Source organism: Pseudorca crassidens, chromosome 9 (assembly GCF_039906515.1).
Source record: "Pseudorca crassidens isolate mPseCra1 chromosome 9, mPseCra1.hap1, whole genome shotgun sequence".
Lineage (NCBI taxonomy): Eukaryota > Metazoa > Chordata > Mammalia > Artiodactyla > Delphinidae > Pseudorca > Pseudorca crassidens.
Window position 1 is genome coordinate 54,048,065 of NC_090304.1, and position 576,716 is coordinate 54,624,780.

At 40.2% G+C, this 576,716-nt stretch overlaps 2 protein-coding genes and 1 pseudogene across 2 annotated transcripts; 2 read left to right on the top strand and 1 right to left on the bottom strand.

Annotated features, from left to right (window-relative positions):
* The first annotated feature begins 33,698 nt into the window (after positions 1-33,698).
* On the top strand, positions 33,699-47,524 carry MOGAT2 (monoacylglycerol O-acyltransferase 2). Its single transcript, XM_067750403.1, has 6 exons — positions 33,699-33,830; positions 38,306-38,484; positions 43,357-43,561; positions 43,874-44,048; positions 44,976-45,175; positions 46,590-47,524. Exons 1-6 carry the CDS (start codon positions 33,740-33,742, stop codon positions 46,742-46,744), a joined length of 1,005 nt encoding a protein of 334 aa, XP_067606504.1. The 5' UTR covers positions 33,699-33,739; the 3' UTR covers positions 46,745-47,524.
* A 14,384-nt stretch (positions 47,525-61,908) lies between these two features.
* UVRAG (UV radiation resistance associated) lies at positions 61,909-414,795 on the top strand. Its single transcript, XM_067750404.1, is given in 18 exon segments — positions 61,909-62,464; positions 76,801-76,929; positions 89,397-89,601; positions 90,193-90,367; positions 132,225-132,342; positions 143,535-143,569; positions 156,180-156,341; positions 170,414-170,488; positions 192,170-192,255; positions 244,744-244,849; positions 260,144-260,270; positions 283,355-283,439; positions 285,208-285,295; positions 286,196-286,256; positions 294,612-294,777; positions 330,115-330,193; positions 389,150-389,241; positions 412,898-414,795. Coding segments are annotated over 18 exon segments (3,048 nt in total). The 3' UTR covers positions 413,601-414,795.
* LOC137231323 (U6 snRNA-associated Sm-like protein LSm4 pseudogene) lies at positions 326,547-327,064 on the bottom strand (annotated as a pseudogene).
* Positions 414,796-576,716: the final 161,921 nt, after the last annotated feature.

The window sequence follows — 576,716 nt, forward strand, 5'->3', positions numbered from 1 at the left end:
GCAGAACTCCCTGGGATTTGGCTTCTGTCTTTCCAATAATCATTTCCAAAGGTAAAAAAATGGACTAGCAATTGGAGTTGGAGGTCATTAAGAGTCATTGAGATTTTACCCTTCCTTAATTTAGACGCCCACTCTGTGCCTTGGGCACCGTGGAACACAGATGAATTCTAGCTCTGGGGGAGCCCTCAATTACAGGTGCATTATGAAAGGACTGGGAGATAGATACATAAATAAATAATTAGCAAATAGTATGGTCAGCATAAGAGAGGTTCATTCACAAGGTGCTGAATGAATGACTAACAACAGATGAGTAGGAACTCTCCTAGCAGAAGTGTAAGTAAGAGTGCTCCAGGCAACTTTACCATCAATATCACCTCCCACATTTGGATTTTCTAAACACGTTCAATCGTACAACCTTCTTCAATCATACAATGGCTCAGTGGGATAGTCAAGTCTAATGGTTATCTGTTACGTGGCTTGCTTAGCACCAATTCTGATGATAACACCTCATTATTTGATTTTGGAGACTGCTCCTTTTCTAATTTCAGTCCATATGATTTGGGTGGGGTTAACTTACTCAGTCCACTTCCAGATGTGACTATGTGACCCACACCTGTTTGCCAGTCACTGCATCACGCTGGCCAAAGTGACTAGTTTACTGATTGACATGTGGTCCACACTGGACCAATTGGAGGAAATCCTAGACTTTAGCTGAAACCATCTGTAAAGAGCCACTCTCTTTTCTACTGAATTGCTACATGCGAGACCATGAGGCTACTGTTGTTAGTGACCATCTTTGCCATCACTGGGGGATGCTGCCTGCCTAAGGCTGACTCAAACAGAGAAAATCAGAAGAGGCTGCAAGATTCTGATGATATCTATGGAAGACTGCAATTTGCGCCCCAAGCTCATTCTCTCCTTCTTCCTTTTAGGAACAAAACCCTCCAAGTTTTAGTTGGGCTCTTGGTTACCCAACCAGAGACAACATTTTCCAACTTCCTGCAGCAAAGAGCAATCATATGTACTTCCAGGCCACTTCCTTAAAGAAGTTGCTTGGGTTCAGCTTCATCTAGTGTAGAATGTGGACACAGTAGAGGTGAATTATCATCTGGGGGTTTCAGTGCCTATGACATGGTGGATAAGAACGTTCAGGTGCCAGGATCCACCCCGGGTATGGGAGGATAGAGAACAAGATAGAGGAAACCTGTCTTGGATGACCTCCTAGCACTGAGCTCTCCCAGCAGCCTTGGACCACCTGCCTTCTTCTGCACTGTTATGTGAGAAAGACACACACTTGTCTCTTCTTTGAACCATTGCTCTGGGGTCTCTGTTTCAGTCTTTTAGCCATTTGAGCATGTGGATCTGGCCATGCTTGAACTAATTTGAGGAACATGAAGACAGTGTGGAACTAAGATACATGTAAGATGGGAGAGAGTGATCAGAGTTAAAAGTATTCCAAAGTCCTTATTTGTTTGTGAGGAGAAGAGTTATTGATTAACTTATTAACCTAAAATGTTTATTAACTTAAAAATGCACATGGAAGGAAAGAAAAGCAGATATAGAAAACCTTATTAAGGCCAGAAAAAGGGTAAAAATAAGCAAAGAAAACACATAGCAAATAGAAAATAGAATACAAGGTGGTAGGAATATTTCCAAATATATTAGTGATTGAGGTAAATGTCAACGATCAAAACTTTCCTGTTAAAAGAGAATGTCAGACTGGAGAAAAACACAAAACAAAACGCAACTATACATTGTATACAGGAAACATATTTAGAACATAATGACACATAAATATGGATAAAAAGTGATGGAAAATGTGTAGCAGGCAAATACTAACCAAAAGAAAGCTGATACCATTATATTAATATCAGACAAATTGATCTTAAAGCAAAAATCATAATTGGGGATAAAAATGAACCGTCATCACATAAAAATAGAAGAAACAATTCACCAGAAATATATGACATAGTTTGTATCTAACAATATAGCTTCAAAATATATACAGCAAAACTTGCTAGAATTTTAAGAAAAAATGCACAAGTCCATTATTATCATCAAAAAGAGAGATTTAAAAAAAACACATCTAAGTAACTGGTAAAACAAACATAAAATATTGTTAGGAATGTAGAAGATTTAAACAATTAATAAGCTTGATCTAATGGACCCCGCATCCAACAATTAGAGAATACACATTCTTTTCAAACTTAAATGGAATATATACAAATTGACCATACAGTAGGCTGCAAAACAAACATAAACAAGTATCAAAGACTCCTACAAATCACTTCTTCTGATGACGGTGCAATGATATTAGGAACCAGTAACACCAGATAATCACAAACCTCCACATGTTTAGAAATTAAGCAAAAAAAAATACTTCTAAATAATTCATGGGTTTAAAAAGAAATTATAATGGATACCAGAAAATATTCAGTGCTGAAAGAAAGTGAAACATTATACATCAAAGTTTGTGGGATGCAGCTAAAAACAATATTCGTAGGGAAATTAATCACCTAAATACATACTTTGGAAACAAAGAAAGATTAAAAATACTCTACTGATCAGATTCAAGAAGTCAGAGATCATCCAGAGCAAACATAAAGAAAGTAGAAGAGCAAAAAAAAAAAAGAAAATGCAAGGTAATTAAATTAAAAAAAAACTTATGTTAGAGAATGTCAAAAAATTCAAAAGTTGCTTCTTTAAAATAGACAAACCTTTGACAGATTCATCCAGAAACAAAAACACACAAGTAAGAAAAAGTCACACATCAACAATTTTAGGATAGTAGGAGGGACAATTGTAGATATAGCAGAGATTTAAAGACTCATCGGCAAATACTAAGAATTACTGTCTGCTGATAAACTTGAAAAACCTTGTGCGGTAGGAGCCTCCAGGATGGCGCACAATAATCTTGACCTGGAGTGCGTAGCTCTGTGTAGTCCGCTCCCACACTGCCTAGTGCTAACCCGAGCAACCAATAGGATATTGTGAAAATGATGGTGTGTGAGTTTCGAGGCCAGGTCAGAAAAGACATTGTGGCTTCATCTTGCTCTCCCTTGGATACCCACCCCGGGGAAGCCAGCCACCATTTGGGAGGATACTCAGGCAAGCTCGGCTGCAAATGATGAGGAACTGAGGCCTCCTGCTATCAGCCATGTGAGTGGCCCAAATTAGAAGTGGATCCTCCAGCTCCAGTGAACCTTCAAATGGCAGCAACCCTGGCTGACATTGTGACTGCAGCTTCATGTGAGACACCCTGAAGCAGAAGCACCCAGCTAGTCACTCCTGACGCATAAAAATTATGTGAAGTAATAAATATTGTTATTTAAAGTGCTAAGTTTAAGGGTAACTTTTAAATTTTTAAATAAACTTTATGTACTTATGTATTTATTTTAAATATACTTTATTTCTTAGAGCCTTATTAGGTTCACAGCAAAATTGAGGATAAAATACACTCAGTTCTCATATACTCCACTCCCCATCGCCACACAGTCTCCCCAACTATCAACATCCTGCACCAGAGCAGTACGTTTGTTACGATTGATGAGCCCACATTGACATACCAACACTCAAAGTTCAGAGTCTGCATTAGGGTTCACTCTTGGTGTTTTCCAGTCTATGGATTTTGACAAATGTTTAATAACATGTATCCACCATTATAGTATCTACAGAATACCTTAAAAATCCTCTGTGTTGGGCAGATTCATCCCTCCCTGCCCCCCTGCTCCTGGCAATCACTGAACTTTTTACTGTCTCCATGGTTTGCCTTTTTCAAAATATCATATAGTTGGAATCATTCAGTATGCAGCCTTTTCAGATTGGCTTCTTTCACTTAGTAATATGCATTTCAGGTTCCTCCATGTCTTTTCATGGCTTGGTATCTCATTTCTTTTTAGCACTAAATAATATTTCATTGTTTGGACATACTGCAGTTCATTTATCCATTCACCTACTGAAGAATGTCATGGTTGTTTCCAAATCTTGGCAAGTATAAATAAAACCGCTATAAACATTTATGTGCAAGTTTTTGAATGGATATACATTTTCAACTCATTTGAGTAAATACAAAGCAGCATGACTACTGCATCATACAAGAGTATATTTAGTTTTGTAAGAAATTGCCTGTCTTCCACAGTGACTGTACCAATTTGCATTTCCACCAGCAATGAATGAGAGTTCCTGTAGCTCCACATCCTTGCCTTGGTGGCTCCACATCCTTGGTGATGTCAATGTTCTGGATTATGGCCTTTCTAATAGGTGTGCAGTGGTATTTCATTGTCTTAATTTGCATTTCCCTAATGGGATATGATGTGGAACATCTTTATATATGCTTATTTGCCATCTATACATCTGCTCTGGGGAGCTGTTTGCTCAGATCTTCTGCCTATTTTTTTATCAGGTCGTTCATTTTCTTATTGTTGATTGTTAAGTGTTCTTTGTACATTTTGGATAACGGTCCTTTTTCAGATATGCCTTTTGTAAATATTTTCTCCGGGTCTGTGTCTTATCTTCTCATTCTCTTGACAGTGTCATTCGAAAAGCAGATGTATTTAATTTAATGAAGTCCATCGTATCAATTCTTTATTTCGTGTCCTCCTATGCTATTTTCAAGGAGGTTTATGGTTTTGCATGTAGGTCTATGATCCATTTTGAGTTAATTTTTGCGAAGGGTGTAAAGTTTGTGTCTATATTCATATTTTTGTGTGTAGATGTCTAGTTGTTCCAGCACCATTTGTTGAAAAGACGATCTTTTCTCCATTGTATTGCCTTGGTTCCTCTGTCAAAGATCAGTTAACTATACCTACATGGGCTATTTTGGGGATCTCTATTGTGTTCCATTGATCTATTTGTCTCTTATTTTGCCAATACTACGCTGTCGTGATTACTGTAGCTTTACAGTTAAGTCTTGTAGTCAGGTAGTGTCAATCCTCCATCTTTGTTCTTCCTTTTTCAATATTGTGGCAACTGTTCTGGGTCTTTGTCTTGCCATACAAACTTTAGAATCAGTTTATTGATATCCACAAAATAGTTTGCTGGGATTTTGACTGGGACTGTGTTGAAGTTTTAGGGTAATTTTTATGCAGCAATACAACTAACCCACCCAGGGGAAATAGAAAGTTTTCTTAGGAAAAAAATGTATCTTACTAAAACTGATTTTAGAAGGAATAGAAAGCTTGAATAGTTCAATAATTTGAATCAGTAGTTAAAAATCTACCCACAAAGGAAAACAAAACAAGACAAAATAAAATACCTGATACACTTACCTTACAGGTGATTCTCACAAAACTTTCATAAAACAATCCCTATGCTATGTAAATTATTCCATAAAACAGAAAAAAAAAGGGAGAACTTCCCATCCCAGTTTGGAAAGCCAATATAATCATTGTACCAAGATAGACAAGGATAATATGAGGAAGAAAAAATTATAGGCCAATCATAGCTGTAAAAATCCTAACTGAAATGACAGCAAACAATTCAAAATTCTACATAAAATTACTAAAATTTCAATATTAGTGTTTAATCCCAAGAATGAACATGTTTTAATAACAGAAAATCTGTAGATATAATACTAAACGCTTCTAGATTAAAGAGAAACATCACACAACCATCTCAAATAGATGTAGTATTTTGAAAAACATGATAAAAGTTGACACCCATTAATTAATTTTTAAAAACCCTTAGCAAGCTAGAACGTTCTAATATGTCAAAGGATATCTACCAATAGCCTACCAGAAATAGTACACATTATAGTGAAATATTGGAAGCCTTCCCTCTGTCTTCAGGAACATAACCAGGGAGAGTTGATCCCAGTCATTAGGGTTGGCTGAGAGAGTCTGGTGGTTTTGGATTTCCAGTTCTGAAGCTAGGTAATGACTGGAGTCAAATACCTCGGTGCTTTTGCTATGGCTGGTATGACTACAGAAACAGGAATTGTACCAAAATCGTGAAATCTTTGAATCCTGGAATCAGAATAAAAGAAGGATAGAATCTTAGAATCATAAAATATTTATTCAGAGTCCTAAATCTCATAATAATAGAATGATACCATCCTAGAATCCTAGAAAAATGAATGTTAAATTCCTAGAATCTGGGAATAATTGAATATTCTTCTAAACTATTTATTTATTCATTTACTTGTTGCAGGCTAAGAAATTCTTCCTTTATTGAGCCAAAATAGGAATTCTTGCAATTTCTTTCTTTCCTTGAGACCACCCATGGCAGCATTTTAAAGACATATTCAAAAACAACTGTTATATCCCCTCATCTTCTCTTCTCAGGGTAAATATTCCTAATTCTTTCACTTATTATCATATCCAAATATTATACTAAAAACCAGATACTTTGATACTCTATTGATCTCCTGTTACTCATCAAACTTTCGTCCACTATTTTAACAACTATTGATGGCTCTTGCCTGAAATAACTATTATTATGTTGTTTGCCAAATAGCGATTTTCTAACTCCATCATTCCTTATACGTTTATTAGTTGACATCATTGTTTATACCCGTATGGATTCGTGAATTCTTTTTTTTTTCCAGTGGGTTTAGTTTATTACTATCACTTTTTATTTTGATGCTCAAACTGCTCCAGATTTTCACAGCGGGAGCCCCTTGGTATGACTCTGCAGCTCCATTTAAATAAATGATACAGACACATCTTACGTTCCATAGTGAACACACACCCTGCCTTCCTTTCTCCAAAGTTACCTCCAAAAGAAGATGGTATAGATGTATGTTTTTGTACATGGATTACATACACATGTACCTACAATAAATGTGGTATTTTTTCCTGAATGGTATCATACTTAATGAAGCCTTTTCAATGTGCCTTTTCCCTAATCAATAGGAATTTGAGAGTCATCCATGCTGATACAGCTAGATTTAGTTAGGCTGTTTCAACTGCTCACTAGTAGTCTGTTGCATGATAAACAACTTAAAAAAATCTACATCTCCATTGATGAACAGTTAGGATGTTTCCATTTTTTAGTTGTTACAATTGGTACAGGGTGTTTTTCCTTATGTCTGTCTCCATTGACCATATGAGAGCATTTCTCCAGGGCTGACAATCCAGAAGTAAAATTTCTTGGTCATACTATATGCTTCTTTTAATATAGAAGGAACAACTTGCTCTCCAAAGTGGTTTTACCAATTTACACTCCCACCTGTGACATGTGAGAGTTCCTATTTCTCAGGATCCTCACCAATATTTGGTACTACAAGACTTTTTAACTTTTGCCAGTGTGAAGGCTGTGAAATGTTATATTAGGGGTATTTAAATTTGAATACTAGGGAGGTTAAGCATCTTTTCATGTGCTTATTTCCTGTTGGAGTTTCTGTGCATTACCTGTTTGTCTATTAGGTTAACTTTAAAGAATTATTTTATGAGTTCTTTATACATCCTGCATATTAATCACTATGGCTTGTATGTATAGCAAATATCTTCTCCCAGTGTGTAGCTTATCATTTAACCTTGTTTATAGTATATTTTGGCATACAGAGGTTTAAAATTTTAACATAGGCAAATGTACCAGTGAAATCAAAGTTTATCCAACTTTGTGGGTTGTAATTTCTGCATCTTTAAGAAATCTTAGCTACTCTGACGTTAAAGATAATCTCTTATATTGTCTTTAAAAGGTTTTGTCTTTATATTTTTAATCTATCCTCTGTGTGTGACGTGAGGGTGTGTAGCAGACTCCCATTCTTCCTTGTTTACCACACCCCAACTTATTTCAGTTCTCATTAACAGTGTACTTCCTTCCTTTTATGACTTCCTTACAGCCAGAAGTGGTCATGTAACCTGATTCTGCCCAATGAGGTATAATCAGAAGACTGCTTACAAGAAGTGGCAAAAATGCTGCACAGAGGACCCTGTACCCATCACCTATCATCTCCTGATGGTAACATCTCAAATAACTATACTACATTACCAGAAGGAAATTGACATTAACACCATAAAATTATTATTTTTTTAACATCTTTATTGGAGTAAAATTGCTTTACAATGGTGTGTTTGTTTCTGCTTTATAACAAAGTGAATCAGCTATACATATACATATATCCCCATATCTCTTCCCTCTTGCGTCTCTCTCCCTCCCACCCTCCCTATCCCACCCCTCTAGGTGGTCACAAAGCACTGAGCTGATCTCCCCGTGCTATGCAGCTGCTTCCCACTAGCTATCGATTTTACACTTGGTAGTGTATATATGTCCATGCCATGCTCTCACTTTGTCCCAGCCTACCTTTCTCCCTCTCTGTGTCCTCAAGTCCATTCGCTAAGAGGTCTGTGTCTTTATTCCCATCCTGCCCCTAGGTTCTTCATAACCATTTTTTTTATATTCCATATATATGTGTTAGAATATGGTATTTGTTTTCTCTTTCTGACTTACTTCACTTTGTATGACAGACTCTAGGTCCATCCACCTCACTACAAATAACTCAATTTTGTTTCATTTTATGGCTGAGTAATATTCCATTGTATATATGTGCCACATCTTCTTTATCCATTCATCTGTCAATGGACACTTACGTTGCTTCCATGTCCTGGCTATTGTAAATAGAGCTCCAATGAACATTTTGGTACATGACTCTTTTTGAATTATGGTTTTCTCAGGGTATATGCCCAGTAGTTGGATTGCTGGGTCGTATGGTAGTTCTATTTTTAGTTTTTTAAGGAACCTCCATACTGTTCTCCATAGTGGCTGCATCAATTTACATTCCCACCAACAGTGCAAGAGGGTTCCCTTTTCTCCACACTCTCTCCAGCATTTATTCTTGGTAGATTTTTTGATGATGGCCATTCTGACTGGTGGGAGGTGATACCTCATTGTAGTTTTGATTTGCATTTCTCTAATGATTAGTGATATTGAGCAATCTTTCATGTGTTTGTTAGCAATCTGTATATCTTCTTTGGAGAAATGTCTATTTAGTTCTTCTGCCCATGTTTGGATTGGGTTGTTTGTTTTTTTGATATTGAGCTGCATGAGCTGCTTGTATATTTGGAGATTAGTCCTTTGTCACTTGCTTCATTTGCAAATATTTTCTCGCATTCTGAGGTTTGTCTTTTCATGTTGTTTATGGTTTCCTTTGCTGTGCAAAAGCTTTGAAGTTTCATTAGGTCCCATTTGTTTATTTTTGTTTTTATTTCCGTTTCTCTAGGAGGTGGGTCAAAAAGCATCTTGCTGTGATTTATGTCAAAGAGTGTTATGCCTATGTTTTCCTCTTAGAGTTTTATAGTGTCTGGCCTTACATTTAGGTCTTTATCCATTTTGAGTTTATTTTTGTGTATGGTGTTAGGGAGTGTTCTAATTTCATTCTTTTATATGTAGCTGTCCAGTTTTCCCAGCACCACTTATTGAAGAGACTGTCATTTCTCCATTGTATATTCTTGCCTCCTTTATGAAAAATAAGGCGACCATATGTGCACGGGTTTATCTCTGGGCTTTCTATCCTGTTCCATTGATCTATATTTCTGTTTCTGTGCCAATACCATACTGTCTTGATTACTGTAGCTTTGTAGTATAGTCTGCAGTCAGGGAGCCTGATTCCACCAGCTCTGTTTTTCTTTCTCAAGATTGCTTTGGCTATTTGAGGTATTTTGTGTTTCAACACAAATTGTGAATTTTTTTGTTCTAGTTCTGTGAAAAATGCCAGTAGTAGTTTGATAGGGATTGCACTGAATCTGCAGATTGCTTTGGGTAGTATAGTCATTTTCACAATGTTGTTTCTTCCAATCCAAGAACATGGTATATCTCTCCATCTGTTTGTATCATTTTTAATTTCTTTCATCAGTGTCTTATAGTTTTCTGCATAGAGGTCTTTTGTCTCCCTAGGTAGGTTTATTCCTAGGTATTTTATTCTTTTTGTTGCAATGGTAAATGGGAGTGTTTCCTTAATTTCTCTTTCATATTTTTCATCATTAGCATATAGGAAGACAAAAGATTTCTGTGCATTAATTTTGTATCCTGCTACTTTACCAAATTCATTGATTAGCTCTAGTAGTTTTCTGGTAGCATCTTTAGGATTCTCTATGTGTAGTATCGTGTCATCAACAAACAGTGACAGATTTACTTCTTCTTTTCCGATTTGGATTCCTTTTATTTCTCTGATTGCTGTGGCTAAAACTTCCAAAACTATGTTGAATATTAGTGGTGAGAGTGGGCGAGCTTGTCTTGTTCCTGATCTTAGTGGAAATGGTTTCACTTTTCACCATTGAGGATGATGTTGGCTGTGGGTCTGTCATATATGGCCTTTATTATGTCCAGGTAAGTTCCCTCTATGCCTATTTTCTGGAGGGTTTTATCATAAATGGGTGTTGAATTTTGTCGAAAGGTTTTTCTGCATCTACTGAGATGATCATATGGTTTTTATTCTTCAATTTGTTAATATGGTGTATCACATTGATTGATTTGTGTATATTGAAGAATCCTTGCATTCTTGGGATAAACCCCACTTGAACATGGTGTATGATCCTTTTAATGTGCTGTTGGATTCTGTTTGCTAGTATTTTGTTGAGGATTTTTGCAGCTTTGTTTATCAGTGATATTGGCCTGTAGTTTTCTTTCTTTGTGACATCTTTGTCTGGTTTTGGTATCACGGTGATGGTGACCTTGTAGAATGAGTTTGGGAGTGTTCCTCCCTCTGCTATATTTTGGAAGAGTTTGAGAAGGATAGGTGTTAGCTCTTCTCTAAATGTTTGATAGAATTCGCCTGTGAAGCCATCTGGTCCTGGGCTTTTGTTTGTTGGAAGATTTTTAATCACAGTCTCAATTTCAGTGCTTGTGATTGGTCTGTTTATATTTTCTATTTCTTCCTGGTTCAGTCTCGGAAGGTTGTGCTTTTCTAAGAATTTGTCCATTTCTTCCAGGTTGTCCATTTTATTGGCATAGAGTTGCTTGCAGTAATCTCTCATGATCCTTTGTATTTCTGCAGTGTCAGTTGTTACTTCTCCTTTTTCATTTCCATTTCTATTGATTTGAGTCTTCTCCCTTTTTTACTTCATGAGTCTGGCTAATGGTGTATCAATTTTGTTTATCTTCTCAAAGAACCAGCTTTTAGTTTTATTGATCTTTGCTATTGTTTCCTTCCTTTTTCATTTATTTCTGATCTGACCTTTATGATTTCTTTCTTTCTGCTATCTTTGGGGTTTTTTTTATTCTTCTCTAATTGCTTTAGGTGTAAGGTTAGGTTGTTTATTTGAGATATTTCTTGTTTCTTAAGGTAGGATTGTATTGCTATAAACTTCCCTCTTAGAACTGCTTTTGTTGCATCCTATAGGTTTTGGGTCGTTGTGTTTTCATTGTCATTTGCTTCTAGGTATTTTTTGATTTCCGCTTTGATTTCTTCAGTGATCTCTTGGTTATTAAGTAGTGTATTGTTGAGCCTCCATGTATTTGTAATTTTACAGTTTTTTTTCCTGTAATTGATACCTAGTCTCATAGCATTGTGGTCGCAAAAGATACTTGATATGATTTCAATTTTCCTAAATTTACCAAGGCTTGATATGTGACCCAAGTTATGATCTATCCTGGAGAATGTTCCATGAGCATTTGAGAAGAAAATGTTTTCTGTTGTTTTTGGATGGAATGTCCTATAAATATCAATTTAGTCCATCTTGTTTAATGTATCATTTAAAGCTTGTGTTTCCTTATTTATTTCATTTTGGATGATCTGTCCGTTGGTGAAAGTGGGGTGTTAAAGTCCCCTACTATGATTGTGTTACTGTCAACAGCTGTTAGCATTTGCCTTATGTATTGAGGTGCTCCTATGTTGGGTGCATAAATATTTACAGTAGTTATATCTTCTTCTTGGATTCATCCCTTGATCATTATGTAGTGTCCTTCTTTGTCTCTTGTAAAAGTCTTTATTTTAAAGTCTATTTTGTCTGATATGAGAATTGCTACTCCAGCTTTCTTTTGATTTCCATTTGCATGGAATATGTTTTTCCAACCCCCTCCCCCCCACTTTCAGTCTGTATGTGTCCCTAGGTCTGAAGTGGGTCTCTTGTAGACAGCATATACGTGGGTCTTGTTTTTGTATCCATTCAGCCAGTCTATGTCTTTTGGTGGGAGCATTTAGTCCATTTACATTTAAGGTAATTATAGATATGTATGTTCCTATTACCATTTCTTAATTGTTTTGGGTTTGTTATTGTAGGTCTTTTCCTTCTCTTGTGGTTCCTGCCTAGAGAAGTTCCTTTAGCATTTGTTGTAAAGCTGGTTTGGTGGTGCTGAATTCTCTTAGCTTTTGCTTGTCTGTAAAGGTGTTAACTTCTCTGTTTAATCTGAATGAGATCCTTGCTGGGAAGAGTAATCTTGGTTGTATGTTTTTCCCTTTCATCACTTTAAATATGTCCTGCCAGTCCCTTCTGGCTTGCAGAGTTTCTGCTGAAAGATCAGCTGTTAACCTTATGGGGATTCCCTTGCATGTTATCTGTTGTTTTTCCCTTGCTGCTTTTAATATTTTTTCTTTGTATTTAATTGTTGTGATTAATATGTGTCTTGGCGTGTTTCTCCTTGGATTTATCCTGTATGGGACTCTCTGCACTTCCTGGACTTGATTAACTATTTCCTTTCCCATATTAGGGAAGTTTTCAACTATAATCTCTTCAAATATTTTCTCAGTCCTTTTCTTTTTCTCTTCTTCTTCTGGGACCCCTGTAATTCGAATGTCAGTGAGTTTGTTGTCCCAGAAGTCACTAAGACTGTCCTCAATTCTTTTCATTCTTTTTTCTTTATTCTACTCTGCAGTAGTTATTTCCACTATTTTATCTTCCAGGTCACTTATCCGTTCTTCTGCCTAAGTTATTGTGCTATTGATTCCTTCTAGAGAATTTTTAATTTCATTTATTGTGTTCTTCATCATTGCTTGTTTGCTCTTTAGTTCTTCTAGGTCCTTGTTAAATGTTTCTTGTATTTTCTCCATTCTATTTCCAAGATTTTGGATCATCTTTACTCTCATTACTCTGAATTATTTTTCAGGTAGACTGCCTATTTCCTCTTCATTTGTTTGGTCTGGTGGGTTTTTACCTTGCTCCTTCATCTGCTCTGTGTTTCTCCGTTTTCTCATTTTGCTTAACTTACTGTGTTTGGGGTCTCCTTTTTGCAAGCTGCAGGTTCGTAGTTCCCGTTGTTTTTGGTGTCTGCCCCCAGCGGCTAAGGTTGGTTCAGTGGGTTGTGTAGGCTTCCTGGTGGAGCAGACTGGTGCCTGTGTTCTGGTGGATGAGGCTGGATCTTGCCTTTCTGGTGGGCAGGCCCATGTCTGGTGTAACACCATACAATTAAATAGGCTACATATAGACCTCACTTGGATTTTAGCAGTTTTTGCATGTAGTTATTTTTTTTTAATTTATTTATTTTTGGTGAATTGGGTCTTTGTTGCTGTGCGTGGGCTTTTTCTAGTTGTGGCAAGTGGGGGCTACTCTTCGTTGTGGTGCGCAGGCTTCTCATTGCAGTGGCTTCTCTTGTTGTGGAGCACAGGCTCTAGGTATGCGAGCTTCAGTAGTTGTGGCACATGTAGTTGTGGCTTGCAGGCTGTAGAGCGAAGGCTCAGTAGTTGTGGCGCATGGGCTTAGTTGCTTCGTGGCATGTGGGATATTCCTGGACCAGGGCTCGAACCCATGTCTCCTGCAGTGGCATGTGGATTCTTAACCACTGTGCCACAAGGGAAGCCCCTGCATGCACTCATTTTTAAAAAAATATCTCCTGTGTATAGTCTATGACATTTTATCACATGTATAGATTTGTACAAACACAACCATAGTCAAGATACAGGACTGTTCTATCACCACAAAGCATCTCTCTCTCCTGCTACCTCTCCATAGTCACACCCTTCCCTGATTTTCCTGGTGGAAAATGCTCAGAGAGGAGGGGTGGCAATCACTGGTCTGTTCTCCATCTCTAAATTTTTGGTGCTTGAGAATGTTATCTATATGTAATATGTAGCATATAATATTTTGAGACTGCTTTTTTCACTCAGCAGAGTTCCATGAAGATCTACCCAAGTTGTATATGTCATTAGTTTGTTCCTTTTTATTGCTGAGTATTATTCCTTTTGTTTAACCATTCACTCATGGAAGGACACTTGGGTTGTTTCCAGTTTGGGGAGATTACAAACAAAGCTGCTATGAACATGCTTATACAAGTTCTTCTGTGAACATGTTTTCATTTCTTTAGGATAAGTGCTCAAGAGTGCATTTACAGGTTGGATGGTAAGTGTATGTTTAATTTTTTAAGAAACCACCATCTGTTTCCAGAGTGGCTGCATCATTTTTCATTCCCATTAGTGGTGGATGAGAGATTCAGTTTTGTCACTGTTTGGTGCTATCAGCGGTTTTCATTTTAGCCATGGGTGTGTAGTGGTATCTCATCATTTTGATTTGCATTTCCCTAGAGGCTAGTGATGTTGAACATATTTTCATGTGCTTCTTTGAAATGACATATTTAAAAGTCACATCTTTCACTGTACTTATAAAAAAGATTGTTGAATTTTGGCATATACTGATCTCTACTCAGCAGCTATACTAAACTCTTAATTAGTTTTAATAGTTTCTAGATGATATTGAACTTATTGTTCACAAAAATGACAATTTTGCCTCCTTCCTTCTTACTTATACCTCTCTTCTTTCTCTTATCCAGTTGTTCCTAATGTACCCCTAGAATTATTATTCTCAACTTTAATGAAAATGTTTCCACTACCTTACCATTAAGCGTGATGTTGATTTTTGGCACAAGATATTTAGAATCCATTCATCTACTCCAATTTTACTAAGAATTTTTTTTAAACATCAAGAATATATGGTGAATTTATCAAATGTCTTCACAGTCTCTTCAGAGATGATCACATCTTTTCCACCTTTATCTTTCAACATATTTAATTATAATTTAGATTACTAATATTGCTGTATGGTGAGGCAAAAAAAAGAAAAAGAAAGAGAGAGAGAGAAAAGAAAAAGGAAGCAGTCCAAGCTTGTTTGTAAGTTTTTTTGTTTTTTTTTTTTGGCTAAACCACGTGGCACGCAGGATCTTAGTTCCCTGACCAGGGATCGAACCCAGGCCCCCTGCTATAGAAGCGCAGAGTTCTAACCACTGGACTGCCAGGGAAGTCCCTGGACTGTTTTCTTTTTGCTGCACTTGTTTTGGTCACAGTCGCCAACAGTGTTATGATAACTTTACCAAAAGCATTTGGATACTTTCCTTTTCTGTGCGCTCTAACAGTTTAAATGGAACTGCAGTCATCCCTTTCCTAAGGACTTGAGATAACTTACCTGTGAAGCGTCTGCATCTGGGGCTTTTGGGGGGCAGCTCCTTGCCATCTGCCAGAGGGATCATGTCATTCCCCTATTTGAGACTCTTCAATGGCTTCCCAGTGCCCTTAGAATAAAATCTGACTCCTAGCCACGGCTTTCCAGCCCTGCAGGACTGGCCCAGATCTGTTAACAACCTCCTTTCATATAGTCTCCTGCTTGCTGTTCACTGCACTCCAGCCTCACTGGTCCCTTTTCTGATCCTAAAACATACCAGGCTCTTTCCAGCCCTGGAGCCTTTGCATTTGCTGGCTCCTCTGCCTGGAATGTTCTTCTTTTAGCTCTTATATTGCATGGCTTATTCTCATCCTTCAGGTCTTGCTTAATATCACATCTCAGACAAGTCCTCCCTCACCATCTTATCTGCTGTGAGGTCCTTTACTTCTCTCTCATCATTCTGTTTCCTTAATGTATCACTCATTATGCTCTGTTATTATCTTGCTAACTTTCTACTTGCTTATTTTTTGCTACACCACCGTCTATTCCACTGTCGACTATGAACCCCTTTGAGTTCCCTGGAAACTTGCCTGACTTAGGTACTCTGTTTCCATTCTCTAGAACTCTGTTTGGCACATAGCAGACAGACAAACAAACAAATGAATAAAAAATACTGTTGACTGAATGAATTAATCAGAGGACCAGTGAGGGGACCACCGTTGTCAGAAAACAGATAAGAAGGAATCACCTAGGGTGGAGCTCAGGTTTGTACAGGTTTAGGTGACAGCAAAAGAGCCAGGTGGAAAGTTCTGATAGGCATTTGGAGATGTAAGAATGTAGTGAATTGAAATGTCGATTTGAGAGTTATCCTTGACCATCTGTTAATGCACTTAATTACCTGCCTGCTCATCCATTAATCCATCTGTCTCTTCATTCATCTATCCATGCATTGATATATTCATTCATGGATTCAGGCCACAAACTTTTGAATAAACCTTGAGTAAACCATGAGCCAAGCCCTGGGCACCAGGGTTACATTGACCAATAGATAGTCTCTGCCCTCAAGGAGAATAAGTCTGAAAGGGATGGGAGAATAGGGGACATAAGTAATAACAGACTCTAGTAAGCACTGCTATGAGGTAGCTACAAGTGCATAATACAGAACATAGTTGAAAACATACAGATAAAATAAAGAATTTAATCTTGAGGGTATGCCCGAAATTAGCGAGCCGTGGAGAGGAGTAGCTTATGAGAGCCGACAATCAAAGGAAGAGGTGGTTCACGGTGATAAAAGGAGACATGGGAGAGAAATTTTATCATAGTAGAAAAAACTTGGGCTTTAGAGTCAGAATGACCACACTCCGAATCCTAGCCCTGCTTCTTACCTGCTGGGTAAATTTGGAGAAGTGATTTATTCTCTCTGAGCCTCAGTTTTCTCCCTGAAAAATAGAGGTAATAGTGCTACCCTCATAGAAATGTTGTAGGGTACATCCTGCCTGATACACAGTAGATGCTCACGATGGTGGTTGGATGATGATGATAATAGTGGTAATGATGGTGGTGATGGTGATGACAACAGTAATGGTGGTGGTGATGGTAGTGATGGTGGTGGTGATGATAGTGTTGAAGATGGTGATGCTGGTAACTGGAAGACAATTTAGATCAGGGGTCCCCAACCCCCGGGGCCTCAGACCAATAGCGGTCCGCCGCCTGTTAGGAACTGGGCCGCACAGCAGGTGAGCGGTGGGCGAATGAGCAAAGCTTCATCTGCCACGATGCACCCCATTGCTCGCACTACCGCCTGAACCATCCTCCCCCCTCCCCCCCACCCCGTCCGTGGAAAAATTGTCTTCCACAAAACCGGTCCCTGGTGCCATAAAAGTTGGGGACCGCTGATTTAGAGACCTTACTTCTTGCTTGTTGAGCAATATTTGACTTGGATTTCTTGAGGCATTGCCCCTTGTTAGGAGAAAGCGTCATGAAATTTTGATGGACAATAGAAGGGTGGGCCAAGTTTGTGCTGCCATCTTTTGAAGGATGACTGTAGTTTTGGTGGAAGCTGGACACAGGCCATCCACTTTCTGCAAGGAAAATGCATCAGCTACAATCCATTAAGCTGCTTTGCTGACTCAAAAGTTTTTATGATGAGCGCTGAAATTAAGTGATGATATTTTTTTCTATTTGAAAAGATATGCCTTCCTGCTGGGCTTAGATAGTAGGGTCAAGTATGATGGTCAGGGGAAGGAACTGGTTTTTAGTTAGAATCAATTTTCTCTTGATGAATATGGGGGACTGTGGCTTGTAACTTTGCCAAGAGGATCCGCATTTTGCCTTCTGCAGCTCTGCAGAGTGGAGAAGCACCAGGGATACTGAGGGTGGGAAGGGGGAGCACAGCCTGTTGGAAAAAGATAGCTATTTCTGTCAGGCAGGGCTTAAAGGGTGATAGTGTCACCTGCTTAAAGCACCCACCACTGTGCCCAGCACCCATCAACTATGTCGCAAATAGACGTCTCAGGGACTTCCCTGGTAGTCCAGTGGTTAAGACTCTGCATTTCCACTGCAGGAGGAGTGTGTTCGATCCCTGGTCGGAGAACTAAGATCCCACATGCCACGCGGTGTGGCCAAAAATAACACAAAAACCAAATAGACCTCTCATCCCCTCCCTCACATAGGCTGGGCATCCTGGTGCCCTACTGGCAAGGACCACCTAAAAAGGGCAGGAAGCCAGGACATGAGAGCCAAACTCAGTGACTGGTGAGATTGTGGGTTCCGAAATGGCTGGGGGGAAGGAGACTACTCTTTAGCAAGTGCCTTCAGACTGCCAAGCATCGTGCTAGGGGCTTCATGTTTGATCCTTACCATAGCCAAGAGTTAGTATTATCAACTCATTTTGCAAATGAGGAAATCAGGTCTCAGAGAAGGGAAGTGACTTGCTCCAAATCATCAAACTAATTCACTGTTGAGCCAGCACGTGAGTCCAGGCCTTTCTGACCCCAAAGACTCCACTCTTTCCATTATATACACCAGTGAGGTTGGAATGCTGGGGACGTGGGGTTATTAAAAATGGAGTATCGGAAAGGAGACTGAGGTGTGGGACAGCCAACAGCTCTGATCTCTCCCCACTTATCTCAGGGCGTTAAGTTCTTGGAGAAGCCAAACTTCAAGAGAGCTAGGTCTGAGCTGGCAGCACATGGGGGGAGGGAGCATGGGAAGCAGGAAGATACGAGGGGAAGGTGGGAGGGGTTGCTCAGAATTTCCAGGATCTCCTCCTACCCAAAGCCTCTCTCCACCATTTCTCATCCCCAGATCCTCCACGGCACAGTGCAGGCCGGGAGCCACCCTGCTCTGGTGTGAGTTCAGCCCTAAGCTCTTTGGGGAGCCAGGCCTCTGCAGAGACCCAGGGACCTCTTAACAGTCTCGTGGCCTCATGGCTTGGGGCCCATGAGCTTTCCAGGATCTTACACAAATATTTAAGCCCTGAGAAGAAAACTATACTGGCTCTAAAACATGAGCAGATGAACAGCAACATCAAAATTAATAAATGTTTAACTAAATGACGACAAATGCAGTATTATGCCAACTAGTCACAGGCATCCCAAACGAATTCTTAGTTAGAATAAAGTTAAGTACAAGTTACAAAACAAAATAATTCACTCTTCACAAAACTCAAAATTATAAAAATCCTTTGCAAAACTTTTACTGAAGTAAATGGTATTTGATGCAGGATCCATTTATAATGCTTGTCACAGCACGTTTATTATGCTTGCCAGCCTATGAAGGCCTTAGAAGGCCTCTGCTGGTCTTGCAGGGCGGGGTCCCTTTGGGTCACAGCAGTGGGCACAGAGGAAGGAAGCTGCAGCTGGTTTCCTTATAGAACTGGGTATCACAATTCAGTAGACAGGGACGTAGCTGGAGGCCATCTGCCATCAGCAGATGTGGTCTCCTAGGAAACACTGGAGAAGGACAAGGAGCAAGGCAGCTGATTGGCTACACATAGGAGACCAAAACACCCATCTGTCATCTGCTCTGCCTGGGCCAGGAGAGCAACATGCTCAGATGTGGGTTTTAGCAGCTCCCTCTGGCTGCTGCTGTGTGGAGAAGGGGCTGGTCAGAGCAGAAAAACCAGGGAGGAGACTGTAGCAGGGTCCAGTGAAGAGGTGATGGTGGTGTGGCCTGCAGAAGGGGCAGTGGAGATGGAGGAAAGAAGATGGGTTTGAGAGATGTGCATAAGATAGAAACAGCAGGACTTTCTAAATAACTGAATGTGGAGAGTGAGAGGAGGAAGAGGCCTGGATTGGAGGAGGGAATGAATGGTGGTGCTGACAGCAGCAGGGGATGTGCTTGGTGCTCTCCATTGCAGGAGAGCAATGTCTGGTACATGCCGATGTCAGCTGGCATCATGCGAACCTAGTAGGCTTGAGGGGCTTATGGGATGTCCAAAGGAAACTGTCCGGGATGCAAATTGACGTAGTGGCTTCACAAGGTGGGCCCAAGGTGCGGACACAGATGAGGGCACACACATGGGTCAGGCAGAGCATGTTTATTTCGCTGAAGGACCATAGGGCAGAGCCCTCTTCCACCCTGGGCTTTCACCTTATACACCATTCATTCGTCCATCCACGAAACCTCTTCCGATGTTCACAGTCTGGTGGGGAACGAGACGTGAATGAGGGCAGCTGAGCTACGAGGTGGACAGGGCTCCCCCTGTGAATGCTGTGGTCTCTGCTTTATCTGTGGGGTGTGGTGGGGTCATAGCAGGCCTCGTGGAGGAGGAGGTATTGAACGGGTTCTGGGAGGTTGGGTTGGGTACATACAAGAGAAAGTTACTCGGGGCAGAGAGAAGAGCAGGCTAGCTCATGGAGCACAGATTACTGGCTAAGGGTTTTGCCATGGCTGTTTGGGATTGGAAGAGAAAAGAAAAAGTTCTGAATTAAGACTTACTGAGGGGCTTCCCTGGTGGCTCAGTGGTTGAGAGTCCGCCTGCCGATGCAGGGACACGGGTTCGTGCCCCGGTCCGGGAAGATCCCACATGCTGCGGAGCGGCTGGGCCCATGAGCCATGGCCGCTGAGCTGCGCGTCCAGAGCTCTGTGCTCCACAACGGGAGAGGCCACAACAGTGAGAGGCCCGCGTACCGCAAAAAAAAAAGACTTACTGAACCTCTACAAGGTGCTGTATTAGTTTCCTATCGCTACTGTAACAAATTACCACAAATTTAAAACAACACAAAGCTGTTCTTTTACACTTCTAGAAGTCGGAAGTCTGAAATCAGTCTCACTGGGCTAAAGTCAGGGTATCAGCAGGGCCGATTCTTCCTGGAGGTTCTGAGGGGAGCATCTGTTCCTTTGCCTTTTTCAGCTTCTGTATTCCCTGGCTTGCGGACCCTTCCTCCGTGTTCCAAGTTCGTCACTCCAGCCTCTGCTTCCATCATCACGTGTCTTCTCCTGTGACTCTCACCCACCTGCATCTCTTTTATAAGGACTGTTGTGATTATATCAGGCCCACCTGGATAATACAGATTAATCCAGGATAATGGCAAACCCCTTACTTTAATCACATTGGCAACGTCCCTTTTGCTATGTAAGGTAGCATTCACTTTCTGGGGGTTAGGATGTGGTCGTCTTTGGGGGCCATTACTCAGCCTACCATAGGTGCCCAGCACCTTCATCATCCCCAGGGTATGGAGAGCACACTCAGGCCCTGAGGAGCCTGTCTGGCCCAAGGCCCAGGCTTTCAGTTTCTACTCCAGGCTGACTGCAGAAATTCTGTGTGGAATCTGGCCACTGTCTCTGAGCTCAGACTGCCTAGTTTCTAATTAAGTTGTACTGCAATATTTAGGTAAACGAGGTAGGTGCGGAACAGAGGAACAGAACAGAGCTAAACAGGCTCTTTACACTTCAGCATACTGTGTACTTTGACTCTCAAACCTTAACTCGTCATGAAACCTTTTTGAGATAGCAGTGCTCCACTGAACACAGTCTAGGCAGTGCTGCATAGACCAGGCTACTGTGTTGACTGTTTAGCCTGAAGGGGAAAAAACCTCAGGGGAGGAGGTGTTTCCTTCAGCTCTGAGAAAGGTGAGAGTGGGAAGGAGAAAGCCTTAGTCCCACATTTCTTTACTCAATAAATGCACCTTCTAGGTGCTGGGTATATATTGGTGAGTTGTATAATTGTGTTTCTTGCCCTAAAGGAGCTTACAACCTATGTAATGGATAAACGTAAAAATGATTGATTTCAACACTACCCCTTGAGATAAGGGCTGTGGAGGAAATGTCCAGGATGGAAGGAGAGGGAATAACAGGGTGTTCAAACGTGTCATTTAAATCAGAACCTGAAGGAGAAGGAGACAGCAATCCAAAGGCTGGAGCAAGAACACTCCAGGCAGAGAGGACAGCATGAGTAAAGGCCCTGAGGTGGGAGGGTGTGTGACGTATTTACAGAACTGAAAGGATGAAAGGAGGGCAGTGTGGCTACAGCACATGAACATGGGTGGAGAAGAGGAGAAGGTTGGCAGGAGAAACTACCAGAGAGGCCAGATCACATGGGCACTTGTGGGCCAAGGCGAAGAGTTTGGAAATTGTTGTGTAACTGTTAAGCAGGGAAGTTGCAAAATTAAAAAAAGAAAAAAACAATAACAACACAATGACAACATTGTTTGGAGAATAGACTGTAAGAAGCCAGAGGGTAAGTCTTGCTCCTACTGTGTTCCCAGGGTCCAGAGCGGTGCCTGGCAAATAGGACGTGCTCATTTAACAACTATTGGTTGAGTGAATAAGTCAGTAAGAGAAGTAGGAACCTTAGAACAGAGGCTGTTGTGGTAGTCCCTGCAGGTGAAGGACAATGGATATGGGAAGATGTGGGGGCATTCAAGATGTATTTTGGAACTAGAAGTGACAGGTGTTGCTGATGGGTTGAGGGTAAAGGGAGTGGTAAGGGAGGAATCTAGACTGTCTCCTGGGTTTCTGTCTCAAACTCCTGGGTAGATGATGGTGCCATTTTCTGTGAAGGGGAAGATTGGGAGAGGTTAAGGAATATTGGGAGTGGGAGTGAAAAAGAAAACCAAGAGTCCACTCTTGCACATGTTAGCCCTGAGATGCCTTTGAGATATCCAAGTGCAGATATCAAGTTGGCAGTCTGGAGGAGAGGTAAACTATGGATTTATAAACGTGGAAGTCATCATACACAGATGGGTATTAAAACCATGTCATGATCAAGATTGCCCAGGTTGCGAGTGGGACTGAAGGGAGAAGATGGCCAGGACTTAGGTGGATTCAAAATGGTGGTCTTAAGTTCAGACAACACTATAAAGCTACGGTAATCAAAACAGCGTGGTACTGGCACCAAAACAGATATATGGATCAATGGAACAGATTAGAGAGCCCAGAAATGAACCCACACACCTACGGTCAATCTTCAACAAAGAAGCCAAAAATATACAATGGAGAGAAGACAGTCTTTTCAGCAAGTGGTGTTGGGAAAGACAGACAGCTGCATGTAAATCAATGAAATTAGAACACTCCCTTACACCATACACAAAAAGAAACTCAAAATGGCTTAAAGAATTAAATATAAGATATGATACCAAAAGACTCCTAAAAGAGAACATAGGCAAAACATTCTCCAACATAAATCGTAGCAATGTTTTCTTAGGTTGGTCTCCCAAGGCAATAGAAACAAAAGCAAAAATAAACAAATGGGACCTAATCAAACTTATAAGCTTCTGCACAGCAAAGGAAACCATAATCAAAATGAAAAGACAACCTACTGAATGGGGGAAAATATTTACAAATGATGTGACCAACAATGGCTTTATTTCCAAAATATACAAACAGCTCATGCAGTTCTATGTCAAAAAAAACCCAACAACAACAACCCAATCAAAAAATGGCAGAAGACCTAAACAGACATTTCTCCAAGGAAGACATACAGATGGCCAACAGGCACATGAAAAGATGCTCAACATCTCTAATTATTAGAGAAATGCAAATCAAAACAACAATGAGGTATCACCTCACACTAGTCGGAATGGCCATCATCAAAAAGTCGGCAAATAATAAATGCTGGAGAGGGTGTGGAGAAAAGGGAACCCCCTTGCACTGTTGGTGGGAATATAAATTAATACAGCCACTATGGAGAACAGTATGGAGGTTCCTTAAAAAACTAAAAATAGAACTACCATACGACCCAGAAATCCCACTCCTGGGCATATATACAAAAAAGATGAAAGCTCTAATTCAAAAAGATACATGCACCTGAATGTTCATAGCAGCATTTTTACAATAGCCAAGACATGGAGGAAACCTAAGTGTCCATCAACAAATGAATGGATAAAGAAGATGTGGTACATATATACAATGGAATATTACTCAGCCATAAAAAGAATGAAATAATGCCATTTGCAGCAACATGAATGGACCTAGAGATTATCATACTAAGTGTAGTAAGTCAGAGAAAGACAAATACCATATGATATCACTTATATGTGGGATCTAAATAAAAGATACAAATGAACTTATTTGCAAAACAAAAACAGACTCACAGACATAGAAAACAAACTTATGGATACCAAAGGGGAAGGGGGGGGAGGGATAAATTAGGAGTTTTGGATTAACAGATACACACTACTATATATAAAATAAACAACAAGGTCCTACTGTATAGCACAGGGAACTATATTCAATGTCTTGTAATAACTTATAATGGAAAGGAACCTGAAAAACGATATATATGTATAACTGAATCACTTTGCTCTACACCTGAAATTAACACATTGTAAATCAACTATATAACAATAAAAACAAACAAAAAGGTAGTCTTAAAAACAAACAAAACAAAAACCAAATAAACATAAGCGTCATATTAGTGTGATGATCTGAAGAAATCTGTTTAACCTCTGTGAGTTTGCTTCTTTCTCTGTAAAATGAGAAGAATTCCTCCTCCTAGGACCATACTCCGAAGAACCAGACACACAAGTAGGGGCTCAAGAGGGGAGACAGCCCTAAGAGGGCTTAGAATTCCCCATCCTGAGAAAGCTGGAAAAGGGACAGACTTAGCTCTTCTGCAGCCAAACCCACCAGAAATAGACCACTTAGCCATCTCTGTGAGCAAGTTCCCCTCACTGCTTTGCCTGTTATCCAGGCTCCTTCCCCCCCCACCCCCGCTTGCCAGCCCTGCCCTAGAAAGGCAGTCCATCCTGCTTGCAGATTCTCAGAATGGCCACCAGAGGGAGCGCCTCCTCACGGCTGGCACAGGCTGGCTCTCTCCCCTTCCCCTCCACCCCCAAATTCTCCCACCTCCTTGCCCTCCCTTTCCCTTTACTCGCTTTCCCCCTTTCGGCTTTGTTGTTGTTTTGTTTTAATTTCAGAAGTATCTGCCAGTTTTAATAAACACAAGAGTCCAAAGAGAATTTGGACAGCTCCCAGATCTTCTGTATTGTTACTGCCTTTTATAGTCTAGTTGTAATTACTAATAATCCTGTTTGAAGACTTGTTAGAGTCTTGAGAAATTTTGACCATTTAATCTGGGTCTTAGGAGCATCATTTCTTTGTCTTGAAGGAGAAAATGACTCCACTGAAGACTACTTTCTAATCCAGAAATTTTAGAAATACAGGCTCAGTGGACAGACAGAGGGGCTGAGGCTGGAGCCCACAGGGCTGCTTTTGCAAACCACTCTGAGCGAAGGTGGGATGTGAGAGGCAGGTGGGCCAGGTACTAGAAAGGGGTGGACGTGCCACGAGACTCGACGTGGCGTATGCAACCTGTGGGCGGGCCCAGCAGCACCGAAGGCTGGACGGGAGCACAGCGCCCAGACCCTGGCCGGCAACCAGGCTGCTGGCCTAGGGACAGGGGCAGGGGTTGGGGGCAAAGGTTGAGGGGCGGCAGAAATGGGGATCGGGTCAAGGGCCAGGGACTCGAGGTCAGGGTCAGGGTGGGGGGCAGGAGGGTTGGAGGCAGGGGTCAGAGGCAGGGGTCAGGAGGGGCGGGCGCGGGCCCCACACTCATGAATCTGCCCAAGGAACTCGACGCTGATGCCCTGGTGTTCCAGCCGCTTGCTGGGGTTCTTGAGCGCCAGGCTCACCTTCCTGGACACCGTCTTCCAGTCGCAGAAGAGTAAGTACCTGTCCTTCCTATCCTCCGTCTTGTGCTCGGCCCATTTCCGGCTGTTCGCATCTTTCAGGAGGAAGTCCACCTCCACGCTCTGCCGGAAGCCGCAGAAGCCCACGTCCCCGCTGAGCGCCCGCCAGTGGAAAGGCGGGAGGGCTGCACGCGGCGCCGACAACCGCGCTAACCCGTCAGCGCAGAGCCCGCGCGAGGCCCCACCCGTGGGTTCGTGTGGCGGGGACCGGCCAGCCCGCCGCCCGGCCAGGAGTAGCGCCTGCCGCTTTGGCCGCTCCGCCAGACGCGCCGGCCTCCCTCTTTTCTGTATTTTTTTTTTTTTTTTTTTTTTGCGGTACGCGAGTCTCTCGCCATGGCTCACGGGCCCAGCCGCTCCGCGGCATGTGGGATCTTCCCGGACCGGGGCACGAACCCGTGTCCCCTGCATCGGCAGGCAGACTCTCAACCACTGCGCCACCAGGGAAGCCCCTTCTGTATTTTTTTAATCAAAACTTTTCTCTCATCTTCTCTGGGCTAGACTCTGTCTCTCATACTGGGGACACACAATTCCTGAGCTTGAAGATTTCGTGGACTGTTCAAGAAAGGAAACCAGTCATAATCATGGAATGGAGAGTGTGATGTAGCGGAAAGAAGGCTCTGGAGCCAGAAAGACCCAAACGGAACCTCACTTCTGCCTCCTGTGAACTGAGAGCTCTCAGGTAGGTCACTGTGCCTCTCAGAGCTGTGATGGGACCAACAGCTACGTTGGAGAGTTGTTGTGAGGATTATGTGAGATGACAGTTTTCATGTGTGTAAATTAGTGATACCAATAGCACCTACCCCATAGGGTTGCTTTGAGAATTAAATGGAATAATGCACATAGATTGCCTATTTCATAGTGGGCACTCAAAAATGTTAGTTGTTTAATAAGTATTAATATAAAGAACAACTCATAGTAGGCCCTTAGTCTCAGTTCTTTCCCCTATAGCTCTAACCCCATCTGTTCTACAGATGTAGAAACTGAGGCCCAGAAAGGGTCTCTGCTTCCTCAAGGTCACCTAGGGAATGAGAAGCAGAGCAGGGACCAGTCAATACCTTTCTTTTGTGCCCAGCATAAAGCCAGCAGCAAAGACAGAAATCCTGGGCTCTTAGGGTCAAACTGTCAAAAAGGGTTCCCTCCTTCTTTTGCTAAAGGCAGGAGGCCACCTGGATGGCAGAGCAGACAGGACCTTGCCCACATGCCTGGGAGCTCAGCACCCAGCAGCTGATGGAGCCCTCTGCACAGCACCCACCTGCTGCACTTGGCTTTGGACTCAGGTCCATTTGGTTATTTCTAGTTGGACAGTTCAGCCTGCTTGCTGGGAGCTCAAAAGAAGTCAAGGCCTTTTACCAATTAGTTATAATTGAGTTCTTAATTCCATGCTTGTCTCCCTCCATTCTCCCAACACTTTATGCTCCAAATACTTTCATTCATTCATCCAATAAATATTTGAGTGTCTATTATGTGCCAGATCAGGGAGCTCTTGCCCGTTATAGGCTTGAAAGGACAAGGGGAGGAGCTATCACTGGAGCCTGGGGGGAATGGTGAGATGGAGAAGGTCACCTGACAGGATCTATGCAGCCAACCCTTGAGACCCAGAAGGGAGGTAGTGGTTGATGAGGAGCATAGGAGAACACACGACCAAGGAAGTGCATGTCTCAAAGATAGGCAGCCTGCTGTACTGAGAACCTAGTGTTAAAATTAACAGAGAGCTGGAAATAATAAGAAAGAGTCAAATGGAAATACTAAAATTTTTAACAACCAATGAAGAACTTCTCAGGGCTCACCAGTAGGCTCAACACATCCAAAGAAAGGATCACTGAACTTGAAGATAGATCAATAAAAATTACCTAGATTGAAACACAAAGAGAAAAAGGAGAGAAAACAAACAGAATAGAGCCCTAAAGTGTTGTGGTACAATATTGAACAAACATCCATGTAACTGAAATCCTGGAAGGGGAAGAGATAACAGAGCAGAAGAAATATTTAAAGAGATAGGCTGAACATGTTCCAAAAATAATGAGAGATGAAACCATAGATTCAAGAACACAGAGACTCTCAACAGGATAGTTGATTTTTTTGTTTTGTTTTTTAAATCTAGACACATTATATTAAAACTGCTGAAAACCAAATGTAAAGTGAAAATCTTGAAGGCAGCCAGTGAAAAAGGTACAATATATTCAGAGGAACAAAGAATTGCATCTTTAAAGAGCTGAAAGAAAAAATATTGTCAACTCAAAAGTCTTTATCCAGCGAAAATACCTTTCAAAAATTAAGGCAAAAATACAGATGTTTTTAGACAAACAAAAACCAACAGAATTAATTCCCAGTAGGCTTGTGCTATAAGAAACATTAAGGGAAGTTTTTCAGGCAGAAGGTATAAGATACAAGATACAAACCTGGGTTTACACGAAGAAATGAACAACTCCAGAAATGGTAATAATGGAGACAAATCCAAAATACTTTTAGGGCTTTCCAGGTACACAATCATATCACCTGCAAGGGATGGATTTACTCCTTTTCTCCCCAATTCTTATGCCTCTTATTGATTTCTCTTCTCTCACTGCTTTGCCTAATGTGTCCAGTACAATGTTGAATAGTAGAGGGCCTCTTTGGTTTATTGCTGATCTTATGGAAATGCCCTTAGTATTTCCCCATTAATTTGGATTCTAGCTTTAGGAACAAAGTATATATATTTTACAATATAAAGAAACCACTCATCAATTTTACTCTGTGGTGAGTTTGGTCAAGAGCTTTTCCAGCATCTATTGAAATAACCATGTGATTCTCTTCTTAAATCTATTAATCCGATGTACTATAGTAGTGGTTTCCCTAACCCTACCTGTTCATGGTATATGATGTGATGTTGGATTGTTTCCTGAAATTTTCTACTATAATATTTCTAATATTTTATTTAAATGTTTTGCTTTAATATTCATAAGTAATGATCAGTCTATACTTCTCTTTTTTGTGCTGCTTTCTGAAAAATTGTGTTTAAATATCAATGTAATACTTGCTACCTAAGAGAGAAATTGGAAGTTTTTCTTCATTTTAAAAGATTTGAAACAATTTATGGAGCATTGGGGCTATTTAGTCTTTGCAGATTTGGCCAAATTCTCCTGTGGAACTGTCTGGGACTGGTGCTTTTTTGTGGGCAAATTCCTTGGTAATATTCTCTGTTTCTTCTATGGAAATTCATCTGCTTAGGTTTTCTATCATTAATTGGCTCAGTTTGGTAAATCGTATTTCCCTCGGAAACAGTCAGTTGTGTCTAAACATGCAAATGTTTTTGCATCAAAGTTTGCAAAGTAGTTTCTTTTGATTTTGATTTTATTATTTTATTTTATTACTTTATTTTGTCCACTCCACACAGCTTGTGGGATCTCAGTTCCAGGGATCGAACCCGGGCCGTGGCAGTGACAGCGCCGAATCCTAATCACTAGGCCCCAGGAAACTCCCTCGTTTGATTTTTAAAATTTCTTCTACATCAGTTATATCTCCACTATCCTTTCTTACTTTGTGAATGTGTGGTTTGTCCCCTTTATTCTTGATTACATTAGCTAGTAGTATGTTTTTTCATTAGTTATTTTTAGAAAACTAAAAATTTAATTTATTCATTAGAGCTATTCTTTTTCTAACCTCTCATTAATTTCTGCTTTTATCATTATTATTTTCTTCCTGTGGTGTCTTTGTTGCTCTTTTGATAGATATTATGATGTGGGAATTTAATTCATTTATTCTTTCCTTCATTTTTATTCACATGTGTGTTTCCTCAAAATGAACTGTGATTCAACATTTTATGAATTCCAACATTCCAAGACAGAATTTTGGAAATTGTTGAGATGATTCTAAAATGTATATGGAAGAGTAAGGGTGAATCATAGCCTGGACAATTGTAAGAAAGAAGAGCAAGGAGGCTTGCCCTCCTAGATATTAGAGCTAAGTGAATAATTAAGATGGTGTGGCACTGGGAGAGATAGATAAACAGACAATAAAAGAGAATAAAAGCCCGACCCAGGCCACAAATGTGTAGAAATCTATTGTATGACAGAGGTGGCATATTACCTCATTGGGGAAGGTGGGTGGTGAACAAATGGGACTGCACAGAATGGTTCTCATATGTTAAAGATACAATTGGAACCTAACTCATACTGTATAAACATCCAGATGTAGTAAGGACTTACATATGAAAAACAAACAACAAACTTAAAAATTTTTTTTTGATTAATTAATTTATTTTGGGGCTGCGTTGGGTCTTCATTGCTGTGCACGGGCTTTCTCTGGTTGCGGCGAGTGGGAGCTACGCTTCATTGCGGTGCACGGGCTTCTCATTGCGATGGCTTCTCATGTTGCAGAGCACGGGCTCTAGAGGGTGCAGGCTTCAGAGTTGCATCACGTGGGCTCAGTAGTTGTGGCTTGTGGGCTGTAGATCGCAGGTTCAGTAGTTGTGGCGCACGGGCTTAGTTACTCCGTGGCATGTGGGATCTTCCCGGACCAGGGTTTGAACCCGTTGGCAGGCAGATTCTTAAGAACTGTGCCACCAGGGAAGTCCCAAACTTTAAATTCTTAATGGTAAATATAAGTAGGAAAAGATTTCCTGAATCAGACCAGGCAATGACTATTTAATAAAAGGCTGATGAATATGAATATATTAAAATGTAAAATGTTTGTTCATCCAGTGACACCTTAAAACACAAGCTAAAAACTGGGAGAAGAGATTCGCAATATGTGCAACCTCAAAGGTTAGTAACATGAATGCATAAAAAACTTCAATTTAGGCAAAAAGCACAAAAAACTCTGTAGAGGAACGGAAGAAAATTAAGTATGAGCTTTTCACAGCAGAGGCAACTCCTATGAATAAAGCCATGTGCAACATTTGTGTTCAGGAAATGCAAGATCCCAACCAGATATCACTCTACACACTAGCAAATAATAATAAGTCTGACCACACCAAGGGCCAGAGAGGTTACACATCTATGGGATCTCGCATATATTTCTGGTGAAGGTATAAACTGGTGCTGCTGTTTTGGGAAAAGTCTGGCACTACTACTGCCAAGCTCCTGCAGTCACATACTCTGACCCAGCAGTCCCTCTGGCTGTTGAGATTCTGGGAGGGAGAAAGGGCACAGTGACAGAGATCAGTGAGAACGCTGTTGTCAGAGTCAATCTAAGAGGCTGGCTGTGGGTGTGGAAAGCAGCTTTCCAACGTGAGAGATATTTAAATCGACAATAGACTAGAACATGAACTTGATATAAAATCATATCCAAATGGCCAATAAACATATTAAAGTGTGCTCAACCTCTTAGGCATTAGGAAGTCCCTATAAGCACAATGAAGTATCCCTGCATACTCACTACAATGGCTAAAATGTTGAGAAGGATATGGAATCTCATGCGGGCCTTGTGGGTGTAAATTTGTACAACCACTTTGGAAAATACGTGGCTTTATACCAGGAGACCCAGCCAGTCTATTCCCAGGCACACACACAACAGAAAAGTATAGAAATGTGCACCACAAGCCATGTACAGAATGCCTGTACTGCTCTGTGATACGAGGAGAGTTGGGAAGAGGGTAGATCAGAGTCCTCATAAAAAGGAGAATTTGTTTCCTTTCTTTTTATTGCACTATGTGAGACAATGGATGTGAACTAAATCTATTGTAATCATTCACAATATATGTGAATCAAACCATCATGCTGTATACCTGAAACTTATACAATGATATATGTCAATTTTTTCTCAAAAAAAATTGGGAAAAAAAAGAAAAGAGAGAAGAATGCCCATAGCAGCACAATTCACAATAGCCAGAAACAGACAACAGCCCAAATACCTCTCAGCAGTGAAATGGATGGATTCTGGCATATTCACAGAGTGAAGTCCTATATGGCAATGAGAACAAACGTACTACAAATACACACAATTTGGATGACTCTCAAAATATAATCTTGAGCCAAAAGAGACCGTCCCAGAGGGTATATTGTGTAAGGCTTACTTATTCTAAAGTTCGAAACAGAGACGAGGTTGGTGTGAGGGTCGGGGAGGAGAGGAGTGACAGGCAAGGACATGGGTGCTGGTCAGGTTCTATCTGTGCATCAGAGCAGAGGTCACACCAGCATGTCCACTCTGTGACAATGTGTCACTCCTACACTTAGGATTTGTGCCTTTTACTATATGCTTGATACATTTCAGTACAAAGTGTACATTTAAATGGAGAGATTTAGGAGAACTGACTGAGAGAGTTGGATGGAGAGGGACGGAAAGAGTCTAGTGTGACTCTAAGGTTTTGTCCTGAGGAACCAGGTCACTGGAGTCCCCTTTCCTAAGATGGCAAACAGCAGAGGAAAGGCCAGCCTGGGCAGGTGAGGGGAGGTCAAGTTCAGTTTTAGACAGGCTGTGATGGAGGTGCTGAGCCGGCTGTCAGGGAAGATGTCAAGTAGCCACCTAGCTAGTCAAGTCTGGAGCCCAGGGGGAAGTCAGGGCTGCAGATGCAGTTTGGAAGTGTTTGTCCTGCAGATAGACTCCAAGGCCATGAGCCTGGGTGAAGTCTCTGTAGGAGAGAGGGTGGAGAGAAGAGGGAGGTTCCAAGTGAAACTGTGTAACTCAGATTGGGGCTTGAACCTATGGGCTGGAACTGGAACCCAGCCAAAACCCAGAGTGGGACTTGAACCCACAGTCTTTTAACTGAGATCACACGCCTGATCTCAGGACTTAATGAAGCTCAGATTCTTGATGTCTCATAGCAGAAAGAATTCAGTGAGAGACAAAGTGATAGGTAAGAAGTGGATTTATTTAGAGAGAAACACTCCACAGACAGAGTGTAGGCCATCTCAGAATGTGAGAAAGACACCAGGATATGGGGTTGTCAGTTTTTATAGGAGTGGGTAATTGCATAGGCTACTGAGTGGAAGTAGTATTCCAGCTATTTGGGGGAAGGGGTGGGGATTTCCAGGAATTGGGCCACCGCCTACTTTTTGACCTTTATGGTTGGCCTTGAACTGTCGTGGCACCTGTGGGTGTGACATTTAGCTTGATGATATGTTACAATGAGTGTATACTGAGGCTCAAGGTCCACTAGAGGGACTTCCCTGGTGGTCCAGAGGTTAGGACTCTGTGCTTCCACTGCAGGGGGCACGGGTTCTATCCCTGGTTGGGGAACTAAGATTCCACATGCTGCAGCCAAAATTAAACACACACAAAGTCTAGTGAAGGTCGACTCGTCCGCCATCTTGGACTTATTTGGTTCTAATCAGTTTATGTCGTGTCCTCGGGCTATGTCATTCTTTTTTTTTTTTTTCTTTTTTTTGCAGTACGCAGGCCTCTCACTGCCGTGGCCTCTCCTGTTGCGGAGCACAGGCTCCGGACGCGCAGACTCAGTGGCCGTGGCTCACGGGCCCAGCCGCTCCGTGGCATGTGGGATCTTCCCGGACCGGGACACGAACCCGTGTCCCCTGCATCAGCAGGCGGACTCTCAACCACTGCGCCACCAGGGAAGCCCTATGTCATTCTTTTAAAGGTTGTGCCCTGCCTTCTTCCCTCCTGTTTCACAAGGACTAAGTGGGCAAGAGAGTACTCCAACACTTAGCCTGTGAAGGCTAAGAGCCACAATTAGACCCAGGGGCAGCCAGAGGGGCAGGAAAGAAACCAGGAGAGTGTGGAGTCCACAGGCCAAGTGGTTTCAAGGAGCAGGGAGTGACCAACTGTGTCTCAGGCTGCCGAGAGGTCAAGATGAGAGCTGAGAATGGACCACTGGACTCAGCAGCATGGAGGCCATTGGTGAACTTGTCAAGGACAGTTCCATGGAACAATGGCATCTAAAGTCTGGAGGAGGGAGGACAGAATGGGAGGGGAGGATGTGGAATGCAGACAGGGCTCTTCCATGAATAGGGCAGAAGGTGGAGGAGACGGTGGGGCCGAAGGATTTGTGGACAGGAGTTGCTACTGCATGTTTGTGGAGGGGAACAGTGGCAGAAAAGAGGAGACAGTTATTGCAGCCATGTCATTGGGTAGGTGAAGAGGGACAGGATTGCCCTACACACAGTGCTTTACCTGCCAAGTGGAGGGCAAGATTCAGGCACAGAGAAAGGCATCTGGCAGATAAGGTTTTGCTTGAGGAGGCAAATGTCCTTCCCTTCCTCCTTCCTTTACCTGGCTCCAGGGCAAGTGGGTTCAAAGCTTTCTACCAGGAAACAGATCCTTGCCAGGGCGGGGGCAGGGAGGCGTTGGGCTGGGCAGTGTGGGGTGGGGCGCCCTCCTCCCCAACCACTAACGCTTACTCAACCTCTGGCAGCAGCAAAAACCAGTAAGTAGGTGCCTCAGACCACAGCAGAGCTCAGAGAAGACACCGGAATCAACCAAAGAGACAGCATGGTGAAGTTTGCACCCTTGTCCGTGCCATGGGAGCGCAGGATGCAGACCTTTGTGGTCCTGCAGTGGGTTTTCTGCTTTCTGGCTCTGGGTAAGGTGGGCTGGGCTGGGGGCGTGGGAGGCAATGGGATTCTTCATCTCACCTGTTGGCACCAGACAGGGTAGGGAGTGCGCCCCCCAGGGCTAGTGTTCAGCCTGTACACTGATGCCACTACAATGGTGTTAAACTGTGGACATACTCTTTACAGACTGGTCAATAGCCATTACACACACACACACACACACACACACACACACACACACACACACACACACACACACACAGCAAGCCCTCCAGTTCCCTGCCCCTAGCATCCCTGATGATTGACCTGTGTCTCTGCCCTAAGGATTGTTAAAACATTTAAAATATCCCCGGTTACCCCATTTCACAGATGAGCAGAGAAGCTAATTGCCTTAAATGTCCAAGGCTGTAGGTCTGGACTCCTCCTACTGCCAGAGGAGGAGAGGGAAGGTGGTAGAGGGAGGAGAGAGGGCTGAGGGCGTGGGAGGAGGTGTGGAGAAGGGGCAGGAGGCCACAAGCCGACAAGTAGGCTGGCTCCTGGGCAAAGGGCACTGGGGGCCCAGAGCCAGGTGGGCTGAGGCCCGGGGATTACAGGGGATGAGGGACATTTTGCCCAGCTGGCCTTGGGAAAGCTTTCCCAGCAGGAGTGTGTCTGACTGTCCGTGCCCACCCCCAGCCCAGCCAGGGATCCTGGCAATGTCAGGAGCAGCACAGGGAGGTCAAGCAGCGCTGGGTCTGGAGCTAGAGGGAGGGTCGCTGAGCAAAGGGATCTGAGCCCACTCGCGCCACGAGCAGGAGCTTGTACCTTGTCCCTTATCTTGGGGACAAAGGGGAGCCCAGGAGGCTTTTTGGTACAGGAGTGACAAGGTCCAATCTGTGTGTGACAGGTCTCAGTGCCTGAAGTCTATGGATCTGCTGTGTTTGGGGTGTGGGGGTTAGACCAATAGCAGGGAGTAGCCACCAGCTAGATCAGGGTCCCATGTGGCATGGACCAAATCCAGCCCACTGATTGTTTTTGCATTTGTACAGCCCATGAGCCAAGGATAGTTTTTAGATTTTAAATGTTTGCGTAATTCAAACGATTACGTGCCTATGTAATATCCTCCAAGTCGCCCCATATAGCCTCAGAGTCTAAAATATTTACAATCTGGCCCTTTAAGAAAAAGATTGCCTCCCCTGGTCTGGCAGTGAGTGGAAAGAAAGGGCCCCTTTTCAAGGATACTTAGGAGATGAGTCCACAGGGCAGGATTTACAGAGTGGCAGGAGAGTAAGGACTTCCAGTGGGGGAGTAAACACCACACATGTTGTGAACGGCTGGCTCACGCTGGACATAGAGCAGGCATTTTGGGGAGGGGCAAAGAATTGGCCAGAGAGGTCAACCAGGCCCTGTCACTGAGGACTCAGGGCCCAGAAACAAATACTTTCCAGTGGGTTACATGTTTACTCAGTTTCCTTTCCTCTCCTCTATAATTCACACACTCACACAGGAAGAAGGTAAGCTCCATTCAAATGGTCTTGTTCTCAGCTGCATCTCCAGCTCCTAGAAGAGTTGGTGTTGATAAATGTTTGTTGAATGAATGAATGTTGGGAGCATGATGTAGACAAAAGAGTAGAATTGAATGCCAGGTCCCATCCTACTAGCTTGCTCTGGGACCTTAGCCAATTTGCATACCCTCTCTGGGTCTCAGTAAAGTGGTTCTTACATTTCTCCCCCTTGGTGTTACAAGGTGAAAGAAGGTGTCTCCCTTCCTAAGGGATTGAAAAGATCCCCAAGTTTGGGTTTTGCTTGCTGATCGGAGTTAAAAGGTGACCTCAGGGTGAGGGGGATGGTGGAGAGTTCTTTCTATCAAGTGCAAGTTCCTCTTGCGTGGGTTTTTTCCTAACCTTAACATGCTATGTTAGTTACAAAAATGAATATGTGCTGTTGTAGCACATCCAAACAAAATATGTATCCTAAAAGTGAAAGACTTCCCCAAATCCTACCCTCCAGGGAGCCACTATTTTTATTTATTTATTTATGTATGTATGTATGTATGTATGTATGTATGTATGTATGTATTTTGGGCTGTGCACATCGTGGCTTGTGTGAAAGCAGCCGTGAAAGCGCGGAGTCCTAAGCACTGGACGGCCAGGGAATTCCCTCCAGGGAGCCACTATTAACAACTCTGTTTTATTCTCTAGAGGCGGTTTTCTGAAAGGGGGATCAACCCACATAGACTTTTGATTTTGCCCAAGGGCAGAGAGTCCTAGCTGAGGTTCTTTACCATTTTCTCACATTAAATATTTGTTATATAAGTAAAAATGATAAAATCTAAGTCAACTGCCAGGCCATCCTTATCCCTTACCTCCTGGCGTCTGCCTCCTCCCTCCAGATCTGCAGGTGTCCTTCCAGCCTCTATGCATGCGCATCCACAAGGGTGGACATGTTATTCTTCATGCAAATGGTGGCATTTCATTCCCACTCTTCTGCAACTTTCCCTTTCAAGTTTTTTATTAAAAAAACTTAAAGGCAAACAAAAAAGTGATCAACTCACCAGGAGTGTGGTTCGTCCTTTTCTGAATCCTCCAGGAATCACGAGGCTGATGTGAGAGCACGGGTTCCAGCAGCCATTGGCCAGCAGGCCTGGGAAGGAGGGGAAATGCCTGGAGGGGAGCTGCCTGCGAAGGCAGTGACTCAGGGCTGCCGCTCCTTCCTGATGTTCAAGAGATGCCAGATGAATGGGTTTGAGTGTGAAGTCTCCCCATTTTTCATTATTAGTGACTAATTAAATGCTATTTTAAAATAAACTACAGAGGTGGAAGAAACCCAATTGTCCATCGGTCCATTGATGGATGAATGTATAGCAAATGCCGCAAATAACACAATGGAATGTTATTCAGCCATAAAAAGGAAGGAGTTTCTGAAACATACAACATGAATGAATCTTGAGGATGTTGTGCTAAGTGAGATAAGCCAGTCTCACACACACACACACACACACACACACACACACAAATACTTTATGATTCCTCTTATGTGAGGTTTGTGGACTAATCAAATTCATGGAGACAGAAAAGAGAATGGTGGTTGCCAGGGGCTGGGGGAGGGGGACATGGGAGTTTTTGTTTAATGGGTACAGAGGTTCAGTTTGGGAAAATGAAAAGAGTTCTGGGAATGGATGTTCATGATGGTCAATGTGAATGAACTTAATGCCACTGAACTGTACACTTAAAAATGGTTCAGATGATAAAGTTTATGTTACGTATATTTTACCACCATAGAAATTTTTAAAAACTAACAAGTGCCCCAAACACAGCACTGGAAAGTCAGCTCCACGAGGGCAGGAATTTTTCTCTGTTGTTCACGGCTGAACCACCAACACCTGGCACATAGGTGTTCTGTGTAAACTGAAAATCTGTGAGCCCCAACCTATTTTCTCTGGCTTATGAATTTTACTACTGTTCAGACTGGGTCAAAAGTCCCCTTCTCCTGGAAGCCTGCCAGGAATGACAGACCCAGTCTACCCCACTTTCAGATGCAATACAACCGGAGGCTGACCTTTTTAAGAGTGTGAGTGCATGGTGTTGACTGGAAGGAATGGGATGGGGAGGGAGAAGTATTCTCTGGGAATGATGTTCCATTAGCATCAGGTAAGGGTCAGCCCCACAGACCCCCTGACCCTGAGATGAAGCCAGGGTTAGCTTGCTGCAAGGGACTTGGAATCGTAGGTAAGAAGGTATTTCCTCACTTGGCCTGGTCCTAGCCATGCTGCACCCCAACCCATGGGCCAGCCACAAGTTGGCCTCTTACTTCCTGCCTCCTTCATCAGGAAAGGGCATGGCAGGCAGAGGAAGCAGCATAAGCAAAAGCTAAGAGATTGAAGGAACTCAGTCTCTCAGTGTAGGTACACTGAGCAGTTCCATGTGGCCGGAGCATGGAGTGCGTGTGGGTGAGTGAGGCTGGAGTGGGAGGGGGATCAGACCGGCCGTGGGGAGCCTGAATGCCAGGCTGAGCTACATGGCTGTTTTTAAAGTTATGAGAAAGCCATGGAAGGACTTTAATTAGAGGGGGGATCTGGCAGAATTTATCTATGGAAAGATGGGCGAGAGTGGACAGAGAGAGGGCTGGGCAGAGAGAATGTCTCCTTTTTCTCTGAGGGCCCAAAGGGTGGAAACGAGAAACAGTTAAACCAGTCACTTCTCCCCCAGGCATTTATTGAGCACCTGGTGAATACAGATACTTAACTGGACAGAGAGGAGGTGGAGGGGGGAGACTGGAGTGAATGAGGCAGCCTGGTGCAGTGGGAAAAAGTGAGTTTGGAGTTAGGCGTACCTGGCTTCAAATCCAGGCTCCCAGTGTGACACTGGATGGGCTGCATTCCTTCCTCTTTGAGGGGAGGGGAGGCTGACCCCTTCTGCCTGGGGTGAGGGCTGGACAGGACAGTGCTGCTGGTGCTGGGCATAAGGGTGGAAATCCTTCCTTCACCCCTCTGACCACTGATGATGGTTTCTGCTTCCCTCCCCAGCCCAGATCTGCATTGTGGTCTTCATTGGTCTCCTGTTCACAAGATTCTGGATCTTCAGTATCCTGTATGCAACCTGGTGGTACCTGGACCGAGACAAGCCATGGCAGGGGGGCAGGCGCATTGAGGCCATAAGGCGCTGGGTCATATGGAAGTACATGAAGGACTATTTCCCTGTCTCAGTGAGTAATGGGGCTGGCTGGGGTGTGGCCAGGACCGTAGTGCCCCACGTGTCCGTTGGGAAGTGCGGCCCTGTGTGCAGTGAGCAGAATACTGGGCTGGGAGGTAGGAGCCAGGCTTCCACCACTATGTGGCCTGGGGAAGAGTGCAGCTTCTGTCTGGCCGTGGTTTCCCACCTGCAGGGATTTGGGGCAAGTATGAGGACTGATGAATGAACAGGATTTGAAGGAGCTCTGTGGGCCATGTAGTGTGGCACACATATGTATCTTATAAACCCCTCAGTAGCCATGCTTGGGGGTGAAGGTAATAAACTTAAGGTCCTAAGAGACCCTCTAGCCCCACACTTCATAAGATGAGGAGACGAACCCCTAGAGAGGGACAAGGATGTGATCAAGTTCACATACAAAGCTCTTTTACTGATTTAAAGTTTGTGCATTTAGTCAGTTTAGAGGGACAGGGGAGAGGACCCTGAACTTGTTCTCAGATTCTTCCCCTCAATCTGGTATGTTAGGCATCCTGGACAAGGCCTTGCCCCATTCTAAATCTTAGTTTACAAATGTATCCAGTGAGCACACTGATCCCTCCCACTGGAGTGCTTAGAATCTCTGACTTTCTGACTCAGGGCACCTCATGGCCTTTTGGACACTTGACCCTGGACCCAAAGTTCAGTCCTGAGTGGAGCAGAATCCTTGATTGAGTGAACTGACCTTGGCTCCTTTCCTGAATCCCAGACAGACTAAACTCTTGGGTATAAGCAGCTGGGCAGGGATGATTTATTGTCCAGACAGGATGGGGAAGGCAATGGGGACTCAGGTGCCAGGCAGGGGCAGGTGGCCCTACTCTGGAAACAGGAGAGAAGAAACATATAGAGTGTGGCCTCTGGAGCTGAACAGACTAGGTTCTATGATCAGTTCTGCAACATACAAGTGGCGTGACCTTGGGTGAGTTACACAGTCTCTCTGAGCCTCAGTTTCCTCATATGTAAAGTGGAGATGATGCCACATACATCATTGGGTTGTGTGGATTCCATGAGACAGCAAGTAAAGCACTTTGTATGTTCTCGGTAAACTAGTAGTTTGTATTATTTTACTGAATTGCTGGGGATTCTGGGGAGATGTGGGCATGGCTGTGGGTCTAGGGAGGACTCTGATAGCCCAGAGACTGGCTGTTCTGCCCTTCACACCTGCATGGCTTCTCCCACCCCAATCTGGGAGCCCCACCTCTTCCTGGCCCTCCAGAAATTAGGTCCCCAGCTGGTAAAGCGATAGGGAATGGAGGAAACAGGCTCAAAGAGGGTAAACAGCTTGGCCAAGTCATGGGCGCTCAGCAGCAGAGTCAGAGTTCCCGCCTTGCTCCCTTCTGAGAGTTCTGGAGCCCAGCAAGGACTAGCAAAGGCTGGGCAAGAGCTCATGTGCAGGAGCCCTTAGCATCCAGTGAGCAGGGCCTCCTGGGCAAAGGGAAGGGGTGGGATGGGGCAGGGCAAGGCAGGGCAGCAGGGCAGGGGCTGGGCAGAGGGCAGGAAGTTGGCTGGCAGAGGCTTCCATGCTCATTAGGGGTGATAGATGTTGAAGGGCAGAGCAAGTGGGCAGTGCTGAGCCAACCTGAGGGGCCCGGGTGGGGGCAGTCTTCCTCGACCCCGTATCTGCTTCCTCTGCAGGGTGCCCTCCCAGGACCTTGTCAGCACAAACGAGCAGGGTTTGCTGGGTCCCGAGGGAAGCCATGGGAATGTCATGGGCAGAGTCCCTCATCCCCACCCCAGGACTTCTGAGCTTTGAGATTCTGAATTCCCATCCCCCCGCTCCTCTTCCCAGGCTCGCTCTTCTGTGCCAGGAAGGCCAGAGTTTCCATGGGAAAGTATGGCCTGTAGCCTGAGAGTGTTTGTGACACCAGCTACCAAGCCAAAGAAAACTATAAGTGGTTTCTGGCCTGAAGTAGAGCTTTGCAGATTCTGGCTCTGTGGTCTCCCTCCACACTGTGAGCTAAATCCCGAGTCCACCAGGGAAGGAAAGGCGGCCTGCGAAGGGAAGAGCGCAAGCTCAGGCCCAGAGCCTGCCACTGCATGGTTTCTGAGCAACAGTGTGACTAAAGCAGAAGGTGCACCTGGGGATGAGGCGGGAGAGGTTTTCAGGGATAAGGTAATGGAGGCCAGTGCAGGCCATTCCACAGAACTGGAGCTCTTCAACTGAAAGCTCTCCAGGGGGCTGTCTTCCTGCCATCCCGTGACCTCCAAAGGACAGCATCTGGCTCTCTTTACAGCTGGAGCTGCTGACAGTTGCAGAACCTGATGCTGAGCAGCTCTGTGCCTGTCCTACCCGCCATCCTCCTGCTGCCCCAGCCAGTTAGCCCCCCAGGAGGGTTTCTCAACCCTGGGACTACTGACACCTTTGGGACACTGGACTTGTTTTGCAGAAATTCCATACGCACAGTGTTCAGGATTGTCGCCCGCTACAGGCCTGTGGCATCACCACCTGCAGAGGGCGGGCAGTACCACCAAGAGACCTGCAGGGAGTGAGAAGATGAGCACTTTGACTTGCCTGTCCTGGGCTGGGAGCCTGCAGGGGTGGCGCTGGGGCCTGCGGATTCTGGACCCCACCACCTCCCTGGAGACCCTCCTACTCTTCCACATACTTTCAAAACGCAGGCCCTGCAGGGATCTTAGGGTGGCCAGGAGGCAGGGGGTCCGGATAAGGAGCTCCCCACATTCACAAGCCTCTGCCTTCCCTGTCAAATGCATGTGGATCCCTGAGCTTCTATCAGTTCTTACTGTGATTTTACAAACTAGCATCTAGTGGTGAATTTCAAGCAAAATTAGGGCACAGTCTCTGTGTCTTGGAGCTTTCCAACCTCACCCTTAGCCTTCCTAAAGGGCTAATGGTGGAGAATCAGGCAACGTTTCCCCCAGGAGGAGCTGTCTCCACCTCCTGTTACCCTTCTCGGCACAGCTGGTGACGTTCTGCACGCATCGTCTTGCTCTTTGCTTTTTCACCCGACAAGCAACTGTGGCATCTTCCTGTATCAGGACAGGAGGAGCTATGTCGTACATCCCTATGGCTACACAGTGGCCCATGAGTGAATGTTCCATAATTTGTCTAAATGGGCCCTGTTGATGGACATTTGAGTGGATGCCAAGTTTTGGTATTACTAAAAATGATACTTCAGTTAATAATCTTGTTCAGATGTCATTTTGCACAAGTATGAGAAATTCTGTAGCTAACTTCCTCAGCAGTGGAGTTGCTGGCCTAAAAGGTCAGTTACGTTTTTCAATTGTAATATCAATAAATACTGCCTCATTGCGTTTAGGCAGGTTGTACAAAATTATTTTCCCACTAGCTGAGAAAGAGAATGCATAAGCAAGTGCTTCAGTGCGGGGAGCCAGGTATGCTTTTCAAGAAACACACCGAGATGGGTTCCTAAGGAAACACCTTTCCCAATGAGAATACCCAGAATTATCTCTGCTTGTTCTTATTTTCACGTCCAATAAATCCCCACCGAACGAGTGGAAGAAGTTTGTCCTCATCTGGGAAGCAATGGCGCCTCCACCTATGGTCCCCTCAGCCTTTCTGCAAAGGGTCAAGGGTAACCAGAGGGCATACTGGGGGGGTGGGGATTTGCGGAGATCAAGTCCAGGTCAAGGACAGGACAATTTGGGGCTGTTCAGCTTGGGTAGGGCAGATAGGATCAGACCCGCATTGCTGTCCCTTGGGTCCCACCAGGCTGCTCTGAGAGCAGGCAGCCAGGCCTCTGGGGCCCGAAGGCAACAAGAATCCTCAGGGTCATTCTGAAAATTTCAGCTTGGTGACAGGATGAACTTTCATGGTGTCAGAGCTGAGCCAGCGTGGAATGGACTGCTCACGCCTGCAAGGCCTGTGCAGAATTGTCAGGGAGCCTCCTGCCAGGGGCTTAGGGCTTGGGCCAGGGGCCTCAGGGCCTCCAACTCTGATGGCTGTGCCTCCCAGATAACAGGGCTCTGTAAAGGGCAGGCCCGGCAGTTACTGGCAGAGTGGAGCAGGGGTTGGTCACACACACAATCAGTGCCCCGGCAGTAATCTTTGCACACTGAAGCCTGTCCAGTAAATGGCGGGAGCAGCACTTGTTAACTCAGTTCCTCTCCTTCCACCCTCAGCCCACTTTGCCTGGAAGCTGCTAATGACAAACAGCTCTCCTCTCCCACTCCCTCTACAATATCTAGTGGTCTCCCTGGCACCCGCCATGCTGCAGGACTGACCAGACCAGGGCAGAGCTGCCAATGGGCAGGGGAACAGGTGGGTGGATGGCAGTGAAGGTCTGACATGGGGGGAGCAGAGAACCACCAGGGAGACATTTGCATTGTACAGAGGGGTTAACAGGACTAGGGCCAGTCTCCAGGTCTGCACGCTCTTTCAACCACCCCTGATATATCTTGCAAATGCTCACTCCCAGGTCCTAAGCACCAAATTCTCTCATAGGGAGTTTTGTTAAAATAGGGCTCTTCAAGCATAGTGGCACCGCTGTGTGGCCCTTGATGGTGTCTGAACTATACCAATTATAATTCAATGTATCAATTATGATCATCCTGTCCTGTAGTCTTGGTAATTCCATGGCACGCATGGACCTGAGCTTCTCAGCAGTCCTGGGAGGTAGGTGGGACAGGGTCAGATGTCCGCATTTGATAAATTAAAAGCCAGAGAGGGAAGCAATTTGTCCGAAGCCAGCAGCGAGTCTGAGACACAGATGGCACCACAGTCTCCCTAGATGCCTTCAAACGCATATCTCCATCTTCATAAGAGCCTGAGGCTCAGAGAGGGGGAGTAAGTTGCTCAAGGTCACACTGGTGATGGCAGAATCAGGGAGGGCCTGAGATCCAGCCCCGACTCACCAGGTTGCTGTCCCCGCAGCTGGTCAAGACCGTGGAGCTGGATCCCTCCCGGAACTACCTCGCTGGCTTCCACCCCCACGGGGTCCTGGCGGCTGGAGCTTTTACCAACCTGTGCACCGAGAGCACCGGTTTTTCTTCACTGTTCCCCGGCATCCGCCCACATCTGATGATGCTGAACTTGTGGTTCTGGGCCCCTTTCTTCAGGGATTACATCATGTCAGGGGGTGAGTCTTCCCACCCCTGGGTAGCCCAGGAAGATGAGGGCTGGAGGCATGGAGGAGGGATCTTAAGGAGGACTTCTAACAATTCTGTGCTTAATCCAAGAACATGTGTAGTGGAGAAGGAGGCTAGACCCAAGGAAGCACTTCCCACAGCTCCGTGCCCAGCAAGGAGCTCGGCAAGGGGTTGGGAAGAGGGGGAGGACTCAGTCTCAGTCCTCAGGGAACTCCCAGTTCGGGGGGGTGGAGCCCAGAGCACATCCTCCTCCACCATCCCTGCCCCCTTCACACCATACTTGACCTTCTTCCTCTCCCCAGGGCTGGTCTCATCAGACAAGGAGAGCGCCGCTCACATTCTGAACAGGAAGGGAGGTGGCAACCTGGTGGCCATCATTGTTGGGGGCTCCCAGGAGGCACTGAACGCCAGGCCTGGAGCCTACAGGCTGCTGCTGCGGAACCGCAAGGGCTTCATCAGGCTCGCCCTGATGCACGGGTATCGGGGGAGAGGGCTCTCGTTCAATTGGAGATTGGCAAGGATTGTATTTTAGTGGGAAGACAGCAGAGATTAATGCAGATCCTATTTTGGCAGGGAGATTTTTTTTTAATTAATTAATTTAATTTATTTATTTTTGGCTGCGTTGGGTCTTTGTTGCTGCATGTGGGCTTTCTCTAGTTGCGGCGAGTGGGGGCCACTCTTCCTTGCAGCACGCAGGCTTCTCATTGCAGAGCACGGGCTCTAGGTGCCCGGGCTTCAGTAGTTGTGGCGCATGGGCTTAGGGGCTCCGAGGCATGTGGGATCTTCCCGGACCAGGGCTTGAACCCGTGTCCCCTGCATTGGCAGGTGGATTCTTAACCACTGTGCCACCAGTGAAGCCCTGGCAGGGAGATTCTCAATCCATTCACAATGAAGATTCTGTGTTGGTGACGATGTACTGTCTCATTCCCAAATACCCAGAGAAGAGTCTAGAAGGGAGATTTGGTGATTAAAGGGACTAAGTGTCAAGGGTCATACTGCTGAAAGCTTGCATTAGATCTGAGACGGAGGGGATCTGGGAGAATGGGGCATTGCTTAGAACTATTCTCCTACCTTGGAGCTTCTTTGAAGAATACAAGCTAACTGGGGCAGGTCAGACTTTTCCAAAGTTTGCAAATGTTTTTTTCTATCTGGGAGGACTCTCTGCAGCATTCTAGTCTCCCTGTCATGTTACAACTGCCAGGCAGTGGTCCTGAGAAGAGCTGGGACCTGCCCACAATCACAAAGCAAGGCCATAGCAGGACTGGGAGACACCAGAGGCCTCCTACTTCCGGCCCAGGGCTCTGTTCTCTACCCTAATTCCTGGTCACTGGGTCCCTGCAGGAAGCTAGGTGACAAGCTTGCACCTTCTTGCACCTCCTAACCCTCTCTCCTGTCTCCCTCCAGGGTAGCTCTGGTGCCGATCTTCTCCTTTGGGGAGAATGACCTATTTGACCAGGTTGACAACTCTCCTGGCTCCTGGTTGCGCCGGACCCAGAACCGACTGCAGAAGATCATGAGAGTCTCCCTCCCGCTCTTCCATGGCCGTGGTGTCTTCCAGTACAGCTTTGGTCTTATGCCCTACCGCCAGCCCATCACCACCGTGGGTGAGCCAAGACCCAGGCTGGGATGGGGAAACCTACAGGGCAAGGGGCCCAGGCTGTGTGCTGCAAGGGGACATGCACATGGGCCAGACACATCTTTGACCTTGTGGAACTCACATTCTAGACTGGGAAACAGTTACACAGGCAGATATAAGGCAGTCTGGGAGGAGAACTCTAACAGAGACACAAAGAACAGTAGCCACTACTGAGTACCGAGCACCTGCTGTGTGCCAGGCACTGTATTGGCTCCTTACATGCAGCAGCTCAGTTATCCCAACAACCTTGGAGGCAGGGACTGTCATCCCCATTTCACTAATGGCAAACTGAGACTCAGAGAAGTTAAATCATTTCCAAAAGAACACCCTGCCCTTGAGTAAATAAGTTGAGGTTTGGTCAGGATCTATTTGACTTTTTTATTATACCAAAGAAGGAGGGTTTATTTCTGACCAGATGATCTCATAAGGCTTATTGGAGAAGATGGATACAAGGGAAGGGCGTTCCAGGTGTTAGAATTGTGTGTAAAGTAGCAATCAGCAGGCTATGAAAGAGAGCCTGAGGGATTTTCCTGTAAATAATGGGCATGGGCTTCAGTGCATGGACTTAGCACCGTCTTTGCAGCTATTTGGACAGCTCATTTGCTTTCTTCTTGGATTCCACCTAGGTTCCAATGGCAAAGCTTGTAGAGAGAGGTCTGTTCATCTCCAACCACCCAGTCATTCCTTAGTTGAGTACAGACTTGGTTAGTCCCCTACACCATGACTTTCTCTGGGTTGTGTGGTAATATTTTCATGAATATAATTCACATGTGCTGCCTCCAGAGCCATTCCCAAGAGAAGAACACAGCAGCTTCTTCCTGAGCCAGGCAGAACCAGAGGAAGGAGGTACATAGGGCCTCCCGATCCCTCCCTAGAAAGGGGGCACTGCAGGCCAGCATGGAGAGAGAGGGGTGAAGAAGGGCGCTTGGGCTGTGGGCCGCCTCCCCCCAAGACATACAGGCGCTTCCCATCACGGTATCTGAGACTCCCAGAGCCACCAGGCCTGGAGGTTAAGAACACACCCCCAGGGCTTACCACCTGGCACTGATTCTTCCTGGCTATGTGACCTTGAACAAGTTACTTAACCTCCTTGAGCCTCATCGCCTGACCTGTCAAAGAGGAATAATAGCAGGTTCTATCCGTATAGGATTGTTAGGATGATTATAGGAGATATTGCTTGTAAATGCCAGCTGGTGGTATTGTTAATATATCAGAATCTTGGAGTTGCCCTAACATCTTAGAACTTATCACCCAAAATAGAATTGAAAGTGAGACAGTAAGAGCACTTTCCTGCACCGATGACCATTGTGGTGTGAACCCCAAGGGCACTGCAACTCCGGTGGTTCCTGCTCTGGGCCACCTCACTCCTTTGTGTCTTGCAGTGGGGACGCCCATCGAGGTGCAGAAGACACCGCATCCCTCACAGGAAGAGGTGGACAGGCTGCACCAACGCTACATGAAGGAGCTAAGCAACCTCTTCGAAGCCCACAAGCTCAAGTACAACGTCCCCAGTGACCAACACTTGGAATTCTGCTAGTGCCTCCCCAGAGGAGGGGCTGCCCCAAAGGGCAGGGCTGGCATTAGGGAGAATAGAGGGAGGGGCTGTGATCCCAGAAGGCTTCGCAGAGGTGTCCGTTGAGCACATCTCCAAAGCCTTCGATGACTCCTGCGTTTCTAACCCATGCCAGGCCCCGAGTCACAACTGGCAGTGTGGCAGAGGAGACCATACTCTGGCATCGGTGATTTGCACTCCTGCTGTGACCCCTCTGCAAGGAGCCCCCTCCTTGGTCTGCCCACCTGAGAAATGGGAGAGATGCTGGGAGGGAATAATGTCCGGGTTCTCTGTCCTCTGTGGTCCTGTCACTCAGTGGGCAGGAAATATTACCAGGTTTTTCTTCCTCTGCCTTGAGTGACAGCTGCAAGAAGCCACCAGCGGCAGCCCTTTCTCCTACAATTTCCCTCATCCTGCATCCTGCCTGTCCCAGCTCCTCCCTCCCTGAGCTGGAGAGGAGGGCAAGGCCACAAAGCCCCTGCACTCACCCTGGGCACCTTTGAGTGTCTGAGTCCTCTGAGCCCTGAAATGGCAGCCAGAGGGGTCCAGAGGTAGGGAAGGAGAATTGCACTCTGTCATCGGCTGAATGCCCGGGAGCGGACTTCTTCGCCGTCCTGAGTCTCAGTTTCCCCGAGTGACTAGGATGACCTCTGAGTCTCAGCTCTGACGTCACATGGGCTGAGAGCTCCATGAGGCAACTCCTACTCCATCCTTTGTAAGTTCAGCCCTGACCTTGATATAAAAAATGGGCTCCATAAATGTCAATTCATCAAATGAAAGATTCTGTTTTACTTTTTTTCTCATATTCCCCACTTCCACCTGGGAGCGCTGGTCAGAGCCTCACCTTTGCCCCGCAGCCTGGCCCCCCAGCCCTGCTGCCCTGTCTCCCCTTCCCAGATGGTGGATCAGATGGGCCAAAGAATGGCATGTTGCCTCTTTCTTCCTGACCCATCTACTCCAACTTACCACTTCTGGCCTGTCCTATGGGAGAGAAGGGAACTGGTTATATAAAGATACAGGGTAGCCCAGCCAGAAAACAAAGGCCAGACATGAGGAGTGAATATTCCTATGTGTCTACAAGCAGGGTAGATGGGGACACACCCCTGATGAGAAGAACTCTGGGTTCCTGGGTCTGTGACATGTGTCATTAGTGAAAGGACAGGATGGTAGGGTAGGACCAGTACTGTGAACTCCCACACCTGGAGCAAGAAAATAAGGCCTTTTCCCTCCAGAAGTTATAATCACACCCATAAGTACAAATGGGGGATGTTCTGAGAATGTAAATTTGGGCGTAAGCCAACCCTTTTCAGTGACTCTGGGCAAGTCACATCTCTTCCAAACTTCAGTTTTATCATTGGAGAAATAAGGATCACAATACCGAACTCGGTTTTCTGGGTATAGATAGTATTATGACGTAATTAGCCATTTCATGTCCTGTGAGGTATGGTAGGGAGTAGGTGTAATTAGGAGTCGGGTCATAGATGTGCCCAGCATCTCATGATGGCCTGTTCTGACCCTATGAGGTGGGTGCTATAGGGTCACAAGAGAGGTGGGAATCAAGGGCATTGGGGTTCAGAGGGGGAGTGATGGTTTCCACCAGGGGAAGACGGAGGAAGTGGCAGGTGGGCAGGGCTGTGAAGGAAGGGCAAGATTTGCCAAGGAGGGAAGGACCTGCCCGCTGGGTAAGGAGCCTCTGCAGACCTTAGTGGCTGAAGGAGGCAAGGATTTATCATGTCCACACTTCTGTGGGTTGGCTGCTGGTTCTTCTCAGTCTTCTTGCTCTCCCACCTGCCATGTCCTGGGACCTGCTGATCCCTTTCCCCAGATGCTCTTTCTCCTCCACCCAATCAAAGGTCACCTCCTTTGTCAAACCTTAGCACACCGCACCCACCCTCGACCCTGCTCTCTGCCCCACTGCCCTGAATCACGGTTGGTTACCCATCCTGTGGGCTAGCTTGGAGGTGAAAAGGCCATGACCATGAATGGGTGAGTGATCTACCATGTTCCCAGGGGACTGGGAACCCCGAGGCCAGACCACATCCTTGTGACCGTCAGTGCCCTGGGACCTGGGGACCTCAGCATCCCTGGTCAGCCTGGGAAGTTGTATAAACGACTCACACCGCACCTCCTCTTGGGCCCTACAGGCCAGGCCTGGGCAAGGGTGAGGGTGAGTCTGGGACTTGCTCTCAGCTGATTAAACTAGTTCTCTGTTGCTGTAGATCAAATACTCTAAAACTTTGCTGCTTTACACACCACCATTTAGTGTCTCACAGTGTCTGAGGACCAGGATCTTGGAGGGGCTGTGCTGAGGGTTCAGGCTCATGTGTCTCATGAAGAGGCAGCCAAGCTATTCCCGGGGCCGTGGTCTTGGAGCCTCGAGTGGGGCTGGAGGATCCACTCCCAAGCTCGCCCCCACAGCTGCTGGCAGAAGGCTTCAGACCCCCGCATGGGGACCTGTCCAGAGGGCTGCCAATTGTCAATGACACTGCTTATCCCAGAGTTAGCAAATCACGAGGGAGGGGGAGAGAGAGAGAGAGGAAAAAACCAAATGCCTTCTACAGTCTAGTCTCTGAGTCACAGGCCATCAGTTCTGCCTCCTAATTCCATCACTTTGATGAGAGGCCCTGAGTCCAGCCCACACCATAGGAAGGTGTGACACCTGGAGGTGAGGTCACTGGGGACGACTTGCTGGTGCTCCCACAGCAACAGCGACAGCAACAGCGCAGGACACTGGACCGGACAAGCCCAACGCTGTGGGTGCTGCCGGACGCAGTCTGCCTGGAGGAGGAGGCTGAGCTGGCCACACAGCAGGGCCCCAGGTGGGGCAAAAGTCAGAGGTGGGAACCATGGCCATGACCCCTGACCTGGCTGGGAGGCGGTACAAGGTGACCATCAGACTTAGGGCACCTGAATGGGAGATGGGGGGAAGGGGAAAGCCTGGCTGGGGCAGAGGGAAGGGGATCCTCCCTCTTTCACAGCAACCTTGCAGGCCCCATGTCGAAGACATCAGTCACACGAGGTAGGAGCAGAGAGCCGGATCTCAGAGGAGGGCTGCCTGGAGAGCTACCCAGATAGGAATATCCACACTGGACTTTGTGGGAACAAAAATGTCCTTTTATGTGTTGAGTGCTGACACTGGGGTGTTTTTTAAGTAGTTGACCTCCCCATCGATACAGCGAGCCAGGAGCTGCACAGCAAGGGTCCAATATTCCACAGCACCTGCTACCTGACACCCCCTCAGGGCTCCCAGCCTGCCCGAGGGGCCTTGCCTCGGAAGATCTCCCACCCAGCACACTGGCCAACTCAGACAGCCCGAGGACCACAGGACTTGTCAGGCGTGGTAGAGAGGCTCAGAGGCCCTCAGGGATGGGCGGAGCTGCGGTCTCCTCCTGAAATCAGACTGCCCTTTGACCTGGGAGAAGTTCTCAGACATCCTTATCCACCGGGGACAAAGCCTGCTGGGGCCCAGCCTGCTGACATGGCTTACCGGTGCCGATGACGGGAGGGACAGGGGTCAGCCAGCACAGCTCTGCCAGCAGCCACGTGGCCCGGCCCAGCCTCACCCTCTCAGGGGGACTGGGCTTTGCTAGGTATCAGGAGGGGGCGAGGCGGGAACATGGGGGCTGCTGAGCGAGCAAAGCAGAGAGGAGGGAGGGGCAGGGCACTCGTGGGTGAGAATTACTGGGGAGGGTCAGGGTCGAGGTGAGGTTTAGGGAACAGGAGGCTGAGGTTTAGGCCTTTGTGCAGCAAACTTCTATTGAGATAGAGGTGGGGCAGGCAGACAGGGTCCCTGACGATGCCTCCTGGGCTGCCGTCTGGGGGAACTGATGTCCAGTCAAGAAGTCAAGAATTGATCCCCCAGGTAGGAAGGAGCCCTGGGAGGTGCTTGAGCTGGAGCGGGTCATGGGCCGGGTCAGAGGGGCAGTGGATGCCTTGGGCTGAACTGGCTGTCTGTCTTAGTGACCCCAGGGGAGGGCAGAGTCAGGTCCCTGTGCCACTTTCTAAGAATCTAGAGTCCAGGTGGATGCTTCCCAGTTGCACTCTGTCTCTCTTACAGATGGTTGGCAGGGCCATGCTCCCTCCTGAAGCTCTGGGGGAGGATCTGTTTCCTTGTCTTTTCCAGCTTCTAGAGCTACATGTATTCCTTGGCTCATGGGTCCCTTCTCCATCCCCAAAGCCAGTAGAGAAGCATCTTCAAATCTCTTTCTCTGTTCCCATTGTCACATCACGTTCTCCTTTCTAGATCTACTCAAGTCTCTCTCTGCCTGTCTTATAAGGATACATGTGATTCCATTTACAGCCCATCCAGATAGTCCAGGATAATCTCATCTCAGGATCCTTAGTTTAATCACATAGGCAAAGACCCATTTTCTCCACATATAAGGTCATATTCGCAGGTCTAGGCATTAGGACATGGATATCTTTGGGGGGCCACCTTTTTAGCCCACCACAGATGCCAAGCAAACTATTCATTCTCTTGGAGCCTCAGATTCCTCGTCAGGGAAAGTTCTGTATGCAAATGTATGTAAATTAGGAGACTTGATCTGCCCCTAAACCACAAACTGGGGAAGGCAGACGCCTGAAGAGCATCTTGTCTTGGGCAGATGAGTCCTGACCCTACTCCTTCCCTGTGTGCTCCTCCGCTCCAAGCTAGCCAAGGTCCATGGCAGGCCAGGGCTGTGTAGGGAAAGGAGCCTCAGCTGGGAATCCTATGACTTGCATTCAAATACCAGCTCTTCCAACGAGACCTCCAAGGTCACTTACCATATCTGGAATATTTTGCGTTTCCAAGAAACTCATGTATGTTAGTCCTGCCTTGGGAGAGGGTTGGGCAGGGACCTCTGAGGTCCCTGTGCTCTGAGATATGATGATTACAGACCTTCACATTCGTGGTATCTTCCTATTGCTAAAGAATCTCGGTCCCTCTCCTAGTAACAGCGATGATTTTCACTGAGCCCCTGGGAGAAGGGCCATCTCTCAACGGAGCGGCAGAGGCTGCTGGAGGTCCATTGTGGGCGGAGGGGAGAGCATCCTTGTTTCTCGCTTGCTTCCATCCAGGCCCACTGGTCTAGACCAGGGTCAGCAAACTACACTCTGTGTCTGAACGACCTATGGGCTAAGAATGACTCGTACAGATGAACGTCTGCCATCATTTGATTGCAGGGGATGCTGACTGAGCCCCAGTTAGGTGAAATACCACTCTCCAAAAATTCTGCCCTTCTCAAGAGTAGACCTGTAGTACAAAAAACTGTATTCAATTATTCACTCTGATTTTTGTCAACTAAAATTTTGTGGACATTTCTTTCCTCTTTTGTTAAATAAATACTGCATAAAGTCCTCCATTTCCTCTTGGCCTCTAAAACCCCCATCAGCCCCCACTAATTGGCTGCCCTACATTCCACTCAAATCACTCTCAAGCCATCCCCAGATCCACCCTGCACTTTGGAGCCAGAAGGACCTCCCCAGTGTAGGTCTGACAACATCAGTCCCCTGATGAAACTGCCCAGTGGATTCTCTGTGCCCTCAGGATGGCTCTGGCCCCTTAGCCGGCTTCCTGCCCTTGCAGTGTGGGCTCTGCCTTCCTTGCCAGCTAGCTGCTCCCTACCCTCCTCCAGCCTTGCTGAGCTTCTGCCAGTTCCCTAGGACGTCGAGCTTCCCCTAGTGCCAGCATTTTGCAGCAAGGTCTTCCCTCTGCTGGAAAGACCTGTTACCCAAATGTCATTCGTCTTGGTCTTTCAGGAGTCCTTTCAGACACCACCTCCTCCAGAAAGCCTTCCCTGATCCCACCCCCTCCATTTGGTCGATTCCTGACTGTATTTCTTCCTCTTCAACATCATCCTGTCAGATCAACCCGCTTCTGCAGACTTTCAGGGTCTTCTAATCTTGCTTATCTCAGGTAAAAGATTTGCTTTACACCCTTCTTTGTCTCCTGCATGTTCTGTGTCAAAATCCTTGTGTGGGTTGCTGATTTTAAAGCCCCACAACGCCAGGCTGAGAGTGGAACCTGGAGCTGCCAGGATACCTCACCCTAGGGTTAGCTCCCATCTGGAACAGCTACTCTTCCCTGGCCCGGCCCACTCTGGTCTGCTGGTCATCCTCATGCTCATGAACTAGGCTGACACTCAAGGGCCTAGGCCTGGGCCAGCTTGGGACTTCAGTGAAGCCACCGGAGAGGGAACTGTTGCATGAATATCACTCCTTCTTGCTAACTCAACCTCAGCTCCTGATAACCAATGCTTCCTTCTCTCCAGGGCCACCCTTTAAAGTATGCGGTTTATACCATTGACCTCAGAACCAGCCAGGACTTTGCAGCTATTATAGAGCATAGGCTCTGAAGCCAGAATACCTGGACTTAAATCCTGGCTCTGCCTCTTACTAGCTGTGTGATCCCGGGCAAGTTTTTAAACCTTTGTGCCTCCATTTCTTCAACTGTAAAATGAGACAAATTACAGTAGTATCTACTCCATAGAGTTGTTTTGAGGCTTCAGTAAATCCACACAGGTAATATACCTGAAACCAGAACTGGCAGACAATACGCACTGAAGTTTAGCACCTGTTACTACCTGCTGTAGTTCATGAAAGCTGCTGCTTCTCCTTTTGGAAAAATAAGGACTGCGCCACCCTACCTCCAGTCTTCCAATGCTTCCCCCACAGAACATCACTTCCCATCACCCCCCAGAAACTACAGGTTCCTCCTGCAGTTTCTCTGAGATGCACTGTCATCTCCTCAGTGCAAAGCGGTTCAACAGTGATTCTCCAAGAGTGGGCTTCAAACCAGCAGCTTTAGCGTCCACCCAGGAACTTGTTAGAAATGCAGATTCTCAGCCCCATCCCAGACCTACTGAATCAGAAATTCTGGGGGTGGGACCCAGCAAGCTGTGATTTAACAAGTCCTCCAGGTGATTCTTTTTTTTTTAATCTTTATTGGAGTATAATTGCTTTACAATGGTGTGTTAGTTTCTGCTTTATAACAAAGTGAATCAGTTATACATATACATATATACCCATATCTCCTCCCTCTTGCATCTCCCTCCCACCCTCCATATCCCACCCCTCTAGGTGGTCACAAAGCACCAAGCTGATCTCCCTGTGCTATGTGGTTGCTTCCCACTAGCTATCGATTTTACATTTGGTAGTGTATATATGTCCATGCCGCTCTCTCACTTCGTCCCAGCTTACCCTTCCCCCGCCCCGTGTCCTCAAGTCCGTTCTCTACCTCTGCATCTTTATTCCTGTCCTGCCCCTAGGTTCTTCAGAACTATTTTTTTTAGACTCCATATATATGTGTTAGCCTACGGTATTTGTTTTTCTCTTTCTGACTTACTTCACTCTGTATGTCAGACTCTGGGTCCATCCACCTCACTATAAATAACTCAATTTCGTTTCTTTTTATGGCTGAGTAATATTCCATTGTATGTATGTGCCACATCTTCTTTATCCATTTATCTGTCAATGGACATTTAGGTTGTTCTTCCATGTCCTGGCTATTAGAGCTGCAATGAACAATGTCGTACGTGACTCTTTTTGAATTATGGTTTTCTCAGGGTATATGCACAGTAGTGGGATTGCTGGGTCATATGGTAATTCTCTTTTTAGTTTTTTAAGGAACCTCCATACTGTTCTCCATAGTGGCTGTATCAATTTACATTCCCACCAACAGTGCAAGAGGGTTCCCTTTTCTCCACACCCTCTCCAGCATTTATTGTTGGTAGATTTTTTGATGATGGCCATTCTAACTGGTGGGAGGTGATACCTCATTGTAGCTTTGATTTGCATTTCCCTAATGATTAGTGATGTTGAGCATCCTCTCATGTGTTTGTTGGCAACCTGTAACTCCAGGTGATTCTGATTTACAGGAAAGTTTGAGAACCACTGCAGCGGAGTGTAGCATAGTGGTGTATTTTGTTAGCTCTGGCCCAGAGTGACTGCACCCTCCTCCAGGAAGTTTTTCCTGATTTACACAGAAGCCCCTTTCATTGACCCCCCCCAACTTCCTCCCTGCATTGCAGTCATTTGTGCCCAGAGTGCCTCCCCAGATTGCAAGTTCCCTGAGAGCAGGGTTGAGTCTCACCTATCTCCGTGCCCGCACTGGCCTTTGCTTAGAAAGATAAGCTAGATCAAGCACACCGCATCTCCAGTTTCCTCTGACTGAGGCTACTATTACTGGGCTTCTGCTCTCTGGGACCCTCGCTCACATTGTGGTTTTCCTCTGGGTATGTTTTCATCTCCGTGCTGGGATGCCTCTTTGTCACTCCTAGTGTCCTCCAGTTTTAATGGTTACTCAGGACATTTTACCCTTCCCTCCCCCATTATGTTTGTTCAAACCTGTTGGACAGGTTGCCCCATCTCCTGGTAAATCTGGCCTCCCAATTTCTGTTCCAATCATAACTCTTCTATTGATAACATCTGTCGAGTACTAGATGCTAGGCCCTGTGCTGGGCACTTCGTTCATTCTTTTAGCCCTTACAACAACCCTAGGAAAGAGATACTTTACTTATTCCCACCTGGATAGAGCATAGGGATACTGAGGCCTGAACACAGTACGTAACAATCACATGTCATCTGTGTCACCTTGTGGGCTTCTGAACAAGGCTGCATTTGAAGAAAAGAGTTCACTGCTAAGGAAAGCTGGGAAAACTACTGATGAAAAGTAATTGTCTTTTTAAAAATATAATTAACATATAGTATTTGTGGGCTTCCCTGGTGGCGCAGTGGTTAAGAATCCGCCTACCAATGCAGGGGACACGGGTTCGAGCCCTGGTCCGGGAAGATCCCACATGCTGTGGAGCAGCTAAGCCCGTGAGCCACAGCTACTGAGCCCACGTGCTGCAACTACTGAAGCCCACGAGCCTAGGGTCTGTGCTCTGCAACAAGAGAAGCCACCGCAATGAGAGGCCCGTGCATCACAAGAGTAGCCCCCGCTCGCCACAACTAGAGAAAGCCCACGTGCAGCAACGAAGACCCAATGCAGCCAAAAAATATATATGTAATATTTGTTTCAGGTGTACAGCATGATGATTTGATATATGTATATTGTGAGATGATCACCACAATGAGTCTAGTTAACATCCATCACCACACATAGTAATTGTCTTTTTTTTTTTTTTGCGGTACGCGGGCCTCACACTGTTGTGGCCTCTCCTGTTGCGGAGCACAGGCTCCGGACGCGCAGGCCCAGCGGCCATGGCTCACGGGCCCAGCCACTCCGCGGCATGTGGGATCTTCCCGGACCGGGGCACGAATCCGTGTCCCCTGCATCGGCAGACGGACTCTCAACCACTGCGCCACCAGGGAAGCCCAGTAATTGTCTTTTAATGTGTCTGTTTCTTCCCCCAGAATGCAGGCTCCCAGAGAGTAAGGACTGCACCCCCAGATCAGCACAGGGCTAGGAGGGTCTCCAGAAAGGTGAGCAAGAGGGAGGGACGGATAACAAAGCACGCATGAGGAGCTCTCAGTGTGAGGGGAGATTTACTCCCCATCCCTTCCCTGCAGGGGAAAGGTCCTGGGAGACTTGAGTAAAATACTTACAGATGGAATGATGCAAGGGGCACTTTCTGTATGTTTTGCAATAAAAACTTGCTAAAATGGGGCAGGGATTGTTCTGAAGGCTGGTTCCCAAGTGTTTCAGGCCTATTCCTCTCCAGTCGTCCAGACCTGTCCCACAAGACAGGGCCAAAGGCCACTACCGAGCCCGTACCCCCAGGTCAGGCATTAGAGCTGGAGGTCAGTGCTCCTGGGTTCTTGTCTGAAACCTGAACTTATCTTCAATCATCTCTTTGTGCTTCAGCCCTACCTCCGTGTCACCAAGTCCTAGAGATTCTAAGGCCTCAGCATCTCTCCAGCACGCCCTTCTTTGCGGTACGTGGGCCTCTCACTGTTGTGGCCTCTCCCGTTGCGGAGCACAGGCTCCGGACGCACTGTCTCAGCGGCCATGGCTTACGGGCCCAGCAGCTCCGCGGCATGTGGGATCTTCCCGGACCAGGGCACGAACCCATGTCCCCTGCATTGGCAGGCGGACTCTCAACCACTGCGCCACCAGGGAAGCCCCAGCCCTCCCTTCTTACATTTCACCCACCACTGCTTTAGTTCAGTCTACATCCTCAGCACCTCTCCCTTCCTTCCTCCCTCTCTCCTTCCCTGCCTCCTTCTTCCTTTCTTCCTTCCAACATTAGCCAAGTCCCTCCTGTGAGCCAGGCCCGGTGTCGGGCACTGGGACACAGAGAGCACACTAATTCTACCTTTGCCCTCAAGTAGCTGCTTCTCTGCAGGACATGTGTATGGACACTCAGAGTTATAGATGCTCTGAAAGAAAGAAGCTAGGGGTCTAATGGGGACACAGAGGTGGAGAGGGCCCTCCTAGGGCCATTACCCTCCAGACCCACTCTCCACCTTTCTCTACCGTAAACTCTGCCTGGATTCTCTGTATAGACTGTGTCATTGGGCTCCTTTACCTTCTGGCCATTGGAAAGTCCTGGCAGAAGATGGGAGGGAGGGAGGGACAGAGAGTGAGTGACCTTGCTAGGTCACTATGGGCTGTCTGTGCCACAGCTGCCATCAGGCAGCCCTCTCCACACACCTCCCACTCCAGCTGGCCTCCTCCCTTTGCCCTTCAGGCCACATGCCCCCCAAAATGTCACTGGCCTTGGGGTACTGCACCACCCCTTGAATTTTTCCCTGTATCCTGCCTACAACTTTGCAAACAGTCTTTGTATTAAAATTTCCTCAAATTACCCAACTGCAGCTATGCTGTTGCCTGTGGGGACTCTGACTAATACAGGGCAGAGGTAGTCAGGAAGGGCCATGGAGGTGACACTGAAGGTGTTCTTACCTGGACAGTGATCCTTCTAAAGCCAAAACTGACCTTATGTCATCCCTGCTAAAGCCCTTTGTGGCTCCCCATTTCTCTGAGGATAAAGTGCAGACTCCTTAGCCTGGCACCTGAGACTGTACACCATCTGGCCCCGATGGACAACCAGCATGTGGTGAAATCACTCAGACGGGGGACAGGAGAGATTTAGAAGGGAGGGAGGGAGTCCCGGGAGGGAGGGAGTTCCACGCCCCAAAGCAGCCCTGCCTGGCAAATTCCTGGATGGGGAAGGAGGAGGTGGGTGACATGTGGCACTGCAAAGCCACACCAGGCCCCCCTCCCCTTGCCATCACCTCTGTCCTCCAACCCTCCAAGTGAGCCCAGCACCGGGAATGAGTTTGACCCAGACAAGCCCTAGCCTTGGGCCATGAGAACTGGTTCAAATCCCAGCCCCAGCACTGACATCTGGCAAGCTTTTTGGGTCTCTGAGCCTGAGTTTTCCCAACTACAAAATGGCAACAACCTCACAGGGCTATGAGAGAAGCTTAAAGGAGGAAAAGGATGGGAATTTCCTTTTGTCAAGCAGTTCCTGTGTCAGGAACTCCCCGTCTCCCCCATCCCACCCCAGCCTTGTGAAGCAGAGAAAGCACATGGACTTGGGGCTCAGGAAGACTTGGATGTGAATCCTAGCTTCGCTACTTAGTCACCGTCTCATCTTGGACAAATCCCTTTATCTCCCTGTACCTCATTATCAAAGCAGGGTGGTAATCACTCCTGGCAGGGTGGCTACGTGGACCGGGTGAGCTCACACAGGCCAGGACCTGCATGGAGCAGAGCGCTTGTAATTGTTTGTTTCTGCCTTTCGCCCTGTGCCTCTCTTAGGACAGGTGTCCTCTCTGCCTTGCGGACCGGCCACTCACCTCCTCCTCTGTGCAGTGGAGGGGCTGAGGCTGCCATCACTGTTAGGGGTCTCAGAGGTGCCAGTATCCAACCCCTCACAAACCATAAAACTGCACCCATAATTCCTAATGGCAGCACAACCTTCCTGACTGAAGGGGGCGTTGGGACGTGCCACCTTTGGGGAAGCCCACCCTGGTCAAACCCAGCTTGGTGGCTTGATTTGACCTCTCCATCTGGGGTTTGGCCAAAGCACTGTGGGAAAAGCCCTGGGTTGGGACATGATGCAGGAAAGGTGACCCAGGTCCTGGAGCTGTCCTGCCCACACTCTGGCAGGAGCAGCAGAGCAGTGCATTAGGACGGGCATAGAGGGGTGCTGGAATGAGTGGGGAGGGGCCAGGAGAACTCAGTGCCTGGTATGAGCTCCCCATACCCGCCTCGTGCAGGAAAGAGCAGTCATCCCAGGACACAGAAAGCTGCTAAGAAACATCCTCTCTGGGTTACTCTACCTCTGGGTCTGGTTTTCCATCCAAGCCAAAGTGGAATGAGCTGTTTAAGCAGGAGCCCTGGGCATGGCAGCTGGGGACCAACGGGAGGGAGTTGTCACTCTGTGAGGTGACCCAGAAGGAAGCAAGTGCCCCTCTCAGCCCTCGGACTTGCCTCAGCATCCTTTGGTGAATATTCCCATGTATGTGAGAAAGGCCCAAATTGGACTATGTGTTATTGCCCCATCCCAAGCCCTCACACCACCAAACCACCCACCCACCTGATCTTTCTAACCCTCCAATCTAATCAAGGTGCTCTGGTCATACTCCTCCTTTGGTCCCGTCCCACAGGGTGAAGCCCAGGTGGGATTACACGGCCCCTCAGATCTGGTCCAGTCAACCTCTTCAGCCTGATCTCCTCCCCTGCCTGCATCCCTCTTCCAGCATCCTTCCTCCAGCCATATCAGGGTGCTCATGGTTCCCACCTCCAGGCCTCTGCCTAGGCTGTAGCCTCTGCCTGAAGGCCTTCTCCTTCCTTTCTGCTGGGCAGAATCCTACTCTTCATCTCAGGTCCAGCAGCAAATGTCATCATCTCTCAACCTTCTCGATTACCATTCCCTCCTCGGTGCTCCCCCATAGCACTTTGTCCATGACTTTGTTGTACTTATTCACTGGTCAGTCCACTGTTAACTGAGCCACAAATCTGAGCCAGGCCTGCACCGGGGCACAGAGTGATGAAGTTCCTGCTGATCCTGGGATAGCTCCTGGCCCACGGGAGAGGCAGACACTGCAGACAGTGACAGCACAGAGGAAAGGACGGAACTCGGCACAGCCTCCCACATTGCACTGCACCATAGCCTGGCTGTCTTGCTGCAACCACTGACTTGGGGACACTGCCTCTGGGTTGGGGCTCCTCAATGTCTGATTACCATCTGTGTCCCAATGAGAGCCGGGCCCAGGAAGGTGCACAGGAAAAATGTGCTGAAGTAGATGAACCTGGGATCTGAATGTTTCAAAGGGGACTTGGTCTTGATCCAAAGTCTTGCCATTTCAGTAGCTTACTTTCATAGCACAGTGGTGACACCCTTCTACATTCTGTGGTTTCATTTGCTCCTCAAATATGGGATAAGAACCGTCACCTCCATTTCATGATGCAGAAACTAAAACCTGGGCTGGGAAGATGACTTGCCCGAGGACACACTGCAAGTCAATGGGACAGGAAAGGCCAGAATGCAGGCCTCCTGCCTCCCAGCCCAAGCTCTGCCCCTTAGATCATACTATGAGGGGAGTGGGTGAGCCATGAGTTCTAGCCCCAGGCCTCCTCCACAGGAGACCCTTCTGGAGAAGGCACAAGCCACACACTGACTTGGGGTCCTTCCAGGCCAGTAGGAGTCTTGCTTCCAAGGGGACCCAAAACACCTCTGGGGAGAGGACTGAAGAATTCACGGCACCTTCAGCATCCACCTTGTTGCACTGCTCTTTCCCCAGAAATACATCACACCTGTCCCAACCTCCCAGCCTTTGCACATACCAGACCCCTATGTCCCCTGCAAACCTGGAAGCCACTAGCTTTACCTCAGTTTCCTAAAAGGCACCAAGCTCTTTTCAGCATCAGAGCCTCACCACATGCTGGTCTCTCTATCTGGAATGCTTTTCCTTCTACTCAGCCAACTCATGCCTCGGGGCTCCATGACTTTTTCTCAAGGTTTACTCCTATGGCCTTGAGTGGGTTGAACAAACGGCAGTGTTTCTAGGTCCCATCAGTGGCATTTGTCACATGCTGCCTTGGAACTGTGACTTCTGACAAGAAGAGATGGTAAAGACTTCAATGGCAGAGACTCCCTCTCCTCTTATGCTGTGAGCCCACACCCAGTTTGCTCAAGCTGTCCCCAAGGAATCCGTCTCTTCACTCACATGCTTTTTGCCCACACACCTCCCTTTACCCTCCACATCCAATAATTCATTCCACCACATTCCAGTAGATCTCACCTCCTCCTGCACTTTTCTCCAGACCAGGCCTTCTTTCCATCCTTCCACCACCATCCGAGCTCAGGGATCATTCTCTCTCACCTGGGTCCCTCCCGCAGGCTCCTCACTGCCCCCTAGCCTCTAGCCTCTCCCCACACTATGGCTGAAGGATTCTTAAAAACATAGGTGACCACTGGCATTTCCCTACTCGAAGCTATACCCCCTAATGTCTCAAGAGTGGCAGTCAAGAACCTTCCTAAGATCTAGTCCCAGTCTCATATCCCACAGCTGCCTGGGCTCCAGATACTGCAGGTGCCCTAACCCTGCCCCAAACATGCTGCCTTTTCTAAGACTTTATGCCTTACCCCTACACCCTCCGTCGTCTACAAAACTACTCATCAAAGGGCAATGAAAATAATTTTGGAACACTTTCTATGTACCTGGCACTATACTATTTTTTTCACTTTACCTCATTTAGTTCTCAAAGCACATCACAAAATAAGTGTTATTGTTCCCATTGTACAGATATGGAAACTGAGGTTCAAGAAAGGGAGGGCCAGAACTGGGCTCCGGGTTTGCCTGATTCCAGCTCTGCTGTGCACTAATCTCTCTGGGAAGTTCACCCAGCCCCCGGCCCGCAGCCCAATGAAAGGACCTCTCTCCTCTTGGTCTATAGCCAGAGGTTTCTCTCTTGCCCTAGCATTGCTGCCAGCATCCGTATGGCTGCCTCTCACTAACGTGAGCACCCCCAGGGCAGGGCCGAGACTGACTGGTTTGGGTCCCCAGCACTCAGCAGTGTATAGATTCTCGGCGAAGTTTCTACAGAAACAGATGGAAAAGTAGAGGCAGCGTGAGGGCTTCAGGAGCCCACCCCTACCTAACTAAGCCCGATACAACCACCAATCAGAGGCGGGACCTCAGCATCTGTAGCCAAGGCGAGGCCTTGCCCAGAGCAAAACACAAACCCACGCCCGGCCCCGCCTGTCCTGCCCATGCCGGGGCTCCCGGCCCAAGTTCCTGCTGGCGGGCTGCACCAACCGCCGCGGGGGTGCGGCGAGGGGCGGGCGGAGGGAGCGGCAGGAATAACCAGGCAGCCCCTTGCAAGGAGGACTCGGCTTCGCGGGCCGCCCACCCGCGCCGAGCAGGGGCCTCCGAGCAGCTCTCCCGCGCCAAGCCGAGCCCGGCGCTCCCCCATCCCAACGCAGCTGGTGCGGCAGAGGTTGGAACAGCCGACCCCGCCCCTGCCGCGTCGGCCCCGCCCCCTTATGAGGTTACAAAGTGCCGCGCGCCGAGCCGCGGGCGCAGTGGCCGTGGCCGTGGCCGTGGCCAAGGCTCCAATTTCGGCCGCCGCTCGGGCCCGTCTGGCCGCCCACCCCCCGCTCCCCGGGCCGTAGCCGCCCCCGCGCTCCCGTGCTCGGCGCGAAGCCCTGGCCCAGGCGGCCGGGGCACGGGCCAGGGGCGCGGGGTCAGGCGGCTTCACGCGGAGCCCCGACTGCACCGGCTTCGCCATGAAGACCCTCATAGCCGCCTACTCCGGGGTCCTGCGAGGTGAGCATCGGGCCCAGCTGACTGGAGGGAGAGCTTTGACTGAGGAACCGTGCTGTCCCGTGAGAGCTCTCGGAGCTGGGCTAAGGGTCTGGGACATGAGCTGTTACAGCCCAGGGTCTGCAGGGCCTTGCGGGCTTTCTCCTGGGGCAGTGCAGCTGCCAGAAGGTTTTCAGGAAAGGATGTGATGAAAGGCTCTAAGGCAGGCAGGAGTGTGTTGGTAAGGTGGCGGCACGTTGCTGGAGGACAGGCCGCTATGGGGGCCGAGGTCCCAACCCCTTTCTTTTCTTTTTGGGATGGTTTGCCGCCCTCTCCCCCACCATCACTACCATTCTTCCCCCCAACTCACCTGGGTCTGAGATGAGGTTAGAATAATGGTTACCGGGTCTGATCCAGGCAACCTGGCATGGTAGTCATGTGGGCGCATTCTCCACTCTGGCACTCATCGATTTTGGGGACCTCTGTTACATCACTTCTCTTTCTCCAGCCTGTGAGATGGAGTGATAGCTGAGAACTCCTCTCCAAGCCCCAGCATTGCTCCTGGCCCCTGGCAGTTCCCACCCTCTCTCCTCACCTGGTGGATTAAGCTGTGAGGCACTGGATGGGGCAGAGCGGCAAGGGTTTTGCAATCCCCTGAAGCAGCCACCAGACAAGGAACATGCCTGGCTGGGACAGGTGTGCTCGCACTGTCTCCTTCCTCACACCCATTCTTCAGCCCAGGCTTGGGAGCCCACTCAGCAGCAACTGTGAGCCTGGCACACTTAGAAGGTGGGGCAGAGGACCCTGGGTGCCCTCCAGTGTGGCCCGGGCCCCTGTTCCACCGGTGTGCAACTGAGGCCCTCCGTGAATCAGGGGCAGAGTGGAGATCAAACTCCAGAGCTTTGCCCCCTCAAGGAAGAGCATCCCTTCCATGTCCCCCACCTCTCACCTGTACTTGGAGAAACTGAGATGGGAGGAGGCATGACCCACCCAAGGTTTCCTTAACAGGTGCCTTGGCCAGGGGATTAAATACAAATCCAGGAGAGCCTGGGACATTCTCACAGCTGTCCTGGTCTTGCTTGAATCCTCCCTCCCTCCACCTAAGTCTTTATTCTGCTTGCTGAACCTCTCCTACTTAGGATTTTTCTTCAGTAACTAATAGTAGCCTACTCGACCCATCTTCATTATAAAAATAAAACATATGAATTATTGGAATTTTGAAAAATATAGAAAAACAGGAAGAAAATTTAAAACTGCTGGTTAATTGACTATCCAAAAATAGCTTCCTAAGAGCATTTTAGTATATTTCTTTATAGTTTTATTTGTACACATTATTTAGATAAAGTTCAAAGCGTGATGTAGATATAGTTCTGAATCCTGTTTTCTCCCTCTTAATGTTAAATCATGAGTATTTCCTTCTGGTACTCCAAATCACTTATAATATTCTAGTGGCTGCCAGGTAAGCACCCTGGAGCTGTATCACAGGTTAACCGTGTCTGGGGCATTGGCGTTGTTCCCCGTGTGACTGTTGGTGTGATTATCTGCCCCTCTTGGTCTGGGTGCTGCTCGTTGCCCTTGGAGAGGTACCGAGCTGCTGTCACCATCTTCGGCACAAGCAGCCTGAGCTGCCCCAGACACCCAGCCCTACAGCCTCTGACAGCCCCTTCTCTAACTTTAAAGAGCTTGTCTGTTCACTGTGCCATTTAATGCCCATAACAGGGGAAGGAAGGGACCTAGCCATGTTCATGCTTTTGAAAATGCTTTTGTCTCCAGAGAATGGGATAGGGATGCTCTCTGTGGTGGTCCTTCCTGGAGATCCCCTTCCCTCACCTCTGCTGTCCACAGGCTGTGAGCTCTATCTTCCAGGAGCAGGCGACCCTGACCTCCTCATTTTTGACCTAGGATTTGTAGTTCAGGAGGACTTCCAGTGAATGATTTTGACCAAGTCACTTACTATCCTGTCAGGAGCATTTCTCCATGTTGTTATCAGGTCTTGAAAACATTAAAAAAAGAAAAAAACTGGCTGCAAACCGTTCCATCATGGGATGTAGCAAGGGCTGGTATGAAATGCAAACCAATTACTTTAGGTGTCTGGGCTCCGCTTTGGTGAAAGACTTGGGTGGGGAAGGGAGAGAGCTGAAGGAAATCTTGTGTTATCTGGCATCTCCATTAGACCTGCTTTCTACATCCTTGGTCTTTGAAGACACTCCCCAGTGGCCTGGTTTGCCTCTGCCAGTGAGGTCCCATTGTTGGGAGGTGGTGAACACCCTGTTGGTGGTGGTATTCAAGGAGACCCATGGCTTCTGTGAAGGGAATACCTGTGATGGGTGAGATTGAAATAGATACCTTGGTGTCTGGTTTCTTGACCAAAAGCAAAGGCCAGCTGTGGGTGCATGGGTAGGTGCGTGTGTGCTGGAAGTGTCGGGGAGACAGGCGTCTCTGTTGGTATCTTCTAATATCTGAAGGATTTACCTGTGCCGGGGGTGGAGAATGCAGAGTTAGTCATATTCGCATCCCTGCCTTTGCCCCTGGATGTGAGGCTCTTCAGGTCAAAGCCCTCTGGTGCCTGCCTCTATCCCCAGGGTTCACCACAGGACCCAGCACGAAATGGTGGCAGCCCAGTAAAATCCTGAGCTGATTTGCTCTGTGAGGCTCCGAAAAGCAAGGCCAGGAACAGGGGTGGCATCATGGGGGGCAGATTTGATGTAATGGAGGAATCCTTTCTGATAGCTATTGAGGATTGCAACAGGTTTGGTGTGGGTGGGGATGGAGCTCTCCATCACTGGGAGTGTGCAAGCAGGAACTTGGTAGGAGGTGGAACTAAGAGGCTGGATTGTTGGAGGCTAACTCTGGAACTCAGGATTGACAGTCACCTAACCCAGTCCTAAATCATAGGATGAGAACATCATTCTCATGTCCCTCCCTCTCCCAATTCTTTATAGCTTTCTTTCCTTGCATACACCACTTCCCCAAATGCACAAACGCCACTTTGGGGCTATCTGCGCTACTGAGGGCTCTTCTGGGCTGGGAAAGGAGAGCCAAGAGTAATATTTTATTAGCAGCCTAGGTGATTCACTAGCCAGTGTGGAAATCCTGCCACACCCCCATCCTCCCACCCCTGATTTCAGCAACAAGTACTTGAGTCATAAAATCAAAGCTCTCTGGGAATACTGCATCTGGCACGGCCCTCACATGACAGATGGGACACTGAGGGGCCCAGAGAGAAGGGACTGGACCAGGGTTATCAAAGCCAGGGTTAGAACCCAGATCCATCTCCCAGTCGTTGGCCACCTTAAACCAAGAGAGAAGTGTGGTGAAGCCGTGAAGGGCTGCGTGCAGGGCTCTCGCCACTGTAGGTGGTCGTTTCTTGAATGAGTGTAGGTTGCTCCCAGACCATGATGGGAGTGGCAGATCACCCCTTCCCAAGCTTTTTCAGGAAGCTCCCCCAGCTTGCCTTGATGAGTACATGCACCACGAGCCCCAGAGTTTTGAGGCCAGGGGAACAGCCAATTGCCCCTCATCGTACTCCAAACCTTCCAAACTCCTCCTTGTGGCCGTGGAGCCCCCTGTGAGCAGTCCTCACGGCCTCACAACCTCGTCTCCTACCATGTCGTGCTCTAGAACTGCCAGGGGTCTTCCAGTTCCCCCAGCATTCCCACCAGTTCAGTCCTACCTCAGGGCCTTTGCATGTGCTGCCCTCTGCCCAGGTCACTGCATGGCTGGCTTCCAACCATTCAGTCTCCTCTCAGAGGCCTTCTCTGACCACACCATCTGGAGAGCCGCCCCATCTTGTTTTATTTTTTATAGCCCCTCTCATTACCTAAATTCTCATGTGTACTTATCTGTTTAGGTGATTGTCTCCCCCAGAAGAATGTCAGCCCTTTGGGAACAGGGACCCTGTCTGTCTTTCTCAGTGTTTGTCCCAGCATTTAGCACAGTGCCTGGTGTATAGTAGGTGCTCAGTAAATATTTGTTGAATGAATGAATCATTAATGGGACCTCAGCCCTCCTGAGCACTGCTCCTTCCTCTTGGCAGGAAGCCCTGCTTTTTGCTTCAGTGTGATTTCTCAATTCTCCCTCAGGCCTCCTCTGTGCCCACCCGTGCTGGGTGCTGGGCCTGCAGCTCTTCCCTGCTCTGGAGACACCACAGTCTCACGAGGAGCCGGTTCCAGGGCTGAGTGCTGAGGGCAGGGGGCTCACCACAGTTTCCTCCATTACTCCAGGGCTTAGAAGCCAGAGAGCCAGGATTCCAGCCCTGGCTTCACTTCTGCTCTGGGTATCTCACTCCCCCTAAATGGAAAATAGGATCAGAAAATCTCAAACTCTCAAGGATGTGAGGGTTTAGGTTAACACGAATGGAAAGCGCTTTGTAAACTAACTTGTGACTCGCCTGTTAGTCCTTGTCATTCATTTTGTGTGACACGTGCAACAGCCTCCAACACTATGGAGAGTGGCAGACTCAGCTCTGGGACATCCAGGAAGGCTTCTCACAGTGGGGACTCGCGTGTGGGCCCTTCAGTTTATTCATGGAGCACCTCTGTGTGTCAGACTCTGTGCTGCACACAGGTCAATCCATGGTCCCTGACTTTGAGGAAGTGAGACTAGGGGGATGACAGAGCACAGTGGTCCACATAGTGAAAGGGGAAGGAAGCATGGGTGGAGGCCTGGAGGTGAGGGTTAGGCAGCTAAATCATCCTGGGGTCAGGGAAGGCTTCCCGGAAGAGGCGACAGTCAATCTGAATATTGAAAGATGAACAGGTGTTACCAAGACAGGCAAGAACCTTCAGGTACAGGGACCAGAATAAATAGAGACATGAGATTTGTGTGGGAGGGAAAGTCTGACTGCAGGGTCTCTGGGCTACCAACCTGAGCTGAGGTCCTGGTGTGCTGAGAGACACGGGAGATAGAGGTTGCTGTATCCAGGCCTGGGGTGGCTCGCCTATGCCCTTTGCAGGGGCTGGGGGTGGAGATTTGAGAGCTGCTGGGAGAGGCCCCTGGTGCACAGAGCTTCTTGGCCTCCACCACTTCTGGAGCCTCCTGGGTGTGGAGTTGCTGCTGGCAGTTTTGGGGGTTTAGGGCTACGAGTCTCAGTATCCTCATCTATAGAACGGGCAAATGCATGATAAGAATATCTGCCCAGGTTATGGTGCAGACCCAAGGAAGCTGAACACACAGACCCTTTGGGCAAATCGACAGAAGCAGGAAATGTGAATTCATTTCACTATTAGAGCAGATTTAGGGGCCAGGAGGCTCACCCGGCATCTGCTTCCCGTGTGACCTTGGGCAAGACCCTGCCCTCTTGGGGCCTCAGCCTCCTCGTCTGTACAGTAAGGAGGGCTGCATAAGGCAGCCCCCTTGGGTTCATTCCAGCTCTGCTGCAGAAGTGTGATTCTGATCGTGCCCCTGACGGCTGTGGGATCCTGGGGGTCAACCTCCTACTCATTCTTGTCCCCAACTTGTCCTTGTGAAAATGGGCTCATGTCCTGCTTGGGGCCCAGGTAAGTGCCCCAGAAGAACCTAGCTCCCCACACTTGCCCATGTATTGTGATAAGGGCCTATTTTGAGGACTCCTTGGTGGTGACATACCCACAAGCTGGTGGTGTTGCCATGGCAACCCCTCCCACTTCAGTAGCTATTTTTTTGATGTGTCAGAAGGTGGGGTAGTAGAGAAAGCAGGCCATTGGGGTCCTCAGCAGTCACCTCCAGGGTCCTCCAGGGACACCTTTGGGTCAGATGTCCCAGTGGGCCCTGTTTTAAGGACACCTAATTTGCTTTAAGGTTACCTACTTAAAGAACACCTAACCCTTAAAGGGGAGATTATTAGTCTTTCGAGAAAAGAAATCACCAGTGTATTGGGACCAGGTGAATGGCTGGCTAGTTGCCTCGGGGCCCTTAGCCACCATCTGAAGCTGGTGGAGGGAATGGAAGGGGTGGGCAGCAATTTTCCCTGCTTTCAGGATGGAGCCCAGGACTCCTCAGCCTGGCATTTCCAGTCCTCCATGGCTCACTCCCCCTGCACGTTCTCGACTAGCTTCACCCATTCACACGGTTGCTATGCTTCAACCTGGTTGAACTATTTGCAGTTAATTCCTCAAAGTTGTGCGCTCTCTCCCTTCCAGGCCTTTTCCAGTGCCATTTGTGGGACTCCAGTACCTGGGGTCCTGACCCTGCACCCCCCTCCTGTCAGCCTGGCAAACTTACTCATCCTTTACATCTCACCTGACCCATCCATGACAGCATCCTCCAGGCCAGTTGGGTACCTCCCGTGGATTCCCCGGCCCTGGCCTACCCTCTGTGCCTCGTTGTTCACAGCCCTGTCTCCCCAGCCATAGCTGAGGTGGGCAGCCCCGGGGCGGAGCTCTTCCTCCTACAAGAGCCCAAGAAGCAGAGGCAGGGCAGGGTGGCAGCTCCCACCCTAGAGCAGCGCCTAGCCTGGCCTGTGAAGGATACTCAGAAAGTACTCGCTGAATGAATGTTAATGTTTGGCCTCCACCCTTCTCTCCCTCCTTCTGGAACCTTCCACTGTTGCCCCTGCCTTTAATCGTGATCCCTCCAGCTAGAGGAGACCTTTCCCTCCTGATTCCCCAGAAAGTTCCCGTTTGACCCTCTGCCGTGGCACAGGTCCATCATCTCTGTTCTTGTCCAGGCCCTGTTTATTCATCGCAGGTCCCTCGAGCATCCAGCTGGCAAACATTGACCAAGCATCTGCTCTGTGCCTGACCCCATGCTGGGCACAGGGACCCAGATGAGCAAATGCACACTCTCTCCCTGAATGAGAAAGGCTGAGTGCAGGATGAGGTGGGGCACATGGGGTGGGGGAGGAGGGCTTCCCCGAGGAAGAATCAGCCGGGAAGGATGAGGCCCATCTCTGACGGACCAGCTTTCAGGGCCTGGTAGGTACCCAGTAAGTGTGAGCTCAGTGACTGAGCAGATTGGGCCTGGAGGTGACAGGACTGTGTTTGGAGGGATGGCAGGCAGGGCCAAGAGTGTAGGGAGACTTCCTCGAGGGAAGAAGGGTCTGGCTGAGCATGTGGTAAGGCAGAGAATGGGCACAGCTTCGTGTGCAGGGCTAGTTGGAGCCCAACCCAAGGCTGGGCCTCTGAGATCAACAGGCATGACCCTGCAGAGCCATGACTGTCCCCCATCATCACACGTGAGGACTCCTGCTGAAAGGTGCTTGGCGGGGAGGGGACCCGGAAGAGAGCTTGCCTCTGGCCTTGAAGATGTGGCATTTCTTTGGCACTTGGACTAGCTTCCTGGACCTCAAAGGGTCTGCCAGGAGTCAGAATGTCCATCTCTCTGCCTCTGGCTCCCCTATACCCCTGGGCCCAGCCCTCTGGAGTAGCTTGGGGCGACTTCCTCACTGTCCACTTGGTAGCTGCTGGACCAGGGCAGAGCTTAGGTCGGGCTGGGCCCAGGTGTGGCATCCTTGGGGCTGCAGACGTGAGCAGGGTGACTCCCCCAGTCGGGAACCTGTGGCGGCCGTCCACATCCCTGTGACCTCTCTGGCACCTTTCTAGCTCTCTAACAGAGGTGCCAGACGCTGTTTGCCCCTTTGCCATAAGTTGTTTGGATTCCTCCCAACAATTCTGGATCATAACAGAGGAGGATGCCGAGTCTTCGACAGGGGAAGTGACTTTCAGGGTCTCACACTAAATACTAGTCAGAGCCAGGGTTTGAATCCTAAGTCTACTGAGGCCAGTGCCTCTGCTCCAAGCAAGGCAGGGGTTGTGAAACCCACTAGACAGGGGAGGAAACCCAGGCTTACTTGGTAATTACCCACCATTCACCCGGGTCTTTACTTTTTATGATACTCTTGCCTATACATCATCTCATTTAATTCTCCCAAGAATCTGGCAAGGTAGGTATTAGTCCCACTGTACAGACGAGGAAACTGAGGCTTGCACAGGAAGTGACTCACCAAGGCTGCACTTCCTGCGAGTTGGAGGTCAGGTTCTCCTGATGCCCGTCCGCCTGTCCTCTGCACCTTCTCCAGGCTGGTGAGCCCCTTCCCAGGATGCCAGTAGCTAAGGAGGGTAGAGGAGGCAGTGTGGGCCACCCAGAGGCCTGACCCAAGAATGTCATGTGTGCTCCAGTGTCCCCGTGGAGGGGAGTCAGCCTTGCTCCATGCCTCCCCTCCACAGGGGAGGATCCTCTTGCCTATCCCTCTAGCTTATTTTTCTTCATAGCTCTCATCACTGCCTGATGTTACAGCCTACATTTATGTGTCGGTGCTTTGTCTCTCCCTCAGCAGAATTTAAGCCCCCTAACAGGTGAGAGTTGACCTGCTGCATTCACTGCTATTTCCCCGGTGGCTGGCACAGTGCTGGGTACCTCAGAAGTGCTCCATGCTTATCCCTGTCCCCACCCACCTCCTCCAGGAGCCTACTTTGGGCTGCTTGAGCCCTTTCCATCTTTCCTATTCTCAGCATCTGTTTTGGGTAAATGTGAACCCCCGTTCCTGGGTCACTGAACATTCTGGGTTTGGGCCTGCCTCTTTGTAACTCCGTCTGAGTCTCTATTCCGGCAGTTGCCCCCAACCCCGAGTGCCCACTTTCCTCCTCTTCGCCTCCCAGATCTTGTCTTCCAGGCCCTGCTGAGGCCTCGCCACCTCCTTGGAGCCTCCCAGGCCAATGCCCCCGCTCTGCTCCCTCTCCTCGTAACACACAACCTCATGAGCACACACATCTTGAAAAACTTTGTGTTTGCTCATCAATTCCCCTCCCACTCTGGTCAGTGGTAAAAGCCATGACGAGAGCTAATCACCTAACAGGTGTCAGTCACCTAAGAGATGCCAAATGGACCTACATGCATTTTTTATTTTTATTTATTTTTTTTACCTTCCCAACCACCCTGACAGCTAGGGGTTCTTACCTTCTCTTTACAGATGAGAAACTAAAGCTGAGAGGGGCTAAGTGACTTGCCCCAGGTCACAGAGTTATGCAGGGCCAGGGCTGGCCCAGGGCCCTTTCTCAGATTACGGGGACTGGGGCTCAGATGCTGCCCCCTCAAGCCTGTGCGAGAGGAAGCCCTGGTTGCATCAGTCCTGGATGCGGCCTGGTCACTTTACCATCAGATGTTGGGCAAAGAGGCGATACACACCCATCCCCACCTGCCATGAAACTTGGGACATGGTTGGGACAGAGAGGCAGCCCTCCCTTCACCAGGGGTGTGTTCCTGAAGTCGGGGTGTAGACTGGCTTGTGTAGTGGGGACCAGCCCTCAAGAGCCTGGCATCATGGAAATGATGAGGGACTCAGAACTCAAATGCCTGCCGAGAGTCCTGGCTCCCCTATACCCTGACCTCAAGCAAGTGGCTTAACATCTTTTGGCCTCACCTTGCCTCAGTTTCCATCTCTGTAAAATGGGGCTGCCCATCCCTGCCTGTCTACCTTCCCGGAGAGTGCTGTGGGGCAGGGAAGCTCCGTATAGACATGGGGGCAGGGGGTTTCTCTCTGGGGGTAAGAGAGCTGCTCTGGGCCTCTCTGGCAGCTCCACTCCCTCTGCCCTCCCCAAGTCCAGGAGCAAAGGAGCTGTATAAAATAAATGGTGAAATCAGTGGTGCCCTGGAGCAGCTATTTGGATTGGTTACTGCCAGTTTCTCTTCATAGAATGAGTCAAGTTACTCTGTGGCCTGTCTCGTCTTCCTTCATGAAAATAAGACATCTGTAGGAAGTGGGTTCTGTTCTTATCGTGGGGTGAGGGAAACTCATGCTCAGAGAGGGCGAGAGAGGCTCACTTCCCCACCCCATCTCTGGGGTCCTCAGTGATAGGGCTGGGGGCCTTCCTGTCAGGCAGCTCAGTCTGACCTGGGCATCCAGGCCTTCAGCTGCCTCTGGGACTTCGGCATTTGTTGATTCATGCAATAAACCCCTTTGAGCTCCTTCTCTCGCCAGCCTGGCTGAGCTCTGGGCACATGGATGAATCAGGTACCAGCCCTGGAACCCAGGAGATGCTGGCCAAGGAGGATGACCAAGGAAATAGACACTGGCTGCAGTGGGACCGGCGCTGAGAGGGTGCGCAGAGAGTGCAGTGTGCTGGCGGAGGCTGGGGGAGGGGTGACGAGAGAGCAGATTGGAGCTGAGACTTGGCCAGGCTGTGGCTCCCTGCTGGTCACACCCAGGACTTGAGGACAGTCAGGCTGGGTATGAAGGTAGTGGCAGTGGTGACATCTGATTGTAGCACTGGCATCTCTTACCAGCTTCTGCAGGACCTCTCCCAGCCAAAACTGGGGCAGAGGAGATGCTGACAGCTGAGTGGTGAGGTCTGGCAATGACCTGGGGGTGCCCAGCTAAAGCCCCACTTCCCATCTGCCGAGCAGCTGTACCAGGGCTATTGCAGGGTGGTGAGCCTCTAGGTGGTATCCTCAGGAGGGTGGACACCAGAATCCAAGCAGTCAGAGAGATCATAAAATTCATCCTCCCCACCACCATTTTATATATGGGGAAACCAAAGCCCAGAGAGGTGAAGTGACTTGGCCAAGGTGACACAGGAGTTGGTGGTACAACTGGGACTGGAACCCCAAGGCCTGCTACCATTTAACTTACTGCACAAGATGCCTGCTCCTCTAGAGGAAAATAGGTCATGCATTTTCTCCTGTCGCCTCCCAGCGTTCCCCCACTTTCTTTTGGGGAGAAGAGAGAAGGAACGTGGGGAGACCTGCAGCACAGGGACAGAACGCAGGCCTAGAAGTTAGGCCTGAATTGAGTCCAACTTTGCCACCCTCTGGCCAAGTGACCTTGGCTGTGTCACTTCCCTGAGCCTTTATCACCATCAAAATGGCAGTGATGATGCCAAACTCACAGGACTGGTGAGGAACCAGAGTGCCTATGGAAGTGCATTGGAGGCCCTGAAGCTGCATGGGCCGTGCGGGCCGCCTACCTGCCACCCAGCCCTACAGAGAGAGAGCCAGGGGTTGGGGAGGGGGGCCTGAGGATCAGCCAGAGCAGAGACCTGCTCGTCCTTTTGCTCAGCAAACCTTGCTGAGTGTTGACTCTGGGCCAGGCTCCGAGAGGCCACTGGGAACCAAGCCATGGATCAGACCTAGGCCCTTGGGCAGCTCCCAGTGTGATGGGAGAGCGGACTTGTAATCAGCAGTCGGTACCAGGTGAGGGGCTGTGGGAACCTGGAAGGAGGACTCCAGTCCTCTCTTATTTCTCTGTTCTGCTGGCCTCTCCCAACTTCATGTACTGACAGTTTCTCTCCAAGATGGGTGGGGGCTGGTGAGATGGCCCTAGAGGGTTCCACGCTTGCATGGGCCTTAGAGCTGATAATGCCAGAGAAGGAAAGGTGACCTCTCTCCAAAGGCTCGCCTGTTTGGGTTTTGAAGGACGAGCTGCCTTATCTCATTGTTGGGGGTCATCAGGTGGGCAAGGCAAGGAGCGGCTTTCTAGGCAGGGGAGCAATGACTGGATATTTCTTAGATCCACAGGGGGCTTCCACTGGGCCTGTGGTTCAGCATCCTGGGCAGGCCAGCTCCCAGGGCTGGGCTCTGTGGTCAGCCAGGTCGGGATGGTCTGGCCAGGAGGCAGCCGAGTGGGCCCAGGCCTGAGGGGCACAGAGGGGCAGCACCCTCCCGGCCTCCCCCTCCAGGCAGCCCCCTCACTGTGCCACCCACAGGAACACCTGCCACTCCTCAGTGGACTTTGCATTTCCTAGTTGGTTGCAGCGCGGGCTATGGGCGGTAGTTGGGCCGAGGCAGGGAGGACAGACTGGGGAGTGTGGGAAAAGCCTAGCTCTGGCCAAGCTGCCCTGGGGCTTGTGGGAGCCCTTCAGGCCTTCTCCTTCTGTGTGGATAATAGGGTGACGGTTGAATAAGACAGTCTACATTTCCTGCACCCTGACTTTAGCTAATTGTGAGAGACCTGTAATAGCAGATGGACTTGGATTAGGAAACAAGGAAGAATTTTCCAGTTGTTTCAGTGGGGGATGTGTCACCAATGTGGACTTACTCTGCGTACCCCACCTCCAAAGCAGGAGAGCTCCATGTAGTGAGTGCGACCAGCTCGTTGGTCCTGACCCAAAGGCAGGGGCTAGACAGCCCTTTCTCTGAGCACTCCTTAGACATTCCTCAAGCACTCTTTGGGGTCCTGTTTGCAGTAGGAAGTGGTCAGATGAGACAACGTCTGATGCCTTTCCTTCCATCACCTTTTTTCCCCTGCCCAGTAGAAGGTGGAGGCCCCCAGCTCCTCCCTGCATCCTTCCCCCACCCCAAGCTTACCCTACCTAAGACTTTGGACTGAGTGTCCTGTTAAAATGCAGATTTTGGTTCAGTAGATCCAGGCTGGGGCCCTGCGTTTCTAAACAGCTACGAGACCACTCTGAGTAGGAAGGTGCTGGAGAACATTCTATCCTCTCTGCAGCCAAGGCACCCAGCCTGCCCCAGACCCAGGGCAGGGACTCGTCTCCCATGGCCCCTGCTTCCCTTCATCCCACACATTCCCAGTGGCGAGGGAATGACTTGGCAGGCCGGCCCTTGGATTGGGGTTCAGGCCTATGCCTGACCTTACTTCCCTCCCGCCTGTACTCCCCCAGTACACTCTCCCCACTTCTGAGCACAGGCCACCCTTGGACCTGCTGTACCCTGAGCAGGGGGCAGGGATCCTGGGTTCTGGCCCTGGCTAGGTAACCCTAGATAAGTCACTGCTTCTGTCCTCAGCGTCCCCAAATGTTCAGTTGGGCTGTACCAGATGACCCCAGAGGGCCCTCGGCCTCCAGGATGGGGTGTTGGAAAAGTGTGAAGGTAGAAACGGCTGTGATGGTAGGATATTTACGTAGAGGGCGAAGGAGCAGTTATGCGCTAAACCCCTGGCATGCCTGTGTAGCTCAGCCTATCATCTGCTTGGGTGAGTTCACATACTTCCACCTCCGCCCCAGGTGTCCTGTGGAGCAGCAGATGCTGCTGGGCACCCAGTATGTGCCATGCCCTGGGGATGTGGCTGTGCGCCCTCGAGGTCTTGCCTGAAGTCGCATAGCGAGTGGAGCCACGGTTGGCGCTGGGATCCGACGCTTCTGCCGTGCCAAGCCCCCTCCTTCTGCTCCACTAGACCAGGTGAAGGGGACAGGACTGACGTGTCTGCCTTGAGGCCTGGCGTTACTTACATGCCTCCCGAAAGTCAAAGTAATTGTTAACTTTCGGCAGATGAGGGTTGTGTCCCTTTCTAATCTCTGCCGTAACCTTGTTGAAATACAGATTTTGAAGAAACACAAGGGCTTGAGTGTAAGCCCTTATACCGCTCGCCCTCCCACTTCCGCAGTAGGCCAGGGAGAAAGGTCACGAGACCCTCAAGGACAAGATTGTGACTCAGCGGGGGGCCTGGCAGAGTGGGTCGTGTGAAGGAATGTTTGACCGGCACACGGTAGGTAGGCACTCGGTGAAGATGTGCTGAGCAAAGGACGTGCAGTTGGGGCTCAGCACATGTGGAGGTTTGAAGGGGGGCACTCCTTTGGCCCAGCTGCCGGAAGGAATGGGCTATGTCAGGAGCCTCGCCCATGCTCTTCCCCAGCGCTGCCTCTCCTGCAATCGCCAGGCTTTCCGGTCCCTCTGCCCATCAGCCGCTGGAGTCCAGGGCGTCATCCTGGGGCCACGGCCACAGAGCCAATTAACTGGGCACATCTTGTCCTAATTTATAGGCTTGCACTTGCTTGGTAGCAAACAGAATTGCAGCCCTCAGTGTTCCGAAGCTCACTGGCCACTGGAAGCAGGGGTTCCTGGCTGGTTCCTCTCTGGGCCCCAAGCTTTGGGCACTGAGATGAAGCTCAAAGTGTGAATCCCTCTGCAGGTGGTATCAGTGGCGTTGGCGGTGGGGCAGGAGGGCTCAGCTCACTGGGAAAGGGTATTAGTCCTGGAGATACAGGGGTGGGGCGTGGGTCAAGGATTGGGGGTGCGCAAAGTACACTTGGAGGAAAAAAACATTGCAGGTTGGATGTTGGCCCTCTGTCCTTGGCCTCACAGACACAGAGAGCAAAGATTAAATATTTGTACTAGATCCAGATAAAGGATAAAGACAAGAGTTTGATTGGGGTGAAGGGGAGGGAAGAAAACTGGCAACTATGGCAAGCCTCCCCCTAGCCTCTTTGGATACCCTGTTTGTTCTCCAAAATGACCCTTTGAGGGGGGACATCATTCCCATTAGGTATACATAGAAACTGGGGCACAGGGAAGCAAAGCATGTGAACAGCCCAGAATTATCAATACAAAACTGTTGTGTGGCAGGGCTGGGATGTGAGTCCAGATCTGTCTGATGTGTTGGCCCGTGCGCCTCTCATGTCTAGGAAGGTGTCTGTGGGAGATGGCTTGATGATGGGGACTCTGAGGCTGGAGGGAAGGGTGGACAGGCTGACATCTCTCTTCTGTCGCAGGCACTGGCTCCAGCATCCTCTCCGCCCTCCAGGACCTCTTCTCCATCACTTGTCTCAATAGGTCCAAGGTGGAAAAGCAGCTACAGGTCATCTCGGTACTCCAGTGGGTCCTGTCTTTCCTCATGCTGGGTAAGCCGGGGCTTAGAGGGTGAGGGCAGGCAGGGGCCACCTCCCCAGCAGATGTTGGAGAGGTGAGGGGTAAAAGCATCCTCCCACCTCCCACCTTTTGGGTCCCCGATCAAGTGGTCTACCCCAGGCACGCGTGAGGACTCACCAAGATTCACTGGGAGGTGGTGGTATGCTTCCCATTTTAGAGATAGAAAGCGCAAGTCTCAGAGAGGGTAAGTAACTTGTCCAAAGTCACACAGATTTGGGTCCAGGTCTATAGGACCCCCAAAGCGTGGGCTGTTCCCACATGCTGCCCTGCCTCCCAGCAGACATTTTCCCACAGGTATGTTGCTTTGCCTTCGGGTGGTGTGGTCCTGGGATTGAGTCCTGACTCCACCACAAACAAGCTCTATGACTTTACACAGGTTCCTTGAACTCCCTGAAAGTCAGTTTCCTCATTTTGAACGTGAGGAAAACGCTGTCTCACATGTCGCACGGGGCCAGGGCGTGGTGGGCCCCCAGTGTAGGGAGCTGCTGTCGGGAAGCGCCCTCAGAGCCCCCGCCCAGGCCTCATCCACCCTCTGCTGAGCACGGTCCCCAGCTGCTTCCTGCAGCCTATTCAAGGCTTCTCCTTGTCTCTCTCAACACCTCCCACTTCAGTGCTTTGGTTGCGTCTCCGGCAGGTCCAGGTTGGTGCCCCCGTCCCCTGGGTTGCCATCCAGACCGGGGTCAGGGTACCACAGGTTGTCCAGGAGGAGGAAAGGGCCCCTGGCCTGGGCCAGGCCCTGCTCTCCCAGCAGCCTCTCCTCTTCCCCAGGCCCCAGTGTCCTCAGCATAATAAGTGACTTCCCCAGCACCTCAGGGCAGACAGACCTGTTGCCGAGCATTGTAGAGTGAGTCTCTCGGGACAGCCTGCTCTTCAGGATCGTTCGGGCCAACGGGGATCATCAGAAATTACCGTGTCAGTGCTGAGCCGCATGCTCCCAGTAGGCGTGGGGGCCTCTGAGGCCACATTTCCAGGGCAGCAGCTGCCCCTCCCTCCCTCGGCAGGGCAGAGGGATGGGACGGGGCTTGCTATCTATAGAGCCCCCTCAGTGGACCGGGCACTTGATGTGTCTGTCTTTCCTTGACTTCCCACTTCACAGGTGAGGAAATAGGGACTCACAGAGGTTCCGTGACTCTCCGAGATGGTGAAGCTCGTTCAGAGGCAGAGTTAAGGATTAAGCGGAAGCCCAGAGCACTCACCAGGGAGTCCGGAATTAGTGGACCTGGTCTGAAATAGCCAGTCTTCACTTTGAGGCCCAAGAGCGGGCTTTAGGCGGTTCCGTGAACCCCTAAAATTAGGCGCAAAATTATATGTGAAAGTGTGTTCGCATTTTTCTGGGGTGAAGGACCATCACTGTCCTCAGATTTGTGCAGAGGCATATGGGCCTCAACAAGATAAAGAAACACTGGCTAGGGAACAGAGCAAATTAAACTGGCTCCCTGAGGGCTCAAACCTGCACCTTGGCCTGCTTGGCCAATTTTTAGAATCCCGGGAGTAGAGAGCACCGTGTAACCCCTCCATTTTCAGATAAGAAGCAGGGATCCAGTGAGGGAAGAGCCTAGCCCAGAATCACATGAGAAGGAAGTCATGGGGCCAGAACAAGACCCCCATGGACTCCAGCCTCCAAGCCCCTCCCTCGTCTGCTGTGCCAGCTCCCTTAGTCCCCATCTGCACCCAGAAGCCGCCACTATCCCACTGTCTTAGTGAGTCGGGGCTTGGCTGGTGGGGCGCTGAGCAGCTGGTAGAACCCCAACCCGTGCAGCACGTGGCAGGGACTGGCCCCAAGCTGTAGGTTAATAATAAATCGAGCCTAACCACAGCCCAGAGACCAGCCCGGCATCTTCCCGAGCCCTTGCGTAGGTGGGAGCCAAGCCTGCTTGGATGGGCAGGTGTGCTGAGCTGCTGCTAATTATTGTCCTGAGCAGCCCTGGCCACTCGCTCCCGCTGCCGCCCCAATCTACTGGCAGGCGCTCGCCTGGAGTTGCAAAGGCTGCTGTGGCCCCACGGGCCTCCCTCTCGAACAAAGTGACTCACCTCCATTTTTGTGCCACGGATCCCTCTGGTATCTGGTAAAGACTATAAACCTTATTCAGAGTTTTAAAATGTGTACTACAAAGTACACTGGATTTCAAAGGAAATCAATGGTATTAAAATATAAATACGTACACATTAAGACATCGAATTCCACATACAGTGACACATTCTTTTTTGTTATTACGTTAAAAAGATCTAGCAGCAGGCATAATCATTACTATAATTCTTTTTCTTTTTTTTAGCCGCATTGGGTCTTTGTTGCTGCGCGCAGGCTTTCTCCAGTTGCGGCGAGCAGGGGCTACTCTTCATTGCGGTGCGCGGGCTTCTCATGGCCGTGGCTTGTCTTTGTTGCGGAGCACGGGCTCTAGGCACGCGGGCTTCAGTAGTTGCGGCACATGGGCTCAGTAGTTGTGGCTCACGGGCTCTAGAGCGCAGGTTCAGTAGTTGTGGCGCACGGGCTTAGTTGCTCCGCGGCATGTGGGATCTTCCTGGACCAGGGACCAAACCTGTGTCCCCTGCATTGGCAGGTGGATTCTTAACCACTGTGCCACCAGGGAAATCCCACTATAATTCTTTTTTTTTAAAATAAATTTATTTATTTATTTATTTATTTTTGGCTGTGTTGGGTCTTTGTTTCTGTGCGAGGGCTTTCTCTAGTTGTGGCAAGTGGGGACCACTCTTCCTCGCGGTGCACGGGCCTCTCACTGTCGCGGCCTCTCCCGTTGCGGAGCACAGGCTCCAGACGTGCAGGCTTAGTAGTCGTGGCTCACGGGCTTAGTTGTTCCGCGGCATGTGGGATCTTCCCAGACCAGGGCTCGAACCCATGTCCCCTGCATTGGCAGGCAGATTCCCAACCACTGCGCCACCAGGGAAGCCCCCACTATAATTCTTTAGTGATGAGAATAAATGATTTTTCAAGATATCCCCAACTGCCATAAATGTGATACGGAAAAACTTTTGGTTTCTATTGGCGTCACTGCCTACAGGGGCTGCTGCTAAGACTACCGTGGTCTGGTACATAAATGAAGGAAACATTAAATTTCTATAAGAGATGGGTGAAAATTAAGATGTTGGTTTTTTTCCATATCCAAGTCCATGGATCTCCAGGTTGGACACTTATCTTTGTGTTAAGTCCTCTTCACACACTATCTCTTGTCGTCCTCCCAATACCCTGTTGGAAATCGAGGCTCAGGGATGGGCCGTGGCCAGTGAGCGGCAGGGCCCTGGCTTCATGGAAGAGCGTGTCCGTGCTCTTCCTGGGCTCCACTGCTGCGTCCCTGCAGTGAGCAGCCATAGGCTGCCCGCTAACGGGCCTTGGGGAGCAGAGTTTTGAATCATCACCTTGACCATGATGTGTGGGGTGGGGTGATTGTAAAGGTGGGTCCTGAACCTTCCGCATGTGGAGCCAGAAGTTGTTTGCATCTCCTGGCCCCAGGGGGGTTGGTTCCTGCTGCAGCCGTGTGATCTACAGGGATAGATCAGGGAGCCCCCTGTTCATAGTACTGGGATTAGACTCTGAGAAAGGCAGGTTGTTTGGTGGGTGTCATTCATTTTTGCCCAATAAACCTTTCCTGTGTTGGTTGCTAGGGCTGGAGAAGTTCATCTGACCTGGTTCCAGCTCCCAAGGAGCTCAGGGGCTGAAGGGCCGTCTGCTGGAAGGAGTCCAATGGGGGACGCAGATAACGATGAGACAGATGATAGGGGCTGTGGACACACAGGGGTGAGAGGGAGCGGGGCCCCCCAGCTGAGAAAGTCCAGAACTAGAATGCAGTCTCTGGACCCTCCATCTGTTCTCTTTCCTCCTCGCAGGCTGCCTTAGCACCACAGTGAGGACAGTGGGTAGGGACTCCCACCTTCCCAGAGAGCCCAGACATCTGGGCAGGGCAGCCTGGGGCTCTGCCCCCTCTGATCCTGCTACCCCTCAGCCAGTGTTAGGCGTTTGATGGCAGCTGGGTTTCCCGGCTGCTCAGACCCTAGCCTGAACCTCATGGCCCTGCCCAGGCCCACCCGGAGCACCCATCTGGCCGCTGAAGGCGCTTGGATACCTGTGGCGTCTAGGGGGCTTGTGACCCCTTTTCTAGGCCTAAGAATGGGGACCAGAGGCAAACTGCTCAACAATGTGAGTGACTTTGTAAGTGGTCTTAACTTAGTCACAGCCATTCACCAAGCTGCCTCCAGTACTTCACAGTTTGCCTTTAACAGGGTTTTACAGGCTGCAAATGCTTCCCTAGAGACTCACCTTCCCTGTCTGTGACATCACACTCCTGAGCTGGTCCTGAAAAACTGGACACCTGGCCACTGTATGTTCACCGCCTCTCCCAAGATAGTTGAACCACTTTTAACTACCTTGGGGAGAGGCTAGCTCAGAGGCTTAGAACAGGACCGCATTGTGGATGACAAGGGACCACAATTTTCCTGCCCTTAGCCTCATGGAGTGTCTGTGTCCAGCCCTCCCCTCTCCCTCGGGAAACCAGAGGAGGCTGAGCACGGTGGGAAGAAGAGAGCATGAAATGCAAAGCCAGGCAGCCCTAGAGCACCCGTGACTAGTGCAGCGCCCACCAGAGGGTGTGCCTACAACCAGGGTTGGCTTCCCTTCCTAGGCAGTGGAGGGGATGCTGGACGGAGGCCATGCTTCTCCCAAGCATGAGTACCTGTTGTCCCTGGTCCTGTGCTAAGTGACAGGGGGCAAAGAAGATGTGACCCAGCTAGTGTGGAGAATTCAGAGGTGAGAGGTCCGTGTGGGAGGACAGTATGATACCGGAGAACAGTTCCTGAGGTGAGGTCTGAGCTTAGCCTTGAAGGCTCGGTAAAAATTGGAAGGATAGAAGCTCTGATGAGGGCTTTCTGTGCCAGGTTATTCAACCTTATGGCCGGCAGGCCCAGAATAAAGGGACCACTGGAAGCTGGTCCCAGGGAGTCTTCAAGTGTCCTGCTGGGGGTTTTGAGAGAGGGACTGATGGGCTCTGGGCTTTGGCCTAGGACTGCCTGGTGCTTGGTTATACTGGAAGGGGGCCAGCCCTCCTCCTGGGGCAGGAGTCCCACTCTCCCACCTCCCTCCAGTGGCAGTCTGGGGCTTCTAATTTTTAGTGAATCTCTAAAGCCTGGTGCAGATTTTGGACTTAATAGTCAGACTTGAGTTTGAATCCTGGCTCTGCCTCATTCCTGCTGGGTGACCTTGGGCAAGTTACCTCCCCCTGGAGCCTCAGTGTTCTCATCTCTAAAATGGGGTAAAAGTCACGCTGCCCCACACTTGAGACAGTGACTCATCCCAAGTCCTGAGACATAGAGGCACTTGGCAGGTCCCTCCCCTCGTCCACAGTCACTATGCTGGACACTCGGGTGGGGAGAACATGCCAGGAGGGGCAGAAAGAACAGCTCTAAGGACAGCTTCACAAGAGATCCACCACCTCTGGCACTGCTGCCCAGACAACATGGAGCCCACGTGCCCCTCGATGCCGGGACAGCCCATCAGAGCCTAGGAGATGAGGCTTGTGTCCCCATGAGCCGGCTCCTCCCCTGCACCCCCACCCTGCCCCCGCCATGGCTGTGGGCTCCCTCTGCCCAGGGCCCCAGCTGTGCCTAGCTTAGTGCCATGGTAAACACTCAGTCACTTGGTGACCCCATGCCCAGAGGGGACTGAAGCCCACCCAGGGAGGACAGGCCTGACCGGGAGCCTTCTGCGTCCCCCCAGGAGTGACCTGCAGCGTCATCCTCATGTACACGTTCTGCACCGATTGCTGGCTCATTGCTGTGCTCTACTTCACCTGGCTGGTGTTTGACTGGAACACTCCCAAGAAAGGTACGAGCACAAGTCGCCCTGTCCGACCCCCTCGCCCTCGGGACACTCCCTCCTGCACAAGCTGAAGTTCCTCATCGTGGGTGCTACCCCTTTTTTACTTAGCACCTACTATGTGAATAGCATTGGGCTAAGCCAGGCTGTGGTTCTGGATGGGGGGGAGGGGGGAGGTTAATAGTGGCTCTAAGGTCACATAGTGGTCCTCACGGAGCTCACACTCAATCCAGGGTTTGCAAAACGTGAGGGAATGAACTTGGAAAGGGGCCCAGGGGGAGGGAGGAGGATGCTGCATAGGGCGCTGGTCACCTAGCTCAGGGGTTCACAGTGGCTCTGCCTGAACATCACTCTCTCCCACTCCTACTCCTTCCCAACGCTGTATTTTGTTCCCTGGAAGGTGGCAGGAGGTCACAGTGGGTCCGAAACTGGGCTGTGTGGCGCTACTTTCGAGACTACTTTCCCATCCAGGTAAAGACTTGTGGGTGTTATCTTGGGAGGGTGGGAATGGATGGGAAATCTGACTTCAAGCCTTAACCCACCCCTGCACAGTGACCGCATGTGCTGGGTTGAACCGTGTGACATCTCCCACTATGAGCATCTGTTGATACTCTACCCCACTTTATGCAGGATTTGAGGCAATTTAGGATACGTATAATGCTATACCAGGTAAAAAGAAAAATCAGGACTTCGGGGAAAATATACAAGTATTTCACCCATAAGGGTCAACAGAGTTGCAGTGGTTGAGCTTCATGGTCACCTCTGAGCTTCCTGGCAGCCAAGGCAAAAGGGGAAACATGATAGTTATTGGTCCTCATTTTGGGAAAGGAAGACGTTTGTTTCTTCCTTGCGGAAACAAGAGTTGTTCTAGCATTTGGATCTAAAAGGTGTTTCAGATACTGAGATCCTGGGTGATGTAAGGAGCAGGTATAATAGCAAATATTATGGCCATTGCTTGTCTGCCTTTCAGTGAATATTAAAGTCATAACTTAAAATGGAAGTGATTGGGAATTCCCTGGTGGTCCAGTGGTTAGGACTCAGCACTTTCACTGCTATGGCCTGGGGTCAATCCCTGGTCAGGAACTAAGATCCTACAAGCCACAAGGCGCAAAAGGAAGTGATTTATCAGGAGCAATACTACTAAGGTAGTCCAAGTTCATCTGGGCTGAACCAAGGATAGCAACAGGTGTGAGGGGCTTTCTTTCCTTCTGAAGCTCTTACAGAAATATCACTTCCCTCAGTCAGTCATGGGTAGGTCACTGGGGGTCCTGGCCATGGGAATTAGGGCCCAGAAAATTTGGTGGGCACTGAATGGAGAGTGAGAGCCTAATTGCAGAAGTGCCTGGGGAAGGCTTCTGGAGGCACTGCTGCTGGAACTCTGTCCTGAAGCTAGTAGCACTGAAGGGGCAGGGAAGACAATGAGAGCACCTGAGTTTGAGAAGAAGCCTGGGATGTGGCAGATGGTGAGTAGGTGGAGTGGAGAGGGAGGATCTCCATTTATTGGGAGGCTTCTAGGAGCCAGCACTTTTCCCCAAGGAGTCTGTCCTTTAACCCTCACAGTACCCTGTAAGGCGGGTATTAATTTTATCCCATTTTTACAGAAGAGGAAACTGAAGGTCAGAGAGTAGCACAGCAGAATGAGCCTAATAGGGGGTTGAGCCAAGATTCCAGTTGCTGTCTTGCCTCAAAGTCTCGGTTCTTCCCACCACAGCATGCTGCATCCCTATGCAGCAGAGCTGTAGGAAATAAGCTTGGACGAATCCTCAGGCTTCCCTCAGGCTTGGAGGACGGAGGCAGGAAAAGCAGGGCAGTCAGACCCTGGGTGAAGCCAGGGTGCAGTCTCCCCATATGAAGCTGGTTTAGACCAAGTTGATCTCTGGGTTTCCTTCCTCCTGCACCACTGGCTGCTCTGGGTCCCCCACACTGGTCTTCTGAGCACCTGCCTTCTCTGGGGCCAAACTCAAGGTCCTGACAAGATAAAAAGTGGCTTGGTCTGGCTTTCAGTTAACATTCTATCAGACCCCCTGCTGGTGGTCTGCAAGCTAGGTTGGCAGGGCAGAGGCTTCTGGGCCCTGGTGCATGTTGGTGACGCTGGTGGATTGTGGGTAACTCTGGCAGAATCCTGAAGGTTTTCCCTGCAGGGGAAAGACATGCCTATCCAGCTCACTCAGCACCCCAGCCCCGGCACACCCTAGCTGCTGAGGTAACCCAGCAGAAATCGGTGGGGTTTGAAAGTGGAGGCAGCGTGTGTGCATGCGGAAGTGTGCATGACACGGGGTGGTGTGTGTTTGCTGTTGTGAGTCAGCAACTGAGACATCCTGGCGTGCTGCCTGGGGGAGGTGGCCAGGTAACCCTACATTTCTCCGCTGCACTCACAGGACCAGCTCCCTCTGCCCATTCCAGCCTGAGCCCAGTTTTCCCAGGACCTTTGGGGTCAGAATTCCTGCTCCTCCCTTTCCCTGACCCCATCTCTCTGGCTGCAAGGAATCCAAGGCTGTTGTTGCTGGGAGGATGTTGCATCATAGGACCCAACCCTCTCATTTTGGAGGTGAGGAAACTGAGTCCCAAAGAGGGGCAAGGACTGGTCCCAATTGCACAGTGACTCCATGCCAAGGCCAGTACTAGAATCCAGGCCCCAGGTTCTTTCCCACTGGATCCCTACTGCCTGTTTCTCTGCGAAAGATCCAATCCCAGACTTCCCCACTGGACTGAGCCCCACTCCGTGGGTCTTCCTCCTCTGCTTTGCTGTTGGAGACCTGGGTTGAGGTCCTGGCCCGTCACTCTATTCACTGGCCAGCACTGTTGCTCCCCGTGTACTGCTGGGCCCCTGCAGGGCATGGGGACACAGAAGAATCAGCCCTGGTCCCTGCCCTTGGCTGGGCTCACCCTCTGATGGATCTTGCTAGATTCTGTCGCTTTCTGCCCATGGGACCGTGGGCATGCTTTCTCAAGCTCACTGAGCCTCATTACCCTCATCTGTGAAATGGAGCTGCTCATATGCTAAAAAGTGGTAAATTATGGTTGGATGTGAGGGATTATGTATTCTTTCTCTCTGCTAGGGCCCTTACCTTGGGGGCCGGGCCCCAGAGTGGCCTGCCCCTCAGGAAACCTCTTCAAGGCCAGTAGCTCCCCCCATCCAGAACAGGATGACCTGATGACCGCTGGTCAGTGCTGGGACAGACAGGTACCCTTCCCCACTGATCTCTGCCCTTCCCGAAGAACCAAAAGAAAACCCCGTGTCCCTTATCTCACCTCTGTTCCAAGAAGACAGCTGGGAGTTGGAGCCACGTGACCCATGTGAGCTGGCCCTGGGAGGGCCCCTAGGCACCAGGACCAAAGCCAAGCTGGGCCTGAGGCATCTATGCCTCAGCCTGGGCTCTGTGCTTGCTGCTGGTTGACCTTGGCCAAGCCCCTGCCCCTTGGGGCCTCAGGCTCCTCTTCTGTGTGTGGAGGATTTGGCCTTAGTGACCTGATGTCAGGGCTGATGCTCTGTGGAGTCGTGTATGACCCTCCTGTCCCACCCCCTTTTCCCAGCCTCTTGCCAATGGTTGGGTAATGATTTCTAACTGTGCCCACCCACCCCTCCCCACTCCCTTATTGGTGAAGCTCTTTGCTCTTTGCCACCAGGGCAGCTCAGCTGGCCCAGAGAGCATCCCTTCTCCCAGCAGAGGTGGGGCTCACGTGTTAACAGCAGCCACCAGGACCACCAGCTACCTGGAAGAGGAGTGGGCAGTGCCCGGGTCACCTCTCCTCGAGAGATGGGCAGGATCTTTGGAGAAGAGACTAGGAAACACTCTCTGAGCTTATAGTCACCTATCTGTCCAACTGCCTCATTTCACAGATGGACCTACTGAGGCCCAGAGAGGAGGGACTGTCCCAAGGTCACAAAGCAAGTCAGTAGCAGGGCTGGTATAGAAACCAAGGCTGTGTCTGCTTCAGGACCTGTGTTCTCATTCCTTTGTTCCCCTGCCGTGGTGCCCCACTGTGTCAGCTTAGGCGAGCCTTCGTTCCTCTCTGGTTCTGAGTTTCCTCCTCTGTATGGTGCCAGGCTGGGACAAGGCTACCTGAACACCCTACCTGCCCGGGGAGGCAGGGTGGGAGGGGCGACTTGCCAGGAATGTGTCCCAGGCTCATGTCAGCCAGCAGGCCTGACCTGGGCAACCCCTTGGGCTGAGACTTTGCCATGGGTAAACAGTCAGGGGACACGCGAGCAGGTATGTCAACAGAGCCTTCATCAGCAGTGTCCTTCCTCCTCCCTCCTGAATGGACACTCTGTCCACCCATGGCGAGGGGAGTGTGGCATGAAGACAGATCAAAGCCGTATCAGAGGCCCGTCCTTTTCTGGGTGCTGCCCCAAGGGCCATTAACCTGCACTGTGCCCCAGGGCACCTCATTTAACCAATGTCCCACCAGAGAGAGGCTTGGGGGAGGGAGGAAACGATTTAAAGAGCTAGCTGGGGTTCCGCCAGGTGGCCCATCTGTATCCCAGGTCCAGGGAAAAGCACAGCTGGGTGGCCTAGTCTAGAGGTGGAGGATGATTTGCTGTGACCTCTGGGGAAGCAGCAACTCCTTTCTCTAGGTCTTAGTCTCTACCTTGTAATCAAAGGAATGGCCCAGATCAGGGGTCTTCCACCCCATCCTGTGCTGGGGGCTCCCAGGCCCAGCCATCAACTCAGGAGCAAGTTTCCAATGCGGTACTGGCTGCCTCCGCTCTCGCCTCAGCGCCTTCCTCGCCCATGGAAACCGGGACAGGGTGCTTTCTCCTTCTGGCTTTCCCGAGAGCTAACGCGGTAGGGCAGACGTGCTCTCTGCGGCAAAACCTCGGAACAACCACTTCTCGAAGCGCGTGTGAAGCTGGGCTTCCCCCACCTCCCTGGCCGTGGATTCAGCTGCTGCTCTTCCCCATTTATGTGGCGGGCAGCTAAGGATTACTTGGGGATTTGAGCGGCTTTAATCTGCTCGCCAAAGGCAAAACGGGAGAAAGAGTACAAATGCCCCAAGCAACAGGGTACGACACGGGGTCTTTCTCACAGTCACACGTACGGGCAGTTACAGAGCTGGGAGGGGTGCCAGCCACCCTCACTCCCATCCCCTTCTGGCCTCCATCACCTGAAGATTCAGATTTCAGTTTCCCGGAGGCCAACTGCACCCCACACCCCCCAAACTGAGCGCGGGGTTCTTCCCTCAGTCAGGGAGTTCCCAAATCTGGAGTCATAGAAAACCCAGGCTCTTGACATTCTGCCGGTGGCCAGGGGCTCTGCTCCAGCTGGCACCAGCGCGGGGCAGGGGGAACCTTGAAGCACTGCAGGTGGGAATGTCATCATCAGTGCCTCTTCTCCAGAGGCAGGGCAGCCCACCGGACCAAAACGGTCATACCCTTTGACCCGGGAACTGTCTTTCTTGATGTTTGTCTCAAGAATGCAAGCAGACATGAGGACAAAAATAAGGTATTTATGGAAGCATTATTTCTGAGGGAAATTTTAGAAGCTTTTTAAAGGCCCATCAGTCAGGGTTTGATTACAATTCTATTCCGTGTAGCATAGCCGTGAGAAGACATGTTACTGAGGGATTTTGATAAGGAAAAATAGCTATGATATGCTTGGGAGGTAATTATTTCAAAATCATATCAACCATATGACCTCAGTTTTGTGTTAAACAGAACATTTGGCTATTTGAGTAGAAAAAAAGCTCACCAGAGTCAGAGCGGTTTATCTGGTTGGCGGTGTGACAGGTGCTTTGGATTTTCTCCCTGCTTGCCCATAGTTTTAAAATTCTCTGATTATTCATTCGTTTTCTAATCCTAAAAGAAAGTGATGTTTTTCTGAACAAGATGCCAATCCTCTCCATCCCTCTCGGCACCCTCCACCCCATCATGTTTCCTGTGATACTGGGTCGGTGCCTCTTGCTGCTCAGGGTTTAGGGAAACTTTGCACCATCCAACCCACCGTCCAAGCCACCAGTCCCAGGGCGGGAAGGCAGTCATCCTTTAGAGCATCCAGGACACCTTTGTTGATGGCGCCACAGGTGAGCGACTCCAGCTGTACGGCTGACCTCCCCTGCCCGCAGTGTGGCTGGCACAAGGGCTGTGGCCCGTCCTTCTGCTTCCTGCATCAGAGCCTGAGCTGAGTCTGGCTGTCTGGAAGGAGGTTTCCATTCAGGCCAGCTGCACTGTCCCTTCTCTGGCCAAAGAAAGGGACTTGGACTTTATGCCAGTGGAAGCTGGACATCCCTCTTGATCTGAGAGTGACAGGAGTTGCACTGGGGTTTTAGAGCAGTCACTCTGGCTGTGGTGAGGAGGATGGGCCCAGAGAGAGGGAATGCAGGAGGCTGGCAGAGTGCAATTAAGAGGACCTGGTGTGTTCGGCTGGAGAAATAAGGGGAATGAGGGAGAAAGTTTCCCACGCCCTTCCCAGGGACTCGAAGTCCAAATGGTGACTTGCAAGTACCCGGCACCGAGAACCCAGTGATGAGAGTCTGAGGTCGGAGGAGAGAGTCAGTCCAGTCCTTCAGGCCCAGGCTTCCAGGGGCCAGGGCACACCTAGTGCCTCCCCTACCTCTGGGTGTGCCCCAGTACTCCTCTCTTGGCCAGCTTCCTCTGACCTGAGGTCTTCCCTGCAGCTGGTGAAGACACACAACCTGCTGACCACCAGGAATTACATCTTCGGATACCACCCCCACGGCATCATGGGCCTGGGTGCCTTCTGCAACTTCAGCACAGAGGCCACAGAAGTGAGCAAGAAGTTCCCTGGCATAAGGCCCTACCTGGCCACGCTGGCCGGCAACTTCCGGATACCAGTGCTGAGGGAGTACCTGATGTCTGGAGGTGAGAATCCAGACATGTCCTGCGTGTCCCTGCCTGAGCCACTCCATTGGCCAGGAAGCCAACCCACCGTGCCCTGGTGCCTGGTCCTGTGTTGGAGACGTGGTCTGCTGAGGCACAGTGGGTCAGGGCTGAGTGGGAGAGCTGTTCATACAATCTTCAGGGTTCAACTAGGATAACATCTTCCCTAGAAAGCCTTCTCTGACCCCTTTTCTGGGCATCTCCAGCCCCTGTGCTGCCCTTTGCACGATTTAATCATCGTCCATGACTCTCATTATCCATCCACCTTGATCCCCACCAGCCTGACTTACTGGGATTCCCTAGCACCTGGCACCAGCATGACACAGTTAGGACCTCAGGGAACGTTTGCCAAATGAATGCATTCCCTAAACAACCTTGTGTCATTGTCCCCACTTTACAGATAAGTAAGCTGAGGCTCAGAAAAAGGAATGGCTTACGTGGGGCCATACCTCCAAGTGGCTGGGTTAGGTCTGGGACCCAGGTTCACGGCTCTGTCTATATTTGACCATGTGCAGGGGGTAGGGAGTGCATCCATGGGCAGCCCTGACTGTGTGTCCCCCCTCCACTCCCCAGGCATCTGCCCTGTGAACCGGGACACCATAGACTACTTGCTTTCAAAGAATGGGAGCGGCAATGCCATCATCATCGTGGTGGGGGGCGCGGCCGAGTCCCTGAGCTCCATGCCCGGCAAGAATGCAGTCACCCTGCGCAATCGCAAAGGCTTTGTGAAACTGGCCCTGCACCATGGGTGAGTGCCTCCCAGAACACGTGTGCGCGCGCATGCGCACACCTGTCAACAGTTCTGCGCAGCCCAGGGCAGCAGCTCCTTGCCTCCTGAAGGCAGAACCCAGACCCCAGGAAGGCAGAGAAGGGGGTTAGCTATCCTGTGGGGAAGGGGAGGTTGGAGCCCAGAGGTTCAGGCCAGGGTTGCCCAAGCTCAGGCTGGGCAGCCAAGTGGGCAAAGATGCAGCCTGGGTCTCCTGGGCCCTGGCAGGTGGGCTGAGAGGCCAGCCAAGCCCAGAGTCAGCACTGTGCCCCAGGGCCAGAGCGTGTCATGCAGCTAGGAGAGCGAAAGGCCAGGAAGGAGGGTGTTGTGGCCCGAAATATCAAGGAAGCCTTCTTGGAGGGGTAACCCTGGGGACAGGCAGAGAAGAGCTAGGCAGCTTGATTTCTCCGACCTTTTCTAGGGGTACATTCTGGATAGCCACCTGTTCAGCACATTTCACTGGACAAAGCGCATTTACTTCTACGGTCCCGTTTGATTCTCCTGCAAAATCCTGCAGGGATGCCATCCCCATTTTCCACTTGAGAAAACCGAGTGAGGCTATAGTGGCCTGGTCAGGGCCACATTGTAAAGCCCTGACATGCTCCCCAGTCACTAACAGGGGCAGAGGGCCTGTCCCCGTCTGGCAGCGAGGGGACATGTGGTCTGGGGTCCCCCGGGTGATTCTTGTGCACCCCTGACAGAGGGGAGTTCAGCTGGCGTCTGGGGCCTCTAGGGCCGCCAGGAGGAACTGAAGCCAGTGATTGGGCTATGACAGACCCTGGCGTCTCCCTTCCAGAGCCGACCTGGTTCCCACCTACTCCTTCGGGGAGAATGAGGTGTACAAGCAGGTGATCTTTGAGGAGGGCTCCTGGGGCCGATGGGTCCAGAAAAAGTTCCAGAAGTACATTGGCTTCGCCCCGTGCATCTTCCATGGCCGAGGCCTCTTCTCCTCCGACACCTGGGGGCTGGTGCCCTACTCCAAGCCCATCACCACCGTGGGTGAGCCCCCCTTCCTCCAGACCCTGAACTCGGGTGCCACAGCTAGTTTAGTGGCAGAGTTAGGATTCAAATCCATCCCTGGCTCTGATGTCCATGCCCTGAGCCATGAGGACGTGGACCTGTTTGGGTGCTGATGGGAATGATCGTTGCGGGAGGGGGATAGGGGATAGTTCCATTACGATGAGCTAAGCTGTGCTAGATGAGAAAACAGGACTCAGCAATTCTGTGTTTTCAGAGCCCAAGTCTATCAGGGAAGACCCCCTTACAGCAAAGACCAATAGGGGGTGTGAGGAGGACGTGCAGGGTGCTCTGGAGGGTCATAATGGACCCCAGGGAGGAGGTGACTCTTTTTTTTTTTTTATAATTTTATTGTTTTACTTTTGGCTGTGTTGGGTCTTTGTTGCTGTGCACGGGCTTTCTCTAGTTGCGGCGAGCGGGGGCTACTCTTCGTTGTGGTGCACGGGCTTCTCATTATGGTGGCTTCTCTTGTTGTGGAGCATGGGCTCTAGGCACATGGGCTTCAGTAGTTGTGGCACACGAGCTCAGTAGTAGTGGCGCATAGGCTTAGCTGCTCCGCGGCATGTGGGATCTTCCCGGACCAGGGCTCGAACCCGTGTCCCCTGCATTGGCAGGCGGATTCTTAACCACTGCGCCACCAGGGAAGTCCCTGTGACTCTTACACTATTGGCTGAATAGGAATTATCCTGAAAAAGAGGGGAGGAAGAGACATTTTGTCAGAAACAGTAGCCTAAATGAGGTTCCTGCAGCAAGATTGTATAGATATTTGAGGAACAGATGCAAATCAATATACCTGGAGCAGAAGCCTGTGAGAAGCGTAGCAAAAAAACTGGCTGCACTTCGCCCCCAGCTGTGTTGTTTTGCGTTCATATGAGACAGTTTAGAGGATTCCAAAGAATTATCTATTGTAGGAGTATGTGTGTCTGTGTGCATCTGTTAATGGTTCACAATCTAGAGATCACATAAGAGCATGGAGGCCGCAAGCCATGGACTTCAGGGGCCAAAGCTCACATAGATACTTTGAGTTCTTATCAGGGCCAGATGTTTTGCTTTGTACTTTTTCCAGAGAGATCAACTTCCTGCATTTTAGGTCACACGATCCAGACTCACCCTTGACTCTTGTTACACACAAATCCCATACCAGGTCTGACGTCTGTGAGGCAGCGGGGACATTTCCATGCATGGGGTGGCTGGAGAGGGACGGGGTCTAGTGGACGGCGTGAAGGCGTTTGCTCCTCACCTTAAGAATGGAAAACTGGGGAGTTTCCTGGTGTCCTAGTGGTTAGGATTCTGGGTTTTCATTGCTGTGGCATAGCCCTATAAGGAAGGATCCCCATGTGATAGGTGAGGAAACTAAGGCGCAGAGAGGTGAAGTGATGTGCCCAGAGCGGGGCAAAAGCAAAGCCATTACCTGATCCCACACCTCTCACAGGAGCTCCCAGCTGAGTACTGGACTTGATCCTATCTGCTGCTTAGTGGCTATGCGGCCTTGGGCAGGTCCCTTCCCGTACCACTGGGCCCCAGTCTTCTCACCTGTAAAAGGGACAGCCTGCAATGGAGCACATTCAGCACAGTTCCTGACAGGCGGCTGGCACGTAGCGCAGGGTCGCTACCATCGGCGTTATGGTGGATGCCCGGGGAGCGTGGGCCGAATGGCACTGACTAACCAGAGGCCTGTGCCCCATCCCTGCAGTGGGTGAGCCCATCACTACCCCCAAGCTGGAACACCCGACCCAGCAGGACATCGACCTGTACCACGCCATGTACGTGGAAGCCCTGGTGAAGCTCTTCGACCAGCACAAGACCAAGTTCGGCCTCCCGGAGACCGAGGTCCTGGAAGTGAACTGAGCCTGTCCGCGGGGGACAGCTTCTGGGAGGAACCAGCTGCAAATCGTTTTCTACCAAGTTCTCTAGTGCTTTTTGTTCTGTAAATGTGAAAGCGTCATGGGTGTCTGTGGGTTATTTAAAAGAAATTATAATAATTTTGTTAAACCATTACAATGTTAGGTCTTTTTTTAAGAAGGAAAAAGTGAATGTTTCAAGCTCTTTCACTTCCAATTTGTCCTGTTCTAGGTGGTGGCTGACCCATCTGGGCCTTTATGGTTTCTCAACCAACCCCTCTTCTCTCCTTCCCAAAATTACAGAGAAAACTCAGTCCTGGTTAACTGGGGAAGAAGGACAGCCATTAGTGACTCAGGCCAGTTAGATTATTTGCCCTTTGTCCCTGGGGGATGAGGGGCCAGAATCTTCCTCTAATACAAACATCTCTACAGCCGGCTACCCCACGCTTGACTGCACGACCAGCTGCTTCTGCCAAGGGGAAGACTCAGAGGCAACAGGGGTCCCCACTTTCAAAAGCTCAGGGATAAACATCTGGAATATTCAAGCTCAATTCTCCTCTCTGCCACCCCCCACGGCCCCAGTCTCTGAAATCTGAGCCTGGACTGGCCTCCAGAGAGAGGATGGAGGTGGCGGTGATCCCAGGCTGGGGGATGGAGCTGCCCAGTTTAATCATCTCTTGGATTACCAAGCCCCACCACGTTCTGGTTGGAGTGCTGGTTTTCCTCAGGGAGCTGATGACATGGACCCAGCACAGACCCCGCATTGGCCTAAATCACATACTTCTCAGTGGCCTAGGTTTGTTTAACCCACACCCACAGTAGTGGATGTGGGCGAGGGGTCCCATTTCCTGTTTCCAGAGGGACCTGGCCTTCTGAGCAGCAGATTGGTCCAGAGCAGAAGTTCCCCAAACCCAAACCTCATATATTTGTGCCTTTCTGAGAGGGGGCCAGGGAGGAAATCTAGTCCTTTGTGTATTCTGTTTTCTCTTGATGAGATCATTATACCATGTCAGACTTTTGTATATTCCTAAATGAATAAATGAAAATGAGTGTCCTCTATGAGTTATTGCAGGGGCCGCATCTGCATCTTGCCGCTGACACTTGGGGAGACCACCGCCCCCACCGGGCTGCCTGCTGAGCCCTCTCCCCCTTGCTTCTTTGGCCCACATGGCCCTGTGTGGTGTATTAGTTATTAATTGCTGTGTAATAAATTACTCCAAAACTTAGTGGCTGTTGGGACTTCCCTGGCAGTCCAGTGGTTAAGACTCTGCACTTCCAATGCAAGGGGCACGGGTTCCATCCCTGGTTGGGGAACTAAGATCCCACATGCCACTGCAGCACAGCCAAAAAAAAAAAAAAAAAAAAAAAAACACAGAACTTAGTAGCTGCAAACAACAGTGTCCACTTTCTGAGGGTCAGTAATCAAGGTACAGCTTAGCTGGGGCCTCTGCTTCAGGGTCTCACACAAGGCTACAATCAAGGTATCAGCCGGGCTGTGATCATCCCAAGGCTTGACAGGGGAGGATCCACTTCCAAGGCCATTCTTTTGGCTGTTGGCGGGATTCACCTCTTCACTGGCTTTGACCAGAGGCCACTCCCAGTTCCTTGCCACACGGGCCTCTCAGTAGAGTAGCTCACAGCGTGGCAGCTGCTGCATCAGAGAGAGTAAGCAAGAAGAAGCAGAGAGAGTGCAAACAGAAGCCACAGCCTTCTAGAACCTAATCTTGGAAGTGATAACTTATCCTTTTGCCATATTCTCTTCATTAGATGCAAGTCACTAGGTCCAGCTCACGCTCTTGAGGATTACACACGGAGTGAACGCCAGGAGGCAGGGCTCACTGGAGCCCCTTCACAGCTGCCTTCCACCTGTGGTAAAGGCTACTGTCCTGCTGTAAGGTCCTAGAATAGCTGAGCTGGAAAGGTCCATATGGGTCACTCAACCATGTTCCTTGCCCCTGGCCTCAGTTATACCACAAAGAGGGAGGCCTGGCCTGCTGTCACTCTAGTGATTTCATACCACACCTGGATCTCACAACATGCCACCTCTCTCTGTTCTAATTCCATTCAGTTCAATGAGTACCAAGTACCTGGGGGAACCCTTCCCACCTGAGACTGAAGTGACTTTCCCACTTCCCACTACCTAATGCCTGTCTTTACCATTCACCTCAGGGACCATTCCTCTGGGCCAGAAGCTGTGAGCTGGCTGCGTGGGAGCAGAAACAAACATTGGAAACAGCTGAGGATATGCAGGGTGGTCAGAGCTGTGATGGAGAGGCCCCTAATCCAACCTGGGGTGCCTCATTGATCTGGGGCCCCAGCCTGAGCTGGGACTCAATGGGTGACTGGAAACTTGCCAGGAAGGAGCTGAAGGGCAGAGCAGCAAGTGCAAATGGGAGAGGCTGCTGACTTGAACCACTGAGAGGTGGTGGTGGAGAGGTCTGCAGTGGGGCTTCCCATGGGAGGGCAGGGAGCTGGCTTCTCCAGAGGTTTTCGGTGGGGAGGAGGGCAGGGCAGAGAAGAGGTGCCCTGGAGGCCAACAGAGGCTAGATTCTGTAGCTCCAAGCAGGTCTTAGGCCTCAGGCCACAGAGCCCAGGTTAGAGGACAGACATTTCCTTTAGGATGGAGGAAAGGCCCGTTTTCTGATGCATCTCAGCCCCATACCAGCCCCAGCCTGAGGCCAGCCATGACCCCCATCGTCTGGCTCCAGGCTAAACTAGGCCAACCCACAAACATAGGCCGTTATTCTCAGCATTAATTTTGTGAAGATTGGATACCCACTGTGCATCAGGGAACTCCACCATCTCTGCCTAGGAACGGGAACAGTAACCAGGCCCCAAGTCTTGGAGGGGCCACCCAGGGCAACGTAAGCTCGGCCCTCTGTATCCATGGGTTTTGCATCTGCAGATGCATAGCGCCAACTGTACTACTCTATTTTATATGAGGGACTTGAGCATCCTCTCATTTCGTTATCCACTGGAGGGAGGGGAGTGGAGTAGGGGTGGAGGGCTCTATAACCGATCCCCTGCAAATAGCAAGCGTGTCTAGCAGCCAGCTGTGCAGAGCAGAGGCATGCCTCGCTCTAAGCTGTGTGTGGTGAACTCTAGGTAAATGCTGTGAACATTGCCTTGGGTTGGGAGTTGTTACCTTGGGAGAGGGAACTGGAAACTCCTTTTCCAGAAGACCCTCTGCCTTTGGACGGTGGGAGTGCGGCTGCTGTCTCAGCCTGAAGGTCAGTTCCATGATGCTGCTTGTTGTTCCCAGATATGGCCACTAGAGGGCACTGAGGACAGGTCTGAGGCGAACGCTGCGCAGCTTCCTAAGCTTTCTTTTCTCATTATGACGCTTATCTAGCTCCTACCCAGGGCTAGAAGCTAGAGATAAATAAAATCACAGACTCCCGAAAGCTGAGAGATAGACAGAAATTTAACATTCACCGTGAGCAATTCCTCCTAACCTGGGAAACTTGGCACAGAAAGGCCAACGGACTTGCCCCTAATTACTCAGCAAATCAACATTCACTGAATTCCTCCTCTTGACAGGGAACGAGGGGCTTCCAAATTGAATGTCCCCGGTTCTCAGGTGCTTGAAATGTAAAAAGGGCGACAGAAACGTAAAGCACTCATCTTTTAAAAAACCTTTGCCTCCTTTTATATTCCCTGTCTGGTTCTAGATGTCACTACTGCCCACCATCAGCACAACCAGCCTCCAGTCGTGGTGGGCTCTTCGCTCCTCCCCCTTCCCTGCCCCCCACTCCCATAGCTGCTTGCTGATGCTGATGCTGACATTTTTGTCTCTCAAATCATTTCCTCCTTTCTCATCCCTGATAACATATACGAATGAGTGTGGGATCCAGCCTGTGACATTGCCCTTACCAGCTGCATTATCATGTCACATAACCTTTCTGAACCTCAGCTTCCTCATCTGTAAATGGGAGTAATCTATATTCCTGAGTAAATGAGATAATAGGTATATAAATATATGATATAAAAATAAAATATATTCATCCAGCTCTCTCAACAGGAAATAATAGCTGTGATCATCATCATCATCATCATACCCTTACTGGGTCTCCCGGACCTATTAAATTGAGCTCCCTGTTTCCAGGCCTCTCTCCAGCTCGCTGTTCCTGCAGCAAAGTGGCCAGTCTTCCTTATTTTTTTTTTTAAATAAAAGCTTTATTGAGATATAATTCATGTAGCATAAAGCCCATCCTTTTAAAGTATGTACTACAGTCAACTAATCTATGACAAAGGAGGCAAGGATATACAATGGAGAAAAGACAGTCTCGTCAATAAGTGGTGCTGAGAAAAGTGGACAGCTACATGTAAAAGAATGAAATTAGAACACTCCCTAACACCACACACAAAAATAAACTCAAAATGGATTAGAGACCTAAATGTAAGACCGGACACTATAAAACTCTTAGAGGAGAACATGGGAAGAACACCCTTTGACATAAATCACAGCAAGATCTTTTTTGACCCACCTCCCAGAGTAATGGAAATAAAAACAAAAATAAACAAATGGGACCTAATGAAACTTAAAAGCTTTTGCACAGGAAACTATAAACAAGACGAAAAGACAACCCTCAGAATGGGAGAAAATATTTGCAAATGAATCAGTGGACAAAATCTCCAAAATATATAAACAGCTCATGCAGCTCAATATTAAAAAAAACAAAAAACGGGCAGAAGACCTAAATAGACATCTCTCCAAAGAAGACATACAGATGGCCAAGAAGCTCATGAAAAGCTGCTCAACGTCACTAATCATTAGAGAAATACAAATCAAAACTATAATGAGGTATCACCTCACACCGGTTAGAATGGGCATCATCAGAAAATCTACAAACAACAAATGCTGGAGAGCGCGTGGAGAAAAGGGAACCCTCTGTTGGTGGGAATGTAAATTGATACAGCCACTATGGGGAACAGTATGGAAGTTCCTCAAAAAACTAAAAATAGAACTACCATACAACCCAGCAATACCACTACTAGGCATATACCCCGAGAAAACCATAATTCAAAAAGAGTCATGTACCACAATGTTCATTGCAGCTCTATTTACAATAGCCAGGACATGGAAGCAACCTAAATGTCCATCGACAGACAAATGGATAAAGAAGTTGTGGTACATATATACAATGGAATATTACTCAGTCATAAAAAGAAATGAAATTGGGCCATTTGTAGAGATGTGGATGGACCTAGAGCCTGTTATACAGAGTGATGTAAGTCAGAGAGAGAAAAACAAATATCATATATTAACGCGTATATGTGGAATCTAGAAAAATGGTACAGATGAACCGGTTTGCAAGGCAGAAATAGAGACACAGATGCAGAGAACAAATGTATGGACACCAAGGGGGAAGTGGGGTGGTGGTGGTGGTGGTGGGATGAATTGGGAGGTTGTGATTGACATGTATACACTAATATGTATAAAATAGATAACTAATAAGAACCTGCTGTATAAAGAAATAAATAAAATTCAAGAAAAAAAGAAATAAATTTGAAAAAAAATGAAGTATATAATTCAGCGGGTTTTAGTATATTCGCAAAGTTGTGCCTCAATCACCACTCTCTAATTCCAGAACAATTTCATCACCACCGAAAGTAATCCCATACCAGTTAGCAGTTATTCCTTATTACCCTTCCCGTCAGGCCCTGGCTAAAAACTAATCACTAACCTACTGTCTGTCTATATGAATTTTCCTGTTTTGGACATTTTCTACAAGTGGAATTATACAATAGGTGGCCTTCTGTGTCTGGCTTCTTAGATGTAGCATAAAGTTTTCGAGGTGTGTCTGTGATGTAGCATGTTTCATGAATCATGTACCATTTGTCCTTTGGAGCATGAAAGTTTTAAATTTTGGTGTAATCAAATTTATCTAGGTTTTTTGTTTTTTGTTTTTTGTTTTTGTGGTGTGTGCTTTCATATCTAAGAAGCCACAGCCTAATCCAAGGTCACAAAGATTTACTCCTATGTTTTCTTCTAAACGTTTTAGAGTTCTTAGCTTCTACATTTAGATCTCTGGACTATTTTTTTTAATAAAGTTATTTATTTAATTTTTGGCTGTGTTGGGTCTTTGCTGCTGCGCACGGACTTTCTCTAGTTGCAGTGAGCGGGGGCTACTCTTTGTGGCGGTGCACAGGCTTCTCGGCTTCTCGTTACGGTGGGTTCTCTTTGTTTCGGAGCACAGGCTCTAGGCATGCGGCTTCAGTAGTTGTGGCACCCGGGCTCAGTAATTGTGGCTTGAGGGCTTATTTGCTCCACGGAATGTGGGATCTTCCCGGACCAGGGCTCGAACCCGTGTCCCCTGCACTGGCAGGATGATTCTTAACTACTGCGCCACCAGGGAAGCCCATCTGGACGACTTTGAGTTAATTTTTGTGTATGGTTGAGGTAGGGTCCCACTTCATTCTTTTGCATTTCCATTCTTTTGGATATCCAGTTATCCCAGCACCGTTTGTTGAAAAGACCATTCTTTCCTCATAAAATTGTCTTGGCACTTTTGTCCAAAATCAATTGATCATAAATGTAAGGGTTTATTTCTGGATTCTCAGTTCTATTCCACTCATCTCTATTTCTATACTTACTTTAGTAGCACACTGTCTTGATTAGCTTTGTGATAAATTTTGAAATCGGGAAATGTGAGTCCTGATTTTGTTCTCTTTTAGATTGTCTTGGTTATTCTGTGTCCCTTGCATTTCCATATGAATTTTAGGATTGGCTTGTTAATGTTTGCAAAAAAGGCAGCCAGGGTTTTGATAGATGTTGCATTTGAAGCGACAGATCAATTTGGTGAATGTTGCCATTTTAACAATATTAAGTGCTCTGGATGTTTTCCCATTCACTTAGGTTTTCTTTAACTTCCTTTAATGGTGTTTGTAGTTTTCCGTATACAAGTCTTGCACTTCTGTTAAATTAATTCTTAGGCATTTTATTTTTTTGTTGCTATTGTTAATGGAATAGTTTCCTAATTTTGTTTCAGATTGCCATGTTAGTGTATAGAAATACAATTGGTTTTTGCATATTGATCATGTATCTTGCAACTTTATGGAACTTGTTTGTGTCAAATGCTTTTTCTGCATCTGCTGAGATGATCATATAGTTTCTGTCCTTTATTCTATTAATATGGTGTATTACATTAATGGATTTGTATATGCTAAACCAATCTTGCATTCTTGGTAAAAAAAATTTATATGTTTGGATTTAGTTCACTAGTATTTGATTCACTAGTATATTGTTGAAGATTTTTATGTCTATATTTATAATGAATAAGGGATATTGGTCTGTAGTTTTCTTGTCTTTGCCTGATTTTGGTATCAGGGTAATGCTGGCCTCATAGAATGATTTGGGACGTCTTTTCTTCTGTTCTTGGAAGAGTTGTGAAGGATTGATGTTAATTTTTCTTTAAATATTCGGTAGAATTCACCCCTGAAGCCATTTGGGCCTAGGTTTTTCTTTGTGGAAAGTTTTTGATTACTAATTTAAACTCTCCTTGTTATAGATCTCTTTAGATTTTCTTTTTGTTCTTGAATCAGTTTTGGTAGTTTGTGTGTTTCTAGGAATTTGTGCATTTCATTTGATAATCTAATCTGTTGTTATACAATTGTTCATAAGATTCGCTTCCAATCCTTTTTATTTCTGAAAGGCTGGTAGTGATGTCCTCGCTTTCAGTCCTGACTTTAGTAATTTGAGGCTTCTCTCTTTTTTTTCTTGATCAGTCTAGCTAAAGATTTGCCAGTTTAATTGATCTTTCCAAAGAGCCATCTGGTTACACTGATTTTCTCTGTTCTTTTTCTATTTTTTATGTCATTTATTTGTGCTTTAGTGTAAACGTATTTAGCGTATTTTCCTCTAGTATTTCCTCTGAGTTAGTTTGCTCTTCTTTTTCCAGTGTCTTAAGGTGGAAGTTTAGTTTATTAATTTGAGATTTTTTTTCTTGTTTAATATGGGTGAGTTATAAGTTTCCCTCTAAGAACTGCTTTAGCTGCATCCCACCGTTTTAGTGTGTTGTGTTTTTGTTTCATTCATCTCAAAGTTTTTTATAATTTATCTTCAGATTTCTTTGTTGACCCATGGTTATTAAGAGTATGTTGGTTAATTTCCATGTATCTGCTATTTTTCCAAATTTCTTTTGCCATTTATTTCTAATTTGATTTCATTATGCTCTTAGAACATACTTTGTATGATTTCAACCCCTTTTAATTTATTGGGACTTTTTTAATGACCAAACATATGATCTATTTTAGAGAACATTCCATGTGCATTTGAGAAAAGCATGTATTCCGCTTTTGTTGGTTGGAATGTTTTATAGATTAGGTATCTATTAGGCCAAGTTCGTTTATTGTGTTGTTCAAGTCTCCTTTTCCTTGTTGATCTTCTGCCTAGTCGTTTTATCCATTACTGAAAGTGGGGTATTGAAGTAACCAAGTATTGTTGTTGAACTGTTTATTTTTCCCTTCAATTCTGCAAGTTTTGCTTCATATATTTTGGGACTCTGCTGTTATGTGCATATGTTTATAATTTTATATCTTCCTAATGAAGTCACCCTTTTATCATTATAAAATATCTTTACATCTAGTAACAATTTTTATCTTAAAATCTGTTTTGTGTAGCCTGTATTAGTATAATATAGGCACCCCAGTTCTCTCTTGGTTACCATTTGCATGGAATATCTTCTATCCTTTCCCTTTCAACCTATTTGTGTCTTTAAATAAGAAGTGTGTTTTTGTAGACACAATAGTGTTGGACTTCTAAAAAATACATACAGTACTTCTACTTTCTGCCTTCTGATTGGAGCGTTAATTACATTTAATGCAATTACTAAGGTAGGGTTTACATCTGCCATTTTGTTGTTCTTTCTCACCTTCCATTCCTGCCTTCGTGTTAAACATGTATTTTCTAATATATTATTTTAATTCTCTTGTTGTCTCTTTTACTGTATATTTTTGAGTTATTTTCTTCATGGTTACTCTGGAGATTACAACTAACATCTTAATTTAAAACTATCTAGTTTAGATTAATACCAACTTAATTTCTCCATCTTTTGGGCAGGTTGGCCTGAGAGAAAAGAGGGGCAGGCCGCACATAGGAATGGTGTGATGGGTTAAATGCTGACCCACAAAATAATATGGACAGGTCCTAATCCCTGGAACTTGTGAATGTGACTTTATTTGGAAAAAGTCTTTACAGATATAATTAAGGATCTCAAGATGAAATAATCCTGGATTATCTGGGAGGGCCCTGAATCCTATGACAAGTGTCCTTAAAAGTAAAAGAAACGAGAGACACAGGGAAAGGAGAGAGGCCATGTTAAGGAAGCAGGGACTGGAGTTATGTAGCCACAAGCCAAGAAACAACTGGCGCCACCACAAGCTGGAAGAGGCAAAGAAGGATTCTCCTTAAGAGTCTTTGAGGGAGTGTAGTCCTAACACCACCTTGATTTTGGACTTCCAGCCTCCAGACCTATGAGAGAATAAATTTCTGCTGTTTTAAGCAAGCTAGTTTATGGCGTAAACTAATACAAGCAGTGACCTTCAATCTTCTAGAGGGGCTGTGCCAGTGGATGGCAGAGTCTGGTCTTCTTATCTGTGAAGCATTTCACTTTACTTGGGGTAGGCTGCAAATCTGACGCTTTTTTCTAATACTTCTGAGAAGGTGGAAGAAATTCTCATTTAATGGGTTACAATGGGATCACTAGGAGGAGAAAAATAGGAATTTCCCCCACCCCTTGGCTTCAACCACAATTTTTATGACAAACTTCTGCCCCGTATATATTCTAAACTTCTTTTGCGTAATCCTGTTTTTCTTCTTTGTAAACTCTTCTTAAGGCTATTTTTCACCACTTATTGCTTAGGGAGTTTTGGTTTGTGTATTTTCAGCTCATATTTTATCATGCATACACACAATTGTATCTCCTACACTTTTTACATAACATTACAATGCCCTTATGCACATTTAAAAAGCACCTTTTCTCATTTCTAAAATACCAAATGATTTTTGAGATTTCTAATTACTTTTGATGAAAACCAATACAAAGTATTTTTCCTCTGATTAAACACACATGATGTATTTCTAAAATTTCCTGTATATGATATAGAAATATATTCTGAGAAAAACATGACTTCACTGTATAAATAAAATTTAAAATATACGCTATAATACTCTTTTATTAGAGGCAGTAAAATGTAGGATTAACAACATTGGAGTTAGACTACTTTCAAACCCCAGCTTAAAACTCAAAACATGTGACCTAGGGCAGGTGACAGAAATCTTGCTTTAGCTCTCTAATCTCCAGCACTGTGGTGAGTGTACACATGAACTGCTTACAACAATGCCTGGCACAGGGACTTCCCTGGTGGCCAGTGGTTAAGAATCGACCTGCCAATGCAGGGGACACGGGTTCGAGCCCTGGCCTGGGAAGATCCCACATGCCATGGAGCAACCAAGCCCGTGAGCCACAACTACTGAGCCTGCGCTCTAGAGCCCGTGCTCTGCAACAAGAGGAGCCATGACGATGAGAATCCCGCGCACCTCAACGAAGAGTAGCCCCCACTCGCTGCAAGTAGAGAAAGCCCATGCACAGCAACAAAGACCCAACACAGCCAGAGGAACAAACAAAAAAACAAAAACGAAAAAGAAAAAAAAATAATGATAGGTAGCATTTATTGAACACTTAGGAGACTATTTCAGTTTTCTGCCATACCCCTACGCGTGAGTGCCAGCTCTCCTAGGGTTTGTGGCATGTAGGTGGAAAAGTCTGAGAAGTGTTATTTACCTCAGTTCTGTATATCTGGTGTCTAGTGATCTGCCTGATGCAGAGTTGAACCTCAGTAAAGGCTTGTGGAAAATCGCTCCTGCTCTCTGTGCTGGAACATCCTTTCTTCCCTCCCTGCCTGGTGAACTCTTATTGGTCCCTCAATACCCAGGCTAAATGTCACCTCCACTGTGAAATATGACTGTCTTCTCTGGCTCCCACAGTCCCTGGACTTCTTCAGACCTAGCACTAAGCCCCTTGATTTGGGGCTTCTGGCCTCTAGAGCTGTGAAAGAACAACTTTCAGTTGTTCTAAGCTAGGCAGTTTGTAGTAATTTGATACAGCAGCCTCAGGAAACTAATACAGCTTGGAAACAGACAAATGTTTTCTGTGAAATTCCACCAGATCTTGGAACCAGGTATTTGGGATTTCTCAATTACTCCCTTCTCAGCAAACACCTGACTGCATACCCTAGGCTCTAGCCATGAGGAACTACTCAACGTTTCAGAATAGGAGACGGTGTGACATACATCTTAGCCAGCTCTGGGATCAGATCCAAAGTGTCTTCAGGCTTCTGAATATCCTAGAAAGATAGTATGCTTACCTTTTATTAAAATATTTTTAGTGCAATTATTATATACCAGGTCCTGCACTGGGCACTATACTTAACATTAATTTACTTAATCCCCACAGCAACCTTGTTACTATTTTACAGATGGGAAAACGAAAGCTGAGAGAGGGAAACTGGCTTGCCTAGGAACATATAACTAGAAGGTGGCAGAGCCAAGATTCCAAAAGTTCCTGATTCCTGTTGTGTCTGACTCTGAAACACTGTGCTCTTTCTGCTAGGTCAGTCCAGGTGGTGGAGAAATTCAGTCTAAGGGGGAAAAAGGCAGATCATTATTCTTCAGAATGACTCAATGATATTTATTACAGAAGCAATTGCTATAAATGCTATCATTATGATCAAGGAGGTGTTCATGGAAGAAGTGGCATTGGAACTGTGCCTTCACTTCAAAAACACATGTCCTGATTCTCTGCGAGGCACCGGGAATCCAGAGATGAATCAGACAAGGTTCTTTTGCTTGAGAAATTCAGTGTGTAAGTTTGTGTGTTTGCAGGAGGGGTATGTGTGGCTGCACATGTGTGTTACAAACTTATTAAAAGACAGTAGAATGCAATAGAATAATCAGGAATGTAGTAGAGGCAAGTTTCCTAACTCAGGGTCCCAGAGTGTATCTGAGAAGTCTTTTGGGATCCCAACCCCAGATGAGATTTGATGGGTAAGTAAACATTAGTCAGGAGGAGAAAAGTAGCAAAGGCTTTTCAAGAACAGCATAAACACCCCACTCACAGAAGTGAAACAGTGTCCCGAGGTGCCTGGCTCAGCCTACCAGTTAGTGGAGTGTGAGGAGGGGCGGGGACTTGTGGGTTGGAACTGGTCGTGGGTGGAGCTGGCAGGACTGCTCGACAAGTTTCTGGTCTTGGTGCATCCTGCGTAGTGGTTTTCTGTCTAACCATAAAGTATTCCTTTTCAATCCTCACACGTTGACAAGAGTCCCTCAGTAAAAGACAACTACAGACCGGCCACCACGACCCAGCTGGCGCCAAATACATCCCCGCCCTCCTAGGGAGGCCGGTTACCATGGCAACTAGGTCAGGGCGGAAGTGGCTCCCAAAACTGACTCTCACTAATCAGGTGACTCTCCTGCCTTCTGCACGTGACACCACAGCCCAGGCGCAAGGTCTACCTAATCAGACTCCGCCCCTCTTTTCCTTTACTGACAACTGACAGCGACCTCGAGCAATGGTCCTTGCGGCTCCCCCAGGAGACCCCGCCCCGTGGTAGTGGAAGAACCAATTAGACTGGGAAAAAATGAAGCAACGCCCCAGGTTTTACCTCCCCTTGATAGACGCAATTTAGGCCATCCCTGGGTTCCTCCGCCCCCAGCCTGTTCCTGCCGGCGATAGACAGACCTTCTGCCCAATAGCGCGTCCGTTTTCTGTGATTGGGTCCCGCCCCCGTGGGAGCTGAACCAATGGGCAAGCCAGGTCTCAGCGAGTGGTGGGGGTTGCACTGCGGTAATATGGCTCTTCCTTAGCCAGCGGCGGTGGCCGGCGGTGGGGTAGAGCGGTTCTGCCTCCCGGGTGGCTGGTTTCTGGGCTTCAGAGGCTCAGCGGGTCGTGACTAGGCTGTGGTGGCGGATGCCGGAGGAGCGCCGGCCCCGCCGCTTGGCGGCTCCCGGGTCAAGATGAGCGCTTCAGCGTCGGTCGGGGGACCGGTCCCCCCGCCGCCCCCGGGCCCGGCCGCCGCGCTGCCTCCCGGTTCTGCCGCGCGGGCCCTGCATGTGGAGCTGCCGTCTCAGCAGGTAACCCCGCGGGCTCGCGGCGCTCGGGAGGGGCCGGGAGAAGGCCCATGAGGGGACCCCGTGGGCGGCGGGCTGACCCTGTACAGGCCGGGAGACCCTGAGAAGAGACTGGGAAGAACTCTGAGGACCGAGGAGGGCTGTCCAGAGGTCTTGGGAGGGTAGGAATCCAGGGATGGCCGAACCTCTGGGGGATCCTCGAGTCCCAGGAGACATCCCGTTACAGGAGATGGGCTGGGAAGAGGCGGGAAGGGACCCAGTGAAACTCCCTGGGGGCCCTCCTGTCCCACTCCGTACGGAGCTGGGGATTCCCTGGCGCAGACCCTCCCCTTTATCCCTCTTGGGAAGGGACCCGGGGAAGCCCCGGTGTCCCAGGAGAGACGGGGGAAAGCGCTTTTCCTTTCTCAACTCACTGACTTGCTGACAAACCAATTGATACTCTGTGTTGCAGGCGAAGTGAGAAGTCTTTAGGGTTTCCAGCATTTACTTTTAATCTCTCCTTATTATGAAGTACTCCCTTAAACTCTCAAGCAAAATCCTTTGGGACTTTGGGTTTCCTTCCTAATTCTCCGACCCCCAAGGAACGCATTTTAGCAATTTGAGGGGGGGGGTCTACTGCATTCCATCAAATGAGTATCCGTGGAGGCACATTTGCTGTATATATTCATGTCTTCCCCCCATCCTTTAGCAAGGCATAAAGGGTTTCTTGGATCCAACTTGGATCCGTCCACATTGTAAGCGGATAATAAAGAGAGAACACCGAGTTTGGGGACCTGACAAAATTGTTTGTATCACCCACCTATCTGTAGAGTACTTCTTCTTTCCTTCTCTCCCTTGCCTTCTTGCTCTCCCCCAAGAGGAGACTTTGCAGGAACTTTAGCATTAAAGAGGCGGAAAGAAAGTACCTTTCATCTTCCCGCATCCACGAAGAGGACCTAAGAGAAACGGTCAGTCGTTGAGAATTCACCGTGTTGGGTTTGTGCCAAGTGCTCAGCTGGCTGGTAGTTGATTTAACCTCACAACTCTGGGAGGCAGCTGTTTTTATTAGCTCCATTTTGTAGTTCAAGAGACTGAGGCTTACGTTTGTAAAATCGCTTGGCCAAAGCCTTGCCATTAATGAGTGGTGGGGCGGGCTTTCAGAATCCAGCCTCTGACTGTAGCCTCAGCACGTGGTTGTTGTGCTGCAGACTTGAACAGTCTTTTCTCCACCATTTCCACACAGGACAGAGTTCTTTCCTACCCTTCCTCCAACTTCCCATCCCTGTCTTAGTACTTAGGAAAGAGTCAGATGGAAGAAAGCAGAGGCTGGGGGCAGAGGGGGGATGGGCAATGGGATGGATTTGAATACAGGAAAGTGTGGGGATGTGGGGACCCCTAAAGGGAAGGAGACTGGAGATCAGAGCTACAGTGGTGGCCATGGAGCTGAGTTGTTTGCAGAAGCAAGGGCTTTCTGTGTGGTAGAAGAGGATCTAAAAGACTGGGGTAGCATGGGCCCTGGTTTTGGGGCGCTGTTGGGAAGGGAGTTTGTGGAGGGTATGAGTTTGAGGGTACTGAAGTTTGGATTGTATTTGCAAGGTGCTGGGGGAGAGTGAAAGTCTGGTGGGGGAGACTAGCCTCTGGAGTGAGCATTAATGTGAATTTTCATGTGTGTGGCGGGAGGTGGACTGTGAGAGTGGATACTGGGAGAGGCAATGATGGACACTGTTACAGGCATCCTGGAGAAATCCTAAAGGAGTCAAGAGCCAAGAGGGGTTTAGTTTGGGAGAGCTTTGGGAAAGTGTGGGATTAGGAAAGAGAAAGCATCATTTGTTTCATAGAGCCTGTTCTCTGATAACAGTTCCCAGTTTAACATTGGGGGAAATAATCCAAACAAACTGTCCGTGGAATAAATCCAACTGCATTTGTAAGCGTTTGTCCAAGTTTTGGATTTGTGCCAAGGGATATATAGTGGCTTAAGTGTACGGCTGAATGCTCTGTGATCGCTGAGTATGGTATTTACAGCTTTCTGGGGGTGTCATCCTTCTTGAATTCTTGGAAGGCAGCCTGTATAACAAAAGCACTTTACTTTTGCTCTTGACATTAATTTCGCTTTCTGGGTCAAAATGCTCAAGTTTTTAGGATATAAATATATACCATTTAAAAAAGTAAACATTTTTATTAAAGGGTTATCTGTATACAGTAAAATGTACCAATTATTAGTACACAGCTTGATGAATTGTCACAAAGCAAAGAAAGTTATGGAAGTACTACCCAGATTAAGAAGTACAAAATTATTACCGTCCCAGAAGTCCCACTCATGACTCATGTTCTCTCCCATCTCTACTTTTTCTTTGTCTCCAGAGGAACCACTATTCTGATTTCTAACATAAGAGAAAAGTTTTTGACTGTTCTTGAACTGTATATAAATGGAATCACGCAAAATGTATTCTTCTTTTGCTCAATATTGGTTATGAGAATCAGAGAATGTGTGTGTATAAAAACTTTTTTCTTTTAGCATTAATTTGTTGTCTTTTTTTTGCCTGTGGCTTTTGCAGAATTTCAAATGTTTGGATAAATTGGAAATACAGTTAACTTTCTTTTGAATAACACTTTGAAAATTGTGTCACTTTAATAGATTCCATGCTATTTGATAAGATGTCAATATTTCTAAACAGGTAAACAAACCTTGTTGATTTAGGATTTCTACGATAAAGTTGATTATTTCAAAGCATAGATTCAGTGGTTTCTCCCCGCCACCTCCAGCCTGTTTCTAAGGTAGGGTTTTTCAACTTCAGCACTGTTGACATTTTGGGTGGGTAGGTGGGTCTGTAAGATGTTTTGTCACCTCCATGGCCTCTACTCACAGTATACAGCAGCACCATCTCAGGCCTGACAGTCAAAAATGTCTTTAGATGTTGCCAAATGTCTCTTAGGGGGCAAAATGACTTCTGGTTGAGAACCACAGTTCTAAGGTATATTTTTGTTTTAGGATAGAGAGTACCCCTGCTATTATTTACTCATTTATTCCAGTCTTCATTAAGTCCCATTGATTCTAGTGGCTGTATTGTTTAAAATATTAATTTACTGTATATTAGTTCCAAAAGTATTGGACTCCCCCCTACCCCCAATCTGCCTCCAGAAAAAGATTTATTTTGTTTTGGCTCAAAGAAAGCCCACAAAACTGTAAGACCTAACTTATTTTTCTTATTTTAATCCACTTTTCTTAAAGAAAAAATTCAGTTAACACTGCATAACTCCTGAACCTTTACATTTATGAGTGTTAACTACAGTCCATAATATTATAGCTACTTGATTATGTCAAATGGGACTACTACTTAATTTTGCCTCCTTTTGCTTCTGTAGGATTTTGCTTTACCTGTAATTAAAGCCTGAACTGGTCACACATTTTTTTGTTTTTTGTTTTTTTTTTTTTGCGGTACGCGGGCCTCTCACTGTTGTGGCCTCTCCCGTTGCGGAGCACAGGCTCCGGACGCGCAGGCTCAGCGGCCATGGCTCACAGGCCCAGCCGCTCCGCGACATGTGGGATCCTCCCGGACCGGGGCACGAACCCGTGTCCCCTGCATCGGCAGGCGGACTCTCAACCACTGCGCCACCAGGGAAGCCCTGGTCACACATTTTGAAGATTGTTTTTGCTCTTTAATTTTTGGTTGAGGTTTGTAATTAACTAGTGAATATAAGCTCATCTGAAGAATAACTTCCTTCACATTAGGCATTTTGAAATAAAAATTTGTGTTTTGTAGTTGAGGTATTTATTATGTCCTTAAAAGTTTTAGAGCATTTCTTTCCTTCCCAAAGGCTTCCTCCTTTGAGTATAACCTAACTACATTTCTCAGATACTCAGAGCTGGGGAGGCTTTTTAGTGATTTTTTAGTGACCCTTTTTGGGTCACTACATACATAAACACATAGTTTTGCACGCAGTTATAGTCCTAACCTAGTTTAATCACTTCCATTTAAAAAATTTTACAATTCATTATTATTTTTCTTAGACAGTTGTCATCAGTATACATACACCTGCCACATTTTTTAGTTATGTTTGTTTAACCCCCATTGGTAGACTTTTGGACTGTTTCCAGTTTTTCTGTGTTATTTTGTTGCAATGAATATCCATATACAGGTATCTTTGAAATCATTCACTCAAAGGATATTTACACATACACATGTATACATATATACACATATATACACACACACATATAACCTACATACACATATACATATTTTTTGTTATTTAAATTTGTATTTCTTTAGTTATCAGTTATGTTTTAGTAGCTTCATTTATTGTATGCCAAACACTGTGCAAAGTATATGAACTCTATCCTTACACAACCCTACGAGTTTCAATATTTTTGCATAGATTTTTATAGCATTTTCATTTCTTTTGTGACTTGCTTGTTCATGTCCCTGGCATTAATTTTTCTGATTACTTGCTCATGTTTTTTATTCATTTAAAGAGCATTTTTCTTGTCTTTTTATGGGAGGAGGTAGGGAATATTAGTGCTGTTAACCTTTACCTCCCTTGAATTTTTAAAAATAGACTTTGTTTTTTATTTTATTTTATTTTTCCTTTTGGCTGTGCACACAGCTTGTGGGATATTAATTCCCCAACCAGGGATTGAACCCGGGCCCCCAGCAGCGAAAGCGCAGAGTCCTAACCACTGGACCGCCAGGGAATTCCCTAGACTTTAATTTTTAGAACAATTTTAGATTTACAGACAAATTGAGAGGATAGTATAGAAAGTTCCCATATACTCTATACCCATTTTCCCCTATTTTTAACATCTTCGTTAGTATGGTACATTTGTTACAATTGATGAATCAGTACTGATACATTATTATTAACTGAAGTCTATATTTTATTCAGATTTCCTTCATTTAAAAAATTGTGGTAAGATATACATAATATAAAATTTGCCATTTTAAATCATTTTTAAGTATAATTCAGTGGCATTAGGTACATCCTCAATGTTGTGCAACCATCATTACTATCCATTTCTGGAATTTTTCATCATCTCAAACAGAAACCATACTCATTAAACAACTCCCCATTCTTCCTTCCCCCAGCTCCTGGTAAACTCTGTTCTACTTTATGTCTCTATGACTTTGCTTATTCTACCTTCTTCTTATAAGGGAATCATACAATATTTGCCCTTTTGTGTCTGGCTTATTTCATTCAACATAATGTTTTCAACATTCATCCATGTTGTAGCATGTATCAGACTTTCATTTCTTTTTAAGGCTGAATAATATTCCATTGTGTTTATATACTACATTTTGTTTGTTCATTCATCTGTTGATGGATCCTTAGTGTTTACGTAATATACTTTTTCAGGATCCCATTGTGCACATCACGTTATATTTTGTTCACCTATCTCCTTAACCTCCTCTTGGTCGTAACAGTTCCTCAGACTTTCCTTCTTTTTGATGACCTTTATCGTTTTGAGTACTTCTCAGGTATTCTGTAGGATGTCCCTCTATTGGAATTTGTCTGGTGTTTTTGTTTTTTTCCTGATGATTAGATTGGGGTTATGGGTTTTTGGGAGAAAGGCTGGAGAAGTAAAGTGCCATTTTCATCCTGTCATATCAAGTGTGCATACTGTTAACATGACTTATCACTATTGATGTTAACCTTCATCATCACCAGTGCAGTTGTGTTTGTCAGGTTCCTCTGCTGTAAGGTTACTTTCTCCCGCTCATCCCTCCATCCCTCCTTCCTCTTTGGGAGGAAGTTGCTTTGTACAGTCCACACTGAAGGAGTGGGGATTGATACTCCCCCTTCTTGAGGGCAGAGTATCTACACAAATTACTTGGAATTCTTCTGCATAGGAGAGTTCTATCAGTAACCACTTCCTTTTACAGATGAGGAATCTAAGGTCTGGGTAACTTTCTCAAAGTCACAAAGGGTGTCATCACAGGGACTGCAGTTTAGGTCTTTGATTCCCACTTTCCATAGATACCTATTCTTTTCAGAGTCTGGTGAAAAACAAAAGCTTTAAGTTATCTCAAGGTTCGAGACCATCACGCTTTTTATTTTATTTCCCACAGCACCTTTACATAGCACTGTGCTGATTACGTAGTAGGAACTCAGTACGTTTTTTGTTTTAAAATTTTATTTGTATATGGATCATTCCTTTGAAGAACTTAACAGCCTAAAGAGAGGAAGGAAATGGGATTGAAACACATATAAGAAAAAAATGGTAGAAGCACAAAAGCTTTCTAAAACTTAATTTAGCTGTATAGGATATATATTTTTCCTTTACATGTTTCTGTTTATTAGATGTCTTACTTCTGTCAGTCTGATTTAATCATCTTTTTATTATGTGTTTAAAAGATTTGTTTTGTTGGCAAGGCCACTGAAGGCAGAGAGAAGGCCGTATCTTATTGGAAACATGTGCCCCGTGCAATGTTATGTATATTTATTCCTTCCACAAATATTTGTTGAGCCCCTTCCTTGTGACTCTAATAAGAAAATAGTGTATAGCTGTGTTGTATAGCTATACAGTAAAATGATAGCAATTTTTGAGCTGTTTTGGTTCTTGTAAACAAATCGGTGTGAGGAAGCTTCAGAAACAAAGAAGATATCAGCATCCTAAAATCATTATTTTTACGTGATAAAATGCCATTAGGAATTTAAGGTTTTTCAATTTTTGTGTGTGTGTGTGAAAATGTTTAGTTTTCCTTTGAAAGGAAAAGCTATGTTCTTATTCAGTGTTAACTTTAAAATTTCTCTACTGGGTCACAGTTCTTAACTTTGCGGCAGAAAATTCAGAAGTGAAACCGACTGGAAATAGAGCCAGAGAAGAATTGAAACTAGTAAGTTAGGCCTGAGTGAGTAGTAAAATGAAAAAAAAAAGAATTAGGTTTTCATATTTTCCAAATGTATATTTTTGATAATCTGTGTATTTTCATCAGTAGACATATTACTACTGGGGGAAAAAATACTTGTCATTTTTAATGTCCTTGAATGAGTGCAGATACAAACTAGGGATGTTTTAGAAAAATTAGACAGATCTATATTAAGAGAGGGGTTGAAACATTTTTAGGTTTTATACTTTGTTTTAGGTTTAATGGCATCAGTAACTTCTCAGTTAAAGTTTTTAAATGTCTTGTATCTTAGGAGTTGTGTTCTTAGATTATACATGTAGAGGAGCACGTGGAGAATGGAAACTTGACATTGGAATTTTTTCCAAAACCTATTTCATAGTATACTTTTTTGGTTTAATATTATATACCCTTGTTTTCCATCTTATTTTAAGATGGAAGCATGAATTTTGAATCATAGAATTTTATAGATGCAAATTCTGAAGCCCTCAGAGGTGAAACTATTCTCCTGGCCAGAGACTTGGTCCCTCTGTTTATTTCCACCCTCAGGGAGTCAGTAAAGAGTATTAATTTAACAAATGTGAATTGAGTGCCCTGCTCTTCCTGCTGGTGGCAAAGACCTGACCAGATCCTGCGTCTCTCATGAGCATTTATTTCACTGTGCTTGGCTTGGAGTTTTGAGAATTTGTTTCTTAAACTTATCTCTGGGCTTTGACACATTATCCCTACAACTTTGGGGATTTTAGGCTAGAATTAAAATGTAGGAGAGACTGTATTTTAAACTTCTCTTTTCAGGCTGAGCTGTCAGACTCCATCCCCTTTCCGCCTGTTATGGTATGTATTAGTGAAACTTTGGAATGTCCCTGTGTAATGTGAGTGATCAGTCTTCCTGTTTTGTTCCTGTCTATCCTTTTTTGAATATCCCACTTAAGAAGTCCTGATTCTTTACCGCTTCACATTTCTGAAACAGCAGCCATCTGGTGATTGTGGGGTTTTTGATGTGAGGAATTTTATTTGTGTAATGTTTGATGCTGATTGCCATAGATGTCATTTACTAGTAATGTTATCAGTCATTGAAAAACTGGAGTCAAGTGCATTTATTGGTTGAGAAGCTGAGAAAGCTGAGTATTAGAACCCAGCACTTAGGAATCTCTGTTTGCTGGTCCACTGAAATATCTGGTACTTTTTCCCCACCATGGTTTTTAGAATGTCCTACAAGATGCAGTCAGGCTTTTTTGAAAATAATGAGGAAAACAAGGAAGCTGAAACTGACAGCTGCCTTTGGCTTTTGTCAGTAGATTCCTGGGTAAGAAAAAAAGAGAAGATACAAATGAGTGAAAGTGGAAATCAGACTTTTATGGTCCATTTTTTTCCTGGAAAAACTTGGATCTCTTTTAACATAACTATATTTTTTTGACTAAGGGCTTAACTGTGAGCTACATGTGTTCATGTTAACCTATGTCAAAACTAGTTCTAAGTGCAGAAGTGGAAGAAACTGACTGAGTAATCCGTTTATTCAACAGATATTTATAAAGTACCTCCTTTGATTTATGTTAAGCACAGGATTAGCAACTTTATGTCTTGTTTCCTCCAACCTACTTAAGTCTTTCAGAGGATATGAATTATTTCCCGTCACAATTCCAGTCTTTTTTTTTTGTATAAGAGCTAATACAGGAAAACTACACTTTATTTTTTTAACACAACATGAAACTAATTTAGGAGTATGAAAAAGCTGTGTTTTTAGTCTCGCGGCATGTGGGATCTTAGTTCCCCGACCAGGGATTGAACATGTGACCCCTGCAAAGGAAGTTTGGAGTCTTAACCACTGGACCACCAGGGAAGTCCCTAAAATATTAATATAAGGGTATATATGAAAAGCAGCAACATGGGAAGGACTTTCTAATTTTTCAATCTGAAAATAGATCAGAAAGCAAGATAGGCAGGTAGGCTGCAGGGTGCTCATTTCAGGTATCGGATATTTTACAGGACTGTACTCATTACAGGATGGAGTTGGTCCCATCACAGAACTGTACATATAGTAGGTATTTCAAGCTTGTTTTAATGAATTGACTAAATGGAGTTTTTCCTACATTGCAAGGTATTTAATATAAATATAAAAATAAAGAACAGTTGTCCCAGTGCCCTTGACTGACTGGTTTACATTTGATATTCCTTTATTTCTACCAAAAGAAATCAGTCTGATTATTATATGGGGACACTAGAATTGCAGAATTTCTTAATTGTACATTAGCTGCATTTTTGATATTTTATAAACTTGGATGTTTTAAAACTACCTTCAAATTACTAAAAATCGTTGCGCACCATTACTACCTTGTATTTTCAAGAATAGGTTACCTTATCAATGTCCTCTTCAATGAGCTAGCAAAATGTGCAGTGCATTTTAGATATTATATCAAAAATAAAGACAAAATAAGTTGGTACTTAGAAGTAAACATAAAATCTGTTAAAAAATGGAAAAATTTAATTAATTGATATTAAATTTCTGATGTGTACCAAATACTGCGTTAGACTCTGGTGTACTTCTTTCTCTAACTTCTCTTATTGTTGGAGTACCAGAATATCTTTGAATACGGTTTCATAATTTCTTAAAAGCAAATAATTTTTTCTTTTCTTTTTTTTCCCTTTAATATTTATTTATTTGGTTGCGCCAGGTCTAAGCTGTGGCACGTGGTGGGCTCCTTAGTTGTGGCATGCGAACTCTTAGTTGTGGCATGCATGTGGGATCTAGTTCCCTGACCAGGGATCAAACCCGGGCCTCCTGCATTGGGAGCGCGGAGTCTTAACCGCTGCACCACTAGGGAAGTCTCTGTCCCTAACATTTTCATTCCACAAATATTGTGCTCAACTCTGTTCTACACTATCATTTGTTTAACAGTTTGTTTTTTTTTTTTGCGTTTCTACCATGTATACCACAGTGGTGAAGAATATGTTTTCTAGAGTCTGATGCTTGGGTTCAAATCCGGTTCCATTATTTCCTAGTTAGCAGTCTGGACCGGTTCCATTATTTCCTAGTTGGCAGTCTGGAAGTTACTTAATCTCCCTATGTCTCAGGGAGGCTCAGATCAAATGGGCATTATAGCACCTACCTTGTAGGGTTGTTGAAAGAATTATGTGGGTCATAAATTTGCCTAAAAAGGTGCTTGGTACATAGTAACTGCTCAATGCTCACTAAATGTCTGCTCTTGCTACTATCATTACTACTACTACTGCTGCAGTTTGTCAGGCTCCGAGGATACGATAAATAAGGCACTGTCTTTGCCCTGGAGGGATTTATAATCTAATCGTTAAGGCAGCTATGTCAGCAGACCATTTTAGTGTAATATAAGAGATGGTTTGAACTAAATGCTGAGGTGGGAAAGAGAAGGAAAAGCATTCTAGCAGAGGGACCAGCTTGAGCAAAAAGGTAAGTAGGTGTAAAAGCAAATGGCAGATAATTATGTGAGGCTAGAGTTTAAGGATCTTGGAGGAGGATGGTGGAAACAAACAAGCTGGAGAGATATAGTTTGGGATTAGATTATGGAGGGCCATGTGTGCCATGGTTTGGAATTTGGACGTTATCCTGGAGGTAGAGGGGAGGACTGTCTTTTTTTTTTAATAGACTTTATTTTTTAGAGCAATTTTAAGTTCATAGCAAAATTGAGCAGAAGGTACAGAGATTTTCCAAGTACTTTCTGCCCCTGTACGTACATAGCCTCCCCCATTAGCAGCACCCCACACCACAGTCATACGTTTGTTACAGTTGATGAACTACGCAGACACATCATCATCAGCCAAAGTTCACAGTTTACATTAGGGTTTACTCTTGGTGTTATGCATTCTCTGGTTTTGAACATATGTATGATGACATGTGTTCACCAATATAGTATCACGCAGAGTAGCATCACTGCCCTAAAAATGCCTTGCGCTACACCTACACCCTGCGCTACATCTACAACTCCCTCCCCACTGGCCATGGATGAAAATTGTTCCACATCCTTGTTAGCATTCGGTGTGGTCAGTATTCTGGATTTTGGCTATTTTAATAGGTGTGTAGTGGTATCTTGTTTGTTTTAGTTTGCATTTCCCGAATGAAAAATGATGTGGAACACCTTTTCATATGCTTATTTGCTGTCTGTATATCTTATTTGGTCAGGTGTCTGTTAAGGTCTTTGGCCCATTTTTCAATCAGGTTGTTTTGTTTTTCTGTTGTTAAGAGTTCTTTGTATATTTTAGGTAGCAGTCCTTTGTCAGATGTGTTTTTTGCATATATTTTCCCCCATGGATTGTTTTCTCATTCTCTTGACATTGTCTTTCAGAGAGCAGAAGTTTTAAATTTTAACGAAGTCTAGTTTATCAATTATTTCTTTCATGGAGAGTGTGTTTGCTGTTGTATCTAAAAAGTAGTTGCCATTCCCAAGGTCACCTAGATTTCTTCTATGAATTTTATAGTTTTGTGTTTTTACATTTAGGTCTGTGGTCCATTTTGAGTTGGGTTTTGTGAAAGGGTAAGGTTTGTGTCTAGATTCTTCTTTTGTGTGTGGAGGTCCAGTTGTTCCAGCACCATTTGTTGAAAGACTATCTTTGCTCTACACGTACACCTTGCGCTACATCTACAACTTCCTCCCCACCAGGAGTGAATGAAAATTGCTCCACATCCTTGTTAGCATTTGGTGTTGTCAGTATTCTGGATTTTGGCTATTTTAATAGGTGTGTAGTATTGCCTTTGCTTCTCTGTCAAAGATCAGTTGACTATACTTATGTGGTATAAGTTTCTGAGCTCTCTATTCTGTTCCTTTGATTTACTTGTTTATTCCGTTTGTCAGTATCCACAGAATAGCTTGCTGGAATTTTGATAGGGATTGCACTGAATCTATAGATTAAGTTGGAAGGAATTGACATCTTAACAATATTGCATCTTCCTATCCATGAATATGGATTTTCTCCATTTATTTAGTTCTTCTTTGATATCTTTCATTAGAGTTGTATAGTTTTCCTCATGTAGATCTTGTTCATATTTATACCTAAGGATTTCATTTTGGGGGAGTATAATGTAAACGATATTATGTTTTTAAATGCAAATTCCCTTTGTTCATTGCTGGTATATAGGAAGGCAATGGGCTTTTGTAAATTTACCTCGTACCCTGCAACCTTGCGATAATTGCTTAGTTACAGGAGTTCGTGGTTGATTTTCTCAGATTTTCTACATAGATGATCATGTTATCTGTTGAACAAAGACAGTTTTATTTCTTCCTTCTCAATCTCTATACCTTTTTTTTTTTTTTTTTTTTTTTTGCGGTCTCTCACTGTTGTGGCCTCTCCCGTTGCGGAGCACAGGCTCTGGAGGTGCAGACTCAGCGGCCATGGCTCACGGGCCCAGCCGCTCCGCGGCATGTGGGATCTTCCCGGACCGGGGCACGAACCCGTGTCCCCTGCATCAGCAGGCAGACTCTCAATCACTGCGCCACCAGGGAAGCCCAATCTCTATACCTTTTATACCTTTTCTTGTCTTATTGCTAGTACAAGCTAGTACGTGTTTTTCTTTTTTAAACTTTTTGTTTAGAAAGAATTACAAGCTTATTGAAAAATTGCAAAAATAAAACTTGTACAAGAATACCTTTCTACCCTTTACCCAGGGTCATCTATTGTTAACATTCCATTTGCCTTGTCATTTGCAAGCTATCTCTTCCTAGGTCTATACAGATATAGATAAGTTTTTTTTGTGTGTGAATCATTTGAAGTTAAGTTACATACATCCTGACCTTTTATCCTTAAATACTTGAGTATGTATTTCCTAGAAGAGGTATGTTCTCTTTTATATCTGCAGTATAGTTATCAGTTTCAGTAAATTAACATTGATATAATGCTTTTATCTAATCTGTGGTTCATAATCTGTCAGTTGATCCCATAATGTCCTTTATAGAACATTTCTTTTCTCCAGTTCGTGATCCATTCTAGAGTCAGGTATTGCATTTAGTGGTTTTATCTCTTCAAGGTAGAACATTTCTGCAGCTTTTCTTTGTCTCTTTTTTTAAGGTCAGTGTCATTATACAGATAGACCCCTTCCTCCCTTTTTGAAATAGACTATTCTTCATTTTCTGTTTATCTGATGTTTCCTCATGATTAGATTCAGATTATGCATTCTCTCAATTGGAATTTCTTTTTCTTTTTTTTCATTTTTTTGGCCATGCCGCATGGCACGTGAGATCTTAGTTCCCCAACCAGGGGTTGAACCCGCACCCTCTGCATTGGAAGCTTGGAGTCTTAACCACTGGAACACCAGGGAAGTCCCTTCAATTGGAATTTCATGTGTGGTGATGCGTCCTTCATAGGGTATCACTTCTGGAGGCACATGATGTCCATTTGTCCCTTACTGGTGATGTTTATTTTGGTCACTCGGTCAAGATATTATCTGATTTCTCAACTATATAACTCTGTATGTGTGTGTCTGCCCTTGAAACTAACTAATAAACAGTCTGTAGGGAGACACTTTGAGATCATGAATATATCCTGCTTCCCCCACCGCACCCCAGCCCCAGGTTTATCATCCATTGATGATTTTTTTTTAAATTATTTATTTGGCTGCGCTGGATCTTAGTTGTGGCACACGGGATCTTTAGTTGCGTCATACGAACACTTAGTTGCGGCGTGTGGGATCTAGTTCCCCAACCAGGGATGAACCTGGGCCCCTGCATTGGGAGTGTGGAGTCTGAGCCACTGGACTACGAGGGAAGTCCCCATTGATGATTTTTGTCTGAGGTAATCTTGGCTATCATTGTGGTAAAATTATGATTTCCAAGCTCTTAACACTCCCTCCACATTTATCAGTCTGCTCTTGGCATTGTACTGTGAGAGTAGGAAGATAGTTTTGAGAAGAGACTGGCGGTGAGAAGAGTCATTGAGAAGGTGGTGGGGAGAAGGCTGCTGATGAAGTTTCTAAATAAGGGGAGACTGAGGCCTAAGCTGTGAGGCAGTGTGAGATATTCATTCATTCATCATTCCTTTATTCCTTCAGCAAACATTTATTGAATATCCATGTGGCTGCGCTTGGGATAAATAGATGGTTTTGGTTCTTAAGGAGTTTATAGTCACTGGAGGCTACAGAAAGGCCGAGAGTGGTGACAAAATAGAAGTGCTATTAAGAGGTATATATAAAATATAACTTTAATGTGTATGTTAAATATAACATATACATAAGGCTGCTGTCTTATGGCACTGTGAAATATCTAATCTTGTCCATGGTTTACTCATTGGTTCACCCATCAAACACTTACTGAGTATCTACTTTGTGTCAGGTGCTAAGTGCTATGGGTAAAAAGAGGAATGAAACTTGGTTTCTTTATTTAAGGCTCACCCGTCTTTTGGGGGTACACAGCCATATAAACGTAGTTGATAAAGCATGATTGTGAGCATGATTGTGGTAAGTACTGTGATGGTGGCATGTATATAGCATAGTCATGGCACAGAGGGGAGAAGTTATCATCTTGGTTTAGGGTAGTGGATGGGGCAGGGTGGTCAGGAAGGATGTCTCAAAAGTGGAGATTCTGAGTTGGGTCATGAGGAATGATTTGACATTTGTCTGCTTAACTGTAGATACTCATTTTAGTCCAACTTTGTGATTACCATTTGCTGTCATATTTTCCTCCAGTCAAGATTCATGGCTCATTTTCACACACTACTGCAGAAATATCCTTTAAAAATAATTCATGAATGAATTTTCCACTCTTACCCTTTTATCTTTTGTCATGCTGCCTTGTGTCTTTAAAACCATTCTCACAGTATTTTTAGCCACAGTATTTAGAACCATCTCCCCCACTTAACAGTGAGAGAATCAAGGCCCAGAAAAGAACAATGAATACCCAGCTATTTTGGTTCTAAATTTGGAGCTTTTCCCACTATCTTAGTCTGTTTGCTTCTTGGATTTAAAGCACAGTTTTCCAGTTTCACCTTTGTCTCTACCTTCACAAACCTGTATAGCTCGGGTTAGGTGGATAGATTTTGAACCTACAGGTAAACTGACCACTAAAAGCTGAGGCAACCTGTAGGGTAATAATTGTTACATTATTGAACTACCTTATGCGCTAGCACTGTGTCTAAGTGCTTTGCAGTTCTTCCCTTTACTCTTCATTCATTGCAACTCTGTGAGGTAGAAGCTGTTATTAGCTCCATTTTACAGATGAGGTGTCTGAAGGTTAGGGAGGTTAGTTACATACCCAAGGGAAATAGCAGAGCTGGGACTCAAACCTAAGTTGGCTAAGTTTATACCACAACACAAAACCAATGTTTGGTATAACTGGAATAAATAGCTCACAATCTGATTTTGTTCTGAAGCACATGCCCTTTGTTTTTTCTCAGGTTGATTTAATTGAACTCAGTTTGTAGCTGGGAGTCTCTGGAACTGTTTACCCTAGTGCTGCAGTGTACTGGCTGTTGCACAGGAGTTAGTCCTCATGTTGTGGGTGGCTTAATCTACCTCTTCATCTATTTCTTTCGTGGCTGAGCATCTATAAAAGTGCCATATTATTGGCTCTTAAAAAAGTCAAAAATTCTTGGTGCAGATGTGGAAATGGGACAGAGACCAGGGCTCTTAATTTTATTGAATTTATGTAGGAGAGGTAGTCAGAGGTATTTAGTTTTCCATTTCATTGTGTAGTTCCTGGCACATCATGGGTACTCCAGAAATGTTGAAATACTTTGGTTTGTTAGGGTACAATGTATAGGAGAGAATTATGAAGACATGAGGATGTTTGTGAATGTTGCGAGCTTAGTGAGACAGATTGGGATTGAAGATGGTACTGGAAAGTAGATTTAGGGCCTTTGGATTTATTTAGTAAAGCTTGATTGTAGTGGGAGGACCTTATTAGATAAAGGCAACCTGGGTTATTTCTGGGGCAAAGAGAAGGCGGGGGGTAATGGGAAAGAAGTAATGGAAATGAAGACACAAAGATTCTAATTTTGCTAATCTTGGTAGGTTTTAAAAATAGAGTCTCCCTGAAATCAGTATGTTAACATTTAATGCATAGTGGGGAATATCCTGGCGGTCCAGTGGTTAGGACTCTGTGCTTCCACTGCAGGGGGCACGGATTCAATCCTTGGTTGGGGAACTAAGATCCAGCAATGCCATGCGGCTTAGCAGGGCACCCCCATCCCCACCCCCACAAGCAGCCAAATGCATAATGGCTTGTACTTGTTTAAGGAATTGTATAGAGATTACTATTTGTGAGCTCTTGTTTGCAGAAGAGGAAGTTGATATGTGTATAAGAGAAGAAAGCTGGTTTTTACAGTATAAACAACAATAGCTTTAGGGAAATGAATGAAGAGTGTGGAAAGGAAGAAACATATGCCAGAGATAACTGTGAAGAAAGGATTGATGGGCTGGGTGGCTGATTAGAAATGGGAGTAGGGGCATGGGACATCTGCCAGGCAAAGATGTCTCAAAGGTTTTGAAACAGGGTATCTGGGAAGCAAATACATGGTGTACATGCACACATGTACACATAGCCTAGGAGATCAGGCCTGGGTGCAAACCTTGATTTTGCTGCTTACTAACAGTGTAAACATGGGTAGGTCCATTTACTTAGGACCTCAATTTTATTACCTAAAAAATGAGTAAAATGGCTTAGACTAGTGCTTATTAAACTCAAAATGTACACACAAATTACCTGGGGATCTTGTTAAAATGTAGATTCTGATTGAGTAAGGTCTGTAGTGGGACCTGAGAATCTGCATTTCCAGCAGGTTCCCAGGTGATACTGAGTAGCAAAGGCTTAGATGACTTTCAAGATCCTTTTCAGTTCTGTAATTCTATAATTCTCTTTATTGAATGTTTGTCATTTGGAGATCTGTTATACTCTTGTGACTTTATTACCTCTATTTAGATAGATGAATTCTAAATCTGTCTCTTTACTTCAGATTAGAAATGCCTAAACCAATACGTCATTTTACACTAACCACATCCCTTTCTTGACATCCCTATTTCTGTTAATACCTTATATTTGTAAAATACTTTACAGTTTCTCAGAGAGCTTTTTTGTCCATTATTTCATTTGATCCTTAAAATAACCCACAGAGGTAAGCATGCAGGAAATATCTCTGTTTTATGGAAAGGAAAACAGGCTCAGAGAGACTGAGTGGTTTGCCCACTAGTGAGTGGTTAGAACTACCCTTGAGTTCAGGATTATTGACTCTCTTACCACTATGTCACACTGCTTCTGGTAATGACTATCACAGATACCTGGGCTTAAGGGTTGGTTGCCATCTCTGTTTTTTTAAATATGTAAATTTAGTTTTATTTTAAAAGATAGGTAATATATTCATGTGGATCACAATTCAAAGGTTAACATAAATGCAGAAGTCGAATTTCTGGGTCAAAGAATCTCTGCATTTGTAATTGTGGTAGGTTTTGCCACATTGCCATCTTAGAGGTTTTACCAATTATACTTTTTTCAGGGAAGTGTCTGTTTTGCCACTGCCTGCCTCTGAATATGTTATCAGACTTTGTGATCTGTGCCAATTTTAGTGTAGTTTTAAGTTGCATTTCTCTTATGAGTGAGGTTGAGAGTCTTTTCTTGTTTAAGTGCTATTTGTATTTTCTGTGAATTAATCTGTTAACATTCTTTGTCGGTTTTTCTGTTGGGTGGTTGAACTTTTTGTTCTATGAACTCTTTATTTTATTTTTGGCTGCGCCTCATGGCTTGTGGGATCTTAGTTCCCCGACCAGGGATTGAACCTGGGCTCCTGGCAGTGAAAGTGCCGAATCCTAACCACGGACCACCAGGGAATTCCCATATGAACTCTTTATGTTTTAGTGAAATTGTCTTTGTTATATGAATTAAAATCTTTTTGTTAGGTTTTTTTCCTTTGATTTTACATATGCTAGTTTTTGTCATGCATAATTTAAAAACATTTTATATAGTAAATTTTATTGATTTTTTTTCTTTCTTTTTATAGCTTCAGAGTTTTATGTCATTCTTAGACCTTTGAGGTTATAAAATAATTCTTCATGGTTTCTTTTGATACTTTTATGCTTTAATTATTTACATTTGAATATTTTTAAACCATCTGGGATTTGATATAAGGTATAGGCTGCTTCTTGTATATATACATATTTCTTTTCTTTCCTTCCCTTTCCCTTTCCTGATGGCTACTCTATTGCCCTAACACCTTTATTGATTAGTTCTTATATTTCTAGAGGTCCTTTAACTCCTTTATTTCTTTTATCAATCTTCTCTTTGTCCTCAACCATATCCGTTATCTGGTTAGTCTCCCCATTAAGCCCATTTTTGTCTTTGTGCTCCCATATAGTCTCATCCTTTCTTTCTGTTCTTATTGATATTACTTTAAAACTTTTTTTATTATGGAAATTTCAATGAATAAAGAAATATAATGTATATTTTATATATAAATGTGTATTGAAATGCATACATACAGGGTGGGATGTAATAAACTCCCAGGTACCTATTACCTGTTATTGGTAATAACTATCAATAACTATCACCTCATGGTAGATCTTATTTTATCTATATACCTAACTAACAATACTTGTCCTCCCTCCCTCACCCCAATTATTTTGAAGCAAATTACAGGCACGATACTACTTTTAACACTTGGACCATTGAAGCTGTCTTCTGTCTTGCAGTTTTTATCCTCCAGGTCATCCTGTGTAATTCTGTGTCTTTCTTCTGTCTTACGTTTCTAAAATAACAGTTCTTTAATTAAGCGGTCTTTGAAAGTATATGTTGGATACTTTTACCTCAAACTGGCTTTTTCATGTGCCCAAACTCCGGTTCTTTAGAAAGATTACATACTCTGAAACTAGGGAATGCCATGTTTGTATCCCCACAGTTCCTAGCATAGTCTGTAAAGGAAATAACAGCAAGTAAAATAGAAGAAAGGGGAATGAGAGAGGGAGGATGAGAGAGACATACATGGAGAACAATACTGGATCTGTCACTACAAAGGCCTGTTTCTTAGACCAGCACTACCCAGGGGAAACATGGGAGAAAAAGGACAAGTTTGGACTTCCTACCAAGATTGGGGTGAATAGGGTAGAGATTAAAAAAAAAAACCCCAAAACCAAAAAAACCCAGAGCCAAAATGTATAAGAAATGCAGGAAATTCAGAGACATAGATAATTTTGTCTTTTCTTGTGGAGAAGCCTGTTAGTGCATAGTAAATGACTGAATTAAATTCTAGGACTTACTTGAACTTGAGTGAGAGGAGAGTTAATGTCAAAATAAGCGCTTTGGTTCCAAGGTTGTGTAATTTGTGTCAGAGAAAGTTCTCAGTTAGGAACAGGAGCTATAAAGTTTTTATGAGAGATCAGAGTTGGTGGTTTGTTTGTTTAAAACTGTAACGTTGGGTGTTGGCACCATCTGCTTTCTATCCAGCAGCATCTAGTTTTAAAGCATTTCTGTGTTCTTCAAAAGTTTTCACAGTGAGTCTTTCAGCTGGGATCAAGAGATTAGAAAAAATAGGTGATTGAGACTGCTATAATATAGAAGGGGCTTTTATATTTTTTTAAAAAGATTGACCTAATTTATCAAGCTTAAATTCTTGATTTGGTAATTCAACATTTTTACCTTCCATGGAAATGTGGAAAACTAATTTTCTCCCAGGTTTGCTTTTGTTGTCCCTCAAAAAAGTGTACCAAAGTAGCAGTAATCTGACTTAACCTGGGCCTTAATTCTTCCATGCCAGTTAGCCTGGCCCCAGGCTGAGAATAAATGGCTGACCTGAAAAAAAAAATGAACTGGAAATAGGAAAGGGGAACGGTATTCAGAACAAGTTTGACTACATTTCCAAATCAAATGCTACTTTAAAACTTCTCGTAACTCAGTGAGTATCTACATTAGGGGTCAGCAAACTGTGGCCAACAGTCACCGATTTTTTTATAACAACTGATGAAATAAGAAAGGTTTTGACATCGTTAAAGGATTACAGACAAACAAACAAAAACCCAAAGAATTTGCGGAGACAGGATGCATCCTGAAAATCTTGAAATATTTACTTTCTGTTCCTTTTAGAACAACCCACGATCTGCATCATTCAGGGTATATAGTAGTATTTATTTATGTGGACATTTAAAATTTCTTGTTCTTTTGTTTGTGTTTCATATTAGCACTTTGTTTTTGTAAGGGTTATGCAATTTTCCATTGTGTGAATATACCACAGTTTGAGTGGTTATTCAGTTTTTGCTTTTATAGCCCATATTTGCACACATTTTTGTGATTTGTGGAATTTCTTGGTCAAATATTATGTGCATTTTAAAATTTGGTAATTGTTGCTAAATCACCGTCCTTCCAAAATGGACCATTTTATATTTTCTCCAACATTATTTTCCTTACTAGCATCAACCCTGACAGAGACTAAAATGGTTTGGTTAATCAGATAGATCTCTTTGTTTTCTATTGCTGAGTAACAAACAAAAAACTTAGTGGCTTAAAACATCATCATTTATTTTGCTCATGAATATGCAGTTTGGTTCGGGCTTGGTGGGAACAACTTGTCTGTGCTTTACTTGATGTCATTTCTGGCGTCTCAAAGGCTGGATACTGAAATGGTCACTTGCGTGTCTGGTTATAGCTGGGGTCTCTCAGCTGGGGCTGAGGAGAACACCTGCAAAGTCTTTTCCACTTGGCTGCTGGGCATCCTCACAGTGGGGTGACTGGATTCTGAGGAAGAGCATCCTGTAAAGAGGACCAGGTAATTTTATGATTTAGCTTCAGAAGTCACATGGCATGATTTCTGCCATAGTCACAGGCCTGCCCTCATTTAAGGGAGAGGGAACATAGACGCCACTTCGTCAAGGAGGAGTGGCAGCATCACACTGTAAGAGAGCATGTGGGATGCAAGGTATTGGTGCGGCCATTCTTTGGAAACTACAGTCTCCACAAGCTGGAATATTTGTTTTGGTGTGTATATCTTTATGAGTGGGATTATACGTCTTTTCATATGGTTATTGACCATTTCCATTTCTTTTTCGGTGGCTGCCTTTTTGTATCCTTTGCCCCCTTTTCTATTGATTATTGATTATATTATTGATTTGTAATAGCTCTTGTAGACTAAGCAAATTAGACTCAAAATTTGTTTAGGAGATACGTCACCATGGTCTTGGGAGTCATAAAAGGTGCGTGGGATTATAGCTTAGTTTGGTGACGGTGGGGATTTGTGGAGTCATTATATTTAAGAAACACAGTTACTCTTGTTTTTTAAGCAAGGGGTACAGGGAAGGAGGGTGCATGATAACCATTTCTTCCTCCTTCTGTTGGCCATCAGCCTCCCTGAGTCACTCTCCAGCAGTGACGAGGAACAAGATCAAGGACACCACATTTCTCTTTGGTCATTATTATACCTCAGAAACCAGAAAGTTTTAGATACCAGCCAGGGAAAGGTGGTAATATTTGGGAGGAACATAGAACACCAGTGGCGTACCTTACTACTGAAAATTGCTTTGGTTTTCCTTTAGTTCTGGGGTGTGTTTTGACTTGCCGTCACCAAGGTTAAGGTTCAAAATTATATCAACAAAAATGGAGTGACCCACCAGAAATTACCATTTTCTAAAATATGGAGATGTTTAACAAAATAAAACATTTCTTTGTACCTTGCCTCTAAATTAGAATGTTCTCTTCATCTACTAACCTGTTAATGGGATAAATTCTTTTTTTAAAATTAATTAATTAATTTTTAAAATTTATTTTATTTTTGACTGCATTGGGTCTTCCTTGCTGCAGGTGGGCTTTCTCTAGTTGAGGCGAGTGGGGACTACTCTTTGTTGTGGTGCGTGGGCTTCTCATTGCGGTGGCTTCTTTTGTTGTGGAGCATGGTCTCTAGGCTCTCGGGCTTCAGTAGTTGTAGCGCATGGGCTCGATAGTTGTGGCTCGCGGACTCTAGAGCGCAGGCTCAGTAGTTGTGGCGCACGGGCTTAGTTGCTCTGCGGCATGTGGGATCTTCCCGGATCAGGGATCAAACCCGTGTCCCCTGCATTGGCAGGCGGATTCTTAATCACTGCGCCACCAGGGAAGCCCCGGGATAAATTCTTGATAAACAGTTACAATGTAAGTCTTCTCTCTGGTTGTAATCTTTGATAGTTTTATAGGGACTGGATATGTCATTATACAGTAGTTCTCATTTTAGGTATGGTTTGATCCAGAGACAAATTCTGTTGCCAGGACTTTTTTACTTTTATTTTTTTGATTGCAGTATAGTTGATTTACAATATTAATTTCAGGTGTACAGCATAGTGATTCAGTATTTTTACAGATTACACTCCATTAATAGCTATAATAGCTATAATTCCCTGTGCTCTATACTATATCCTTGTTACTTGTCTATTTTATGCACAGTAGTTTGTATTTCTTAATCTCGTACCTCTGTCTTGCTCCACATCTCTGGACTCTGCTGTCTTACTTGCTGTTTTCATTTCACTGTGGTGTAAAGATGACTGCCAGCATCTCTAGTCCCATGTCCTTTCCAGGTTCTGGGCCAGTAGGGGGAAAATAAACCTCTCAACAATTTAATTTCTGGGTTTTCTAGGATCCTAATCATGTGTTACGGGCAGGGGGATGGAATGTGCTGATTGGCCTGATGTGAGTCACGCGACCCTCCTTGGAGTTGGAGGTGGAGTTAATTCTACAGGAAGTATTATATAGATTGATAGCAGAGGAGAGTGGTTCTACGAAGGAATAGCTGAGGGTTTTTTTGTTTGTTTGCTTGTTTGTTTTTGTTTTGTTTTTTGTTTCTTAAACCAAATAGGTGCTGGGCAAGACAAAACACAACAAAATAAATAAAAACAAAGCAAAAAAATCATTTAATGTACTGTTATGTTTTAAAGCAGTTTTCTAAGAGCATTAGTTCTGTTAACAAGAAAAACCAACCATTTTAGATTCTTTAGAGGCACCAGTTTACAATCATACTAATGAGTAACGCTTACTTTTTTACTTAAGCAAATGTTTCAGATCTACAACATATGGCAGTTAAGTCTTGTTTTAGAATTTATACTTGAGAGATTTGTAAAAGAAAAAAGTTAAGGAATTTAGGATCCTACTGGTCTTTTACCCACTGCCAACGTTGCAGATAGAGTTGTGCTCTAGCTACATCTGTCAATCCTCCAAATCAAAGCTGAGTAAGAAGATTTAATTTTATTTGTTAGTGAACGTTTTTAACCTTTATATAGAATGTTTTATAGGCAGTGTTTCAAAGACATTAAAGCCATGTTAATTCCAACTTAAAAATTAAAATCTATTCAGCTTTAGTTTTGGAGATAGGTGTTTTTAGAGCACAACTTGGATGCCTAAAGCTACTGCTGTAGAAAGATACACAAAGAGCTTTTTATAACTGTGAAAGCTTAGAGCTTTGAGAAAGTATAAGGAGATTGGCTGGTGAAGAAGCCGCATGGAATGTTATCTTAAAGAGTAATTCCAAAGTCTGTGTAAATTTTAATTGCTCAGTATTTTTACTTTTCTAAGATAATTGAGCCAGTTTAGAGCATAAGACAGATTTGAATTTAACTATCTTTAGATGGGCCATTGAAGAGATAATCTGGTATTTAATTTCTGTTTAGACAAGTTCTAAAGCAGTGTATTTATGCTAGATGGTGCCACCAGGCCACGAACTACGCTAGATTGTATACCCTGGAGCAGTTAAAGGTAGATGAGTGCTGAGGATTTGCTGTAGTCCAGAAGCGCTGCTAAGATTTGAGCTCCCTTTCAGTTCTGAGGTCCATTCTTAGGTTTGAAGTGCTCTCTATTCTCCCACCATCTCGTGGGTGGGTGTCAGAGGCCACTAAGGGTTCCAGGCCACTCAGGTTCATTGCAAGGCCTAGGTCATACCAAGACCTTCTTGACTGGGTTAATTCACTGGACATATATTAATTCAGTCAAAAACCATTTATTGTGTTCCTGCTCTTTGCTAGGTACTCATCTAGATGCTGGAGATACAACAGTAAATAAAATAAAGTCTCTCCTTTATAGAACTTATAGTCTAGTTGGGGAAGATTGACAAATATCTGGAACTATCCATAATTTCATATTAGGTATAATTATACATTGTTTTGGTCAAGTAGATGTTCTGGGGAACTGAGAACCAGAGAGGATCCTTTAGGTCACCTTGACTTCTTTAATATTTCCTTGGATCATAGGGTAATATTTTGGGCAAAGGTGGGTGATATAGCCGAAGGCTGGTGGTAATTTTTGGTATTGCTATTATATTTTGGACTAGGTTTAGTTGATTTAAACTTTTTCTTATTTATTTAACTTTATTTTTTGATTATGTAAATCATTCTTATGGTACAGAAGTTAAAACCACATAAACAAGTATCAGGGAAGTCTTGCTTTTATCTCTATTCCCTCCAACCTGTTCTCACCCCAATAGGTAATAATTTTTCTGCATTTCTGGTTTAACCTCCCAGTGTTTCTTTTTAATTGCATTAAAAAGAAACAGTTCAGTTAGAGAATAAGGAAGGAGGAATCTTCTCTCCTTAACTTTGAAGCATAAATGGATTTCCTTAAAGAGAGTAGTATTCTAGATTAAGGGGCTAGCATTAGCAAAAGCATGGAGCTAGGACCATGCATGATCTTTTTCATGGAACCTTAATCAGTCACGTGTGACTAAGGGGTTGGGTATGTGGAAGATCTAGTGGGCAATAAGGATAGGTTATGGAGAGGTCGGATTGCACAAGGCTTTGAAAGGAATAATGGGAAGTTTGTACTTTATGCTGGAGGCTTTGGGTAATGTTTTCGGGTTTTTGAATAGAGGACCAAGTTTGGAATCTTATGGCAGAATAGATGTGATTGTTGTGTATAGGCAATTAATAGTTCCTGTCAATTTAAAATCTTGACTGAGAAGGTTGATGAAAAATATATAGTAGAAGGAAATAGTTGCTGTAATCCAGGGTGTGAAATGGAAACCTTTGGCAGATTGTAGAAATATAAGTCTTTTAGAGTAAGCCCTAGGAACTTTTTGTAAGTACATTTGGGGCTTTTCGTACTTTGAGTATTAACCAAATTTATTAGACAATAACGTTCTCTGTCAAAGAATCTTAATCTCTAGATTGGGAGAAAGGATTGGGTTGGTATGTGCACTGAAGGGAAGAACTGAACTTTTCTGGCTGACTGCACATGTAATTAAAGATGGACTTAGCAAAGTGGGCTTTCAGCCTGAAGGGAGAGCTTTAAGCATATTTAAAACTGAGCCCATGGTTTCTATTTTTAAGTCTCTGAAAATAACGATCTGACACAGGGAACTAGCTTCTGAGAATGAATCTGTTGTGCTTAGACTTCAGCATTGCCAACGTTTTCTCTTTCTGATGTGAGGTGATTTGGCTGTGCCCTAAGTTATCTCATATTTTGGTTGGTTTCTACTGTTGTTTATGGAGCTTTGCCTTTCCAACACTTGTGACTCCAAGTGATTCATGCATCCTAGTTGGAGAAATTGTTGGGAAGGACGCCTGATTAGGAAATAGGGGCTGGTTAACTGCTAGTCAAGTGAGAATTTAAGCTGGCAGCAGTTGGGTTACCGGCTGGATGGAGTGAACAGTGAGTTATTGCTTTTATTTTTTGGCTTTGGCTTCTTTTCCTGGTTGTAATAGATGATCTGGCGTCAGACTGAGCTAGCAACAGAGGTGTATGTATGTAATAATGGCTGATTTTCTGTTGGTGTGAGGTGGACTTTGCATGTCTACAAGCATCCTTCCAAAGGGAAAGAAGCAAATTACTATTATACTTAGTTTATGTTCCAGGAAATACTAACGCTATTCTACAGGTATATAGCATTGATATAACATTTATGCTTTTCAAGAATGTTTCATATCTGTTATTTCATGCTCCCAACAACCTTGTAAATGATATAGGGCAGGAATAGTTCCTATTTGACAGAAGAGATGCTGAGGCATAAATAAGAGACTGGGTTAAGGTTGCTGGCTCAACAAATAAACGACTGGGACAACTTACTATATTTTATGTTTGAATTGTAACTTTCAGAAAGCTTTATAGGAGGAAAAAGCTGAATACTCTTCTTTTTTTGTGATTATTTTTCAGCGACGTCTTAGACATCTTCGGAACATCGCTGCCCGGAACATTGTTAATAGGAATGGCCATCAACTCCTAGATACCTACTTCACACTTCACTTGTGTAACACTGAAAAGGTATATAAAGGTAAGGGAATCTGGACTTGCCACCCACAGATCGTTGCATCTCATTTTTATTCTTTTGTAACACAGATGATTCTCAGTGCCTCTTGCTAGCATTGCTTATTAGAAAGCTAAGTTGTCATGCTGTCTGAAAATATTTCATGAGCAGTTGTTACACATATTGAAGAAACATGTCTTTTGGATAGTTCTTTCAGATAACTGAGACTTACATTGATAAATTTATTATTCCTTTATGAATGTTGACGTTTAATATCTGTATTCCAGTAGCTGTCATTTAAAGTAGGCTATTTGATGGGACTTCCCTGGTGGCGCAGTGGATAAGACTCCGTGCTCCCAATGCAGGGGGCCCGGGTTTGATCCCTGGTCAGGGAACTAGATCCCACATGCATGCCACAACTAAGAGTTCGCATGCCACAACCAAGTAGCTGGCAAGCCACAACTAAGACCTGGCTCAACCAGAAAATAAATAAATAAAATAACTAAAACTTAAAAAAATTATTTTAATTTATAAAAAAAAGGTTATTTGAGGGACTTCCCTGGCAGTCCAGTAGTTAAGACTTTGCCTTCCAATGCAGGGGGGTGTGGGTTCGATTGCTGGTGGGGGAGCTAAGATCCCACATGCTTCCCAGCCAAAAAACCAAAACATAAAATGGAAACAATATTGTACCAAATTCAATAAAGACTTTGTAAATGGTCCACATCAAAAAAATCTTAAAAAAAAAAAAATAAAACAGGTTATTTGAGTCCAGTATCCAGCACTAATTTGCTTTTCTTTAAAATATAATTCATTCCTTTACTATTATGGTAAAATTTGGACCTAGTTCATATCTTCTCATATCTGTACTACTTTGTGTATATGGGGTCATTTTTAGAAGAATGGCATGGTTTCTTTGAATTCAGTTCCACATTGAAATGTGGATTCTTCCATAAGTGATAATTCTAAGAGTACATCAGATATTTGAGTCAAAATCACAAGCATCTTTTGAATACATATTGGATGAAAGGCACTTTGGTATAATCAGTTGACCTGTGTTGGTTGCTGTAAGAGAGGAAGCATGGTATAAGGACAGGAATATTGGGTTAGGATTGAAACTACATTGATACTAGTGCTAGCTATTTCAGCTAGTATATAAGTGTATACTAGCTGTATACTATACACTAAAATAGCTATATGCTAGTTATGTGTTTTTTGGACAGAGATCATGGCTTTTTTAGCCTCACTTTTCCCATTTGTAAAGTGGAGATAATAAGGTCTTAAGAAGTCAGGCAAGACAGATTTTTATGAGGATCAACTGAGATAAGGTGATAACACTTGGTAACATGTGAGTAAAGGTCTATTTATATTAATAAAAGGTGGCATTATTTTAATTTTTTTCTTTTTTTTGGCCGCGCTGCACGGCATGTTGTATCTTAATTCCCCGATCAGGGATTGAACCCGTGCCCCCTGCATTAGAAGCGCGGAGTCTTAACCACTGGATCGCCAGGGAAGTCCCAGATGGCGTTATTTTAAAAAGAGGTACTAAGGACTTATTTGAATTCTATCCTGTGGCAAAGATGAAAAATTCAAATGACATTTTATGTTTTTGGTTTTAATTTTAAAAATTGTTATTAAAGCAGTAGTTGTTTAACAACTTTTTTCTTTTTTTAATTTCAATACCAGTATATGCTAATTTAAAAATTTAATCAGAAATTATATAGAGTAGAACCCCCCCCTTCATATACAAGTGGCATATCGAAGGGTAAAAAAAAAAGGACTCTAAATTCCGCCATTTTTACAGTTTTATTTCATTCTTATTTTTGATTCTAACCATTGCATATTTTTAAAACAATTGTACTAATCTGAATGAGTAACACTAGCTACTATAACAAATACCACGAGTCACTCAGTGACTTGACATAATAAATTTCTTAAACACTAAGTCCAATGTAGGTGTTCTTTTTCCCAATAATAGTTATAAGTATTTATTAAGAAGTAAGGAAATTTAGACTTAAATCTAAAGTCTCCCAGTTCTTGAGCAGCAAACGATAGCTAGAAAGCAGGCTTTTCACAAGTATAATCAATTCTTTAATTTATTTGCTTTTCAGTTTTCACTGGAAGGCATAATGTGGTTTGCAGAAGCAGACAAATATTTATTTACTTATTTATTTATTAGCATTTAAACATATCTAATTTATTTATTTTTTAACATCTTTATTGGAGTATAATTGCTTTACAATGTTTTGTTAGTTTCTGCTGTATAACAAAGTGAATCAGCTATATGTATACATATATCCCCATATCTCTTACCTCTTGTGTCTCCCTCCCACCCTCCCTGTCCCACCCCTCTAGGTGGCCACAAAGCACGGAGCTGATGTCCTGTGCTATGCGGCTGCTTCCCACTAGCTATCTGTTTTAATGTAGGTGTTCTTTATCAGATATTGGCTTGGCAGCTGTCTTCTAAGTGGTGACTCAGGTATCCAGGCTCCTTCTATTTTGGAATGATGCTTCTGGTATGGCAAGAGCAAGGGATTATTTGAGGGAGATTTTTTTTTTTTTTTTTGCGGTACGCGGGCGTCTCCCTGTCGTGGCCTCTCCCGTTGCGGAGCACAGGCTCTGGACGCGCAGGCTTAGCGGCCATGGCTCACGGGACCAGCTGCTCCGCGGCACGTGGGATCTTCCCGGACCGGGGCACGAACCCGTGTCCCCTGCATCGGCAGGTGGGCTCTCAACCACTGTGCCACCAGGGAAGCCCGAGGGAGATTTTTTTAATGGAAATGGTCCACACGAATTCCACAACATTCCATTAGCTGTATGTCAGTTGCATCATCCTTTTTAGATGAACAGGGGACTGAGAAATGTTGTCTTCCTATGTGTCCAGAAGAAAAATGAAAGTTTGGTCACTATTTGTCCGAAGGGTGTAAGCATTTTTGCAGATCTTAATGTGTTTGGTCTGCTGCTCACTAATTGGTTTTATCACTAGTAATATATGACAGTGCCAGAGTACTTCACATTTTTGATAGGTTTCTATATAATTAGTTCTTGGTTATTATCTTGGTTAGAACTTCTGTGTCCTTGCTCCATTATTATCTCTGATAATAGTTACTAATATTGAACTTGGTACATTTTAGGTATTTGGTAAATGATAGCAATTATTATTGGAATTGTAATGTCAACAAGCATAATCGTAGTTTCCAAAAAGAGTAGTCATGGGACTGGTTGATGACCATGATGTTGAAAACTTGTCTAAGAGGGGACTTCCCTGGTGGTCCAGTGGGTGAGACTCCATTCTCCCAATGCAGGGGGCCCGGGTTTGATCCCTGGTTGGGGAACTAGATCCTGCATGCATGCTGCAATTAAGAAGTCCGCATGCCCCAACAAAGATCCCGCATGCCACAACTAAGACCCTGCGCAGCCAAAATAAATAAATAAAAATATAAAAAAAGGGAAAAAAACTTGTCTAAGAGATACGATGAAAGCAAAGTGATTTTTTTTTGTTCCTGTTTTTTTTTTTTTGTCTTCTTCTCTAGCTCTGTTTATTTCTTGAGCTTAGAAGTTATTAAGGACTGTTTCTTGAAGTTATTTCAATAAAATGATTGTTAACACAGGGAATTGTTGGTTTCAGACCACAGGGAAGTCCCGTGTCTAGTAGTGGTATTGAGTCTGTCACTAATCGGCAAGCCGTTTGGCTAGGGCATTTAGTTCCTCTTGCGTGCCGTTAGCTAATTTATCTCTAAAATGAGAGGACTGATGACTTCCTACTGCTCCAAAATGTCATGGTTGAATGAAGTCTATTATGTCTTCTTTTTGGGCCCACATGTTATGCTCTATAACTTTTAACTACCATAGGAGGAGCCAGGAAGCTCTTTCCTTAGTAAACTAATTAATACCACCTTATGTTCTTGGACCTGTGATGATAAACATGAATATTCATTGCATGATCATTATGTGGCCCTTGGTGTAGGATGACCACGATGGAAGGCCTCTGGGCTTTTCTTACAAAGCCACCTGTACCACCTGTCTAGTGGCATCATTTCTCAGTTTCAAAAGAAGTTTTTTTTTTAATTAGAAGAATATCTGAAATGCTGATTTCTAAGTTATTCTTTTATTTCAGCTGAATTCACAGGAGAGCATAAGAAGTTACGTGTGAGTTTTTTTGATTTTTGACATTTTTTTAATGCTCTTAGGAGATGGTCTATTTTTCAGGTAGTTCAAATCGAACACCATTTATTACATTCCCAGAGAACAAAGCCTTGTGTTAATGGATGAGGAGCAATGTTCTAATCCTGGTTCCCTCTTAAACTTGGAAGTTGTGTAAAATCAAGTTTGTTCTTCAGCCACAGTTATTTTCTCACCCATGAAATGTGAGCGCCTGTCCTTTCCTGGAATACCAACCAGTTATTTTGAATACATTAGAAGACAACCTCTATATAATCCAATTTGGTGATCTCATGAATGTCTCATAGTTTTAAATATCACTTATCACCCTAACAACTCACAAATGTATATCTTTAGCTTCAGCCTCCCCCCTGAACTCATGCTCCTGTATTCAATTGCCTACTCTACATCTCCATTTGGAGTCTGGTAGATACCTTAAACTTGATATACTCAGCACTGAGATTCTGATGTTCCAGCTCTGATCTACCTCCTGTATTCGTCCTTTTATCAGAAAATGACAACTCTGTCCTTCTATTTCTTTGGCCAAAAACCTTGGAATCATCCTGGATTGTCCTCTTTTATATTCCACATTCCATCTTTCAGCAAATGCTTTTGGTTCTTACTACCAAATTGTATCCATAATCTTTTCCCTTCTTACTACCTCCAAACCACTATCATCTCTTGCCTGAGTTTGTTGAAGTAGACTTCTAACAGGTCTGCCTGCCCACTCACTCTTTCTAGTGTGATCTCAACCCAGATCCTATTAAAATCAAAGTGAGGTCATGTTATTCCTCCCCTCAAAACCCTCCAGTGGCTTCTCATTTCATTCAGAGTAAAAGCTAAAGTTCTTTTGGTTTCTTAGGCCTTTCATGATATGGCCGTCTGTGACCTCCTTCTACTCTTCTAGCTGTCTCTGTTCCCACCCAACTGCCCTTGTTGCTGTTCCTTGAATTCATCAAGTTGACTTCAGTTTAAAGGCCTCTGCACTGGCTGTTTCTTTGGCCTGGGCACTCTTTCCTCCTGATAGCCACATGACTAGCTCCTCTGCCTTCTTTCAGGTCTTAAATCCAAATGTTTTCTCAGAGAAACTCTCCTTGATCACTGACTAACCCCTTTTTAAAATTGTGACTATTCTCCTCTCTGTCTTTTGTGCTTTATTTTTCTCCACAGTACTCCCGATTGTCTGACATAACTGTATGTTTAATTATTTGGCTAATGCGTGTCCTCTTCACTAGAATGTAAGCTCCATATGGGCAGAAATTTTTAGGTCAGTTTTGTTCACTACACTATTTCCAGTACTTGGAACAATGCTTGGCACAAAGTAAGCCCCCAAATATTTTCATTTAACTTTTTGACTAGCTAATGCCGTACATAGTTCAAAATATACGTAAAGGTTTATATTAAAATCTTCCTTTCACCTGTCCCATCTCCCTAGTTTTTCACCCCACCGTTGTTTACCTTTACTGAGATTCCTTATGCAAATGCAAGTAAAAATAGTACCAAATTTTTTTTTATATATATATATATATATATATGTATGTATGTATGTATGTATCTGTGCCTTGTATTATTTTATTTTTTTGCAGTACACGGGCCTCTCACTGTTGTGGCCTCTCCTGTTGCGGAGCACAGGCTCCGGACGCGCAGGCTCAGCGGCCATGGCTCTCGGGCCTAGCCGCTCCACGGCACGTGGGATCTTCCCGGACTGGGGCATGAACCCGTGTCCCCTGCATTAGCACGCGGACTCTCAACCCCTGCGCCACCAGGGAAGCCCTGTGCCTTGTATTTTTTACTTAATATAATTTAGATGTTTTTCCATATTATTTCGTAGAGAGCTTCTCTAATTTTCTTTTGTTTCTTTTTAGTTTTGCATTGAACAGATGTACCATAATTTATTTAATTGGCTCCTATTGGTAGACATTTAGGTTGTTCCAGGCTTTTGCTATACACACAGTACTGCAGTGAACAATTTCATTGGTATACATTATTTTGTATGAGTGCTAGTATGGCTATAGGGTAAATTCCAAAGAGTGGAAGTGCAAAGAGAATGTGTACTTAGAGTTCTGATAGATATTGTAAAACTGCCGTTGTTGACATTCCCACTTGCTAGGTACAGGTACCCTTTTTCCCACAGCCTGACCAACAGACTGTGCAGTCAGACTTCTGAAATTTTGCCAATCTGATAGGTGAAAAATAGTTTCATAGTAGAGTTAAAGTTTGTATTTCTTCTATTATGAGTGAGGTTGAGATACTAAAAAAGCATTTGTTGAATAAATGGAATGCTGTACAACAGCCAAAACATGCCATTGGAACCATGTTCTGCAATCTCTCCTTGCTTTGTTTGTTTAGGTCTTAGCATGGATAGAGAAGCATTTGTATCTAATAGACCCTTTCATGTAGAGCTAGTCTTGGATGATATCTTTTTGAAAATTTACATTCTTTTTGAAAATTTACATGTCTAATAGTTTTGCTCAAGTCGAGTTAATAAAAATTCATAGAATTGTATTAATAAAAATTACAGCTTATAAAGTATTCACTATTTCATTTGAGCCTCATAACAGCCCTGTTATTTTCTAGGTGTCATTCTCCTGTGAAAGGTGAAGAAACTATGGCCCAGATAAGTTAATTGACTTGTCCAGGGTCAAGCTTACACATGGTACACTGGGGGACCGAACTATTTTTTTACTCTAAATTTTCCTAAATTCTCTATTCTGTTGTGCGCCATGCTGCTAATTTCATTGACAATAATGTAAGTGTAACAGAGTGATAGACAGTGTAGGCCCACATTTAACACTTTAGAAATTACCTCAGACTCAGTGATTCCTTTCCAAACTGTATGGCTCCTTTGTTGACCTCTATCTATTTAAATTAGCAAGTCCATTTTGAGGATCTAATGGAGAAGGCAAATTGTTTCGTTTCATTTATATATACAGTTAATCAGCAAAGTTTTGGAAGAAATAATGATGCTGTTCATCTTCTTAGAGCTGGAGATACATATTTTGGGGACTGTTTAATTTAGACACTTTATAGATTAAGCTGAGGAATTCTCTCTCACAAGGGAAGAGGAATATCTTAATTTTTTTCACTGATTTTAAAAGTGTTACCTACTTGCAGCAAATTCAGACAATACAAAAGTGTATTAAATACAAAAATGTATTAAGTGAAAGTACCTTGTAATAACAAACAACACATTTTTAGCACAAAGTCTTTTTTTTTCTAATAACATATTTGGTACATATAAATTAGAGTATATGTATGCATATTAAAAAAAGAACATATATATATACACACATACATACATATGTACATTTATGTAGTCAATTTATGATCGGCATTGGTGAACCATTTGGGAAAAAATGAAAAGAATAATACTTAGGGTTGCCTAGTGTTAAGTGGGGTTGTAAAGTGGTACATTTTTAGAGAACAATTTGGCAATATCTGTCAAATTCAAACTGTATTTTTCCTTTTATCTTGCAATTTTACTTCTAAAAGTTTATCTTATAGATTCAAGTGTCTTAGGGTATATGTCTTTCAAAGATTATTTATAATATTACTTGAAATATCCAAAAATTAGCAGTAACTTAAATGTTCATCAATAGAAGTTTCCTTTTAAAAACAATTAGAATTATCCCTTCTCTTAATTAAAATAATTGTGCAAAATAGGAAAATTAGAAAACTGCCAAGCAAAAAATAAAAGCAGCCCAACCCTATCACCTAAAATAAATGTTGTAAACATAATTGTAAAACTTTGGATCCTGTTGTAAATTCTCTCATAGAACCTGTTTTTTTCACTCATTGTGACTATCTCACCACAAAATAGAATGATTATCCTTATTATTATTAATTTTTTAAGGGAAGATAAGCATAAAGTAGTGTAGATGGTATGTTTTGGAAAGAAACATTTTAACCAAGAGAGCTTGCCCATAAGAATTTTATATCCAGGTCCACTTTTCCTTTACTGCTTGATGGTTCCCAAACTTCAGTCCTGTGGACTACTTCAACAAGTTTCACTGTCTTCGATGCTACTTAACATATTTAACATATTTAACATACTTAACATATTTTTAAAAGTTCAGTATGTCTAAACTCATGTCTAAGCATAATCTATGAAGTTGTTGATTCAAGAAAAAATTTATTGAGTGCCTACCCTGTGCCAGGAATAGTTTTACATGCTGAGGAGACAACAGTTACACAAAAATGTTACTGCCCTTATGGAGCTTACAATTAGGGGTTGGATAGATGAGACATACATTTCAATATGTTAGAAAAAAATAAAGTTTGTTCATGTATCACCTAAAATGGTCTCATATATCAGTGGTATGTACATCACCCTTGGAAAATATTTCCCTATAGCAACATAAGGATACAGGGTCCTTGTAGGCTCTGCATTGACAGAGCACCACGGAAGTGACTTCGGCAGGGTCAGCAGAGGGAATGTTGGAGGGTTGTTAAGAATGTCTGTCTGTTTTTGTGCCAGTACCACACTGTCTTGATTACTGTAGCTTTGTAGTATAGTCTGAAGTCAGGGAGCCTAATTCCTCCAGCTCCGTTTTTCGTTCTCAGTATTGCTTTGGCTATTCAGGGTCTTTTGTGTTTCCATACAAATTGTGAAATTTTTTGTTCTAATTCTGTGAAAAATGCCAGTGGTAGTTTGATAGGGATTGCATTGAATCTGTAGATTGCTTTGGGTAGTAGAGTCATTTTCACAATGTTGATTCTTCCAATCCAAGAACATGGCAATGGAACAGGATAGAAAGACCAGAGATAAACCCACGCACATATGGTCACCTTATCTTTGATAAAGGAGGCAGGAATGTACAGTGGAGAATGTACAGCCTCTTCAATAAGTGGTGCTGGGAAAACTGGACAGGTACATGTAAAAGTATGCGATTAGATCACTCCCTAACACCATACACAAAAATAAGCTCAAAATGTATTAAAGACCTAAATGTAAGGCCAGAAACTATCAAACTCTTAGAGGAAAACAGGCAGAACACTCTATGACATAAATCACAGCAAGATCCTTTCTGACCCACCTCCCAGAGAAATGGAAATAAAAACAAAAATAAACAAATGGGACCTAATGAAACTTCAAAGCTTTTGCACAGCAAAGGAAACCATAAACAAGACCAAAAGACAACCCTCAGAATGGGAGAAAATATTTGAAAATGAAGCAACCGACAAAGGATTAATCTCCAAAATTTATAAGCAGCTCATGCAGCTCAATAACAAAACAACAAACAACCCAGTCCAAAAATGGGCAGAAGACCTAAATAGACATTTCTCCAAAGAAGATATACAGACTGCCAACAAACACATGAAAGAATGCTCAACATCATTAATCATTAGAGAAATGCAAATCAAAACTACAATGAGATATCATCTCACACCAGTCAGAATGGCCATTATCAAAAAATCTAGAAACAATAAATGCTGGAGAGGGTGTGGAGAAAAGGGAACACTCTTGCACTGCTGGTGGGAATGTGAATTGGTACAGCCACTGTGGATGTTCCTTAAAAAACTACAAATAGAACTACCGTATGACCCAGCAATCCCACTACTGGGCATATACCCTGAGAAAACCATAATTCAAAAAGCGTCATGTACCAAAATGTTCATTGCACCTCTATTTACAATAGCCAGGAGACGGAAACAACCTAAGTGTCCATCATTGGATGAATGGATAAAGAAGATGTGGCACATATATACAATGGAATATTACTCAGCCATAAAAAGAAATGAAATTGAGCTATTTGTAATGAGGTGGATAGACCTAGAGTCTGTCATACAGAGTGAAGTAAGTCAGAAAGAGAAAGACAAATACCGTATGCTGACACATATATATGGAATTTAAGAAAAAAAAATGTCATGAAGAACCTAGGGGTAAAACAGGAATAAAGACACAGACCTACTAGAGAATGGACTTGAGGATATGGGGAGGGGGAAGGGTAAGCTGTGACAAAGTGAGAGAGTGGCATGGACATATACACACTACCAAACGTAAAATAGATAGCTAGTGGGAAGCAGCCGCATAGCACAGGGAGATCAGCTCGGTGCTTTGTGACCACCTAGAGAGGTGGGATAGGGAGGGTGGGAGGGAGGGAGATGCAAGAGGGAAGAGATATGGGAACATATGTATATGTATAACTGATTCACTTTGTTATACAGCAGAAACTAGCACACCATTGTAAAGCAATTATATTCCAATAAAGATGTAAAAAACAAAAAAGAATGTCTGTCTGAACCTCTGATACAGTCTCTCTTTTGATTGTATCTTCAGGTTTTGTAACATTTACAACGTTAATGAAGGTTTGTAGAATCATGAACGTTTAGTGCTTAGAGGACCTTGGTTATTAGTCTGATTGTCAGAATTGTCTAATGAAGAAATGGGCTCAAGGAAATGAGAAGCAGAATGTTAATGACAAGTAGAACTAGAACTTAGGTTCCCTGGTTGCTAGATGAGTGTTCTTTCCACAGTACTACAATGGATAATTATTGGAGATGTTTGAGAAAAACAGAGAGTATAGAATTGGCTGTAGACAATGGCAGTTGGTAAGGGAGAATGAACTCTGAGTTTTTAAGGGCTTACCTTAGAATCTGGGGTAAAAGGAGCCAGTAAGGGAAAAATCACTAAATTAAATCTTAACAGATTTTGACCTTTCTTTACTAATGTTTTTTTCCCTTTAAAACATTTAATTTAAAATAAGAAGGTCCTACTGTGTGTAGCACAGGGAACTATATTCAATATCCTATAATAAACCATAATGGGAAAAGAATATGAAAAAGAATATGTATATATACGTACAACTGAATCACTTCGCTATATACCGGAAACTAACACAACATTGTAAATCAACTATCCTTCAGTTTAAAAAAACTTTTATTTAATCATTATTTCTATTTTAATTTAAATTTTTACAGATAAATATATGTAGAGAATAGATCCCTTGAAAATGTTTTAAGTGTTTTTACTAGAGCATATGTTAAAAAATTTGTTGGATTAAGAGTTAGTGAGCTTATTTTCTTCCATGTCACTTACTGTTCTTTTTCTTCTTTTCCAGAATTTTATAGGAGTGAAGTGATTAAGAATTCCTTGGTAAGTTGGCTTTTTGACAGGTACATATGACTAAGCCTATAACTCCTATTTTAGAAAATGCTGAGACATAAAATAAGTTGGGGCTTCCCTGGTGGCGCAGTGGTTGAGAGTCTGCCTGCCAATGCAGGGGACACGGGTTCATGCCCTGGTCTGGGAAGATCCCACATGCCGCGGAGCAACTGCACCCGTGAGCCATGGCCTCTGAGCCTGCACGTCCAGAGCCTGTGCTCCGCAACGGAAGAGGTCACAACAGTGACAGGCCCGCGTACTGCAAAAAAAAAAAAGAAAAAAAAAAAAAGTTGAAGTTCAGTTTTGGTGTTATGATAATTCTACAGTTAAATCTTCTGCTCAGTTATTGCTTAAATCTTCATTGATTTGTTCATTGTTGTATCTCTAGTGCTTAGAGCATGCCTGGCACAAAGTACGTGCTTGATAAATATTTGCTGAGTGAAATGATATTTTTTCTGTTAAAAACTTGTGTGTTTTTTAAAAAATCATTCTATAATTTTGTCACTTCTATTACTATTGAGGTTTTGAAAAAATAATTAACTAATTTTATTTTTGGCTGTGTTGGGTGTTCGTTGCTGCACACCGGCTTTCTCTAGTTGCGGTGAGCAGGGGCTACTCTTTGTTGCGGTGTGTGGGCTTCTCATCCCGGTAGCTTCTCTTTGTTGCAGAGCACGGGCTCTAGGCACGTGGGCTTCAGTAGTTGTGGCACACGAGCTCAGTAGTTGTGGCTCATGGGCTCTAGAGCGCAGGCTCAGTAGTTGTGGCGCACGGGCTTAGTTGCTCCGCGGCATGTGGGATCTTCCCGGACCAGGGCTTGGACCTGTGTCCCCTGCATTGGCAGGTGGATTCTGAACCACTGCGCCACCAGGGAAGTCCCCTGTCGAGGTTTTTGACTGTTTGACTTACCAAACATCATAATAAATGATACCTTTGTATGTTGTTGTTAAGAATTTTATGTCTAGGGCCATTGCATAGGCTCCTTCCACTTGTTTTTTGGCGATAGCATTGCTCAGTTAGAAAGTTGGAAATGTCCTACTTTTGATAATGGGTACACTAGATATTTGCATAAATGGCTCAATTTATTCGGCCATGTTGATAAAAAGAAGAGATTTTTGGTACTGATAATATCCTTTTAACAGTCCAAGACCATCCTGGATTTGGCCCCTGTCCACCTTTTCAACCTCATCTGCTAACAGTTTTCCTCACTCATTGTGTTCCAGGCTTACCTCATTTTTCCAGTGCCAAACTTGTCTTGTTCCTTATGCTGCAGCACCTGTTTCCCCTCTTCTTCACTTGGCTGAATACTCCTTTGAAGTCTGAGCTATGTCACTTCAGCCAGGCCTTCTATGACTATTCTATCTAAAGTAATTCCCTTTCCACTCTTATTTACATCACCCTGTTTTGTGTTTTTTTAGAGCATTTGTCACTGTTGGAAATTCTTGTCCATTTATCTGTTTATTATCTGTCTCCCACCTACAAGAATGCAAGTTTTATGAGAGCAGGAACCTTGCCAGTCTTGTTCTCCTCTGAAACCTTAGAGTCTAGAATATTGCAGATGCTCAGTGAATATTTGTCAGATGAATAAATGGATATCAGTGATGTGTTATATTTACAGAATCCTTTTACATATGTTGTCTCATTTTGATCCTTAGAACAACTTGTAAGGTAGACGGGGTAGATCTTAAGAAACTGACATCCAGAGAGACTCAGTGGTTTTTGCAGAGTCACACAACTGAGGGACCAGAACTCCAGGTCCAGACCTTCCATCTTCAAGTCTCTACTACTCTTTCCTCTTCATCAAGCTGTCTTCACCGCCCAGCTTGTGGGATCTTAGTTCCCCCACCAGGGATTGAACCTGCGCCCTCGGCAGTGAAAGTGTAGAGTCCTAACTACCGGACCACCAGGGAATTCCCTATATAGGATTTTTTGTTTCAATTTAAATCAAGAGATACATTGTAAATGTCAGACTGAGCACACTGTAGTGCAGAGATACATTTTAAATGGCAGACTGAGCACAGGTAGTGCCAACAGTGGGCCTAGCTCGAAAGAACTGATACTAAGAACAACTATTTTTAAGGTTGTTCATTTAGAGACGATGACACCTGATGACTGCCACCTGGTGGTCAAAGAGTGTAGGACCTTATTCATTTTAACATTTCTAAAGTCAGAATTTATCTTACAGTGGAAGAAAAATGCTTGTTAGAATTGATGCTAAATTGGAATACGTTAGATGGTAATAAATATAATGGAGTAAAATAAAGCAGTATAATGGAGTATCTGGCAGGGGTGGTTGCTGAATTTCTATGGCAGTCACATAGAAGATCTCATCTGAGCAGACACCTGAAAAAAGTGAGGGAACATACTGTGTATCTAGGTGGGGAAGACTGTTTCAGGCCAAGAATCAGGAAAATATGAAGGTAGGAGTGTACTTGAAGTTTTTAAGGAATGGCTAAGAAGTTAGTATGGCTGGAGTGGAGTGAGTGGTTTGAGATTGTGCTCAGCAAGCATGACAAAGACAGGGGTAAGGGAATTGAGGATCAGGGCAGCAGAGGAATGACCTGGGGAGACAGCAGGTGATAGTCAAGGGGTGGGTGGCATGAGGATGAGATTTTGGGAGGTAACACAAAATTGGAAGCATCTAGTGGACAAGGACCCCCAACTTACTCATTTTTCTATTTTCCAATGTCCCTAGCACAGTGAAGTCCAGTAAGTTTCTACTGCAGTAACTGGAATAATCCACTGTTGATAGGCTGGATGGTGGAGATGTGACTCCAAATTATATGTCAGAGTCCTGATTTCTTCTCAGATATATTTAGCATAGAACGATTAATGGTGAATGTATAATTTGACTTTTTAATTTCTGGCTTCAGCTAACCATACCCTCCAAACCATTTGTTAACTTTTGGGAACTTTTTTTTCTTTCTTGTTTTGGTTCTGGGGGAAGTTAGATCCTTAATATTATCGAAGGGCCATTGGTTAATTTAAACTAAAATAATTGAAGCAATAAGAATGGAAGTGACTAAATTCTCTCAATTGGATTTTGTACATACACAAAAGTAGAGGTGAATTGTGTAATGAACCCACATGCACCATCTTTAACAATTATAAAGTTAGTTATTAGTTTAGTTTAGTTTTGTTTTTACAAAAAAGGAGTTTTTACTTTTATTAGAAAATTAAAAATCTCGTGGTGGGAGGAAGAAGAGTGATAGCTAGTTCGTATGTGTTTTGAAATATCTCTATGTGTGTTTCTTTAATAAACAATTAACTATTCACTTGTGATTCAGGTAGTTTATTGGATGCATTGTATATGTTGTTTCTCATCCTGATAGCAATGCTGCAAGGTAGGAGATATTCCTGTTTTATAGTTAAGGAAAGTAGGGTTCAGAGAGGTTGAGGAATTTACTCTAGGTCGCAAAGCTGGTGGTGACTGGTAGAACCGATGTTCGAGAGCTCGAGAGCCCTGCTCTTTCACAGCACTGTGCTGCCTCTATTACATCAGTGATGGGCCTTATAAGTGAATAAACAAAGTTCTAGAGCAGCGGTCCCCAACCTTTTTGGCACCAGAGACCAGTTTCTTGGAAGATAGTTTTTCCACGGACTGGGCGGTGGGGGTGGAGGGGTAGAGGGATTGTTTTGGGATGATTCAAGTGCATTACATTTATTGTGCACTTTATTTCTATTATTATTACATTGTAATATATAATGAAATAATTATACAAGTCACAATAATGCAGAATCAGTGGGAGCCCTAAGCTTGTCTTCCTGCAACTAGATGGTCCCATCCGGTGGTGATGGGAGACAGTGACACCCGAATGTTGCTTATGTGTGTTGCTTATGTCCAGTCTACTCCATAAGATGCAGCTTAATTGTCATTTGCCACTCACTGACAGGGTTTTGATATGAGTCTGCAGGCAGTTGATTTATTATGGTCTCTGTGCAGTCAAATCTCTCTGCTAACGATAATCTGTATCTGCAGCCGCTCCCCAGCGCTAGCATCACCGCCTCAGCTCCACCTCAGATCATCAGGCATTAGATTCTCATAAGGAGCGCGCAGCCTAGATCCCTCGCATGCGCAGTTCACAGTAGGGTTTGCGTTCTATGAGAATCTAATGCTGCTGCTGATCTGACAGGAGGCGGGGCTCAGGCAGTAATGTGAGCAATGGGGAGCGGCTATAAATATAGATGAAGCTTCACTTGCTTGCCCGCTGCTCATCTCCTGCTTTGTGGCCTGGTTTCTAACAGGCCACGGACTGGTACCAGTCTATGGCCTGGGGGTTGGAGAGCATGTATTTTTAGGGAAAGCATGTGACAGAGTTATCAGAACCAAAACTTCTGTTGGACTTGTGACTGCCTGAGGTATTTTTAAATCTTTGGGAAAAAAGTGAACAATATAAATACTTTTTATGAGTTGCTGGCCTGAGGGATTCTCAAACAAGTATATGTTCTAGTTGAATTGTGACTGAATGAATTAACATTTCATCTGTGTGTGTGTGTGTGTGTGTGTGTGTGTGTGTGTGAGAGAGAGAGAGAGAGAGAGAGAGAGAGAGAGAGAGGGAGAGGGAGAGGGAGACGGAGAGGGAGGGAGAGAGGGAGAGAGAGGGAGAGAGAGGGAGAGAGAGGGAGAGAGAGGGAGAGGGAGTTGGCTCCTCTTGCTATGCCATCTTATCTTACCTTGTGTTAAACTTCATCATCATTTTCTAACCTCTGTCTGGTCAATTACATAATTTGGAGAGAGTCTAAGATAATTGGCACATGCACTTATAGGACCAGGGAAGAACAGGATTCTATGGAAACATGTAGGAGTATCATTTATCTCAGTTTGAGGAGGGTGATTAGGAAAGGTTTTTAACAGTAAGCAATTTCTAAGTTGAGACATGAAGGATGAATAAAGGTGAATGAGAGAGGGGGAAGAGAGTTTATTGGGCTGAGGAATAACTACTACTTAAATTTAGTATGCAATTCCTGAGAGTTATCTTGTATGTTTTGGGAAAATTGGAACAGCTTTTATGAATTCTTAGTCATGTTTCTTGTGACTATGCATTTGCTATTGAGTGATAAAAATAGTGATAACTTGTTTGTGTTTTGAAAATTTTCTATATATGTGTGTTTCTTTAATAAATAAGAAGTATCAATTGAGCAGTGTTTTAGAGAAATTGCCCAGGTAGTAAATAATAATTTTAGATTCTCCTGGAGGTAAACTTTTCAAAGCTATAAATATCCTAATATTCTGCCACTGTACTTGCAGTGAATAAGATATAGGTCCCTAAATGATGTTAGTATACTTGAATAATTTGTTCCATCTAGAAAATGGGCTGATATGTATAGATTAAATATAAATAAAAATCATCTGGATTAAAAAATTTTTTTTATTATAATTTTTTAAAATTTTATTTATTAATTTAATTTTTGGCTGTGTTGGGTCTTCGTTGCTGTGTGCAGGCTTTTTCTAGTTGCGGTGAGCAGGCTTCTCATTGTGGTGGCTTCTCTTGATGCGGAGCACGGGCTCTAGGCGTGCGGGCTTCAGTAGTTGTGGCATGTGGGCTCAGTAGTTGTGGCTTGCGGGCTCTAGAGCACAGGCTCAGTAGTTGTGGCGCATGGGCCTAGTTGCTCCCTGGCATGTGGGATCTTCCCGGACCAGGGCTCGAACCCGTGTCCCCTGCATTTGGCAGGCGGATTCTTAACCACTGTGCCACCAGGGAGGTCCCATGGATTTTTATAATAACATTATCGGGCAGTAGAGTCTTTGAATGTGTGGCAGACCGTATCTGTATCTGAAAGGACCAGCTCAGGAATGATTGCTCATTGTCTGGCAGCTATTTTATAAAAGCATAAAGGAAGGTCATTGTAATGAGAGGATTGACAATAGGCTCTACTGTATTAACGTTGTATTGGTTTAGAACAGAAACCCAGGCCATCTATTCAACCACAAGAAACAACTTCAAAAGACTACTTCCCTTTCAAGGGCTTTTAATTAGTTTTAGAATGAAGTATTTAAGAATAACTAATATAATAACTGCCCCCCAAATCATCCCACCCCTTATGCAATATGGCCCTTCAGATATATTCACCAGGTCTTTCTTTTTTTCACTTTGGAAAGGGGTGGTTATTTCATGCTTTTTCTGCTGAGAAGTTGAAATTATACTCATTCATATTTTAGAGCACATATATTGGTACTTTTGTTGAGAGGTGTTCTTACACATAGGGTAGTAAGTGGCTGTCTTTTCAGGTGGTTGTAATCTTCCAACTCCTGCTCTTTAGGCTTTAGGGCACGAAATGACATTGTGAAGAGATATCTTTATTTGTTTTACTTCTGTAGGTGTCTCTTTGTAAGATGCTGTATTTTTTCCATTATTGGGTCTTAAAAATTTTTTGTTTTATTACTTTGTATTGAGAGATAGCACATATTACAGTAAAGGGCACAAATAATAGCCTGATGACTTTTCAAAGGGAATGGATCATTTAACCAGATCAAGAAGCAGAACATTATCTTGTGTTCTCCCTCTAGTTACTACCTCCTCCCAAAGAGCACCACTATCTTGGCTACAGATTAGTTCTGCTTGTTATTGAACTTTTGTATGGCATATGCTTTTTTGCTTAGCATATTTGTGAGATTCATACACATTATTCATTAATTCTATGTGTACATGTCCATTAATACATATGTGTATGTATTTCTGTTAGGTATATCTTTAGGAGTGGAATTAAGTGCCGGGTCATAGGTTATTTTCAGCTTTAGTAGATGCTGCTAAATAGTTTTTCAAAGTGTTTGTGCCAGTTACATCCCTATCAGCAGTGTGAGGTTTTTAGTTGCTCCACATTCTTGTCCAAACTTTATATTATCTGTTTTGAAAATTTTAGCCATTCTGGTGGGATAGTGGTATTGTATTATGATTTTAATTTACATTTCCTCATATACTATTCTAATTGATCACCTTTTCCAGTGTTTATTGGCCATCTAGATACTCTTTTTTTAAAAAAAATTTTGGCCACGCTGTGCAGCATGCGAGGTCTTAGTTTCCTGGACCAGGGATTGAACCCGTGCCCCCTGCAGTGGAAGCACAGAGTCTTAACCACTGGACCGCCAGGGAAGTCCCTACATATTCTTTTTTTTTAATTTATATTTTTATTTTTATGAAGTGTCTGTTCTGGACAAACATGCCAATTAATGCCAATTAAGAATAAACGAATTCTGTGCAAGGATTTGACTTTTTTAAAAATAAGTTTATGGGATGTATTCAATCTAATTTAATAGTTTATGTAGTCCTTTTTTCATGCTTCCTGTTCTTGATTATCTAAGGATTTGTGCAGTTGGTTTGTTGAATTCTCCTCTACCCTGTTGTTTCACTCATGCTCTGTGAGTATATAGCATTTTTGTGATCCCAGTTCAATGTGGAGAGGGACTTCTTGTAGACATGAGTATGGCCTGGGTCTGGGCTTTGAATTATGTTCTTGTCTCCCTTTAAGACTACCAAAACCAAAACGTCAAGTTTATATAGGTCGGCAAATGCCTTTAAGAGAAAAGCCGTCTAGATTTACACTTTGGGTTCTAGCTTTCCTTTTTGGCTTGGCAAATCTTTGGTGATGTTGGTGGTTATTATTATTTTAAAAAATTTTAGCCAGCATTTTTAATTGTTTTCAGTAGGATGATTGTCTAGCCTGCCATTATCAGAAATGGATGGTTCCCTTCCATTCATTCCTTGGGCCATGTGTTAAATCTAGTCTTGCTGTTTCATAGTTACCCATCATGTTTTACCCAAAATATTATCTTTCATTATTGCCTGTATTTTTCAATAAATTTTTCTAAGAATAACTTTGGCTTCTTAAAATAATTAAGACTACCTTCAAAGAAAGATTTGCTATTATCAAATATTTCAGTGTATATTTCCTACAAACAAGGACAGTCTCTTAATAATCATATTAAAATGATTAAAATCAGGAAAGTGTAACATTGACACAATACAGTTATTAACCACAGTCCTTCATCCTCCACCCCCAGCTTAACTGAGGTATAGTTGACAAAAATTGTATAGATTAAGGTGTACAATGTGATGTTGTGGTATACGTATATATTATAAAATGATTAACCAAAATTAAGCTAATTAACATACCTATCACCTCATGTAGTTACTGTTTTTTGTTTGTTTTTGTTTTTGGGTAATGAGAAAACATTACTCTCTTAGGAAATTTCAAGTATACAATGCGGTATTATTAACTATAGTCACCATGTTGTCATTAGATTTCCAGAATGATTTCATTTTGCAGAACTGCAACTTTGTACGTTTTGGCCAACATCTCCCTGTTTCTCCCAACTTCAACCCCTGGCAACCACCATTACACACCCTGTTTCTATGAGTTTGACTTTTTTAAAAGATTCCACATGTAAGTGATATTATGCAGTATTTGACTTTCTTTTTCTGACGTACTTCACTTATCATACTATGCTTCAGGTTCATCCATGCTGTTGCAAATGGCAGGATTTCCTTTTTTAAGGCTGAATAATATTCCATACATATATATGCTACGTTTTCTTTATTCAGTCGTCTGTTGATGGATACTTAGGTTGTATCTACATCTTGACTATCATGAATAATGAACATGGGAGTGAACATGAACTGGGAGTGAACATGGGAGTGCTTCTATCTCTAAGACACTGTTTCATTTCCTTTGGATATCCACCCAGAAGAGGGTTAACTAGATCATATGGTAGTTCTATTTTAAATTTTTTTGAGTTACCTCCATACTGTTTTCCAACTTGTTGTACCAATTTTCCTTTCCACCAATGAATTCCTAGTCCTTATTCAGATACTGCCAACTCTCCAGGACTCAATTCAGAATCACTCTGTCTTTAGTTGTCATGTTGCTTTATTCTTCAGTCTGGATGGTTCTTTAGCCTTTTTTGGGGTGTTTTTGACTTCAGCATTTAAAACCATACAGACCAGTTATTTCATAGACTGTCTTTCAATTTGATTGACTGATGTTTCCTTGTGATTAGATTCAGGTATGCATTTTTGGCAGGAAAACTATAGCTGTAATACTGTATTCTTTTCAGTGCTTTGGTTTAGAAGGCACCTGTTGTTGGTTTGTCCCAATATCGATGTTAACTTTTGTCAGTTGATTAAGGTAGCGCCTGTCAGGTTTCTCCACTGTGAAGTTATAATTTTTCCATTTATAATTAATAAGTGATTTGTTAGGGAGAAACTTTGAGACTTTATATATCCTGCTTCTTATCAACTGTTCATTTACCAGTTTTAGCATCCATTGGCAATTTTCTCATTCCCATCTTTCAGACTTTTATATTTATTAATTGGCATTCTATCTTTATTTCCCATTTAATTAATTATTAATTAATTATTAATCTACATCATTAGGAATTCAAAGATTCTTATTTTTATTCAATGGGTTATAATCCATTACTGTCATTATTTAGTTTGTTGCTTAAATTATCCCACACTGGGTTAGTGAAAGCCCTGTGAATTGATTCCTCTTTCCTTTTGATGTGTCCACATCATTCTTTGAGTACCTACTTACATTCTGGCACGAGATGTTCCAGACTCATTTTGTACTCTTCCTGCCACAGCCCTGGAATCAGTCTTCTCCCGAAGGAACCCTTGGTTCCTTTTAGTGAGAATGCTAAATAGACAGCAAGATCTGAGCATGCTCATTGTTACTAGTGTGCTCATTACTTCTAGACTTTTTAAGGGACTGAGCTAGGAAATACACACACACACAAACACACACACACACACACACACACACACACACACACACCCTATATCTTTTGCTCTATCTGTGTATCGGTCTATCTTTTAAAAACCATGCATTCATACGAACATCTCCATTTTCAATCCAACTGAACTCAGTTCATTTGTAACTCCATTCTCCGACAGTGAAAAACCTGGCTTCCACTGTCCTCAACATCTTTACTCATGCTTAGAATACACAGAAAGTGGCTTTAGAATTGCTAATCCTTACCACTATAAGAAGCAGACCTATACATTAGAGTTCAGTGTTTACAGTTTTTTTTCCCTGAAGTAAAAGCCATATACAATGAAATGCACAGATTTTAACTATGTAATTTGCTGAGCTTTGATAAGTGCATACATACCTGTCAAGATATGTACATTTCCTATCATTTCAGAAAGTTCCCTTGTGCCCAAGCCCTCCCCCCACAAAAGGAAACCATTTTTCACCACAGATTTGTTTTGCCTCTTTTAGAACCTCATATAAATGGAATCATCGTGCAGTATGTATTTTTTTTCATATTCTATTTTACATTCTTGCCTTGCCTTTTCAGCTGTACTTCTTTGCATTGATTTTTTAATCATTGCTTTAGGGATTACTATATGTACGCTTAACTACTTCATGTAAAACAGGAGAACCTGGCAACAGTATCGTTCCAGTTGGCCACCTTGTCTCATTTGTGCTATTACTTTCATATTTGTGAACCTATATATGTGTTATAAAACCCTTTATACAGTTATAGCTTTTGCTTTAAACAGACATATATGATATAAATAAAATAAGAAAAATACATGGTCTTTTATATTTACTCCATGTTTACCATTGCCAGTGCTTTTTATTCCTTCTTAAAGATCCAGGTTTCTATCTGGTGTCATTTCTCTTCAGCCTGAAGAACTTCCTTTAGCATTTCTTGTAGTTCAGGTCTGCCTGGTTATTCCTAGACCTTAATGTTTATCTTCATTTTTAAATGAAACTCTACCCCTATCTAGAAGGGTTGCTAAAACAATTATGGTGGGATAGAGACTGGGGGTCATGTAAGAATGGAGTTCTGTTGATCTTAGGTTGAAATTCTTGGATGGTGTGGAATCAGAATAAAGCTGATTGCACAATGTGTTTATTGTGTTATTATCATGCTATTTATCGATAATCTTTTGGTGTCCTCAAACATCCATTTTGGTTAATTGGACATTCATTCACTCATTCAGCAAATATATATTTTTTAATTAATTAATTAATTTATGGCCGTGTTGGGTCTTCATTGCTGCGTGCAGGCTTTCTCTAGTTGTGGCGAGCAGGGGCTACTCTTTGTTGTGGTGCACAGTCTTCTCATTGCGGTGGCCTCTCTTGTTGCGGAACATGGGCTCTACGCGCGTGGGCTTCAGTAGTTGCGGCGTGTGGACTCAGTAGTTGTGGCTCATGGGCTCTAGAGCACAGGCTCAGTAGTTGTGGCGCACGGGCTTAGTTGCTCTGTGGCATGTGGGATCTTCCCGGACCAGGGCTCGAGCCCATGTCCCCTGCATTAGCAGGCAGATTCTTAACCACTGCGCCACCAGCAGCAAATATTTATTGAGCACATAGCAGGTACTTTTCAAACTTTGGGGATCTTGTGGTAAACAAATCAGGCAATGTTTCTATCAGAGCTTTTATTTTAATGCAAGGAAATCAGACAATAAAAATATACAAGTGAAAAAGATAGATCAGACGTAAGTGCCATGCAACTGGAAGTCATGTTCCCACTCCTGAAATGTCAACAGCCACACCCACAAAAACACATACATCAATATATCCCCTAAAACAAAAACACTGCCCTAGTCTGTCCCCACTTTGGTCAGGAAGAAAAACTGACACAAAGCAAAGACTAATTACCCTTATATGGGGACCTTTTGATTTACTGATTTGTGTAATATGAAAATTGATAATTTAATGAAATTAATTATAGTTACATTCAGCAATGAAAGCCCTAACATTTAATGTAAGCGAAATAAATGAAAGTAAGTAATCGATGCATTGTAGTTCACGTCTATTGATAATATTAAAGCCCCTTAACTTTTTCACTTTTCAGAGAATGTTTCAACTATCTGGATAATCCTCTTAATGAAAAACAAAGTTCTTTCAGAGCATAAAGTTGACCATGTGATTCTTAACCTTAAAACCTTTCAGTAGCCCCACGTCTTGTACACAGTGAAGTACCACCTCCTTGGCAAGGACTCTCGTGTTGGTCTCTCCAGCTCTGCGTCCTGCCGCTCTTGTGTTGTGTGCTCCAGCAGTTGTCTTAGTTCCCTGACCACACGGTGCTATTTCACACCTCTGAGCCCTTGTATATTATTTTCCCTTTGCCTGCAATTCCTCATTTTAATCTGGTGAACTACTGTTTGTCCTATAAAAGCCAAGTCTCATAGCCTGTGTGCTGTCTTTCCCCTGTGCCTTCCAAGTTTATTATTCCCTCCTGTGCTACTTTGTAACCTTTTGCATATTGCGCTTTTCATGAAACAATGTAATTATTTAAAGAGAGGTTTGAATCCAGCAACAAGTTGGAGGTACTTTGAGGGCATTGTGTATAAGTTGCTTCTTAATAATTGTGTATTGTGTTGAATAAATAAATGAATTACCATAGGAAGCCATGTTAATGAGAGATTAGAATATGTGCTCCTTCTATTGACTATAATAAATAAGCAGAGAAATTAAAAAGTACCGATATCACCCTCTTTATGTTAATTGGAATGTCTTCTTAAGTTTGCAATTTAGTATATTTATAAGTTCTTTTGGTTAAAGAACAAAATGATCTACAACCTAACTGAAATAACTGTAAACCGTAAACATTTAGGGTCTTCCTAAAGCATGTTTTCATTTCCATCAACAGAATCCAACATGGCGGAGTCTTGATTTTGGAATAATGCCGGACCGTCTCGACACATCTGTGTCTTGTTTCGTGGTGAAGATTTGGGGTGGAAAGGAGGACGTCTACCAGCTGTTGATTGAATGGAAAGTCTGTTTGGATGGGCTGAAATATTTGGGTCAGCAGGTAATTTTTAGACTGCAGTTTCAAGTAGTTGTCTTCTCTAAATGAACAGTCTAGCTTTTTCTGTTGAATCTTCTGATTCTACATTTCCTTTTATAAAGAGAGACCCTTTATGATTGTTCACTTACTTACAGAAATTTGAGTCATTGCCAGGTTTAAAAAATGACTGAAAATATTTATGAAGAACTGCCTTAACCTGATAATTTAAGAGCATATTTTTTTGGGGGGGCAGGTAGAAAAGCATATGCTTTCTCATAGCACTCTGCTTGTTCTGTCCTATTGGATGTTTCCCCTAGAATCTGAAAATTAAGTTGAAAATAAGCACCTCTCTTACGACCAGTAGAGTGGGGTTATTCCAAGAATAAGAAGGGCTTCTGTTTATTGAGCACAGGGATGACAAATGCCTGGCTCATATACTGCTACCCATTCCCCATGACTGATGCAGCTAACTCATCATAGCACGCTTAGAGCTGAGCTCAGAAGTAGCTCCATGAGCCTTTCTAACACAGTGTTCCAGGATGCAACTAGAAACATACCAGAATTGCATCTGAAATGAAACCTGTTTGCCATACCCAGACATAAGTAATTACAGTTAATGTTTATAGTGACCTTGTGAAAGTTGATGTTATTGCCCATAGTTTCCTGATGGGAAAATTGTGCCTCAGAGAATTTAAGAAACTATCAAGATCACACTGCTAGGTGGAGCTGGGATTTAAATTAGGCCTGACTTAAAAATTCATTCTCTTTCTGCTGTACGACACTGGTATATACATGTAGTCCTTGGTAACCACTCAGCCCACATTGGAATAAATGCCATTTCTATTTTGTGATACCTGTGGGACTACTGATAAAGGTAACCCTAAAATGTTAGTTATATCTACAAACATCCTTCATATTTTTTACTATTTATTCAGTATATACTTTCTGGTATGTTTCTTTTAGAGAAACAATTCTACATTTTTCTTTTTCAGGTTAAAAAAAAAGCAAAACAGCTCTTCCCTTATTTTGCATACTATACTTTATTTTGTGTTCTTTTATAGTGACCAGAACAATGCATGCAATGAATATTTTGCTTAACTAAATTCTAACCTACTACAAATTCTGTTTTATTTTTATTTTTTTTCTTTTGTTTTAGGGCTGGTCTTAATTAAAACTCATGAAGTAATGACTTGTGGCTTAGGGTCTTTCTCCTCTCTTTTAGTACCAAATGCTTGTTGCCTTTAGCCTGGCTAACCAGCCCTGCCCTGAGGCACGTACTCTTTCTATCTTGCTACATGCCGGAGTTGGCTCTCTGTGTATAGATTATGATATTAAGCACTTGTTTATGTTGTGTGGGGGTGGGGCTTCTTAACATTAGAGTTGCAGGGCTATAGGCTTGTAGGGGAGGGGTTTTTTTGGCCAGAGAAGATGGCCTTCATCATGCTTTTCAGTTCACACATTCCTTAGGTGGTTGTTTTCTTAAAATACCCAGCTGTGCTTATGTCTAACTTACCCTAATTTCAGAGAGTTAGCATTCAGGTTCCTTCTTACAGAGTTGGTTATGTTGGTATCGCAGAGAACAAGAGAAAGAGAAAACATTTTTCTAAGCCAACTAGACACTTAATATCCTTGTAGAAAGTCACTTATGAAATAGGTATAACAAGTAACAGGCTACTAGAAAATCAGATATAATAGAATTACAAATTTTTAGAGGAAAGCAAGGCTAAAATGTGTTAGGTTAATAGCCAGAATCACTGAGGTTCATTGATTGGTCATCTGCTTTCTAGCAGGCATCGTTCTTAGTGTTAAGGATCCAGAGATGAGTCAGATAAGGTTCTTAGACCCGGTAAACTGATGATCGATGAATAGCTGCAAAGAGAGCTATGGGAGTATGTTTAAGAGGTATGTAGACAAACCTGGATAGAGTCAGGGAATAGATGACTTTTGAAAGAAATTTTTTTACAGGTTAGGTTTTTTTGAGTTATAATTTACATACAATAAAATTTACCCTTTTAATGTATACAGTTCAATGAGTTTGACAAATGTATGAAGTAAGTAACCATCACTACAATGAATAATGCTGCTGTGAATATTTAAATATAGGTCTTTGTGTTGATGTAAGTTGTCATTTCTCTTGAATAAATACCCAGTATTGGAATTTCTGGTTCTAATGGTAAGTGCTATGTTGAAATTTATAAGAAACTGTGAAACTCTTTTTTCAGGGTGACTGTCATTCTGCCTTCCCATCAGCAATGTATGATAGTTCCTTATCTTTGTAAGGGCTTATTATTGTCAGTCTTTTTAATTTTCACTATTCTGATAAAGTGGTATCTCATACTGATTTTAATTTTCCTAATGATGAAATGATGTTGTGCATTTAAAAAATATGTTTATTTGCCATCAATCCCCCTACCTTCTTTTTTTGTGAAATGTTCATTCAGATCTTTTGCCCATTTTTTATTTGCTTGATTGATTTCTCATTATTGTGAATTGTAAAATTTCTTTAGGTGTTCTGTATGAGTTAGGCCTTTATGAGATATATATTTTCCAAATATTTTCTGCTAATCTGTGGCTTGTCTTTTCATATTTTTAAGTGTCATACTTTTTTTTTTTTTTTTAACATGGATCATCATAGCATCTTTCTTTTTCTTTTTTTTTTTTTTTTTAACATCTTTATTCGGGTATAATTGCTTTACAATGGTGTGTTAGTTTCTGCTTTATAACAAAGTGAATCAGTTATACATATACATATGTTCCCATATCTCTTCCATCTTGCGTCTCCCTCCCTCCCACCCTCCCTATCCCACCCCTCCAGGGGGTCACAAAGCACCAAGCTGATCTCCCTGTGCTATGCGGCTGCTTCCCACTAGCTATCTACCTTACGTTTGGTACTGTATATATGTCCATGCCTCTCTGTCGCTTTGTCACAGCTCACCCTTCCCCCTCCACATATCCTCAAGTCCGTTCTCCAGTAGGTCTGTGTATTTATTCCTGTCTTACCCCTAGGTTCTTCATGACATTTTTCTTAAATTCCACATATATGTGTTAGCATACGGTATTTGTCTTTTTCTTTCTGACTTACTTCACTCTGTATGACAGACTCTAGGTCTATCCACCTCATTACATATAGCTCACTTTCGTATCTTTTTATGGCTGAATAATATTCCATTGTATGTATGTGCCACATCTTCTTTATCCATTCATCCGATGGTGGGCACTTAGGTTGTTTCCATCTCCGGGCTATTGTAAATAGAGCTGCAATGAACATTTTGGTACATGACTCTTTTTGAATTTTGGTTTTCTCAGGGTATATGCCCAGTAGTGGGATTGCTGGGTCATATGGTAGTTCTATTTGTAGTTTTTTAACAAACATCCATACTGTTCTCCATAGTGGCTAAACCAATTCACATTCCCACCAGCAGTGCAAGAGTGTTCCCTTTTCTCCACACCCTCTCCAGCATTTATTGTTTCTAGATTTTTTCATGATGGCCTTTCTGAGCGGTGTGAAATGATATCTCATTGTAGTTTTGATTTGCATTTCTCTAATGATTAATGATGTTGAGCATTCTTTCATGTGTTTGTTGGCAGTCTGTATATCTTCTTTGGAGAAATGTCTATTTAGGTCTTCTGCCCATTTTTGGATTGGGTTGTTTGTTGTTTTGTTATTGAGCTGCATGAGCTGCTTATAAATTTTGGAGATTAATCCTTTGTCGGTTGCTTCATTTTCACATATTTTCTCCCATTCTGAGGGTTGTCTTTTGGTCTTGTTTATGGTTTCCTTTGCTGTGCAAAAGCTTTGAAGTTTCATTAGGTCCCATTTGTTTATTTTTGTTTTTATTTCCATTTCTCTAGGAGGTGGGTCAAAAAGGGTCTTGCTGTGATTTATGTCATAGAGTGTTCTGCCTATGTTTTCCTCTAAGAGTTTGATAGTGTCTGGCCTTACATTTAGGTCTTTAATATATTTTGAGCTTATTTTTGTGTATGGTGTTAGGGAGTGATCTAATCTCATACTTTTACATGTACCTGTCCAGTTTTCCCAGCACCACTTATTGAAGAGGCTGTCCTTTCTCCACTGTACATTCCTGCCTCCTTTATCAAAGATAAGGTGACCATATGTGCGTGGGTTTATCTCTGGGCTTTCTATCCTGTTCCATTGATCTTTTTTTTTTTGTGCCAGTACCATACTGTCTTGATTACTGTAGCTTTGTAGTATAGTCTGAAGTCAGGGAGCCTGATTCCTCCAGCTCCGTTTTTCGTTCTCAAGATTGCTTCTCCTATTCAGGGTCTTTTGTGTTTCCATACAAATTGTGAAATTTTTTGTTCTAGTTCTGTGAAAAATGCCATTGGCAGTTTGATAGGGATTGCATTGAATCTATAGATTGCTTTGGGTACTATAGTCATTTTCACAATGTTGATTCTTCCAATCCAAGAACATGGTATATTTCTCCATCTATTTGTATCATCTTTAATTTCTTTCATCAGTGTCTTATAATTTTCTGCATATAGGTCTTTTGTCTCCTTAGGTAGGTTTATTCCTAGATATTTTATTCTTTTTGTTGCAGTGGTAAATGGGAGTGTTTTCTTGATTTCACTTTCAGATTTTTCATCATTAGAGTATAGGAATGCCAGAGATTTCTGTGCATTAATTTTGTATCCTGCTACTTTACCAAATTCATTGATTAGCTCTAGTAGTTTTCTGGTAGCATCTTTAGGATTCTCTATGTACAGTATCATGTCATCTGCAAACAGTGACAGCTTTACTTCTTTTCTGATTTGGATTCCTTTTATTTCCTTTTCTTCTCTGATTGCTGTGACTAAAACTTCCAAAACTATGTTGAATAATAGTGGTGAGAGTGGGCAACCTTGTCTTGTTCCTGACCTTAGTGGAAATGCTTTCAGTTTTTCACTATTGAGGATGATGTTGGCTGTGAGCTTGTTACATATGGCCTTTATCATGTTGAGGAAAGTTCCCTCTATGCCTACTTTCTGCAGAGTTTTTATCATAAATGGGTGTTGAATTTTGTCAAAAGCTTTCTCTGCATCTATTGAGATGATCATATGGTTTTTCTCCTTCAATTTGTTAATATGGTTTATCACATAGATAGATTTGCGTATATTGAAGAATCCTTGCATTCCTGGAATAAACCCCACTTGATCATGATGTATGATCCTTTTAATATGTTGTTGGATTCTGTTTGCTAGTATTTTGTTGAGGATTTTTGCATCTATGTTCATTAGTGATATTGGCCTGTAGTTTTCTTTCTTTGTGACATCCTTGTCTCGTTTTTGTATCAAGGTGATGGTGGCCTCGTAGAAGGAATTTGGGAGTGTTCCTCCCTCTGCTATATTTTGGAAGAGTTTGAGAAGGATAGGTGTTAGCTCTTCTCTAAATGTTTGATAGAATTTGCCTGTGAAGCCATCTGGTCCTGGGCTTTTGTTTGTTGGAAGATTTTTAATCACAGTTTCAATTTCAGTGCTTGTGATTGGTCTGTTCATATTTTCTATTTCTTCCTGATTCAGTCTTGGCAGGCTGTGCATTTCTAAGAATTTGTCCATTTCTTCCAGGTTGTCCATTTTATTGGCATAGAGTTGCTTGTAGTAATCTCTCATGATCTTTTTTATTTCTGCAGTGTCAGTTGTTACTTCTCCTTTTTCATTTCTAATTCTATTGATTTGAGTCTTGTCCCTTTTTTTTTTTGATGAGTCTGGCTAATGATTTATCTATTTTGTTTATCTTCTCAAAGAACCAGCTTTTAGTTTTATCTTTGCTATTGTTTCCTTCATTTCTTTGTCATTTATTTCTGATCTGATTTTTATGATTTCTTTCCTTCTGCTAAGGAAGGGTTTTTTTTTTTCTTCTTTCTCTAATTGCTTTAGATGCCAGGTTAGGTTGTTTATTCGAGATGTTTCCTGCTTCTTAAGGTGGGCTTGTATTGCTATAAACTTCCCTCTTAGAACTGCTTTTGCTGCATCCCATAGGTTTTGGGTCATTAGGTCTCCATTGTCATTTGTTTCTAGGTATTTTTTTTATTTCCTCTTTGATTTCTTCAGTGATCACTTCGTTATTAAGTAGTGTATTGTTTAGTCTCCATGTGTTTGTATTTTTTACAGATCTTTTCCTGTAATTGATATCTAGTCTCATGGCGTTGTGGTCGGAAAAGATACTTGATACAATTTCAATTTTCTTAAATTTACCAAGGCTTGATTTGTGACCCAATATATGATCTATCCTGGAAAGTGTTCCATGAGCACTTGAGAAAAATGTGTATTCTATTGTTTTTGGACGGAGTGTCCTATAAATATCAATTAAGTCCATCTTGTTTAATGTATCATTTAAAGCTTGTGTTTCCTTATTTATTTTCATTTTGGATGATCTGTCCATTGGTGAAAGTGGGGTGTTAAAGTCCCCTACTAAGAATGTGTTACTGTCCATTTCCCCTTTTATGGCTGTTAGTATTTGCCTTATGTGTTGAGGTGCTCCTATGTTGGGTACATAAATATTTACAATTGTTATATCTTCTTCTTGGATCGATTCCTTGATCATTATGTAGTGTCCTTCTTTGTCTCTTCTAATAGTCTTTATTTTAAAGTCTATTTTGTCTGATATGAGAATTGCTACTCCAGCATTCTTTTGGTTTCCATTTGCATGGAATATCTTTTTCCATCCCCTTACTTTCAGTCTGTATGTGACTCTAGGTCTGAAGTGGGTCTCTTGTAGACAGCATATATATGGGTCTTGTTTTTGTATCCATTCAGCCAATCTGTGTCTTTTGGTGGGAGCATTTAGTCCATTTACACTTAAGGTAATTATTGATATGTATGTTCCTATTCCCATTTTCTAAATTGTTTTGGGTTCGTTATTATAGGTCTTTTCCTTCTCTTGTGTTTCTTGCCTAGAGAAGTTCCTTTAGCATTTGTTGTAAGCTGGTTTGGTGGTGCTGAACTCTCTCAGCTTTTGCTTGTCTGTAAAGGTTTTAATTTCTCCATCAAATCTGAATGAGATCCTTGCTGGGTAGAGTAATCTTCTCCTTCATCATTTTCAGTATGTCCTGCCACTCCCTTCTGGCTTGCAGAGTTTCTGCTGAGAGATCAGCTGTTAACCTTATGGGGATTCCCTTGTGTGTTTTTTGTTGTTTTTCCCTTGCTGCTTTTAATATGCTTTCTTTGTATTTAATTTTTGACAGTTTGATTAATATGTGTCTTGGCGTATTTCTCCTTGGATTTATCCTGTATGGGACTCTCTGTGCTTCCTGGACTTGATTAACTATTTCCTTTCCGATATTAGGGAATTTTCAACTATAATCTCTTCAAATATTTTCTCAGTCCCTTTCTTTTTCTCTTCTTCTTCTGGAACCCCTATAATTCGAATGTTGGTGTGTTTAATGTTGTCCCAAAGGTCTCTGAGACTGTCCTCAGTTCTTTTCATTCTTTTTTCTTTATTCTGCTCTGCAGTAGTTATTTACACTATTTTATCTTCCAGGTCACTTATCCGTTCTTCTGCCTCAGTTATTCTGCTATTGATCCCATCTAGAGTCTTTTTCATTTCATTTTTTGTTTTGTTCATCATTGTTTGTTTCATCTTTAGTTCTTCTAGGTCCTTGTTCAATGTTTCTTGCATTTTGTCCATTCTATGTCCAAGATTTTGGATCATCTTTACTATCATTATTCTGAATTCTTTTTCAGGTAGACTGCCTATTTCCTCTTCATTTGTTAGGTCTGGTGCATTTTTATCTTGCTCCTTCATCTGCTGTGTGTTTTTCTGTCTTCTCATTTTGCTTATCTTACTGTTTTTGGGGTCTCCTTTTTGCAGGCTGCAGGTTTGTAGTTCCCGTTGTTTTTGATGTTTGTCCCCAGTGGCTAAGGTTGCTTCAGTGAGTTGTATAGGCTTCCTGGTGGAGGGGACTAGTGCCTGTGTTCTGGTGGATGAGGCTGGATCTTGTCTCTCTAGTGGGCAGGTCCACGTCTGGTGGTGTGTTTTTGGGTGTCTGTGGACTTATTATGATTTTAGGCAGCCTCTCTGCTAATGGGTGGGGTTGTGTTCCTGTTTTGCTAGTTGTTTGGCATAGGTTGTCCAGCACTGTAGCTTGCTGGTCATTGAGTGAAGCTGGGTGCTGATGTTGAGATGGAGATCTCTGGGAGATTTTCGCTGTTTGATATTATGTGGAGCTGGGAGGTCTCTTGTTGACCAGTGCCCTGAAGTTGGCTCTCCCACCTCAGAGGCACAGCACTGACTCCTGGCCGCAGCACCAAGAGCCTTTCATCCACACGAGTCAGAATAAAAGGGAGAAAAAGTAGAGAGAAAGAATTAGTAGAAGTAGGAAGAAAGAAAAGAAAGAAAGAAAGGAAGGAAGGAAGGAAGGAAAAAAGAAGGAAAGAAAGGAGGGAGGGAGGGAGGGAGGCAGGAAGGAAGGAAGGAGGGAAGGAAGGAAAAAAGAAAGATACAGTAAAATAAAATAAAGTATAATAAAGTTATTAAATTAAAAAATAATTATTTAGAAAAAAAAAAGGACGGATAGAACCTTAGGACAAATGGTGGAAGCAAAGCTCTACAGACAAAATCTTACACAGAAGCATACACATACACCCTCACAAAAAGAGGTAAAGGGGAAAAAATAATAAATCTTGCTCTCGAAGTCCACCTCCTCAATTTGGGATGATTCGTTGTCTATTCATGTATTCCACAGATGCAGGGTACATCAAGTTGATTGTGGATCTTTAATCCGCTGCTTCTGAGGCTGCTGGGAGAGATTTCCCTTTCTCTTCTTTGTTTTCACAGCTCACAGGGGCTCAGTTTTGGATTTGGCCCCGCCTCTGCGTGTAGGTCGCTGGAGGGCGTCTGTTTTTTGCTCAGACAGGACGGGGTTAAAGGAGCCGGTGATTCGGGGGCTCTGGCGCACTCAGGCCGGGGGGAGGGAGGGGCACGGCGGGGGAGGGAGGGGCACGGCGTGCGGGGCGGGCCTGTGGCGGCCGAGGCCGGCATGACGTTGCACCAGCTGGAGGCATGCCGTGCGTTCTCCCGGGGAAGTTGTCCCTGGATCCCGCGAACCTGGCAGTGGTGGGCTGCACAGGCTCCCCGGAAGAGGGGTGTGGATAGTGCCCTGTGCTCGCACACAGGCCCCTTGGTGGCGGCAGCAGCAGCCTTAGCGTCTCCCGCCCGTCTCTGGGGTCCGCGCTTTTAGCCGCGGCTCGCGCCCGTCTCTGGAGTTCCTTTAAGCAGCGCTCTTAAACCCCTGTCCTCGCGCACCAGGAAACAAAGAGGTAAGAAAAAGTCTCTTGCCTCTTCGGCAGGTCCAGACTTTTCCCCGGACTCCCTCCCGGCTAAGCGTGGCGCACTAATCCCCTGCAGGTGTGTTCACGCCGCCAACCCCAGTCCTCTCCCTGCGCTCCAACCGAAGCCCGAGCCTCAGCTCCCAGCCCCGCCCGCCTGGGCGGGTGAGCAGACAAGACTCTCGGGCTGGTGAGTGCCGGTTGGCACCGATCCTCTATGCGGGAATCTCCCCGCTTTGCCCTCCGCACCCCTGTTGCTGCGCTCTCCTCCGTGGCTGCGAAGCTCCCCCGTCCGCCTCCCGCAGTCTCCGCCCGCGAAGGGGCTTCCTAGTGTGTGGAGATCTTTCCTCCTTCACAGCTCCCTCCCACTGGTGCAGGTGCCGTCCCTATTCTTTTGTCTCTGTTTTTTTTTCTTTTGTCCTACCCAGGTACGTGGGGAGTTTCTTGCCTTTTGGGAGGTCTGAGGTCTTCTGCCAGTATTCAGTAGGTGTTCTGTAGGACTTGTTCCACGTGTAGACGTATTTCTGGTGTATCTGTGGGAAGGAAGTTGATCTCCGCGTCTTACTCTTCCGCCATCTTCCCAGCCCCTCCCTTTTTCTCTTGATTACTCTGAGTAGAGATTTATCAGTTTTATCAGCTTTTCAAAGATCTAGTGTTTGGTTTTGCAACATTGTATTTTATAAGAAATATATATATATTTGATGCACAGTTCTTGGCTCACTTCTAGAACTCTTGGAATTTCCTAAGTGTTGAATGTGATAAAGATGTCTTTTGTTATGTTAATGAGGTGACTTGAAAAGCACCTAAGGGTGGGGGCTGGTTGCCTACGGAGCAACCATGTGATAAGAGGATTAGAGGATTGGAACTTTCAGTCCCACAGTCTGACCTCTTGGGAGAGGAGAGGGATTGGAGGTTGAATCAATTGCCAATGGTCAATGATTTAATCAGTCATGCCTGTGTAATAAAACCTCCATAAAAACTGCAAAGGATGGGGTTCTGAGAGCTTCTGAGTTGGTGACCACATAGAGATTGGGCAGTATGGTGCACTTTGAGAGGGCATAGAAGCTTTGTGCCCTTTCCCCATACCTTGCCCTATGCAGCTCTTCTATTTGGCTGTTCCCTGAGTTACATTCTTAATAAACTGGTGATCAGTAAGTAAAATATTTCTCTGAGTTCTGCGAGCCACGCTAGCAAATTAATCGAACCTGAGGACTAGGTTGTGGGAACCTCTGATTTACAGCCAGTTGGTCAGAAGTACAGGTAACACCTGTACTTGGGATTGATATTCTAAATTGGAACCTCTAATCTGTAGCCAGTTAATTAGAAGCACAGATTGCAATCTGGGTCTTTGACTGGCCTTCCATGTGTGTGGGGCAGTCTTGTAGGACTGAACCCTTGACCTGTGGAATCTGATGTAGGCCTGAGAGCAGGACACCCTGCTGGTGTCCAAGAATTGCTTATTGTTGGTGTGGGAACTACCCACCCACCCCATTGAAATTGGGTTGCAGATCACCGAAAGAGGTTTCACTTATTATTTTTTTCAATTTCATTGATTTCTGCTTTTATCCTTTTTTAAAAAAATATTTATTGGGGCTTCCCTGGTGGCGCAGTGGTTGAGAGTCCGCCTGCCAATGCAGGGGACACGGGTTCGTGCCCTGGTGCGGGAAGATCCCACATGCCGGGGAGCGGCTGGGCCCGTGAGCCATGGCCGCTGAGCCTGTGCGTCCGGAGCCTGTGCTCCGCAACGGGAGAGGCCACAACGGTGAGAGGCCTGCGTACCGGGGAAAAAAAAAAAAAAAAAAATTATTTATTTGGCTGTGCCAGGTCTTAGTTGCAGCATGTGGGATCTAATTACCTGACCAGGGATCAAACCTGGGCCTCCTGCATTGGGAGCGCAGTCTTAACCACTGAAGCACCAGGAAAGTCCCTCGTTGGTTTCTGCTTTTACTCTTATTATTTTCTTCTTTTTGCCTGCTTTGGGTTTAATTTGTTCTAATTTGCTAGTTTCTTAAAGTAGGATTCCTGGATTACTGATTTGAGACTTCTCTTTTCTAAAGTAAGCATTTAATAAATTTTCCTCTAAGCATTGCTTTAGCTGTGACCCACAATTTTGATACTGCATTTTCGTTTTTGTTCAATTTGAAATATTTCCTAATTTCTCTTTTATTTCTTCTTGACCGAAGGGTTATTGAGAGGTATGTTGTTTAATTTTCAAACATTTGTGGAGTTTTCAGATATCCTTCTTTTGTTGATTTCTACTTTAATTCTGTCGTGTTTAGAGAAAATCGTATTATTTTAATCCTTTTAACCTTTTTGAGATTTATTTTATGGTCTGTCTTGGTAAGTGTTTCATGTACATGTCGTGTGTATTTTGCTGTCATTTGAATGGACAGAGTGATGATGCAGCTTGTCCACAGTAGCCGGAGCTACAACTACAAGCCAATTTCCTGAATAGCCTTTAGAGACAAGAGAGTTAATCAGGAAGTTTTCCCCAGAAGTCATGAACTAAAGTTGGTTTTGACTTGAATTTTGATGACAAAGAAGCAGAGGAGTTTGAAAATAGCTCTATTCAAGGTGGGAATTTGGAGAATTTGTTGATAATGCTTATATGGGGCACTTGCGGTGGCAGAAGTTCTTGTGCTTAGTTTAAGTGGTTAGAACTTGTATTAATACCAACAGCGATTGTATACTCTTTCAGTGTTTGGGTATCTTTTTACATTCATACAATCATTTTACATGCACCCAGTGACTTTGGGCCTTTTGAAGGTCATGTGAGCAAGTATTATTTTCCTGTCAGTATTTAACTGAGAAAACAGAAGCTCAGAGAAATTAAGTAACTTGTTAAAGGTCACACAGTGATTGGTGGATTTAAGCTATTATTTGTTCCATTGCTCAGACTATATTTATTATTCATTTCACCAACTTTGATTATCTGTCTTTAAAAAGTGTGCCTTTTTTCATAGAGGGATCAAAATACAAGATTGTGGTTGAATTAAAAGGCTCTATATTCTGTAGTCTCCATATTAAGATTCTGACACATTTTGGGGTCAGTAATCTATAATTAATGGTAAAGGATAGTAAGTAGTATGGAGTATCATGCAGCCTGTTTTGTTAATTTTCTTTATTAATCGGGAACAAAGGGCTCTATCGTTGACTGATTCTGATTTTTTCCCCCAGTATTGTTTGTGTCTAACTTCCGAAAGTACTTTCATATCCAGTGATAATTGGATTCATTTCATCTGTAGGACACCACTATAAAACAGAACAAGGAGTGTTTCTGCTTTTGGCTGATGAGGGATTTAAAGCATGGCCCATTAACATTGATTAGCGATTATATATTGAGTAGAGTGCTAGGCACTAGGGCTATAAAGTCAGTTCCTTATGAAGCACTAGAAGGTTGGAATTAGAACTCAGATCACTTCAATTTTTTTTCTTTTTAAGCCCAGTATCTTTTCAAGTCCTAGAAACATGTTGTGTCATATTTTTCAACAAGTTAATTTAATGCCCATCTTTATGAGGCTTATGCTTTGAAAACTTTACTTTCATGTTAGATTCACTCCTGCCCATGATCTCACCCCACCCTTTCTTTAAATGGCATGTATTTTTCTGATTTTAAAAGTGATCCATGTACTTTGTGGACAATTTGGAAAATTTTGAAAAGCACAGAGAGGAGAATAAAAAATTATGTGCACTCCTTCTGCCCAGCTGCAACCATTGTTAACATTTTGATGCATATGATTTTATTTAATCTTTTTTCTCCTGAGGTATATATGTGTGTAAAATATTCTATGTTTGTAAAATTTTGAGTTTCTTCTAATCTTAAAACTGATTTCATAGTGCTTTCTCTTTTTCTCTCATAAAATGAAACACTTCTTGAAATTGGTTTATAGTTTTCATTATAAGTTTATTATTGCAGGCCCATCTTTTGGTATTATATTCAGTTAAGTAAATGATGTAGGTAAACAGGGAGCATGTGATTAATTTTGCTTTAGTAATAGATGTAGCAGGTATGGAAGTCAAATAAATGTTCACAGGAATCTTCTACTGCTGGCTTTGACCTTTCTATCTCTAGCTAGAAAGAAGAGATGAAATATTCTATTCTGGTAATCCCCCGCTTGAACCCTCACATTAATCCTTCACTGCAGAAGCAATTAAAATTGTTTTAGCTACAATTCTTTCTGATCAAGTAACTAAATCTGTTTTTATAGACTTTATACTATTTTGAGTTTTAAAAAAAATCTTAGTTCTTCAGTTTTAAAAGTTTTAATTCTCCCACCTTTTAGGTGAAGTTTTATTCGAGGTTGGCACTGACTGAAGCTCGAATCAGTTGCATTTGAAAGAGAGTAGTAGACAGAAAATAATTAGACTTTTAAAGACTTTGAGGATTGGATATTATCTTTAAACTGTCTTTTTGAAATTAGAAAATAATATTTATCTTTTATGTTTTTTCTAGGGCTTCGTGTTTTTTAAAGCACTCTAATAGACTAACTGGGCTGTGTTTTCTTTGAGATCAGAGAATGTAGAGTGTGCCTCTGAATCCCCTATGCTTAAGGAATATGCTTTCTGTAACAACCTCAAGAAGTGTTTGTGAAAAATGTGTGTGAATGATGGTGCCTGTGATCTCATGTGATGATTTTGCGAGGACTTTGACTAAAGCAGGAAACTCTAAATTGATCACCTGGTCTTATGATAAGTGTTTTGTTTTCTGCTGGCTTGTTAGACGTAGCCAACCTATTTCTCAACATTGAAGTAGGTCCTGTCATTTTCTAATCACATTAAAACTTGATTGGAATGAGATGAACTAATAATGTGTTTTCCTCCTCTCTTAGATTCATGCCCGCAACCAAAATGAAATAATTTTTGGGCTGAATGATGGCTATTATGGTGCTCCATTTGAACATAAGGTAAGGGGATTTGCATAACACTGTGAGTTTTGTTTAGTGCAGGTGTGCTTTGATGTATCAGGTAAAAGCTCTATGTAAATAGAATCATATTTTAAGTATCATTGTAAGTTTGTTTAGTGTGGCTTAGGGTGAAGGCTTAAAGTGAAAACTCATTTTGTAACCACATCAATACATCTTTTCTAAATCCAGATTATATTAATTTTCCTAAGAGAAAATCTTATGTAGCTGTTTTCTACATAATTCTTTAGAGGTTAAGGAAGAATAATGAATTTTAATTAAGTGTAATACAATTTTATTAACTGTTTCAGAAATCTGTTACAACTTTGAATAAATTTAAGAAACCTGAGGCAAGTTATACTGTAGTCATTTATATTATAGTCTGTGCTGTCTCTGTATCTAAAGGTGATTAGAGAAAGGAGAGGTATTTACCAAGTACCTGCTATCTGTGGCACCATGCCAGGCGCTTCATGTTCTTTATCCTACTTAATACTAGCCACAAACCAATGAGGTGAATTTTCTACATTATTTCCTCTTGGTGATCATGTTGTTTTCTAATTCTTGGTTGTCTGAAATGCTATTGCTAGAATGCTTCATTCATTCAACAGCTATTTACTGAGCACCTGCTGTACCTCAGCTACTGTGCTCTAAGTGCTAAGGGTACAATGGTGAGCAAACAGATTTTTTTTCCCTGCTGTCATGGAGTGTATGAGGGAGACAAGCACTGATAAGGTAACCTGATAGATAACTATATAAACACAATGTTGGTGGGTGCTATAAAAGCATGTGATGAGGATCTTACCTACTCTAGTGGCTCAAGAGAGTTCTACGGGGACTTGACTTTTAAGGTTACAATCCAGAGGATGAATAGAAATGAACAATGTGGAGGGATGGAGGCTGAACAGAGAGAGCATTCCGGGTAGAGGAGGGTAACATGTTGGAAGGCTGTGAAGTGCTAGGGGAAGTGGTGAGTTTTCGGGACTGAAGGAAAGTCTGGGTGATAAGGGAGAAGGATACCAGAGGAGGGTGGAGAGGTAGACAGGGACCACATAACACAGAACCTTTTGAAGGGTTTTATCCTAAGAGCAGTAGCATGTGTTGAAGGATTTTTAGCGTGGCAGAGATATAATTAGATTTGTGTTTTAATAATTTCACTCTGGCTGCTTTAAGGACTGATTGTAGAAGAGGCAAGAATATATGTGGGAAGACAGTAAGAAGGATCTTACAGTACAGAGGGTAAGAGATTTGATACTTTGAAACAGGTTTATGGTAGAATAGCAGGTAGATTTAGGAAAGTTTTAGGAGGTAAAATCAGTAGGACTTGGTGATGGTTTGAATTTAGGGTGTAGGGAAAAAGAAGGTGTTAAAGGATGACTTTCGGGTTTCTGGCTTAGATGAAGTACCCAGATGGATGAAGGTGCCAGGCACTGAGAGAACTAAGGACACTGGAGGAAGACAGCTTTGTTGGAGGCAGATCGTGAGTGAGTTGAGATTTGATCACATGGGCTTTGAGATACCTTCAAGATATCCATGTGTAAAGTAGGCATTTGGATTAGATGAGTCTGGAGTTCAGAGGAGAGAAGTAGGTTAGAGATTTAAATATAGAAATATAATAATGGCAAATAGTTATTGAAATCGTGAGTTCAGATAAGATAGACCAGTGACAAGCTGTACAGTGAGAAAAAAGGGGCTTAATAGCAGGGGGTCTGTGAGGGTCTCCAACTTTTAGAGGCCAAATATGGGAGGAGGCTTTGGAAAAGGTGGCTGAGAAGGAATGGTGAGAGATAGACGAGGAAAAGAGAGTGAAGTCTCTTGTGGAATCTCAGAGGCTAAAGAAAGAGAGGTTTTTGTTTTGGTTCGGTTTTTGGTTTTTAAGGAGAGGGTGGTCAAAAAAGATGAAGACTGCAAAAGGCCCATTCAGTTGGGCAAAATGCAAGCTATTCTAGGTGACTTCATCAAAACTCCGTTGAAGCTCTGTTAAGCTTTTTTTCTTTATTTTAAAGCCCTCATCTTCTAAGTTCCTATAGTATATCAGCACCCTATGTACACCTTTGACATAGGTTTTACCACTTTATAGCTCTTTATTCCTTTCTAGTCTGTAAGCTTCTTAAGGACAGATTTCCATATGTAATTTTGAATTCCTAGTACCTATCATAGTCCTTGACATGGTATTTGCTTAGTAAAAATGTTTTATTTAATGAGAGAATTGTGGGAACTGCCAGTGCTGTTGTTTGTAATGTCCCATTTATAGGGTTTAGCCATCCTGAGTCTGTTGAAGGATTAAGTTCCTCCTGTAACAGGTAACCAACTCACCATCTAGCACGATGTCTGCATATAGTAATAATATTAATAGTTAACATCTGTTGAATGTATTATGTATCAAACAATGTTTTAAGAGCTTTATATCTCTTACTGTATGTAATCTCCCTAAGAATTTTGTAGCCAGAGGCTAATAGTAGTTGAGATTTCGGGTAGGTCAATAACTAATAACCCTTTCTTCTTCTCCTGAATTTGGAACAAGTTTAGAAATAAGACAGGTGATAAATGGAGATCAGAATGTTGGCGTTATTACTGATAAAACTAATTAGCAAATGTGGCTTAAATTGTGCAACTGAAAGAGCTTGTATATAGTACTTTCTCCCAAAATGAATCCCCATACCACCAAATAACAAAACAAGCAAAACTGCATTCTTCCCCTTACGGGGACAGATCCTGACCCTCTAAGACAAAAGCAGAATTTATGTGGACTTCACACAGGCTGTTCCTGAATCGGGGGGAACCTGGAAAGAACTAAGGCGGTCATGTTCAGTTCCGTCCCCCAAACTCAGCAGTCAAGCTCCTGCCTATTCTGGGGAGGAGTGAGTGAAGGACACAGAAAAAGTAGACTTTTTTTTTTTTTTCTTTATAACCTTCTTTCCTGGGAAATGGAGTGGAAAGTTTTTCTCCTAATGTGGAAGCATGGGCATGCAGAGTAAGTGTTTCTCCCTAACAATAATAATAATGTCTAATGTTTAGTGAGCACATATGTGCCAGGCACTATTCTAAGTGCTTTATATATTTTACCTCATTTAAACCCTACAATTGTCCTTTTATAGAAGAGGATGCTGGCACAGAGAACTTAAGTAACTTTCCCAAGATTACACAACTACTAAGTAGCAGAGCTGGGATTCAAGGCCAGATGATCAATAAATGTTCACTGAATAAATGTTTTGTAATAAGTGGTACATTTTATTCTGTAGTCCTTCAGTTAATAAGTTTTGTAAATTTATAAGGCATGCTTATCTTGCCCTGTACTAGCTTTTTTAAAAAAATTAATTAATTTACTTTTGGCTGCATTGGGTTCTCATTGCTGCGCGCGGGCTTTCTCTGGTTGCGGTGAGTGGGTGCTACTCTTCGTTGTGGTGCGCAGGCTTCTCATTGCAGTGTCTTCTCTTGTTGCAGAGCATGGCCTCTAGGAGCACAGGCTTAAGTAGATGTGGCACCTGGGCTCAGTAGTTGTAGCTCGTGAGCTCTAGAGCTCAGGCTCAATAGTTGTGGCGCACGGGCTTAGTTCCTCCATGGCATGTGGAGTCTCTCCAGACCAGGGCTTGAACCCGTGTCCCCTGCATTGGCAGGTGGATTCTTAACCACTGCACCATCAGGGAAGTCCCCCTGTACCATCAGGGAAGTCCCCCTGTACCAGCTTTCAAATGAACACCTGACATATAGGTTGAATCTCCTTAAAAAGTTTTTTTTTCTTTCTTTCTTTTTCAAGAACGCCATAAGCAGGGTTTCCAGTCAAGAAGGTATTATAAGTGCACACTGTGAGACCCTCTGCTGAACCAAACAAAAAATAGCAATTGATGAAATCAGAGAAGTTTAAAGAGGCATACCTTGCTAAAACAAGCAAAGAGCAAAATAATAAACATCTCTGGAACAGAAATGGAATAGAAATGCAAAGACGTGGGCAGAAGCCTTGGGCGTTGGCTGAAAGATGTGCTCCTCTGGGCGAAATGAACACTAAATGAGCATAAAAGCTGAGTAGATGTGGCACTTGGGCTCAGGAGTTGTGGCTCACGGGCTCTAGAACGCAGGCTCAGTAGTTGTGGCACGCGGGCTTAGTTGCTCCGTGGCATGTGGGATCTTCCCAGACCAGGGCTCAAACCCGTGTCCCCTGCATTGGCAGGCGGATTCTTAACCACTGCACCACCAGGGAAGCCTTGACATAAATGTTTTTAAACATTTATAGCAATTTGACATTATTGTGCCTTTTTTGTATTTTATAAAAGTGTCAGCTCACAGTGGATTGAAGGAAAAGCAACCAACCCTTTCCCACAGAGAGTTTGAGGAGCACTGCTCTAGACAACAGTAATAAGGTGAGGGAGGCTGTTTTAAAGAGTAAGACTCATTGAGGTCGTTGAGTTGTTCGGGAGGAGGATAGAGACACTAAACAAGTTTAGAATTTCTTAGAAAAACTTGTGGTCGAGTGTGCATGTTAAAAATGTAAAGATGGGCTTCCCTGGTGGCGCAGTGGTTGGGAGTCCGCCTGCCGATGCAGGGGACGTGGGTTCGTGACCCGGTCCGGGAAGATCCCACGTGCCGCGGAGCGGCTGGGCCCGTGAGCCATGGCCGCTGGGCCTGCGCGTCCGGAGCCTGTGCTCTGCAGCGGGAGTGGCCGCAGCAGTGGGAGGCCCGCGTACGGCAAAAAGAAAAAAAAATAAATAAATAAAGATACCTAAATGCTAGAAACAGAGTATAGATTTTTTTTGTGTTTTTTTGGCGGTACGCGGGCCTCTCACTGCTGCGGCCACTCCCGCTGCAGAGCACAGGCTCCGGACGCGCAGGCCCAGCGGCCATGGCTCACGGGCCCAGCCGCTCCGCGGCACGTGGGATCTTCCCGGACCGGGTCACGAACCCACGTCCCCTGCATCGGCAGGCGGACTCCCAACCACTGCGCCACCAGAGAAACCCCCAGAGTATAGATTTTTAATTAGCAGAGGGAAAAAAGGGAATGTAAGGAGTAGAACACTTTGTCAACTTGATAGGAGTCAGAAAAGGAAAACAAAAAAGAAAGCAAGTGGTAAATAGAAACATGCAGTACAGTGATAAAAGTAAGTCCAAATATACTTGTAATCACAGTCATTGAATATGGATAGCATATCTGTGGTTGAAATATTTCATAAAGGATTAAAAAACGCTAAATCAGCAAGGCTTTAAGAATGTATGTTCTGGGGACTTCCCTGGCGGTCCAGTGGTTAAGACTCCACACTTACAGTGCAGGGGTGTGGGTTCAATCCCTGGTCGGGGAACTAAGATCCCACATGCTGCGTGGCACAGCCAAAAAAAAAAAAAGTACTGTACGGAAGGGAAAGGTTATACTTGTGAAGCAATAGGAAGCATGTTTTAAAGCAACTTTTAAAATACTGACTGAAGTTTTTGTTGACCAGTTCTTCAGCATTCTTGTTTTGTTACATTAGCCATAACCAGAAACAGTTTGTTATTACTTCTGATGACTATGTTGCTGTTATTCCTTCCTGTGTCCACCTTAAAGTGTCTTCAGCCACTATGGGTCTAAAAGCTGAAACTTACTTTTATTTGCTCAAAACTTTTGCCTCTTTGTTTATCTGCTTCTCAAAAAGGCTTTACTCATTTCTGTTGAGTTTTTAGGAACCTAGTAAGTCTCTCAACTTTTTACTATATTGGATGAGTACTCAGTGTCACTCCCAGGGGTGTCTTTGGAAACTAATACACTTGGAAATCTTTGACTAAAATATATACTGTGGGTTTGAATCCTTCATTCAGTAACTTCTGCTGGCCTTATTAGGGAGTGATATCTTGTTAATTTTATGTAGTAAAATTTCATTTATTTGGCATACAAATGTGTACATATTTAACAGCAGTGCAGACAAATAAATAATTGAATAGGTGATAAAATCTATCTTTAGTTGTAAACGTGATTCATGATTTTTTTTCTATCAGTAAATATCAAGTATCTACTACGTGCCCATTATTAAACTAAGTACTGTGGGATACAAAAGTATTAGATGCAGAGTCACAAACCCTTATTCTTTTAGCAGAGATAAAACAGCATTTATTCCAGAAGAGCTCCAGTTTACAAATAGTTTAGTTTGAAAAATTATTTTTGATGTCAGTTGTTTGGGGCTTAACACAGGTGAATTATAGCAGAACATTAAGTAATTTGAAGAGAACCTTAGGAAGAGGTTCGTGAATAAGGCTAGGTGATATGGAGAGATGTTTCCAGGTGGATTTTACTGCTAGGATGGCAGTTGGGCGAGCATGGGAAATGAGAGGCTGTTGGGCCAGCTCTTGATCCAGTAAGCTGGAAACTTTTCAGATCCCTGTATAGGAGTTTTGCCTTTAATATAAACATGTAAGATTATCTTTGCCTGAATTTCCTTTCGGCAACTATTCTTCTTTTTGGAAGGATGCTGACAACTACCTGGGTGAATGGACACTCCTAGTGGTTAGGAATATGGGTTTTGGAGTCAGATTGATGTGAGTTTAATTCCAGGCACCACTGCTTACCTATGAAAGAGATTTTGGGCAAATTGACTCATCTCTGAGTTTGTTTTTTCATCTGTAAATGGAGATAACAATTTCTACCTCATCATAAATTCTTTTGAATATTAAAGGTGATATAATGTATATTACAAGGCTGGCACATGAGTAGAGTTCAATAATATATGGAAACTACTACTCACTAGACTCTAAACCCTATGATAAGAGGGATTACATCTCTAATGCTTACCACTGTCAGTAGTTGTGTCCTTTGAACCGTGCCTGGCATGTAGTAGGTGCTCATTTTGTTAATGAATGCAGCTGAATGCCAGCTATATTTAGGACTATCATAGCAATAATTGAGATTCAGAATCTCGAGGGGATGGTATTTTTCTCTCCTACCCTACCTTATCCCTAGCCCCAACTTCTGGAGTTTTATTTTTATGTAACTCATATTGTCATAACTCTATGGTGTTATTGATAAAGTACAAAGAGCTTTAGATTGTTAAGAATTCTTGTTCTCAGACTTAAAACTATAGTAGCAATGTCTTCAGAGTCCAGTAGATGGCAGTGCTTTCTCATTTTAATGGAAAAAAATTAAAGCAGGAGTAGAATCCAAATAAAAAGGATCAAACCTTTTTGGAATAGTGACATTCTCAGGAGATTAAAATAGCAATTTGGTGATTACTTTCACAAACGCAGCCACATGATTTGACCATCTCAAGTACATAATCCAGCTGAGATGAAGATTTAGGGACAACAGCAAGTTTCAGCGTCTGTTTTGAGAGCCTGTACAAATGAAAATTCCTTATATTTTTCAAGCATGATACTTTTGAAAAGTAGAAAACCTGAGTTCTAATCCCAGTTTTGTTCTGGTACTGTGTTCCTTGAGCAAATCACTTAACCTCTGTTAGTTTTAGGTTCCTCATTTTAAAAGTAAGAAAATTCTTATCAGCTGATTAATGCTAGAGGGAATATTAGAGTTATCTAGCTCAACACCCTTATCTCAGGGATGAAGAAACCGAGGCTCAGGGAGCCTCATGACCTCTTGAAGTTGGCATGGAAAGTTAGTTTCATGCTTTAAGTGGTAACTTAGACATAGCTATAATAACATCATATATATAATATAAAAAAATCACTACATACTTTCATAGCTCTTTTGCCTTTAAGGATTTGCCTATAAATTATTTTACTCCATTCTTAAAACAACCTGTGGGGAAGGCGGAGCAGCTATTATTAGAAGTTTTAGCAGTAGTAGTAGCAGCAGGCCTATAATGGCTAACAGTTAGTATTTGGGGAATAAATGAATGGCCAGCATATCAGGATGACTTGGTGGCAGAACCAGGGCCAGAACACATATCTCTGTCTTTCCAGACATGCACTTTCTTCATTACACCATGTCACCTGTGTAAAAGCGAGGAGTAGATGATTTTCATCATTAAATTCCGTTTTGAGGTTCCTTCCATCATTTTATTTGACTGTGATTGTGATTAAATGCTGTTAGAGGTATCTTCAACTTATAGCAACTCAGGTGGTCAGGTATTAGTATTTTTGTTTTCAGAATGAAGACGCTGAAACCTAGAAAAGTTGAGATTTTTGTTAACTTTGTAGAACTGAGAAATTAAAAAGATGGCTATTTTCCTCTTGCTGGTTAAATTCATGGATGCTAACTTATTTCCAAAGCATGTCCCACGTGGTACTCAAGCAGAACATTTAGAAGTGGGGATTAAGTATGTCAAGCAGCCTATGTTTTAACAACAGAGAAAGGGATATGGTATAACTTCTACCCAGGTCTCTCAGTACGTCATCAAGTAGAAGTTGGAAGATCACAAAAATAGCTCATTCTGTACATGCTCTACTCAGTTTTCCTCCCAGAGCTCTCCCCCCACCCTGCCCCAACCAGGTTACAAAATACAAGAAACAGACCAGACAGATCCTAAGGGGCTGTTTCTAGTAACTGCCTGCTTCGTTACAAAACATCTAGGTATCTGAGCTTAGTTTATATCCAGGGTGAAACTTTGTTTCTGAATTATTTGAGCTGGTGTGATATCCTAATAACAGTATTACTCCAGGTGAGTATGGAGCTTTTGAAAACTACCATTGCTAGTTTTCATTTACTGAGTACCTACTATATGTCAGACACTCTACTATCTACTTTACATGTTTTGTTTAATCTGTGTAACAACTCCATGAGGTAATTATTGTCATTTTATAGGTACAGTATCCTAGAAGAAAAGGTTCAAGTACTAATCCCAAGATTACTTAGTAAGTAGCAGAACCATGATTTGAAACCAGGTCTGATTTATTCAAAGGCTTTTTCTTTTAACAACTGTGCTATGTGGTATCTCTACATTCTTTCGTACTTCACATAGCATGTCAAGGTACCACGTCACTATCTTTACATTTAACCAGAGATATCCACTATATGCGTTGTGAGAATCAAATGAGAGAGTACATGGGAAAGTGCTTTGAATGGTATAAAGTGCATTATTGTACAGACTTTGGGTATTTATTATTGTAGAGTGGACATGCAATGCCCATGAGGCCATCAACCCACCAAAGTCCACAGAAGTTCCACATATTAGTCACTCTATTTGGCTTCCCTCTGAGTCTTCTTTTTTCCTTTTCTCTTGGATCAAATTAGCTTCTGACAGATGTTTGGAAAATCATCTCATCCTGTAATTCATATTTATAAATCCTGTGGTCCCCATTCTCTCTCTTCATTGAAGCCAGAGAATAATCTGGGAAAATGCCACATTTCCTGTTATGAATTTGGAGGATCTTGTCTCCTTAGCACAATTTTTGAGCTTTTCAGAATTTTAATACTGGAAAATTCAAAGCCAAGCATGGTTCTTCATGTAGATGTTTTAGATTCTTAGAAAGTAAACAGAAACAGAGCTCCATACTCATCCTCACTAGGGGATTCAGAGAGTTGGAAATTTTGTTTAAATTTTGAAAACTTGTCTTTACTACTCTTTCTTAGATTTGTAATTAGGGCATTCTTGACTTTTTTTCCTTTCCCCTCTGTGAGTCAGTTTTGGTTTAAATTGTTCCTCTAGAAAGCTGGGAATCTTTTCTTCTTCTTTTCTTTTCTTTTCTTTTTTTTTACCTAGTTAACATGGTACCACTGTTGCCTTTTCTTCCTTCTCACTTCTCTTCTCTCACAGTTACAGTAACTGTGTATGCATCCTTCTTCCTGTTAGGGCATAAGCTCCTTTAGGGCTGAGGTTGTATCTTACTTTTTTGGTCCCAGGATTTAGTGTAGACTTTGCTTAAAAGATATTTTTTCGGAGTGAATGAATCCACTAAGATCACATGGTTCCTATCAGTATACTTTTCTCTGAAAGGATGACTACTTTAGCAGGGTCACTTTCAGTCCTCTTGTTATGGAGTTGCATTGATGACATTTAATGCACTTCATACTTGGAGTGTGTGACTATGATTGTGATTATTATTATTTTTTTTTTGTAGTACACGGGCCTCTCACTGTTGTGGCCTCTCCCGTTGCGGAGCACAGGCTCCGGACGCACAGGCTCAGCGGCCATGGCTCACGGGCCCAGCCGCTCTGCGGCATGTGGGATCTTCCCGGACCAGGGCACGAACCCGTGTCCCCTGCATCGGCAGGCGGACTCTCAACCACTGCGCCACCAGGGAAGCCCGATTGTGATTATTTTTTGAGGATAGTTTAAAACACTGAAGTGTGAACAAGAACCTCTTCACCCCTGTTGACTTGAATTAAAAAAAAGAATTGATTTTAGTTTCAAGATCTGTATACCTTTGCTTAATAACACTGTTCTTATTTTCATTGCTTCTTACTGTTTTGAAGGAGAAGAAAACATCTGCTGTCTCAAATCTCAGACTAGATCTGGGGGAATGTACATATTCAGCTGAGGTAGAAGAGGTCTTGCTTTCCCTCCTTAACAACTCAGCATCTGGGCTTTGTCAGAGCCCAGGGGCAGTGGGTGTCCGAGGCTTGAAGGTGCTTGACAGAGACATGTGCACATTTTTTCTTGGTTTAAACTTGCCTGACTCTTAAAAGTGTGTTAACGTCCAAATGAACATACACACATAGGAACACAGGCTGTCCTTTGATTCATCAGGTAGCCATTTTAGGAGGAGTTGTACAAATAAATACTATATTTTTAAAAAGTATACTCATTGCATCTGAAAAGATGCTCAAGTTGTAGAATGAGCCATTGGTTTTTTTCCTTGTCCATTATGATTTCTTACTCTACCTAAATAAGTAGAAGAAGGACTATTTGCAGAGCTCACTTACGGTTTAAAGAGTAACATGTATAGTCCACTATCAGTCCCACTAGGGCAAGCTTTTTCTGGGGCCCTTAAGCTGTTGTCCTCAGGCTTCCACTTGGGCCGTTTGTCTTCTCATTAACACATTATCTCTGGATCATTCAGATCTCTCCCAAGTCTACCTCGCCAATCAGCGCTTCCATATATCTAGACTTGAGTCAGATTGCTTGGATGTTTCAGAGACACATACTCCACAATTGCCAAACTGAGCTCAGTTCCTTCCCCCTCTAAGAAAACCTCCTTATTGTGTTCCTTAGTTCAGTGAATGGTACTGCTGTCCATCCACTTTCTCAAGTCAGAACAAGGAGCCATCCCGAACACCTCCCTCTTTTTTTGAGTCACTTTTTTGAATCACTACTTAAGGTGTCTGCTAAACATCTGCTTCTTTCCTGGTTCTTGCCATTCATTGTAGCAAGATTTATCTTCCTAAAATTCTCGTCATGTCCCTCCTTTATTCAAATCATTTCAGAGTAATTAATGACTTATAAGGTCTTATTGTGATTTGATTCCTGATTTTGAAGCACCCAACCCGTAACACTTTAAGCTAAAATTTATGCATCTCAGTTTTAGAGTTTAGATCTCCTTTCCATTGAACATTTTCTGTGACATACCCCCTAAATCCAGTTTGGATACCCCTCTATCTGTTCTCATAGCACCTTGCCTTTCATTTTTCTTGTCACTATCCTTAACCAGTTATATTCTGATTACCCATTTGCTCATCTCTCTTTCTTACTAGACTGTACACTGTGTAAGGGCAGAGACAGTGTCTGTCTTTGCCACTGAATTATCTGTAATACTTAGCACTGTGCCTGGCATGTAGTAATAATACAGTAGATATTTGTTGACTGAGTGACTGAATGTTGCTGTAGTAGATCATTTAAAATTCTGACATATACTACTTGTTTGTCATCAGTTGTATAGCTCTTTATTCAAAATTCTAGTTCATCTATGTTTAAATAGTTTCTGACCACTTCTGCATAGACATCTGCCATTTGCAAATTATTATACTTTTTTAAAAATAAATTTATTTATTTATTTTTGGCTGCATTGGGTCTTCGTCACTGAGTGGGGGCTACTCTTCGTTGTGGTGTGCGGGCTTCTCATTGCGGTGGCTTCTGTTGTTGTGGAGTACAGGCCCTAGGTACACGGGCTTCAGTATTTGTGGCTCGTGGGCTGTAGAGCACAGGCTCAGTAGTTGTGGTGCACGGGCTTAGTTGCTCCGCGGCATGTGGGATCTTCCCGGACCAGGGCTCGAACCTGTGTCCCATGCATTGGCAGGCGGATTCTTAACCACTGCACCAGCAGGGAAGCCCCCTGTTATACTTATATATATATGAATCTCTTCATTTTTCTCTCCAGGTTTGCTTTCCTTTCCAGTTTTTTACATTTTTATTAACTATTTTTCCATTTATCCAGGCCTCAAATTTTGCAGTTAGTTTTGATTGATTTCTTTTATCCACTCGATTCATTCAGCTACTAGACTCTTTTGCGTCCTTTGAAATCACTCATATATATGGCTACTTTTCCATATCTATTGCCGTGATCCAAGCTCAGCCTGGCACCCTGTAAGGCTGGATCACTGCAGTAGTTTTCTGGCAGGCCTGTGGCTCTGGTTTCTTTGTATCCACGTTGTCTTATTCACCACTGCCTGATTAATCTTCCTAAAGCATACTTTCATTTTTTTTATTCCTCTGCTGAAAGGTTGTATGGAATAACTTCTTGTCTGCTAGATGTGTCCAAATCTCTGATCTAATTTCCTTTTCTCCGTCAACCTAAATTCAGTCAGTGGTATAGTACTTTTGGTTATATCTCTGCTTTTATCTTTACTTCTTTTACCTATCTCTCTCTTTTTTTCTTCAGAGTTTGAGCTCTCGTTACCTCTAGTATGTGTGGATTTTTAGAATAGCCTCCTAACGGTTGTCTGGACATTCTGCTTCCCCTAATTTGTCATATTTGTCATTACCAAAGTAACCTCCATTAAATGCAGCTCTGATCATTGTCCTACACTGTTAGAAACCTTTCATGAGTCCAATAAGCATGTAGGTTGTCTCCCTTTTTAGTATGACATTTGAGGCTTTCTGTGCTCTGGCCCTCTCAACTTAGTTATATAACTATATCTCCCACTATTTCCCCCTCCAGGGTTCCAAGTAATTTTGACATCATTGGAGCTGAACAAATTGGACCACTATTTAATCTTCTCTGGATACAGCTTATGTTTTCCTACTGTCATGCTTTGGCTAAAGGTGTTCAGTCTGTGTGGGACTTTCCTTCACTGCCATTCAGCCTTCTATGCTTCTTAATCTGTCCCAAATATTGCTACCCCTGCTGCAGCCTTTGATGTTCCTGCTTCTACTAGATGGAATCTTTACCATATTGGAACTCCTGTAGCTTTTCTTTTTAACCTTTCTTATGGCACCTTTGCAGTTTTTACTTCACTTGGAACCTTAACTGGGTTATATACTTTATAGTATATTGGGTTGTATACCTTTATAACGATGATAGCAATTGCCTGACACCCTGTATGTATAAGATGTTCAGTAAACACTGAAATGAATAAGTATATGTATAATGTTGTTCGCTTCATTAACAGTTATCCTGTCAAGTGGATTATTTTAGTAGAACTTTTATAGTTTTAATAAAGGATAGTCTTATGATTGTTGTAGCAGCTGAAAACTCTCAAAATGTACAGTAACATGTTTTAAAAGGAGACTCATTCAGCGATCTAGTACAGGGATAATCAAATTACAGTCCCCACATGTTTTTATATGGCCTGGGAGCTAAGAACGATTTTTACATTTGTAAACAATTTGAAGGTGAAAACAAAGAAGAATGTGCGATGGAGATGATGTGGCTTGCAAAGCCTAAAATATTTACAGTCTGGCCGTTGACTGATCTAGAAACACACCTGATCATCTGCCTGGAATTACTCCTGCTCATTGGAATATGTGAAATTATCTGTTTCCTTGAATGGTTTAATAGGCACTCACCCAGACCAGTGCCTATTCTGTTCCCTTCCTTGAAAAAGAATGGTTAGGCCTGGCTTCAGAAGAATTTTGAGTGACATGTAAATCTCCTCTGGGCTCTTTGGCACTTGGCAGTATCTCACACAGATAACCAGATACAAATGAGCCATTTCTTTCCATTATGATCCTTCATCAGAGGTCTGCCGGCATCGCACATCTGGTGAAGTTAGATGTCATTCAGAGCAAAGCTCTTAGCATATTTCAAGAATGTTAATTGCTAAGTGGTGGCTGAAGCAGAAGGGTTTAATAATGTCCTTGAGTTGCCTTAAATGTACATGGACCCAGAATTTTAGACCTGAAAAAGGTCTTAGAGATCAAGTGTAGCATGGTCATTAAGAACATGAGCTGTGGAGCCAGACTGCATGGCTCTTCTACTTAATCCTCTCCGTGTCTCAGTTTCCTTACCTTTAAAGTGGGGATAATAATAGTACCTGTTTCACAGGGTTGTGTGAGTAGTAAACATGTTAACCCTTAACATTAACACTGAAACGTTAATTTAACATGGAAAACAACACTGCCTGGCATACTGGGAATGCTCATACATGTTACTTTTGTGTTTGGCTATTATTGTTTACTATTGTTTATGTTAGTAGTAGTCTCATCTCATTTTTTTTTTTTTGCGGTACGCGGGCCTCTCATTGTTGCGGCCTCTCCCGTTGTGGAGCACAGGCTCCAGACGCGCAGGCTCAGCAGCCATGGCTCACGGGCCTAGCCGCTCCGCGGCATGTGGGGTCTTCCTGGACCAGGGCACGAACCCGTGTCCCCTGCATTGGCAGGCAGACTCTCAACCACTGCGCCACCAGGGAAGCCCTCATCTCATTTTATAATTAAAGAAACTGAGGCTTAGAGGGGTTAAATGATTTTCTTCACTTCCATGACAGGCAGAGTGGGTTAAGACCCAGAATCGTCTCTGTAATGTGTTGCTTTTAGTTATACGTTAGTTGTATGTTAGTGAGTGTGGATAAGTTTTTAATAGAAGAAATGTTTGGCAGATTTTTGCATAAAATAAGTATAACTAAGTGGAATGTCATTAAATCATTTCTCCTGAGAATCTTAAATTTACTTCTAGTGTCTTTTTGGGTTTTGTAGCTCATTTACAGGATTATCTCCTCTGTCTTTTCTTTTCAGCTGTTCTCATGATATGTAGATTATTTCATAGCCAGCTCACTCTTTTTTTTTTAATTGAGATGAAATCCACATAACATAAAATTAAGCTTTTTTTGTTTGTTTTGTTTTGGTTTTTTTTGGCTGTGCTGCACGGTTTGCGGGATCTTAGTTCCCTGACCAGGGATCGAACCCGGGCCCCAGCAGTGAAAGCGCTGAGTCCTAACCACTGGACCACCAGGGAATTCCCTAAGCATTTGAAAGTGTGCAGTTCAGTGGCACTGGGTATGTTCACAAGTGCTGTGCGAACACTACCTCCATTAAGGTGCATGACATTTTCATCATCCCAAAAGAAAATGCCCATTAAGCATTCACTCTTCATTTTGCGCTCCCCTACCCCCAGCAAACACCAGCCTGCTTTTCTCTCTATGGATTTGCCTATTCTGAGTATTTTACGTAAATGGAATCATACAGTATGTAATCTTTTATGTCTGGCTGCTTTCACTTAGCTTGAGTTTCTGAGGTGCATCCGTATGTAGCATGTATCAATACTTCCTTCCTTTTTATGGCTGAATGATATCGCCTTGTATGAATACTCTGTACCACATTTTGTTTATCCATTCATCCACTGATTGATGTTTGAATTGTTTCTACCTTTTGGCTATTGTGAATAGTGCTGCTATGAACATTTATGTACAAGTATTTGTTTTCAGTTCTTTTGGTTATATACCTTGGAGTGGAATTGCTAGATGATGTAGTAATTCTATGTTTAACTTTTTGAGGAATTGCCAGATTTCTTCCCACAGCTGCTGACCACTTTATATTCCTGACAGCAATATACTAGGGTTCTTAATTTCTCCACATCCTTAACCAACAATTATGTGCTGTTTTTTGTTTTGCTTTCTTTTAATTTTGTTTCTTTATTTTTTTACTTTTCCTAGTGGGTATGAAGTGGTATCTCATTGTGATTTTGATTTGCATTTCCCTAATGACTAATGATGTTGAGCATCTTTTCATGTGCTTATTGGCTATTTGTATATCTTTTTTGGAGAAGTGTCTCTTTAAATCCTCTGCCCATTTTTTAATTGGGTTGTTTGTCTTGTTGTTGGGTTGTCAGAGTTCTTTATATATTCTGAATATTAGACCTTTATCAGATACATGATTTGCATATAATTTCTCCCATTTTGTGGGTTGTTTTTTCACTTTCTTTATAGTGTCCTTTGATACACAAAAGTTTAATTTTGATGAAGTCCAGTTTATGTTATTTCTTTTGTTGCTCATACTTGTGGCATCATATCTAAGAACCATTGGCAAATTGAAGGTTATACAGATGTACCCTTGTGCTTTCTTCTAATGGTTTTAGCTCTCACAATTAGGTCTTTGATCCTAATTGTAATTTTTGTATATGGTGTTAGGGATGGGTCCAACTTTATTCTTTGCATGTGGCCATCCAGTTGTTTCAGCATCGTTTGTTGAAAAGACTATTCTTTCTCAGTCCTGGCACCTTTGTCTAAAATCAGTTGACCATAGACATATGAGTTTATTTAGTATTCTCGGTTCTATTCCATTGATCTATATGTCTGTACTTATGCCAATACCACACTCTTTTGATTACTGCTGCTTTGTGGTAAGTATTGAATTGGGAAATATGAGTCCTCCAACTTGGTATGTTGTGTGGATTTTCATTTATCAAACCACCCTCACGTACCTTGGGTAAATCCCACTTGTTCCTGGTGTATAAATCTTTTCTAAAAAATTATTTTTAATTGTGGTAAGATATACATAATATAAAATTCACCATCTTAACCATTTTAAGTGTACAGTGTGGTGGCATTAAGGACATGCACCTTGTTGTGCAACTGTCATCACTATCCATCTCCAGAGCTCTTTTCATCTTATAAAACCGAAACTCTCTACCTATTAAGCAGTAACTCCCCATCTTCTCCTTTCCCAAACCCCTGGCACTCACCCTTTTACTTTCTGTTTCTATGAATTTGACTACTCTTGGTACCTTATGTAAGTGGAATTTTACAATATTTGTCCTTTTGTCACTGGCTTATTTTACTTAACATAATGTCCTCAAGGGTCATGCATGTTATAGCAGAATTCTTTCCTTTTTAAGGCTAACTATATTCCATTGTATGAAAATACAACATTTTGTTTTTCTGTTCAGCTGTTGATGAATACTCAGGTTGCTTCTAGCCCTCAACTACTGTGAATAATGCTACTATGAATGTGGATGTACAAATATCTCTCTGAGTCTTTGATTTCAGTTCTTTTGGGTATATAGCCAGAAGTAGAATTGCTGGACCAGATTGTATAAGCCTTTTAGTATGCTGCTGGATTAGCTTTGCTAGTACAGTTGACCTTTGAAGAACATGTGTTTGAACTGGGCAGGTCTACTTATATGTGGATTTTTTTTTTCAATAAATACAAACTACAGCACTGTACAATCCACAGTTGGTTGAATTCATGGACGCAGAATCATGCATACCAGAACCATGGATACAGAGAACTGACTGTAAAGTTATATATGGGGAGCTCAAGGCCAAGTGCAGACAGAGAGATGCAGGACCTGGGACATATGTCTTTATTTAGAGTCTGTGGGTAGAGTGCTTTGGGGTTCCTGGGCTAGGGCTGGATTGGTCAGTTCAAGCCAAAGGAGCAGGGTTTTGGTTAAGTTCCATGGAGAGTTTTATCTATGGGGTGTGTAAAGTATACAGGTGCTGGGAAGCAGGGGAGACTTTGATCATAAGTCATTGCAGAAGCTACATTTGCTTGTGACTCTGCATCCTGCTATCTAGGGCATGCACTTCCCTGAAAGGGGGTCTAGTGTTAGTTTAAGGTCCCTGCAGGCTGCTTGGCCAAACAAAATGGAGGCCAGGGCAGCAGTACCATGGAGTAGCTTAGCTAAACTCTTTTACAACTTGTAGATCTGTTCAGACTTTCTGTTTCTTCTTGAGTCATTTTTTGGAGTTTCTGCGTTCCTAGGAATTTCCACTTTATCAAGGTTATCTGATTTGTTTGCATACAATTGTTCATAGTATTCTTCTATAATACTTCTTATTTCTATAAGATTGGTGATAATGTTCTCACTTTCATTCCTGATTTTAGTGATTTGAGTATTCTCTTTTTTTGTCTTTTTCACTCTAGCTTCATATTTTTCAATTTTATTGCTCTTTTCAAAGGACTAACTTGTTTTTTTTGATTTTTCTGTATTGTTCTATATTCTCTATTTCATGGATCTCTGCCCTAATCTTTATTATTTACTTCCTTTTTGCTTTGGGTTTAGTTCTTCATCTTCTATTTCCTTAAGGTGGAAGATTAGATTAATTGATTTGAACTCTTTCTTTTTTTAAATGTAAATGTTTACAGCTGTACTTTTCCCTCTGAGCACTTTTTCACTGTATCCCATATGTTTTGATATGTTGTATTTTCATTTTTATTCTACTCAGAGTATTTAATAATTTACCTTATGATTTGTTCTTTGACCCACTGGTTGTTTAAGAGTATGTTATTTACTTTGTAGTTTGTGAATTTTCCAAGTTTCCTTCTGTTATTGATTTTTAGTTTCATTCCATTGTGATCAGAAAAGATACTTTGTATGATTTCATTTTTTAGAAATGTATTGAGATTTGTTTTGTGGCTGAACATATGGTCTATCCTGGAGAATGTTCCATGTGCACTTGAGAAGAATATGTATATGGTTGTTGTTGGGTGGAGCATTCTGTATACGTCTGTTAGGTCTAGTTGATTTATAGTACTTTTCATGTCTTCTGTTTCATTGTTTATCTTTCTTATGGTTGTGCTACACATTGTTAAAAGTGGGATGTTGACTTCAGCTATTTCCCATTTTAGTTTTTGCAGTTTTGGCTTCATATGTTTTGTTATATGTTGCTAGGTACATATATGTTTATAATCATTTATATCTTCTTGACCTTTTAAATATTATATAATATCCCTTTTTGTCTCGTCTAACAATTTTTTTTTGTCTTAACGTCTATTTGTCTGATATTAGTATACCCATTCCAGCTTTCTTTTGGTTACTGCTTACATGGAATATCTTTCTGTCCTTCCATTTTCAACCTATTTGTGTTTTTTTTGTCTTAATGTCTATTTGTCTGATATTAGTATACCCATTCCAGCTTTCTTTTGGTTACTGCTTACATGGAATATCTTTCCGTCCTTCCATTTTCAACCTGTTGTGTTTCAACCTATTGTGTTTCAACCTATTTGTGTTTCTGTCCTTCCATTTTCAACCTATTTGTCTCTTGTAGACAGTATATAGTGGGTCATTAAAAAGAAAATCTATTCTTCCAATCTCTGCCTTTTAATTGTAGTGTTTAATTCATTTACACTTAATGTAATTACAGATGGAAGGACTTCTGCCACTTTTCGATTTGTTTTCTTACATCTTTTTTGTTCCTCAGTTCCTCTGTTACTACCTTCTTTTGTGTTAGTTATTTCTCACATTTTGATTCCTTTCTCATTTCTTTTACTATATATCTTTTAGTTATTTTCTTAGTGGTTGCCCCAAGAATTACAATTAACATCTTAATTTATAACAGTCTAGTTCAAATTAATACCAACTTAGTTTTAATATTATACAAAACTTTTCTTCCGTATAGCTCTGTTCCCCCATTCTTATGTTGTTGTCATCACAAGTTACATCTTTATAATTGTGTGCCCATCAAGATAGGCTTATAATGATTGCTTCATTTATTTGCTAATTGGTTGATATTAAATGCTAAACCCACCTTACATTCTTAGAATAAATTCAGTCAATAACGATGCATTACTATTTTGTCCTTATAACGTATTGCTGGTCCTACTTGCTAATATTTTCCTAAGGATTTTTGTGTCTATATTCGTGAGGGATATTGGTCTATAATTGTGTTTGTGTGTGTGTGTGTGTGTGTGTGTGTGTGTGTGTGTGTGATAAGTTTTGGTATCAGTAATGCTGGTCTTATGAATTGGAAATTGTTCCCTTACCCTCTGTTTTATGAAGGAGTTTGTGTTAAATTGATGATATTTCTTAAATGTTTGATATAATTCAGTGAACCCATCTGGACCTAGACTTTTTTGTGGAAAGATTTTCAATTACTTATTCACTTAAAAAATAGAGTTATTCAGATATTGTTGTGGTTTTTTTTTTTTACATCTTTATTGGAGTATAATTGCTTTACAATGGTGTGTTAGTTTCTGCTTTATAACAAAGTGATCAGTTATACATATACATATGTTCCCACATCTCTTCCCTCTTGCATCTCCCTCCCTCCTACCCTTCCTATCTCACCCCTCTAGGTGGTCACAAAGCACAGAGCTGATCTCCCTGTGCTATGCAGCTGCTTCCCACTAGCTATCTATTTTACGTTTGGTAGTGTATATATGTCCATGCCACTCTCTCACTTTGTCACAGCTTACCCTTCCCATCCCCATATCCTCAAGCCCATTCTCTAGTAGGTCTGTGTCTTTATTCCTGTCTTGCCCCTAGGTTCTTCATGACATTTTTTTTTCTTAGATTCCATATATATGTGTTAGCATACGGTATTTGTCTTTCTCTTTCTGACTTACTTCACTCTGTATGACAGACTCTAGGTCCATCCACCTCACTACAAATAATTCAATTTCGTTTTTTTTATGGCTGAGTAATATTCCATTGTATATATGTGCCACATCTTCTTTATCCATTCATCCGATGATGGACACTTAGGTTGTTTCCATCTCCTGGCTATTGAAAATAGAGCTGCAATGAACATTTTGGTACATGACTCTTTTTGAACTATGGTTTTCTCAGGGTATAGGCCCAGTAGTGGGATTGCTGGGTCATAGATATTGTTGTTTTATTGTTAATCAGTTTTGTCATGTTGTATTTTTTCAAAGATTCATCTAAGTTGTTAAATTTGTTGGCACAAAGTTGTTTATACTATTCTCCAAATAACCTTTTAATGTGTGCAGCAATGTAACTTTTAGAAAATGCTTATACTAGCATTATAGCAAACATTTATACAGTGCTTATCACATACCTTTGACTTTACAAATATCAGCTCTTTTAATTCCCACAACAATTTGTGAGGTAGATAATATTACCATCTCCATGTTATAGATGAAGAAACCAAAGTTAAACTAAAAGAAGTTAGGTGCCTTGTTCCAGATTACAGAGCTGATGTATTAAGGGCTTAAGCTGTAATCCAGGTGGTCTGGGTCCAGAGTCCTTTTTTCTTAACTACTATTTACTTCGCCTTTCTGAAATGCCAGATAGCTGTTCTGCTCTTCCTATGGAATTGTGCTGTGTTCTCTCTAGAAACCATCCTTGCTGCCACCACCTTTACACCACTGAGTGGAAATACTTGTTTCTGGTATTCCTAATTAAAACTTGGAATGCCTTTTCCTCCATAAAAACATTACATATGATGGCTAGGCATACTTGAAATATTATTGTTAATACTCTTCTTCAGCCACATAATATGTTAAAAAGACTTCTGGGGTTTCACTGGGAAGTTCACCAAAAGTTATAATGTGAAACATTGTTTCTGTGGGAAAATGTTAGAAGACATTTATTTTAAATTCACTTGCCTATAAGGTTAAACTTCAATTATATGAAAGTGTTTCTTAACTTTTTTCTAATTTCTTAATGATTTGAATTTACTGAGTTGTTATTGAATCATAATTTTAAAAATACAAACATCACGATTAATTTGGACACATATTTTGTTTTACTTTGATTAATTTGTTAATTAATGTCTTTTAGGGTTATTCAGATGCTCAGAAGAGTATTCTTCTTCAGGTGGATCAGAACTGTGTTCGCAATTCTTATGATGTCTTCTCTTTGCTGCGGTAAGAAACTTCTTAGAGTCCTCTTGCATTTTGTCAAGAATCTTCCTCATTCTGAGTTTGTGACATTTCGATGTGAGGAAATGTATGGAATCTTTAGAAGCTGTTACTCAGACTTAGCATTTTTTAGTGAGAGCTTCATAAATTTTGTAGCTACAGTGATTTATCTCTTTTACAAAGCCTTTGGAAAGCCATTTTTTTCCTCTGGACTGTGGGAGAGAGTGATTGGAAGCCAGTGATCTTAAAACAGGGACATGAGCTGTTTCCGGTCTTCTGCACAATAAAGAGCAGCAACCAGAGGTACAAAATTTAGGCTTACCAGAACTTTAACAACTGTGGCATTACTAGAAAACCCCTTCAGTAGCCCCAGACATAGCTTAGAGTTTTGATCTGCTGTTCATCCTAAAAGAATCATATTTGGCAAGGCAAAGGAGCTCTGCGTGAATCTCATGTGCTTAGAGGTTTAACTGCCTCAGCTCTATATTTTCATAATGTCTGGGCTTAATTTGGAAAGGTTTTTAAATTTGGTTTTAATTTTCAATGTGGTAGATCATCAAGGACATTTCCCCAGGAGGCAGGCTACCAAAATAAATGCAATTTAAAATAAAGTTAAGAGTGACACTCAACCTGTGTTCACCCTACTCAGACAGATGATTCATTGAAATTCGATTTTGGCAGTATTTCCTAGTGTTTACATAACACATCATAAATTCCAGACCATTAGACATTCTCTATATATCTACTAGAGGAAGAGTCCAGAAGGATGATTGGACTCTTATCCAACTGGATGATTGTTTATTTTTTAAACATTATGAAATGGGCTTCTCCTTTGCAAATCTTGAATCTTATTGTACGTAATGGTAGAGAGTTTGCTGACATGGACTATGTAAAATGCTCTAAAGAGACAATGATTTCAACTAAAGTAACCACACACATTTGATGACTTTTGACTCTTACCTGAGAGGTACTTTCACTTTGACTTCTTAGGATATGTGCCAGAATGGACAGAATTTAGTAATTGGATGGTGGAGATAGAAAGCAGGAGTTGTCTATTTTATAACTCTTATTTTTGAGCCTATTCAGTTTGGGACTACATTGAGTTTTAAGTATTGGAAAGAGGAATGTACAGAAATAGTTTGAAATGTGAGGAAGAGACTAATATTTCTTGGCCTGTTTTGCTCAGTAAAATGAGAGGATAGATAATATAATTTTTAAAGATATTTTCCAAGTATGAGATTGTGTGATCTCATTAGAGAAATCAGTGGAATTAAAAGAAAAGGGGGGCTTCCCTGGTGGCGCAGTGGTTGAGAGTCTGCCTGCCGATGCAGGGGACATGGGTTCGTGCCCCAGTCCGGGAAGATCCCACATGCCGCAGAGCGGCTGGGCCCGTGAGCCATGGCCACTGAGCCTGCCCATCCGGAGCCAGTGCTCCGCAACGGGAGAGGCCACAGCAGTGAGAGGCCCGCGTACCGGGAAAAAAAAAAAAAAAGAATCCGCCTGCCAATGCAGGGGACATGGGTTCGAGCCCTAGTCCGGAAAGATCCCACATGCCGCAGAGCATGTGGACGAACCTACGTCCCCTGCATCGGCAAGGCGTACTCTCAACCACTGCGCCACCAGGGAAGTCTGGCAGGCGGATTCTTAACCACTGTGCCACCAGGGAAGTCCTCTTGTTTTTTTTTAAATTGTTACTCCTCCCTCCCTCCCTCCCTCTCTCCTTCCCTCGTTGGGTCTTCAGTGCTGCGCGTGGGCTTTCTCTAGTTGCGGCAAGTGGGGGCTACTCTTTGTTGTGGTGTGCGGGCTTCTCATTGTGGTGTCTTCTCTTGTTGTGGAGCACGGGCTCTAGGTGCACGGGCTTCAGTAGTTGTAGCTCGCGGGCTCTAGAGCGCAGGCTCAGTAGTTGTGGCACATGGGCTTAGTTGCTCTGCGGCATGTGGGATCTTCCTGGACCAGAGCTCGAACCCGTGTCCCCTGCATTGGCAGGCAGATTCTTAACCACTGCACCACCAGGGAAGTCCTAAATTGTTACTTCTTGATCTGTAATTTTATGTGAAAACACACAGAGTCTGAATTCTTTAATATTACTTACTCCACAAAATTCTCCGTGCTGTTTGGAGGCAGGATTAGAACCCAGGTCTCCTGTTAATAACTCTTCCTGTGTTTTCGTGCCACTAGTATGCATCTCTACCCTCAACCTTTTATGTGTAAATGTCACTCAAAAAATAGGAAATTTTGACTAAGTAAAGGCTGTTTTTGGAGCACCTAAGACCCTGACATTATAGCCCCTTCAGATGGATGCATTGTACCATTTTGTAGGAAAACAATGACCTGAGGTTTTATTCTTTTGCCAATAGTTAGGAACTCTTTCAAAGTTTACATTCGGTATGTGTGATGGAAACTGAATTTTTGTTTCTTAATCCTTGTAAATCTCTGGATTAAGCATTATTTTTCATGTAAGCAGACATTTACTTAGGAGACACTTCACTCATTGTCACATTTGATACTTAGGATGTTCACCACAAGGTGTCAATGTTGCTGTTTAACTGGCATTTGAAATTTCATTTATTTTACAGTTTTGAAATGAGAAACGTAGGGTTATGAATCATAAGTGAGCCTTTAATTTAGAAGTTAGCTTTTCTTCTCTTTATTGTTATTCTTTCTAGATTAAGGAGTTTCTAGACTTTCTAAACAGGTTGCTCTTTTTTGGGTCTGTTTTTTTTTTTTTAATTGTGTTCGTGAGAGGGAGTTGTTGAAAGATTATAAAGAGAGGAGGAGTGACAGGCTCAGGTGTGTGATTTTGAATTCTATCCATGGTGACAGTGTGGAAGAGACCTGAGGAATGAGACTGGAAGCAAGGAGATACCTGTAAATCCTACCTGTCCTCTGGAATTGAAAGATTATGTTTAGTGTTTAAAAATTTTTTGTTGTTTTGTTTTTGTTTTCCTTTTATACTTTCTCAAAAAGTAGCTCTGTGGTAGTGAAATAAGTGAGACTAATTCTGTTTTCTTTGAGTATACTCTCACTGTTGTGGCCTCTCCCGTTGCGGAGCACAGGCTCTGGACGCGCAGGCCCAGAGGCCATGGCTCACGGGCTCAGCCGCTCCGCGGCATGTGGGATCTTCCCAGACTGGGGCACGAGCCCGCGTCCCCTGCATCGGCAGGCAGACTCTCAACCACTGTGAGACCAGGGAAGTCCCTGAGTATACTTCTTTTTTTTTAATTTAAATTTTATTTTTTTTTTAGATGTTGGGGGGAGTTTATTAATTAATTAATTTATTTTTGCTGTGTTGGGTCTTCATTTCTGTGCAAGGGCTTTCTCTGGCTGTGGCAAGCGGGGGCCACTCTTCATCACGGTGCGTGGGCCTCACTGTTGCGGCCTCTCTTGTTGCGGAGCACAGGCTCCAGACGCGCAGGCTCAGTAGTTGTAGCTCACGGGCCTAGTTGCTCCGCGGCATATGGGATCTTCCCAGACTGGGGCTCGAACCCGTGTCCCCTGCATTAGCAGGCAGATTTTCAACCACTGCGCCACCAGGGAAGCCCCTGAGTATACTTTTTATTCTTTTTTTTTTTTTCCCTCTTTTTTGACATGTCCTACTTTTGCCAGTTTAATAAGTGGAAATATGGTGGAGAAACCATGGGCTTTGGCCCTCTATCCAGGTTCCAGTCCTAAACTGCCATATGCCCGTCACTGGATGCAAAACTATGGGCAAGTTACTTAACTTTGGTATGCCTCAAACTGCTCTTGTAAAATGGGGATAATGTTTGTCTCATAGGAATTATTATGAGAATTAATAAGGTAAAGTAATTGAAAGATTGTAGGACAGTTACTGACACATAGTAGACATTCAATAAATAATAGTTTTCATTTTCCCCTTTACTTCTTCCATCTTGGAATTAGCTTTTTTCTCTATGCACGTGTTCCTTTTTTATATTACCACTAGGTTTTACAATTTTAAGCATAATTTCCCTTTCCGTCTTGCCAGTCTAATGCCGATACCTCTGTTTTTTAGAATTACTTTTGTTAATCCTATAACAATCATGATAAAAATTGTTTAACATGTGCATGATTTGTCTTCCCTGATGGCATTGAAAGCTACTTGAAGGAAGGGATTATTTCATATGGCTATATTTTCTCCTCTCTATATTACTGATAATTCTCAGTTATGTTGGAGTCACTGTGGATTCTGTTGTGATCCTAGAGCCCTAGGTCCTGTGGATCCTGCATTATTCTTTCTCCCTAGGACTGTCTTTCATAACCACCATGCCCACATATTAATAACTCTCAAATCTATGTCTCTAGTTCCTACTTCTCTTTTGGAGTTATGATCTGTAGTTTCCAATGACCATTAGACATTTATACTTTCATGTTTTGTGGGAACCTCAACCCCAACATGTCTGGAGCTACGTACATTGGCTTAATCCTCCTCTTCCTTTTCTTTTCCCTGGTTTCTCTAGTAGTATCATCATCTCAGGCAGCTAGTGAGCATAGCCTTCTTTGTTCTCACCTCTGTTTTCCTGGACTATTTCCTGACCTCCTAGCTAGTCTTCCTACTTCCAGTTTTTCTTTCATGCAGTTAATAGGTATTATTTATTGAGCACTTCCTTTGTGCCAAGAAGTATTCTAAGTGCTTTACATGAATTGATTCTTCTAATTCTTACAACACCCCATGTGGTAAGAACTGTTGATTCATATTTACGGATGAGGAAATAGGGGCACAAAGCAGTTGAGTAGCTTATCCAAGGTCGTATAGCTAGTTCATGTTAGCCTGTATTTAAACCCAGTTTAGCTCCTGAGCCCATGTTCTTAACCAGTATGTTTTACTACTTTATTATTTTTCACACTGCTTCAGTACAATTCATCTGCCACATTGCTGCCAGAGTGACCAAAGATACATCAGTTTTGTCACTCATTGGGCTTAGAAATCTTTGAGCCATCACATGCAGATAAAGTCCATACTTCTTAATTTGCTATTCACTCTAAACACTAGCTCTAAACAGTGTAGGGACTAGTGTTCTTATTTCAAGTCCTCCTGCCACTGCCTGTGCAGTTAGTAGCTAGCATTTACCGAGCACGTAATGGTGTTGTAATTAGTTCTTCATTGTCTGATTCGCTCTCCGCTCAGCACCCCCAAACTGAGAGCTCCTTTAGGCAAGAATCCTCTTTTTACTGATCTTTGTATTAGTCCTGTGATGCTGCACATCAAATATATTAAGCAGGTAATAAATGCTGTTTTGATTGATCAAATCAAACTATTCTTCAAGTTACAGAGAACTGGGTTTTATTTTTCGTATTTCTGGTTTGCACCTGGTAAAATGAGAGTTGTAAAAAATTTCTCGACCATTATGGAAAAAGTGTTGAAAATGTAATCAGATCTGTAGACCTTCAGCTGCCTCTTTTCTTTCTGCCACTGCCCTCCATATAATGTCTGGTGGGATTTCAGGATTTTGTGGCTTATAATCTTATTCCTTATATAGATTTTTTTCTGGAGGATCTTTCTCTGGCTGTCTGGAGGCAGATTGTTGCCCTGTCCCCACCCCCCACTTTGACAGAAAATATTTTCTCCTATAAAATTCCAGTTATAAAAGGGAGATGCTCATATCAAATAAATTGTTCTTGCAGTAATGTTTAGAAAACAGGAGAGGATGACATGTGAAAGGGCATAACTGTTTATAATCTTTAAATTCTGAACATGATAACCAACTTTTGGTTAGCAGGGAGGGTTTTTCCCGCCCTCCCCTGCTAATGATCTCTCCCTAAGAGGTAACTGCAAGTATAGAGAATATAATTAAGAACCCAGCCGTAAGCAAAAGATGTCACAAAATTTATGTACTAAGACTCATATGTGTTTCTATTCTTGGTAGAGACTAAGCTCCTACCCAGTGTCTGTGTGCTCATTTTTGATAAATTAGGGGAATTAAGAGGATTACTATTAAGGTAGACACACTGACAGCAAGGAGAAACAAAATCTGTTTGCTCTGTTTGTGCTTTACTCTGTGATTCTGGAATATAACTGAGTGGTAAATCATATTAGCTACTGTCCTATCTTTATACTTACAGTGTTTGGATTTGTAAATAGTCCTCTGTCACTACTTCATGTAGAAGGAGGGCAGAGAGAAATAGACCAGCTGTAAAGAGAGACAGACTAGGTTAAAAAGCGTAGCTAGCATACCTCTTCTGTGTGTGAGCATTCAGTCCTTTACCCAAGTACATCTCCATACTGTAGTTCATAACTGAAGTTAATAATGAGAATTATTAAGTCCACCGTGTTAGTTTTCACTAAGGCTCTCTCCATTTAACAGACGAGGACACTAGAAGGGTGAAAAGACTTGTCTAGCATCATAAATAAGTGTTAAAGCAGGTTTGAATAAAGCATGCATGTGCTTTCTTCCATTATGCCATGTTGATACCAGATCATCAGTGGAATATAAAGTTGTCATTGTTAAGGTCTGTGTAAGAAAGCAGGGGCATGTGACAAGTTTTAGAAAGGTTTTTAATCAAAATTTAAAATGAAAAAGTTTAGTTATTTAATGTAAATTTTAGTTAAACAAAATTGATATTTATGTATAATAGCACATTTTATTTTTATTTATCTTTCTCTATACATACACACACATATATGTACACATACACAGAAAGACACATATATACTTACAAAAATAGAATTTTAACAAAGTACTGGAGTAATTTTTTTTTTTGGTTTGGTTGGTTGGTTGGTTGGTTGTTTTTTTTTTTGCAGTACGCGGGCCTCTCACTGTTGTGGCCTCTCCCGTTGCGGAGCACAGGCTCCGGACGCGCAGGCTGAGTGGCCATGGCTGACGGGCCCAGCCACTCTGCCTGATGTGGGATCTTCCTGGACCGGGGCACGAACCTGTGTCCCTTGCATCGGCAGGCGGACTCTCAACCACTGCGCCACCAGGGAAGCCCTGGAGTAATTTTAGGTGCAGTTTTTTTTCCCCTTTCTTTTTACTTTTTGGCTTGTCTTCTTCCTTAAACCCTTCTCACTCACTACCAAAACCACCAGTTATAGACTGAATGTTTGTGGTCCCTCCTACCCCAAATTCATACATTGAAACCTAATCCCCAATGTGATGGCATTTGGAGGTGGGGCCTTTGGGAGATGATTAGATCATGAGGGCTGAGCCCTCATGAATGGGATTAGTGCCCTTATAAAAGAGGTCCCAGGGAGACCCTGGACCTTTCTCCATGTGACGTTATAGTGAAAAGATGGTTGTCTGTGAACCAGGAAGCAGACTCACCAGATACCAACAATGCTGGTGCCTTGATCTTAGACTTCCTAGCCTCCAGAAATGTGAGAAATAAATTTCTGTTTATAAGCCACCCTGTCTATGATATTTTATTATAGCAGCCTGAACTGAATAAGATACCATCCAAACACAGAACACATGTTCACATGACCCCAGTCACCCGTGTACCCATGTTAACAACCTGTTATGTATATATTCATGTTTTTCCTATGATCTCTGTGTATATGTTATAGATACCACTATATGCGTATTTATGTACATGTGTTAGGAGTTTTAATTGCTATTTCACAAAATTGGAGTGGATGTTATATACATGACTCTACATCTTGTTTTTCTTGTTTAACATTCCATGTACAAATCTCTTCAGTTCATTGTTTTAATGATTTCATAATAGCCCATGGTGAGGGTGTACTATGTTTTTCAATCATTACCCTGTTGATAGACTTTTAATATTTACTCTGGCTCTGGTTTTTTTTATTTGTTTGTTTTGCCATTATGCAGAATACTGCAGTAAATATCTATATATGTATATATCCTTATATTTATGATGTTTTTGTTCCTGTGTATTAAATTTCCAGGAGTAGGATTTCTGAGTCAAAGGGCATGTGTAGTTTTAATTTTAAGAAATAACATACTGTTTTCCCAAAGAGTGCAAATAACATACTGTTTTCCCAAAGAGTGCAAAAAAGTGTGACATTACTCTTTACCCTGAATCCCTGCTGGCAGTGGGTATCATCATCTTTTTTTGTGATTTTTATTAATTTGATGAGTATAACACCTCAGTGTTACTTTAATTTTTATTAGTTTCGGTACTAGTGCTTAGTCTGAGCTACAAGTGAAAGTGAACATCTTTTCTTGAGTTTGTTAGCCATTCAGTGTATTCTTCTGTGAATTTGCCTATTCATATACTTTACCTATCTTTTTAATTGAGTTGCTTGCATTTTTTTCATAAAATTTTAAGAGTCCTTGGTATTTTTTCCAAATATGTCTGTTATGTATTGACTTAGTATACGTTATACAAAAAGTTTTTATTTGCCATATCATGTAATTCTGGTTTTTCTTTGATATCTTCTGGACACACTGTCTTGGTTTAAGAAGTCTCTCTTATACCTTAGTTCCACCTGTATTTTCTAAGTTTTCTTTTGAGATTTATATTATTTTACTTTTAAAATTAAATCTCTAATACAATTAGGAATTATTCTTAAATATGTTGTTTAGATATTCTATATATTGTGGGATAGAAATTAATTTTCTTCATAGATGAATATCCAGTTGCGCCAATAACTTCCTTTTCTCACTGAATTTAAATACCACCTTTATCTTATATTAAAAGCTCATATATGCTGGTATCCATTTCTGGATTCTCTTTTCGTTCTGATCGTTTTGTGTAGTCCTTCGACAATTTCAGATTAATTTAATTACAGTGGTTCTTTGGTATGTTCTAATATCAAGTGGGGCAAGTGCCCTTCTTGCTACTATTCTTTTTCATACTGTTTTTGGCTAGTCTCAGAACTTTATTCTTCCATGTGAACTTTAAGGTTATTTTATCCTATTCTTTAAAAAAAAAAGTTTATTGGAATTCTAACAGAAATTTTTATATTCACTGACTTTTTAATATTTGGAGAGAGCTGTCATTTTTATATTAGTATTCCAATCCAAGACATGGTATGTCTTATATTTGTTCAAATTTTATTTCATTCCTTTGGTAAGATTTTATAGTTCTCTTCATATGGTCATGTGCTTTTCCATTAAATTTGTTCTTATAATTTTTACACTATTTTTTATAAAATATGTTTTCCATTTCCATTCCTGTGTGCTTATTACTGTTATAGGGAAAAGCTGTAATTTTAAGAAAGTTATATTCAGTGACTATATCAAATTATTTTTTCTTGTTTTTTAAGGAAAGGTCTCTGATTTTCTTGGCATACACTCATTATTATCAATTAACAGATTGGTTTATCTGTTCTTTTCCAATGTTTATACTGTTTTCTAGTCTCTAGTACATTTACTAAACCTTCTAGAACTTTAAAAATAATGTTGAAAAGTAATGGACAGAGTGAACATTTTAGTCCAGTTATTATTTTAATTAAATATTTTGCTGTTCAGGATATTTTCTGTTAATTTTGGAAAATATTTTAGATAGTTCTTCCTATTAACTTTTTAGCAATAGATGCTGAATTTTTTGAAATGCCTTTCCGCATTTATTAACATTATATGTTTTTCTTCCTTTAGTTTATAGTTGCAATAAGGTATGTAGATTTTTTGATACTGCATTACTAATTAGTTATAGATTATTCTTTTGATCATTATTACAAGTGAGATTGGTGTATAGTATTTGTTGTTTTGGGGGGAGGAGAGAAAGGCAGGGTAAACATCTTTCCTAAGATCTTAAAATTGAGTTGGGAAACTCTTCATCTTTTTCTGTGACATTTTACTCTCTAAAATGATGATAATAGCATATACCTCATTGGGTTGTTGGGAGGATTAAGTGAATTAATATGAGGTGCTTAATACAGTGCCTGAATATAGTTAATGCTACATTTGTTAGCTATTAGCATCATAATCAACTGAAACATATTAAATAATTTTGGGAATTTTTAATTCTTTAAAGGTTTGTTAGAGAATTTAGCTATTAAATCATCTAGTTCAGGTGACTTTTATGATAAATCTGACTCTCATACCTTTAGTGCTATTTGCTCTATTTTATCCTACTTCTCCGTGGTTTATTCTTGACACTTCATTTTTTGCTAGGAAACCATTTACTTCCTCTGGATTTTTAAATTTATTGCTGAAACAGTGCGTGTAGTTTTAGTTTATAATTCTTTTAATCATTTCAATAATTTACAGCAAATATTCTAATTAAGCCCAGAAACCACTCTAGTATTTCAGTTAGAAATTTTGTTATATTATGAGCTCTTCCTGGACAGGATGCTTTCTAATGCTGCAGTTGTAATGCTTTTTTGAGTGTGAACTAAAACAAAATATTTGATATGCTTTTTGCCTTTAAAATATTTCTCAGAATGAGAATGGAGAACATAAACTACATAAGTGTAGGGAATTTAGAGCTCTAGTTTATAATTTTGTCCCCAGCATATATAGCACCAACCTAACTCAGAGTAGATACTCAGTAAATATTTGTTAATTGAATGAATGGTAAAATAATAAGTGAATGGATGAAAAACAATCCAGTTGGATAATCACTGAATAATAGGTAGGTTTTTGGAGGAATTTTTAAAATGGTAGTTTTTTGCTTGTTTGTTTGCTTTTGCGGTACGTGGACCTCTCACTGTTGTAGCCTCTCCCGTTGCGGAGCACAGGCTCCGGACGCGCAGGCTCAGCGGCCATGGCTCACGGGCCCAGCCGCTCCGTGGCATGTGGGATCTTCCCGGACCAGGGCACGAACCCGTGTCCCCTGCATCGGCAGGCAGACTCTCAACCACTGCGCCACCAGGGAAGCCCTAATCACCTTTTCTAAGATAATTAATACTAACTTTGGATATGTTCTCCCACAATTATGGTATATATTTACAATAAAGTATCTGAGTACTTCATTTTAGACAACGCGCTTGCTAATGAAAGTCATGTAAAGGCGTTGTATGGTAAATTAACTCTAGTTTATTAAATGAGTTAACCAGTTGTGAGTTACTGATAGGTCTCATGGTCTTTAACTAGGACCTTTTGTAGGCTTTTCATGCTGCTAAGTCCATCTTCTCTAGTGGACCGAATGTTCAACAGGGGTAGCGACATAGTGGGTAAAATAAACGAGCCCTCCCCAAAATAATGTTCAGAACTTCTGGCTTGGAGCAATAGTCAACTTTCAGATGATGTTGGAATGGTGAAAGAGGTGTATAAAATCAGTAGAAAGAGGTAAAGCGCATCCTTTGAGGGCAGTTAACTATCTGAGTAGTCTTCTGCCCCAAGAGATGTTCTCTGTCCCTGCCCCTGTCCTTCAGTTCGGGCTTGATTTCACAGGGTTACTTTACTAAGACTGCTTTGTTTAAGATGTCACTGCAAATTAAAGCTTTACCATTACACCCCTCATAGCTGCCTTGTAACTTCTACATTCCCACTGGTGCCAGGCATGTTCCAAGGCAGCTTTCCAAGGTTTAGTGATTTCACCCTGATGTCTCTGCCAATAAAAACAAACAGTTACCATTAAACACCTACCCCACCCATAATTTGATTTTTACATGCTGTTTTATTAAGAGAACTTAGAGATTTTAGGAGAATTAATACATTATGCTCATCAGGATATCACCTGGTCCTTGAAGTAACTTTTATTCTAAAAGGTGGGATGCTTTACCTTTGAAGAGAATCTGAGACGCAGCATGTTTACCTGTTGAGGAGAGTGGATACTGTAATAACCTCGTTCTTACAGTTGATTCTTTATGACTGGGAGTACTCTATTAACATGAGAAGCAAGATTCTAACTTCAGGGACTTATATTCTAGTAGGACAGATTAACAGATACGGCAAACAAGGGGTCTTACATTCATTGAGAAGTTAATAATAATTTCTAAATATTTTGTTGGTATTGTAGGAATAAGTCAGAATCCCATTCTTTTCTATGCCTACACAGGTGGTAGGGAAAGTAAAAAGTATTTGAATAGCTCAAATATGAAAGGCACTTAAATGCTAAAAACTTAGCATACATATTTTTTTACAATATTCACAATACTATGCTATTATAGTTCTGTTTTGCTGGTAAGCGAACCACAGCTTAGAAAAGATGAGCTAGTGTGTTATTCAGAGTTCAGATCTATTTGATGGCAAGGCCCTTTCCAATATATTTCTTCATCTCATGTGGAAGAATTCCTTGTGATCTTCCTTGAGGCTGCCTAACAGCTCCTGTGCCCCTTCTGATAAAATTTCTTTGGTGGTACACCTGAGTGTAAATGAGCCAGGCATTTCTCAGAGAGTCTCGTGGCCCTAGCACAGTGGAGACTTCCATAATAGGCTCTCCTAGAGCCTCCAAAGTGCTGTGCCTCCGTGCCTCCCCATGCTGGAAGTGTTACCTAAAGCCTGTAGGTTTCTGTTGAGGAGCGTCTCTGTAACTCTATGGCCACGTGGTTTGTTTTACTTCTCTTCCTTCAATATGGTGTGAGGTGAGTAGATACAGCGACTTTTCCTTAGTTGGCATTTCTGTTTTCAAGCTCCCAACCATTAAATTCTGACTCTGCAAGAAGCAGAGGTCTACTGCCATAGAGGTAAAATGACTTCTGTAGTAGCATTGATTTTGTTTTTGTTTTTGTTTTTTAAATCTCAGAGATTCTTTGATTCTAGTGGCAAAGTCAGGTATGAACCTTGGAGTAGAACTGGCTTTAAACAGTTTGTGGGGAGAACATCTGGAGATTTAAATTTATGAAAAATTTAGTATAAGCCAAGAAATTGACTCAACAGCTCTCAAAAAGGAGTTAAGGGCTTCCCTGGTGGCGCAGTGGTTGGGAGTCTGCCTGCCGATGCAGGGGACGTGGGTTCGTGCCCCGGTCCGGGAAGATCCCACATGCCGCGGAGCAGCTGGGCCTGTGAGCCATGGCCGCTGAGCCTGTGCGTCCGGAGCCTGTGCTCCGCAACGGGAGAGGCCACAGCAGTGAGAGGCCCGCGTACCACCAAAAAAAAAAAAAAAAAAGGAGTTAAGATTATCTTATGTTGCATTAATTAAAATATAGTGCCCAGATCAAGGGAAGTAATAGTCTTCCTGGACTTTGTGTTCATTAGATCATATTTGGCATATTTATGTTTAATTTGAGTCCTAGTTTACTTCCATGAGAAAGAGCTAAGGGAGAATGCCAGGGTGATGAGTGGTTTTTAAACAGTCATATGAAAACTAGTTGAGAATAGAGGGTATTTAGCTTGAAGAAGAGAGGACTTTGGGAATATGGTTGCTGTATTTAAACTAAACAGTTATTTAGTTAATTTGGCAAACAGTTGTTGGGTAATAATAGTAAAATAGACACATTTACTGAATATATACCATCTGTCAGGTAAGTAGTTTATATGCTTTATAATCATTTACTCCTCAAAGCAAACCTATGAGACTGATGCTATTGTTTGTTATCCCTCTTTTGCTAGTGAGGACACAGATCCAGAAAGGGGAATTGACTTGCCTAAGGTTGCATTGTGACAGAGCCAGCCAGCCAAACTTTTTACTCCATTTTCTTTTCTTTCTCCCATGCTGCCACCCACATTCTAAAGAATGTGGTCTCTTTCTGAAGGGATGTAATTTGGAAGAAAAAAAGTATGTAGCTATATTTGTTCCTGTGGGTAAACTATGGGGATGGGGATAGAGTGTACTAGGGATGGTAGGATGAATTATTTTATTTATTTTTATTTTTTTAAATAAATTTATTTTATTTTTTTATTTTTGGCTGCGTCAGGTCTTCGTTGTGGCGCGCAGGCTTCTCATTGCAGTGACTTCTCTTGCTGCAGAGCACAGGCTCTAGGCACACAGACTTCAGTAGTTGTGGCGTGCAGGCTCAGTAGTTGTGGCTTACAGGCTCAGTAGTTGTGGCTCACGGGCTCTAGAGTGCAGGCTCAGTAGTTGTGGCGTACGGGCTTAGTTGCTCTACAGCATGTGGGATCTTCCCGGGCCAGAGATCAAACCTGCGTCCCCTGCATTGGCAGGCAGATTCTTAACCACTGCACAACAGGGAAGTCCTGGGATGAGTTATTTTAGATAGAGTGGTCAGGGGAGACCTCACTGAGAAGAAAATATTTGAACAAAGACTTGAAAAAGATAAAGCAGCAAGTTGTGTGGGTATCTTTAGGACATCCCAAAGAGCAGTAATAACCAATATAAAAGCGCTGAGGAGGGAGTGAGCTTGGTTTGTTGAAAGAACAGGTAAGAGGTCAGTCTAGTTTGAGCAGAGTGAGCAAAGTTGGTGGAGACCAGATTGTGTAGAGTTTTAGATTTTTTTCCACGTATGATGGGAAAATGGAGGGGTTTGAGCCAAGGGAGCGATGTGATCTGACTTTTATTTAAAGAAAATGACTGTGACATGGAGAATAGACTGAGGGAAGGGAGAGTAGCAAGAGAGAGAGATTAGTTAAGAGACTATTGTAGTGTCCAGGCAAGAGACAAGAGTGACTTAGGTTGGTCTGATAGTTGAGGTAAATGAAGAGAAGTGGTCCGATTTCTGACATATTTTGAAGTTGGAGCTAACCAGCCTTGGTAATGGATTAGATGTGGGCATGCAAGAGAAACTGGACTTAAAAATAATTTATAGATATTTAATCTGTGCAACTAGGTGAATTGTGGTGGCATTTATGAAAATAAATGGTATGAGATTTGTAGGGGGAAGGAGGATCAGATAATGGGGAATCAGGAATGTATTTGGGGGCTTCCCTGGTGGCGCAGTGGTTGAGAGTCCGCCTGCCGATGCAGGGGACATGGGTTCGTGCCCCGGTCTGGGAAGATCCCACATGCTGCGGAGCGGCTGGGCCTGCGCGTCCGGAGCCTGAGCTCTGCAACGGGAGAGGCCACAACAGTGAGAGGCCCGCGTACTGCAAAAAAAAAAAAAAAAAAAATGTATTTGGGACGTTAGGTTTGAGATATGTATTAGTTATGAAGGTGGAGGTACTGAGAAGGCAGTTGGTTGATATCGGGGCTGATTGTTGCCGGAGATGTGAACTTAGGAATTGTATCAGTCAGTGTTCAGGGTAGGAAACATAAACCACTCTAGAGATTTTCATCAGGACGAGATTTAGATTTCACACAGAGAACTGGGTATTTATAGAATCACTAGGCAGCTGAAGGAGAAGAAGTCAGGAGGCTGCTAGGCTTCAGGGACACACTACTTACTGCTAGGCTTCGAGGTCAACCCAGCGATCCAGTGCTCACAGAACCGCTGCTAGTGAAGTAACCATCCCACACCCACTAGACACCTAAATGAGGAAACTGGCTACTGCAGAAACTCATACCGGAGAGAGTCTGTCACTGCTGCTGGAAGAATGGCCTCTCCACCTTATATAGACGCCTCTCCACCTTATATAGAGGCTGGAAGAATGGCCTCTCCACCCTCTGAACACCTTCAGAGTTTGTTCAGGGTTCTCCAACATGTAGGAAGGGGAGGATATGGCAGAGGACTAGGGGCAGCTAATAAAGTCTGGGGGAAATCTAGGACAATGTGGTGTCCCAGAGCCAAAGTAAATTAAGTATTTTCAGGGAATTGATCAACTGAATCAAATGCTGTGATTGGTTGAGTAAGAAGAGGGCTGATAATTGAATGCTGAATCCAGCAACTTGGGGCTCACTGGTGTCATTTATAAGAGCAGTTTTGGTGATGTTGTAGGAGTGGGTTAAGGAGAGAATGGGAGTGAGGTAATGAAGGCAAGAAGTGTAAACTATTCCTGCGTAGTTTTTCCGTACAGAGGAGCAGGGAAGTGGTACTAAAGCTGGAGGGTACTGAAGGGTCAAGCGAAGAATTTTTCTGTTTTGAGATGGGGGGAGGTATTTAGCATATTCATGTACTGAAGGAAAATTTGTGGCTGCCCGAGAAAGAGGGGATAATAGCAGGCACAAAAACCTTTGATAAGTGAAAGACAGAGAGATCCAGTGTACAAGTGGATGGTTAGGCCTTACAAAGAAGGGCTGTCTGTACATACGTGGGGAAGGCAGAATATATGGGTACAGGTACAGAATCATACGGTAAATTTGGTGATGGGAGAACGAGTAAGTTGTCCTCTGACTGCTTCTGGTTTTCAGTAGGGTCATCATCCAGGTGTCAGGAGGTGGAAGGTTTGTATACAGTTGGAAGAGAAAAGAGAAGATTTAAAATAGTCATCCTGGAGAATGAGAGAATTATCTAGGCCTGATAGTCCTCACACTTTAGCCTGCATCGCAGTGAGCTGGAGGGCTTGGTGCAACACTGATTGTTGTGCCTCCCCGCAAAGTTCCTGCTGCATTAGGTCTGGGGTGAGGTCTGGGAATTTGCATTTCTAATTCTCCTAGGTGAACCTGATGCTTCTGGTCCAGTTTCCGTACTTTGGTTATACATTTAAGGGAGATCATTCAGTATGCTGAGTGTTTTTTGCCAGCTGTATTCAGCCACTTGGGTGCAAAGGTGGAAAAGACAATGAGTTGAATTTAACCAGAATTAGGGTTTTGAACTCATGGGGAAGAAGAGAGGTCCATAGGAGTGATTTATAATGATGGACCATAGACTCTAATTTGGATAAGGAGAGAAGTGAGGATGTGAGGGAAGTGATCATCAGTGAAAAAGAGGTGGGAGGATCAATGGATTGGAAGTTCTGATGGTGAGAACAAATTGTTGGAGTGAGGTACAGAGAGCAGCGGTCAGAGGTTGGGATGCTTGAAGTTGAGGTTTTAAAGCTGTAGTTATTAATTATGATGTAAAGTAAGAGGATAACTGAACTGGCTCAACTGGGTGGAGGTCAAGAATCTGAGAGGTTGGAGTATTGCATGGACGTAAAAGTCCATCAAGAACAATGGCAGGAATAGTAGTGGAAAGAGAGGATGGTGAGTCAGGTGCTAAAATCTTCCATTACTAAGCCGGGATGGGAGGACTGCAGATAACAGCAGCAAGAAGGGAAAGTGGCATAATCATGTGTACATTAAAAGGACTGTGGGTTTTAGGGAATGGAGGAGAGCAGTGGTCTGGAAAGCAGCAGTGAGTGGCAAGGGAGACATCTACTCCATCTCCAAGCTCAGTGTTATGCAGGGTGTGGGAAAAAACAGTTAAGCTTATTTAGTTCTGACAACAGCCCCCGTTATCCCCACTTTTACAGTTGAGGAAACTGAGCCTTAAAATAACTGGCCTTGGGCTTTTCTGGTGGTGCAGTGGTTGGGAGTCCGCCTGCCGATGCAGGGGACACGGGTTCGTGCCCCGATCTGGGAAGATCCCACATGCCGCGGAGTGGCTGGGCCTGTGAGCCATGGCCGCTGAGCCTGCGTGTCCGGAGCCTGTGCTCCGCAACGGGAGAGGCCACAACAGAGGCCCGCGTACTGGAAAAAAAATAAAAATAAATAAATAACTGGCCTTGACAGTCATAGCTTGTGAATACTGGAGGTGGCATCACGTGAGTCCAGTGGAAGCTAAAGGAAGGCAAATGTTGACTTAATATATAGGAAAGTACTAGAGGTGTGCACCAGTGACAGTGTTCCTTTGGAGGAGAGGGTGAGCTCCCTGTCACTGGAATGGATGTCTGTCTGCTGCTGTGACCACTGCAAACTAATTTAATCACAGACTGACGTAAGAAGAAAACCAATATATAGTAAAGGAGGAAGGGAATTGATATTTATTAGCTATTGGAGGAGAAGGCAGCGAGGGAGATAACTGAATTCAATTATCTCTGAGATAAGAATTAGTGATTATAGTTGCACAATATAGTGAATGCACTAAATGCCACTGAACTGTACACTTTAAAGTGGTTAATTGTATGTTATGTGTATTTCACCACAATTTTAACATGTCTGTGATTAAACTGGTTATTTCCATTTCATTCTGTTGGCAAGTCATCTTTCTACAAATTTCACATGTAAGGCACTTTGGGTACAAAAAGTAGAAAAGCGGTTACTGCTGTCATGGAACTTAGAGTTTGGGTAAATGTGTACATGTCTATGTGTATGAAGAGATAACTGATCAGGTGAGGTGGTAAATCTTAAGTGCCCGAGAATGGTGTGAATAATTGCTGTTGAGCTTCCAAGGAGGAGGAGCTTGCATGGGTTCTGCTACATGTCCTTATTACCTCAGTGTACTTGGCACAAAACATCTTTCCAGATGTCCTACTTTTTCTCAGTGTTAGAATTTGGGACAACCCACTTTGCTCAGTTTTCAGCTTGAACTGTGACATCAGTTCAAACGTTTGTGGAAGAGGATTAAATTGATATTTGAAAAGAGAATCTTGTCAACTAAATCCCTAGGGAACAGACGCAGGGACAAAATACCAGGATTGTTGATCTTGCAGGGGATGGTTGTATTTTTTGTTAGACTTGATTACAATCTGGCAGAATTTTTTTTGAAAATATATTCTTTGTTTAAATAAAAAGGACTATTTGTTCAGGTTTTGTTGGCTAATTTCTAATAATATTTTAGGTATTGATTTTTTCACAACGGTGTTATAAACATCCTGAGTCTGATGTTATGAAAAATCAGCTGTTCTTTATTTTGTTTTCATTTTTGAACATGTCTGTTTTTATTTTACAAAATGCTTTACAGAAACATTGAAAGATAGTACAGAGAGTTCCTAAACACCCTACACCTAGTTTCCCCTATTCTTAATATCTTCCATGAGTGTGGTTGGATAGGAAAAACTCAGTCCTCCTCCTATGTTTCTTTTTTACCCTCACACTACTACTACACTCACAATATTTCTGATGCCAGATGTGTGGAGTTTTCTTCACACCAAGCAATTCTGCCAGCTGGGTGTCCTGCAATTTAACTTAATCCTGACACTGTTTACCTGGAGACAGTGTCAGATCGCACAGGTTAAGTAAGGGCTCAGTCCCACAAGACTGCCCCCAATTTCAGACACCAGTCACAAGTCCAGGTTGTCACCTGTGCTTCTGATCAACTGGCTATAAATCAGAGGAGAGGTTCCTACAACCCTCTTCTCGAGTTTGATCAATTTGCTAGAAAGGGTCACTGAACTCAGAAAGACAGTTTACTGACTGTTTACTAGTTTATTATAAAAGGATATGGTAAAGGATACAGGTGAACATCCAGATGGAATGGACGCTTAGGGTGAGCTGTGTGGGAGGAAGTGCGGTGCTTCCATGCCCTTCCTAGTGCTCCAGGCACCTCTGTGTGTTCAGCAACCCAGAAGCCCTCTGAACCCCACGTTATTGGGATTTTTACGGAGGCTTCATCACGTAGGCATGATCTATTTATTGGTTCTGTTTCCTGCCCCTGCCCCCTCTCTGGAGAATGGGAGATAGGGCTAAAGATTCCAAGCTTCTAATCGTGACTTGGTCTTTTTGGTGACTAGCCTCTGTCCAGGAGCCCACCAAGAGTCACCTCATTAGAACAAAAGACACTGCTATCACCCAGGAGATTCCAAGGGATTTAGCAACTGTGTGTTAGGAACTTGGGTCAAGGACCAAATATTAGAACAGGAGATGCTCCTAGTGCATCTATCATTTAGGAAATTACAAGCGTTTGGGGAGCTCTGTGCCAGGAGCCAGGGGCAGAGTCCAGTATACATGTTTTCTGTTGTCTCACAATGGTATATTTGTTATAATTTGTGAACCAATATTGGTACATTATTAACGGAAGTCCATACTTCATTCAGATGCACTCTTCCAGGATCCCATTCTGGATACCATACTGGATTTAGTCATTATGTCTCCTGAGTTTCCTCTTGGCTGTCAGTTTCTCAGATGTTTCTCGTTGTTGATGCTCTTGATAGTTTTGAGGATGACTGGTCAGGTATTTTGTAGAATGTCCCTCAATTGAGATGTCTGATACTTTTCATGTTATTAGATTGGGTTTATGGGTTTTCTGACATTTATGATGATCAAACAATTATTACATGATTATAAGAATGTATAAAAATACTAACAACAAAGAATTTTACTATATATTATCCATATAAATTATGGAACATGCTGTGCGATAAACTTTGCAGTTGAGAATTTTAGGATGAATTAGGTGCAGGGTTTACTAATCCAGTAATCTAAAAAAGGAATGCCGGTTAGTCATTTGAAATAAAATGTCGCTAGCAACAGATCTTTACTGAGAACCTGCTATTAGTAGAGCCTTGTGTTACTCTGTCAGTCACTTCTCCTCCCTTTCAGTTCCAGCAGGAGCTCTGCACAAAGTAAACAGTAGCAGAATGAAGATCAGAGTGCTGCTTCATGAGTAGACACCCAAACGAAGAGTACAATCAGTGCAGCTCTCTGGAAAAAGGCTGGGTTAGAGCAGGTGGTATAGGCCTAAGGGAGCCTCCTACCTTACCCTCATGTAAATCTTGGCCTTGGATTGCATCTTCATTTTGGGGTGTGTGTTGGTGGAGGAGAGGAAGGAAGCGCTGTGTTATCTTCTATTATAAAACTGTATGTGGTGACATAATTGCCTGTTTAATTACTCTGTTTCCTCTGATAGATTGTAACTTTTGTGAGGACAGGGAGTCTGGTTTATCTTGCTCCCTATTATAGCCTCTGGTGCTTAGCCTATTCCCTAGCACATGGTAGGTGTTAAAGGGGAAGGGGAGGGTGGGACGAATTGGGAGATTGGGATTGACATATATACACTACCATGTGTAAAATGGGTAGCTGGTGGGAACCTGCTGTATAGCACAGGGAGCTCAGCTCGGTGCTCTGTGGTGACCTAGAAGGGTGGGATAGGGAGGGTGGGAGGGAGACAGATGCAAGAGGGAGGGGATATGGGGATATACGTATGCATACAACTGATTCACTTCGTTGTACAGCAGAAACTAACACAACGTTGTAAAGCAATTATACTCCGATTAAAAAAAAAAAAAAAAAGAGTAAATGGGAGTTCATCAGGCAGTACAAGGAACAGAAGACCACACCGGGTAACAACATGTAGAAAGGTAGGGAATGCTTGCCTGACACATAAAATAAATTCCTCCAGATGTAGATCACATTCCTCTGCTCTAGGAAGCCTTCTTGGTTCATTTCCTGTCCCCTTATTGCACATAACAAGCATTCTGTGCCCTGGTTAGTTAGCTTTATTAACCTTGCATTATTATCTTTTTTAAAAGATGCCTTATCTCCTCAATGCTAGCTACTTTTTTTGTGGGGGGCGGGCGCAGAGTGCCTGTTATGTGCAGATATTGTGCTAGGTGTCGTTAATATTTTGTTATCCTATTTAATCCTTTCAGCAGCTCAGCACAATAGGCAAATGAGGAAATTGAGGCCTCCGAAGGTTTAATAACTTGCCCGCGGTTGTACATGGCTTTCTTGGCACCCTCCGGAAGGTTGAGGCCTCTTCTGCCTTTTCATGCTGTTTCTAACAAGATACATTTGCTTCAGTAGAAATTATACTCTTAATGAAGGTCTTTCATACTTTTTAGACCTCCCCACAATTCCATTCTGGTTGGGGTTTTTTTATTACTGTTTGATCAAAGGACCATGTACTCCTAACACTTCTTGAAACTTCGGAGCTCAACCGCAAAACTGGTGAAATCTAACTTCAGATGTTACATTTTCAAGGCTAAAAATGAATGTCTAAGTTAGTGATTCACTACATGACAAACTATTATTATAAAAACGTTTTTATATAGAGCAGATAGAAAAAGAAAGTTTTAAACTCGTCATAGAAAGAACATACTTATTCCAAGGGTGTTAGGCATTTCAGTTTTGATGCTTCAACATTGAGCTGTCCCCTGTAGCCATGGAAACCATAACTTCTCAGTGCTTGTTTTTAAACTATGGTTTTCTTTTAATATAAGTAGATTTTGATGGTAGAAAAAAGTTGTCATGTGGAATTACTCTGTGGAGCCACTTGAATAGACTTGAAACATTGTTTATGCATAACTAAATTCACCACTCTGAAAAATATTCTCAACAGGCCCAGTATGAGCTGGCATCTGCAAGTCAGCCCGTATTTGATACTGAGTTTAGACTACTCGTAAGAGGTGGTGAAAAGGATCTCTGATAGAAAGCAAATGTAAACAGCAAGGTGTTGGGGTTGGTTTTTTCCCCCTTTGCTTTTTAAATTTCTTTTAACCTTTCCTGAGAAGTCGTCATTTTCTTTCAAAATGAATTATTTTGTGAATTATAGTTAGCATGACACAACTGTAAATGTTGATGCTTGCTTTATGTTTTTTTTTGCTTTGTTTTCCCATCTTTAATGCTGTTTTCCAAGTGAAGAATTGGTGTTATCAGTTTTATTCACTGTGACCATCATTCATATGCTGTTCATTCATTCAGCAGCTATTTATTGCTCTCCTACTAGTTACTGTGCAAGTTAAATGCTGGGGATGCAAATGTAAGTAAGATATGACCCCAGCCTTCTCGAAGATTTCAGTCTATGGGTTAGTCAGACAACAAAGCACAGAAACACGGTACTGTGTAATAAGTGCTCTGATAGCGTTCCTGGGAATACAGAGAAAAGAGGCCCCAGGGTGGTCATGGGAAATTTCCTGGAGGTAATGGGCTTTCTTTTCTTTTCTTTTCTCCACCACCCCTTTCTCTACCCTTTTTAAGAAATTAAAGTGAATCTTGCATACTATTCTTATTTAAAAAAATCAAACTCTAAAGAAAAGTAGAAGTTCCTGTTCTACCCACCTTAACCCTGCCCCAGTCTCACTCCTTAGCAATAACCATCTTTTTTTTTTTTTTTTGCGGTACGCGGGCCTCTCACTGTTGTGGCCTCTCCCGTCACGGAGCACAGGCTCCGGACGCGCAGGCTCAGCCGCTCTGCGGCATGTGGGATCTTCCCAGACCGGGGCACGAACCCGTGTCCCCTGCATCGGCAGGCGGACTCTCAACCACTGCGCCACCAGGGAAGCCCGCAATAACCATCTTTAATACTCTGTTTTCCTTTATGATGGTTACTATAAAAACTTAAAATAATATACTTTGTTTCTGTTATTTGATAAATTAAACTTTAGATAATGACTCTTGACTTTAGACAACGAAAGAAGAATTTAGCACATTTATAGTACCTGCCACCTTCTCTCTCTCTACCTCTATGTTTTTGTTAGTTATCTTATTCTTACATTATCAAGTTTTTTTTTAAAATTACGTTTTGCTGTTATTATAATTAACTCTTCTGTGCTTTGTCTGTAGGAGGACTTAAAAAATTGAGCCACAAAGAAATTACATTACTATAAATCTAAGTATATGTTAATACATAGTTTAATTAGAGTATATACACACACACACACACACACAGTATTACTATAGATCCAAGTGTGATTGTCCCATAGCAAAGGACTAATTTTATTTTATTAAAAAAATTTTTTTTGCATTAAAAAAATTGTTGTACTCCATTTATAGTTATTATAACATATTGGCTATATTCCCCATGTTGGTCAGTATATTGTTGTAGCTTACTTTATACCTGATAGCTGTACCTCTTACTCCCCTACCCCTATATTGCCCCTGCCCCCTTTCCTCTCCCCACTGGTAACCACTAGTTTCTTCTCTATATCTATGAGTCTGCCTTTTTTTTGTTATATTCACTAGTTTGTTGTAGTTTTTAGATTTCACATATAAGTGATATCATATAGTATTTTTCCTTCTCTGTCTGACTTATTTCACTTAACGTAATGCCTCCACATGCATCCATGTTGCTGCAAATGGCAAAATTTCATTCTTTTTAATGCTGAGTAGTATTCCATTGTGTGTGTGTGTGTGTGTGTGTGTGTGTGTGTATACACGCATACCATATCTTCTTTGTCCATTCATCTGTTGATGGAAACTTAGGTTGACTTAGGTTGTTTCCATATCTTGGCAAATGTAAATTGTGCAGCTATGAACATTGGGGTGCATGTATCTTTTTGAATTAGGGTTGTTTTTTTTTTTTTTGGTACCCAGGAGTAGAATTGCTGGATCATATGGTCAGTCTACTTTTAGTTTTTTTTGTTGTTTTTTTTTTTTTGTTTTTTTTTTTGCGGTACGCGGGCCTCTCACTGTTGTGGCCTCTCCCGTTGCGGAGCACAGGCTCCGGAGGCGCAGGCTCAGCGGCCATGGCTCACGGGCCCAGCCGCTCTGCGGCATGTGGGATCTTCCCAGACGGGGCCACGAACCCGTGTCCCCTGCATCGGCAGGCGGACTCTCAACCACTGCGCCACCAGGGAAGCCCTACTTTTAGTTTTTTGAGAAACCTCCATACCGTTTTCCACAGTGGCTATAGCAATTTACATTCCCACCAACAGTGTATGAGGGTTCCCTTTTCTCCACATCCTTGCCAACATTTGTTACTTGTGTTCTTTTTGATGATAGCCATTCTGACAGGTGTGAGGTGATCTCATTATGCATTTCCCTGATGATTAGCCTTGTCGATCATCTTTTCATGTGCCTACTGGCCATCTGCATTCCTCTTTGGAAAATGTCTCTTCAGTTCTTCTGCCCATTTTTTAATCAGTTTTTTTTTTTTTAATGTTGAGTTGTTTGAGCTGTTTGTATATGTTGGACATTAATCCCTTACTGGTCATATCATTTGCAAATATTTTCTCCCATTCAGTAGGTTGTCTTTTTGTTTTGTCAGTGGTTTCCTTTGCTGTGCAAAAGCTTTTAAGTTTAATTAGGTCCTATTTGCTTATTTTCGCTTTTATTTCCTTTGCTTTAGGAGACAGAGCCAAACAAATGTTGCTGCAATTTAGGTTAAAGAGTGTCCTGCCTATGGTTTCCTCTAAGAGTCTTATAGTATGTGGTCTGACATTTAGGTCTTTAGTCCATTTTGAGTTTGTTTTTTGTATGTGGTGTTAAGAGAATTTCTAATTTCATTCTTCTACATGTAGTTGTCCAGTTTTTCCATTTTCCCAGCAACGTATTGAAGAGATGGTCTACCCTCCATTGTATATTCTTGCCTCCTTTGTCGTAGATTCTGGGCTCTCTATGCTGTGCCATTGATCTGTGTGTCTTTTTGGTGCCAGTACCTTACTGTTTTGATTACTGCAGCTTTGTAGTATAGTCGAAATCAAGGAGCATGATTCCTCCAGCTCTGTTCTTTCTCAATATTGTTTTAGCTATTCGGGGTCTTTTGTATTTCCATTCAAATAAAAGGGTTTTTTTGTTCTAGTTCTGTGAAAAATGCCATTGGTAATTTGATAGTGATTACACTGAACTTGATAGGGACTGCCTTGGGTAGTATGGTCATTTTAACAGTATTGATTCTTCTAATCCAAGAACACAGCATACCTTCCCATCTGTGTTGCCTTCAATTTCTTTCATTAGTGTCTTACAGTTTTTGGAGTACAGGTCTTTTGCCTCTTTAGGTAGGTTTATTCCTAGGTATTTATTATTTTTGATGCAATGGTGAATGGAATTGTTTCCTTAATTTCTCTTTCTCTCTTTTTTTAAATTCATTTATTTATTTATTGGCTGCATTGGGTCTTCATTGCTGCGCCTGGGCTTTCTCTAGTTGTGGCGAGTGGGGGCTACTCTTCATTGCAGGGCTTGGGCTTCTCACTGTGGTAGCTTCTCTTGTGGCAGAGCACGGGGCTCTAGGCGCACGGGCTGCAGTAGTTGTGGCTTGTGGGCTCTAGAGCGCAGGCTCAGTAGTTGTGGCGCCCAGGCTTAGTTGCTCTGTGGCACGTGGGACCTTCCTGGACCAGGGCTTGAACCCGTGTCCCCTGCATTGGCAGGTGGATCCTTAACCACTGTGCCACCAGGGAAGTCCCCTTAATTTCTCTTTCTGATAGTTCGTTGTATAGAAATGCAACATATTTCTGTATATTAATTTTGTATCCTGCAACTTTACTGAAGTCATTGATGAGCTCTAGTAGTTTCTGGTGGTGTCTTTAGGAGTCTCTGTGTATATAGTATCATGTTATCTGCAAACAGTGACAGTTTTACTTCTTCTTTTCCAATTTGGATTCCTTTCATTTCTTTTTCTTCTCTAATTGCTGTGGCTAGGACTTCCAAAACTATGTTGAATAAAAGTGGTGAGAGTGGGCATCCTTGTCTTATTCCTGATCTTAGAGAAAATGCTTTCAGCTTTTCACCTTTGAGTGTGATGTTAGCTGTGGGTTTGTCATTTATGGCACAAAGGACTATAATTTTATGTTGCGAACTAACACCAAAGAATTTCCCTAGAGTCAGGGTCTAATGGATTGACTTTTTGGATTCTTTTTGTCTCTTTTTTCCGCAAAGACAAATAGACATTATTTCCTGTGATTGGATGTATGAATTCCAACCTACTTTTTGAAAAAAAATTAATGTCTTTTTTGAAAATTGAAATAACGTAGTGCCTCATTTATTTGGCAGTAGCACTTTATAATAGCCAAACAATAACCTAAAAGTTAACATGAAGAATCTAAGCTGCAAAAGTATCTCATACCTACAATGTTTTATCTACATTTTATGCATAAGAAAAATCCATAGGCCTCATTCAGAAACTGTTTACTTTTATTTTGTGTGCCATTTTATAAATCATAATGACCTAGTGTCCAAGTTCACTGTAGATTAAATGCTATAATTTAGTGATGCTACTGGAAGGCACATTGAAAGCCTAGAGCAATGTTATGTGAAAGCCTTACAGAGACAGGAAAGGCAGAAAAAATTAAAAGCTGACATCATAATTTAAAATGTATTATGATGTAGGACTGTATGTAACAGAGCAGTTGGTTCTTCAAACCTCGGCATCCTGCTTATGTTCATAGTGATGCACAGTCTTTAAGAAACGATATCATTATTTTTGTCATAACACATTGTAAGAAACTAGGGAAGTGGGTAATACATTGAGGAGATAGCTATTCCTGTGCAAAATTTAAAAAAAATTGTTTTGACAGTTGAAAATGATAAGCATGTGATAAAGTTATCTGGGAAGTTAATATGTATGAGATGTCTTCTCTGATGTCAGTGGAATTGTATAGTTATTCTGTATATTATATTTGTGATCTCGATAGAAATGCTTTGTTAGATATCGAAAACTCAGTCCCGACAAATTAGCTACAGTGTGGTTATTTTTTTTAAAAAAAATAATTTATTTATTTATGGCTGCCTTGGGTCTTCATTGCTACGCATGGGCTTTCTCTAGTTGCGGCGAGTGAGGGCTATTCTTGGTTGCGGTCCGCGGGCTTCTCATTGTGGTGGCTTCTCTTGCTGTGGAACACGGGCTCTAGGCGTGCGGGCTTCAGTAGTTGTGGCATACGGGCTCAGTAGTTGTGGCTTGTGGGCTCTAGGGCACAGGTTCAGTAGTTGTGACGTCCAGGCTTAGTTGCTCCGCGGCATGTGGGATCTTCCCGGACCAGGGCTCGAATCTGTGTCCCCTGCATTGGCAGGCGGATTCTTAACCGCTGCACCACCAGGGAAGTCCCTACAGTGTGTTTTTTACTGTGAAGCAGCTGTTGACCTTGTTGTGAAATACGCCAATTGGGGAAGAGGGCAGTTTTTTTCCCCCTTTTGTTTGTTTTTGCCATGAATACATGGTTTAAGTACTATGTTAATGTCACTGAATTGACCTTTATTTCTACAGAATAAGGGATTGGACAGGCTGCCTCGTGTGGAAGAGTCTTGGTTTGGGATACTGCTACCTTCTTCCAGTACTCCCTGCTTTTACTTCTTGAGTATTTTATGTCTTTTTCCCTCCGAAGTATTTTAAAATGTACAGATGTATTGTAGAAATAGTATGAGCCCTCCCACCCGCCTTTACCATTTGAGAATAAATTAGAAAGATGATCCCTTATCACTCCTAAATAAATTAGTGTGTATTTTCTACAAATAAGAGCATTCTTCTTTTTAACCACAGTATAACCATCAAAATCAAGAAGTTAACATCGACACATTATTACCATCTAATTCACACACCCCATTCAAGTTTCTCCAACTGTCTCAATGTCCTTTATAACAAAAGGAGTCTATCCAGGATCACACATTGCATTTAGGGATCATGTCTCTTTATTCTCTGTCAGTCCAAAACAATTCCTCAGTCTTCCCTTAACTTTTCTGACTGTGGCATTTTTAAAGATTTTAGGCCATTTATTTTGTAATGTTTCTCAACTTTAGTTTCTCTGATATTTCCTCATGAAGAGACTGAGGTTATGTATTTTTAGAAGGAATGTTAATACAAGTGATGTTGTGTTCTTGCATCCTGTCAAGCAGTACACAATTTTGATTTGCCCCATTACTAGTGATGTTAACTGTGAACACTTCATTGGAGTGGCGTCCACCAAGTTTCTCCTCTGTGAAGTTACCCTTTTTTTTTTTTTTTTTCTCGGTACGCCGACCCCTCACTGCTGTGGCCTCTTCCGTTGCGGAGCACAGGCTCCGGACGCGCAGGCTCAGCGGCCATGGCTCACGGGCCCAGCCGCTCCGCGGCATGTGGGATCTTCCCGGACCGGGGCACAAATCCGTGTCCCCTGCATTGGCAGGTGGACTCTCAACCACTGCGCCACCAGGGAAGCCCGAAGTTACCCTTTTTGACTTTGCAGTCTATAAGTATTTTGTGGGGAGGTACTTTTAGATTATGTAAATATTTCATTTCTCATCTTCTGCCCATAAATTTTAACATAAATTGATGTTTCTTGGCTGTATTAATTATAAAGTGATGGTTGCCAAATGGTTACTTTATACTTCTGTTCTCTTCTGTATTCATCAGTTGAGATTCTACTGTAAGGAAAAGCAGTTTTCTTCACTTCCTCATTTATTTATTTACATCAGTATGGATTCATGATTCTTTATTCACCCGATGGGTAATAATCTGTTACTATAGTTATTTATTTTGATACTCAAATTAGTCCAGGTTTGGCCATGAGAACTTTTTCAAGCTGGCTTCTGTTTTCTTATGATATATTTCCATCACTCTTTGAGTCCTTCTTTACTTTCTGGCACAGAATATTCCAGCTATGTTCCCTGTTGCCCCTGCATTAAAATTAGTCATTTCTCCAAGGAGCTTTGATTTCTTTTAGTGAAGAACAGTTTTTTAGAAAGCAAGATCTGGGTCTGTGTGTGTTCTTTGCACCTGGGTTATCACTGCCTCCAGGCCCTCAGTGGAAAGAGCTAGGAGATATATGCATGTGTACACACACACACGCACGCACACACGCACACACACACACACACACACACACTCACTCACTCCTGTACTGCTATATTGTCTTTCTGTCTTGTCTATCTAGCTACCTACCTACCTAAGTCGAAAACCATGAGTTCACACAGATATCATCAATTCCAGTCCAACACCACAGGTTCATTTTAGGTTTCTTTCTGTATTGTGACTCCCTTCTCCAAAAATGGAAACCCGGCTTCCCATTATCTTCAATTTACTTATAAGATCAGTTTCCTCTATATGTAATCAATCTGTTGCTACTGCCATCTCACCACCACCACCATGTGGATACCATGGTTTTGTACCCTGCAATGAGTCATCCTCCTCCTACCTCCATTTGGACTCCCCTGTGACCTTCATCAGCCTCTTACAATCCAAGTTAGACTGAAGTAAGTAATTCTGAAGTTTCCTACCAGCTGGTGATTAAGTATATTTAAAATATAGAGCAGAATATTACATCAGTTTTTTAGAGATGTGAATAGTCAAACATGTGGGTGCATCTCTGTTTGCATGTCTATGAATGAGGGACCAGAAAATGAGAAAGGTCATTGTTTCTTATTATCATTAAACTTTAATTAAATCTTTTAAAAGAGGTTGTTGGAAAACTCAGATCTAATTCATCTTTGTACTCTTAGCATCTAACTCAGCACTGTTCTGCATTTTAGGTTCTGAAAAAATATTGGTTGAAGGAATGAGTGGATGCTAATGTTTGAGTGTGTCTAATAAATACTTGGTGAATTTTTCACTGTAGTTTTTAGGAAAGTACCGTAACATCTCTGCCCAAGGGCTAGCTGTGTACCTCTTGTAAGAATTAATGCAGATGAAGGTTCTTGAGCTCTGATGCTAAGGACTTTTTTTTTTTTTTTAATTTTTTGTCAACGTCGAGTGGCATGTAGGATCTTAGTTCCCTGACCAGGGATGGAACCCGTGCCCCCTGCAGTGGAAACCTGTGTCCCCTGCAGTGGAAGCATGGAGTCTTAACCACTGGACCGCCAGGGAAGTCCCCTAAGGACTGTTTAAAAAATAGCTTTATTAAGGTATACTTGACATATAAACTTCGTATAGTTGAGGTGTACAATTTGAAGAGTTTTGATATGCAAACATCCATGAAACTATCACCAAAATTAAGACAATGAACATATCCAGCAGCTCTATAAGTTTCCTCATGTCCTTGGTAATCCCTCCTACCCACTCATTCTCTCCCCATCTCCAGGCAACCACTAATATTCTTTTTGTTGCCATTGATTAATTTGAATTTTCTAGAATTTTAAATAGATAGAATCATATAGTATGTGTCCTATTTTTGTTTGCTTTCTGTAGCTCAAGATAATTATTTCATGTGTATCAATATAGTTCATTTATTTTTGTTATTAAGTTGTATTCCATTGTGTGGATATTCCACAGTACATGTGCCTACTGTTATGACTCAGCCATTCTACTGCTAGATATTTATTCAAGAGAAATGAAAGCATATGTCCAAATAAAGCTTTGTATACAAATGTTCTTAAGACCTTTATTTGCATTAGCCAAAAAGTGGAAACAATCCAAATGTCCATCAGCAGTTGATCACTCTGGATCATATAATGAATTGAGAAATATTTCCTCTTCAGTTTTCTGGAAGAAATTATATTGAATTGGTATTCTTTCTTCTTTACATGTTTTGTAGAATTCACAGTAAAGCCATCTGGGCCTGAAATTTTCTTTTTAGAAAGATTTTAACTAAAATTTCTTTAGATATAGGACTATGCAGGTTATCTATTTCTTCTTGAGTGAGTCTTGGGAGTTTATGTCTTTCAAGGAATTTGTCCATTTTGTCTAAGTGGTAAAATTTAATATATATATAATCTGTAGTGCTATTACTTTTCCTATTCCTACTACTGGTAATTTAAGTCTTCCTTTTTTTCCCCTGGTTAGTCTAGCTGTAGGTTTACCAATATTATCGATCTTCTCAAAGAAACAGCCTGTGGTATCATTAATTTGTCTCCATTTTGTTTTCTGTTTCATTGATATCAGTTCTGAATTTATTATTTCCCTTCTCCTGTTATCTTTGAGTTTAATTTTCCCTTCTTCTAGGTTTTTCTTTTTTTTTTTTAATGGTGAGAGCTGAGGTCATTAATTTGAGGCTTTCTTGTTTTCTAATACATAGTTTTAGTACTATAAATTTCTAAGGAGGAAGTTAGCTGCTTTTCATGCATTTTGATGTATTCTGTTTTCATTTTCATTCATTTAAAAATACTTCCTAATTTTCCTCTTGATTTTTTTCTTTGACTCATGGGTTATTTAGAAGTTTGTTACTTGGTTTTCACATATTTGCATATTTTCCAGATTAAAAAAAATTGATATCTAATTAAATTCCATTGTGATGAGAGAAGTTAACATTGTATGGCTTGACTCCTTTTAAATTTATTGAGACTTGTGTTATGGTTCAGAATGTTCTTTAATGTTAAACATTTCATGTACATTTGAAAAGAATATATATCCTGCTGTTGAGTGGAGTGTTCTATATGTTCAAATGTTCTATATTCTTACTTAATTTCTGTCTGTTTTTTTCTATTACTTATTCAAACTGGGGTGTTAAAATATCCTGTTATAATTGTGGATTTGTCTGTTTCACCTTAACAGTTTTATCACTTTTTTTTTTTTTTTTTTTGCGGTACACGGGCCTCTCACTGTTGTGGCCCCTCCTGTTGCGGAGCACAGGCTCCGGATGCGCAGGTCCAGTGGGCATGGCTCACGGGCCCAGCCGCTCCGCAGCATGTGGGATCCTCCCGGACCGGGGCATGAACCCATGCCCCCTGCATCGGCAGGCGGACTCTCAACCACTGCATCACCAGGGAAGCCCAGTTTTATCACATTTTGCTCATGCATTTTCACACTGTTATTAGGTGCATAAACATTTAGAATTATTATGTCCTCTTGACAGATTGACTTTATCATTGTGATATTGACTCTGTAATCCTGGTAATATTCTTCTCTCTGAAGTCAACTTTGTATAATAGTAATATAGCCATATAGCCACATCTTTCTTTTGAAAAGTGTTAGCATGGTGCATCTTTTCCTTATTTACTTTTTATATTTTAACCCTTTTTACATTTTTTATATTTAAAGGGAGTTCCTTGGAGATATCATGAAGTTGTCTTGCTTTTTTATCCAGTATGAGAGTTTTTACCTTTTAATTGGTATATTTGGACTATTTTTAAATTACATTAATTACTGCTATTGTTGAGTTTAAATCTATCTTGCTTTTTTGTACTCAATTTGTCCCATCTATTCTTGTTCCCTTTCTCTCTTTATCTGTTTATTTTGGGACTTTATTTCCTTTGTTGCCTTATTAGCTACACTTATTTGTTTTTGTTATTCTGGTAGTTGTTTTAAGGCTCGTAATGTACATCTTGAACTGATGGTATGCCATGCCACAGACAGTATAAGTACTTCACATCAGTGACCTACATTTTTCTCTTACCAGCCTTTTTGTTGCTGTTGTCATATATTTTACTTCTACATATGTTATAAACCCCATAATACTTCCTTATTATTTGTGCTTTAAACAGTTGATTAACTTAAAAAGATTTATTTATTTATTTGTTTGTTTATTTATTTGGGCTGCGCCGGGTCTTAGTTGCGGCACACGGGATCTTTATTTGCGGCATGTGGGCTTCTTAGTTGCGGCATGCATGCAGGATCTAGTTCCCTGACCAGGAATTGAACCCGGACCCCCTGCCTTGGGAGTGCTGAATCTCTTACCCACTGGACCACCAAGGAAGTCACTAAAAAGATTTAAATAATAATAACAGTCTATGTTTGCCGACATAGTTATTATTTCTGATGCTGTTCATTCCCAAATGTAGATCCACATTTCCATCTGGTATCATTTTCCTTATGCCTGAAGTATGTCCTTTTGCATTTCTTATTGATGCATTTCTGCTGGTAATTGAACTGTTGCACCTTTTGCATGTCTGAAAATGTCTTTATACCATCTTGGTTTTTGAAAGATAGTTTCACTGAGTGTGGAAATTTGGGTTAAGTTTTTTTCTTTTAATTCTTTAAAGATGTTACTCTGCTGTCTTCTAGCTTGCACTGTTTCTGATGTGAAATCTGTCATTCTTATATTTGTTCCCGTTTATGTCATTTTCTTAGGCTGCTTTTAAGATTTCCTTTAATATTGTATGAGCAATTTGATTATGATGTTCCTTGGTATAGTTTTCTTTGTGCTTCTTATCGTTGGAACTTATTGGGGATTCTTGGATCTGTGGGTTCCTAATATTCATCAAATTTGGAAATTTTTCAGTCATTAATTTTTAAAATATTTTTTTCTGTCTCTTTCTCTACTGTTTTTTTCCTTGCACTACAATTCACATGTATATTGGGTCTTGTTAAGCTGTCCCACCACTCACTGGTGCTTTGTTTTGTTTTTGTTTTAGTCTTATTTCTTTCTTATTTTGAATATTTCCTATTCAAATGTCCATAGACATTTTGCATATCTTCAGGTATCTTTTCTTCTGTAATGTCTAATTTGTTCATCCACTAATTTTTTTTTCTTTTCAAACATTGTAGTTTTCCTCTCTAGAAGTTCAGTTTGGATCTTTAAAATTTTTTCTGTCTTTAACATGTTCAGTCTTTTCTGTCTAGCTTTAGAACATTTGAATTACAGTTGTAATAACTGTTTTAATGGCCTTGTACTAATTATATCATCTGTGTTCATTCTGGGCCAGTTTTGATTGATTGACTGATTGATTTTGCTACTCATTTTGTGTTCTATTTTCCTGCTTCTTTGTGTGTATGGTAATTTTTGGTTGGATGCCAGACATTTTAAATTTTGTTTGTGGGGTATTTTTGTAGTCCTATAAATATCCTTGGGGTTTATTCTGAGATTTTGCTCTGTTACTTGGAAAAATTTTCGTCCTTTCAGATCTTGCTTTTAAGCTTTGTAAGGCTGGACTAAAACAGCATTTAGTCTAGGGTTAATTTTATCCACAAACTCTTCTCAATACTTTATTATGTGGCCCATGAATTATGGGCTATACCCTGTCTAGAAGGAATAGGCACTATTCCTGGCCCTGTGCAGTCTCTGCTTACTTTTTTTCTAGTCCTTTCAAGTGGATTTTTTTTTCCCCCCTGTGGCCTTGAGTAGTTTCCTCGGGTGATTCACTGATCAGTACACAGCTGAATACTTGAGTATGACTCTCTGCAGATTTTGGAGTTTTCTGTTTGTGCTGTCTCTCTAGTACTGTGTGCTGAGAACTGTAGAACTTGTGGTTTCCCCTGGACTTTCAATTTTCTCCTTAACTCAGGTAGACCTCTGTACTCGTTGGGATCTCCCTCCGTGTGCTTTGGTCCTTTAACTTTCTCCAGGCAGTAAGTTTGGGGCAGTCATAGGGCTCACCTTATATGGTTCTTCACTCTCAAGTATTATTGTCCTTTGTTGCCTGATGGGTTACTTGAGACCACTGTTTCACATGTATTCTTAGTTTTTATTCTAGTAGTTTTAGATGGGAGAGTAAATCTAGTCTCTGTTACTCTGTCTTGGCCAGAAGTAGAATAAGGTAGGCTGGTCCTAAGGATTTTGATGTCCTGAAGACCATTTTAGTAATTTCAGGGTAAAAAATGACTTTATACTGCACTTAAATACAAGGTGTGGACCTTACCTTGCTACCTCTGTATCATTTTCTTTACCTCCCTTCGTTCTCATTCAAATTTGAACTGAGCCAAATTTACAGAAAGCCTACTATGGCCCAGGCACCGTAGAATGGAAGTTAAAAACATTAATATGATCTAATCCCCTTCCATAGAGAACTCAGAGCTTAGAGATGATTAGAGAGGTTATATAATATCCTCCAAATCATAGCTCTTAAATTGGTAGAACTGAATTCGAACCAGATCTTTTAGCTTCCAGCTAAATGTCCTTTTCACTATAGTAATGCATCCTTATATAATCCCTAACATACATATACAGACATAAAAACATATATATTTCTAGGCTACATAGTTCATCTGAGTTTTTTCAAATTGTCACAGATCTCCAAAAGATTTTCCAATATATTTATTGAAAAAAATGCACATGTAAGTGGACCTGCACAGTTGAACCCCCCTGTTGTTCAGGGTTGTACAGGGTCAGCTGTGTTTCTAGAACTAACAACATTTTAAAAATTGCTTTACTTATAGCACCACATTTTAATTTTACTTAAAAGGTGATTATCCAGCCTGGTTGCCCATCTAATTCACAAATTTGGCCCAGATTAATTTTGATGATTTCTCAGTTATCAAGTCTTCCAGCAGAGATAGAGATTTGCCATTATTGAAGATACCCAGAGATTATACCACAAGTTTTGTGGGCAACTCCCCAAAATGCTTTGCATAGTGGCATTCTTGCTGGAATAAATATATAGGCTTAAAGAAGATAATAATAATTAGAATCATAGCTAATATTTGAGTACTTTTCAAATGATAAAAACATAGATGCTTTATAAGTATTAATCCTTAGAATAAACCTTTGAAGACTATATTGGGTTTTTTTCTCACTTGCCAGCTACACACTTAATCACTATGCTATACTACCTATTATATTTATAAAATCCAAGGTTATCAAATTGCCTATTGTAGTTCCACAAATAGACAATATTCATTAATTTTTGTAAAAATTGTACTTTTAAAAAATCCTATGACTTTATTATATATATTGGCATGTTGATAATTACTTTTTTTTTTTTTTTTTTTTTTTGTGGTACACGGGCCTCTCATTGTTGTGGCCTCTCCCGCCACAGAGCATGGGCTCTGGACGTGCAGGCCCAGTGGCCATGGCTCACGGGCCCAGCTGCTCCGCGGCACGTGGGATCCTCCTGGACCGGGGCACGAACTCACGTCCCCTGCATGGGCAGGAGGACTCTCAACCACTGCGCCACCAGGGAAGCCCGATAATTACCATTTTAATTCTAGGTTCTGATTGAAAGGTTTCAGGAATGAGTCATTACATATTGTAAAAAATAGCATCTCGCGTAATTCTGATGCACACTCTGATAATGAATTATCAGGTCATCTCTGGATAGTATGTCAGTGTGAACTGCTTGTTATTACCCTTCTATTAACAAAATGAGTTTGAGCCAAAATGTTTTCAGCTGTCATTAAACACATTAAGCACAGCTGTATTTTTTGTAGGAAGTTTTTCTCAGTGAAAGAAGCATATTCACTGATTTACATTCAGGAGTAAACTTCATAAATATGCCTTTCTAACCTTGCTTTTGTTATCTGTATAAACCCATAGAACATTGCTGAAACCAAATCCTTCTGTTCAGATTGTTAATATGCTTCTTCATATCTTTATTATTAATTTCCCTGGAAGTTCGAACTTTTCTGCGAGTGTCTGACAAGATCCAAAAAAAAATCTTAATAGGCAGAATCTCTCTCTAAGGTTTACAAATTCATGTCTTTTTTTCATGGCTCCACGGCACCATTTTCTGTTAAGATTTAGCCAGTGGCTATAGTTAATAATACTGTATTGCATATTTGAAAGTAGGTAGGGGAGTGTGGATCTTCAAAATTTTCAACACGAGAAAAGAAGAAATGTGTAACTATTGGTGGTGTTAACTGGACTTATTGTGGTAGTCATTTGCAAAATATGCAAATATGGAATCATTATGCTGTACACTTGAAACCAACGTAATGTTATGTCACTTATACCTCAGTTAAAAACAGGGGGATTTAACCAAATTAGTAATTTCTTTTTAAATGCTGTTCTTATGAAAGCCGATTAGTTGAAGAATATTATTCAAATCATAATTTAAAAATATATTTTAAAAATCATCAAGTATATATTAAATACTTGCTAAGTGTGCAATCCTTTGGTAGTTTAGGCACAGTGAGGGAGAGGATCTGAGAAGAAAGCAAGTGCTAAACTTCATGATACATATGCTTACTGAATGAAATAATGTACAAGATACTTAGTATTCTTTTTTCTGTGAGCATTAAAACAGATTTAGAGAAGGAGACGCCAATGTGATTTCCCTGAAGCCTTCAGGGAAGGATGAAGAAAACTGTTGGATTTGAAGAGTTTTGAGGGTCCATAGAGAGGTATATGAGCATACAATAAGGATGGAGGAGGAGGTAAATATACTAGGAAGAAACTCCTGGAGTAGAAGGGGCATCTTGAAATTGCACTGAGTGCAGGACAGTGAAATTCACACTCAGAAGTGTTATTTTGGTGGGATAGGTTGTATGGAGGCAGTGGATTATTTTTAATGAGGCCTGAGAGTGATGAGATTTAAACAGTAGTTTCAGAATGAATATATGCTACTTCAAATACATTCTTCTTGCCCCATCTTTCTTGCGATCAAGCATTCAAATTTACAAGCTGGTTGACCAGGGTTAAAGATACAGTCTATGGGTGTGAGCCAAAAGCAAAGCCAAACAGTGCATTTGTGGTAATGCAGTTATATTTTATACTGCACTGGTACAATGATTCCACCAATTGAAATTATTAGTCTGTTCAGTATGTCATGCAGGGTTAATGGAGAAACTGTTGAAATGAGAGGCATTCTAGATTATGCATGCTGATTTTTGCATCCAGTTACTTTACTGAATTCTTTTATTCTAATAGTTTTTAAAGACTCTCTAGGGTATATTATGTAAATAATAATACCATTTGTAAATGGTGACAGTTTTGTCTCCTATTTTCTAAGAGTGTTTGTCTTGTTTTACTACCTTATTATATTGGCTAAGTCCTTCACAGTGAGTATTCTAGTATTACATAGTGAGTCATTCCCAAACTTAGTAGTTGAAAACAACAATTAATTATCCTCAGATCCTCACAGTTCTGTGGGCTGTCTTTAAGCTTAGCTTGGTTGTTTTCCCTTGGGGCCTTTCAAGTAGTTGTAATCAGATGGCAGCTGTGGCTGGAGTCATCTGAAGGTTCAACTGGGTTGGGCATATGGACGCTTCTTCACTGACATGTTTGGTGCCTCAGCTGGGATGGCTAGAACAGTGGAGACTGGCCAGCCATCTCTATCTCCAAATACTTCTCTACATGGCCAGCTTCCTCACATATGGCATTCTCAGGGTAGTTGGATTTCTTACATGGAGCCTGGTTTGCCCAAGAGTGAGTGTTTAGAGAGAGGAAGTAGAAGTTAAGGGCTGTCCCTAAAACTAGCACAGGGTCACTCCTGCCATTTTCTATTTGTCGAAGCAGTCACAGAGCCTGCCCAGATTCAAGAAGTAGAGAAATAGATTCTGCCTCTTGGTGGGGAAATATTAAGTCCACACTGCAGAAGACCATCTAGGATGGGAGATAATATTGTGGTCGTATATGGAAAATTCAGTTTGCCACAGAGGGCATCCTTGATATTCTGACATTTCACCATTCATTATGATATAAGTTGGAGTTTTCTGATAGATTCTTCTTATCAAACAAGAAAGTTTCTATGCCTAGTATAACTAAGGATTTTTCTCATGAATAAGTTTAGTGTTTCTCCTTTGTTCTATTAGTGCAGTGAATTACACAGATTTGATGTTAAATGATGTTAAACCATCTGTATAAGCCTGCGATAAATTTTACTTGCTTGTGATGTATTTATTAATACAGCACTGGCTTAGATTTTCTAATATTTTGTATTTTACAGTTTTTTATAAGTGAGGCAGACATGTAGTTTTATTTTTGTGTGTGCTGTTCAGGTTCAAATCAAAACTCATAAGGGTTACACTAGCCTAAAATGAATTGAGAAGCTGTCTATATTTTCTCATGATTTAAGACAATTTATGTAATTTAGATTTAGGTGGTAGCTCTCACCTATAAAACGATCAGGGTCTGCAGTCCCTCTACCCCCACAAGGTATTACCCTTTGGTTACCTTTCTGATTTCTTTGTGGTTGTTAATCTACTCAGGTTTTTAATCTCTTGTTGAGAAAACTTGGTAATTAATAGTTTCCTAGAAAATCATTTACTTTTTCTGTTCTTTTTAGTTTATTGGCATAAAGTCATGTACAGTATTACTTTTAAGTTTTAAAACCTTGTCTATATCCTAGTTTGTACTCTTTCTTGTTTCTAATTCTGAAGTACTTTTTATGTACTTCCTCAAGTATGTTTATTGTACAATGAATATATTTTAAATTAAACTTGCATTTTAGCACACGGATGGTATTATGAAAAAATCTGAGAATGATTTATCCTACTCTTATGCCAACTGTGGTTCTTCTTGCCTGAAGTGAGTTTTTGAAATGTAAATTGGAAATTCAAAGAGTTGATTATCGTTTTATAACTTTTGCTTCCTCAGTGCTGTTTGTTACCTTTTTTTTTTTTTTTTTTTTTTTTTTTGGCGGTACGCGGGCCTCTCACTGTTGTGGCTTCCCCGTTGCGGAGCACAGCCTCCAGACGTGCAGGCTCAGCGGGCATGGCTCACGGGCCTAGCCGCTCTGCGGCATGTGGGATCTTCCCGGACCGGGACACGAACCCGTGTCCCCTGCATCGGCAGGCGGACTCTCAACCACTGCGCCACCAGGGAAGCCCTGTTTGTTAGCTTTTGAGGACACATCTTGGTTAGACCTGACACACTCATTATCACATGCTTTCACACCACCTACTGTCTCCTCAATTTCATAAGTAGCAGTAGTGTTCTGTCTTATTTGATGCCATTACCATGATACTGTGTATTCTTCTCAACTATGTGCATGGTGTAGACAGAGGAATGTAGAAGCAGGCTTTAGGGTAAACTTCTGGTCTTTTGGGAAACTGTCATATTTAGTAAACCCGTCAACAAGTATTTGAGTGATTCCCGTGTCCAAGATTGCTGTAGGTGTTATGAAGATACAAAAGATTTCTCAGGCATTCCAAATCCACAGCAGTTTGGCTCTGATCAACCTTCCCAGACTCAATGACATTCTCTCATGTGCCCTTTGCTTTAGCACACTACCTACTTCCTATTTTGAACATGCAAGGCACTCTGCTCCCTTAATGACTTTGAAAAGCTATTCCCAATACCCTAAATGACTATTCTCTTGCATACAATTGTCAGAATCCTACCCTTCCTTCAAACTGAAGCTTAAATCCCTTCCCCTTAATAAGCTTTTCCCAAGAACAAGTTATCTCAGACTGATGTGTCCATTTTGAAAGGGTAAGTAGATTTGTAGAACCAGATAATAACTCTAGTAAGGTCTTTGGCAAGCTATGACTGAAAGCTTGGGGAGCAAGATAAGAAGGATAAGCTAGATGATAGTAAAGATAGGAAGATTTATAACTGCTTAATAACTTAGCAGCCTAGAGGGAAATTTCTAATGGCATGGCATAGGGCTCTGTTTTTTTATCTAGTCTTGTTCAACATGTTCATTCATTCAGTTATTTACTTGCCATATGTTTATTGAGTACTGCATGTTGGAAACTGTGCAATGTGCTGGGGATATAATGGCAAACAAGGGAGACATAGTTCTACCCTTTACGATATTACACTCTAAGCATTAGAACAAAGGTATAGAAACTTATGCAAAGCTTAAAAACTTAGAAAGCTAATGAAATGATAGTGTGGAGCTTCTAGAGATGGTGATTACTTTGTATAACAGAATCAGTATATAAGATGGTCTCTGGGGACTGGAAAGGTAGAATATATATTCAGCCCATCTTTAATTTCAAGTTGGAATTTAACTGGGATAAATTAAGTTCCCAAACCAATTGTATAAGAAGAGGAAGGCTTGACATATGGACACAGCCTGAGTGAAAAAAAGATGTAGAACCTTTAGTCAGTAGTCAAGTCAGTGTTAATAATCAGTGGAATGTGACTCTCAGAAAAAAATCAGGCTCTGTTGACAGACATGTAGTATCTAGAATGAGAAGTAATAGATCTTCCCAGCAGACCCATCTGAATCGCTATGTTCATTTATAAAAATCACTCTGTAAGAGGAATTTTGACAATCAGAAATTTGTACTCTAATATTAATGTGATTTGCAAACTTTAAAAAAACTTTCTCAAGGCAGTTTTCCAGGAAGTTTTCTATGCTTGATACACTTATAAGAAAACATGAGTAAATTTATCAGTCAACAAGTATTTCATAGAATCTGAGGAAAACAGAATCAGAAGAAATCTTAAAATAGTCATCTGTTGTTTATCATCTACTGTGCTTTCAAGGTCTGAGAGGAAGGGTGAGATAGGCCCCTCCCTACTCCTGAGGGATGGAAGGGAAGCTGTGTGTGTACTGAAGTCTGTACCAGAACTGTGGGGAAGCTCAGGAGCACAAACACTAAGATATAGCTCTAGGTTTTCAAGGAGTATGGAATCTAGTGCTGGAGAGAGGCAGTGAACAGATGATCAGAGCATGATGTGAACTCTAGACAGAGCCATCCTCCCAGGGTTATTGAGGAGGACCACACAACTCAGATAAGGGGTAGCCTTATCAAATATTATCTATTTCTGGACTTCTACTTGAATTCTTCCTCTTCCAAAAAGGAATTTCTGGGTCGTTTTGTACTGGGAAGTACCCTAGTCTTTTCACACTGCAGCCCAAATAGTCTTAAATTTAAAACATATATTCGGTCAGGTCTCCCACTTTAAACTTTATCCCATTACCTTGGGAATAAAACTCCTTAGCCTCATATACTAAGTCTTCATAATCTGACCTCTGTCTACCTTTACGCCCTCATCTCTTGCCTCTCGCATATGAGAGGATGCCCCAGCCTTGCTGGAGCCTTGTGCTCCTGTGCTCCAGCCTTGCTAAAGGCTTGCAGTTCTTGAAAATGTGCAGTCTTTTTTCTCTGTTGTTGTATTTGCTTCTCCTTTTGTCTGAAATATCTTTCTTCTTTTTTACCTAGTTAATTCTACTCTTACTTTTAATATCAGCTTAGTTTTTACTTCTTCCTAGAAGACTTTACTTCCACTTGATACTACCCCTAAAATAGAAGTCTCTCCTTTATGCTCAGCTATTACCCTATATGTACCTCTATCATAGTATTACACTATTATAATTTTTTACACACCCATTTCTCCACAATGTTTGTGCATTTATGAATATAAGATGTACATCTCTGATCTTTGTATTTCCATTACCTAACGCAGGGCATGGGCTCACTGTGTTAAGGCATTTAGGCACTTAAGTGTTTGTTGCATGAATATGTAAATAAATTGTCTGTTTCTGGAGAGATAGACTGTCTCCAATGACTTTTCTCTCAACACCAGGCTCAGTATTAGCAACATGGAAAGTGCTCAGTGTGAAGATAGGATGAATGAATAAATTAAAATGTGTGTTGATTATTATCAGATAAAGGATTAGACTGAAGATTTATAAAGTGCAGATATTATCTTGACTAATGTGATAATGTGCTCTGTAAATGAAATAATGAAGAGATGATATTTGAGCTGGCCTTGAAAGCAAGGTAGTCAAGATTTGGATTGGAAGAGAATATTAGTTTTCTATCGATGGATAATAAATTACCATAAATTTAGTGGCTTAAGACAATACTCATGTATTATTTTGTGGTTTCTTTAGGTCAGAAGTTTGGAGCACTGTGGTGATTCATGACTATTGTGGTGTCTAGATTTATTTGACTAGAATTCTAAAAAAATATATTGAAAATTGTATTTAGTGTGGAAAAAATTATAGATCATAGCCTTTTCAGTCACCAGAAAAATCCTTTTATCATTGATGGAAGGTATTATAAACATGACTAGAAGTACATATATTTTAACTACCTTTATTTAATTTATTTTTTTAAGTAATTTAATATTTTATTTATTTATTTATTTTTGCTTGGGTTGGGTCTTCGTTGCTGTGCGCAGATTTTCTCTAGCTGCAGTGAGTGAGGGCTACTCTTCCTTGCAGTGCACGGGCTTCTCATTGGGGTGGCTTCTCTTGTTGCGCAGCACGGGCTCTAGGTGCATGGGCTTCAGTAGTTGTGGCACGTGGGCTCAGTAGTTGTGGCTTGCGGGCTGTAGAGCGCAGGCTCAGTAGTTGTGGCACATGGGCTTAGTTACTCCACGGCATGTGGGATCTTCCCGGACCAGGGCTCAAACTTGTGTTCCCTGCATTGGCAGGCGGATTCTTAACCACTGCGCCACCAGGAAAGTCCTGTTAACTACCGTTAGATGTATTACCTAATGAAAGACATTGTATAGATAATCAAACACTAGCTATTAACACTAGCTATTATTTAGAGCCTAGAGTAAAACATTTCATGTCTATCAATCAGAGATGAAGAAAGGAAAAGTGGTTAGACCTAGCTATATTATACAACACTAGTCTTTTAAATTATAAGTTTGTAGATTGTGATATTTCTATAGTGGTCTCTAAGGGAATTTAATCACAGACATGTATTAGAGACTTTGCAATGTAAAGAGAACTTGTTTACTATCTCTCTTAGCCTGTGAGAAGAGAAACCTGGAGTACTGGACTGTGTTGCTGATAGGACAAAGTCTTTAGTTTTTATATTCTGTTTCCCAGTCTAGAAAGATTGTTGACATGTTGCAACAGGCATAGTGATGTAGGTGATATCAAACTATGGACACAGCTCTATAAGGCAGGCATTCTGGGGGCTGGGCAGATAAGCTACAATTAGTACTGACCAAATGATGAACAGGGTTACTTGTACTGAGTAGAGATTGGAATTGAGAAGAGCAAGAGTTGAAGCTTAGAAACCAGTTAGGAGGCTACTGGTTAGATAGAAGATGATGGTGGCAGTAGTTATAGAGAGAGGTGAAAAGATTTGAAACAGTTTTAATCAAGTCCTTGTTGCTAAATCTGTAGATACTGTCTAGGCCTCAGGTTACTTGATTTTATGACAGTGATTATTACTTCCTTGAGACATTCTGTTCCTTTGACTGCTGTAACACCACCTCTCCCAGCTGTCCTTCTACTTCTCTGGAATTCTGGGTAAGAATTTTTTGCAGCTTTTATTTCTTTATTTCTAATCCGTTAAAAATTGATTTTCCTCGGAATTCTGTTCTAGGCTCTGTTCTCTCTCATTCTCACAGTCTTCCAGAATGATGTCATTACTTTCGTAGCATTAATAACCATCTGTGTGCTAATGATTGCCATATTTTTATCTCCGGCCAAGATCTGTCTCCTAAGCTCCAGATCCTTGTATTCAACCCATACTCAACACCTCCTCTCGGATGTTGCACAGGCGCCTCAAACTGAAAGCAGAACTTTCTTCTCAAACTGCTCATCCCTGTTCACCCTTTCAATAAATGACATCACCATTTTCCTGGTTCCCCAAGCCATACACCAGTGATCATTTTTTTCTTTTGCAGTACAATTCATACAACATAAAATTAAGAGAATGTAAATGTATAGTCTGATGAGTTTTGACAGATATACACACCCACATTGTCATCATTCCATGAAGATATGGAATATTTTTCACTCTCCAGAAAGTTCCCTCATACCGCTTTGCCAGTCATTCTTACACCCTTGTCCCCACCCCTGGCTGAGTCAAGCACTTTTCTTATTGCCTCCTTATTTATTAGCTTTTCCTGTTCTTGAACTTCTTATAAATGGAACCATACGGTATACTCTTTTGTTCAGCATACTTCTGAAATTTATCCATATTGTAGTATAGATAGTAGTTTGTTCCTTTTTATTGTTGTGAGTGGTTTTTCTATGAATATACCACAATTTGCTTATGCATTATCTTGTTGATGGACATTTGAGTTGTTTACCCTGTGCTATAGAGTAGGTCCTCGTTGTTTTTTTTGTATATAGAGTGTGTATCTCTTAATTCCAAATTTATCCCCTCCCCTTTCATAACCGTAAGTGTGTTTTCTATGTCTTCAAGTCTGTTTCTGTAAATAAGTTCATTTGTATCTTTTTTTTAAGATTCCACACATAAGTGGTATCATATGGTATTTGTCTTTCTCTGTCTGATTTACTTCACTTAGTATGATAATCTCTAGGTCCATAGCATTATTCATTCTTTTTTATGGCTGAGAAATTTTCCATTGTATTTATTGTATTTACGTACCACATCTTCTTAATTAAATTAATTTATTTATTTATTTTGGTTTGCATTGGGTCTTTGTTGCTGCACACGGGCTTTCTCTAGTTGCGGTGAGCGGGGGCTACTCTTCGTTGCAGTGCGCTGGCTTCTCACTGCAGTGGTTTCTCTTGTTGCGCAGCCCAGGCTTTAGGCGTGTGGGCTTCAGTAGTTGTGGCTCGCGGGCTTAGTTGCTCTGTGGCATGTGGGATCTTCCCAGGCCAGTGATTGAATCCGTGTCCCCTGCATTGGCAGACGGATTCTCAACCACGCGCCACCAGGGAAGTCCCAAACACATCTTCTTAATCCATTCATCTGTCCTAGGTTGCTTCTATGTCTTGGCTATTGTAAGTAGTGCTTCTAAGAATACTGGGGTGCATGTATCTTTTCAAATTTGAATTTTCTCTGGGTATATGCCCAGGAGTGGGATTAGTGGAGCATATGGCAACTCTATTTTTAGTTTTTTAAGGAACCTCCATACCGTTCTCCATAGTGGCTGCACCAATTTACATTCCCACCAACAGTGTAGGAGGGTTACCTTTTCTCCACAGCATCTCCAGGAGTTGTTTACACTTTTTGACTGTTATAAATAAAGTTGCTAAGAATATCTTTCCAAAAGACTTTTGTGAGGGGTTGGAGGTGGGCTATTTGGATGAAGGTAGTCTAAAGGTACAAACTTTCAGTTAGAAAGATAAATACTAGGGATGTGATGTACAACGTAATTAATATAATGAACACTGCTGTATTATTATATATGGAAGTTGTTAAGAGTAAATCCTAAGAGTTCTCATTGCAAGAAAAAGAATTTTTTTGTTATTCTTTTATTTTGTATCTATATGAGATGATGGATGTTCACCAAACAGTGCTGTATGCCAATTATATTTCAATAAAACTGGAAGAAAAAGAAGTCTCTTGTGGTCACATGCTTTCATTTCTCTTATACCTAAGAGTGGAGCTTCCTGCTCATATGATAGGTGTATATTTAATTTATTAGAAATTACCAGTTTCCAGAGTAGTTATACAATTTTAGAATCCCACCAACAGTGTTTGAAAGTTCCAATTGCTCTACTCCTTGACATCACTTGGTATTGTTTTGTAAATTCTAGCCATTATAGTAGGTTTGTACTGGTGTATCATTTTGATTTTAATTTTTAATTCTTTGATGACTAATGATATTGAGCAGCGTTTTATGTGCTTATTAGCCATTCTTGTATCTTCTTTTGTGAAGTGTTTGTTCAAATATTTTGCCCTTTTTTATTTATTGGGTTTGGTTTTTATTGTTAAGTTGTAGGAATTCTTTGTACACATTAGAAATACAAGTCCTTTGTCAGATATATATATATATTTTGTCTCACTCTCTGACTAGATTTTTCATTTTCTCAATAATGTCTTTTGATGAGAGTTTTAAATTTTGATAAAGTATGCTATATCAGGGTTTTATTTTATGGATAGTACTTTTTGTGTCCTATTTAGGAAATCTTTACCTAACCCAAGGTCAGGAATATACTTTCCTACATGTTATTTTAGAGGCTTAATAGTTTTAGCTTTTACATTTAAGTCTTTGATCATTTCAAATTGATTTTTATGTATGATGTGAGGTAGAGTTTAAGGTTCATTTTTTTCCCATATTGATATCCAGTTTATTTTAGTGTCGTTTGTTGACAAAGCTTTTCTTTCCCTAATCAAAATATAAATTGATTGAATAGGTCTATGTCTATATCCTGATTTCTGTTTCATCAATCTATTTGTTTAGCCTTATGCAACTACTACTGCTTTATAAACTAGCTTTATGATAAGTCATAAAATCTGGTAGTGTAATTCTCCCACCTTTGTTCTTTAACATTTTCTTGGCTATTCTAGGACTTTTCTATTTCCATATCAATTTTCAAGTCAGCTTGTCAATTAAAAAGAAAAGACTGCTAGGCTTTTGATTGGGACTAATTGACTCTAGATAAATTTAGGGGGAGACTTGACTTCTTAACCTCCAATCCATGAAATAGTACATGACTCCATTTGTTTAGGTTTTTAAAAAATTTCTCTCAGCAGTGTTTTCTAGTTTTCAGTGTACAGGTCTTTCTTTCACATCTAGTTATTTGATGATACTATATAAAAATACCAATTGATTTTTGTGAATTAACCTGGAATCTTGCAATGTTGCTAAGTTTATTATTAGTTTGATTATAGATTAAAACATTTTTTTCTATGTACACAGTCATATAGCATCTGTGAGTAGACATTTTTGCTTCTTCCTTTCCTGTATTTATGACTTTTTAAAATTGCCTTATTACAATGGCTTGGATCTTGAGTGCAGTGTTGAATAGAGTAATGAAAGTAGACATCTTTTCTTATTCCTGATCTTAAGTATTACCTGCAGAGTTTTAGTATAAACCCTTTATCAGATTGAGGAACTTCTCCTTTTTCCTTAGCTTGTTGAGAGATTTTTGTTTTAAATCATTAACAGGTATTGAATTTTATCAAATGCTTTTTTGGGGCATCTTTTGAGATAATATGTTTTTTCTCTTTCATTCTGTCACAGTTGATTTTCAAATGTTAAATCAACCTTGTACTCCTCAGGTAAATCCACTTCATCAAGATGTGTTATCTTTTTCATATATTGCTAGATTTGATTTGCTAATTTTATTAATGATTTTTGTATTGTGTGTAATTTGCTTTTCTTGTGATGTTTTGGTATCAAGGTTATTCTGGCCTCTTAAAACAAATTGAAAAGTGTTCCTTCTTCTTTGAAAGGTTTTTGTTAAGACTAGTATTTCACCAGTGAAGCAATCTGAATGTAGTTTTCTATGTGAGAAGGTTTTTAATTATAAATTTAGCTTCTCTAACTGATAACAACTATTCAGTTTTTCTATTTCATTTGTTTTGTTTGGAAACTTGTGGTTTTTAAGCAACTTAACTATTTCATCTAAGTTGTTAAATTTATTGACATATTGTTCATAATTTCCCTTAATTCCCTTTAAATGTCCATAGGATCTGTGGTGATGTCTTCTCTTGCGTTCTTGATGTTGGTAATTTTCAGGCATCATTTTTTATATCTCCTCTCTAACTTTTCACATCTACATCATCCTTTCTGTTCCTATTTTAATTTAAGACAATGCCTAAATTTTTGCTAGGACTGTTAAAATAACCTTATACTAGCCTTCCTGTTTACAGTCTTGTTTCTCTGTATCCCAGTCACCTAATTATAGGAAGAAAGTGCATATGTCATTAAATCTTTCTTGGCTTAAAACTTTTTAATGGTTTCCTAATACCTTCAGAATAAAAATCTAAGCTCCTTCATATGGAATACAAACTCATTAATGATAAGGTATCTATTTCTCTCAATAGAATCCTATTTTTTCCTATATATTCTTTTCCCTTTTAATCTCTCCCTGCCAGCCATAGGGAGCTATACTTCACTGACTTTCTAGGTGCTCTAATTTGTCATTCATCATCTTAAAATTGAATGCATTCAGATGTGATATGATCAATACTAAGTAGGCAAAAATTGTTTCCTCACTTCTCCTTTACTGAGATTATTATTAATATCTGATAGGTATGGTCTCAATATTCATTTGACATAACACTTTTGTTCAGTGTATCTTTACATTCACAGCAATATCTAGCTGCAAAGCATTATTTTAAACCCACTTTCAATTTTACTGTTATCTCAAAACATATTGATCCAATATGCATGAATTTGCTATAACCAGAATACCTATCAGATAGCTAGTTGATCCTCCCCACACCAGTGATGATGAGTTTTATTTCAGCTTGAGGGTGTTAGTGTTGGTTTTGACTAATCACCCAGATGACTGGATGATTTATGTTTCTTTATAGTACCATTTTATAGTTTGCAAAATCAAGAAACATTCCTCTGAAACTGGCTAGCTGGTTTGGAGGTAAGGCAGTTGTTTCTTTTCTTGTCAGTCCTTCACCTCTTCACCCCCAGGGGAATTAGGATGTCCCATGTTATGTTTAAAAGCCTAAACACTTCAAACTTTTATTCTCCTGTTGAGCTTGAAAGGGGGACGTTATTAGCTCTGTCATGATGTAGCAGGGGCTCTGAAAGTCTATTTGGATAACACTGAAGATTGGAGGAAATGTGACTCTGTCTGTGTGTTTTAAGCCCCTAAGGTAAGATCAGAAAGCGTCTGGGGCAGTGAGAGCCAAATAGTTGAAGTCATACATTAATTATGGTCATGAATCATTTTTATTTTTAGAGTCTTTACCATTTGACAAGGTTGTTTGCATAGTACTCTAGTGAGTTTTAGGCAGCATTTTCCCTCCTTTCAAAGTAACAGGCTATTTTGTCGATTTCTACTTTGGGTCGATAATGCCTATCAAATTAGAATTCTGATAACATTTTTAGTAGAAATTGCTTGTTTCTTGCCAGAGTGAACGGTCTTTAATTTATGTGATTTTTGTTTCGAATATATTTTGAAATTATAGATATAGAAAACTAGTACGTTAGTCTTTTAGTCTTTCACTGATATCAGTAAAAATAATCAAAATCTTGGGACTGTACTTTTATATGCAGGCATTAGTCGACCTTCAGTCAGCAGTATATTTTGAGTGCCTTTGTGTCACATTCTCTGCTAAGTACTGGGAATGTAAATGAAAAAAATGAGTGTTTTTTTTTCTTTTTTCCCAGAAATCTAGTAAAGAAATAGACAAGGGAATAGGCAGTTGCTGTAAAATGTGGTTCTATAATCTTTGTTAGTGTTGTATACATGATGCTGTGGATCTCCATAGGAAGAAGTGCCTCTACCTGTCTGGAACAGTCGGGAAGGCCTTTGAAGAAGAAGGTATGCTTGAGCTGCCTGTTAGTGGGTTTGGGAGTGTACTTATCTGTTAAGAGAGAGTGAAGCTTGTAGTCAGAACAGCTCACTGAAAGGTACAGAAGGAAGAAATGGCATGACGTGTTTGGGGAGAGTTGTTAGTAGTTGAGCATTGCTGGAATTGCGCGTGCAAAGTAAGCATATCAGAAACGAGGTGGGGACCACATCACAAAGGTCCTCTCCTTGCTTTTAAATTTCTTTAGCATTACCTTTGTAGGTGAGTATTGCCATCAAGAGAGTGTGTACGAGTTCACACCCGGAGCAGGAGGCAGTAGGATGGAGGATAATCTCCTCTATTGGATTCCTTTGGAGTCCTGAGGAAGTTGCAGAAGAACTGCTCTCACGAGTAATCTCATAAGATTTGCTCCTTTTTAGATGACCTAAGAAATCCTCAGTAACTATCAGGCAGCTTCTGAAAGTGCAGAATATGTCATGAATATTTTTAGTGCAAGGTGTCGTAATAATAATGTTGGCAGAGGTGTTGATGCCATCAACTCCCTGATAAAATTAACGTCCTCATATATAGGATAACTTTCAGTTTAGGACAGTTGGCCAGTTTTAAAAGTCGGAAGTAAAATTTACATACCGTGAAATACTTAGATTTCAAGTTTAAGTTCTGTGTATCCTCCTGTGCGCCTCACCCCAATCAAGACATGGAACATTTCCATCACCTCAGGTAGTTCCTTAGTTCGCCTTGCTCTCTACCAGTCAGTCCTGCCTCACCCAGGCAGCTAGCCACTCTTGATTTCTGTCACCATACATTGCTTTTACCTGTTCTTGAACTTTGTTTAAATGGAATCATATAGTATGTACTTTTTCGTTCCTGGCTTTTTTCACTCAGCATAATGGTTTTTTGAGATTCATTCATATTGTTGTGTATATCAGTGTTGTGTTCCTTTTTATTGCCGAGTAGAATTTCGCTGTATGAATATGCCACAATTTGCTTATTAATTCTCCTGTTCGATGGACGTTTGGATTGTTTTCTATGAACGTTCTTATACATATCTTCTTGTGGACGTGTTTTTGTATTTCTTGAGTAAATGGTAAGGAGTAGAAATACTGGGTCATAGGTTAGATGTATGTATAACTTTACAAGAAACAGTTTTCCAAAGTGATGATACTGTTTTATACTTTTATCACCGATGCATGCAAGTTTCAGTTGCTGCACATCCTTGCTAGCATCAGGTGTTGTCATTTTAGTTTTAGTTATTCTAACAAGTGTGAAATGCTATCTCATTACGATTTTAATTTTCATTACCATGATGACTAAGATTCTGAGCACCTTTTCCTATGCTTATTGACCTTTCTTATATCTTCTTTTGTGAAGTGTTTCACTCTTTTGCCCATTTTTAATTGGGTTGTCTCTTTGTTACTGGTTTGTATGAGTTCTTTATATACTCCAGGCACAGTACTTTGTCGAATTAATGTTTTACAAATATTTTCTCCCAGTCCATGGACTGCTTTTATATTTTCTTAACAACATCTTTAGATGAAAAGACATTTTTTATTTTGGCAGTGCCTAATTTATCCATTTTTAATTTTAAGGTTAGTGCTTTTTGTGTCTTGTCTAAGAAATCTTTGCCTACCCCAAGGTTGCAAGAGATTCTGTGTTTTCCTCTACAGATTTATGACTCTAGCTTTTATGTTTACTATGATCTCCTTGAATTAATTTTTTTTCTGCTGTGAGGTAGGGAATGAGATTCATTCCCTACCTCACAGCAACTGTGTTTACCCACTGTTCCAGCACCATTTGTTTAAAAAACTTTCCTTTTTCCATTAATTTGCCTAGGTTCCTTTGTCCAAAATCAGTTGGCCATATATGTGTAGGTCTGTTTCTATACTCTTTATTCTGTTCCATTGATCTGTTTTTTGATCCTTATGCCAGTACCAGATTGTTTTGATTATGTAGCTTTATAAAAAAGGAAGTCTTGAAATCTGGCAGATTTAAAGATTGGTTTATCTCTTCTAGATTCTTTGTTTTTCTATGTAATTTATAGTATCAACTTCTTAATTTCTACAAAAAGAAGCACACATACACACAAAAACAAAGCCTGTTGGGATTGGGATTGTGACTGTGAAATTATTGACCCATATATAGAAATATAACTGAGTGTTCGTTGACCTTGTATCCTGTGACATTATTAGTTCTAGTAGTTGTTTTGTGGATTCCTAATGATTTTCTACATGAAAATCATGTTACCTGTGAATAAAGACAATTTGACCATTTTTAGTATGTACATGTATACAAAATATATAAGCTATACTTGAAGACAAAGAGACAAAGAAAAACACAAACCCATAATTAAAGCAAAAAAGAAAACTAGTTAATTTTTTCAATGCTCCTTGTTTCAAAGGGGCTGCTGCTTTAATTCAGTCTTCTTAACTTGGGATTATTGTTAATTTTTTTTTCTTTGTGGATACCCAACAAGTAATAGCCTTCATAGCAGTGGGTTTTTTTGGTGACTTTAGTAATGTAGCTAATTTCTCTGGGCCTCAGTTTCCCATCTGTAAAATGATAGGGTTCAATCAGATTATTTTCTAAGGTCTCTTTCAGATTCCTGTGAGTTCTTCATTTTAGCTCTCAATACATCACAGACAGTCAGATGGGTATAGAAAGGGTGTTTTAGAACATATCGTGACTCTTGTTATTTCCTGTTGTAAATATGCTAGAGAATTGTGAAATCATCAGTTGAGTTCATTATTAATTCTCTTTATCCTGGAAACTTTGTCCTCGTTTTGTTCCATTTATGCCTGTGGCTCTGTGTTGAGTTTATAGTTAACTCACTTAAATTTTTCTACAACTTTTATTTCTAGGCTTCATAGAGCCCAGTGTGCAATTAAACAGACTCAGGTAACTGTTCAGAAAATTGGAAAGGAAATTGAAGAAAAACTAAGACTCACATCTACAAGCAATGAGCTGGTAGGTTTTTATATATTAACCTATTTAAATTCATTGATTTCTAAATGTGATCACCGTATTCTTCTTGTATTTATTTCCCTCTTTTTTCCCCAAAAAAACTTCAGGTAGTTTTTTCCTTCTTTTTATTTTTTCCTCTTAATGTTTCACTGAGACTTCTGTTGGCATTTAAATGTTAGAAATAAACTTTCCCATCTGCTAATAGTGTAACATACAAAGTGCCTGCCTTTTTATGCTAGTTGAAACTTTAGATTGCATACAATTACTTAGAAGATAATCAAAATCTATTTTATTAATATCTTATAAATGTGAACTCGACATAAACTGTATAGTGAATGAAAAATAGCTGCCAGAAGAAAAAAAATAATAAACTGTAGATACTGATCTGCTTTTAAAAGATGAATTTAAAATTATTTGGATTGAATTTAATAGGTTAGTTTATGGACAGTGTTCTCTTTGGGGAAAGATTCTTTTAATGAGGTATTTCCAAAGAAATAGAAATTCCAATCCAAATGGACAGATTTAAGATATTAGTATAATTTTGGGGTTGCTTTATACTCTTCCTAGTGGGGAAAAATATATTAATTTTGGAACGAAGATTCTGTCTTTTTAAGCAGAATAGTGGGTATAACTAATAAATAGAACTTTTCTCAAAATGAAGTCACAGTGCTAATGATAGCTTTTGATGAAATTTGTGCTATAGATAATGATACTTAAAACTCACATCCTCAAATTAAGTCCGAAGTGAAAAATTTTAAGTATTTGTTTGCACAAACTCGATACCATAGATAGGCAGTATCTTCTAGCTGTCGTTCACAGCACTGTCAACTTGGCAGAAGGTCTTTATGTCTCCAAACAAAAGTTCCATTATCTGTAAGATTTGTCTGAGATAATAATTCAGTGGATGAACTATAGAAAGCAACATTGCAATTAACCTATACAGATTCTCTCTCGTAGAATTTGAAATTAATGGATGATAAAGTATTTAATCTATATAAAACTGCTGACTTTGACCTATAAATGGCAGTGTCATATAGTTCAGTCTAATATGTAAAATGGCTAGTGCTGTACCTGGCACGTAGCAGGCATACAAAATATGGTAGCTGCAATAACTGTGGTAGTGACACTTTTTATTCATATGACTTTTCACACCTATGGAAAATCTTCCACTTTGGAGAAGCTGTTAAACCACCTCCTTTTGTAACTTAGGTCCAGTAAAAGACCAAACTCCAGGCCACAGATATATTGGAGGAGGAGAAAAAATAGCTAATTTTAATCCTTTCTGTAGTGTACAAAAATACCACATTTTTAGAGCCTTTGGTGAGAAACTGCTAGGTTTTTTCTTATTTTCCTCTCTCAAGGCAAGACTGGGAAATTACTTATTTCATTAAGTGACAGCATATGTTTTGTCTCAGTATGGAAAAATGTATGTTTAATCCTATTTTTCTAAAATATAAGTGATGACACACAGAGCAAGGTGATAGAATGTATGAGTTTAAAGAGGTCAAGTTCAGAGGTTCACTGTGTGTTTTTATGCGGCCTAGTCAACATATAAGAAAATCACTGTATTTTTGAACTGAAAGTGAACCTAGAAATCTAGTTCCCTTATAACCTCACTTAAAACCACACTCCCCTCGGTACCTTCTGTCCCCTTCCCTGTTTTGTTTTTCTCCATAGTATTTATTACCCTTTAACATGCTATACACTTCACATATGAATTTTATTTGTCTGTCTCTCTAAACTCTGTGAGGAGAGGGATTTTTGTCTATTTTTTTTTTCCTCATGGCTGTATTTCCCAGTGTCTAGAAAAGTGTTTAACACACAGTAAGAGCTCATTAAATATTTGATGAATTTAAGGATGAATCTAGTGTAATCTCTTTTTAAAATAACAGGAAAATGAGACCTAAAGAAAGTAAGCAACTTTCCCATGATCATTGACAAATAGAGACAGAAATTTTGGTTTCTTTGTCTCCTTTCAGAGGGTAATACCAGGTACTTGTTTGTTATCTACTGTAAGGTTTACCTGTAGGAAATTAGAAACCCTTACTACTATAGTTTTTTCTTCATTCCCTTTCCAAATTGGCCCAATTATACTTCAACCCAAGCATTTTCAATATATAAGAATTAATTTTAGTCTAAGTATAAATACAGTCAGAAGGCATATTTGATGTGTAAAGAAATCAGATTACCTTCTAAGATCAAATGTAATTAACTGTTTAGAAGAAATTGGGTTCATACTTGATGACTTTCGAAACTTTGACATCTTCTCGTCAGTGTCCAACATAATTTTCTGGCATTATGTTTTTTAGGAAATTTCTGCTGTTGTCATTTTGAATTTTTGCTTAAGTGTTTTGGATTTTGTCAAATTGCCTTTCCTTGTATCTGTTGAGATAATTTTATGTTTTTCTCTTGTATTATGATAGTGAAGTACATTGATTGATTTTTGAATGTTCATCCAACTTAGGATTGCTAGGGAAAGCCCCTCTTGTTCATGATGAATTATTCTTTTTATGTATATTTCTAGATTCAATGTGCTTAAATTTTGTAAAGGATTTTTGCATCTATATTAAGGTGGAATATTGATCTGAAGTTTTGTTTTCTTGCCACCTCGTTGTTTAGTTTTGTTGGGGTAATGTTGGTCACAACTAGTGAATTGGGAAGTGTTTCCTCTGTTTTCTGGAAGAGTAAGTATAGAATTGGAATTATTTCTTAAAGGTTGGTAGAATTTACCGGTGAAGCCATCTGGGCCTTTGTGGGCCCAGATGTGGAGTCTTCTTTGTGGGCTTTGAGTTAGGAATTCAATTCTTTAATAGTTGAGGTGTTACTGAAGTTAGCTGCTTCTTGAGTAGGCTTTGGTTGCTTGTGTCTTTCAGGGATTTGTGCATTTCATTTAAGAGGTCGGTCTTTTTAATTTTAGCTATTGGGTATATAGTGCTTCCTTAGTTTGGTTTTATAATTGTATTTCTATTATGATAATTTTTCATATCTTTATTGGTTATCTTTTAAGAGGTGTAATTTTAAATATTTTTGCCCATTAGGAAAAGAAAAACTCTATTTAGATTTACAGAAAACTTGTAAAGATTGTTCAGAAAGGTTCCATACACCTTTCATCCAGTTTCTTTTAATGTTAACTTCTTGTATAGCCATGTTACATTTGACATGGTACATACAACTTGGTATATCATCAAACCAGGAAATTAACATTGATACATTACTATTAGCTGTGGATTTTATTCAGGTTTCACCAGTGTTTCCACTATGTCATTTTTATTTTACAACAGTTTTAGATTTATAGAATTATTACAAAGATAGTACAGAGAGTTACCCTGTAAACCCCACATCCAGTTTCTCCCATTATTAACATCTTACCTTAGTATGGTACATTTGTCGTAATTATTGAACCTGTATTGATAAGTCATCATTAACTAAAGTCCATGCTTTATTCAGATTTCCTTAATTTTTATCTAATGTCCCTTTTCTGTTCCAGGATCTCATCCAGGAAACCATACTGCTTTTAGTAGCTATGCTTCCTTAGACTTTCTTGGTTGTGAAAATTCCTCAGACTTTGATTTTTTTGATGACTTTGACAGTTTTAAGGATTACTGGGTCAGCTGTTTTATATAATATCCCTTGATTGGTGTTTGTCTGATGTTTTGTTGTGATTAGACTGGATTCTAATATCTTTTTTTCTTCCAGTATCCAGTCTAGGACACCACACTGGCTTTAGTCATCATGACTTCCTAGGCTTCTCTGATCTTTGACAGTTTTTCATTCTTTCCTATTTTTAAATCACCATGACGAATCACTGTTGATAGTAACCTTGATCACTGGGTTAAGGTGATGTCTCCCACGTTTATGCACTCTAGAGTTCCCTTTCCCTGCTCAATTTTTTGAAAGCCAGATTCTAAGCCCAGCCTCCACTCCAGAAGAGAGGACTGAAGCTCCACCTCCTGGAAGGGAGACTGTCTACACACATTATTTGGGTACTTTGTGAGGAAGATTTGTCCCTTCTTCCCTCCACGCATTTATTTATTCAGTCGTTTAATTATCAGTATGGATTTGTATCTATTTATTTTATACTTTAGGTTACAATCTGATACGATGTTCTTTATTTCCTTGCTTCAACTGTGGCATTGAGAGCTCTCTCAGGATGGGTTCTGTGTCCTTTTGACATGCCCTCATCTCCTTTTTGTTCGTTTGTTTTTTAAAGCAAGTTCTTAATTTCTGGCACTATGTGATCTGGACTCATCAGGTATTTTCCCTGTCTCAGCCCTAGAATCAGCCATTTCTCCTAGGAATCCTGTTCCTTTCATTGAACAATGGAATTTAGAAACAAGATCTGGGCACTAGGTGTGCTTGTTGCTTCTGAGTTGTAAGTGCTTCTAAGCCCTCTCAGTGGACAGAGCTGGTATATACAGGTATCCATCTTGCTATGTATTAAACTTAACATACATTTATTTATCTATTTTTTGCTGCATTGGCTCTTCGTTGCTGTGCGTGGGCTTGCTCTGGTTGCGGCGAGTGAGGGCTACTCTTCGTTGTGGTGCATGGGCTTCTCATTGCGGTGGCTTCTGTTTCGGAGCACCGGCTCTAGGTGCACGGGCTCAGTAGTTGCAGCGTGTGGGCTCAGTAGTTGTGGCTCGCGGGCTCTAGAGTGCAGGCTCAGTAGTTGTGGCACACGGGCTTAGCTGCTCCACGGCATGTGGGATCTTCCCGGACCAGGGCTCGAACCTGTGTCTCCTGCATTGGCAGGTGGATTCTTAACCACTGCGCCACCAGGGAAGTCCCTTCCCTCATTTTTAAATGGGACTTTTGTCTTCTCATACTGTGGTTAAAGACTGTTTGGGCATGCACGTGTGTGTGTGTGTGTGTGTGTGTGTGTGTGTGCACGCATTTCTGGATACAAGTCCTTTTTCTGATATGTGTTTTGGCAGTATTTTCTTCCAGTCTGTTTCTTGCCTTTTTGTGTTCTTAGTGATGCTTTCTAAAGAGCAAAAGTTTCAAAGTTTGATGAAATCCAGTGTATTTTTTTAATTTATTTTATGGTTAGGGCTTTTTGTGTTCTTTCTAAGAAATCTGTGCCTAACCCAAAGTCACGTAAGTTTTCTTCTGTGTTTTGTTTTAGAAATTTTATAGTTTTGGGCTTTACATTTAGATCTATGATCCATCTCAAGTTTTTTTATAAGTGAGGTAACAAACTCCCTTATTATTATAGCTTTGCTGTCTTAAAACCAGATGGAGTAAGTTCTCCAGCTTTGTTCTTTTAAAAAATTCCTGTGGGTTTCTAGGTTCTTTGTATTTACAAGTGAATTTGAGAATGAATTTATCAGTTTCTACCAAAAAAAAAAAAAAGCCTGCTGGAATTTTGATTAGGATTTATAGATCAATTTGTGGAGAATTGCAGTCTTAACCATATCAAGTTCTCCAATCCATGAACATGGCATATGTCTCCCTTTTTTTCTAATAAATTTATTTATTTATATTTATTTATTTTTGGCCACGTTGGGTCTTTGTTGCTGCACATGGGCTTTCTCTAGCTGTGGAGAGCGGGGGCCACTCTTCATTGCGGTGCGTGGGCTTCTCCCATTGGGGAGCATGGACTCTAGGTGTGCGGGCTCAGTAGTTGTGGCATGTGGGCTCAGTAGTTTTGGCTCGCGGGCTCTAGAGCATGGGCTCAGTAGTTGTGGCTCACGGACTTAGCTGCTCCGCAACATGTGGGATCCTCCCGGACCAGGGCTCAAACCCATGCCCCCTGCATTGGCAGGCAGATTCTTAACTACTGCACGACCAGGGAAGTCCCGGAATATGTCTCTTTTATTTTGATTTTTTTCCTTAATTATCTCAATAATATCTTATAGCTTTCACTGTAGAGGTTCTGGGCATCTTTTATTAGTGTTATTCCTAAGTATTTTATGGGAGGCTTTTTTGTTTGTTTTGGGCATTATTGCAAATGGGATTGTTTTTGAAATTTTATTTCTCATTTGTTTCCTGCAAGTATATAAGAATACAATTCATTTTAATTTAGTAATCTTGCATCTTGCAATCTTGTTATATTAACTTTTAAATTCTAGTAGTTATTTTGTAGATTTCTTGGGATTTTCTATATAAACAATTGTACCTGCAAACTTGGAATGCTCTATGCGCTTTAATTTTTCTGCCTTATTTCAGTAGCTAGGGCATACAGTACAATGTTGAATGAAAGTGATAAACATGGAAATCCTTTACTTGTTCCTGATCATAAGGGGAAATCATTCATCCTTTCTCCATTAAATATAATGTTAGCAATGCCTTTTATTGGCTTTAGGAAGTTGCCTCTTATTCCTAGTTTCTGAATTTTATCGTGAATGGATGTTGAATTTTGTCAAATGCTTTTTCTGCATTTATTGAAATAAATGATCATGGCATTTTCTTCTTGATTCTGTTACTACGGTGAACTACATTGATTTAATTTCAAGTGTTTAACATTGCATTTATGGAATAAACTAATGGCTACAATATAGAGTACAATCTTTTTTATACCTTGCTAGATATGATCTGGTAATAATTTAAGAGTTTTTGTGCCTATATTTATTAGGGGTATTGGGAAGCAGTGTTTTAAATTACTTTGTTAGATTGGTATTAGGATTATGGTAGACTGGTAAAATTAGTTGGGCAGTGTTCCTTTTGCCTACTCCACCTTGACTAGAAGCGGAAGCCGCCTGGCTTTTTAACATTTTGAAATAGTCTGCCGAGATTTCATGTCTTTTTTATTCATTATGAGAATATTTAACTTTTTTTCACTTAGCGTATTTGTAATAGTGACTTTCTTTGATAATTTTAACATCTGGGTCATCTCAGAGTTGGTATATGTTGATTGTCTTTTCCCTAGAGAGTGAATCACATTTTCCTGGTTCTTCATATATTGGGTAATATTACAGAGTACCCTGGACATTGTGAGTGTAATTTTGTGGAATCTCTGGAGTTTGTTGCTTTGTTCCAAAGAATATTGATGTTCTAATTCTAGTGGGTAGTTAACTTGGTTAGGCTCAAACTGTCATGCCTGCAATGGACATTGCCTCCGATTTCAGGTCATTACTCTCATCCTTAGGCACAGCTGCTCTCTGTTTGCCTCATGCAGATATGACTTAGGATTCAAAAACTCAGATTGAATTTAAACAGAATTTGGGGTGCCCCATTCTCTGGCTTCCTCCATTCTGGCGGCCTTGATTGCCTAATCTCTTTTCCCTGGTTCCTCCTGCCGGAAAGATAGTTGTCTGTCTGTTGGTGTTTAACCATAGATGCCCTCAGGGCGAAGTCACAGAAAAGGGGAATTTCACTCCTCCTGTTGGTTGTTTGCACCAGGTTCTGAGTTTACCCCCAAATCTGCCTGCCATTGATCAATTTTTAGCACCCTCATGTAGTAGCTTTTTGTATTTGATCTAGAGTCTATAGCTGTTATTTATGGAAGGACCAGTTTGATAGGTACTTATTCTCTGTATCAAACACAAAACTCCTGTATGTTTTATTATTACATATATTTTTGCTTTATCCCCCTAGCTGGACCTGGGTTCTAGGCCTGATATTGCCACTGAGTCTATGAAATTAATGGATTGGATTAAATATTTTCTAAGGAAAATTTTGCCCTTTCTTAATGGCTGAGCAGGTATAGGTACAATAGAAACAATCTGTAAATGACGTTTTAAAGCAAATTTGTTAACTTATAGGACAACTGCCATAGTTCTAAAACTTTTTTTCAGATTGTTAATTATTTCCATTTTTTGGTGGGAAAACTAGTATAGATGAATAATGCCCTAAACCACTCAAGACCCCTTTATACTCTAAATATTGTAAAGATCTCAAAGAATTTAGGGTATATCTATTGATAACGCCTAGGTTAATAAAAGACAGATGAATCCTCACGTTTACTTCTGCAATCAATCTGTTGTGATATCACAGATCTTATAGACTGGAAAACGCCACTATACAGTTATGAGAAAATGAGAGTGAAAAAGGGAGATAGCAGCTTAGTATTATTATGAAAGTATTTTTGACCTCACAGACCGAAATGGTGTTAGGAATCCTCATGGTTTCCTGAACCATGCTTTGATAGCTTTTGCCTAAAAAGCCTTTTTGGCTCCAGCATAATCTACAAGAAGAAAATTGTTTAATAGGTCATTTACAGATTGGTGTGTCTTACTGAAAAGAATCTTTAGCATTGTCCATCACTGTCTTTGTAAAGATGCATAAAAAGGAGTATGCTTGCAAAGAGATGAATGTATCTGATTTTCAGATCATAGACAGTGTTGTATAAAAACACTAAAATCCAATCAAAAGTGATCCTTTGGAGATGTACATATGACATTAACTATACTTGGAGTAAACAGGTAAGTAGAATGTAGAAACCATTAGAAGATATTATACTTATGGAATATTAAGATCTTTGAGTACTTAGATTCATTTGAAAGGAAGCAGAACCAGATTCCACTTGGTAGGGTTTGTTTACTCATCAGAAATTAGAGCCAACAATCCTGGTTTTGAATGACTTGATTTATTTCTGTAAATAGGCCAGTTTTTGCACATGGACCATAACACAAACACACTGTACACACATCTTCCTGTATTAGTTTAGTGTTTAGACTAACTTGTACCCTTAGTTCTTTGATTCTAGTAAACATAACCCAATTTGAGCATGTACCCTGGAATAGAGCAGATTAACCCCCCTACCTATGCATATCCCTGTGTTCTTCGAAGAGTTGTTTTTCTTTTCTATTTTTTTTCCTCTACCAAGGTAGAATCTAGTTTACATATTTTTTGGAGAAATTCGAGTTAAGGAAATTGAACACATCTCTTTGTGGAAAAAGACTGCTTCCTAAGAATTTGTATATTTTTTCCCTCAGTGATGTAAAAACACTGATCACACTACTGGATCACCGAAGAAACCCCAATTGTTTCCTCATTCCTCTTTCTTTCATGATAAGCAGCCTCACTGACTTTTGGTCTTTGTTTTTACAGGGAGTTGGCAGGGCAAAATGGCTTTTGTCTCCACTGGACCCAAGCTCTTAGAAAACAGAAACTGTTTCTCATTTATTTAGAAGCACATAGTAGGCCCTTCATAAATATTTGATTCATTCAGAAAAAAATTGCTTAGGAGTGTTTTATATTTCATAGAGTTTTCCAGTCAAATATAATAATGATGATTGGAAATAAGCTTTACTGCTTGAATGTCTTTAACAGATGATCATACCATCTGTTCAGAATCAGTATTTCAGAGATGAGGAAGAAAGTACTTTGGGTGAGAAACAATAGCTGTAAAGTACTTTCCACACAACTGCCAAAAGTCATTTTCCATGCCCATTGCCTCAACAAGGCCATACCATTACTCATCTCACTGAGTACCCATGCTTCCTCATTGTCTGTGAATCAAATAGAGGTGCTGAGTTTTTTCTTTTAAAGTTTTCCACCAGCTCATCCCAGGGCTTAATAACCTATTCAGTTTACTTAATGAATGTTTTTTTTCTTATGTCTTAAGAAGGAGGCTGTTTGGTTAAGATTTTTGTCATGGAAAATGATGGAAAGCATATTATTGACACTATTGATAAAGACTAGGCGAGAAGGGTACATACCTTCATAGTGCAGTAATTGTGTGTGAATGCAAACACATGCAGGCACATATATGTTCATTGTGGGGGTAGGATTTCAGATTTTATCTGGAGGCAAATTGTGGCAAGGTATTTGGATTAAAAAGGGAGTCAGAGTAAAGTTTAAACCATGGCTTTGTAGGTTGAAGTAGGAAATATTTTTATGGAAAGATAAGTTAACAAACTTATTTGGTAAACTTAATTGTATCTTTGGTAGAACATGTCTGGGATTTGTTTTATTAAATGAACATTCAGTAAAATTGACTTTTTTGAGGTACAGTTCTGTCACTTTTTAAAAAATGAACATTGTGTTTTAGAGTAGTTGTAGGTTTACAGAAAAATTGTGCAGAAAGTACAGAAAGGCCCCCCCATTTCTTTTGTTATTAACATCTTATATTAGAGTGACACATTTGTTACTATTGTTGAATCAATATTAATACAATATTATTAACTAAAGTCTGTAGTTTACCTTCGGGTTCACTCTTTGTGTTGTATAGTTCTATGAGTTTTGACAAAGGCACAGTGTCATGTATCCACCGTTACAGTGTCATACAGAATCGTTTCACTGGCCTAAAAATCCTCCATGCTTCACCTATTTATATTTTTTTCCCTCCCTCAGAACACCTGGCAACCACTGAACTTTTTACTGTCTCCACAGTTTTGCCTTTTTCAGAATGTAACAGAGTTGGAGTCATACAGCATGTAGCTTTCTCAGATTGGCTTCTTTTACTTAGCTATATGCATTTAAGGTTCCCTCATGTCTTTTTAATAGCTTTTCATAGCTCGTTTCTTTTTATTGCTGAATAGTGCTCCATTGTTATTGGATATGCCACAGTTTATCTTTTGACCTATTGAGGTACATTTTGGTTGCTTCCACGTTTCGGCAATTATGAATACAGCTGCTATAGGCATTTATGTGTAGGTTTTTGTGTGAACACAAGTTTTCAGCTCATCTGGGTAAATATCTAGGAGCACAATTGCTCGATCCATCCTCTAAAATGGCTATACCATTTTGCATTGCCGTCAACAATGAATGAAAGTTCCTGTTGCTCCACATCCTTGCCAACATTTAGTATCGCCATTGTTTTGGATTTAAACTATTCTGATAGGTATGTAGTGGTAATCTGATTGTTTTTCATTTTTAAAATTTATTTTATTTTATTTTTTGGCTGCGTTGGGTCTTCGTTGCTGCTCACAGGCTTTCTCTAGTTGCAGTGAGCGGGGGCTACTCTTCGTTGTGGTGCGCAGGTTACTCTTTGCCGCGGTGCATGGGCTTCTCATTGTGGGGGCTTCTCTTGTTGTGGAGCACGGGCTCTAGGCACGCTGGCTTCAGTAGTTGCAGCACGCGGGCTCAGTGTTGTGGCTCACAGGCTCTAGAGCACAGGCTCAGTAGTTGTGGCTCACAGGCTTAGTTGTTCCACGGCATGTGGGATCTTCCCGGACCAGGGCTCGAACCCATGTCCCCTGCATTGGCAGGCAGATTCTTAATCACTGCGCCACCAGGGAAGCCCCTGTCTAATTGTTTTAATTGCAATTCCCTGATGACTTGTGATATTGAGAATCTTTTCATATGCTTATATGCTTATTTTCATATGATTATCTCTGTATCTTCTTTGGTAAGGTGACAGTTCAGATCGTTTGCCCATTTTTTAATTGGGTTGTTTATATTTCTATTGTTGAGTTTTTAGAATTCTTTGCATATTTTGTATTCTATTCTTTATCAGATAAGTGGTTTTCAAATATTTTCTCCCAGTCTGTGGCTTGTCTTTTCGTTCTATTAATAGTCATTTTTGCAGAGCAGAAGTCTTAATTTTAATGAAGTCCAACTTAACAGTTTCTTCTTTCATGGCTCATGTGTTTGGTGTTGTATGTAAAAAGTCATCTCCAAGCCTAAGGTCACCTAGGTTTTCTCCACTGTTATCCTCTAAAAGGTGAATAGTAATTATTATTTCACATTTAGATCTGTGATTGATTTTGAGTTAATTTTTGTGAAAGATATAGGTCTATATCTAAATTTTTTGTTGTTGTTTGTTTGTTTGTATGTGGGTGTCCAGTAGTTCCAGCACCATTTGGTGAAAAAGACTATCCTTTCTCCATTGAATTGCTTTTATTCCTTTGTCAAAGATGAGTTGACCATATTTGTGTGTTTCTATTTCTGGGCTCTATATTCTGTTCCACTGATTTGTTTGTCTGTTCTTTTGCCCATACCATATTATCCTGATTACTGTAGTTTTATGGTAAGTCTTGACAGAAGATAGTGTCAGTCTTCCAACTTCGTTCTTCTCCAGTATTTTGTTGGTGATTCTGGGTTTTTTGCTTTTCTCTATAAACTTTAGAATCAGTTTGTTGATATCCACAAAATAATTTGCTGGGATGTCACTTAATCTATAGGTCAAGTTGGGAAAAATTGATATCATAATAGTGTCTTCCTATCCCTGAACATGGACAGTTTCTCCACTTATTTGGGTCTCCTTTGATTTCTTTCATTGGAGTTTTGTAGTTTTCTTCATATAGATCTTCTACATAATTTGTTAGATTTGTACTAAGTATTTTATTTTTTAATACTAATATAATTGATGTTATGTTTTTAATTTCAAATTCCCATTATTCCTTGTTACATAAGAAAGCAGTTGACTTTTGTGTATTAACCCTGTATCATGCAACCTTGCTATAATCACTTGTTAGTTCCGGGAGATTTTGGGTTGGTTTTTTGTTTTTGTTTTGTCAATTCTTTGGGATTTTCTACATAGACAATCATATCATCTGTAAACAAAGATGACTTCATTTCTTTCTTTCCAAGTATACATAGCTTTTATTTCCTTTCTTGCCTTATTGTATAGCTAGGACTTTCAGTACATGTTTAAGAGAGTGGTGAAAGGGGACATCCTGTGTTGTTCTCCAACATAGGGAGAAAGCATCTGGGTTTTCACCATTAAGTATTTTGGCAAATATTAGTAGGTTTCTTGGCAAGTATTCTTTACCAAATTGATGAAGTTTTCCTTTATTTCTAGTTGAATGTCACATGCTTTTTCAGCACCCATTGATATGGTTATATGATTATTTTTTTCTTTAGCCTGGTTGATGTGGTGAAATCCATTAATTGATTATTGAAAGTTAAACCTGTCTTGCATACCTGGAGTATAGTTCATTTGGCCCTGGTGTATAATTCTTCTTATATGTTGACGGATTTGATTTGCTAATATTTTGTTGGGGATTTTGTACCTATGTTTATGAGAAATACTGGTCTGTAATTTTCCTTTCTAGTGATGGCTTTGGTTTTGGTGTGAGGATGATGCTGGCCTCATAGAATGAGTTAGGAAGTTCTTCTGTATTTTGGAAGAGATTTTCAAAAACTGATATAATGTCTTATTTAAATGTTCGGTAAAATTTACCAGTGAAGCCATCTGGATTGGTACTTTCTGTTTTGGAAGATTATTAATTATTGATTTAATTTCTTATATATATATATATACCTATTCAGATTGTCAGTTTCTCCTAGTGTGAGTTTTGGTAGATTGTCTTTCAAGGAATTGATCCATTTCATCTAAGTTACCAAATTTATGGGCATAGAGTTGTTTATAGTATTTTTAATTATTCTTTTAATGTCCATGAGATCAGTTGTGGTGGCTCCTCTTTCATTCTTCATATTAGTAATTTCTGTCTTTTCTTGGTTAGCCTGGCTAGAATTTTATCAATCTTACTGACCTTTTCAAAAACACAGCTTTTGGTTTTGTTTACTTTGTGATTTTTTCCATTTAATTTATTCTTTTTGGAGTTCACTAACTTCTTGAATCTGTAGATTTATTTCTTTTGCCTAATTTGGGAAGTTTTTAGCCATTATTTACTACAAGTACTTTTCATTCCTGCCCACTTTCTCCTTTCCTCCTGGTACTTGATGATACAAGTGCTAGATCTTTTGCTATCATTCCACAGATTTCTGAGGCTCTGTTCATTTTTATCTCTGTTGTTTAAATTGGGTAGTTTCTATTGTTTGAGCTTCCAGATTAAAGATTCTTTTCTCTATTTCCTACATTCTGCTGTTGAGCTCATTCATTGAGTTTTTTATTTCAGTTCTTTAGGTCTTTACTTTCTTTATTGAGATTTTACGGGTTTTTTTGGTCAAGAAGTTCTATATTTTTGTTTCAAGCATGTTCTTAATTTCTTTTTTTAAATTAATATTTATTGGAGTATAGTTGATTTACAATGTTGTTTTAGTTTCTACTGTACAGCAAAGTGAATCAGTTATACATTTACATATACATATATCCATTCTTTTTTAGATTATATTCCCATATAGGTTCTTAATTTCTATTGAAGCATTTTTGAGATGGCTACTCTCAGATCGTTGTCAGATAGTTGTAACATGTCTACTTGTCTCAAGTGTTGGCATCTTTTGATTATCCTTTTTTATTCACTTTGATATCTTCCTGGTTCTTGATCTGATGAGTGATTTTTTATTGAAACTAGTACATTTGGGGTATTATGTTATGAGTCTCTGGATCTTATTTAAACCTTCTATTTTACCTGGCTTCCTCTGACACCTCTGGTAGTGGAAGGAAGAGGCACCATCTCATTACTGCCAGGTTGGGGTGGAAGTCCAAGTTCCGCAAGAAGTTTCCATTGACGCTCACGTGGCAGAGGAGTGTTTGTGTGTGAGTGTAAGAGGGCTTGTTAATGCTGACTAGGAATAGGAGTTCCAGCTGCCCACATAGGGAGTAAGGTGGTCTCAATAGCACTGCATAGTAGTGAAAGTTCTGACTCTCTACTTGGCCTCCTCTGATATTACCCAGCAGGAAGGGAGAAGGTTATCTTGTTACATCTGTAGTGAGGCTGCAGGCTCCCCCTGTGGTATCCACTGACATTATAGGGGGCTTGGTTAGTTACTGTCTGGAAGGGATGAAAGCACCAGGTCCCTGCTTGGCTTTCTCCAAAATCTGTGGAATATTAGAGCACCTATGTTCAGCTTGGTAAGGATGGAAATCTACTTTTTGTTTCTATGGATTTGCTTATTTTGGTAATTTCATATAAATGGAGTCTGTGGCCTTTTAAAACTGGCTTTTTTTTAGTTAGCATAATGTTTTCAAGATTCATCCATGTTGTAGCATATATCAGTACTTCACTTCTTGTTATTGCCTAATAATATTCCATTGATATATACCACATTTTATTTATCTGTTCATCAGATAATGGACATTTGGATTGATTTCATTGTTTGGCTATTATGAATAATGCTGCTATGAACATTCATATTTACATTTTTGTATGGACATGCTTTTTATTCTATTGGGTATATACATATGTCTAGAAGTGGAATTGCTGGGTCCTAAGGTAATTCTATGTTTAACATTTTGAGAACTCCATTTCTTTTTTATTATTAATTTGTGTCTTATTGTATTGTGGTGTTAGGAAAGAGGGCTGAGATATTTTATAGTGTCTTTTAGGTTCTTAGAAAGAACTGTTCCCAGATTTGAGATTTTATTTCTACTCTGTTATTTGCTTACATCTGTATTCTTTCCATTAAAATGACAGGTGCTGATAATTAAGTTACTCAAGAGATCTATAAGTTACATGAATATTAAAGTGCTTTAAACCAGTCACATTTTGAAACATTGTGAATGCGCAGTTATTCGTAGGAATAACTTTTATATTCATAAATTTACCTGTACTTTTAATTATTTAGAAAAAAGAAAGTGAGTGCCTGCAATTAAAAATTTTGGTGCTTCGAAATGAACTGGAAAGACAGAAGAAAGCTTTGGGACGGGAGGTGGCATTACTGCATAAGGAACAAATTGCGTTACAGGACAAAGGTGAGTAAAAACACCATACAGACAGCCTAGCCTCCACATTCAGTAATTTTCCTTTCTTTTTCTCCATAGGCTCAAATAGTCATCTTTGTATAAATATACTAAAACAATTTTTAAAAAATTTTTGAAGTATTTTGAAGTTAATACGTATAATATAGTGTATACACGCACAGACACACTTCACATTTTCACAATGAACACACCTGCATAAGCAGAATCTCCATCAAGAAACAGAGACAAGGACCCCAGAAGCCCAGAAGTTTCATGTCCTCTTCCATTCATGGCATCTCTAGACAGACTAACTACTACCTTGACTCACTATACCATAGATTGGGTTTGCCTAATTTTGAACTTTATACACATAGAACCATATAATATGTACATTTTATGTGCTGGCTTTTGTTCAACATTTTGTTTGTAAGATTCATCCCTACCTGAATGTAATGTAGTCTTAGTTTATTTTTGCTGCCAGTAGTATTACACTGAATGAACATGTATTTATTTATTCTTGCTTTTGGCATTTCATTAATTTCTAGTTTGGGACTATTACAGGTAATGTTTCTGTGAATGGTATAGTACATGTTTCTTAAAGAAGTTTTTTAATGCATTTCTTTTAGATATAAACCCAGGAGCAGAATTACATAGTCATACTATATGCATATCTTCAGCTTTAGTAGGTTGTGTCCAAAAGTTTTCCAAAGTAGTTGTGCCAGTTTACCTCTTCTCCATCCAGCAGTGTATCCTCCATCCTTGTCAGTGTTTGGTACTTTCTGTCTTTTGTATTTTAGCCTTCCTGGTGGGTATGTTGTTAGTGTCTCCTTGCAATCTTAATTTTGATTTCCCTGAAGACTAACGAAGTTGAACACTATTTCGTATATTTCTTGCTGATTGGGATACATTCCTTTTGAAGCACCTGTTAAAAGTCTTTTGCTGCTCCCCCCACCTCTATTGGTTTGAGTAATATTATTTTTTGATTATATATTATGGGTATGGTTTCTTTGTTTGAAATATGCATTGAAAATATATTCTCCCATTCTGTGGCTAGCTAGTTCACCCTTTTGTGATACCTTTACATGAACACAAGTTCCATTTTATCAGTCTTGTCTTTTTTAGTTAAGGTCTTTTGTGTCTAGTTTAAGAAATATTTGTCTATTTTAATGTCATAAAGATCTTCTGTGTTTTCTTTTAAATGTTTACTCTTGAACTTTTTACATTTATATCTATAATTCATCAGGAATTGATTTTTTTGTGTATGATGTAAGGTAAGAGTCAAGACTCACTTTTTATATATAGTCAATTGGCCCAGCACCATTTATTGAAAACCATGCTTTCCCCATCGCACTGCTGTTTCTCTTTTGTCATAAATAAGGTAAACATATACTTGTCTGTTACAAGACCATCTGTTCTGTTTCACTGAACTGTTACTCTATTCTTTTGCCCTTATCTTACTGTTTTAATTTCTCTCATGTTATATTTGGTCTTGCCCTCTGTTAAAGTTCTTCAGCTTAGCTGTTCTTCAAGATCACCTAGGTTATTCTTGTCCTTTTGCATTTTCATGTGAACTTCTACACAGAAAAGAAACCTTATTAGGATTTTGCTTGGGAATACATTTGATATATTTACCAACACAATTGGGGTTAATAGACTTCTTTACAGTATTGAGTCTTCCATTCCAAGAAAATGGTATATGCCTTTGTTTGTTAGATCACTTTTACAAAATCTTATTGAAATAAAGTAGTTGTTAGTAAATGGATGTTTTCCATGATTCACTGAATTTATCAATATTTCTATTTTTGATGTTTTATGATAACTGTTATAACTATCTTTAACTTTTATTTTCTACTTGTTGCTGATATATGGAAATATGAATGATTTTTTTAAAGTAGTATTGATTTTATTATATGTGCAAAGAAATGTTCCCTGGAAGTTTTATAGACAAATTAGCAATTCTAATGTTAGGGTAATGGCCCTGCAGCTGCAGCTCTCACAGTGATCGATTATTTATTTATTTATTATAAGCTAATTACATTTACAATTAAATTCAATTATACTATAATTAAATTGATTCTATTCTAATTATTTTATGACATAAGATAAGAAAATTACAGAAAGTTTTTTAAACAGCTTTATTGAGATTTAATTCATATACCATGCAGTTCATTTTAAAGTGTATAATTCAGTCTTTTTTGGTTTATTTATAGGGTTATACAATGATCACAGTCTAATTGTCCCTCCTAAAAGAAAATTCATACCCATTAAACAGTTGTTCCAAATTTCCCCTTTCATAAATCCTAAGCAACCACTGATTCATTTTCTGTCTCTATAAATTTGTCTTTTCTGGACAGTATGTAAATGGAATCATACAATATGTGGTCTTTTGTGACATTTTTCATTTAATGTAACGTTTCAAGGTTCATTCATGTTGTAGCATGTGTCATTACTTCTTTTTTTTAAAAATAAAATTCAATTACATGGATATACTATGTTTTATTTATCCATTCATCAGTTGATGAAAATTTGGATTGTTTCCAGTTTTTGCCTATTATGAGTAATGCTTCTTTGAACATTCATATATAAGTTTTTGTAAGGAAGTATGTTTTTATTTCTCTTGAATACGCCTGAGGGTAGAATTGCTAGGTCATGTGCTAACTGTTTAACTTTTTGAGCAATTGCCAGCTGCTTTTCACAGCAGCCGTAACCATTTTACTTTCCCACCAGCAATGTATGAGGGTGCTAGTTTCTCCATGTCCTCACCAATACTTGTTATTTTCTCTCTTTATTATTGTAGCCTTCCTAATGAGTGTGAAGTGGTATCTCATGGTAGTTTTTTTTTTTAATATTTATTTATTTATTTAGGCTGCATCAGGTCTTAGTTGTGGCACGCGGGCTTCTCTCTAGTTGTGGCTCACAGACTCAGTAGTTGTGGCGCATGGGGTCTAGAGTGTGCAGGCTTAGTTGCCCCTCGACACATGGGATCTTAGTTCCACGACCAGGGATCGAACCCGTGTCCCTTGCATTGGAAGGTGAATTCTTAACCACTGGACCACCAGGGAAGTCCCTCACATGGTAGTATTGAATCACATTTCCCTAATGGCTAATGTGCTTATTACAGTTGATTTTTGTATAATAATTTTACAGGCATACCTAATTTTATTGCACTTCACTTTATTGCACTTTGCAGATAATTGCTTTTTTTTTTAATTGAAGGTTTGTGACACTCTTGTGTTGAGAAAGTTTATTGGTACCATTTTTACAATAGCTTTTGCTCACTCATGTCTCTATATTACATTTTGCTCGCTCATGTCTCTATGTTACATTTTGGTAATTCTTGCAATACTTCAGACTTTTACATTATTATTGTATTTGTTATAGTGATCTGTGATCAGTCATCTTTGATGTATACAATTGTACTTGTTTTGGGGCACCACGAATCACGCCCATATAAGACAACGAACTTAATCGATAAACGTTATGTGTGTTCTGACTGTTGCACTAACTGGCCATTCCCCTGTCTCTCTCCCACTCCTGGGGCCTCCCTATTCCCTGAGCCACAGTAATTTCAAAATTAGGTTAGTTAATAACCCTACAGTGATCTCTGAGTGTTCAAGTGAAAGGAAGTGTCATACGTCTCTCACTTTAAATCAAAAGATACAAATGATTAAGCTTAGTGAGGAAAACATTTTGAAAGCCAAGACAGGCTGAAAGCTAGGCTCTTGAGCCAAGCAGCCAAGTTGTGAATGCAAAGAAAAGTTCCTGAAGGAAATTAAAAGTGCTACTCCATTGAGTACATGGATGATAAAAAAGTGAAATAGCTGTATTGCTAATATGGAGAACGTTTTAAAGGTCTGGACAGAAGACCAAATCAGCCACAACATTCCCTTAAGCCAAAGCCTAACCCAGAGCAAGGCCCTAACTCTCTTCAATTCTGTGAAGGCTGAGAGAGGTGAAGAAGCTGCAGAAGAAAAGTTTGAAGCTAGCAGAGACTAGCCGGTGAGGTTTAAGGGAAGAGGCGTTCTCAATAATATAGAAGTGCAAGGTGAAGCAGCAAGTGCTGATGTAGAAACTGCAACAGGTTATCTAGAAGATCTAGCTAGATAATGAATGTAGGTGGTTACACTAAACAACAGAGCTGCAGTGAAGACAAAACAGCCATATACTGGAAGAAGATGCCATCTAAGATGTTCATGGCTAAAGAAGAGAAGTCAATGCCCGGCTTCAGAGCTTCAAAGGACAGGCTGACTCTGTTGTTAGGGGCTAATGCAGCTGGTGACTTTAAGTCAAAGCCAGTGCTCGTTTACCATTCTCAAAATCCTAGGACCCTTAAGAATTATGCTAAATCTACTCCGCCTGTGCTCTGTAAATGGAAAAAGAAAGCCTGGATAGCAGCACACACCTCTGTTTACAGCATAGTTTACTGAATATTTTATGCACACTGTTGAGACCTACAGCTTAGGAGAAAAGATTTCTTTCAAAATATCACTGCTCATTGATAGTGTACCTGGTCACCCAAGAGCTCTGCAGATGTGGTGGAAATAGTAAGAGAACTAGAATTAGAAGTGGAGCCTGAAGATGTGATTGAAATGCCACAAGCTCATGATAAACTTAAACGGATAAGGAGTTACTTCTTACAGATAAGCAAAGAAAGTGGTTTCTTGAGATGGAAACTACTGGTGAAGATGCTGTGAAGATTGTTGAAACAACAACAAAATTTAGAATATTAAATAAACTTAGTTGATAAAGCAGCAGGGCTTGAGAGAAGATTGACTCCAGTTTTGAAAGGAGTTCTACTGTGGGTAAAATGCTAACAAACAGCAAGCACTGCATGCTACAGAGAAGTTGTGAAAGGAAGAGTCAATCTATGTGGTAGACTTTATTGCTGTCTTGTTTTAAGAAATTGGCCATAGGGCTTCCCTGGTGGCGCAGTGGTTGAGAGTCCGCCTGCCGATGCAGGGGACGCGGGTTCGTGCCCCGGTCCGGGAAGATCCCACATGCCGCGGAGCGGCTGGGCCCGTGAGCCATGGCCGCTGAGCCTGCACGTCCGGAGGCTGTGCTCCGCACGGGAGAGGCCACAACAGTGAGAGGCCCGTGTACCGCAAAAAAAAAGAAAGAAATTGGCCATAGCCACTCCAACCTTCAGCACCCACCACCCTGATCAATTAGCAGTCATCAACATCAAGGCAAGACCCTCTACCAGCAAAAAGATTATGACTCTCCAAAGGCTCAGATGATGGTTAACTTTTTTTTTAGTAACAAAGTATATTTTCATTAAGGTATGCACCTTGTTTTTTTAGACATAATGCTATTGCACACTTAATAGACTACAGAATAGTGTAAACGTAACTTTTATGTGTACTAGAAAACCAAAAAAATCATGTGACTTGCTTTATTACAGTATTTGCTTTGTTGTGGTGGTCTGGAACCAGACCCGTGATATCTGCGAGTTATGTGTGTATATCCAAGGAACTTATTAATTCTGATTGTTGTTAGATTCTTTTGAATTTTATGTGTACAGTCAGTTCACCTGCAAATAATGGCATTTTAATTTATTTCCTAATATTAATGCATTAAGGGACTTCCCTGGCAGTCCAGTGGTTAAGACTCCACACTTCCACTGCAGAGGGGTGGGTTCAGTTCCTGGTCGGGGAACTAAGATCCCACACGCTACACAGCCAAACAAAAGAGAGAAAAATTAATGCCTTAAAATTTTTTTTCTGGCCTGATTGCACTGTCTAGTACATCCATTATAATATTAAATAGAAGTGGTGACAGTGGATATCTTTGTCTCGTTTCTAGTCTCAGGGAGAAAGCTTTCAGTGTTTCACCGTTAAGTATGGTGTTTTATTATAAACTTTGTGGTTTTTATTTTGTGGTTTACATTTTTAACATCATTTCCTCATTTTGTCATTTTGTGTTACTATTTTTTAATGAATTTTTAAGAGTTCAGTATGTGAGCATTCATTTCTTTGTCTTTTTATCTTTCTAAAAATCTGTTTACTTGAGGTATAATTTATATACAATAAAATTAATCAGTTTTAAATATACAATTTAATAAGTTTAACTAATATAGTCAGACAAGTAACTGCCACGATGGTGAATGAAAGACATTTCCATCACACTAAAAATTTCCCCTTTCCTCTTTGTAGTCAGTTCATTCCCCTACCTTTTGACCACTGGCAACTACTGATCTGCTTTCTGACATCATTTGCCTTTTATAGAATTTTATGTAAATGGAATCATGTAATATATACTCTTTATATTTGGCTCTTTTTCACTTAGCATAATGATTTTGGGATTTATCCATGTGGTTGCATGTGTCAGGAATGAATTTCTTTTTATTGTTGAGTACTATTCCACTGTGTGTGTGTGGAATACACACACACAATTTGTTTATACATTTATCTGTATACTAGATTTGGTTCCTGTCTTGAGTTATTGTGAACAAAGTTGCTGTAAATATTCGAGTAGAAGCCCTTGTGTGGGCATATTCTCTTGGTTAAATAACTAGGGGTAGGCTTGCTGAATGTATATAGTAAGAGTGTGTTTAACTTTATAAAACTGTTACACTGTTTGGCATTCCCACTAGCAATGCATGAGAGTTCCATTTACTTCATATCCAAACATTTTTCATTTTAGCCATCCTAGGAGATGTATGGTTGTTTCTCATTGTGGTTTTAATTTGTATTTCTCTGATAACGAATGAGGTTGAACATGTTTTCCTGTGCTTATCTGTTATCTGTATCTTTTCTCTGGTGAAATGTTTAGATCTTTTTTGGCTGCTTTTTAAAATTTTTCCCCTTTGGGAGTGTTTGAGAGTATCTTATTATTGATGTCTAAGAGTTCTTTATATACTCTAGATACATGTTATTTATCAGATACATGTTTTACATATTTTTCTCCTTAATAATGTCTTTTGAGTTTATTCATCATTTCTTTTTAGATAAACTTTGTCTTGTAGAAATCTTCGCTTAACTCAAGGACACTTAAGATTTTCTCCTGTTTTCTTCCAGAATTTTTATCATTTTAGTTATTAGATTTATGTCTGTGATTTATTTGGGGTTAACTTTTGTGTATGGTGTGAAGAGAAGAGTCCCCTGAACACTGTTGGGGCTCTCATTTGTCTACCTGCTCTGTATTGTGGCCTAGAAACACTCCCCACCCAGGAAGCTGGAGGAGTATAAGGCTCACCTTGTTTGTTTCCCTGCTCTCAGAAACCACTGTCCTGGGCTGCCTTTATCCAGTGCCTGAAGCTGTTGTCGTGTATAATTTTGTATGATTTTTTAGTTGTTTACAGTGGGAGGGTAAATCTGATGTATGTTATTCCATCATTCAGAAGTAAAAGCCTTTTTCCTGTGCTTTCTCACCTCTGTGCTTGTTATGAGAATATGCTTTTCCCATCTCTACTTGGTTCAGTTATTTTGCTCCTTCAAAGACATACTTAAATATGAGCTCTCTTTAGAGGCTTTTTTCTCCCTCATCCAGAGATTTCTTGCTCCTCCTGTGGACCCATAGTATTTTTTTTTAAATATTTTATTTATTTATTTATTTATGCTTTGCCGCGTCTTAGTTGCGTCACGTGGGATCTTTAGTTGCAGCATGCAGACTCTTAGTTGCGGCATGCGTGTGGGATCTAGTTACCCGATCAGGGATCAAACCGAGGCCCCCTGCATTGGGAGTGCAGTCTTACCCACTGGACCACCAGGGAAGTCCCCCCCATAGTATTTTTGATGTTGCTTATTTTACTTATTAGTTGGTTTGGACTTTGAGGGCAGAAGCTTTACATTTTTATGTTAGTATCCTTCTTAGTGCCCAGCGTAGTGCCTTACGTGGCACCCGGCGTGCATGAGCACAGAGTGAGGCTCTGACGGGCTCTCTTCTAGGTAATGTGCATTACATATAGTGCATGAATCTTTTATCCTTAGTTCATCTGCAATGCATCCCTTTTTGGCTACCTATTTATTTTCAGTGTATTTCAGACAGTTGAGATTGATAAATAAATGACATGTAATGGCAAACAGAAAATCAATTGTGTTGGCAGTGTATTTGGAATGTGAATAAAGTAGGCCATAGTTAACAAGTTTTAAATTTTTACACTGTATGAAATACAGGTTAGACTCAAAGAATAATTTTGTAACTGTGATTTTACTTCATTTCAGTTAATTTTAGAAAAATATAGTTTAAATTTAAAGGGATAGGTTTTGATTCAGAGTGCTTTGATGCATGCCTGGCTTCATTATTCGCCAGCTGTGCAACCTTGTCCAATTACTTGGCTTCATCTCTAAAGTAAAGTTAATAATAGTACTTATGACTGTGTTGATATCCTGCTGAGTTTTAACAGGCTCCTAAGTTCTGCTGATGTTGCTGGTCTGTGGAGCACACTTTGTGTAGCAGAGATGTGTATGATGATCAGATGAGTTGTAAAATTGAAATGATCTTATAAAAATAGGAACAAAATGCTTTCTGTCTTATTCCTGTATCACACCTTGTTGAACTTCTGTACTGTTTATTTAAAGTCCTTCCTGACTGAAGATGGCCTCCTATGATCCACCTCAATCTGAATGCTTTAGCCATACTCACGTTCTTTTAGAACTAAAAGAAACTTAAATTTGCTTTAGTCTGTCTCACTTGCATTTACGCCTCTGTTAATTGGCACTTTCTCCAGGAAATCTTCACTGGCTCTCTTCCCTTTGGTGTGTTTCCATAGCACCTGTGCTTTTCCATTATAGCATTGTAGTTGTTAGTTTGGTTCTTCCTCTAGTAAGATCGCCGAGGGTTGGGATAGTGCCTGGGGCATAGTAAGCATTCAATAAATATTTGTTGAAGGAATGAATCATAGTCTAATGTTACGGGCATCACTGCTAAAGGACGAAGACTTCTGTAGCTTCTAGCTTAGTATTCATTTGGGAAAACTGATATTGTCATGAGAAATACTGTAGAAAAAGTGTATATTCTTTGGCAGTGATTGTCAGAACTATCCGTGTTCCAATACAGATTGCATATTAACATTTATACTTGAGAGTCTGGGATAATGCCATTTAAAATCATGACATATTATGAGCAAAGTCCATTTCCATAGAGTCTCTGTTAGAATGACTCCAAATAAATAGATAGCTGTGGTGTACATATAAGATCTCTTCTAAGAGGTCTCATCTTCTGTGAAAAGACACATTTCTTTGGTGCTTTGGAAGTACCATCAAGTTTTATAATACTCAGATTGCCTGCTACCTGTAGCATGTATGTCTACATATCTTTTTCAAGACCATAAGTTTTTAAAATGAAAACACTATAGGATTTTAGAGGGGTTGGGGACTTTTGCCTTTTTCTAATAAGAGAAGCAAAAATAATAGCTACAGTATTTCAGTTATCATACTTATAGGTAAGATATTAGTTATTTAATTACCACAGTAACTTTATTAGGTAGGTACTATTATTTACATTTACAGTTGAGGAAACTCTAGGTCACAGTCAGGGACAGTAAATAACCTTACTGAAGTTCACACAACCAATGACAGGTGATGTGGTTAAAATCTTTCTATTGATTCCGAAACTCAATCACAGCATGATACCCCCTTTTTATCAGTAGTGTGATGTGTAAAGTCCATGGAATGTATATTATTCTGGCATATGGTAAAAAGATAGGGAGATACAGTTCTTCAGTTGTGTTCCCAGTTGTGTTTTTCCCTCTTATACTGATAGAGGGAAGTCCCAAGAAGTCTATCACCAGCCTTGAAACAGGTGAACTTCTAAACAGTGACTTCTGTCCCATTTAAAAGCCTGAGGTGTAATAATAATTGCTCATATTTGTAGAATGCTTATTAGTGCCAGGCAGTGTCATGTGTTTTCTATTCTTCATCTCATTTTGTTCTTACTAATTGTCCTATGAATTAAAGGTATTGTTATTATCTCCCTACTAATAAAGATATCATATATTATTATCCAGTTTATAGATGAGGAAACTGAGTTTCAGAGGCCCAAACCCACATAGCAAGTTATGACAGAGCCTGTGTTCAAAGTTACTGATACCAAACAGTGCTGCGAAGGAAGATGATAGGATTTTGTAAATCCCTGTTTTAATTCTGACAGTCCAAGTCAGAATTAGTCAGCACATTCTTGTATCTCCACTTTATCATGGAAAGAAAGGCTGGTAATGCTCAAGTTAAATATGTATTTGCCAGAATGGGTCAGAATTGTTGGCTTTTAACACTGACTTTGTACTTCAGGAGCTTTCATCCCGCTTTTATATATGTTTTTTGAGATGAGTATTATTTTATATTTCTCTGAACTCGTAGAATCATGGGCGGGTTAGGATCTAATGTTGGCACTTTGGGCTCAAATCTAAGCAGGAGAAAGAGTGCTGCTATTGGCTGTACTTTTCTGCCATTGGGAATCTCTATGTACTGCGGTGGTAAGATCTGAGGGGTTGGAAAGAAGGGTTGGCTAGATACAGATAACCATATTTCAGTACCAGTAGATCCTAATCTACTTGTTAGGGACCACTGTTCTTTATAGTGATTCTGCTAGGTTACCAGGGACTCTTTCTTATCTATTAAAAGTTCATTTGTGGTGAACATCATTCTTGTTTGCTTACGTGAATGTACTATTTAATGAATCTTGAGCCAAGTTAAAATATTTTAGAAGCACTGGAGTCACTGATACTGGTGACATGAAGCGGAAGAACGTATTTGTCACTGCGTGTGCAGCTTTGATTTAGTGTGTTGGCTAGCCAATAGTGAAGTGATTGGCTAATAAAAATGTTGCTGGTGGCTTCTTACATATCACGACTTCTCTTTGACACTTGGTGCTTATCTGCATACTTGGTTCTCAGCCCAAAAGCTCAGTTAGGATACAGAGTCAGTAATATGTGACATTTTGTCTTTGCTACTGATTTTTCTGAGTGACCATAAAGGAGCTAATTAACTTCTGAATCTTTTTATACATCTGTGCAGTAAGGATAGCACCTCATAGCAGTGCCATAGGGATTAATTTGTGTAAACATTTGGAAGAAATTAGTACCTATTATATATTTTATACTTTTGTTTATGAGAGTTCATTGCGGCTGAATGATTTATCGCAAAGAGGCAAAAAGATAATTTCTATCCCTGTCTCTGACTTGCTGGGTGACCACAGAACTCTGAGGGGCCTCGTTACTCCATACCTGTAAGTTTCCCCTTCCCGTTCCCGGAAGGCAGTGGTTCTCAATTTGTGGTCTACGGCAACTTCCAGCTGGGTCACAGGCTGATCTTTTCAGCATTAATGTTTATTAATGTATATATTTTCATTTCCGGCAGGTAAATTAGTTATGATGTTTAATTAAAAAAAACAGATTTCCCCTCATTAGTGTCTCAAGCCAAATAACCTTCACATTAACTAATTATATATTGGTTTACAGGGTCTTTTGCTCTAACTCAACCCCCAAATCTTTGAAATGAGAAGCAGCACTCTAAATTAATTTGCTTGAAATTTGGTTTAGAAAATGGTATGAAACATTGGTCTTAAGGAAATGTGTTTAGTAGAACTGAAACACACTTAAACATGTTGATAAAATTTAAGAACTCTTCAGTGGTGCCTGGGGAGTGATGTTAACTTCATAAAAGCAGAGTTCCCTAATCTTTGTAGGAAGGAACTACTTTTTAATCCAATTAGTTTCTTGATATTAATGATAACATCTATGTAGTACTTTATAGTTAGAAAGTGCTTGCACAAAGATGATCATATTTGATCCTTAAAGTATCCTTTAAGCTAAGTATGGCAAATATTGTTATCTTCATTTTATATATGAGATGCTGAGAAGGTAAGTGACTTAGCGAGGTACAAACAGACAGGAGCAAAGTTGGAACGTAGATCTAGACCTTTTGTCTCCAAATTCTGTGCTTTTCTCACTATTCCATACTATCTAAAACTTTGCAAAATCTGAATCCTACATAAATCCTAGGAAGCAGGTAATTTTTATTGAAATCCTGTAGCATGCCAGATCTTTTTTCACTTATGGTATTATCATTTAATTCTTAAAATAGTACTAAGAGATAATAATTATTACTCCCTTTTTCCAAATGAGGAAAACTGGGGCTTAGAGACATTTCTCAAGGTTGCATAGATAAGTAACAGATCCAGATTCCGATTTTGATTTATTTCATTCCAAAGCCTGTCTTGTTTCTAACTAAACATAATATCGTTGTTGCTTTCTCTGGTATATGTCTAACAGATAAACTGATGGTTTGCTAGTTTTCCATTTTACCTATGGACTTAAATGGAGAACTTTGTTCTGCTATATTCATTTTTATTACAGGATGAGTAAAGTGAATTTTCTCCAAAGATTTTTTTGATTTGGTTGTATCTTAACTAAGAGATCTGGATTAAAGATCTGTCAGTCTCTCAGTTTGTCCTTAGGCAAATCATCCAACTTTGGGGGCTAATTTCCTTTTCACAGACAAACCAAACAAAATTTTGAGTTATATAGTCAAGATTTCTTATAGCTCTGAGATTCTGGTTATCTTAGGAGATAGGATTGACAGAAAGGATAGGGATCTCTTCACCTTTTTTGGTGAATCTCTTTATTTTTTGAAGTTTTATGCTAATGATAAATTTCCCAGCAATGAAAGAAGAAAAGGAAAAAAAAGAAGATTCTCTGACCCAGATGTATCTATAGATGCCGTTTGTTAACTGGAAAGCCTCCATTAGGTGGGAATGACCTATTGGAATTCTCTAATCAGCCATACTCAACTCCTATTTTACAGTCTTCGGTCTGTTTTGGTAAGCAAGAGCAGGAACTCATTCTGTAAGTGACATTGTGTGTAGAAGAGGTCAGAAGTGTCAGATTTCATTGCTCAGATCTGGGGAGAGAAACTCCTCTTGGTAATTTCAGTGAATAAAAAGTTTCGATCCTTTATTGCCACAATAAGAAATGATTTATATGAAGTTTCCATCAATTATGATAATTATGGTCATTTTGCAATAAAGTTGAGTAATTAAGGTGAAATATATATATATATATATATATAAATATATATATGGTTTGTTCTATTTAATTAGCTTCTGCTTGGTCAGTAAATTATTATGCTTATTTGGCCTGCATCTCAGATTAAAGAAGGATCACACAATATATTTAAATTGGTGCTTTCGCTTCTATCAAAAGGTTATAGATTTCTATTTGAACTTACAAAGACATTATTAAGCATTGTGTAACAATTTTCTCCTCATAGGTTCTAAGGTCACAAGTTGAAAAATTAGTTCTCACAGACCTTACAATTCAAGATATATTTATTACAAATGACGGCAAATTTAAATTTTATTCGTCTGTATACATGCTCTGATTTTCCTGGAGCCATCTGACAGGAATTCCTAAACAAATTTCCTTCAAAATTAATATCTGCCTTTCAAAATTTTGGGGACCTAAGGATAATTTTCCCCTGGGATTTATTAAAGTTTCTTTACTTTCAGTTGTTGGCCTGTATGCAGCTTGTGAAAGGCAGTAAAAGACAGACAGACAACTTGGTGGTGGGGCAGGCAAAGGTGGTTTCTAAGTAAACCTCAGATTTTCTTTTCAGAATGATTCATTTTCCATATATTTGTAACGATTTATTTCAGTAATATCTTAACTGGATTGTAAGAAAGTCAAACTGTCATATTTTAATCTCCCCCTCTCCCCCTATACTTGCCATGGAAAGTATAGATGTGTAGAAATAAGCCACCGGACAGAATTTTATTTTGGTTTGTCATCATTTTTTCTCTGCTTATTACCCAAAAGCATTGGAAGTAGCATTTACAAAAAATACATTTACAATTAGATGTTTTAACACAGAAGTAAAAGAAGATCGTAAGGCATGTAAAGGATGTGGGAAGGGCATTGATGTGTGTATGTACACGCGTGCCTTTGTCAGTTCATTTATTCATCATTTATGGAGCAGACAGAAGGAACCAGGCATTGTGTAAGATGTTAGAAACAGAATGACAGATGTGATGGTTATATGACAGAAACACATGGAGAGTACCATAGGAACACAGAAGATGAGCATCTGAAAATCAGAACACCATGTAAAGGAGGTGACACTTGAGCTGAGTCTAGGAGAATATGTAGTAGATAGCTATGGAGGGAAGGTGAGACTTTCCAGGTAGAGGGAACAGCTATACAGAGGCATGGAAGTAGAGTAGAGAATTTCAGGTAATTCCAGTAAAGCCTCAGCTAACCTTTGAGTAAAGGTCCCCAGGAGAGGCTAGAGAGGTAAATAACAACCTAATCATAAAGGAAGTTATGTCATAAAGTTTGGAGATCTATTGAAATAACTTAAGCAAATTTCTCAAAGACAAAAAGTAGATACAACTGTGTTGATGACTATAATATAGGAGATTAGACGTATGTTTTAGAAAATTCTCTTTGAAGAGTTAAGCATAGAGAATTGTCATGACAGAAGTTATTATAGTAATCTAAGCAGTACATAATTAAAATCTAAACAGTTTGGAAATGTAAAGGGAGGAGGGAGTGTGTGGATTCAAGAGGTATTTAATGATGGACTCTACTGTTAATGGTTTAGTGGATTGGAGGAGAGAAGGAGAGAGAAAAATTTAGATAGTTTCCAATTTCTGGTTTGGACAACTGGCCAGATAATTAACCATTCATCAGAACAAATATTGGAGGAGAAGCAGATGTTGGGGGAAAGGGAGAAAGGGGAAGAATCAAGACTTCCAATTTTGGATAATTACCTAATGGGTAAGATAGTAAACAAGAAACCAACAAATAAAGTAAATGTCAGATTGTGAGAAGGACTAGAAACAAGCTGTGGTGATAGAAGTTAACTATGGGAGACCATTTTTACAAAGATTGCTCAGAAAAGGATGGTTTGAGGAGCTCAGTCTTGCAAGATAAGAATTGCTGGGGTAACAACAATGGGAACAGCACGTGAAAAGGCTTGGACATAGGAAGTGCCTGTATTGTAGGATAGAAAGGACGCCACTGTAGCTGGAACATAATTTGTAAGGAAGAGAGTAGCAGCATGACATGAGGTTGGAGAAGAAGGAATTCAAAGTGTAAGTGAAGATATTTGCCTTATCCATTGAACAGGAGGAGAAGGCTAAGAAAATGGCATGGAGGCTGCCGAGTTTCATATTAGGTTGTAGGTAGGATTATGAAGAAATCCTTCTATTATTTCAAGGTTTATGAGGTAAGGTAATTAATATATTGGACTTAGAGGAGGTTTAAGGATTGGGGGGAATGTATGGAGTAGTCATCTCCAAGAATGAGAAAGCAGACTAAGGAGGAAATTGTAATAGGATTATTGGATGTGGTGCCTATTTGTGCTTTGTGGTTGTTATTTTTAAGGTAAAATCAATCAGGCTGGTTGTGTACTTTTCTCTCTCTACTTGGAGCTTCATGGGAGCAGGTTGAAAAAATGCAAATATTCAGTAAAAGTGAAATTATCCCCATTTTACAGATGAGGAAAATGAAGTTCAGGGAACTTAACACTTGTTTAGAGTTGTGAAAGTAAAATTTAACCCAGATCTTTCTGATTCCTAAGTCCATGGGCTTTCCAGTATAGTACACTTCCTCCCATAGGATCTGCCTATTGTTTTTAAGCATTAAATTAACTCTGACCTTCTTAGCTGTCAAGCCAATTGTGTAGAGTTATGAAAGGTATCAGTGCTTCCCTTTGCCTGTTACAAGGAAGTATATCAGTTCTTTAGGGAGAAAAAAATCTTCTCTTGGCACCAAATTCCAAGAGGAATTTAGCATGCAGTTTCTTATGTGCTAGATATTAGATATCATAATGAAATACAGTCAATTGCAAATTTTTGCAAAAGTTACAGCAAGAAATATCTATTAACCCTTGAGAACGGGAGCATCATAAATCATAGTACAGAAAAGGCATTTCTGTGGGGAGAAAAACTAAAATAGTCGAAGTATATTGCTTTCTGGTCGTCTGCCTTGATGTAGAAAGCTCAGAAGAATGACAATTTATTGGTTTTAACTGTAATTTTGACAGCAGCTGGCCACTGGCCAGTCTGAGACCAAACTCTCGGTGAGAGGGAGCCTAAAGAGTCTGTGTTTTGTTTAGTTGATTGAAACAAGATTCATATTCTTCAGCTATTCAATTTATAGGAGACAGCATTGATATTTGGTTATTAAAATTAAAGTGTCTGACTTGAGTTCTTGCTGAACAGAGGGGGGCCATGGTGTATCATGGATAGGGCCAAGGGTTTCAGAAAGCAGTTTCGAAGTATGGTAAACCAAGCCATGTATTTGCTTTCTCTCCCTCTCAGTGACTCATTGATATGATGATAAAGATACATGCATAAAAAATAAGTCCTTGGTGATGGTGAAAATACAAGAGGGTGCCATTGGAATAGCAAAGATTTTTGACATAGTTCTCAAAGACACAAAGTAGATAGAATTGTATTGATGAATAAACTAGAGCAGAGGAAAACTGCAACCTGGAATCCAGTGGAAAAGGCTGCAGTGGGAGTTTCTGGTAGAGCTCTCAGATACCTCAACTTGCAATTCCCAGGTATGGAAATCAGGAATGATGGAGCAATAATTAGGGTAACTGGGCCTACTGGCCCATTTTCTTTCCTTTGTGAATTTGGGGTAACTTCCTATAACATTTGCTCCAACTGCTTTCTAAACATAATGGATTCCTGACCTGGTTAGGTTCCGTGGTATGAGATTTTGGCATAGAAATGTAGAGCAAAGCCTGACTGTGGAATTTTACAACCAACCCAGAGGGGAGACATGAAAGGCAGCTCTACTTAAGAGTGAAATACCCTAAAGTAACATAATCCCAAAGTAAACTTCTCCTTATTTGATAGTGATTTAAAGTAAAGGTACTGCCTTCTCCCAGCATATGTACCTTGAAGGAACGCTAATTGTCAGCAAGAACTGCCCACTTACGCTGAGCTGCTATTCAGGGGTGAAGCCTTTTATGTAAATAACTCTTCATAGCTTCAAAGGAAACCTGCATTATTACCTATGCTAACCAACCTAATCACTTTTTCATGGATTTAAAGGGAAAACCAAGGGTCATCAGATATTTGAGGAAAACACTATGAATTAGACCAGGTTGAACAAACAGAATAGCTGACCTAAAAGAAACAGAAAATACAAAGCACAGAGAAGAGCTTTAAAAAAACTTAAATTAATATCCTCAGATTTGACTTCCAGCCTCTGGGATGTAGAAAGGTGGAAGGAGCATCACTTCCACACTAACAATGAGAGAAAGCTGGATAATGTACAAAATTATAACTTTTCTTGAATCTATCCAAGTACTAAGATTTCAAGGCAACCAATCCCTAGGGGAGGGAAAGTATCACTGAGAAAGCCCTACCCAGGGACACAGAGTATGGCCTGGTTTAACCAGGACAACAGAGGAACTCCCTCCCTTCCTCCCCAGCCAGGCTAGAAAGCACAGAATAACAAGTCACTGAGGCGGAGAGGCAAGAGCATGGTGAGACACCCTTACTTAGGTGCTGGTTCACAGGGAATACCTAAATCTGGTAATAGTATAGTGTCATTGAGAAAACACCTCTGTCAGACCATCTTCACCATTACCACCAATGCCACCACCACCCCCGAAAAGGGAAAAATTAGAGGCAATTTGAAGAATGTGATGCACTGAAGGTAATCATGGCAGCAACGGAACCCAAATCCAGCTCGGTTTGATTGTATTGACTCATTCCTCCAAATTAACAGAAGAAAAAGCATGTCTTTTTCTTTCTCTGTTGCCCTGCAAATGATGTTCAGTATTAAATCAAAATTTTTGAGACCAAAAAAAAAAAGGCAAAACAAAACAAAAAAACATCACTACCATCACCAACACCACCACCACCAACAAAAGGTTGACAGGAGAAGAAATTAACAGAAAAAGACTTCAGAGATGACTTAGATGTTGGGACTGTCAGAGAGAGTATTTAAAATAACTGGTTAATATGCTTCAGAATTTTGTGGAAAGGTGGATAACATACAAGAACAGATGGTAAATTTCAGCTGAGAGGTGGTGGAAACTGTAAGAAACAGTTTAATGGATAGACTGTAAACCAAAAACACAGTAATGAGCTGAAGAATGCCTTTGACAGACTCATTGGTAGATTCAGCACAACTGAGGAAAGAATCATTGAACTTGAAGATAGGTCAACAGAAATTACCCAAACTGAAGTGCAAAGAGACTCTTTCACATAAAACTAAGTTATTTCATTATCAGCTGTCTTATACTTTAAGAAATAATAAAGGAAATTCTTCAGCAGGAGAAACATGATACCATACAGAAACTTAGCTCTACACACAAAAATTGAGAGCTCCAGAAATGGTTGAAAGGAAGATATTATAAAGAAATTTTTTTCTTATTTTTAATTGCTCTAAAGACTGTTGATTTTCTAATGCAAAAATAATGTTTTAGAGTTTATAACATGCATAGAGTAAAATTTGTGAAGTATTTTACGAGTGAGGAAGGGAAGAGTTGGGAGTGTACTGTTGTCAGGATTTTATACTTTACATGAGGTGGTATAATTTTATTTGAAGGTAAACTGTTATTAATTTAAGTTATATATTGTAAACTCTGGGGCAACCACTAAAAATTTTAGAGGGAGGTAAGAATGAGCTGATAGTGAAGAAAGAGGAAGTCATAAAAAAAAATCCAAAAGCATAGAAAAAGAGGGATAAAGAAACAAAGAATAAATGGAACGGAACATTGAGAAAACAGCTAACAAAATAGGAGTTTTGTTGCGGTACGCGGGCCTCTCACTGTTGTGGCCTCTCCCACTGCGGAGCACAGGCTCCGGACGCGCAGGCTCAGCAGCCATGGCTCACAGGCCCAGCCACTCCGAGGCATGTGGGATTCTCCCAGACCAGGGCATGAACCCGTGTCCCCTGCATCAGCAGGCGGACTCTCAACCACTGCGCCACCAGGGAAGCCCGAGAAGGTAGTTCTTAATCTAAATGTATCAATGATTATATTAAGTGTAAATGTTCTAAATACCTCAGTTAAAAAAGAGATTGTTCAGATTTTATAAAGATAAAAAAAAAAGACCCAACTAAAGCCTATCTACAAGAAACACACTTCTAATTTAAAGTTATAGATAGATTAAAGGTAAAAGAATGGAAAAAATGCACTATGCAAATACCAACCAAAAGAAGGCCAAAGTGGCTCTAGTAATATCAGGCAAGGTAGACTTCAGAACAATGAATATTACCTGCAATAAAGAGGGATATTACATTATGGGATATTACATTATTACATTTCAAATTCATGAAAAGACGTAACAATTCTAAATATGTACGAATATAACAACCAAGCTTATATATATATGTGTGTGTGTGTGTGTGTGTGTGTGTGTGTGTGTGTATATATATATATATAAAAATCAAAAACTGATGGAACTGAAAGGAGAAATGGCTAAATGCACAATTATAGTTGGTAACCGTAACACTAATTTCTCAGTAATTTATAGAACAAGTAGAGAGAAAATCAGTAAGGAAAGAAGACATTAACAACATTATCAACTAACTTGACCTAATTAACAGTAGAACACCAGCAGAATATACATTTTTTTCAAGTACATATGGAATATTTAGTTAGGCCATATTTGGTGTCATAAAACAAATAAATGCAAAATAATGCAAAGTATTGTCTGTCACCAAAACAGAAATAGCTAGAAATCACTGACTAAAAGATATCTGGAAAACTCTTAATATTTTGAAATTGTACAACAAACATACATATACATACCAGGGTCAAAGAAGAAATAACAAGGAAAATTGGAAAATATTTTGATGTGAATGAAAATGAAAATATATCAACATTTTAAGGGATGCATGCTTAGAGGAAATTTATATCATTTGATGCTTATACTAGAAAAGAAGAAAGGCCTTCATTCAATAACCTAAGCTTATACCTTAACTAGAAACGAAGAGCAAATTAAACCCAAATCAGGCAGAAGGAAGGATATAATCGAGGGCAGAAATCAGTGAAATTGAAAACAAAAAGAGAGTAGAGAATGTCAATGAAACTAAAAGGTGTCCTTTGAAAAGATCAATAAAATTGATAATCCTCTAGCCAGACTGACTGAGTAAAAAGAGAGAAAGCGTGAATTACCAGTATCAGGAATGAGAGAGGGGATATCACTACAGATCCTGCAGCAATTAAAGTAAATAAGGTAATATTTTGAATAATATGATCGTAGTATGTCAGAAGGGCACTGGAAGAAGGCTGAAGGCTGGTCAAATCTGGGACCACTTGAGCACCAAAATAATTAAATCCAGTAATGAATTATAAATCTTTGAAAAATAAAAGAGAATTCATGATTCCGTACTGATAATAGATAGCTGATGGAGAAGGAAGGGCTCTTGCTTAGAGAAGAATGCTGAATGCTGACTGATAAGTATGGAGGAAGTACTGAAGTTGGAATATTATTTTGCAACCATAGTAGTAAAAATTGATTCAAGCAGAAGACACCAATCAATGCTAAATCTGCGGAGCCTGTGCTCCGCAGTGGGAGAGGCCACAACAGTGAGAAAGTTAGATGAGAAGCAGGATATATCCATGGTCTTAAAGATGGATATCATTGCTTCTATGTGTAATATCCTTAGGAGGACACAACACCAATCATGCAGTATTCAGGCTGGTAATATATAACTTGAACAACATGTAAAGAGCTTGAGCACATCATTGCCTCAATGTTACTACTTCCTATGAAGTGACTTTTGGAACTTAGGTTGAGTTTTCTGAGGTATCTTGAAATACTTCGTTCTTCTCTACCTGAGCCTAATTAAACCAGACTCACTCAGTTTTGTTCCAGAGACCACCTGGTGACCAATGAGGCATATTACCTTTTAACAGAAAAATGAACCTGATATGTGTTGGACAGATGTTGCCGGTCTGTGTTCTAAAGCCTTAGTTCTGTTAAAGCCTGTGGGAAAACCATAGCCTTTCAGGAGACCTTTTTCTGGGTTTGGATCTACTCTTTTACTTTTTATTTGGAAATTATTTTGGACTTACAGAAAAATTGCAAGAATAAGAGTATAGAGAACACTTACATTCTTCACCCAGATTTACCTATTGTTAACTTTTTACCCCATCTGTTAGCTGGCTGTGTATTTTTAAATTTTGTTTCCCTTCTTTGTTTTGCAAGGGTTTTTGTTTTTGTTTTCTTTTTGGTCGTGTGATATGTGTTAAAGACATTCAAAGCTAAAGAGGGTGCATACATTTGCATTTTGAAACCCAGATCTGTCTTGGCCCATTTGTGCTTTCACTAGAATTGAGGCAGCCTTTTATCTGGGATGAAGAATAACATTGCAAATTTGTATAGTGGTGGAAGAATTCATGTGCTTTCTGGTAAAAGTGCATTGGGTGAGGGGTAGAGGTTGTCAACCCAAGTGTCTTCTGAAATCATTGAGGGATTATCTCAATGCTATCTATTATCAATATGGAAATCTTGTGAGGAATTATATTGGGGCTAAAGAAGATAAGTGGTATTGCTTGATTAAGTTCTGTTTGGGGAGCAGAGTTAACAACTTACTGGTCATTTAAATACAGTTGAGAGAGAAGAGCAGGGTGCTTAGACATATGTTGATAAAATTACTTAGGTTGGTGAATTTAGTTCTAAGGTCCAAACTGTACTTTGATCAATTAACCTACTTCCTGTTCCTCCCTAGATGTGCGGAAGAGTTTAGGGCACCTTTTCCTGTTAGATCACAGTTCATGAAACTAAGCTGCTTTTTCTTTTTTCTTTTTTTTGGCTGCGTAGGGTCTTCATTGCTGCATGCCGGCTTTCTCTAGTTGCAGTGAGCGGGCTTATTGCGGTGGTTTCTCTTGTTGCAGAGCACAGGCTATAGGCGCACGGGCTTCAGTAGTTGTGGCTGACGGGTTCTAGAGCACAGGCTCAGTAGTTGTGGCACACGGGGCTTAATTGCTCTGCAGCATGTGGGGTCTTCCCGGACCAGGGATCGAACCCGTGTCCCCTGCATTGGCAGGCGGATTCTTAACCACCGCGGCACCAGGGAAGTCCCTAAGCTTCTTTTTAAGATCTAGAACTTAGTATGTCAGGATCTAAGACTATTTTTCTGTGTTTCAGGACCTTTGGAATTTCCTGAGACAGGCTCATTTTCTTAGAGTAGGAAGATGTAAAAGGATTTTACGATCACATGAATGAAAATGGAAGTTCCAAAGTTGATATAAATACAAAAGACCAGGCTTATACACAAATATTAATCATTGCAATGCTAAAGCAATCCTGTAGTGGAATTGAGGTATTGGGGTATCAGTTAAAATGTGGAATATTCTTTTAATTCACATCTATGGAGTTAAATTTTACAAGCCATTAAACATTGTAACTCAGACTATCTGTCAACATGTAAAAATGCTTGAGACATAATTTGGAAAAATCAGAATACACATTTCCTGCACACTATGATTGTAACTAAAACTACTTATGTATATGAATAAGATGAAACTTCATAAAAAACTTAATATTGATGAACTATATTGTAGTAGTCAATATGCAGGTAATTTTTCCTGCTCTACTTTTTATACTTTCAGTAATGTTATATAGCATTTGCAGTTAAAAACAAATTAACCACCTTTTTAGAAAAAATTAAGCTTTACTTTTTAGAGCAGTTTTAGGTTCATAGCAAAATTGAACAGAAGGTACAGATTCCCCATACATTCCCAACCGCCCACCTGTGCAAAGCTTCCCCCACCAAAGTGGTACATTTGTTACAATTGATGAACCTTTAGTGAATCATCCTTAGCACCCAGAGTCCATAGCCAGTTTTTTAAAAAATGAAGTTGTCTGAATTTTGAAAATTGCATCCAGGTTTCTTCGTCAGTGACCCAGAATTCTGTAGGCAGAGAATCCTAGACTCTTACTCTTTGACTCCTGCTAGAAGCTGTATAAAAATGGAAGCAACAACAACAACAAAAAAAGGAAGCAATAGGAAGTTTATTCTCATTAATTCCCCCAGAAGTCCTCCAACCCCAACCCATTTTACCTTTTAACTCTTTTTATTTCCCTCTCACAGTCAGGGGACTGGGCTCTGCCTGTTCGGTTGTGACTGGGCAGTCCTGTCTGCAGTGTTCCATCTGGAATTGTCTCCTTTCGTCTCTCTCTAGGAAGTGCATTTTCGGCTGAGCACCTCAAGCTTCAACTCCAGAAGGAATCCCTAAATGAGTTGAGGAAGGAGTGTACTGCGAAAAGGTAAATGGAACACTGAGAATGGTTGTTAATGAGTGTCAAGTTTACTTTGAGGAGAGGATTTGGAAAAGGAGTATTTTTTAAAGCTGCCGGTATTAGTACCAGTTAATATGTTCAATGCCACTTTCACTTGTTCAACACCTACTGTGCTAGAGTCGGTTATGAGACCTCCTAGTATGTAGTCAGAATCGGAAGCATGGACACTGTTCTAGATTTCAGGGCCACAGCACTGTGACTTAATGTTTGAATCTCCTCCTCTTCCTGTCTTCTGCATTTAGTGCAGCTTACAGTTTTTCTTCAGTAACTCCTTCAGACTTCTGTTAGCTCTCTTGGCTGACCTCAACAGCTCCCAGGTTCTCTCTCTAACATCAGTCTCTCCAGTTTTCAGTTCATCCTCCATGTTGCTAGCAGACTTCTCCTAAAATACTATTTTTATTTTTATTTTTTTTGCGGTGCACGGGCCTCTCACTCTTGTGGCCTCTCCCGTTGCGGAGCACAGGCCCCGGACGCACAGGCTCAGCGGCCATGGCTCACGGGCCTAGCCGCTCCGCGGCATGTGGGATCTTCCTGGACCCAGGGCACGAACCCGTGTCCCCTGCATCGGCAGGCGGACTCTCAACCACTGTGCCACCAGGGAAGCCCTCCTAAAATACTATTTTACCATCATTTTTTCTCTTCTTAAGAACCAAGGGTGATTGTTTTGCCTCGCTGTCAAATAACCTTCAATAAAATGGCCCCATACAGCTGTAGCTAATTTCAGTCGCTCCGTGACATTCATTTAACAAATGCTAATAGTTTTTCCCGGTATTTTTTCCAGCACATGCTTAACTTGTTACCACCTCTGATCTTTTCCTCATCTTCACTCACTTTTCCTAGAAAGTCATCCCATCCTGCATTTTTCTTTAAGAAACCTTAGCAATTGAGAAACCTGAAAAGAACCTTGGAGATCATCTAATCCTCTCAGTTTGCAGATAGGAAAGCAAAGCTCTGGAGGTTACTCTGTCCATTTCACTAGGAAAGCAGGACTAAATCCCTTTAAGTCTTCAGTGCTCTTTGCATTGTACTACTTTAGATTCCACTTTGACCTACTGTTTCTCCTAAATTACCTCCTTTTTAATTGTTGACACAGCTGAGCAGGTAATATGCTCTACGGGTATTTTAGCTGTTGGTCATGTTTCTTAAATAGTTCAAGAAGAGCTACATCATCTCATTGCCACAGCTTTTTGCTTTGTCCTTTTTTTATTCTGTTATTTTTGTAATATGGCAGCAGGTTATTTTTTGAGGTAGTTATAACATCTGTAGTTGTAAATGAAAATAGAATACTTTTTTGAGGAAATACCATATGGATATTTCCTAAAAACAAATTGGCCTCAGGTTAAATGAGACCTTGGTCAGCTTACTGAGCCTCTCTAAACCTTGTTTTCTTGTTTGTACAATGGGTATAGTAATATCAACCGAGTAAGTTGTTCTAGTAATTAAAGCCATTTGTGAAGCTCCTGGCATGTAGTAGTAGGTGCCCAGCCAGTGATTTTGTACGTTTCACATCTCTTAGCCTGGTGCTGGACACGTAAAATAGGCCTCAGTACAGTTAGCTTGATTGATAGTATTTAGTGATAGGTCATGACTCACGTTAGCTATTATTCTTGCTTCTACTTCTGTGGCCCAGTACAGACCATTAATCTTTCTCTCTGCATCAGTTAGGTGGAAATAACTGTGAGAAAGCATGCAAACATGTTTTTTTTTAACAAATGTGCTTTTTTTTCCTCATTAGAGAACTCTTTCTGAAGACTAATGCCCAGTTGACAATTCGTTGCAGGCAATTACTATCTGAGCTTTCCTACATTTACCCTATTGATTTGGTAAGTTTCAGATTTTCTGGGGGAAAAAAAAATTTTTTTAAGATGATTTCTGTTTGAAATTTTCTCTCAAAGCAAAAACTCATTGCTCTGGTCTTAATCATATGCTCTGTCATGATTCATTCAGAAGCTAATATTTATTTAAAAAGTAGATTTGGAATTAGTTGGCATTAGGTTCCACCATTTGATTTTTTTTCTATCAGTTTGGTGGTGGGGTGCACTCATCTTCATCTGAAAGAATGCCAAATTATTTCTGGTTTCTTTAGGACCTTTTCACTCAACCAAATTATCAGCTTTCACCATATCTGACACATAGATGCAGATACACGTGCATTGCTTTAAAAATATAACGGCTAATTAATTTATATTTATTAGTATTACCTAAGATATTCCTGAGGTAACTGTCAGGATATTAAGTTTCTGAATCTGGTTTCTTAGAGTAAATACAAATGTAACTGGTTAGGATTTTTTTTAGAGAACTAAATCTGCTAGATTTGGTGGTTTTGTTTTCTTTTTAATGAAAAGAGACTTAAAAGACTAATTTTTTGAGAGGAAACCTAATAGGATTTTAGGTTGCTCACAGAATCTTGTTAATTCTACTTAAAAATTTTCATTTATAGCTATGAATTGGTCAAACAATAGTTTTACGATTAAAATTTGACACGGTTTTTTGCTTAGATATGATGTTTTAAATGTTTCTAGTATAGAGAATTTGAAGTGTGTATCAATGTACAGAATAGTATAATAAATCATCATGTACTCATCATTCAGCTTCAACAGTTTGGTTAATAATTTGAGTCTATGACAGTATTGTCTTTGAATTAATACTGACGTAAATTTTTTAGATTTAGAACTTCTTTATACATAAACAAAATTAATTTCATTCTTTGGTTGTATTTACAGAATGAGCATAAGGATTACTTTGTATGTGGTGTCAAGTTGCCTAATTCTGAGGACTTCCAAGGTATTTTATGTCTTATACTTCTAAAGATTTGGTATAATGTATGGGTATGTTGCAGGGAAAAAGAGAGATAGCTTGAAATGTTGGTTGCCTGGCACTTTATCCAGAAGGGTTTCTGGACCTTCTGTCCCTTCCCAATTGTAAGTATATAGAGTCAGATTCCCTGATGGAAGACTTAAGAGGATATTTGGTCTAGTCATGAAAAAACAAAAAAATTGTTGAACTTTCTATTTGAAAGTTAAAAGAAAATACTTTTTGAATGAGCTTTGAGAAAATCAGACAGTAGGATTCTCAAGAATACTAATAATATCCCTGTCCTTTTGGTTTGATTTTTCATGAAAAATTTGTGTTGGGAGCAAAGCAATAAACATTAATTTGTTCTATTTAGAAAACCATATTTCTGCTGATGTAAAATGTATTTGAAAATTTAATTCTGTGACATTCCCACCCCCGTAGGTTAAACTTGTTATACTGTCATTTCTGTCCTCTTTTAACTAAAATAAATTTACATTAAAGATGTTATAGATATGATTCATAGTAATTGCTATATTTAAAAATATTTTTCCTAATCCCTTTACCAGTATGCCAGAGAAAAGAACTTATTTTATTCGGCATATTGGTTAGAAAGATTACTTTTATTGTTAGCAAAGTGGGTTCTTTTCTCCTAATATAAACAATGCTTTGAGGACTGTTAAGTAGTTGTGTAGATTAGTCCCAAAGCTAGCACATTAATCTATTTGGGAATAAGTTATTCAAGAAGAAAGCATTACTAGTTCTGATTGGGACTTTCTTCCATTTCCCTATAAAGAAAATGTTGTTATTTGTGGTCCTTTAACATTTAAGACTGTTTTAATATATTACCTCCTTTGTCCTTTACAACAAGACTTACAAGTAGTTGGGACATAAGAAGAGTGATACAAATGAACCTAGCTATGAAACAGATACAGAATCAGGGACACAGAGAATAGACTGGTGGTTGCCAAGGGGGAGAGGAGTGGGATTTTGGGATTAGCAGATGCAAACTGGTATATATAGAATGGACAGACAACAAGTTCCTACTGTATAGCACAGGGAACTATATTCAGTATCCTGTGATAAACCATAATGGAAAAGAATATGAAAAAGAATGTAAATATATGTATAACTGAGTCACTTTGCTATATAGCAGTAATTAATACATTGTAATTCAACTATACTTCAATAAAAAATAAATTAAAAAAAAAAGGAAGAGTGATTAAAACAGGAATGGGAAGACCTATGTTTGAGTCCTGGTTCCCCTTCTAGAAACCATCTATTTTGGAACAAGTCATCTAAGCTTTGGGTTGATTTTCTAATTGATAGTATGAGCACATTAGTTCATGTACTACCTGTTTTACATGATTGTTAAGATTTTATTTAAGGGCAAGACATTTTGCCTTATGAGGAAGGTGGTATAATCTCATTTTACAATGTGTAAATGAGCTATTTAGTGACTTGCATGAGACCACAAAAGCTAAGCAATGATCTTGCTGGGATTTGTCTGGTTTCCATTGTACAGTGTTCCCTCTAATCTCTGTAAGTCATACAGATGTGCTTTGGTGTTAATTTTAGGTGTTACTTTTATGTTATGGTGTCTTGAAGCTCATGACACATCTTTTCCCCCATTCTTTCATTCCTTCGTTTATTTAATAAACCTATTAAGTACCTTGAGCCCTGTGTCAGGTTGCAGGGATACAGAATATTCATTTATTGAAAAAAATATCAGTTGAGCACCTGAATGCCAGACACTGTGCTGTGTTTTGAGGATATAATGATGGAAAAAGCAAATATATTCTCTTCTTTCATGGAGCATACAACCTATTGAGGGAGACAGGCAATAAACAAGAAAATAAGTATTTAAAAAGTGTTTAATAAAGGAATACACTATCTTAGAGAATAGGGGAACCAACTGTAGATAAAACAGTCAGAGAAGACCTGTCTGAGGAGAAACATTTAACCCAAAATCTGAAGGCTGAAAGGAACCAACTACACTACAGCTGGGGGAGGAGCAGTCTTAGAAGAGGGAGCGGTCATGATGGAGGATATGGAGGAATGGGCTTGATATATCTGAAAAAATTCAGGGTGAGGGGCATGGGAGAAGATACCTGTATTTTGGGCAGATCATGTAATCTCTCAGAGCTTAATTTCTTCACCTGTAAAATGAGGTAATATTTACATCTTAAATTCATTGTGATGATTGAGATTGCATTTGAAAGGGCTTTTCATATAGAAGGCACTCAATAAATGTAATTGGAATTAGTTGCAAGAGAGAGGAAGGAAGGAAGGACAGAAAAGACCAGAGCAGCCCTGTGTAGCTGGAGCATAGTGAGAAAAGGGAAGGAGTTCCATCAGAAGAGGTAAGAGAGTCAGCCAGGGCCTTGAGGCCACTGGAAGGAGTTTCTATTTTATTCTCAGTGGAGTGGGAAACCCCTGAAGGGCTTCAAGAAGGGGGATGGTATGGGTTGATTTATGTTTTTTAAAAGTCACTCTGGCTGCTAAATACAGAATGATCTGAGAGGCGGCAGCAAGAGAAGCAGGGCTATCGGTATTGGAGTATCACCTTAATTCATTCTGGGATGTTTCTTGATTCTATTTTTGTTTTCTGGAGGTGATTTATTTCCTAGTTTTTCCTAGCTTTTGTTTGCTATCTATACTTAGTATGCCCAACAAGCTGAATACATTCCTTCTTCCCTTAAAAAAGTTAGTTTAGCTTTCAAGTGCAGTTTTTACTGCTAAAACAATGAAATGGGAGATAAAATGAAATAAATATTTAATTCTACTCTAAGGCCCTGTTTACTTCCCATGACTCCTAGGAATCAGAAATTTTAAGCAGCACATATGGTAGTATTGGACTTTAAAATCTTACGTTGGCATCTGTAAGGCACTTCCAGGTACTAAATTTACTGAGTGCCTTGTGTGTGTCATTTACGGTGTCAGGTGCTGGGAGTATACAAAGGGGACCAAGGCATTGATCCCACCTCCATGAAACTTCAGTCTACTTGAGGTTAACGAGGCACTTAGAAGTTTATACCAGGTACATGGGACTCAGAGAGTGGGAATAATCAGGTCTGTCAGGAGGGAATCAGGAAAATCTTTATAGAGAAGATGATACCTGAGGTATTTTAAAAGATGAAATAGTATTCCCCTTTTGAAAGAAGGATGGGACATTTTAAGTTCGGTGAGTAGAAATATGGTAACATGGAACATCATACATGATGCTGTCTTGTTTATTTAATTCTCACCACTGTGAGAATTAATTCCTTCTGTGAGGGAAAGAGTTATACTCAACATTTTTTTTTAAAGACAAGAAAATTGCAGCTCAGAGAGATTAGTTAATTTTTCCGAAGACTCATACTAGCCAGTGGCAGAGGTAAAATCATCCCTGGTCGGCCTGATTTTAAGGTCCATATTATTCCTGTCATGATGCAGTTTTCTTCCTTGTTTTGAATAATAACCTCTTCCAGACTTCTGACAACTTTTAGTGTTCTGTAGCAGCTGCATTCTTAGTAAGACTCTAGTGAGAGAACTCTAAACCGGTTATTCTGTTATATTCATGAGATTTTGCTGGGATAGACTTTACATTGTATGGCTTGATACTGTTTGGGAAACTCCTCCATAGTGACCCAACACTTATTGTGCTCTTCTCCTCTTCTAACTGGGTAAGTTTCAGTTAGAGTATTCCAGAGAGACTGGGACACAACGGGAGAAAATTGTCCAGTGAAGGGTATTCATTTGAGTTCCATTGACTGAGACATTTCTCATCCAAAAATAAAAAAAAAAAAGAAAACTGTTTGTGTGTGTTTTTAAGTAATCCATAACATGAGAGCCTTTCGTGGTAATGAGACCCAGATTTCCTTCTGTGTCTGTATCCCTTCATACAGGCATGATTTCTTGGAAAGGAGAGTCCATATGTCAAACAGTGTCTCATTGAGAACATGGAATGATTCCATAGATGCTGTGGCAATGATTAGAGTCTTAAATATTTTGTCCTGTCTGGATCAGTGGGTGCATGGTTCCTTACCAAATCAGCTGCCTCAGTGATTGGGAAGGCAGGATGGTAAGAGCTTTTAGATCACTTATTGTACTTGGATGCATTTGAATATTAATAGTTTGTCCAACATATAAGTCAGAGGGACATTTGAATGAATTTATAATGTTGTCATGGCCATTGTGGGTTTGTGGAATCTGTTATCATAACAATTACATAAAAGATTTAATTATAAAAATTACTGCAGCCCCGAGTAGATACCTACATTTAAAAAACAAACCAGGGCTTCCCTGGTGGCGCAGTGGTTGAGAGTCCGCCTGCCAATGCAGGGGACACGGGTTCGTGCCCCGGTCCGGGAAGATCCCACATGCCGTGGAGCGGCTGGGCCCGTGGGCCGTGGCCACTGAGACTGCGCGTCCGAAGCCTGTGCTCCGCAGTGGGAGAGGCCACAACAGTGAGAGGCCTGAAAAACCAGAAATATTTATTATGAGGAAACTGCAGAATTTTGTTGTTTGTAAGCCCCTTAAAACATTGTTTTAATAAGGGCTTTTTCACTTACCTGAGTCTACAGTTTATTCCTGTTCCTCCCTGAACCCTCCCACTCCCCCTCTAACTTCTTTTCACCAACAGACCTATCATCTGTGACCTTTCTAACCCCCAGAGCAGCATAAGGAATACAAGCCTCTGCTCTGCATTAGGTGTTAGGGGCGTCATTAATGCTTACTGGAAAAGCACACCCCAGAGAGCCAGGTTTTGGCTTTGGCAGGTAAAAAGCCTTTTAGATCTTGGAATGCTGGAAACCTTAAACCTTTTGGTTTTTTTAGCTAAAGTGATTGGCAACAGAATGTGACATCTGAGGTTTCGTGGCCAGCAATAGCCATAATTAACCACATGAGCTCACATTTTCCCACTGGAGGTACAGTGGTCTTGGGGTGATGAAAGTGACTTCCCTACCAGGAGGTGGTTTTCCTTTTGAGGGTATTGGAATACCCTTGGGCCCTGTAATGCCTTACCCGTGGTCCTTTTAAAATGCTTTTTAATATAAAACTTCAATATTGGAAATCCAACACCACAGTGTTTAACTGCGAGGCTGTGACAGAGCACTATGGCCTGGAATAGGAAACAACCTAGGGTTTTTAATGGGTGGAGTGGGGAGTCTTGTGGTGGAAACAATGGTGAGTGTGAACAACTAGAATCAAAACTGATTTCCAGTATTACCCAGTTTTCCGTTTTTGCTGTTTCTTTTTGGTTTTTGATGTACATATATAAGATTCTCTTAGAGATGCCCTTTTATGTTTAAATTTAATCAAAATTGTTTTTTGTTGTTGTTGTTTTTGTTTTTGTTTTTGTTTTTTTTGCGGTACGCGGGCCTCTCACTGTTGTGGCCTCTCCCATTGCGGAGCACAGGCTCTGGACGCGCAGGCTCAGCAGCCATGGCTCACGGGCCCAGCCGCTCCACGGCATGTGGGATCTTCCCGGACCGGGGCACGAACCCGTGTCCCCTGCATCGGCAGGCGGACTCTCAACCACTCTGCCACCAGGGAAGCCCTGTTTTGTTTTTAATTAATTAATTTTATTTATTTATTTTTGGCTGCTTTGGGTCTTCGTTGCTGCATGCAGGCTTTCTCTAGTTGCGGCGAGTGGGAGCTGCTCTTCGTTGCAGTGTGCAGGCTTCTCATTGCGGTAGCTTCTCTTCTTTAAGCTGCACAGGCTCTAGGTGCACAGGCTTCAGTAGTTGTGGCGCACGGGCTTAGTTGCTCCGCAGCATGTGACATCTTCCCGGACCAGGGCTCAAACCCGTGTCCCCTGCATTGGCAGGCAGATTCTTAACTACTGTGCCATCAGGGAAACCCACAAAATTGTTTTGATTATTGGAAGGAGATGGTGTTAGAAGACCAGTTTCCGTTCTTTTAATATATATGTGGATGTAGTCCTCGAAATAGGCAAACTTAATTCTTTAGTATTACCCTTTTAGTAATACGGAAAACTGGAGATGCTTGAGTGTTTCGCTTTGGATAGATTTTTTAAACTATAGTTTGCACTTGACCTATTTTGGGCAGGCTAACTGAGAGGCATTCTGATTTTTGGAAGTTTTCAAATCCTTTTCTGTCAGGTCACATACGAAAGGAAAAGCTTACTTACAGTAAGTACTTACTGTACAGTAAGCTTACTTGCTGTAAGTTCTTACAGTTCTTACTGTAAGAGCTTACTTACTGTAAGTTCTCTTTTTCTTCCTCTCCCCTCAAAAGAAGGTTCTGAAAGACCAAGTCCTTTTACTGATAGAAATATTTTAAATTTGATAAGCCCTATTCTTTAGAGAAAGCAGGAGGCAGGATTCAGCAACATCTGATGGAACTCACCATCCCAGCTGTGCTTCCAGGGATAAATATTTGGGGGGCTGGGGTGTAGATAGAATTCTCTCTCCCACTCCATCACTCATAGTTTTTACTTATATGGCTTTGACCAAGTCACTTATGCTACGTGAATCTTATTTTTCTCATTTCTAAGTTGATAGCATCAGATGCAGTGATTTCTAAGGTTTCTCCTGGCTCTAATATTATATATGATGATTAAATTATAATGTAATGCATTTACAATGTAATGTAATTTCAGTCTCTAAGGTAGTCTGATATACATATTTCAACAGTAGGAAAGTATTATAGTACTGTGAGTCTGGGCCAAGAGCACATGGTCTCTAAAAATAGGATTCTCGTCAGTTAGGGCATGCCCAGTAGTCAGTTGAAAGGAATGCTGTTTGATTTTTTTTTCATCAGTTTGATTTGAGAGAACATGTTACCAAGGAGTTTTTATGTGTTCTTTGCCCTTACTAGAAAAGTGTGAAGAAACTAAGATAATACACGTGTGTTATATGCTTGGTGTGTTCTAGGCTCCAAAGTTAAAAATTGTTACATTCCACAGTCAAGTTCTGCGACAGTATGGTAGAGTGCTTAAAGACAGAGGCATCCATGTCAGGTCAACCCACATACTAGCTATCTTAGTTTGGAGAGGTTCCTTAACTTCTTTGAACCTTATTTCTTCATCTATAAATTGAATGAAATAGCATATAAAACGTGCCCAGTTTATTAATTGTTGATGAATGAATGACTATCAGAAATAAAGCATCATGGTCAATTTCTGGCAGAAAAAAAAAGTGTACAATAAAAGTTACCTATTTTTACAGTATGATCAAGGAATCTGCTTTGGTAGTCAAGGGTGGAGAATGCACTGAGTAGTATACGGCTATAGTAGGGGTCCTACAGTAGGAAGGTAGTGCTTAGATAACCAAGTTTAAATATAAAAAAGAAGAATGTGGAAAATATTACTAATAATTGAAGTTAAAGGTACTCTTAAAAATCAGGAAATACTCAAGCCAAGGTCATCTCAATCATTTCAGCCTTTCTCTAGCCAGATGTATTCCAGATATGTGTTAAATGTGTGTATGTGTGTGTGTGTGTGTGTGAGAGAGAGAGAGAGAGAGAGAGAGAGAGAGAACTTTTTAAAGTATTTTAAGAATATTGTATACCAAGCAGTTACTTTTTCCTTACCCCTGGGGCAAGCTTAAAACTTTTTATTGTATTACCCTCAGTTCTGGGTACCTGAATGATTATTTGTCGCTTGGTAGGCAGTAGCAGAAATCTAGATGTTGAGTTAAAAATCTGTGACTTCTTAAAAGATACATACTTACGTTTGACTGTAGGAGACATGTATTTTTTCCAACAGTTGCTTCCACACAAAAATTGCATAAATAGAATATATATGAACAATGTGGTTTTTGACCTTTTACTATTTAAAACATTTTTTTCTCCTTATCCTATCTCAAACTTCACAGACTTAAACAATGCTGTCTTTATGAATATTGAGAACATACCCCATAAGGATGCACTGTGCTGTTTCACTTCACCTTGAAATTAATAACGTTGTACAACAGTACAGCTGTTTTGCTTATAAAGTTGTTAACGAGTAAAATGTATAATGTTAATATAGATGTAATGTTTAAACCTCTGAAACTAATTTTTGCATTGTATAATAGACTCAGGTATTATTTTTGCCCTTAAAAATGCTGGGAAAGAGAGTAATGGAGATTTGAATGCAGTAAGAACTCTTAAGATTATATATCAAATTTTAATCTCATCACATTAATTATTGGGGAATAGTTTTAAATGTAGTAGATGAAATTTCAAATCTTATTAATGTGTTTAGATTTCTATAAAATTCATATAATTTAGATAGGTGAATAATATTTTATCAATTATTTCTTATAAAATCTCTCTTGAAATTGATTTATTATGATCTCATAGGTACATTTATAAGGTAAATAGTTATTTTCTATTTTTCTGTTTTTGAATTTACAGCAAAAGATGATGGAAGCATTGCTGTTGCCCTTGGTTACACTGCACATTTAGTATCAATGATTTCCTTTTTCCTACAAGTGCCCCTCAGATATCCTATAATTCATAAGGGATCGAGATCAACAATCAAAGATAATATTAATGACAAGTTGACTGAAAAGGAGAGAGAGTAAGTATCCTTTTAAAATATTCTTTTAACATTAAGGCAGTATGAAGCATCAACTGTATTAAAAATATAAAATGTGACCTAGATTGTGGTGTTTTTTGTATATCCTTTGTAAAGTGCTCCATTTCTTTAAAATAGAGTGTAGTCAAAATTGCTGTTGATAGCAAAATTGACTCATTCAAATTTAATTTGCTTTTGTGAGGTAAGTATCATATACTCTGCAAATATTCATGTAATATCTGTTGCCACTAGTCACCAAATGAAATGCTTAAAGATTTGTCAGAGAGACAACCAGGAAAAAGATAAAAGACTTAACAGCAGATTGTACATATCTAAAAAATGGGTTTGTGAACTGGAAGGTAGCCCAGGAGAAAATACCTGACCAGGCACAAGTACAAAAGAGATGGATTTATCGAAAAGTGCTAGACATATGTAGGACACAATAAAAAGTCTAATATACATATAATTGGAGTCACAGAGAGGGAGAAGAGAGCACACAGGGTAATTGTAACATTTTAAGAGATAATGACAGAGTTCAAATTTGACAAAAGACATCAAGCTATAAGTTCAAGAAGCATTAAATACAACACAAAATATGTTCAAAGCAAACATACTTAGGGGAATTATAGTAAAACAGCTGAAAACCAAAGAGATAAAGTGAAAATATTAAAATTACCTAGAGAGAAAAGAGATTTGCCTCAAAAGAGCAATAATAAGGCTGAAAGCTAATTTCTTAAGAGAAACATTAGGAACCGGAGATGATGCAGTGACTTTTTTTTTTTTTTTTTTTTGCAGTATGCGGGCCTCTCACTGTTGTGGCCTCTTCCGTTGTGGAGCACAGGCTCCGTACGCGCAGGCTCAGTGGCCATGGCTCACGGGCCCAACCGCTCCGCGGCATGTGGGATCTTCCCAGACGGGGGCACGAACCCGTGTCCCCTGCATCGGCAGGCAGACTCTCAACCACTGCACCACCAGGGAAGCCCTGCAGTGACATTTTTAAAGCATGTAAAATGATACTGCCAACTTAGAATTCTGTATTCAGTGAATTATCCTTCAAAAGTAAAGGCAGGGGACTTCCCCGGTGGCACAGTGGTTAAGAATCTGCCGCCAGTGCAGGGGATATGGGTTTGATCCCTGGTCTGGGAAGATCCCACATGCCATGGAGCAACTAAGCCCGTTCACCACAACTACTGAACCCCATGTGCCTACGGCCCGTGCTCCACAACAAGAGAAGCCACCACAATGAGACGCCCGCGCACCACAATGAAGAGTAGCCCCCACTCGCCGCAACTAGAGAAACCCCACGCAGAGCGATGAAGACCCAATGCGGCCAAAAATAAATTAATTAAAAAAAAAAAAGTAAAGGCAAAATAAAGACATTTCAGACTATCAGTACTGAGAAAACACATCTGAGCAGACCTATACTAAGGGAAATACTAAAGGCAGAATAAAAATAATCTAGCATAGAAACATGGAAATGCCTCTCCTCCAGAAATTCTGATTCAGTTGATAAGCCCAGACATGAGATATATTTTTCTAAAGCCCCTGAAGTGACTGTAATGTGCAGCCAGGTTTGAGAACCACTGTTCTACTGATGGATTGCGAATGTTGTGTTCGTGGGCGTGAAGAAATGAAATATCCTCCACTCTATTTAGGAAACTGCAAGAGAAAAGGCAGGAAAGGTGAGCATCAGTGGAAGAATTTAGTACTGTATCTGGTAGGGCTTGTAAGTGGAGGGCTGGGAGCGTGTGTATAGTTCTATTCAGTTCCTTTTCAAAGGCATTGATTACTTTATAGCCCAAGTATTATTTTCACTTTCAAAACCTTTTATTTAAAGAGAGCCTGAAATATATATGTTTGACAGAAGGGGACATGAGTATGGTTTCTTTCCTCTTTTTAAAAAATTGAGGTGAAATTCACATAACATAACTTTTTTAAAGTGTACAATTCAGTGGCATTTAGTATCTTCATGGTATTATGTAATCACCACTTCTATCTAGTTCCAAAACATTTTCATCACCCTGAAAGAAAACCCTGTATCTATTAAGTAGTCACTCCCTGTTCTCCTACCCAGTAACCCCTTTCTTCAGTCCCTGGCAACCACCCCATTTGCTTTCTGTCTCTATGGATACCTCTTCTGGATATTTCGTATAACTGGAATCATTTACGACATGTAACCTTTTGTTTAGGGTTTCTTTCACTTAGCCTAATATTTTCAGTGTATCCACGTTGAGCACAGTCAGTGCTTCATGTACTTTTATGGCTGAATAATATTCCATTGAATGTATATACCACATTTTGTTTATGCATTCATCTATTGATGGGCATTTGGGTTATTTCCACTTTTTGGCTGTGATCATTCATGTACAAGTATTTGCTTGAGTATCCATTTTCAGTTCTTTCGAGCATATAACTTGAAGTGGAATTGCTGGGTCATATGGTAATTCTATGTTTAACTTTTTGAGGCACCACCAAACTGTTTTCCACAACAGCTACACCAGCTTACATTCCCTGGTATAAAGTGGTATACATATCATTGTGCTTTTGATTTGTATTTCCTTAATGACTAATGATGTTGAGCATTTCTTCATGTTCTTGCTGGCCATTTGTATATCTTGTTTGGAGACATACCTACTCAGATTTTCAGCCTGTTATTTTTCCTTTCAGTTTTATTGAGATATAATTGATATACAGCACCATAAAAGTTCAAGGTGTACAGCATAATGACTGACCTATATACATCATGAAATGCTTACCACAGTAAGTTTAGTGAACACCCATCATCTCATGTAGGGAAAACAATTAAAGAAACAGAAAAAAATTTTTTTCCTTGTGATGAGAACTCTTAGGACTTACTCTCTTAACCACTTTTATTTATAACATTCAGCGGTATTAATTATATCAATCATGTTGTATGTTACATCCCTAGTACTTGTTTATCGTATAACTGGAAGTTTTTACCTTTTGACTGCCTTCATACAATTTCCTCCCACCCCTTACCCCTCCGCCTCTGGTGACCATAAATCTGATCTCTTTTCCTATGAGTTTGTTTGGTTTTGAAGTACAGTTGACCTACAACACTATGTCCTGGTAACAACATAGTGATTTGATTTTTCTGTGCATTTCAAAATGATCACTACAATAAGTCTAATTATTGTCACCATACGAAGATATTACATAATTAAGACTATACTCCCCACACTGTACAGTTCAAACCCGTGACTCATGTAATTTATAACTGGAAGTCTGTACCTCTTAATCTTCCTCACCTCTTGCCCATATTTTTAATTGGGTTGTTCCTGTTTTCGTTGAGTTGTAAGACTTCTTTGTATATTCTGCATACTAGACTCTTATCAGGTAAATCATTTGCAAGTATTTTCTCCCATTCTCTAGGTTGTTACAGTTTAAGGCCTAAAATTAAGGTCAGTATTATGTGCTGCCTGGATATCTGGTGAAACCAGGAGGGCCTTGAATAGTCCCTCCCAACTCTGCTCCCATGGATCAGGCCCCCTATCCAAACAACCCTCTTTATTCAGGGGTCTAGGTAGTCTCTGCTTATTCCTGAGTAGTAAATTTCAGTTCCTTGCCAGATGGGTAATTATGGAAACAAACCAATCACATCCTCCCCTGGGAACCAATCATCACCACTCTGTCCTTTTCATACTACAGAGCCTGCCACCCATAGCTCCTGGTTGTTCGCTCTCTTCTCAAGTGTAACCCCATGTGAGTCTGTGTGGCATGCAGTGTCCTCCTCCCCTGGGATTTGAGTATGTGTGACCAGTAATATGCTTTTAATCTCATATGTCCAGTGTCAGATGTTGAGTGTTCAACCATCCCTATGACCCTAGGGGTCTCTTATCAATGGGATGAATAAGAGGAGATTAAAATAGTTGTTTTACTTTCTTTATAGTGTACTTTGATGCATAAAAGTTTTGGATTTTGATCAGGTCTAATTTATCTATCTTTTTTGTGTATGTTTGTTTCTAGAGCTTTTGGTTTCATATCTAAAATCCATTGCTAAATCCGAGCTCATGAAGATTTACCCCTTTGTTTTCTTGAAATAGTCATAGCATTTTATCTCTCATATGTAGGTCTTTGACCCACTTTGGGTTAATTTTTGTATATGTTATGGCTTAGGGGTCCAACTCCATTCTTTTACATTAGGACATCCAGCTGTATCTGCATCATTTGTTAAAGAGACTATTCTTTGCTCATTGAATGGCTTTGGCACACTTGTTGAAAATTAATTAGCCGTAGAGTATTTCTGAACTCTCAGTTCTAGTCCACAGGTTCATATGTCTGTTGTTATATATCAGTTCCACAATAAACTCTGAAATTGTGAATGCTCCAACTTTGTTCTTTTTCAGTACTTTTCTGGCTATTCAGAGCCCTTTGCAATTCCATATGAATTTGAAGATCATCTTTTCTATTTCTGCAAAGAGGGCCTTTTTTTTTTTTTTTAACATCTTTATTGGGGTATAATTGCTTTACAATGGTGTGTTAGTTTCTGCTTTATAACAAAGTGAATCAGTTATACATATACATATGTTCCCATATGTCTTCCTTCTTGCGTCTCCCTCCCTCCCACCCTCCCTATCCCACCCCTCCAGGCTGTCACAAAGCACCGAGACAATATCCCTGTGCCATGCGGCTGCTTCCCACTAGCTATCTACCTTACTACGTTTGTTAGTGTGTATATGTCCATGACTCTCTCGCCCTGTCACAGCTCACCCTTCCCCCTCCCCATAACCTCAAGTCCGTTCTCCAGTAGGTCTGTGTCTTTATTCCTGTCTTACCCCTAGGTTCTTCATTACATTTTTTTTTTCTTAAATTCCATATATATGTGTTAGCATACAGTATTTGTCTTTTTCTTTCTGACTTACTTCACTCTGTATGACAGACTCTAGGTCTATCCACCTCATTACAAATAGCTCAATTTCGTTTGTTTTTGTGGCTGAGTAATATTCCATTGTATATATGTGCCACATCTTCTTTATCCATTCATCTGATGATGGGCACTTAGGTTGTTTCCATCTCCGGGCTATTGTAAATAGAGCTGCAATGAACATTTTGGTACATGACTCTTTTTGAATTATGGTTTTCTCAGGGTATATGCCCAGTAGTGGGATTGCTGGGTCATATGGTAGTTCTATTTGTAGTTTTTTAAGGAACCTCCATACTGTTCTCCATAGTGGCTGAACCAATTCACATTCCCATCAGCAGTGCAAGAGTGTTCCCTTTTCTCCACACCCTCTCCAGCATTTATTGTTTGTAGATTTTTTCATGATGCCATTCTGACTGGTGTGAGGTGATACCTCATTGTAGTTTTGATTTGCATTTCTCTAATGATTAATGATGTTGAGCATTCTTTCATGTGTTTGTTGGCAATCTGTATATCTTCTTTGGAGAAATGTCTATTTAGGTCTTCTGCCCATTTTTGGATTGGGTTGTTTGTTTTTTTGTTATTGAGCTGCATGAGCTGCTTGTAAATTTTGGAGATTAATCCTTTGTCAGTTGCTTCATTTGCAAATATTTTCTCCCATTCTGAGGGTTGTCTTTTGGTCTTGTTTATGAAAGAGGACCTTTTAATAAGCTGTTGGCTTCAGTTTGCTAGCAATTCATTGAGGATTTTTGCATGTATATTTATAAGGAATATATAGAAGACTATAGTCTTCTTGCATGGCTTTTCTGTCAGGATAATAGTGGCCTCATAGAAAGCATTATGAAGTAAGTGTTCCCTTCTCTTCTACTTTATTGGGAGAGTTTGAGGATTGCTGTTAATTCTTCTTTTAAATGTTTGTTAGAATTTACCAGTGGAGCCAAGTGGTTCTGTTCTTTTCTTTGTTGGGAGGTTTTTGATTAGTGATTCAATTTCTTATTATAGGTCTGTTCATATTTTTTATATATTCCTGACTCAGTTTATATCATTTGTGTGTTTCTAAGAACAAGACCATTTCATCTAGGTTATCTAATTTGTTGGTGACAGTTGTTCATAGTATTTTTTATAATCCCTTTCATTTCTGTAAGGTCTTTAATGATGTCTATTTTCATTTCTGATTTTAGTTGTTTGTGCCTTTTTTATTTTCTTTTTTTTTTTTTTTTACGGTACATGGGCCTCTCACCGTTGTGGCCTCTCCCGCTGTGGAGCACAGGCTCTGGACGGGCAGGCTCAGCGGCCATGGCTCACGGGCCCAGCCCCTCTGCGGCATGTGGGATCTTCCCAGACCGGGGCACAAACCCGTGTCCCCTGCATCGGCAGGCGGACTCCCAACCACTGCGCCACCAGGGAAGCCCTTTTTTATTTTCTTATTGTAGCTAAAAACTTTTAGCTAGAATGAGAAGATGTGATGGATCTTTTCAAAGAATTGACTTTTTGGTTTTGTTGATTCTCTCTGTTGTTTTTGTCTCTTTTATCTCTAATCATTATTATTTCTTTCATTCTGCTAGTTTTGGGTTTTGTTTTCTATTCCTTTAGATGTAAAGTTAGGTTACTGATATGAGAGCTTTCTTTTTTTCTCTTTTCTTTTTTTTTTTTTTTTTTTTTTTGCAGTACGCGGGCCTCTCACTGTCGTGGCCTCTCGTGTTGTGGAGCACAGGCTCCGGACGCGCAGGCTCAGTGGCCATGGCTCATGGGCCCAGCCGCTCCGTGGCATGTGGGATCTTCCTGGACCGGGGCACGAACCCGTGTCCCCTGCATCGGCAGGCGGACTCTCAACCACTGCGCCACCAGGGAAGCTCTGGTTTGTCTTACTTCTTGAGCAGTGTCTTCTGCTTTTCCTCACTGAGTGAGTTCTGACTAGGCAAAACAAAGGCAAGTACCTTGCATTAGTCCTGCAGGTCGCCCCCAGATAAGTTAGAACAAACCAACCGAAATGTTTTAGAATAAGATCTGCTCTGCTCCCTTAAGAACCAGGGGTCAGGGCCCCACAAGGGCAGCCTGCTGTCTTTAAGACCACTGCTGAGCTGGAGAGGGGGTTAAGGACAAGATAAGTAAAAATGCTGCAAAGCATTTCTTCTGATTTTGAGTTTCCTTTTTCTTGATTCATTGTTCAGCCAGTTGTTGTAAGCCTTTGACAGTTTTTGCTTGATTTTTTTTTTTTCAATGTTTCTCTAGAGGGACAAGTCCTTTGATCTACTTACTGTACCATTTTTGCTGACTCCATTCCATTTGTTTGTGTAATGATGAAAAACACTACTTGTAAGGGATGAAGGGACCCCTAGGTAATTTTAAGAGGAGAGAATACCATAACCAGATATGTCTTTCACAGAGATGACCTTGTAGTTTTGTGGAGAATGCCTCTCAACCTTCTGTAGGCTCCATATTAAGAAAATTAAGTATCTCTCCAGATTTTTATCAGATTTGTGCATGATGATCTGCCTTAAAATATTAGTTATGTAGGAAGGTCACTTTGGGATCTTGAAGGAGGGGTGCTCCTCGAAATGATAAATACTCTCTCTCCAGATCAGCTGCGCACTTTAATTTGTGAAGGAGCAGCTTAACATGTGAGCACTCCAAGTAGTATGCGCCAGTGTGAGTAGTAGTGATGATTTGTTTATTGATTGATTTTCCGAAGCAATCTGGGAAGGCCAGGGAGATTTTGGTGATGACGTTACTCATTTTTTTCTTTGGCAGCCAAGAGAACCACAGGAATTGCTTTTTAGTGAATGAATTTTATATTATACCTCTATCTCCCCCTTTTCACTGAAACACAAATTGTATTTTGTTGATTCTAATGTAAATACTTTTGACATTTTAATATTGCTAAAAATGAGATACATCTTACAATTAATGGCATGGTTGATAGCATTTATCTTTTCTTAGTGATACATAAGTTAATGATGCAGTTCACAGTTGATGCTGTCTTAGATTTTATGAACTATCAAATATTTTCACTGGGCAGTAAAGCACTTCAGATCCATTTTGGAACAACATAGATGTGTAAATAAATATCTAAATACAAATACATTTATTGATTATGCTTGTTGATTGAATCAGCCTCTCAGTTATTAGCCTGGATGACTGAAGGAGCAGATTAGACATGGTTTTCTTTTCTCCTGAGTGTGTCAATTTTCATGTGAACCTTTCCAGGGTATTAGGTGGAATCATGTCTTCATGGGAAAATAGGAATTAAATGACTAATTGGATAAATTATGCTTATTGTAATAGGCCTAGGAATCCTCAGCCTCTGCCCTCTCTGATTACCTGTTTCATCTGGCCATTGGAATGTGATATATTAGGGTTCAAAGCTCTATTTAGCTAGTTTTGCTACAAGGGGGAAAAAAAACACCAAAAACTAGTTTTCTCCTTTGTATGGTCTGTTTGAAGCCCAGGTCTGGACTGATGCCTTGCCTAAACCATTACTTGTGCACCTGCACACTGTAAAGGGAAACTCTGAAATCTTTGCTGCATTTCATTTTGAGGCTCAGACCACAAAACACGAAGGAATGTAGCCAGAGTCCAGCTGCAATGTTCTTTTACCCCTTATTTCGTTTTTCACTGAGGACTGAAAAGTAGGTTTTAAAGTGATTTTTGAAATGAAATGTGTTGGTCATTGTTGTTGTGCTACTTAACCATCTGTTAGGTAATACATTCAGAATAGACTAGCTCAATAGATTGAGCTACAACATAGCTGGTCAGAGCATTTGGCTTTTCAAGCCCTCAAAAGATGTCTGAAATTTTTTGTTTTATTTTCAGAAGGAGAAATAGGGAGTGGTGTAAATTGGCAGGCACTTTTGAAACTTCCTGGCCTGTCCCTGACAAGGTTTTTACAGATCTCTAAAAGCTGGTCAGCTATTTTTCTGTAGTGGGATTATTGGAACCAAGAGAAATGGTAGTGCTGCTTTTCCCATTTTGTGGATTTTTTTGTGCTTATGTTTATTCCTGTGGAAGATCTTGACTAAAACCCCAGGAATTGCTTTTTTAACCTGATTGATTCTGATTTCTTTTAGAAACAAATTCTAGAGTACAAAGAAATTGTGATCTATCCAAAATCAGACAATCCTGGGCCCAGATCATAGTCACTGCATGTGGATTTCATGCTCATGAGAGAAGGAATGGTCAGTTCTAACGATCTGCCACCTTTTTGTGACTGGGGTGCATATGGCCATCATGTATACTTATACATAAAGGAGCTGGGGAGACAGATCCCCAAGCCTGTGACTTGAGCCACCTTTCAGCCACCTTGGCATGTCTGGATGTTTATGGAGCTTCCCCTTCAGCATAACCAGGTTGCATTTTGCCAGGAGGGAAGGGACAAAGGAATTTGCTGAGTGGCAGTGATCAGACTGATGGCCTATCTGTATTCCTTCAGCCTACCTCTTGGCCTGGCCACACTGCCCTATTCATAAATGAATGAGAATTTTTTCTAATGGTGTCTCCTTGAATCAGTGAGAATACTTTGAACTTTATTTGCATAAGTAGCAGATTCTCTATAGAAATAGTGACTGACCCTTGGGATTTCATTAGCATGTACTGAAAACCTAAATTTTTTCTGACTATAATTCTGACTCCTCATTGCTATTCTTCTCTGCTTTAGGCATGCTTAAACACCTGTTGACACATCTTATATTAAAAATTCTAGATTCTTTCGTATAAACATTCTCGGCTTCTGTTTGTAATCGAGCTGTTTTAATGTGGAGAGTTCAGAAGTAGTCGCTGTTTTCACTAAATTAGCATGTTTACTTTCGTGGCGTCCAATTAAATCTGATGGCCTCCTTCCAGAAGTGGGAGATTTTCACATGATGCTTAGGCTTAAGTGATGTGGCCTTAATTTTCAACTCTTCTACTGTTTATCCTATAAATTAGAACATTTTTTGTAACCTTTCATCTTCATTTTATTATAGGTTGTTGCTCAGATGCTGGCATTTAAAGTAGTCAGGAACTCAGACCTCAGACCTTTATCTTGAACAATGATTGTGATGACTTGAGGCAGAGGGTGAACCAAATGCTTTGGTTTTCTATTTTTTCTTGCTGTGCACCTTAAAAGTATAATCAAACGAATATTTTTCAGTGTGCCTAATATAGCTGAAATGAATAAAATTATTAGTTCTTTCAGGTTTTCTACTTGATTACAGGAGTGTGACCTAAGTTGAAAAATCTCTGTTCATGTGAAAACTTTCCCAAACGTCTATAGTCCAGCTCCATTATAACTACCTAAGAGTACACAGTGGAACAAAAATAAAGATGAAAACAAATGTTTCTGTACATGCAGCATTGTAGACGTGTTTTAAAACCAGTCAGAATATTCTTAGGTCGTATGAGTCAACCCTTCATTTCACAAATGGAGAAAGAGGTTGCAAGATGAAGGAAGGTCAAATAAGTTAACTAAGCCTTCACGTTGATCTGGCCCCCTGAGGGAATCAAGCCCAGAAGATGGTCCAATTGTTAAGCGTAGTACTTTTAAGCAAGCATTTAGGAGATGGAAGAAGTATATTTATCAAAAAGGGGCTATAGGGCTTCCCTGGTGGCGCAGTGGTTGAGAGTCCGCCTGCCGATGCAGGGGACACGGGTTCGTGCCCCGGTCCGGGAAGATCCCACATGCCACAGAGCGGCTAGGCCCGTGAGCCATGGCCGCTGAGCCTTCGCGTCTGGAGCCTGTGCTCCAACGGGAGAGGCCACAACAGTGAGAGGCAAAAAAAAAAAAGGGGGGGGGCTATATATGAGACTGAAATACCCCTTTCCTGGTTTAGGGGAAGCTCACTGGTAAAAAATGCTATGATGTGAATTCCTATATATTAAGCGGAGTCACCGTGTTCTTATTGAAAATGTTAATTATTTAAATCTCATTTATCAGTTGGTTCACTTAACATTTGTTTTTCCTCTAAAAGGTACAATGCAAAATGCCTCTCTTTTCTTCTCTCTTTCCTCAATTTATTTAAACTAGGCAGAGTTTGTTTTTGTTTTTTTATCACTTAAGTCTTTGAAGTTATGTTGGGACTTCACCTGTAATCACTGAGCAACTGGGGAAAGGTTGTCCTCTCTGAGTCTTGGTTCACCTGGTATAATATCTATGCCACTAGATTATCATGAGGTTTAAATGAAGCACAGTGCTTGGCACACAGAAGATGCTCAATAAAATTTTGCACCTACGATTATGTATACTTTGAGCTTTGCAACAGTAATTCCAGGCAGCCATGTATTTTTTTTTTTCTAATTCTAGGTGCTAAAAGGAAACGTGGGCCTAAGAAAAGGTTAAGGAAAATTAAAAATGCAACCCAGTAGAATAGTACTAGATTTCTTTTTGTAGTAATGCCACAGGGTACATCGTCTTTCAGTCATTGGTGTAAATGGAAAGGACTAATGAAGTTTCCCAGAGCACAGGGTAAAATAAACTGTTGCAGGGGCTTCTCTGGTGGCGCAGTGGTTGAGAGTGCGCCTGCCGATGCAGGGGACACAGGGTCGTGCCCCAGTCCGGGAGAATCCCACATGCCGTGGAGCGGCTGGGCCCATGAGCCATGGCCCTTGAGCCTGTGCGTCCGGAGCCTGTGCTCCGTAACAGGAGAGGCCACAACAGTGAGAGGCCCGCGTACCACACACACAAAAAAACAAAACAAAAACTGTTGCAGGTCTGAAGGCTTGTTTCTTACTTCAACTACTCAGGGAGTTTACTGCCTAATATCTGCTAATGAGTCAAGTAAGTGTCTGTGTTTTAGAACCTATCGGTTCAGCGAATGCTGAAACCCTTATTCATAAAAGGAATGTAGAGCAGGTTCAAATAGTTAAACAGTTCCCAGCCTGGCCCGCTACTTACTTTTTTAGTCTTATCCCAGTGCCCTCTCAGTTCATAACCTAATTGTGGTTGTACATAAAGCTCTTCCATTATTATCTAAAACTTGCCTTGTAAAGTCTTTCTTAATTCCCCATAGTTTGATGGACTGTCGTAGCCTTTTGTGATCCTATGAGCAATTCTTTCTATGTAGTATCTCAGAAATGAGTTATGTTTATATATGTTCTCATTTCATTTTAACAGCAACCCAGTGATACAGGTGATGTATTAGAGTTGTCTTTTTGTTGTCTGAAATATTTTCAGTGTAGAAACTGCATCTTACTTGGCATGAAACTTACTCCATTGTCTTACCCAGAGCCTTGTATTGTGTAAACACTCAATAAATATTTTTTGAATTGAATTAGGAGAGCAAAAGGGATGTTCAGTTTCTGCAAATGCTATTAAGTAATCTGACACTCCATGCTCTAGCCCATAGTTTTAACTCTAGATGCTCTGGCCAGGACAATCCTTGTTTCATACACTCCCTTAGGACCATGGGAAGCTATTAACTTCAGTGCCTGTTGTAATCCAAGGCACAGGCAGTCGTGCTAATTGGGCTGTGTTCAGGAGTGAGAGCAAAGAGTGTGTTTTAAAATGAGGAATCCCCATGGAAATTTTAGGCAGCAGAAATCAACAAAATAAAAATGCAGAAGGTGGTTGCTGGGTGAAACAGGAAATGAACACCTTACGGAGATTAGGCAGTCCACTGAGAGAGGGGAAATGTGGAAAATGAGTCAAAAGTAATTGTGTAGCCATTTCATCTCTGACATTTGGAAGCATATTGTTGTGTGTGTTGTTTTTAATGAAGTGTGTTTTACAGTGCTGATGTTATTATCTGGATGAGGAAGTCTTCTCTAGTATTATTGTCATCTCAGCTTTCTGCAACCAACTAAATTAAAATACAGTAATATAATGGGACAGTGGAATAAAAAAGAAAACCAGATGACTCTGACATGTGACCCTAACTTGAACTTACTGCTTTTCTGGTTTGCAGTGTGCTCAAATCAGTGTAGAGAGGTTCAATGTAATGCTTTGAGGGACCGGGGAAAGTAGAGGAATAATATATTTAGTTAATAGTGGGCTATGTCATGGGTTAAAGATTGTTACATTATTAGAATATGTGAAATCAGTGTTTCTCAACAGGAGGTCCCCAGAGCATCAGTGAGTTCTCCAGGTAGCATGGACTGGCCTTCTGCGGTCTGTTATTAATGTGCATCATATGACGGCATAGATGCTTTGGATTCTGATATGAATTAATCATTTACTCTAATAAATAAGACTTTGAAGAATGAAGACATTGAAAGTAGTATCTTTCTTTCCTTTAATTCTTATGTTAGATCTTTTGGTAGGCAAATAGTGAGGGATATGAGGATAATTATATCAAGCCAGAGAGTTTGGAGTAAGTGATTTGTGGAATCTTTCAGTTTTCTGAAGAAATAAATGGGTGGAAAGGTAAGAAAATTATTTTTAGGTAGATGTGAACTTACTGTAACTTCCCAAAGCATCTTATTATAATAGTTCTTTAGACAGTTTTCTAGGAATAACATTTATGTCTTGGATAATAGTGTAATTGTAAAACAAATTTATATCATTCTTTTAACCAGATGGTTCTATTCACTGCCATTTTTTACTCCTCTCCCCACAATAATTTACAGTTATAAGATCACCAAATGTAACTTCTGAATTGGATTAAATGATCAATTGGTTTTCAGAGTTTTTCTTCTCTAATTCCTTGAAATGAAAAATTGATATGAGAGTTAACTCATGTATAGTTAAGTCACAGGAGAGTTAAATTACAAAAGACTTACATCACTGAAGTCAGACCATATGTTGAGGACTAGTACATGTTTGTCACTGCACAAGATGCTGGTATTAGGTGAAATTACTCAGCTGCTGAAGTGGCATCAGGGATGGAGAGCAAGTCAGTAGACAGTCATCCTCAGCATTATAAGGGTCATGTTAGAAATACTTGGGGATGAGTTGAGCAGCCAGCAAAGGCATGCTTTAGGAGGTGGCCCCTAAACATCTGAGCTGCTGAGTGTGGAAGAGGCTTAGGAGCTGCCCAAGCAAAGGCTAGATACAACAGAAGGACACACACCCTGGCAAAAAACAGGTATTGCCCCTTTCCATTGGCCAAAGCATATAGTTTCTCACCCAGCCTGGTGAGTGACTTCAGGTTGCTCAGCAGTTTTCTTTTAGGCATAAATAAAAGAGGGATAAGTTAATAGTTCAATCTTTAGTTGATGTAAAAATGAAAATTACTTTCAAAGATGATTAGCTTTGAGTGGTTAATATCAATATACATATATCCATTTATTCAAAGCATAGTAATATATCTTTATAAAGTGTTCTGGATCACAGGTTGGTTATAATAAATATATGACTAATTTGACTTAAATATATATTCACTTCCATATATAACTATTTAACAGGGATTAACTATATATATTGGCATGTGAATAATAAAAGTTGTGTTTTCTAAACTTAGGAAAGGAGAAATGGCTTTTCCATTTCACTCTTCTGAAAGAACTTCAGTATCAAGCACATCTTGAACCAGTTTATTTTGCCTCACTAGTCTCTGCACTGGCTTTAGAGAAATGTGAAGAGTAAAAGAGGGAATTTATATAAAATTACCATTGCATATAATAGTCAGTAAATATTTGTATACGGGGTGATAATAATAAGTAGAAATGAGAAATTTGAGAAGTCCATGGCTTCTAATTCAGAAAGGATCTCTTAAATAAATCACAGAAACATACAGACCATAATATGAGAAATGATCCATAACTTTGATTTCATTTCTTAAAACTTGCTAATAACAAAATGAAAAGGTAAGCCACATATCAGGAGAAGAGATTTGTTACCACATAGATCAGCCAAGGGTCAGGATCCAGAATATGTGGGGAAGAAAACCTTTATATATTAATAAGAAAAGGAGCAGTCAACCCAATAGAAATATGGACATAGTGTATAAAGCAGCTGTTACAGAAGAACAAACCCTAAATATCTAATAACATAAGGACAAAATACTCACTAGTATTTTACTAGTCTCACTGGTAATCAGGAAAATGCAAATTAACACCACAAGAGATACCATTTTACCTCCATCAACCTGGCCAGAAGTCGAATGAATGTCTGTTTAGTACCTAATTTGGTGAGCATATAGATGAAAAGGAACTCTTATCCTTTGTGAGAGTTTCAGTTAGTTTGTTTCAGAGGGCAATTTGAAAATACAGTTAAATCTGCACAAACTTTCCTCAACCTAACAGCCTCACTCCTGGTTATATATTAGGCTTTTGAGTAGCTTTTACATTTATGCTATCTATGAATATTTATTGTGTCTGTATTATGTAGATAATTAAATTATCTCTTGGCTACCTCTATTATTCTGTATTGGAATTATTCACAATTATATAGCTAGTATATACTTTTTTTAAAGTGACTCTATCCTTTTGTACTATTCCTTTCAGGGTCTCCATTACATTGAAACATAATTTTCTTTTTTTATAAATTTATTTATTCATTCATTCATTCATTCATTCATTTATTTATGGCTGTGTTGGATCCTCGTTGCTGTGCGCGGGCTTTCTCTAGTTGCAGTGAGTGGGGGCTACTCTTTGTTGCGGTGAGCAGGCTTCTCATTGTGGCTTCTCATATTTTGGAGCACAGGCTCTAGGCGTGCAGGCTTCATTAGTTGTGGCATGTGGGCTCAGTAGTTGTGGCTTGCGGGCTCTGGAGGTCAGGCTCAGTAGTTGTGGTGCACGGGCTTAGTTGCTCCGTGGCATGTGGGATCTTCCCGGGCCAGGGCTCGAACCCATGTCCCTTGCATTGGCAGGCAGATTCTTAATCACTGCGCCACCAGGGAAGCCCCCCCACCTTTTTTTCTTAAAGCTACTTCCTTTAAGACTAGAATACATGTTTCTTTGTATACAGCATCTCCTTTTCATACAGGGTTGATGCAGGTGGTTACTTTTTCTCATAATTCATATAATTTTCATATACCAGTTCTTGATTAGTTTTAGATTTATAATAGTGGTTCTCCATATTTACTTTTGAGGAAATATTGATGATAATAAATGCCAAGAATTTTGAGTGCTACTCATTTATATTGTTGGAAACCTTTTTAAAAGACTTACAAAAGAATTAGTTCTTCCCATCCTGCTTGTTAGTAACTCCCATTAATATAAATGATGACTCCCAGGTTCATGATGTTGAGAGTCTAGTGATGAAATACTAGAAGTGTTAACAGTAGTTAGTTATAGAAATTTACTGCTGTAAGTTAATTAAACACACCAGTAAGTAACTGGAGCGTTTTATTATTTAGTTTGTATAAATATACAGTTGGAAAGTTAATGAGAAATGGCAAGTCTCTTGGAGTTTGATTGACAGCTATACTAAACCTTTTTAAAATGTGTAGATGACGAATGAATTTATTGAGACAACTTCTGTTGTAAAATATTCCATAGAAGGAATATTTATTTTTGAGTGTGCAGTAGCATAATTTTGTCATTTCTGACTTTAAAAAATTAGTTACTAGAGGGAAAACTTTTTAGAAGTCACCTCCTAATATTGAATTTGCTAAATAGTGTTCTGTATGGGAGATACAAGACTTTCTTTTATTATTTTCTGGCTTCTATATTATTTGTGGTCTCTGCATAAATCAAAAAATGGGAGATTCCTGAGGTGGTTGAGAAGAATTTGGTAAATAAATAGCATGTTATTTTCCTTCAGAGATTTCTAGGGGAAATGGTAAGCAGTATTGTGTTCTAAGAAGATACAGCTTGGTCACACTTAATTGAAAGAAGTGAGTTGCAGAATGATATACATGATCTATCATTGTTCATTTAAACATTTGTATTTTAAAAGTATAAAAAGTGATATATACAGATGTTCACCAAATTTATAAAGCTAGTAGCTTGTGGGAGGGGCCATGGCAGATGCGTTGCTTGTCTACCCACAGCCATTCTTGGCTTCCTACTTATCAGCAGAGCTCCATTTTGTTAATTATTCTTTCTCTTCATTTGCTATATGGAAGGTGGGGCTCAGCCCCCAGCAGTAAATTACAACTGGCTGTTTACCAATCACAGTAAGTCCGTTCCATCACCAGTGCTTGGTTTGTGCATAAACTTGTGTCACAGTTATGGCCAGTTCTCTGGGGGTATTTCTGGGAATGGTTTTATGTACTAAGACAGATATGACTGGGCTGCTAGTAATACATATATAGTGGCAGAATAGAAGGATGGGAAAAACTGGGTTCTGGATAAAGTCATCAAGTTCCTGAGTTAGCCAATCCTGGAACTAATCTGTCTCCAGTCTTATTATTTAAATCAGTTGATTTGGGTTTTCTGTTAATTGAGGTTGAAAGCATCCTAACTGATGGTAGTAGGGATGGGGAACAAAGGAGGCTCACTTTATCTGTAAGCATTTTATTTCTTTTAACTAAAAAAATGCAAAAAATCAATTAAGTTTGAGTCGTGGATATATAGTTATTTGCTCATTATTCTCCAATTTAAAGAAGAGTGGCACATAAGTTATATATACATCGTGAACAAAGACATGGGAATGATCATTGTCAGTTGAGGGGCAACTGGGAAATATTTCTCAGCAAATGAATCAAGAACCAATTTGTTTGTATTCATTTAATATATACTTACTTGCTTTTCACTCTCTGTGTAAGCTACTGTACCATTCAATTTGGGGCTCATATTTGAAATCACTGTGTTTTTTATTTGTAAAGAGCATCTTTTTTATATACATAAATTTATTTTTTGGCTGCGTTGGGTCTTCGTTGCTGTGCACGGGGCTTTCTCTAGTTGTGGTGAGCGGGGGCTACTCTTTGTTGCGGTGTGCGGGCTTCTCATTGCGGTGGCTTCTCTTTGTTGTGGAGCACAGGCTCTAGGCACGCGGGCTCAGTAGTTGTGGCTTGCAGGCTCTAGAGCGCAGGCTCAGTAGTTGTGGCACACGGGCTTAGTTGCTCCACGGCATGTGGGATCTTCCCAGACCAGGGCTCAAATCCGCGTCCCCTGCATTGGCAGGCGGATTCTTAACCACTGCGCCACCAGAGAAGTCCCATCAATCAATGTTTTAGTGCCTCACTTTTAAAAATGAATGGTCAGGGACCATTAGAAAAGGAAGAGGAAACAAGAGGGTAGGAAATTATTCAAGAAATAACATAAGAAAAATTCTAATAATTTGAAGGACTTGATTTCAGATTGTGGGAGCCCACTGAGTGCCAAGCACTGTGATATTTCAAAATGCTAGAGGTAAAGTGAAGATTCTGAAACCTTGCAGAGGGGAAAAAATACAACGGAATGGGAATCATGATATCTGACTGCTCAAAGTCAACACTGAAAGGTAGAAAGTGATGGAACAATGCCCTCAGAATACCGTGGGAAAATTATTTCTATAAGCTTGGCTTATATATGGCATCCCTGGGCAATACTGTGGGCTTGATTCTAGACCACCACAATAAAGCAAATCGCATGAATTTTTTGGCTTCCTAGTGCTATATAAGTTATGTTTACACTATATTGTAGTCTGTTGTGTGCAATAGCATTATGTCTAAAAAACAGTGTACATACCTTGATGAAAAAATACTGCTTAAAAATGCTAACCATCATCTGAACCTTCAGCCAGTCGTAATCTTTTTGCAATAGTAACAGCAAACATCACTGATCACAGATCACCATAACAAATACGATAATAGTGAAAAAGTTTGAAATATTGTAAAAATTACCAAAATGTGGCACAGAGAGGTGAAGTGAGCAAATGCTGCTGGAAAAAGTGGCGCTGATAGACTTCCTCGATGCAGGATTGCCACAACCTTCCATTTGTAAAAAATGCAGTATCTGCGAAGCACAATAAAGCGAAGCACAGTAAAAACCAGGTGTGCCTATATCTGTCAAACTGTCAGTCAAATACATGGTAGAAAAGTCTTTTCAGACATGGAGGTCCTAAAAAAAAAAATCTCCCTATGCACCTTTCCTAGGAAACTCTTGGAAGATGTGCTCTGTTAATACAAGGGAATAAACCCAGTAAAAGTAAAACATCATTCAAGGAAAAGAAGGGATCCAGCACAGCAGAGAAGCAGAGGGATCTCAGGATGATGGTGAAGGGAAATGTAGAAGGTCAGCTCTTCAACTGGCCTAGAGAGCAGGAGGACAAAGAAAGGGTGAAAGATTATCTGATGTATTTAATTATATTTTGAGGGAATTTTCATTGCTTTCAGGGACTCAGAGAATGAATTACTTAGAGGTACATCAATAAATTTAACAAATGAAGAAATTAGATGGTAATTAACTCCAGGAAGAACCAAGTTGAAAAGAAAGAAAATATAAATATCATTCATTATATGGCTCTACTCAAAATAATAATTATGTAGTTACAATACTGTAACATTGCACATTGATTTCACCAAAGAATGTGTTTTTGTTTGTTTGTTTATTTTTTGGCCATGCGCAGCTTGTGGGATCTTAGTTCCCTGACTAGGGGTCGAACCCGGCCCCGACACTGAAAGCGCTGAGTTCTAAACACTGGACTGCCAGAGAATTCCCCCAAAATGTGGCATTGACCTTGTTGAGAGAATGGGAGGAAGAAGTGTGGTTGTTTTGGGAAGAGATGGGGAAGCAATGTGTAAGAGAGAGAAATCCTCATCTTTTCCAGTAGGTTGTTTTTAAAACCAGAGAATCAAGAAACAGGAATATAGAATATTAATTACGTATATGTAGGGTAAATACTTTAAAAAGCAGCTTAAAGCATTGAGAATTGTTGGCTCAGGGGGTTAGGAGTTGAGGGAGAGGTAAGGTATTACCTAAGAAACATATAAGCTAATATTTTTACCATCAAGCTTGTAGAGCAATTTGACTTTTTAAACCATGTACATATATTCTTTTGATAAATAAACATTAATTTTTAAGTATGTTTTATTTATACAAAACCTTTTTATTTGTAAACCAATATAACACAATTCAACATTTATTCAGTGCCTGTTATGTAGATTATTGTACGAGAGAGATATGTAAATATATGATCTTAAAGCAAATCCGTAATGTGAGTACCTGCTTCCAAATGGAGGATAAATACTGATGAATCTTAAAGCACCATCCATTCTGATCTGGGACTTGGGGGGAGGCTTCAGTGGATTGAGTATTTGCATTGGGACTCAAAGGATGAGAGGAATTTGAATGGGAGATTAAATGCCAGCTGTGGCCAGTGTTGTCAGGTCCCACCATGACTGCAAAAGTAACTATGTGTAGAAGAGTCTGGGAGAGCCGTGGGAGGCTATGTTGACTTCTCTGCCTTTCCTAGACATTTCTGTTAGTCACTTTTTCCTGAGGATTTATTCCTCCCTGCCCTATCACCCAGAGACTCTTAATTTTAGTATTGACTTTACCATGCTGTGTTAGGTGGTGGTTCTCTCTCTGCCGGCACCCTGCCTCTTCTTAAACTTTTGGTCTAATTTAGAGAGGGATAAGGAAAGAGAAAAGAAAACCTTGGTTTCACCTGACCAAATGTAGATTCCTGAATGTAAAGATAGGAACTCTCTTCCGTAACCTCACAGGCAACTAGATATGGCTGTTACCTCTTTTGAGGTCCTAAGGTTAAACAGCCATTTTCACAGTTTGAACATAATTCTTAGAAACCTCAAGAGTAATGTAGGACACATCTAATTGTTTGCAAAGGAATGTAATAATTTCATAACTATAACATAATTTACATTTAGGTCTTTAATCCATCTTGAGTTTATATACACTACCAAATGTAAAATAGATAGCTAGTGGGAAGCAGCTGCATAGCACAGGGGGATCAGCTCAGTGCTTTGTGACCACCTAGAGGGGTGGGATAGGGAGGGTGGGAGGGAGACGCAAGAGGGAGGGGATATGGGGATATATGTATACATATAGCTGATTCACTTTGTTATACAGCAGAAACTAACACAACAATGTAAAGCAATTATATTCCAATAAAGATGTTAAAATAAATAAAAATTTTAAAAATGGAAACTAAATAATAATAATAATTTATTCCTGTTATATGTCAAAACTGCTATTCAGAAGTAATGGGCCGTGTGTGTGTGTGTGTGTGTGTGTGTGTGTGTGTGTGTGTGTGTGTGTGTGTGTGTGTGTGTGTGTGTGTGTAAGTGTAACATCCTCCAAATTTAGGTTTTTGTGCTCTGGATTTGTTTTCTTTTATATTGTTGGGTCCATAAGAGGAAAGGCTGGCTTAGAACAAAATAGCAGAGCTAAACCATATGTTTTGTACCAAATTAGAAACAGGTGAAGATTGTTAAAATCCCGCAAGAGCTTAGAAAAGCTTTAGACTCAAGTTTGTATTAAAGGCAGGTGGTTATATGTACAATAAAAAGCAGTCACCAGCACACCAGCTTATTGATACATATGTGATTGATCTTTTTGGATAAAAACAAGGAGGAGTTAATAAATCACTGCACATAGCTATAAAGATGTTTGGGCTTGAAAGCCTAGCCTGTAAGAGCAAATGTGGACCCTGAAGGAAATTTATGAAGCATAGATCCTTTTAGCTTTACTTAACAGCTAACATCTGACTGACCCAGGGGGACCATGGAAATTTACTGCTGGGCCATTCAAATATGTAAGCTGTTGTGCGATGTAGAACAGGTAAAGATTAGCCCAGTAACAAATATGAGGCTATAAAATAAAATGAGATTTCGATGACTTGTAAGTACTTGTCAAAGGTCAGCTCCAAATGACTGGTCAGAAATGGGAAAAACTTGTTGATAATTAAAGCAGATTGATTATGACAACCTAGGCGTTAGCATTGGTCGCTCCCAGATCAGTGATTCTTCAAGCTTCCTCCTCCTGTGAAATCCATACTTAAACAGAATGACTTTAAGGGCCTTTAAATTGTCTTTTTGTGTGCTGAAATTGGGTAAAATTATGAGTTGAGGTAATTCCTTTTGCAATTCCATAATTGAAATACATCTTTCTCAAATATATTCTGAATATATGGAATTTGTAGACAGCCTATTCATTCTAGAACACTGACTTTAGCTAACTTATGTATGCAATTTTGAGCTTTGACATCTAGAAAGCAGGTAGAAGTTTTTAGGCTTTCTGATAGATGATCTTGAATTAACCTTTAAACTTAGGTAGTTAACAGATTTATGCACACAGTTATTGAAAAATCAATTTAGTGAAATTAAGTGGATATTTCAAAAATGTGTGGATTTATTTCCAAGCTTTTTGTCTGCTTTGCTTTATGTAAGTCTCCAAAGTAATAAATGTATGTAATATTGTTACTAGGATTTTAGGAGTTGCATTTTGGACTTTAATAAGGTCTATAGTTATTGATGTCAACATTCGCTGCCTTTTTGACTTACTTTACCAAAAGGTTGCCACATAAAAGCTAGATTTGGTTGTTTTCAAGGTATCAGCTTATGAAATCAGTGGTAAATTTGGTAATAATTTGGTTCATGAACATCTCATTTGTGAGTTGAAGAAATCCCACAGATTTTTTATAGAAATCTTGACTAAGTGAAATTTACAAAATAATACAAATGTACAAAATGGGATTATTACTGGGCGGGGGTGGGGCTTGGGTCCATGGTGTAGAATTAGTTTAAGATGAGGAGTCAAAAGGCACCAGTTGGAATTCTAGCTCTACCACTTCATCCCTACATTTACTCCTCCCTCCATTAAACCGGTAAAAATGTTCCAGACATTGTGCTCGAGGAACTAGGATACAGTATTAATAACAGTTTCCATTCTTGTGGAGGATACAGAGGCATAAACACGCAATTACAATAGTGTCAAAGGTCCTGCGTTGGTGAGTGTACAGGGTTCTATGAGAGACGAATAGCTAATCCCAACTTGGGGCAGGGGTAAGGTCGAGTGGGGTAAGATCTGTGGTTGTAGTTGAGTGTTAGAAAAGACCGTGTGACCTTGGGCACCTCAATAACAGTGCCTATAATAGGACAAGTGCTTGTATTGTATTGATAATGTATGCTAAGTGCAATACCTAATGCATAATAGATATTCAGTAAATAAAATCCAGCATCAGCATCCCTGTTGTTATTTTGTCAGTGCTCACTGGCTCTTTTACTCTGGTGCTGGAGTTCCTTGCCTCCTATTAATATACATACAGCAAACATAGTATCTTCTCTTGTGGCACTTACAGATAGGTACTGGGGAGGTGACGCATAGTAATAATGATAATTGAATGCCTACTGTATCCTGGTAACTGTGCTGGGTCTTCGGTTTTTTTGTTTAGTTTAATTCTCACAAGCAGTCCTGGAAGATTGGTGTTATTAAACCCATTTTAGAGATTTGAAAACAGGTTCAGAGTAGTATGCCCAAGTTCACACTACAAGTAAGTAACAAAGCTGGGGGCCTGAGTCTATGCCTTTCTGACTTCAAAGCTTAACTTCTTACACCTAAATCCCCCTTCTACTTTTCTTTTCTTCTCCCCCCAGAAATAGGTATTATAATTAAATAAATAACTTTGATGTAAAGGTTTGAGCACCTAAGTGGCTTACAGAGCATATACCACTAGTTGCACTGATACATTTAAGCAAATCTATATTATGTGCGCACATTGTGAAGTAGAAATGTAAAATGGTGAGCAGTTTTTCTTCCAAATTCATATTCCAGATGGAAACATCTTTTGGCATTACCAAGTATGTAGGTTTATGCACCTTGCATGCTTAATTGTAGTTAAAAAAGAAAAAAAAACTTTACAGATTTTTGTGGGAAACAGGTGCTGTTAAACCTGGGCAAATGCAGGATGGCTGTTAATGTTGTGGAATGTGATTTTGATTTACTTGGCAGAATTTTTATTTTATAAAAATGACTATTAAAATAGACATGCTTTCCATCCTTTAATTTTGCTCTGTTTGCTGAAATTTGCCTGTAGAATATTTTTCAACAGTTACTAAAAGGGTGTGGAAAAACTGGAAGGTTTCTAGAAGGAAATTGATTCTGAATTCTTTAACAATTTTCACAACCCTGCAACTTACAAAGTTTTTTAAAAAACGGGGATTTTTTTTAACCTTCTTACTGCAATTATTTGGAATTCGATTTCCCTGAAATTCCCTTCTCTTTTTAGTACAGCTCTGTCTAAAGAACTATGTTTAATATTGGCAAAGAGAATAATCTGATGTAAATCTTTTCATTACGTAATTTCTCCTTTAAAAACTTGTGATGGCATCTTATTACCTGTCATATCAAATTTAATATCTTTTTTTCACTGGCATATATGATTTCCTATTATACATTCTCTCTCTCTTCCTTCCCCAAAGGAGAGGGGAAGATCACTCTTCTTCTTACTTTTTTATAAGGACTTTTGTCACCCTCTGCCCATGAATTATTTCAACATTGTTATCTTTTGTTTGCCGCTTCTCCTTTGATCTATTATCTCTCTCTCCTCACTTCCCTCCTAGACCTTTCCTCTGTGTTTTCTGAAACCCCTCTTCAGTGACTATAATATATACAAGTCTTCAACCTCTTTACTATATATGTGTAGTATACAACTGCTAGAGGTGAGTAAAACCTCTGGCTCTCTTCTGAAAGTATCATTTACCCTGGAGCCTTCTGAAGAGGAGACTGTTTCTTCTACATCCTATGTCTCTGGGTCTAGAGAAGGTAATGTCAGTTCAAAACCACTTCTCAGTAGCATGTACCTAGTGTTTTGACACTTGAAGTAGATCATTTTCAACACCTCTTTCTCTATATGGTAAAATTATTTTCAGTAATAATCATCACATGAAACAGATGATAATAGCCAAAAAAGAAAAGCAGAAATTTTTCTTTTATTGAAAAAAATATATATACTTTTTCTTTTGAACAGTTTCTGTGTGCCCATCTTCAGGGAGCAATTTTAAAGGTTTGTATTTTACTGTACCTTGTTCAAGGCTGATTGTAAATATTTTTGTATCTGAATAACCTTATCTAAAACTACACCAGGAAAAAAAAATGATTCGGAACTAAGAAGAATTGCACATTGCTATCATTGTTTATTTTGAACCTACTGTTTAAACACGGGAATATGTGGGAATATGTTACACCAGACAGTCTGGGGACACAAACTGTGTACAAAGGAAGCTTCGAAGATTCCAAACCATTTGAAATTTAATCAAATTGGAAGTGTGTAGTTTAGTCCACTTCGTTGGGCTGACTGTACAGCTGGGAGTTCTTTGAATTAACTTCCATGTTGATATAATATTTATTAGCATATGCATAATGAAAACATCCTGATTTGAAGATTGCATACATATAGAAATCAAACAGTCACTGCAGCAATTGTTTAGAACTTAGACCAACAAACGATTTTTTTTTCTGGGAGGATTATTTTATCACTGGCATTAGGCATTAGATTCGTTGTTTTTAACCCATTTTATTATCATTTTAAAAGTCTCTGCAGATTTATGCACCTCCTTATAGACTGCCCCCATCTTCCTGCCCTGGCTAGGCCACTGTCATTACCCTAGTGGCTTCATGCTTGTAGTTTCTCTTTTCAGTATTCCTAAATATTCTTATCCCATCATCCTTACCTCTAACCCACTTACCTATGGGAAAAAAATCAAACTGTTGGAAAGATTGGAGCACTGTAAATTCAAGTCATCTATTTCAGTTGGACTAATACATCCTAGATACCTGATTCTCCTTCCACATGACGGTCTTAAACCTTCTCTCTTTTTTCCCCATCCCCAGTTGTCCCTTTCCTTCCTGATAAATCATCCCATTTCTGACTTTATAGAGAAAGTAGAAGCTACCAGATGGGAATACTTCAACCTTCCATCGAAACACATCAAAACCTTTTGTAATCATCTCCATCATCTTCAAAATGCCCTCTCCTTTGTCGACCCTGACCCAGCCCTCTAGTCCTCCAGCTGCTTCCTCTGAAAGTGCATCTGTATAATCAGCAAATTCTCCTGTATCTTCAGGCTTTTCTCAGGGAGTTCAGCCTATCTCTTGCCCTAACTGAACTTGCATTTTCCCTGAGGACCCCATGAGTACCCATTTAGTAGCTATTAATTTTCTTATGTGCTAGTAGGTATTCAGATTCAGGAGATGAGATTGGGGTTTTCTTCCTCTCGTTGGTTTTTCTAGATTCTTACCTCTTTACCCTGTTGGCAAAGGAAACATACGAAAACCTATTCCTTTGAGACATATGCTCTTCAACTTTACCACTCTTTCAGTCTCTCAGTTATAACCCCATTACTCATCATGTGTTTTGGCAACAGAGAAACAAGAAACAGGTGACATAGGAAAGAGAAACAGTCTTTCTCTTTCTATTCAAAATCTTGCTGTTATGGGTGACACTAACACACAAGTGGATGATTCATTCAACACCCTAGCCTTTCATTTCCTTGATCTTTTGGCACCAGTGATCTCTTGCTTCCCATAGTTTTTATCTACTCCCCTGGTTACTCTCTGAGTCACGTCATCATTTCTTTCAGTCCACATCCAGAATCTGATTCAAGCATCCTGCTCTCTGATGACTCCCTCAGCTCCTTCGGCTTGTGTGTTAGCCTCTTGTTCATTGTTCTTCTTGGTGACCTTCAGACCTGGCATTTTTATCTAGTTTACATTATATGTCCCATTATTTTAGTCACACCTTTGTCTTGCCCCCGCCCCCCGTGACTTCTCATTCTTACAGCCCTGTTGTCCATTTTCTCTGTACCTGCTGCACCCAGGCAGATGTGTAGAGAGTCATGCAATAGTATCATTATAAACTCATGATTAATTACCATTTCTGGGCTCTCAGTAGTGCTCAGCAGTTCTATTACATTTCTTTGTTGAAGTTGTTCTACCATTTGATCAAACTTTCATTCATTTGGGCAAAACAAAACATTGAGTTCTTCATGATCCCTCTCTATCCATCACCCTTCACTTCCAAACCGTAACCAAATCTTTATGATTTATCTCCTAAAAGTCTTCCAAATTAGTCTCCTTTTTTCCATTTCTTATATCACCACATTAGTCTAAGCAGCCGTGATCTCTCACCTAGATTACTGCAACACGCTGGTCTCACCTTCTCTAAACCATTCTCCACAGCAGTCAGCATATTTTTTTTTCCAAAATGCATATCGGTCATTGTCAGGAAAGTTCAAGGAGGAAGGGTTAATTAAAGAAGGAATGTATCAGATGAAAATCTAAGCAAGTTAACACCTTTGTTTAAAGTCCTTCCATGGTTTCTTATTTCTATTAGGAAAAAAAATCAGACTATGGTCTGACATGGTCTAGAGGGCCCTGCATAGTCTACCTTCCTATCCAGCTTTAGTTTCCTCTCTCGCCAGAACTCCCCTCAGACCAACTATACTGTCCTTCTTTTAATTCCATGAAGCAGCATACTTACCCCTGCAGTGGTTCTTTACATATGCTGCTTCCTTTAGTTGGAACATTCCTTCCCTTAGCTCCTACTCATCTTTTTTTTTTTTTTTTAATATTTATTTGTCTGCACTGGGTCTTAGTTGCGGCATGTGGGCTCTTTAATTGCGGCACGCGGGATCTAGTTCCCTGACCAGGGATCGAACCTGGGCCCCCTGCATTGGGAGCATGGATTCTTAACCACTGGACAACCAGGAAAGTCCCCTACTCATCTTTTTTTTTTTTTTCTTTTTTTTTTTTTTTTTTTGGCAGTACGTGGGCGTCTCACTGTTGTGGCCTCTCCCGTTGCGGAGCACAGGCTCCGGACGCGCAGGCCCAGCGGCCATGGCTCACGGGTCCAGCCGCTCCGCGGCATGTGGGATCTTCCCGGACTGGGGCACGAACCCGTGTCCCCTGCATCGGCAGGCGGACTCTCAACCACTGCGCCACCAGGGAAACCCCCTACTCGTCTTTGAGGTCTCAGCTAAAATGTCACTTTCTCTCAGAAGTCTTCCCTGGCTCTCTCAGTCTTTTTGTCCACCTCTTTTCTGGAATAGTGTTCCTTTCCTTCAGAGTACTTAATTTATAAATTATGTATTTGTTGGTGCGATTATGCTCCACTGGACTTTAAGCTCCATTGTCTGTGTTTGCTCACCCTTGTATCCCCACCACCTAGCACCATACCTGGCACACAGTGTGAGTTCAGTGAAGAATTGTTGAGTGAATAAACTGTTTCCATAGTGATCAGTTTCTTTCATCCTTCCTGTTATAATGGGAGACTTGGCCCACCTGCCATCCAAGGCAAATCCTCCTCCTGTGCTCTCACCACCTGTAGGATGGAGACCCTGTTCCCGCTCACCTTCTCAGGGCATCCCACTATGCTTCACCATGTTACTGAGCTCTCTTCTCACTGTGGCAAACTTCACATCATCTCCCTTTCCTCACCTTGTCACTCCTGAACTCACACCAGTCTTCCTTCATCTCCCACTGCTTCATTTAAACGTGTTTACCATATTACCAAAGCTACCTACCAATGAATTCATGTAATTACATCCAATAGACATGTCTTCATGTCTCCGTTGCTTGAACTGTCAGCAGCATTTGACTACTGATGATATCTTCCTTCTTAAATTAACACTTTCTCTGTGCTTTTCTGGTGAGGCACTTGGTTTTCCTCAAATCTTTCTGAGCAGTCCTTCCCAGGCCCCTTTTCATTTCCCCATCTCTTGTTGATATTCTTAAGGCTCTGAAACAACCCTCCTCTTTATGATTTTTTTAGGCCATCTCATTCATACCTGGGTTTCAGTTTCCCTTTAAGGTTTTGTAATTCTTGATATTTTTACCCCAAATTTCTCTTAACTTTATGTATAAGGATATTTTTTGTAAAATATATTATCTATATTATATACATGTAAAGTATATACACCTGCTTCTCCTCAGCATTCCCTGTCTCAGTTCATAGACACCACCATCTACCTGGTTACTCAATCAGGAAACCGAAGGGTCATCTTTGACCCCTCTGTCTTCACCACTGTCACAACTGTCTATCACAGAGTCTTGCACTCTACCTACAAATCATAGCTCAAATCTACTCACATATGTTCCTCTCCACTACTGGAACCCTAATCAAAACCATCACCATTCTGGTCTGAACCATCGCAACGGCCTCCTAACCAGGTCTTGTTCCCCTTTATTTACTGCACTGTGGCCAGAGTGGTCTTTAAGAAATATAAACCCCAATTCTGTCACTCTCGTGCTTAAGAAATCTCTAATTAACCTCCCATTGTCCTTAAGGATATAGTCTAGATGTCTTGTGGTTTACAGGACCCTGTGCAGTCTGGTCCCTGCTGACGTCTCCAGCCCAGTCTTCTAGCACTGAGCACTCATACTGTGTTCCTCACCCCACCCCCTAGCTGTCTATTTTAATGTCGCCTGTACTTTTATCAAATTAAGGTGACAGCCTCATTTTATCAGTTGCTTAGGCTCAAAACTCTGAAGTTATCCTTGACTCCTCTGCCTCTCACACCTCATATAAGATCTTTCAACAAATCATTTGGCTCTGTCTTCAAAATACGAGAATTCAGTTACTCCTCACCACTTTCACAGCTACCATCCTGGTTTATACCACCCTCTTTTCTTGGCTGGGTCTTTGCAGGAGCCTCTCCATGTTTCCTTTTTCCTCCCCTGCAGTTTGTTCTCTCAGAGAAGCCAAAGCATCTGTGTCTCTCATCTTTTCAGAACCCTCCAGAGCTTCCCCTCTCGTTCAGAGTAAAACCCAAAGTCCTTACTCTGACCTACTAGGCCTTGCGTGATCTGGACCCATTACCTTGCTGACTTTCTCTCCTCTTCCTTTTCCCTCACTCTGCTCCAGCCATTTCTTATCTTGTGTGCCTCTGGCCTGCCTTACAGTTTTACTGCATCCTCATCAACTTGGAATGAATTATAGATAAAGCTTTAGTGTTATTATACAGCTCAGCAGAAAAATGTGAGTTTTTCTTTTTTTAGTCATGACAAAGTAAAACATAGTAGTCTCTTTTACTCTGCCAGGTGGAAGGAAAGAGAGACATGGGCATTTTCAGGAAGTGTGCAAAGGCAGAGAGAAATGAGCTTGGTGTGTTCATGAGACTATGAGAAAACCACTGGAACAGAATAAGGTTGCAGATAACTCTGACAGTTCAGATCACGGAAGGCCTTGAAAGCCAGGCAGAGAAGTTGAAATTTAAAACAATAACTGGTTAGGAAGCAGGGCTGCTAAGTGACATGATAAAAAGTCTTACTTAAGAAGGAAAATAATGATACTACCTTCTAGTGAGTAGAGGACAGGAATGCTGCTAAACATCCTACAGTCCACACAACAACAAAGAACTTTCTAGAGTGGCGATGGGAATGGAGAGATGAGAATGTTTCACAGGAAAAATGGCTTGTCGACCTGGTGAATCACTGCATATATAAAATGCAAAAAAGGGTAAAAATTGAATGCCACTCTAAGCCTGAGTGATAAAAGTTGCGGGAGAAGACTAGACAGGAGAAAGTAAGTTGAGTTTGAAGTAAACTCGTGACCTCAGAACATACTGAGGATGTGTTGTCACATTTTCTACAAGCACAATGAGCAGAAGTGATCTTAATATGCATAATAAAAATTTTGAATTAACTCTAGCCATGTCCTCATCCCCAGCTGAGCCATCAAAGAACCAGACGTGGATGTGGGGCTCCGAAGGTGAAAGCAAGAAACTAACCAATTCGGAGTCCTTTTAAAAAATGTCTGGTTTGGGGAGGAGGGGGAAGGGCTTATAATAATTAATCTTTTGAAAATAAGAAAGGTTCAAAATAAATTTCTTTTACAATTTTATTCCAAATTGATTGTGGCATATCCTTCATATATACATACACACATGTGAAGTAATTTGAATATGTATTATATACAATATTTATATATATATATAAATTTAATTTTAAAACATTTCCTACTTTCAGACCATACACATGAATCTCTTTTTCTCACATTTCATTTGCTAGCACTTCAGTAGGTCTACTTTGTAGCCTTAGCTGATGCCTATCATCGTGACCCTTTGGCATTATACTCTTGAAATATTTTCTTGGTTCCTGAAGGAAATATGAAGTTATATTCAATATATTTATTTTGGCATATTCAGAATTACAGAATCTTGGAGACGGATGAGATATTATACCCCATCGAGTCCAATGGGCCATCCAGTGTTTTATTCCCCCCATATTAGGCTCTAGGGCTGCTGTAACAAATTACCACAGACTTGGTGACTTAAAGTAGCAGAAATTTATTCTCTCATGGTCTGGAGGCCAGAAGTCCAAAATCAAGGTGTCAGCAGGGCACCGAAAGCTCTATAGGGGAGATTCTTTCCTTGCCGTTTCCAGCTTCTGCTGGCTCCAGGCATTCCTTGGCTTGTGGCTGTGTAACTCGAATCTCTGCTTCCATCTTCAGGTGACCACCTCCTCTGTGTCTCTCCTCTGTGTCCTTATAAGGACACTTAACTGGAGTTAGGTCGCAACTGGATATTCAAGGATATTCTAATCTCTAGATTCTTACCCTTTTCCCAAATAATGTTGCATTCACAGGTTCTGGGTTTCCAGACATGGACATATGTTTCGGGGGGACCACCATTCAGCCTACTAGACCCCTGAATGCATGGGGGTTTTTTGTTTTGTTTTTGTTTTCATAGATGTAGTTTTTCGTTTTGTTTTGTTGAGGTTTTTTTTGTCACAAAAAGAGGGAGAGAGGAAGTGATGGGACAGGGCCCAGTGTTGTCCCCCAGAACAGCTTCTGAGGCAAAGGTTCATCTGGATTCATTTTGAAAAAGCAATTTTGGGGTCCGTGTTTCAGGAAATTCTCCAGGCTGTCAGTCTTAGTGCAAACAGCTTAAAACAAAAACCTCCCTTCTGTTCACCACTCAGGGATCTAACACAAAATGCAAAACAGACCTGTTTGGAAAATGCCTGACCTTAAAACAAGAGTGAGGCCTTTAGAGATGCGTTACATACAGAATCTCCCAGGAATCAAGTCTGCTGCGACTTCACAAAACCAGAAGCCCAGAATAACATTTCCAACTGTAGAACTCCTGGCTAACAAAAAAAGAGGAGGATCACAGAAGACAGGCAGGGGGTCCTACCCGGACACCTGCCTCTTCGTTTTGTTCTGAACAGACTCATAAACTGGAGCGTAGAAAAGCGGCCTCGGGGGTGGGAGCAGATGCTCGGTGGTTGCGGCACAGTCTCTGGGGAACAGAGGGGCGGCTCACTGTTTGCCCGCCTCTCTGCCCGGCCTCCTTTCTGGCTGATCTCTGCTGGTCCCTGGGATCTCTCCTCACCCAGCACCCCCCATGCCATGGCCCTTCTGTCGCTTCTGCTGCAGGCCACCACGGCCACGGCCCTTGGCCGCCACCTCCCCCTTGACTGTGTCGATGATCTCATTGGGGATGCGCAGGTACTTGATGGTGCTGCTGCGGATGTAGCACTCGGGCATGAGCCAGAAATTGTCTCTGTCCCTGGACTTGCAGATCACCTCACGCAAGTTGATGTTCATCCAGTTGTCACAGCTCACTAGATGCCCATTGTATGCCTCCCCGTTTTTGAGCTCGACCAACAGTGGGTGATTCTGAGCCGTTTTCAGCAGCCACAAGTGAAGCATGGTGCCAGCAGGGACTGGGCTCCCCGCCACTTCCACCACAGCCACCACAGCTCACCGCATGGTTATTATTGGTTGACCGGCCTCTGCTTAGCTTCCTCTACTCAAGATCTTTTGGATTTTGACTAATTCTGTGGTGACATCAACTTTCCTGTAACTTTTTTGCCATCAACTTTGGGTTTTCCTGCTTGATGCCGTGAGAATAAAACCAGCTTTTTTTCTCTCTGAAAGTCCTTCATTTGTTGTCCATGAGACTTCTGCCCTTCAGGCTAAACACCTGTGGTTCCGTCAACCATTTCTCTCAAAACTATGGCTCCCATTCTCCTATTCATCCTGGGTGTTTTTCTCTAAAGGACCCAGTGACAATAGAAAGAATACTGAGTGTATAACTGAAGACCTAATGCTGAGGTGTCATATCTTTTCCACTAAGTAGGTGACCAAGGCAAGTTAGTTTCTTTTAAATAACAAAAGCACTGGACCACTCTGCTTCACTGCATGCTTTTTATAGTCAAATGAGATTATTACAAAACCTATAAGAAACATAACCTATAAGAAAGGTTCCAGTTATTTATCTGTATGCTTCTAAAAAGAAACATTAACTCCCAGAACTAAACGTAGATCTGTCAGTATCATCTGACACAGTACTAAGTATTGATAGTTGGCACTAGCACGTTCCCTGGTTATCTGCTCTCTTTCTGTTAATACAGCCTGGGATTACATTGGCTTTTTGGTACTCATGTCATAATTCTTTAATCACACGGAAATTACTAGGTACTAAAGAGCTCCAAACCATCTTCACAGATAATCTATTTATTGCTTTCTAATTCATTGACTTTTACCACGTAGGGTCAGTGAATTTTTCAAACAACTTGGAAATATAATTTAATTTGGAAAAGAATTTAATATTGCTCATTTTAATTGCATTTTCTGTAAAAGTATAATAATAGGAAATGTATACTTATTCCTCTAGTTATTGAATCTAATACTCCCTTAAATTAATTCTGTTTATGGTGCTAAGGACATTTTTCTGGCTGTACTTGAATGACCACATTCTTATCTAAACCTTCTGCAGTCTGCTAATGAGATTCTCTATGTATATTGAATTAAGATGCCTTTGATTTGTATCTTATGTCCTGATGGTAATAGGTTTTACCCTTTTAGATGGATTTCATTTTTCTAGATTGCTTAGCAGATCTATAAATCCATGTACTTTCGCAGAGTAAGATGACTGTAATGGTTGGAAGCTATTATACTGTTCAACTTGACGTGACCCCTTAAGAATTTGAAAGCAACATAAGATGTGAACTCTGTCCTAATATTTGATCTGTCTTAAAGTTTCCCTATTAGAACCTTTGGCTCTAATCACTCTTTAGATTTGTTTTAATGGTACATACACACCTTGGGGCTCTTTCTTTCTATAAAGAAGCCCCAGTGAAGTAATAAAGTCAATGTCATAAGATCCATTCATCAGGATTCAGAGGCTTGGTTTTCAATGTATGCTTATTTCAGTTTACTTTTCCAACATTTGAAACAGTTTCTGCATTTATAACTTGGAAATGGAGATATTTGTGAGTTTGGAGAGCTATGCAGATAGTCTACGTGTAATGGTTTATAGTATAACAACTATACAGCATAGAGCTTTAGGACTCTAGTAAATTACTTCATACTTGCCCCTTTGTTGATATATCCTTTCAGTTAGGTAGTTTCTTTGCAGGCTACCCCATACAAGTTTGAAGGATTCCCAGATACCCTGTAAAAGCCTGGTGTGTTACACTTTACTATCCCAAATTTGCTTTGCTGTCATTTTTAATGCATCTCAATTTAGGGCCAAACTGTATGTCCTAGTTTATTTTTTATAGCTTCAATTAAATACAAAGCTATATCTTCTTGATGGGTGTATGAAGCATTTGGTGTTCCACTGTAGAGAATACAGACAGATCATGACCTTGCTCGCTCCCCAGTGCCTGTAATTTTACAGTACGACAAATTTACCTTTTGGACATTATGTAATCAGAAACTCGAGAATTTAATATAAAGCTTTAAATTCTGTTTCCTTTCTTTCATTTTCCCTAGAAAACAGTATCCTCCAAGCATTATGCAATGTATCTTTTCCTCAGACAATTAAAACACAATTGAAATTAAGAATATCCAGTAATTGTCACCTACCATTTATTTCTGTAAGGTTATGTTATTCTTAAGAAAAGTCAGATATTGCAAAACTAAGGAAAGTAAAGTTTCTTCTTGACCCTGTCTAAGTTGTGATTGATCTGTTTGTAGAGAAATCTATTGCAGAGGCCAAAATGCATGCTTGGTCTTGAGAATCAGGGGAAAATATGACTAGAACATAGATATACTCTAACCTTTTCTTCTTCATTTGCAGGAGTAGGAAAAGGGAAATAGTGAAGGAAACTTACTCCCTAAAATAACTCATCACTTTTATAAAGATCTACAGATCTCATGCCTTTGTTGCTTCAGTGAATCAGGTTAAAATGGAAAGTCTTATGAGAACTCTATGGCATGAGTACATTGCCTTGGAGAAGTAACATCCAAATAGCGACCCCTGCGAATGTGAATGAATTTTTGATGAATCTTTGCTCATTGGTGCTGTGGATTTGACTAGCCACCTCAGAAGCAACGGAAACCTTAGATATCGCTTTCATGTCTGATATTTTTCTTAATCTTCTGTCCCTTTTAGTAGAAGTTGAGATGTCAGGTCCAAAGTATAAGAGGAAAAAAAATTCTAGGATCTTAATCTCAGGGTGGTAGGTTTATGATATATAAATATGAGACATAGTGGCCTCAACTCCTTGAGAATAGTGGGTCACTTTCTTATATATTTGTCCCTTATTGTATGACCTATTCAATTTTTTCTTCGAAACAAAGCAGCCATCATTCTGATTTGACTAATGTTATGAAGATATTAAGATAATAGGTTACAATGACTATATAAGTGACTTAGTCCAAGTCTTCAGATGTTTATGCTGTATGCAGGCAACTTCTGCCTTTGTCAGCAACTTGGAGGTTGTTTTACTCAAGTTTTTTAAAACTTCTGACCCTACTTTACCTTTTTTAGGTTTCCATTATACCCAAAAGGAGGGGAGAAGTTGCAGTTTGATTACGGTGTCTATCTTCTGAACAAAAACATAGCACAGGTAAGTAACTCCTCTTTACTCCCCTCCTACTTGCCACATGCAGCCTGCTTCCTTGGATCGCTAACCCTCTTTATGAGTAAGTACTACAGTTGACTCCTATTTAACTAGCTACAGTGATAATGCAAAGTTCTTTTTTGGCCACAGTCCTTTTCTGTGCCATTATAAATACCACAAAGAAGCAATGTGTACAGATTGCAATCCTCCGGCTAAACTCAGAAGCCATTTACTGAATTATTACCTGCTAGTAGACTGTACTTGAATGTGTGGGCTTTATAACCTCTTGCCTCTACAGCTTGACTGGTAATAGCTTTCTTCTCACACAGCTTTCTTCTCTTAGACCACTTCTGGGGGCTCATTTTGATTGGGAGTTTACGGAGTAAAGGTTTACTGACTTTGGCAAGTCCCTAATAGTCTCCTCATCTATTATCTAGGGCCCCAAAGAAAAGACCAAGCACATGGTCCTTCCAACCCAGCTTGGATTTTTGTGGCTCTCCTAACATCACACCAGTTCGTATCTCACTTAATGCCTTTCCACATGCCATAGAAAGGCTATCAGATGCTTGGGTTTGCATTTTCCTGAAGGAAATATATAGCATTTCCTTAGCTCACTTGGCTCTACTTCAAGAGGTAGACATGCCGTAAATTTTCTAGTTGTAAAGGAAGATCAGCTTCAGCGCCTTGTTTTTATTTGGACATCCTTCCAATTGGAATATCACATGGATGAGATCCCACTGTTTGGCTGTTCTTTAGTGACATTATCAGCTGTATCCTCAGACCTTTTCCTTTTTATAGAAGCAGTAAGGTTTGTGATGCTTTTGTTTTTATGAGCCTGCGTTGCCTTTTATCTGTATGATTCTGAAGACTCACTGAACAATTCCCATATTCATTTCTGATGGATCTAGAATAATTCCTCCATGTGGTGTCATCTTTGCCTTTCTTCCCCTCATCTAATCTCAGTTTAATGTTTTTTAAAAAATTGGTTTTTATTAAGACTCTTATACTTTTCTGATACTGGATCAAATTTCTAGTTTGCAGTCCTCGATTAATCATTTGCTTATAACCTCACACTCATACTGCTTTTATTGTTATTGCCATCCAGCTTATGTTCATTGCAGGCAAGCAGCCTTGCTCACAGCCTCTGGCCCATGACTCATCTTTCCATGTGCCATTCTTCCCACAACTGATGATTTCCATCCCTCCATTTTTGGCAGAAGAGTATCTCAGTCTGGGAAACAGGACCTTAATTTCAAGGATACCTAGCTCACATTACTGATCACAGATGTCATACCATAGAGAAGGTAGTACTTAGACAGAAAGGGTCAAGAAGGGGCCAGACTAAGGATACATGAAGGGAGAAGAGGTCTAAGTAAATTAGAGAGTACCTCCAGTGAAGTCAGCCAAGGTGGAAAAGAGTACCTGGAAACTGGGGTCCAGAGTGTGGGAGTCAGGATGTCAGGAAGGTTGGCCTCATTTAGTAGAACTAAGTTCTGATCAGAGTTCAGAGATTCTTCTCTCTTTGCCCTATTTCCTGTTTCTTGCTTTAAGCACATAAGGCCTAAGATCAGAAAGAAGTCTGTTGGAAGTTTCCAGGTGAAATCTACTCCTAATTAAGGCTAGGGCTGAAATCCCTGGATTTCCTCATAAATCCCAGCTTCAAACACACACATGCACATGCACACACACTTAATTGTTTCTTCTCAGGGCCCAATAGGAATGGCAAAGTATGGTATAAAGGGGTGCTAAGAATAGCCCAGCTTGCTTTGAGAACAAGACCAACAGGGAGGCTGACTATGTGCAGTGGAAAATTTGGGACAGCCAGCCCTTCACATCAGACTCAGCTCTAGCCCTGTTTGGTCCTCATTTTAGAGCACTTCCCAGGTAGCTTCTGATTTTATTCTTAACTGAACCAAGGCCACGAGTATGCGGAACTAGTTTTATTCATCTGTTTAAAAAATGGATTACTTCTAGTAATTTTGTATCCTCTGCAACTTTATACTCTTTGAAATTGAGAGATTACATTTGTGTGTGTGTTTAATGGGTTAACCACGCAAACTCTATAGGGAGCAAGTATCTTGCTCTCTGTAGTGTTTTTTCATCACTGTGATGGCAGTGATGGAGATGACAATGAAGGAGATGACAATAAACTTCTTATAAATGGACTTTCTTAGGTTTCAGGGTTCATTCAGAAAGCCTCTTCTGAGCATTTAGAAAGAAACTTTTAGCAAATTTGTGACCTTCAACTTTTTTCACTTTAACTCCATTTTGTCTTTAGCCTTACTACCATCACTTTCTTACATTTCAACTTATAACAAATCAAAGAACCATTAATTATTATGGCTCCTAACCAGGTATTATATTAATAAGATATTTCCAACTTGTGAAGGTTTATTTTTATATACATACATACCAATACATGTTGTCAAAGGGGAGTTTGTCTTCTCAGTCAGTCCCATTTAGACTCTAGAGATGTGAACAAATCATACTATTAAAATGGTCCCACCTCAGTAATTTATAAGCCACATTAGTGGAGGTGGATGAAAGCATTGGCATGTGTTAAAGTGCCAGAGAAAAAGGAGTGAAGTCATTTAATACTGCGTCCATAACTTGGTTGAGGATTTGAATAGTCAATAGGACCTTTCATCACAGCCAGAAATAGTAGTAAAATCACTTTTCTGGTAGAGGAAATGACAGAATTTAGTAGTATTTGTTACTTCAGTATTTGGGATCAGTCCAGCTCAAGTTTTGAAAGCACAAGCTTAGAAAGACAGGCCTTCAAGTAGAATTCCTCAAGTGTTGTTTGAAGAGCTGAGAGGGTTGGTAAGGTCTGCTTGCCCTCTTCTTGTCACTATTGTCTAAAGGGGTGTGTGTGCTGGGTTGGGTACTGAAAGGGAATAAAGCAAAATGCCTTGTTCTTAGCACCACTTACTAATATTTTTCAAGTGTCAGCCCCTTTGGCTGGAAATAGTCTTCCCTGTTGGGCAGCCTGCAACACTAGGAATGGGCCTGGTAAATTTCAAGTACAGTGTAATTAATGTTGATTTAAGAAACCAGCTCCTGCCGTAATTGTCAGTAAGTTTATAAGGACATTATATTAGTATTTGTGTATAGCACAGTAGTTTGCTTTTAGTTCCTAGAGCATAAAAAGTAGTAAATCAAAAATTATAATACTTGTACCTTATGTTTGTGGAAAGCTTTATAGTTTATGATATACATACATATATATCCATGTGACCCTCATCATCACCCTGCAAAGTGAAAAGGGCAGCATTTGATCCAGCATTTCCACTTTGGGGTATTTGTCCAAAGGAAACGAAAACACTAACTTGAAAAGATACCTGTACCCCCCATGTTTATTGCAGCATTATTTAAAATAGCCAAGACATGGAAATAACCTAAGTGTCCATCAATGGATGAATAGATAAAGAAAATGTGGTGTGTGTGTACACACACACACACACACACACACACACACACACGTACACAGTAGAATATTATTCAGCCATGAAAAGAAGGAAATCCTGGCATTTGCAACAACATGTGGATGGACCTTGAGGGCATTATGCTAAGTGAATTAAATACCATATGATCTCACTCATGTGGAATCTAAGTTAAAAAAAAAAAACCCAAACTCATAGATAAAAAGAACATATTGGTGGTTATCACAGGTCGGGGTAGAGGGTGGTAGAAATGGATGAAGGTTGTCAAAAGCTACCAATTTACAGTTATAAAATAAGTCCTGGAGATATAATGTACAGCATGTTGACTACAGTTAATATCGTATTGTATATTCAGAAGTTGCTCAGAGTGTATATCTTAACAGTTTTCACCACGAGAAAAAAAAAGTTTGTAACTATGTGTGGTGATGGATGTTGACTTATCGTGGTGATTATTTCACAATATATACATACATCGAATCATTATGTTGTATACCTGAAACTAATATAATGTTATATGTTGCAGTATATTATGGGAGATGAACTAATGGATTGAATGTGGGAGATGGAGGAAAAGGAGTAATCAAGAATGACTCCTAGGTTTTGTGTATGAGCAACTGGATGTATGAAAATGCTGTTTATTGAGATGGAGAAGGGTCCAAGAGACGGGGGTTGGGAGAACCAGAAGTTCTGCTTTGGAAATGTTAAGCTTGAGTTGCCTTTTAGAAATCTAAAGCAGAGTCATCAAGTGAGCAACAGAATATGGTTCTGGAACTCAGGGTGGGAGGTCAGTTACTAGAGGTACAAATTTGGTAGTCATCAATATAAAGATGATGTTTAAATCCATGGAACCAGGTGCGATCAACCAGGAAGAGAGTGCAGAGCTAGCCAGAGCAGAGAGAGACAGATGCAGACAGAAACATGCCGTGGGATTTAGCCCTGGGAAATCACATTTAGATGTTGGATAGAGGAGGATGAACCAGCAAAGACTGTGAGGAATGGCCAGTTGGGTAGAGAGAAAACCAGGAGAAAGTAATAATTTGGAAACTAAGAGAAGTAAATTTCTGGAAGGAAAGAGTAATCAACTAAATACGTGAACTCTGTCAGATGAAGTATCCAGTGGACTTGGGAACATGGAAGTCATTAACGAGCAGTTTCAGTAGAGCAGCAGGTGTGTTGAAGAGTGAATAGGAAGTGAGGAAGTGCCATTGATTATAGACAGCCCTCCTGAGGTGTTTTTTGTGCAGTGAGATAGACATGTGGGTTCATAACTGGAAAAGACTGTAGGTTTAAGGGAGGTCTTTTGGGTTTTTTTTGTTTTGTTTTTTATTTGTTTTGTGGGGATGTGGAACCTTTTTGGTGTGTTTTATTTTTTAAGATGGCAAATATCAGGGCAGGTTTATATGCTGATGAGAGTGATCAAATGAAGAGAGCAATTGCTAATACAAGGTAAAGAAGGGATACTTGAAGGAGTAAAGTCTTAGGGAGAGGGAAAGGAAATTGGTTTCAGAACATGAGTTTGTTGACCTAAGATAGAAAAAGGGGCACTTTCAGCAAACTCATAGTTTCAAAACAAAACAAAAAGACAAAAACCAGTTTAACTTAAGAATGTCCTTGGGGCTTCCCTGGTGGCGCAGTGGTTAAGAATCCACCTGCCAATGCAGGAGACACGGGTTCGATCCCTGGTCCGGGAAGATCCCACGTGCCGCGGAGCAACTAAGCCTGTGTGCCACAACTACTGAGCCTGCCCTCTAGATCCCGTGAGCCACAACTACTGAGCCCGCACACCGCAACTACTGAGCCCACACACTGCAAGTACTGAACTACACCATAATGAAGAGTAGCCCCTGCTCACCACAACTAGAGAAAGACCATGTGCAGCAGCGAAGACCCAATGCAACAACAACAACAAAAAAAAGAATGTCCTTGATTAAGCAGTAAAAGTTATTAATTATATTAAATGTTGACCCTTGACTACATACTTTTTTAATATTCTGTGTGATGGAAAGGGAAATAGGCATAAAGCACTTGTGCAATTGAGTTGCTAACTAAACCAGCTGATATTTTTCATGGAGCACCATCTTGAAAGATTGACTAACACAGCCAACTATACAGGCAGGTATTTGGCAGACATGTTCTGCAAAAATGAATGAAGTGAGCCTCTTAAAGGAAATCAACTGATGATGAGATTCAAGATTTTGAATGACAGTATCATTAGTATGTCAGAAAACTTGCATTTGCCACCATGACCTTGACAGCTTCCCGTTTCTTAAAGGTGTTTTTGATGAAGTTGGTAGTGATATTTAACAAAAGAGATTAAAATATTTTATAATGAATGTGTCAGCATTTAAAATGTATATAACTCAGTGAGCCAGTATTTTCAAAATGACCAGTGTATGTTGCTATGAAGTCACGTACAGCTAAAGATCTCTTCAAAGTGCAAAAACCCAATGGATTTTTTTTTTACATATATAAATTTATTTTATTTTACTTTTTTTTATTTTTGGCTGCGTTGGGTCTTCATTGCTGCGCACAGGCTCTCTCTAGTTGCGGCGAGTCAGGGCTACTCTTTGTTGCGGTGCGCAGGCTTCTCATTGTGGTGGCTTCTCGTTGGGAGCACGGGCTCTAGGTGCGCGGGCTTCAGTAGTTGTGGCACGCGGGCTCAGTAGTTGTGGCTTACAGGCTCTAGAGTGCAGGCTCAGTAGTTGTGGTGCATGGGTTTAGTTGCTCCGCAGCATGTGGGATCTTCCCGGACCAGGGCTCGAACCTGTTTCTCCTACATTGGCAGGCAGATTCTTAACCACAGCGCCACAAGGGAAGCCCACCCCAATGGATTTTAATGTAACAGCTGTAAAAAATATATTGAAATGGCTTCAGATTCTACATTGCTACTAACCTTTAAGAAGCTACTACTTGTTAAGTTTGGAGGTAGTATCAGAGAAGAATATCTACAATTATCTGAAAAGGCTATTAAAATACTCCTTTCTTTCCCAATTACATTTTCGCATGAAACAACATGTGGTAACAAAATGAATGCAGAAGAATATATGAGAATCCAGCTGTCTTCTATTAAGGCAGTCATTGCAAAAGAGACTTGCAAAAATGTAAAACAGTGTCGCTCATCTCACTAAATTTCTTTTTTTGAAGATATGCTTGTTTTTCATTAAAAATGTTATTTATATTAACAAGTAATAGATTTCTATTATTATTTTAAAGTGAATTAGTAAATACTTAAAAGCTTTTTCAGTTTCATATTTGTATATGCCTACATAAACAAAAGCTTTTTGGGGTCCTCAATTTTAAGAGAGTAAAGGGATCTTGAGACCAAAAAGTTTGAGAACCACCGTCCTAGAGAATGTAGTCACCCAGCTTTCCTATAAAACATCTCAACTGCTCATAGACTGATAAACCAAGACACATGTGTCAGTTCCCCAAATGTGGAAACATTATATAAGAGACCTACAAATTTGAATTCTGGTAGTACTGTGCAATACAAATCATCAGGCCAGCAGCTATCAGTGGATTCTTCCCTATTGCTTTTGAGTTTCCTTGAGCCAGGCTTCTCTACTTTCTTGAAAGTTCAGGGACTTAAGAGTAATACTTTGAGGGTGTAGTTTACAAATATTAATGATGATTTAAATTTGTATTGAACTTAATGGCTTTTGGTTTACTTACACTTCTGTATCTCATTTCATACCTTGTGAAGTACGTTGACCAGGTCTATCTTTAGTTAAGAGATTGAGTTGCTGCTATGCTAACTTATCGAGGATGATGAAGCTATTAAATGACAAACAGAATTCAAGATCAAATCTTCTGAGGTCAGATCCAGCTATATCCCACTTTGTTTCTTCTTCTTTTTTCTTTTTTAATGTGGGCCTTATTACAATCCTATGAGGTGGATAAGGCACAGACATCTGCCTTTTTACATATGAGACCCCTGAGATCAGGAATTAAGTAGAACTAGGATTAGATCCTGGAGATTTCATGACCTCTCTTCTTTTTACTCTTTTACCTCTCTTTTTTCTCAGTTTACTTTAAGACTTCATAGAAAGTAACAGTAGCTTCTCCTTCCAAAAGCAGTTGGAAACTTCTGTTCTGCCAGGGACATGGTCTTTCTGTAAAACTTGACTACTCATGGGGCCCACAGTGCACAGCTATTTAGAAGGGATCAATGCCAGTTGACACCCAGCAGCTTAAATTCATGTCTATTTCTCTAACATATAGTTCAATATATATGACACATGAAGAGAAAATGCATTTTTATTTTCTTAATTCTTCTTGGAATCAAGAATACAAATTCCAAGGGTATTTTAATAGTCAAAATGCCATCATTCCCTCCTGCTGCCTACAAAATTGCCAATAATAGAGTAGAAACTATTTTTTAAAAGTCCTGTATCTTAACAACAAACAATTTACTGAGATATAATTCACAAACCATACAATTCACCCACTTAAAATGTATAATTCAATGTTTTTTAAAATATATTCAACTAGTGGTGCAACTATCACCCCAGTCTGCTTTAAAATATTTTCATTGCCCATAAAGAAACCCTGTACTCATTAGCAGTCACTCCCTGTTCCCCTAAGACTTCCGACCCTAGGCAGCCACTATTCCACTTCTGTTTCTATTCTGGACATTTCATGGAATAGAATAAAATATGTGGTCTTTGTGACTGGCTTCTTTCCCTTAGCATAGGTTTATGGTTCATCCATATTGTAGTATGCATCAGTCATTGCTTTTTATTAACAAATCATTTTGGTAATTCAAAGATGTATATGGATATACCACATTCCATTCATCCATTCATCAGTTGATAGACATTGGATTGTTTACACTTCGGGGTCATTATGAATAATGCTGCTATGAGCATTAATGTATAAATACAAGTTTTCTGTGGGGCCATGTTTTCATTACTCTTGGGTATATATTGGTAGATATTGGGTCGGCCAAAGAGTTCGATCGGGTTTTTCCATAAGATGTTACGGAAAAACCCGAATGAACTCTTTGGCCAACGCAGTACTTGTGAGTGGAGTTGCTGAGCCATATGGTAAGTATGTTTAACATTTTGAGGAATTGCCAGACTGTGTGTGAAAAGCAGTTACACCATTTTGCATTCCCACCATCGATGTATTAAAGTTCCAATTTCTGTCCTTTCTATTATAGCCTCCTACTAGTAAAGTGGTATCTCATTGTGGCTTTTTGTTTGTTTTTAACATCTTTATTGGAGTATAATTACTTTACAGTGGTGTGTTAGTTTCTGCTTTATAACAAAGTGAATCAGCTATTATACATACACATGTGTCCCCATATCTCCTCCTTCTTGCATCTCCCTCCCATCATCCCTATCCCACCCCTCTAGGTGGTCACAAAGCACCAAGCTGATCTCCCTGTGCTATGTGGCTGCTTCCCACTAGCTATCTGTTTTACATTTGGTAGTGTATATATGTCCATGCCACTCTCTCACTTCGTCCCAGCTTACCCTTCCCTCTCCTTGTGTCCTCAAGTCCATTCTCTACATCTGCGTCTTTATTCCTGTCCTGCTCCTAGGTTCTTCAGAACCATTTTTTTTTTTAGATTCCATATATATGTGTTAGCATACGGTATTTGTTTTTCTCTTTCTGACTTACCTCACTTTGTATGACAGACTCTAGGTCCATCCACCTCACTACAAATAAATCAATTTCATTTCTTTCTATGCCTGAGTAATATTCCATTGTATATATGTGCCATATCTTCTTTATCCATTCATCTGTCAGTGGACACCTATGTTGCTTCCATATCCTGGCTATTGTAAATAGAGCTGCAGTGAACATTGTGGTACATGACTCTTTTTTTTTTTTTTTTTTTTTTTTACGGTATGCGGGCCTCTCACTGTTGTGGCCTCTCCCGTTGCGGAGCGCAGGCTCAGTGGCCATGGCTCACGGGCCCAGCCGCTCCGCAACATGTGGGATCCTCCCGGACCGGGGCACGAACCCGTGTCCCCTGCATCGGCAGGCAGACTCTCAACAACTGCGCCACCAGGGAAGCCCTACATGACTCTTTTTGAATTATGGTTTTCTCAGGGTATATGCCCACTAGTGGGATTGCTGGGTCATATGGTAGTTCTATTTGTAGTTTTTCAAGGAACCTCCATACTGTTCTCCATAGTGGCTGTATCAATTTACATTCCCACAACAGTGCAAGAGGGTTCCCTTTTCTCCACACCCTCTCCAGCATTTATTGTTTGTAGATTTTTTCATGATGCCATTCTGACTGGTGTGAGGTGATACCTCATTGTAGTTTTGATTTGCATTTCTCTAATGATTAATGATGTTGAGCATGCTTTCATGTGTTTGTTGGCACTCTGTGTATCTTCTTTGGAGAAATGTCTATTTAGGTCTTCTGCCCATTTTTGGATTGGGTTGTTTGTTTTTTTGATATTGAGCTGCATGAGCTGCTTGTATATTTGGAGATTAATCCTGTGTCAGTTGCTTCATTTACAAATATTTTCTCCCATTCTGAGGGTTGTCTTTTCGTCTTGTTTATGGTTTCCTTTGCAGTGCAAAAGCTTTGAAGTTTCATTAGGTCCCATTTGTTTATTTTTGTTTTTATTTCCATTTCTCTAGGAGGTGGGTCAAAAAGGATCTTGCTGTGATTTATATCATAGAGTGCTCTGCCTGTGTCTTCCTCTAAGAGTTTTATAGTGTCTGGCCTTATATTTAGGTCTTTAATCCATTCTGAGTTTATTTTTGTGTTAGGGAGTGTTCTAATTTCATTCTTTTACATGTAGCTGTCCAGTTTTCCCAGCACCACTTATTGAAGAGGCTGTCTTTTCTCCATTGTATTCTCATTGTGGTTTTGATTTGAATTTCCCTAAAGGCTAATGATGTTGAGCATCTTTTCATGTGCTTATTGGACATTTGTATATCTTCCCTGGAGAAATACCTGTTCAAAGCCTTTGTCCATTTTTAAATTGGGTAATTTTTCTTTATTATTGAGCTGTAAGAGATCTTTATATAATCTAAACACAAGCCCCTTCTCAGATATATGATTTGCAAATATTTTCTCCCATTTTGCAGGTTGTCTTTTTCACTCTCTTGATAGTGTCTGTTGAAACACAAAGGTTTTTGGTTTCGATGAAGTCCAGTTTTATCTACATTTTCTTTTCTTGCTTATGCTTTTGTTGTCATATCTAAGAAAGCTTAGCCCAAGTACTTTTAGGTTTTCTTCTGTGTAGTTTTAGCTTACACATTTAGGTTTGTAATCCATCTTGAATTAATTTTTTTTATATAGTGTAAGGAAAGGGTCCAACTTCATTCTTTTGCATGGAGATCTCCATTTAGCCCAGAAAAATTTGTTGAAAAGACTACTCATTACCCATTGAATTGTCTTGGTGCTCTTGTTGAAAATTAATTGACTATAAGTGTAAAGATTTATATCTGAACTCTAAATTCTGTTCCGTTAATATATATGTCTGTCCTTATGCTAATACCACCATATCATTTTTCTTTAAAAAATACTCTTTTCAAAAATAATACATTCCAGGCTTCCCTGGTGGCGCAGTGGTTGAGAGTCCGCCTGCCGATGCAGGGGACACGGGTTTGTGCCCCAGTCCGGGAGGATCCCACATGCCACGGAGCGGCTGGTACCGTGAGCCATGGCCGCTGAGCCTGTGCGTCTGGAGCCTGTGCTCCACAACGGGAGAGACCACAACAGTGAGAGGCCCGTGTACCGCAAAAAATAATAATAATAAAATACATTCCAATTGTAGAAATTTTTTAAAGTACAAAAAGGATAGAAGAACAGAGTTTTTAAAATAGTCTTTTAAAATTCACATACACCTTCTGAATATTCCAAACTTTTTTGTCTTTTCCTTTATAGTTGAGATAACATTATGTATACTGCTCAACTAAAAACTCTCTAAGTCAATATTTTTAATATGTAGTATTTCATTTATGTGCATAATGTGCATATATTATCATTTATTTAACCATTCCACTAATCTTGGACATTTGTTCTTCCATGTTTTTCTTAAAAATAAGGTTTCAGTTACCATATTAGCACTAATAGGTGTTTTACATATACATATATAAATTTGTTTCTGCTCTGTAGAGTGATGTTTTCAGATATAAGAGACAGTAAGGTAAATATTAAAGCACTTTATTGTGACAGAAATCCTGTCTCTTAAGTTTTTCCACGGGCTCTACATTGTTTCCACTAAATCAGTTCAGACTTAAGCTTCATACTGCTGTGGACAAAGAGGATTTTCAGTCACATCCTCACTTTGAAAGATGATGATGATGATCTCCTCTACTCATAAGTATTCCTTGGTGGGCTTTTTTTCTTTTTAATAGTAGAACAATTACATTTTCGTGTACGTGTGTAATGTAAATCCACAAATATCTGAGTGAGCTGTGCAAGGCCTATGAGAGGCTGAGTTTACCCCAGGTGTTCGTATTTGGGGATAAAAAAATATGCACACTATGTAAATAGTTAACTAGTACAAGGCATGCAGTGATAACTGTCAAAGGAGAAGTTCCAGTCAAAATGCGGTTCTGGCTCTCAGCAGGAAGAGTCCCGAAGACGTGGATGCGCTTCCCACCGAGGTGATGAGCTTGGGCATGTAATACAGTTCACTGCACCTCCATTCCCTTATTTCTATAAAGGTTGGATACTCATTATAGGATTGTTGCGGGGACAATAAAAAATGAGGGTTGAGTTTGTAGCTCAGGCTTTGTCTGCAGAAAGGGTACTCAGTAAATAGTAGCTGCCATTTTTTGCGCTTCATGTTGTTATTCTTGTTAGGCTCATGTGGAGTGGGAATGCTTCAATAGACAGATAACGGCACCCGAACTGGAAGTTCAAGGCAGGAAAGCATCTGGCTAGTGAGAGAGGAGGAGAAGCAGAGGTGCAAAGGAAGGGCTGTTCCAGGCTGGCTGGAATAGGTTACCTTAATAGTGGGGATAGGAAAGACATTTTTGACTGACCACCATTGGCCCTGGCACCATACTGTTACCAGTTGTTATACTTGGAACTAAAACTGGTCTATGTGAGCTCCCTGGGCATGTTTCAGATGTTTAATAAATACTTGTTGAAAGAATGAGTGGTGAATGAGTCAACCAGGAAATTGTTCTTTCCTTCCTTAAGATTGATAGTTAATGAACTTATTTCTATTTAAATATGTGTGTGTATTTAAATATATATTTAAATGCATCTTGACTCATGTCTGTTTAAATGGAGGCTTTAACGGAAGTAGAAAAATCACGTATATAGTTGTTTTTCAAAAGTTCCATTCTGTATTTAAGGGATAACATACTACCTTTTTGAACTTGCAAGTGATTGGTTAAATGTTCTTGTATTAATTTTTTAAAGAATCATATCAGTTATTAACCAATTTACTAAACATTTTTAATGATACATTGGCTGTGATCACTGTACTTCCAAGTGCTGAGGGTGATAAATTAACAAGGTAAAATAATTTATTTTTATGTCAGTTGGACATTTTCTCCTACTTTAAACTGAAACTAGAAATCCAATGCCAAAAATATCTTTCCAAATGAAAAATAAAAGTTTTAACTCATATTTATATAGCTTACTTTAGGGTACAGAGATCTTTCACATATATTACCTCTTTTATCCTTTTCAAAAGCCCTAAAAGTGTTGGTATTATTATCCCCACTTTCCATTTAGGTAAACTGAGACTCTGAATAGTGAGCAAAGAAATTCAGATCCTCATCATCTCACTCTAAGTTCAGGGGACTTGCTGACTTCCTTTTATCAGTCAGAAAGAAACATTAAATAGCAGGTTTCCCTTTTGTCTGTGGCTACCTAAGAGCCAAGTAAAAATTTAGCACCTTACTTGGTTTAGCATCTTTGATAACTTCTGTCTCTTCCTTTATCCTAGTTGTTTTTAAAAATTCACTTTAGGCCTTTATTCTGCATGTTTTAATATTTTAAGCTGGCAAATTTTTTTCTTTAATTAAAGAAACAAGTTGCTTATTCAGTAATGATGTGAGCCTTTTCCGAGGCACTCCTATGAGTGACATTTGTTGCTGGGAGAAAAATATTTAAAGAATGCACCTCAACTGAAATAAAATATATAATGCTTAGTTCAGAGAAGGTAGAATATAAATTCCAACTATTTTTTATGGCTAAGCCTCATGAAGTGAATTATGAGAAATAATATGTATGAAAAGTGAATTTGGTCTGATTTTAGTTGGCATCAAAGGGACCAGCGTAGCTTAGGTTTAAGCTATTTAAAGAAATGAACTTCAAAAAATTGTTATATGTAAATTTTGGTGTCCAGTAGAGAAAAGCATTTTAAAATGTGCTGATTTGGGTTTCCAGGGAGGATAAAATTAGTATCCTAATTAATGTAACTTTATCAAGGGAAAGGCCAAAATCCTAGAATAAACTGAACTAAAATAAATGCAGCATAGCTGAATATTTAAGAGCAAGTACTATGGATTTAGACTACAAGGTTCAAATGCCAATTTATCACTTTAGCTGTATGATTTTGGGTAAATTACTTAATCTCTCTGTACTTCAGTGTCTTTATCTGTAAAACAGGGAAAATAATACCTATAATTATAATTCCCATCTCTTAGAGTTGTTATAAGGATTAAATAATATTTTTAAAGCATTTAGAATAGTGCCTGGAACTGAGTAAGTACTAAAAAAGTGTTGCTAACTAAATAAAATGCAAAGTACAGTGTAATCTTTGTGATAAAGAAATTCCACATTCCACAAATACAACATGAGGTGAAGATGTGTGGAAGTGGATTACAAGCTAAATGCAAGTTAAGAATAATAAGTAAAGGAGTGGGGGAGTTGCCTTTTTAGCTGCATCAGTGAGAGTACCATGTATGAGGAAGGAAAATTCAGACACCTTGTTCACTGTCAGTGAACTTTTAGTTTCAAGTTAAGGTAGTATTTTTTCAAAATAGAAATAACTTTTTTTTATCATATAAATGATTCAATCTCGGTATAAACTTTTTCAAAATACAGAAAAGCATTAAGGAAAACATTAAAACCACTTTGGATTCCATTACTCAGAGATAACCATTGTAATATTTTGGTGAACATTTTTCCAAACATCTATGCAAATAAATATACATGCATAAGTTAAATAGGTAATATTTTACATAAATGGTTTCACATTGTGCATTCTGTTGTGTGTCTTACTTTTTTCATTTAACTGTTTTGTGAAGATAGTTTCATATTGATGAATATAGTTGTATAAAATTTTGTTGTCTGCTTTGCATCCTGTTGTGTGGACATTAACAGTTTCCTTGTTGTTGGACACTTAGATTATTTCCAAGACTTGCCTATTATGAACAACATTACAATGAGAGAAGCATCTTTCTACTTAGTTATACCTGTGTTCAGTTATTCCCTTAAGATAAGTATCTCATTGCTAGGTCAAAGAACACATAAATTATAAAGTTTGACATATCTGTTTCTTTATCCTCTTGCCAATGTTGTTTGTTATTAACCTTTTTTATATGAGAGAAGAAACATAATATCTCTGTGCTTTTATTTGTAGCTCTCTGATTATTAGTGAATGTTAAGTTCAGGCATTTCATATTTTATATATATATATATTTCATTTCATATAAATATTATATATATATATTTGCTGTTTCAAGTTCTTTGGTGAATCACCGATACCTTCTGATAAATAATGCCGTTAAAAAAAAATTATGGTAGACTGTAGAACCCCCCCAAATGATATAAGATATAAAAAAATAATACATAGGCCTTGCAGGTAAGGGTGAAGAATTTGCTGAGTCACAGATGTGTCAGTTTTCCTCTGTTTTTACCTCCTTTCTTCTCCCAGTCCTCTCTAGGATTGTCAGTTCCCTTGCTGTATAAAAGCAGTCTATGGCAGTAGGACAAAGGCTGGACTGAAGACAGCTTTTGGAAGAAGCATCTAAACTCCCATCTGCCACTGCCTGGCTCACTTCTTCATTCTTTTCCTCTGCTTGGCACTTTTCATCTGCTGTAAAATGTTTCTTTTCTTTCATCTGAGCCCTAACACTGGTATTATGATTTCTGTTTACTCTCTTGGCGTTTCTGTGGCTCCAAGCAGGGCTGATAGATCATTTACTCTGTGTCAGGCGCTGGGCTGGGCATTGAGGAGAAAAGGTTGAAGAGGACTCTGTTCCTAACCCTGGTGCTGCTTGCCTTCTAGCCAGGGTGACATTGCAATGTAGTATGCACTAATAATGGATGTATGTGTAAAGTTCTTTGGGAAGTACAGTTTTGTTTTGTTTTTTAAATCATCACCTTCAAGCTTTTTGACTTAACACAACATGATCGAAAAGATTTTAAGATTCTCTAAGAGATCATTTACAAACAGTACGCTGTATGTTGGTGATTTTGTTTACAGAAAATAAGCAAAGATTTATGGAATACCACGTCAGGTAAATAAGGGGTCAAGTCCAATACAAGATGGACTTATAATAATAATGATAATACCACCATACATTTAAGGAGTGCTTTATAGTTTTCAAAGTGCTTTCACACAAAAAGCTCATAACTGATCCTCACAGTTTCTTCTCTGAAGTAGATTTAATAAGAATTTTCAACTTTAATTAAGTTCTTCTTAGGAACTCTTATCATGAGGAAATAATTCTAACTTCCTGAAGACAGTTAAAAGACATTTATCAGGGCTTCCCTGGTGGCACAGTGGTTGAGAATCCACCTGCCAGTGCAGGGGACACGGGTTCATGCCCCGGTCCGGGAAGATACCACATGCTGCGGAGCGGCTGGGCCCGTGAGCCGTGGCCGCTGAGCCTGCGCGTCTGGAGCCTGTGCTCCGCAACAGGAGAGGCCACAACAGTGAGAGGCCCGTGTACCTAGGGGTACCTAGAGGCCTGTGTACCTAGCATCTAGGGGATAGGTTAAATAAAGGAATATCCTTAGTCATTAAAAGTTTTATGAAGATTAGATAATAGCAAAGAATTCATTTGTTATTAGTGGAGAAAGAAGGGTACAGAGTTGAATACATATACTACAATTAAAATTATTAAAATAAAAAAGGTAAAGGCACCAAACAAACATTTACCCTTTATGTAGGGGGAGGAATGTTGCCCAGATGTATGCTAAAATTGTGGACATGCTTGTCTTGTGGGAGTGTTGCCACTTGATAATTGTGGTGTTGTGTAAGAAATTTCACTCTGGGCCTCAGTGTCCTTATTTATCTAATGAGGCTCCCAAAACTCATTGTACAACAGAACGTTGTTGTTGACGTGTTTTTCTAAATGGCTTTAAAACATTTCTTTGTCCGCACTGTGTTTACATGTATAGATGATAGTTGTATCTCTTTGTTTCCAGACTGCCTTCCTTGCAAGGCTGCTTAGTGTCTTAGCAAGAGCCCTAGATTGTGCGCTAGCCTTAAGCAAAGAGTTGCCTCACAGTGACATTGGGCAAGTCTCTCAATCTTTCTAAGCTCTAGATTCTTTTAAAATAAGGAAGTTGAAGTAAATAACCTCTTCATTTCCTTCTAGCAGTAATGTTCTATGATTCCTCCCAATCTCGTTTTGAGCAAATGCATGATTAAAAAAAAAAAGAAAGCACAATAAATTGGTTAGGTAGAGGTGATGAGAGTGTAAATTGATAAAATCATTTTAGAAAACACTTTGGCATTTTCCAGTGAACTTGAAGATATGCATATGAGAATGTTTATGGCAGCGCTGTTCGTAATACCCGAAGACTGGAAGCAAGTTGAAAATGTCAGCAATATGTTTGTCTTTAATCATGATATATTTATGTAATGGAGTACTGTGCAGCCATGAAACCATAGCTATATGCAGTGATTAAGGTAAATTTTACAAGCCTAATGTTGAGTAAAAGAAGCACAACAAGAGAGAATCTCCACAAAGTTACTCTTTTTATGTATAGTTCAAAAATGGGCAACATTATACTATATTGGTTGGGATGAAAACTATACAGAAAGCATGGATAGTGAAGAGCTTTGGGGCTATAATGAGAAAGGGGCTCACGGGGAGCTTCTAGGGCGCCAGCGTTCTGTTTCTTGACTAAGTGGTGGTTACACAGGGGTTTGCTTTATCCTTTAAACAATGCATAGCTGTTTTAAGCATTTTGCTATTTGTATGTTGTATCTTGACATTAAACAGTTACAGGATACCAACAATAAAAAAGTATATATGTGGGAATTCCCTGGCAGTCCAGAGGTTTGGACTTGGTGCTTTCACTGGTCAGGGAACTAATATCCTGCAAGGCATGCAGTGTGGCCAAAAAAAAAAAAAAAAATATATATATATATATATATATATATATATATATATATATATATGACACCATTCTTGTAGTCTTTGAGACATATTTGCCAGTGCTAAGGACTTGATAGTCATTGTCATAAACCAGAAGAAAAAGAATTTTGAAGTAGAGCACTTGGAAGTTCATTTGTCTTAGCTTCATAAATAAGAGTGTCTGCTTTTATTGATTACCTATATGCAAAGCACTTTTTACTCTTTGTCTCTAATTTTCATAATAACGCTTTCAGGTTTTTATTATTATCCTCATTTTACAAATGAGGAAACTGAGGCTTAGGGTAATTAAATAACTCCTTGGTAGAGGAAGAATTTTAAATAAATCACTGAAACAAATCTGCATGGACTATTTTTGGTATTTTTTTTTCTCGTCCATGTTATAGTAAGATAAATTGGAAACAACTTTTGTAACCATTTTAAGATATGTAATATGAAAGTAAGCTCTGAATAAATGAACAGACTGAGTTTTGGATAGATATCTTTTTTTTTTTTCTTTTTTTAGATATCGTTTCTTTGTGCCTAAAAGTATGGAAGATTTCCCAAATGCCTAGTAGTAAATGAGTTTTTGGGTATTTGGACATTTACCACTTGTAGGTCAAGCCCCTGCACTGAGCATTAAAATTGATCTCATTAGAAGAGAAAGTGGGAGAAACAATGTCTACATGTTTTTAAATTTAATTTAATTTTATTTTTATACAGCAGGTTCTTGTTATCTGTTTTATACGTATTAGTGTATACATATCAATCCCAATCTCCCAATTCATCACACCACCACCCCACCCCTCCCCCACTACCCCCCTTGGTGTCCATATGTTTGTTCTCTACATCTGTGTCTCTATTTCTGCCTTGCAAACCGGTTCATCTGTACCATTCTTCTAAATTCCACGTATATGCATTAATATACGATATTTGTTTTTCTCTTTCTGACTTACTTCACTCTGTATGACAGTCTCTAGGTCCACCCATGTCTCTACAAATGACCCAATTTCGTTCCTTTTAATGGCTGAGTAATATTCCATTGTATATATGTACCACATCTTCTTCCATTCATCTGTCAATGGGCATTTAGGTTGCTTCCATAACTTGGCTATTGTAAATAGTGCTGCAATGAACATTGAGGTGCAAGTGTCTTTTTTTTTTTTTTTTTTTTTTTTTTTTTTTTGCGGTACACGGACCTCTCACTGTTGTGGCCTCTCCCGTTGCGGAGCACAGGCTCTGGACGCGCAGGGTCAGCCGCCATGGCTCACGGGCCCAGCCGCTCCATGGCATGTGGAATCTTCCCGGACTGGGGCACGAACCCGTGTCCCCTGCATCGGCAGGCAGACTCTCAACCACTGCACCACCAGGGAAGCCCACAAGTGTCTTTTTGAATTATGGTTTTCTCTGGGTATATGCCCAGTAATGGGATTCCTGGGTCATATGGTAATTCTATTTTTCATTTCTTAAGGAACCCCCATACTGTTCTCCATAGTGGCTTATCAATTTACATTCCCACCAACAGTGCAAGAGGATTCCCTTTTCTCCATACCCTCTCCAGCATTTGTCGTTTGTAGATTTTCTGAAGATGCCCATTCTAACTGGTGTGAGGTGATACCTCATTGTAGTTTTGATTTGCATTTCTCTAATAATTAGTGACGTTGAGTAGCTTTTCGTGTGCCTCTTGGCCATCTGTATGTCTTCTTCAGAGAAATGTCTGTTTAGGTCTTCTGCCCATTTTTTGATTGCATTGTTTGTTTTTTTAATATTGAGCTACATGAGCTGTTTATATATTTTGGAGATTAATCCTTTGTCTGTCGATTCATTTGCAAATATTTTCTCCCATTCTGAGGGTTGTCTTTTCGTCTTGTTTATAGTTTCCTTTGCTGTGCAAAAGCTTTTAAGTTTCATTAGGTACCATTTCTTTATTTTTGTTTTTATTTCCATCACTCTGGGGGTGGGTCAAAAAAGATCTTGCTGTGATTTATGTCAAAGAGTGTTATTTCTATGTTTTCCTCTAAGAGTTTTATAGTGTCCGGTCTTACATTTGTGTCTTTAATCTGTTTTGAGTTTATTTTTGTGTATGATGTTAGAGAGTGTTCTAATATCAATCTTTTACATGTAGCTGTCCAGTTTTCCCAGCACCACTTATTGAAGAGACTGTCTTTTCTCCATTGTATATCCTTGCCTCCTTTGTCATAGATTAGTTGACCATAGCTGTGTGGGTTTATCTCTGGGCTTTCTATCCTATTCCATTGATCTATATTTCTGTTTTTGTGCCAGTACCATATTGTCTTGATTAATGTAGCTTTGTAATACAGTCTGAAGTCAGGGAGTCTGATTCCTCCAGCTCTGTTTTTTTCCTCAAGATTGCTTTGGCTATTTGGGGTCTTTCGTGTCTCCATACAAATTTTAAGATTTTTTTCGTCCTAGTTCTGTAAAAAAAAAAAATGCCATTGGTTAATTTGATAGGGATTGCATTGAATCTGTAGATTGCTTTGGGTAGTATAATCATTTTCACAATATTGATTCTTCCAATCCAAGAACATAGTATAATCTCTCCATCTGTTTGTGTCATCTTTGCTTTCTTTCATCAGTGTCTTACAGTTTTCTAAGTACATGTCTTTTATCTCCTAGGTAGGTTTATTCCTAGGTATTTTATTCTTTTTGTTGCAATGGTGAATGGGATTGTTTCCTTAATTTCTCTTTCTGATCTTTCGTTGTTAGTGTATAGGAATGCAGGAGATTTCTGTGCATTAATTTCATATCCTGCAACTGTACCAAATTCATTGATTAGCTCTAGTAGTTTTCTGGTGGCATCTTTAGGATTATTTATGTATAGTATCATGTCATCTGCAAACAGTGACAGTTTTACTTCTTCTTTTCCAGTTTGTATTCCTTTTATTTCTTTTTCTTCTCTGATGGCCGTGGCTAGGACTTCCAAAACCGTGTTGAATAATAGTTTTGAGAGTGGTCATCCTTGTCTTGTTCCTGATCTTAGAAGAAATGCTTTCAGTTTTTCACCATTAAGAATGATGTGTGCTGTGGGTTTGTTGTATATGGCCTTAACTATGTTGAGGTAGGTTCCCTGTATGCCCGCTTTCTGGAGAGTTTTTATCATAAATCGGTGTTGAATTTTGTCAGAAGCTTTTTCTGCATCTATTGAGGTGATCATATGGTTTTTACTCTTCAATTTGTTAATATGGTGTATCACATTGATTCATTGATTGAATTCTATCAGACATTTAGCTCTTTAAATATTTGATAGAATTCATCTGTGAAGCCATCTGATCCTGGACTTTTGTTTGCTGGAAGATTTTTATTTTTATTTTTGCGGTACGCCTCTCACTGCTGTGGCCTCTCCCGTTGCGGAGCACAGACTCCGGACGCACAGGCTCAGCGGCCATGGCTCACGGGCCCAGCCGCTCCACGGCATGTGGGATCCTCCCGGGCTGGGGCACGAACCCGTGTCCCCTGCATCGGCAGGCGGACTCTGAACCACTGCGCCACCAGGAAGCCCCCTGCTGGAAGATTTTTAATCACAGTTTCAATTTCGTTACTTGTGGTTGATTGCTCTGCTCATATTTTCTATTTCTTCCTGGTTCAGTCTTGGAAGGGTATACCTTTCTAAGAATTTGTCCATTTCTTCCAGGTTGTCCATTTTATTGGTATAGAGTTGCTTTTAGTAGTCTCTTATGATGCTTTGTATTTCTGTGGTGTCCATTGTAACTTCTCCTTTTTCATTTCTAATTTTATTGATTTGAATCCACTCCCTCTTTTTCTTGATGAGTTTTATCAATTTTGTTTATCTTCTCAAAGAACCAGCTTTTAGTTTTATTGATTTTTGATATTGTTTTCTTTGTTTCTATTTCATTTATCTCTGCTCTGATCTTTATGATTTCTTTCCTTCTATTAACTTTGGATTTTGTTTGTTCTTCTTTCTCTCGTTCCTTTAGGTGTAAGTTTAGATTGTTTATTTGAGACTTTTCTTGTTTTTTGAGGTAGGATTGTATTGCTATAAAGTTCCCTCTTAGAACTGCTTTTGCTGCATCCCATAGGTTTTGGATTGTCGTGTTTTCATTGTCATTTGTCTCTAGGCATTTTTTGATTTCCTCTTTGACTTCTTCAGTGATCTCTTGGTTATTTAGTAACGTATCATTTAGCCTCCGTGTGTTCATGTTTTTTACATTTTTTCCCTGAAATTTATTTCTGATCTCATAGCATTGTGGTTGGAAAAGATGCTTGATATGATTTTGATTTTCTTAAATTTACTGAGGCTTGATTTGTGACCCAAGATGTGATCTATTCTGGAGAATGTTCTGTGTGCACTTGAGAAGAAAGTGTAATCTGCTGTTTTCAGATGAAATGTCCTATAAATATCAATTAAATCTATCTGGTCAAAAAAAAAATCTATCTGGTCTATTGTGTCATTTAAAGCTTGTGTTTCCTTATTAATTTTCTGTCTGGATGATCTGTGCATTGGTGTAAGTGAGGTGTTAAAGTCCCCCACTATTACCGTGTTACTGTCAATTTCCTCTTTTATAGCTGTTAGCAGTTGCTGTATGTATTGAGGTGCTCCTATGCTGGGTGCATATATTTTTATAATTGTTATATCTTCTTGGATTGATCTCTTGATCATTATGTAGTGTCCTTCCTTGTCTCTTATAACATTCTTTATTTTAAAGTCTATTTTATCCGATATGAGTATTGCTACTCCAGCTTTCTTTTGATTTTCATTTGCATGGAATATCTTTTTCCATCCCCTCACTTTCAGTCTGTATGTGTCCCTAGGTCTGAAGTTGGGTCTCTTGTAGACAGCATATATATGGGTCTTCTTTTTGTATCCATTCAGCGAGCCTGTGTCTTTTGGTTGGAGCATTTAATCCATTCACGTTTAAGGTAATTATGGATATGTACGTTCCTATTACCATTTTCTCAATTGTTATGGGTTTGTTTTTGTAGGTCCTTTTCTTCTCTTGTGTTTACCACCTAAAGAAGTTCCTTTAGCATTTGTTGGAGAGCTGGTTTGGTGGTGCTGAATTCTCTTAGCTTTTGCTTGTCTGTAAAGCCTTTGATTTCTCCATCGAATCTGAATGAGAACCTTGCCAGGTAGAGTAATCTTGGTTGTAGGTTCTTCCCTTTCATCACTTTAAGTATAACATGCCAATCCCTTCTGGCTTGTAGAGTTTCTGCTGAGAAATCAGCTGTTAACCTTATGGGAGTTCCCTTATATGTTATTTGTTGTTTTTCCCTTGTTGCTTTTAACAATTTTTCTTTGTCTTTAATTTTTGTCAATTTGATTACTGTGTGTCTCGGCGTGTTTCTCCTTGGGTTTATCCTGCCTGGAACTCTGCGCTGCCTGGATTTGGGTGGCTATTTCCTTTCCCATGTTAGGGAAGCTTTTGACTATAATCTCTTCATATATTTTCTCGGGTCCTTTCTCTCTCTTCTCCTTCTGGGACCCCTGTAATGGGAATGTTGTTGCATTTAATGTTGTCCCAGAGGTCTCTTAGGCTGTCTTCATTTCTTTTCATTCTTTTTTCTTTATTCTGTTCCGTGGCAGTGAATTCCACCATTCTGTTCCAGGTCATTTATCTATTCTTCTGCTTCAGTTTTTCTTCTATTGATTCCTTTAGTGTATTTTTCATTTCAGATATTGGATTGTTTATCTCTGTTTGTTTGTTCTTTAATTCTTCTAGGTGTTTGTTCTTTAATTCTTCTAGGTCTTTGTTAAACATTTCTTGCATCTTCTCAATCTTGGCCTCCATTCTTTTTCCAGCATCCTGGATCATCTTCACTGTCATTATTCTGAATTCTTTTCTGGAAGGTTGCCTATCTCCACTTCATTTAGTTGTTTTTCTGGGTTTTTATCTTGTTCCTTCATCTGGTTCATAGTCCTCTGCCTTTTCATTTTGTCTGTCTTTCTGTGAATGTGGTTTTTGTTCCACAGGCTGCAGGATTGTAGTTCTTTTTGCTTCTGCTGTCTGCCCTCTGGTGGATGAGGCTATCTAAGAGGCTTGTGCAAGCTTCCTGATGGGAGTGGGTAGAACTGGGTGTTGCTCTGGTGGGCAGAGCTCAATAAAAGTTTAATCCTCTTGTCTGCCGTTTGGTGGGCTGAGTTCCCTCCCTGTTGTTGTTTGGCCTGAGGCGACCCAGCACTGGAGCCTACAGGCTCTTTGGCGGGGCTAATGGCGGACTCTGGGAGGGCTAATGCCAAGGAGTGCTTCCCAGAACTTCTGTTGCCAGTGTCCTTGTCCCTGCGGGGTGAGCTACAGCTGCCCTCTAGCTCTGCAGGAGACCCTCCAACACTAGCAGGTAGGTCTGGTTCAGTCTCTTATGGGGTCACTGCTCCTTCCCCTGGGTTCTCATGCGCACACTACTTTGTGTGTGCCCTCCCAAGAGTGGAGTCTCTGTTTCCCCCAGTCCTGGCAAAGTCCTGCAGTCAAATCCCGCCAGCCTTCAAAGTCTGATTCCTGGGAATTCCTCCTCCCATTGCCAGACCCCCAGCTTGGGAAGCCTGATGTGGGGCTCAGAACCTTCACTCCAGTGGGTGGACTTCTGTGGTATAATTGTTCTCCATTTTGTGAGTCACCCACCCAGCAGTTATGGGATTTGATTTTACTGTGATTGCGCCCCTTCACCCGTCTCATTGCAGCACCTCCTTTGTCTTTGGATGTGGGGTATCTTTTTTGGTGAGTTCCAGTATTTTCCTGTCGATGATTGTTCAGCAGTCAGTTGTGATTCTGGTGCTCTCACAAGAGGGAGTGAGCACACGTCCTTCTATTCCACCATCTTGAACCAATCTCCAATGTCTACATTTTTGATACATTAATTGTCGTGGTCACTTTATCCAAAGTTTACTGATCTATGACCACTAAACTAAGCACTAAAAGGAAATTACTTTGTCTAGCTAAGCCAAAAAAGATTATTTTACATCTAGTTTGTAATGTCACTTAGGATTCTTCCTAAAGGCTTGTGAACCTTCGCCTTCTTTTAATAAGTCTTCATAATAAGGTCCCCTGAGAGTGAAATCATCTGAGTAGAATGTGCCTGTGTCTTAAAATATGATAAACATCACTTCATTGTATTTAGGAGATTAAAAGAGACTTAAAACACGTAAATGTTACTTTCAGGTTATTACAGCCAAGGAAGCCTATGGCCCAGCTATCCAAACAGCTTAGCTTCAGCAAGTTGTGAGCAGCGGGTTAGCCAAATTGGTTAGCCCACTTTAAGACTGACTATACTGTCTTTTGAGTTGACCTTTAACTTATGATATAGAATATAATTGTTTCATTTCTGAGGCACATTTATGTGTCCCTTTGCCCCAACACTAATTCATCATCTGCTTTATAGTAATTCCACTCAGATGTCACCATCAAGCACACTGGAGGCTACTAAATGATGTGATTTCCTAATCAGTGACATTAGTTTATATCTCCTTATTAAGATACCCATTAAATTCATACTGGGAGAGATAACATGAACACTAATGCACTTTACATCTTCCATCAGTGCTTTTTTATTTATTTCTATAAAGGAGTTATTAATATCTGAATTTAAGAGTACAAGAGAATGCAAAGCTTTTAGTAATGGTCTGCAATCTTTTACTCTGGTAAGATGTGGAAGATGTGAAAAGCAAAGACATTCATTATTATGTTGTCATTTTTATTCTCTCTCCCTCTCTAAAACATAGCCATTAAAATATACATAATACCATTTATTTTAAAAGTTAGTTAATATCTTACTTTCATATAATCTCCTTCTAATTTTAATTTGAAGCTCAGAATATATACAGAATTTTGTGTGCCTTTTGAATATGATGGCCAGAAAGTATAATTGAATGTACTGTACTAGGCTCTGGTGGGTGAGGGGTTATACAAGAAGATGCCCCTATGAAAATTAGTCCACATGTATATAAAATCTAATTGTTCTGATGAATTCCCCACCGAACTGCCTTAACCAAGAAAGATATTCAGTAAATATCTCTCCATTTCCATTCATTAGCGTATGCATTTGAGACAGTTGGCAAAGTGGCTAATGTGACTTTCCATTTGAGGAATCCATAAACTACTACTGCCTTCAGGGCCTATGGCAGCAACATGGTACCCTTTGTTTTGCTTTGGGGTTTTGCTATTACTGCTTTTTCAAAACTGGTAATATGAAGTAAATAATACCAAGAAGTGGCACTTGGGCAAATCTGTTAGCACATACACTTCTGTTAGTCTTACTATCAACATCATTACCTTCCACCTTTGGTCCTCACTCTTAGTGTGTTATTATCCCAGGTGCAGAAAGAGAAAGGCAGTGGCAGCCTTTTTCGTTTGCTACTTGTATCAGACTTTCTCTACTGTGAGTAAAACACAATGTCTTAGACTCACTGTATTTAATTTTATATTAACACTCTCTTGCCCCCCAAATAATCACATGGTTCAATACTAGTACCCACATTTACTAGAGCTGCATTAGTTTGGATTTAACAAGAAGCCGACTTCAAGAGGGGATTAGATGGACAAACGATTTATTGAAAGAGGGAGTGGAGGAAGGTGGGAAGAGCCTTCAGACTGCAATGCAGATATGATACTTGTAGAAGGAGAGAGGGAAGGAAGGAGCACTAAGTAGGAAGATTCTTGGACTGCAACTCAGTTCTAAGAAAGGTTCATCCAGGTTGATGGGAAGTCTTCAAGCGAAAGTTGCCCATTGGAGGAGCCCCGTGTTTCACCAAAGTGGGCCTACCTCAGCAGCATTGTTGTGCACAGTCATTGTCTGGGAGCAGCCTGTAGGAAGTCTGGCATGAATGCAGTAAGGATCCAGAGGTGCAGCAGCTGGAGCCATCAGCCTGCATGTATATACCCTGCTGCAGAAGATCTAAGGGACACGTTTTATGACTTCCATACCAGTTCATGACTTCAGGTAAATTTAGCACCTACTGCCAATACAGGGTTACTGTAAAGGTTAAATAATGTATTTTAAAACCTTGGAACATGATAATAATAAATGTTAGCTCTTTTTCTGCCTCCCCACCCTCCACTTCTAATAGAATATGATAATTTTCTAACTTACTTTACTTAGAAGAATATCATTAGGGTAGAAAATGTGCCAAGGTTGTCTATAGCAGTGCTACTCAAAGTGTGTTCTCCAGACCAGCACGTTACCAGGCTGCAGCAAAAGTAATGAACTTACACCAAATGTAAGTCAGCTATGTCAATAAACACACTACTTATTCCAGGTGCAATTTGTTTTTCATATCAAGACAATGAAGGAAGCACTGTGTTTAGTTATATTCCAGCACAAGCTCCTTATTTAATGCGTATTGGCACTTTGAATAGCATTGGGGTTTAGTCAAATATAAGAAGCAAAATATAATATCCTTTTAAAAATCAGATTTTCTTTTTCACTCTATATGCGACTTCATTATATATATGTCTGCTTGTCTGCTACCGAGGAAACCACTCAAAGCTGGGCATTGGCAATTCATGTTACTTATGTCAGTGGCAGCCAATGGCACCGTTAGCGTTTGTCAGCTTCAGGGCCTGTGACCAAATACCAAAAGTAGGCAGGTTTGTCACTGTCATATTTCTAGGCCCTTTTTCCCAACTCATTTACCAGCAAATATTCATTGACCTTCCACCACCTGCCAGATACCATGTGCTTGCTGACGCCCAGTGTTCTCACGCTGCTGTGTTACAGCCTTGCGAGCCCCCAAGTTTGATGCGCCACCAAAATCTACTTTCCCACACAGTTCCAGGGAACTGAAAGTCCCATTCCCTCAGTAATACAAAGGTGACTTTATCTCCTAGTTACATATTTGCAATTTAAAATTTGAGCCTCTTACTGGAATGATAGAAGACACAGTTTTGAACTGTGGATGCACTACCCTAATCCATGAGCTGTAATCTTTCTTTAGTTCTGTTCACCGTGTATACCAGAAATACTTGTCATCACACATCTGTAAAGCTGCTGACCTCTGCCCTAAAGTGGGTGTTGAATTTTCCCACAACCTTTTACTTTGGTGACCTTCTGCCATGGAATGACCGTGGGCATGGAGACGTGAATCCAGGAAGCCAGTCAGACCTGTTCCTTGTATGTTTAAGGATTTAAAGTATTGGCTGTATATTGTTTTTAATTGCAGGCATCCTTTGATACTTGAAACTAATTAGCTGGAGGCTTGGTGTATTTTTTTCCTATGTATTCCCAGATCTTTGGTGGTTTGTTAACGTGATGTAGTAGACTAGGAATATCTACTTTTGCCTTCAGACTTTTGAAAACTAAAGTGCATGTTTCATAAAATTAAAGTGTCCCAAGAGTCAGTTAATGTAAAGCAATATTTTACCAAGGTCGTAAGTGATTTAATATGAAAGATCATATTTTATTGTAACCATAACAGACTTAACAAAACCTAGGCAGACAAATTGCTGGTTTAGAAATGATCTGAACTTATTTTTCCCAAAAAAACAAAACCCACGAGATTGTGTATATAAGGCAACAGGCATTATTTCATTGATCCCCAAGGTTGTGGATCTAGCAGCAACTATTATAGTGTGCTTTGTTTTTATTATTGCTCTGTTTAGTTAGTCATCCAAATTCTAGCCATTTCTGTTTATAGCAAGATATAGCACATAGCCCAGGCAGCACAGCTAGTCATACCTTTTTATTGATGTAATTTGACTTATTTTGGTTCCTTTCCTAGTGTCTAACATTTTGTGAAGCCCTGACATAAATTATTGGCTTGTATAACCCACTGCATCACCTTCACCCAGAGATTTGCTGCCTGTGCAGTTCCTTAATTTTCAAGTGTGCGAGATTTATTTTTCCTTAGTGAGTCCTAATGTTTCTGCACGCACATGCACACATGCTTGTGAATGTGTGTGGGTACATAGGAATGCCAGTGAGAAAGTCAAACATACTCTTGGTTAATCCCTGCATGAGATTCTGGAGAAATCTTTAAACTTATAGATACTGGTTGCTGTGTTCTCAGATTGACTTGATCATAACCAATATGGTGGTATTTTTAAATTTTTTTCCAGTTTTGCTTATTTTTCCAAGGAATTCTGACTGATCAGGACTCTACACTTCATCTCTCTCAGTGAATACTTATTGACTGCATAGCTGACCAGTTGATATTCCCTAAGCCAATGTAAATGCGTAAGATACTCTTACAAGTGTTGTGTATCAGACAAGGCACTTCAGTCCTATAAGACCCTATAAGATAGAAGGAATTGTCTCCACTTTAAAAATGAGGACTTTGAAGCTCAGAAAACTTGAACACCTTACCCAAAGTCATACAGTTTATAAATGAAGGATCAGGATACTTTATCAAAAGACCTTTATGTACATTATTTTATTTGATCCTTATAACAGTCCTGGAGGTGGACAGAATAAATTCTTTTCTATGCTGTTGAGTACGTGGTCACTACAGTGGACCTGGTTCAGTCCAGTACTGTCCTCTGAACTCTGATATTACTTGGCATTTGTTTAAAGTTTATAGGCCGGTGATGGCACTGGCCACACCATTTTAGTGCCCCTGTGGTTTTCCGGTGGATAGTTTTGTTAAGTGATTCTCTGTTGTCCCCAAGGTAGAGTCCCTGCTCAGACACTTGGTGTTCATGTAAGCACTCTTATAATGAAAAAACAACGAGGTGGGTCGGGGGGGAAAGGCTTGCAAATCTGTTCTTGTCAACCACCTGCTTAAAACCTTCAAATAGTTTCCACAGGCTATCTTCCCACAACCCTTCCCCCTCAAAAACAACAACGAAAGGACACTTTAGCATGCCAAAGGCTTCACATGATCTGTCTTCTTCCTCCCTTTTCAGCCTCACCTTCTGCTGCCACTTACCCCAAAACCCCTGCTACTGGCCCTTTATGCCAGGAAAGCTGAACTGCTTCACTGAGGTGAGGCCCACCTTCCACTTTTGCTTTTTTACCCCCTTTTACCCCCTTTGCCTGATATCTCCGCTTGTCATCCATGTGCTAAACTTCCATTCAGTCTCCACTGTACAGCTCTGCAGTCTTCTCTTCTATGAAGCCTTTCTTTACACTCCTGAACAGAGTTATTGTTCATCGTCTGTTCTCCCTGCAGAACTTAAAAAAAAAAAAAAAAGAAAAGAAAAACTCAATTGGGAATTCCCTGGCGGTCCAGTGGTTAGGACTCCCCAGGTTCCATCCCTGGTCAGGGAACTAAGATCTCACAAGCCTCACAGCACGGCCAAAAAAAACCTCAGTCAAATATATCAATATTTTTACATTTCTCTTGTTATCTATTGTGTGTGTTTATGTCTCCCCTACTAGACTAATAAACTCTTTAAGGATGAGAGACCAAAGCTTACTCATCCCTTTATCCTAACACAGTGCCCAGCACGAAAAATGGACTCAGGAAAGGTTTGTACCTAGAAGACAAAAAGAATCATGACCTTCCTCTGTGGATTAAGGACTAAGAATTCAACACTGAAAGGAAGAACTTGCCATTTAAAAGGAGAGGGGGGTACACATTTGTATCAAATGAAATTACTGTCTTCACTTATAAATGTGCTGGGCTTTGCTTGTGTCTAGGAAGATAATGCAGGGCTTTGAGAAGTGGAGTGAGATTAAAGAGAAATTATACAGTGAGTAAGCATTTTCCCCAAAACTATTCCTTTGGTAATAAGTTGTTATAAGTTATTGAGTACCTTTTTCTCTTCTAGTTAAACAGAGAGCTGACAAATGTTTTCAAAGTGTTATCAACATTTGCTAATAGTTTGTCTTTCACTGACACTTTTATTTAATTATTTCAGATGTAGTAGTAAATTACTGCCCTTGTGTGTAATTCAACTAGTGGCAATATTGGGCAGATTGCTACCAACTCACCAGGATGTGTGACATGATGCCATTTGAAACTCTGAAAATGGAGGGGAAGGGATTGTGTCTTTAGATAACTCAGCCGTGGAGTTCTGGACCATTAATACCGTTTTTAGTTTTATAAAAATTGTACATGCTGTTAAAGAGTCAAATAGTTCCTTAAGGTTTATTATGAAAAACAGTATTTCTCCTTGTTCCCCAAGGCAAACACTTTTCGATAATTTTAACAGATTCTCTTAGTATTTGTCTCCAAATAACTAAATAACCTGACAGTATTGATGCTTCTTGGGTTTTGTTTTAGGATTACCAGTGATTCCTTCAGTGAAGGATGAGAATTTAGCTCCCTTTCACCACCTCTTTACTGCAGCTATATTCCATTCTACCAATATAGGTTAGTATTTAAATTACTAGTTCTATGTAAATTTCCCTCATAGATAAGAAGGCAGTATAGTATACTATGATTAATTTTTTCCTACCTAATATTTTCTGTTTTCTTTGAAGTTTATGATTCTCTTATTTTTACTTTGATTAGTTTTCAGTATGCTTATAGCTAATTCTACCCCAAATTCTCCACCAGTTATCTAAATCTCCTTTCAAAATGTTCAGACATATCAGATGTACGATCTGTTACTTGTCAGGTATTCAGTCAATTTAATCTTTGGAAGAAATCTCTCCTGAAGCCTTCTGACATGCTTCATTCAGTCTCTATGCCTTTACTATAATCCTAGGGGGATTCCCATCACTTCTCTTATGTTGAAATCCATTTCTCGAATGGATTCCATGTCTTCCTCTTTCTCAGTGTACTCTCTTGTTTTGTTGGCGAATATCCTCCTATAGCTTCCTGAGAAGAGGTAAATTATAGTGACTTTGTAAATATAAAAATATCTTTATTCTTTTTTGGCTGGGTATGGAATTAGGCTGGAAAAAATATCCATATATATGTATATATAGATAGATTTTTTTGGAAGAATTTTCAAGTGGTTGCTCCATTATATTTTAGCTTCTGGTGTTACTTTTGAGAAACCTAAAGATATTGAATGTGATCCATTTACTTATTTTCTTTTTCTTTGCTTTGTTTTCTTTCTGGAAATTTGTAGGAACTCCTCAGTGTTTTAAAATTTCAGACTGATGGGCCTTTGAGTTTATTTTTATCCATTGTGCCAGGTACTCAGTGGATCCTTTCAGTCTGAAAATTCATGTCATTAAGTTCTGGGAAATTTCTTTGAATTACTTCATTGATGATTTCTTCTTTATTTTCTCTTCTCTTTCTAGGCTACATTATATTTAGGTGTTCGATCTCCCATACTGATCCTCTAATGTTCTTATCTCTTTTCTCCTGTTTTTTATCTCTTTGTCTTTTTCTTCTGACTCCTCAGAGATTCCCTTAACTTTATGTCTTGCCCTTCTATTTTTTGTTTTTCATATTTCGCTTTCATATTTTAAATTGTTAAGAACGTTTTCTCCGAATAGCATCATGTGTGTAGTATCCTCTTTTATGCATCTCAGCATATTAATGATTTTTAAACTTTTTATTCTTGTTTCTGTTTTCGGTTTGATCTTGATACTATAATTTGCCTTAGAGGCTTTTCGTAAGTTTGGTGATACTTGCTTGCATATTTAGTTTTAAGAGGAGAGGACTAGAAAACATTGGAAGCTCTTCGTATGTGGACTGAGGTTGTTAACTGTGGGGTTCACTGTAGGGTAATTTGGCTCAGCTCTTTTCATTGGGGAACACCTGATGTCATTCTGCTTAGGTCCCTCCTCTTGGGCTTGTCTAGGATCTCTCAGTTATCCACCGTGAAGTATTTGCCTGTGTTCTGGAAGCAGAGTGGAGGGGAAGAGGACTGGAGGTCACAGCATTTAATATGCATACATTCACTTAATCACCTTGTTTTCAATACAGTGCCTTTGCCCTTAAATTGTGTTGATGTTTCCCTCTCCAAAGAATAAAATTCTAGTTTATTTGCCAAGGTGTAAGAGTAGTTGTTGCCTGACTCTGTGGAGTTGGGAGGAGATCTGGACATATAATTGTCTTACAGATTTTCACCTAGTCTTCCTGGTTTGTTTTTTTTTAATTGAGATGTAAGTGACTTACAACACTATATCAGTTTCAGGTGCATAACATAATGATGCACTGTTTGTGCACTGCAAAATGATCACCCAGGTTTCTGTTCTTAACTCCAGTTTTACTGCCACTTTAAGAAGTACTTGGGGGTCACCAGTTCCTGAGCCTTACGGTTGTTACTGAATTATAGCTCACATCGCCTCTCAACCCCCCTCTTCTGGCTTAGAATTCAACTTTTTAAAGTCGGCTTAGTTACCATTCATCCATCTGCTTTTCAGCTTCCAAAATTTTGTTGCTATTACAACCTTCCCTATTCTCTCTCTTTGTTATATTTACATGTAAGCACGATACATACAGGGGATAATAATTTAAAACATTACTGTCTTCTCACTAGAAACAATGGAAGCATAAAGGTAGAAAACCCCATTACTGACATGTTACTGGAGTTTTGGGAGGTTGCAAAAGTAAATGTACAGGGTGGTGCAGTGGTTAAGAATCCGCCTGCCAATGCAGGGGACATGGGTTCGAGCCCTGGTCCGGGAAGATCCCACATGCCACGGAGCACCTAAGCCCATGCACCACAACTACTGAGCCTGTGCTCTAGAGCCCGTGAGCCACAACTACTGAGCCCACATGCCACAACTACTGAAACCCGTGTGCCCTAGAGCCCGTGCTCCGCAACAAGAGAAGCCACCGCAATGAGAAGTCCACGCACTGCAACAAAGAGTAGCCCCCACTTGCCACACCTAGAGAAAGCCCACACACGGCAACGAAGACCCAACACAACCAAAAATAAATAAGTAAATAAAAGCTAAAAAAAAATAAAAGTAAATGTATATGTTTCAATCTGCCATCTTAACCCACAAGTCCCCAAAAGAAGTTTTTAAATGAAGGAAGGTTTTTTAAAGGTATAAGAAACCAGTGAACTTTAAAATATTCTTCTTATTTTAACCAAATTCAGCCTGATTTTGTTGCATTTTCAACAGTAGAAGAATGAGATCCAAATACAGCTAGTGAATGTCTCAAAGCCACAACCAGGCTTTTTGACTATTTGTCTTTTCCTGTCAAGAATTAAAATCCAGAGTCACAAAACCTAGAGATCCGAGACATTTCCTCTAATTTCCAGCACTTTTCTGCAGTATTCCTAAGAGATACCCCTTGTGCTCCTTAAAACTATTTGATGAGGAATGTATTACCTTCTGAGATAGTTCATAAATTTATTCTGTGAAAATAGGGAGGGAAGTAGGTTAGAAAGTTGTTTCTGTCACTCTGTAATGTTTATCCATAATATCCATGTTATAAAAACAGTATCCTGGGAACAGCGTTATTTGATATTCATGGCTTTAAATCAGATAGACTAGAGTTTTATTGGTTTTATCAGTTGTGTAACCTTTAGGAATTACTTAACACTCTGAACCTGTATCATCATCTGTGAAGCAAAGATTAAATACAGTCGGCCCACCTCATCCACGGGTTTGGCATCCGTGGATACGGTGGGCCCATGTAGGGACTTGAGCAACTTTGGATTTTGGTATCTGCAGGGTTCCTAGAACCAATCCCCCACTGATACTGAGGGACATATTTAATACCTTGAGGGTTTATAAGCTTTAAATAAGATACAGTATTAAAGGACCTGGCAAAGAGCTTGGCACCTAGAAGCTGAACACTAAATGATATCCATTTTTCTTCTTACTGGTTCAATCAGAGAAAGCTTTTCAGTGTATAACATTTGGACTATACCTGAAGAGAGAGTAAGATTTTAATAGATAAGCCAGAGGTGGAGACCTTCCTGGAAGGATGGACCTCCCAGACTGAAGGAATAGCATGACAAAGCCATAGCTGCATCAAAGAATCAAGATCTGAGGCTTATTTAAGGAATGGCAAGTATTTTTAGGTGTTTGGATTATAGAGCACATGAAAGGCTACAGCATAATGTGAGTGAGGCTAGGAAGGTTTTGACATAGGACACCTCAGCAAGAAAATTCAAAAGCTGGTGTTCTCACATATTGCAGCACTGAGTGAGACACAGACAAAGCAAGGATTCATTGGGAAATCAAGGCTGCCTTCTCTGTTAAAGCTTACTTAACATGGCTTTTTAACGACCTGATAGAGATCAAAATTGTAATGGAAGTGATTGATAATCCTGGAAAAATGTATGTTACATATGTAGTTACTCGTAAACAAGTCAAGAATGTAAGTAAAGAATATGTCCAAGAGAAGAAGATTGCTGTCTTCATATTTCAAAGGCTGTCAGGGGAAGAAGGAGTAAAATTAAACCTTGCTGATGGATTAGATTAATGCAAATAGGTAGGAATCAGAAAGGGGGAGTTCTTAGTTCATATGAGAAAGAATTTTTATCAAAACTACCCAACAGTGAAATGGAAAGCTTGGGATGAATTAAGTATCTAGTCATTAGAGGTGTACATACTAAAGCTAGATGATTGTCAAAGATGCCGTAGAAAGTGGGACTGTTCTTTGAAAAGGTAAAAGCAAGTGCCTTCTAAGGTTATGCTCTACTCCATATGGTTCTGTGCCTGACCAGGGCTCTTACGTTATCTAGGTATAAACCTTGTATCAAGCTTTGCCCACAACAAGCTATTCCACAAACTAGAACCTTGAGGACTGTTACAAACACTCTGAGGCAAAGCCGTCCTTTAGTCAACTGTTTAAACTGCTTCAAAGAGTTCCAGTAGCCCTCACTAGAGCAGGCTCCTGATGGTGCCTTAACCAGGGACTTCTCCACAGTTCTGTTGAACACAGTGGGACAGTCTTACCCAAGTGAAGCCTTTGGTACTGCTCGATGGACCTCAAGGACATCCTCGCCCAAACAAGAGCCTCCAGACTCTTGAGACAGTGGTTGTCATCCCCCTTCAAACCTCTAGTGGCTATAAAACGCTTTCCTTCTCTTTGTGTTAACTGAAACTTGAGCCCCTTCCATTGGAGACTTGTTTTTTGACACTCCACAAGAACAAGAAGGTGATAAAGATGGAGGGAGGGATGGGTAGTTTTTACATTTCTCCAGACCATTACTTTTCCCTCCTTGTGTAAAACCATCATTCCTTCTTTGGAGCTGTTTAACTGTTCAACTCTCCATCACACCTAATCTTGAACATCTGATATGCTGGTTACTTCTTTGGGGCACTCAGAACTTGGAACCTTGCTTAAGGTCTTCCTTTCTAGGCCGCGGCTCGTATAATAACCATGTTTTACCCTAATCTCATCCCGTCTTTCCCATACCAAACTGTGTGCTGTTTCCCATGTTCTCTCTTGCTTCTGTGCTTTTATGCACGCAGTTTCCTCTATTTGGAATACTGTTTCCCTACTCTTTCACCTAATAAAATCCAGCTTGCACTGTGTGGCCATATAGGTTATTACTTCCTTATCACTTCCTTTCCAAACATACTTGTCTCCCCTAGACTTGGTTAGGCGTCCTTCCTCTGTGTTCCTATAATTTTCTCTAATGTGATATTTATTATTCTTTAATATATTTACGTTTCTGATTTTTAAATGTCTTTTCCATTATGTTATTATTACCCGGAAAGCAGGAGCTGCCTCTTCTTTATTTTATAACTCCAACCCATGGCCTAGTGCATAGAAGGTGTTCAGTATCTATTGGCAGAATGCATACATGATTCCAGCTGGTTGTCCACTTTGTGCCTATACAAGACTGAAGGTGGAACAAAAAGGAGTGGACTAGGTCTTATTACTGTAGCTAGTTTATATCTAGCTCAAATTCTGTTTGGAATGTATATATTCATACCAGTTAAATAAATAAATACACACACACTGATGGACTTAGGTTCAGAACGTAATTCTGCCCTTTACCTCGTTTTACGCTTTCTTCCTGATAACCCTACACTGTCACCCCACTTTTCTGTTTCTGCCAATTTTCCAATCCCCTTACTTCAGCCCTTTGGCATTTCTTATCTTCAGAATGTTATGAATATGTCACCTACCTTGGATGTTTTCTTTTTGGTGAGTCCTGTCTTTTAAGGGTATAGAACAGCGGCCCCCAACCTTTTTGGTACCAGGGACCGGTTTCATGGAAGACAATTTTTCCGCAGGTGGGGCGGGGCGGGGGGAAATGGTTCAGGCAGTAACGCAAGCTATGGTTCAGGGGGTAACGCAAGCGATGGGGAGCGGTGGGGAGCAGCAGATGAAGCTTTGCTCGCTCACCTGCTGCTCATCTCGGGCTGTGTGGCCCGGCTCCTAACAGGCTGCGGACCGATACCAGGGGTTGGGGACCCCTGTTATAGAATGTTACATTTAAGACATGTCTGATTCAGTTGAGACCAAAAATAACAATATATAGGCTTCACTAAAGGAAGTTAGGAGAAAAACTAGTAATGAATGAAGCAGAAAAATAAGGTGCAGCATTAATGGTTAAGTGTAAAAAAACAGTAATGTTCTTAGGAATAGCTGTTGAGGAAAGAGGATGAGAACGAACAACTGTAAGATACTTATAACTCACAGACTGTGTTGAGAGTTTTACATACATTATTTTCTTTATTCCATACAGTAACCCTGCAGCAGATGTTGTTACACGTATTATGTAGATGAGGAACCAAAGGTTCAGAGGGGTTAAGTGACTTGCTCAAGGTCACAAAGGTGTTAACTTGCAAACCTGGAATTCCAAACTAAGACCTTTTCACTTTTTAGTTCCGCTCCGTTACCACTTCATATATTTTAAATTGGCTTTTTATTAGATTATTTTTGATTTAAGAATTTTGGAAGTTAGCTAGGAAGTTAACGTGAAAGTGGCAGTTTGAAGATAGAAGATCATGTGGTTTAATAACCTTGGAATAGTCCTTGGAATAGCTAATTGGTTTGATGGGGTGGTTTTGTGTCATAACCTGTTCAAAGATTATTAACTAATAGTGCCAGAGAGCAATATTTAAATAGCAAATGGAGCTCTCATTTACCAAATCTCTTGATGGAAATTTTAACACAATCTAGAATTTGTGCTAATTTTTTTTTATCTTTTTTTTGGACAGTTGTCCAAAATTCTTCATGCCTGCTTATATGATTAACACATTATATAAACTTTATTTTCAGTGCACTTTGTTCAGAAGAAAATTGTATTCACACTCCATTGTGAGAAATTAAATAAAATGATTCCTTGGCCAGTCTGCTCCTCTTCCCCTCGACACCCCCCAACACTCTCTCACTCACTCACACACACACACACATTCATCTAATGCACTTCCCTGCCTGTGAGCTTCACTTAGATTCTTTCCTCCATCTCCACTGATTTGCCTTTTTTCCTACTATTTACTGCCCAGCTTGGCTCAGCTCACTTTTGTCAGATGATGGCTTAGGTCCCAACACTTCAGGAAAGTTTTTCCCATGGAGATTTCTCCGTAAATCAAATAAGCAAATTTGGATTTCACCCCTGCAGTATGCAACTCAATCCCCCCCGCAAAAGTTTATTAATTACCATGCACCTGGCATAATGTTAGTTGGCAGGCATTTACTGATAAATAAAATAGATCTGTGCTATTAACATAGTCTTATTGTAGGTATTGTGTAAGGTGTATGGGAGCAAATTATTTAATCTTTCTGTATCTCAGTTTCTTCATCTATAATATGGGGACAGTAATAGTACCTGCTTTGTTACAGTTCTTACGATGATTGCATGAGTTAGTATTTGTATAGTACTTTTAAGACAGGGCCTAGCATATAGAAAATGCTATAGAATTGTTTTTATTTACCAAAACAAAACTGAACATTGCAGTACTTTATCTAGTTCTAAAAAATCCTATTGGTATCTACTAGTATCATAATAAATTTATAGGTTAGTTTATAGAAAAATGCCATTTTTATAGTAACAAATTTTCCTATCCAAGAACAGGGTGAATTTCCATTTATTAAGATCTTCTTTTGCATCCCTTAATAGGATATTAAGGTTTTCATCATATAGATCTCACCATTTGGTTATTTTTGTTTCTAGGTATTTTATCTTTGTTGCTGTTTAAACTAGCACCATGTAATAGTCTGATTCAACATTATTTATATAAAGACTACTGATTTTTGTTTTTAAATTTTCTACTGAATTTGTGATGAGTCTTCAGTTTGCTTGGATTTTCTAAATGTGTAATCATATCATCTCTAAAAATGGATCATTTTACCTCTTTTTCCCCAATTTTTATAGCTCTTAACTCTTTCTCTTATCTAATTTGTATTAATTAACTATGGTAGTAGTGAATAGCCTTATTTTATTTATATTATAATTTTTGACTTATGACCATTATACTTGAAAAAGATTATTATATACAACCTGGTGTGCTTTCCCAGTTTGATAAACAGGGTCTCTTAATGCTGTGCTTTGCTTTAACAACCAAAGATTTCATCCTGTTCTGAACTAGTTATTCATGTATTTTTTAGTTTTTCAGTGTGTCTTCCATGAACTTGAGCGTCCACATTTGGCTCTTAGCCTGACAGGGTCTGGCAAAGTATTCTAGAGAACCATAGTCTCTGGAGAATAAAAGTTCAGACTCCTCAAAATAAAGTTAGGGATAATTCTTCAGTGTCTCAAACGCCTTCCCCTTGAGCGCTTAAAGTATGTCCCAGCGCGTGTTTAATGTTCAAAATATTATTTGCTATCTAAAACCTCTGTGTCCTTGTGTAGAGCTATCCCTGTTGTGCCTGACACATAGTAGATACACAGAAATGCTACCTGTTCGTCAAGGAACTGCTCAGGCCACATTCTCCCCACGAATTCGCTCCAAGTATCTTCAAGTAAAAGGTAGACGTAATCTTTAACACCTGTGTTAGTTTTCTGTTGCTGCATAATAAATTACCACAAATTTAGCAGCTTAAACAACATGCATTTTTTAACCTCACAGCTCTGTAGGTCAGAAGTCTGAGTGGGCTCATCCGGTCTCTCTGCTCAGGGGCCGACAAGGCCAAAATCAAGGTGTTGCTCAGGCTGGGCTCTGATCTGGAGACTCTTGGGAATAATCCACTTCCAAACTCATTGAAAGTGTTGGCAGAATCCAGTTCCTTGCAACTGCAGGTCTGAGCAGGCTTTACTGGCTTTCTGCTCCTAGAGGCCTCCTGCATTCCTTCTCACATGGTCCCTCCAGCCTCTGACCAATAATGTCCTATCAAGCACTTCTCACAGTGCAAATCTCTCAGAACACTCTCTTCTGCTTCTAGCCAGAGAAAACTCTCTGCTTTTAAAGGCTCGTGTGATTAGATTAGGCCTACCCAGATAATATCCCTTTGCCATAAATATAAAATAATCAGGGGAGTAACACTGGGGCTAAGGGTCATAGAGGCCATCTTAAAATTCTGCCTATTGCCCCCCCCTTCAAACTCTCATTGAAAGTTGTACTTTCCTTCTAGATTCACTTAGTTATCATTCATTTACGAGATAACTGCCTCAGAGTGGCATCCATGGCTGAGTCACTTTATGACACCCTTATCATACCTTGCAGACCTTCCCTGTAGTAGATATTCAGTACGTATCCAGTGAATTAATTATACTTTTTGTTAAATGAATCGCGAGGTGAAAAGATGAGCAGAGTTATTCCAGACCAGATTGTAAGAACATCTGTCCAATTGGAAGGGCAGTGTGCACTTGACAGTTCATTGCCACTTGGGAGGGGTTTTTTGTTTATTTTGCTTCTCCTTTTTTGAGGCTACATTTATTTATGATCAACCAGAGAGACTAAACAATGGATGCATGGGCTTGGACTCTAATGCAATTCAAGTGAGGTCAGAAGAATTCCACACACACACAAAAAAAAAAAACCTTAAAAAGCATGAAGTAGATATTACAGTAAAATTAATATTTGAAGGTGAAAAAATCATTAGTAAGAGAAAAAAGCATTCTGGAAAACTGGGTTCCATTTAGGGCACCTCATTACCAGATTATTTAAGGGAAACTGGAGGGAGTTCAGAGGCATAAAGAATGATGAAGAGGCTGTAAGCAAAGATTTTAAACAACTAAATATGTATAGCTTAACTGAACAACAGCTGAGTAGAGATGTAACTGTTGTCAAATGTCTGATATCAAGAGAAGGAATGTGTTTCTCTGAAGAGTTGAGAGTCCCTTTCTAAGTATTAGAATTAAATGAGAAATGAGAAAACAATCTTTTCTGTCCAACTTGTAAGCAGTATTTAGATTGTGTGTTGGGATGTGAAGTGTCAGAGTTGAATTCAAATCCCAGCTCCTCTACCTGCTCCCTGCGAAAATTCAGACAACTCCTTTAACCTCTTTCACTTTATCACGTGTAGAGTGGGAATTATACGACCTACCTCATGGGGTCATTACGAAGATTAAATGAAGCAGTAAACAGTGAGGTTCTGTGCCTGGCACGGGTTGCAAGTCGAGGAGAATGGTAAATGCTATTGGTATTACCATTACTGTCTTCATTCTTAAGTGGTTAAGAGTTCAAAGTGCTAGAGTCAGACAAAGCTGGGGTGCAAATTCAAGCTCTACAATCTGTTAACTCTACCTCTAAGTCTCAGTTTCTTCAACCATATGAGCATAATAGTGAGGACTAATGAAATAATACAATCTGAAACACTTACCGTAATGCTTGGCACATTATTCAGTAAATATATTAGCAGCTGTAGCATTATTTTAATTATCATTAACACAATCAGCATTCCACCTAGAACCTGGCCAAAGTACTACTATATATTCAAATTATTTCCAGATTTCCCCTGTTACAATGCCATATACACATCTCTTTTTCCATTATGGTCACCACATGTGCGCGTGGGCGCGCGCACACACACACACACACACACACACACACAGAGTTCAGTAATTATTTGTTGAACTGAATTTGGTAATTTCTACTAATAATCATGTCAGATATTTGTGGTCACTGTGCATTGCTAGGGAGATGCTGGAATGGGCTTCTATACTCCTTGTGTAATCAAATTTATGACAACAGATTTAAGTGCTTTTTTCATTCCAATAAAACTCTGACACTTAGATTTACCTGAGTTTCTATGAAAGAATCCCTGCTCTTATAATGGAATTTTCATTTTTGTCTTTTACACACATAGAACTCCCTGTGGCTCCTCTTTACAAATAGGATTGTGTTGTGTAGTAAACAGAATCTACTCTGGCTAGATTAAGCAGAAATGGCATTAGAGGGTTTCCAATTAGAAGATATTAAGATCAATCAGATAATCAGAGTGTATTAGTCAGATGTATTCATCAGTGATAGCTCACAGAAAATACAGGCTAGCCCAAAGAAGAGCTACAGGTGGCAAAAAAAAAAAAAAAAAGCTACATGAAAGGATGCTAAATATTATTAGTCATTAGGGAAGTGCAAATTAAAACTATAATGAGACACTACTACATACTTACTAGAATGGCTAGACTTTTTAAAACTGACAGTCTCAAGTCCTGGCAATGATGCAGAGCAACTAACACACTCATCCATTGCTGGTGGGAATGCAAGATTGTGTAGCCATTTAAAGACAGTTTGGCATTTTTAAAATAAAGTTAAACATAAATCTACCATTCAAAAACCTGTGCTTAAATGTTTATAGCACCTTAATTCATAATAGCCCAAACATGAGACAATCCAAATGTCTATCGACCAGCATACGGATAAACAGTTTGTGGTATATCCATACAATGGAATACTACTCAGCAATAAAAAGGGGCATATACTCATACATGGAACAACATGAATGAATCTCAAAGACATAAAAAAGGCAGGCACTAGAGGTTAAATATTCTATGATTCCATTTGTAAGATATTCTAGAAAACTGTCTCTGCCCTATTAGACTGTGATCTCCTTGATCTGATACAGCTTTTAACAACAAGATTGCATCAAAGTCGGTGAACTGGAAGTAGAAATGGCTAAATTTGATCAGTTTAGGGAGCAAGTTTTAGCTCGCAAGGGAATCAGGAATCCAGATTTGGCCAAAGGTCAATATAAGGTAGCCTGGGGTAAATCAGAGTGCACAGGACTTTCAACAGGAGGGCAGTGGAGCCTGCTGGACCTGACATCATGAATATCTGCTCTAATGGATCCTACACAAGTTTGTCCATTCACACAGCCTTCAGCCTCCAGAGAATGTAACCTTTCTTTGATGGTCACTAGTTAAAGCTGATTACAGTTGCTATCAAGGGTCTAATTTACCTGCCTTTGACAAATTTCCAGTTGTACTTTGCTTGTCCATTTGTAGTATGCTTTACTGATCCTCTTCAGCAACTCAAGATCCTCTTCAGCAACTCAAGACAGAGGCCACACTTACCGACCAGGGTGACCCTGGAGTTGCATCAGTTTATTAGTGCTTCTAGTTTATTTTCTGGCAAACGTAAGAATCTGAAGCAAAGGACCATCTTAATTAAAATGTTTTTAATGTGATAGATTTTATAATGATAAGTTTGGCTCAAATATAACCTGTACCTTGTAAATACAACATATGCTATAAAGAAAAGAGCCTGCGGTTAGAACTCACAAACTTAGATTCTGGTCCCTGGATGCCACCTCTTCACCCTTGGCTAGGCCACTTAGCCTCCCACTTACCTTCCAGGGTGAATGGAGCAGGTGGGCCAATACTCTCAAAAGTGCCACTCAGCTCTAACTTGAATCCCGTGATTCTAAAAGTAGTTGATAGGATGATTGGGAGGAGGAATGGAAGAAACTTTTCCATTCTTAGACTTAAGAGCTTTTAGACTTGACTTTTAGACTTTTCAGACCTCAGAATGTCAGGCTTCAGCTGTGTCCAGTGTTTACATTATAACATCTATTTTGGAGAAAAACTGGCAAGGTTTATAGATGAGGATGGAAAAGTACTTAGGTTGTTCTTGCAACTAGAAGCCCATAATCAGGTTTTTATCCTTTCCTTAGAGGTATATATTGCAAGAGTCACTGTAAGAAACAATATTGTTACTCATATTAAATATTTAGGTAGCTTTTCCACATCTTTGAAAGAGTTGTATTTTCTTCTAGGAAGGAAGATTTTATTTTTGGCATGGTGGTGCCCTTTTTTTAAGCTCTTAATCTAGTTTTTTTTTATGTCGGTGAAACCTTAGCATTTAGAAATGAATTGAAATATCGGTAACTAGTCCTATAGAGATTTTTGACTACATAAGCCAGAATTCTAAAGTTAAGTCTTTGATGTATATGTGCATTTTTAATTTCTTATTTTTTCAATTCCTCTTGACCAGTTCTTTTTGTAGTCAAATTCATTGTAATCCCATCACGAAAGTGTTGATCTTGTAGTAAACTTTATTGAAGCATTGTATTAATGCACATTCCCTCATGGTAACAGACGCTTTGTATCAAACCTATCATGCAGCTCAGCTCAAGTCCCATATGGAACTAATAAGCCACGCAATAAGTGACCTTGTGTAGATGAATATGGCTTGGAAGGGTGAGAGAGAGAGAGAGAGAGAGAGAGTTTGTGTCTGTGTGTGTACGCCTGCACGCGCGCACATGTGTTGTCTAAACTGAAATTCTCCTGCCAAAACCTAAATGACAAAATGATTCTTGAGCCCCCAGAGTCTTTACCAGCTTGGAAAAATTGGGTGTTTGAAAAATAAAATTGAGCACTTTGATATTAAATTAGGCCTCAGGTCAGTAGGAGGCTGCTCACTGAGTACAAGAACTCAGCATTTATTTCTCAAAAGTACGATCACACTTTATTTTAAAATACGATTTCCAGAGCTGCAACTGGTCTTAACCTAGACAGCAGAGCACCATTAATCAAGCTGTATGAACTAGTTAATTTCAATTACAAGAGTTCTAACATCGTAGTTGATCTGTCTATATATAGTGATTTGAGATGAAACCAGCATGTGGCTTTGGAAAAATACTGTATTTTTATACAAAAAAGGTGGTGTGGGAGAAGAAAACAGAAGCTAATGAATGGAATTGACATGGTTATAGTGTCTGTTGAGGGCTGAATGTATTCATTGCTCTGGTATTCTTTCTGTTTATTTATTTATTTATTTATTTATCGATTTATTTATTTATTTTTCCAGTAACCATAAAGCTAGATCTTCCTGGTTATTTTAGTGTAGGGATTTTCTTCTGCTAGTAGACAGTAGCACTTGTTCATTTTTCTGGGGAAACCACTGAACATCGCTTCTCCCTACTTCCCATCTAATTTATCATCTATGTGTAGTTTTCACCTACAAGCCTACTATAGAGTTGCACAGAAATTTAATTGCTCCCTTGGAGGTCTAAACCAATCAGAGTAAAGCTGAAATTCAAGCTCATTGAAACCAAAATTCCACTTAAAACTGCTTAGACTCTTTGGGTGGTGGTGGTGCAGTAGGAAGTTGTTACAAAAGGTGTTTATTTCAGAGACTAATCTGCAGCAGTTAGACCCAAAGCAACATTTTATTTGCATGGATTTCTTGGCATCTGCCTTCCCCAGTAAGAATTGAGAGCAGAGGGAGCTGCATTTAGGGAAGTGTGGTATTTATTGGTAGTAGTTGGGAAGGGCAGGTTTTGATGGAATGTTGGAGAAAGATTTCTTAGAGAAAAGAGTACTTTAGTCTTTTAACCTATCCTTCACAGCTGCCCCTGGAGTTGTTTTCCCCATTCACTTTCCTGCTTAAAACCTTGTAGTAGATTCTTACTGCTGTCAAGGAAGATAAATCCGAATTCTTGAGCTAAGTGCTCTAGGCCCTCAGTAGTTTTAATGAATGCTGTCTAAAAATCAGGCCTCAGAAGTTTCCATTCTCTATAAAAATCCTGATTGAACTCTTACAACAATTTTATGAGACAAATATTGTTTGTCCTGTTTTATAGACAAGGCACAGATTGGTTCTGTACCTTGTTCAAGGTTACATACATTATATGGTAAGAACAGACTATGAGTCCAGCCAGTCACTCAGAAGACAGAGAGCTAATTCGCAGTGCCTAGCCTAGTGGACACTAAATAAATATTTGCTGTATGAATAGGATGTGTAGGAACTTAGTAAATGTAGCTCTTTCTCTCCTTTCCCTATCCTTGTTCTTTCTTTCCCCCTTGGCCTACTCCTCCTTTAACTTCTTGTTTTTACTAATACCTTACCAGGGAGCTAACTTGTTAAAGAATTACTTAATAAAAATATAGATTTGTTTCTTTCCTGAAGTATTTACATTTTAATACCGGGTCATCTCTATCTGACATAGTAGAGCATTAGACTGAACCCCATTTTACTTCCTCCATTTTTGGACACTTCCCTTAAGGTGTCCACAAATGTATTTTCTGGAGACTCTTCCATCAGACCTACCCCTCAGTGAACACATAAAGATTTGACACCCTCTTAGCCAACTTTGACTTCTGACACCATCAGAAGTGAGCAAAACCTGAAATGGGGCTGAGTGGACCGATGTTCCTTCATCACTCACATTGTGAATGTGTGCTACCCTAACCGTATTTTTATATCAAAATCCATAGATGTATGGTTCCTGTAACTTATAGAGCATTTAAAGTGGACTCGTAGAACTTTGAAAGGCTCTTGGAGATGACCTAGTCCAGGGGGGTTTAAACTCCAGATGGGAATGCCTCCTTGGCTCTAACTCTCCCCAACAACTGCCTACAGTTAGAGCAGTTTCCTATTTGTTTCACACTTTGGGCTTCTACATAATATTTCATGTGAACTAAGGATTCCAGGGCTACCAAAAAAAGAAGTTTGAAAATTATTTGACTAGCCCAGGCAGGGAAGGGACTTACTCGTAGCCATACAGCAGAGCTGTGTCTTTCACCCAGGTCTTCTGACCACCCACATCATGAGTCGATCTTTCCACTTCACTGTGTAATTATTTTAAAGATATTGATACGTATATGTGGGGTGTTTTTAATTTCTTTCTTTTATTTTTGGCTGCATTGGGTCTGTGTTGCTGCGCGCAAGCTTTCTCTAGTTGCAGCAAGCGGGGGCTACTCTTTGTTGCGGTACGTAGGCTTCTCACTGCGGTGGCTTCTCTTGTTGCAGAGCACGGGCTCTAGGTGTGCGGGCTTCAGTAGTTGTGGCTCGTGGGTTCTAGAGTGCAGGCTTAGTAGTTGTGGCGCACGGGCTTAGTTGCTCCACGACATGTGGGATCTTCCCAGACTAGGGCTCAAACCCGTGTCCCCTGCATTGGCAGGTGGATTCTTAACCACTGCGCCACCAGGGAGGCCCTGTATATGTGTTTATTGCTGCCTCTCTCAAGTGCTTATAGTCAGAAACTTAGTAAATTAGTAAAAATTAGCTTTTAAAAAGGTGAACTACGTACTTAAGATTTTTTCCCCTTTGATTTGAATTCTGTTGTTTTCCTTTTCTGATTCTAATCATAGTTAAGTGTTAAGCCATTTTTGAGCACCCGTTTTATGCTCAGCTTAGTTATAGATGCTATGATAATGATATCATATATACAGAGAGTATATATGTAGCATGATGATAATAGGTATAGTTTATTGAGCATTTACTATGTACCAGATATTGTTTTGGGTCCTCTACATTATCGTATTTAAACTTGATAACAGCTCTGCAAGGCAGATAACATCCCATTTACAAGAACTGACTTACCCAAAGTCAAACAACTAATAAGTGACAGCACTGGTATTTCAAACCCAGATTGTCTGCATCTATGCTCATTCCAGTGTGTCAAGATGCCTCTCATTCCCTCCCATACAGCATTAATTTTAACTTACTAATTAATTAACAAGTATGTTTTAAGTAAGTATCTATTCAGTTAGTTTAGGCTTTCCAAAGACACCAAATGGAAAGGTGGTATAGGAAGGGTTTGGCAGAAGGGTAAAATGCCCCCTATCCTGGAGTAATCAGAGACCTTCCTACAGGAAATGGAACTGGTGTTGACTCTTTGAGAATGGACAGAATATGACCAGATGGAGCAGAAGCAAGAAGAACTACAATCCTGCAGCCTGTGGAACAAAAACCACATTCACAGAAAGATAGACAAGATGAAAAGACAGAGGGCTATATACCAGATGAAGGAACAAGATAAAACCCCAGAAAAACAACTAAATGAACTGGAGATAGGCAACCTTCCAGAAAAAGAATTCAGAATAATGATAGTTAAGATGATCCAGGACCTCGGAAAAAGAATGGAGGCAAAGATTGAGAAGATGCAAGAAATGTTTAACAAAGATCTAGAATAATTAAATAAGAAATAAACAGAGATGAACAATACAATAACTGAAATGAAAAATACATTAGAAGGAATCAATAGCAGAATAACTGAGGCAGAAGAACAGATAAGTGACCTGGAGGACAGAATGGTGGAATTCACTGCTGCGGAACAGAATAAAGAAAAAAGAATGAAAAGAAGTGAAGACAGCCTAAGAGACCTCTGGGACAACATTAAACGCAACAACATTCGCATTATAGGGGTCTCAGAAGGAGGAGAGAGAGATAAAGGACCCAAGAAAATATTTGAAGAGATTATAGCCAAAAACTTCCCTAACGTGAGAAAGGAAATAGCCACCCAAGTCCAGGAAGTACACAGAGTCCCATACATGATAAACCCAAGGAGAAACACACCGAGATACACAGTAATCAAATTGGCAAATATTAAAGACAAAGAAAAATTATTGAAAGCAGCAAGGGAAAAATGAGAAATAACATACAAGGGAACTCCCATAAGGTTAACAGCTGATTTCTCAGCAGAAACTCTACAAGCCAGAAGGGAGTGGCATGATATACTTAAAATGATGAAAGGGAAGAAACTACAACCAAGATTACTCTACCTGGCAAGGATCTCATTCAGATTCGATGGAGAAATCAGAAGCTTCACAGACAAGCAAAAGCTAAGAGAATTCAGCACCACCAAAACAGCTCTCCAACAAATGCTAAAGGAACTTCTCTAGGTGGTAAACACAAGAGAAGAAAAGGAGCTACAAAAACAAACCCAAAACAGTTAAGAAAATGGTAATAGGAACATACATATCGATAATTATCTCAAATGTGAATGGATTAAATACTCCAACCAAAAGATACAGGCTCACTGAATGGATACAAAAACAAGACCCATAAATATATGCTGTCTACAAGAGACCCAATTCAGACCTAGGGACACATACAGACTGAAAGTGAGGGGATGGAAAAAGATATTCCATGCAAATGGAAATCAAAAGAAAGCTGGAGTAGCAATACTCATATCAGATAAAACAGACTTTAAAATAAAGAATGTTACAAGAGACAAGGAAGGACACTACATAATGATCAAGGGATCAATCCAAGAAGAAGATATAACAATTATATATGCACCCAACATAGGAGCACCTCAATACATAAGGCAACAGCTATAAAAGAGGAAATCAACAGTAAAACAATAACAGTAGGGGACTTTAACACCTCACTTACACCAATACACAGATCATCCAGACAGAAAATTAATAAGGAAACACAAGCTTTAAATGACACAATAGACCAGATAGATTTAATTATATTTATAGGACATTCCATCCAAAAAGAGCAGAGTACACTTTCTTCTCAAGTGCACAAGGAACATTCTCCAGGATAGATCACATCTTGGGTCACAAATCAAGCCTCAGTAAATTTAAGAACATTGAAATCATAGCAAGCATCTTTTCTGACCACAATGCTTTGAGATTAGAAATCACTTACAGGGGAAAAAAACGTAAAAAACACAAACACATGGAGGCTAAACAATACGTTACTAAATAACCAAGAGATCACTGAAGAAATCAAAGAGGAAATCAAAAAATGCCTAGAGACAAATGACAATGAAAACATGATGATCCAAAACCTATGGGATGCAGCAAAAGCAGTTCTAAGAGGGAAGTTTATAGCTATACAAGCCTACCTCAAGAAACAAGAAAAATCTCAAATAAACAATCTAACCTTATACCTAAAGGAACTAGAGAAAGAAGAACAAACAAAACCTAAAGTGAGCAGAAGGAAAGAAATTATAAAAATCAGAGCAGAAATAAATGAAAAGGAAACAAAGAAAACAATAGCAAAGATCAATACAACTAAAAGCTAGTTCTTTGAGAAGATAAACAAAATTGATAAACCATTAGCCAGACTCATCAAGAAAAAGAGGGAGAGGACTCAAATCAATAAAATTAGAAATGAAAAAGGAGAAGTTACAATAGACACCGCAAAAATGCAAAGCATCCTAAGAGACTACTACAAGCAACTCTATGCCAATAAAATGGACAACATGGAAGAAATGGACAAATTCTTAGAAAGGTATAACCTTCCAAGACTGAACCAAGAAGAAATAGAAAATATGAACAGACCAATCACAAAGAATGAAATTGAAACCGTGATTAAAAATCTTCCAGCAAACCAAAGTCCAGGACCAAATGGCTTCACAGGTGAATTCTATCAAACATTTAGAGAAGAGCTAACACCCATCCTTCTGAAACTCTTCCAAAAACTTGCAGAGGAAGGAACACTCCCAAACTCATTCTATGAGGCCACCATCACCCTGATACCAAAACCAGACAAAGATACTACAAAAAAAGAAACTTACAGACCAATATCACTGAATAATATAGATGCAAAAATCCTCAACAAAATACTAGCAAACAGAATCCAGCAACACATTAAAAGGATCATATACCATGATCAAGTGGGATTTATCCCAGGGATGCAAGGATTCTTCAATATACACAAATCAATCAATGTGATACACCATATTAACAAATCGAAGAAAAAGAACCATATGATCATCTCAAGATGCAGAAAATGCTTTTGACAAAATTCAACACCGATTTATGATAAAAACTCTCCAGAAAGTAGACATAGAGGGAACTTACCTTAACACAGTAAAGGCCATATATGACAAACCCACAGCAAACATCATTCTCAATGGTGAAAAACTGAAAGCATTTCCTCTAAGATCAGGAACAGGACAAGGATGTCCACTCTCATCACTATTATTCGACATAGTTTCGGAAGTCCTAGCCACGGCAATCAGAGAGGAAAAAGAAATAAAAGGAATACAAATTGGAAAAGAAGAAGTAAAACTGTCAGTGTTTGCAGATGACATGATACTATACATAGAGAATCCTAAAGATGCCACCAGGAAACTACTAGAGCTAATCAATGAATTTGGTAAAGTTTCAGGATACAAAATTAATGCACAGAAATCTCTTGCATTCCTATACACTAATGATGAAAAATATGAAAGGGAAATTAAGGAAACACTCCCATTTACCATTGCAACAAAAAGAATAAAATACCTAGGAATAAACCTACCCAGGGAGACAAAAGACCTGTATGCAGAAAACTATAAGACACTGTTGAAAGAAATTAAAGATGAAACCAACAGATGGAGAGATATACCATGTTCTTGGATTGGAAGAATCAATATTGTGAAAATGACTATAGTACCCAAAGCAATCTACAGATTCAGTGCAATCCCTATCAAATTAACCAATGGCATTTTTTACAGAACTAGAACAAAAAAATCTTAAAATTTGTATGGAGACACAAAAGACCCCGAATAGCCAAAGCAGTCTTGAGGGAAAAAAACGGAGCTGAAGGAATCAGACTCCCTGACTTCAGACTATACTACAAAGATACAGTAATCAAGACAATATGGTACTGGCACAAAAACAGAAATATAGATCAATGGAATAGGATAGAAAGCCCAGAGATAAACCCATGCAGCTATGGTCAACTAATCTATGACAAAGGAGGCAAGGATATACAATGGAGAAAAGACAGTCTCTTCAATAAGTGGTGCTGGGAAAACTGGACAGCTACACGTAAAAGAATGAAATTAGAACATTCCCTAACACCACACAAAAAAATAAACTCAAAATGGATTAGAGACCTAAATGTAAGTCCAGACACTATAAAACTCTTAGAGGAAAACATAGGAAGAACACTCTTTGACATAAATCACAGCAAGATCTTTTTTGATCCACCTCCTAGAGCAATGGAAATAAAACAAAAATAAACATATGGGACCTAATGAAATTTAAACGCTTTTGCAAAGCAAAGGAAACTACAAACAAGATGAAAAGACAAACCTTAGAATGGGAGAAAATATTTGCAAACAAATCAACGGACAATGGATTAATCTCCAAAATATATAAACAGCTCATGCAGCTCAATACTCAAAAAACAAACAACCCGATCCAAAAATGGGCAGAAGACCTAAATAGACATTTCTCCAAAGAAGACATGCAGATGGCCAAGAAGCAGGTGAAAAGCTGCTCAACATCACTAATTATTAAAGAAATGCAAATCAAAGCTACTATGAGGTATCACCTCACACCAGTTAGAATGGGCATCTTCAGAAAGTCTACAAACAACAAATGCTGGAGAGGGTGTGGAGAAAAGGGAATCCTCTTGCACTGTTGGTGGGAATGTAAATTGATACAACCACTATGGAGAACAGAATGGAGGTTCCTCAGAAAACTAAAAATAGGGCTTCCCTGGTGGTGCAGTGGTTGAGAGTCCGCCTGCCGATGCAGGGGACACGGGTTCGTGCCCCGGTCTGGGAAGATCCCACATGCCGTTGAGTGGCTAGGCCTGTGAGCCATGGCCTCTGAGCCTGCGCGTCCGGAGCCTGTGCTCCACAACGGGAGAGGCCACAACAGTGAGAGGTCCGCGTTCTGGGAAAAAGAAAACTAAAAATAGAACTACCATACGATCCAGCAATCCCACTATTGGGCATATGCCCAGGGAAAACCATAATTCAAAAAGACACATGCACCCCAATGTTCATTGCAGCACTGTTTACAATAGCCAGGTCATGGAAGCAACTTAAATGCCCATCGACAGACAAATGGATAAAGAAGAAGTGGTACATATATACAATGGAATATTACTCAGCCATGAATAGGAGCAAAATTAGGTCATTTGTAGAGACGTGGATGGTCTAGAGACTGTCATACAGAGTGAAGTAAGTCAGAGAGAGAAAAACAAATATCACATATTAACGCATATATGTGGAACCTAGAAAAATGGTATAGATGAACCAGTTTGCAGGGCAGAAACTGAGACACAGAAGTAGAGAACAAACGTATGGACACCAAGGGGGGAAGCGGTGGGGGGTGGCGGTGGGTGTGTGCTGAATTGGGAGATTGGGATTGACATGTATACACTGATGTGTATAAAACAGATGACTAATAAGAACCTGCTGTATAAAAAAATAAAATAAAATTCGAAAAAAAAAGAATATGACCAGATGTAGGATGCCTAGAGGGAGACTGGGAGACAGGAAAGAGAGCTGTCTGCCAGAGTGGTGAGTTCTGAATAAACCATTGTTAGCCAATACTGGAAAGCTATTTTATATATATATATGTATATATATAGGGGACTTCATGATAAGCAAATTGAATATACTCATTTATGTCAGCTCCCTAGTGAAATGCTACTAATAAAGATAAAATAGTTTAAAATTGTAAACACACAAGGATGAAAAGAACAGAAGAGACAAGAGCAGGTAATAGAGTCGACAACATTTTAGAAGATCACAAGCAAATAAATGAGTGATAAACTGAGTTGGCAGAATGAAAAAAACTAAAACCTAAAGCCTTCAAGAAGCAATGTAGTTCTAGCCATAGAACTCCAGAAGATCTTAGGATTTGGAGTTATCAAGTACCTCATAGAGTGTAGGGTAAGGAATAAGTCTAAGAACAGGAGGATTAGTTGAAAGTCTATAGAAAGAGAATTAAGACTCCCAGTTCACTCACCACTCTGCATAGCCAAGCAACTACCCCAGCACACACCCCAGTGGGAGACTGGAGGTTTACTTTCTGAAGAAAATCAAACCCAAGAAGCTTTGGACTCTGAACTGCCTGGTATACTGGGGCAAGAAGTAAGACGCCTTACTAAAAAGAAGGGGATTCAGTGAAAGTCCTACATACCAACACTGAATTCCCCAACTGCTTTTTCCTGCTTAACTCCCAAAGTGGGATCCAGATTATACCCCTAGGCAGAAGGTTGGAGGATGCTCTCTGGAAAAAAACAGTCCGAGCAATGATAGCTGCTGGATTGGCATGTCCCCCACAGAAAGGGCTCACCCACTCATTCTACAGTGAAGTCCCCAGTCAGCAAGCACTGTCAATACACAGACTGTCTGATCAGCTTTTTAAAGTCTCATTCATAAAGAAGAATTGACAACCAAAGATTACTGCACATTAAAGAAAGCCTCTTTTTTTTTAAAGTCTGAAACAAACAGAAAAAGAAAGAAAGAAACCCAAAAGTAACAGAAAATGGAGGAGACAAAAAAAGAAAATAACAATAATAATGATAATAGAAAATAATCGGAATTAGAGGATAAGAGTTTTATACTGAAAGGACTCACTAGCAAGGTACAAAAAGGCAAAATAAACAAGTGGGACTACATCAGACTAAAAATATTTTGCACAACAAAGGAAACTATCAACAAAATGAAAAGGCTGCCTACTGAATGGGAGAAGATATTTGCAAGTGATATATCTGATAAGGAGTTAGTATCCAAAATATACAAAGAACTCAGACAACTCAAAATCAAAAAAACAACCAACCGGATTAAAAAATGGACAGAGGACCTGAATAGACATTTTCCCAAAGAAGACACAGAGATGGCCCATAGACACATGAAAAGATGCTCAACATCACTAACGACCAGGGAAATGCAAATCCAAACCACAATGAGATATCATCTCACACCTGTCAGAATGGCTATTATTAAAAAGACAAGAAATAACAAGTGTTGACAAGGATGTGGAGAAAGGGAACCCTTGTGCACTGTTTGCGCAACCACTATGGAAAACAGTATTGGAGGCTCTTCAGAAAAATGAAAAATAGAACTACCACACAATCCAGCAATTCCAAGTCTGGTATTTTTCCAAAGAAAACAAAAACACTAATTTGAAAAGATGTATGCACCCCTATGTTCATTGCTGCATTATTCACAATAGCCAAGATATGGAAGCAACCTAAGTGCCCATCAATAGATGAATGGATAAAGACGATGTGGCGTATACATGCGCGTGCACGTGCACACACACATACATTGGAATATTACTCAGCCATAAAAGAGAACAAAATCTTGCCATTTGCAATAACATGGATAGACCTAGAGGGTATCATGCTAAGTGAAATAAGTCAGACAGCGAAAGACAAATACTATATGATTTCACTTATATGTGGCATCTAAAAAAAAAACAAATGAACAAACATGACAAAACAGAAATAGAGTCAGAGCTACAAAGAACAAACAGGTGGTTGCCAGAGGAAGGCCAGTATGTGGGGGAAGGAGTGAAATAGGTGAGGGTAATTAAGAGATACAAACTTTCAGTTGCAAAACAGATGAGCCACAAGGATGACATGTGCAGTGTGGGGAATATAGTTAGTGATAGTGTAATATCTTTGTATGGTGACAGATGGTAACTAGACATTGTGGTGATCACTTTGTAATGTATAGAAATAATCGAATCACTGTGTTTTGCACCAGGAACTAACATAGTGTTGTAGGTCAGTTATACTTCAAAAACAAACTCATAGAAAGAGAGATCAGATTTCTGGTTACTAGAGGTAGGGGTGAGATGGGAGGGTGGGAATTGGGTGAAGGTAGTCAAAAGGTACAAACTTCCAGTTATAAGATAAGTAAGCACTAGGGATGTAATATATACCATGATTAATATAATTAACACTGTTGTGTGTTATATATGAAAGTTAAGAGAGTAAATTTTAAGAGTCCCCATCACAAGGAAAAAGTATTTTTTTTCTTTAATTTTGTGTCTATATGACATGATGGATGTTCTCTAAACTTATTGTGGTAATCATTTCATGATGTATGTAAGTCAAATCATTATGCAGTACACCTTTAACTTATACAGAGCCGTATGTCAGTTATATCTCAATAAAACTGGAAGGAAATAAACAAAACAAGAACAAAGGACTCACTGAAGTGAGATCAAAACAGTGAAGAAAAAAAGACCCAAACAAAAGCTTATCACTGTGAAATTTCTGAATACTGAGATTAAAGAATAAAATCCTAAAAGCTTCCAGAGACAGGAATCAGCTCACACACAAAGGATCAGGAATCAGAATGTTATCTGGTTGCTCAGTTGCTATGTGCAAAGTTAAATGACAGTGAAACAATACTTCAGAAATTCCAAAGGAAAAATCATTTCAGTCTTGAATTTTATATGCAAGGAAACTATCATTCAAGTGTGAGAATGGAGTAAAGGTATTTTTAAATATTCAAGGTGTTAAAAAAGATACCTCTCATGTGGCCCTTTCCCAGAAAGCTGTTGTAGAATATGCTCCACCAAAATGAGGCAGTAAATCAAGAAAAGTGATGAGATCTAGGAAACAAGAGCCTCAGCACAGAAGTACCGCTGGCCCTCTGTATCCACTGATGCAAAACCCTGGATGTGGAGGGTTGACTATGTTCATTGTACATTCAACACCATTTTATATGAGGGACTTAAACATCCACAGAGTTTGGTGTCTGCAGGGGCTCCTGGAGCTGATCCCCTGGGGATACAGGGGGATGACTGTAAACAGAATTTCCAGGATTATGGTGAAAGAAAGTTCTGGGAAGGTAACAATGGAACCAGCCTAGAGAGCAGCCTGTTCAGATTAGAGCGGCGAGAAGGGTGCTTCAGGAAACAATCTCCAAGCGGGGAAATGGGCTTGATAGATTATATGGTGTCTTTAATCAGATTGGGAAGGATTTAAGGTTTTGTCCTAATTGGGGGAAAATCTAGTGATAGGTACGTGGATACTCAACAAGTAGTACTATCCACAAGGTAGGTACTCAACAAGTGGGGAAAATGGTAATTATCACTTCAGGAGAAACAAACAAAAGGTCAAAAAAGGAATAGTACACTATATGGCTTAGCAGTGAACAGTATTATTGTAGGTATAAGGTAAACACTAAATATTGATTTAACAAAAAATGTTATATTCAAAAATAATTGAATAGCTTGAGAGGATGAGAAGTATATTTGGGAGAGTGGAGAGTTAAATCCTCATAGTTAATAAGAAGTCAGTAGGTAATGTATGGGGATAAGGAGATAAAATGTGCTAAGAAAAGAGCTAAGTTCTCATTTTACATAGCACGAACATAGTAGATGATGTCTAAACGAGGGGGAAAGAGTAAGAAATATCAATATAAATGTATTATTTAGAAATATGAAGGTAAAGAAGAAACAACTAAAAGTGGTCGCTACTGAAGAGCAAAGAACTGATGCTTTTTCATTGTAAGCCTTTCCAGTAGGTTAGACTTAAAACAGTACGTGTACTTTATTTTAAAATTTTAATATATTCTTATTATGTATGAATTTCTGTTTTAGTTCTGTATGTTGAAAGTTAAGAGGGCTACATGATAGAAAGAATTCAGACTTGTTATTGAGAGGTTCTAGCCTTCGCTTTGGCCCTTATCAGCTTTGAGACCTTGGGCAGGACACTTGTCTTACTGAGTCTTAGTTTCTTCATTTATGAAAGGATGGAGGTTGGAAAAGATAATCTCCATGATCTCTTTAAGCTAGATATCCCAAGAGTCTATGATAAAGATAATAATGCTATACAACAAATGAAGAGTTAAGACTTGGGTGGAGGCTTGAAATTCCCACAGTTTCCTTTTTTAGTTGAAATCAGACTTGGAGAGAAATTTTCACTGTGGTCTCTGAAAAGAATTCAACACCCACCTTCCATTGTGGAGCCTGGGGCAGGCAATTGACCACGTACTGGCTCAGGGACACATAGCTTAGTGTTATTTTAGTATGGGGTCATTTTATTTTTTTTTGATATTTAATATTTTTCAGTATGAATCACAGGTGAAATTTTCATGCCATGTGTAAACAATTTCACTTTTTTATTGAAACAATGAATTCAGGAATGTCATATTGGGATGTCAGCCATTTTATCAATGTGTGGAAAAATGCTTTTATATTAATATAAGAAATGATGTCATTTAATATGGAGGAGATCTCATAATTCAAGGTCAGCAAATCTCAGGAGGTGATTTAGGTCACCAAGCTAGCTTTGGAAAAGGAAAAGAATGTTTTCCCTTTGTCTTCTCAAGATTTTGGTTTTTTGGTTTTTTTCAACCAATTTTCCTCTTAGACTTTCGGGTAGCTGGTGTAAGTGGCATGGTTGTGAAAAGGAGACTCTGACTAATAATGTCTTTGCCATTGAAACATGTGGCTTTGGAGAATTTCCTTGCTCTTTCTGTCTGCTTCAGTTTTCCCATCTGCACAAGAAAACGATTAGCTTAAATAATATTCAAGATACCTTTTAGCTTTAACATTCTGTGTTTCTGCCTCCTTATTTTATGTGTGTATTCAGACCATTCAAGAGACCTGATTAGGTTTGGGGGTTTCTTTTTAAAGTTCAGTGTAGTGAGAGTGAACTTTTTCTCTGTTAAATGTCACTCACACTTAAGTGAAAAGTCAATAGAGTACTAGATACAAACAAAAGAAAACTTACTTTTTCTGTTGATAGTGGTTTAATTTTTTTAAAAGAGGAAAATATTTAAAAGTTTAACTTAGCCACTTTTAAATTAGGTGCTAGAAAAGTAAAACTTCAATACAGATGACCCTTCATATCTGTACATCAGTATGCAGTTTACAGAGTCCTTTCCTCATATATATCATGTCATTTGAAAAATACATTTCTGCAGGGCTGTGTTGTATACTTACTGTGTATTTGATGCTGTGTGTGTGAGCGTGTGTATGAATATGCACATATCCTTACCTCGGGTCTCTATTATGTTTAGTGAAGGAAGCAAACGGTCTTCAGAGACAAAATGAGAGGAGACGGGAACAGACAGATTAAAACCATTTAGTAGGTTACCCAAGGCACATAGAAGGACACATAATTTTAGAAAATCAGCCTCTAGCAGAAATAAGTAAAGCTAAGAGCAGATCTTGCCCACAGGCCATAGTTTCCTCATACTAGCTCTATAGCTCTCTACTCTGGTCCTAGAGAAAGAGGAAAGTTAGAGGCACAAGAGAAATAACATAAAGCACAGCCTCTGTCAAAAGTGACTTGCTGTTTGTTTAATAAGCATTGACTGAGCGCTAGCACTGTGTCAGACACTTGGGGATCAGAGATGGATACAGCATGACCCTTGTTCTTGATTCTACAAAGGGAAAAGGGTCCGTGTAAAAAGGGCTGAATGTGCTCAGAGTGTGTAATAGCAACGTTCAGTCCCTAAAATGAAATACTGGTTTTATGGTATATGTCCCTGGAGTTAGCAAACTCTACAGGGGTCTTGGAAATAATCCTGATTCCACAGTTGGTGGTTCTTAGTCTTCTCCAACGTTAGAGGGCAAGGGAGCAGGAAATGAGGAGGCTACCTTTAAACACCATCCAAAAAGTGAGGTTGATGATGTTGGGATCATACACTCACATTTCCTCTTTCAGCGTTTAAAATTGTGTTGGGGGGGGACTTGTTTAGTGAATCATGTTTGGGAAGCATTGCCTAGTATCTGCCAAAATTTCTTTTAATTCTGTTTTTCCACCTTTGCAGCTAAGATATCAACATGGACTAGGGACTCCAGACTTGAGGCAAACCCTCCCTAACCTGAAAAACTTCATGGAGCACGGACTAATGGTCAGGTGGTGAGTACCTTTCTCTCTCATACCCAGAAACTGCAATGTGGATAATAATCCTGAGAAACTTGCCTGACTTCCACATCGCTCCACAGCTTCCTTCTGGGTTTTCTTCTGTAATAAGATATCTGAAGAAAAGGAAAGGCAGCCATCATACTTGTGTAGGTCTAAGCTCCAGTCTGGCTAAGAGGGCGAAGCACCCACGAAGGGGGGTGAGTTCAAAGGGGTGCTGTTTGGACATGGGAAGGTTGGCGGGACAAGGAATCCTTGAGAGCTTGGCTGAAGCAGAGACTAGAGGATAGCCATGTGATTCGTAAAAGGGGGACATGGAGCCCCCAGGACTTTTCCAAAGAACAAGCGAAGGACAGAATAAGCATCAGGATCAGTGGTTGTGAGAGTGAAGGGAAGAAAGCACACAAGGAATAGGTCAGGCTGTCAGGACCTAGTCTGAGACCAAGAGACACACACATACTGGAACGTTTCTCACATGTGATGTCAGTGCCTGTTGTGCCATGAGGGCAAGCTGCTGCCTAAAAGTGCTTTGTCAGGATGGACATGACCCTCTTCCAAAGACAAGGGGAGAGGGAAAGTGATGCAAAGAAAACATTAGATGATTCGTTTGACTTAAATAAATGGAAAGCTGTTGGCTCAAGTCATTTAGTAATTCGAATCCTTGGATGATGGGCAATGACTTACAAAATCACATGAATTCATATCAGGCCTTTAGTTAGACAGCTGGGAACAGCACGGTTTCTTCTAAAGAGCACTGGCTTCTGATCCCAAATCTTTTTTGATTTCCTATGTGAATTTTTGTTTTTTAAGTTTTGAGATTCCTTTATTCAAGCCAAATTGTTCAACCTCTATCACAGTGTAACACCCTATTTTAAAAACCTCAAATAAGTTATCCATGTAACCTTGCCATTTCAATTTTCTGATTTGCTGTGTGAATTTAAACTCCTGCCTCTCTGAAACGTATTTCCTCATCTGTAATCCCTGCTCTGCTCATCTCACTGGTTTGTGGTGAGGATGAAGTGAGATGGTAGGTGGAGAAGTAATTTGTGGGGAGGAAAGTACAAGCATAGTTTCAGTTTCTTCTGTGTCATCAAGATAGGCCTTGAGGAGAACAAGAAAGTGGCATCTATGATTTACCTTTGACGTTTTCTGTTTCTGTCTCATGATCTTCAAAATGCAAATTCTGGATGTCTGACTTTAGATAGGACTTCTGTTAAGCAAATACACAATTGTTTAAAAAATTCTACTCAGAATATCAAAATAATTATAAAAAATTTGTGTTGATATGGACCTGTATGCCCTGAGGAATGAGGTCTAGGAACTGAGTTTTAATGTAAAACAATAATAGTAATGATAATAATAATTTAAAAAGTGAGCTAGCAGGCATGTATTTAACATTGTCAGTGTAAAGTTCCGTGATAGGTACTCTGGAGGTAACAAGAGGTATAAGGCTCAAGCCCTACCTTCAAGGGATTTGTCATCTAGTTGGAAACAAGGTATATAATTCATGAAAGGTTTTATAACACAAATGGTAAATAACTTAAAATGATCAAAAAAAGAGGCAACTCACAGCACCACCTGATTAATCAACTAAAATGAATCTTGTTCAGTACAGACAGCAGATTGTCCCAGTGTCATTTATTGAAGACTCTATCTTTTGTCCACTGTTGATAATGCCGATCTCTTTCATGCATCAAGTTCACTTACACACAGATCTGTTTCCAGGCTCCCTATTCTGCTTCATCGTTTTATTGTCTATCTACAGGCTAGTACCACATTTTTAATTAATATAAGGTGTAATTTCTATAAGTCTTATTGAGGTTTGAGCATCTCTCTTCCCTCTGACATTTGGAACCACTTGAGAGAGGAGATACAAGAGACAGACTAATAGGAATCAAAATGTCAGTTTTATTACTGATAAAGCTGAATTTTCCAAGTGGCTTTAGATCTATAATAAAAAGGCTTGCAAAGACATCACTCAAAATTAAACTTACTTTTGCAATCACGATGTGAACTGGAGAACCTCAGGCTTTCCCCGCAGAGGCAGGCCCTTAACTATACTATAGAGGGTTGTCAGGTGACTCCTCCAAGAACCCAGATGGGGCTAAGCCAAGAATACGCAGGTTTTATTTTTCCCTCTAAATTCACTGATTAGAAAAGGCCCTCCTCCTCTAAGAGCGAGTGGGAGGATGGAGAGAGGCCAGGAGCGTACTCTTTAAATCATGTTCCTTCATAGCAAGGGAAAAGGAAGATTTCCCCAACTTTCTTGATATCTGGTCGGGTGAGGCTCCTACTTACGATCCTTCTTCAGAACTCTTTTGGCTTTTCTGGACTTATGAACTGTATCTGAGTGATTTGACAGCTGTATGATATTGAGTCTTTCTAACTGTGAACATGGTATCTCTTTATATGCTTTGTCTGTTTTTTAAACATACCTCAGTGAAGTTTTAAAATTTTCTTCATAAAGATCTTACACATCTTTTATTAGATACTTAGTCCTAGGTAGCTTACCATTTTGGTTGCTGTTATAAATTTTTTTATTACATCATCCAACTTTTTTGTGGCTAGTATACAGGACTACTACTGATTTTTGTATTTTGAGAATGTATCCAGCAGCCTTGCTAACATTAATTACAATGGTTTATCTTAGATTCTCTCAGATTTTTCTGTGGGTACGATCATATTTTTTTAGTGAATGATGGTGTTGTTTCTTCCTATTTTTACAACTTTTATTACTTTTTCTTGTCCTTTGTTTTATTATGGAAGAGGAGCAGCAATAGTGGATATCCTTGTCTTATTCCTGACTTTAAAGAGAATACTTCTTTTCACCATTAAGTATTATATTTATTGCAAGTTTGGATAGATATTATTTATTAGCAAAAGGAAGTTTCTTTCTATTCCCAGTTCACTAAGAGTTGCTTTTTTTAAAATCATAAATGTGTATATTTTGGATTTTATAAAATGCTTATTATGTTTATTGAGATAACACTATATTCTTCTTTCCTGTGTTAATAACTAGTAATACATTTTCTGATGTTAAATTATCTTTGCCTCCTGGGCTATAATCTGCTTGGTTGTGATGAATTATTTTTTGTATATTGTTGGATTCGATTTGCTGATTTACTTTTTTATTTTTTTAAAGCTTATTTTATTGAAGTATAGCTGATTTATAATGTTGTGTTAGTTTCTGCTTTACAGCAAAGTGATTCAGTTATACATATACATCATTTTTCATATTCTTTTCCATTATGGTTTATCACACAGGATGTTGAATATAGTTCCCTGTGCTATACAGTAGGACATTGTTGCTTATCCATTCTATATATAGTAGTTTGCATCTGCTAATCCCAAACTCCCAATCCATCCCTCCCTTACCCCCTATCCCCCTTGGCAACCACAAGTTTGTTCTCTATGTCTGTGAGTCTGTTTGCTTCATAGATAAGTTCATTTGTGTCATATGTCAGATTCTACATATAAGTGATGTCATATGGTATTTGTCTTTCTCTTTCTTACTTCACTTAGCATGATAATCTCTAGGTCCATCCAGGTTGCTGCAAATGGCATTATCTCATTCTTTTTTATGGCTGTGTAGTATTCCATTATAGATACAGGTATAGGTGTATAGATCGTATCTTTTTTTTTTTAATTTTATTGGCGTATAGTTGATTTACAATGCTGTGTTAGTTTCAGGAGTACAGCATAGTGATTCAGTTATACATATACATATATTCATTCTTTTTCAGATTCTTTTCCCATATAGGTTATTACAGAATACTGAGTAGAGTTCCCTGTGCTATACAGTAGGTCCTTGTTGGTTATCTATTTTATATATAGTAGTGTGTGTTTGTTAATCCCAACCTAATTTATTTCTCCCCCACCATGTTTCTTCTTTGGTAACCATTAGTTGGTTTTTGAGTCTATTATTTTTTAAATTAGATTCCATGATTTGCTAATATTTTTAGGATATCTGCCTCTGTAAATGAGATGAGGCTAGCCTATAATTTTTCTTTCTCATATAATAATCTTTGTCTGATTTTGGTAACAAGGTTGTAGCAGCCTCATAAAGTAAATTGAGGTGCTTTCCCTTCTTTTCTATTATTCTTTTCTGTTCTCTGGAACAGTTTATGTAAGATAGGAATTATCTATATCTTGAAGGTCTGAAAAACCTAGTGTTTTTCATTTGTTGAGAGGGAAAGTATAGATTTTTAGCTACTGACTTAATTTTTATGATGATTATGAGTCTATTTATGTTCTGTTTTTCCAGTTCCTCCTTAACATACTCCAGCCTGATTTCAGTTCTATCAGTATACTGAAATTCCTCTTATCTAGGTAGGTGTCTAGAATGCTATGTTGCCAAACCCAGCGGCCACTTTTCCATCCTTATCCTACTAGTCTGTATTTAGTGTCATTTGGCCTTGCTGGCCATTCCTGCCTTCTTGAAACATTCTTTCTTGGCTTCCACAATACTACCCTCCCCTGGTTTTCCTCCTTTCAGCTGCACTTTTTCTGCCTGTTTTTCCTGTTTGTCCTCCTTTTCTTGATCACTAGATATGGAGATCTCCATAGTATTCTCCTTTTCTCTCTCTTTCTTCTCATGTGAGCTCATCCACTGCCCCCATTTTGAAAAACATCTATATGCTATGACCCTCCAAGTTATGTTTTCAGCGTAAACCTCTCCTGCAAACTCTGTAGTCAGAGACCTGCTTGACACCTCCCCTTGGAGTATCACAGGCACCTCAGCCTCAACATCTAAAACTGTCCTTCACCAGGCTTCTTCAGCTCAGCAAATGACACCCTGTCTACCCAGTTGCTCAAACCAGAGAAACATCCTTGATCTCCTTCTTTTCTTCACTCCTCCCTGAGCCAGTCTAGTTCATCAGCAAACCATGTCATCTCTACCCACCAAGTGTACTTCCAACTATCTCTGCTGCCACCATCCCAGTCCAAGTCACCACCTGCTCTTACGCAGACACTGCACCAGTCCAGTTTGCCTCCCTAATTTCACTCTTGTCCCACCTCTGTTCATTCTCCGCGGCAGCCAGAGTGACTTTTTAAAATTTTAGCTATATCTTAATCACTCCCTAGCTTCAGCGGCTAGAGTAAAATCCAAGCCCTTTTCTGTGGTCTCCCGACTACCTGCCCCTCCCCCTCCTCTCATGTATAGTCCTATACTGACCTCCTCTTAGCATGAAAACGCTCTTTCCTGACTCGTCACACTCGCTGTCCTTCTGTCTAGAATGTGCTCTCCCTCTTGCTTCTCTCCCACCACCATCCATCCCTTCATATAGAGGGAACAGTTTTAGAAAAGGCACAGTAGGTTTACTGGCAAAGAATAGACCACTTAGCTAGAGTGCACATTCATTTTAGGAACAGAGAGAATCTGGGTTTTGTGGTACTTAGAGCTTATGCAATTTGGGAACCCTTTTAAGAAAACAATACAAAACTGAAAATACAAAATTAGGGGGAAAAAAGTTAATATTTTAAGTGAGAAACAAGATCACAACAAATTACTGGAACTTTAGAGATCAGATCCCTTTCCCTTTCTTCTGTGATCTCTTTAGACAATTTACCCAAAATGCTTCCTCACTGCAACCTGACTGTCCTTTCCCTCCTAAAACACCATCATTTCCAGCAACTCTCATTTCTGAGGTTCAGATAAATTAAATGACTTTCCAGGGACTTCCCTGGTGGTGCAGTGGTTAAGAATCCGCCTGCCAATGCAGGGGACACGGGTTTGAGCCCTGGTCCGGGAAGATCCCACATGCCGTGGAGCAACTAAGCCCGTGCACCACAACTACTGAGCCTGCACTCTAGAGCCCATGAGCCACAACTACTTAGCCCACGTGCCACAACTACTGAAGCCCGCATGTCTAGAGCCCGTGCTCCGCAACAAGAGAAGCCACTGCAGTGAGAAGCCCGCGCACCGCAATGAAGAGTAGCCCCCGCTCGCCACAACTAGAGAAAGCCCACGTGCAACAATGAAGACCCAGCTCAGCCAAAAATAAAATAATTTAAAAAAGAAAATAAATAAATGACTTTCCAAGCATGATTGACCTATGAGCCTGTGGCAATAAGACTGGAGTCTAGGTCTCCTGGCACTGACGTAGTAACCCATTAAGCCCCAAACTCACACATTATGTAGTGCCCCTCTGAGCCACTGTACCAAGCACATTAACACTGAATGAGTAGTAGGTACCACTTTATGGTGCTGTAATGAAAAGTAGGCTACTGAGACAGATGCAGAGTACCACAAAATGCATGCTACATTACGATCCAAGTAAAGACCGCTGTGGAAGCCAGGCTGGAGGTTACAAATCTAAACAAAGCTGGAACAAACACTTTTAGCCTCAGAGGAAACCTCAGAATTTCTGAGAGCAGCCATGAACTGAGGAGTTACCTCCCAAGCCCGTGCTCCTTAGGGCAAAGGGTAAAAAAACTCACGCTCCTAAGGGAGCCTCTTACATCTTTTGTAAAAGAAAACACTTCCAGTTTCTGTGTGATTGTTACCATTCACAGATTGGTCCCTCGTGGACCGTATGTTCTTTTGGTGCCGAGGATTTCAAACTGGCTGTGAGGGTCAGTGCAGTCACTGAATTCCTCCTTATCGTAAAAGCTTCGAAGTTATGTGACAGCTTGTTTTGTTTTGCTTTTCAAAGAAAAGACAATGTGATTAAAATTCCTTTAACGAAGTGATTTTTTTTCTTTCACATTACAGAATTCTTATATCAAAGCATCTACCTGATTAATCCTAAAACTATCCCTTTTCCACATGAACGCAGTTACCTGGGGCACAGTTCTCAGCGCTTTATGCTAGTCCTTTCCAAAAGAAGTCTCCTTTTTCTCATCCTTGGATCAGTAACCTCGTTGTAACTGCCAAGCAACACAATTTTGAAAAGCAGAATTTCAGCTCAGAGGTTGTACTCTTGAATATTTTGGTTAAAAGCCACCAGCATGCCACTTAAACATAGCATTTTTTTCTTTCTTTTACTACTAACTACAAAGTGGTCCAAGATTCCAGTTGACAAGCGCATGCACAGCTGATGCTGGTGCTGAATTATGGTCAGGGGAGAACGTACGCCCAAGGCGCTGCTTGATGGCTGCCAGTGAGACGATAAGTTTAGAACTGAGAGGAAGAGATTATGTGCTGTGTGGCTGTGAATGGGCTGTGCGCCGGGGCCCCCGCATGCAGGTCCCGGGACAGCACCTCCACCCTCTCTCACCCCAGCTCACCTGACCTCGAGACATGCCCCGCTCATTTCTGACCTCAGTTCTTTTCTCAGACAAGTTCCCACCACCTAGAATCGCCTGCTTCTGCCTCTGCCCTCTCCAAACGTCGCTCTCACTTCAAGATCCAGTTCACGTCCTACCTCATTCATTCACTCACTCAGCAGGTGCAGAGGTAACACGTCCTCCCTCCGTAGCTTAAGTTCACTTCTCCACCAAGTCTTACCCACTAGGCTTTTGAGCAGCAATGAGCAGGCAGTGAAATAGGAACAAACAATATGTAATAGACAGCAGCAAGTATGAGTACAGAAGAAAGGTGGATAAGTTATTTGGAACATTCTGAGGATGTCATTTACTTCCTGGTGTGAGGGGTGTGGGTGAAATTGGACGAGCCTTCACTAAGAAGATGGCATTTAGTGGACCTGGAGCACAAGGAGAATTGGGGTGTGTGAAGACTGGGGTGTAGGCCAGAGTAGGAAGCCGTTGCCCAGTTGTAAAGAGCATGTAAGACTACAGGTTTGAATACCAACTCTCCCACTCACTGTCTCTGTGACTTCAGGCAAGTTTAAGCTCTCAGCTTAAATTTCTCTGTAAAATGGAGATAATAGTGCGTACCTGATAAAGTTGATATAAAGATTAAATATGTAAACACTTAGCATCCTTCCGGCACATAGTAGTGCTCAATAAATGGTAAGTATTATAAATATGTAATAGATAAGAGAATCATAGTTATTATCTCTGTTTTAAAAATTAAGTCCATTCTTTATTATAGGTATTTTGTTTTTCCCTTAAAATCTACAGTCTTCTCCTTACAGATAGGTATAGAACATGGTTCTTGGTCACATTTTTAATAATGGCTCATGCTGCCTTGTACGTTAGTGGTACAAAATATTCACCATCACCCTTCCACTTTTCCCCAAGTCCTTTATATGACCCTTCTGAAGCCTTAGAGATAAGTACCCTACAAATCTATTTGCCTACCTACTTTTTTTGGTACCTACCTTCTTTGGTAACTCTCACCTCTAGTGAGAAGCTATGTAAAATAAAAGTTTCTTATTTGTAGAATTTTCCATGTTTTTATTTAAGCTTCTAGCAACCCTGTGAAGGAGGCAGGGCAAGGATGATGATTACTATATTACAGGTCAGAAAACTGAGACTTAGAAATATGAAGTATTTGCCAAGATCACATGATAATAAGTGATGGAACTGGGACCAGAAACCCAGGTTGTCTGACTCCTAGTTGCATGTTCTTTTTATCATACCAGGCTGCCTCTTATTAGTTAGCGGTCATTCTTTTCCTTCTCTGCCCTTCCCCAGCCCTCCTGTCTCTCTGCCACTGAATTTCTAACACCTATTACCTTCTCCAGGAAAGCCCATCAAAGTCAAATCCAGAAAAATACACTCAAAATCAGGACAGGCAGGTCTGGTGAAGACATTCTTTGTTGCTTATTGTACCCCATTTACTTCAGAGATGTAGGAAACTCATAAGAGTCATAAAACTTAGTGAAGAATTTAAAAACTTTAAGACCAAAGGAAACAAAAATGAGTATATGTTTCAACTCCATTGGTTAAGAAACAAGAAAGCTAAGGGAAGCACATGAGTTGGCTTAAAACATATGTTTGCCCGAATTTCATGTTTTTGTTTTTGTTTTCTCAGAATAAGACATGATAAAAGCAGGATTTCAAAACCATCTTTCCTGCTTTATACATGGAATTTTTTATTCTAAGTTCAGTTTTTACTGACTGTAAAGCTTCACAATTAACAGTGGAAAGAGCACTGAATTTGGGAACCAGAAAACATAGGCTCCAACTTCAGCTCTTTCCTTTAATTTTCATAAACTGTTTTTGAGTATCAGTTTTTTTTTAATGGAGTTAATAGCACCAGCTGTATTTCCCAAGCATAATTGTACAAAACAAATGAGATAATGTCTGTCCAAGTGGTTTAGAAACTAAAAAGGACTATACAAAATATTATTAAGTATTATTCATGCATTTAACAATTCATTAAGGGTCTCCTCTGCATATAGCACTATTCAAGAGATAAAAGAAAATTCAGAAGTGTTAGATTTGCCCTGCCTTTGCTTAGTTGACAGTTGTTTAGTTTATAATCTGAATGAGTACATAAGACAAATATTTTGAAGAACAAGACTTGCAAAAATATTCTCATGCGTTGTTCAGTCTCACTGTTGTGTGGGACTTAAGAGCCTGAGCCCCGGCTTCAGTGGACAGTCCGTTACAATGATGGCGCTCAACCTTGCACTAACTTAACTTGATGTTTTAGGACCAGGTGTGCCGTTTTTATAGAGACCGCATGAATTTCAGTGACCTTAGTGAGAAAACTGAGGAGAAGTATCCTTGGCTGTTCTGCAGCTTGCTGGGATACTTCTGATTCCCTCCAGCGTTTAATGATGCGACTTTGCGAGAAGCAACTAGTGGCTTTATGTAAGGTCATATCATTTCAGTGGTAAAACCTCTAGGTAGTATTTCTGCTGACCTATTTCTGATCTAGTTCTCTATTCCTTTCTATAAATAGAATAAAACTCGATCAAGCTTTTTTGAATGAACAAACGAATAAGAAAGAAAGGAGCTAAGAATTTTGACACATGTTAAGAAAATGGGCTTTTTCAGTCAGTTAAAAATAATGAAAATCTAGAGCAAGTGAGCCAGTCTTTCTATAAAACCAGAAGGTAGTGATATAATAATTCAGCTCTTAAGGCAAACCATCCACCTGTGAAAATGAGACCCTATCCAGCATTAACATTTTTTTAAAGCCTTACTTTTTAAAAGCAGATCTATCTTCTCTCCTTCCCTCCATCATTTGCTCATGCTGAATTCAGAACTAGTCTCTAGCAGGTGACCCCCGAGGGACTTAAAAACCCTGTTGTCTAGCTGACGTTGGTTTTTAAATTTAGATCAAATGACATTGTGTTTGAAGTCTCAAGAGCACTACTTAAGGTAGCTGTATCATATGGGCTTGCCTTTCAGAGTGCTCCTTGCAGGCTGGCATCCTTAATAGGAAAAGTGAAGCCTGGTCAAAAATAAATGAAAAAGAAAGTTTTATTGGAGTTATTTACTCTAAGACAGCTATTTTAGACGGAACCTTGACAAGTCATCTCATTGCCTCCAGACAGGAACACTCAAGGCATATGGGTATCTATAGTATTTTAAATGACCTTGGGGGACGAGGCTCCTTCCATAACTCATTCCAGAGTTTAAACGCCCTCGCTTCAGGAAATTCTTCCCTATATTTAACTTACAGGCCCCCTTCTGCGGTTAACACCCATTTCCGCTTTTTTCTGTCCCCAGTCAGGATAGAGAACAGCTGGCCAACATCCTTTGTGTGCTAACCCTCCATCAGTGAGAAAGTCATTTGGGCATCCCTGGGCTGCTTTTCTCAACCTCCAGCAACCAAGTCTTTGAACCAAATTGAGGTCTTTTTCCGTTTTTATTTGTGCCTTGTCTCTCTCTCGTCATTCCTTTTGATTATCAATGAATAAAATTTGGAAAACTTAAAAATATACAGACGAGGGGAAAACAATAGCCCTATAATCCAGGGAGCGAAACCACTGTTAAGTTAGTCCGTTTTCTGTGTGTTTCTTATGCAGTTGAGATCATGTCATCTATACCAGCCCTGAAATACAGTCTGATCCACATATATAGAAACTTACATTTTCTGGCAGCCACATTGAAAAAAGGTAAAAAGGAATAGGTAAATTAATTTTAATTATAGTTTTTATTTAATTCCAATAAAATATTAAAATGTAATCAGTATTTTAACTATTAACAAAATATTTCACATTCCATTTTTTATACTAAACTGTCTAAATCCGGTGTATATTTTACATTTATAGCACATCTCAAATCCAGCTGGCCACCTTGCAGGTACTCAGTACTGTGTGACTAGTAGCTATAGTGCTGAAGCACAGTCCTCGCAGTTGTATATGCTGCTTTTTTGTCTATCATATCTTAAGCCTTTTACGAATGGCGTTACAAAAATTTTAGCATCATTTTAGTGGCTGCATAATAGTTCATCATTTAGACTTACTATAACTGTATCTTTAGAAAGTTTTGTTCTTTATAAGTAACCCTGTAGTGTTCTTTTTTTACTTCTTTTTTACTTTTATATCAACTGTTTCTCAACACATTGCCAAAAGAAAAATAACATAAATTATTCCTTTTGGGTGCAACTAATCAAATCCACTTATTCATAAAACAAATATATCCACTTAGCATCTGCTGTATACTCTGTACTACATTAGATTGGGAAGTGGAGCAGTGGATTTCAAGGAATAGAAGACCAGGTCCCTCCCACACATTGCTTACAAGACTTGGCTCCACAGTTGGACTGCACACATATTGTATTTTATTCTGACTTAAATAGCCTTCCCTTCATTTCTTACTCCCCTCTGCCCCTACATATACACACACAGCCTGGTTGACTCCCCCTTATGCTTCAAAGTGCCAGTCAAAGGGAGCCACCTCTGCTGAGTCCTCTAGGTGACTGCTGGCTCCCTCCTCCATTATACAAAATGTATATACTGTGTACAGAGCACCATGGTGTTCTGGTTATTGGCTAACTCTGTCTTCTCTACTAGAGTAGAAACTCTTTAATGATAGAAACCTTATCTTATAAGCCTCTTTATTCCCAGTGCCTAGCAGACTGCCAGGGCAGTGAATGTGGATGTCAGTAATATCTAACTGAAATACTTGTTGAAATACAAGTGATGATATTAAGCATCAGTTGGATAATATAATTACAAGTATTGATCAAGGAGTTCAGAGTTCAGAGAGCACACTTTAAATTGGCATATGGTTGAAGAAGGCTTTAACAAAGGAGGTAGGACTTGAATTGGGCTTTGGAAGATGATCATGCTTAAGTGAATGGACGGGAGATATCATGTTCTAAGAAGCCTCTTTTTCAGGAGGAATTCTTTAGCGTGTGCTAAGTATCAGCAGATAAGCATTTTTCTAGATCTAAAACACTATAGTAAGTTTCAAGAAGGCTGTAGAGATATGGTCTTGGCCCATCAAAAACTGTCAGGGCGGGGCTTCCCTGGTGGGGCAGTGGTTAAGAATCCGCCTGCCAATGCAGGGGACATGGGTTCGAGTCCTGGTGCAGGAAGATCCTACATGCCGCTGCAGAGCAGCTAAGCCCATGTGCCACAACTACTGAGCCCACGCGCCACAATCTCTGAAGCCCAAGTGCCTAGAGCCCATGCTGCACAACAAGAGAAGCCACCACAATGAGAAGCCCGCACACCACAACGAAGAGTAGCCACGGCTTCCTGCAACTAGAGAAAGCCTGCGCATGGCAACAAAGACCCAACGCAGCCAAAAGAACAAACAAACAAAAAACAAACTGTCAGGGCTTTGCAGAATTAGAAATTACCACTGGCTGCTTCAGTATGATCTTTGAGTTTAAGCTCTGTTTCAACTTTGGAGTTGTTAAAGGTCGTTTTATATGATGCTTGTTCAATAATCCTTCTGGTAGTGGACAGTTGTATATAGATAATAATAAGTATGTCATTATAGCTAATATCAAATGACCATTACTGCAAACTAGGCACTCTTCCAAAGCATTTTGAATGGATTATTTAGTTAAGTCATTTAATCCTCACAACAGTCAAGTGAATTAGGGCCCATTATCCCCTCTCATCTTACAAATGAGGAAACTGAAGCACAGAGAGGTTTAAATAACTTACATGTAACACAGCCATCAAGTGGAGGAGCTAAGATTTGATCCCAGGCAGAACAGCTTTAGGGCCTCTACTTTAACCATCACCCTGTACAGCCTCTCTTATAACTATGTTAAAAATAAAATGTTTTATACAGGGATCATTTAGCATCTTGTGGTTCCAGAAAAGGAATCCTATTATTATAACCCTCCCCTATTTTTCTTCATTCCTCTGACGGCTCCTTATCTCATTTGCAGGCTCCTCTTCTTCTACCTCATCATAAAAGACTGGAGCTCCTCAGGCTCAGTCCTTAGCCCTCTTTTCTCTGATTTTTTTCTTCACCACCCTTGCCCAGTGATCTTATCTACAACTATCATTTTAATTATCACCCGCATTGAAAGGAAGCACAGTGTAAATCTTCAGCCCAGATCTCTTTTCCGATATCAGACCTCTATTCAGATTGCCTCCTGGACCTTTTCACAGCACATTCTGTGTGCCCTTGTTTTTTTCTTCCTGTCTTCCACCCCAGCCATCACAAGCCTCATGGTCTTCCAGTGCTCTGTTTTCAGCAAATGGAATCTCCATCCATTCTTTTACGCTGGCCAGGAAGCCAGCTGGTTCCTCCCTTTCCCTCTTACCCCCATATCCAACCTTCACAGCCTCTGCTGATTTCCCCTAATATGTCTATTTGCCTGTATCTATACATTTCCACTCTGGCCCAGGCCTCCATCATCTCTCACCTGTACTACTGCACAGCCTGTGGTCCCCCAGCATCTGCTCCAGACCCTCTCCACTCTGTTCTCCAGCTTCAGTGAGAGTGTACCTGTCAAAATACAAATTAATCAATCAGTCTCTTTCTTTCTCTCCTTACCCCCCTAGACAGACAGACAGACACACACACACACACACACACACACACACACACACACACACACAGACACACACCCTAGCCTAAAACACTTTAATGACTTAAATAAAGAGAAAAATGCTAAACATGGCCTCTGGGCTTCTGCAGGGTCTAGACCTTGTTTTCCTCTTAAGCTTTATCTTCTGCCGTGCTACTCTTCACTAGATGACCTTTAGAGTCCTCAAACGTTCTCTCTCTTGACATAGGGTCTTGACATATGCTATTCCTTTTGCCTGGATGCTCTCACCCACCCACCCACCCACTCTTTACCTGGTGAAGAAGTCTACTAGCCCTTCAAATCTTGGCCTCTACTGGGTTAGTTGCATAGCATGTGTCAGAGGTTGTCATTTTGAATTTATATCTATAATTCTGTGACAAATGTCTATCCTCTCCCACTTATAAGCGCCACAGAAGCAGGAACCATGGCTTTTTCCAATCACTATTGTATCCCCAGAGTCTAGTGCACAGTGCCTTGTGCATAGACACTCACTATATATTTAAATGAGGGAGTAAATAATTTGTTAATATGTTCTGTTAATATACATACAGTTTATACTGCACCTCTTGCAGTAGTACAGAGGGCTACAAAAAATAAGGTTCCCAAGACATTGTCCCTGAAGTCCCACAGTCTCTAAGCAGTGATTAAATGATGGCTAACTGTCATTTAAGCATTTCTTCCAAAGGCCTCCAGCATCTCTGAAAATGGTGGCAGAGCTATCCTTTTTTCTTTTAAAATAAACAACTAAGGCCCCGTGGTTCGGTTCATGTCAGGGCTTATTAGAAATGTGATGGTGGTTCAGCTTTAGCAGTGTCTTTCAAAAACTTAATTTCATAGATTCTGTCATTGGCCTCTGGAGTCTAAAGCTTCCTTTAGCTCTCTCTGCAAGTCTACTTTTTAAATTCTGACCAAGGTTTAAATTTCCCTATCAAGTTCTTTCTGGGGCTGGGCTGTGACATTGCTATTCCTCTGGTTTCCCTGGCAAAGGTCGTTTTTTTTTTTTTCTAGTTTCAGCATAAACACTTTATCACTCCCATGTTTCAGGTGCTATCTAGACACTCCGAGGGGTCATCAGGTATCCTTCCTGGCATCTCTTTCTGTTTCTGCAGACCATGTACAGTCCTCATAATGTTTGTTGCCTTGCCTGGCTGTGATTTCAGTACGTTAAATTTGTGTGATGATTTCTTAAACGGAAAGCTGATGGGTGAAGTGGTTGACCTGCCAGCTCCTGGGACCTTCTGTCTCCCTGGAGGATCACTCTCTATTCCCTAATCCCAGGGAACTCAGCCTTGAAGGAACCAAGCTGGCTTCCAGGTGGGCTCCATGCTGTGGGAACCCCTTCAGCCTCTGTTCATAGCGTATGCTGGGACCTTTCTTTTCCAAGGTGGGCCCTGTTGCCCAGGACCAGGGAGGCCCTCACATCACAGAGTCTGGGGAAATGGATTTCTTCAGCTTGCCTGTTTTATCCTTTGCCTGTGGAATTTTCTCTTTCACAAATTCGTCTCTCCATCAGAACTCACTTTAAATAAAATCTAAAGGCTCCCTTGTTCAGTTATTCCTTTTTAAACTCTGTTTCTATTTAGTCAAGCTTTGGCAGGAAAACTTCTAAGCGGAGCCCAGGGGAAAAGTGACCATTGGCACAGATTTTAGCCTGTGCTTTGGGCCAAGATTGTTTCTATTTTTATTTTGCTTCTTGTTTTTGTTAACATCCAGGGCACAGATTAAGCACTTTCCCTTATCTGTAATGGTGAGAGACCTTTAGATCACTTGCCTTTGGCCAAGATTCTGCATGCTTAAAACTATTAACCCCCAGCTACCTCCTGGGAGATAAGAGCTAGCTGTTCAATTTGGCTTTTCCAAAAGGAGGCTGTGTGCTTCTACTTGATCTGAGATAGAAAAAGGAGAAAGGTAAATCCCAACCTTTGCCGGATTTTCAAAGAGGTTAGTAGCCTAATTTATGGGTTGTCTTTTTTTTTTTTAAACTAACTTTATATTGTAATTTCTCAGCTGCCAAAAGACGTAATTCTGCCTCAGCTTCGCCTTGGCAACCTGCTTTTGGCACTCTGTGCAGCCCTGTCGTTGCTCTGCATTATTTAAGCAGTAATCTTTAAGAAGGTGAGAAACTATTATTGCTTTTTAGCAGAGTTGACATGCTATTGGCGCAGAGTAGTACCTAGAGCTTCAAACATTTCTAATGACTGTAAACCAACTTAAACACCTCCATGTAGATGTCTCACTGCCATGAGGTCATAGTTTGCTACAAGGGGGAGAAAGAAGAAGATCAAATGTTATTTAAAAGTGTGGGTTGTTGTTTTTTTTCCCTTCTTTTTAAGTATTCTTATTCCACTGAGCTGTGGCTGTAGGTTTTGGCCAGGATCCAGACAATCAAGATTTAGCATTTTGACCAGCTGTGATCTAGTAATGTTCCTCAGAGGAAACATTTTGTAGGAGGGAAAGACACATATTTGAGACTGTGAATTGTACTCCTTCCTAATACTTTACAGTGTGAGACCTGGTTGTAGACAGATAAAACAAGCACAAGTGAATCTGAACGAGAACAGAGGGAAAAAAAAGTTTTCAAAGAGCTAACACTTCACTCCAGCTTGAAGAACTCTCTTGAGGTGGGAAATCTTTACATTTTCTCTTTATTTCACTTTTCCCTAAGTCTTCACATTCATATCATTCCACGGCAGAATGTATTTCTGTTCATAATTGATACTTAGAATGCATTAACATTCTTATAACAGCATAACAAGTCTTAGGAAGTAAAAATGCCACACAAACTTAATGTAGGCAAGAAGAGAAGAGAAGGAAAAGGTATCAAGCCACTTGACCTAAAAAGTATTATTCTGATTCTCACTCCTCCCTCAAATAGAAGTAGAGTGTGTTTTGGTGGCCAGTCCTATGGATTGGGAGAGAGAAGGAAATTAACATTTTTCAGTCAGACTCCCTCTGTTAAAGCACAGTTAGTTGCTTTGTGATCTTAGGTAGGTTACCTAACCTCTGTGCCTCAGTTTCTTCATCTGTAAAATGAGGATGTATACTTCATAGAGATGTGAGGATGAAATGAGACCATGTATAAAGCTGTTAACAGATTACTTATTCCCTAGTACTTCATAAATGTTAGTTGCTATTGTTCTATTATTAATAATTTATGGAGTACCTACTCATTGTACTAAGAATTTTCCTTGTATATTTTATTTAATCCTGACTGCAACAGCTGTTAGATGGATATACCCATTTCACAGGAGAGGAAACATAGGTTCGGGGTAGTGAAGTGCTCCACCCGTCTCCCATATTTTATAATGGTGGAGCTATAGTGAAGGTCTGGAATATTATATATGGGAGATGTGGAAATGGGAACACATTTTGGACCAGTGCTTTACTCACTTGGTTTCCCCTCTCCCAGTCCCTTTTCTGTAAAAAGAAGCTATAGCTTCGGGAAATAAAACCAACAGAAAAGGAAGATGGGGAGAGAGTGGTGGGGCAAGGAGAGTGGAGTGGAATGAACTGGTTCTGCTGTCTCCCGGGTTGGGCTGGCTTCATGGCGAGGTATTCGTATAATGGTTATAGAAGTGCTGAACAGGGTCCTCCTCTTTTAGGTTGGGGAAGCAGAGAAATTCTCCCTCTTATAAAAATTCCCTCTCCCTGAAGCTAAATTCATAAAGAAAAATGACACATCAGAGGTTTGGGGACAACTGGAATGTACCTCAAAGGATTCTGGGAAGCTCTTCTAGTCCCTCAGCATTTGGTAGATCGTGTAAATAGAGGCAGTTGAGCATTTCCACTTGATTCAAAGCCTTTCCCACCCCATGTCCTCAGGAAAAAGGAAAAAGCTGGAATGAAATTTCACATTGGGCAGAATAAACCTTTTGATTTAGTACTTTCTCCCCCAAACTCTTTTACACTTGCCTTGACTCCTTATCTTCTTGCAGGCAGCTCCCTGATGGGTAGGAGTGGAGATGGGGGGTGGGGGGTGGGAGGAGCTGAGTTTGTTCCTGCTATAAACATTATTCTGTATAGGAGGAAACAGTAGAAGGAATGAGATCTAGATTCTGGTCGTTCCTCTGCTACCTGTTGCCGTGTGTTTCCGTCTAAGACATTAATGTCTTTGAGCCTCAGTTACCTCTTCTGTAAAATGAGGCTAATACTTTTGGAATCCAGAGCCCATGGAAGCAAATAATAACGACAGCAACCACAATTACAGCTACTACTGCCATCGGTATATATGCCAGGCATTCTGCCAAGGATTTGAAGTGTGTTATTTTATTTAATCCTTACCACAGTCCGATAATCTATTTTACAAAGAAGAAAACTAGAGCACAGAGAAGGTAAGTGACTGCCTACAGTCATATAACTAGCAAGTGGTGAGTTCGACCTTAAGTTATAACTCCAAATAAACAGGATCACAGTTGCCGATCCAGAAGTTTGAGCATCCTTTCTCATCACCACCACCATCTCCAGATATCTCTAGATATAGCTGAAGAGATAACAAAAGGTAACTGACTGCAGTAAATAAGGACAGAATGAAAAAGAAATTAATGACCTTAATTTAGAGAGATCAAGGAAGATTTGGTCCAAAGAAGCCAAATTTAAACCCGACTGTCCTCCTTGACCTCTAAACTCCAAGCCACTTGCCTTCTCCCTCACCATGCTATTGTTGGGATCCTAGGATATCCTTTTTTACTTGTAGCAAAAAGGCTTATTATTAAGTAATTTAACAGTCCCTGATGTGGTTCAGTTATTCAACGACCTATGCCCTGTTTCACTAAACCGTGGCCTAGTAAATTTGTAATTACAACATCTTTGGGTTGTTTTTTAATAAATTCCTTTTAATTGCAGCATTAAACCCCAGATGTCATGTTTCCAGTTTGGACCTAAGCCAAGCTAGGAGAGGCATCCATTCAAGGCAAACAGCTGATGAGAAGAATGTGTGCAGTGAACTGGGGGACTCAGTCCAGTTGCTAAAGCTCAGGCTCTTTGCCCCCATATCTAGTGCCTTAGAACATAGGGACCCTTGGCTGAAGTGGAGGATAAAGAAATGCTACTACATTTCCTGCTGCATCCACTCTTCCCCAGAACACTCAGGTTTACTCTGGTTGTCTCTAAGAGTAGAAATTCCCTGTGAGTTATTCATCACTATTTAAATACTGTACTAATTTCATTTGATAAGTAAATTGTCAATTGCCTTTAAAAATTGGTCTTAATAATTAGTAAATCTAGGCATTTCAACCTCTTCTTCCATCTAGATAAAATAATTATGAAGCCAGACTGTAATCAGACAAAAAGAATCTTGAAACATTCTGGGCATTCTTTTTTAATCTATCATTTGCCTTTTTGGGGGTTTTTTTGTTTTTGCGGTACACAGGCCTCTCACTGTTGTGGCCTCTCCCATTGCGGAGCACAGGCTCCGGACGCGCAGGCTCAGTGGCCATGGCTCACGGGCCTAGCCGCTCTGCGGCATGTGGGATCTTCCCAGACCGGGGCACGAACCTGTGTCCCCTGCATCGTCAGGCGGACTCTCAACCACTGCGTCACCAGGGAAGCCCGCTACCTTTCTCTTTTTAGGCAATAATAGAGGTATAATGTTCCTATTTTTCTTGTAAGAATTTAACTAATACCAAAACGTGTAATGAAGATTCCTTCTAGAAACCTTCTATTAAATATGAAAGTCAGAATTATTTTATTAAAAATCTATGCCTTGGGCTTCCCTGGTGGCGTAGTCATTGAGAGTTCGCCTGCTGAAGCAGGGGACACAGGTTCATGGCCCTGTCCGGGAAGATCCCACATGCCGCGGAGCGGCTGGGCCCGTGAGCCATGGCCACTGAGCCTGCGCGTCCGGAGACTGTGCTCCGCAACGGGAGAGGCCACAACAGTGAGAGGTCCGCGTACTGCAAAAAACAAAACAAAACAACAAAAAGAACAAAACCAAAAAAAAATCTATGCATTGTGTTTTTATACAGAAATACAATAGTTTGTTTTTTAATAGTAAAACTTTAGAAATACCTTAAATCCACAAAAATAAGAAAATGATTAAGTAAGTTATGATATTCCATTCAATGGAGTAGCCATTTAGAATTGTTTACCAAGAGGTTTGAATAACTTCCAACAACAGGATACAGAATTGTATATATATACTGCAAACACAGCTTTCATTTTGGTTTTTGTTTGTTTGGTTTTGTGTCTTTTTTAAATTAAACACACATATATAAAATCAAAGTCTGAAAGGAAAATATCCAAATAATGGTTATTTGATGGGTAATAGGCTTTTGAGTGATTTTTATTTTTTAATATGGTTTATATTTTTTAGTTTTCCAGGGAGTATAAATTATTATAATAATTAAAAATGCATGTGTGTTTGTATATATTTTAATGCAGTCATTCAACACTTGAGCTGTTTAGACCTCAGCTATCTTAAAAATTTGGAACATTGCTAAGATTCTGGAAGTAATAAAAAATTAATTCTGAGCAGCCAAAACTAATGTTACAAAACTCATATAATAAAGCATATTATGCCCAGGATATCTGCTGGTCCATCACTCAAATCCTGTTTACTCTTGCTTTGCACACAATTCTCAAGACATCTACTTTACAAGAACACAGCAAATTAGAAGCAAATGTCAAAAAAGGAGAAGCGCTCACAGGCAAGAGCACTGACTTGGCCACACGTGACAGCCTGACAGTGAGAGAGGACACAGAAAAGCCTGAGTGCAGACTTAAGAACTCGGACTCAGATCCCCGATTCAGAAACACGCCCCTGAAAGACCCATAGTCTCTCTACTATGTCATAGTTAGTAAGACATGTTAATACTGATGGCCCAAAGTTATCAAGAAAATACATTTTTTAATTGGAAAATGAATAGATACATGTATATGTATAACTGAATCAATCACTTTGCTGTACACCTGAAACTATCACAACATTGTTAACCAACTATACTTCAATATAAAATTAAAAGTTAAAAAAACTTTTTTTTAATAAAAAAAGGGAAAATACCTTTCTTGTTCAACTTTTTTTAAGATTATAAGAAAGACTAGGGCTTCCCTGGTGGCGCAGTGGTTGAGAGTCCACCTGCCGATGCAGGGAACACGGGTTCGTGCCCCGGTCCAGGAAGATCCCACATGCCGCGGAGCAGCTGGGCCCATGAGCCATGGCCGCTGAGCCTGTGCTCTGCAACGGGAGAGGCCACAACAGCGAGAGGCCCACATACTGCAAAAAAACAAAAACATAAAAGATTATAAGAAAGACTAATAAAAATTTTTGAAAGGTTTCATGGCACATAGCTGCAAATGGGAAAAAAAGACAGTGTGTGATTGTAGGGTAAACGTTAGATATGTAGACGTCCTTATTTGTCTCCGTAATACCTCATCTTCTTACCGTTAAGAGGGAACGTTTTACTGTTTCTTAGGTTTTCTAAATTGTATTTGATACTGTCATTACCCGGGTTCTCATAAAAATCCAGGAAAACTGGGTAAGATCCCAGGATCAGGATGTCAGCAAATGCCAAAGTCTCCATCTCACAAAAGCCTTTGAATCCATGCATCGAAACAGGAGTAACGTCATCAGGGACCTACTGTTGATGCACAGGGAACTCTAATCAACATTCTGTAATAACCTATATGGGAAAAGAATCGGAAAAAGAATGGACATATGTATATGTACAACTGAATCGCTTTTCTGTACACCTGAAACTAACAACATTGTAAATCAACTATACTCCAATATAAAATTTTAAAAATTAAATTTAAAAAATAGGGGTAACACCCCAGACCCAGAGCTCAGCTATAGGTTGGGCGGGTTAAAGCTATAGGTTGGGTGGCAGCAGGGAGGGTGTCAAGTCATTCACCCTTCGTAGCCATAAGTGGTTAAGCACCTGGCCTGTGGTCCCGTGCCAGCAATAGCACCTTCAGCGTTCCGGGCGGGTTTACCTGGTGCTTCCCACCCCTCATGGGCTGTGGTGGCAGCTGAAAGCGTGGCCTGTCTGCCCAGAATAGGCTGTCTGTGGGTGGTGCTGATGCTGTTTTGGTTTGATTACCTAGGGCCCCTGCAGAATCATGTAGAGAGGGACACTTGTCAGCAAGTAGCAGTGAAAACAAGAAGGCTGGCCAAAATGTGCAGCGTACCCCATTACTGAGTTTTGACAACATATTAACTGAGAACCCAGACTAAGGCCAACAAGTTTTGCTCTGCTTAGTTTTTCTTGAGAACTAAAAACAGTAATTTACTAGTCTACTTGCCTGGTTCTGTGTGTGCCCCAGTGAGCACCCCTAATTAGGAAATCGCTCTTGGCACCAACACTCATAGCCAAGCAAGGGAGCCTGATGGGCACATGGATTAGAAGAAGCCTTTTGGTTGCCTTTCCTCAAGAAGCTTGACGAACCTTTGCTTAGACCACAGGGATAGTCGAGCATCAAGAGCGATCTGAGAGGAGAGGGGGCCGGAGCTGGCCTAAGGGTTTGGGGCTGTAGACACAGGTAGAAGGAACCCGAGATCCTTTCTTCTTTCTCAGTTCACTTACCATGACTGTAATTTGAAAATGTATTATTTCAGTAATTGTGGATGTCTTTCTACTGCAAGATTGGAAGCTCCTCAGAGGCAGGGCCAGCATGTCTAACATCTGTTTCCCCTCCTCAAGGCCTGGCACACGTAGCAGCTATTTGTTGGATAGGTATAGTTTTAAGTCTAACCTCTGCTCCTGCCTGGTACTTGTTTTTGCAAGCCACTTCTCTGTGTGTGTTTCCTCATCTGAAGAACACCAGTCAGATGGATCTTGTGTTTGCACCTCCCTCTGTCTCTGGACCCAGTTTGTTCATATAGTTGTACTGAAGCTGACTAGCGTCAGCCAAGTATGATGTCTAGAACTGTGATTAGTACTCCAGAGGTGGCTTCACTAGCGTAGCTTACAAACTGACTATCATTTCCAGAGTCTGGGTACTCTATTTCCATTAACTAATTATTATTTATTATTTCAGACTTAAGAGTAATAACGTATACCCTGCTTTCTTGATGGGGTTTCCGTGAGGACCAAGTGAAATGATGTATATGAAATAACTTCAGAAACTATAATGCTTTGGGTAGCCAAACAGGGATTATTATTGCTGGCCCAAAAGTATCCTCCTGAGAAGTAACTCAAGTTTGAAGGAAGGTACTGAAGACCAAGTATTGTAAAGTGTGTGTGACTAGCGTTATAAAGGAGAGGTCATTTCCCAAGTTAATTTTTCGTTGAACACACACACACACATACACACACACACACACACACACACACACATCTCCTTGGTCCTCTCTCTGCCACTTATCTCATGCAAGGCAGTTAGCATTTGGGTATTGGAAAAGCTATTGATCATTGAGCTATGAGTCATGGGTTTTAGTCCAGCCTCACCCCTGCCTCGCTGAGGTTATCGTGGGCAAGTCATTGAAGTTCTCTGTCAAATGAGGATACCTGCTTTATGAAGGTAAAATAAGACTTGAATATTAAAAACAAGAATAAGATATTGGTAGCCCTTCAGACATAAGAAGTTGATCACATCCTCAGATATTTTTCTTTCCAGATCCAGTCCCTCCAGTTGCCTCGACTCCTCCCCATATGACATTGTCTCTACCCCCCGCCCTACCCTCTGCATATATTTCCGTATATCTTGTATCCTTCTTAAAGGAAGCTCCCAATGCTGAACTCAGAATACTTTATGTTGCATTTTGTATTTGGACACCAAAATTAATACTAAGGTTGAGTATTATCAATTTGTATCATCTCAAACCTAAATATGTTATTTCCTATCTCTGGATCCAGAAGGTTTAAGCTGAGTTCTGAAGTTGAAAGTAACTTCTCATTTTTGTTTGTCTTCTAGCGACAGACATCACACCTCCAGTGCAATCCCTGTTCCAAAGAGACAAAGCTCCGTATTTGGGGGTGTAGATGTAGGCTTCTCTGGGGGGATGCCTTCACCAGACAAAGGACACCGGAAACGGGCCAGCTCAGAGAATGAGAGACTCCAGTACAAAACCCCTCCCCCCAGTTACAGCTCAGCATTAGCCCAGCCTGTGACCACCGTCCCCTCCACGGGAGAATCTGAGAGAAAGACAACATCTCTGTCTTCCTCCTTGGACACCTCCTTGGACTTCTCCAAAGAAAACAAGAAAAAAGGGGTAGATCTGACTGACAGCTTCAGTGGAGGCCATGGGAGTGTGAACACTAGCCAGGAACAGGGACAAGCCCTCCCGGGGCCTCCAGCCACAGTCAACGGCACCCTCCTGCCCAGCGAGCAGGCCGGCTCCTCCAGCGCCCAGCTTCCAGGGGGGTTCCACCCGGTCTCCGAAGCCGAGCTCTGCTGTACCGTGGAGCAAGCAGAAGAGATCATCGGCATGGAAGCCACAGGCTTCACCTCAGGCGATCAGCTGGAAGCATTTAACTGCATCCCCGTGGACAGTGCCGTGGCAGTGGAGTGTGACGAACAAGTTCTGGGAGAATTTGAAGAGTTCTCCCGAAGGATCTATGCACTGAACGAAAATGTATCCAGCTTCCGCCGGCCACGCAGGAGTTCTGATAAGTGAAGCGAGCGGACAGACGGTAGGACCAGGATAGAGTCACTGCTTGAAATGAGGATAAAGCTGCACTGGTTACCCTTTGTAATAATTATGACACAAAATGAATATTAATGGAGGATATTCCTCAGAAAAATAGACTTTGTGAATCAAGGAGGGACTCAGGATCATTGTGTATCAGTGGGCCAAAGTTAGACTTTGCTTGCAAGATTTGCTTTTCAGGCCTGACAGTTATTTTAAGGCAGAAGTCTAGCTCTAGTCACCTTATAGGCATTTGACTGCTTTTTTATTTACACTTCTGTGTTATCCTCAGAGGGAAGATGATAATATATAAATAATATAATGAATTTATCTTTAGTTTCTTATAAGCATTTGCCCTCACCATAGTTTATGAAACTTTGGGAAAATTGAATATTCAGTAAAAGGTCTCCAACATCCACTGAAGGATCTTTGGCCGTCCATTAAGTTGATGAGTTAGAAGCACAATGGCCTCCTTATAACCAGGCCCACCTGCCCCTGCCCCTGCTCCCAGACTTCACAGTCAACTTAGCTGTCACCCCTTCTGCACAGTAGATAACCTTGTGCATCCTGACGACTGAGGACATCACATTTGCTGGTTCTTTAATGAAGTTGCCATTACCTTCCACCTCTTCCAGTCAGCCATACCCTTGCTGCAGCCCTCAGATTATAGGAAAGACCTCACCTCTGGTGGATCCCAGGGGATCCTCAAGGACCCCTGAGGTTACTATAGTCAGATGGCCTCCAGTTCCCTCTGGGGGCCACAGTTATGTGGGCAGAGGCTGTTGTCAAAAGCTGGGTGTGCTTTCTGGCAACACACTCACCATACAGAAATCCCTATATGTAAACCCCATGTTAATTTATTAAATTTCAGTTGGAAAGGAAGGCATTGTATATGATAAAATATGTGTAGAGTCAGGCTGTCCAGTGTGCAGACTGCAAGGCAGTTGAGGTAGTTAGATTAAGAGACTAGATGAGGCATAAAATACTATCGGTATGTGTGCAATTGCATAAATATTAAATTATGTTTTTGAAGTACATTTTCATTCCTGGAGCTCAGATATCATTTGCTATTGCTATATACTTTATATACCCAAGGACATCGCCTCAGGGTTGCAAGCTCTTTAAGGAAATTTTATGCTTATATCCGTGTATTGTATAAAGAATAAAAATTGAGTTTACTTCACTCAACCTGATTTTTTTTTTCCCCAGCTTTGAAATTCCTCTTGAACCTACATCTCCGTATGTTACATCGTGACAGCACTAGCCTGAACAAAACCTGTGGCTGTATCTAAGCTAATGCCGTTGACTTCATTTGAGTTTACATATTGTGTGTAGCAACACACCGTCACAGGCGTACTCTGCAGTAGCTCATTGGTCCTCCATAATGACTTAACTCACAGGTTTCATAATCATTTTCATATTTTGTCCAAGCATTCCTGGGCTCAATTATAAACATAGCTACACTGGTAAATGGAATAGTTCATGTTGTTATTTTTCAGGTAAAGAACTCACAAGATCATTGTATGACAGACAGACCCAACCTGCTAGCAATTAAAAGTTTTAACTTGATCTGAAGAAATCCATCTTACTCCTCTAAACAGGTGGAACTACTCCAAACCCGGAGCGGAAGCCATCTGTAGAGTCATGGCTTCTTTGCAGAGTACTGTCATCCATTTTGGAGTCAGTAAGGGTGGAGCTAGACATGATCTTGGATATACATCAGACTGGGCTGTGGGGTCCTCCAGTGAAGTAACATCTACCCCCCACCAAGCCCAAAAAAAAAAGGTTTTGAAGGACTATATTAGTATTGAACAGTGGAAGGTGAATCACACGTGCCGTGTGATTCTTCAGATATGGGAGAGACCTTTAAACTTCATGCGAAACTCAAAGACAAGGTGCATTCAATGCAGGTCCTCCAGCCCGGCTTCTGGCATCACCAAGCAGAGGGACCACGTACAGGAGCACCCATAGTTACAGTGTCATCTCAGATTCCACACAGCCAGATAGAGCCTGCAGCTCCGGGGTTCCACCTGTCAGTCTCCCATTTGTGGACTCCCTGATTCTGGGGTTCACAGCCTTTGACCCACACAGCAGGGAACCCCACCATTGAATGTGATCTGGTAGGCCAGAACTGATCAGTAGTTACCTACACATTTGCCTAATCCACACTGTGTCCAGTGATGCTGTGCCCCAAAACACCACTTAGGTTTCGGTTTATTTAGTTTAGGTTTTGAGTTTTCACTGAGTTTGTTTGATGTCTGCAGTTTCTGCCAAACTTGGGTAGATCCTACAGCATTACATTCTCCGGGAATAACTCTGACATTTCCCAAAGCTGCAGAATTCATTTTGCCTCTGTTTAAAGTGGCCAAGGCCAAATATGGGATGAGGTATTATCTCCTACTAATCTTTGTAATTTTTGCTTTGAGAATGTAAGTTGAAATGAAAACTCAGTCCTATCCATTTCTGAACTGCTAAGAGCCCTTTCAATTTTCATGTAGCTGAGACACTTTTACAGCCGGCAAATGTTATCAGATGAATATTTGCTTGTGTTTTCTCTCTCCACTTCCCCTTACCCATTTTAAAAATTCCAGAGATTTTTCCCCCCCCAGAATATTAGTTTTGGAAGATTGTATCCAGCTATATTTTTTTAGCAGTTCTAATAGTGCCCATTTATCCTGACCTAACCAGTTATTTAAATAATTTTTTAAACCACCACCAATAATAAATGGCATGTGAAACTGATCTGTTGGTAATTGGAAGAAAACTCAGCATCTGTATTTATAAAATAAAATTGATTAGTATTTATTTTGAGAGTAAAAGTGTATGTTACTTCCCTGCTATGTTTGAGTCCTGTCTTCTTCACTGTTTTGAATTTCATACTAAAGCTGAGTTAACTATGAAAACCTCATTCTTAAACAGTCAGCCAGCCATTCCGCAGTTACTGAGCTAGCTCTCTCCCTCTTTGCAAGGGACTGGACTAAACAAGGTTATACAAAGATTAATAAGCCTTGACCTCTGCCACATTCTCCAGTTGTGGGGGGAAGGGTGGCATAAGTATATTAACAATTAGGTATAATTCAGTGTAATAAATTCTATGATGGAGAAATGTATAGCCATGCTACAGAATTCAGAGAAAGCTATTCTGCCTCAAGGATCAGGAAAGGGTCGTGGAGGTAATACAGATGAAAGATGTATAAGATTTCACATTACAGATGGAGGGAACGGCATGGGCAAAGCCCAGAGGCAAGGCAGGGCCGCATGCGTGTTTGCAAAATTGCAAGGAGTTTGCTGTACTTGGGCCCTGAATGGATGTGAAGAAAGGTGAGAGGAGAAATTGAATTGCAGACCCATGGGGAAGGACTTAAAATGCCAGGGGAAGAGATCTGGATGCATGCAGTGGGCGACCGATCGGTACTCTTTCCAGGCTTGAAAGCAGAAGAGTAACTTGGTTAGATGTGAGTTACGACTAGCAGCCACGCTGAGGCTGGACTCTAGTGATGCTCTTCTTAATCTTCTTCTGTACTATTTTGTTTAGAAAAAAAAGTCTCTCTGAAAAAGAGGTTCATCCTTGTGTCCTTAATGGTTTCAGGGTAAATACTGAATAATGAACTGGGTTTCTACCGTGTGATACAAAGGGCAGCCAGCATCTATTTAGAAGGTAGATTCCGATGCCCCAGTTCAGCCACTTTGAAGTTATGACCCTGCTCAAGTCATGAAACCCTTAATGACCCCTCATTTCTTAATCTGTAAGGAATTGGAGAGAACTCTGCCCTTGCCATTATGTTTGTATGGGGCCTGCACCGTCAGTGTTGGTTCCCTTTTGTCCTGTGGAAGGCTGCTTGCCGCCTAGTGACAGAAAGGATGCCTGAGACTCGCTAGAACCATTTCTTGTTCTAGCACTTGGGCACGGCCACTTAACCCCTCCGAATCTGGCTCCTAATCTGTCACATAGGGATGATACCTCACACCGATCAGAATGGCCATCAAAAAGTCTACAAACAATAAATGCTGGAAAGTGTGGAGAAAAGGGAACCCTCCTACACTGTTGGTGGGAATGTAAATTGGTACAACCATCATGGAGAACACTATAGAGGCTCCTTAAAAAACTAAAAATAGAACTACCATATGGTCCAGCAATCCCACTCCTGGGTATATATCTGGAGAAAACCATAATTCGAAAAGATCCATGCACCCCGATATTCATAGCAGCACTATTTACAATAGCCAAGACATGGAAGCAACCTAAATGTCCATTGACAGATGAATGGATAAAGTAGATGTGGTACTTATATACAATGGAATATTAGCCATAAAAAAAGAATGAAATAATGCCATATGCGGCAACATAGATGGAACTAGAGATTATCGTACTAGATGACGTAAGACAAAGACAAATATCATGATATCGCTCACAGGTGGAAGCTAAAAAAAATGATACAAATGAAGTTATTTACAAAACAGAGTCAGATGCAGAAAACAAACTTATGGTTATGGAGGGAAAAGTGGGGAGGGATAAATTGGGAGATTGGGATTGATGTATACACACTACTATCTCTACTCAATACTCTGTAGTGACCTATATGGGAAAAGAATCTAAAAAAGAGTAGATGTATGTATGTATTTGTATAACTGATTCACTTTACAGCAGAAACTTAACAAACACAACATTGTAAATCAACTATACTCCAATAAATTGAAAAAAAATTAAAAAGTATGGGTGATACCCACATCTCTCCCCACCCCACCCCAACCCCGCCCTGGGGTCAGATAGAGTGTAAGAAGTGATGAGTATTTTTATGAAACACTTAATGATCTTTACAAAGCACCACGCACGTTGGGAGGAGTTAGTCGTTCAACAAGGATTTCTTGCATTGTATACATCAGGCTTTGAAACGGAGGTCTCCATTCGGTACACATTGAGAATGTGTCAGGGCTGAAACTGCTCTTTTGAAAAACAGCTCTAAACAAATGTAAAGTGTTTCGAGGTCTTTTGGTGGGTGGCATGGACAGTGTTGAGACATGGTCCGTAAGCCTAATTAGCTTAATTTTTATGGGTTTTTTTTTTTTTTAACGCCTGGCAGATGAGTTTATTTAGGCCACCTCATCCATACATATTCTCTCACATAGCTTCTGGCTGCCTTGCTGAACGCTGAACTAGTGCCCAGAGCTCTTAATTTTGCTCAAAATAGATAGAGGCTTTCTTTTTTTTTTTTTTTTCCTCTTGGCGCATCTAACCATGGTTTTGTAGGTAGACAGCTCAGCCTTGTGGATTTTAAATGAATAAAGAAATACATGTCTATAAAGTAATTCCACACTTTTTTAGAGACTGGCGATGTCAGCAATCCAGAAAAAGCATGGTCATGAATCTCGATAAAAATGAAAAAGACAGCCAGTTGGAGAAATAGCTATAGTCAGCCAAGCCCAAGCCCAGAACTACAAGGGGGAGAGTGGTAGGCTCAGATCCTTTTGGCTTTGTACAGAACGCAAGTCTAATGAACTTCCTTTCTCTCAGTCCCCATTAAAAGTACAAGCAGCAAATTAGAAAGGAATCAAGGTTGGGAGTAGACAGAAATAGTGGATAACCTGACTCGAAGAAGCAGATACAAACAGGCAGGAAGGAAGCAGTCTGGGCATGTTGAGTGAGAAGCCCTCGGCCCCGGAGAGCAGCCAGTCAAAGGGATTCAGATCCCAGCCCCACCGCTCACTGGCTGTACGGCCCAGGCAAGGCGCTTGACTTCGAGCCCACATGCTCCTCTGAAAAGTGGTAAGCCCCTTGCTCAGCTTTTCCCTTGCGCCTGGACAGAGACTCCTCTTGCCCTAGGAGCAAATTAGTATTCATTCTTCAAAACCCATCTCAGCTCACCTTGGGGTCCAGAGCATGGCAGGAAAGGAGAAGACCCCCACCTGTCACTCTCTACCTGTTGTGAATAACTTGGGGCTAAATCATTTCACACAGCCTGCTTCTAGTCAGGGTTTTATATGTAGCAAAACAGCTACTACCCTGCCATCTACTCAAGATCCTCGACGCAGTGGTTGTAAAATATATCACAAAAATTAACAAAACAGCTAGCTTAAGATAACTCAGCTTAAATGATTTTACTGTTTCTAAATAGCCCTCAGTCATCAGAAAAAGGATAAATTCATTTTACTTTGATAGGAAAATGCGTAAAATATTTTAAGGGAGTATATTATTCAAAATGGTTAAAATAAATGGATACTTTAAGGGATAAACTTGTTCTCTCAAAAATTTACTTGCAAAAAAGTTTTAAATTCACTTATTCCTCAAAGAAACCAGAATCACTGTGTCTTGCTCTTTGAGTTTTGCTGTGTTGTGAGGAGGTCCCCAGGCTACTTTACATGCAGATGGTCTGTGAGCTTTCACTCATGCAGGGTGAGGTCTGTCTCCAAGCTTGCTGGCCATGGGGCCAGGCCCTTTGCTCCCAGAAACCTGCCAGTTGCCTTGACTTCTCTGCCCAGGGCACAGGCCAGGGCAGAAAGGGCGACCTTGGGGGAACCAGGGGAAGGCAGGCACTTAATTGGCCTTTGGAAGGAGATTCCTGAGGTTTAGGGGCGAGAACTGGTGGCTGCGCAAGGCTTGGCCATGGCTGGGGTTGCCACCTGGATTGCAGTCACCTCCTCCCTGGCTCCCTTCAGCCACCTTCTTGCCCTCCAACCCATTCTGCGTACTGCAAACCCAGTGACCTGTCCTACACACAGCTCTAACCCTCTAGGAGCTGTTAAACAAAGGAAAAAAATCAGACACACACTAGTTAACCAAATTGTTGATGAGGGGAAGTTTCTCTTACAGAAATATTCCAAGTAAAATAAAATTCAGGAGGGATAATAGAATTAGACTGTCACCACTTTGCCATTCTAATGAATCTAGTGCATCTAAGACAATGATCATCAGTGGCTGCTAATATCACAAAAAGAGAGAAAACCAGACATTTTATGCCTCCTGATGAAAGAACACAACACCAATGAAGAATTCTTGGCAAAAGTTTGACCCGAAGTATGATCAAACCTCTATCTGTGGTGTCCAGTACAGTAGATGCTGACCATGTATGGCTATTTAGTTGAAAAGTGGCTCATTCAAATTGAGATGCGCTAAGAGTGTGAAGTACACACTGAATTTCAGAGACTTGGTACAAAAATAGAATGTAAATTTATATTAAGAATTTTTGTATTGCTCACATGTTGGAACAATACTTTGGATATATGAAATTAAGTAAAATATAATTAATTTCATCAGTTTCTTTTACTTCTTAAGATGTGACTACTAGAAAATTTTAAATTGCATGTGTGACTTGCATTTGTGGCTCACGCTATATTACTATTGGTCAGAACAGCTCTGGATCTAACTACTAGGAAAATCAGAGGGCAAGTGAGCATGTTAACACCTGGAACATGCAATCAGCAAAATCTAGACAGTGGGAAACTCTATAGAACAAAGAACTTGGTTTCCTCAATAAGTATATTGCAAGAAAAAACTGAAAGAAGGAAGGGAGAACCTGTTAAGAAGAGACATAAGATTTCCCTGGTGGCCCAGTGGGTAAAACTCCGCACTCCCAGTGTAGGGGACCCGGGTTTGATCCCTGGTCGGGGAACTAGATCCCGCATGCACGCTGCAACTGAGTCCGCACACCACAACTAAGAAGATCCCGCGTGCCACAACTAAGACGCAGCGCCTAACTAAATTTTTTTTTAAAAAAGAGACGCAATAGTCATCAATCAATCCCATTATGAACCTTGTTTGGTTCATGTAAATCAAACAACCTTAAAATAAAGGCATAATCAAAATGTAAACACTGACTAAATATTTGATTGTATTAACGATTTTTTTTAGATCTGATAATAGTAAAAAAACGTGTAACAGTTTTTTGAAAAGTCTGTATCTCTTAGAGGTGCATATGAAACATTTACAGATGAAGAGCATTTGTCTGGGATTGAGATGGGGTATGCAGTGGGGTATAGATGAAACAAGATTGGCCATGGGTGATGGGTGATAGGTAACTGGAGGTCACCCTGTGGCCTCTAGCCCACACCCTACCCTCCAGCCAGGTGGATGCTTGTCATTCCCAGAATGCCCCTGCTCCCGCATGCCCCAGGGCCATTGCCCCCATAACAAACGGCAAACCAAACCACTGTTCCTCCTATAAGCCAGAGTTCAGCCATTCTCCTTTCCTCTTTGAAGTCCTCCCTGCCATCTTCCCCAGTCTCCATCCCCACCTCCACCCTGAAACAGGTAGGCCTCCCTCCTTTGGGATCCTCCCACCACCTGTGTGTGCTCCCACAGCAGCCCTTACATTTTCTCTAAGTGTCTGTTTCCCTGTCTGTCACCTTCAGCAGGCTGTGAGCTCCCAGAGGGCGGGCACCCTGTTGTAAGGCACAACTAGTGCTCAGGAAAGATTTCTAGACCAGTGTGCTGAGTGCCCGTTTTACAAATGAAGCAGTTGAGGCCCAGAGAAGTCAGTGTCATAGCCAAGTTCCCAGAGCTAAAACTTAACAAGAGCTAGGACTTGAAACCAGAAGCTTCGAGTCGTTTCTCTACTTTCCAGCTGAGCTGCAGGCCACAGTTCCCTGCATGCATTCATTCATTTAGCATTGATTGGGCGCCCCCTATTGACTGGCCCTGGTGGAACAAATCATGGGGCAGTACTATGAAGGAAAACCACAGGCGACAAACCATGGGAATCTGACATGGGGGAGCCACTTTGCCCTGGGATCTCAGGCAAGCCTCCTTGGGGAAGTGAGATTTAAACAGATTTGAAGCTATAGAGAGCCCATTCCAGGCCAAGGGGACCGCATATGCAAAGCTTTGGAGTAGAGAGTGATGAGCCATGAGGCTGGACAGTGGCAAACTGGGTCCACAGACAACACCTCCACCCCTACCAGGGTTGTTTTCTTTCAATTATATTTTGCACTGTAGTGTTGATGATTATTTTTAAAAAAATATAAGTACATCCTGACCACTCTGGCTGGCCCCCTTAGGACTCGGCTTCAGTGTTGGCCCCTGCATTTGTGTCACCAACCCACTGGCACAAGGAATTCTATTGTGGATGGAAGTTTTTGATGTACGGTCACAGCCCAGATGTACAGAAATGTAACTTTATTTCCCCATAACAGTCTTCATCCAACCTCATGAATGCCCTTTTCAGCTAATGGCAGAAGACTCTTTTTTTATAAATTTATTTATTTTTGGCTGCGTTGGGTCTTCGTTGCTGCGTGCGGGCTTTCTCTAGTTGCAACGAGTGGGGCTACTCTTCGTCGCAGTGCACGGGCTTATCATTGTGGTGGCTTCTCCTGTTGCGGAGCACGGGCTCTAGGCACGAGGGCTTCAGTAGTTGTGACACGTGGGCTCAGTAGTTGTGGCTCACAGGCTGTAGAGCGCAGGCTCAGTAGTTGTGGCACACGGACTTAGTTGCTCTGCAGCATGTGGGATCCTCCTGGACCAGGGCTCAAACCCGTGTCGCCTGCATTGGCAGGCGGACTCCCAACCACTGTGCCACCAGGGAAGCCCACTGGCAGGAGACTCCTGATCTTGCTATTTCAAGGCAACTCAGTCATTTCTGGTTAAACCATATCTTCTATGTGGTAAGTGTTCAAATTCCCAAGTCCTCCCTGACCCCACCCTTCACCCAAGTGGCCCCAGGGCTTCTGACGAGTCTCTCTGAACTGCCCATAGTGTGGCTCATTTGGATGTTGGCTGCTGGCCTCCATTTTTCTGATCTCTGGGTCCTCACACCTGTGTCATCCTTCCCTAGGACCCTCTCAGCCCTGCTCGGCTCCCCTGGGGACTCAGGCCACCTGGCCCACCTTCTCTCACTTCCTTGTGAGGCTGCCCTCAGGGCTCCCGGCCTGGACTTCTCGCCTCTGCTAGTTGGCTGCCCGGCACCCTGAAGAGCACAGAACTCCTATGAAGGCTTGCCTAGGTCTACGTGGCAGACTGTGGGCAGTTGGGTCCCTTGTCTGTGACTGGCCCAAACCTATTTACTATTTAGACCCCAGACGGGGTCAGGGACAGGGGAGGAAGGACCCCTCTCAGCCTTCACCAATCATTTGGGGTCTAGCTCCACCCCTTCCAAATAGCGCCCCCTGCAGCTCTTCAAGTTTCTACTCCCTTTTTTCAGAGGTCGGAAAACACCCCTACATCACCACTTGCATGCATTCTCTTCTCCTCCATGGCAATATTTTTTTTTATGGCTATACACTAAAGTTCCCTAGCCTCCAGGCTCTGTCTAGTCAGACAAAACTTTTCTTGCTCCACAAAGCCTGCTCTTGCAATGAAAGCCTGGCTTTTGAGACATTCAGCCCTTCAATTCCCTTTCTTGTTCTGGACTCTATCTACGCTGCCCTGGAGGCAGTATAAATCTCTGTTCTCTCCCGGTTCTACCAATCAACCGAGGAGCGAGGGAGGCCAGAGAAAGCTGGCACACTCCTTCCCTTTCCCCACAGCCTTCCTTCTTGGTGAATGAACAAAAAGCACCACAGGGGCTTCCCTGGTGGCTCAGTGGTTGAGAGTCCGCCTGCCGATGCAGGGGACGTGGGTTCGTGCCCCGGTCCAGGAGGATCCCACATGCCGCGGAGCGGCTGGGTCCGTGAGCCATGGCCACTGAGCCTGCGCGTCCGGAGCCTGTGCTCCGCAACGGGAGAGGCCACAACAGTGAGCGGCCCGTCTACCGCCAAAAAAAAAAAAAAGCACCACAGAACAGCAGAATCCAGACCTAACGCAGCCAGCTGCTACCTGAATCCACTGGTCCTTCGGGAACATCCACTGCTGACGTTCTGCTCCAATCGGTCAGGAGGTGTTGGCCCAGACCCATGCACCTGCGTCAAAGGCGCTCCTGTGCAAGGCTCTCACTGAGCACCCGGCTGCAGGCTTAAACTACAAAGGGAAGCATCCTAGGAGGCCAGAAGGGGGACCAGGTGCCCAACCACTCTGCTTTTCCCAGTAGAGCATTCTGTTTGTTTGTTTCCCCCGAACAAGGAACAGTCGTTGAGAGCTAGATGAAAGGTAGGAGGTTGACATTCTTATAAAATTATCAGTTGGCCCAACCAGAACCCCATCACCCTGCCTAGATCAATGCAGAGAGAAATGCCTGAATCCAACACCAAACTAAAACTGGTTATTTCATGGGGGAGGCGATTTAGGGTCAATTTTTACTTTCTTTTTTAAACTTTTATGTATGGCTTATTTTTTTTAAAAAAAGATCATCTGTGATGTTCATAAAAACAAGCAATTCATTACTTTAAAAAACTGCTGAAGGTTGGAACGGGAAGATGCATTTGGAGTTTATTTATTCCCTCTCACAACAGTATTTAGTGAGCACTTAGTACACGTCACGCCAGGAACTGCACTAGGGGGACAGCAGTGAGCACGGTGCCTGCTCCCAGCAGCTCAGGGACTAGTGGGAAAGGCAGGCAACAGAGAACACACGCACGAACAAGAAAATGCCACAGTGATGGGTGTAGAGAAGCAAATACAATACTCAAAAGTATTGGCAGCAGGATCTTGATGAAATATCTGTATACCCATGTCCATAGCACTGTTCTCAACAGCCAAAGGTACAAACAGCCCAAGTGTCTATCAGCAGATGAATGGAAAAACAACATGTGATCTATACATACAACAGAACATTGTTCACCCTTAAAAGGGAAGGAGGGCTTCCCTGGTGGCGCAGTGGTTGAGAGTCCGCCTGCCGATGCAGGGGACGCGGGTTCGTGCCCCGGTCCGGGAAGATCCCACATGCCGCGGAGCGGCTGGGCCCGTGAGCCATGGCTGCTGAGACTGCGCGTCCGGAGCCTGTGCTCCACAACGGGAGAGGCCACAACAGTGAGAGGCCCGCGTACCGCAGGAAAAAAAAAAAAAAAGGGAAGGAAATCCTGTCACATGCTCCACATAGATGAACCCAGAGGACATTATTCTAAGTGAAAAAAGCCAGCCACTAAAAGACAACTGCTGTATGCTTCCATCACAGGAGGTTCCTAGAGGAGTCAAATTCACAGGGATAGAAAGGAAAACGGTAGCTACCAGGGGCTGGGGGCAGGGGCGACGGGGAGTTGCTGTTTAATGGATACAAAGTTTCAGTTTTGCAAGATGAAGAGTTCTGGAGATTGCACAACAGTATGAATGTACTTCACACTCCTGAATTGTACACTCAGAAATGGTTAAGATGGTACATTTCATGTTATGTGTATTTCACTACAATTAAAAAAAACCACCAGCACCCAGGTGTGATCAGTGCTGCTGACATGATTGGGAGGCTGGGCAGGAAATGACAAGGAGCAGGGCCCTCAGGGAGAAGGGGTCACTGAAGTGTGCAGGCGAGAGAGCTGGTGAGGGCGGAGTGGTCTGAGCAGAGGTGTCTGGGGAAGATGCGGGTGAACTGAGGACTGGAGTGACCTGGAGACGGGGATGGGCAGGCCATGCCACGGGGGCCCCTGACAAGTCATGGCAAGACATGTATGCAAAGGCAAGGGAAGGTTCTGGAGGACTGAGTCACAGAAACATTTACAGAGATCACCCTTCCTGCCAGTTGGATGGGTTGGGGGCAAAATGGGGCCAGGAGAGCAGTGAGGAGGCACCCACGGGAGCCCAGGCTGGAGGACAGGGGGTGCCCTGCACTCAGATGGTGGCAGCATGATGGAGAAGACAAATTTGGAGAGATGAGGGCGATGGAATCAAAAGGACCAGCTGGTGGTCATGGCCGTGGCGAATGATCCTCAAGTTCCCTCTAGCCTCCATGATTGTAGAATTCTTCAATGTGTTATCATGTTTGATCCTTGTAACCACCCATGGCTGGGCAGAGTGGATGAAAAAACAGGGTTCAGAGGGCTAAAGGACAGGGGCCATGTCTCAGGTCTCACAGTGTCCGACACCCCAGCCCCTCCACCAAAGCCACCTTGGGGTCAACATGAACCCTTTGTACCATCCCTGGCTCCGCAGCCTTACTGGTAAGAAGCTGCCCCTTTGATCTCCTTCTCCTACAGCATAGCGAGCAGCATCATATCCAAACACTCTCAAGTTGTGCTTTGATTCACGCACGTTATCTCTATTGCTTTCTCCTATCTGCTACCTTCCTACTTTTGATCAGAGCAGGAAAGTAGATTGGTTTGGCTCCTTCTGCTTGCCACAGAGCTATGAAGGTTGAAATTTTGTTTTTCCAAGAGGCTATAAACAAATGGATATATTTTTTTCCTTTTAAAATTTTTGGTTGCTCACTAATTCTTATAAAAATCCTCTCACTCCCCAAGTGAGAACTCCAACCCTTTAAGCAGTGCCCCTATCTCCCATGAGCTCTCAAAAAGACCAGTGATGGTTTGTCAGTGAGCTATTGTGATTTTTTTTAGAAGAGTATGTTTCAGCACGCCTCTGAGCTCTTAGACCAGAGAGGTGATCCTGGCCCTGAGTCACAGTGAAACACCTGCAGAGACAATGTGGGGAATGCAATGAGCAAGGTGGTCCAGGTGTCTTAAGATAAATCCTTTCAACACAGAGGCTGCTGCACTAAACAGGGAATAGTCTTCAGTGACACATTACACTCCCCACCATTTTTCCTTAAATGTGGGGCCCTCTTGGTCTGTCTTTCACATTTCCACTGTGAGAGAGAAACGAGTTTAAGAAAGATCCACTTGCCATCTACCCAAAAAGAATTCAGAGTAATGATAGTAAAGATGATCCAAGATCTCAGAAAAAGAATGGAGACACAGACCAAGAAGATAAAAGTAATTTTTTTTTTCTTTTGGCTATGCTGTGTGGCTTGTGGGATCTTAGTTCCCTGACCAGGGATTGAACCCAAGCCCTTGGCAGTGAGAGCACGGAGTTCTAACCACTGGACCACCAGGGAATTCCCAATACAAGAAATACTTAATAAAGAGCTAGAAGATATAAAGAAGAAATAGAGATGAACAATACAATAACTGAAATGAAAAATACACTAGAAGGAATCAATAGCAGAATAAATGAGGCAGAAGAATGGATAAGCGAACTAAAAGAATGGTGGAAATCACTGCCATGAAACAGAATAAAGAAAAAAGAATGAAAAGAAATGAGGACAGTCTAACAGACCTGTGGAACAGCATTAAACACAACAACGTTCACATAATAGGGGTCACAGAAGGAGAAGAGAGAGAGAAGGGGCCTGAGAAAACATTTGAAGAAATAATAGGTGAAAACTACCCTAACACGGGAAAGGACACAGTCACCCAAGTCCAAGAAGTGCAAAGAAACCCAGGCAGGATAACCCAAAGAGGAACATGCCAAGACACATAGTAATCAAACTGACAAAAATTAAAGACAAAGAAAAAATATTAAAAGCAACAAATAACATACAAGAGAATCCCCATCGGGTTATCAGCTGACTTTTTTTTTAGCAGAAACCCTGCAGGCCAAAAGGGATTGGCATGATATATTGAAAGTGATTAAAGGGAAAAACCTACAACCAAGAATACTCTACCCAGCAAGGCTCTCATTCAGATTCGACAGAGAAATTAAAAGCTTTACAGACAAGCAAAAGCTAAGGGAATTCAGCACTACCAAACCAGCTTTAAACAAATGTTAAAGGAACTTCTCTAGGCGGAAAAGGCCACAAATAAAAACAAGAAAATTACAAATGAGAAAGCTCACCAGTAAAAGCAAACGTAGAGTAAAAGTAGGAAATCATCCACACACAAATATGATATCAAAAGCAGCAATAATGAGAAGAGGAGAGTAGAAACGCAGGATGTTGGAAATGCATTTGAAATTAAAAAGACCAGCAACTTAAAAGAATCTTGTTTATATATAGACTGCTATATCAAAACCTCATGGTAACTGCAAACTAAAAATCTACAATAGATACACACACACAAAAGAAAAAGGAATCCTAACACAACACTAAAATTAGTCATCAAATCACAAGAGAAGAGAACAAAAGAGGCAGGGAGAAAAAAGACCTACAAAAACAAATTGAAAACAATTAACGAAATGGCAATAAGAACATACATAGCGATAATTACCTTAAATGGAAACAGATTAAATACTCCAACCAAAAACATAGACTGGCTTAATGGATACAAAACCAGGACCCATATATATGCTGTCTACAAGAGACCCACTTCAGATCTAGGGACACATACTGACTGAAAGTGAGGGGATGGAAAAAGGTATTTCATGCAAATGCAAATCAAAAGGAAGCTGGAGTAGCAATATTCATATCAGACAAAACAGACTTTAAAATAAAGACTATTACAAGAGACAAAGAAGGACACTACATAATAATCAGGGTATCAATCCAAGAAGAAGATATAACAATGGTAAATATATATGTGCCCAACATAGCAGCACCTCAATATATAAGGCAAGTACTAAGAGCCATAAAAGAAGAAATTGACAGTAACACAATAATAGTGCAGGACTTTAACACCCCACTTACATCAATGGGCAGATCATCCAGACAGAAAATCAGTAAGGAAACCCAGGCCTTAAATGACACATTAGAACAGACTGACTTAATTGATATAGAGCATTCCATCCGAAAGCAGCAGAATATACATATTTTTCAAGTGCACATTGAAAAGGAGGAGGAGAGACATAGGAGGAGAGACCTTCTAAATGGCAGAGGAGTAAGACGTGGAGATCACCTTCCTCCCCACAAATACATCAGAAATACATCTACATGTGGAACAGCTCCTACAGAACACCTACTGAACGCTGGCAGAAGACCTCAGACTTCCCAAAAGGCAAGAAACTCCTCACGTACCTGGGTAGGCAAAAGAAAAAAGAAAAAAGAGAGACAAAAGAATAGGGATGGGACCTGTACCTCTGGGAGGGAGCTGTGAAGGAGGAAAAGTTTCCACACGTGAGGAAGCCCCTTCACTGGAGGAGACGGGGGTGGGGGCGGGGGGGAGCAGAGAGGAAGCTTCAGAGCCATGGAGGAGAGCACAGCAACAGGGGTGAGGAGGGCAAAGCAGAGAGATTCCCGCACAGAGGATCGGTGCCGACCAGCACTCACCAGCCTGAGAGGCTTGTCTGCTCACCCGCCGGGACGGGTGGGGGCTGGGAGTTGAGGAGTGGGCTTCGGAGGTCAGACCCCAGGGAGAGGACTGGGGTGGGCTGTGTGAACACAGCCTGAAGGGGGCTAGTGCACCACAGCTAGCCAGGAGGGAGTCTGGGAAAAAGACTGGAGCTACCGAAGAGGCAAGAGACCATTATTTCGGGGTGTGCGAGGAGAGGGGATTCAGTGCACTGCCTAAACGAGCTCCAGAGATGGGCGCGAGCCACGGCTATCAGCGCGGACACCAGAGACAGGCATGAAATGCCAAGGCTGCTGCTGCAGCCACCAAGAAACCTGTGTGCAAGGACAGGTCACTATCCACACCTCCCCTCCCAAGAGCCTGTGCAGCCCACCACTGCCAGGGTCCCGTGATCCAGGGAAAACCTTCCTGGGAGAACACACAGCACACCTCAGGCTGTTGCAACGTCATGCAGGCCTCTGCCACCACAGGCCCGCCCCACATTCCGTACCCCTCCCTCCCCCTGGCCTGAGTGAGCCAGAGCCCCTGAATCAGCTGCTCCTTTAACCCCGTCCTGTCTGAGCGAAGAACAGATGCCGTCAGGTGACCTACACACAGAGGTGGGTCCAAATCCAAAGCTGAACCCCTGGGAGCTGTGCAAACAAAGAAGAGAAAGGGAAATCTCTCCCAGCAGCCTCAGAAGCAGCGGATTAAATCTCCACAATCAACTCAATGTACCCTGCATCTGTGGAATACATGAAGAGACAACGAATCATCCCAAATTGAGGCGGTGGAATTTGGGAGCAACTGTAGACTTGGAGCTTGCTTTCTGCATCTAATTTGTTTCTGGTTTTATCTTTATCTTAGTTTACTATTTAGAGCTTATTATCATTGGTAGATTTCTTTATTGATTTGGTTGCTCTCTTCCTTTTTTTTTATATGTAGATATATATATATTTTTTCCTTTTTCTCTTTTTGTGAGTGTGTATGTGTATGCTTCTTTGTGTGATTTTGTCTGTATAGCTTTGCAGTTACCATTTGTCCTAGGGTTCTGCCTGTTCATTTGTTGTTGTTGTTGTTGTTATAGTATACTTCTTAGCACTTGTTATCATTGGTGGATTTGTTTTTTGGTTTGGTTGCTCTCTTCTTTCTCTTTTTTCCTTTCTTATTACTTTTTATTTTTAGTAATTAAAAAATTATTTTAATATCTTTCTTTTATTTTATTATTTGTTTCTTTCTTCTGTCTTTTTTCTCCCTTTTCTTCTAAGCCGTGTGGCTGACACAGTCTTGGTGTTCCACCCAGGTGTCAGGCCTGTGCCTCTGAGGTGGGAGAGCTGAGTTCAGGTCATTGGTCCACCAGAGACCTTCCAGCTCCAAGTAATATCAAACGACAAAAGCTCTCCCAGAGATCTCCACCTCAATGCTAAGACCGAGCTCCACTCAATGACCAGCAATCTACAGTACTGGACACCCTATGCCAAACAACTAGCAAGAGAGCAACACAACCCCACCCATTAGCAGAGAGGCTGCCTAAAATCATAATAAGGTCACAGGCACCCGAAAACACCACCAGACGTGGTCCTGCCCACCAGAAAGACAAGATCCAGCTTCATCCACCAGAACACAGGCACCAGTCCCCTCCACCAGGAAGCCTACACAACCCACTGAACCAACCTTAGCCACTAGGGGCAGACACCAAAAACAACGGGCACTAAAAACCTGCAGCCTGCGAGAAGGAGACCCCAAACACAGTAAGTTAAGCAAAATGAGAAGACAGAGAAACACACAGCAGATGAAGGAGCAAGGTAAAAACACATCAGACCAAACAAATGAAGAGGAAATAGGCAATCTATCTGAAAAAGAACTCAGAGTAATGACAGGAAATACGATCCAAAATCTTGGAAATAGAATGGAGAAAATACAAGAAACGTTCAACAAGGACCTAGAAGAACTAAAGAGCAAGCAAACAATGATGAACAACACAATAAATGAAATTAAAAATTCTCTAGAAGGAATCAATAGCACAATAACTGAGGCAGAAAAACGGATAAGTGACCTAGCAGATAAAATAGTGGAAATAACTACCACAGAGCAGAATAAAGAAAAAAGAATGAAAAGAATTGAGGAGAGTCTCAGAGACCTCTGGGACAACAATAAGTGCACCAACATTCGAATTATAGGAGTCCCAGAAGAAGAGAAAAAGAAAGGGACTGAGAAAATATTTGAAGAGATTATAGTTGAAAACGTCCCTAATATGGGAAAGGAAATAGTCAATTAACTCCAGGAAGCGCAGAGAGTCCCATACAGGATAAATCCAAGGAGAAACATGCCAAGACACATATTAATCAAACTATCAAAAATTAAATACAAAGAAAAAATATTAAAAGCAGAAGGGAAAAGCAACAAATAACACACAAGGGAATCCCCATAAGGTTAACAGCTGATATTTGAGCAGAAATTCTGCAAGCCAGAAGGGAGTGGCAGGACATATTTAAAGTGATGAAAGGGAAAAAACTACAACCAAGATTACACTACCCAGCAAGGATCTCATTCAGATTCAATGGAGAAATTAAAATCTTTACAGACAAGCAAAAGCTAAGAGAATTCAGCACCACCAAACCAGCTCTACAACAATGCTAAAGGAACTTCTCTAGGCAGGAAACACAAGAGAAGGAAAAGACCTACAATAACAAACCCCAAACAATTAAGAAAATGGTGATAGGAACATACATATTGAAAATTACCTTAAATGTAAATGGATTAAATGCTCCAACCAAAAGACATAGACTGGCTGAATGGATACAAAAACAAGACCCGTATACATGCTGTATACAAGAGACCCACTTCAGATCTAGGGACACGTACAGACTGAAAGTGAGGGGATGGAAAAAGATATTCCAGCAAATGGAAATCAAAAGAAAGCTGGAGTGGCAATTCTCATAGCAGACAAAATAGACTTTAAAAGAAAGACTATTACAAGAGACAAAGAAGGACACTACATAATGATCAAGGGATCAATCCAAGAAGAAGATATAACAAGTGTAAATATTTATGGACCCAGCATAGGAGCACCTCAGTACTAAGGAGAATGCTAACAGCCATAAAAGGGGAAATCGACAGCAACACAATCGTAGTAGGGGACTTTAACACTCCACTTTCACCAATGGACAGATCATCCAAAATGAAAATAAATAAGGAAGCACAAGCTTTAGATGACACATTAAACAAGATGGACTTAATTGATATTTATAGGACATTCCATCCAAAAATAACAGAATACTCTTTCTTCTCAAGTGCTCATGGAACATTCTCCAGGATAGATCACATATTGGGTCACGAATCAAGGCTTGGTAAATTTAAGAAAATTGTAATTGTATCAAGTATCTTTTCCAACCACAATGCTATGAGACTAGATATCAATTACAGGAAAAAATCTGTAAAAAATACAAACACATGGAGGCTAAACAATACACTACTTAATAACGGAGAGATCACTGAAGAAATCAAAGATGAAATCAAAAAATACCTAGAAACAAATGACAACGAAAACACAACAACCCAAAACCTATGGGATGCAGCAAAAGCAGTTCTAACAGGGAAGTTTATAGCAATACAATTCTACCTCAAGAAACAAGAAACATCTCAAATAAACAACCTAACCTTACAGCTAAAACAATTAGAGAAAGAAGAACAAATAAACCCCAAAGTTACGAGAAGGAAAGAAATCATAAAGATCAGATCAGAAATACATGAAATAGAAACAAAGAAAACAATAGCAAAGATCAATAAAACTAAAAGCTGGTTCTTTGAGAAGATAAACAAATTGATAAACCATTAGCCAGACTCAACAAGAAAAAAAGGGAGAAGGCTCAAATCAATAGCATTAGAAATGAAAAAAGAGAAGTAAAAACTGACACTGCAGAAATATAACGGATCATGAGAGATTACTACAAGCAACTCTATGCCAATAAAATGGACAACATGGAAGAAATGGACAAATTCTTAGAAATTCACAACCTTCTGAGACTGAACCAGGAAGAAATAGGAAATATAAACAGACCAATCACAAGCACTAAAATTGAGACTGTGATTAAAAATCTTCCAAGAAACAAAAGCCTAGGACCATATGGCTTCACAGGGGAATTCTATCAAACATTTAGAGAAAAGCTAACACCTATCCTTCTCAAACTCTTCCAAAATATAGCAGAGGGAGGAACACTCCCAAACTCATTCTACGAGGCCACCATCACCCTGATACCAAAACCAGACAAAGACGTCACAAAGAAAGAAAACTACAGGCCAATATCACTGATGAACATAGATTCAAAAATCCTCAACAAAATACTAGCAAACAGAATACAACAGCACATTAAAAGGATCATACATCATGATCAAGTGGGGTTTATCCCAGGAATGCAAGGATTCTTCAATATACGCAAATCAAACAACCTGGTACACCATATTAACAAACTGAAGGATAAAAACCATATGATAATGTCAATCGATGCAGAAAAAGCTTTCAACAAAATTCAATACTCATTTATGATAAAAACTCTCTAGAAAGTAGGCATAGAGGGAACTTTCCTCAACATAATAAAGGCAATATATGACAAACCCACAGCCAATGTCATTCTCAATGGTGAAAAATTGAAACCGTTTCCTCTAAGATCAGGAAAAAGACAAGGTTATCCACTCTCACAATTATTATTCAGCACAGGTTTGGGAGTTTTAGCCACAGCAATCAGAGAAGAAAAAGAAATAAATGGAATCCAAATTGGAAAAGAAGAAGTAAAGCTGTCACTGTTTGCAGGAGACATGATACTATACATAGAGAATCATAAAGATGCTACCAGAAAACTACAAGAGCTAATCAATGAATTTGGTAAAGTAGCAGGATACAAAATTAAGGCACAGAAACCTTGCATTCCTATACAGTAATGATGAAAAATCTGATACGGAAATTAAGGAAACACTCCCATTTACCATTGAAACAAAAAGAATAAAATACCTAGGAATAAACCTACCTAAGGAGACAAAAGACCTGTATTCAGGAAACTATAAGACACTGAAGATCAAAGGCGAAATCAAAAAACACCTAGAAACAAATGACAATGGAGACACGACGACCCAAAACCTATGTGATGCAGCAAAAGCAGTTCTAAGAGGGGAGTTTATAGCAATACAATCCTACCTTAAGAAACAGGAAACATCTCCAATAAACAACCTAACCGTGCACCTAAAGCAGTTAGAGAAAGAAGAACAAAAAAACCCCAAAGTTAGATGGAAAGAAATCATAAAGATCAGACCAGAAATAAATGGAAAACAAATAAAGGAAACAATAGCAAAGATCAATAAAACTAAAAGCTGGTTCTTTGAGAAGATAAACAAAATTGATAAACCATTAGACAGACTTAACAAGAAAAAAAGGGAGAAGACTCAAATCACTAGAATTTGAAATGAAAAAGGAGAAGTAACAACTGACACTGCAGAAATACAACGGATCATGAGAGATTACTACAAGCAACTCTATGCCAATAAAATGGACAACATGGAAGAAATGGACAAATTCTTAGAAATTCACAACCTGCCGAGACTGAACAAGGAAGAAACAGAAAATATGAACAGACCAATCACAAGCACTGAAATTGAAACTGTGATTAAAAATCTTCCAACAAACAAAAGTCCAGGAACAGATGGCTTCACAGGCGAATTGTATCAAACATTTACAGAAGAGCTAACACCTATCCTTCTCAAACTCTTCCAAAATATAGTAGAGGGAGGAACACTCCCAAACTCACTCTACAAGGCCACCATCACCCTGATACCAAAACCAGACAAAGATGTCACAAAGAAAGAAAACTACAGGCCAATATCACTGATGAACATAGATTCAAAAATCCTCAACAAAATACTAGCAAACAGAATACAACAGCACATTAAAAGGATGATACACCACGATCAAGTGGGGTTTATTCCAGGAATGCAAGGATTCTTCAATATATGCAAATCAAACAATGTGATACACCATATTAACAAACTGAAGGAGAAAAATCATATGATAATCTCAATCGATGCAGAGAAAGCTTTTGACAAAATTCAACACCCATTTATGATAAAAACCCTACATAAAGTAGGCATAGAGGAACTTTCCTCAACATAATAAAGGCAATATATGACAAACACAGAGCCAACATTGTCCTCAATGGTGAAAAAATGAAACCATTTCCAGTAAGATCAGGAACAAGACAAGGTTGCCCACTCTCACCACTATTATTCAACATAGTTTGGGAAGTTTTAGCTACAGCAATCAAAGAAGAAAAAGGAATAAAAGTAATCCAAATTGGAAAAGAAGAAGTAAAGCTGTCACTGTTTGCAGATGACATGATACTATACATAGAGAATCCTAAAGATGCTACCAGAAAACTACTACAGCTAATCAATGAATTTGGTAAAGAAGCAGGATACAAGATTAATGCACAGAAATCTCTGGCATTCCTATACACTAATGATGAAAAATGAAAGTAAAATTAAGAAACCCCTCCCATTTACCACTGCAACAAAAAGAATATCTAGGAATAAACCTACCTAAGGAGACAAAACACCTGTATGCAGAAAATTATAAGACACTGATGAAAGAAATTAAAGATGATACAAATAGATGGAGATATATACCATGTTCTTAGATTGGAAGAATTAACATTGTGAAAATGACTATACTACCCAAAGCAATCTACAGATTCAATGCAATCCCTATCAAACAACCACTGTCATTTTTTACAGAACTAGAACAAAAAATTTCATAATATATATGGAAACACAAAAGGCTCCGTATACCAAAAAAATCTTGAGAACGAAATATGAAGCTGGAGGAATCAGGCTACATAACTTTAGACAACACTACAAAGCTAGAGTAATCAACAGAGTACGGTACTGGCACAAAAAAAGAAATATGGATAAATGGAACAGGATAGAAAGCCCAGAGATAAACCCACACACATATGGTCACCTTCTCTTTGATAAAGGAGGCAGGAATGTACAGTGGAGAAAGGACAGCCTCTTCAATAAGTGGTGCTGGGAAAACTGGACAGCTACATGTAAAAGTATGAGATTAGATCACTCCCTAACACCATACACAAAAATAAACTCAAAATGGATTAAAGAACTAAATGTAAGGCCAGACACTATCAAACTATGAGAAGAAAACAGAGGCAAAACACACTATGACATAAATCACAGCAAGATCCTTTTTGACCCACCTCTGAGAGAAATGGAAATAAAAACAAAAATAAACAAATGGGACCTAATGAAACTTCAAAGCTATTGCACAGCAAAGGAAACCATAATCAAGACCAAAAGACAACCCTCAGAATGGGAGAAAATATTTGCAAATGAAGCAACTGACAAAGGATTAATCTCCAAAATGTATAAGCAGCAAATGCAGCTCAATAACAAAAAAACAAACAACCCAATCCAAAAATGGGCAGAAAACCTAAACAGACCTTTCTCCATAGAAGACAAAAAGACTGCCAACAAACATGAAACAATGCTCAACATCATTAATCATTAGAGAAATGCAAATCAAAACTACATGAGATATCACCTCACACGCGTCAGAATGGCCATCATGAAAAAATCTTGAAACAATAAATGCTGGAGAGGGTGTGGAGAAAAGGGAACACTCTTGCAGTGCAGGTGGGAATGTGAATTGGTACAGCCAGTATGGAGAACAGTATGGAGGTTCCTGAAAAAACTAAAAAGAGAACTACAATATGACCCGGCAATCCCACTACTGGGCATACACGCTGAGAAAACCATAATTCAAAAAGAGTCACTTTTCCAAAATGTTCATTGCAGCTCTATTTACAATAGCCAAGAGACGGAAACAACCTAGGTGTCCGTCAACGGATGAATGGATAAAGAAGATGTGGCACATATATACAATGCAATATTACTCAGCCATAAAGAGAAACGAAATTGAATTATTCCTAGTGAGGTGGATGGACCTAGAGTCCGTCATACAGAATGAAGTACGTCAGAAAGAGAAAGACAAATACCGTATGCTAACATATATATAAGTAATCTAAGAAAAAAAAATGTTATGAAGAACCTAGGGTTAAGACAAGCATAAAGACACAGACCTACTAGAGAATGGACTTGAGGATATACGGAGGGGAAGGGTAAGCTGTGACAAAGCGAGAGAGGAGCATGGACATATATACACTACCAAAGGTTAGAATAGATAGCTAGTGGGAAGCAGCCACATAGGGAGATCAACTCGGTGCTTCAAGACCACCTGGAGGGGTGGGATAGGGAGTGTGGGAGACGCAAGAGGGAAGAGATATGGGAACATATATATATATATGTATAACCGATTCACTTTGTTATGAAGCAGAAACTAACACACCATTGTAAAGCACTTGTACTCCAATAAAGATGTTTTAAAAAAAGACACTGAGGAAAGAAATTAAAAATGATACAAACAGATGGAGACATATACGATATTCTTGGATCAGAAGAATCAACATTTTGAAAATGACTGTACTACCCAAAGGCATCTACATATTAAGTGCAATCACTATCAAACTACGAATGGCATTTTTCATAGAATTAGAACAAAAAATTTCACAATGTTTATGGAAATGCAAAAGACCCTGAATAGGTGAAGCAATTTTGGGAACGAAAAATGGAGCTGGAGGAATCAGGCTCCCTGCCTTTAGACTATACTACAAAGCTACGGGAATCAAGACATTATGGTACTGGCACAAACATAGAAATATAGATCAATGGAACAGGGTAGAAAGCCCAGAGATAAACCCACGCATATATGGTCACCTTATCTTTGATAAAGGAGGCCGTACTGTACAGTGGAGAACGGACAGCCTTTTCAATAAGTGCTGCTGGGAAAACTGGACAGGTACATGTAAAAGAATGAAATTACAACAATCTCTAATACCATACACAAAACTAAACTCAAAATGGATTAAAGAACTAAATGTAAGGCCAGACACTATCAAACTCTCAGAGGAAAACAAAGGCAGAAAACACTATGACATAAATCACAGCAAGATCCTTTTTGACCCACCTCCTAGAGAAATGGAAATAAAAACAAAAATAAACAAATGGGACCTAATGAAACTTCAAAGCTATTGCACAGCAAAGGAAACCAGAAACAAGACCAAAAGACAACCCTCAGAATGGGAGAAAATATTTGCAAATGAAGCAACTGACAAAGGATCAATCTCCAAAAATTGTAAGCAGCAAATGCAGCTCAGGAAAAAAACAAACAAACAACCCAATCCAAAAATGGGCAAGAGACCTAAACAGACCTTTCTCCATAGAAGACAAAAAGACTGCCAACAAACATGAAAGAATGCTCAACATCATTAATCATTAGAGAAATGCAAATCAAAACTACAATGAGATATCATCTGACACGCGTCAGAATGGCCATCATGAAAAAATCTTGAAACAATAAATGCTGGAGAGGGTGTGGAGAAAAGGGAACACTCTTGCAGTGCAGGTGGGAATGTGAATTGGTACAGCCAGTATGGAGAACAGTATGGAGGTTCCTGAAAAAACTAAAAAGAGAACTACAATATGACCCGGCAATCCCACTACTGGGCATACACCCAGAGAAAACCATAATTCAAAAAGAGTCACTTTTCCAAAATGTTCATTGCAGCTCTATTTACAATAGCCAAGAGATAGAAACAACCTAGGTGTCCGTCAACGGATGAATGGATAAAGAAGATGCGGCACATATATACAATGCAATATTACTCAGCCATAAAGAGAAACGAAATTCAGCTATTCCTAGTGAGGTGGATGGACCTAGAGTCCGTCATACAGAGTGAAGTATGTCAGAAAGAGAAAGACAAATACCGTATGCTAACACATATATATGGTATCTAAGAAATAAATTGTTATGAAGAACCTAGGGTTAAGACAAGAATAAAAACACAGACCTACTAGAGAACGGACTTGAGGATATGGGGAGGGGAAGGGTAAGCTGTGACAAAGCGAGAGAGGAGCATGGACATATATACACTACCAAAAGTTAGAATAGATAGCTAGTGGGAAGCAGCCACATAGGGAGATCAACTCGGTGCTTCAAGACCACCTGGAGGGGTGGGATAGGGAGTGTGGGAGACACAAGAGGGAAGAGATATGGGACACATATATATATATATATATATATATAACCGATTCACTTTGTTATGAAGCAGAAACTAACACACCATTGTAAAGCAATTATACTCCAATAAAGATGTTTAAAAAAAAGACACTGAGGAAAGAAATTAAAAATGATACAAACAGATGGAGACATATATGATATTCTTGGATCAGAAGAATCAATATTTTGAAAATGACTATACTACCCAAAGGAATCTACATATTAAGTGCAATCACTATCAAACTATGAATGGCATTTTTCATAGAATTAGAACAAAAAATTTCACAATGTTTATGGAAAAGCAAAAGACCCCGAATAGGTGAAGCAATTTTGGGAACGAAAAATGGAGCTGGAGGAATCAGGCTCCCTGCCTTTAGACTATACTACAAAGCTACGGGAATCAAGACATTATGGTACTGGCACAAACACAGAAATATAGATCAATGGAACAGGATAGAAAGCCCAGAGATAATCCCACGCACATATGGTCACCTTATCTTTGATAAAGGAGGCAGGAATGTACAGTGGAGAAAGGACAGCCTCTTTAATAAGTGGTGCTGGGAAAACTGGACAGGTACATGTAAAAGTATGAAATTAGAACATTCTCTAACACCATACACAAAACTAAACTCAAAATGGATTAAAGACATATATGTAAGGCCAGACACTATCAAACTCTCAGAGGAGAACAAAGGCAGAACACACTATGACATAAATCACAGCAAGATCCTTTTTGACCCACCTCTGAGAGAAATGGAAATAAAAACAAAAATAAACAAATGGGACCTAATGAAACTTCAAAGCTATTGCACAGCAAAGGAAACCAGAAACAAGACCAAAAGACAACCCTCAGAATGGGAGAAAATATTCGCAAATGAAGCAACTGACAAAGGATTAATCTCCAAAATGTATAAGCAGCAAATGCAGCTCAATAACAAAAAAACAAACAACCCAATCCAAAAATGGGCAGAAAACCTAAACAGACCTTTCTCCATAGAAGACAAAAAGACTGCCAACAAACATGAAAGAATGCTCAACATCATTAATCATTAGAGAAATGCAAATCAAAACTACGTGAGATATCATCTCACACGCGTCAGAATGGCCATCATGAAAAAATCTTGAAACAATAAATGCTGGAGAGGGTGTGGAGAAAAGGGAACACTCTTGCAGTGCAGGTGGGAATGTGAATTGGTACAGCCAGTATGGAGAACAGTATGGAGGTTCCTGAAAAAACTAAAAAGAGAACTACAATATGACCCGGCAATCCCACTACTGGGCATACACGCTGAGAAAACCATAATTCAAAAAGAGTCACTTTTCCAAAATGTTCATTGCAGCTCTATTTACAATAGCCAAGAGACGGAAACAACCTAGGTGTCCGTCAACGGATGAATGGATAAAGAAGATGTGGCACATATATACAATGCAATATTACTCAGCCATAAAGAGAAACGAAATTGAATTATTCCTAGTGAGGTGGATGGACCTAGAGTCCGTCATACAGAATGAAGTACGTCAGAAAGAGAAAGACAAATACCGTATGCTAACATATATATAAGTAATCTAAGAAAAAAAAATGTTATGAAGAACCTAGGGTTAAGACAAGCATAAAGACACAGACCTACTAGAGAATGGACTTGAGGATATACGGAGGGGAAGGGTAACCTGTGACAAAGCGAGAGAGGAGCATGGACATATATACACTACCAAAGGTTAGAATAGATAGCTAGTGGGAAGCAGCCACATAGGGAGATCAACTCGGTGCTTTGTGACCACCTGGAGGGGTGGGATAGGGAGTGTGGGAGACGCAAGAGGGAAGAGATATGGGAACATATATATATATGTATAACCGATTCACTTTGTTATGAAGCAGAAACTAACACACCATTGTAAAGCACTTGTACTCCAATAAAGATGTTTTAAAAAAAGACACTGAGGAAAGAAATTAAAAATGATACAAACAGATGGAGACATATACGATATTCTTGGATCAGAAGAATCAACATTTTGAAAATGACTGTACTACCCAAAGGCATCTACATATTAAGTGCAATCACTATCAAACTACGAATGGCATTTTTCATAGAATTAGAACAAAAAATTTCACAATGTTTATGGAAATGCAAAAGACCCTGAATAGGCGAAGCAATTTTGGGAACGAAAAATGGAGCTGGAGGAATCAGGCTCCCTGCCTTTAGACTATACTACAAAGCTACGGGAATCAAGACATTATGGTACTGGCACAAACATAGAAATATAGATCAATGGAACAGGGTAGAAAGCCCAGAGATAAACCCACGCATATATGGTCACCTTATCTTTGATAAAGGAGGCCGTACTGTACAGTGGAGAACGGACAGCCTTTTCAATAAGTGCTGCTGGGAAAACTGGACAGGTACATGTAAAAGAATGAAATTACAACAATCTCTAATACCATACACAAAACTAAACTCAAAATGGATTAAAGAACTAAATGTAAGGCCAGACACTATCAAACTCTCAGAGGAAAACAAAGGCAGAAAACACTATGACATAAATCACAGCAAGATCCTTTTTGACCCACCTCCTAGAGAAATGGAAATAAAAACAAAAATAAACAAATGGGACCTAATGAAACTTCAAAGCTATTGCACAGCAAAGGAAACCAGAAACAAGACCAAAAGACAACCCTCAGAATGGGAGAAAATATTTGCAAATGAAGCAACTGACAAAGGATCAATCTCCAAAAATTGTAAGCAGCAAATGCAGCTCAGGAAAAAAACAAACAAACAACCCAATCCAAAAATGGGCAAGAGACCTAAACAGACCTTTCTCCATAGAAGACAAAAAGACTGCCAACAAACATGAAAGAATGCTCAACATCATTAATCATTAGAGAAATGCAAATCAAAACTACAATGAGATATCATCTGACACGCGTCAGAATGGCCATCATGAAAAAATCTTGAAACAATAAATGCTGGAGAGGGTGTGGAGAAAAGGGAACACTCTTGCAGTGCAGGTGGGAATGTGAATTGGTACAGCCAGTATGGAGAACAGTATGGAGGTTCCTGAAAAAACTAAAAAGAGAACTACAATATGACCCGGCAATCCCACTACTGGGCATACACCCAGAGAAAACCATAATTCAAAAAGAGTCACTTTTCCAAAATGTTCATTGCAGCTCTATTTACAATAGCCAAGAGATAGAAACAACCTAGGTGTCCGTCAACGGATGAATGGATAAAGAAGATGCGGCACATATATACAATGCAATATTACTCAGCCATAAAGAGAAACGAAATTCAGCTATTCCTAGTGAGGTGGATGGACCTAGAGTCCGTCATACAGAGTGAAGTATGTCAGAAAGAGAAAGACAAATACCGTATGCTAACACATATATATGGTATCTAAGAAATAAATTGTTATGAAGAACCTAGGGTTAAGACAAGAATAAAAACACAGACCTACTAGAGAACGGACTTGAGGATATGGGGAGGGGAAGGGTAAGCTGTGACAAAGCGAGAGAGGAGCATGGACATATATACACTACCAAAAGTTAGAATAGATAGCTAGTGGGAAGCAGCCACATAGGGAGATCAACTCGGTGCTTCAAGACCACCTGGAGGGGTGGGATAGGGAGTGTGGGAGACACAAGAGGGAAGAGATATGGGACACATATATATATATATATATATATATATAACCGATTCACTTTGTTATGAAGCAGAAACTAACACACCATTGTAAAGCAATTATACTCCAATAAAGATGTTTAAAAAAAAGACACTGAGGAAAGAAATTAAAAATGATACAAACAGATGGAGACATATATGATATTCTTGGATCAGAAGAATCAATATTTTGAAAATGACTATACTACCCAAAGGAATCTACATATTAAGTGCAATCACTATCAAACTATGAATGGCATTTTTCATAGAATTAGAACAAAAAATTTCACAATGTTTATGGAAAAGCAAAAGACCCCGAATAGGTGAAGCAATTTTGGGAACGAAAAATGGAGCTGGAGGAATCAGGCTCCCTGCCTTTAGACTATACTACAAAGCTACGGGAATCAAGACATTATGGTACTGGCACAAACACAGAAATATAGATCAATGGAACAGGATAGAAAGCCCAGAGATAATCCCACGCACATATGGTCACCTTATCTTTGATAAAGGAGGCAGGAATGTACAGTGGAGAAAGGACAGCCTCTTTAATAAGTGGTGCTGGGAAAACTGGACAGGTACATGTAAAAGTATGAAATTAGAACATTCTCTAACACCATACACAAAACTAAACTCAAAATGGATTAAAGACATATATGTAAGGCCAGACACTATCAAACTCTCAGAGGAGAACAAAGGCAGAACACACTATGACATAAATCACAGCAAGATCCTTTTTGACCCACCTCTGAGAGAAATGGAAATAAAAACAAAAATAAACAAATGGGACCTAATGAAACTTCAAAGCTATTGCACAGCAAAGGAAACCAGAAACAAGACCAAAAGACAACCCTCAGAATGGGAGAAAATATTCACAAATGAAGCAACTGACAAAGGATTAATCTCCAAAATGTATAAGCAGCAAATGCAGCTCAATAACAAAAAAACAAACAACCCAATCCAAAAATGGGCAGAAAACCTAAACAGACCTTTCTCCATAGAAGACAAAAAGACTGCCAACAAACATGAAAGAATGCTCAACATCATTAATCATTAGAGAAATGCAAATCAAAACTACGTGAGATATCATCTGACACGCGTCAGAATGGCCATCATGAAAAAATCTTGAAACAATAAATGCTGGAGAGGGTGTGGAGAAAAGGGAACACTCTTGCAGTGCAGGTGGGAATGTGAATTGGTACAGCCAGTATGGAGAACAGTATGGAGGTTCCTGAAAAAACTAAAAAGAGAACTACAATATGACCCGGCAATCCCACTACTGGGCATACACGCTGAGAAAACCATAATTCAAAAAGAGTCACTTTTCCAAAATGTTCATTGCAGCTCTATTTACAATAGCCAAGAGACGGAAACAACCTAGGTGTCCGTCAACGGATGAATGGATAAAGAAGATGTGGCACATATATACAATGCAATATTACTCAGCCATAAAGAGAAACGAAATTGAATTATTCCTAGTGAGGTGGATGGACCTAGAGTCCGTCATACAGAATGAAGTACGTCAGAAAGAGAAAGACAAATACCGTATGCTAACATATATATAAGTAATCTAAGAAAAAAAAATGTTATGAAGAACCTAGGGTTAAGACAAGCATAAAGACACAGACCTACTAGAGAATGGACTTGAGGATATACGGAGGGGAAGGGTAAGCTGTGACAAAGCGAGAGAGGAGCATGGACATATATACACTACCAAAGGTTAGAATAGATAGCTAGTGGGAAGCAGCCACATAGGGAGATCAACTCGGTGCTTTGTGACCACCTGGAGGGGTGGGATAGGGAGTGTGGGAGACGCAAGAGGGAAGAGATATGGGAACATATATATATATGTATAACCGATTCACTTTGTTATGAAGCAGAAACTAACACACCATTGTAAAGCACTTGTACTCCAATAAAGATGTTTTAAAAAAAGACACTGAGGAAAGAAATTAAAAATGATACAAACAGATGGAGACATATACGATATTCTTGGATCAGAAGAATCAACATTTTGAAAATGACTGTACTACCCAAAGGCATCTACATATTAAGTGCAATCACTATCAAACTACGAATGGCATTTTTCATAGAATTAGAACAAAAAATTTCACAATGTTTATGGAAATGCAAAAGACCCTGAATAGGCGAAGCAATTTTGGGAACGAAAAATGGAGCTGGAGGAATCAGGCTCCCTGACTTTAGACTATACTACAAAGCTACGGGAATCAAGACATTATGGTACTGGCACAAACATAGAAATATAGATCAATGGAACAGGGTAGAAAGCCCAGAGATAAACCCACGCATATATGGTCACCTTATCTTTGATAAAGGAGGCCGTACTGTACAGTGGAGAACGGACAGCCTTTTCAATAAGTGCTGCTGGGAAAACTGGACAGGTACATGTAAAAGAATGAAATTACAACAATCTCTAATACCATACACAAAACTAAACTCAAAATGGATTAAAGAACTAAATGTAAGGCCAGACACTATCAAACTCTCAGAGGAAAACAAAGGCAGAAAACACTATGACATAAATCACAGCAAGATCCTTTTTGACCCACCTCCTAGAGAAATGGAAATAAAAACAAAAATAAACAAATGGGACCTAATGAAACTTCAAAGCTATTGCACAGCAAAGGAAACCAGAAACAAGACCAAAAGACAACCCTCAGAATGGGAGAAAATATTTGCAAATGAAGCAACTGACAAAGGATCAATCTCCAAAAATTGTAAGCAGCAAATGCAGCTCAGGAAAAAAACAAACAAACAACCCAATCCAAAAATGGGCAAGAGACCTAAACAGACCTTTCTCCATAGAAGACAAAAAGACTGCCAACAAACATGAAAGAATGCTCAACATCATTAATCATTAGAGAAATGCAAATCAAAACTACAATGAGATATCATCTGACACGCGTCAGAATGGCCATCATGAAAAAATCTTGAAACAATAAATGCTGGAGAGGGTGTGGAGAAAAGGGAACACTCTTGCAGTGCAGGTGGGAATGTGAATTGGTACAGCCAGTATGGAGAACAGTATGGAGGTTCCTGAAAAAACTAAAAAGAGAACTACAATATGACCCGGCAATCCCACTACTGGGCATACACGCTGAGAAAACCATAATTCAAAAAGAGTCACTTTTCCAAAATGTTCATTGCAGCTCTATTTACAATAGCCAAGAGACGGAAACAACCTAGGTGTCCGTCAACGGATGAATGGATAAAGAAGATGTGGCACATATATACAATGCAATATTACTCAGCCATAAAGAGAAACGAAATTGAATTATTCCTAGTGAGGTGGATGGACCTAGAGTCCGTCATACAGAATGAAGTACGTCAGAAAGAGAAAGACAAATACCGTATGCTAACATATATATAAGTAATCTAAGAAAAAAAAATGTTATGAAGAACCTAGGGTTAAGACAAGCATAAAGACACAGACCTACTAGAGAATGGACTTGAGGATATACGGAGGGGAAGGGTAAGCTGTGACAAAGCGAGAGAGGAGCATGGACATATATACACTACCAAAGGTTAGAATAGATAGCTAGTGGGAAGCAGCCACATAGGGAGATCAACTCGGTGCTTTGTGACCACCTGGAGGGGTGGGATAGGGAGTGTGGGAGACGCAAGAGGGAAGAGATATGGGAACATATATATATATGTATAACCGATTCACTTTGTTATGAAGCAGAAACTAACACACCATTGTAAAGCACTTGTACTCCAATAAAGATGTTTTAAAAAAAGACACTGAGGAAAGAAATTAAAAATGATACAAACAGATGGAGACATATACGATATTCTTGGATCAGAAGAATCAACATTTTGAAAATGACTGTACTACCCAAAGGCATCTACATATTAAGTGCAATCACTATCAAACTACGAATGGCATTTTTCATAGAATTAGAACAAAAAATTTCACAATGTTTATGGAAATGCAAAAGACCCTGAATAGGCGAAGCAATTTTGGGAACGAAAAATGGAGCTGGAGGAATCAGGCTCCCTGCCTTTAGACTATACTACAAAGCTACGGGAATCAAGACATTATGGTACTGGCACAAACATAGAAATATAGATCAATGGAACAGGGTAGAAAGCCCAGAGATAAACCCACGCATATATGGTCACCTTATCTTTGATAAAGGAGGCCGTACTGTACAGTGGAGAACGGACAGCCTTTTCAATAAGTGCTGCTGGGAAAACTGGACAGGTACATGTAAAAGAATGAAATTACAACAATCTCTAATACCATACACAAAACTAAACTCAAAATGGATTAAAGAACTAAATGTAAGGCCAGACACTATCAAACTCTCAGAGGAAAACAAAGGCAGAAAACACTATGACATAAATCACAGCAAGATCCTTTTTGACCCACCTCCTAGAGAAATGGAAATAAAAACAAAAATAAACAAATGGGACCTAATGAAACTTCAAAGCTATTGCACAGCAAAGGAAACCAGAAACAAGACCAAAAGACAACCCTCAGAATGGGAGAAAATATTTGCAAATGAAGCAACTGACAAAGGATCAATCTCCAAAAATTGTAAGCAGCAAATGCAGCTCAGGAAAAAAACAAACAAACAACCCAATCCAAAAATGGGCAAGAGACCTAAACAGACCTTTCTCCATAGAAGACAAAAAGACTGCCAACAAACATGAAAGAATGCTCAACATCATTAATCATTAGAGAAATGCAAATCAAAACTACAATGAGATATCATCTGACACGCGTCAGAATGGCCATCATGAAAAAATCTTGAAACAATAAATGCTGGAGAGGGTGTGGAGAAAAGGGAACACTCTTGCAGTGCAGGTGGGAATGTGAATTGGTACAGCCAGTATGGAGAACAGTATGGAGGTTCCTGAAAAAACTAAAAAGAGAACTACAATATGACCCGGCAATCCCACTACTGGGCATACACCCAGAGAAAACCATAATTCAAAAAGAGTCACTTTTCCAAAATGTTCATTGCAGCTCTATTTACAATAGCCAAGAGACGGAAACAACCTAGGTGTCCGTCAACGGATGAATGGATAAAGAAGATGCGGCACATATATACAATGCAATATTACTCAGCCATAAAGAGAAACGAAATTCAGCTATTCCTAGTGAGGTGGATGGACCTAGAGTCCGTCATACAGAGTGAAGTATGTCAGAAAGAGAAAGACAAATACCGTATGCTAACACATATATATGGTATCTAAGAAATAAATTGTTATGAAGAACCTAGGGTTAAGACAAGCATAAAAACACAGACCTACTAGAGAACGGACTTGAGGATATGGGGAGGGGAAGGGTAAGCTGTGACAAAGCGAGAGAGGAGCATGGACATATATACACTACCAAAAGTTAGAATAGATAGCTAGTGGGAAGCAGCCACATAGGGAGATCAACTCGGTGCTTCAAGACCACCTGGAGGGGTGGGATAGGGAGTGTGGGAGACACAAGAGGGAAGAGATATGGGACACATATATATATATATATATAACCGATTCACTTTGTTATGAAGCAGAAACTAACACACCATTGTAAAGCAATTATACTCCAATAAAGATGTTTAAAAAAAAGACACTGAGGAAAGAAATTAAAAATGATACAAACAGATGGAGACATATATGATATTCTTGGATCAGAAGAATCAATATTTTGAAAATGACTATACTACCCAAAGGAATCTACATATTAAGTGCAATCACTATCAAACTATGAATGGCATTTTTCATAGAATTAGAACAAAAAATTTCACAATGTTTATGGAAAAGCAAAAGACCCCGAACAGGTGAAGCAATTTTGGGAACGAAAAATGGAGCTGGAGGAATCAGGCTCCCTGCCTTTAGACTATACTACAAAGCTACGGGAATCAAGACATTATGGTACTGGCACAAACATAGAAATATAGATCAATGGAACAGGATAGAAAGCCCAGAGATAATCCCACGCACATATGGTCACCTTATCTTTGATAAAGGAGGCAGGAATGTACAGTGGAGAAAGGACAGCCTCTTTAATAAGTGGTGCTGGGAAAACTGGACAGGTACATGTAAAAGTATGAAATTACAACATTCTCTAACACCATACACAAAACTAAACTCAAAATGGATTAAAGACATATATGTAAGGCCAGACACTATCAAACTCTCAGAGGAGAACAAAGGCAGAACACACTATGACATAAATCACAGCAAGATCCTTTTTGACCCACCTCTGAGAGAAATGGAAATAAAAACAAAAATAAACAAATGGGACCTAATGAAACTTCAAAGCTATTGCACAGCAAAGGAAACCAGAAACAAGACCAAAAGACAACCCTCAGAATGGGAGAAAATATTCGCAAATGAAGCAACTGACAAAGGATTAATCTCCAAAATGTATAAGCAGCAAATGCAGCTCAATAACAAAAAAACAAACAACCCAATCCAAAAATGGGCAGAAAACCTAAACAGACCTTTCTCCATAGAAGACAAAAAGACTGCCAACAAACATGAAAGAATGCTCAACATCATTAATCATTAGAGAAATGCAAATCAAAACTACGTGAGATATCATCTGACACGCGTCAGAATGGCCATCATGAAAAAATCTTGAAACAATAAATGCTGGAGAGGGTGTGGAGAAAAGGGAACACTCTTGCAGTGCAGGTGGGAATGTGAATTGGTACAGCCAGTATGGAGAACAGTATGGAGGTTCCTGAAAAAACTAAAAAGAGAACTACAATATGACCCGGCAATCCCACTACTGGGCATACACGCTGAGGAAACCATAATTCAAAAAGAGTCACTTTTCCAAAATGTTCATTGCAGCTCTATTTACAATAGCCAAGAGACGGAAACAACCTAGGTGTCCGTCAACGGATGAATGGATAAAGAAGATGTGGCACATATATACAATGCAATATTACTCAGCCATAAAGAGAAACGAAATTGAATTATTCCTAGTGAGGTGGATGGACCTAGAGTCCGTCATACAGAATGAAGTACGTCAGAAAGAGAAAGACAAATACCGTATGCTAACATATATATAAGTAATCTAAGAAAAAAAAATGTTATGAAGAACCTAGGGTTAAGACAAGCATAAAGACACAGACCTACTAGAGAATGGACTTGAGGATATACGGAGGGGAAGGGTAAGCTGTGACAAAGCGAGAGAGGAGCATGGACATATATACACTACCAAAGGTTAGAATAGATAGCTAGTGGGAAGCAGCCACATAGGGAGATCAACTCGGTGCTTTGTGACCACCTGGAGGGGTGGGATAGGGAGTGTGGGAGACGCAAGAGGGAAGAGATATGGGAACATATATATATATGTATAACCGATTCACTTTGTTATGAAGCAGAAACTAACACACCATTGTAAAGCACTTGTACTCCAATAAAGATGTTTTAAAAAAAGACACTGAGGAAAGAAATTAAAAATGATACAAACAGATGGAGACATATACGATATTCTTGGATCAGAAGAATCAACATTTTGAAAATGACTGTACTACCCAAAGGCATCTACATATTAAGTGCAATCACTATCAAACTACGAATGGCATTTTTCATAGAATTAGAACAAAAAATTTCACAATGTTTATGGAAATGCAAAAGACCCTGAATAGGCGAAGCAATTTTGGGAACGAAAAATGGAGCTGGAGGAATCAGGCTCCCTGCCTTTAGACTATACTACAAAGCTACGGGAATCAAGACATTATGGTACTGGCACAAACATAGAAATATAGATCAATGGAACAGGGTAGAAAGCCCAGAGATAAACCCACGCATATATGGTCACCTTATCTTTGATAAAGGAGGCCGTACTGTACAGTGGAGAACGGACAGCCTTTTCAATAAGTGCTGCTGGGAAAACTGGACAGGTACATGTAAAAGAATGAAATTACAACAATCTCTAATACCATACACAAAACTAAACTCAAAATGGATTAAAGAACTAAATGTAAGGCCAGACACTATCAAACTCTCAGAGGAAAACAAAGGCAGAAAACACTATGACATAAATCACAGCAAGATCCTTTTTGACCCACCTCCTAGAGAAATGGAAATAAAAACAAAAATAAACAAATGGGACCTAATGAAACTTCAAAGCTATTGCACAGCAAAGGAAACCAGAAACAAGACCAAAAGACAACCCTCAGAATGGGAGAAAATATTTGCAAATGAAGCAACTGACAAAGGATCAATCTCCAAAAATTGTAAGCAGCAAATGCAGCTCAGGAAAAAAACAAACAAACAACCCAATCCAAAAATGGGCAAGAGACCTAAACAGACCTTTCTCCATAGAAGACAAAAAGACTGCCAACAAACATGAAAGAATGCTCAACATCATTAATCATTAGAGAAATGCAAATCAAAACTACAATGAGATATCATCTGACACGCGTCAGAATGGCCATCATGAAAAAATCTTGAAACAATAAATGCTGGAGAGGGTGTGGAGAAAAGGGAACACTCTTGCAGTGCAGGTGGGAATGTGAATTGGTACAGCCAGTATGGAGAACAGTATGGAGGTTCCTGAAAAAACTAAAAAGAGAACTACAATATGACCCGGCAATCCCACTACTGGGCATACACGCTGAGAAAACCATAATTCAAAAAGAGTCACTTTTCCAAAATGTTCATTGCAGCTCTATTTACAATAGCCAAGAGACGGAAACAACCTAGGTGTCCGTCAACGGATGAATGGATAAAGAAGATGCGGCACATATATACAATGCAATATTACTCAGCCATAAAGAGAAACGAAATTCAGCTATTCCTAGTGAGGTGGATGGACCTAGAGTCCGTCATACAGAGTGAAGTATGTCAGAAAGAGAAAGACAAATACCGTATGCTAACACATATATATGGTATCTAAGAAATAAATTGTTATGAAGAACCTAGGGTTAAGACAAGCATAAAAACACAGACCTACTAGAGAACGGACTTGAGGATATGGGGAGGGGAAGGGTAAGCTGTGACAAAGCGAGAGAGGAGCATGGACATATATACACTACCAAAAGTTAGATAGCTAGTGGGAAGCAGCCACATAGGGAGATCAACTCGGTGCTTCAAGACCACCTGGAGGGGTGGGATAGGGAGTGTGGGAGACACAAGAGGGAAGAGATATGGGACACATATATATATATATATATATAACCGATTCACTTTGTTATGAAGCAGAAACTAACACACCATTGTAAAGCAATTATACTCCAATAAAGATGTTTAAAAAAAAGACACTGAGGAAAGAAATTAAAAATGATACAAACAGATGGAGACATATATGATATTCTTGGATCAGAAGAATCAATATTTTGAAAATGACTATACTACCCAAAGGAATCTACATATTAAGTGCAATCACTATCAAACTATGAATGGCATTTTTCATAGAATTAGAACAAAAAATTTCACAATGTTTATGGAAAAGCAAAAGACCCCGAACAGGTGAAGCAATTTTGGGAACGAAAAATGGAGCTGGAGGAATCAGGCTCCCTGCCTTTAGACTATACTACAAAGCTACGGGAATCAAGACATTATGGTACTGGCACAAACATAGAAATATAGATCAATGGAACAGGATAGAAAGCCCAGAGATAATCCCACGCACATATGGTCACCTTATCTTTGATAAAGGAGGCAGGAATGTACAGTGGAGAAAGGACAGCCTCTTTAATAAGTGGTGCTGGGAAAACTGGACAGGTACATGTAAAAGTATGAAATTAGAACATTCTCTAACACCATACACAAAACTAAACTCAAAATGGATTAAAGACATATATGTAAGGCCAGACACTATCAAACTCTCAGAGGAGAACAAAGGCAGAAAACACTATGACATAAATCACAGCAAGATCCTTTTTGACCCACCTCTGAGAGAAATGGAAATAAAAACAAAAATAAACAAATGGGACCTAATGAAACTTCAAAGCTATTGCACAGCAAAGGAAACCAGAAACAAGACCAAAAGACAACCCTCAGAATGGGAGAAAATATTCGCAAATGAAGCAACTGACAAAGGATTAATCTCCAAAATGTATAAGCAGCAAATGCAGCTCAATAACAAAAAAACAAACAACCCAATCCAAAAATGGGCAGAAAACCTAAACAGACCTTTCTCCATAGAAGACAAAAAGACTGCCAACAAACATGAAAGAATGCTCAACATCATTAATCATTAGAGAAATGCAAATCAAAACTACGTGAGATATCATCTCACACGCGTCAGAATGGCCATCATGAAAAAATCTTGAAACAATAAATGCTGGAGAGGGTGTGGAGAAAAGGGAACACTCTTGCAGTGCAGGTGGGAATGTGAATTGGTACAGCCAGTATGGAGAACAGTATGGAGGTTCCTGAAAAAACTAAAAAGAGAACTACAATATGACCCGGCAATCCCACTACTGGGCATACACCCAGAGAAAACCATAATTCAAAAAGAGTCACTTTTCCAAAATGTTCATTGCAGCTCTATTTACAATAGCCAAGAGATAGAAACAACCTAGGTGTCCGTCAACGGATGAATGGATAAAGAAGATGCGGCACATATATACAATGCAATATTACTCAGCCATAAAGAGAAACGAAATTCAGCTATTCCTAGTGAGGTGGATGGACCTAGAGTCCGTCATACAGAGTGAAGTATGTCAGAAAGAGAAAGACAAATACCGTATGCTAACACATATATATGGTATCTAAGAAATAAATTGTTATGAAGAACCTAGGGTTAAGACAAGAATAAAAACACAGACCTACTAGAGAACGGACTTGAGGATATGGGGAGGGGAAGGGTAAGCTGTGACAAAGCGAGAGAGGAGCATGGACATATATACACTACCAAAAGTTAGAATAGATAGCTAGTGGGAAGCAGCCACATAGGGAGATCAACTCGGTGCTTCAAGACCACCTGGAGGGGTGGGATAGGGAGTGTGGGAGACACAAGAGGGAAGAGATATGGGACACATATATATATATATATATATATATATATATATATAACCGATTCACTTTGTTATGAAGCAGAAACTAACACACCATTGTAAAGCAATTATACTCCAATAAAGATGTTTAAAAAAAAGACACTGAGGAAAGAAATTAAAAATGATACAAACAGATGGAGACATATATGATATTCTTGGATCAGAAGAATCAATATTTTGAAAATGACTATACTACCCAAAGGAATCTACATATTAAGTGCAATCACTATCAAACTATGAATGGCATTTTTCATAGAATTAGAACAAAAAATTTCACAATGTTTATGGAAAAGCAAAAGACCCCGAACAGGTGAAGCAATTTTGGGAACGAAAAATGGAGCTGGAGGAATCAGGCTCCCTGCCTTTAGACTATACTACAAAGCTACGGGAATCAAGACATTATGGTACTGGCACAAACATAGAAATATAGATCAATGGAACAGGATAGAAAGCCCAGAGATAATCCCACGCATATATGGTCACCTTATCTTTGATAAAGGAGGCAGGAATGTACAGTGGAGAAAGGACAGCCTCTTTAATAAGTGGTGCTGGGAAAACTGGACAGGTACATGTAAAAGTATGAAATTAGAACATTCTCTAACACCATACACAAAACTAAACTCAAAATGGATTAAAGACATATATGTAAGGCCAGACACTATCAAACTCTCAGAGGAGAACAAAGGCAGAACACACTATGACATAAATCACAGCAAGATCCTTTTTGACCCACCTCTGAGAGAAATGGAAATAAAAACAAAAATAAACAAATGGGACCTAATGAAACTTCAAAGCTATTGCACAGCAAAGGAAACCAGAAACAAGACCAAAAGACAACCCTCAGAATGGGAGAAAATATTCGCAAATGAAGCAACTGACAAAGGATTAATCTCCAAAATGTATAAGCAGCAAATGCAGCTCAATAACAAAAAAACAAACAACCCAATCCAAAAATGGGCAGAAAACCTAAACAGACCTTTCTCCATAGAAGACAAAAAGACTGCCAACAAACATGAAACAATGCTCAACATCATTAATCATTAGAGAAATGCAAATCAAAACTACATGAGATATCACCTCACACGCGTCAGAATGGCCATCATGAAAAAATCTTGAAACAATAAATGCTGGAGAGGGTGTGGAGAAAAGGGAACACTCTTGCAGTGCAGGTGGGAATGTGAATTGGTACAGCCAGTATGGAGAACAGTATGGAGGTTCCTGAAAAAACTAAAAAGAGAACTACAATATGACCCGGCAATCCCACTACTGGGCATACACGCTGAGAAAACCATAATTCAAAAAGAGTCACTTTTCCAAAATGTTCATTGCAGCTCTATTTACAATAGCCAAGAGACGGAAACAACCTAGGTGTCCGTCAACGGATGAATGGATAAAGAAGATGTGGCACATATATACAATGCAATATTACTCAGCCATAAAGAGAAACGAAATTGAATTATTCCTAGTGAGGTGGATGGACCTAGAGTCCGTCATACAGAATGAAGTACGTCAGAAAGAGAAAGACAAATACCGTATGCTAACATATATATAAGTAATCTAAGAAAAAAAAATGTTATGAAGAACCTAGGGTTAAGACAAGCATAAAGACACAGACCTACTAGAGAATGGACTTGAGGATATACGGAGGGGAAGGGTAAGCTGTGACAAAGCGAGAGAGGAGCATGGACATATATACACTACCAAAGGTTAGAATAGATAGCTAGTGGGAAGCAGCCACATAGGGAGATCAACTCGGTGCTTTGTGACCACCTGGAGGGGTGGGATAGGGAGTGTGGGAGACGCAAGAGGGAAGAGATATGGGAACATATATATATATGTATAACCGATTCACTTTGTTATGAAGCAGAAACTAACACACCATTGTAAAGCACTTGTACTCCAATAAAGATGTTTTAAAAAAAGACACTGAGGAAAGAAATTAAAAATGATACAAACAGATGGAGACATATACGATATTCTTGGATCAGAAGAATCAACATTTTGAAAATGACTGTACTACCCAAAGGCATCTACATATTAAGTGCAATCACTATCAAACTACGAATGGCATTTTTCATAGAATTAGAACAAAAAATTTCACAATGTTTATGGAAATGCAAAAGACCCTGAATAGGCGAAGCAATTTTGGGAACGAAAAATGGAGCTGGAGGAATCAGGCTCCCTGCCTTTAGACTATACTACAAAGCTACGGGAATCAAGACATTATGGTACTGGCACAAACATAGAAATATAGATCAATGGAACAGGGTAGAAAGCCCAGAGATAAACCCACGCATATATGGTCACCTTATCTTTGATAAAGGAGGCCGTACTGTACAGTGGAGAACGGACAGCCTTTTCAATAAGTGCTGCTGGGAAAACTGGACAGGTACATGTAAAAGAATGAAATTACAACAATCTCTAATACCATACACAAAACTAAACTCAAAATGGATTAAAGAACTAAATGTAAGGCCAGACACTATCAAACTCTCAGAGGAAAACAAAGGCAGAAAACACTATGACATAAATCACAGCAAGATCCTTTTTGACCCACCTCCTAGAGAAATGGAAATAAAAACAAAAATAAACAAATGGGACCTAATGAAACTTCAAAGCTATTGCACAGCAAAGGAAACCAGAAACAAGACCAAAAGACAACCCTCAGAATGGGAGAAAATATTTGCAAATGAAGCAACTGACAAAGGATCAATCTCCAAAAATTGTAAGCAGCAAATGCAGCTCAGGAAAAAAACAAACAAACAACCCAATCCAAAAATGGGCAAGAGACCTAAACAGACCTTTCTCCATAGAAGACAAAAAGACTGCCAACAAACATGAAAGAATGCTCAACATCATTAATCATTAGAGAAATGCAAATCAAAACTACAATGAGATATCATCTGACACGCGTCAGAATGGCCATCATGAAAAAATCTTGAAACAATAAATGCTGGAGAGGGTGTGGAGAAAAGGGAACACTCTTGCAGTGCAGGTGGGAATGTGAATTGGTACAGCCAGTATGGAGAACAGTATGGAGGTTCCTGAAAAAACTAAAAAGAGAACTACAATATGACCCGGCAATCCCACTACTGGGCATACACGCTGAGAAAACCATAATTCAAAAAGAGTCACTTTTCCAAAATGTTCATTGCAGCTCTATTTACAATAGCCAAGAGACGGAAACAACCTAGGTGTCCGTCAACGGATGAATGGATAAAGAAGATGTGGCACATATATACAATGCAATATTACTCAGCCATAAAGAGAAACGAAATTGAATTATTCCTAGTGAGGTGGATGGACCTAGAGTCCGTCATACAGAATGAAGTACGTCAGAAAGAGAAAGACAAATACCGTATGCTAACATATATATAAGTAATCTAAGAAAAAAAAATGTTATGAAGAACCTAGGGTTAAGACAAGCATAAAGACACAGACCTACTAGAGAATGGACTTGAGGATATACGGAGGGGAAGGGTAAGCTGTGACAAAGCGAGAGAGGAGCATGGACATATATACACTACCAAAGGTTAGAATAGATAGCTAGTGGGAAGCAGCCACATAGGGAGATCAACTCGGTGCTTTGTGACCACCTGGAGGGGTGGGATAGGGAGTGTGGGAGACGCAAGAGGGAAGAGATATGGGAACATATATATATATGTATAACCGATTCACTTTGTTATGAAGCAGAAACTAACACACCATTGTAAAGCACTTGTACTCCAATAAAGATGTTTTAAAAAAAGACACTGAGGAAAGAAATTAAAAATGATACAAACAGATGGAGACATATACGATATTCTTGGATCAGAAGAATCAACATTTTGAAAATGACTGTACTACCCAAAGGCATCTACATATTAAGTGCAATCACTATCAAACTACGAATGGCATTTTTCATAGAATTAGAACAAAAAATTTCACAATGTTTATGGAAATGCAAAAGACCCTGAATAGGCGAAGCAATTTTGGGAACGAAAAATGGAGCTGGAGGAATCAGGCTCCCTGCCTTTAGACTATACTACAAAGCTACGGGAATCAAGACATTATGGTACTGGCACAAACATAGAAATATAGATCAATGGAACAGGGTAGAAAGCCCAGAGATAAACCCACGCATATATGGTCACCTTATCTTTGATAAAGGAGGCCGTACTGTACAGTGGAGAACGGACAGCCTTTTCAATAAGTGCTGCTGGGAAAACTGGACAGGTACATGTAAAAGAATGAAATTACAACAATCTCTAATACCATACACAAAACTAAACTCAAAATGGATTAAAGAACTAAATGTAAGGCCAGACACTATCAAACTCTCAGAGGAAAACAAAGGCAGAAAACACTATGACATAAATCACAGCAAGATCCTTTTTGACCCACCTCCTAGAGAAATGGAAATAAAAACAAAAATAAACAAATGGGACCTAATGAAACTTCAAAGCTATTGCACAGCAAAGGAAACCAGAAACAAGACCAAAAGACAACCCTCAGAATGGGAGAAAATATTTGCAAATGAAGCAACTGACAAAGGATCAATCTCCAAAAATTGTAAGCAGCAAATGCAGCTCAGGAAAAAAACAAACAAACAACCCAATCCAAAAATGGGCAAGAGACCTAAACAGACCTTTCTCCATAGAAGACAAAAAGACTGCCAACAAACATGAAAGAATGCTCAACATCATTAATCATTAGAGAAATGCAAATCAAAACTACAATGAGATATCATCTGACACGCGTCAGAATGGCCATCATGAAAAAATCTTGAAACAATAAATGCTGGAGAGGGTGTGGAGAAAAGGGAACACTCTTGCAGTGCAGGTGGGAATGTGAATTGGTACAGCCAGTATGGAGAACAGTATGGAGGTTCCTGAAAAAACTAAAAAGAGAACTACAATATGACCCGGCAATCCCACTACTGGGCATACACGCTGAGAAAACCATAATTCAAAAAGAGTCACTTTTCCAAAATGTTCATTGCAGCTCTATTTACAATAGCCAAGAGACGGAAACAACCTAGGTGTCCGTCAACGGATGAATGGATAAAGAAGATGTGGCACATATATACAATGCAATATTACTCAGCCATAAAGAGAAACGAAATTGAATTATTCCTAGTGAGGTGGATGGACCTAGAGTCCGTCATACAGAATGAAGTACGTCAGAAAGAGAAAGACAAATACCGTATGCTAACATATATATAAGTAATCTAAGAAAAAAAAATGTTATGAAGAACCTAGGGTTAAGACAAGCATAAAGACACAGACCTACTAGAGAATGGACTTGAGGATATACGGAGGGGAAGGGTAAGCTGTGACAAAGCGAGAGAGGAGCATGGACATATATACACTACCAAAGGTTAGAATAGATAGCTAGTGGGAAGCAGCCACATAGGGAGATCAACTCGGTGCTTTGTGACCACCTGGAGGGGTGGGATAGGGAGTGTGGGAGACGCAAGAGGGAAGAGATATGGGAACATATATATATATGTATAACCGATTCACTTTGTTATGAAGCAGAAACTAACACACCATTGTAAAGCACTTGTACTCCAATAAAGATGTTTTAAAAAAAGACACTGAGGAAAGAAATTAAAAATGATACAAACAGATGGAGACATATACGATATTCTTGGATCAGAAGAATCAACATTTTGAAAATGACTGTACTACCCAAAGGCATCTACATATTAAGTGCAATCACTATCAAACTACGAATGGCATTTTTCATAGAATTAGAACAAAAAATTTCACAATGTTTATGGAAATGCAAAAGACCCTGAATAGGCGAAGCAATTTTGGGAACGAAAAATGGAGCTGGAGGAATCAGGCTCCCTGCCTTTAGACTATACTACAAAGCTACGGGAATCAAGACATTATGGTACTGGCACAAACATAGAAATATAGATCAATGGAACAGGGTAGAAAGCCCAGAGATAAACCCACGCATATATGGTCACCTTATCTTTGATAAAGGAGGCCGTACTGTACAGTGGAGAACGGACAGCCTTTTCAATAAGTGCTGCTGGGAAAACTGGACAGGTACATGTAAAAGAATGAAATTACAACAATCTCTAATACCATACACAAAACTAAACTCAAAATGGATTAAAGAACTAAATGTAAGGCCAGACACTATCAAACTCTCAGAGGAAAACAAAGGCAGAAAACACTATGACATAAATCACAGCAAGATCCTTTTTGACCCACCTCCTAGAGAAATGGAAATAAAAACAAAAATAAACAAATGGGACCTAATGAAACTTCAAAGCTATTGCACAGCAAAGGAAACCAGAAACAAGACCAAAAGACAACCCTCAGAATGGGAGAAAATATTTGCAAATGAAGCAACTGACAAAGGATCAATCTCCAAAAATTGTAAGCAGCAAATGCAGCTCAGGAAAAAAACAAACAAACAACCCAATCCAAAAATGGGCAAGAGACCTAAACAGACCTTTCTCCATAGAAGACAAAAAGACTGCCAACAAACATGAAAGAATGCTCAACATCATTAATCATTAGAGAAATGCAAATCAAAACTACAATGAGATATCATCTGACACGCGTCAGAATGGCCATCATGAAAAAATCTTGAAACAATAAATGCTGGAGAGGGTGTGGAGAAAAGGGAACACTCTTGCAGTGCAGGTGGGAATGTGAATTGGTACAGCCAGTATGGAGAACAGTATGGAGGTTCCTGAAAAAACTAAAAAGAGAACTACAATATGACCCGGCAATCCCACTACTGGGCATACACCCAGAGAAAACCATAATTCAAAAAGAGTCACTTTTCCAAAATGTTCATTGCAGCTCTATTTACAATAGCCAAGAGACGGAAACAACCTAGGTGTCCGTCAACGGATGAATGGATAAAGAAGATGCGGCACATATATACAATGCAATATTACTCAGCCATAAAGAGAAACGAAATTCAGCTATTCCTAGTGAGGTGGATGGACCTAGAGTCCGTCATACAGAGTGAAGTATGTCAGAAAGAGAAAGACAAATACCGTATGCTAACACATATATATGGTATCTAAGAAATAAATTGTTATGAAGAACCTAGGGTTAAGACAAGCATAAAAACACAGACCTACTAGAGAACGGACTTGAGGATATGGGGAGGGGAAGGGTAAGCTGTGACAAAGCGAGAGAGGAGCATGGACATATATACACTACCAAAAGTTAGAATAGATAGCTAGTGGGAAGCAGCCACATAGGGAGATCAACTCGGTGCTTCAAGACCACCTGGAGGGGTGGGATAGGGAGTGTGGGAGACACAAGAGGGAAGAGATATGGGACACACATATATATATATATATATATAACCGATTCACTTTGTTATGAAGCAGAAACTAACACACCATTGTAAAGCAATTATACTCCAATAAAGATGTTTAAAAAAAAGACACTGAGGAAAGAAATTAAAAATGATACAAACAGATGGAGACATATATGATATTCTTGGATCAGAAGAATCAATATTTTGAAAATGACTATACTACCCAAAGGAATCTACATATTAAGTGCAATCACTATCAAACTATGAATGGCATTTTTCATAGAATTAGAACAAAAAATTTCACAATGTTTATGGAAAAGCAAAAGACCCCGAACAGGTGAAGCAATTTTGGGAACGAAAAATGGAGCTGGAGGAATCAGGCTCCCTGCCTTTAGACTATACTACAAAGCTACGGGAATCAAGACATTATGGTACTGGCACAAACACAGAAATATAGATCAATGGAACAGGATAGAAAGCCCAGAGATAATCCCACGCACATATGGTCACCTTATCTTTGATAAAGGAGGCAGGAATGTACAGTGGAGAAAGGACAGCCTCTTTAATAAGTGGTGCTGGGAAAACTGGACAGGTACATGTAAAAGTATGAAATTAGAACATTCTCTAACACCATACACAAAACTAAACTCAAAATGGATTAAAGACATATATGTAAGGCCAGACACTATCAAACTCTCAGAGGAGAACAAAGGCAGAACACACTATGACATAAATCACAGCAAGATCCTTTTTGACCCACCTCTGAGAGAAATGGAAATAAAAACAAAAATAAACAAATGGGACCTAATGAAACTTCAAAGCTATTGCACAGCAAAGGAAACCAGAAACAAGACCAAAAGACAACCCTCAGAATGGGAGAAAATATTCGCAAATGAAGCAACTGACAAAGGATTAATCTCCAAAATGTATAAGCAGCAAATGCAGCTCAATAACAAAAAAACAAACAACCCAATCCAAAAATGGGCAGAAAACCTAAACAGACCTTTCTCCATAGAAGACAAAAAGACTGCCAACAAACATGAAAGAATGCTCAACAACATTAATCATTAGAGAAATGCAAATCAAAACTACGTGAGATATCATCTCACACGCGTCAGAATGGCCATCATGAAAAAATCTTGAAACAATAAATGCTGGAGAGGGTGTGGAGAAAAGGGAACACTCTTGCAGTGCAGGTGGGAATGTGAATTGGTACAGCCAGTATGGAGAACAGTATGGAGGTTCCTGAAAAAACTAAAAAGAGAACTACAATATGACCCGGCAATCCCACTACTGGGCATACACGCTGAGAAAACCATAATTCAAAAAGAGTCACTTTTCCAAAATGTTCATTGCAGCTCTATTTACAATAGCCAAGAGACGGAAACAACCTAGGTGTCCGTCAACGGATGAATGGATAAAGAAGATGTGGCACATATATACAATGCAATATTACTCAGCCATAAAGAGAAACGAAATTGAATTATTCCTAGTGAGGTGGATGGACCTAGAGTCCGTCATACAGAATGAAGTACGTCAGAAAGAGAAAGACAAATACCGTATGCTAACATATATATAAGTAATCTAAGAAAAAAAAATGTTATGAAGAACCTAGGGTTAAGACAAGCATAAAGACACAGACCTACTAGAGAATGGACTTGAGGATATGGGGAGGGGAAGGGTAAGCTGTGACAAAGCGAGAGAGGAGCATGGACATATATACACTACCAAAGGTTAGAATAGATAGCTAGTGGGAAGCAGCCACATAGGGAGATCAACTCGGTGCTTTGTGACCACCTGGAGGGGTGGGATAGGGAGTGTGGGAGACGCAAGAGGGAAGAGATATGGGAACATATATATATATGTATAACCGATTCACTTTGTTATGAAGCAGAAACTAACACACCATTGTAAAGCACTTGTACTCCAATAAAGATGTTTTAAAAAAAGACACTGAGGAAAGAAATTAAAAATGATACAAACAGATGGAGACATATACGATATTCTTGGATCAGAAGAATCAACATTTTGAAAATGACTGTACTACCCAAAGGCATCTACATATTAAGTGCAATCACTATCAAACTACGAATGGCATTTTTCATAGAATTAGAACAAAAAATTTCACAATGTTTATGGAAATGCAAAAGACCCTGAATAGGCGAAGCAATTTTGGGAACGAAAAATGGAGCTGGAGGAATCAGGCTCCCTGCCTTTAGACTATACTACAAAGCTACGGGAATCAAGACATTATGGTACTGGCACAAACATAGAAATATAGATCAATGGAACAGGGTAGAAAGCCCAGAGATAAACCCACGCATATATGGTCACCTTATCTTTGATAAAGGAGGCCGTACTGTACAGTGGAGAACGGACAGCCTTTTCAATAAGTGCTGCTGGGAAAACTGGACAGGTACATGTAAAAGAATGAAATTACAACAATCTCTAATACCATACACAAAACTAAACTCAAAATGGATTAAAGAACTAAATGTAAGGCCAGACACTATCAAACTCTCAGAGGAAAACAAAGGCAGAAAACACTATGACATAAATCACAGCAAGATCCTTTTTGACCCACCTCCTAGAGAAATGGAAATAAAAACAAAAATAAACAAATGGGACCTAATGAAACTTCAAAGCTATTGCACAGCAAAGGAAACCAGAAACAAGACCAAAAGACAACCCTCAGAATGGGAGAAAATATTTGCAAATGAAGCAACTGACAAAGGATCAATCTCCAAAAATTGTAAGCAGCAAATGCAGCTCAGGAAAAAAACAAACAAACAACCCAATCCAAAAATGGGCAAGAGACCTAAACAGACCTTTCTCCATAGAAGACAAAAAGACTGCCAACAAACATGAAAGAATGCTCAACATCATTAATCATTAGAGAAATGCAAATCAAAACTACAATGAGATATCATCTGACACGCGTCAGAATGGCCATCATGAAAAAATCTTGAAACAATAAATGCTGGAGAGGGTGTGGAGAAAAGGGAACACTCTTGCAGTGCAGGTGGGAATGTGAATTGGTACAGCCAGTATGGAGAACAGTATGGAGGTTCCTGAAAAAACTAAAAAGAGAACTACAATATGACCCGGCAATCCCACTACTGGGCATACACCCAGAGAAAACCATAATTCAAAAAGAGTCACTTTTCCAAAATGTTCATTGCAGCTCTATTTACAATAGCCAAGAGATAGAAACAACCTAGGTGTCCGTCAACGGATGAATGGATAAAGAAGATGCGGCACATATATACAATGCAATATTACTCAGCCATAAAGAGAAACGAAATTCAGCTATTCCTAGTGAGGTGGATGGACCTAGAGTCCGTCATACAGAGTGAAGTATGTCAGAAAGAGAAAGACAAATACCGTATGCTAACACATATATATGGTATCTAAGAAATAAATTGTTATGAAGAACCTAGGGTTAAGACAAGAATAAAAACACAGACCTACTAGAGAACGGACTTGAGGATATGGGGAGGGGAAGGGTAAGCTGTGACAAAGCGAGAGAGGAGCATGGACATATATACACTACCAAAAGTTAGAATAGATAGCTAGTGGGAAGCAGCCACATAGGGAGATCAACTCGGTGCTTCAAGACCACCTGGAGGGGTGGGATAGGGAGTGTGGGAGACACAAGAGGGAAGAGATATGGGACACATATATATATATATATATATATATATAACCGATTCACTTTGTTATGAAGCAGAAACTAACACACCATTGTAAAGCAATTATACTCCAATAAAGATGTTTAAAAAAAAGACACTGAGGAAAGAAATTAAAAATGATACAAACAGATGGAGACATATATGATATTCTTGGATCAGAAGAATCAATATTTTGAAAATGACTATACTACCCAAAGGAATCTACATATTAAGTGCAATCACTATCAAACTATGAATGGCATTTTTCATAGAATTAGAACAAAAAATTTCACAATGTTTATGGAAAAGCAAAAGACCCCGAATAGGTGAAGCAATTTTGGGAACGAAAAATGGAGCTGGAGGAATCAGGCTCCCTGCCTTTAGACTATACTACAAAGCTACGGGAATCAAGACATTATGGTACTGGCACAAACACAGAAATATAGATCAATGGAACAGGATAGAAAGCCCAGAGATAATCCCACGCACATATGGTCACCTTATCTTTGATAAAGGAGGCAGGAATGTACAGTGGAGAAAGGACAGCCTCTTTAATAAGTGGTGCTGGGAAAACTGGACAGGTACATGTAAAAGTATGAAATTAGAACATTCTCTAACACCATACACAAAACTAAACTCAAAATGGATTAAAGACATATATGTAAGGCCAGACACTATCAAACTCTCAGAGGAGAACAAAGGCAGAACACACTATGACATAAATCACAGGAAGATCCTTTTTGACCCACCTCTGAGAGAAATGGAAATAAAAACAAAAATAAACAAATGGGACCTAATGAAACTTCAAAGCTATTGCACAGCAAAGGAAACCAGAAACAAGACCAAAAGACAACCCTCAGAATGGGAGAAAATATTCACAAATGAAGCAACTGACAAAGGATTAATCTCCAAAATGTATAAGCAGCAAATGCAGCTCAATAACAAAAAAACAAACAACCCAATCCAAAAATGGGCAGAAAACCTAAACAGACCTTTCTCCATAGAAGACAAAAAGACTGCCAACAAACATGAAAGAATGCTCAACATCATTAATCATTAGAGAAATGCAAATCAAAACTACGTGAGATATCATCTCACACGCGTCAGAATGGCCATCATGAAAAAATCTTGAAACAATAAATGCTGGAGAGGGTGTGGAGAAAAGGGAACACTCTTGCAGTGCAGGTGGGAATGTGAATTGGTACAGCCAGTATGGAGAACAGTATGGAGGTTCCTGAAAAAACTAAAAAGAGAACTACAATATGACCCGGCAATCCCACTACTGGGCATACACGCTGAGAAAACCATAATTCAAAAAGAGTCACTTTTCCAAAATGTTCATTGCAGCTCTATTTACAATAGCCAAGAGACGGAAACAACCTAGGTGTCCGTCAACGGATGAATGGATAAAGAAGATGTGGCACATATATACAATGCAATATTACTCAGCCATAAAGAGAAACGAAATTGAATTATTCCTAGTGAGGTGGATGGACCTAGAGTCCGTCATACAGAATGAAGTACGTCAGAAAGAGAAAGACAAATACCGTATGCTAACATATATATAAGTAATCTAAGAAAAAAAAATGTTATGAAGAACCTAGGGTTAAGACAAGCATAAAGACACAGACCTACTAGAGAATGGACTTGAGGATATACGGAGGGGAAGGGTAAGCTGTGACAAAGCGAGAGAGGAGCATGGACATATATACACTACCAAAGGTTAGAATAGATAGCTAGTGGGAAGCAGCCACATAGGGAGATCAACTCGGTGCTTTGTGACCACCTGGAGGGGTGGGATAGGGAGTGTGGGAGACGCAAGAGGGAAGAGATATGGGAACATATATATATATGTATAACCGATTCACTTTGTTATGAAGCAGAAACTAACACACCATTGTAAAGCACTTGTACTCCAATAAAGATGTTTTAAAAAAAGACACTGAGGAAAGAAATTAAAAATGATACAAACAGATGGAGACATATACGATATTCTTGGATCAGAAGAATCAACATTTTGAAAATGACTGTACTACCCAAAGGCATCTACATATTAAGTGCAATCACTATCAAACTACGAATGGCATTTTTCATAGAATTAGAACAAAAAATTTCACAATGTTTATGGAAATGCAAAAGACCCTGAATAGGCGAAGCAATTTTGGGAACGAAAAATGGAGCTGGAGGAATCAGGCTCCCTGCCTTTAGACTATACTACAAAGCTACGGGAATCAAGACATTATGGTACTGGCACAAACATAGAAATATAGATCAATGGAACAGGGTAGAAAGCCCAGAGATAAACCCACGCATATATGGTCACCTTATCTTTGATAAAGGAGGCCGTACTGTACAGTGGAGAACGGACAGCCTTTTCAATAAGTGCTGCTGGGAAAACTGGACAGGTACATGTAAAAGAATGAAATTACAACAATCTCTAATACCATACACAAAACTAAACTCAAAATGGATTAAAGAACTAAATGTAAGGCCAGACACTATCAAACTCTCAGAGGAAAACAAAGGCAGAAAACACTATGACATAAATCACAGCAAGATCCTTTTTGACCCACCTCCTAGAGAAATGGAAATAAAAACAAAAATAAACAAATGGGACCTAATGAAACTTCAAAGCTATTGCACAGCAAAGGAAACCAGAAACAAGACCAAAAGACAACCCTCAGAATGGGAGAAAATATTTGCAAATGAAGCAACTGACAAAGGATCAATCTCCAAAAATTGTAAGCAGCAAATGCAGCTCAGGAAAAAAACAAACAACCCAATCCAAAAATGGGCAAGAGACCTAAACAGACCTTTCTCCATAGAAGACAAAAAGACTGCCAACAAACATGAAAGAATGCTCAACATCATTAATCATTAGAGAAATGCAAATCAAAACTACAATGAGATATCATCTGACACGCGTCAGAATGGCCATCATGAAAAAATCTTGAAACAATAAATGCTGGAGAGGGTGTGGAGAAAAGGGAACACTCTTGCAGTGCAGGTGGGAATGTGAATTGGTACAGCCAGTATGGAGAACAGTATGGAGGTTCCTGAAAAAACTAAAAAGAGAACTACAATATGACCCGGCAATCCCACTACTGGGCATACACGCTGAGAAAACCATAATTCAAAAAGAGTCACTTTTCCAAAATGTTCATTGCAGCTCTATTTACAATAGCCAAGAGACGGAAACAACCTAGGTGTCCGTCAACGGATGAATGGATAAAGAAGATGTGGCACATATATACAATGCAATATTACTCAGCCATAAAGAGAAACGAAATTGAATTATTCCTAGTGAGGTGGATGGACCTAGAGTCCGTCATACAGAATGAAGTACGTCAGAAAGAGAAAGACAAATACCGTATGCTAACATATATATAAGTAATCTAAGAAAAAAAAATGTTATGAAGAACCTAGGGTTAAGACAAGCATAAAGACACAGACCTACTAGAGAATGGACTTGAGGATATACGGAGGGGAAGGGTAAGCTGTGACAAAGCGAGAGAGGAGCATGGACATATATACACTACCAAAGGTTAGAATAGATAGCTAGTGGGAAGCAGCCACATAGGGAGATCAACTCGGTGCTTTGTGACCACCTGGAGGGGTGGGATAGGGAGTGTGGGAGACGCAAGAGGGAAGAGATATGGGAACATATATATATATGTATAACCGATTCACTTTGTTATGAAGCAGAAACTAACACACCATTGTAAAGCACTTGTACTCCAATAAAGATGTTTTAAAAAAAGACACTGAGGAAAGAAATTAAAAATGATACAAACAGATGGAGACATATACGATATTCTTGGATCAGAAGAATCAACATTTTGAAAATGACTGTACTACCCAAAGGCATCTACATATTAAGTGCAATCACTATCAAACTACGAATGGCATTTTTCATAGAATTAGAACAAAAAATTTCACAATGTTTATGGAAATGCAAAAGACCCTGAATAGGCGAAGCAATTTTGGGAACGAAAAATGGAGCTGGAGGAATCAGGCTCCCTGCCTTTAGACTATACTACAAAGCTACGGGAATCAAGACATTATGGTACTGGCACAAACATAGAAATATAGATCAATGGAACAGGGTAGAAAGCCCAGAGATAAACCCACGCATATATGGTCACCTTATCTTTGATAAAGGAGGCCGTACTGTACAGTGGAGAACGGACAGCCTTTTCAATAAGTGCTGCTGGGAAAACTGGACAGGTACATGTAAAAGAATGAAATTACAACAATCTCTAATACCATACACAAAACTAAACTCAAAATGGATTAAAGAACTAAATGTAAGGCCAGACACTATCAAACTCTCAGAGGAAAACAAAGGCAGAAAACACTATGACATAAATCACAGCAAGATCCTTTTTGACCCACCTCCTAGAGAAATGGAAATAAAAACAAAAATAAACAAATGGGACCTAATGAAACTTCAAAGCTATTGCACAGCAAAGGAAACCAGAAACAAGACCAAAAGACAACCCTCAGAATGGGAGAAAATATTTGCAAATGAAGCAACTGACAAAGGATCAATCTCCAAAAATTGTAAGCAGCAAATGCAGCTCAGGAAAAAAACAAACAAACAACCCAATCCAAAAATGGGCAAGAGACCTAAACAGACCTTTCTCCATAGAAGACAAAAAGACTGCCAACAAACATGAAAGAATGCTCAACATCATTAATCATTAGAGAAATGCAAATCAAAACTACAATGAGATATCATCTGACACGCGTCAGAATGGCCATCATGAAAAAATCTTGAAACAATAAATGCTGGAGAGGGTGTGGAGAAAAGGGAACACTCTTGCAGTGCAGGTGGGAATGTGAATTGGTACAGCCAGTATGGAGAACAGTATGGAGGTTCCTGAAAAAACTAAAAAGAGAACTACAATATGACCCGGCAATCCCACTACTGGGCATACACCCAGAGAAAACCATAATTCAAAAAGAGTCACTTTTCCAAAATGTTCATTGCAGCTCTATTTACAATAGCCAAGAGACGGAAACAACCTAGGTGTCCGTCAACGGATGAATGGATAAAGAAGATGCGGCACATATATACAATGCAATATTACTCAGCCATAAAGAGAAACGAAATTCAGCTATTCCTAGTGAGGTGGATGGACCTAGAGTCCGTCATACAGAGTGAAGTATGTCAGAAAGAGAAAGACAAATACCGTATGCTAACACATATATATGGTATCTAAGAAATAAATTGTTATGAAGAACCTAGGGTTAAGACAAGCATAAAAACACAGACCTACTAGAGAACGGACTTGAGGATATGGGGAGGGGAAGGGTAAGCTGTGACAAAGCGAGAGAGGAGCATGGACATATATACACTACCAAAAGTTAGAATAGATAGCTAGTGGGAAGCAGCCACATAGGGAGATCAACTCGGTGCTTCAAGACCACCTGGAGGGGTGGGATAGGGAGTGTGGGAGACACAAGAGGGAAGAGATATGGGACACATATATATATATATATATAACCGATTCACTTTGTTATGAAGCAGAAACTAACACACCATTGTAAAGCAATTATACTCCAATAAAGATGTTTAAAAAAAAGACACTGAGGAAAGAAATTAAAAATGATACAAACAGATGGAGACATATATGATATTCTTGGATCAGAAGAATCAATATTTTGAAAATGACTATACTACCCAAAGGAATCTACATATTAAGTGCAATCACTATCAAACTATGAATGGCATTTTTCATAGAATTAGAACAAAAAATTTCACAATGTTTATGGAAAAGCAAAAGACCCCGAACAGGTGAAGCAATTTTGGGAACGAAAAATGGAGCTGGAGGAATCAGGCTCCCTGCCTTTAGACTATACTACAAAGCTACGGGAATCAAGACATTATGGTACTGGCACAAACATAGAAATATAGATCAATGGAACAGGATAGAAAGCCCAGAGATAATCCCACGCACATATGGTCACCTTATCTTTGATAAAGGAGGCAGGAATGTACAGTGGAGAAAGGACAGCCTCTTTAATAAGTGGTGCTGGGAAAACTGGACAGGTACATGTAAAAGTATGAAATTAGAACATTCTCTAACACCATACACAAAACTAAACTCAAAATGGATTAAAGACATATATGTAAGGCCAGACACTATCAAACTCTCAGAGGAGAACAAAGGCAGAACACACTATGACATAAATCACAGCAAGATCCTTTTTGACCCACCTCTGAGAGAAATGGAAATAAAAACAAAAATAAACAAATGGGACCTAATGAAACTTCAAAGCTATTGCACAGCAAAGGAAACCAGAAACAAGACCAAAAGACAACCCTCAGAATGGGAGAAAATATTCGCAAATGAAGCAACTGACAAAGGATTAATCTCCAAAATGTATAAGCAGCAAATGCAGCTCAATAACAAAAAAACAAACAACCCAATCCAAAAATGGGCAGAAAACCTAAACAGACCTTTCTCCATAGAAGACAAAAAGACTGCCAACAAACATGAAAGAATGCTCAACATCATTAATCATTAGAGAAATGCAAATCAAAACTACGTGAGATATCATCTCACACGCGTCAGAATGGCCATCATGAAAAAATCTTGAAACAATAAATGCTGGAGAGGGTGTGGAGAAAAGGGAACACTCTTGCAGTGCAGGTGGGAATGTGAATTGGTACAGCCAGTATGGAGAACAGTATGGAGGTTCCTGAAAAAACTAAAAAGAGAACTACAATATGACCCGGCAATCCCACTACTGGGCATACACCCAGAGAAAACCATAATTCAAAAAGAGTCACTTTTCCAAAATGTTCATTGCAGCTCTATTTACAATAGCCAAGAGATAGAAACAACCTAGGTGTCCGTCAACGGATGAATGGATAAAGAAGATGCGGCACATATATACAATGCAATATTACTCAGCCATAAAGAGAAACGAAATTCAGCTATTCCTAGTGAGGTGGATGGACCTAGAGTCCGTCATACAGAGTGAAGTATGTCAGAAAGAGAAAGACAAATACCGTATGCTAACACATATATATGGTATCTAAGAAATAAATTGTTATGAAGAACCTAGGGTTAAGACAAGAATAAAAACACAGACCTACTAGAGAACGGACTTGAGGATATGGGGAGGGGAAGGGTAAGCTGTGACAAAGCGAGAGAGGAGCATGGACATATATACACTACCAAAAGTTAGAATAGATAGCTAGTGGGAAGCAGCCACATAGGGAGATCAACTCGGTGCTTCAAGACCACCTGGAGGGGTGGGATAGGGAGTGTGGGAGACACAAGAGGGAAGAGATATGGGACACATATATATATATATATATATATATAACCGATTCACTTTGTTATGAAGCAGAAACTAACACACCATTGTAAAGCAATTATACTCCAATAAAGATGTTTTAAAAAAAGACACTGAGGAAAGAAATTAAAAATGATACAAACAGATGGAGACATATACGATATTCTTGGATCAGAAGAATCAACATTTTGAAAATGACTGTACTACCCAAAGGCATCTACATATTAAGTGCAATCACTATCAAACTACGAATGGCATTTTTCATAGAATTAGAACAAAAAATTTCACAATGTTTATGGAAATGCAAAAGACCCTGAATAGGCGAAGCAATTTTGGGAACGAAAAATGGAGCTGGAGGAATCAGGCTCCCTGCCTTTAGACTATACTACAAAGCTACGGGAATCAAGACATTATGGTACTGGCACAAACATAGAAATATAGATCAATGGAACAGGGTAGAAAGCCCAGAGATAAACCCACGCATATATGGTCACCTTATCTTTGATAAAGGAGGCCGTACTGTACAGTGGAGAACGGACAGCCTTTTCAATAAGTGCTGCTGGGAAAACTGGACAGGTACATGTAAAAGAATGAAATTACAACAATCTCTAATACCATACACAAAACTAAACTCAAAATGGATTAAAGAACTAAATGTAAGGCCAGACACTATCAAACTCTCAGAGGAAAACAAAGGCAGAAAACACTATGACATAAATCACAGCAAGATCCTTTTTGACCCACCTCCTAGAGAAATGGAAATAAAAACAAAAATAAACAAATGGGACCTAATGAAACTTCAAAGCTATTGCACAGCAAAGGAAACCAGAAACAAGACCAAAAGACAACCCTCAGAATGGGAGAAAATATTTGCAAATGAAGCAACTGACAAAGGATCAATCTCCAAAAATTGTAAGCAGCAAATGCAGCTCAGGAAAAAAACAAACAAACAACCCAATCCAAAAATGGGCAAGAGACCTAAACAGACCTTTCTCCATAGAAGACAAAAAGACTGCCAACAAACATGAAAGAATGCTCAACATCATTAATCATTAGAGAAATGCAAATCAAAACTACAATGAGATATCATCTGACACGCGTCAGAATGGCCATCATGAAAAAATCTTGAAACAATAAATGCTGGAGAGGGTGTGGAGAAAAGGGAACACTCTTGCAGTGCAGGTGGGAATGTGAATTGGTACAGCCAGTATGGAGAACAGTATGGAGGTTCCTGAAAAAACTAAAAAGAGAACTACAATATGACCCGGCAATCCCACTACTGGGCATACACCCAGAGAAAACCATAATTCAAAAAGAGTCACTTTTCCAAAATGTTCATTGCAGCTCTATTTACAATAGCCAAGAGACGGAAACAACCTAGGTGTCCGTCAACGGATGAATGGATAAAGAAGATGCGGCACATATATACAATGCAATATTACTCAGCCATAAAGAGAAACGAAATTCAGCTATTCCTAGTGAGGTGGATGGACCTAGAGTCCGTCATACAGAGTGAAGTATGTCAGAAAGAGAAAGACAAATACCGTATGCTAACACATATATATGGTATCTAAGAAATAAATTGTTATGAAGAACCTAGGGTTAAGACAAGCATAAAAACACAGACCTACTAGAGAACGGACTTGAGGATATGGGGAGGGGAAGGGTAAGCTGTGACAAAGCGAGAGAGGAGCATGGACATATATACACTACCAAAAGTTAGAATAGATAGCTAGTGGGAAGCAGCCACATAGGGAGATCAACTCGGTGCTTCAAGACCACCTGGAGGGGTGGGATAGGGAGTGTGGGAGACACAAGAGGGAAGAGATATGGGACACATATATATATATATATATAACCGATTCACTTTGTTATGAAGCAGAAACTAACACACCATTGTAAAGCAATTATACTCCAATAAAGATGTTTAAAAAAAAGACACTGAGGAAAGAAATTAAAAATGATACAAACAGATGGAGACATATATGATATTCTTGGATCAGAAGAATCAATATTTTGAAAATGACTATACTACCCAAAGGAATCTACATATTAAGTGCAATCACTATCAAACTATGAATGGCATTTTTCATAGAATTAGAACAAAAAATTTCACAATGTTTATGGAAAAGCAAAAGACCCCGAACAGGTGAAGCAATTTTGGGAACGAAAAATGGAGCTGGAGGAATCAGGCTCCCTGCCTTTAGACTATACTACAAAGCTACGGGAATCAAGACATTATGGTACTGGCACAAACATAGAAATATAGATCAATGGAACAGGATAGAAAGCCCAGAGATAATCCCACGCACATATGGTCACCTTATCTTTGATAAAGGAGGCAGGAATGTACAGTGGAGAAAGGACAGCCTCTTTAATAAGTGGTGCTGGGAAAACTGGACAGGTACATGTAAAAGTATGAAATTAGAACATTCTCTAACACCATACACAAAACTAAACTCAAAATGGATTAAAGACATATATGTAAGGCCAGACACTATCAAACTCTCAGAGGAGAACAAAGGCAGAACACACTATGACATAAATCACAGCAAGATCCTTTTTGACCCACCTCTGAGAGAAATGGAAATAAAAACAAAAATAAACAAATGGGACCTAATGAAACTTCAAAGCTATTGCACAGCAAAGGAAACCAGAAACAAGACCAAAAGACAACCCTCAGAATGGGAGAAAATATTCGCAAATGAAGCAACTGACAAAGGATTAATCTCCAAAATGTATAAGCAGCAAATGCAGCTCAATAACAAAAAAACAAACAACCCAATCCAAAAATGGGCAGAAAACCTAAACAGACCTTTCTCCATAGAAGACAAAAAGACTGCCAACAAACATGAAAGAATGCTCAACATCATTAATCATTAGAGAAATGCAAATCAAAACTACGTGAGATATCATCTCACACGCGTCAGAATGGCCATCATGAAAAAATCTTGAAACAATAAATGCTGGAGAGGGTGTGGAGAAAAGGGAACACTCTTGCAGTGCAGGTGGGAATGTGAATTGGTACAGCCAGTATGGAGAACAGTATGGAGGTTCCTGAAAAAACTAAAAAGAGAACTACAATATGACCCGGCAATCCCACTACTGGGCATACACCCAGAGAAAACCATAATTCAAAAAGAGTCACTTTTCCAAAATGTTCATTGCAGCTCTATTTACAATAGCCAAGAGATAGAAACAACCTAGGTGTCCGTCAACGGATGAATGGATAAAGAAGATGCGGCACATATATACAATGCAATATTACTCAGCCATAAAGAGAAACGAAATTCAGCTATTCCTAGTGAGGTGGATGGACCTAGAGTCCGTCATACAGAGTGAAGTATGTCAGAAAGAGAAAGACAAATACCGTATGCTAACACATATATATGGTATCTAAGAAATAAATTGTTATGAAGAACCTAGGGTTAAGACAAGAATAAAAACACAGACCTACTAGAGAACGGACTTGAGGATATGGGGAGGGGAAGGGTAAGCTGTGACAAAGCGAGAGAGGAGCATGGACATATATACACTACCAAAAGTTAGAATAGATAGCTAGTGGGAAGCAGCCACATAGGGAGATCAACTCGGTGCTTCAAGACCACCTGGAGGGGTGGGATAGGGAGTGTGGGAGACACAAGAGGGAAGAGATATGGGACACATATATATATATATATATATATATAACCGATTCACTTTGTTATGAAGCAGAAACTAACACACCATTGTAAAGCAATTATACTCCAATAAAGATGTTTTAAAAAAAGACACTGAGGAAAGAAATTAAAAATGATACAAACAGATGGAGACATATACGATATTCTTGGATCAGAAGAATCAACATTTTGAAAATGACTGTACTACCCAAAGGCATCTACATATTAAGTGCAATCACTATCAAACTACGAATGGCATTTTTCATAGAATTAGAACAAAAAATTTCACAATGTTTATGGAAATGCAAAAGACCCTGAATAGGCGAAGCAATTTTGGGAACGAAAAATGGAGCTGGAGGAATCAGGCTCCCTGCCTTTAGACTATACTACAAAGCTACGGGAATCAAGACATTATGGTACTGGCACAAACATAGAAATATAGATCAATGGAACAGGGTAGAAAGCCCAGAGATAAACCCACGCATATATGGTCACCTTATCTTTGATAAAGGAGGCCGTACTGTACAGTGGAGAACGGACAGCCTTTTCAATAAGTGCTGCTGGGAAAACTGGACAGGTACATGTAAAAGAATGAAATTACAACAATCTCTAATACCATACACAAAACTAAACTCAAAATGGATTAAAGAACTAAATGTAAGGCCAGACACTATCAAACTCTCAGAGGAAAACAAAGGCAGAAAACACTATGACATAAATCACAGCAAGATCCTTTTTGACCCACCTCCTAGAGAAATGGAAATAAAAACAAAAATAAACAAATGGGACCTAATGAAACTTCAAAGCTATTGCACAGCAAAGGAAACCAGAAACAAGACCAAAAGACAACCCTCAGAATGGGAGAAAATATTTGCAAATGAAGCAACTGACAAAGGATCAATCTCCAAAAATTGTAAGCAGCAAATGCAGCTCAGGAAAAAAACAAACAAACAACCCAATCCAAAAATGGGCAAGAGACCTAAACAGACCTTTCTCCATAGAAGACAAAAAGACTGCCAACAAACATGAAAGAATGCTCAACATCATTAATCATTAGAGAAATGCAAATCAAAACTACAATGAGATATCATCTGACACGCGTCAGAATGGCCATCATGAAAAAATCTTGAAACAATAAATGCTGGAGAGGGTGTGGAGAAAAGGGAACACTCTTGCAGTGCAGGTGGGAATGTGAATTGGTACAGCCAGTATGGAGAACAGTATGGAGGTTCCTGAAAAAACTAAAAAGAGAACTACAATATGACCCGGCAATCCCACTACTGGGCATACACCCAGAGAAAACCATAATTCAAAAAGAGTCACTTTTCCAAAATGTTCATTGCAGCTCTATTTACAATAGCCAAGAGACGGAAACAACCTAGGTGTCCGTCAACGGATGAATGGATAAAGAAGATGCGGCACATATATACAATGCAATATTACTCAGCCATAAAGAGAAACGAAATTCAGCTATTCCTAGTGAGGTGGATGGACCTAGAGTCCGTCATACAGAGTGAAGTATGTCAGAAAGAGAAAGACAAATACCGTATGCTAACACATATATATGGTATCTAAGAAATAAATTGTTATGAAGAACCTAGGGTTAAGACAAGCATAAAAACACAGACCTACTAGAGAACGGACTTGAGGATATGGGGAGGGGAAGGGTAAGCTGTGACAAAGCGAGAGAGGAGCATGGACATATATACACTACCAAAAGTTAGAATAGATAGCTAGTGGGAAGCAGCCACATAGGGAGATCAACTCGGTGCTTCAAGACCACCTGGAGGGGTGGGATAGGGAGTGTGGGAGACACAAGAGGGAAGAGATATGGGACACATATATATATATATATATAACCGATTCACTTTGTTATGAAGCAGAAACTAACACACCATTGTAAAGCAATTATACTCCAATAAAGATGTTTAAAAAAAAGACACTGAGGAAAGAAATTAAAAATGATACAAACAGATGGAGACATATATGATATTCTTGGATCAGAAGAATCAATATTTTGAAAATGACTATACTACCCAAAGGAATCTACATATTAAGTGCAATCACTATCAAACTATGAATGGCATTTTTCATAGAATTAGAACAAAAAATTTCACAATGTTTATGGAAAAGCAAAAGACCCCGAACAGGTGAAGCAATTTTGGGAACGAAAAATGGAGCTGGAGGAATCAGGCTCCCTGCCTTTAGACTATACTACAAAGCTACGGGAATCAAGACATTATGGTACTGGCACAAACATAGAAATATAGATCAATGGAACAGGATAGAAAGCCCAGAGATAATCCCACGCACATATGGTCACCTTATCTTTGATAAAGGAGGCAGGAATGTACAGTGGAGAAAGGACAGCCTCTTTAATAAGTGGTGCTGGGAAAACTGGACAGGTACATGTAAAAGTATGAAATTAGAACATTCTCTAACACCATACACAAAACTAAACTCAAAATGGATTAAAGACATATATGTAAGGCCAGACACTATCAAACTCTCAGAGGAGAACAAAGGCAGAACACACTATGACATAAATCACAGCAAGATCCTTTTTGACCCACCTCTGAGAGAAATGGAAATAAAAACAAAAATAAACAAATGGGACCTAATGAAACTTCAAAGCTATTGCACAGCAAAGGAAACCAGAAACAAGACCAAAAGACAACCCTCAGAATGGGAGAAAATATTCGCAAATGAAGCAACTGACAAAGGATTAATCTCCAAAATGTATAAGCAGCAAATGCAGCTCAATAACAAAAAAACAAACAACCCAATCCAAAAATGGGCAGAAAACCTAAACAGACCTTTCTCCATAGAAGACAAAAAGACTGCCAACAAACATGAAAGAATGCTCAACATCATTAATCATTAGAGAAATGCAAATCAAAACTACGTGAGATATCATCTCACACGCGTCAGAATGGCCATCATGAAAAAATCTTGAAACAATAAATGCTGGAGAGGGTGTGGAGAAAAGGGAACACTCTTGCAGTGCAGGTGGGAATGTGAATTGGTACAGCCAGTATGGAGAACAGTATGGAGGTTCCTGAAAAAACTAAAAAGAGAACTACAATATGACCCGGCAATCCCACTACTGGGCATACACGCTGAGAAAACCATAATTCAAAAAGAGTCACTTTTCCAAAATGTTCATTGCAGCTCTATTTACAATAGCCAAGAGACGGAAACAACCTAGGTGTCCGTCAACGGATGAATGGATAAAGAAGATGTGGCACATATATACAATGCAATATTACTCAGCCATAAAGAGAAACGAAATTGAATTATTCCTAGTGAGGTGGATGGACCTAGAGTCCGTCATACAGAATGAAGTACGTCAGAAAGAGAAAGACAAATACCGTATGCTAACATATATATAAGTAATCTAAGAAAAAAAAATGTTATGAAGAACCTAGGGTTAAGACAAGCATAAAGACACAGACCTACTAGAGAATGGACTTGAGGATATACGGAGGGGAAGGGTAAGCTGTGACAAAGCGAGAGAGGAGCATGGACATATATACACTACCAAAGGTTAGAATAGATAGCTAGTGGGAAGCAGCCACATAGGGAGATCAACTCGGTGCTTTGTGACCACCTGGAGGGGTGGGATAGGGAGTGTGGGAGACGCAAGAGGGAAGAGATATGGGAACATATATATATATGTATAACCGATTCACTTTGTTATGAAGCAGAAACTAACACACCATTGTAAAGCACTTGTACTCCAATAAAGATGTTTTAAAAAAAGACACTGAGGAAAGAAATTAAAAATGATACAAACAGATGGAGACATATACGATATTCTTGGATCAGAAGAATCAACATTTTGAAAATGACTGTACTACCCAAAGGCATCTACATATTAAGTGCAATCACTATCAAACTACGAATGGCATTTTTCATAGAATTAGAACAAAAAATTTCACAATGTTTATGGAAATGCAAAAGACCCTGAATAGGCGAAGCAATTTTGGGAACGAAAAATGGAGCTGGAGGAATCAGGCTCCCTGCCTTTAGACTATACTACAAAGCTACGGGAATCAAGACATTATGGTACTGGCACAAACATAGAAATATAGATCAATGGAACAGGGTAGAAAGCCCAGAGATAAACCCACGCATATATGGTCACCTTATCTTTGATAAAGGAGGCCGTACTGTACAGTGGAGAACGGACAGCCTTTTCAATAAGTGCTGCTGGGAAAACTGGACAGGTACATGTAAAAGAATGAAATTACAACAATCTCTAATACCATACACAAAACTAAACTCAAAATGGATTAAAGAACTAAATGTAAGGCCAGACACTATCAAACTCTCAGAGGAAAACAAAGGCAGAAAACACTATGACATAAATCACAGCAAGATCCTTTTTGACCCACCTCCTAGAGAAATGGAAATAAAAACAAAAATAAACAAATGGGACCTAATGAAACTTCAAAGCTATTGCACAGCAAAGGAAACCAGAAACAAGACCAAAAGACAACCCTCAGAATGGGAGAAAATATTTGCAAATGAAGCAACTGACAAAGGATCAATCTCCAAAAATTGTAAGCAGCAAATGCAGCTCAGGAAAAAAACAAACAAACAACCCAATCCAAAAATGGGCAAGAGACCTAAACAGACCTTTCTCCATAGAAGACAAAAAGACTGCCAACAAACATGAAAGAATGCTCAACATCATTAATCATTAGAGAAATGCAAATCAAAACTACAATGAGATATCATCTGACACGCGTCAGAATGGCCATCATGAAAAAATCTTGAAACAATAAATGCTGGAGAGGGTGTGGAGAAAAGGGAACACTCTTGCAGTGCAGGTGGGAATGTGAATTGGTACAGCCAGTATGGAGAACAGTATGGAGGTTCCTGAAAAAACTAAAAAGAGAACTACAATATGACCCGGCAATCCCACTACTGGGCATACACGCTGAGAAAACCATAATTCAAAAAGAGTCACTTTTCCAAAATGTTCATTGCAGCTCTATTTACAATAGCCAAGAGACGGAAACAACCTAGGTGTCCGTCAACGGATGAATGGATAAAGAAGATGTGGCACATATATACAATGCAATATTACTCAGCCATAAAGAGAAACGAAATTGAATTATTCCTAGTGAGGTGGATGGACCTAGAGTCCGTCATACAGAATGAAGTACGTCAGAAAGAGAAAGACAAATACCGTATGCTAACATATATATAAGTAATCTAAGAAAAAAAAATGTTATGAAGAACCTAGGGTTAAGACAAGCATAAAGACACAGACCTACTAGAGAATGGACTTGAGGATATACGGAGGGGAAGGGTAAGCTGTGACAAAGCGAGAGAGGAGCATGGACATATATACACTACCAAAGGTTAGAATAGATAGCTAGTGGGAAGCAGCCACATAGGGAGATCAACTCGGTGCTTTGTGACCACCTGGAGGGGTGGGATAGGGAGTGTGGGAGACGCAAGAGGGAAGAGATATGGGAACATATATATATATGTATAACCGATTCACTTTGTTATGAAGCAGAAACTAACACACCATTGTAAAGCACTTGTACTCCAATAAAGATGTTTTAAAAAAAGACACTGAGGAAAGAAATTAAAAATGATACAAACAGATGGAGACATATACGATATTCTTGGATCAGAAGAATCAACATTTTGAAAATGACTGTACTACCCAAAGGCATCTACATATTAAGTGCAATCACTATCAAACTACGAATGGCATTTTTCATAGAATTAGAACAAAAAATTTCACAATGTTTATGGAAATGCAAAAGACCCTGAATAGGCGAAGCAATTTTGGGAACGAAAAATGGAGCTGGAGGAATCAGGCTCCCTGCCTTTAGACTATACTACAAAGCTACGGGAATCAAGACATTATGGTACTGGCACAAACATAGAAATATAGATCAATGGAACAGGGTAGAAAGCCCAGAGATAAACCCACGCATATATGGTCACCTTATCTTTGATAAAGGAGGCCGTACTGTACAGTGGAGAACGGACAGCCTTTTCAATAAGTGCTGCTGGGAAAACTGGACAGGTACATGTAAAAGAATGAAATTACAACAATCTCTAATACCATACACAAAACTAAACTCAAAATGGATTAAAGAACTAAATGTAAGGCCAGACACTATCAAACTCTCAGAGGAAAACAAAGGCAGAAAACACTATGACATAAATCACAGCAAGATCCTTTTTGACCCACCTCCTAGAGAAATGGAAATAAAAACAAAAATAAACAAATGGGACCTAATGAAACTTCAAAGCTATTGCACAGCAAAGGAAACCAGAAACAAGACCAAAAGACAACCCTCAGAATGGGAGAAAATATTTGCAAATGAAGCAACTGACAAAGGATCAATCTCCAAAAATTGTAAGCAGCAAATGCAGCTCAGGAAAAAAACAAACAAACAACCCAATCCAAAAATGGGCAAGAGACCTAAACAGACCTTTCTCCATAGAAGACAAAAAGACTGCCAACAAACATGAAAGAATGCTCAACATCATTAATCATTAGAGAAATGCAAATCAAAACTACAATGAGATATCATCTGACACGCGTCAGAATGGCCATCATGAAAAAATCTTGAAACAATAAATGCTGGAGAGGGTGTGGAGAAAAGGGAACACTCTTGCAGTGCAGGTGGGAATGTGAATTGGTACAGCCAGTATGGAGAACAGTATGGAGGTTCCTGAAAAAACTAAAAAGAGAACTACAATATGACCCGGCAATCCCACTACTGGGCATACACGCTGAGAAAACCATAATTCAAAAAGAGTCACTTTTCCAAAATGTTCATTGCAGCTCTATTTACAATAGCCAAGAGACGGAAACAACCTAGGTGTCCGTCAACGGATGAATGGATAAAGAAGATGTGGCACATATATACAATGCAATATTACTCAGCCATAAAGAGAAACGAAATTGAATTATTCCTAGTGAGGTGGATGGACCTAGAGTCCGTCATACAGAATGAAGTACGTCAGAAAGAGAAAGACAAATACCGTATGCTAACATATATATAAGTAATCTAAGAAAAAAAAATGTTATGAAGAACCTAGGGTTAAGACAAGCATAAAGACACAGACCTACTAGAGAATGGACTTGAGGATATACGGAGGGGAAGGGTAAGCTGTGACAAAGCGAGAGAGGAGCATGGACATATATACACTACCAAAGGTTAGAATAGATAGCTAGTGGGAAGCAGCCACATAGGGAGATCAACTCGGTGCTTTGTGACCACCTGGAGGGGTGGGATAGGGAGTGTGGGAGACGCAAGAGGGAAGAGATATGGGAACATATATATATATGTATAACCGATTCACTTTGTTATGAAGCAGAAACTAACACACCATTGTAAAGCACTTGTACTCCAATAAAGATGTTTTAAAAAAAGACACTGAGGAAAGAAATTAAAAATGATACAAACAGATGGAGACATATACGATATTCTTGGATCAGAAGAATCAACATTTTGAAAATGACTGTACTACCCAAAGGCATCTACATATTAAGTGCAATCACTATCAAACTACGAATGGCATTTTTCATAGAATTAGAACAAAAAATTTCACAATGTTTATGGAAATGCAAAAGACCCTGAATAGGCGAAGCAATTTTGGGAACGAAAAATGGAGCTGGAGGAATCAGGCTCCCTGCCTTTAGACTATACTACAAAGCTACGGGAATCAAGACATTATGGTACTGGCACAAACATAGAAATATAGATCAATGGAACAGGGTAGAAAGCCCAGAGATAAACCCACGCATATATGGTCACCTTATCTTTGATAAAGGAGGCCGTACTGTACAGTGGAGAACGGACAGCCTTTTCAATAAGTGCTGCTGGGAAAACTGGACAGGTACATGTAAAAGAATGAAATTACAACAATCTCTAATACCATACACAAAACTAAACTCAAAATGGATTAAAGAACTAAATGTAAGGCCAGACACTATCAAACTCTCAGAGGAAAACAAAGGCAGAAAACACTATGACATAAATCACAGCAAGATCCTTTTTGACCCACCTCCTAGAGAAATGGAAATAAAAACAAAAATAAACAAATGGGACCTAATGAAACTTCAAAGCTATTGCACAGCAAAGGAAACCAGAAACAAGACCAAAAGACAACCCTCAGAATGGGAGAAAATATTTGCAAATGAAGCAACTGACAAAGGATCAATCTCCAAAAATTGTAAGCAGCAAATGCAGCTCAGGAAAAAAACAAACAAACAACCCAATCCAAAAATGGGCAAGAGACCTAAACAGACCTTTCTCCATAGAAGACAAAAAGACTGCCAACAAACATGAAAGAATGCTCAACATCATTAATCATTAGAGAAATGCAAATCAAAACTACAATGAGATATCATCTGACACGCGTCAGAATGGCCATCATGAAAAAATCTTGAAACAATAAATGCTGGAGAGGGTGTGGAGAAAAGGGAACACTCTTGCAGTGCAGGTGGGAATGTGAATTGGTACAGCCAGTATGGAGAACAGTATGGAGGTTCCTGAAAAAACTAAAAAGAGAACTACAATATGACCCGGCAATCCCACTACTGGGCATACACCCAGAGAAAACCATAATTCAAAAAGAGTCACTTTTCCAAAATGTTCATTGCAGCTCTATTTACAATAGCCAAGAGACGGAAACAACCTAGGTGTCCGTCAACGGATGAATGGATAAAGAAGATGCGGCACATATATACAATGCAATATTACTCAGCCATAAAGAGAAACGAAATTCAGCTATTCCTAGTGAGGTGGATGGACCTAGAGTCCGTCATACAGAGTGAAGTATGTCAGAAAGAGAAAGACAAATACCGTATGCTAACACATATATATGGTATCTAAGAAATAAATTGTTATGAAGAACCTAGGGTTAAGACAAGCATAAAAACACAGACCTACTAGAGAACGGACTTGAGGATATGGGGAGGGGAAGGGTAAGCTGTGACAAAGCGAGAGAGGAGCATGGACATATATACACTACCAAAAGTTAGAATAGATAGCTAGTGGGAAGCAGCCACATAGGGAGATCAACTCGGTGCTTCAAGACCACCTGGAGGGGTGGGATAGGGAGTGTGGGAGACACAAGAGGGAAGAGATATGGGACACATATATATATATATATATAACCGATTCACTTTGTTATGAAGCAGAAACTAACACACCATTGTAAAGCAATTATACTCCAATAAAGATGTTTAAAAAAAAGACACTGAGGAAAGAAATTAAAAATGATACAAACAGATGGAGACATATATGATATTCTTGGATCAGAAGAATCAATATTTTGAAAATGACTATACTACCCAAAGGAATCTACATATTAAGTGCAATCACTATCAAACTATGAATGGCATTTTTCATAGAATTAGAACAAAAAATTTCACAATGTTTATGGAAAAGCAAAAGACCCCGAACAGGTGAAGCAATTTTGGGAACGAAAAATGGAGCTGGAGGAATCAGGCTCCCTGCCTTTAGACTATACTACAAAGCTACGGGAATCAAGACATTATGGTACTGGCACAAACATAGAAATATAGATCAATGGAACAGGATAGAAAGCCCAGAGATAATCCCACGCACATATGGTCACCTTATCTTTGATAAAGGAGGCAGGAATGTACAGTGGAGAAAGGACAGCCTCTTTAATAAGTGGTGCTGGGAAAACTGGACAGGTACATGTAAAAGTATGAAATTAGAACATTCTCTAACACCATACACAAAACTAAACTCAAAATGGATTAAAGACATATATGTAAGGCCAGACACTATCAAACTCTCAGAGGAGAACAAAGGCAGAACACACTATGACATAAATCACAGCAAGATCCTTTTTGACCCACCTCTGAGAGAAATGGAAATAAAAACAAAAATAAACAAATGGGACCTAATGAAACTTCAAAGCTATTGCACAGCAAAGGAAACCAGAAACAAGACCAAAAGACAACCCTCAGAATGGGAGAAAATATTCGCAAATGAAGCAACTGACAAAGGATTAATCTCCAAAATGTATAAGCAGCAAATGCAGCTCAATAACAAAAAAACAAACAACCCAATCCAAAAATGGGCAGAAAACCTAAACAGACCTTTCTCCATAGAAGACAAAAAGACTGCCAACAAACATGAAAGAATGCTCAACATCATTAATCATTAGAGAAATGCAAATCAAAACTACGTGAGATATCATCTCACACGCGTCAGAATGGCCATCATGAAAAAATCTTGAAACAATAAATGCTGGAGAGGGTGTGGAGAAAAGGGAACACTCTTGCAGTGCAGGTGGGAATGTGAATTGGTACAGCCAGTATGGAGAACAGTATGGAGGTTCCTGAAAAAACTAAAAAGAGAACTACAATATGACCCGGCAATCCCACTACTGGGCATACACCCAGAGAAAACCATAATTCAAAAAGAGTCACTTTTCCAAAATGTTCATTGCAGCTCTATTTACAATAGCCAAGAGATAGAAACAACCTAGGTGTCCGTCAACGGATGAATGGATAAAGAAGATGCGGCACATATATACAATGCAATATTACTCAGCCATAAAGAGAAACGAAATTCAGCTATTCCTAGTGAGGTGGATGGACCTAGAGTCCGTCATACAGAGTGAAGTATGTCAGAAAGAGAAAGACAAATACCGTATGCTAACACATATATATGGTATCTAAGAAATAAATTGTTATGAAGAACCTAGGGTTAAGACAAGAATAAAAACACAGACCTACTAGAGAACGGACTTGAGGATATGGGGAGGGGAAGGGTAAGCTGTGACAAAGCGAGAGAGGAGCATGGACATATATACACTACCAAAAGTTAGAATAGATAGCTAGTGGGAAGCAGCCACATAGGGAGATCAACTCGGTGCTTCAAGACCACCTGGAGGGGTGGGATAGGGAGTGTGGGAGACACAAGAGGGAAGAGATATGGGACACATATATATATATATATATATATATAACCGATTCACTTTGTTATGAAGCAGAAACTAACACACCATTGTAAAGCAATTATACTCCAATAAAGATGTTTAAAAAAAAGACACTGAGGAAAGAAATTAAAAATGATACAAACAGATGGAGACATATATGATATTCTTGGATCAGAAGAATCAATATTTTGAAAATGACTATACTACCCAAAGGAATCTACATATTAAGTGCAATCACTATCAAACTATGAATGGCATTTTTCATAGAATTAGAACAAAAAATTTCACAATGTTTATGGAAAAGCAAAAGACCCCGAATAGGTGAAGCAATTTTGGGAACGAAAAATGGAGCTGGAGGAATCAGGCTCCCTGCCTTTAGACTATACTACAAAGCTACGGGAATCAAGACATTATGGTACTGGCACAAACACAGAAATATAGATCAATGGAACAGGATAGAAAGCCCAGAGATAATCCCACGCACATATGGTCACCTTATCTTTGATAAAGGAGGCAGGAATGTACAGTGGAGAAAGGACAGCCTCTTTAATAAGTGGTGCTGGGAAAACTGGACAGGTACATGTAAAAGTATGAAATTAGAACATTCTCTAACACCATACACAAAACTAAACTCAAAATGGATTAAAGACATATATGTAAGGCCAGACACTATCAAACTCTCAGAGGAGAACAAAGGCAGAACACACTATGACATAAATCACAGCAAGATCCTTTTTGACCCACCTCTGAGAGAAATGGAAATAAAAACAAAAATAAACAAATGGGACCTAATGAAACTTCAAAGCTATTGCACAGCAAAGGAAACCAGAAACAAGACCAAAAGACAACCCTCAGAATGGGAGAAAATATTCGCAAATGAAGCAACTGACAAAGGATTAATCTCCAAAATGTATAAGCAGCAAATGCAGCTCAATAACAAAAAAACAAACAACCCAATCCAAAAATGGGCAGAAAACCTAAACAGACCTTTCTCCATAGAAGACAAAAAGACTGCCAACAAACATGAAAGAATGCTCAACAACATTAATCATTAGAGAAATGCAAATCAAAACTACGTGAGATATCATCTCACACGCGTCAGAATGGCCATCATGAAAAAATCTTGAAACAATAAATGCTGGAGAGGGTGTGGAGAAAAGGGAACACTCTTGCAGTGCAGGTGGGAATGTGAATTGGTACAGCCAGTATGGAGAACAGTATGGAGGTTCCTGAAAAAACTAAAAAGAGAACTACAATATGACCCGGCAATCCCACTACTGGGCATACACGCTGAGAAAACCATAATTCAAAAAGAGTCACTTTTCCAAAATGTTCATTGCAGCTCTATTTACAATAGCCAAGAGACGGAAACAACCTAGGTGTCCGTCAACGGATGAATGGATAAAGAAGATGTGGCACATATATACAATGCAATATTACTCAGCCATAAAGAGAAACGAAATTGAATTATTCCTAGTGAGGTGGATGGACCTAGAGTCCGTCATACAGAATGAAGTACGTCAGAAAGAGAAAGACAAATACCGTATGCTAACATATATATAAGTAATCTAAGAAAAAAAAATGTTATGAAGAACCTAGGGTTAAGACAAGCATAAAGACACAGACCTACTAGAGAATGGACTTGAGGATATACGGAGGGGAAGGGTAAGCTGTGACAAAGCGAGAGAGGAGCATGGACATATATACACTACCAAAGGTTAGAATAGATAGCTAGTGGGAAGCAGCCACATAGGGAGATCAACTCGGTGCTTTGTGACCACCTGGAGGGGTGGGATAGGGAGTGTGGGAGACGCAAGAGGGAAGAGATATGGGAACATATATATATATGTATAACCGATTCACTTTGTTATGAAGCAGAAACTAACACACCATTGTAAAGCACTTGTACTCCAATAAAGATGTTTTAAAAAAAGACACTGAGGAAAGAAATTAAAAATGATACAAACAGATGGAGACATATACGATATTCTTGGATCAGAAGAATCAACATTTTGAAAATGACTGTACTACCCAAAGGCATCTACATATTAAGTGCAATCACTATCAAACTACGAATGGCATTTTTCATAGAATTAGAACAAAAAATTTCACAATGTTTATGGAAATGCAAAAGACCCTGAATAGGCGAAGCAATTTTGGGAACGAAAAATGGAGCTGGAGGAATCAGGCTCCCTGCCTTTAGACTATACTACAAAGCTACGGGAATCAAGACATTATGGTACTGGCACAAACATAGAAATATAGATCAATGGAACAGGGTAGAAAGCCCAGAGATAAACCCACGCATATATGGTCACCTTATCTTTGATAAAGGAGGCCGTACTGTACAGTGGAGAACGGACAGCCTTTTCAATAAGTGCTGCTGGGAAAACTGGACAGGTACATGTAAAAGAATGAAATTACAACAATCTCTAATACCATACACAAAACTAAACTCAAAATGGATTAAAGAACTAAATGTAAGGCCAGACACTATCAAACTCTCAGAGGAAAACAAAGGCAGAAAACACTATGACATAAATCACAGCAAGATCCTTTTTGACCCACCTCCTAGAGAAATGGAAATAAAAACAAAAATAAACAAATGGGACCTAATGAAACTTCAAAGCTATTGCACAGCAAAGGAAACCAGAAACAAGACCAAAAGACAACCCTCAGAATGGGAGAAAATATTTGCAAATGAAGCAACTGACAAAGGATCAATCTCCAAAAATTGTAAGCAGCAAATGCAGCTCAGGAAAAAAACAAACAAACAACCCAATCCAAAAATGGGCAAGAGACCTAAACAGACCTTTCTCCATAGAAGACAAAAAGACTGCCAACAAACATGAAAGAATGCTCAACATCATTAATCATTAGAGAAATGCAAATCAAAACTACAATGAGATATCATCTGACACGCGTCAGAATGGCCATCATGAAAAAATCTTGAAACAATAAATGCTGGAGAGGGTGTGGAGAAAAGGGAACACTCTTGCAGTGCAGGTGGGAATGTGAATTGGTACAGCCAGTATGGAGAACAGTATGGAGGTTCCTGAAAAAACTAAAAAGAGAACTACAATATGACCCGGCAATCCCACTACTGGGCATACACCCAGAGAAAACCATAATTCAAAAAGAGTCACTTTTCCAAAATGTTCATTGCAGCTCTATTTACAATAGCCAAGAGATAGAAACAACCTAGGTGTCCGTCAACGGATGAATGGATAAAGAAGATGCGGCACATATATACAATGCAATATTACTCAGCCATAAAGAGAAACGAAATTCAGCTATTCCTAGTGAGGTGGATGGACCTAGAGTCCGTCATACAGAGTGAAGTATGTCAGAAAGAGAAAGACAAATACCGTATGCTAACACATATATATGGTATCTAAGAAATAAATTGTTATGAAGAACCTAGGGTTAAGACAAGCATAAAAACACAGACCTACTAGAGAACGGACTTGAGGATATGGGGAGGGGAAGGGTAAGCTGTGACAAAGCGAGAGAGGAGCATGGACATATATACACTACCAAAAGTTAGAATAGATAGCTAGTGGGAAGCAGCCACATAGGGAGATCAACTCGGTGCTTCAAGACCACCTGGAGGGGTGGGATAGGGAGTGTGGGAGACACAAGAGGGAAGAGATATGGGACACACATATATATATATATATATATAACCGATTCACTTTGTTATGAAGCAGAAACTAACACACCATTGTAAAGCAATTATACTCCAATAAAGATGTTTAAAAAAAAGACACTGAGGAAAGAAATTAAAAATGATACAAACAGATGGAGACATATATGATATTCTTGGATCAGAAGAATCAATATTTTGAAAATGACTATACTACCCAAAGGAATCTACATATTAAGTGCAATCACTATCAAACTATGAATGGCATTTTTCATAGAATTAGAACAAAAAATTTCACAATGTTTATGGAAAAGCAAAAGACCCCGAACAGGTGAAGCAATTTTGGGAACGAAAAATGGAGCTGGAGGAATCAGGCTCCCTGCCTTTAGACTATACTACAAAGCTACGGGAATCAAGACATTATGGTACTGGCACAAACATAGAAATATAGATCAATGGAACAGGATAGAAAGCCCAGAGATAATCCCACGCACATATGGTCACCTTATCTTTGATAAAGGAGGCAGGAATGTACAGTGGAGAAAGGACAGCCTCTTTAATAAGTGGTGCTGGGAAAACTGGACAGGTACATGTAAAAGTATGAAATTAGAACATTCTCTAACACCATACACAAAACTAAACTCAAAATGGATTAAAGACATATATGTAAGGCCAGACACTATCAAACTCTCAGAGGAGAACAAAGGCAGAACACACTATGACATAAATCACAGCAAGATCCTTTTTGACCCACCTCTGAGAGAAATGGAAATAAAAACAAAAATAAACAAATGGGACCTAATGAAACTTCAAAGCTATTGCACAGCAAAGGAAACCAGAAACAAGACCAAAAGACAACCCTCAGAATGGGAGAAAATATTCGCAAATGAAGCAACTGACAAAGGATTAATCTCCAAAATGTATAAGCAGCAAATGCAGCTCAATAACAAAAAAACAAACAACCCAATCCAAAAATGGGCAGAAAACCTAAACAGACCTTTCTCCATAGAAGACAAAAAGACTGCCAACAAACATGAAAGAATGCTCAACAACATTAATCATTAGAGAAATGCAAATCAAAACTACGTGAGATATCATCTCACACGCGTCAGAATGGCCATCATGAAAAAATCTTGAAACAATAAATGCTGGAGAGGGTGTGGAGAAAAGGGAACACTCTTGCAGTGCAGGTGGGAATGTGAATTGGTACAGCCAGTATGGAGAACAGTATGGAGGTTCCTGAAAAAACTAAAAAGAGAACTACAATATGACCCGGCAATCCCACTACTGGGCATACACGCTGAGAAAACCATAATTCAAAAAGAGTCACTTTTCCAAAATGTTCATTGCAGCTCTATTTACAATAGCCAAGAGACGGAAACAACCTAGGTGTCCGTCAACGGATGAATGGATAAAGAAGATGTGGCACATATATACAATGCAATATTACTCAGCCATAAAGAGAAACGAAATTGAATTATTCCTAGTGAGGTGGATGGACCTAGAGTCCGTCATACAGAATGAAGTACGTCAGAAAGAGAAAGACAAATACCGTATGCTAACATATATATAAGTAATCTAAGAAAAAAAAATGTTATGAAGAACCTAGGGTTAAGACAAGCATAAAGACACAGACCTACTAGAGAATGGACTTGAGGATATACGGAGGGGAAGGGTAAGCTGTGACAAAGCGAGAGAGGAGCATGGACATATATACACTACCAAAGGTTAGAATAGATAGCTAGTGGGAAGCAGCCACATAGGGAGATCAACTCGGTGCTTTGTGACCACCTGGAGGGGTGGGATAGGGAGTGTGGGAGACGCAAGAGGGAAGAGATATGGGAACATATATATATATGTATAACCGATTCACTTTGTTATGAAGCAGAAACTAACACACCATTGTAAAGCACTTGTACTCCAATAAAGATGTTTTAAAAAAAGACACTGAGGAAAGAAATTAAAAATGATACAAACAGATGGAGACATATACGATATTCTTGGATCAGAAGAATCAACATTTTGAAAATGACTGTACTACCCAAAGGCATCTACATATTAAGTGCAATCACTATCAAACTACGAATGGCATTTTTCATAGAATTAGAACAAAAAATTTCACAATGTTTATGGAAATGCAAAAGACCCTGAATAGGCGAAGCAATTTTGGGAACGAAAAATGGAGCTGGAGGAATCAGGCTCCCTGCCTTTAGACTATACTACAAAGCTACGGGAATCAAGACATTATGGTACTGGCACAAACATAGAAATATAGATCAATGGAACAGGGTAGAAAGCCCAGAGATAAACCCACGCATATATGGTCACCTTATCTTTGATAAAGGAGGCCGTACTGTACAGTGGAGAACGGACAGCCTTTTCAATAAGTGCTGCTGGGAAAACTGGACAGGTACATGTAAAAGAATGAAATTACAACAATCTCTAATACCATACACAAAACTAAACTCAAAATGGATTAAAGAACTAAATGTAAGGCCAGACACTATCAAACTCTCAGAGGAAAACAAAGGCAGAAAACACTATGACATAAATCACAGCAAGATCCTTTTTGACCCACCTCCTAGAGAAATGGAAATAAAAACAAAAATAAACAAATGGGACCTAATGAAACTTCAAAGCTATTGCACAGCAAAGGAAACCAGAAACAAGACCAAAAGACAACCCTCAGAATGGGAGAAAATATTTGCAAATGAAGCAACTGACAAAGGATCAATCTCCAAAAATTGTAAGCAGCAAATGCAGCTCAGGAAAAAAACAAACAAACAACCCAATCCAAAAATGGGCAAGAGACCTAAACAGACCTTTCTCCATAGAAGACAAAAAGACTGCCAACAAACATGAAAGAATGCTCAACATCATTAATCATTAGAGAAATGCAAATCAAAACTACAATGAGATATCATCTGACACGCGTCAGAATGGCCATCATGAAAAAATCTTGAAACAATAAATGCTGGAGAGGGTGTGGAGAAAAGGGAACACTCTTGCAGTGCAGGTGGGAATGTGAATTGGTACAGCCAGTATGGAGAACAGTATGGAGGTTCCTGAAAAAACTAAAAAGAGAACTACAATATGACCCGGCAATCCCACTACTGGGCATACACCCAGAGAAAACCATAATTCAAAAAGAGTCACTTTTCCAAAATGTTCATTGCAGCTCTATTTACAATAGCCAAGAGATAGAAACAACCTAGGTGTCCGTCAACGGATGAATGGATAAAGAAGATGCAGCACATATATACAATGCAATATTACTCAGCCATAAAGAGAAACGAAATTCAGCTATTCCTAGTGAGGTGGATGGACCTAGAGTCCGTCATACAGAGTGAAGTATGTCAGAAAGAGAAAGACAAATACCGTATGCTAACACATATATATGGTATCTAAGAAATAAATTGTTATGAAGAACCTAGGGTTAAGACAAGAATAAAAACACAGACCTACTAGAGAACGGACTTGAGGATATGGGGAGGGGAAGGGTAAGCTGTGACAAAGCGAGAGAGGAGCATGGACATATATACACTACCAAAAGTTAGAATAGATAGCTAGTGGGAAGCAGCCACATAGGGAGATCAACTCGGTGCTTCAAGACCACCTGGAGGGGTGGGATAGGGAGTCTGGGAGACACAAGAGGGAAGAGATATGGGACACATATATATATATATATATATATATAACCGATTCACTTTGTTATGAAGCAGAAACTAACACACCATTGTAAAGCAATTATACTCCAATAAAGATGTTTAAAAAAAAGACACTGAGGAAAGAAATTAAAAATGATACAAACAGATGGAGACATATATGATATTCTTGGATCAGAAGAATCAATATTTTGAAAATGACTATACTACCCAAAGGAATCTACATATTAAGTGCAATCACTATCAAACTATGAATGGCATTTTTCATAGAATTAGAACAAAAAATTTCACAATGTTTATGGAAAAGCAAAAGACCCCGAATAGGTGAAGCAATTTTGGGAACGAAAAATGGAGCTGGAGGAATCAGGCTCCCTGCCTTTAGACTATACTACAAAGCTACGGGAATCAAGACATTATGGTACTGGCACAAACACAGAAATATAGATCAATGGAACAGGATAGAAAGCCCAGAGATAATCCCACGCATATATGGTCACCTTATCTTTGATAAAGGAGGCAGGAATGTACAGTGGAGAAAGGACAGCCTCTTTAATAAGTGGTGCTGGGAAAACTGGACAGGTACATGTAAAAGTATGAAATTAGAACATTCTCTAACACCATACACAAAACTAAACTCAAAATGGATTAAAGACATATATGTAAGGCCAGACACTATCAAACTCTCAGAGGAGAACAAAGGCAGAACACACTATGACATAAATCACAGCAAGATCCTTTTTGACCCACCTCTGAGAGAAATGGAAATAAAAACAAAAATAAACAAATGGGACCTAATGAAACTTCAAAGCTATTGCACAGCAAAGGAAACCAGAAACAAGACCAAAAGACAACCCTCAGAATGGGAGAAAATATTCGCAAATGAAGCAACTGACAAAGGATTAATCTCCAAAATGTATAAGCAGCAAATGCAGCTCAATAACAAAAAAACAAACAACCCAATCCAAAAATGGGCAGAAAACCTAAACAGACCTTTCTCCATAGAAGACAAAAAGACTGCCAACAAACATGAAAGAATGCTCAACAACATTAATCATTAGAGAAATGCAAATCAAAACTACGTGAGATATCATCTCACACGCGTCAGAATGGCCATCATGAAAAAATCTTGAAACAATAAATGCTGGAGAGGGTGTGGAGAAAAGGGAACACTCTTGCAGTGCAGGTGGGAATGTGAATTGGTACAGCCAGTATGGAGAACAGTATGGAGGTTCCTGAAAAAACTAAAAAGAGAACTACAATATGACCCGGCAATCCCACTACTGGGCATACACGCTGAGAAAACCATAATTCAAAAAGAGTCACTTTTCCAAAATGTTCATTGCAGCTCTATTTACAATAGCCAAGAGACAGAAACAACCTAGGTGTCCGTCAACGGATGAATGGATAAAGAAGATGTGGCACATATATACAATGCAATATTACTCAGCCATAAAGAGAAACGAAATTGAATTATTCCTAGTGAGGTGGATGGACCTAGAGTCCGTCATACAGAATGAAGTACGTCAGAAAGAGAAAGACAAATACCGTATGCTAACATATATATAAGTAATCTAAGAAAAAAAAATGTTATGAAGAACCTAGGGTTAAGACAAGCATAAAGACACAGACCTACTAGAGAATGGACTTGAGGATATACGGAGGGGAAGGGTAAGCTGTGACAAAGCGAGAGAGGAGCATGGACATATATACACTACCAAAGGTTAGAATAGATAGCTAGTGGGAAGCAGCCACATAGGGAGATCAACTCGGTGCTTTGTGACCACCTGGAGGGGTGGGATAGGGAGTGTGGGAGACGCAAGAGGGAAGAGATATGGGAACATATATATATATGTATAACCGATTCACTTTGTTATGAAGCAGAAACTAACACACCATTGTAAAGCACTTGTACTCCAATAAAGATGTTTTAAAAAAAGACACTGAGGAAAGAAATTAAAAATGATACAAACAGATGGAGACATATACGATATTCTTGGATCAGAAGAATCAACATTTTGAAAATGACTGTACTACCCAAAGGCATCTACATATTAAGTGCAATCACTATCAAACTACGAATGGCATTTTTCATAGAATTAGAACAAAAAATTTCACAATGTTTATGGAAATGCAAAAGACCCTGAATAGGCGAAGCAATTTTGGGAACGAAAAATGGAGCTGGAGGAATCAGGCTCCCTGCCTTTAGACTATACTACAAAGCTACGGGAATCAAGACATTATGGTACTGGCACAAACATAGAAATATAGATCAATGGAACAGGGTAGAAAGCCCAGAGATAAACCCACGCATATATGGTCACCTTATCTTTGATAAAGGAGGCCGTACTGTACAGTGGAGAACGGACAGCCTTTTCAATAAGTGCTGCTGGGAAAACTGGACAGGTACATGTAAAAGAATGAAATTACAACAATCTCTAATACCATACACAAAACTAAACTCAAAATGGATTAAAGAACTAAATGTAAGGCCAGACACTATCAAACTCTCAGAGGAAAACAAAGGCAGAAAACACTATGACATAAATCACAGCAAGATCCTTTTTGACCCACCTCCTAGAGAAATGGAAATAAAAACAAAAATAAACAAATGGGACCTAATGAAACTTCAAAGCTATTGCACAGCAAAGGAAACCAGAAACAAGACCAAAAGACAACCCTCAGAATGGGAGAAAATATTTGCAAATGAAGCAACTGACAAAGGATCAATCTCCAAAAATTGTAAGCAGCAAATGCAGCTCAGGAAAAAAACAAACAAACAACCCAATCCAAAAATGGGCAAGAGACCTAAACAGACCTTTCTCCATAGAAGACAAAAAGACTGCCAACAAACATGAAAGAATGCTCAACATCATTAATCATTAGAGAAATGCAAATCAAAACTACAATGAGATATCATCTGACACGCGTCAGAATGGCCATCATGAAAAAATCTTGAAACAATAAATGCTGGAGAGGGTGTGGAGAAAAGGGAACACTCTTGCAGTGCAGGTGGGAATGTGAATTGGTACAGCCAGTATGGAGAACAGTATGGAGGTTCCTGAAAAAACTAAAAAGAGAACTACAATATGACCCGGCAATCCCACTACTGGGCATACACCCAGAGAAAACCATAATTCAAAAAGAGTCACTTTTCCAAAATGTTCATTGCAGCTCTATTTACAATAGCCAAGAGACGGAAACAACCTAGGTGTCCGTCAACGGATGAATGGATAAAGAAGATGCGGCACATATATACAATGCAATATTACTCAGCCATAAAGAGAAACGAAATTCAGCTATTCCTAGTGAGGTGGATGGACCTAGAGTCCGTCATACAGAGTGAAGTATGTCAGAAAGAGAAAGACAAATACCGTATGCTAACACATATATATGGTATCTAAGAAATAAATTGTTATGAAGAACCTAGGGTTAAGACAAGCATAAAAACACAGACCTACTAGAGAACGGACTTGAGGATATGGGGAGGGGAAGGGTAAGCTGTGACAAAGCGAGAGAGGAGCATGGACATATATACACTACCAAAAGTTAGAATAGATAGCTAGTGGGAAGCAGCCACATAGGGAGATCAACTCGGTGCTTCAAGACCACCTGGAGGGGTGGGATAGGGAGTGTGGGAGACACAAGAGGGAAGAGATATGGGACACATATATATATATATATATATAACCGATTCACTTTGTTATGAAGCAGAAACTAACACACCATTGTAAAGCAATTATACTCCAATAAAGATGTTTAAAAAAAAGACACTGAGGAAAGAAATTAAAAATGATACAAACAGATGGAGACATATATGATATTCTTGGATCAGAAGAATCAATATTTTGAAAATGACTATACTACCCAAAGGAATCTACATATTAAGTGCAATCACTATCAAACTATGAATGGCATTTTTCATAGAATTAGAACAAAAAATTTCACAATGTTTATGGAAAAGCAAAAGACCCCGAACAGGTGAAGCAATTTTGGGAACGAAAAATGGAGCTGGAGGAATCAGGCTCCCTGCCTTTAGACTATACTACAAAGCTACGGGAATCAAGACATTATGGTACTGGCACAAACATAGAAATATAGATCAATGGAACAGGATAGAAAGCCCAGAGATAATCCCACGCACATATGGTCACCTTATCTTTGATAAAGGAGGCAGGAATGTACAGTGGAGAAAGGACAGCCTCTTTAATAAGTGGTGCTGGGAAAACTGGACAGGTACATGTAAAAGTATGAAATTAGAACATTCTCTAACACCATACACAAAACTAAACTCAAAATGGATTAAAGACATATATGTAAGGCCAGACACTATCAAACTCTCAGAGGAGAACAAAGGCAGAACACACTATGACATAAATCACAGCAAGATCCTTTTTGACCCACCTCTGAGAGAAATGGAAATAAAAACAAAAATAAACAAATGGGACCTAATGAAACTTCAAAGCTATTGCACAGCAAAGGAAACCAGAAACAAGACCAAAAGACAACCCTCAGAATGGGAGAAAATATTCGCAAATGAAGCAACTGACAAAGGATTAATCTCCAAAATGTATAAGCAGCAAATGCAGCTCAATAACAAAAAAACAAACAACCCAATCCAAAAATGGGCAGAAAACCTAAACAGACCTTTCTCCATAGAAGACAAAAAGACTGCCAACAAACATGAAAGAATGCTCAACATCATTAATCATTAGAGAAATGCAAATCAAAACTACGTGAGATATCATCTCACACGCGTCAGAATGGCCATCATGAAAAAATCTTGAAACAATAAATGCTGGAGAGGGTGTGGAGAAAAGGGAACACTCTTGCAGTGCAGGTGGGAATGTGAATTGGTACAGCCAGTATGGAGAACAGTATGGAGGTTCCTGAAAAAACTAAAAAGAGAACTACAATATGACCCGGCAATCCCACTACTGGGCATACACCCAGAGAAAACCATAATTCAAAAAGAGTCACTTTTCCAAAATGTTCATTGCAGCTCTATTTACAATAGCCAAGAGATAGAAACAACCTAGGTGTCCGTCAACGGATGAATGGATAAAGAAGATGCGGCACATATATACAATGCAATATTACTCAGCCATAAAGAGAAACGAAATTCAGCTATTCCTAGTGAGGTGGATGGACCTAGAGTCCGTCATACAGAGTGAAGTATGTCAGAAAGAGAAAGACAAATACCGTATGCTAACACATATATATGGTATCTAAGAAATAAATTGTTATGAAGAACCTAGGGTTAAGACAAGAATAAAAACACAGACCTACTAGAGAACGGACTTGAGGATATGGGGAGGGGAAGGGTAAGCTGTGACAAAGCGAGAGAGGAGCATGGACATATATACACTACCAAAAGTTAGAATAGATAGCTAGTGGGAAGCAGCCACATAGGGAGATCAACTCGGTGCTTCAAGACCACCTGGAGGGGTGGGATAGGGAGTGTGGGAGACACAAGAGGGAAGAGATATGGGACACATATATATATATATATATATATAACCGATTCACTTTGTTATGAAGCAGAAACTAACACACCATTGTAAAGCAATTATACTCCAATAAAGATGTTTAAAAAAAAGACACTGAGGAAAGAAATTAAAAATGATACAAACAGATGGAGACATATATGATATTCTTGGATCAGAAGAATCAATATTTTGAAAATGACTATACTACCCAAAGGAATCTACATATTAAGTGCAATCACTATCAAACTATGAATGGCATTTTTCATAGAATTAGAACAAAAAATTTCACAATGTTTATGGAAAAGCAAAAGACCCCGAATAGGTGAAGCAATTTTGGGAACGAAAAATGGAGCTGGAGGAATCAGGCTCCCTGCCTTTAGACTATACTACAAAGCTACGGGAATCAAGACATTATGGTACTGGCACAAACACAGAAATATAGATCAATGGAACAGGATAGAAAGCCCAGAGATAATCCCACGCACATATGGTCATCTTATCTTTGATAAAGGAGGCAGGAATGTACAGTGGAGAAAGGACAGCCTCTTTAATAAGTGGTGCTGGGAAAACTGGACAGGTACATGTAAAAGTATGAAATTAGAACATTCTCTAACACCATACACAAAACTAAACTCAAAATGGATTAAAGACATATATGTAAGGCCAGACACTATCAAACTCTCAGAGGAGAACAAAGGCAGAACACACTATGACATAAATCACAGCAAGATCCTTTTTGACCCACCTCTGAGAGAAATGGAAATAAAAACAAAAATAAACAAATGGGACCTAATGAAACTTCAAAGCTATTGCACAGCAAAGGAAACCAGAAACAAGACCAAAAGACAACCCTCAGAATGGGAGAAAATATTCGCAAATGAAGCAACTGACAAAGGATTAATCTCCAAAATGTATAAGCAGCAAATGCAGCTCAATAACAAAAAAACAAACAACCCAATCCAAAAATGGGCAGAAAACCTAAACAGACCTTTCTCCATAGAAGACAAAAAGACTGCCAACAAACATGAAAGAATGCTCAACAACATTAATCATTAGAGAAATGCAAATCAAAACTACGTGAGATATCATCTCACACGCGTCAGAATGGCCATCATGAAAAAATCTTGAAACAATAAATGCTGGAGAGGGTGTGGAGAAAAGGGAACACTCTTGCAGTGCAGGTGGGAATGTGAATTGGTACAGCCAGTATGGAGAACAGTATGGAGGTTCCTGAAAAAACTAAAAAGAGAACTACAATATGACCCGGCAATCCCACTACTGGGCATACACGCTGAGAAAACCATAATTCAAAAAGAGTCACTTTTCCAAAATGTTCATTGCAGCTCTATTTACAATAGCCAAGAGACGGAAACAACCTAGGTGTCCGTCAACGGATGAATGGATAAAGAAGATGTGGCACATATATACAATGCAATATTACTCAGCCATAAAGAGAAACGAAATTGAATTATTCCTAGTGAGGTGGATGGACCTAGAGTCCGTCATACAGAATGAAGTACGTCAGAAAGAGAAAGACAAATACCGTATGCTAACATATATATAAGTAATCTAAGAAAAAAAAATGTTATGAAGAACCTAGGGTTAAGACAAGCATAAAGACACAGACCTACTAGAGAATGGACTTGAGGATATACGGAGGGGAAGGGTAAGCTGTGACAAAGCGAGAGAGGAGCATGGACATATATACACTACCAAAGGTTAGAATAGATAGCTAGTGGGAAGCAGCCACATAGGGAGATCAACTCGGTGCTTTGTGACCACCTGGAGGGGTGGGATAGGGAGTGTGGGAGACGCAAGAGGGAAGAGATATGGGAACATATATATATATGTATAACCGATTCACTTTGTTATGAAGCAGAAACTAACACACCATTGTAAAGCACTTGTACTCCAATAAAGATGTTTTAAAAAAAGACACTGAGGAAAGAAATTAAAAATGATACAAACAGATGGAGACATATACGATATTCTTGGATCAGAAGAATCAACATTTTGAAAATGACTGTACTACCCAAAGGCATCTACATATTAAGTGCAATCACTATCAAACTACGAATGGCATTTTTCATAGAATTAGAACAAAAAATTTCACAATGTTTATGGAAATGCAAAAGACCCTGAATAGGCGAAGCAATTTTGGGAACGAAAAATGGAGCTGGAGGAATCAGGCTCCCTGCCTTTAGACTATACTACAAAGCTACGGGAATCAAGACATTATGGTACTGGCACAAACATAGAAATATAGATCAATGGAACAGGGTAGAAAGCCCAGAGATAAACCCACGCATATATGGTCACCTTATCTTTGATAAAGGAGGCCGTACTGTACAGTGGAGAACGGACAGCCTTTTCAATAAGTGCTGCTGGGAAAACTGGACAGGTACATGTAAAAGAATGAAATTACAACAATCTCTAATACCATACACAAAACTAAACTCAAAATGGATTAAAGAACTAAATGTAAGGCCAGACACTATCAAACTCTCAGAGGAAAACAAAGGCAGAAAACACTATGACATAAATCACAGCAAGATCCTTTTTGACCCACCTCCTAGAGAAATGGAAATAAAAACAAAAATAAACAAATGGGACCTAATGAAACTTCAAAGCTATTGCACAGCAAAGGAAACCAGAAACAAGACCAAAAGACAACCCTCAGAATGGGAGAAAATATTTGCAAATGAAGCAACTGACAAAGGATCAATCTCCAAAAATTGTAAGCAGCAAATGCAGCTCAGGAAAAAAACAAACAAACAACCCAATCCAAAAATGGGCAAGAGACCTAAACAGACCTTTCTCCATAGAAGACAAAAAGACTGCCAACAAACATGAAAGAATGCTCAACATCATTAATCATTAGAGAAATGCAAATCAAAACTACAATGAGATATCATCTGACACGCGTCAGAATGGCCATCATGAAAAAATCTTGAAACAATAAATGCTGGAGAGGGTGTGGAGAAAAGGGAACACTCTTGCAGTGCAGGTGGGAATGTGAATTGGTACAGCCAGTATGGAGAACAGTATGGAGGTTCCTGAAAAAACTAAAAAGAGAACTACAATATGACCCGGCAATCCCACTACTGGGCATACACGCTGAGAAAACCATAATTCAAAAAGAGTCACTTTTCCAAAATGTTCATTGCAGCTCTATTTACAATAGCCAAGAGATAGAAACAACCTAGGTGTCCGTCAACGGATGAATGGATAAAGAAGATGCGGCACATATATACAATGCAATATTACTCAGCCATAAAGAGAAACGAAATTCAGCTACTCCTAGTGAGGTGGATGGACCTAGAGTCCGTCATACAGAGTGAAGTATGTCAGAAAGAGAAAGACAAATACCGTATGCTAACACATATATATGGTATCTAAGAAATAAATTGTTATGAAGAACCTAGGGTTAAGACAAGCATAAAAACACAGACCTACTAGAGAACGGACTTGAGGATATGGGGAGGGGAAGGGTAAGCTGTGACAAAGCGAGAGAGGAGCATGGACATATATACACTACCAAAAGTTAGAATAGATAGCTAGTGGGAAGCAGCCACATAGGGAGATCAACTCGGTGCTTCAAGACCACCTGGAGGGGTGGGATAGGGAGTGTGGGAGACACAAGAGGGAAGAGATATGGGACACACATATATATATATATATATATAACCGATTCACTTTGTTATGAAGCAGAAACTAACACACCATTGTAAAGCAATTATACTCCAATAAAGATGTTTAAAAAAAAGACACTGAGGAAAGAAATTAAAAATGATACAAACAGATGGAGACATATATGATATTCTTGGATCAGAAGAATCAATATTTTGAAAATGACTATACTACCCAAAGGAATCTACATATTAAGTGCAATCACTATCAAACTATGAATGGCATTTTTCATAGAATTAGAACAAAAAATTTCACAATGTTTATGGAAAAGCAAAAGACCCCGAACAGGTGAAGCAATTTTGGGAACGAAAAATGGAGCTGGAGGAATCAGGCTCCCTGCCTTTAGACTATACTACAAAGCTACGGGAATCAAGACATTATGGTACTGGCACAAACATAGAAATATAGATCAATGGAACAGGATAGAAAGCCCAGAGATAATCCCACGCACATATGGTCACCTTATCTTTGATAAAGGAGGCAGGAATGTACAGTGGAGAAAGGACAGCCTCTTTAATAAGTGGTGCTGGGAAAACTGGACAGGTACATGTAAAAGTATGAAATTAGAACATTCTCTAACACCATACACAAAACTAAACTCAAAATGGATTAAAGACATATATGTAAGGCCAGACACTATCAAACTCTCAGAGGAGAACAAAGGCAGAACACACTATGACATAAATCACAGCAAGATCCTTTTTGACCCACCTCTGAGAGAAATGGAAATAAAAACAAAAATAAACAAATGGGACCTAATGAAACTTCAAAGCTATTGCACAGCAAAGGAAACCAGAAACAAGACCAAAAGACAACCCTCAGAATGGGAGAAAATATTCGCAAATGAAGCAACTGACAAAGGATTAATCTCCAAAATGTATAAGCAGCAAATGCAGCTCAATAACAAAAAAACAAACAACCCAATCCAAAAATGGGCAGAAAACCTAAACAGACCTTTCTCCATAGAAGACAAAAAGACTGCCAACAAACATGAAAGAATGCTCAACAACATTAATCATTAGAGAAATGCAAATCAAAACTACGTGAGATATCATCTCACACGCGTCAGAATGGCCATCATGAAAAAATCTTGAAACAATAAATGCTGGAGAGGGTGTGGAGAAAAGGGAACACTCTTGCAGTGCAGGTGGGAATGTGAATTGGTACAGCCAGTATGGAGAACAGTATGGAGGTTCCTGAAAAAACTAAAAAGAGAACTACAATATGACCCGGCAATCCCACTACTGGGCATACACGCTGAGAAAACCATAATTCAAAAAGAGTCACTTTTCCAAAATGTTCATTGCAGCTCTATTTACAATAGCCAAGAGACGGAAACAACCTAGGTGTCCGTCAACGGATGAATGGATAAAGAAGATGTGGCACATATATACAATGCAATATTACTCAGCCATAAAGAGAAACGAAATTGAATTATTCCTAGTGAGGTGGATGGACCTAGAGTCCGTCATACAGAATGAAGTACGTCAGAAAGAGAAAGACAAATACCGTATGCTAACATATATATAAGTAATCTAAGAAAAAAAAATGTTATGAAGAACCTAGGGTTAAGACAAGCATAAAGACACAGACCTACTAGAGAATGGACTTGAGGATATACGGAGGGGAAGGGTAAGCTGTGACAAAGCGAGAGAGGAGCATGGACATATATACACTACCAAAGGTTAGAATAGATAGCTAGTGGGAAGCAGCCACATAGGGAGATCAACTCGGTGCTTTGTGACCACCTGGAGGGGTGGGATAGGGAGTGTGGGAGACGCAAGAGGGAAGAGATATGGGAACATATATATATATGTATAACCGATTCACTTTGTTATGAAGCAGAAACTAACACACCATTGTAAAGCACTTGTACTCCAATAAAGATGTTTTAAAAAAAGACACTGAGGAAAGAAATTAAAAATGATACAAACAGATGGAGACATATACGATATTCTTGGATCAGAAGAATCAACATTTTGAAAATGACTGTACTACCCAAAGGCATCTACATATTAAGTGCAATCACTATCAAACTACGAATGGCATTTTTCATAGAATTAGAACAAAAAATTTCACAATGTTTATGGAAATGCAAAAGACCCTGAATAGGCGAAGCAATTTTGGGAACGAAAAATGGAGCTGGAGGAATCAGGCTCCCTGCCTTTAGACTATACTACAAAGCTACGGGAATCAAGACATTATGGTACTGGCACAAACATAGAAATATAGATCAATGGAACAGGGTAGAAAGCCCAGAGATAAACCCACGCATATATGGTCACCTTATCTTTGATAAAGGAGGCCGTACTGTACAGTGGAGAACGGACAGCCTTTTCAATAAGTGCTGCTGGGAAAACTGGACAGGTACATGTAAAAGAATGAAATTACAACAATCTCTAATACCATACACAAAACTAAACTCAAAATGGATTAAAGAACTAAATGTAAGGCCAGACACTATCAAACTCTCAGAGGAAAACAAAGGCAGAAAACACTATGACATAAATCACAGCAAGATCCTTTTTGACCCACCTCCTAGAGAAATGGAAATAAAAACAAAAATAAACAAATGGGACCTAATGAAACTTCAAAGCTATTGCACAGCAAAGGAAACCAGAAACAAGACCAAAAGACAACCCTCAGAATGGGAGAAAATATTTGCAAATGAAGCAACTGACAAAGGATCAATCTCCAAAAATTGTAAGCAGCAAATGCAGCTCAGGAAAAAAACAAACAAACAACCCAATCCAAAAATGGGCAAGAGACCTAAACAGACCTTTCTCCATAGAAGACAAAAAGACTGCCAACAAACATGAAAGAATGCTCAACATCATTAATCATTAGAGAAATGCAAATCAAAACTACAATGAGATATCATCTGACACGCGTCAGAATGGCCATCATGAAAAAATCTTGAAACAATAAATGCTGGAGAGGGTGTGGAGAAAAGGGAACACTCTTGCAGTGCAGGTGGGAATGTGAATTGGTACAGCCAGTATGGAGAACAGTATGGAGGTTCCTGAAAAAACTAAAAAGAGAACTACAATATGACCCGGCAATCCCACTACTGGGCATACACCCAGAGAAAACCATAATTCAAAAAGAGTCACTTTTCCAAAATGTTCATTGCAGCTCTATTTACAATAGCCAAGAGATAGAAACAACCTAGGTGTCCGTCAACGGATGAATGGATAAAGAAGATGCGGCACATATATACAATGCAATATTACTCAGCCATAAAGAGAAACGAAATTCAGCTATTCCTAGTGAGGTGGATGGACCTAGAGTCCGTCATACAGAGTGAAGTATGTCAGAAAGAGAAAGACAAATACCGTATGCTAACACATATATATGGTATCTAAGAAATAAATTGTTATGAAGAGCCTAGGGTTAAGACAAGCATAAAAACACAGACCTACTAGAGAACGGACTTGAGGATATGGGGAGGGGAAGGGTAAGCTGTGACAAAGCGAGAGAGGAGCATGGACATATATACACTACCAAAAGTTAGAATAGATAGCTAGTGGGAAGCAGCCACATAGGGAGATCAACTCGGTGCTTCAAGACCACCTGGAGGGGTGGGATAGGGAGTGTGGGAGACACAAGAGGGAAGAGATATGGGACACACATATATATATATATATATATAACCGATTCACTTTGTTATGAAGCAGAAACTAACACACCATTGTAAAGCAATTATACTCCAATAAAGATGTTTAAAAAAAAGACACTGAGGAAAGAAATTAAAAATGATACAAACAGATGGAGACATATATGATATTCTTGGATCAGAAGAATCAATATTTTGAAAATGACTATACTACCCAAAGGAATCTACATATTAAGTGCAATCACTATCAAACTATGAATGGCATTTTTCATAGAATTAGAACAAAAAATTTCACAATGTTTATGGAAAAGCAAAAGACCCCGAACAGGTGAAGCAATTTTGGGAACGAAAAATGGAGCTGGAGGAATCAGGCTCCCTGCCTTTAGACTATACTACAAAGCTACGGGAATCAAGACATTATGGTACTGGCACAAACATAGAAATATAGATCAATGGAACAGGATAGAAAGCCCAGAGATAATCCCACGCACATATGGTCACCTTATCTTTGATAAAGGAGGCAGGAATGTACAGTGGAGAAAGGACAGCCTCTTTAATAAGTGGTGCTGGGAAAACTGGACAGGTACATGTAAAAGTATGAAATTAGAACATTCTCTAACACCATACACAAAACTAAACTCAAAATGGATTAAAGACATATATGTAAGGCCAGACACTATCAAACTCTCAGAGGAGAACAAAGGCAGAACACACTATGACATAAATCACAGCAAGATCCTTTTTGACCCACCTCTGAGAGAAATGGAAATAAAAACAAAAATAAACAAATGGGACCTAATGAAACTTCAAAGCTATTGCACAGCAAAGGAAACCAGAAACAAGACCAAAAGACAACCCTCAGAATGGGAGAAAATATTCGCAAATGAAGCAACTGACAAAGGATTAATCTCCAAAATGTATAAGCAGCAAATGCAGCTCAATAACAAAAAAACAAACAACCCAATCCAAAAATGGGCAGAAAACCTAAACAGACCTTTCTCCATAGAAGACAAAAAGACTGCCAACAAACATGAAAGAATGCTCAACAACATTAATCATTAGAGAAATGCAAATCAAAACTACGTGAGATATCATCTCACACGCGTCAGAATGGCCATCATGAAAAAATCTTGAAACAATAAATGCTGGAGAGGGTGTGGAGAAAAGGGAACACTCTTGCAGTGCAGGTGGGAATGTGAATTGGTACAGCCAGTATGGAGAACAGTATGGAGGTTCCTGAAAAAACTAAAAAGAGAACTACAATATGACCCGGCAATCCCACTACTGGGCATACACGCTGAGAAAACCATAATTCAAAAAGAGTCACTTTTCCAAAATGTTCATTGCAGCTCTATTTACAATAGCCAAGAGACGGAAACAACCTAGGTGTCCGTCAACGGATGAATGGATAAAGAAGATGTGGCACATATATACAATGCAATATTACTCAGCCATAAAGAGAAACGAAATTGAATTATTCCTAGTGAGGTGGATGGACCTAGAGTCCGTCATACAGAATGAAGTACGTCAGAAAGAGAAAGACAAATACCGTATGCTAACATATATATAAGTAATCTAAGAAAAAAAAATGTTATGAAGAACCTAGGGTTAAGACAAGCATAAAGACACAGACCTACTAGAGAATGGACTTGAGGATATACGGAGGGGAAGGGTAAGCTGTGACAAAGCGAGAGAGGAGCATGGACATATATACACTACCAAAGGTTAGAATAGATAGCTAGTGGGAAGCAGCCACATAGGGAGATCAACTCGGTGCTTTGTGACCACCTGGAGGGGTGGGATAGGGAGTGTGGGAGACGCAAGAGGGAAGAGATATGGGAACATATATATATATGTATAACCGATTCACTTTGTTATGAAGCAGAAACTAACACACCATTGTAAAGCACTTGTACTCCAATAAAGATGTTTTAAAAAAAGACACTGAGGAAAGAAATTAAAAATGATACAAACAGATGGAGACATATACGATATTCTTGGATCAGAAGAATCAACATTTTGAAAATGACTGTACTACCCAAAGGCATCTACATATTAAGTGCAATCACTATCAAACTACGAATGGCATTTTTCATAGAATTAGAACAAAAAATTTCACAATGTTTATGGAAATGCAAAAGACCCTGAATAGGCGAAGCAATTTTGGGAACGAAAAATGGAGCTGGAGGAATCAGGCTCCCTGCCTTTAGACTATACTACAAAGCTACGGGAATCAAGACATTATGGTACTGGCACAAACATAGAAATATAGATCAATGGAACAGGGTAGAAAGCCCAGAGATAAACCCACGCATATATGGTCACCTTATCTTTGATAAAGGAGGCCGTACTGTACAGTGGAGAACGGACAGCCTTTTCAATAAGTGCTGCTGGGAAAACTGGACAGGTACATGTAAAAGAATGAAATTACAACAATCTCTAATACCATACACAAAACTAAACTCAAAATGGATTAAAGAACTAAATGTAAGGCCAGACACTATCAAACTCTCAGAGGAAAACAAAGGCAGAAAACACTATGACATAAATCACAGCAAGATCCTTTTTGACCCACCTCCTAGAGAAATGGAAATAAAAACAAAAATAAACAAATGGGACCTAATGAAACTTCAAAGCTATTGCACAGCAAAGGAAACCAGAAACAAGACCAAAAGACAACCCTCAGAATGGGAGAAAATATTTGCAAATGAAGCAACTGACAAAGGATCAATCTCCAAAAATTGTAAGCAGCAAATGCAGCTCAGGAAAAAAACAAACAAACAACCCAATCCAAAAATGGGCAAGAGACCTAAACAGACCTTTCTCCATAGAAGACAAAAAGACTGCCAACAAACATGAAAGAATGCTCAACATCATTAATCATTAGAGAAATGCAAATCAAAACTACAATGAGATATCATCTGACACGCGTCAGAATGGCCATCATGAAAAAATCTTGAAACAATAAATGCTGGAGAGGGTGTGGAGAAAAGGGAACACTCTTGCAGTGCAGGTGGGAATGTGAATTGGTACAGCCAGTATGGAGAACAGTATGGAGGTTCCTGAAAAAACTAAAAAGAGAACTACAATATGACCCGGCAATCCCACTACTGGGCATACACCCAGAGAAAACCATAATTCAAAAAGAGTCACTTTTCCAAAATGTTCATTGCAGCTCTATTTACAATAGCCAAGAGATAGAAACAACCTAGGTGTCCGTCAACGGATGAATGGATAAAGAAGATGCGGCACATATATACAATGCAATATTACTCAGCCATAAAGAGAAACGAAATTCAGCTATTCCTAGTGAGGTGGATGGACCTAGAGTCCGTCATACAGAGTGAAGTATGTCAGAAAGAGAAAGACAAATACCGTATGCTAACACATATATATGGTATCTAAGAAATAAATTGTTATGAAGAACCTAGGGTTAAGACAAGCATAAAAACACAGACCTACTAGAGAACGGACTTGAGGATATGGGGAGGGGAAGGGTAAGCTGTGACAAAGCGAGAGAGGAGCATGGACATATATACACTACCAAAAGTTAGAATAGATAGCTAGTGGGAAGCAGCCACATAGGGAGATCAACTCGGTGCTTCAAGACCACCTGGAGGGGTGGGATAGGGAGTGTGGGAGACACAAGAGGGAAGAGATATGGGACACACATATATATATATATATATATAACCGATTCACTTTGTTATGAAGCAGAAACTAACACACCATTGTAAAGCAATTATACTCCAATAAAGATGTTTAAAAAAAAGACACTGAGGAAAGAAATTAAAAATGATACAAACAGATGGAGACATATATGATATTCTTGGATCAGAAGAATCAATATTTTGAAAATGACTATACTACCCAAAGGAATCTACATATTAAGTGCAATCACTATCAAACTATGAATGGCATTTTTCATAGAATTAGAACAAAAAATTTCACAATGTTTATGGAAAAGCAAAAGACCCCGAACAGGTGAAGCAATTTTGGGAACGAAAAATGGAGCTGGAGGAATCAGGCTCCCTGCCTTTAGACTATACTACAAAGCTACGGGAATCAAGACATTATGGTACTGGCACAAACATAGAAATATAGATCAATGGAACAGGATAGAAAGCCCAGAGATAATCCCACGCACATATGGTCACCTTATCTTTGATAAAGGAGGCAGGAATGTACAGTGGAGAAAGGACAGCCTCTTTAATAAGTGGTGCTGGGAAAACTGGACAGGTACATGTAAAAGTATGAAATTAGAACATTCTCTAACACCATACACAAAACTAAACTCAAAATGGATTAAAGACATATATGTAAGGCCAGACACTATCAAACTCTCAGAGGAGAACAAAGGCAGAACACACTATGACATAAATCACAGCAAGATCCTTTTTGACCCACCTCTGAGAGAAATGGAAATAAAAACAAAAATAAACAAATGGGACCTAATGAAACTTCAAAGCTATTGCACAGCAAAGGAAACCAGAAACAAGACCAAAAGACAACCCTCAGAATGGGAGAAAATATTCGCAAATGAAGCAACTGACAAAGGATTAATCTCCAAAATGTATAAGCAGCAAATGCAGCTCAATAACAAAAAAACAAACAACCCAATCCAAAAATGGGCAGAAAACCTAAACAGACCTTTCTCCATAGAAGACAAAAAGACTGCCAACAAACATGAAAGAATGCTCAACAACATTAATCATTAGAGAAATGCAAATCAAAACTACGTGAGATATCATCTCACACGCGTCAGAATGGCCATCATGAAAAAATCTTGAAACAATAAATGCTGGAGAGGGTGTGGAGAAAAGGGAACACTCTTGCAGTGCAGGTGGGAATGTGAATTGGTACAGCCAGTATGGAGAACAGTATGGAGGTTCCTGAAAAAACTAAAGAGAACTACAATATGACCCGGCAATCCCACTACTGGGCATACACGCTGAGAAAACCATAATTCAAAAAGAGTCACTTTTCCAAAATGTTCATTGCAGCTCTATTTACAATAGCCAAGAGACGGAAACAACCTAGGTGTCCGTCAACGGATGAATGGATAAAGAAGATGTGGCACATATATACAATGCAATATTACTCAGCCATAAAGAGAAACGAAATTGAATTATTCCTAGTGAGGTGGATGGACCTAGAGTCCGTCATACAGAATGAAGTACGTCAGAAAGAGAAAGACAAATACCGTATGCTAACATATATATAAGTAATCTAAGAAAAAAAAATGTTATGAAGAACCTAGGGTTAAGACAAGCATAAAGACACAGACCTACTAGAGAATGGACTTGAGGATATACGGAGGGGAAGGGTAAGCTGTGACAAAGCGAGAGAGGAGCATGGACATATATACACTACCAAAGGTTAGAATAGATAGCTAGTGGGAAGCAGCCACATAGGGAGATCAACTCGGTGCTTTGTGACCACCTGGAGGGGTGGGATAGGGAGTGTGGGAGACGCAAGAGGGAAGAGATATGGGAACATATATATATATGTATAACCGATTCACTTTGTTATGAAGCAGAAACTAACACACCATTGTAAAGCACTTGTACTCCAATAAAGATGTTTTAAAAAAAGACACTGAGGAAAGAAATTAAAAATGATACAAACAGATGGAGACATATACGATATTCTTGGATCAGAAGAATCAACATTTTGAAAATGACTGTACTACCCAAAGGCATCTACATATTAAGTGCAATCACTATCAAACTACGAATGGCATTTTTCATAGAATTAGAACAAAAAATTTCACAATGTTTATGGAAATGCAAAAGACCCTGAATAGGCGAAGCAATTTTGGGAACGAAAAATGGAGCTGGAGGAATCAGGCTCCCTGCCTTTAGACTATACTACAAAGCTACGGGAATCAAGACATTATGGTACTGGCACAAACATAGAAATATAGATCAATGGAACAGGGTAGAAAGCCCAGAGATAAACCCACGCATATATGGTCACCTTATCTTTGATAAAGGAGGCCGTACTGTACAGTGGAGAACGGACAGCCTTTTCAATAAGTGCTGCTGGGAAAACTGGACAGGTACATGTAAAAGAATGAAATTACAACAATCTCTAATACCATACACAAAACTAAACTCAAAATGGATTAAAGAACTAAATGTAAGGCCAGACACTATCAAACTCTCAGAGGAAAACAAAGGCAGAAAACACTATGACATAAATCACAGCAAGATCCTTTTTGACCCACCTCCTAGAGAAATGGAAATAAAAACAAAAATAAACAAATGGGACCTAATGAAACTTCAAAGCTATTGCACAGCAAAGGAAACCAGAAACAAGACCAAAAGACAACCCTCAGAATGGGAGAAAATATTTGCAAATGAAGCAACTGACAAAGGATCAATCTCCAAAAATTGTAAGCAGCAAATGCAGCTCAGGAAAAAAACAAACAAACAACCCAATCCAAAAATGGGCAAGAGACCTAAACAGACCTTTCTCCATAGAAGACAAAAAGACTGCCAACAAACATGAAAGAATGCTCAACATCATTAATCATTAGAGAAATGCAAATCAAAACTACAATGAGATATCATCTGACACGCGTCAGAATGGCCATCATGAAAAAATCTTGAAACAATAAATGCTGGAGAGGGTGTGGAGAAAAGGGAACACTCTTGCAGTGCAGGTGGGAATGTGAATTGGTACAGCCAGTATGGAGAACAGTATGGAGGTTCCTGAAAAAACTAAAAAGAGAACTACAATATGACCCGGCAATCCCACTACTGGGCATACACCCAGAGAAAACCATAATTCAAAAAGAGTCACTTTTCCAAAATGTTCATTGCAGCTCTATTTACAATAGCCAAGAGATAGAAACAACCTAGGTGTCCGTCAACGGATGAATGGATAAAGAAGATGCGGCACATATATACAATGCAATATTACTCAGCCATAAAGAGAAACGAAATTCAGCTATTCCTAGTGAGGTGGATGGACCTAGAGTCCGTCATACAGAGTGAAGTATGTCAGAAAGAGAAAGACAAATACCGTATGCTAACACATATATATGGTATCTAAGAAATAAATTGTTATGAAGAACCTAGGGTTAAGACAAGCATAAAAACACAGACCTACTAGAGAACGGACTTGAGGATATGGGGAGGGGAAGGGTAAGCTGTGACAAAGCGAGAGAGGAGCATGGACATATATACACTACCAAAAGTTAGAATAGATAGCTAGTGGGAAGCAGCCACATAGGGAGATCAACTCGGTGCTTCAAGACCACCTGGAGGGGTGGGATAGGGAGTGTGGGAGACACAAGAGGGAAGAGATATGGGACACACATATATATATATATATATATAACCGATTCACTTTGTTATGAAGCAGAAACTAACACACCATTGTAAAGCAATTATACTCCAATAAAGATGTTTAAAAAAAAGACACTGAGGAAAGAAATTAAAAATGATACAAACAGATGGAGACATATATGATATTCTTGGATCAGAAGAATCAATATTTTGAAAATGACTATACTACCCAAAGGAATCTACATATTAAGTGCAATCACTATCAAACTATGAATGGCATTTTTCATAGAATTAGAACAAAAAATTTCACAATGTTTATGGAAAAGCAAAAGACCCCGAACAGGTGAAGCAATTTTGGGAACGAAAAATGGAGCTGGAGGAATCAGGCTCCCTGCCTTTAGACTATACTACAAAGCTACGGGAATCAAGACATTATGGTACTGGCACAAACATAGAAATATAGATCAATGGAACAGGATAGAAAGCCCAGAGATAATCCCACGCACATATGGTCACCTTATCTTTGATAAAGGAGGCAGGAATGTACAGTGGAGAAAGGACAGCCTCTTTAATAAGTGGTGCTGGGAAAACTGGACAGGTACATGTAAAAGTATGAAATTAGAACATTCTCTAACACCATACACAAAACTAAACTCAAAATGGATTAAAGACATATATGTAAGGCCAGACACTATCAAACTCTCAGAGGAGAACAAAGGCAGAACACACTATGACATAAATCACAGCAAGATCCTTTTTGACCCACCTCTGAGAGAAATGGAAATAAAAACAAAAATAAACAAATGGGACCTAATGAAACTTCAAAGCTATTGCACAGCAAAGGAAACCAGAAACAAGACCAAAAGACAACCCTCAGAATGGGAGAAAATATTCGCAAATGAAGCAACTGACAAAGGATTAATCTCCAAAATGTATAAGCAGCAAATGCAGCTCAATAACAAAAAAACAAACAACCCAATCCAAAAATGGGCAGAAAACCTAAACAGACCTTTCTCCATAGAAGACAAAAAGACTGCCAACAAACATGAAAGAATGCTCAACAACATTAATCATTAGAGAAATGCAAATCAAAACTACGTGAGATATCATCTCACACGCGTCAGAATGGCCATCATGAAAAAATCTTGAAACAATAAATGCTGGAGAGGGTGTGGAGAAAAGGGAACACTCTTGCAGTGCAGGTGGGAATGTGAATTGGTACAGCCAGTATGGAGAACAGTATGGAGGTTCCTGAAAAAACTAAAAAGAGAACTACAATATGACCCGGCAATCCCACTACTGGGCATACACGCTGAGAAAACCATAATTCAAAAAGAGTCACTTTTCCAAAATGTTCATTGCAGCTCTATTTACAATAGCCAAGAGACGGAAACAACCTAGGTGTCCGTCAACGGATGAATGGATAAAGAAGATGTGGCACATATATACAATGCAATATTACTCAGCCATAAAGAGAAACGAAATTGAATTATTCCTAGTGAGGTGGATGGACCTAGAGTCCGTCATACAGAATGAAGTACGTCAGAAAGAGAAAGACAAATACCGTATGCTAACATATATATAAGTAATCTAAGAAAAAAAAATGTTATGAAGAACCTAGGGTTAAGACAAGCATAAAGACACAGACCTACTAGAGAATGGACTTGAGGATATACGGAGGGGAAGGGTAAGCTGTGACAAAGCGAGAGAGGAGCATGGACATATATACACTACCAAAGGTTAGAATAGATAGCTAGTGGGAAGCAGCCACATAGGGAGATCAACTCGGTGCTTCAAGACCACCTGGAGGGGTGGGATAGGGAGTGTGGGAGACGCAAGAGGGAAGAGATATGGGAACATATATATATATGTATAACCGATTCACTTTGTTATGAAGCAGAAACTAACACACCATTGTAAAGCACTTGTACTCCAATAAAGATGTTTTAAAAAAAGACACTGAGGAAAGAAATTAAAAATGATACAAACAGATGGAGACATATACGATATTCTTGGATCAGAAGAATCAACATTTTGAAAATGACTGTACTACCCAAAGGCATCTACATATTAAGTGCAATCACTATCAAACTACGAATGGCATTTTTCATAGAATTAGAACAAAAAATTTCACAATGTTTATGGAAATGCAAAAGACCCTGAATAGGCGAAGCAATTTTGGGAACGAAAAATGGAGCTGGAGGAATCAGGCTCCCTGCCTTTAGACTATACTACAAAGCTACGGGAATCAAGACATTATGGTACTGGCACAAACATAGAAATATAGATCAATGGAACAGGGTAGAAAGCCCAGAGATAAACCCACGCATATATGGTCACCTTATCTTTGATAAAGGAGGCCGTACTGTACAGTGGAGAACGGACAGCCTTTTCAATAAGTGCTGCTGGGAAAACTGGACAGGTACATGTAAAAGAATGAAATTACAACAATCTCTAATACCATACACAAAACTAAACTCAAAATGGATTAAAGAACTAAATGTAAGGCCAGACACTATCAAACTCTCAGAGGAAAACAAAGGCAGAAAACACTATGACATAAATCACAGCAAGATCCTTTTTGACCCACCTCCTAGAGAAATGGAAATAAAAACAAAAATAAACAAATGGGACCTAATGAAACTTCAAAGCTATTGCACAGCAAAGGAAACCAGAAACAAGACCAAAAGACAACCCTCAGAATGGGAGAAAATATTTGCAAATGAAGCAACTGACAAAGGATCAATCTCCAAAAATTGTAAGCAGCAAATGCAGCTCAGGAAAAAAACAAACAAACAACCCAATCCAAAAATGGGCAAGAGACCTAAACAGACCTTTCTCCATAGAAGACAAAAAGACTGCCAACAAACATGAAAGAATGCTCAACATCATTAATCATTAGAGAAATGCAAATCAAAACTACAATGAGATATCATCTGACACGCGTCAGAATGGCCATCATGAAAAAATCTTGAAACAATAAATGCTGGAGAGGGTGTGGAGAAAAGGGAACACTCTTGCAGTGCAGGTGGGAATGTGAATTGGTACAGCCAGTATGGAGAACAGTATGGAGGTTCCTGAAAAAACTAAAAAGAGAACTACAATATGACCCGGCAATCCCACTACTGGGCATACACCCAGAGAAAACCATAATTCAAAAAGAGTCACTTTTCCAAAATGTTCATTGCAGCTCTATTTACAATAGCCAAGAGATAGAAACAACCTAGGTGTCCGTCAACGGATGAATGGATAAAGAAGATGCGGCACATATATACAATGCAATATTACTCAGCCATAAAGAGAAACGAAATTCAGCTATTCCTAGTGAGGTGGATGGACCTAGAGTCCGTCATACAGAGTGAAGTATGTCAGAAAGAGAAAGACAAATACCGTATGCTAACACATATATATGGTATCTAAGAAATAAATTGTTATGAAGAACCTAGGGTTAAGACAAGCATAAAAACACAGACCTACTAGAGAACGGACTTGAGGATATGGGGAGGGGAAGGGTAAGCTGTGACAAAGCGAGAGAGGAGCATGGACATATATACACTACCAAAAGTTAGAATAGATAGCTAGTGGGAAGCAGCCACATAGGGAGATCAACTCGGTGCTTCAAGACCACCTGGAGGGGTGGGATAGGGAGTGTGGGAGACACAAGAGGGAAGAGATATGGGACACACATATATATATATATATATATAACCGATTCACTTTGTTATGAAGCAGAAACTAACACACCATTGTAAAGCAATTATACTCCAATAAAGATGTTTAAAAAAAAGACACTGAGGAAAGAAATTAAAAATGATACAAACAGATGGAGACATATATGATATTCTTGGATCAGAAGAATCAATATTTTGAAAATGACTATACTACCCAAAGGAATCTACATATTAAGTGCAATCACTATCAAACTATGAATGGCATTTTTCATAGAATTAGAACAAAAAATTTCACAATGTTTATGGAAAAGCAAAAGACCCCGAACAGGTGAAGCAATTTTGGGAACGAAAAATGGAGCTGGAGGAATCAGGCTCCCTGCCTTTAGACTATACTACAAAGCTACGGGAATCAAGACATTATGGTACTGGCACAAACACAGAAATATAGATCAATGGAACAGGATAGAAAGCCCAGAGATAATCCCACGCACATATGGTCACCTTATCTTTGATAAAGGAGGCAGGAATGTACAGTGGAGAAAGGACAGCCTCTTTAATAAGTGGTGCTGGGAAAACTGGACAGGTACATGTAAAAGTATGAAATTAGAACATTCTCTAACACCATACACAAAACTAAACTCAAAATGGATTAAAGACATATATGTAAGGCCAGACACTATCAAACTCTCAGAGGAGAACAAAGGCAGAACACACTATGACATAAATCACAGCAAGATCCTTTTTGACCCACCTCTGAGAGAAATGGAAATAAAAACAAAAATAAACAAATGGGACCTAATGAAACTTCAAAGCTATTGCACAGCAAAGGAAACCAGAAACAAGACCAAAAGACAACCCTCAGAATGGGAGAAAATATTCGCAAATGAAGCAACTGACAAAGGATTAATCTCCAAAATGTATAAGCAGCAAATGCAGCTCAATAACAAAAAAACAAACAACCCAATCCAAAAATGGGCAGAAAACCTAAACAGACCTTTCTCCATAGAAGACAAAAAGACTGCCAACAAACATGAAAGAATGCTCAACAACATTAATCATTAGAGAAATGCAAATCAAAACTACGTGAGATATCATCTCACACGCGTCAGAATGGCCATCATGAAAAAATCTTGAAACAATAAATGCTGGAGAGGGTGTGGAGAAAAGGGAACACTCTTGCAGTGCAGGTGGGAATGTGAATTGGTACAGCCAGTATGGAGAACAGTATGGAGGTTCCTGAAAAAACTAAAAAGAGAACTACAATATGACCCGGCAATCCCACTACTGGGCATACACGCTGAGAAAACCATAATTCAAAAAGAGTCACTTTTCCAAAATGTTCATTGCAGCTCTATTTACAATAGCCAAGAGACGGAAACAACCTAGGTGTCCGTCAACGGATGAATGGATAAAGAAGATGTGGCACATATATACAATGCAATATTACTCAGCCATAAAGAGAAACGAAATTGAATTATTCCTAGTGAGGTGGATGGACCTAGAGTCCGTCATACAGAATGAAGTACGTCAGAAAGAGAAAGACAAATACCGTATGCTAACATATATATAAGTAATCTAAGAAAAAAAAATGTTATGAAGAACCTAGGGTTAAGACAAGCATAAAGACACAGACCTACTAGAGAATGGACTTGAGGATATACGGAGGGGAAGGGTAAGCTGTGACAAAGCGAGAGAGGAGCATGGACATATATACACTACCAAAGGTTAGAATAGATAGCTAGTGGGAAGCAGCCACATAGGGAGATCAACTCGGTGCTTCAAGACCACCTGGAGGGGTGGGATAGGGAGTGTGGGAGACGCAAGAGGGAAGAGATATGGGAACATATATATATATGTATAACCGATTCACTTTGTTATGAAGCAGAAACTAACACACCATTGTAAAGCACTTGTACTCCAATAAAGATGTTTTAAAAAAAGACACTGAGGAAAGAAATTAAAAATGATACAAACAGATGGAGACATATACGATATTCTTGGATCAGAAGAATCAACATTTTGAAAATGACTGTACTACCCAAAGGCATCTACATATTAAGTGCAATCACTATCAAACTACGAATGGCATTTTTCATAGAATTAGAACAAAAAATTTCACAATGTTTATGGAAATGCAAAAGACCCTGAATAGGCGAAGCAATTTTGGGAACGAAAAATGGAGCTGGAGGAATCAGGCTCCCTGCCTTTAGACTATACTACAAAGCTACGGGAATCAAGACATTATGGTACTGGCACAAACATAGAAATATAGATCAATGGAACAGGGTAGAAAGCCCAGAGATAAACCCACGCATATATGGTCACCTTATCTTTGATAAAGGAGGCCGTACTGTACAGTGGAGAACGGACAGCCTTTTCAATAAGTGCTGCTGGGAAAACTGGACAGGTACATGTAAAAGAATGAAATTACAACAATCTCTAATACCATACACAAAACTAAACTCAAAATGGATTAAAGAACTAAATGTAAGGCCAGACACTATCAAACTCTCAGAGGAAAACAAAGGCAGAAAACACTATGACATAAATCACAGCAAGATCCTTTTTGACCCACCTCCTAGAGAAATGGAAATAAAAACAAAAATAAACAAATGGGACCTAATGAAACTTCAAAGCTATTGCACAGCAAAGGAAACCAGAAACAAGACCAAAAGACAACCCTCAGAATGGGAGAAAATATTTGCAAATGAAGCAACTGACAAAGGATCAATCTCCAAAAATTGTAAGCAGCAAATGCAGCTCAGGAAAAAAACAAACAAACAACCCAATCCAAAAATGGGCAAGAGACCTAAACAGACCTTTCTCCATAGAAGACAAAAAGACTGCCAACAAACATGAAAGAATGCTCAACATCATTAATCATTAGAGAAATGCAAATCAAAACTACAATGAGATATCATCTGACACGCGTCAGAATGGCCATCATGAAAAAATCTTGAAACAATAAATGCTGGAGAGGGTGTGGAGAAAAGGGAACACTCTTGCAGTGCAGGTGGGAATGTGAATTGGTACAGCCAGTATGGAGAACAGTATGGAGGTTCCTGAAAAAACTAAAAAGAGAACTACAATATGACCCGGCAATCCCACTACTGGGCATACACCCAGAGAAAACCATAATTCAAAAAGAGTCACTTTTCCAAAATGTTCATTGCAGCTCTATTTACAATAGCCAAGAGATAGAAACAACCTAGGTGTCCGTCAACGGATGAATGGATAAAGAAGATGCGGCACATATATACAATGCAATATTACTCAGCCATAAAGAGAAACGAAATTCAGCTATTCCTAGTGAGGTGGATGGACCTAGAGTCCGTCATACAGAGTGAAGTATGTCAGAAAGAGAAAGACAAATACCGTATGCTAACACATATATATGGTATCTAAGAAATAAATTGTTATGAAGAACCTAGGGTTAAGACAAGAATAAAAACACAGACCTACTAGAGAACGGACTTGAGGATATGGGGAGGGGAAGGGTAAGCTGTGACAAAGCGAGAGAGGAGCATGGACATATATACACTACCAAAAGTTAGAATAGATAGCTAGTGGGAAGCAGCCACATAGGGAGATCAACTCGGTGCTTCAAGACCACCTGGAGGGGTGGGATAGGGAGTCTGGGAGACACAAGAGGGAAGAGATATGGGACACACATATATATATATATATATATATAACCGATTCACTTTGTTATGAAGCAGAAACTAACACACCATTGTAAAGCAATTATACTCCAATAAAGATGTTTAAAAAAAAGACACTGAGGAAAGAAATTAAAAATGATACAAACAGATGGAGACATATATGATATTCTTGGATCAGAAGAATCAATATTTTGAAAATGACTATACTACCCAAAGGAATCTACATATTAAGTGCAATCACTATCAAACTATGAATGGCATTTTTCATAGAATTAGAACAAAAAATTTCACAATGTTTATGGAAAAGCAAAAGACCCCGAATAGGTGAAGCAATTTTGGGAACGAAAAATGGAGCTGGAGGAATCAGGCTCCCTGCCTTTAGACTATACTACAAAGCTACGGGAATCAAGACATTATGGTACTGGCACAAACACAGAAATATAGATCAATGGAACAGGATAGAAAGCCCAGAGATAATCCCACGCATATATGGTCACCTTATCTTTGATAAAGGAGGCAGGAATGTACAGTGGAGAAAGGACAGCCTCTTTAATAAGTGGTGCTGGGAAAACTGGACAGGTACATGTAAAAGTATGAAATTAGAACATTCTCTAACACCATACACAAAACTAAACTCAAAATGGATTAAAGACATATATGTAAGGCCAGACACTATCAAACTCTCAGAGGAGAACAAAGGCAGAACACACTATGACATAAATCACAGCAAGATCCTTTTTGACCCACCTCTGAGAGAAATGGAAATAAAAACAAAAATAAACAAATGGGACCTAATGAAACTTCAAAGCTATTGCACAGCAAAGGAAACCAGAAACAAGACCAAAAGACAACCCTCAGAATGGGAGAAAATATTCGCAAATGAAGCAACTGACAAAGGATTAATCTCCAAAATGTATAAGCAGCAAATGCAGCTCAATAACAAAAAAACAAACAACCCAATCCAAAAATGGGCAGAAAACCTAAACAGACCTTTCTCCATAGAAGACAAAAAGACTGCCAACAAACATGAAAGAATGCTCAACAACATTAATCATTAGAGAAATGCAAATCAAAACTACGTGAGATATCATCTCACACGCGTCAGAATGGCCATCATGAAAAAATCTTGAAACAATAAATGCTGGAGAGGGTGTGGAGAAAAGGGAACACTCTTGCAGTGCAGGTGGGAATGTGAATTGGTACAGCCAGTATGGAGAACAGTATGGAGGTTCCTGAAAAAACTAAAAAGAGAACTACAATATGACCCGGCAATCCCACTACTGGGCATACACGCTGAGAAAACCATAATTCAAAAAGAGTCACTTTTCCAAAATGTTCATTGCAGCTCTATTTACAATAGCCAAGAGACAGAAACAACCTAGGTGTCCGTCAACGGATGAATGGATAAAGAAGATGTGGCACATATATACAATGCAATATTACTCAGCCATAAAGAGAAACGAAATTGAATTATTCCTAGTGAGGTGGATGGACCTAGAGTCCGTCATACAGAATGAAGTACGTCAGAAAGAGAAAGACAAATACCGTATGCTAACATATATATAAGTAATCTAAGAAAAAAAAATGTTATGAAGAACCTAGGGTTAAGACAAGCATAAAGACACAGACCTACTAGAGAATGGACTTGAGGATATACGGAGGGGAAGGGTAAGCTGTGACAAAGCGAGAGAGGAGCATGGACATATATACACTACCAAAGGTTAGAATAGATAGCTAGTGGGAAGCAGCCACATAGGGAGATCAACTCGGTGCTTCAAGACCACCTGGAGGGGTGGGATAGGGAGTGTGGGAGACGCAAGAGGGAAGAGATATGGGAACATATATATATATGTATAACCGATTCACTTTGTTATGAAGCAGAAACTAACACACCATTGTAAAGCACTTGTACTCCAATAAAGATGTTTTAAAAAAAGACACTGAGGAAAGAAATTAAAAATGATACAAACAGATGGAGACATATACGATATTCTTGGATCAGAAGAATCAACATTTTGAAAATGACTGTACTACCCAAAGGCATCTACATATTAAGTGCAATCACTATCAAACTACGAATGGCATTTTTCATAGAATTAGAACAAAAAATTTCACAATGTTTATGGAAATGCAAAAGACCCTGAATAGGCGAAGCAATTTTGGGAACGAAAAATGGAGCTGGAGGAATCAGGCTCCCTGCCTTTAGACTATACTACAAAGCTACGGGAATCAAGACATTATGGTACTGGCACAAACATAGAAATATAGATCAATGGAACAGGGTAGAAAGCCCAGAGATAAACCCACGCATATATGGTCACCTTATCTTTGATAAAGGAGGCCGTACTGTACAGTGGAGAACGGACAGCCTTTTCAATAAGTGCTGCTGGGAAAACTGGACAGGTACATGTAAAAGAATGAAATTACAACAATCTCTAATACCATACACAAAACTAAACTCAAAATGGATTAAAGAACTAAATGTAAGGCCAGACACTATCAAACTCTCAGAGGAAAACAAAGGCAGAAAACACTATGACATAAATCACAGCAAGATCCTTTTTGACCCACCTCCTAGAGAAATGGAAATAAAAACAAAAATAAACAAATGGGACCTAATGAAACTTCAAAGCTATTGCACAGCAAAGGAAACCAGAAACAAGACCAAAAGACAACCCTCAGAATGGGAGAAAATATTTGCAAATGAAGCAACTGACAAAGGATCAATCTCCAAAAATTGTAAGCAGCAAATGCAGCTCAGGAAAAAAACAAACAAACAACCCAATCCAAAAATGGGCAAGAGACCTAAACAGACCTTTCTCCATAGAAGACAAAAAGACTGCCAACAAACATGAAAGAATGCTCAACATCATTAATCATTAGAGAAATGCAAATCAAAACTACAATGAGATATCATCTGACACGCGTCAGAATGGCCATCATGAAAAAATCTTGAAACAATAAATGCTGGAGAGGGTGTGGAGAAAAGGGAACACTCTTGCAGTGCAGGTGGGAATGTGAATTGGTACAGCCAGTATGGAGAACAGTATGGAGGTTCCTGAAAAAACTAAAAAGAGAACTACAATATGACCCGGCAATCCCACTACTGGGCATACACGCTGAGAAAACCATAATTCAAAAAGAGTCACTTTTCCAAAATGTTCATTGCAGCTCTATTTACAATAGCCAAGAGACGGAAACAACCTAGGTGTCCGTCAACGGATGAATGGATAAAGAAGATGTGGCACATATATACAATGCAATATTACTCAGCCATAAAGAGAAACGAAATTGAATTATTCCTAGTGAGGTGGATGGACCTAGAGTCCGTCATACAGAATGAAGTACGTCAGAAAGAGAAAGACAAATACCGTATGCTAACATATATATAAGTAATCTAAGAAAAAAAAATGTTATGAAGAACCTAGGGTTAAGACAAGCATAAAGACACAGACCTACTAGAGAATGGACTTGAGGATATACGGAGGGGAAGGGTAAGCTGTGACAAAGCGAGAGAGGAGCATGGACATATATACACTACCAAAGGTTAGAATAGATAGCTAGTGGGAAGCAGCCACATAGGGAGATCAACTCGGTGCTTTGTGACCACCTGGAGGGGTGGGATAGGGAGTGTGGGAGACGCAAGAGGGAAGAGATATGGGAACATATATATATATGTATAACCGATTCACTTTGTTATGAAGCAGAAACTAACACACCATTGTAAAGCACTTGTACTCCAATAAAGATGTTTTAAAAAAAGACACTGAGGAAAGAAATTAAAAATGATACAAACAGATGGAGACATATACGATATTCTTGGATCAGAAGAATCAACATTTTGAAAATGACTGTACTACCCAAAGGCATCTACATATTAAGTGCAATCACTATCAAACTACGAATGGCATTTTTCATAGAATTAGAACAAAAAATTTCACAATGTTTATGGAAATGCAAAAGACCCTGAATAGGCGAAGCAATTTTGGGAACGAAAAATGGAGCTGGAGGAATCAGGCTCCCTGCCTTTAGACTATACTACAAAGCTACGGGAATCAAGACATTATGGTACTGGCACAAACATAGAAATATAGATCAATGGAACAGGGTAGAAAGCCCAGAGATAAACCCACGCATATATGGTCACCTTATCTTTGATAAAGGAGGCCGTACTGTACAGTGGAGAACGGACAGCCTTTTCAATAAGTGCTGCTGGGAAAACTGGACAGGTACATGTAAAAGAATGAAATTACAACAATCTCTAATACCATACACAAAACTAAACTCAAAATGGATTAAAGAACTAAATGTAAGGCCAGACACTATCAAACTCTCAGAGGAAAACAAAGGCAGAAAACACTATGACATAAATCACAGCAAGATCCTTTTTGACCCACCTCCTAGAGAAATGGAAATAAAAACAAAAATAAACAAATGGGACCTAATGAAACTTCAAAGCTATTGCACAGCAAAGGAAACCAGAAACAAGACCAAAAGACAACCCTCAGAATGGGAGAAAATATTTGCAAATGAAGCAACTGACAAAGGATCAATCTCCAAAAATTGTAAGCAGCAAATGCAGCTCAGGAAAAAAACAAACAAACAACCCAATCCAAAAATGGGCAAGAGACCTAAACAGACCTTTCTCCATAGAAGACAAAAAGACTGCCAACAAACATGAAAGAATGCTCAACATCATTAATCATTAGAGAAATGCAAATCAAAACTACAATGAGATATCATCTGACACGCGTCAGAATGGCCATCATGAAAAAATCTTGAAACAATAAATGCTGGAGAGGGTGTGGAGAAAAGGGAACACTCTTGCAGTGCAGGTGGGAATGTGAATTGGTACAGCCAGTATGGAGAACAGTATGGAGGTTCCTGAAAAAACTAAAAAGAGAACTACAATATGACCCGGCAATCCCACTACTGGGCATACACCCAGAGAAAACCATAATTCAAAAAGAGTCACTTTTCCAAAATGTTCATTGCAGCTCTATTTACAATAGCCAAGAGATAGAAACAACCTAGGTGTCCGTCAACGGATGAATGGATAAAGAAGATGCGGCACATATATACAATGCAATATTACTCAGCCATAAAGAGAAACGAAATTCAGCTATTCCTAGTGAGGTGGATGGACCTAGAGTCCGTCATACAGAGTGAAGTATGTCAGAAAGAGAAAGACAAATACCGTATGCTAACACATATATATGGTATCTAAGAAATAAATTGTTATGAAGAACCTAGGGTTAAGACAAGAATAAAAACACAGACCTACTAGAGAACGGACTTGAGGATATGGGGAGGGGAAGGGTAAGCTGTGACAAAGCGAGAGAGGAGCATGGACATATATACACTACCAAAAGTTAGAATAGATAGCTAGTGGGAAGCAGCCACATAGGGAGATCAACTCGGTGCTTCAAGACCACCTGGAGGGGTGGGATAGGGAGTCTGGGAGACACAAGAGGGAAGAGATATGGGACACACATATATATATATATATATATATAACCGATTCACTTTGTTATGAAGCAGAAACTAACACACCATTGTAAAGCAATTATACTCCAATAAAGATGTTTAAAAAAAAGACACTGAGGAAAGAAATTAAAAATGATACAAACAGATGGAGACATATATGATATTCTTGGATCAGAAGAATCAATATTTTGAAAATGACTATACTACCCAAAGGAATCTACATATTAAGTGCAATCACTATCAAACTATGAATGGCATTTTTCATAGAATTAGAACAAAAAATTTCACAATGTTTATGGAAAAGCAAAAGACCCCGAATAGGTGAAGCAATTTTGGGAACGAAAAATGGAGCTGGAGGAATCAGGCTCCCTGCCTTTAGACTATACTACAAAGCTACGGGAATCAAGACATTATGGTACTGGCACAAACACAGAAATATAGATCAATGGAACAGGATAGAAAGCCCAGAGATAATCCCACGCATATATGGTCACCTTATCTTTGATAAAGGAGGCAGGAATGTACAGTGGAGAAAGGACAGCCTCTTTAATAAGTGGTGCTGGGAAAACTGGACAGGTACATGTAAAAGTATGAAATTAGAACATTCTCTAACACCATACACAAAACTAAACTCAAAATGGATTAAAGACATATATGTAAGGCCAGACACTATCAAACTCTCAGAGGAGAACAAAGGCAGAACACACTATGACATAAATCACAGCAAGATCCTTTTTGACCCACCTCTGAGAGAAATGGAAATAAAAACAAAAATAAACAAATGGGACCTAATGAAACTTCAAAGCTATTGCACAGCAAAGGAAACCAGAAACAAGACCAAAAGACAACCCTCAGAATGGGAGAAAATATTCGCAAATGAAGCAACTGACAAAGGATTAATCTCCAAAATGTATAAGCAGCAAATGCAGCTCAATAACAAAAAAACAAACAACCCAATCCAAAAATGGGCAGAAAACCTAAACAGACCTTTCTCCATAGAAGACAAAAAGACTGCCAACAAACATGAAAGAATGCTCAACAACATTAATCATTAGAGAAATGCAAATCAAAACTACGTGAGATATCATCTCACACGCGTCAGAATGGCCATCATGAAAAAATCTTGAAACAATAAATGCTGGAGAGGGTGTGGAGAAAAGGGAACACTCTTGCAGTGCAGGTGGGAATGTGAATTGGTACAGCCAGTATGGAGAACAGTATGGAGGTTCCTGAAAAAACTAAAAAGAGAACTACAATATGACCCGGCAATCCCACTACTGGGCATACACGCTGAGAAAACCATAATTCAAAAAGAGTCACTTTTCCAAAATGTTCATTGCAGCTCTATTTACAATAGCCAAGAGACAGAAACAACCTAGGTGTCCGTCAACGGATGAATGGATAAAGAAGATGTGGCACATATATACAATGCAATATTACTCAGCCATAAAGAGAAACGAAATTGAATTATTCCTAGTGAGGTGGATGGACCTAGAGTCCGTCATACAGAATGAAGTACGTCAGAAAGAGAAAGACAAATACCGTATGCTAACATATATATAAGTAATCTAAGAAAAAAAAATGTTATGAAGAACCTAGGGTTAAGACAAGCATAAAGACACAGACCTACTAGAGAATGGACTTGAGGATATACGGAGGGGAAGGGTAAGCTGTGACAAAGCGAGAGAGGAGCATGGACATATATACACTACCAAAGGTTAGAATAGATAGCTAGTGGGAAGCAGCCACATAGGGAGATCAACTCGGTGCTTCAAGACCACCTGGAGGGGTGGGATAGGGAGTGTGGGAGACGCAAGAGGGAAGAGATATGGGAACATATATATATATGTATAACCGATTCACTTTGTTATGAAGCAGAAACTAACACACCATTGTAAAGCACTTGTACTCCAATAAAGATGTTTTAAAAAAAGACACTGAGGAAAGAAATTAAAAATGATACAAACAGATGGAGACATATACGATATTCTTGGATCAGAAGAATCAACATTTTGAAAATGACTGTACTACCCAAAGGCATCTACATATTAAGTGCAATCACTATCAAACTACGAATGGCATTTTTCATAGAATTAGAACAAAAAATTTCACAATGTTTATGGAAATGCAAAAGACCCTGAATAGGCGAAGCAATTTTGGGAACGAAAAATGGAGCTGGAGGAATCAGGCTCCCTGCCTTTAGACTATACTACAAAGCTACGGGAATCAAGACATTATGGTACTGGCACAAACATAGAAATATAGATCAATGGAACAGGGTAGAAAGCCCAGAGATAAACCCACGCATATATGGTCACCTTATCTTTGATAAAGGAGGCCGTACTGTACAGTGGAGAACGGACAGCCTTTTCAATAAGTGCTGCTGGGAAAACTGGACAGGTACATGTAAAAGAATGAAATTACAACAATCTCTAATACCATACACAAAACTAAACTCAAAATGGATTAAAGAACTAAATGTAAGGCCAGACACTATCAAACTCTCAGAGGAAAACAAAGGCAGAAAACACTATGACATAAATCACAGCAAGATCCTTTTTGACCCACCTCCTAGAGAAATGGAAATAAAAACAAAAATAAACAAATGGGACCTAATGAAACTTCAAAGCTATTGCACAGCAAAGGAAACCAGAAACAAGACCAAAAGACAACCCTCAGAATGGGAGAAAATATTTGCAAATGAAGCAACTGACAAAGGATCAATCTCCAAAAATTGTAAGCAGCAAATGCAGCTCAGGAAAAAAACAAACAAACAACCCAATCCAAAAATGGGCAAGAGACCTAAACAGACCTTTCTCCATAGAAGACAAAAAGACTGCCAACAAACATGAAAGAATGCTCAACATCATTAATCATTAGAGAAATGCAAATCAAAACTACAATGAGATATCATCTGACACGCGTCAGAATGGCCATCATGAAAAAATCTTGAAACAATAAATGCTGGAGAGGGTGTGGAGAAAAGGGAACACTCTTGCAGTGCAGGTGGGAATGTGAATTGGTACAGCCAGTATGGAGAACAGTATGGAGGTTCCTGAAAAAACTAAAAAGAGAACTACAATATGACCCGGCAATCCCACTACTGGGCATACACCCAGAGAAAACCATAATTCAAAAAGAGTCACTTTTCCAAAATGTTCATTGCAGCTCTATTTACAATAGCCAAGAGATAGAAACAACCTAGGTGTCCGTCAACGGATGAATGGATAAAGAAGATGCGGCACATATATACAATGCAATATTACTCAGCCATAAAGAGAAACGAAATTCAGCTATTCCTAGTGAGGTGGATGGACCTAGAGTCCGTCATACAGAGTGAAGTATGTCAGAAAGAGAAAGACAAATACCGTATGCTAACACATATATATGGTATCTAAGAAATAAATTGTTATGAAGAACCTAGGGTTAAGACAAGAATAAAAACACAGACCTACTAGAGAACGGACTTGAGGATATGGGGAGGGGAAGGGTAAGCTGTGACAAAGCGAGAGAGGAGCATGGACATATATACACTACCAAAAGTTAGAATAGATAGCTAGTGGGAAGCAGCCACATAGGGAGATCAACTCGGTGCTTCAAGACCACCTGGAGGGGTGGGATAGGGAGTGTGGGAGACACAAGAGGGAAGAGATATGGGACACATATATATATATATATATATATATATATATATATATATAACCGATTCACTTTGTTATGAAGCAGAAACTAACACACCATTGTAAAGCAATTATACTCCAATAAAGATGTTTAAAAAAAAGACACTGAGGAAAGAAATTAAAAATGATACAAACAGATGGAGACATATATGATATTCTTGGATCAGAAGAATCAATATTTTGAAAATGACTATACTACCCAAAGGAATCTACATATTAAGTGCAATCACTATCAAACTATGAATGGCATTTTTCATAGAATTAGAACAAAAAATTTCACAATGTTTATGGAAAAGCAAAAGACCCCGAATAGGTGAAGCAATTTTGGGAACGAAAAATGGAGCTGGAGGAATCAGGCTCCCTGCCTTTAGACTATACTACAAAGCTACGGGAATCAAGACATTATGGTACTGGCACAAACACAGAAATATAGATCAATGGAACAGGATAGAAAGCCCAGAGATAATCCCACGCACATATGGTCACCTTATCTTTGATAAAGGAGGCAGGAATGTACAGTGGAGAAAGGACAGCCTCTTTAATAAGTGGTGCTGGGAAAACTGGACAGGTACATGTAAAAGTATGAAATTAGAACATTCTCTAACACCATACACAAAACTAAACTCAAAATGGATTAAAGACATATATGTAAGGCCAGACACTATCAAACTCTCAGAGGAGAACAAAGGCAGAACACACTATGACATAAATCACAGCAAGATCCTTTTTGACCCACCTCTGAGAGAAATGGAAATAAAAACAAAAATAAACAAATGGGACCTAATGAAACTTCAAAGCTATTGCACAGCAAAGGAAACCAGAAACAAGACCAAAAGACAACCCTCAGAATGGGAGAAAATATTCGCAAATGAAGCAACTGACAAAGGATTAATCTCCAAAATGTATAAGCAGCAAATGCAGCTCAATAACAAAAAAACAAACAACCCAATCCAAAAATGGGCAGAAAACCTAAACAGACCTTTCTCCATAGAAGACAAAAAGACTGCCAACAAACATGAAAGAATGCTCAACAACATTAATCATTAGAGAAATGCAAATCAAAACTACGTGAGATATCATCTCACACGCGTCAGAATGGCCATCATGAAAAAATCTTGAAACAATAAATGCTGGAGAGGGTGTGGAGAAAAGGGAACACTCTTGCAGTGCAGGTGGGAATGTGAATTGGTACAGCCAGTATGGAGAACAGTATGGAGGTTCCTGAAAAAACTAAAAAGAGAACTACAATATGACCCGGCAATCCCACTACTGGGCATACACGCTGAGAAAACCATAATTCAAAAAGAGTCACTTTTCCAAAATGTTCATTGCAGCTCTATTTACAATAGCCAAGAGACGGAAACAACCTAGGTGTCCGTCAACGGATGAATGGATAAAGAAGATGTGGCACATATATACAATGCAATATTACTCAGCCATAAAGAGAAACGAAATTGAATTATTCCTAGTGAGGTGGATGGACCTAGAGTCCGTCATACAGAATGAAGTACGTCAGAAAGAGAAAGACAAATACCGTATGCTAACATATATATAAGTAATCTAAGAAAAAAAAATGTTATGAAGAACCTAGGGTTAAGACAAGCATAAAGACACAGACCTACTAGAGAATGGACTTGAGGATATACGGAGGGGAAGGGTAAGCTGTGACAAAGCGAGAGAGGAGCATGGACATATATACACTACCAAAGGTTAGAATAGATAGCTAGTGGGAAGCAGCCACATAGGGAGATCAACTCGGTGCTTTGTGACCACCTGGAGGGGTGGGATAGGGAGTGTGGGAGACGCAAGAGGGAAGAGATATGGGAACATATATATATATGTATAACCGATTCACTTTGTTATGAAGCAGAAACTAACACACCATTGTAAAGCACTTGTACTCCAATAAAGATGTTTTAAAAAAAGACACTGAGGAAAGAAATTAAAAATGATACAAACAGATGGAGACATATACGATATTCTTGGATCAGAAGAATCAACATTTTGAAAATGACTGTACTACCCAAAGGCATCTACATATTAAGTGCAATCACTATCAAACTACGAATGGCATTTTTCATAGAATTAGAACAAAAAATTTCACAATGTTTATGGAAATGCAAAAGACCCTGAATAGGCGAAGCAATTTTGGGAATGAAAAATGGAGCTGGAGGAATCAGGCTCCCTGCCTTTAGACTATACTACAAAGCTACGGGAATCAAGACATTATGGTACTGGCACAAACATAGAAATATAGATCAATGGAACAGGGTAGAAAGCCCAGAGATAAACCCACGCATATATGGTCACCTTATCTTTGATAAAGGAGGCCGTACTGTACAGTGGAGAACGGACAGCCTTTTCAATAAGTGCTGCTGGGAAAACTGGACAGGTACATGTAAAAGAATGAAATTACAACAATCTCTAATACCATACACAAAACTAAACTCAAAATGGATTAAAGAACTAAATGTAAGGCCAGACACTATCAAACTCTCAGAGGAAAACAAAGGCAGAAAACACTATGACATAAATCACAGCAAGATCCTTTTTGACCCACCTCCTAGAGAAATGGAAATAAAAACAAAAATAAACAAATGGGACCTAATGAAACTTCAAAGCTATTGCACAGCAAAGGAAACCAGAAACAAGACCAAAAGACAACCCTCAGAATGGGAGAAAATATTTGCAAATGAAGCAACTGACAAAGGATCAATCTCCAAAAATTGTAAGCAGCAAATGCAGCTCAGGAAAAAAACAAACAAACAACCCAATCCAAAAATGGGCAAGAGACCTAAACAGACCTTTCTCCATAGAAGACAAAAAGACTGCCAACAAACATGAAAGAATGCTCAACATCATTAATCATTAGAGAAATGCAAATCAAAACTACAATGAGATATCATCTGACACGCGTCAGAATGGCCATCATGAAAAAATCTTGAAACAATAAATGCTGGAGAGGGTGTGGAGAAAAGGGAACACTCTTGCAGTGCAGGTGGGAATGTGAATTGGTACAGCCAGTATGGAGAACAGTATGGAGGTTCCTGAAAAAACTAAAAAGAGAACTACAATATGACCCGGCAATCCCACTACTGGGCATACACCCAGAGAAAACCATAATTCAAAAAGAGTCACTTTTCCAAAATGTTCATTGCAGGTCTATTTACAACAGCCAAGAGATAGAAACAACCTAGGTGTCCGTCAACGGATGAATGGATAAAGAAGATGCGGCACATATATACAATGCAATATTACTCAGCCATAAAGAGAAACGAAATTCAGCTATTCCTAGTGAGGTGGATGGACCTAGAGTCCGTCATACAGAGTGAAGTATGTCAGAAAGAGAAAGACAAATACCGTATGCTAACATATATATAAGTAATCTAAGAAAAAAAAATGTTATGAAGAACCTAGGGTTAAGACAAGCATAAAGACACAGACCTACTAGAGAATGGACTTGAGGATATACGGAGGGGAAGGGTAAGCTGTGACAAAGCGAGAGAGGAGCATGGACATATATACACTACCAAAAGTTAGAATAGATAGCTAGTGGGAAGCAGCCACATAGGGAGATCAACTCGGTGCTTCAAGACCACCTGGAGGGGTGGGATAGGGAGTGTCGGAGACACAAGAGGGAAGAGATATGGGACACATATATATATATATATATATAACCGATTCACTTTGTTATGAAGCAGAAACTAACACACCATTGTAAAGCAATTATACTCCAATAAAGATGTTTAAAAAAAAGACACTGAGGAAAGAAATTAAAAATGATACAAACAGATGGAGACATATATGATATTCTTGGATCAGAAGAATCAATATTTTGAAAATGAATATACTACCCAATGGAATCTACATATTAAGTGCAATCACTATCAAACTATGAATGGCATTTTTCATAGAATTAGAACAAAAAATTTCACAATGTTTATGGAAAAGCAAAAGACCCCGAATAGGTGAAGCAATTTTGGGAACGAAAAATGGAGCTGGAGGAATCAGGCTCCCTGCCTTTAGACTATACTACAAAGCTACGGGAATCAAGACATTATGGTACTGGCACAAACACAGAAATATAGATCAATGGAACAGGATAGAAAGCCCAGAGATAATCCCACGCACATATGGTCACCTTATCTTTGATAAAGGAGGCAGGAATGTACAGTGGAGAAAGGACAGCCTCTTTAATAAGTGGTGCTGGGAAAACTGGACAGGTACATGTAAAAGTATGAAATTAGAACATTCTCTAACACCATACACAAAACTAAACTCAAAATGGATTAAAGAACTAAATGTAAGGCCAGACACTATCAAACTCTCAGAGGAGAACAAAGGCAGAACACACTATGACATAAATCACAGCAAGATCCTTTTTGACCCACCTCTGAGAGAAATGGAAATAAAAACAAAAATAAACAAATGGGACCTAATGAAACTTCAAAGCTATTGCACAGCAAAGGAAACCAGAAACAAGACCAAAAGACAACCCTCAGAATGGGAGAAAATATTCACAAATGAAGCAACTGACAAAGGATTAATCTCCAAAATGTATAAGCAGCAAATGCAGCTCAATAACAAAAAAACAAACAACCCAATCCAAAAATGGGCAGAAAACCTAAACAGACCTTTCTCCATAGAAGACAAAAAGACTGCCAACAAACATGAAAGAATGCTCAACATCATTAATCATTAGAGAAATGCAAATCAAAACTACGTGAGATATCATCTCACACGCGTCAGAATGGCCATCATGAAAAAATCTTGAAACAATAAATGCTGGAGAGGGTGTGGAGAAAAGGGAACACTCTTGCAGTGCAGGTGGGAATGTGAATTGGTACAGCCAGTATGGAGAACAGTATGGAGGTTCCTGAAAAAACTAAAAAGAGAACTACAATATGACCCGGCAATCCCACTACTGGGCATACACGCTGAGAAAACCATAATTCAAAAAGAGTCACTTTTCCAAAATGTTCATTGCAGCTCTATTTACAATAGCCAAGAGACGGAAACAACCTAGGTGTCCGTCAACGGATGAATGGATAAAGAAGATGTGGCACATATATACAATGCAATATTACTCAGCCATAAAGAGAAACGAAATTGAATTATTCCTAGTGAGGTGGATGGACCTAGAGTCCGTCATACAGAATGAAGTACGTCAGAAAGAGAAAGACAAATACCGTATGCTAACATATATATAAGTAATCTAAGAAAAAAAAATGTTATGAAGAACCTAGGGTTAAGACAAGCATAAAGACACAGACCTACTAGAGAATGGACTTGAGGATATACGGAGGGGAAGGGTAAGCTGTGACAAAGCGAGAGAGGAGCATGGACATATATACACTACCAAAGGTTAGAATAGATAGCTAGTGGGAAGCAGCCACATAGGGAGATCAACTCGGTGCTTTGTGACCACCTGGAGGGGTGGGATAGGGAGTGTGGGAGACGCAAGAGGGAAGAGATATGGGAACATATATATATATGTATAACCGATTCACTTTGTTATGAAGCAGAAACTAACACACCATTGTAAAGCACTTGTACTCCAATAAAGATGTTTTAAAAAAAGACACTGAGGAAAGAAATTAAAAATGATACAAACAGATGGAGACATATACGATATTCTTGGATCAGAAGAATCAACATTTTGAAAATGACTGTACTACCCAAAGGCATCTACATATTAAGTGCAATCACTATCAAACTACGAATGGCATTTTTCATAGAATTAGAACAAAAAATTTCACAATGTTTATGGAAATGCAAAAGACCCTGAATAGGCGAAGCAATTTTGGGAACGAAAAATGGAGCTGGAGGAATCAGGCTCCCTGCCTTTAGACTATACTACAAAGCTACGGGAATCAAGACATTATGGTACTGGCACAAACACAGAAATATAGATCAATGGAACAGGATAGAAAGCCCAGAGATAATCCCACGCACATATGGTCACCTTATCTTTGATAAAGGAGGCCGTACTGTACAGTGGAGAACGGACAGCCTTTTCAATAAGTGCTGCTGGGAAAACTGGACAGGTACATGTAAAAGAATGAAATTACAACAATCTCTAATACCATACACAAAACTAAACTCAAAATGGATTAAAGAACTAAATGTAAGGCCAGACACTATCAAACTCTCAGAGGAAAACAAAGGCAGAAAACACTATGACATAAATCACAGCAAGATCCTTTTTGACCCACCTCCTAGAGAAATGGAAATAAAAACAAAAATAAACAAATGGGACCTAATGAAACTTCAAAGCTATTGCACAGCAAAGGAAACCAGAAACAAGACCAAAAGACAACCCTCAGAATGGGAGAAAATATTTGCAAATGAAGCAACTGACAAAGGATCAATCTCCAAAAATTGTAAGCAGCAAATGCAGCTCAGGAAAAAAACAAACAAACAACCCAATCCAAAAATGGGCAAGAGACCTAAACAGACCTTTCTCCATAGAAGACAAAAAGACTGCCAACAAACATGAAAGAATGCTCAACATCATTAATCATTAGAGAAATGCAAATCAAAACTACAATGAGATATCATCTGACACGCGTCAGAATGGCCATCATGAAAAAATCTTGAAACAATAAATGCTGGAGAGGGTGTGGAGAAAAGGGAACACTCTTGCAGTGCAGGTGGGAATGTGAATTGGTACAGCCAGTATGGAGAACAGTATGGAGGTTCCTGAAAAAACTAAAAAGAGAACTACAATATGACCCGGCAATCCCACTACTGGGCATACACGCTGAGAAAACCATAATTCAAAAAGAGTCACTTTTCCAAAATGTTCATTGCAGCTCTATTTACAATAGCCAAGAGACGGAAACAACCTAGGTGTCCGTCAACGGATGAATGGATAAAGAAGATGTGGCACATATATACAATGCAATATTACTCAGCCATAAAGAGAAACGAAATTGAATTATTCCTAGTGAGGTGGATGGACCTAGAGTCCGTCATACAGAATGAAGTACGTCAGAAAGAGAAAGACAAATACCGTATGCTAACATATATATAAGTAATCTAAGAAAAAAAAATGTTATGAAGAACCTAGGGTTAAGACAAGCATAAAGACACAGACCTACTAGAGAATGGACTTGAGGATATACGGAGGGGAAGGGTAAGCTGTGACAAAGCGAGAGAGGAGCATGGACATATATACACTACCAAAGGTTAGAATAGATAGCTAGTGGGAAGCAGCCACATAGGGAGATCAACTCGGTGCTTTGTGACCACCTGGAGGGGTGGGATAGGGAGTGTGGGAGACGCAAGAGGGAAGAGATATGGGAACATATATATATATGTATAACCGATTCACTTTGTTATGAAGCAGAAACTAACACACCATTGTAAAGCACTTGTACTCCAATAAAGATGTTTTAAAAAAAGACACTGAGGAAAGAAATTAAAAATGATACAAACAGATGGAGACATATACGATATTCTTGGATCAGAAGAATCAACATTTTGAAAATGACTGTACTACCCAAAGGCATCTACATATTAAGTGCAATCACTATCAAACTACGAATGGCATTTTTCATAGAATTAGAACAAAAAATTTCACAATGTTTATGGAAATGCAAAAGACCCTGAATAGGCGAAGCAATTTTGGGAACGAAAAATGGAGCTGGAGGAATCAGGCTCCCTGCCTTTAGACTATACTACAAAGCTACGGGAATCAAGACATTATGGTACTGGCACAAACATAGAAATATAGATCAATGGAACAGGGTAGAAAGCCCAGAGATAAACCCACGCATATATGGTCACCTTATCTTTGATAAAGGAGGCCGTACTGTACAGTGGAGAACGGACAGCCTTTTCAATAAGTGCTGCTGGGAAAACTGGACAGGTACATGTAAAAGAATGAAATTACAACAATCTCTAATACCATACACAAAACTAAACTCAAAATGGATTAAAGAACTAAATGTAAGGCCAGACACTATCAAACTCTCAGAGGAAAACAAAGGCAGAAAACACTATGACATAAATCACAGCAAGATCCTTTTTGACCCACCTCCTAGAGAAATGGAAATAAAAACAAAAATAAACAAATGGGACCTAATGAAACTTCAAAGCTATTGCACAGCAAAGGAAACCAGAAACAAGACCAAAAGACAACCCTCAGAATGGGAGAAAATATTTGCAAATGAAGCAACTGACAAAGGATCAATCTCCAAAAATTGTAAGCAGCAAATGCAGCTCAGGAAAAAAACAAACAAACAACCCAATCCAAAAATGGGCAAGAGACCTAAACAGACCTTTCTCCATAGAAGACAAAAAGACTGCCAACAAACATGAAAGAATGCTCAACATCATTAATCATTAGAGAAATGCAAATCAAAACTACAATGAGATATCATCTGACACGCGTCAGAATGGCCATCATGAAAAAATCTTGAAACAATAAATGCTGGAGAGGGTGTGGAGAAAAGGGAACACTCTTGCAGTGCAGGTGGGAATGTGAATTGGTACAGCCAGTATGGAGAACAGTATGGAGGTTCCTGAAAAAACTAAAAAGAGAACTACAATATGACCCGGCAATCCCACTACTGGGCATACACCCAGAGAAAACCATAATTCAAAAAGAGTCACTTTTCCAAAATGTTCATTGCAGCTCTATTTACAATAGCCAAGAGATAGAAACAACCTAGGTGTCCGTCAACGGATGAATGGATAAAGAAGATGCGGCACATATATACAATGCAATATTACTCAGCCATAAAGAGAAACGAAATTCAGCTATTCCTAGTGAGGTGGATGGACCTAGAGTCCGTCATACAGAGTGAAGTATGTCAGAAAGAGAAAGACAAATACCGTATGCTAACACATATATATGGTATCTAAGAAATAAATTGTTATGAAGAACCTAGGGTTAAGACAAGAATAAAAACACAGACCTACTAGAGAACGGACTTGAGGATATGGGGAGGGGAAGGGTAAGCTGTGACAAAGCGAGAGAGGAGCATGGACATATATACACTACCAAAAGTTAGAATAGATAGCTAGTGGGAAGCAGCCACATAGGGAGATCAACTCGGTGCTTCAAGACCACCTGGAGGGGTGGGATAGGGAGTCTGGGAGACACAAGAGGGAAGAGATATGGGACACATATATATATATATATATATATATATAACCGATTCACTTTGTTATGAAGCAGAAACTAACACACCATTGTAAAGCAATTATACTCCAATAAAGATGTTTAAAAAAAAGACACTGAGGAAAGAAATTAAAAATGATACAAACAGATGGAGACATATATGATATTCTTGGATCAGAAGAATCAATATTTTGAAAATGACTATACTACCCAAAGGAATCTACATATTAAGTGCAATCACTATCAAACTATGAATGGCATTTTTCATAGAATTAGAACAAAAAATTTCACAATGTTTATGGAAAAGCAAAAGACCCCGAATAGGTGAAGCAATTTTGGGAACGAAAAATGGAGCTGGAGGAATCAGGCTCCCTGCCTTTAGACTATACTACAAAGCTACGGGAATCAAGACATTATGGTACTGGCACAAACACAGAAATATAGATCAATGGAACAGGATAGAAAGCCCAGAGATAATCCCACGCACATATGGTCACCTTATCTTTGATAAAGGAGGGAGGAATGTACAGTGGAGAAAGGACAGCCTCTTTAATAAGTGGTGCTGGGAAAACTGGACAGGTACATGTAAAAGTATGAAATTAGAACATTCTCTAACACCATACACAAAACTAAACTCAAAATGGATTAAAGACATATATGTAAGGCCAGACACTATCAAACTCTCAGAGGAGAACAAAGGCAGAACACACTATGACATAAATCACAGCAAGATCCTTTTTGACCCACCTCTGAGAGAAATGGAAATAAAAACAAAAATAAACAAATGGGACCTAATGAAACTTCAAAGCTATTGCACAGCAAAGGAAACCAGAAACAAGACCAAAAGACAACCCTCAGAATGGGAGAAAATATTCGCAAATGAAGCAACTGACAAAGGATTAATCTCCAAAATGTATAAGCAGCAAATGCAGCTCAATAACAAAAAAACAAACAACCCAATCCAAAAATGGGCAGAAAACCTAAACAGACCTTTCTCCATAGAAGACAAAAAGACTGCCAACAAACATGAAAGAATGCTCAACAACATTAATCATTAGAGAAATGCAAATCAAAACTACGTGAGATATCATCTCACACGCGTCAGAATGGCCATCATGAAAAAATCTTGAAACAATAAATGCTGGAGAGGGTGTGGAGAAAAGGGAACACTCTTGCAGTGCAGGTGGGAATGTGAATTGGTACAGCCAGTATGGAGAACAGTATGGAGGTTCCTGAAAAAACTAAAAAGAGAACTACAATATGACCCGGCAATCCCACTACTGGGCATACACGCTGAGAAAACCATAATTCAAAAAGAGTCACTTTTCCAAAATGTTCATTGCAGCTCTATTTACAATAGCCAAGAGACGGAAACAACCTAGGTGTCCGTCAACGGATGAATGGATAAAGAAGATGTGGCACATATATACAATGCAATATTACTCAGCCATAAAGAGAAACGAAATTGAATTATTCCTAGTGAGGTGGATGGACCTAGAGTCCGTCATACAGAGTGAAGTATGTCAGAAAGAGAAAGACAAATACCGTATGCTAACATATATATAAGTAATCTAAGAAAAAAAAATGTTATGAAGAACCTAGGGTTAAGACAAGCATAAAGACACAGACCTACTAGAGAATGGACTTGAGGATATACGGAGGGGAAGGGTAAGCTGTGACAAAGCGAGAGAGGAGCATGGACATATATACACTACCAAAGGTTAGAATAGATAGCTAGTGGGAAGCAGCCACATAGGGAGATCAACTCGGTGCTTTGTGACCACCTGGAGGGGTGGGATAGGGAGTGTGGGAGACGCAAGAGGGAAGAGATATGGGAACATATATATATATGTATAACCGATTCACTTTGTTATGAAGCAGAAACTAACACACCATTGTAAAGCACTTGTACTCCAATAAAGATGTTTTAAAAAAAGACACTGAGGAAAGAAATTAAAAATGATACAAACAGATGGAGACATATACGATATTCTTGGATCAGAAGAATCAACATTTTGAAAATGACTGTACTACCCAAAGGCATCTACATATTAAGTGCAATCACTATCAAACTACGAATGGCATTTTTCATAGAATTAGAACAAAAAATTTCACAATGTTTATGGAAATGCAAAAGACCCTGAATAGGCGAAGCAATTTTGGGAACGAAAAATGGAGCTGGAGGAATCAGGCTCCCTGCCTTTAGACTATACTACAAAGCTACGGGAATCAAGACATTATGGTACTGGCACAAACATAGAAATATAGATCAATGGAACAGGGTAGAAAGCCCAGAGATAAACCCACGCATATATGGTCACCTTATCTTTGATAAAGGAGGCCGTACTGTACAGTGGAGAACGGACAGCCTTTTCAATAAGTGCTGCTGGGAAAACTGGACAGGTACATGTAAAAGAATGAAATTACAACAATCTCTAATACCATACACAAAACTAAACTCAAAATGGATTAAAGAACTAAATGTAAGGCCAGACACTATCAAACTCTCAGAGGAAAACAAAGGCAGAAAACACTATGACATAAATCACAGCAAGATCCTTTTTGACCCACCTCCTAGAGAAATGGAAATAAAAACAAAAATAAACAAATGGGACCTAATGAAACTTCAAAGCTATTGCACAGCAAAGGAAACCAGAAACAAGACCAAAAGACAACCCTCAGAATGGGAGAAAATATTTGCAAATGAAGCAACTGACAAAGGATCAATCTCCAAAAATTGTAAGCAGCAAATGCAGCTCAGGAAAAAAACAAACAAACAACCCAATCCAAAAATGGGCAAGAGACCTAAACAGACCTTTCTCCATAGAAGACAAAAAGACTGCCAACAAACATGAAAGAATGCTCAACATCATTAATCATTAGAGAAATGCAAATCAAAACTACAATGAGATATCATCTGACACGCGTCAGAATGGCCATCATGAAAAAATCTTGAAACAATAAATGCTGGAGAGGGTGTGGAGAAAAGGGAACACTCTTGCAGTGCAGGTGGGAATGTGAATTGGTACAGCCAGTATGGAGAACAGTATGGAGGTTCCTGAAAAAACTAAAAAGAGAACTACAATATGACCCGGCAATCCCACTACTGGGCATACACCCAGAGAAAACCATAATTCAAAAAGAGTCACTTTTCCAAAATGTTCATTGCAGCTCTATTTACAATAGCCAAGAGATAGAAACAACCTAGGTGTCCGTCAACGGATGAATGGATAAAGAAGATGCGGCACATATATACAATGCAATATTACTCAGCCATAAAGAGAAACGAAATTCAGCTATTCCTAGTGAGGTGGATGGACCTAGAGTCCGTCATACAGAGTGAAGTATGTCAGAAAGAGAAAGACAAATACCGTATGCTAACACATATATATGGTATCTAAGAAATAAATTGTTATGAAGAACCTAGGGTTAAGACAAGAATAAAAACACAGACCTACTAGAGAACGGACTTGAGGATATGGGGAGGGGAAGGGTAAGCTGTGACAAAGCGAGAGAGGAGCATGGACATATATACACTACCAAAAGTTAGAATAGATAGCTAGTGGGAAGCAGCCACATAGGGAGATCAACTCGGTGCTTCAAGACCACCTGGAGGGGTGGGATAGGGAGTGTGGGAGACACAAGAGGGAAGAGATATGGGACATATATATATATATATATATATATATATATAACCGATTCACTTTGTTATGAAGCAGAAACTAACACACCATTGTAAAGCAATTATACTCCAATAAAGATGTTTAAAAAAAAGACACTGAGGAAAGAAATTAAAAATGATACAAACAGATGGAGACATATATGATATTCTTGGATCAGAAGAATCAATATTTTGAAAATGACTATACTACCCAAAGGAATCTACATATTAAGTGCAATCACTATCAAACTATGAATGGCATTTTTCATAGAATTAGAACAAAAAATTTCACAATGTTTATGGAAAAGCAAAAGACCCCGAATAGGTGAAGCAATTTTGGGAACGAAAAATGGAGCTGGAGGAATCAGGCTCCCTGCCTTTAGACTATACTACAAAGCTACGGGAATCAAGACATTATGGTACTGGCACAAACACAGAAATATAGATCAATGGAACAGGATAGAAAGCCCAGAGATAATCCCACGCACATATGGTCACCTTATCTTTGATAAAGGAGGCAGGAATGTACAGTGGAGAAAGGACAGCCTCTTTAATAAGTGGTGCTGGGAAAACTGGACAGGTACATGTAAAAGTATGAAATTAGAACATTCTCTAACACCATACACAAAACTAAACTCAAAATGGATTAAAGACATATATGTAAGGCCAGACACTATCAAACTCTCAGAGGAGAACAAAGGCAGAACACACTATGACATAAATCACAGCAAGATCCTTTTTGACCCACCTCTGAGAGAAATGGAAATAAAAACAAAAATAAACAAATGGGACCTAATGAAACTTCAAAGCTATTGCACAGCAAAGGAAACCAGAAACAAGACCAAAAGACAACCCTCAGAATGGGAGAAAATATTCACAAATGAAGCAACTGACAAAGGATTAATCTCCAAAATGTATAAGCAGCAAATGCAGCTCAATAACAAAAAAACAAACAACCCAATCCAAAAATGGGCAGAAAACCTAAACAGACCTTTCTCCATAGAAGACAAAAAGACTGCCAACAAACATGAAAGAATGCTCAACATCATTAATCATTAGAGAAATGCAAATCAAAACTACGTGAGATATCATCTCACACGCGTCAGAATGGCCATCATGAAAAAATCTTGAAACAATAAATGCTGGAGAGGGTGTGGAGAAAAGGGAACACTCTTGCAGTGCAGGTGGGAATGTGAATTGGTACAGCCAGTATGGAGAACAGTATGGAGGTTCCTGAAAAAACTAAAAAGAGAACTACAATATGACCCGGCAATCCCACTACTGGGCATACACGCTGAGAAAACCATAATTCAAAAAGAGTCACTTTTCCAAAATGTTCATTGCAGCTCTATTTACAATAGCCAAGAGATAGAAACAACCTAGGTGTCCGTCAACGGATGAATGGATAAAGAAGATGTGGCACATATATACAATGCAATATTACTCAGCCATAAAGAGAAACGAAATTGAATTATTCCTAGTGAGGTGGATGGACCTAGAGTCTGTCATACAGAATGAAGTACGTCAGAAAGAGAAAGACAAATACCGTATGCTAACATATATATAAGTAATCTAAGAAAAAAAAATGTTATGAAGAACCTAGGGTTAAGACAAGCATAAAGACACAGACCTACTAGAGAATGGACTTGAGGATATACGGAGGGGAAGGGTAAGCTGTGACAAAGCGAGAGAGGAGCATGGACATATATACACTACCAAAGGTTAGAATAGATAGCTAGTGGGAAGCAGCCACATAGGGAGATCAACTCGGTGCTTTGTGACCACCTGGAGGGGTGGGATAGGGAGTGTGGGAGACGCAAGAGGGAAGAGATATGGGAACATATATATATATGTATAACCGATTCACTTTGTTATGAAGCAGAAACTAACACACCATTGTAAAGCACTTGTACTCCAATAAAGATGTTTTAAAAAAAGACACTGAGGAAAGAAATTAAAAATGATACAAACAGATGGAGACATATACGATATTCTTGGATCAGAAGAATCAACATTTTGAAAATGACTGTACTACCCAAAGGCATCTACATATTAAGTGCAATCACTATCAAACTACGAATGGCATTTTTCATAGAATTAGAACAAAAAATTTCACAATGTTTATGGAAATGCAAAAGACCCTGAATAGGCGAAGCAATTTTGGGAACGAAAAATGGAGCTGGAGGAATCAGGCTCCCTGCCTTTAGACTATACTACAAAGCTACGGGAATCAAGACATTATGGTACTGGCACAAACATAGAAATATAGATCAATGGAACAGGGTAGAAAGCCCAGAGATAAACCCACGCATATATGGTCACCTTATCTTTGATAAAGGAGGCCGTACTGTACAGTGGAGAACGGACAGCCTTTTCAATAAGTGCTGCTGGGAAAACTGGACAGGTACATGTAAAAGAATGAAATTACAACAATCTCTAATACCATACACAAAACTAAACTCAAAATGGATTAAAGAACTAAATGTAAGGCCAGACACTATCAAACTCTCAGAGGAAAACAAAGGCAGAAAACACTATGACATAAATCACAGCAAGATCCTTTTTGACCCACCTCCTAGAGAAATGGAAATAAAAACAAAAATAAACAAATGGGACCTAATGAAACTTCAAAGCTATTGCACAGCAAAGGAAACCAGAAACAAGACCAAAAGACAACCCTCAGAATGGGAGAAAATATTTGCAAATGAAGCAACTGACAAAGGATCAATCTCCAAAAATTGTAAGCAGCAAATGCAGCTCAGGAAAAAAACAAACAAACAACCCAATCCAAAAATGGGCAAGAGACCTAAACAGACCTTTCTCCATAGAAGACAAAAAGACTGCCAACAAACATGAAAGAATGCTCAACATCATTAATCATTAGAGAAATGCAAATCAAAACTACAATGAGATATCATCTGACACGCGTCAGAATGGCCATCATGAAAAAATCTTGAAACAATAAATGCTGGAGAGGGTGTGGAGAAAAGGGAACACTCTTGCAGTGCAGGTGGGAATGTGAATTGGTACAGCCAGTATGGAGAACAGTATGGAGGTTCCTGAAAAAACTAAAAAGAGAACTACAATATGACCCGGCAATCCCACTACTGGGCATACACCCAGAGAAAACCATAATTCAAAAAGAGTCACTTTTCCAAAATGTTCATTGCAGCTCTATTTACAATAGCCAAGAGATAGAAACAACCTAGGTGTCCGTCAACGGATGAATGGATAAAGAAGATGCGGCACATATATACAATGCAATATTACTCAGCCATAAAGAGAAACGAAATTCAGCTATTCCTAGTGAGGTGGATGGACCTAGAGTCCGTCATACAGAGTGAAGTATGTCAGAAAGAGAAAGACAAATACCGTATGCTAACACATATATATGGTATCTAAGAAATAAATTGTTATGAAGAACCTAGGGTTAAGACAAGAATAAAAACACAGACCTACTAGAGAACGGACTTGAGGATATGGGGAGGGGAAGGGTAAGCTGTGACAAAGCGAGAGAGGAGCATGGACATATATACACTACCAAAAGTTAGAATAGATAGCTAGTGGGAAGCAGCCACATAGGGAGATCAACTCGGTGCTTCAAGACCACCTGGAGGGGTGGGATAGGGAGTGTGGGAGACACAAGAGGGAAGAGATATGGGACACATATATATATATATATATATATATATATAACCGATTCACTTTGTTATGAAGCAGAAACTAACACACCATTGTAAAGCAATTATACTCCAATAAAGATGTTTAAAAAAAAGACACTGAGGAAAGAAATTAAAAATGATACAAACAGATGGAGACATATATGATATTCTTGGATCAGAAGAATCAATATTTTGAAAATGACTATACTACCCAAAGGAATCTACATATTAAGTGCAATCACTATCAAACTATGAATGGCATTTTTCATAGAATTAGAACAAAAAATTTCACAATGTTTATGGAAAAGCAAAAGACCCCGAATAGGTGAAGCAATTTTGGGAACGAAAAATGGAGCTGGAGGAATCAGGCTCCCTGCCTTTAGACTATACTACAAAGCTACGGGAATCAAGACATTATGGTACTGGCACAAACACAGAAATATAGATCAATGGAACAGGATAGAAAGCCCAGAGATAATCCCACGCACATATGGTCACCTTATCTTTGATAAAGGAGGCAGGAATGTACAGTGGAGAAAGGACAGCCTCTTTAATAAGTGGTGCTGGGAAAACTGGACAGGTACATGTAAAAGTATGAAATTAGAACATTCTCTAACACCATACACAAAACTAAACTCAAAATGGATTAAAGACATATATGTAAGGCCAGACACTATCAAACTCTCAGAGGAGAACAAAGGCAGAACACACTATGACATAAATCACAGCAAGATCCTTTTTGACCCACCTCTGAGAGAAATGGAAATAAAAACAAAAATAAACAAATGGGACCTAATGAAACTTCAAAGCTATTGCACAGCAAAGGAAACCAGAAACAAGACCAAAAGACAACCCTCAGAATGGGAGAAAATATTCACAAATGAAGCAACTGACAAAGGATTAATCTCCAAAATGTATAAGCAGCAAATGCAGCTCAATAACAAAAAAACAAACAACCCAATCCAAAAATGGGCAGAAAACCTAAACAGACCTTTCTCCATAGAAGACAAAAAGACTGCCAACAAACATGAAAGAATGCTCAACATCATTAATCATTAGAGAAATGCAAATCAAAACTACGTGAGATATCATCTCACACGCGTCAGAATGGCCATCATGAAAAAATCTTGAAACAATAAATGCTGGAGAGGGTGTGGAGAAAAGGGAACACTCTTGCAGTGCAGGTGGGAATGTGAATTGGTACAGCCAGTATGGAGAACAGTATGGAGGTTCCTGAAAAAACTAAAAAGAGAACTACAATATGACCCGGCAATCCCACTACTGGGCATACACGCTGAGAAAACCATAATTCAAAAAGAGTCACTTTTCCAAAATGTTCATTGCAGCTCTATTTACAATAGCCAAGAGACGGAAACAACCTAGGTGTCCGTCAACGGATGAATGGATAAAGAAGATGTGGCACATATATACAATGCAATATTACTCAGCCATAAAGAGAAACGAAATTGAATTATTCCTAGTGAGGTGGATGGACCTAGAGTCCGTCATACAGAATGAAGTACGTCAGAAAGAGAAAGACAAATACCGTATGCTAACATATATATAAGTAATCTAAGAAAAAAAAATGTTATGAAGAACCTAGGGTTAAGACAAGCATAAAGACACAGACCTACTAGAGAATGGACTTGAGGATATACGGAGGGGAAGGGTAAGCTGTGACAAAGCGAGAGAGGAGCATGGACATATATACACTACCAAAGGTTAGAATAGATAGCTAGTGGGAAGCAGCCACATAGGGAGATCAACTCGGTGCTTTGTGACCACCTGGAGGGGTGGGATAGGGAGTGTGGGAGACGCAAGAGGGAAGAGATATGGGAACATATATATATATGTATAACCGATTCACTTTGTTATGAAGCAGAAACTAACACACCATTGTAAAGCACTTGTACTCCAATAAAGATGTTTTAAAAAAAGACACTGAGGAAAGAAATTAAAAATGATACAAACAGATGGAGACATATACGATATTCTTGGATCAGAAGAATCAACATTTTGAAAATGACTGTACTACCCAAAGGCATCTACATATTAAGTGCAATCACTATCAAACTACGAATGGCATTTTTCATAGAATTAGAACAAAAAATTTCACAATGTTTATGGAAATGCAAAAGACCCTGAATAGGCGAAGCAATTTTGGGAACGAAAAATGGAGCTGGAGGAATCAGGCTCCCTGCCTTTAGACTATACTACAAAGCTACGGGAATCAAGACATTATGGTACTGGCACAAACATAGAAATATAGATCAATGGAACAGGGTAGAAAGCCCAGAGATAAACCCACGCATATATGGTCACCTTATCTTTGATAAAGGAGGCCGTACTGTACAGTGGAGAACGGACAGCCTTTTCAATAAGTGCTGCTGGGAAAACTGGACAGGTACATGTAAAAGAATGAAATTACAACAATCTCTAATACCATACACAAAACTAAACTCAAAATGGATTAAAGAACTAAATGTAAGGCCAGACACTATCAAACTCTCAGAGGAAAACAAAGGCAGAAAACACTATGACATAAATCACAGCAAGATCCTTTTTGACCCACCTCCTAGAGAAATGGAAATAAAAACAAAAATAAACAAATGGGACCTAATGAAACTTCAAAGCTATTGCACAGCAAAGGAAACCAGAAACAAGACCAAAAGACAACCCTCAGAATGGGAGAAAATATTTGCAAATGAAGCAACTGACAAAGGATCAATCTCCAAAAATTGTAAGCAGCAAATGCAGCTCAGGAAAAAAACAAACAAACAACCCAATCCAAAAATGGGCAAGAGACCTAAACAGACCTTTCTCCATAGAAGACAAAAAGACTGCCAACAAACATGAAAGAATGCTCAACATCATTAATCATTAGAGAAATGCAAATCAAAACTACAATGAGATATCATCTGACACGCGTCAGAATGGCCATCATGAAAAAATCTTGAAACAATAAATGCTGGAGAGGGTGTGGAGAAAAGGGAACACTCTTGCAGTGCAGGTGGGAATGTGAATTGGTACAGCCAGTATGGAGAACAGTATGGAGGTTCCTGAAAAAACTAAAAAGAGAACTACAATATGACCCGGCAATCCCACTACTGGGCATACACGCTGAGAAAACCATAATTCAAAAAGAGTCACTTTTCCAAAATGTTCATTGCAGCTCTATTTACAATAGCCAAGAGATAGAAACAACCTAGGTGTCCGTCAACGGATGAATGGATAAAGAAGATGCGGCACATATATACAATGCAATATTACTCAGCCATAAAGAGAAACGAAATTCAGCTATTCCTAGTGAGGTGGATGGACCTAGAGTCCGTCATACAGAGTGAAGTATGTCAGAAAGAGAAAGACAAATACCGTATGCTAACACATACATATGGTATCTAAGAAATAAATTGTTATGAAGAACCTAGGGTTAAGACAAGAATAAAAACACAGACCTACTAGAGAACGGACTTGAGGATATGGGGAGGGGAAGGGTAAGCTGTGACAAAGCGAGAGAGGAGCATGGACATATATACACTACCAAAAGTTAGAATAGATAGCTAGTGGGAAGCAGCCACATAGGGAGATCAACTCGGTGCTTCAAGACCACCTGGAGGGGTGGGATAGGGAGTGTGGGAGACACAAGAGGGAAGAGATATGGGACACATATATATATATATATATATATATATAACCGATTCACTTTGTTATGAAGCAGAAACTAACACACCATTGTAAAGCAATTATACTCCAATAAAGATGTTTAAAAAAAAGACACTGAGGAAAGAAATTAAAAATGATACAAACAGATGGAGACATATATGATATTCTTGGATCAGAAGAATCAATATTTTGAAAATGACTATACTACCCAAAGGAATCTACATATTAAGTGCAATCACTATCAAACTATGAATGGCATTTTTCATAGAATTAGAACAAAAAATTTCACAATGTTTATGGAAAAGCAAAAGACCCCGAATAGGTGAAGCAATTTTGGGAACGAAAAATGGAGCTGGAGGAATCAGGCTCCCTGCCTTTAGACTATACTACAAAGCTACGGGAATCAAGACATTATGGTACTGGCACAAACACAGAAATATAGATCAATGGAACAGGATAGAAAGCCCAGAGATAATCCCACGCACATATGGTCACCTTATCTTTGATAAAGGAGGCAGGAATGTACAGTGGAGAAAGGACAGCCTCTTTAATAAGTGGTGCTGGGAAAACTGGACAGGTACATGTAAAAGTATGAAATTAGAACATTCTCTAACACCATACACAAAACTAAACTCAAAATGGATTAAAGACATATATGTAAGGCCAGACACTATCAAACTCTCAGAGGAGAACAAAGGCAGAACACACTATGACATAAATCACAGCAAGATCCTTTTTGACCCACCTCTGAGAGAAATGGAAATAAAAACAAAAATAAACAAATGGGACCTAATGAAACTTCAAAGCTATTGCACAGCAAAGGAAACCAGAAACAAGACCAAAAGACAACCCTCAGAATGGGAGAAAATATTCACAAATGAAGCAACTGACAAAGGATTAATCTCCAAAATGTATAAGCAGCAAATGCAGCTCAATAACAAAAAAACAAACAACCCAATCCAAAAATGGGCAGAAAACCTAAACAGACCTTTCTCCATAGAAGACAAAAAGACTGCCAACAAACATGAAAGAATGCTCAACATCATTAATCATTAGAGAAATGCAAATCAAAACTACGTGAGATATCATCTCACACGCGTCAGAATGGCCATCATGAAAAAATCTTGAAACAATAAATGCTGGAGAGGGTGTGGAGAAAAGGGAACACTCTTGCAGTGCAGGTGGGAATGTGAATTGGTACAGCCAGTATGGAGAACAGTATGGAGGTTCCTGAAAAAACTAAAAAGAGAACTACAATATGACCCGGCAATCCCACTACTGGGCATACACGCTGAGAAAACCATAATTCAAAAAGAGTCACTTTTCCAAAATGTTCATTGCAGCTCTATTTACAATAGCCAAGAGACGGAAACAACCTAGGTGTCCGTCAACGGATGAATGGATAAAGAAGATGTGGCACATATATACAATGCAATATTACTCAGCCATAAAGAGAAACGAAATTGAATTATTCCTAGTGAGGTGGATGGACCTAGAGTCCGTCATACAGAATGAAGTACGTCAGAAAGAGAAAGACAAATACCGTATGCTAACATATATATAAGTAATCTAAGAAAAAAAAATGTTATGAAGAACCTAGGGTTAAGACAAGCATAAAGACACAGACCTACTAGAGAATGGACTTGAGGATATACGGAGGGGAAGGGTAAGCTGTGACAAAGCGAGAGAGGAGCATGGACATATATACACTACCAAAGGTTAGAATAGATAGCTAGTGGGAAGCAGCCACATAGGGAGATCAACTCGGTGCTTTGTGACCACCTGGAGGGGTGGGATAGGGAGTGTGGGAGACGCAAGAGGGAAGAGATATGGGAACATATATATATATGTATAACCGATTCACTTTGTTATGAAGCAGAAACTAACACACCATTGTAAAGCACTTGTACTCCAATAAAGATGTTTTAAAAAAAGACACTGAGGAAAGAAATTAAAAATGATACAAACAGATGGAGACATATACGATATTCTTGGATCAGAAGAATCAACATTTTGAAAATGACTGTACTACCCAAAGGCATCTACATATTAAGTGCAATCACTATCAAACTACGAATGGCATTTTTCATAGAATTAGAACAAAAAATTTCACAATGTTTATGGAAATGCAAAAGACCCTGAATAGGCGAAGCAATTTTGGGAACGAAAAATGGAGCTGGAGGAATCAGGCTCCCTGCCTTTAGACTATACTACAAAGCTACGGGAATCAAGACATTATGGTACTGGCACAAACATAGAAATATAGATCAATGGAACAGGGTAGAAAGCCCAGAGATAAACCCACGCATATATGGTCACCTTATCTTTGATAAAGGAGGCCGTACTGTACAGTGGAGAACGGACAGCCTTTTCAATAAGTGCTGCTGGGAAAACTGGACAGGTACATGTAAAAGAATGAAATTACAACAATCTCTAATACCATACACAAAACTAAACTCAAAATGGATTAAAGAACTAAATGTAAGGCCAGACACTATCAAACTCTCAGAGGAAAACAAAGGCAGAAAACACTATGACATAAATCACAGCAAGATCCTTTTTGACCCACCTCCTAGAGAAATGGAAATAAAAACAAAAATAAACAAATGGGACCTAATGAAACTTCAAAGCTATTGCACAGCAAAGGAAACCAGAAACAAGACCAAAAGACAACCCTCAGAATGGGAGAAAATATTTGCAAATGAAGCAACTGACAAAGGATCAATCTCCAAAAATTGTAAGCAGCAAATGCAGCTCAGGAAAAAAACAAACAAACAACCCAATCCAAAAATGGGCAAGAGACCTAAACAGACCTTTCTCCATAGAAGACAAAAAGACTGCCAACAAACATGAAAGAATGCTCAACATCATTAATCATTAGAGAAATGCAAATCAAAACTACAATGAGATATCATCTGACACGCGTCAGAATGGCCATCATGAAAAAATCTTGAAACAATAAATGCTGGAGAGGGTGTGGAGAAAAGGGAACACTCTTGCAGTGCAGGTGGGAATGTGAATTGGTACAGCCAGTATGGAGAACAGTATGGAGGTTCCTGAAAAAACTAAAAAGAGAACTACAATATGACCCAGCAATCCCACTACTGGGCATACACGCTGAGAAAACCATAATTCAAAAAGAGTCACTTTTCCAAAATGTTCATTGCAGCTCTATTTACAATAGCCAAGAGACGGAAACAACCTAGGTGTCCGTCAACGGATGAATGGATAAAGAAGATGTGGCACATATATACAATGCAATATTACTCAGCCATAAAGAGAAACGAAATTGAATTATTCCTAGTGAGGTGGATGGACCTAGAGTCCGTCATACAGAATGAAGTACGTCAGAAAGAGAAAGACAAATACCGTATGCTAACATATATATAAGTAATCTAAGAAAAAAAAATGTTATGAAGAACCTAGGGTTAAGACAAGCATAAAGACACAGACCTACTAGAGAATGGACTTGAGGATATACGGAGGGGAAGGGTAAGCTGTGACAAAGCGAGAGAGGAGCATGGACATATATACACTACCAAAGGTTAGAATAGATAGCTAGTGGGAAGCAGCCACATAGGGAGATCAACTCGGTGCTTCAAGACCACCTGGAGGGGTGGGATAGGGAGTGTGGGAGACGCAAGAGGGAAGAGATATGGGAACATATATATATATGTATAACCGATTCACTTTGTTATGAAGCAGAAACTAACACACCATTGTAAAGCACTTGTACTCCAATAAAGATGTTTTAAAAAAAGACACTGAGGAAAGAAATTAAAAATGATACAAACAGATGGAGACATATACGATATTCTTGGATCAGAAGAATCAACATTTTGAAAATGACTGTACTACCCAAAGGCATCTACATATTAAGTGCAATCACTATCAAACTACGAATGGCATTTTTCATAGAATTAGAACAAAAAATTTCACAATGTTTATGGAAATGCAAAAGACCCTGAATAGGCGAAGCAATTTTGGGAACGAAAAATGGAGCTGGAGGAATCAGGCTCCCTGCCTTTAGACTATACTACAAAGCTACGGGAATCAAGACATTATGGTACTGGCACAAACATAGAAATATAGATCAATGGAACAGGGTAGAAAGCCCAGAGATAAACCCACGCATATATGGTCACCTTATCTTTGATAAAGGAGGCCGTACTGTACAGTGGAGAACGGACAGCCTTTTCAATAAGTGCTGCTGGGAAAACTGGACAGGTACATGTAAAAGAATGAAATTACAACAATCTCTAATACCATACACAAAACTAAACTCAAAATGGATTAAAGAACTAAATGTAAGGCCAGACACTATCAAACTCTCAGAGGAAAACAAAGGCAGAAAACACTATGACATAAATCACAGCAAGATCCTTTTTGACCCACCTCCTAGAGAAATGGAAATAAAAACAAAAATAAACAAATGGGACCTAATGAAACTTCAAAGCTATTGCACAGCAAAGGAAACCAGAAACAAGACCAAAAGACAACCCTCAGAATGGGAGAAAATATTTGCAAATGAAGCAACTGACAAAGGATCAATCTCCAAAAATTGTAAGCAGCAAATGCAGCTCAGGAAAAAAACAAACAAACAACCCAATCCAAAAATGGGCAAGAGACCTAAACAGACCTTTCTCCATAGAAGACAAAAAGACTGCCAACAAACATGAAAGAATGCTCAACATCATTAATCATTAGAGAAATGCAAATCAAAACTACAATGAGATATCATCTGACACGCGTCAGAATGGCCATCATGAAAAAATCTTGAAACAATAAATGCTGGAGAGGGTGTGGAGAAAAGGGAACACTCTTGCAGTGCAGGTGGGAATGTGAATTGGTACAGCCAGTATGGAGAACAGTATGGAGGTTCCTGAAAAAACTAAAAAGAGAACTACAATATGACCCGGCAATCCCACTACTGGGCATACACCCAGAGAAAACCATAATTCAAAAAGAGTCACTTTTCCAAAATGTTCATTGCAGCTCTATTTACAATAGCCAAGAGATAGAAACAACCTAGGTGTCCGTCAACGGATGAATGGATAAAGAAGATGCGGCACATATATACAATGCAATATTACTCAGCCATAAAGAGAAACGAAATTCAGCTATTCCTAGTGAGGTGGATGGACCTAGAGTCCGTCATACAGAGTGAAGTATGTCAGAAAGAGAAAGACAAATACCGTATGCTAACACATATATATGGTATCTAAGAAATAAATTGTTATGAAGAACCTAGGGTTAAGACAAGAATAAAAACACAGACCTACTAGAGAACGGACTTGAGGATATGGGGAGGGGAAGGGTAAGCTGTGACAAAGCGAGAGAGGAGCATGGACATATATACACTACCAAAAGTTAGAATAGATAGCTAGTGGGAAGCAGCCACATAGGGAGATCAACTCGGTGCTTCAAGACCACCTGGAGGGGTGGGATAGGGAGTGTGGGAGACACAAGAGGGAAGAGATATGGGACACATATATATATATATATATATATATAACCGATTCACTTTGTTATGAAGCAGAAACTAACACACCATTGTAAAGCAATTATACTCCAATAAAGATGTTTAAAAAAAAGACACTGAGGAAAGAAATTAAAAATGATACAAACAGATGGAGACATATATGATATTCTTGGATCAGAAGAATCAATATTTTGAAAATGACTATACTACCCAAAGGAATCTACATATTAAGTGCAATCACTATCAAACTATGAATGGCATTTTTCATAGAATTAGAACAAAAAATTTCACAATGTTTATGGAAAAGCAAAAGACCCCGAATAGGTGAAGCAATTTTGGGAACGAAAAATGGAGCTGGAGGAATCAGGCTCCCTGCCTTTAGACTATACTACAAAGCTACGGGAATCAAGACATTATGGTACTGGCACAAACACAGAAATATAGATCAATGGAACAGGATAGAAAGCCCAGAGATAATCCCACGCACATATGGTCACCTTATCTTTGATAAAGGAGGCAGGAATGTACAGTGGAGAAAGGACAGCCTCTTTAATAAGTGGTGCTGGGAAAACTGGACAGGTACATGTAAAAGTATGAAATTAGAACATTCTCTAACACCATACACAAAACTAAACTCAAAATGGATTAAAGACATATATGTAAGGCCAGACACTATCAAACTCTCAGAGGAGAACAAAGGCAGAACACACTATGACATAAATCACAGCAAGATCCTTTTTGACCCACCTCTGAGAGAAATGGAAATAAAAACAAAAATAAACAAATGGGACCTAATGAAACTTCAAAGCTATTGCACAGCAAAGGAAACCAGAAACAAGACCAAAAGACAACCCTCAGAATGGGAGAAAATATTCACAAATGAAGCAACTGACAAAGGATTAATCTCCAAAATGTATAAGCAGCAAATGCAGCTCAATAACAAAAAAACAAACAACCCAATCCAAAAATGGGCAGAAAACCTAAACAGACCTTTCTCCATAGAAGACAAAAAGACTGCCAACAAACATGAAAGAATGCTCAACATCATTAATCATTAGAGAAATGCAAATCAAAACTACGTGAGATATCATCTCACACGCGTCAGAATGGCCATCATGAAAAAATCTTGAAACAATAAATGCTGGAGAGGGTGTGGAGAAAAGGGAACACTCTTGCAGTGCAGGTGGGAATGTGAATTGGTACAGCCAGTATGGAGAACAGTATGGAGGTTCCTGAAAAAACTAAAAAGAGAACTACAATATGACCCGGCAATCCCACTACTGGGCATACACGCTGAGAAAACCATAATTCAAAAAGAGTCACTTTTCCAAAATGTTCATTGCAGCTCTATTTACAATAGCCAAGAGACGGAAACAACCTAGGTGTCCGTCAACGGATGAATGGATAAAGAAGATGTGGCACATATATACAATGCAATATTACTCAGCCATAAAGAGAAACGAAATTGAATTATTCCTAGTGAGGTGGATGGACCTAGAGTCCGTCATACAGAATGAAGTACGTCAGAAAGAGAAAGACAAATACCGTATGCTAACATATATATAAGTAATCTAAGAAAAAAAAATGTTATGAAGAACCTAGGGTTAAGACAAGCATAAAGACACAGACCTACTAGAGAATGGACTTGAGGATATACGGAGGGGAAGGGTAAGCTGTGACAAAGCGAGAGAGGAGCATGGACATATATACACTACCAAAGGTTAGAATAGATAGCTAGTGGGAAGCAGCCACATAGGGAGATCAACTCGGTGCTTTGTGACCACCTGGAGGGGTGGGATAGGGAGTGTGGGAGACGCAAGAGGGAAGAGATATGGGAACATATATATATATGTATAACCGATTCACTTTGTTATGAAGCAGAAACTAACACACCATTGTAAAGCACTTGTACTCCAATAAAGATGTTTTAAAAAAAGACACTGAGGAAAGAAATTAAAAATGATACAAACAGATGGAGACATATACGATATTCTTGGATCAGAAGAATCAACATTTTGAAAATGACTGTACTACCCAAAGGCATCTACATATTAAGTGCAATCACTATCAAACTACGAATGGCATTTTTCATAGAATTAGAACAAAAAATTTCACAATGTTTATGGAAATGCAAAAGACCCTGAATAGGCGAAGCAATTTTGGGAACGAAAAATGGAGCTGGAGGAATCAGGCTCCCTGCCTTTAGACTATACTACAAAGCTACGGGAATCAAGACATTATGGTACTGGCACAAACATAGAAATATAGATCAATGGAACAGGGTAGAAAGCCCAGAGATAAACCCACGCATATATGGTCACCTTATCTTTGATAAAGGAGGCCGTACTGTACAGTGGAGAACGGACAGCCTTTTCAATAAGTGCTGCTGGGAAAACTGGACAGGTACATGTAAAAGAATGAAATTACAACAATCTCTAATACCATACACAAAACTAAACTCAAAATGGATTAAAGAACTAAATGTAAGGCCAGACACTATCAAACTCTCAGAGGAAAACAAAGGCAGAAAACACTATGACATAAATCACAGCAAGATCCTTTTTGACCCACCTCCTAGAGAAATGGAAATAAAAACAAAAATAAACAAATGGGACCTAATGAAACTTCAAAGCTATTGCACAGCAAAGGAAACCAGAAACAAGACCAAAAGACAACCCTCAGAATGGGAGAAAATATTTGCAAATGAAGCAACTGACAAAGGATCAATCTCCAAAAATTGTAAGCAGCAAATGCAGCTCAGGAAAAAAACAAACAAACAACCCAATCCAAAAATGGGCAAGAGACCTAAACAGACCTTTCTCCATAGAAGACAAAAAGACTGCCAACAAACATGAAAGAATGCTCAACATCATTAATCATTAGAGAAATGCAAATCAAAACTACAATGAGATATCATCTGACACGCGTCAGAATGGCCATCATGAAAAAATCTTGAAACAATAAATGCTGGAGAGGGTGTGGAGAAAAGGGAACACTCTTGCAGTGCAGGTGGGAATGTGAATTGGTACAGCCAGTATGGAGAACAGTATGGAGGTTCCTGAAAAAACTAAAAAGAGAACTACAATATGACCCGGCAATCCCACTACTGGGCATACACCCAGAGAAAACCATAATTCAAAAAGAGTCACTTTTCCAAAATGTTCATTGCAGCTCTATTTACAATAGCCAAGAGATAGAAACAACCTAGGTGTCCGTCAACGGATGAATGGATAAAGAAGATGCGGCACATATATACAATGCAATATTACTCAGCCATAAAGAGAAACGAAATTCAGCTATTCCTAGTGAGGTGGATGGACCTAGAGTCCGTCATACAGAGTGAAGTATGTCAGAAAGAGAAAGACAAATACCGTATGCTAACACATATATATGGTATCTAAGAAATAAATTGTTATGAAGAACCTAGGGTTAAGACAAGCATAAAAACACAGACCTACTAGAGAACGGACTTGAGGATATGGGGAGGGGAAGGGTAAGCTGTGACAAAGCGAGAGAGGAGCATGGACATATATACACTACCAAAAGTTAGAATAGATAGCTAGTGGGAAGCAGCCACATAGGGAGATCAACTCGGTGCTTCAAGACCACCTGGAGGGGTGGGATAGGGAGTGTGGGAGACACAAGAGGGAAGAGATATGGGACACACATATATATATATATATATATAACCGATTCACTTTGTTATGAAGCAGAAACTAACACACCATTGTAAAGCAATTATACTCCAATAAAGATGTTTAAAAAAAAGACACTGAGGAAAGAAATTAAAAATGATACAAACAGATGGAGACATATATGATATTCTTGGATCAGAAGAATCAATATTTTGAAAATGACTATACTACCCAAAGGAATCTACATATTAAGTGCAATCACTATCAAACTATGAATGGCATTTTTCATAGAATTAGAACAAAAAATTTCACAATGTTTATGGAAAAGCAAAAGACCCCGAACAGGTGAAGCAATTTTGGGAACGAAAAATGGAGCTGGAGGAATCAGGCTCCCTGCCTTTAGACTATACTACAAAGCTACGGGAATCAAGACATTATGGTACTGGCACAAACACAGAAATATAGATCAATGGAACAGGATAGAAAGCCCAGAGATAATCCCACGCACATATGGTCACCTTATCTTTGATAAAGGAGGCAGGAATGTACAGTGGAGAAAGGACAGCCTCTTTAATAAGTGGTGCTGGGAAAACTGGACAGGTACATGTAAAAGTATGAAATTAGAACATTCTCTAACACCATACACAAAACTAAACTCAAAATGGATTAAAGACATATATGTAAGGCCAGACACTATCAAACTCTCAGAGGAGAACAAAGGCAGAACACACTATGACATAAATCACAGCAAGATCCTTTTTGACCCACCTCTGAGAGAAATGGAAATAAAAACAAAAATAAACAAATGGGACCTAATGAAACTTCAAAGCTATTGCACAGCAAAGGAAACCAGAAACAAGACCAAAAGACAACCCTCAGAATGGGAGAAAATATTCGCAAATGAAGCAACTGACAAAGGATTAATCTCCAAAATGTATAAGCAGCAAATGCAGCTCAATAACAAAAAAACAAACAACCCAATCCAAAAATGGGCAGAAAACCTAAACAGACCTTTCTCCATAGAAGACAAAAAGACTGCCAACAAACATGAAAGAATGCTCAACAACATTAATCATTAGAGAAATGCAAATCAAAACTACGTGAGATATCATCTCACACGCGTCAGAATGGCCATCATGAAAAAATCTTGAAACAATAAATGCTGGAGAGGGTGTGGAGAAAAGGGAACACTCTTGCAGTGCAGGTGGGAATGTGAATTGGTACAGCCAGTATGGAGAACAGTATGGAGGTTCCTGAAAAAACTAAAAAGAGAACTACAATATGACCCGGCAATCCCACTACTGGGCATACACGCTGAGAAAACCATAATTCAAAAAGAGTCACTTTTCCAAAATGTTCATTGCAGCTCTATTTACAATAGCCAAGAGACGGAAACAACCTAGGTGTCCGTCAACGGATGAATGGATAAAGAAGATGTGGCACATATATACAATGCAATATTACTCAGCCATAAAGAGAAACGAAATTGAATTATTCCTAGTGAGGTGGATGGACCTAGAGTCCGTCATACAGAATGAAGTACGTCAGAAAGAGAAAGACAAATACCGTATGCTAACATATATATAAGTAATCTAAGAAAAAAAAATGTTATGAAGAACCTAGGGTTAAGACAAGCATAAAGACACAGACCTACTAGAGAATGGACTTGAGGATATACGGAGGGGAAGGGTAAGCTGTGACAAAGCGAGAGAGGAGCATGGACATATATACACTACCAAAGGTTAGAATAGATAGCTAGTGGGAAGCAGCCACATAGGGAGATCAACTCGGTGCTTTGTGACCACCTGGAGGGGTGGGATAGGGAGTGTGGGAGACGCAAGAGGGAAGAGATATGGGAACATATATATATATGTATAACCGATTCACTTTGTTATGAAGCAGAAACTAACACACCATTGTAAAGCACTTGTACTCCAATAAAGATGTTTTAAAAAAAGACACTGAGGAAAGAAATTAAAAATGATACAAACAGATGGAGACATATACGATATTCTTGGATCAGAAGAATCAACATTTTGAAAATGACTGTACTACCCAAAGGCATCTACATATTAAGTGCAATCACTATCAAACTACGAATGGCATTTTTCATAGAATTAGAACAAAAAATTTCACAATGTTTATGGAAATGCAAAAGACCCTGAATAGGCGAAGCAATTTTGGGAACGAAAAATGGAGCTGGAGGAATCAGGCTCCCTGCCTTTAGACTATACTACAAAGCTACGGGAATCAAGACATTATGGTACTGGCACAAACATAGAAATATAGATCAATGGAACAGGGTAGAAAGCCCAGAGATAAACCCACGCATATATGGTCACCTTATCTTTGATAAAGGAGGCCGTACTGTACAGTGGAGAACGGACAGCCTTTTCAATAAGTGCTGCTGGGAAAACTGGACAGGTACATGTAAAAGAATGAAATTACAACAATCTCTAATACCATACACAAAACTAAACTCAAAATGGATTAAAGAACTAAATGTAAGGCCAGACACTATCAAACTCTCAGAGGAAAACAAAGGCAGAAAACACTATGACATAAATCACAGCAAGATCCTTTTTGACCCACCTCCTAGAGAAATGGAAATAAAAACAAAAATAAACAAATGGGACCTAATGAAACTTCAAAGCTATTGCACAGCAAAGGAAACCAGAAACAAGACCAAAAGACAACCCTCAGAATGGGAGAAAATATTTGCAAATGAAGCAACTGACAAAGGATCAATCTCCAAAAATTGTAAGCAGCAAATGCAGCTCAGGAAAAAAACAAACAAACAACCCAATCCAAAAATGGGCAAGAGACCTAAACAGACCTTTCTCCATAGAAGACAAAAAGACTGCCAACAAACATGAAAGAATGCTCAACATCATTAATCATTAGAGAAATGCAAATCAAAACTACAATGAGATATCATCTGACACGCGTCAGAATGGCCATCATGAAAAAATCTTGAAACAATAAATGCTGGAGAGGGTGTGGAGAAAAGGGAACACTCTTGCAGTGCAGGTGGGAATGTGAATTGGTACAGCCAGTATGGAGAACAGTATGGAGGTTCCTGAAAAAACTAAAAAGAGAACTACAATATGACCCGGCAATCCCACTACTGGGCATACACCCAGAGAAAACCATAATTCAAAAAGAGTCACTTTTCCAAAATGTTCATTGCAGCTCTATTTACAATAGCCAAGAGATAGAAACAACCTAGGTGTCCGTCAACGGATGAATGGATAAAGAAGATGCGGCACATATATACAATGCAATATTACTCAGCCATAAAGAGAAACGAAATTCAGCTATTCCTAGTGAGGTGGATGGACCTAGAGTCCGTCATACAGAGTGAAGTATGTCAGAAAGAGAAAGACAAATACCGTATGCTAACACATATATATGGTATCTAAGAAATAAATTGTTATGAAGAACCTAGGGTTAAGACAAGAATAAAAACACAGACCTACTAGAGAACGGACTTGAGGATATGGGGAGGGGAAGGGTAAGCTGTGACAAAGCGAGAGAGGAGCATGGACATATATACACTACCAAAAGTTAGAATAGATAGCTAGTGGGAAGCAGCCACATAGGGAGATCAACTCGGTGCTTCAAGACCACCTGGAGGGGTGGGATAGGGAGTGTGGGAGACACAAGAGGGAAGAGATATGGGACACATATATATATATATATATATATAACCGATTCACTTTGTTATGAAGCAGAAACTAACACACCATTGTAAAGCAATTATACTCCAATAAAGATGTTTAAAAAAAAGACACTGAGGAAAGAAATTAAAAATGATACAAACAGATGGAGACATATATGATATTCTTGGATCAGAAGAATCAATATTTTGAAAATGACTATACTACCCAAAGGAATCTACATATTAAGTGCAATCACTATCAAACTATGAATGGCATTTTTCATAGAATTAGAACAAAAAATTTCACAATGTTTATGGAAAAGCAAAAGACCCCGAACAGGTGAAGCAATTTTGGGAACGAAAAATGGAGCTGGAGGAATCAGGCTCCCTGCCTTTAGACTATACTACAAAGCTACGGGAATCAAGACATTATGGTACTGGCACAAACACAGAAATATAGATCAATGGAACAGGATAGAAAGCCCAGAGATAATCCCACGCACATATGGTCACCTTATCTTTGATAAAGGAGGCAGGAATGTACAGTGGAGAAAGGACAGCCTCTTTAATAAGTGGTGCTGGGAAAACTGGACAGGTACATGTAAAAGTATGAAATTAGAACATTCTCTAACACCATACACAAAACTAAACTCAAAATGGATTAAAGACATATATGTAAGGCCAGACACTATCAAACTCTCAGAGGAGAACAAAGGCAGAACACACTATGACATAAATCACAGCAAGATCCTTTTTGACCCACCTCTGAGAGAAATGGAAATAAAAACAAAAATAAACAAATGGGACCTAATGAAACTTCAAAGCTATTGCACAGCAAAGGAAACCAGAAACAAGACCAAAAGACAACCCTCAGAATGGGAGAAAATATTCACAAATGAAGCAACTGACAAAGGATTAATCTCCAAAATGTATAAGCAGCAAATGCAGCTCAATAACAAAAAAACAAACAACCCAATCCAAAAATGGGCAGAAAACCTAAACAGACCTTTCTCCATAGAAGACAAAAAGACTGCCAACAAACATGAAAGAATGCTCAACATCATTAATCATTAGAGAAATGCAAATCAAAACTACGTGAGATATCATCTCACACGCGTCAGAATGGCCATCATGAAAAAATCTTGAAACAATAAATGCTGGAGAGGGTGTGGAGAAAAGGGAACACTCTTGCAGTGCAGGTGGGAATGTGAATTGGTACAGCCAGTATGGAGAACAGTATGGAGGTTCCTGAAAAAACTAAAAAGAGAACTACAATATGACCCGGCAATCCCACTACTGGGCATACACGCTGAGAAAACCATAATTCAAAAAGAGTCACTTTTCCAAAATGTTCATTGCAGCTCTATTTACAATAGCCAAGAGACGGAAACAACCTAGGTGTCCGTCAACGGATGAATGGATAAAGAAGATGTGGCACATATATACAATGCAATATTACTCAGCCATAAAGAGAAACGAAATTGAATTATTCCTAGTGAGGTGGATGGACCTAGAGTCCGTCATACAGAATGAAGTACGTCAGAAAGAGAAAGACAAATACCGTATGCTAACATATATATAAGTAATCTAAGAAAAAAAAATGTTATGAAGAACCTAGGGTTAAGACAAGCATAAAGACACAGACCTACTAGAGAATGGACTTGAGGATATACGGAGGGGAAGGGTAAGCTGTGACAAAGCGAGAGAGGAGCATGGACATATATACACTACCAAAGGTTAGAATAGATAGCTAGTGGGAAGCAGCCACATAGGGAGATCAACTCGGTGCTTTGTGACCACCTGGAGGGGTGGGATAGGGAGTGTGGGAGACGCAAGAGGGAAGAGATATGGGAACATATATATATATGTATAACCGATTCACTTTGTTATGAAGCAGAAACTAACACACCATTGTAAAGCACTTGTACTCCAATAAAGATGTTTTAAAAAAAGACACTGAGGAAAGAAATTAAAAATGATACAAACAGATGGAGACATATACGATATTCTTGGATCAGAAGAATCAACATTTTGAAAATGACTGTACTACCCAAAGGCATCTACATATTAAGTGCAATCACTATCAAACTACGAATGGCATTTTTCATAGAATTAGAACAAAAAATTTCACAATGTTTATGGAAATGCAAAAGACCCTGAATAGGCGAAGCAATTTTGGGAACGAAAAATGGAGCTGGAGGAATCAGGCTCCCTGCCTTTAGACTATACTACAAAGCTACGGGAATCAAGACATTATGGTACTGGCACAAACATAGAAATATAGATCAATGGAACAGGGTAGAAAGCCCAGAGATAAACCCACGCATATATGGTCACCTTATCTTTGATAAAGGAGGCCGTACTGTACAGTGGAGAACGGACAGCCTTTTCAATAAGTGCTGCTGGGAAAACTGGACAGGTACATGTAAAAGAATGAAATTACAACAATCTCTAATACCATACACAAAACTAAACTCAAAATGGATTAAAGAACTAAATGTAAGGCCAGACACTATCAAACTCTCAGAGGAAAACAAAGGCAGAAAACACTATGACATAAATCACAGCAAGATCCTTTTTGACCCACCTCCTAGAGAAATGGAAATAAAAACAAAAATAAACAAATGGGACCTAATGAAACTTCAAAGCTATTGCACAGCAAAGGAAACCAGAAACAAGACCAAAAGACAACCCTCAGAATGGGAGAAAATATTTGCAAATGAAGCAACTGACAAAGGATCAATCTCCAAAAATTGTAAGCAGCAAATGCAGCTCAGGAAAAAAACAAACAAACAACCCAATCCAAAAATGGGCAAGAGACCTAAACAGACCTTTCTCCATAGAAGACAAAAAGACTGCCAACAAACATGAAAGAATGCTCAACATCATTAATCATTAGAGAAATGCAAATCAAAACTACAATGAGATATCATCTGACACGCGTCAGAATGGCCATCATGAAAAAATCTTGAAACAATAAATGCTGGAGAGGGTGTGGAGAAAAGGGAACACTCTTGCAGTGCAGGTGGGAATGTGAATTGGTACAGCCAGTATGGAGAACAGTATGGAGGTTCCTGAAAAAACTAAAAAGAGAACTACAATATGACCCGGCAATCCCACTACTGGGCATACACCCAGAGAAAACCATAATTCAAAAAGAGTCACTTTTCCAAAATGTTCATTGCAGCTCTATTTACAATAGCCAAGAGACAGAAACAACCTAGGTGTCCGTCAACGGATGAATGGATAAAGAAGATGCGGCACATATATACAATGCAATATTACTCAGCCATAAAGAGAAACGAAATTCAGCTATTCCTAGTGAGGTGGATGGACCTAGAGTCCGTCATACAGAGTGAAGTATGTCAGAAAGAGAAAGACAAATACCGTATGCTAACACATATATATGGTATCTAAGAAATAAATTGTTATGAAGAACCTAGGGTTAAGACAAGAATAAAAACACAGACCTACTAGAGAACGGACTTGAGGACATGGGGAGGGGAAGGGTAAGCTGTGACAAAGCGAGAGAGGAGCATGGACATATATACACTACCAAAAGTTAGAATAGATAGCTAGTGGGAAGCAGCCACATAGGGAGATCAACTCGGTGCTTCAAGACCACCTGGAGGGGTGGGATAGGGAGTGTGGGAGACACAAGAGGGAAGAGATATGGGACACACATATATATATATATATATATAACCGATTCACTTTGTTATGAAGCAGAAACTAACACACCATTGTAAAGCAATTATACTCCAATAAAGATGTTTAAAAAAAAGACACTGAGGAAAGAAATTAAAAATGATACAAACAGATGGAGACATATATGATATTCTTGGATCAGAAGAATCAATATTTTGAAAATGACTATACTACCCAAAGGAATCTACATATTAAGTGCAATCACTATCAAACTATGAATGGCATTTTTCATAGAATTAGAACAAAAAATTTCACAATGTTTATGGAAAAGCAAAAGACCCCGAATAGGTGAAGCAATTTTGGGAACGAAAAATGGAGCTGGAGGAATCAGGCTCCCTGCCTTTAGACTATACTACAAAGCTACGGGAATCAAGACATTATGGTACTGGCACAAACACAGAAATATAGATCAATGGAACAGGATAGAAAGCCCAGAGATAATCCCACGCACATATGGTCACCTTATCTTTGATAAAGGAGGCAGGAATGTACAGTGGAGAAAGGACAGCCTCTTTAATAAGTGGTGCTGGGAAAACTGGACAGGTACATGTAAAAGTATGAAATTAGAACATTCTCTAACACCATACACAAAACTAAACTCAAAATGGATTAAAGACATATATGTAAGGCCAGACACTATCAAACTCTCAGAGGAGAACAAAGGCAGAACACACTATGACATAAATCACAGCAAGATCCTTTTTGACCCACCTCTGAGAGAAATGGAAATAAAAACAAAAATAAACAAATGGGACCTAATGAAACTTCAAAGCTATTGCACAGCAAAGGAAACCAGAAACAAGACCAAAAGACAACCCTCAGAATGGGAGAAAATATTCACAAATGAAGCAACTGACAAAGGATTAATCTCCAAAATGTATAAGCAGCAAATGCAGCTCAATAACAAAAAAACAAACAACCCAATCCAAAAATGGGCAGAAAACCTAAACAGACCTTTCTCCATAGAAGACAAAAAGACTGCCAACAAACATGAAAGAATGCTCAACATCATTAATCATTAGAGAAATGCAAATCAAAACTACGTGAGATATCATCTCACACGCGTCAGAATGGCCATCATGAAAAAATCTTGAAACAATAAATGCTGGAGAGGGTGTGGAGAAAAGGGAACACTCTTGCAGTGCAGGTGGGAATGTGAATTGGTACAGCCAGTATGGAGAACAGTATGGAGGTTCCTGAAAAAACTAAAAAGAGAACTACAATATGACCCGGCAATCCCACTACTGGGCATACACGCTGAGAAAACCATAATTCAAAAAGAGTCACTTTTCCAAAATGTTCATTGCAGCTCTATTTACAATAGCCAAGAGACGGAAACAACCTAGGTGTCCGTCAACGGATGAATGGATAAAGAAGATGTGGCACATATATACAATGCAATATTACTCAGCCATAAAGAGAAACGAAATTGAATTATTCCTAGTGAGGTGGATGGACCTAGAGTCCGTCATACAGAATGAAGTACGTCAGAAAGAGAAAGACAAATACCGTATGCTAACATATATATAAGTAATCTAAGAAAAAAAAATGTTATGAAGAACCTAGGGTTAAGACAAGCATAAAGACACAGACCTACTAGAGAATGGACTTGAGGATATACGGAGGGGAAGGGTAAGCTGTGACAAAGCGAGAGAGGAGCATGGACATATATACACTACCAAAGGTTAGAATAGATAGCTAGTGGGAAGCAGCCACATAGGGAGATCAACTCGGTGCTTTGTGACCACCTGGAGGGGTGGGATAGGGAGTGTGGGAGACGCAAGAGGGAAGAGATATGGGAACATATATATATATGTATAACCGATTCACTTTGTTATGAAGCAGAAACTAACACACCATTGTAAAGCACTTGTACTCCAATAAAGATGTTTTAAAAAAAGACACTGAGGAAAGAAATTAAAAATGATACAAACAGATGGAGACATATACGATATTCTTGGATCAGAAGAATCAACATTTTGAAAATGACTGTACTACCCAAAGGCATCTACATATTAAGTGCAATCACTATCAAACTACGAATGGCATTTTTCATAGAATTAGAACAAAAAATTTCACAATGTTTATGGAAATGCAAAAGACCCTGAATAGGCGAAGCAATTTTGGGAACGAAAAATGGAGCTGGAGGAATCAGGCTCCCTGCCTTTAGACTATACTACAAAGCTACGGGAATCAAGACATTATGGTACTGGCACAAACATAGAAATATAGATCAATGGAACAGGGTAGAAAGCCCAGAGATAAACCCACGCATATATGGTCACCTTATCTTTGATAAAGGAGGCCGTACTGTACAGTGGAGAACGGACAGCCTTTTCAATAAGTGCTGCTGGGAAAACTGGACAGGTACATGTAAAAGAATGAAATTACAACAATCTCTAATACCATACACAAAACTAAACTCAAAATGGATTAAAGAACTAAATGTAAGGCCAGACACTATCAAACTCTCAGAGGAAAACAAAGGCAGAAAACACTATGACATAAATCACAGCAAGATCCTTTTTGACCCACCTCCTAGAGAAATGGAAATAAAAACAAAAATAAACAAATGGGACCTAATGAAACTTCAAAGCTATTGCACAGCAAAGGAAACCAGAAACAAGACCAAAAGACAACCCTCAGAATGGGAGAAAATATTTGCAAATGAAGCAACTGACAAAGGATCAATCTCCAAAAATTGTAAGCAGCAAATGCAGCTCAGGAAAAAAACAAACAAACAACCCAATCCAAAAATGGGCAAGAGACCTAAACAGACCTTTCTCCATAGAAGACAAAAAGACTGCCAACAAACATGAAAGAATGCTCAACATCATTAATCATTAGAGAAATGCAAATCAAAACTACAATGAGATATCATCTGACACGCGTCAGAATGGCCATCATGAAAAAATCTTGAAACAATAAATGCTGGAGAGGGTGTGGAGAAAAGGGAACACTCTTGCAGTGCAGGTGGGAATGTGAATTGGTACAGCCAGTATGGAGAACAGTATGGAGGTTCCTGAAAAAACTAAAAAGAGAACTACAATATGACCCGGCAATCCCACTACTGGGCATACACCCAGAGAAAACCATAATTCAAAAAGAGTCACTTTTCCAAAATGTTCATTGCAGCTCTATTTACAATAGCCAAGAGATAGAAACAACCTAGGTGTCCGTCAACGGATGAATGGATAAAGAAGATGCGGCACATATATACAATGCAATATTACTCAGCCATAAAGAGAAACGAAATTCAGCTATTCCTAGTGAGGTGGATGGACCTAGAGTCCGTCATACAGAGTGAAGTATGTCAGAAAGAGAAAGACAAATACCGTATGCTAACACATATATATGGTATCTAAGAAATAAATTGTTATGAAGAACCTAGGGTTAAGACAAGAATAAAAACACAGACCTACTAGAGAACGGACTTGAGGATATGGGGAGGGGAAGGGTAAGCTGTGACAAAGCGAGAGAGGAGCATGGACATATATACACTACCAAAAGTTAGAATAGATAGCTAGTGGGAAGCAGCCACATAGGGAGATCAACTCGGTGCTTCAAGACCACCTGGAGGGGTGGGATAGGGAGTCTGGGAGACACAAGAGGGAAGAGATATGGGACACATATATATATATATATATATATATAACCGATTCACTTTGTTATGAAGCAGAAACTAACACACCATTGTAAAGCAATTATACTCCAATAAAGATGTTTAAAAAAAAGACACTGAGGAAAGAAATTAAAAATGATACAAACAGATGGAGACATATATGATATTCTTGGATCAGAAGAATCAATATTTTGAAAATGACTATACTACCCAAAGGAATCTACATATTAAGTGCAATCACTATCAAACTATGAATGGCATTTTTCATAGAATTAGAACAAAAAATTTCACAATGTTTATGGAAAAGCAAAAGACCCCGAATAGGTGAAGCAATTTTGGGAACGAAAAATGGAGCTGGAGGAATCAGGCTCCCTGCCTTTAGACTATACTACAAAGCTACGGGAATCAAGACATTATGGTACTGGCACAAACACAGAAATATAGATCAATGGAACAGGATAGAAAGCCCAGAGATAATCCCACGCACATATGGTCACCTTATCTTTGATAAAGGAGGCAGGAATGTACAGTGGAGAAAGGACAGCCTCTTTAATAAGTGGTGCTGGGAAAACTGGACAGGTACATGTAAAAGTATGAAATTAGAACATTCTCTAACACCATACACAAAACTAAACTCAAAATGGATTAAAGACCTATATGTAAGGCCAGACACTATCAAACTCTCAGAGGAGAACAAAGGCAGAACACACTATGACATAAATCACAGCAAGATCCTTTTTGACCCACCTCTGAGAGAAATGGAAATAAAAACAAAAATAAACAAATGGGACCTAATGAAACTTCAAAGCTATTGCACAGCAAAGGAAACCAGAAACAAGACCAAAAGACAACCCTCAGAATGGGAGAAAATATTCACAAATGAAGCAACTGACAAAGGATTAATCTCCAAAATGTATAAGCAGCAAATGCAGCTCAATAACAAAAAAACAAACAACCCAATCCAAAAATGGGCAGAAAACCTAAACAGACCTTTCTCCATAGAAGACAAAAAGACTGCCAACAAACATGAAAGAATGCTCAACATCATTAATCATTAGAGAAATGCAAATCAAAACTACAAATGAGATATCATCTCACACCAGTCAGAATGGCCATCATGAACAAATCTTCAAACAATAAATGCTGGAGAGGATGTGGAGAAAAGGGAACACTCTTGCACTGTTGGGGGAAATGTAAATTGATACAGCCAGTATGGAGGACAGTATGGAGGTTCCTGAAAAAACTAAAAAGAGAACTACCATATGACACAGCAATACCATTACTGGGCATACACGCTGAGAAAACTATAATTCAAAAAGAGTCATGTACAAAACTGTTCATTGCAGCTCTATTTACAAGAGCCAGGAGACAGAAACAACCTAAGTGTCCATCATCGGATGAATGGATAAAGAAGATGTGGCACATATATACAATGGTATATTACTCAGCCATAAAAAGAAACGAAATTGAATTATTCCTACTGAGGTGGATGGACCTAGAGTCCGTCATACAGAGTGAAGTACGTCAGAAAGAGAAAGACAAATACCGTATGCTAACACATATATACGGAATCTAAGAAAAAAAAATATTATGAAGAATCTAGGGTTAAGACAAGCATAAAGACACAGACCTATTAGAGAATGGACTTGAGGATATACGAAGGGGAAGGGTAAGCTGTGACAAAGCCAGAGAGGGGCCTGGCCATATATACACTACCAAACGTTAGAATACATAGCTAGTGGGCAGCAGCCACATAGCACAGGGAGATCAACTCGGTGCTTTGTGACAAGCTAGATGGTTGGGATAGGGACGGTTGCAGGGAGGGAGACGCAAGAGGGAAGAGATATGGAAACATTTGTATATGTATAACTGATTCACTTTGTTATGAAGCAGAAACTAACACACCATTGTAAAGCAATTATACTCCAATAAAGATGTTTTAAAAAAAGACACTGAGGAAAGAATTTAAAAATGATACAAAGAGATGGAGAGATATACCATATTCTTGGATCGGAAGAATCAACATTTTGAAAATGACTATACTACCCAAAGAAATCTATACAGATTCAGTACAATCACTATCAAACTACGAATGGCATTTTTCATAGATTTAGAACAAAAAATTTCACAATTTGTATGGAAACGCAAAAGACCCCGAATAGGCGAAGCAATATCGAGAACGAAAAATGGAGCTGGAGGAATCAGGCTCCCTGACTTTAGAGTATACTACAAAGCTATGGGAATCAAGATATTATGGTACTGGCACAAACACAGAAATATAGATCAATGGAACAGGATAGAAAGCCCAGAGATAAACCCACGCATATATGGTCACCTTATTTTTGATAAAGGAGGCAGGAATGTGCAGTGGGGAAAGACAGCCTCTTCAATAAGTTGTGCTGGGAAAACTGGACAGGTGCATGTAAAAGTATGAAATTAGAACACTCACTAACACCATACACAAAAATAAACTCAATATGGATTAAAGAGCTAAGTGTAAGGCCAGACACTATCAAACTCTTAGAGGAAAACATAGGCAAACACTTTATGACATAAATCACAGCAAGATCTTTTTTGACCCACCTCCTAGAGAAATGGAAATAAAAACAAACATTAACAAATGAGACTTAATGAAACTCAAAAGCTTTTGCACAGCAAAGGAAACCATTAGCAAGACCAAACGAGAACACTCAGAATGGAAGAAAATATTTGCAAATGAAGAAACTGACAAAGGATTAATCTCCAAAATATATAAGCTGCTCATGCAGGTCAATATCAAAAAAACAAGCAACCCAATGCAAAACTGGGCAGAAGACCTAAACACAGGTTTCTCCATTTAAGATATACAGACTGCCAACAAGCACATGAAAGAATTCTCAACGTCATTGATCATTAGAGAAATGCAAATCAAAACTACAATGAGGTATCATCTACACACCAGTCAGAATGGCCATCATGAAAAAATCTAGAAACACTAAATGCTGGAGACAGTGTGCAGAAAAGTGAACGGTCTTCCACCATTGGTGGTAATGTAAATTGATAAAGCCAGTATGTAGAACAGTATGTATGTTCTTTAAAAAACTAAAAAGAGAACTACCATATGACGCAGCAATCCCATTACTGGGCATATACACTGAGAAAACCACAATTCAAAAAGATTCATGTACCAAAATGTTCATTGCAGCTCTACTTACAATAGCCAGAACATGGAAGCAAACTCAGTATCCATCAACAGATGAATGGATAAAGAAGATGGGGCACATATATAAAATCGAATATTACTGAGCCATATCCAACCCAACACACCATTGTAAAGCAAGTATACTCCAATAGAGATGTTAAAAAAAAAGACATTGATGAAAGAGATTAAACATGATACAAACAGATGGAGAGATATACGATATTCTTGGATGGGAAGAATCAACATTTTGAAAATGACTATACTTCACAAAGCAATCTACAGATTCAGTGCAATCACTGTCAAACTACGAATGGCATTTTTCATAGAATTAGAACAAAATTTTCACAATTTTTATGGAAACGCAAAAGACCCAGAATAGCCAAAGCAATCTTGAGAACGATAATGGAGCTGGAGGAATCAGGCTCCCTTTCTTTACTCTATACTACAAAGCTACAGTAATCAAGACAGTATGGTCCTGGCACAAAAACAGAAATATAGATCAATGGAAGAGGATAGAAAGCCCAGAGCTGAACCTATGCACATACGGTCACCTTATCTTTGATAAAGGATGCAGGAATGTACATTGGAGAAAGGACAGTCTCTTCAATAAGAGGTGCTGGGAAAACTAGACAGGTACATGTAAAAGAATAAAATTAGAACACTCCCTCACACCATACAAAATAAAAACTCAAAATGCATTAAAGCCCTAAATGTAAGGCTAGACACTATCCAACTCTTAGAGGAAAACATAGGCAGAACACTCTACGACACAAATCACAGCAAGATCCTTTTTGACCCACCTCCTAGAGAAATGGAAAGAAAAACAAAAATAAACAAATGGGACCTAATGAAACTTCAAAGCTATTGCACAGCAAAGGAAACCAGAAACAAGACCAAAAGACAACCCTCAGAACGGGAGAAAATATTTGCAAATGAAGCAACTAACAAAGGATTAATCTCCAAAATTTATAAGCAGCAAATGCAGCTCAATAACTAAAAAACAAACAACCCAATCCAAAAATGGGCAGAAGACTTAAACAGACCTTTCTCCATAGAAGACATACAAACTGCCAACAAACATGAAAGAATGCTCAACATCATTAATCATTAGAGAAATGCAAATCAAAACTACAATGAGATATCATCTCACACGTGTCAGAATGGCCAACATGAAAAAATCTAGAAACAATAAATGCTGGAGAGGGTGTGGAGAAAAGGGAACACTCTTGCACTGTTGTGGGGAATTTTAATTGATACAGCCAGTATGGAGGGTCCTTAAAATCTAAAAAGAGAACTACCGTATGACCCAGCAATCTCATTACTGGGCACATACACTGAGAAAACCATAATTCAAAAAGAGTCATGTACCAAAATGTTCATTGCAGCTGTATTTACAATAGCCAGGACATGGAAACAACCTAAGTGCCCATCAACAGATGAATGGATAAAGAAGATGTGGCACATATATACAATGGAATATTACTCAGTCAGAAAAAGAAACGAAATTCAGTTATTTGTAGTGAGGTGGATGGACGTAGAGTTTGTCGTACAGAGTGACGTAAGTCAGAAAGAGAAAAAGAAATATCGTATGCTAACACATATATATGGAATCTAAGAAATAAAGAAAAAGTTCATGAAGAACCTAGGGGCAAGACGGGAATAAAGACACAGACCTACTAGAGAATGGACTTGAGGATATGGGGAGGGGAAGGGTAAGCTGTGACAAAGCCAGAGAGGGGCATGGACATACATACACTGCCAAACGTAAGGTAGATAGCTATTGGAAAGCAGCCACATAGCACAGGGAGATCAGCTCGGTGCTTTGTGACCACCTAGAGGGGTGGGATAGGGAGGGTGGGAGGGAGGGAGACGCAAGAGGGAAGAGATACGGGAACATATGTATATGTATAACTGATTCACTTTGTTTTAAAGCAGTAACTAACACACCACTGTAAATCAATTATACTCCAATAAAGATGTTAAAAAAAAAAGAGACTGATGAAAGAAATTCAAAATGATACAAACAGATGGAGAGATATACCATATTCTGGGATTGGAAGAATTAACATTTTGAAAATGACTCTACTACCCAAAGCAATCTACAGATTC

Excerpts from the sequence above, each read along its gene's own strand:
- MOGAT2 (XM_067750403.1), top strand. The coding sequence starts at position 33,740 with ATGGTGAAGTTTGCACCCTTGTCCGTGCCATGGGAGCGCAGGATGCAG. Across the intron at positions 33,831-38,305 it reads TTTCTGCTTTCTGGCTCTGG|CCCAGATCTGCATTGTGGTC; the intron begins GTAAGGTGGGCT and ends TTCCCTCCCCAG. Across the intron at positions 43,562-43,873 it reads GGATTACATCATGTCAGGGG|GGCTGGTCTCATCAGACAAG; the intron begins GTGAGTCTTCCC and ends TCCTCTCCCCAG.